The sequence below is a fragment of the Tachypleus tridentatus genome, chromosome 4 (genome assembly GCF_004210375.1).
Source record: "Tachypleus tridentatus isolate NWPU-2018 chromosome 4, ASM421037v1, whole genome shotgun sequence".
Classification (NCBI taxonomy): domain Eukaryota; kingdom Metazoa; phylum Arthropoda; class Merostomata; order Xiphosura; family Limulidae; genus Tachypleus; species Tachypleus tridentatus.
The window spans coordinates 12,989,704-13,553,969 of record NC_134828.1 but is presented as its reverse complement, the minus strand read 5'-3'; the positions used below and the strand labels follow the sequence as shown (position 1 = coordinate 13,553,969).

The 564,266-nt window shown below is 34.6% G+C and overlaps 12 protein-coding genes, 1 long non-coding RNA gene and 1 other non-coding gene across 35 annotated transcripts; 9 read left to right on the top strand and 5 right to left on the bottom strand.

Annotated features, from left to right (window-relative positions):
• The first annotated feature begins 8,056 nt into the window (after positions 1-8,056).
• On the top strand, positions 8,057-62,683 carry Hsdl2 (Hydroxysteroid dehydrogenase like 2). The gene is made up of 8 exons (XM_076497078.1): positions 8,057-8,243; positions 17,590-17,753; positions 20,858-21,071; positions 23,254-23,357; positions 55,935-56,036; positions 56,894-57,091; positions 57,346-57,543; positions 60,446-62,683. The coding sequence occupies exons 1-8, from the start codon at positions 8,230-8,232 to the stop codon at positions 60,685-60,687; spliced, it is 1,236 nt and encodes a 411-aa protein (XP_076353193.1). The 5' UTR covers positions 8,057-8,229; the 3' UTR covers positions 60,688-62,683.
• Positions 62,684-63,523: 840 nt separating this feature from the next.
• Positions 63,524-88,605, bottom strand: LOC143248593 (opioid growth factor receptor-like protein 1). Of its 2 annotated transcripts, XM_076497079.1 has the most exons (8): positions 88,449-88,605; positions 82,680-82,782; positions 82,400-82,477; positions 74,845-74,920; positions 73,764-73,842; positions 69,582-69,648; positions 66,251-66,399; positions 63,524-64,302 (listed from the first exon to the last, which is right to left on the bottom strand). In XM_076497079.1, the coding sequence occupies exons 2-8, from the start codon at positions 82,704-82,706 to the stop codon at positions 64,062-64,064; spliced, it is 717 nt and encodes a 238-aa protein (XP_076353194.1). In that variant the 5' UTR covers positions 82,707-82,782; positions 88,449-88,605; the 3' UTR covers positions 63,524-64,061. The 2 variants fall into 2 exon arrangements, with proteins under 2 accessions (XP_076353194.1, XP_076353195.1); XM_076497080.1 differs by lacking the exons at positions 82,400-82,477; positions 82,680-82,782; positions 88,449-88,605 and adding an exon at positions 78,528-78,665.
• On the top strand, positions 78,573-89,451 carry LOC143248594 (uncharacterized). Of its 3 annotated transcripts, XR_013027064.1 has the most exons (3): positions 78,574-78,706; positions 85,032-85,185; positions 88,614-89,451. It is a non-coding gene; the product is annotated as an uncharacterized LOC143248594 (long non-coding RNA). The 3 variants fall into 3 exon arrangements; XR_013027062.1 differs by lacking the exon at positions 85,032-85,185 and having other exon boundaries at positions 78,573-78,706; XR_013027063.1 differs by lacking the exon at positions 88,614-89,451 and having other exon boundaries at positions 85,032-87,330.
• A 4,192-nt stretch (positions 89,452-93,643) lies between these two features.
• LOC143248591 (uncharacterized) lies at positions 93,644-138,956 on the bottom strand. 3 transcript variants are annotated; one of them, XM_076497075.1, is made up of 15 exons: positions 138,427-138,956; positions 121,564-121,673; positions 121,323-121,401; positions 119,900-120,183; positions 118,223-118,618; positions 108,790-108,993; positions 106,550-108,489; positions 105,465-105,653; positions 104,592-104,679; positions 103,621-103,770; positions 101,566-101,664; positions 100,535-100,648; positions 98,519-98,719; positions 98,020-98,118; positions 93,644-97,793 (listed from the first exon to the last, which is right to left on the bottom strand). In XM_076497075.1, the coding sequence occupies exons 2-15, from the start codon at positions 121,576-121,578 to the stop codon at positions 97,707-97,709; spliced, it is 3,945 nt and encodes a 1,314-aa protein (XP_076353190.1). In that variant the 5' UTR covers positions 121,579-121,673; positions 138,427-138,956; the 3' UTR covers positions 93,644-97,706. The 3 variants fall into 3 exon arrangements, with proteins under 3 accessions (XP_076353190.1, XP_076353191.1, XP_076353192.1); XM_076497076.1 differs by having other exon boundaries at positions 119,948-120,183; XM_076497077.1 differs by lacking the exon at positions 121,323-121,401.
• Positions 138,957-157,479: 18,523 nt separating this feature from the next.
• LOC143250025 (cytokine receptor-like) lies at positions 157,480-253,223 on the top strand. Its single transcript, XM_076500661.1, has 14 exons — positions 157,480-157,608; positions 175,539-175,619; positions 226,361-226,709; positions 229,044-229,355; positions 231,179-231,311; positions 233,979-234,163; positions 234,712-234,875; positions 236,759-236,915; positions 237,871-237,956; positions 238,352-238,589; positions 240,002-240,307; positions 241,893-242,042; positions 251,666-251,821; positions 252,922-253,223. The coding sequence occupies exons 3-14, from the start codon at positions 226,595-226,597 to the stop codon at positions 253,221-253,223; spliced, it is 2,304 nt and encodes a 767-aa protein (XP_076356776.1). The 5' UTR covers positions 157,480-157,608; positions 175,539-175,619; positions 226,361-226,594.
• A 1,145-nt stretch (positions 253,224-254,368) lies between these two features.
• Positions 254,369-266,364, top strand: LOC143248590 (uncharacterized). Its single transcript, XM_076497074.1, has 5 exons — positions 254,369-254,692; positions 255,801-255,891; positions 256,802-256,874; positions 257,100-257,273; positions 257,692-266,364. The coding sequence occupies exons 1-5, from the start codon at positions 254,377-254,379 to the stop codon at positions 258,328-258,330; spliced, it is 1,293 nt and encodes a 430-aa protein (XP_076353189.1). The 5' UTR covers positions 254,369-254,376; the 3' UTR covers positions 258,331-266,364.
• A 6,633-nt stretch (positions 266,365-272,997) lies between these two features.
• On the top strand, positions 272,998-310,331 carry LOC143248588 (vasculin-like protein 1). Of its 11 annotated transcripts, none has more exons than XM_076497065.1 (17): positions 272,998-273,226; positions 273,658-273,755; positions 275,937-276,052; positions 278,611-278,945; positions 279,228-279,333; positions 283,338-283,467; positions 284,738-284,925; positions 285,371-285,520; positions 296,842-296,911; positions 297,214-297,327; positions 298,813-298,952; positions 300,678-300,731; positions 303,710-303,796; positions 304,282-304,446; positions 305,686-305,810; positions 306,124-306,226; positions 309,472-310,331. In XM_076497065.1, exons 5-17 carry the CDS (start codon positions 279,262-279,264, stop codon positions 309,610-309,612), a joined length of 1,539 nt encoding a protein of 512 aa, XP_076353180.1. In that variant the 5' UTR covers positions 272,998-273,226; positions 273,658-273,755; positions 275,937-276,052; positions 278,611-278,945; positions 279,228-279,261; the 3' UTR covers positions 309,613-310,331. The 11 variants fall into 11 exon arrangements, with proteins under 11 accessions (XP_076353180.1, XP_076353179.1, XP_076353184.1 ...); XM_076497064.1 differs by having other exon boundaries at positions 273,658-273,760; positions 275,944-276,052; XM_076497069.1 differs by having other exon boundaries at positions 272,998-273,307; positions 273,658-273,715; positions 275,986-276,052.
• Positions 310,332-313,356: 3,025 nt separating this feature from the next.
• Positions 313,357-333,165, bottom strand: Dph5 (diphthine methyl ester synthase). Of its 2 annotated transcripts, none has more exons than XM_076497072.1 (8): positions 332,937-333,165; positions 331,191-331,251; positions 330,896-330,959; positions 330,530-330,638; positions 330,303-330,423; positions 329,701-329,740; positions 316,702-316,841; positions 313,357-315,910 (listed from the first exon to the last, which is right to left on the bottom strand). In XM_076497072.1, exons 1-8 carry the CDS (start codon positions 333,069-333,071, stop codon positions 315,696-315,698), a joined length of 885 nt encoding a protein of 294 aa, XP_076353187.1. In that variant the 5' UTR covers positions 333,072-333,165; the 3' UTR covers positions 313,357-315,695. The 2 variants fall into 2 exon arrangements, with proteins under 2 accessions (XP_076353187.1, XP_076353188.1); XM_076497073.1 differs by having other exon boundaries at positions 316,702-316,814.
• Positions 333,166-336,621: 3,456 nt separating this feature from the next.
• Positions 336,622-343,755, bottom strand: LOC143248587 (uncharacterized). Of its 2 annotated transcripts, none has more exons than XM_076497059.1 (3): positions 343,623-343,755; positions 342,517-342,615; positions 336,622-338,670 (listed from the first exon to the last, which is right to left on the bottom strand). In XM_076497059.1, the coding sequence occupies exon 3, from the start codon at positions 338,661-338,663 to the stop codon at positions 337,137-337,139; it is 1,527 nt and encodes a 508-aa protein (XP_076353174.1). In that variant the 5' UTR covers positions 338,664-338,670; positions 342,517-342,615; positions 343,623-343,755; the 3' UTR covers positions 336,622-337,136. The 2 variants fall into 2 exon arrangements, with proteins under 2 accessions (XP_076353174.1, XP_076353173.1); XM_076497058.1 differs by having other exon boundaries at positions 342,470-342,615; positions 343,623-343,751.
• Positions 343,756-348,368: 4,613 nt separating this feature from the next.
• Positions 348,369-353,331, top strand: LOC143248586 (BET1-like protein). Of its 2 annotated transcripts, XM_076497056.1 has the most exons (4): positions 348,570-348,824; positions 349,982-350,064; positions 350,459-350,515; positions 352,547-353,331. In XM_076497056.1, exons 1-4 carry the CDS (start codon positions 348,803-348,805, stop codon positions 352,712-352,714), a joined length of 330 nt encoding a protein of 109 aa, XP_076353171.1. In that variant the 5' UTR covers positions 348,570-348,802; the 3' UTR covers positions 352,715-353,331. The 2 variants fall into 2 exon arrangements, with proteins under 2 accessions (XP_076353172.1, XP_076353171.1); XM_076497057.1 differs by lacking the exon at positions 350,459-350,515 and having other exon boundaries at positions 348,369-348,824.
• Positions 353,332-353,933: 602 nt separating this feature from the next.
• On the bottom strand, positions 353,934-419,489 carry LOC143248585 (uncharacterized). The gene is made up of 14 exons (XM_076497055.1): positions 419,110-419,489; positions 386,342-386,522; positions 385,826-385,902; positions 382,700-382,798; positions 376,767-376,955; positions 375,826-375,935; positions 374,436-374,553; positions 373,562-373,769; positions 371,874-372,022; positions 367,928-368,092; positions 362,258-362,349; positions 360,010-360,118; positions 359,178-359,339; positions 353,934-356,600 (listed from the first exon to the last, which is right to left on the bottom strand). The coding sequence occupies exons 1-14, from the start codon at positions 419,162-419,164 to the stop codon at positions 356,482-356,484; spliced, it is 1,833 nt and encodes a 610-aa protein (XP_076353170.1). The 5' UTR covers positions 419,165-419,489; the 3' UTR covers positions 353,934-356,481.
• TRNAT-AGU (transfer RNA threonine (anticodon AGU)) lies at positions 368,374-368,447 on the top strand. The gene has a single exon. It is a non-coding gene; the product is annotated as a tRNA-Thr (tRNA).
• A 61,867-nt stretch (positions 419,490-481,356) lies between the features above and the next one.
• LOC143248584 (uncharacterized) lies at positions 481,357-527,716 on the top strand. The gene is made up of 4 exons (XM_076497054.1): positions 481,357-481,432; positions 489,139-489,232; positions 495,556-495,620; positions 523,391-527,716. Exons 2-4 carry the CDS (start codon positions 489,190-489,192, stop codon positions 527,450-527,452), a joined length of 4,170 nt encoding a protein of 1,389 aa, XP_076353169.1. The 5' UTR covers positions 481,357-481,432; positions 489,139-489,189; the 3' UTR covers positions 527,453-527,716.
• Positions 527,717-540,465: 12,749 nt separating this feature from the next.
• Positions 540,466-559,158, top strand: LOC143248583 (uncharacterized). 4 transcript variants are annotated; one of them, XM_076497053.1, is made up of 7 exons: positions 548,620-548,705; positions 549,089-549,135; positions 552,026-552,051; positions 552,913-553,041; positions 554,648-554,941; positions 556,384-556,711; positions 556,745-559,158. In XM_076497053.1, exons 2-7 carry the CDS (start codon positions 549,102-549,104, stop codon positions 557,161-557,163), a joined length of 1,230 nt encoding a protein of 409 aa, XP_076353168.1. In that variant the 5' UTR covers positions 548,620-548,705; positions 549,089-549,101; the 3' UTR covers positions 557,164-559,158. The 4 variants fall into 4 exon arrangements, with proteins under 4 accessions (XP_076353166.1, XP_076353167.1, XP_076353168.1 ...); XM_076497051.1 differs by lacking the exon at positions 548,620-548,705 and adding an exon at positions 540,466-540,695 and having other exon boundaries at positions 556,384-559,158; XM_076497052.1 differs by lacking the exon at positions 548,620-548,705 and adding an exon at positions 548,383-548,551 and having other exon boundaries at positions 556,384-559,158.
• The last annotated feature ends 5,108 nt before the right edge of the window (positions 559,159-564,266 follow it).

Sequence of the window (564,266 nt, the reverse complement as noted above, 5' to 3'; positions counted from 1 at the left end):
AACATCTGTTTGTAAAATGTTGCTGTTTCACCAAGAGATATGTAAACTGTTATAAACAAGTACCTTTAATAGATATCCATGAATAATTAATGATATAAGAAACAGGAGTTGAGAAATTCAGTTCTCTAATGTATTTAACTGGTGAGAATTCTAACCCATACAAAGATAGGAGAACTCTGAACAGGAAGGTATTTGACACAATTATAAATTGGATATTATATTTACATAATATTTATTATAAACTATTATATTTATTATTGATAATTAAGATACATTTTTAATGCAACTAAATTTGTCCACTATTGTTTGTGTCCCCAGGGTTAACATAACCTTCTAGATTCCCCACATCTTTTCTTTTTAACAGATTTTGTGACTGTATTTGGTGAATTCTTCATACAATTTCAGTATTGTGTCACATACTAGGCAAATACATTTACTAAGTTCAATTTGTATCCAAGCACATTTAAAGTTGGGGAAATCTTTCCATAGGTCGTAGCTGTATTTAAACTTTCGGTTTGGAAAAACAAACTGCTTTGTCAAAAATGTTATATGTGATTAACATTGTTATTTTTTACTTAAGTTTATTCAGAACAGTTTGTTACTAGTTATTTAAAAATATTGTGGATTGAATTTCAGTAAAACTGATCTAGTACATTTTATTTTTACTTGGTTTTCCTTCCTGAGAGTTATTTGTAAATATTTGAATTATTCATTGCTGAGGAAAACAATATAACAGAAGTTTAGATATCGAACAAGTATTATGTTGCTACTTACATTCAATGAAAACAGTGAATGTTACAAGTTATGTTTAATATTTTAGCTGAAGATAGTTGTGGTTGTTAGTAATAATATTATGTAAACCTAGAAAATTCTAAGTTCACAACAGTTTTTCATTCGAAGCTATAATGCTACTACAATGTAGTTGCAAGATGTATAGTTATTTCAAGATAGTATCATCAGTCGATGTGTCCTACAAAAGTATCTGCATGTGTTTGTGATTAGTTACTTTAGATTTTATATTAGTCCTAGTATTATCGTAGGTTTGAACATCATTTCAAAAACAGACCTACAACAGCGTACGATCGTTGAAACTGTAGAAATGTTAAAGAAACAAATAAGTCATATGTTCTGGAAAAATACGCTGAACTTCGAATAATTCTCACCAGGTGACAAAGAGAGGCTAAGGATACAAAAAAGTGAATCGTGAGCTCTTTCTTCTACAAAACAATGAATCGTATAATAAAGAGAAATTTCACATTTTTTCTTTGACTTCAACGTGTTTCAATTTTAATATTTTCTGTTACAGCTGGAAATGTGTTCTAAGTAAAGGAAAACTATCCTGAGTGTTAAGTATAGAGTACAAACATGACTGTAAGGGTAGGTACCTATTTAAACACCGTTTTTTCCCTTTTGTTTCAACAGCACCCGTAATCTTCACATTCTGTGTGTGTTTATGCATGCTAGCCAGGTGGGCTAGGGTGTTCTACTACCATTAAGTATTACAAATTATAGTTCACAACAGGTTCATAGCGACACAGTAGTTTACTTGTTCTTTCACGAACCTTCTCAAAAACATGTCCCTCACCCACCATCTGGAAGGGGCCAGGTGGTTAAGGCACTCGACTCGTAATTCGAGGGTCGCGGGTTCGAATCTCCATCGCACCCAAACATACTCGCCCTTTCAGCCGTGGGGGCGTTACAAAGTGACGGTCAATCCCATTATTTGTTGGTAAGAGTTGGCGGTGGGTGATGATGACTAGTTGCCTTCCCTCTAGTCTTACACTTGTAAATTAGGGACGGCTAGCGCAAATAGCCCTTGTGTAGCTTTGCGCGAAATTCAAAACAAATTATGCACGCTTTTGAAATAAAAAACAAACCAACACATACCACCACAGGACCAATTACATATGCACAAAAGTTGGCAGTAAACACCACACAACCAAAAAAACAAAATTCAATGAAAACTAACCAATTTACAAGAACAAAATCACAGATACAACAAGAAAACAACAATTTTACAGTAAAAGAAAACAAACGATGAAACAAGTCTAATAATAAACTTAATTAAAAACATTCTTAGAGTTCATTACGAATTTACAAAACCGAACTAATCGAAAAACAGTATAAACATGGCGAAAAAACACATACCCCAACTAATAACAATAGCACAGGATGCATGCTAAAATCTTTAAATTCACAGTTCTAAGCATCAACATCCAAGAAACGCGGGATCGAAGACTTAATATCAGTTATTAACCCCTATATTTTTTTATTATAAGTGAAACCCTAATTTATGCTGAGAATAGATTCAAAATATGTAACTATACTTCAATAAGAAGAGGTAGAAATAATCAAGACACCAACAGAGGAATTGTTATATAAAAACCATCTTTCTGTTACTGAAATCCAAATGAATAGTAACAACGAAAACAGTGGTTTGTATTCTTTTAGAAAACCACTCGAAAATAACAAGAGCAGGATTATACTGTTCTCCAACTAAGTGTATAGATATATATCTAATCTACAACATCTTTTCCCACAACCAAAATACAATTGTTATCGGTGATCTGAATAGCAAACATAAAAACTTTGGATGTAAATCCACTAACTCCAATGGCACCTATTACAATTCATAGATAATAATAGCATATCCCTCATTAATGATAATACACCTACCTATGCAACAAACTCAAATTATATTCTACACGTCAATCTCACCTCTTTTAATGTTAGACAAAAGCTAATAAATGTTAATGTGGGAAAAGATGTTGACAGCGACCATCTCACAATATGGTGTCTGCGATCTCACCCCACATCAAGATAAAATTTGTAGACAAGACAAATTTGATGACAAAAAAGCAAATTGGCAAGAATATCAAAAAGTGTTAGACGACATACTACTAAATAAAATTAAACATACAGCGAACAACGAATCGGAAATTGATTGTTAGACAAATAATCGTGGAGTGCCTTCTAAAAGCAGCTACGGACACAATACCAAAACAACAATATATACAACCACAAACGATGCATGAAAACCAACCAAACAACTGTTAACAATGAAGACAAGAAGACTTTTCATGGCAACAAGAAATAAAAACACAAATTAACAATATTAGAGATAAAACTAGAGCAGAAATTAAACAGCTAAAACAAGAAAAATGGGACTTCTCCCAACTAAACGAACAAACCGACCTTAGTAACTTCTGGCTACACATCAAAAGATTCACAAATAAACCCACTACAAGAAAATACCCAACACTGGAATATAACAATACCTTAACACAAACCAACAAAGAAAAAGCAGAAGCCTTCAAACATCAATTACAAAATACACAATGACTAGGACATGAACAACTATTATTACAACAAAATAAACAACTACGTAACAAATAACATAGAATTATATAAACCACATTTTCCAGTCAACATTATAAACAGCAACACTAATAATACATATGACTACAATACCCAACTACTCGCCAAAAAAAAAAAAAAATCAAACTAAATGAACTTGAACAAGCAATCAAAAATTCAAAAAACAAATTACCGGGAAATGATAGAACATAAACAATTCTTCTCAAAAAAGGCACTCCATAATTATTTGACCACCTATTAGCCATATTTAATTTATCTCAATAGTCTGGATACGTCCCAGTTTCTTGGAAGCAAACTAGTATTTTAATGTTCCACAGAGAAGGAAAACCAAACAGTTATCGACCGATCAGCCTGACCAGCTGTGTTGGCAAAATTCTTGAAAGAATAATAAGCAATAGACTCTCCACATTTTTGGAAATTAATTCAAAATTACCAGAGAAACAAACGGATTTAGAAAATATAGACAAATAACAGATCATTTAATTAGATTAACTGAAACAATAATAAGCAGCTTTAATAAAAAAGAATGCACTGTCGCCTGCTTCCTCGATATCGAGAAAACATTCGACACTGTATGGCACAATGTTCTTCGGTTCCGTATGTATGAAATGAGACTACCGCATGGAATTATTCACTGGTCATCTATCTTTTTGGAAAATAGAAAATGTAGAGTAAACGTAGAGGGAACTTTCTCGGAGTTCTTCACTCCAGAAGCTGGTGTTCTTCAAGGAGGGGTGGTTAGTCCTATTCTCTTCATCATGTATGTAAATAATATGCCACTTAAAGATCCAAACCATGGATACACGTCACAGTTCGTTGATAATGTGGCAATTTGGAAAAGTGCCCCTACACCAGAAATAACAGCCACTAACTTACAACCACAACTAAACAGATTATGTGAATACTGCCAAAAATATAGAATTAAAATAAGTACGGCGAAGACACAATTGGTAATATTTTCAAAATCAACGAAACATCAAAAAGTTCAACCCCAGATCTACATGAACGGAGAGCTTCTCCAAACTGCTACATCTTCAATATTTTTAGGGTTAACATATGATTCTAAACTTACCTGGATATAACATATAAATAACATAAACACTAAAATCTGGCGAAGAATAAACTATGCTAGGAGTCTAACTGGTAAAAACTACGGAACAACACCAGAAAACATCATTAAATTATGTAAGACATACAATAGACCTGTGATAGACGATGCAGCTCCTGCATGGATCAATGTAAGTGAAAAACAAATACAAACCAAACTCCAAACATTACAGAATACACTAATTACATCAGCATACAGAGTACCTAAAACCACTTCAAAGTTCATGCATAATTACTCAAATACACAAACAAACAAAATGCTTTTTAACATAGCTCAAATTTCCTGATTTACTTTTACCAGGTCTTGCAATGGCTCAGCAGTAAGTCTGAAAGCTTGTAACACTAAAAAACGAATTTTGGTACTCGTGGTGGACAGAACACAGATAACTCATTATGTTGTTTTGTGCTTAACGTGAAACAAATAAGCAAATGTAACTTTACTAGCAAAATGTTTTGAGTAACTAAGTTCGAAAAAAAATGTAAGGCTCATTTATTTTCATTTGTAATTAGTAGAGCCTATACGATTATCTAAGGCTATTAATTTGTCATTACTAGGCCTAATTACCTTATATTCTGTAAGTTTGGGTGCCGTTTTAAATCTTTAGAATCGTAATAGTAGAGGGTCAGGGCTTGGTCCTGGGTTGTTTTGTTAGTGTTCTATTTATTTTAGAGTATCCACTGTTGTGAAAATTCGTAGTAATAAATACTTCTTCCTGCTTAGCACCTGCATTGCAAATCTTACTGTTTTAGAACCTTGATAGTTTTTGTTACCTGTCTTCATACTGTTGGTTTGGATATAGAGAGTTTTACAATAAGCTTCTGTTGAATGTCTTGTATCCGTTATTAACTGTATCACCTATACCTATATTAAAAATAATATAATAAATAATAATAAAATAAATAATATAAAATTATATATTCAAACATCTAAGCACGCTCTCTACATCCCGACACTTAGTTACACAGACACTTTCAAACGTGGCCAGCTTCCGGTCAGTTACCTTTTTCTTTCTTTGTGAACCTGACGATGACCGAAGAAGGTCAAAACGTTGTTCGCTCCTTTACAAAAAAAAAAGTTCAACCCAAACGAAACGAGCCGTTTCTGCATATATATATGTATCACTGGATGTTGTATATAGTGGCAAGTCATATTACAGATTTGATTTATAGTCAAAGTAATTACTAGAACTGATAAGTGTGTGAAATTTGTTATATTAATTGATTACCAGGCTTCTTAATTTTTTTCACATGAAACAGCTAAAAAAACTTAATGCTAATAATTGGGTTTCCATACATGCAATAGACAGGCTATTCTGTTGTTTTGTGTTTGCCATCATGTTTGTTGTTAATGTTTTGATTATTACAATTACTTCGGTTAGTAACAAATATAAGTAATCAGGAATTTTATTTTCATGTATCTTAACACTAATTCACTTGAATTAATCAAAAATTGTAATGGAAAATTATTACATGCAAAACTGGTGTCAAATATTACACGTTCTTAGATGCATTATTACATCATTTATAACATTTGTAGGTAACTTGCGGTACTTGTAGGTTTTGCATCAATATTGTTTTTGGGTAACACTTGTAACTCTCCTCTCGAACAACTCAATGTCCTTCCTAAGGTAATGAATCCAAGGCTAAATACAATACTCCAAATGCTTCCTAACTAGTGACCTATCCAATTAAATTACGTCTTTAGACTTATTTAATATTTGTGTATGTGACATTTTGTGTATGTGACATTTTCCCGTGTCACTAACAACAGCACCTAACTTGTGAAGCATATTAGGCACTTTACACTATTTTCAAATACTTTAAGTCCTGATAAATATAATTTTATGGAACTCTATGTACGACAAACATGCAATACGAAGTAAAGTGTGCATATTTACAAAATACCAGAAAATTGCACAACAATGCTTGACCAAGAAAAGAAATGTGTGTATATCAAATATAAATTAAGATGCATTCCAAACGGTACTAGGAATCTACTGTTAATTTTTAATCTTCATAAATAGGTGCAGTCACAGCAGAGAATTTATATTAACTTCATTCGATTGAAAATGAATTAGCAAGAAACTCGGAGATTCTAAGTAGAACTTTGATTTACAGGGGACGAGGTAAAATGCGTACAAATAAACTGTCAATTTATTGTCTTCGATCATAACTAATTGTCAAATTAGTTTTGGTTTTAATTCCGAGAATTAGGATGATTTAGTTAGAGGATCGTACGAATGCTAAATAAATTGGTAGAGAACTCTACGTTTTGGAGCTAAACATTAGTCTCCTGGTTCATATCAAGAAGCTATCAAACCTGCTGTTGAATTAACTGATCCAGATACTGCCTGATCCAATTGTGCCCAAGCCTAGAATGGGACTGAAAATGTCTGTTATAAGTTTTCAAGCTCCGTTGCTATCTGTGTTAGTCGAATACGTAGTTAGGAATTGGATATAGTGTTTAGAGTTATAGAAAGTTATGTCTGAATATATTTCACTTAATGTGTTAATTGATAATTTACTTAATATATTTAAACAGTAATTGGCATTATTGAAAGTTTAATGGAAGGAATGTTATCACCTCAGGCAGAAAAACATTATAAATTTAGCAGTGAAACTTTTTCAAATACCTTCTGTAATTTTGATGTAGCCGAGTCTCTTAGCATATTGAATTAAAACGTTGCCTGTTTTGAATGTCCGAACCAATTCTTTACTCCAACTGTAAATTTGCTAGAGTTGGTGATTCGTGTACTCTATTTGCGACTATAAATCTGGATTTTAAATAAATCTGTCGATAACTAAATTTAATTTGAATTCTAAATGATTAGCCTACGTGACATCCGTTCCACTTGGATGGTTTAAATGATTGATCAACCAGAACACCAAGATCATTTTCTGCCATAACCACAATTAAGGTTACTCCCATCAAAAATATACTTACAATTCAAATAATGTTCCAAATACACTTGCAAAAACAGAAGTAAACAACCAAACAGGTAATAAAAATTAGACACACACTAAAGGACCCACCCTAAAAACTGTGCTTTTCATAATCTATACAACTATAGATGTAATAAAGATACAAGAAAGTGCGTCAAAATTTAGCCAATGAGGCAATTTCACCTTAGGAAAGAACACAATAATTTATTTCGAATCAGCCCGGCATGGCTAGATAGTTAGGACGTACGACAGGTAATCTGAAAGACGCAGGTTCAAAACCTGTCACACCAAACGTGCTCACTCTTTCAACAGTTGGGGCATTATAATTAACGATCAATCCCACTATTTGTTGATAAAAGAGTTGGCAATGGGTGATGATGACTAGTTGCCTTCCATTTAGCCTTACACTTTGCGCGAAATTCAATACAAATTATTTTCTACGCAAGCAGCCCATTAAAAAAAAGTGAATAACCTATACTTTTCAAAGGTTTGGAATTTTAGCCTCAACTATTAAGTGTTCCTTTCTGTTTACAGTGAAAAAGCAAATTAAAATGTTGTTGGGAATAACTTTTCTTTTATTTGCATTTATAGAACTATTTTAAGATGGCACTTTTAATTGTATTAGGTGGAAGTAAACTCTAAGTGGAGTTTGAACTGTCTCGAGAATTCATACTAACCATTGGTGGATAGCGTGTTACTTAGGGGTGGAAGGTGAGATAAAAGAAATCAGACTTCAAGTCCTTCTGCGAAATTAATAAGTTTTATTTCAATTTTTGCAATTTAATCGTTAAATTGACAATAATGTTGAATACTGGGTAAGTTATAACATTATTAGTGCTATTACTTAGTTAGCGTACTTTTTAAATTTTAATTGTAATTTAATCAAGTGTTAAGTTTATAGAAAAGTTATATGTATATTCATAGTTGTAACAAAAGTTAGTGTGAAAAGTAAGTTGAGCGGAATCGTAATCATTTTGATCTGTAATATAATATGAGGTTAAGGACTCGATTTAGTCTTTGTAAGCTAGGCAATCTTCAGAAAGATTTTTCAGCGACATTCATTTGATCAAGTTGTAGTGATAATAATATATGTACCAATATATTTGAAACGTTAAGTGATTAAGTACATTTCGGTTTGTTGTGCTGTAATAGCTTTCATTAGTTTAAGATCATCAGAGGCACAGAAGAAACGACATTCTGAAGCTCACTAAGTTATCAAACAGTAAGGTTAACAATTAAATAGTTTTAATTAAAATTCCGAAGGCCTTGTAGATTGACTAGTAGTGCATAACAGATATCATCTTGGGATAGTCTGTTTACTTTTTCATGAAGGTGGGTGTGTAAGTATAGCCGTGAAGAAACAAACTGAAATTGATATTTACATCTTCAAGAAATATCCATTCTCGCTCTTAAACTGTTGTAAAGATTCATCCTTCACTGCTGTTGGAACTCAATCCTAACCTGTCTTTTTTTGTTGTTGTTTCAAATTTTTAATTTGTTTTTTGTCATCATATTGGTTTCAAAAATGTAGTACAAAGAAATCAAAAGTCTTTATTCTGCTTATCCACAGAATGTGTTTAAAGTTAGAAAAGATAACCTATTAATCTCAGTGAGTACCAGAATGACTCTCAATTATGCCAATATATTTTAACCTCTTTTTTTTTTTTAATAAAAGATATTTCTTCTATATTAGCATTTTACTTCTGGAATTAACCTTGTGGTCTTCCTCTGAACTACTTTTCAATGAAACAATATTCTGTTTTAGATAAGGAGATCAAAGTCAGTGAATTTTTTGAAGAGTGAAATACCTCTTGAGTTGTAGTCACTATGTCTATAATATACATCCCATCTGTATTAACTCTTTCTGTTCTAGGATGTAATTTCCTTGTGCATTAGGAAATCTGTTGTTCCAGCCACAATAAATGAGTTAAAGTTTGATTCAAATTTTGGTAACCCAAATACATTTAACTTGTATTTACTATAATTAAAGACAACTTACCAACTAATTATCCAACTTAACATATCAATAGCACTTGACAATTTAATCCTTCAAGGATGTCTTCCTTTTCACACCCTTGCCTCAACCTTTATTTTCAGGAAATTATTGAATACCTTCATGAACTCGTATAAAGTGTTAATCTCTATTATTGACAACAGAAAATAATTCTGTAAGTTTATCACCCAATTAAAAATTAAAATGATCAAAATAGAGTCTAGTCTGATTTTTCCAAATCACCATCTTGTGTTCTTCTCAAACTATAACCTTTAGTGTGGAACACAGTGAACTTGGAGGCCTTCATTCTGTTGATCTACTGAATGATCCTATAAATCTCAGTAAGTTCAGGGTCATTCCATGTCAAATCATCTAGGGGGCTGCAGGTGACCCCCTCAGAATGCCTTGAAAAAATTGACATGTTCTTATCTACCCATATAATGATAAATTGCCAAAGATTATATCAATATCTCTAATAGTTTCTGATTTACAGCCCTGTAAAATTTAATTAATTTCTTGTTAATATTGGCAAATTAATTTTCGGGCAACTTTGGCTGCTTAAAGCTATAAGAGTAATGGTGGTAGAAGGCTGAAATTTGCTACACTGACTGAATTAATCTCACAGAATTCAAAAATGGTCTCAAACCAAGTTTTTCTCTTTTAGGAATTTCATAGTGATGCTGTAAAATCACCTGAAAACCCAAAATCTTAAAAAAACATTGGTTTATTTAATAAGCCATATCTCTAAAACTCAATACGATACAAAGCTGAATTTTGTTTTCAAATTTCCTATAACATATCAGTTGATAAATCAGTAATTGTTATAATTAAAAGTCTGTTAGATCTACTGTAAAAAAATGTATCTGCATGCAACTTTTAATGATTTAGCTAAAAATAGTCCTACTTCAGGCACAAATTTGACCATGTCACCAGTTGTTCAGTCTTTTCAGATTTTTACCATATATTCTTACATCTCTGAATATGATCTACAATAAAAATCAGGATGGTGTTCAATCTACTTTTTGAGTTATAATATTTTAAAGTATTCTCTAACCATACATTTATTTAAAACAAAATTCAGTTCAGGTGTGTTAGTGTGCAAATATATCCATACAATTTTGAAACATACTTGTCAGAATTTTATGAATCCCACTGAAATATTCTAACAAGCTTTTCACAATGTTAAATTAGGAAGTTGTAAGAAACATGAAAGAATTAATTCATTTCTGAACAAGTTTATTGGCATAACTAGTTAGATCACATGGCAATGCAAATATATTGTGTATGCATTAGTTATGCAGACACAAAAGCACAGTACTACAATAGGGGATAACCGAGAAAGATTATAGTCACACCAAACTGCAATAATCGTGACAATGAAATGGTTCAAAAACTGCTTTGGCGATAAATTAGCCTTAACAACATCAAATAAACATTGCTTTGTTCAGACAGCTTGAATAAGTTTCTGAAATTCGTGTATGATCATGTTGAGATCACTTTGATTTAGAACATTGTGGCGAGCACTACTGCCTTGCACGGTAGGTGAACTTATCAGACAAAGAATATGTTGGAAAGAAATCCAGCTTTCATCTTTACGTGACCTTGCAGGCCATGAGAACAGTTCATTTCTTGATTTATTCATAAATGACACCACCACATCAGAATGTTCATCTGATCTATCTTTTATGTTTCCCACATACTATTCATGATCGTATATGCATGCCACATATTTCCGTGGCTGATAATTGTCATTGTTATCATTAGACTCTATTTGAGCTGCTGCAGCATCACTTTCACTGCTACTACCAACAGTTACAACTGTGTACACATCATCATCTGATAACCTTCTCATATAGAATTTGTTGGTAGAATAAAGCTATGATGTGACCTAATACCTGTCACAGTTTTGTGTTTTTCATAGTACTCAAGTAGATCAAACTTTACACAGTTCTGCAGGACTGATTCCTGATTGACAAGAAAGAACTGAATGCCCTGAATGTGGTTCTTTGCCCAATGGTGCATATCAGAGACACTTAAAATTTGATAATTTATTATTCAACACAACCTTGATTTTTTTTAAGATCATGTTCAGAGATGTAAGAATATATGGTAAAGACCAATTAGAATATTTCAATGGGATTCATCAATTATTTCACAATTGTATGGATATATTTGCACACAGTAACACACCGAATTGAAGTGTTTTTTTGTCAGGTAAACAACGTATGGTCAGAGGATACTTTAAAATATTATAACTCAAAAAGTAGGTTGAACACCATCCTGATTTGTTTTGTAGATCATATTCAGAGATGTAAGAATATATGGTAAAAATCTGAAAAGGCTGAATAACTGGTGACATGGTCAAACTGTGGCCTGAAATAGGGCTATTTTTAGCTAAATCATAAAAAGTTCCATGCAACTAAATTTTTTTACAGGAGATCTAACAGACTTAATAACAAAAATTGCTGATTTATCAACTGATATGTTATAGGAAATTTGAAAAAGCTTTGTATCATATTAAGTCTAAGAGCTATGGCTTATTACATAAATCAATGTTTTTTATGATTTTGGGTTATCAGGTGATTTTACAGCCTCACTATGTAAATCTTAAGAGAGATAAACTTGATTTGAGACCATTTTTGAATTCTGTGAGATTAATTCAGTCAGTGTAGCAAATTTCAGCCTTCTACCACCATTACTCTTGCAGCTTTAAGCAGCCAAAGTTGCCTGGAAATGAATTTGCCAAAAATAAAACAAAATTTATTGAATTTTACAGGCTGTAAATCAGAAACTATTAGAGATATTGATCTAATCTTTTCCAGTTTTTCATTATATGGGTAGATGAGCACATGTGAATTTTTTCAAGGCATTCTGAGGGGGTCACCTGGAAATTTTCCAAAATCTGGATGATTTGACATGGAATGACCCTTCAGTTTTTATCCTTCTTTTTTCAAGATAAAATAAGTTATTTAAAAGATCTAAATCTCTCTCTGTAAGATAACTCTTTTTACTTCTAGTAGCTCTCTGTTGAATCCTTTCTATTAACTCAGTATCCTTCCTTAGATATAGAAACCAAATCTCTGTACACAGTATTTCAAGTGAGGCCTAACTAGTGACTTGTACAAAGAATAATAAACTCTTTTCTCTAAATACACCCTGAAGTTTTGTTGTCTATACTACCACCAACAAATGGAGTACTGCTTCAATGAAAATGTATCTCAGAACGGCTGGTATGGTTGAAACGTTGTTCTCTGCTAATCAATAAAAGTGTTAATACACACAACAGCCATTCTGAAATACATTTTCATTTCAAGTGGGTTTCTTGTCATCAAGAACTGCTTCGATAACTTGTGTTATTTTATCCACCGTTTTTTCTGTATCCTTTTCTTCAGTCACATAGTTCAGTTGTTTCTCACAAAATATGCAATCCAAGTTATGACTACCTAGATGCATTTTCTATAATTAACAATTATTTGCCAAACTTACCAGTTTATTGAAGTTATTCTGTAGTATTTGAAAATCCTCAATACAGCTAGAAATACCTAAGAATTTAGTTAAACAATGAACTTTACTGATTTTATGGTTACACTATTATTAAGGTAAGTAAGAAATAAACTAAGGATGGTAATGAATCCTAGTGTTTACCACAAGCACTCTAAAAGTCCAGTTTCACTGCTTATTTAGATTAACTGTGTTTGTGTGTTGTTATTTTCTATCATAACTTTGCTCCCATTACACTAACTTTTCCATCATTTGTAAATAGTTTAATAGGGACATTCCTCCATACCTCCTCAGTTTTCATTTGTCTTTTATCTGGTACATTACTGATAGGTTCATTTCACTTTGGTTTCATTGTAAACATAATTTCATTATGACAACTAATTTGATGTCCTTGTAATGACATTGTTACCTCAGTGAGTATGTCGAACATTTTCAAATAGTTATAGAATGTTTAAAACATTTCTCCTAACTTGTCAGATTTTAAAAGTTCAATCTTGTTACCCTTAATAACTTTGTTCACTGATTATTAGTCATTACTAAGTTTCTCAGCCCAGAAATAATACCATTCTTAGTTTTTTGCATATTCATGCTGCTAAAAATTGTTTATCAAGAAATGTTTTTACGTGTATAATATATGTGAAAGTAGACACATGCATGAGACAGACTATAATAATTTGTGAATTACAAGTCATGTTGTAGCTCATTGTAGCAGTCTTATTGTAGTTTATTGTAATTGTAACAGCCTGTCGTTGTGTTTCATTGTAGCAGCCTGTCATTGTTGTGTTTCATTATTGTTTTTGTCTTTGCTTTTTTGAAGAGTTCAAGTATGGAAATTCATAATTGTCAGAAATGGAAAACTAATATTTTTAGAATTTACCTGATTACATGGGATTTTCACTGCAAAGGGTGAATGTGTAAGAAATGAAATTTATGAGAGCTAACAAGTTCCTAAAAGGGATTTAATTCCAATGGATTAATATTATGAGGGGGGTGGACATCAGATGTGCTCCTGGTTCTTTAATTTCTCATTTTCAGTGATGGTATTTGTAAAGGAGTAGCCAGTAGATTTGAACAGTTTGGAGAGCTGGTTTAATACATGTAGATGGGCTCAACTTGTATATATTAAATGGGTATTTCAAATTGTAGTAAAGATGTTTACACTTTGTATAAATATTTGAACAGTTTGGAGAGCTGGTTTAATACATGTAGATGGGTTCAACTTGTATTAAATGGGTATTTCAAATTGTAGTAAAGATGTTTACACTTTGCATAAAGATTTGAACAGTTTGGAGAGCTGGTTTAATACATGTAGATGGGTTCAACTTGTATATATTAAATGGGTATTTCAAATTATAGTAAAGATGTTTACACTTTGCATAAAGATTTGAACAGTTTGGAGAGCTGGTTTAATACATGTAGATGGGTTCAACTTGTATATATTAAATGGGTATTTCAAATTGTAGTAAAGATGTTTACATTTTGTATAAAGATTTGAACAGTTTGGAGAGCTGGTTTAATACATGTAGATGGGTTCAACTTGTATATATTAAATGGGTATTTCAAATTGTAGTAAAGATGTTTACACTTTGTATAAAGATTTGAACAGTTTGGAGAGCTGGTTTAATACATGTAGATGGGCTCAACTTGTATATATTAAATGGGTATTTCAAATTGTAGTAAAGATGTTTACACTTTGTATAAAGATTTGAACAGTTTGGAGAGCTGGTTTAATACATGTAGATGGGTTCAACTTGTATTAAATGGGTATTTCAAATTGTAGTAAAGATGTTTACACTTTGTATAAAGATTTGAACAGTTTGGAGAGCTGGTTTAATACATGTAGATGCTTTTTAATTTTCAGTACATTTATGCATATTTATTATAATGAAATTTATTGTTCTTATAGCCTTGCTGGAGAACCTCGAGCAGAAATTGGCAAAAAAAATGTGCATAGCTTACTTAAAGAATTGTATTAATTTTTGTGCACCTTTTTTACCTTTATAGCATCTGTGGAATATTTTTGGATTACCATAATTGACTTAAATTAACAGGTGGAGGTTGTGTTTAGTACGTGTAAATATGGAGGTGATGATGATAGAGAATATGTTTTAACAGAGATGTTTCCAGGTCTGCAAGTTTTATCATGTCATGATAGTGTGAGATATGCTGTTTCTGCTAGGGAAAATATGGATGAGAATATGTGTAATTAGTGTTTTGAAAGTTGGAATCCATAAGTCCAGGTTTTGTTCTGTTTTTAATTTGTAAGCAGCAATGCTACAGGGCATACTGGGACAAACTGCAGTCCAAACATTTACTTTTGTAATGTATTTGATAAACCATTCCAGAATGTGGTAGAAAACTATAGGAGCTTAGAAGCAGATTGGATGGTTACTTTCAGTATTTTCTACTTTTCTGGATCCCATTATGTATTTTGAAATAGAATAGTAGTTGAAAGTGGAATGCCTTAGATGGGTCAAATAGCCCCATGTTATCCCATTGATCAGATATTACATTTCTGTGGACATATTTTGTAATTCTATCTTTACACATTCAGCCAGACTTTTATTTTAATGATTTTCTCAGTAATCACAGTAGAGAAGTTTTTGCTAGTTTCTGCATCTTTAAGTACATTATTTGTCATTTCCTAACATTTAGATTCATACTGGATATACGAGAATCTATGTAATTCAAAGACTTTAAAGCTCTATAAATAGAGCAGCTACATAAAACTTCAGTCATTTAAACTCACTTTTTTAAGATTGTCAGAAATTGTGATGAAAATATCCATGTTATAAACTTCAGTAAATTTTATGAAACTCTCACCTAACAATTTTTAAATGTGGACATTTCTACATGTATAAACGTTGTAGGTGTTTGTGTATACATTGTTGTGAATATAAAATTAACACTGTTTTTTTTTAATAAACTATTTCATATGGATTAAAAAAGGTATTACAGTTTTTTGAAAGAAACTTGTGTGTTGAGATAAAGTTAAAATGCTAGTTTTGGTACTTTGGAGATTTTCAAGACAAGTTTGTATACTTTTGTGAATGAAGGTGTTTTCAGGAACTTAAAATATTTGTGTGCTAGCAAGAAAAGATATATTTATAATATTTTTTTAGGCATAGATAAAAGAATGGTAAATGTATTTTTGTTTTGTTTTTTGCCATATATTAATAGTTGTAATTCAAAACTAGCCATTTCTCAATAGGAATATTACATATTTTCCATTCTAGTTTATTTTTCCTAACATAAAATTTGAAATAAAAATTAATAACTATCAATAAGTATTTTCAGTATATATTTGCACATTTTCCAAATTAATCAACAAATTTCAACACTTATTTAAACTTGATATGGTACAAAAAGGTTGTATTTAAGTTAATATCAGTGTAAAGTTCACATCAGCTCTCTAGTTTGGTTTATAAAACTTCAGACCTTAGTTTGATATAAAATCAATAACTGGAGAAATTATCGTGGGAAGCGGAAACCTCAATTTCTAGTAACTCAAGAGAAGAAAGTGCTCAAGGGAGAACACGATTGGTGTTTTTAAATTTGTTGAGATTTTAAGTTTATAAATACAGTTGCAGGCAGTGAGACAAGTTTAAGATATGTAAAACTTACCCCCTGTTTGTAAGGCAGTGGCCTTTTTTCTAAAAGGAACATAAGGCTATAGAATAGTGTTATTTTATATATGGCATTAGATACAACAAGGAAGGATTTAAAGCGAGGGGTTGGATATTAGAAATGTTTCTATATGTAGCTTGTAGAAGGTTAGTATTAGAAAATGATAAGTCTGGATATACCAAATAAACTGTTATTGTCCATTGGATGTGCTTCCATCAGTACCTATTTTTTAATCTTTTTTGAAATAAACATTATTCATGATATCAGTAAGACATTTATTTGTAGTTGTTGACAGTTGAAAATACTGGTAATTAAGAATATCTTTTGCCAATGATGATGTCTTAGGGTTACATTTATATATATATATGAAATTATACCTGTATGTGTGTGTGTGTTAATCTTAATTTCATTATGGAGTTTCTGTTCTCTTCTTCCTTAAACTTATGATAATATTTTTACATTTTTTTTATAAGTTTAAAACAATATGCACAAACCCTTCAGTGGCACGGCACTATGTCTGTGAACTCAACCCTCTAGAAACCTGGTTTCAGTACCTAAGATGGGCAGAGCACAGGTAGCCCATTGTGTTGCTTTGTGCTTAATTCTAAACAAACAATATGCCGAAGATCATTATTTTGGAAATCATGATAAAATTGTTATATTCTCCAACAAATAAGAGAGGTTACCTTATATTGTATATTATTTTTATCATGTATTTATTTCCTTTGAAATGAAATAGTTGTTTTCCTTGTATAGAAAGCAGTAATTCTCAGATGATGCTAAGAAAGTGATATTCTGAATAGAACAGTTTTTCTGCAGCTTTAGTCTTACTCAGATTTTCCCTGAACATTTCTAGTCATACATATATTAATACTAGCTTTTGTGTATGTGTAAATGTTCTTAACTTTGAATTTTAGTTTGAACAAGGATTGCAATGGAATGAATAGAAATGACTTGAATCAGAAATTTCAGTGTTAATGTAATAAGTTTCAGTGAAGTTATGAAACTGCTTGAAATGTAAATATGACTGTACTTTACAGTAAACTAGCAGGTCAAACGTTATTCATCACGGGAGCTAGCAGGGGAATTGGTAAAGCTATAGCCTTGAAAGCAGCAAAAGATGGAGCAAACATCACAATCGCAGCAAAAACAGCTGAACCTCATTCGAAACTTCCAGGAACCATTTACAGTGCAGCAAAGGAAGGTAGAGTAGTTTCATGGATGTGTACCAACTTGTCTTCTTGGAGATTAACTCAATTAACTCTTTAGCTTTAGGCCCAGCATGGGCAGGTGGTTAAGGCACTCGACTCGTAATCTGAAGGTCATGGGTTCAAATCCCCATCACACCAAATGTGCTCGTTCTTTCAGCCATGGGGGCATTATAATGAGATGATCAATCTCACTATTCACTGGTAAAAGAGTAGCCCAAGAGTTGGCAGTGGGTGGTGATGACTAACTGCCTTCCCTCTAGTCTTACCCTGCTAAATTATGGATGGATCGTGCAGATAGCCCTCGTGTAGCTTTACGTGAAATTCAAAACAAATCAAACTTCTTTTAGCTTTAAACACTGATTAACTGAAATATAATTATATCAGTTAATTCGTGAAAATAACAAAAATTAATGTTTTTATTATCACTGTTTTTAGTTATTCCAAGTGATTCACATATTGCTATTATGACTTTTCCTCCTATTTTCAAATACTTTACATTGTTCAACTTAATTTACAAGTGTTATGACTTACTAAAATAATCAACTAATTTAAATTAGTATTTCTGGTTATTACTATTTTATTTCAACCATCCTAGTTTCATTTAATAATAAGCAATTAAAGTAACTTATTAAGGACCCTGATAATTAATTGATTAACAGATGCTTCTAACTGACCAGACCTGACTGTAAATTTTGGCTTATGTTACTTTATACATGTTTTTGTGGTTGCTAAAAAATGGAAGAATTTTTATTTTAATCTAGACTTGAACACTTGGAAATGGTGATGTAAAACAAACTTTTGTCTTCAGAGTTTGTCAGAGTGTAGGTCACATTATAAAATAATTAAATATCAAATAGAACTGAGTAATTTATTAAATATAATTAATTACCTATTAACATGAAAATCAACCATTTAAAATTAGTGTTTTTGATGGGCATTGTGTTTGACTACAGTAATTAATTATTCAAAGTTAGATTAATTAATTGTAATGAAAACAACTGAACAAAATTACTATTTCTATTTATTCTCATGTTTGATTATTCCAAGTATCGAACTAAATGGAATAGTGTCATTGTTAAGTACAAATATACGTAATGGGCGAATTGTACTTGGCCCACTACAGTTTCCTAAATATAATTTTAGCTTTATTAATTTGTTGGTTTTTCCTACTTAAGTTCTCTTCTCACCTCTGAACTGAAGTACTTGCCATACTTTTCAATGCAAAGCTACAAAATCTCTGTCACTCTCACTAATTTTGAACTACTATTTAGACAATGGGCTGGAAGCACCAACCTTTCTTTTTTTGTTCATAATTGAGGGTGGGGCTGAAATGCATATCATGGTTTGAACACTATACTGATTGATTAAACGAATGTAGTCAGTTAATGGACCCGTTGATTAGTCAATTAAAAAAAAATTACTACCGAGAGTCCAGATCTACTGTGAAACAAACAAATGCTCCTAACAATCTAATTCAAATTCCATGTATTTTGCTATAACAAGTTTTCAGGGCTTAAAACATCACAATAAGTTTATCTTTTCTTGCTCTTTTTGTATTCTTAAATATTTTATTTTAAAGAAAAAGAGTAGGTGTAATTAATTAATTAATTAATATTATATTGGGTTTTGTGAACAAAAAAACCCACATCAATGTTTTTTTTACAAACTTTTGAAAAATAATGTGATCACTATTTTGTTGAATGACATTTTGACTTCTGTTGATCAACTTCCACTGAGGAATTTTTGATGCATGCATTTTGACTTCCAATTTTTTAATGTTTTATCAACAAGAGGGTTTTGAAGAGACTGGAACAGATGGTAATCAGAGGGCTGTAGGTCTGGCAAATGTAGCAGATGAATAAGGATGTCCCTAACGAAGTGCAAAGATTCTCGTAGTCTTTGTCGTGATGGAAACTATGGTCTATCTGCAGACTAGTGAAGGATGTTTTTATTCCAATGCTGCCCTGAACTGGTCAGTTTGTTAAGAGTGTTCATTGGCATTAATAGTCAAATTGTCTGACCAAAACTCGTAATAGAAAACACCATTTAAATCCCACCACATAAATAATGTCACTGTTTTGGCAGTGGTTGATAGTGTTTCACCTCTTCTTGTCCAATGTCTTTTTAACTGAACATTGTTATAAACGGTTCACTTTACATCACCTCTTACTAATCTCTTTAAAGAAAGGATCAGTCTCGCTGATTTAGTGACAAGTTACAGGCCAAAATTCTATTTAGTAAATTTTTTTCGATCAGTGTGTGTGGTGTCCAAACATTATATTTGTTCACCGTACCTAACTTATTTAAATGTAATGCAAATGCTTTATAAGAAATTTTCATGATGTCAGCAATATCTCGTGCCATGTAACATGGATTATTTTCAGTCATGGGCCTTTCTTACTGTTCTTCATCATCTAAGCTGAATTCACCATTACAAACATTTTTAAACCACTTCTCAACAATACACTGCATCACCACCGTACATTTCACAAATCTTTGTTGATGTTTGTACTACGTTTTTTCTGATAACTGAAGAACATTATATGTCAAAGTTAAATCTCATCTTCAGGTTAGTTCACAAGACTTTAAAAAAAAAAGACTTTTTGTGAATGACAATCAAAAATGTTACTTGTTTGGTTTGTACTTTGCACAAAGCTACAAGAGGTCTATCTGTACCAGCTGTCCCTTATTTAGCAGTGTAAGACTAAAGGAAAGGCGGCTAGTCATCGCCACCCACTGCTAACTCTTGGGCTACTCTTTTACCAACCAATAGTGGGATCGACCAGCATGTTTTGTGTAATGGAGATTTGAACCCACGACCCTCAGAGTCGAGTGCCTTAACCACCTGGCTATGTTGGGCCAGTGTTACTTGTTAGAACATGTACTGAGTCAACTGTTTTAAACAATGTTTAAAGGAGAACACACATGCCAGTGCCTTCCATTAAAATCCAAATGAACTTTTCCTTTATTCATTTACTAAAACGTCTCATTTGAAATTTGTAGTAAGACAGTTTTGACCTTTTGTTCTGTTTGTTAAGTACTTTATATTACAATATTGTACCAGATAAGTCATCAGAATACTTCCATTTGTTTACAGTTGAAGAAGCTGGAGGAAAATGTTTACCCTGTGTAGTAGATATCAGAGATGAAGAGCAGGTGAAGAGTGCTGTAGAAAATACCGTCAAAGAGTTTGGTGGAATTGACATCCTTGTCAATAATGCCAGTGCCATAAACCTGACTGGCACTCTTGAAACTTCGATGAAAAAATATGATTTAATGCACAACATCAACACAAGAGGAACATATGTAGCGTACGTTTGTTATATTGTCACTGCTTTGTCTCATTAATGTATTAATATCTTAAGTGGTTCCTTGTTCGTGTTAAAATACTGCAACCATAAAAATATATTTATTTGTATTTCAGAACGGGTGGTGTGGGTATTAACACTTTTATCGATAAGGTCTGAAGACAACCTAGGAAGGTTGAAACGTTGTTCTCTCCTTATCAATAAAAGTGTTAACACCCATTTAGATATATTTTTATTTTTGGTGGTTCTCTCGTCAAAAAGAAAATTTTCATTTGTAAAAATCATCACTAATTCACCATGAAGGTTATGAACAAGATTTTTGTACATTTTTTATCTCTCTCTCATATTTTTCCTGTTTGCAACATAACCTGTAAATTCTACAGAAAAATGCTAATTTTTACACAGCTATCTCTTTTTGAATTTATAACATAAAAATATGTAACCACCATAGCTCTAAGAAACTTGACACTGAGGGTGTGTATCTGGATATTATTTTTAAAATTTGGTGTTTTGTCCTTAAGCCTCTTAATTCTTTGTTTCAAAATCTATATAAAAGTATCTTATATTTTTCTAATTCTCACTTACTAAATGAACAATATGTGGATGCATTCTGCTAAGTACTCTTTTTTTTGGTTTTCAACACAAACATGGGAAGAAAGTGTAACTCGGACAATAGTAGAATTTAACTAAATTTGGAAAACGGGAATAAACAACAGGAAGATAAACATGAATTGGAGCAAACTGGAGAATTTAGAGGATGAGAATAATTCAAATAAAAACAGGAAAAACAGGAGTTGAATAAAATAACAGAAAAATCAGTTAACGCATTGACACATTGATGTAGCTATAGAAATAATTAAAATAATGGAACCTTTTAGCTGGTATGCTGAGAGTTCAGGTATTTTATATTAGTAATTAATAACTGACAATCAGTTCTTTAAACATTGTTCAGTAAAATTTTACTTAATTCAACTTATGTTTTCATTTGTCAATAGAGGGATGCTTTAGTTGGCAAAGTGGTACAGCTAACAGTAGCATCTGTGTGTTATTCTGTCAGCAATGTAGTCTTTAGGGACAAGAATAAAAATGTGTAACCAGTTTCTAACTTTCCAGCACTACTAACATAGTTTACCAAATCATAAAATATGTTCATACCTCTATGTTCATGGAACCATGAACTTGCTTAAACGGGAAAAGGTTGTTGTTGTTTTATATAACTAGTGAAATGTGAATCTGTTCTTTGAACTTTGTAACATGTTTTGTAAATATTGACAAAGATGGTCAGTAATAATAATATATTATCTGTCTCCATTCATATGAGATTTTTTATTTGAAATGTTTGTACTTTAAAAAAGAGCAAATATACTCTGTGACCAAAAACGATCTAAAATGATAAATCTCTTCTGTCAAAATAAATGTTCAGATTAAGATGTTTGTCTTTTGCAAAACAGTAGATATTACAGAACTTGATCTGGTATGTGTTACAGTTTCTCTAAAAAATTTACTTAGTTAACAACCTGAAGGATACAAAATTTTTATAAGGAACAAGACAACCTTTGAGAAAATCTACTTTGATGTGAACTAGGAGTGGTTGGGATGCTGAGAGTTCATGGTTTTTGAGTACCATTCATAAAAAAGGAAACAATACAATGTTTTTTTCCTTCACATTTTGAGGTGATAAATGTGCTATAAGAGTGAAGTCATGCTATATGATTATAGTAACCCAGGAATTGATGGTACAAAGTTAAAGATGGCTGGTGCAAATAGCACAGATATCCAAAACAAACTAGCCTTTAGTTGTTTTTTATGTCTATTTGTTATGAAAACAAAATGTGATGAATTATATATTATGATGAAGCAAACCATGTCTATACATCACATGTATACATGAACAATTTCCACTAACAGTAATTGATGTAGATTCGGAAGTGGTAGTTGATACATGTAACATCAAATTATTGTGTCCTTGTTAACATAAACTATGTCTTGATGTTTATGTTGCTGTAACATTCAATACAGTATTGATTTGTAAAAGTGCTCCTAATTTCTCAGTCTTCCAGTACCTCAAACTCACGTTGAGCTGTTTGTGACTGGTACGCAATACTTGAAATTATAATTGTGTTGTTTCAACAGTAGAAAAGTTCAGATGGTTTACTTAAGTTACTTTAATTTTATTCTACTATAGGTCCAAGCACTGCATACCCTACTTAAAGAAGTCTTCCAACCCTCATATTCTAAATTTAAGCCCTCCATTAAACTTTCAACCCAGGTGGTTTAAAGATCATGTGGGTAAGTGTTTTGTTACATGTGGTTGTTTTTGTGTACCATTATGTGCAAGTTCTTGTTTTTCTAATTCAGTGCGAAGGTCTTTCTTAAACAAAACAATTATTTACCATGACTTTAGTGTTGTGTTTTGATTATTTAATGAACTTTTTGTTTTGGTTTAAAGTTTAAACTTAAAAACATTTGTGAACGCTCACTGTTAATCTAACTTTTGTCTATTATTCATCACTCAAAAACAGTGCATAAAAATCCACAGATACAATCTGTAGTCACTTCTATAAACATAAAAGCACAGTGATGAGGCATTGTAATAAATAGTTAGACCAGTATCCAATAGGATTTCATGGAAAAACGATACAAGAAACATGAGATTCTGATAGTTGTAGCCCACTCAACACAATCTTCTTTGTGTTCACTAAGCATTGCAAACAATAGTTCATGCTCAGCACACCAGTCAACATATCCCATCAAGTTAAAGCCATTTTTGAACATGTACATATCTGTCACTACTCTCCACCAGTAATATTGTGTCACTTATTGCCACAGCTGTTCTCCCTTTTCAGTTAATGCTACTCGCTACTCTCCACCAGAAATATTGTGTCACTTATTGCCACAGCTGTTCTCACTTTTCAGTTAATGCTACTCTCTACTTTCCACCAGTAATATTGTGTCACTTATTGCCACAGCTGTTCTCTCTTTTCAGTTAATGCTACTCGCTACTCTCCACCAGTAATATTGTGTCACTTATTGCCACAACTGTTCTCACTTTTCAGCTGCTTCTCACTCTCCACCAGTAATATTGTTCGGTTAAGCTGCTCACTTTTCAGTTAATGCTACTCTCTACTCTCCACCAGTAATATATTGTGTCATTTATTACCACAGCTGTTCTCCCTTTTCAGTTAATGCTACTCTCTACTCTCCACCAGTAATATTGTGTCACTTATTGCCACAGCTGTTCTCACTTTTCAGTTAATGCTACTCTCTACTCTCCACCAGTAATATTGTGTCACTTATTGCCACAGCTGTTCTCCCTTTTCAGTTAATGCTACTCGCTACTCTCCACCAGTAATATTGTGTCACTTATTGCCACAGCTGTTCTCATTTTTCAGTTAATGCTACTCGCTACTCTCCACCAGTAATATTGTGTCACTTATTGCCACAGCTGTTCTCACTTTTCAGTTAATGCTACTCGCTACTTTCCACCAGTAATATTGTCACTTATTGCCACAGCTGTAATCACTTTTCAGTTAATGCTACTCGCTACTCTCCACCAGTAATACTGTGTCACTTATTGCCACAGCTGTTCTCACTTTTCAGTTAATGCTACTCGCTACTCTCCACCAGTAATACTGTGTCACTTATTGCCACAGCTGTTCTCACTTTTCAGTTAATGCTACTCTCCACCAGTAATATTGTGTCACTTATTGCCACAGCTGTTCTCACTTTTCAGTTAATGCTACTCGCTACTCTCCACCAGTAATACTGTGTCACTTATTGCCACAGCTGTTCTCACTTTTCAGTTAATGCTACTCTCTAATCTCCACCAGTAAGATTGTGTCACTTATTGCCACAGCTGTTCTCACTTTTCAGTTAATGCTACTCTCTAATCTCCACCAGTAATATTGTGTCACTTATTGCCACAGCTGTTCTCACTTTTCAGTTAATGCTACTCGCTACTCTCCACCAGTAATATTGTCACTTATTGCCACAACTGTTCTCACTTTTCAGTTAATTCTACTCTCTAATCTCCACCAGTAATATTGTGTCACTTATTGCCACAGCTGTTCTCACTTTTCAGTTAATGCTACTCTCTACTCTCCACCAGTAATATTGTGTCACTTATTGCCACAGCTGTTCTCACTTTTCAGTTAATGCTACTCTCTACTCTCCACCAGTAATATTGTGTCACTTATTGCCACAGCTGTTCTCACTTTTCAGTTAATGCTACTCTCCACCAGTAATATTGTGTCACTTATTGCCACAGCTGTTCTCACTTTTCAGTTAATGCTACTCTCCACCAGTAATATTGTGTCACTTATTGCCACAGCTGTTCTCACTTTTCAGTTAATGCTGCTCTCTCCACCAGTAATATTGTGTCACTTATTGCCACAGCTGTTCTCACTTTTCAGTTAATGCTACTCTCTACTCTCCACCAGTAATACTGTGTCACTTATTGCCACAGCTGTTCTCACTTTTTAGTTAATGCTGCTCTCTCAATCTCCACCACTAATATTGTGTCACTTATTGCCACAACTGTTCTCACTTTTCAGTTAATGCTACTCTCTAATCTCCACCAGTAATATTGTGTCACTTATTGCCACAGCTGTTCTCACTTTTCAGTTAATGCTACTCGCTACTCTCCACCAGTAATATTGTGTCACTTATTGCCACAGCTGTTCTCACTTTTCAGTTAATGCTACTCTCTACTCTCCACCAGTAATATTGTGTCACTTATTGCCACAGCTGTTCTCACTTTTCAGTTAATGCTACTCTCTAATCTCCACCAGTAATATTGTGTCACTTATTGCCACAGCTGTTCTCACTTTTCAGTTAATGCTACTCGCTACTCTCCACCAGTAATATTGTGTCACTTATTGCCACAGCTGTTCTCACTTTTCAGTTAATGCTACTCTCTAATCTCCACCAGTAATATTGTGTCACTTATTGCCACAACTGTTCTCACTTTTCAGTTAATGCTACTCTCTAATCTCCACCAGTAATATTGTGTCACTTATTGCCACAACTGTTCTCACTTTTCAGTTAATGCTACTCGCTACTCTCCACCAGTAATATTGTGTCACTTATTGCCACAGCTGTTCTCACTTTTCAGTTTATGCTACTTGCTAATCTCCACCAGTAATATTGTGTCACTTATTGCCACAGCTGTTCTCACTTTTCAGTTAATGCTACTCTACTCATCACCAGTAATATTGTGTCACTTATTGCCACAGCTGTTCTCACTTTTCAGTTAATGCTACTCGCTACTCTCCACCACTAATATTGTGTCACTTATTGCCACAGCTGTTCTCACTTTTCAGTTAATGCTACTCTCTACTCATCACCAGCAATATTGTCACTTATTGCCTCAGCTGTTCTCACTCTTCAGTTAATGCTACTCTCTACTCATCACCAGTAATATTGTCACTTATTGCCACAGCTGTTCTCACTCTTCAGTTAATGCTACTCTCTACTCATCACCAGTAATATTGTGTCACTTATTGCCACAGCTGTTCTCACTCTTCAGTTAATGCTACTCTCTACTCATCACCAGTAATATTGTCACTTATTGCCACAGCTGTTCTCCCTTTTCAGTTAATGCTACTCTCTACTCATCACCAGCAATATTGTCACTTATTGCCTCAGCTGTTCTCACTTTTCAGTTTATGCTACTTACTAATCTCCACCAGTAATATTGTGTCACTTATTGCCACAGCTGTTCTCACTTTTCAGTTAATGCTACTCTCTACTCATCACCAGTAATATTGTGTCACTTATTGCCACAGCTGTTCTCACTTTTCAGTTAATGCTACTCTCTACTCTCACCAGTAATATTGTGTCACTTATTGCCACAGCTGTTCTCACTTTTCGGTTTATGCTGCTTGCTAATCTCCACCAGTAATATTGTGTCACTTATTGCCACAGCTGTTCTCACTTTTCAGTTAATGCTACTCTCTACTCATCACCAGTAATATTGTGTCACTTATTGCCACAGCTGTTCTCACTTTTCAGTTAATGCTACTCGCTACTCTCCACCAGTAATATTGTGTCACTTATTGCCACAGCTGTTCTCACTTTTCAGTTAATGCTACTCTCTACTCATCACCAACAATATTGTCACTTATTGCCACAGCTGTTCTCACTCTTCAGTTAATGCTACTCTCTACTCATCACCAGTAATATTGTGTCACTTATTGCCACAGCTGTTCTCACTCTTCAGTTAATGCTACTCTCTACTCATCACCAGTAATATTGTCACTTATTGCCACAGCTGTTCTCCCTTTTCAGTTAATGCTACTCTCTACTCATCACCAGCAATATTGTCACTTATTGCCTCAGCTGTTCTCACTTTTAAGTTAATGCTACTCGCTACTCTCCACCAGTAATATTGTCACTTATTGCCACAACTGTTCTCACTTTTCAGTTAATGCTACTCGCTACTCTCCACTAGTAATATTGTCACTTATTGCCACAGCTGTTCTCACTCTTCAGTTAATGCTACTCTCTACTCATCACCAGTAATATTGTCACTTATTGCCACAACTGTTCTCCCTTTTCAGTTAATGCTACTCTCTACTCATCACCAGTAATATTGTCATTTATTGCTACAGCTGTTCTCACTCTTCAGTTAATGCTACTCTCTAATCTCCACCAGTAATATTGTGTCACTTATTGCCACAACTGTTCTCACTTTTCAGTTAATGCTACTCACTACTCTCCACCAGTAATATTGTCACTTATTGCCACAGCTGTTCTCACTTTTCAGTTAATGCTACTCGCTAATCTCCGCCAGTAATATTGTGTCACTTATTGCCACAGCTGTTCTCACTTTTCAGTTAATGCTGCTCGCTACTCTCCACCAGTAATATTGTCACTTATTGCCACAGCTGTTCTCACTTTTCGGTTAATGCTACTCTCTAATCATCACCAGTAATATTGTGTCACTTATTGCCACAGCTGTTCTCACTTTTCAGTTAATGCTACTCTCTACTCTCCACCAGTAATATTGTCACTTATTGCCACAGCTGTTCTCACTTTTCGGTTAATGCTGCTCTCTACTCATCACCAGTAATATTGTGTCACTTATTGCCACAGCTGTTCTCACTTTTCAGTTAATGCTGCTCGCTACTCTCCACCAGTAATATTGTCACTTATTGCCACAGCTGTTCTCACTTTTCAGTTAATGCTACTCTCTACTCTCACCAGTAATATTGTGTCACTTATTGCCACAGCTGTTCTCACTTTTCAGTTTATGCTACTTGCTAATCTCCACCAGTAATATTGTGTCACTTATTGCCACAGCTGTTCTCACTTTTCAGTTTATGCTACTTGCTAATCTCCACTAGTAATATTGTCACTTATTGCCACAGCTGTTCTCACTTTTCAGTTAATGCTGCTCTCTACTCTCACCAGTAATATTGTGTCACTTATTGCCACAGCTGTTAATGCTAATGCTCTCTAATCTCCACCAGTAATATTGTCACTTATTGCCACAGCTGTTCTCACTCTTCAGTTAATGCTACTCTCTAATCTCCACCAGTAATATTGTGTCACTTATTGCCACAGCTGTTCTCACTTTTCAGTTAATGCTACTCTCTACTCATCACCAGTAATATTGTCACTTATTGCCACAACTGTTCTCACTTTTCAGTTAATGCTACTTGCTACTCTCCACCAGTAATATTGTCACTTATTGCTACAGCTGTTCTCACTTTTCAGTTAATGCTACTCGCTAATCTCCGCCAGTAATATTGTGTCACTTATTGCCACAGCTGTTCTCACTTTTCAGTTTATGCTACTTGCTAATCTCCACCAGTAATATTGTGTCACTTATTGCCACAGCTGTTCTCACTTTTCAGTTTATGCTACTTGCTAATCTCCACCAGTAATATTGTGTCACTTATTGCCACAGCTGTTCTCACTTTTCAGTTAATGCTACTCTCTACTCATCACCAGTAATATTGTGTCACTTATTGCCACAGCTGTTCTCACTTTTCAGTTAATGCTACTCGCTACTCTCCACCAGTAATATTGTGTCACTTATTGCCACAGCTGTTCTCACTTTTCAGTTAATGCTACTCTCTACTCATCACCAGCAATATTGTGTCACTTATTGCCACAGCTGTTCTCACTTTTCAGTTAATGCTACTCTCTACTCACCACCAGTAATATTGTGTCACTTATTGCCACAGCTGTTCTCACTCTTCAGTTAATGCTACTCTCTACTCATCACCAGTAATATTGTCACTTATTGCCACAGCTGTTCTCACTCTTCAGTTAATGCTACTCTCTACTCATCACCAGTAATATTGTGTCACTTATTGCCACAGCTGTTCTCACTCTTCAGTTAATGCTACTCTCTACTCATCACCAGTAATATTGTCACTTATTGCCACAGCTGTTCTCACTTTTCAGTTAATGCTACTTGCTAATCTCCACCAGTAATATTGTCACTTATTGCCACAGCTGTTCTCACTTTTCAGTTAATGCTGCTGCTCTCTACTCTCCACCAGTAATATTGTCACTTATTGCCACAGCTGTTCTCACTTTTCAGTTAATGCTACTCGCTACTCTCCACCAGTAATATTGTGTCACTTATTGCCACAACTGTTCTCACTCTTCAGTTAATGCTACTCTCTACTCATCACCAGTAATATTGTGTCACTTATTGCCACAGCTGTTCTCACTTTTCAGTTAATGCTACTCGCTACTCTCCACCAGTAATATTGTCACTTATTGCCACAGCTGTTCTCACTTTTCAGTTAATGCTACTCGCTAATCTCCACCAGTAATATATTGTCACTTGTCACTTATTGCCACAGCTGTTAATGCTACTCTCTAATCTCCACCAGTAATATTGTCACTTATTGCTACAGCTGTTCTCACTCTTCAGTTAATGCTACTCTCTAATCTCCACCAGTAATACTGTGTCACTTATTGCCACAGCTGTTTTCACTTTTCAGTTAATGCTACTCTCTACTCATCACCAGTAATATTGTCACTTATTGCCACAGCTGTTCTCACTTTTCGGTTAATGCTGCTCTGCTACTCTCCACCAGTAATATTGTCACTTATTGCCACAGCTGTTCTCACTTTTCAGTTAATGCTACTCTAATCTCCACCAGTAATATTGTGTCACTTATTGCCACAGCTGTTCTCACTTTTCAGTTTATGCTACTTGCTAATCTCCACCAGTAATATTGTGTCACTTATTGCCACAGCTGTTCTCATTTTTCAGTTAATGCTACTCTCTACTCATCACCAGCAATATTGTGTCACTTATTGCCACAGCTGTTCTCACTTTTCAGTTAATGCTACTCGCTACTCTCCACCAGTAATATTGTGTCACTTATTGCCACAGCTGTTCTCACTTTTCGGTTTATGCTGCTCTCTACTCTCCACCAGTAATATTGTCACTTATTGCCACAGCTGTTCTCATTTTTCAGTTAATGCTACTCTCTACTCATCACCAGCAATATTTGTCACTTATTGCCACAGCTGTTCTCACTTTTCAGTTAATGCTGCTCTGCTACTCTCCACCAGTAATATTTGTCACTTATTGCCACAGCTGTTCTCACTTTTCAGTTTATGCTACTCTCTGCTAATCTCCACCAGTAATATTGTGTCACTTATTGCCACAGCTGTTCTCACTTTTCAGTTAATGCTACTCTCTACTCATCACCAGCAATATTGTGTCACTTATTGCCACAGCTGTTCTCACTTTTCAGTTAATGCTACTCGCTACTCTCCACCAGTAATATTGTGTCACTTATTGCCACAGCTGTTCTCACTTTTCAGTTAATGCTACTCTCTACTCATCACCAGCAATATTGTCACTTATTGCCACAGCTGTTCTCACTTTTCAGTTAATGCTACTTGCTACTCTCCACCAGTAATATTGTGTCACTTATTGCCACAGCTGTTCTCACTTTTCAGTTAATGCTTCTCTCTACTCATCACCAGCAATATTGTCACTTATTGCCACAGCTGTTCTCACTTTTCAGTTAATGCTACTCTCTACTCATCACCAGTAATATTGTCACTTATTGCCACAGCTGTTCTCACTCTTCAGTTAATGCTACTCTCTACTCATCACCAGTAATATTGTGTCACTTATTGCCACAGCTGTTCTCACTCTTCAGTTAATGCTACTCTCTACTCATCACCAGCAATATTGTCACTTATTGCCACAGCTGTTCTCACTTTTCAGTTAATGCTACTTGCTAATCTCCACCAGTAATAGTGTCACTTATTGCCACAACTGTTCTCACTTTTCAGTTAATGCTACTCGCTACTCTCCACCAGTAATATTGTCACTTATTGCCACAGCTGTTCTCACTTTTCAGTTAATGCTACTCGCTACTCTCCACCAGTAATATTGTGTCACTTATTGCCACAGCTGTTCTCACTCTTCAGTTAATGCTACTCTCTACTCATCACCAGTAATATTGTGTCACTTATTGCCACAGCTGTTCTCACTTTTCAGTTAATGCTACTCGCTACTCTCCACCAGTAATATTGTCACTTATTGCCACAGCTGTTCTCACTTTTCAGTTAATGCTGCTCTCTGCTAATCTCCACCAGTAATATTGTGTCACTTATTGCCACAGCTGTTAATGCTAATGCTCTAATCTCCACCAGTAATATTGTCACTTATTGCCACAGCTGTTCTCACTTTTCAGTTAATGCTACTCTCTCTCTCCACCAGTAATATTGTGTCACTTATTGCCACAGCTGTTCTCACTTTTCAGTTAATGCTACTCTACTCATCACCAGTAATATTGTCACTTATTGCCACAGCTGTTCTCACTTTTCAGTTAATGCTACTCTCTACTCTCCACCAGTAATATTGTCACTTATTGCCACAGCTGTTCTCACTTTTCAGTTAATGCTACTCTCTACTCTCCACCAGTAATATTGTGTCACTTATTGCCACAGCTGTTCTCACTTTTCAGTTAATGCTGCTCTGCTAATCTCCACCAGTAATATTGTGTCACTTATTGCCACAGCTGTTCTCACTTTTCAGTTAATGCTACTCTCTACTCATCACCAGCAATATTGTGTCACTTATTGCCACAGCTGTTCTCACTTTTCAGTTAATGCTACTCTGCTACTCTCCACCAGTAATATTATTGTCACTTATTGCCACAGCTGTTCTCACTTTTCAGTTAATGCTACTTTGCTAATCTCCACCAGTAATATTATTGTCACTTATTGCCACAGCTGTTCTCACTTTTCAGTTAATGCTACTCTCTACTCATCACCAGTAATATTGTGTCACTTATTGCCACAGCTGTTCTCACTTTTCAGTTAATGCTACTCTAGCTACTCTCCACCAGTAATATTGTGTCACTTATTGCCACAGCTGTTCTCACTTTTCAGTTAATGCTACTCTCTAATCTCCACCAGTAATATTGTGTCACTTATTGCCACAGCTGTTCTCACTTTTCAGTTAATGCTACTCTCTACTCATCACCAGTAATATTTGTCACTTATTGCCACAGCTGTTCTCACTTTTCAGTTAATGCTACTCTCTACTCTCCACCAGTAATATTATTGTCACTTATTGCCACAGCTGTTCTCACTTTTCAGTTAATGCTGCTCTCTACTCATCACCAGTAATATTGTCACTTATTGCCACAGCTGTTCTCACTTTTCAGTTAATGCTGCTCTCTACTCATCACCAGTAATATTGTCACTTATTGCCACAGCTGTTCTCCTTTTCAGTTAATGCTACTCTCTACTCATCACCAGTAATATTGTCACTTATTGCCACAGCTGTTCTCACTTTTCAGTTAATGCTACTCTCTACTCATCACCAGTAATATTTGTCACTTATTGCCACAGCTGTTCTCACTTTTCAGTTAATGCTGCTCTCTACTCATCACCAGTAATATTGTCACTTATTGCCACAGCTGTTCTCACTTTTCGGTTAATGCTACTCTCTAATCTCCACCAGTAATATTGTGTCACTTATTGCCACAGCTGTTCTCACTTTTCAGTTAATGCTACTCTCTACTCTCCACCAGTAATATTGTCACTTATTGCCACAGCTGTTCTCACTTTTCAGTTAATGCTACTCTCTACTCTCCACCAGTAATATTGTCACTTATTGCCACAGCTGTTCTCACTTTTCAGTTAATGCTACTCTCTACTCATCCACCAGTAATATTGTCACTTATTGCCACAGCTGTTCTCACTCTTCAGTTAATGCTACTCTCTACTCATCACCAGTAATATTGTGTCACTTATTGCCACAGCTGTTCTCACTTTTCAGTTAATGCTACTCGCTACTCTCCACCAGTAATATTGTCACTTATTGCCACAGCTGTTCTCACTTTTCAGTTAATGCTACTCTCTACTCATCACCAGTAATATTGTCACTTATTGCCACAGCTGTTCTCACTTTTCAGTTAATGCTACTCGCTACTCTCCACCAGTAATATTGTCACTTATTGCCACAGCTGTTCTCACTTTTCAGTTAATGCTACTCTCTCTCCACCAGTAATATTGTCACTTATTGCCACAGCTGTTCTCACTTTTCAGTTAATGCTACTCTCTACTCTCCACCAGTAATATTTGTCACTTATTGCCACAGCTGTTCTCACTTTTCAGTTAATGCTACTCTGCTACTCTCCACCAGTAATATTGTCACTTATTGCCACAGCTGTTCTCACTTTTCAGTTAATGCTACTCTCTACTCTCCACCAGTAATATTTGTCACTTATTGCCACAGCTGTTCTCACTTTTCAGTTAATGCTACTCAGCTACTCTCCACCAGTAATATTATTGTCACTTATTGCCACAGCTGTTCTCACTTTTCAGTTAATGCTGCTCTCTACTCTCCACCAGTAATATTGTCACTTATTGCCACAGCTGTTCTCACTCTTTTCAGTTAATGCTACTCTCTACTCTCCACCAGTAATATTGTGTCACTTATTGCCACAGCTGTTCTCACTTTTCAGTTAATGCTACTCGCTACTCTCCACCAGTAATATTTGTCACTTATTGCCACAGCTGTTCTCACTTTTCAGTTAATGCTACTCGCTACTCTCCACCAGTAATATTGTGTCACTTATTGCCACAGCTGTTCTCACTTTTCAGTTAATGCTACTCTCTACTCTCCACCAGTAATATTGTCACTTATTGCCACAGCTGTTCTCACTTTTCAGTTAATGCTGCTCTCTACTCTCCACCAGTAATATTTGTCACTTATTGCCACAGCTGTTCTCACTTTTCAGTTAATGCTACTCTCTACTCATCACCAGTAATATTGTCACTTATTGCCACAGCTGTTCTCACTTTTCAGTTAATGCTACTCTCACTCATCACCAGTAATATTTGTCACTTATTGCCACAGCTGTTCTCACTTTTCAGTTAATGCTGCTCTCTACTCTCCACCAGTAATATTGTCACTTATTGCCACAGCTGTTCTCACTTTTCAGTTAATGCTACTCTCTACTCTCCACCAGTAATATTGTGTCACTTATTGCCACAGCTGTTCTCACTTTTCAGTTAATGCTGCTCTCTACTCTCCACCAGTAATATTGTCACTTATTGCCACAGCTGTTCTCACTTTTCAGTTAATGCTACTCGCTACTCTCCACCAGTAATATTGTCACTTATTGCCACAGCTGTTCTCACTTTTCAGTTAATGCTACTCGCTACTCTCCACCAGTAATATTGTGTCACTTATTGCCACAGCTGTTCTCACTTTTCAGTTAATGCTACTCTCTACTCATCACCAGTAATATTGTGTCACTTATTGCCACAGCTGTTCTCACTTTTCAGTTAATGCTACTCGCTACTCTCCACCAGTAATATTGTCACTTATTGCCACAGCTGTTCTCACTTTTCAGTTAATGCTACTCTCTACTCATCACCAGTAATATTGTCACTTATTGCCACAGCTGTTCTCACTTTTCAGTTAATGCTACTCTCTACTCATCACCAGTAATATTGTGTCACTTATTGCCACAGCTGTTCTCACTTTTCAGTTAATGCTACTCTCTACTCATCACCAGCAATATTGTGTCACTTATTGCCACAGCTGTTCTCACTTTCAGTTAATGCTACTCTCTACTCATCACCAGCAATATTGTGTCACTTATTGCCACAGCTGTTCTCACTTTTCAGTTAATGCTACTCTCTACTCTCCACCAGTAATATTGTGTCACTTATTGCCACAGCTGTTCTCACTTTTCAGTTAATGCTACTCTCTACTCATCACCAGCAATATTGTCACTTATTGCCACAGCTGTTCTCACTCTTCAGTTAATGCTACTCTCTACTCATCACCAGTAATATTGTCACTTATTGCCACAGCTGTTCTCACTTTTCAGTTAATGCTACTTGCTAATCTCCACCAGTAATATTGTGTCACTTATTGCCACAGCTGTTCTCACTTTTCAGTTAATGCTACTCGCTACTCTCCACCAGTAATATTGTCACTTATTGCCACAGCTGTTCTCCCTTTTCAGTTAATGCTACTCTCTACTCATCACCAGTAATATTGTCACTTATTGCCACAGCTGTTCTCACTCTTCAGTTAATGCTACTCTCTAATCTCCACCAGTAATATTGTCACTTATTGCCACAGCTGTTCTCACTTTTCAGTTAATGCTACTCTCTAATCTCCACCAGTAATATTGTGTCACTTATTGCCACAGCTGTTCTCACTTTTCAGTTAATGCTACTTGCTGCTCTCTCCACCAGTAATATTGTCACTTATTGCCACAGCTGTTCTCACTTTTCAGTTAATGCTACTCTGCTACTCTCCACCAGTAATATTGTCACTTATTGCCACAGCTGTTCTCACTTTTCAGTTAATGCTACTCTCTACTCTCCACCAGTAATATTGTCACTTATTGCCACAGCTGTTCTCACTTTTCAGTTAATGCTACTCTCTACTCTCCACCAGTAATATTGTCACTTATTGCCACAGCTGTTCTCACTTTTCAGTTAATGCTACTCTCTACTCTCCACCAGTAATATTGTCACTTATTGCCACAGCTGTTCTCACTTTTCAGTTAATGCTACTCGCTACTCTCCACCAGTAATATTGTGTCACTTATTGCCACAGCTGTTCTCACTTTTCAGTTAATGCTGCTCTCTAGCTCTCTCACCAGTAATATTTGTCACTTATTGCCACTGTTTCTCACTTTTCAGTTAATGCTACTCTCTAATCTCCACCAGTAATATTGTCACTTATTGCCACAGCTGTTCTCACTCTTTTCAGTTAATGCTACTCGCTACTCTCCACCAGTAATATTGTGTCACTTATTGCCACAGCTGTTCTCACTTTTCAGTTAATGCTACTCTGCTACTCTCCACCAGTAATATTGTCACTTATTGCCACAGCTGTTCTCACTTTTCAGTTAATGCTACTCTCTCTCTCCACCAGTAATATTGTCACTTATTGCCACAGCTGTTCTCACTTTTCAGTTAATGCTGCTCTCTACTCTCCACCAGTAATATTGTCACTTATTGCCACAGCTGTTCTCACTTTTCAGTTAATGCTACTCGCTACTCTCCACCAGTAATATTATTGTCACTTATTGCCACAGCTGTTCTCACTTTTCAGTTAATGCTACTCTCTACTCTCCACCAGTAATATTGTCACTTATTGCCACAGCTGTTCTCACTTTTCAGTTAATGCTACTCGCTACTCTCCACCAGTAATATTGTCACTTATTGCCACAGCTGTTCTCACTTTTCAGTTAATGCTACTCGCTAATCTCCGCCAGTAATATTGTGTCACTTATTGCCACAGCTGTTAATGCTACTCTCTAATCTCCACCAGTAATATTGTCACTTATTGCTACAGCTGTTCTCACTCTTCAGTTAATGCTACTCTCTAATCTCCACCAGTAATACTGTGTCACTTATTGCCACAGCTGTTTTCACTTTTCAGTTAATGCTACTCTCTACTCATCACCAGTAATATTGTCACTTATTGCCACAGCTGTTCTCACTTTTCAGTTAATGCTACTCGCTACTCTCCACCAGTAATATTGTCACTTATTGCCACAGCTGTTCTCACTTTTCAGTTAATGCTACTCGCTAATCTCCGCCAGTAATATTGTGTCACTTATTGCCACAGCTGTTCTCACTTTTCAGTTTATGCTACTTGCTAATCTCCACCAGTAATATTGTGTCACTTATTGCCACAGCTGTTCTCACTTTTCAGTTAATGCTACTCTCTACTCATCACCAGCAATATTGTGTCACTTATTGCCACAGCTGTTCTCACTTTTCAGTTAATGCTACTCGCTACTCTCCACCAGTAATATTGTGTCACTTATTGCCACAGCTGTTCTCACTTTTCAGTTTATGCTACTTGCTAATCTCCACCAGTAATATTGTGTCACTTATTGCCACAGCTGTTCTCACTTTTCAGTTAATGCTACTCTCTACTCATCACCAGCAATATTGTCACTTATTGCCACAGCTGTTCTCACTTTTCAGTTAATGCTACTGCTACTCTCCACCAGTAATATTGTGTCACTTATTGCCACAGCTGTTCTCACTTTTCAGTTAATGCTACTTGCTAATCTCCACCAGTAATATTATTGTCACTTATTGCCACAGCTGTTCTCACTTTTCAGTTAATGCTACTCTCTACTCATCACCAGTAATATTTGTCACTTATTGCCACAGCTGTTCTCACTTTTCAGTTAATGCTACTCGCTACTCTCCACCAGTAATATTGTGTCACTTATTGCCACAGCTGTTCTCACTTTTCAGTTAATGCTTCTCTCTACTCATCACCAGCAATATTGTCACTTATTGCCACAGCTGTTCTCACTCTTCAGTTAATGCTACTCTCTACTCATCACCAGTAATATTGTCACTTATTGCCACAGCTGTTCTCCCTTTTCAGTTAATGCTACTCTCTACTCATCACCAGCAATATTGTCACTTATTGCCACAGCTGTTCTCACTCTTCAGTTAATGCTACTCTCTACTCATCACCAGTAATATTGTGTCACTTATTGCCACAGCTGTTCTCACTTTTCAGTTAATGCTACTCTCTACTCATCACCAGTAATATTGTCACTTATTGCCACAGCTGTTCTCACTTTTCAGTTAATGCTACTTGCTAATCTCCACCAGTAATATTGTGTCACTTATTGCCACAACTGTTCTCACTTTTCAGTTAATGCTACTCGCTACTCTCCACCAGTAATATTGTCACTTATTGCCACAGCTGTTCTCACTTTTCAGTTAATGCTACTCGCTACTTTCCACTAGTAATATTGTCACTTATTGCCACAGCTGTTCTCACTCTTCAGTTAATGCTACTCTCTACTCATCACCAGTAATATTGTCACTTATTGCCACAACTGTTCTCCCTTTTCAGTTAATGCTACTCTCTACTCATCACCAGCAATATTGTGTCACTTATTGCCACAACTGTTCTCCCTTTTCAGTTAATGCTACTCGCTTCTCTCCACCAGTAATATTGTCACTTATTGCCACAGCTGTTCTCACTTTTCAGTTAATGCTACTCTCCACCAGTAATATTGTCACTTATTGCCACAGCTGTTCTCACTCTTCAGTTAATGCTACTCGCTACTCTCCACCAGTAATATTGTGTCACTTATTGCCACAGCTGTTCTCACTTTTCAGTTTATGCTACTTGCTAATCTCCACTAGTAATATTGTCACTTATTGCCACAGCTGTTCTCACTTTTCAGTTAATGCTACTTGCTACTCTCCACCAGTAATATTGTCACTTATTGCCACAGCTGTTCTCCCTTTTCAGTTAATGCTACTCTCTACTCTCCACCAGTAATATTGTCACTTATTGCCACAGCTGTTCTCACTTTTCAGTTAATGCTACTCGCTACTCTCCACCAGTAATATTGTCACTTATTGCCACAGCTGTTCTCACTTTTCAGTTAATGCTACTCGCTACTCTCCACCAGTAATATTGTCACTTATTGCCACAGCTGTTCTCACTTTTCAGTTAATGCTGCTACTGCTACTCTCCACCAGTAATATTGTCACTTATTGCCACAGCTGTTCTCACTTTTCAGTTAATGCTACTCTCTAATCTCCACCAGTAATATTGTGTCACTTATTGCCACAGCTGTTCTCACTTTTCAGTTTATGCTACTTGCTAATCTCCACTAGTAATATTGTCACTTATTGCCACAGCTGTTCTCACTTTTCAGTTAATGCTACTCGCTAATCTCCACCAGTAATATTGTGTCACTTATTGCCACAGCTGTTCTCACTTTTCAGTTAATGCTACTCTCTCTCCACCAGTAATATTGTCACTTATTGCCACAGCTGTTCTCACTTTTCAGTTAATGCTACTGCTACTCTCCACCAGTAATATTTGTCACTTATTGCCACAGCTGTTCTCACTTTTCAGTTAATGCTACTCTCTACTCTCCACCAGTAATATTGTCACTTATTGCCACAGCTGTTCTCACTTTTCAGTTAATGCTACTCGCTACTCTCCACCAGTAATATTGTGTCACTTATTGCCACAGCTGTTCTCATTTTTCAGTTAATGCTACTCGCTACTCTCCACCAGTAATATTGTGTCACTTATTGCCACAGCTGTTCTCACTTTTCAGTTAATGCTACTCGCTACTCTCCACCAGTAATATTGTCACTTATTGCCACAGCTGTTCTCACTCTTCAGTTAATGCTACTCTCTAATCTCCACCAGTAATATTGTGTCACTTATTGCCACAGCTGTTCTCACTTTTCAGTTAATGCTACTCGCTACTCTCCACCAGTAATATTGTCACTTATTGCCACAGCTGTTCTCACTTTTCAGTTTATGCTGCTCTCTGCTCTCCACCAGTAATATTTGTCACTTATTGCCACAGCTGTTCTCACTTTTCAGTTAATGCTACTCTCTACTCTCCACCAGTAATATTGTCACTTATTGCCACAGCTGTTCTCACTTTTCAGTTAATGCTACTGCTAATCTCCACCAGTAATATTGTGTCACTTATTGCCACAGCTGTTCTCACTTTTCAGTTAATGCTACTCGCTACTCTCCACCAGTAATATTGTCACTTATTGCCACAGCTGTTCTCACTTTTCAGTTAATGCTACTCTCTAACTCTCTCACCAGTAATATTATTGTCACTTATTGCCACAGCTGTTCTCACTTTTCAGTTTATGCTACTCGCTACTCTCCACCAGTAATATTGTCACTTATTGCCACAGCTGTTCTCACTTTTCAGTTAATGCTACTCTAATCTCCACCAGTAATATTGTGTCACTTATTGCCACAGCTGTTCTCACTTTTCAGTTAATGCTACTCTCTACTCTCCACCAGTAATATTGTCACTTATTGCCACAGCTGTTCTCACTTTTCAGTTAATGCTACTTTCTACTCTCCACCAGTAATATTGTCACTTATTGCCACAGCTGTTCTCACTTTTCAGTTAATGCTACTCGCTACTCTCCACCAGTAATATTGTGTCACTTATTGCCACAGCTGTTTTCACTCTTCAGTTAATGCTACTCTCTCACTCATCACCAGTAATATTTGTCACTTATTGCCACAGCTGTTCTCACTTTTCAGTTAATGCTACTCTCTACTCTCCCCAGTAATATTGTCACTTATTGCCACAGCTGTTCTCACTTTTCAGTTAATGCTACTCTCTACTCATCACCAGTAATATTGTCACTTATTGCCACAGCTGTTCTCACACTTTCAGTTAATGCTACTCTACTCATCACCAGTAATATTGTGTCACTTATTGCCACAGCTGTTCTCACTTTTCAGTTAATGCTACTCTCTACTCATCACCAGTAATATTGTGTCACTTATTGCCACAGCTGTTCTCACTTTTCAGTTAATGCTACTCTCTACTGATCACCAGCAATATTGTCACTTATTGCCACAGCTGTTCTCACTTTTCAGTTAATGCTACTCGCTACTCTCCACCAGTAATATTGTGTCACTTATTGCCACAGCTGTTCTCACTTTTCAGTTAATGCTACTCTCTACTCATCACCAGTAATATTGTCACTTATTGCCACAGCTGTTCTCACTTTTCAGTTAATGCTACTCTCTACTCATCACCAGCAATATTGTCACTTATTGCCACAGCTGTTCTCACTTTTCAGTTAATGCTACTTGCATCTCCACCAGTAATAGTGTCACTTATTGCCACAGCTGTTCTCACTTTTCAGTTAATGCTACTCGCTACTCTCCACCAGTAATATTGTCACTTATTGCCACAGCTGTTCTCCTTTTCAGTTAATGCTACTCTCTACTCATCACCAGTAATATTGTCACTTATTGCCACAGCTGTTCTCACTCTTCAGTTAATGCTACTCTAATCTCCACCAGTAATATTGTCACTTATTGCCACAGCTGTTCTCACTTTTCAGTTAATGCTACTCGCTAATCTCCACCAGTAATATTTGTCACTTATTGCCACAGCTGTTCTCACTTTTCAGTTTATGCTACTTTTGCTACTCTCCACCAGTAATATTGTCACTTATTGCCACAGCTGTTCTCACTTTTCAGTTAATGCTACTCTCTAATCTCCACCAGTAATATTGTCACTTATTGCCACAGCTGTTCTCACTTTTCAGTTAATGCTACTAATGGTGTTCCTCCACCAGTAATATTGTCACTTATTGCCACAGCTGTTCTCACTTTTCAGTTAATGCTACTGCTACTCTCCACCAGTAATATTGTCACTTATTGCCACAGCTGTTCTCACTTTTCAGTTAATGCTACTCTCTACTCTCCACCAGTAATATTGTCACTTATTGCCACAGCTGTTCTCACTTTTCAGTTAATGCTACTCGCTACTCTCCACCAGTAATATTGTCACTTATTGCCACAGCTGTTCTCACTTTTCAGTTAATGCTACTCGCTACTCTCCACCAGTAATTTTGTCACTTATTGCCACAGCTGTTCTCACTTTTCAGTTAATGCTACTCGCTACTCTCCACCAGTAATATTGTGTCACTTATTGCCACAGCTCTTCTCATTTTTCAGTTAATGCTACTCGCTACTCTCAGTAATATTTGTGTCACTTATTGCCACAGCTGCTGTTAATGCTACTCTCTAATCTCCACCAGTAATATTGTCACTTATTGCCACAGCTGTTCTCACTTTTCAGTTAATGCTACTCGCTACTCTCCACCAGTAATATTGTGTCACTTATTGCCACAGCTGTTCTCACTTTTCAGTTTATGCTACTTGATAATCTCCACTAGTAATATTGTCACTTATTGCCACAGCTGTTCTCACTTTTCAGTTAATGCTACTTGCTTCTCTCCACCAGTAATATTGTCACTTATTGCCACAGCTGTTCTCACTTTTCAGTTAATACTACTCTCTACTCTCCACCAGTAATATTGTCACTTATTGCCACAGCTGTTCTCACTTTTCAGTTAATGCTACTCGCTACTCTCCACGAGTAATATTGTCACTTATTGCCACAGCTGTTCTCACTTTTCAGTTAATGCTACTCGCTACTCTCCACGAGTAATATTGTCACTTATTGCCACAGCTGTTCTCACTTTTCAGTTAATGCTACTGCTACTCTCCACCAGTAATATTGTCACTTATTGCCACAGCTGTTCTCACTTTTCAGTTAATGCTACTCGCTAATCTCCGCCAGTAATATTGTGTCACTTATTGCCACAGCTGTTCTCACTTTTCAGTTTATGCTACTCGCTACTCTCCACCAGTAATATTGTCACTTATTGCCACAGCTGTTCTCACTTTTCAGTTAATGCTACTCGCTAATCTCCACCAGTAATACTGTGTCACTTATTGCCACAGCTGTTCTCACTTTTCAGTTAATGCTACTCTACTCTCCACCAGTAATATTGTCACTTATTGCCACAGCTGTTCTCACTTTTCAGTTAATGCTACTCTCTACTCTCCACCAGTAATATTGTGTCACTTATTGCCACAGCTGTTCTCACTTTTCAGTTAATGCTACTCGCTACTCTCCACCAGTAATATTGTCACTTATTGCCACAGCTGTTCTCACTTTTCAGTTAATGCTACTCGCTACTCTCCACCAGTAATATTGTGTCACTTATTGCCACAGCTGTTCTCACTTTTCAGTTAATGCTACTCGCTACTCTCCACCAGTAATATTGTGTCACTTATTGCCACAGCTGTTCTCACTTTTCAGTTAATGCTACTCTCTACTCTCCACCAGTAATATTGTCACTTATTGCCACAGCTGTTCTCACTCTTCAGTTAATGCTACTCTCTAATCTCCACCAGTAATATTGTGTCACTTATTGCCACAACTGTTCTCACTTTTCAGTTAATGCTACTCGCTACTCTCCACCAGTAATATTGTCACTTATTGCCACAGCTGTTCTCACTTTTCAGTTTATGCTACTCGCTAATCTCCGCCAGTAATATTGTGTCACTTATTGCCACAGCTGTTCTCACTTTTCAGTTAATGCTACTCGCTACTCTCCACCAGTAATATTGTCACTTATTGCCACAGCTGTTCTCACTTTTCAGTTAATGCTACTCGCTAATCTCCGCCAGTAATATTGTGTCACTTATTGCCACAGCTGTTCTCACTTTTCAGTTAATGCTACTCGCTACTCTCCACCAGTAATATTGTCACTTATTGCCACAGCTGTTCTCACTTTTCAGTTAATGCTACTCTACATCTCCACCAGTAATATTGTGTCACTTATTGCCACAGCTGTTCTCACTTTTCAGTTTATGCTACTCGCTACTCTCCACCAGTAATATTGTCACTTATTGCCACAGCTGTTCTCACTTTTCAGTTAATGCTACTCTACATCTCCACCAGTAATATTGTGTCACTTATTGCCACAGCTGTTCTCACTTTTCAGTTAATGCTACTCTCTACTCTCCACCAGTAATATTGTCACTTATTGCCACAGCTGTTCTCACTTTTCAGTTAATGCTACTCGCTACTCTCCACCAGTAATATTGTCACTTATTGCCACAGCTGTTCTCACTTTTCAGTTAATGCTACTCGCTACTCTCCACCAGTAATATTGTCACTTATTGCCACAGCTGTTTTCACTCTACAGTTAATGCTACTCTCTACTCATCACCAGTAATATTGTGTCACTTATTGCCACAGCTGTTCTCACTTTTCAGTTAATGCTACTCGCTACTCTCCACCAGTAATATTGTCACTTATTGCCACAGCTGTTCTCACTTTTCAGTTAATGCTACTCTCTACTCATCACCAGCAATATTGTCACTTATTGCCACAGCTGTTCTCACACTTCAGTTAATGCTACTCTCTACTCATCACCAGTAATATTGTGTCACTTATTGCCACAGCTGTTCTCACTTTTCAGTTAATGCTACTCTCTACTCATCACCAGCAATATTGTGTCACTTGTTGCCACAGCTGTTCTCACTTTCAGTTAATGCTACTCTCTACTGATCACCAGCAATATTGTGTCACTTATTGCCACAGCTGTTCTCACTTTTCAGTTAATGCTACTCGCTACTCTCCACCAGTAATATTGTGTCACTTATTGCCACAGCTGTTCTCACTTTTCAGTTAATGCTACTCTCTACTCATCACCAGCAATATTGTCACTTATTGCCACAGCTGTTCTCACTCTTCAGTTAATGCTACTCTCTACTCATCACCAGCAATATTGTCACTTATTGCCACAGCTGTTCTCACTTTTCAGTTAATGCTACTTGCTAATCTCCACCAGTAATAGTGTCACTTATTGCCACAACTGTTCTCACTTTTCAGTTAATGCTACTCGCTGCTCTCCACCAGTGATATTGTCACTTATTGCCACAGCTGTTCTCCCTTTTCAGTTAATGCTACTCTCTACTCATCACCAGTAATATTGTCACTTATTGCTACAGCTGTTCTCACTCTTCAGTTAATGCTACTCTCTAATCTCCACCAGTAATATTGTCACTTATTGCCACAGCTGTTCTCACTTTTCAGTTAATGCTACTCGCTACTCTCCACCAGTAATATTGTGTCACTTATTGCCACAGCTGTTCTCACTTTTCAGTTTATGCTACTTGCTACTCTCCACTAGTAATATTGTCACTTATTGCCACAGCTGTTCTCACTTTTCAGTTAATGCTACTCGCTACTCTCCACCAGTAATATTGTCACTTATTGCCACAGCTGTTCTCACTTTTCAGTTAATGCTACTCTCTACTCTCCACCAGTAATATTGTCACTTATTGCCACAGCTGTTCTCACTTTTCAGTTAATGCTACTCGCTACTCTCCACCAGTAATATTGTCACTTATTGCCACAGCTGTTCTCACTTTTCAGTTAATGCTACTCGCTACTCTCCACCAGTAATTTTGTCACTTATTGCCACAGCTGTTCTCACTTTTCAGTTAATGCTACTCGCTACTCTCCACCAGTAATATTGTGTCACTTATTGCCACAGCTCTTCTCATTTTTCAGTTAATGCTACTCGCTACTCTCCGCCAGTAATATTGTGTCACTTATTGCCACAGCTGTTAATGCTACTCTCTAATCTCCACCAGTAATATTGTCACTTATTGCCACAGCTGTTCTCACTCTTCAGTTAATGCTACTCGCTACTCTCCACCAGTAATATTGTGTCACTTATTGCCACAGCTGTTCTCACTTTTCAGTTTATGCTACTTGATAATCTCCACTAGTAATATTGTCACTTATTGCCACAGCTGTTCTCACTTTTCAGTTAATGCTACTTGCTTCTCTCCACCAGTAATATTGTCACTTATTGCCACAGCTGTTCTCACTTTTCAGTTAATGCTACTCTCTACTCTCCACCAGTAATATTGTCACTTATTGCCACAGCTGTTCTCACTTTTCAGTTAATGCTACTCGCTACTCTCCACCAGTAATATTGTCACTTATTGCCACAGCTGTTCTCACTTTTCAGTTAATGCTACTCGCTACTCTCCACCAGTAATATTGTCACTTATTGCCACAGCTGTTCTCACTTTTCAGTTAATGCTACTCGCTACTCTCCACGAGTAATATTGTCACTTATTGCCACAGCTGTTCTCACTTTTCAGTTAATGCTACTCGCTAATCTCCGCCAGTAATATTGTGTCACTTATTGCCACAGCTGTTCTCACTTTTCAGTTTATGCTACTCTCGCTACTCTCCACCAGTAATATTGTCACTTATTGCCACAGCTGTTCTCACTTTTCAGTTAATGCTACTCGCTAATCTCCACCAGTAATATTGTCACTTATTGCCACAGCTGTTCTCACTTTTCAGTTAATGCTACTCTCTACTCTCCACCAGTAATATTGTCACTTATTGCCACAGCTGTTCTCACTTTTCAGTTATGCTACTCGCTACTCTCCACCAGTAATATTGTCACTTATTGCCACAGCTGTTCTCACTTTTCAGTTAATGCTACTCGCTACTCTCCACCAGTAATATTGTCACTTATTGCCACAGCTGTTCTCACTTTTCAGTTAATGCTACTCGCTACTCTCCACCAGTAATATTGTCACTTATTGCCACAGCTGTTCTCACTTTTCAGTTAATGCTACTCGCTACTCTCCACCAGTAATATTGTCACTTATTGCCACAGCTGTTCTCACTTTTCAGTTAATGCTACTCTCTACTCATCACCAGTAATATTGTCACTTATTGCCACAGCTGTTCTCACTTTTCAGTTAATGCTACTCGCTACTCTCCACCAGTAATATTGTCACTTATTGCCACAGCTGTTCTCACTTTTCAGTTAATGCTACTCTCTACTCATCACCAGCAATATTGTCACTTATTGCCACAGCTGTTCTCACTTTTCAGTTAATGCTACTCTCTACTCATCACCAGCAATATTGTCACTTATTGCCACAGCTGTTCTCACTTTTCAGTTAATGCTACTCTACTCATCACCAGCAATATTGTCACTTATTGCCACAGCTGTTCTCACTCTTCAGTTAATGCTACTCTCTACTCATCACCAGTAATATTGTCACTTATTGCCACAGCTGTTCTCACTTTTCAGTTAATGCTACTCTCTACTCATCACCAGCAATATTGTCACTTATTGCCACAGCTGTTCTCACTTTTCAGTTAATGCTACTCGCTACTCTCCACCAGTAATATTGTCACTTATTGCCACAGCTGTTCTCACTTTTCAGTTAATGCTACTCTCTACTCATCACCAGTAATATTAGGTCACTTATTGCCACAGCTGTTCTCACTTTTCAGTTAATGCTACTCGCTACTCTCCACCAGTAATATTGTCACTTATTGCCACAGCTGTTCTCACTTTTCAGTTAATGCTACTCTCTACTCATCACCAGTAATATTGTCACTTATTGCCACAGCTGTTCTCACTCTTCAGTTAATGCTACTTCGCTACTCTCCACCAGTAATATTGTCACTTATTGCCACAGCTGTTCTCACTTTTCAGTTAATGCTACTCGCTTACTACTCCACCAGTAATATTGTCACTTATTGCCACAGCTGTTCTCACTTTTCAGTTAATGCTACTCGCTATCTCCACCAGTAATATTTGTCACTTATTGCCACAGCTGTTCTCACTTTTCAGTTAATGCTACTCGCTACTCTCCACCAGTAATATTGTCACTTATTGCCACAGCTGTTCTCACTTTTCAGTTAATGCTACTCGCTAATCTCCACCAGTAATATTGTGTCACTTATTGCCACAGCTGTTCTCACTTTTCAGTTAATGCTACTCTCTACTCTCCACCAGTAATATTGTCACTTATTGCCACAGCTGTTCTCACTTTTCAGTTAATGCTACTCGCTACTCTCCACCAGTAATATTGTCACTTATTGCCACAGCTGTTCTCACTTTTCAGTTAATGCTACTCGCTACTCTCCACCAGTAATATTGTGTCACTTATTGCCACAGCTGTTCTCACTTTTCAGTTAATGCTACTCGCTACTCTCCACCAGTAATATTGTCACTTATTGCCACAGCTGTTCTCACTTTTCAGTTAATGCTACTCGCTACTCTCCACCAGTAATATTGTGTCACTTATTGCCACAGCTGTTCTCACTCTTCAGTTAATGCTACTCTCTACTCATCACCAGTAATATTGTCACTTATTGCCACAGCTGTTCTCACTTTTCAGTTAATGCTACTCTCGCTACTCTCCACCAGTAATATTGTCACTTATTGCCACAGCTGTTCTCACTTTTCAGTTAATGCTACTCTCACTCATCACCAGTAATATTGTCACTTATTGCCACAGCTGTTCTCACTCTTCAGTTAATGCTACTCTCTTACTCATCACCAGTAATATTGTCACTTATTGCCACAGCTGTTCTCACTTTTCAGTTAATGCTACTCGCTACTCTCATCACCAGTAATATTAGGTCACTTATTGCCACAGCTGTTCTCCCTTTTCAGTTAATGCTACTCTCTACTCATCACCAGTAATATTGTCACTTATTGCCACAGCTGTTCTCACTTTTCAGTTAATGCTACTCGCTACTCTCCACCAGTAATATTGTCACTTATTGCCACAGCTGTTCTCACTTTTTCAGTTAATGCTACTCTACTCATCACCAGTAATATTGTCACTTATTGCCACAGCTGTTCTCACTTTCAGTTAATGCTACTCGCTCTCTCATCACCAGTAATATTGTCACTTATTGCCACAGCTGTTCTCACTTCTTCAGTTAATGCTACTCTCTACTCTCATCACCAGTAATATTGTCACTTATTGCCACAGCTGTTCTCCTTTTCAGTTAATGCTACTCTCTGCTCTCATCACCAGTAATATTGTCACTTATTGCCACAGCTGTTCTCACTTTTCAGTTAATGCTACTTCTACATCTCCACCAGTAATATTGTCACTTATTGCCACAGCTGTTCTCACTTTTCAGTTAATGCTACTCTCTACTCTCCACCAGTAATATTGTCACTTATTGCCACAGCTGTTCTCACTTTTCAGTTAATGCTACTCGCTACTCTCCACCAGTAATATTGTCACTTATTGCCACAGCTGTTCTCACTTTTCAGTTAATGCTACTCGCTACTCTCTCCACCAGTAATATTGTCACTTATTGCCACAGCTGTTCTCACTTTTCAGTTAATGCTACTCTCTACTCTCCACCAGTAATATTGTCACTTATTGCCACAGCTGTTCTCACTTTTCAGTTAATGCTACTCAGCACTCTCCACCAGTAATATTGTCACTTATTGCCACAGCTGTTCTCACTTTTCAGTTAATGCTACTCGCTTACTCTCCACCAGTAATATTGTGTCACTTATTGCCACAGCTGTTCTCACTTTTCAGTTAATGCTACTCGCTACTCTCCGCCAGTAATATTGTGTCACTTATTGCCACAGCTGTTACTTTTCAGTTAATGCTCTCTCTCTCCACCAGTAATATTGTCACTTATTGCCACAGCTGTTCTCACTCTTCAGTTAATGCTACTCGCTACTCTCCACCAGTAATATTGTGTCACTTATTGCCACAGCTGTTCTCACTTTTCAGTTAATGCTACTCGCTACTCTCCACCAGTAATATTGTCACTTATTGCCACAGCTGTTCTCACTTTTCAGTTAATGCTACTCGCTAATCTCCACCAGTAATATTGTCACTTATTGCCACAGCTGTTCTCACTTTTCAGTTAATGCTACTCTCTACTCTCATCACCAGTAATATTGTCACTTATTGCCACAGCTGTTCTCACTTTTTCAGTTAATGCTACTCGCTACTCTCCACCAGTAATATTGTGTCACTTATTGCCACAGCTGTTCTCACTTTTCAGTTAATGCTACTCTCTACTCCACCAGTAATATTGTCACTTATTGCCACAGCTGTTCTCACTCTTCAGTTAATGCTGCTCTCTACTCATCACCAGTAATATTGTCACTTATTGCCACAGCTGTTCTCACTTTTCAGTTAATGCTACTCGCTACTCTCCACCAGTAATATTGTCACTTATTGCCACAGCTGTTCTCACTTTTCAGTTAATGCTACTCTCTACTCATCACCAGTAATATTGTCACTTATTGCCACAGCTGTTCTCACTTTTCAGTTAATGCTACTCTCTACTCATCACCAGCAATATTGTCACTTATTGCCACAGCTGTTCTCCTTTTCAGTTAATGCTACTCTCTCACTCATCACCAGCAATATTGTCACTTATTGCCACAGCTGTTCTCACTTTTCAGTTAATGCTACTCTCTTCTCATCACCAGCAATATTGTCACTTATTGCTACAGCTGTTCTCACTTTTCAGTTAAAGCTACTCGCTACTCTCCACCAGTAATATTGTCACTTATTGCCACAGCTGTTCTCCTTTTCAGTTAATGCTACTCGCTACTCTCCACCAGTAATATTGTCACTTATTGCCACAGCTGTTCTCACTTTTCAGTTAATGCTACTCGCTACTCTCCACGAGTAATATTGTCACTTATTGCCACAGCTGTTCTCACTTTTCAGTTAATGCTACTCGCTACTCTCCACGAGTAATATTGTGTCACTTATTGCCACAGCTGTTCTCATTTTTCAGTTAATGCTACTCGCTACTCTCCGCCAGTAATATTGTGTCACTTATTGCCACAGCTGTTAATGCTACTCTCTAATCTCCACCAGTAATATTGTCACTTATTGCTACAGCTGTTCTCACTCTTCAGTTAATGCTACTTGCTACTCTCCACCAGTAATATTGTGTCACTTATTGCCACAGCTGTTCTCACTTTTCAGTTAATGCTACATTGTTTAGACATGTGCTTTTCTTCATGTGACTACAGTTTCTAATTATGCCTCTTTGCTGTTTCTAATCATGTTTCTTTCCACAGTTTTATTTTTTGGTGTTTGAATTCAATGACTGAATTAATTTGAATTTAAATTCACGTTTCGAGGTGTTAGAAATGAAAATTCCTTTTTATGAGAGATGACAATGAAAATAGTACGATTTCCCAGCACGTAGGTTTGACTTTATTTGGAAAGGAAGTGTAGGCCTTAATTCACAGAGAGATAGAGTCGTATGCTCAGCCAGTAGTTTCTTGTTTTCAGTTTGAACATATTTCTGATGAAGAATACCATCATAGTGAAGATTTGAATTATCTTTTTTCAGTATTTTCTTGTTTTGGTCAGTCACAATGTACTCTATACCTATTCAGGAGATTTTGCCTTCCATCTCTTCTTTCTGATAAAGGTGGAGAAGCCCATTCTTTTCTTACTTTCACTCAATATCTTGTTTATTTGGGGTTTTTCTTCAATTCCAACCTCAGTTGAGCTTAGCCTTCTCATCATCTTTAAGATATGAAATTGGTGATTACTAATTCTATCTCTTTTAGAGGATGTGGGCTTCCTTGGAAATTCTCATTCCCGTGGATTGAACCTGCATGCATGCACTTCAGTGGGACTTCTCTTTGTATCCCTTCAACTACACTGTTATCTCTCCTTACAGAAACAGGGCTGATCTGGCTTAGTGGCTTGAGAGGTTCAAAACCAGAGGGAGGAAAGCTTTGTTTCCTCCACCACGTTAGAAGGTTGGGATGTTTACCTAGACTCCTAGGATATTTCTGGTTTCTGGTCAGTTAAGAGGTTTTCTCCATATTAGCATTCTTAAACTTGTGGCAAGTCATCAAGATTTGCCCCACTTCTGCAGGGGAGGGTGGTTATGATGCACTCCAAAACCTTCACTGTGGTCACTTGTATCAAGAAGTAAAGGGATACCAAATCCACGTGTCTGGACTTTCAGACCCTGGATCTTATATTCTGGGTGAGCAGTCACCAAATTGTGGTCTCAACTTGCCATGAATCTGGCTGCAAATCAGTTATATTATCCCAACAATAATATTCCTACAGAGTGATCTCTTGATCCTCAAGTCTGTTGGTGGGCATGTTCTCAGCTAGGAACACCTCACATTAATGCTTTTGCCATCTCTTGGAATAACAGACTTCCTTCCTTTTGGTCTCCAGTTCTACACCTTTTAGCTCAGGGAGTCTTCACATCTATTCTTATCCTTATATTTGACTCTTCTCCAGAGTTCTATCCCTGATCCAAATCATTCCATTTTTAGTCCTACTTTTGGCTCTGTATTAACCAGTGCAACCATTGTTCCTTCTGCTCCAACCTTTACAACTCCTTCCCCTGTCTTGATCTCTACTTTGTCATTCTTAGTGGGATGTTCATCCTGATGTCACCACACTCTATCTTCATGCATGGCTTTTGTCGGATTTATTGCCTCAACCCAGTGGTTGACTCCACATGTTACATCTTTCCTTTCCTAATCCATCAGATTTTCTTCCATGTTCATTTACCAATGGCAGTGGTCTACCTTTCATCTTTGGTCTATTCCATGTGGATTTCTGGTTGCTTGACGAAGGCTGGTCTGCTTTGACCGTGTTTAGCACTGTGTTCAACAGTGCCACTTGAGGGTTATCCAAGTTTCATAAGGTTTTGTCCTCCCCTGTAATTTCCCTCTTTTTGAGTTGTATGTCATCCATCTTCCTTTGATCTGCCTGATTATGATCTCTTTGTGTTCCTTAATGACCTTTTCTGTCTCTCCTTTGACCCTTGTCTACATGTTTTATGTATCATCCCTCCCTCAAGATCTAGTTCCTTCTTTTCCTTGCTTGTTGATCAGATATTTATCTATTAAATTTACCTGCATCCTCTACCATTCCTCTTGTATCATCCTATATTCTGACTGGTTCTTTTTCCCTAAGATCTATGCTGCCTGACTTTCACACCAATCCCCTTACCTTCCATCTCTCACCTGTGCTCACATTCCAGTCCTGATTAATTTTTTCATCTCATTCACTCCTTATGGTGTTATGTGGCACATACTGTCTTTTTTTAGGGGTTTGTGTTTTTAATTTTTTATTCTCTGGAACTCTTCCATTTCCCAGAATTTATCCCCTATCAGGGTAACTGTTTGGATTTGTCAGCTTGTTAGACTGATGTATTTGGAATTGTCCATGGATGGTTACCATCTCCACAACATTTCTTCTCATCATATTCATCACATCACCATGTCTTTGGCTGCTACCTTTTGCTGTACTATGGAAGAGATTGTTAAGGCCAGGATGTGGACTACTCCCAGAATCTTCATCAGTCATCTGAACAAGCTGGCTGTATTTTCCTCAGGTGGGCATCATTTTCATTTTGTGGCAATTCTACGTACATCTGTTCACCTTTGACTGGGATCATTCTTATTTCATCTTTTTATTTGTTTTTATTTTCACCAACCTTCATTTCTACCACTGATAATAAGATCTCACTCTGTAGAAGTCATTACGTGATCAGGTATGCTTTGCATCATACCTGATGTTATTTACTGATTGTATTAGTGGCATACTCAGTGGTATGTGTAAGTTTTTAGTTATTGGTAAGTTTCTCTCAGTGGTTTACCATTGCTTATGAAGTTTTTGAGTAAAGCAGAAGGGCCGAACTTTCCATTCCTGCCAATCCTTTTATTGAATAAATTGGAGCCAATGTGTAATGTTCATATGGACTCCCCATCACATTTATTTTCCCTCATTTTTTTTTTATTTTCCCTCATTTTTTTTTTCTTACAATGTAGCATTCCTTACCATTTCCAATTCACTGGGGTGGTGGATAATGGAGGCTACTTTTGAAGTGAGTTTAGAAAATTAATATATCATACCTACTCATGATTATACACTCATTGAGAAAAGAACAAAACTAGTTATTCCTTCCCCTTCCACTTCCCTTGGATGTTTTTCCCCAGGAGGACAGTTATTGGAAGGAGCAGGTGTAGTCTTTGCAGGATCATCCTCATAGTACAGGGTTTTGATGACACCTTGTTTCTGTGGTTGTTTGCAGTAGACACCCTCTCTTCTCATTAATTCCAGTTGTAGAAGGTTCTTTTCCTGGTCCGATAGTTGAATTTGAGGGATTTCATCTCCTAAATAATCCTTCCAGCATTATGAAATATGAACACTGTTCCTAAGTGTTACCTATCCTCTTCATAATTCCAGATGTCTCTTCTTTGCATTTACATCCTTTTGCAAATTAATTGAAACAAGATGGAAATTTACAATAATTTCAATTTTTGCATTTTATTTCTGAGAATCCAAAAATTACAAATAAATAACATGACATGACTGCCTTTATTTTTCAGAAGATCATTAATTCGCTTTAGCATCGAGTCCACGAGTTGATTGCAATCTTTACTAATTTTTGAATCATGATACCACAGCTCTATTATGGCCTCAATTAACTTATCCTTCATATTACAGTCTTTTCCCCAAAGTCTTTCTTTACAAACCACCCAAAGATATTCAATAGGATATAAGTCCAGAGAGTTTCCAGACCAGTCCAGTACCTTTATTCGTGTTGTAGTCATAAAATTCTTCACATGTTTCGATGTGTGACACGGAGCCAGATCTTGCTGAAAAAATGTCAAATCCATCTGAAAATCTCTTTTTCAATTTTGGAACGACTCTTCTCTGCAAAACTTCGATATACTTCTATGATATGTAAGCCTCCGATGCCATAGTAGCTGAAAAAGCCCAAAAACATCTTCAAGGGATATTTTATGAAGTGATTGATGTGAGATTCTCAAAGTTTCTCACCTGGAGATCTGCGAACATGCAGACTTCTTTGACCCTGTACGAAGAAACGAGTCTTGTCACTGAATAACACCTTCCTCCATTGTTCTTGCGTCCACTTCTTGTATTTCAGACCCCATTGATACTGTTTTTTCTTCATTGAGTTGGTAAGAAGTTGTTTTTTTTTACTGGTGTCCTTGCCCTTCTAATGCAATTTCGAATGACGTAATATTCCTCAAAATTTCGTCATATATCCCAAAAATAGATCAACCGTACTGCAAAATGCAGGTAATGATGCTATATGTGTGAAAAAATGACTATTAAAGGAAATCGGCGGGTTCAGCGAGCCTACACTGGCCACCATGCTGAAAATGTTGTAAAATGACCATTTGTTTTAATTTGCACAAGTGTGCAGTTTAGTTGTTTATGACATCTGCTCATAATGCCAATTACTGTTTACCAATTACCCTATTCTTGTGGTTTATTCAAGACAACTCGACGGCGCCCCCGTAACACTTGAAAAATAACTTGCTCCTATGATAGTTTGTGAAGTTGTCTGATTTTAGCTGTAAGCTAACTTCATCTTTGTAATTCTGGTTGCTTGATGTATGACACTGTTTTCTTATGGTTGGGGCTGATGAGTGTGTGTAACGTGCTTCACATCTCTATATTTATGATGCAATATATATGTATATATATTTTAAACCTTTTTTGTTCTTCAATCTTTTCCCTTTACATTGAAGCCTTCTGAGAGGAGCTAAGAGAAGCTGACACTCTTTTTACACTGGAAATGTCTTTCTGATAGGTACTAGCCCCACTGTCAATAACTTTCTCTTAGAGCCTGCTAATTCTCAAAAATGAGGAAAAACAAAAATATAAGAGGGTGCTAGATGCCACAGTATAGGTGGTGCAAAGTAGTCACATGATACACACGTGTTCAAAAGTGGCTCGAAATTGACTGGGGGGAAAAAAGATTACTATACTGAACAAAGAAATGTTTTTAAAGATCAGAAGGAAGACGGATGAGGTTATGTAACTACCAGAAATACATTTTAGTGTAAGAAAAATATTAACGTTCGCTGATATTAACTCTAATAAATTGGTTTTTTTTTTTTTACATACACTAAAGGAACTTTGTAATTCTGGTGTTAATGTTTTATAAACAAATTTTAAAATTCTGTTGAAGATTTTTCATATTTAATGTCATAGGTTTCAGTAAAATGTGAAGATTACAAAGTCAGATAGTACTAACACTAATTTAAATTATGTGCTTTAACTATTAGATATTTCTTATTAGGTGTCATTAACTAGGTTTTCAGGTATATATGAAGTTTAAACATAATGGAACAGTTTTTTCACATTTCTATACATATAAATTTTGTCTCTTTGTTTAGCTTATACGATGGCCAAGTATGGTATGTCATTGTGTGTATTAGGCATGACAGAAGAACTTAGACCTTTCAAAATTGCCGTGAATGCTCTCTGGCCAAAAACAGGTGACTTTCTAAATCTTGTTGCATCTACTAAAATTTGAACTTGGTTAGATACAGGGTGAAAATTTAAAATCTTTAAAAAACACTACCCTTCATAAAGAAGGTTTCATAGTGGCATTATTGGACTCTATAGCTAGCATAAACGAGAACTGGTGTATTTTCTTAGTCTTAATGTAATTAAAGTGAGATGGTTCATCATAATTGTCATTATAAGTCCTCCTGAGCAAAGCTTTTCATGTTCAAAGCAATCACTGTTTTGTTTTCATTACCATATCAACCTCTTAAATATCAAAGTATTCTAAGAAAGATGTGTGTAATGTTTGAAAAATAACTTAGTTTCAACACAGCTATGTTTTCTTTCTTTGACTGTAGCAGTATGGCTTCTTTGATTTGTTATTTCAAAAACTGAAGATATAAATATGGTGCTAGATTGTTGAATAGATATTTGTTAGGTTTTAATATCTGTATACTTTTTTTTCAGTTTTTTATGGATTGTTCCATTGACTGTTAGAAACAATCTTATGGTTGGGATGCTTGACTCATAATACATGGGTTGTGGTTCAAATCTCTTCTCATTGAATATGCTTTCCTTTTAAGCTATGGAGGCATTGTAATGTGATGCTCAATTTCACTATTAGTTGATAAAGGAGAAACTAAAGAGTTAGTAATGAGTGATGTTAACTAGCTGTCTCCTCTCAAGTCTATCACTGTTAAATTAGAGATGGCTAGTGCAGGTGGCTCTCGATTATTTTTGCAGGAAATTCAAGACATACAGACAAACTATTATAAATATCTTATGTATTTACTTCATTGAAATATGTTTTGTTTTGTTTTTTTTAAAGTTTGAAAATATTTTCCAGCTATAATTACAGCAGCTATGGAAATGCTGGGTGGAAATGAAATAGACAAAAACTGTCGAAAGCCAGAAATTGTAGCAGATGCTGCTTATGCTATATTAACAAGAAAAAGTGACTCATTCACTGGTAACTTTTGTATTGATGAGCACATACTGAAAGAAGCTGGCGTTACAGACATGGACCAGTACGCTGTATCACCAGGCATGTATCTTTGTGGTTACTTCTGTTTATGAATGAATAAGTGCATATGTGTGTATATTGTGCATGCATATCAAATTCAACTTCATGAAAAAAAAATTTCAAATAATTGTGCATTAATATGAAGAGTTATCCTAGGCCTAAAATGGGACATATTTAATACGAGAATTATGTTAACAGAGTTAGATGTTTGTCACGTGTTGCAGCAGACGGGGGTGGTCTGGTTTTTTAAAATCAAAACTTGAATGATATTTCAGGTCATCCTCTTTTACCCGACTTCTTCCTAAGTGATGATGACTTGAAAACTTTTGACTCAATTTCTGATGTCACTATTGAAAATCTAAAGCAACCTGGTGGAGAAAAGTCTTCAGGAAAAGTCTTCAGTAAAATTGAAGGACTACTGAGTGAAGACATTGTTAAGTCCACAGGAGGGGTTTTTGTGTTTGACATCACTGGTAAGTTCACCCTCTTTACAAATGGATAGTAAGATTTTATACCATAAAGTCACACATACACACTACTACAAACACTTTCATGGTAAGAATGAATTATTTTCAGAGTGGGCATAGTATGTTTACAGGAATCTAGATAAATGATATAGTCAAATTAGCTTCAGTTAGAGTATCAGCATATGAGTTAGCTGGATGAGGGTCCTCATCCATTACTACTAAAGACAAAAATCTTGCTTTGCATTTTGGATTGTGGGAATTTTCTAACAGTAACCAAGTACAGGGTGTTCGGAAAGTCACTGTGCACTTATATATTTATTAACAAACATGTTTCAATATAGAATGCAGGAGGTAAATATGAATGATAATCATAAACAATGTTGAAAGAGACCCCCATTGGCATTAATACAGGCCTGGATTCTTTTTGTTTTGTTTCTAAACACTGCTGTCAGTTGCTGGCTTGAAATAGACTGAATAGACATATGATTACAAAAATGCACAGTGACTTTCCAAACACCCTGTAGTTTGGTTGTGGGTGCTGTTACCTGTCTTTTCTCTGGTCTATCAGTACAAAACTGGGAATGGTTAGGAGAGATAACCCATTGAGGAGGTATTTGAAAAGAAACGGACTATCCTCCCTCCTACTGTACTATACGTGTAAACTGTATCAGCCCAACTTGAATTTCATATTCTCAATAATAACCTGTATTACTGTTCCTTCTGGCTTTAAGTTTGGATTCTTCAAAAGTAATTAATTGTTTATTGAATCCAACTCTTGGTATATAAAAGATCTATAGCCCCTGTTACATGGGTTGATGTAGTTGTTCAGAAGTATTTAAACTGCAATTTTTATGTCAACTGTAATAGCATTAAGCTCTGTCTTGATGTTGTAAGTCAACACATGGATGGTGTTAATTATAATAAACTGACCTTTTCCCAACAGGCCAGAAATAACATGCACGAGTTCATCTACAAGGTTGCACATGTTAAGTATTTACACTGTAATGTTTGCAGTATGTGTACCTTCGTAAAGTATGGCAGACGTTTTTGGTGAAGAATTACACACAAAAAATCAATTTTTTTAATAGAATATTTTTACTAAAAATCTGTTTGTGAAAATATAGAATCTGTTTGATTAATAGTCTGGGTGTGAAGTGATTTCATGTTATGATTAAAAAGCTATTCTTCATCTCAAAAAATCTCAAACGTTATTTATGTAATCTCAAAAACCTCCTAAATACACTTCAAATGTTTGTTTTTAGTAAGCCTAAATTTTATTTTTTTCTATACCTTATGTGGGGTCTGTCAACTGACTGACCTCGTAGCCATCATAAAAATTAGGAAATAAATATAAACTGTTTTTTGTTTCATGCTAGAATGACTACAGGTTATAACAAGAAAATACAAATGTTTAAGTGGGTTAAGTCTCATAATATTTCTTATTATGTTGACTTTCCAGTCATGCCTAGCTAACATTACGTAACATGTATTGATGTGGTACATGTGCACTGACTTTTAGCCTTCCCTGTCATGGCTGTGTTTTAGTGGACCAGTAATTTGTAATGTACAGTCACATGTCAATGATATGTAATACGTGTGTATAAATTACTACTATTTAGAAATAAATTATTAAACTTATTTTTCTTAAAATATAGAACAATTAATCAAGAAGTAAAGCAAAGAATTATCTCTTCTGGCTATGACCTTTGAACTTAGTTGCTGCTGGACATAGGTTGCTAAGCCTATTAAAATTTTGCTTATGGGGGATATCAAACAAACTTTTTGAATTTTGTATATGTATGTTTATATAGTTGAAAAACCAAAAAATCATAAATAACTAGTGATACCATAGAACTCCACTATAATAATATTAATAATTTATTGAGCTTATTAACTGAGCTGTATTTAGGTCTTAAAGTATGAAACTTCAAGCAGACTAAAGATACAACCTACTCCTTGAAATCTTTGATTGAAAGAATGTGGTAGCTTTTTTATAGATTAAAGGGGAACATTTTGACCTGTTGATTGGTTATTCACATGTCATATATTTTTGGAAGAGTATATAATGGACTGTTTTTGAAACCCATGTGGGTTCATTGTGTCTGATTTGGTACATAATCTATATCTTGGCAAAATATAAAAGATACAAGGTTCTTATTTTGTGTTCTAGCTTATCAAAATTAGTAATTTGAGTTCCTAATTTGTACAAAATTGTAAACTGAGTATTTTGACGTCATGAAGATCTAATTTTACCCACATTCGACATACCACATGACTGTCTAATATTTTTGTTTAGGTGGGTTATTTTAACATTTATGTTAAACTAACTAATAATATTAAAGTTTGAAGTATAATCTACAATTTGGTTCCAAACTTATTGACATAAATTCATAAAATAATAGTTCAATAAAATTTTGAATGCAAGTCAATAAATGCGGTGACATGGCCTTTGACTTGTGACCTGTCATGAAAAGTTAACCTCTACCTGAATTCTGTAATACAACACATAGGTGATGTTAATTGTAACAGAAAAAGCTCTAACCAAATGCTGTAATTCAATATCCAGGTAATGTTAATTGTTACAGAATTAAGTTCTAATTGAATAGTTGTAACTTAACAGTACAAAATACCATGGCAGAAAATGGTACTGTAATTTGATGTGATATATCATGACAGGTGATGTTGATGTTACATTATCTTAACCAGTAGTATGATACATAGTAAGATAGATGTCTGTATCTAAAAACAAAATGTTTCAAGATAATTTTTTATTATTACTGAAAGATGTTTGACAGTTTTAATCAGAAATTACATTTAACTTTTGTGTCTGAATTGTTCCTTTTAAGAATTTAGTCCACATGATTGTAAGATGAATTTTAATAGTTTTCAATCTGTTAATACTTGACAGGCGATCCAAAGGAAACGTGGTACATAGACTTAAAGAATGGAAGTGGCTCGGTTGGTAAAGGAGATCCACCTGTCAATGGAGATGTCACTTTCACTGTAGATCCGGAAAGCTTTACACAGATGTTTACAGGGTCTTTAAAACCCACAGCAGCTTTCATGTCTGGGAAGCTGAAAATCAAAGGTAACATGGGGTTAGCTTTGAAGTTGGACAACTTAATGTCAAAAGTGAAGTCCAAGTTGTGATATTGGAGAGCCCAAGGTTTGGTGCTGAGTACTTGTTATGTCCGTGTAATGTTAATGATTAAAACAATTTAAAAAGTGTTAAACGTAATAATTCAACCAATAATGCAATAATTCATGGTGTGAGGTTACCTTTAAAAGCAATGATAAAAATATAATTAGAACATCTGAACATCGGAGCCATCATTAGTTTAAAATATTTCATGTATTAATGATGTCAAGTACTCATTTTAAATTGGTTATGCCTTGTGAATGTTTTCCTATATAAATGAGATTGATTTGTTGTGGTGATAAAATAAGAAAACTATATTTTGGTGCAAGCTGTTGAGAAAACCTGTATAAGTAATAAAGGAACTGAATGAGGTAGTGGAAAATCAATGAATCGTACATATAAATTTGAGTGAAAAGGTGTCAAAGGTTTAGAGACAAAATTACACGTGTTAGTAGTTTAACAACTACTAGGGAAAAACAAGTTTATTACAGGCACGACTTGCGACTTGTTTTCACTTGCTCCACTACAGAAGACAGGTATCATCAACTATGTTTAAGTTAGATGTAAGAAAGAATTTGATTTGGGAAAATAAAGTTTGAAGACAACATGAATGCGTAACGAATGGAACATCATTGTAAGTTTAACGTAGTAACAGGTGAACAACACTACCATTGATGACGGAACCTTGTTGAAATTATTAATGTTCGTTACTGTGTTAAACGTTAATGAAGTTTCTTTTGTTGTCCATTAAAGCTACCTTCAAACTTTTATTTTCAAGTTTATTATTAGAAAAATTGAGTACAGTCTTGCTAGTGACAATGTACTGAACAGTTAGGTACCTATCAGATAACTAGCTCAATAATATGAACACCTTATGACTAAGGACTTTCAAAACAGAAGACATGTCTCATATATAAATTGCTCTTTATAACTAAGTATTTGTGAAACATAAATCCTGTCAATAACATAAACAGCTCCTTGAAACTGGGTACTTGTAAAGTACACACCACATCAAGAGTTTTTGTCCTTCAGTTAGTGTTATTGTTTTTTCATATTCTTACTAATAAGTCAGTATCAGTTGCTGGACAAAGTTGACACTTGAAAGTGTTTACTTTGGGAAAAATGTGTACATAAGACACCTTGTACTTTGACCATCATAAGTCCACCTTTATCTTATTGGGTAATGCACTTATTAATTCTTAAATGGATCATGTAGAGCTCATTGTTGTCTGTAGGTTTTTTAAGATGTATAATTTTAAACTACTATATTTTACAAATCAAATACCAGTGTTTTAAAGACCAGTAACAACTTTCATCAAGTTCATACTGGATCTTATGTTTAACTGACCCTTTGCTGTTATTGTGAAATGATCTAAAGGACAGAATCTAATCTGTAGGTTGAAGTTTTATTAATAGATCAACCGTGTTTTAAAGCAGTTGTAATGGCAGTGTTTCTTTGATTTTTGGTAGTAGTCTGATATGTGAAGGACTTTATTGAGTTTCTCGATGGTGAAAGTGTTCACAAATGATGCTGACAAACTTTGCTTCTGCTGGTTTGTAATTATTATATTTGCAACTCATAGGAAATTAATTTAACCATACCTTTATGGTTCAGAATAACAAAAAAACGCCTTTAAAACCCAAATGCCTTTTAATATCACACACACACACACATATATGTGGATTTTACTCTAAAAATGTATACTTTGTGTTTGTACTTTTTGTAGGCTCTCTCTTGATAAATATTAAAATTGTAATGGTACAAAATGTTTGGGTACTTTGGTTATCTTATTCAGCAGTGATAATTCATTTAAAAATACTTTGTACTCAAATATGGCAAGTGCACATGAGAGACAAAACTCCTATGTTTGGGGAAAAAGCAAACTGAATTTCCTTGTAATGGTTCTTGTAAAAGTTATTTTAAAACTGCTCATTTCCAGTGAGGATTTGGTGTATTTTGATTTTTGTAATAACTCCAGGTGTTTAATAAATATATTTTGTAACAAATATATTTGTTTTATCTGATCTGATGAGTAAACATTGTTTTTTTTCCTAATTGTGAAATTTTATAAAAAGTTCACTTTCTTCTTTTGGTTAAAAGTTTCAGCCGACAAATTTCTAAGGTTAAAGCTGAGTACACTACTTGTATGTCAGTTCTAATAATTCTCACACACTTTGAGAATATGTTATTATGCAAGAAAGGTTCTCGTGACTTGTAGAATAAAAGAGAACTATATTATATTTTAATCAAAAACCCCTTAGGTGTGTGAAAAAAGGCTTAAGTGTGTGACTTAAAGGAATGAAACCAGGATTGGCAGCCAAATTGGTAGCTACACTCATCATAATGCTACAGCAAATATTAATTAATTAGTTAACCAGGCTGTGTTTTTTGTTCAATTTCAGGCCTGATGGTAGACGTGGGTTAAGGCCACCATTGTCATCTGCTTGTGCCACTTCAAACAGTAATTTCAATACATCAGCTCTATATGTGAGGAAGCGAATACTTAATATCAAAAACAGAAGCAGTGTCACAGATACAGGCACCGATTCGTTTCAAATACGTGACATCTAATGCTATGTTTTTGTATGAGTATGTGATAAAAGCGAAAGAACTAATCGAAAATGTATTTATTATTATTATGTGAAATTAGGAAACTGTTTGAAGACCAAACTGGATCCAAACCTGGAACATTTAAGCAGAAAAACGAATTCATATTACACCCGATTTAAATGTTTAGAAAAATGTCTAATCCACAGTTACTTTTAATAACTTGCACTATAACTGCAGGTTGTACAACCTAAGCCTCACCTTAGGCTTACACAACTTAAAAATAATTGATGCCCACATAACTGATAACTGATTTATTTAGACAACAAAAACAAAAATCATATTTGGAAAAAAAAACCAAAAAGCATAGTGTATACTCCAGTTGTGTGCAACGTACCATTAAGGTTTTCAAGTTGTAATTACAAGTATAGTCCACATGGTAAAAATGACTAGATCCTGTGTGTGTGTTTTCTTACAGCAAAGCTACATTGGACTATCCACTGAGTCCACCAAGGAGAATTGAACTCCTGGACTAGCCTCCTGTAAAGCAAGGATACATTTGTGACCTAAACTACTAGAAAGTTTTACAAGTGTTCACAGAAAAGACAAAACTTCAGAAGTGTTGATGGAAAACAAAAAGAAAAACTTAAAAGTATTTATGGTAAATTGGAAATTTCACATAAAACAAATATTATAGTTAAAATATGTTAACATGACTTTTATCTATTACTTAACAGTCTCTCAAAAAAAATCAGACACTTCTTTCTTGTTTGCATTAATTACTCCGTTTCTGTCAGTTTTCTACAGCTGTTCTCTTCCTAACAAAGTTCATTGTTTTCAAAATGATTCATAGTCAGGCCAAAACTGACTCAGAAGGCGTAGAATGTAAGTTCGATCTGCCTCGTTCCGTAGTACACCACTCCAATAGTCTCTCAGAGATATTTTAGCTTCTGTCAAAGACTTTTCTTTTAGGCACTCAAGAAGGAGAAACTCCACCAGAGGACATTTAAAGTCTTCAAATCCCGCTTCACCAAGAAACTTTAAAATTCGGGTAATCCGTAAGTAGTTATGAAGATATCTGAAAAAAAAGTTATACTTTTAATATGCTCTCCTAGTAGCATAGCAGTAAGTCTAGAGACTTGTAACACTAGAAACTGCAGTTTGATACCCATAGAGGACAGAGCACAGATACATTTAGCCTATTGCAAAGTTCGGTGCTTAGCTACAAACAAACAAAACCGTTTTATGTACAGTAATAATAAACAAGGATAATAAATTCACAGTACATTTTTAAAACTGGTTTGTTTTTGGAATTTCGCGCAAAGCTACACGAGAGCTATCTGCACTAGCTGTCCCTAATTTAGCAGTATAAGAGTAGAGGGAAGGCAGCTAGTCATCACCACTCACTGCCAATTCTTGGCCATATTAAGATCATCACGCTACAAAAACAAAAATCCGGATCGTTGATATTTCTGGATCTCTGAAGGATTTTCTGTTTTCAAAAGTTACCCTGCATTAACAGCCCTAATTTTAAAGTGATAGATTAGCTGGAAGGCAGCTACTCAACGCCACCTATTGCAAATGCTTTGACTTCTCTTTTAGGTTCGATTATTGGGATTTGACCGCCATCTTGTTTTTCTTTTGGCGGGAACCATGGAATCTTGCATGTGTAGTCCAACAAGTTAACTGTAAGCCACGCCAAGTCCAGAATTATTATAAATTTGAACAGTGTAATCTAGACTCGCGAAATGGTGTCCTGAAAATATAGGATTATAACTGCCGAACACGAATGCAAATTAAAAAGCCTATTAAGAGTTCTTAAGCTTGGTATTATTTTGACTGAAACAGTGGGATTTCAAGAATCCTAAAATATGAAATGATTTCAGTTTGATATAGTTGTCCTGAAGTACAAAGTAACACAATGGGCTATTTGTGACCTGCTCATTACAAGTATTGAGGTCCGATTTTTAGCGTTGTAAGCCTGTAGACTTACAGCTAAGTTCACCCGCCCAAGTGGCAAAGCGGAATTTCTGCAGACTAACAGCGCTAGAAACCGTGTTTTGATACTCGTGTTGGGCAGAGCACAGATAGCCCATTGTGCAGCTTTGTTTTTAATTACAAAAAACAAACCGCGACTCGTAATATGAGGGTCGCAGGTTCGAATCCCGGTCGTACCAAACATGATCGCCCTTTCAGCCGTGGGGGCGTCAAAAAGTTACAATCAATCCCACTATTCTTTGGTTAAAGAGTTGGCGATGATTAGCTGCCTTCCCTCTAGTCTTACACTGCTAAATTAGGGACGGCTAGCGCATATAGCCCTCGAGTAGCTTTGTGCGAAATTCAAAAACAAACAAACAAACCGCTGAGCAACTTAGGGACCAATATCACTTTAACTGGTCATTCATCGACTCAGTTGGTTTCATAAGTATAAAAACATATTTTAACCGTTGAAATGTTCGTTTATTTAAACTAATCTCAAAGATCTGTCTTGCACTTTTATAACATACTTTTACGAAACGACGCTCCTGTTATGTTTTAAAAACAATATTTGCTTTACATCTTAGTTTAGAGAAGCGACCTCTTTAGTTTACCGCGTTGTTTTTGTTTCTGGATATTTGTGTCCTAGCAGGCTTTTGTGAAAATAAAATCCGCCGTTGGTAGAACTGATGTGATTATTTATTTTTTCCCACTAATATTTCCTCGAGTCGGTTCTTAACCCGATAACTATAACGTGGCATGCAAGTGTTCTATCGACGGAGATAAAAGTAAATCAATGAATTTGCAAATACCCCAATATAATACAAGAACAAGGACGTCGCCAGTACCATGGAGTTGGTGAGATAAGGGCTTTTCTTCAAAACTACTTATTTACCTTAGCCTAAATAAAGTGAAAATATTCAAAACTCAAAAGAACGAAAACAAAGATACCTTAGTTTAATTCACAGTAAAAAGTTGCTGAGTTGTGAACGTCTGACGTAAGCATTTTAAAATTAAAATCATAAGACTAATTATACATGTATAATTACTTGTTTAAGCCCTTCACTCTTTCTTCCCAGTTGTGTCCTCGTTTCACTTCTCCCGTGAGTTCATTTACAAGTTTTATTCCATAAAAATCCAACATCATGTTGTAGGCTCTAAGAATTCGATCTCTAATTTGTGGATCACTTCTGATGGCCTAAAATTCAGTTTCAATAATTTATTAATAAAGTCTTAAAACAATAAGATCAACAGGCTACCAGAACCATTTTAAAATGTCGTATGTAATAGTTGTGACATTGGTCGAAATACTTGTATTCCAAAGGTAAAATAAACTTATTAAAATCTCAGTATGATTACAGTATTGTGCAGATGATATCATAAATATTAGATTTATTTAAAATGACGCAGATAACAAGTCAGGTACACAAAACCTTAAACCTGAATTCTATTGGACGTTGAACTGAGAATACGCGGTACGTAGATTTTGAAATTTTATGATGTCATGATTAAGCCATCGCGATAACATTGAAATATTCATTTTAGCTTTCAGCTCACCTTAACAAGATTTGTTTGTGTGTCTGTGAACTGAATCGTTACAGGTTTGGTTACGATTTCTTGCATAAACGGTACTAGGGCGAAAAAGCTGAGAACAGTAATAAAATTAGAACACAAAGTGTGAGGGGAGAACTAGATAAATCATTGATAAAAAACGAAACTGTTAATATTGAAACTAAAACTGGCTACAAATGGTGTCCGAATAAAAGAAAGTCGTTATTAATGAGAACGAAGGTGTTCTTTAATCAAACAGATAAATTATACAGGTCACCACGTCAACAAATTCAAAGTCATTCATAAGTGAAGAAAATATGTAGGTGATATTTTTGAAATTTTCCTGAGATTTCTCTGAATGATCAAAACCGAATTCAATCTGTTTGTACAATCGTGTTCAGTGCAGCTGATAATGGGTAAGGTCCTGAAGTAATATTAGACATGTACATCGTCTTCTTAAAGTTTGAAAAAAGGGGAAGTAAAAATGAAATGTCTTTTAACTTTCTTTATCCTTATAAATTATCCAAATAAAATCCAATCAGTAGGCCAACATTCACATCCTAATTATTAAGCCTATCGTTGATACAAAATTAACATATCCAAATCAGAAAAAATCAGCACGGTTATAATCTGCATCACTATTTATGTTTACAGAAAGTAAATTAATAAATAATGCAATATAATATAAGTCTTCCGAGAATACGATACTCTAAATAACAAAATACACCACCGTTAATAAAAAAAAAAAAAATCGAAATAAAACCCATTGAGATTACGAAAAGTTGTGGTCTGGCATGGCCAGTTGATAAAGCACTCGACTCCTAATTCGAAGGTCAAGAGTTTGAATCCCCGTCACTCCAAACATGCTCGGCCTTTCAGCCGTTTATTACTTTCATTAAAGTAATTTTTCGTTGTAATGTTAGGGTCAATCCCACTATTCGCTGGTAAAAGAGAAGCCCAAGGGTTGGCGGTGGGTGGTGATGACTGGCTACCTTCCCTCTAGTCTTACCTTGCGAAATTAGGGACTGATAGCGCAGATAGCCCTCGTGTATCTTTGCGCGAAAATTCAAAACAAGCAAACTAAATGTTGCGCAGTTCTAGGGACCGCTCTGTCATCCTGACATTTGAAAGGATAACTATAATAACAAGTTAATTTTTCGTCCGCGATAGCCTAATACCTGGCTCTCACCCAGGAGGCCTGGGTTCAATACCTGGCATGGGAATTAACAGTTATAGGTCTTTTACACTTGACCCTCTTGGGTATCTAACATACCCAAATACCCGCAAAGAAGAACCTAACGCCACCAAATATACAATTACCGCCATCTATAGGTTAAACAATGCATCCTTTAAATTATGCTCCTATAATGGTGTAATTTATGTTATAATATTAATTTATTATATAAAACTTCAAATAGAATAAAAAATAATATAATTGTACACACATATAACTTCATAAACAAAATAACAGGTTCCCAAATTTTTCATTTTTCCCTCTTTCATTTTAAAATAGTAAACATGAGTGTGTGTGTGTGTATATTATAGCACAGCCACATTGTGCTATCTGCCGAGTCCATCGAGGGGAATCGGGAATTGTAAGCATTGTAATTGCATAGACCAGCGATACCAGCGGGGTCGAGTTAACATGAAAAAGACGTTACATATGGAAATACAAACATTGCCATTCTTCCTCATATGAGAAAGTATGTTCGTCAAATCCATTGGAAATCAACAAAAAGTATATAATATAGATAACTGTTTAAAATGAATCGATAGTTGATTAATGAGGAGTCTGTATAAGTTTAACAGCTCTTAAGACAACTACACTAAACAGTTTCATGATCTTTCTTGGTCAGTGTTCCTACCAGAAGACAACGTGAGACTAAATACATATGTATATATGTGTTGAAACTAGTTTATCTAAAGTCAATACTTCTTACAGTTTGTTCCATGTACTAAGTTTTTCTTTTTACTTATCACATGATCATTCTACGTACGTCACAGCGCTAATTCGAGAAAGTTGTTGGGTTCGAGATTGTTTGTTTTGTTTATTTTTTGAATTTCGCGCAAAGCTACACGAGGGCTATCTGTGCTAGCCGTCCCTAATTTAGCAGTGTAAGACTAGAAGGAAGGCAGCTAGTCATCACCACCAACTGTTGGGCTACTCTTTTACCAACGAATAGTGGGATTGACCGTACATTATAACGCCCCAACGGCTGAACGATCGAGCATGTTTGGTGCGACGGGGATTCGAACCCGCGCATTCTCAGATTACGACTTGAACTCCTTAACCCACCTGGCCATGCCGAGCCTGGGTTTACGATGACACAACAACTATTATATCATTCAGTAGGATTTCCTTAGAGATATTTTCAGTCAAATGCTTTCCTTATATCCAATAACTCGGCATTTACAGCAATGAAATATTTCATTTCATTAAATGGTGGACCAGAAAAAACTCATAAAACTGCAAACTTTTCAATGCACAACAGACTGCGATTTTTTTTTAAATTTTGAACAGCTAAAAAAAGAAGACCCCCTCATAGATACTATAGATAACAAAAAAAAATTAAAAAAGAAAGGAAAACTACTACACGGGAAAACAAAAACGCAAAAAGAAACAAATTAAGATTGAAAATATTACATATTGTTACTTAAATTGCTACTTTACACTTACGCTAGGTCGTAGCAATACTTAAGAACAAATTAACAAACTAGATTTTATTGTATCGACTCTTTATACACATATTGATTTACAATATTCGGAAGAGAAAGGAAATATAATTTTATGATCCGACAAAAAATTTATTAACAAAACATGTTACATGCCTTTGCTTCGTGGAGCTGAAGAGGTTGGGCTTCTGCATTTAGACCTTTCTTTCTAATTGGAAAGAGCCTACAAAAGGAAGGTTATTCAAAGATATAGTATTTATCAAATGCATGTATAATACTGTTGTAATAGCTTCTGTATAGTTTGGCAGGTTCTTTCTTGATTATTTAGTAAAAAGAAAAAAGAATAACTCAAACTCCGGTTCAGTTAGTGATAACAAAAGCGATTTGTTCCGTCCAGTACAAGTGTCACGATTCTATGTAACTAACAAATACTTAGGCTTAACAAGTAAATGAAATTTCTGTTTAGGCCTAACTATCCGTTAGTTACTGGCACAGCGATATGTCTACGGACTTACGACACTATAAACCGAGTTTTGATATCCGTGGTGAGCAGAACACTAAGTCTTTTGTACTGACTAGAAATAAGCAAATACATGCTAAGTTCTTATCTCTTGTACTTTACGACAAACAGAAATTCAAAATGTACAGTAGTGCACTAATTTACTCACTGACAACAACAAACAACCAAACTATATTATCTACAAATTATTCGTTAACTAATGAACAGACTCATTTAAAAATCCAACAATTTGGTGTTACAGCCTCCTCAACAATCATGTACTTCAAACTAACTTGCGTTTCACGCTGTTCATATATATAAAACTTTGGAGAAAATTCTACAGGTTTAAGCCACACGCTTATCATATGATGTTAAAGTTTCTTTTAATCTTCATGTAGTATATTTCTTCGTAGGCTTCTTTTAATTTCATGTAACTTTCATTTTTTTATCTTCATTTATTATTATTTTTTCTGTATCTTCTTTCGACAGTTTCATCATATCCATGAAATTATTGGTTCGATTGAAGCACACGCCATCATCTTGAAGACTGAGATTTCTAAACTGATGTAACTCTACTTATTACTCCACGGTTTTAAAACTTTCTATTCTTAGTTTTTCACTTTAATTCGGTAAAAAGAAATAAGCGTAACAAAACAGCGTTTTATTTTTTTTTGAATACTAGTTCTAACGTTTATAAATTCCACGATTTTATATAACTATAGATAGATCTAACTTCATAAATAAACAAAAATTTCGTTAACTTGCTAATTTCACATCTTACATACTTCTTAAAAATCATTTATTGTAGCCTTATTCGTAGTTTATATTTTTGAAGCCATAGATATGAATAACTCCAGATGAAACCAACGTGATTTTTGGCATGCCTAACTGTTCACCATTGCTCCGTGTTAAACTTTCAAAGCCGTTTCTATCTAAATTAGATGTTTAAATGATATTCTTACTTGTTTTTAATAAATTTGTCAAGTCAAGATAATCTAAATCTAATTTTAACTTAGAAATTAGTACTAAAATCCTTCACAAATTGTACATCTGACCTGTGATATGAAGAATGCAATGGGTTTTAGACCATATATATATATATATTAAATATTGTTGCTAATAGAAAAGAGGTGGCGCGTCAAGTCCTTTTCTTAGAGTGGGTTGGAAAAGAATGTAAACGTATCTGTACCTTCAAATACTAAACGTTCTTAAGTGAATTGGAAGTATATAATTAAGAAAACTTCTGATATAAATAAAATAAAATTCGTTTAGGTTTATTTGATAATTTGTGGTAAAAATTGATACAAATAATTACTTGAAAAATACAACATGGTTCCAAAAGAAGTAACACAAACCATTCCACTTACTTCATCAATGACGTATGACACATACTGTACCAAGTACGTGTGTTTGTCTTATAGCAAAGTTACAGTGAGCTATCCACTGAGTCCTCCAAGGGGAATCGAACCGCTGATTTTAGGGTAGTAAATCCTTAGCTTTACCACTGTACCAGTGGGCTAATGGAGTAGGTCTAAAGATAATAAACTTAGCAGTTACTTTTTAATGGCGCAGATAGCCTAGTTGCTTTGCGTCATAAAACACCAAACCAACTTTTTAATTACTCCATTTTTCTCTTTTTTTTTCTCATATTCTTCTCCCCTTCCTTCACTTACTGTTAAATATTTCTGGATATGAGTTTTTGCATATACCATAGTTAAAGACTTGAAATGTGGGAAAAACCTTTGCAACACAATTTTCCAATTTTTATTGCAGCTTGACCCGTGTATATAAGCAATATATTATTGTGAAAAAATAAATAACTCCTCGTGATACTATAAATTTATCATATTGGTGAATCACTTTAAGATATTTCACTAATATTATTACTCTATAATCAGAACAAAATATTTTGTATGAAATGCTAACATTTTCCTCATTTGAACAGTGGTTTTCAAGATCACCCTGCCATTACGTTCAAGAGTCAGTTTCCATAGTTTGATTCACCTTTGAATGCCAACATAATAAAATCAGGTTACTTAATTATGCAAAACATTTTATTTTACATGAAAATTACCTATTACCATGTTACTTAGTTTTAAAAAAATAAAAAACTGACAACTTAAGTAATGTAAGCCACAGAGTAATTTTACAAATCTGACAAACATGATTAAATAGAGGAATGTTAATGGCATAGGCCTAACTTTGCCGAGTACAGTAAGCTACAATGGATTAGTTTCAAGTACACTTCAGGAATATATTTATCTACAACATAATCAACATTTTTCACCATTAAATGTGCAATTCATAACTACATGGCAGCCAAATTCTGCTATTTCACGTGGGAATTATTTCTGTTGTACTTTATTTTCACGTAAATATACAAATAGACAATCGGCATTGTACAAAACATGTACAAATCTGATATATTTAACCGATCTTTTACACATGCGTTGCAATTATATGTAATAAAATAGAAAGACATGTAAGTACTGTTCGTTTTTATTATTTTTTTTAGGTTGTTATTATTGTTCAAGCAACACAAAATATCTAGGGCTTCTTGTACTTACTACTGATTATTTATCATAATGACACTGGCAGCCCAGGGTTTTGGACTGGAAGAAGCCAGTTGTAAAAAAAAAAAAAACATTTTCATGTAACTCTGAGAATTAGTCTAGTGTCACTAATTAAGCTAGACTTGTCTTAAGTCATACCAAATAGCACAACTTTCCTCTGTCTCATCTATTAATCAAAGTGGTATATTTAATAAACTTCTACCTTGACACTCAGTGATAGCATCGAATATGAATGTACACAGAAACTGTATCTGTATAAAGAATATGTTCTGGTGGCGTCTCTGTGTAGCCGGACTGGCAAGCAATGTTGTGGATAATTATTTAAAGTTATGTGAGTACTTAATAATGTCAACATTTAAAATTAAAAACTGTCAAACTGTCATGTCAACTTGTGTAGGTGTAAGGACTTCAAAAGAAGACTCGCACATATAATTCGGAACTAGCTGTTAACATCCACGCCAGTTCGATGTCGCCATCGTATCCAAGGCGATGTTGCGGAGTATAGCTAAGGTGGATTGACCGTAACATCATAACACCTCCACGGCTGGGAGGGTGAACATGCTTGGTGTGACGAGGATTCGAACCGGAGACCCACGATTTACGAGTCCAATGCCTTATCCACCTGGTCATGCCGGGCCGCAAAGATATGAAGGGTTTCTATAAGTTGAATTTAGTGACAGCATGTCTTATGTATAATTTACTTGTTTTAAATTGTCTATATCTGTTGACATAATATTTGGGTCAAGAAGACACCCAAAAGGATGTAAGCATGCGCGAAACAGTCGATTCTGTTGAAAGTGTAAAATATTATAAGAAGTTTTTATTTATTTTGCTCACCTCGCCTAGTGGAATCTCTTGCGGGTTTTTATTTTTTGTTTGTTTTTAGCGTAAAACTTTACAATTGGGGTGTTTGAATTCTTTCAAACGCGGGAAGGCAAACCCCAAAGTTTAACATTGTAACTCCTTAAACGTAGTGTTGGGTGGAAAATAAGAGTAAGAAAAAAAAGTTTTGGCATTTTATTTTTCCTGTATTCTTCGATATTCTAAAATCAACCGTAGAAAATCTTGTGTAAGTTTATCTTCGTGCTTTAAATATATTTCCTCTCAGTGGACTCAGCAGATAGCCCGATGTGGCTTTGCTATAAGACTCACACACACTTTAAACATATTCACATCATGTTTGGTTTATGCTTAGCTTCATTTCATTATGAAATATTTTTTGTTTTCCCCAAAATTATGTCGAAATAACACTTGGAAATTTCTCACCATTGAATGTAACTGTGAGTGTATTCGAGCTTTTCATAGTCACCGAACCAGTTTTTCAAAATCTCTTCGATATAAAGACCTACAAATGGAAAACCAAATACCATTAAACACGAAGCAGAAACTATTTTAAACTTAAAAACACAAACCTAAATAATAACACAATTTTTATTATATTTCAATTCTGTTCAGTGTTAAAGAAAAATGTTTTGGAAAACACTTTTTTAACGATTTTTCAATATCCGTGATACAACTTTTATGATAACATCACCAATCCGTAGCGCTTCGACAACAAATGGAAAATATGCACTAACGTAGTTTCATGTATTAAAAATAAATTGTGAGAAAACCATGTCTACAATGGGGTGATCACTATAATATTTAAAGTCTTACTTATTCTCCCGCTAGTACAGTAGTATGTATAGGGATTTACATCGCTAAAATCAGGGGCTCGATTCTCCTCGTTGGGCTCCGCAAATAGCCCGATGTGGTTGTGCTATAAGAAAACACAATTCTTCCCTGGATAGATTACAAAACCTTTTTTCACAAGAATGAAATTTTTTATAATCAACAAGATACGACTTAAAATTGCATTCAACTAAAAAAAAAAACTTTGCCCAAATTCAACTTCCTTAACTAGTTAGTAATTATATAAAAAAAAAACTTAAATCACGTTTATAATGTTTATAAGTTACACTTTTTCAAACTCCTTAGTATAACACATCAGTCACAATGTGAGGTAAGTGACTGGAATTCGCCTTAACAATATTATGAAATTTAATTCGTTGTTGGAAGCGCGAGCACGTTGGTTTGGGCCTGCCATCTGGTGATCGTAACGTAATCCTATCAACATAAAAGCCCTTTCGGAAAAATAAATTTCTGAAAACTAAACGCATACAAAATAATAATAAAAAAAGATATTGGTGTGAGTAACGGAAATAAGAAGCTATTTAAAACGAAAAAAAAATGAGTAGTGTTAAAAATTAAGTAATTTTAGAAATCAAATGAATTTACTATGGAAGGATGGTGTATTTACATCACGGTAGCACAGTTTTCAAAACTTTAACAGAAGAACTTCACCTACCATCAGGTCTCATGGGGATCTTATTAGAGAAGAACAAATAATTGTCCATGATCGTAGGATCGTCATCTTTTGAGTTCTAAAATCAAATAATTAATTATTAAAAATTACTGTGTTAAACCTACGCGTTTGTTATTATTATAATCCATTTTTTAAAATAAATATCATTTAATATACAATAAACTTCAGACTAGTAAGTCTTTATACATGGGAGTCGGCAGAAGTTTTTCCAGGGTGGGTCAAAGTAAAAAAAAAAAATCAAGAAACGATGAACCCGCTTTCAGTGTTCTGCAATTATATCCAAAAGAATAGATACATTTCCATAGGCAGATTTGGTGGATTTAATATTTGTACAGTTATTTTAAGCCATATTGCAGACTATACATACTCTGAATCCAAATTACTAGTAGTTATTTCGATTTAAAGTCTTTTTCTGGAATACAACCGAGGGTGCTCGGAAACAGTTTTGTCTCCCTTCGCTCCACTAGAGGATAAAGTGAGGGCATGGTCATGATTGTGTAATTGAGTGATGTGTGTACTTAACATTTCTGGTTTGGTTTCTGACAGATTTCATAAAGGTCCAATATCAGACAAATGGCCCTTCTGTAAATCATATGTGGGGGAATAGGGAAAACACTTTTACTGGTAATGCGTCAATTATGAAAACAACGAGTGACCAGTCAGAACCTACCAGTCACAGAAGGAGTTGAACGTCCGAAGAATAGGCCTACATTCTAACTAAACATATACAGAATATATATTTTTTCTTCTTGTTTCTTTTTAGAGGAAAAACCTAAAAGAACGATTCTGTAACAATCCACTAGGAGGATTACAATTTGTTTAGTCGGTGCCGCCCTTAATTTTAAGGAGACTCACAGCTTACTAACCGTTGACAAAGGTTGACATTTTAAGGAGACTCACAGCTCACTAACCGTTGACAAAGGTTGACATTTTAAGGAGACTCACAGCTTACTAACCGTTGACAAAGGTTGACATTTTAAGGAGACTCACAGCTCACTAACCGTTGACAAAGGTTGACATTTTAAGGAGACTCACAGCTCACTAACCGTTGACAAAGGTTGACATTTTAAGGAGACTCACAGCTTACTAACCGTTGAGTAAAAAAAGCACCGATACCGTCCTCTCATCGTCTAATTTTGTTCCGTCCAACTCGGAGATGAACTTGTATGGATACCACTTGCTAGTCCTGTGGCCCGGCATGACCAGGTTATTAGGGCTCTCGACTCGTAATCTGAAGATCACGGTTTCGAATCCACGTCACACCAAACATGTTCGCCCTTACAGGCGTGGGGGCGTTATTATGTGACGGTCAATCCCATTATTCGTTGGTGAAAGAGCAGCCCAAGAATTGACGGTGGGTAGTGACGACTAACAGCTTTCCCTCTAGTCTTACACTGCTAAATTAAGGACGGCTAGCGCAGATTGCCCTAGTGTAGCTTTGCGCGAAATTCAAACAAACGTTAGCCCTTTAATTGTTTGAGTCCAACAACGTCACTGATAACGGTAGTAAAACCATTGTTAATAAAAATCTAGAATTAAGAAAAGCCACGCGTTAAATATGCCACCGCTGAAAACAAAGACACGAGTATATATTAAAATAACTCCTGTCACTGAACGAATATCCAACACTGTTACCACATTCCTGCACTAATTATCAGAAGATGTTAAGGACACCTTCTGACAACCTCAAATCGCTAGTGAATTTCGAGAAGAAAAAAAATCAGAATATTAAACTCAAGAAAATTAAAAGGCTACCCAAGGGTTGTCAAATAATTAAATGCTTTTGTTTGTTTGTTTTGGAATTTCGCACAAAGCTACTCGAGGGCTATCTGTGCTAGCCGTCCCTAATTTAGCAGTGTAAGACTAGAGGGAAGGCAGCTAGTCATCACCACCCACCGCCAACTCTTGGGCTACTCTTTTACCAACGAAAAGTGGGATTGACCGTCACATTATAACGCCCCCACGGCTGGGAGGGCGAGCATGTTTGGCGCGACTCGGGCGCGAACCCGCGACCCTCAGATTACGAAGCGCACGCCTTAACGCGCTAGGCCATGCCAGGCCATAATTAAATGCACTGAGCCCAAAGACATTGTTCATCTATTAGCCCGCTGACCAACCAATGCTTTAGGAGACAATACAACTATATACACTCCTACAAACACCTACCAGTTCCACTCATCGTTAAAGGGTACAGAAACCCACCAGGACTGACCCCAAGAGAGGCAGTGGTCACAGGCACAGTACAAGTCGACACGACAGAGAGAGTTTTCACTTTATTCTTGTTTATTCCAATGGGTTTTTTCGTTGGTCATTCTCAGAGCCAGCACTAAGCAACTATGTGTATAATTAAAAACAAACTAGAACTTCGACAGAACAGAGCTCTTAAACCTACCTTAAGACTCCTTAAATTCACCCCTACAAGTTACTTACACACAACATACAAACAATTAATGAAAGACTAGCATTACATAATTTCAGCTCTGGACACAGGATAGATATATTATTTGGTGTCTGTCCTGCGAAAGTAGGTTTTCTCAGGGTTCTCCCGTTTGCCCTCACAACAAATTCCCTAGCACTGTTGGATTTTCTTTTTCCAGCCACGGCAATGGACTTATAAATCTCATTCACTAGGTGGCTCTATTTATGGAACTTTTATTGAGATATTGTCGAGTGTTGTCATCATCCGTGGTCTTCTCTCTATCTCCTGAAAATCTCTCAAACTTCCATACTAGTCATGGCGGTTTTAAGGGTCAGCAAAATCAGCTAAAGCTGACTAGGGCCCTTTATATGTACCTCATAAATATATATATATATATAAAATTTAAGCTGAAATCTATAATCACTAAATGGTTTGAGTTATATGTCTAATTAATACTTCACCATTTGTTTTCCTTGTTTTTATTTGTCTACGCATAATTTCTCATCACTTTAATGTGTAATAAACATCACTCTTTCCTTTATAGTGTTTAACTGATTTACTATTATATATATATATATTAATATCATTGTTTATTTAGTTAAATTTATATTTAGAAATACACGTACTTGCACTGTTAAATATTTACTGTGAAATTCCAGCCTAATCCTTAAATTTGTGGAAGATTCTCGAACGTAAGACTCAACAATGTATTATGTGTGTACATGGACACTAATAAATGTCAGAATTGTTGCCTACTGAAATTTCGAGAATATAACCTCGAGTATTTTGGTTTAATTTTGGTTTTAGTTGCTCTATAAGTTGTGAAACAAATATAAATAAACGCAAAATCAAACAAGCCCTACTTATACAGCAACTAAAACCAAAATTAAACCAACATAAAGGAACACCTTTATACCTATACTAATTAGTGACCTAACATCCAACTGCAGCGCCACCTACAATCCCGTACTCGTTTATACTCTCGTCCCTAAGACTTGTAGTTTGGTGTGTTATGAATTTCGCGCAAAGCTACACGAGGGCTATCTGAGCTCTAAAACATGTGTCCTGTAACAGTCACTTGCAAACTATCTTTGTTAACCTTGAAATGACCAAGGAAGGTCGAAACGTTGTTCTCTGCTTATCAGTAAAAGTGTTAATACCCATACCAGCCGTTCTGAGATGTATTTTTATTTCATGTGGATTTCTCGTAATCAAAAATTGCGTAGTTTTTGTATTTTTGTATTACCTGCAGGTGGGGACGGGTTAACCTCAGTCATGGTTCAGGGGATGTCAGCAAGACCACGTCGGTCTCTTTGATGACTCGAGTGCAAATTGCTGTGTCAAATATTCAAGAAGCCTCTGTGGTAGTGACAACATTTAGATACGGTGTAGGTATCTAAATAAGTAAAGATGCTGATAAACCTGGTGAGTTTTATTAGACCTGAAAATTAAGTGTAATAGGTAATGTTAAACTGTGAAGTGAATAAATAATTTATCAACTTATATACATATACTGAATGAATAAAGAAAGAATTATATGTTTCTCATTTTTAGAGAAGCAAATCCACCAACTTGCGGATGTCCATGTATATATATATTAGAATTTTTTTTCGTAACTCTATAATTACAAATAAAGCCAACATTAATTTTTATCAAGTTTTAATCACATTTCTCTGAGTTATTTTGCACCGTACTACTTGTAGGTACGTTGTTTTGTCAGCCACAAATCCCAAATAAAATATGAATTATGCAACAAACAGGAAATAAATATATCATAGATACAGAAGTTATTTCACCACTTATCGCTAGGATAAGCTACGTATTCTAAATTATCGTGATAATGGGCTATCTGCGTTATGTTCAATGCAGGGAATAGGACCCAGGATTTTATGAGGCCGTACACTTAGTCAGGAAGGATCTACACAGTGATTATTTGTTTGTTGTAAATCGTTATAACATCTCAGATTTACCGCTAAGTCACCAAGGGCCTTTAGCTTAAGTAACAGATAATTACTCAACATAATGCAATATATTTAGCCCACCGACAGTGAACAGTGTGGATATAAACTGGTAATAATAGGACTAATACTTTCTGACCAACGTTTTACAATGCCTGACATGGCCTAGTTGTTAAAACATTCGACTTCCAGTTTGTGGTTCGAGGTTTCAAATCTTCCACCCCTCAATATGCTTGTACTTTCAGTCGTGGGGGCGTTGTGGTAATACCATTAATTCCATTCTTTGATTAGAGAAAGTTAAAGGTTAGCAATGAGTGATATTAACTTCCTTCTAGTCTACCATTTTAAAATTAAGAATGGTTAGCTCAAATAGACCTCGTGTATCTTTGCGCGAAAGTAAAATAGATTCCTCAATTTCTAGAAAGAGCAAAACAAACAAATAATAAAAACTGTTTTCATATTCATAATTTATAGAAAAACAACACAAATAAACAAATTATTATACTTTGGAAGCTATATTAGTATATAAATAAGAAAACAAAAGAAAATTACACTTGTTTTTTTATTTTTCATCAATGAAAATTAAATCATCATTGTGAAATTAATATTAATTAATTAATTAATATTAAATTCTTTTTTAAGTATTACCAATATTTATCTAAGATTTAGAATGTTAAATATATGTTTTTTCTCTCTCTCTGATATATACATACGTGATTAAATATTATTTCAATTGTTTGATCTTAGTCTTCAAACAAAATAGACAGACATCACCATAAAGAGTATGTTTATTTAAAGATGCAATTGCTTGTAACGTTCTGATGCTTCCTCAAGTACGATAACCATGTTACCTGAACCTTTCCATAGTGACAGTTCTTTGTTGCTTAGTAGGCCTAACTTTGTAAGGTGTTCTTAAAACACCGGTAGCAGGGGGTTTTATGGTCTAGTGCAGAGTGGTCATACAAGCTTTTTGTAATTTGCCTGGTGCATTAAGACTATTTATTATTATTTGTTAGAGATGTAGAAGACAGATTTATTTGACTGAGCACCCATTACGGCCCGGGTCTAGGCTTAGCCTAATTAGAGCCTTGGAAGCCCTTGGGTTCTACATTACATTTTAAGCATTCTCTTGATTTTCCTAATGTTGATGCATTTTCACTGAGAAAGATTGAAAAGTGACCCCGCTCCTCTACATCACCTGTCTCCTTGCCTCCCATGGTACTGATTGTAATTATTATTGTGGATTTTTTGTAGAATTGTGATCATAATTTCTTATCTATTGTTTTAGATACATCATGATACAATAAGATTATTGTGAAACACTAATTTGCCAGTATATTCTCAAGTTTCGTTTTCGCACATAAGTTAAATCTACGAAATTAGGGTTTGTTTATCCTATCTGAAACTACGTCATTTAGAAACTATGATAGTGTTTATAGATAACTTTTGAGCTTATCTAATAAATCAATGGATGTCGAAGGACAAGAAAAAAAACGTTGCTTTGTTAGATATACACGAATGTTTTGTTTTCATTTAACGTGAGAGTTATGATTTTGATAACTATAAGGTGAAATGTTAAATTTAGTATTTTTAGAAGCAATTATTAATCACAGAATTTATTAAATAACTGTTTACGAATCATTTGATTCGTAGTTCATTTGTTGTGAATTGACGTCATGTCACTAAAATCTTTTGAATTTCTCTCGTTGCTTTAAGTAAATATTTTTACATCATAACGTCTTGTAATTTGTAGGAAGTTTTAGGTCTCAGTCAGGCAATATATATATATGCAACGAAGTTAGTGTACAAGTTAAGTAAGTTAGTAAAAGTGAAAAAATGAAGTGAGACTTGGTAATTGTGAGTTTAGCTCTAAAGAGCGTATAGTAACGATTTCTAAAGTGAGTTTCACAGTTTGTATCGTGATAATAGAGATAGAAAAGAATAATTTGCCTTGCCAAAGGTAAAATAATTAAATCCACCTGGACTTTGACAAAAAATAGACAATTATTTAAAACTCTGGATACAACAAAGATGACCAACAGTCTAATTACATTTTGTACATATGTTTGACTTGCTTTGAATATATTATTTTAAAACAAATGAATTGGGTGCTGTACGGTTATTGTTGAAATTTATCGCTAATGAATCACAGACACCTACTGTAAAGAATACGGCCTCGACAAAAACCTGATAGATTTCTCTGTTAATGTACAAACATTGCTGCTGTTTTAAATTCGACTAGAAGTGTACTGCCCCCCAGTGGCTCAGCGGTATGTCTGCGGACTTACAACGCAAAAAACCGGGTTTTGATATCCGTGGTGGGCAGAGCACAGATAGCCTATTGAGTAGCTTTGTGATTAATTCAAAACAACAACTAGAAGTGTACTTTTTAAATTTCTTTCTTTACAGAGTAGTATAGAATTTTAAAAAGTCCAATAGTCAAACATGAAAAATTAAAAATTAACCTAACTAATTTCTTGTTCAGTTGGGGGTACTGGTACTGAAAACCTCGAAAACTAACTAGGAGACGTTTGTTTAAGTTGGTGAAAGCAATAATATATTAGTTTTACAATATTCAGTTCTTGATAAAAGCTTTGAAAAGTATTTTCTCAACGTGTCCATTTGTTTCAGAATTTCTTGTAAGGCCACACAAGGATTAGTTGCGCATAGTCGCCCTTAATTCAGTACTGGTAAATCAGAGGGAAGGCAACTAGTCAACAGCACACACCACCAGCTCTTAACTGAAAATTTGTCTGAGACTCGTACGGCGTACCCACGATTCCACAGTGCGGAACATGTATACAAAATTTAGGCACATCTCGTATGTTTCGTATTTACAGATTTATTCTATAACAGAAATTAAAAAATATATATATAAGAAGAAAGTAATAAAACAACAACCTTTGACGAAAGTCAATACGTTTTGTTTGTTTTTAAGCGCAAAGTTACACAATGAGCAATCTGTGTTGTTTTCATCACGTTTTTCGGAAACCGGTTTTTAGGGTTATAAGCCTTCAGACGTATCACTGACTCATGAAGGGGGAGAACAATTCAATACGCTGGGAGAACAGCGACGTCTTGTTCGTGTACTTGATTCACTTATAGAAATGTTTCATGAATTCTGTTCCTTGTAATATTTTAACAGATACATTTAACTTACTGGATAACCTTCTCTGTACTGCCGACAATCGTCATCCGCCATCTTCTTACAAAGACGAATAAACTTCTCTTGTTCTGTCTGTAAATACAGAAGAAAAAAACAAAAAAAACTAGCATACATCGAAACTAGACTGGGTTCAAAGCTACAAAGAAAAATATGAATAAAAATACGGTTTATTATTATAGTTGCCATCTCTTTACAAAGACGAACAGATTTCCCTTTACGAACCTGTAAATAAGGTTATTGATATATAAAGATATTGATAAAATCATCGTTTTACCTCTGAACGGCTGAAGACTTTCCCCATAGACGATGATCTTGATGGGTCAGGACTAACCAACGATTATATGACAAGATAATGGCTCCTGTATTTTATGTAAGCCCTGTTAAGAAAAATAAAATCCATTTCTAGTCTTCGTTTGCACATATGCAAGCATTAAAAATGAATACTACGAAGACATGACAGCGTTCAGCGATTACAGCGTTCGATTATCACTATCACATGTAAATAACAATTTCAAATCCCAGTTAAGTGATGACTGAACGTTATTTTTACAATATGCTCTTTGAATATTTAAAATAGTTAGAATTGAAATACACATTAAGTAAGGGATAACATTATATCTAATATATATATATATGTGTGTAAGCCAGATGTCGTTTGGCAACGCTCTATTCGTCTCTGAGGCTTAGCAACAAAACTATACGCACATTCGGTTCCAACTTAAAGACACAGAAAAAGTATCTTAACTGCAAAAGTTACATCAGCTTATAGAGACAAAATTATACTACCTTGACTGTATAAGTCATACCAACTTACAGGGGCAAAAACTACCTCAACCGGATAGGTCATATCAGCTTACAGAGGCGACTGTTATCTTAATTGTACAGATTACAAAAGTTGTCTTAGCTGTATCGGTTAGATCAGCTTACAAGGGCAAGCGGTAACTTAACTGTATAAGTCACAAAAGACTTGCAGATTTTTGCAATCTTCCACTTATCACCGAGTGAATAAGATATCTTCATAAAATAAATAAAATGGTGAACTATAATAATTTCTTCTGGACGTTATGCACAAAAGTTGTCTTAGTTATAAGATAACTTTAGTGAAGGATTGGTCTTATATTGTCTAAGAGTTGTTTATTACTACTGGTCATTCTATGAGTAATTTTTAATCTGAGTTGCATCATTCTTATTAGTTTTCTGAGCGTTTACTTAAAAATTATTTTTATTTTCTTAACGTGTAATATTTTATAATGAAGAGGAAATTTACTGAAAGAAGGCGGACGTCCCCGTGTTTTTTTTTTTTTTTTTTACAAAACTCGACGGAGAACTCTGTATTCGAAATCGCTCCCTCTATCGGCAACGCTCAATTATCTGTCGATAACTTTCGAATTGAATCAGGACTGTGTCTCAAGCGGAAGTCTTAAGTTCAACAATCAGACGTATGGGATTTTTTAATTTTCATTATTAACTCATTATTTTTACAACAAAATATTACAGTATCACGAAAAACGTCAATAACATGACAGTTTAGGTTAGGAATTTAAATTATTTGTTAATATTTGATTACAAAGACTAAGTGTTACAGCGATTACAGCGCTCAAATATTTGGTTCAAGTCTGGTATTGATATCCCAGTTGAATCGGAATTTCTTGTAATACTTTTTATATATTTATTATGATATTCACAACGAGATATTGAATATTCAAACAATTACAGTGTAAATCAATGATAATATTATATTACAGAATAATTGTGTTTGTGTTTTTTTTTATAGCAAAGCCACACTGGGCTACCTGCTGATAAAACCCCTGATTTTAGCGTTGTAAATCGGTAGACATACCGCTGTACTAGCGGGGGGCCATTTCATAATAAACGCCAGTGACTGTATGTGTCAGAAACATCTTATGTCTTTTTGTAATCCAATAGATAGCGTCAGGATACACTATTACTGATGTTGTTGTTTTTAACCTTCAGTAGGAGATTTAAAAAAAATTAGTAAAATAACTAAGCATTTTTAATGAACAAAAAATAGCTTTGTGTATTTACCATTCGCCATCAAATTATTTACCTATATCATAACAATTAATTCGCAATGTCAGATATTTGACCATTTATGAAAATATCCTAGAGAACTAGGCTTGTCAAGAAACAGATTTTAACATAACATAAAAGCATTCAGAAGTCAAACTTCTAATCATGGACGACTTATAGGAAATGACCACATACAAACAAGAATCAACTCTCCATGACATAATAAAAAACGGATACACGTTTCAACTCTTTATGACATAATAAAAAACAGATACACGTTTCAACTCTTCATGACATAATAAAAAAACAGATACACGTTTCAACTCTTTATGACATAATAAAAAACGGATACACGTTATTTAAGCATATACATTGTTATTATAATTAGATTTTAGAAAATGCGCTCATAAGAGATTTATTTAAATGAAACGTTAGTCGCCATACACTTTAATACAACTGGCGTTCAGCTAGTATCACATAACTCTATATAAATGTGTACGTAACTGGTTTAAACTTAAGCTTCCAGTCTGCGATGGACAGTCTATCATAATCTCGGAATAAATTCATCATTAAATAAATATTTCATTGCATATAGGAGTGTAAGACTAGAGGAAAGGCAGCTAGTCATCACCACCCACTACTAACTCTTGGGATATTCCTTTGACCGTCACATTATAATGCTCCCAAGCCTGAGAGGGCGACCATGTTTGGTGTGATGCAGATCCGAACCCGCGACTCTCAAATTACAAGTTAAGTACCTCAACCATCTGGCCATGTCGGGCCTCGCTTAGTGGTCTTTACATACGTATGTATTGGGAACTGACAGTATAAGTTAAGTAATTATATTTTTACTGCATATTTCTGACTTGTATTCATACTTAGATATAAAAGTAGAATATACAAAACGTGCTTTCGTATTTTTATTATTTTACATGTGTATGTTTCTTTAAATATATATTCTTGTTAGACCGGAAGGAAATATGAATAATGCGTGACGATTGCACGGCATCAAGTTCGCATGGAACTCCTCCCAAAGTATAGAACAGTTCGATCAGCAGTTCTCACACTTTTTAAATAATGCTCCCTTCCACTTATCTGTTGTACTTATCTCCCCTTATCTACGTATCTACATATAAAGATCGGCAAAAAAAATCATCTGCTACCTTTAAGTATTACAAATTGTAGCGCACAACAGGTTCAAAGCAACACACTAGTATACAGTATCTTACTTGTTCTTTCACGAACCTTCTCAAAAACATATCCCTCACCCACCCTCCGGAAGGGGCCCGGCATGGCCAGGTGGTTTAGGCATTCGACTCGTAATCCGAGGGTCGCGGGTTCGAATCCCCTTCACATTAAACATACTCGCCCTTTTAGCTGTGGGGGCGTTATAAAGTGACAGTCAATCCCACTATTTGTTGGTAAAGAGTAGCCCAGGAGTTGGCTGCCTTCCCTGTAGTCTTACACTGTTAAGTTAGGGACGGCTAGCGCAAATAACCCTCGTGTAGCTTTGTGTGAAATTGATGAGAGTTGTTCGTTATCTAGTAAGGCTGGTGTATCATGGAGAGGTTGTTTATTAATTAACCATTTAATACGTGGCATATTCATTTATTTAGTTTGGTAAATTTTAATTTTGTTTTTAGACGCAATTTTCTTATATGGATAGTACTGTATTGTCAGAAAGATACAGTACAGACGTAATCAACTCTACAGAAAAATTTATTTGGACAATTCGATTCTCTTCTTAAGAGTTTTGTAGACTGTTTCAGGCAGATACACATATTTCGGTCTTTAGAGAAGTTTGCTATTCATGCTTGTGGTTTTTATTGACGTTTGTGTAACATTATAACAATTTTTAAAACAAATTTATTGATCACTTGACCTCGTTTAAACTAAATATAACTAGGATTTTTTATTATAAGATGTTAGTGCTCTCTGTGCTCTTCCGGATTTTATTACACTGCTCCGGTTCAGGTTACTATGTGCTATCCGTTGCCTCTTTTGTTTGTACTTTTTCACCGTCGTCCGTTTGGTAGAAAGCTTGCCAGTGTTGTCAACTTATGTGGATTTAGGGGACTAGTGTGTGTGATCTGGTGGATTAATTGTGCATCTTTTTCGTCTGTAGTTAAGCAAAAAGCTACACAATGGGCTATCTGTACTCCGCCCACCACGGAAATCGAAACTTCACAGGCATGAATATCAATCGGCTGGTGGAAAATATGGCTGATAAAATCAAATGGAGAGGGGAAACTTATCGAATAAATAAATCTCTTTCTTTATTTATATTTAAATAGCTCTAGCCTTTCGTCGTATTTTAGTTTTATTTTTTCACTTTTCCCCAGCACACCAGTATAAATACAAATTTATGAATGTTCGAAAAAATTTCTGTTATTGAATATTATTTCAACGCTAAATGGCGCATAGCCAGCAGAAACTAATTTTCGCGCGTTACCTCCAGAATTTTGGACAATACTGAATAGTTCGAAAAAGGTTTTGGTTACTTACTACTTACTATAAAGGACAATATTAAAAGCTAAGAACTAACGTTTGTGATCTGTAAATGATGCAGACTTCGTTCTTTCTTTAATATTACTTTCATTAACAGTATTGGTAAGAATATTTACTATTTATAACTTTATTATTTGTTACTATTATGCTTTCATTGTGCATAATGTTTTGCACTGTTCGCTTAATATATGTAATTATGACAAGCCTAACTTTTCTAAGTTGGCTGAGTCTCGAAATGTATCGTTAGATTTGTGGTTGTTGGTTTAAGTTGCTGCCATTACAACAGTTATATTTTAAATATATATTATTAGTAATTCTTAAAGTTAGCGGGTTAGTAGTAGATTTTAACGTATTTTTAGGGTTAACTATTGAAATTTGACTTCTTTTTTTTCCAGATCGCTTGCTATTTGTTATCTTTGAATGCCTTTGACAAGAAATTCCCAGTGGTATAGGAACATATTATTTTTTGCCAAGCGTATACCACTTACACACGAATGGTACTTTTATTGAGTATAACTAGTGACTCAATACGTTAATTTGTTTTTAATTTTAACGAATGAAAATTTAATTGTTTGTAGTTAAGGACTGGGTTATCTGTGCGAAACCCGGTTTCTAGCTTCAAGGAACTAAGGACTTTCTCCATGATGTTCCTATTAAACACTAAAAATAGATTAGTAGAACGAAACTCAAACCCATATATAAACTGTTTGGGTTTAATGAAATCCATTTACTTCTCAGCTACAAAACAAAACAAAAAACTGCAACTGGATGCTAGAAATAAATTATTCAAAAAATTACTAGCTGAAATACCCGTCCCCTGGACGTAAAGCTGGGAATTCATGATAATTGAATGTTATTTTAGGACGAGGAGAGTTGTTTCCCTTATATAAAGTGTAAAAAAAAAACCGACAAAAACGGTCCGTAAAATCTGTGAAACAAAATGTAAAACTACAAATTTGCAGGTACCTCCACGTAGATTCAATAAATGTTCATGTCAAATTTGGTGAAGATTATGAAAAAGGGCGAAGTAGTCACATGGATATACAACAGACAGTATTTTTATATTTGTATAGATAACAGTTTGGAAAAACCAGTCGTGAGTCAGCAACTTGCATAAATGACGTGTATTTGATTTTAGCGCAAAGCAACATAACACATTATACTCGTTCTGTCCACCCGGATTTTAGCGTTATAAGCCCGTTAACTTATGGCTGACCCATCGAAAGATGAATTATATATAAACGCTCGTAATAAGTAAACACGAAATTCCATCCCATTTCATACACATAAACATCAGTTCACAACTAGCTGTGACGTTTAGAAAGCTGTTGTTAATTCTGTAAGAATTTAAATATACACTACGTGATTTTTATCACGCATCTATTACAACTTACTGTAATATATTAACCAAGACTCGGTCGGAGTATTATCACAAGTAGTTCATGGGTATTCTGATATGAAATACATGTTTACCAGTAAATCTAAGCTACGGACAAGATCTTACCTTGAACAACTGCTTTTTTTGCCGACTGATCCTATACAAGACATATAGCGAGGAATACACAATATTATGAGTTACAAGCTAATATCATAGGTGATAAACAAGTCAAGTTGCAGAATTACATCTGTAAATGTAATCTAATCTTTTTTTTTTCTTTTTGTTTTTCAGAACATGTCACGTGATGTTCATCTAAATGGGAAAAACCCACTCATACCAACGGTTAAAAATATAAATAGTCATAGTCAATTTCCGTATGTTTACCATCCGGCCGCTTGCACAAACTACGGGGATTTACAGAGTGATGGGAACTTACCGCCCTCTTGAACTTTCTGCGGTTAGTGTGACATAAACAAAACCCTTTTTAGCAAATTAATTCTTCATATATATCTGACAAAGAGAGATATATTTCAAATTTTTATTCACCAGGGGCAGTTCAACTGTTCTATATAACTCCAATAATAGTTTGTTTTTGAATTTCGCGCAAAGTTAATGTGGACTACCTACACTGGTCGTCCTAGAGGGAAGGCAGTTGGTCATCACCACCCACCGCCAACTTTTGGGTTACTCTTTCGCTAAAGAATAATAAGATTATCTGTAACGTTATAACGCTTCCACGCCTGAAAGTGCGAGCATGTTTGGTTGGACGAGGATTCGAACCTTCGACCTGCAGTAATAATAAAGCAAAGCGGAGCAAAAGTGACGTGTATAGTCGGTAAAAATACCACCAGTTAATGAGATTATGTCTGGACAAATGGCATCACTAGTGGAAAGAAGGAGAAAACATTGAACACAAAAACAATTAGAAAATTTAATTAGGTATTAAAAGTTTGCTGGTTTTGTTACTACAAACTATTTTTTTTCTATTATTAAAATGATTGCAAGTTTGTTTAAAGTATTAATATGACGGTTTTTGTTCGTAACGAATAAACTAGTTTAGCCCTCCCCAGTGACACAGATGTATGTCTGCGAACTGCGCTAAAACTGGGTTTCGATACCTGTGGTGGGCGAAGCATAATATAAATAAATTTAGCCCCCAGTGATACACCGCTACATCTGTGGATGCACACTGCCAGAAACCGGGTTTCGGTACCTGTAGTGGGCAGAGCACAGATAGCCCTTTGTATAGGTTTGTGCTTAATTCTAAACAAATAAATTAACTTGTTTAAAGTCTACGAAGTTAGGAATTGTCGTTTTTGATCTAAAACGGATCACAGGATTAAACTTATCCTTAGGGTTTAATTTGGATTACTCAGTCGTGCATCAAATAATTCCTGTACTTAGTTCTGATATTCGTATCGTAGCTTGTTTTGATCAATGTTAGTATTAAAATACACAAGGTAATTCAGACGAGCTGACATAATACTTTAATTAATATTTTGTTTCCTAGAGGGCGGGTAAAACGATATCTAGACATTTCATTACTAACGGTGATGACGTTAAAAACTCAAAATTTTGTTCAGTATGTGGAAGACAGAGTATGCTTATAATAAATATTAAGTAAAGTAACTAATAATTAGTTGTTGAGTTTAATTCAGCGTCAGGAAAGGTATTTAGAGTTGCAAGTTAGAGTTATTGAGCCTGTTATTAAGTTGCTCAGTGAGTTTATCGCAATTTCCGGTGAAATGCATTTGAAGTTAGGCCTCCATTAGTTTTGGAGTTTATTTATAAAATTGGACCTGCAAGAAAACGTGCTATTGACAAACACTTATTGAATGAATTTGTTAATTCGTTATTATTAACGTGAGTTTGCCTTGGCTCACGTGCTTCTAATAAGACAGGAAGTAAGTCCTCGCGCAAGCTCTGTTTATGTACTTCCGCTCAGTGAAGTATCTAATGTTCTACCATTTCATATCCTCCATTACCATGTGAGCAAACTATTATCACAAAATATTTTTTAGCGCATGACGCTTACAATGATATAAATAAAACTAGACTTAAAACAAAATAAAAAGCAATGACTTTCAGTCGTGGTTAGGAATATTTCGAACCCTAAATGGTTATTCAAGTAATTATAACTTGAATATAACAAGGGTTTGGTTGGAATTTCGCGCAAAGCTACACGAGAGCTATCTGCGTTAGCCGTCCCTAAGTTAGCAGTGTAAGACTAGAGGGAAGGCAGCTAGTCATCACCACCCACCGCCAACGCTTGGGCTACTCTTTTACCAACGAATCGTGGGATTGATCGTAATATTATAACGCCCCCACGGTTGAAAGGGCGAGCATGTTTGGTGCGACAGGGATTCGAACCCGTAACACTCAGCTTACGAATCGAACGCCTTAACTCACCTTAAAAAGGTTATTTTGGTCGAAGTTAAGACTTGTTTATTTGTTATGGATATTCAGTCAAGGCCACCCATCTCTTTATTTTGAACCGATCAACTAAGGAAAAAGACAGTTAGTAAACAATTTCAGGGCGACTCTAATCAAATAGTGAGTTTTACCGGACACTTATGATACATTCATGACCTCAAAGTGTAGGACAAGATTTTGCTGCAACAGGACGCAAACTATGAACTCTAGGATTCACAGACCAGAACACAAATCATTTAAACCACACTCGACTCTTGACCTTACGAATGATATCACGTTAAACGAAAGCCATGTAGGTTTCATGAAGAATACAAAAACAACAAAAATTATGTCAGTTTCTCTCTCATTGTTTCTGCGGACATATCTAACTTTGGTTTAAAAAGTTAAAAAACAAGACCTTCACGACGCTATCAACATAGCTCTGGCGTTCCTAAAGAAATAATAATAAAAAAACGATACAGTAACAAATCGGCTGTTTTATAAACAATAGGAAATATTCACTAGCCGCGGCTGTAATTCGATCTCAAATCGGTCAAGAGACGGAGCTCCGAGATAAAAATTTGTATTTGAAAAAAAAAAAAAAACTCAGAGCCATTGTATAAGCCGCGGGTAAAAACTAGAATACATATTCTCATAAATTAAAACGTATCAAACATAAACGATAACTTTCACGAAACAATTTTAAAATACCTTACAACTTATGTGGGAGATCTGCTAAGGCTGTCTGCTGCTGTCCATAATTTTGGACCACTGGTCAGAAGGGGTTTGGTTTGAATTTCGTGCAAAGCTACACTAGAGGTATTTGTGCTAGTCGTCCCTAATTTAACAGTGAGAGACCAGAGGGAAGGAAGCTAATGAACACCACCTATCGTAAACTATTTTACCAACGAATAGTGGGATTGATCGAATATTATAATGCTCTCACGGCTGAGGAGGTGGGTATGTTTTATGACCAGTGGGGGAAGACAGCTCACTAATGGCCTAATATGTAATATCGCGATAATTCGACTCCATCATGCACATAGTACAGGTATCCCATTGAACAGCGTTGTATAAATTAAACAAAATAAACTTGTGAATATAATAACAAATACTTTAATCTACTGATAAGGTTATTTGACTCGAAGGGCTTCCAAGTAACCTATATAAACTAGAAAGTCGACTTAATTGTCAAGCGCGCTGATCTCGAGCGAAAAGTAGATGGAGGGGGCGCTTAAGAAAAAACTGTCGCATGACGTCACTAACTGTAAAAACAATTACGGAAGGGAGGTAATTGGGTGATCTTGACAAGTGTTTAATCACATCTTATGGTTTGCAGAAATGTAATCCAATAATTGGATTTATGTATGTTTAAGCGGAAGCACGAATATACTGCTTTCTCACTGTTAAAAGTTCAGTGTACGTGTGCCCCAGGATCGACACCTATAGTAATTGTAATGAACGTGAATAATGCATTAATAAATAAGTCTCACGTTTCTATGAATTTCCAACGTAACAACAAAAAGTTAATGTCGCTGTCATAATTCTGTGACTTTTTAATATGACAACACCAAAAAGTCAACATATATATCATGATTCTGTAAATTTTCAATGCTTTTTAAATTTTACGCAAAGCTGCACTAGGGCTATCTATGCTAACCGTCCCTAATTTATACTAAAGTCATCATCCTCAACTGTTGGGTTATTCTTTTATCAACAAGTAGTGTTATTAATCATCACATTATAATACACCCATGGCTGAAGCATATTTGGTGTGATGAGGGGGGAGGTGGAACCCGCGACCATCAGATTACGAATCGAGTGCTTTAACCACCTGGCCATGCCGGGACTTTTCAATATGATAGCACTAAAAGGTCTATATAGTTGTTATAATTATGTGACGACACATAAAGTCAATGTAGGTGTCATGATTCTACAACTTTTCGACATAAGCTCACCAGTAAGCACAAATGTAAATAGTGAACTTTTAACACTTTGACACAGAAGTTCACCTACTCGTACCACAACCTTAAAACTAAAGAACAAAGATAATACTTTTCAACTTAAAACACCACGGTCATTATTTCAAAATGTGACTATCATGTTAAAAATTTTAATGCCATTATTATTATGCCTCTCGATTCCATGAAGGAATCGCTTGCGGATTCATTAACAGGCTGGTTTTTTAAGTGAGCAGATTGTTAGCCTACTGCACAACCCCCAACCAGGAGGAGAAACCTGAGCCGTCCCTAATTTTGCAGTGTAAGACTAGAGGGAAGGCAGCTAGTCATCACCGCCAACTCTTGTACCAACGAATAGTGGGATTGACCGTTACATTATAACGCCCCCACGGCTTGGAGGGCGAGCATGTTTAGCGCGACTGGGATGCTCAGTTTCAGGTAAAATAATGAAACTACATAATTTTGTTATAAACCTGTAACTCACAATTTTTTTTTATAAAGTTACATCTGCCATTGTTTTGCAAAACATTATTTTAATATAATTAGAAATATCTTAACATTATAGTATCTTGGAAAAGCAGTAAAGTTAAATAAGCAAACAGATAATATACAAATAGAACATCATAACAACAGTTGGTTTAAAATCAAATAATAGCCTAATGTACTTAAAGTTAACCTTCAAGGAATTGAAAGGCTTTAAAACATTTTCTCATTTATGGTGCTGTCATCTAGCGTTGAAGTTAGGCATTATTGAGAACGAAGTAACTCGTCCGTGGAACTGTATTACCGATCGGCTTGGACGAGTTATCTCGTCTACGGCACTGAACAGGTTAATAGTATACTAATCTTCTGTTAGAAAATTAAAACATAATTTTAAAAGACTGGAAGGGCAGCTGAAACTTAATAAGAGTATTTCTATCAGTAAGGAATACAGAGACTCAAGAGCACTAAATGTAATAGTTTTTATTAGATTTATTACAGAAAAATTCAGTTGTGCAACGAATGTCACTTTTAAATCAAAAACAAATGACAATGAAAATGAACACAGTAATTATCATTCAAGCTGTTGAAAGTTGCAATAACATTAGAAACTGGTTTAACACAACAACCAAAGTGTTACGTACAGGAAGTTACAAGTACCCCCTGTCAGAAGTATATATTTGAAACAGGCTGGAGGAGGCTTTCCCTCCTTCAAATGTCACCCACCCCTCAAGCTAATACTGTCAATTAATCAAATTATAGATTTATTTTACTTTTGATCCAATTAAATGTCTCAGTTGACATTTCTTTAACCCTAGAATGCCAACGTGGAGTCTAGGTATTCTAGGGTTAAAACCTCAAATAACCTTGTGTATCTATCATAAGAGGAATCTAGAAGTCTTGAATCGCTAACAAAATTATTTTCTTTGTCACACTTCACAGATTCATTTACATGTAGGTTCACAGAGAAATATTTTAATACTAAATATATTATCTTTTTAGTAGGTAAAATTAACAAAATGGTAAACAGCCAAACAAACCTCATATTTAATATTCATGAAGACATTTAGGAAACAGTATTTCTCCTACAATAGAACGTTAAATACTAAAGATAACTACAGAATAAATATCTTTGTTTTCATATTCTTCAGAAATTGAAAAATGCAAGTTACATATTTAATGGTTGTAACCATTTACACATATAAACTTTGGTAGTGTTATATATAAACTGTTTGTGACCATTTCAACAGTGTTAACCCTGTTAGTACAACCTCAGTGTCATTAATATACTAGGACTATGAAACATTTGATTTCACATGACATTTGGCTATCAGCATGGCATTTCAACAACACAAACCAATATATTACTTATGTTAATACTGATAACCACAGAAACTGAACCTTTAAAAACTATACTTCTAAAAATTACAAATATGAATAAGGGTAATGTTACAATATTAGTTAAGATAATCCATCAAAACTGGACATTTTATCAGCAACTTTAAAATACTGTAACAGAAGTCTTTGTTCTCACAGTCTTCGAGGTTGATTTAACAATTGGATTTCAGTTGAATATCATATCTACATTTGTATTTATATCAAAGTTTCTATGGCTGTCTGTCACTGTTCCTCATTTTGATCTACTGACCAGAGGGCCATCAGCATCCTACGATCCATGTTAACCCTTAAACAGCTGGGATGTTACAGGTAGCAGTATCAGTTGATGATGGTTGCCGTTTAAACGTTAACAGTTTTAACTGTTACCATTACAAAACACTCATATTGTAGAGGGCAAGGAATATTTCTTGGTTTCTCATGTATTTCAACCTGACTCACCAACTCTGAGACCCAGAGCTCTACCACAGGACCACCCTGAGCATTATATAAAACAAATCTATCTCGACACTATGCTAGAACCTGGGTTAAGCATATTAAAATAAATAATAACCTAGAATGTACAGAATGGGTGCTTTTTTGACACCCTCATACAGTCTCCATCTTTCTGTTCTGACTAGAACTTACAGAATTAATTTCCTTCTTTGTAGTCTTTGTGTTTACCATTTAGTGTTGTATAAAACTGCCTGATATTCAGTTAATAGTGATCAGCTTACGTAAACAACTTTTCAATGACATAAAACCACTAGTTTTAAAAGAACATCAAAATCCTAATAACAATGGATCTCAAGGTGTGGTGCACGGTCTCCATTCACCTGGTCATGAAAAGTGTCACAGTTACCAAAACGATGTGTATCCACCAAGATACAAAAACAAGTTGAATACTACTGTGTTATACTACTAACCCTGAAATGTTTGTTGTCAGCCTACATGTGCTTAGATTGCAGCAATATAAAAAAAATATATTTTCTTATTAGGAAAAGATAAGTTGAACTTTAAAATGACTAAAATCAACTTTCAACAGCATTAGAACCCAACCAGTCAGAGTACACAGCTAGCAGACTTCTTTGAGTGGACAGGGCTATGAAATAAAACAGAAAGAAAAATACCACACCCAAGATGTCAGTTATATAATTATAAATCTTAAATTTTATCTAATGTTGATACACTTTCAAAACTCTGATTATACATTAGTGTTAACAACTTAGAAATCGTAATTTCAAAACAGCAAACCATACAACAGTCTACAATATGTGCTTAAAACTTGTATTAAAAAATTATACTCTATATAAACAGATAACACAATATAAACACTAGCAGGTACATATAAAAATTAGTTTCTGAGTAAATTTCATGCTGATTAAAAAAAACACCATATGTAGTTACACTTATTTACTACCAGATGGCTCTGTGGAATTAATAGGTATTACAATATGATTTTGTATTCTACTAACCCTACTATATGTGTTCTCATCTTTCTTTAAGAAGTTACAACAAAGAGTCATTTCTCTGTTGCTTTATAATACGGTTTAAAACAAAACTTATGTTAGTATCTTACTCATATTCATGGCCTATGTTGGTCATGATTTTTGTGATTAATGCATATTTACTGAGATAACACATCTTACATTATTAAAAACTGAGAAACCTTTAACATCAGTGCCACTGAACATCTTTAGTGTAACTGACTGCTATTTCAAAAGGACTTAACTTGACAATGTTTCAAAAGAAAATAACACTCCACACTGAGGGTAACTTTTACATTGTTCATATATCTAACTTCCATTAGTTTCATAAGTTGGTATCATCACAGAAACACCTGGAAGACTTGATGTGATGACTCAAAGTTAAATATATAAAACAAAAGTTGATAATATGTTAAAGTTAACCACAAAGTTTCATTGCTAAGTGACAATGTGCAGGAGTTAAATGACCAGGAATAACAAGAAATGAGGTCATTTTGTCAACTTGGGTGATTTAAAGAACAGTATATTTTTACTGATGCACATACATTACAGACCTAACATAATGATTAATATCAAACAAGTTAGAGATACAGAGAAAATCATAATAATAGCATCTGAACAACTCAACAAGAAACTGTGTACAGAAACATTAAGACGGTCTACTCAATAAGTTATTGTAGTTTAAAACCAGGTGTAATAGCTACAGACTTGTTCAAGAACAGCCACTCTGCATCAACGTAGGTTGTAATAACTTACACACTGAATTTTAGAAAGTGCTCTTACATCCATAAGAAAACAAAACATTAAAGAAAAGATGCAGTTGTTTTTTTTATAACAGTTAAACCAAAAACTTTGGTGAATTATTATGTCCTTCAGTGCATAAAAATAATTTCAAGTACAGTAGTACTTAACAATAGGAATCGACAAGGATTCAAAATAATTTGCATGCCAAAAAATCAACCAATCAGATTCCTATGGGAAAAAAAGATCACTGAAGGTACTTATTGTGATATACTATGAGCGTATTTAATAATATGTTAGCAAGGTTGCTAATGTTTCCAGTATAATAATTAAAATATTTGTAATATGCAGCTTTTTGTCTACTTCTTACCTAATCAGTTTGGCAAGGCTACTACCTGGATAGCTCAGACTATCACTACAGGATTTCTCCAGCTTACTTGAATGGTCTATGGGTATCTGTTTTTGATATTCCATTAAATATTCATATGTATGTACAGGTATGATATAAATCATATACTTAAATATATTTTCAACCCAATAGGTAGCGCTAGTTTCTAAAAGTATACAAACGAAACTATTAAAATATTTCCAAGTTGGGTTCAATTTTGCTTTAATCTTATAAATATGATAAAAAAATCAAAATTTTAATGGAAAATTGAGGTTGTTGGTTATTTATAGAATTGCTATAAGACGTATTAAACATAAAGAATACAAACAAGTAAGGTAATACCAGTTGAATAGGTTCTGAAACGATTTTCAATACCAACTTTGATTGACAAATTTAGACTGATTCATTTAGTTTTAAAGATAGTACTTCCCATTGAAATTAAAACTTTTGTTCTATTCGTAAGTTTAAAACAAGGTTGAACTCGATTTGAAAATGTTTTAATTAAGGCAGCCTTATACTGTAGTATTACAATTATGCATCATCATCTAGGTGGTGATGGTGGAGTTCTTGGAGTTGGCAAAGACCTGTTTAAAGCATAGTCTTTTCGTCTTCTTTTAAGTGATGAGTACTGTATGCAAAAAAGATATTTGATTAAAATGTATCAAGATACAGAGAAATAGCTATTAATTTAGTGTAAAAAGGGAAAATCGACATTTTTTAATAACTTTCACAACTTGTTATTAATCTAATAATTTTTTAGTTTTAAATTTCTGATATGTAACTGGTGTTTAATATGTCTTTTTTTAAGCAAAACAGAAACTAACAGCACATTTCCAAGACAAAGATTAACTTACTGGTAAACTTCCTCGAGAAAAATTCATGCTGGAATAGATAAGCAATCCCAAATCTTGGTGTCCTGCCTCCATACATATTGACAAAGCTGTGCTGCCATCCTGCAGTGGAATATAAAATAATTATCTAATAATCGATTTTTAAACATAAATTATTATCTTTAAAAAAGTTAAAATTATTTTACATGTACAAAATGAAACTGTTTAATAATTTTCTTAATTGCAGTTATACATTAATTAACAATCTCAGATGGACTATTAATAATATATTCCATCAAACTCCAAAACTATCAATAAATGTGCTGCATAGAAACTTATGATTTCAATTAAAGTTGTTTACAGATATTCTTACACTGACTTTTGTCATTATCATCATCAGATAAGCTTATAGTACCATTGTATGCATTGCATTTTTCTTTGGGCACCACAAATAGTAACATAATTTGTTATTTATGAGTTTTAATATTACACTGCTCTCAATAATAAGAACAAAATGGCTTACTCTGTCTGTTAAATAAAGGTCACAATCAGGGTGACAGAGCAAAAGTTTGACCAGTTCTCTGTGGCCATGTTCAGCAGCACACATTAGGGCAGTGGATCCATCATTATCTTGTAAGTTGACCTCTGCCCCAGCTTCCAGTAGCATCTCCACCACTTTCACATTATTTTGACTAACAGCTAACATTAGAGCAGTCTGACCATTCTGGTTAGAAAGTAGATTATAAGCATCATTTTTATATGTGGATGGTTGAGAAGATATCTTACAAAGCACGGTGTAATTTTGCTAGTTGGGTGGACAATGATTTAAGTAGAACAATATTTAAAGAGTTCATGTTTAATGACAGAAGATTTGTGTGTTTAGTTTATAGCTAAACCTGGAAACACCTGAAGTGTTAAAAACTTTGATGTAAATATTACTTTGATCTTTAAGATGTGGAGCAATATACAAAAATATGGCCTTAATTTGAACAAAAGATTAAAGCATAGCCTTCTAACTTAACCAATAGAAGCTTATAACAAGGTCTTATAACATGGCCTCCTAAGTTCATTATAATTAGAATAACTTTGTGTTTTTCATGTGTTATTAACTTGAAGATCATCTTGATGGTTATGTTGACCCAAGGATTACCAGTTGACAAAAGTTGGCAACAAATAAGGGAATATATTAACTTAATGATTGTATAGTTTGACTGTGGAGCTTTGGAATTTATCGTGGACTTATTCTTAACTAGAACCCAAATTTGTTAAATAAAAAGTAAAATGATTATGACCCTTTTTGAAAACCTCACACTTGACATTGTGTTATCTCAACAATAAGCACATATATGACACAAATTATTTCCATCACTTCAACCACTTATTTCTCATGACTATTCACCATTTTCATCACTTTACCTACTATGTATTTTGACTGTTTCACTTCTATCAATAATTAGGACCTAAGATCTACAGTTTGTCAGACAGTGTAAGAGATGCCCAAAACAGCTTTAACACTCTTCAAATACAGTTGGTCACTTAATCTTGAAATGACCAACTTTGAGATTCATAGGGAACCTATCAAGAATTTGTTGTATTAATTACAATACTGATAGTGTTTCTGTTTACAGTTATTTATATGGCACATTTATTATTAGGGACCTTTTAACAAATGAAGTCATAAACACCAAAAAGCAAATTGGTGAATGAACAATTAAAAAACAGAGACTTTATTAATGGTTCTTGTGTTAAAGGATTACAAGTTAATAGCTCAAGAAACGTACAAAGAAATGCAAGTTTTTCTTTACTATGTACCTACATACATACAAGTAACCAATACATCCAAATGTAGCATCTGGAGGATGCAGCTGCATGGAGACACCCAGCTTATAGGAGCCCCCACCCAGGAAAAAAACAAACAAACCAAGATTGAAACTTTTGCATAATGCCTCAAGTTTACCAAAGCTGTTCCTAACTAAATCTTTTCTTAAAGCACAGCAAAGTTTGTGGATTTCATCTGTTTTTTGATTAAAGCACAGGAGATATCATGGTGGTAATGTGAAGAGTCAGTGTTGGCAAAGTAACCCATAGTCAGATGAAATATAGAAAGGAATTGAAACTAGTTTATTTTTACTGGGCTGTGAACCAATATCTGTCAAGATGAATGATTCTACATTGAAAATCACAATGGAAATCTGGTAAACCACAAAAAGTAAGCTAAGATTACAATATGAATCATACAAAGGAAAAGCATAATTAGAAGTTAATAAAGTGATTTTAAACGCACCGGTAATCATTCAGTACCTCAATGTAGTTGTGTAAAGATGTGAAGAGCAAAGTAGCAGATGTGACACGTTTCAGTTTATCAAACTAACGGTCAGACTAACATGGCTGTTTGAATGTTCCAAATAAATGTTATGCTGTAAGGTTCACACAAAAACAAAGTAATTTACATTGAATACAAAATATTATTAATAACAGAATTTTACTTCTGTGGTAGAGAACCCTTAATTTTTTAGAGCATAAGACAAACTAAACACACCTGGCTTGCCTTGGCATTAATGTCTCCAAGGTGAAAAAGTCGTTTAGTAACATCACGACGAGTATCATTTTTCATGTCTGTTAACGAGAGCAACATCATGCAATTATAGCCAGCCTGTGGGGATAGAGATACCATGCTTCTTTTCAAAATGTAGTCATGCAGCATGTTTAGAATGCAGAAACATGTTTACCAAGAGTTATCACACAAGTAGTGTTTGTGATACAACACATAAACGTTGTAGAACAGTAGTGCCTAGTGAAGTAATCTGACACATTAACAGGCAAACACACAACCCAAAATAATGTTAATTGTGCTTTTCAGAAGTTTTATACACAACGCTTGTAATAATAACACAGCATTTATTCTAAACTACAAAATATTCCAGTATTTTCTGTTGCACACTGTGGTATTTATCACTGTTACATGTCAACATGCTGATATTAGCAAAAAAGAAAATGATTAATATTCTTGTAAACACTGTAAGGTATATTATAATGCTTTCTGTTGTGTATAAATACATGCATAAAACATGACATATAAGCAGGTTTATCTCATCCTACTCGGTGAGGAACATAAAAGCTATACAAGATACACAGAGATAACACACAATGTCAGAAAATCTCCTTATATCATCATATACCTCAGTATGCTGCACACTAGTGATACACAACAGATGGAGACAACTTAGGATGGTAAAAGTTCTCACAGTTATGCATATAAAAGACACAACCTAGAACAATTTTCACAAAACATCAAATGTAGCATTTTATTAACTTAAAAAAATATTAGTATGTTTAATGCAACTTAACAAAAAATCTGTAAAAAGATTTGTCTTAAGATAATCTTCTATATTTATATCAAACAATGCAGATAACATGCCATCACAGCATACTACCCTCGTACATTTATCCCATATAAGTGTTCTATTCATCAGTCCTAGTCTGATGTCACAAATACAGTTACATTCAATCAAGAGACACCAAACAGAAGTAAACGTTTCTTCCTCTCTCTGAACTTATCTGAGTGCTTACCTTGTTGTGCTTAGTGACATCACAAACTTTGGAATCTAGAAGGATACTAACCACATCAAAATTTCCATAGGAAACAGCATAGTGCATAGCTGTGTTACCCTAAATGCCATGAAATAAGAGGTGAAAAATGGTGAATTTAGAAACAATTAATATTGTCAAATTATAATGATAAAACTACAATCTATTTTATTAATATCTGTAATGAATTGAGATCTGTAGAAATCTGCCAAAATGATGTTTGTATCCAGTACCCTAATATTAAACACATAAAATCTCCACAATATCTATTAGATTACACAGTTTAAATGGAGAAGAAAGATTTATTTGTACCTTCATCTACTGTTTAAGGTTAATAAAACATTCAACTTTATCTACTGTTTAACAAAACATTGAACTTTATCTACTGTTTAACAAAACATTGTACTTTATCTACTGTTTAATAAAACATTGAACTTTATCTACTGTTTAATAAAACATTGAACTTTATCTACTGTTTAATAAAATGAACTTTATCTACTGAACTTTATCTACTGTTTAACAAAACATTGAACTTTATCTACTGTTTAACAAAACATTGAACTTTATCTACTGTTTAATAAAACATTGAACTTTATCTACTGTTTAACAAAACATTGAACTTTATCTCTGTTTACATTGTTTAACAAAACATTGAACTTTATCTACTGTTTAACAAAACATTGAACTTTATCTACTGTTTAACAAAACATTGAACTTTATCTACTGTTTAACAAAACATTGAACTTTATCTACTGTTTAACAAAACATTGAACTTTATCTACTGTTTAATAAAACATTGAACTTTATCTACTGTTTAACAAAACATTGAACTTTATCTACTGTTTAACAAAACATTGAACTTTATCTACTGTTTAATAAAACATTGAACTTTATCTACTGTTTAACAAAACATTGAACTTTTCCTCCCCTTTTTTTTTACAGTCACAGAGTGTAGACAGTTCGACAAAATAGTTCCACAAAGTATCGACAGTTCTAAAGAATAGACATTTCTACAGAGTACAGGCAGTTTGACAGAATATAGCCATTTCGACAAAATATAGAAAGTTCAACAAAATATAGACAGTTCTAAAGAATAGACATTTCTACAAAATATAGAAAGTTCGACAAAATATAGACTGCTCTACAGAGTACAGACAGTTCAACAGAGTATAGACAGTTCTACAGAGTACAGACAGTTCTACAGAGTATAGACAGTTCAACAGAGTACAGACAGTTCTACAGAGTACAGACAGTTCTACAGAGTACAGACAGTTCTACAGAGTATAGACAGTTCTACAGAGTATAGACAGTTCAACAGAGTACAGACAGTTGGACAGAGTACAGACAGTTGGACAGAGTTAAGACAGTTCAACAGAGTACAGACAGTTCTACAGAGTATAGACAGTTCTACAGAGTATAGACAGTTCAACAGAGTATAGACAGTTCAACAGAGTACAGACAGTTCAACAGAGTATAGACAGTTCAACAGAGTATAGACAGTTGGACAGAGTACAGACAGTTCTACAGAGTACAGACAGTTCTACAGAGTACAGACAGTTCTACAGAGTATAGACAGTTCAAGAGAGTATAGACAGTTCAAGAGAGTATAGACAGTTCGACAGAGTATAGACAGTTCGACAGAGAATAGACAGTTGGACAGAGTGTAGACAGTTCTACAGAGTATAGACAGTTCAACAGAATATACAGTTCTACAGAGTACAGACAGTTCTATGGTGAGGACAAGACAAACAGAATAGTGGTCCAGACACTATATATATGTAAATTTTCATGTACAAAATTTCTCATGGTGTGAATCAGATTAAGCAAATGGATTGTAATAATTAATTATCAATTTTATTTACATACCAGGTTTATGGGTAATAGTTAATGGCACAATAATAAATGTATTTATTTATTATTTTTATATTAATTTAACTTTAGTAACCATTCACAAGAACTAACAATTCAGCAAACTTTGTTTTCACATCTATTAATCTCTAGAAAGAATGATTAATAGCATATTAAGCTGTTACTAACATTGTTATCAGTCAAGTTAACAACATGACTTAACAACTGATTGGAAAACTCCTCTAAAGCATCCAGGTAGTCTTCTAATACATGCGGATTAACACTCTGTTGACTCATTACTTTGAACCATTCTTGTTGTATGACAGCAAAGCAAGATTTCTGAAATACAAATGTGAAGGTGAAATAATGGCTGAAAAGTCTTTTAAGGAAAAACGTACTAGGGTTAAGTTGTAAAAATAAAACGGTTTATACAGGTAATAAATAAAATCGTTTTACCACATGTTTGTTTTTAATGATAAAAGTAGTTGGTTGAGTGTTAATAAGGTGTTTTTTTTCACAGTAAACACATCACTGTCTGCTCATTTTCCAGTAAATCTGGATTGTAACAGTAATTCTTATGTCTTCAAGAATGTCAAATAAAATTCATAAGTTTTTCTTGTTATTTAGCTAACTTTGCTAAATGTGAATTATACACACAAAAATATCTTTGAATCTTCCTGCATCAAACAAAACTAATACAATATTTCTCTCAAGTAACCATACTTGAATTTATGAAACTGAGGAAACATTAGTAACACATCTAAGAGTAAAAACGTATACAATTAAATACTAGGATTGTTTAAAACATTTTGTCTCTTAGTACAAACTTTCAAATTTTTCCAGATATTTTTAGGGTTTACTCAATAACATATTATTTCACTTGGTAGCTTTCTGAGACAGCCTAAAATTTACATTATGAAAACAATTTTTACCACCAAGTCTAATAAACAATGAGTCAATATAACAAGATAAAAATAGCAAATGATGCTGTTTCATAAGTTTAAAACTACAGAATTCTAATAATTTTCTTACATTAAACGTTTGAGAACTGGATACAATAAACCTTTTTTAACCCTTTAACATCCCTGAAAGGATTATTTTTTCATTACTGTAACTGATGTAAATATACAGGTGGAGATGATAAAATGTTACTAACTCACCATCTTCTTTTCATCTTTATTGCCTGGTTTCAACAAATAATCATTCAGGACCTTGCAGGCTGCCTTCATTTCTTTACTGAGTTCAGTTCTTAATAACAAGTCATAGAAGAAAAGAACAAAAAAAAAAGTTGTATCAAAATGTGTAGAGAATGACATTTTTAAAGTATTTCGTCTTCAGGTTAGTGTGTGTGTAGGTGTTGTCAGTCTTTTATAGTGTCCTAGCAAATTGCAGAGAGTGCATTATGATTGGTTGGATTATTACTGTTTCTGATTGGAGGAAGACTTTCGAAACATTGTCCTCTATACTTGTGTTTTCGTCCATTCTACAAAGATTCATCATGAATACTCTGCCTAATAAATCTATCAAAGATATTACAAATATAATGGTTTGAATTGATTTTAATATTCCACCAATTATGAAAATAAAGACATCAGAGAATTACTGAAGAACTAGAATAAAATTAAAGTGTAGCATGTTAAACTTAAAATCAATTTTTGGACCTCCAAGACTTATTTTTATTAATATGAATAAATAACCTCAATTATTAAACTATAATTTACTGACAATGGTGTATATTTTAGGTCACACTGGGCGATATGTATTAATTAATAAAACAATTAGGTTCAACTACATATATTATATATGCAAGTAAGTTAAATCAACAATTTTCAAGTTTTACAACTGATATCCATATAAAATATTGGGTCAGTCAATAATAAAACATGAGCCACCTTTATCCTCACATTTGTCGATAAAAAACAGAATCTGTACAATTCTTAAACTGCTTACTTCCTTTCTTCAAAGATTCTAGCTTTATATAAAAGGCACGTCCTTCTACTGACCAAAACATCCTCAACTGTTAAGAACCTTACTTCACACGATGAACTGGTTCAAATATTTCAGTTCCTGGCTTCTTCAACTCGACGGCCAAGTCATCAACACAATGATTGACAATATTTCCTGCAATTCCATCATAAGAGTCTTCCTCTGGGCTACTGTCAGGACCAGAACTTTCTGTTGTGTCTGATTCACTACCACATGATGGTCTTATGGCCTTCAATCTGTATTTATCAGAACAACTGTACTTTGAAACCTTTTTCTTTAATGATAATAATGAAAACAAATCTTTTTACTGATGTTCCTAATTGTTTTCCAAATTGACTGACTGCCAAAACAAGTCTTTGTTCTTTCCCTTACAACTAGGAACCCTTTATCTATTAAAACCTTATTAATGTAAAATAAAATTAAATTGGATACTTACACTCCACAAATATACAAGTTAAACTCTTTTTTAGTCTTTAGTTATAAATAAATAATACACAGATGAGTCTACCTAATCCAACAACAAGAGATAATATATGCAAAAAACATTTATAACTGATAACAACCAAAAGATAATATTGGTTTGAAATTTATTACTAAAAATTGACTACAACATGCCAGTTAAAATGCAAATTTTAAATATCATCTGTCTTCCTGATTTTTCTATGAAGTAACAACTACAAAAAACATTTAAAACTACCGTTAAACAATATAACATTAGGTGTATAACTTTTGATACTCCAACAGCTATGTTCTAATTATTGGAAATAAATACACAACTACAGTAAGATGTATGTCATAATCTAAGGGTCTGCTTGTGGGACAGCGGTAAGTCTACAGACTTGTAATGCCGTATCCGGTGTTCGATTCTCCATGGTGGACACAGCATATAGTTCAATGTAGCTTTGCTATAAATCAAACACAGGAGACATAGTAATCCTAACTTCAAAAATAACACAACATTACTTCTTTTCTTTTAAAGTTATTCATTTCTAACACTTAAAACACCTTGATGAAAAATTTAAGTTGATGTGGATTGTAAAGAATTTCCACTGACCAAAGTTTTAAGAAATATTAAGTATCTGTAACTGGCTGACCTGTAAGATTTAGTATAACATATATTAAGTATCCTAACCTGTATGATTTAGTATTACTATTCTTCTGTAGAATATCTTGCTTCAGAAAACTTTCTTCATCAACAGCTAGTCCAGCACGGGAATTCTGAAGATCTGACGAACTGAGAGATGCTTCTTTTTGTACCTTAATCACAGAATGTTGCTCTACAGTGTCAGTTTCTTCCATTTTTAGTTGAGGGCATAACTCTGAGACAACAGACTCACTGTAAACATTGAGTACTTTTTTAGGTGTTGGTATTTGAGTGCAGTGAATGAGATGTCTGGAGACAGATGCTGGTGAGGTATTCTTTCCTGTAATATCTTGTGCAACTGAGTAAATAGTGGCATTGCATTTGTCACACAAATGAATACCAACACTGTTCAGGCTGCTTGGCTCTAATAAGTCTAAAAGTCCAGTTTCAAAGCTTGTATTTATTCCAATGGAGTGCCTCTGAATGATGTCTTCTCCAAACGTTTCTACATCAACCTTTAAGTTAACACAACGATCACATAACACAGAATTGACATCCTCATCTCCAACACCTACAGTCTCTGTTTGGTAAACCTTACAGTGATCACAACAGACTTCAGATACTAACAAATCTCCACAACCAACTGTTCTAGTGTCAGTTTCTATACAGGTTTTCAACTGACAGTCAGTACCAACATCCGTTTTTTCTGCTTGAAATCTAATACAGTGCTGACAAGTTTCGTCAAAGATACTGTATGGTTCAATTCCAGTGTTTAGTGTTTCAACATTACAGCACCTTTTACATACAACATGACTGACTTTTCCCGTGACATTTTGTCTAAGACAATAATTCACCATGTCTGTTTGGACACAAACATGCTGAACGTCAGTAGTAGTGGTTTGTAGAGCAACATTCTTAGTTTCAACAACTTGTGGGGAAACCTGTAACCCTACAGAAATCGTGGTTGAATAGCCAGAGCTAGCAACTTCATGCTTTCTGGAGATGAGGTCCTGCTGACTCAAAACATCAGTCATCTTTAGTTCAGTACATGTTCCACTATCTTGCTGCACTGTTGCTTCAGTATTCATTCCACAAGTAACCATCAGTGAAGACTTACATTTAGAAGAAATATCTGATACAGGAACACAGTCTCCAACTGCAATGTCTTGGAGTTTTTGAGGTAACTTTTCCTGACAATTTGTACAAAACTGTGGTTGAGGTACAATAGATACATGCTCTTGAGTATCAAATGGTATCTGATCCACATCAAGCTGTTTGTTATTTGTACACCCATCTGTACTTGTATTCAGGGTCTGAAAAGTTTTACAGCTAATAGTTTGGGGTATTAATTTATACTTACTCACTTTTTTAAGTTCCAGTCTATTCTCTGAAGTCTCAGAGGAGAATGAAGAACTTAAAGCAGACTGCCTTACCTCTTGTTGGCCACACTTTTTGCAAGTGTATTGAGAAGTTACATGTACATTAGTATCACCTACAGCTATGGAGCGAGTCTCTTCTGGGCCATATCCAATGCCAATGTCTTGAGTGGATAGAAGTTTGGAAGTGGCAGCAGTTTTTAAGTTATTTACTCTCTTAACATTCATACTTTCATTCCAGGATACTTCATGGTCATTGAAAGACTTTTGCTGCATATCACTATTATCCAACTGCTTATTTCTAGAAATACTTGCACTCAGATTAGCTGTCAAACCTGGAGAAGAAAGGCCATCTTCACGAAGTTCTAATGAACGTTGACTGCTGTCTGCAGCTAATGATGAATGAACAAATGTTTTTCTTTTAAAATATGAGGAAAACTTGCTTGGGCCATGGAATCTTGGAGAAGAACCCTCTTCAAGTTCTGCTTCACCATCACTTTTCGACCTCTGCTTAACAGGTTTTACATCTAACCTGGTGGACACTTTGTTTTCTTTAGCTTTTATCTGGAGAAGCAGCAAACGTTTCTCTTCTTTCAAAACTGAAAGTTGAACCTAACAAAAGTTATTATAGAATATATTACAAATAAAATACTAAAATATGAATCACAACAAATAATCCAATACAATGATTCCTCAGCAGTACACTTTTCACTAATCTTAAGTCGCTTTCATTAACAAACAAAATAAATACAATTTTTTAAAGTAATAATAAAGATATATCATCAGATGAAGTAAGTTTATAATTTCTTAAAGCTAATACAACGTTTTCTCTTTGTAAACTAAGCCTACATGAGTTTGTAATTTAAATGACACAATGTACAGAACTAAAACGTGAAAAATAAAACAGATCACCTTCAAAACAGCTAAGTTTTTTACTTTTTCTTCTAATTCTCTCATCTTCTCAAGACTAGTGGCCATCTGTTGACGAATATTTTCAAGAACAGGTTTAGGTATTACTGATCCACCTGGTGATGTAACTGGAGACTGTGAAGTAGCAGAGTTTAATGCTTCTAATGTATAAGCAATCTGCTGAGAACCAGTGAATACTGGGTACATCTGCATGGATGGGGTAAAACTGACTTTATTACATAACTTATACGTTGTCTTTGCCTGAAGCCCTTCTATATTTTAAGAGTCACATAATGAACAAAAACTTTAATTAAACTAAATTTCATCTTTGGATATGTCTCTACTTTAATTTTAACTATTAAATATAGATTTCACCTGTCATTTGATCTCTAACCCAGCCATTTTCAATAAAATTTACTGAATTCAAAATAACTTTCTACAAGTGTCCACAAAATTTGATTCAATATGAAAAATAATTAGAAACTTTACTGATGTACAGAATGTATCACATAAACCAGCTATCAGCTACACCAGGTATCATTATTACCTGATATCATGCACACAAAACACCTTTATTCAGATTTATACCTGCACTTAACACTACATAAATAAGGTTTAAAAACATTAAAACAATTCATTTCCAGTGTATATAGTCATTAAACAGAATCACAAACACATGTAGCAACAAACTCACACCTTTCAGTTAACACAACGTTTTGGAACAACATGGGCCCTATTAGTCCATTTCAGGTGTTCCACATTTTAAATTAAATTAACTTAAAAAAACAACCTTTAAAGTCTGTCCTTATTATTTGTATACACATCAAGCTCTCTCCTAAACTCATTTAAATTTACTGCATTCACATCATCTGAAAACAGCCCACTTACAAGACCTCAGTATGATCAGCAAACTTACATAATTTATTAACTATTCCTTTATCTATGTCATTGAGGTAAATCACAAAATGGAAAGGTTTTAAGGCTGACACCTAAGGTACCCCATTGATCCAGTTTGACTGAACTCTATTTGTAACAACCCTCTGTTTTCTTCCATTAACCACTCTTTTATTGAATTTCCTAATTTATCTCCCACACCTACAGAGACAATATTCTTTACAAGCCTTTTATGTAGCACCTTATAAAATGCTTTTGTAAAATCCAAATAGCCAAAATCTACATAAGAAATAATCTTTTCAAGGAATGTCAAAAGATTAGTAAGGCAAGATTTTTCCTTAGTGAAACCATGTTGACTATCCAAAAAAATTCTAAACTTTGTTAAGCGACATTTCAAAGCATCTTTTAAAAGACTTTCGAAAACTTTACCCACAACTGATGTAAAACTAATGGGTCTGTAATTACAGAGAATTTTTATCACTTTCCTTAAAAAGAGGAGTGACATTAGCTAACTTCCAATCCTCTGATATCTGCCCACTATTCAAGGACTGACAAAAAATAGTAGCTCACGTATCCAGTCTTTAACCTACTTCAAAACCCTTGGGGAAATATTATCCAGCCCAGGAGTCTAATCATTTTTTAGACTTCCCAACGTTTTCTTAACAAGCTCAGAATTAATTCTGTTATCTTGTTTGATCTCATTTCCATTTCTCAACTGTTCAAGATGTGGAATACTGCTTAACAAGTTAGTAAAAACTTAAGAACAAAAAATTTAATAATCGAACCATCTCATAATAATCAGATTATGTATTCATTTATCATCCATCAAGAGTTATACCCCCATTCTAACATTCTGTTTACCCTTAATGTATTTAAAGAAATCCTTACTGTTAATCTTTACATTTTGAGCCAACCTTTTCTCATACATCACTTTTTACGCCAAAATTTCCAGTTTGTCAACTTTCTTCTTGACATTCTATAACCTTCTAAGTCTCCTGTTATATATTTAAAATTCTAAAATTTATGATGCTTTTCTATAATTTAAACACTGGTAATCAACCTGTTTTTGTTATTTCCAGCTTACCCTTTCTTTTCATAATACATTTATCTTGAATATTCATAGAAATTATCTTTAAAAATCTTCACATCTGATCAGTAACTCCAGATAACTCATCTGCCCCTAATTCACAACACATAATTCTTGTTGCATTCCTTCAAAATTTGCTTTTTTTGAAACTTCTAACCAAAATACCATTATTAGTTATCTTCTTATGCAGCAAAACACTGTACCTAAGACAGCAACGATCACTTCCACCCAAATGTTTCTTAACTTCTACCCTCTGCATCAATTCTATATTTAAAGTTAACAATAAATACAAAAATGACATTGTTTCTAGTAGTTTCCTTGGTGAATTGGTAAAGAAAACCATCCTGTCAAAAAACCTTTCAACATCATGATTTGACTCTAGCATTTCCCAATCTATATGTCTGAAATTAAAATAACCCATAATTATGACTCCATTAACAGCTGAAGTCACATTGTAAAGTTTCTCAGTAATTTCGTCAGTATCATTTGGTTGTCTGTAACAAATTCCCACTAAAATATCTTCCTCATTATATCCACTAATGGAAACCCAAACAGATTCAATCTCCTTGATGTTATCCTTGACATCCTCAACTTCAATAGGATGCAACTCACATCTAATACAAGAAGCCACTCTTAACCCCCTGGTTAATACTGTATCCCCATTAAATAGCCTATACCCCTAAATTTAGTTATGTTTCAGTTATTCACATTATCCTCCATTCCTACTAATGCTTTAAAGTCACTACCTTTGATCTTATTAGAACTGAACTGAAACCTACAATACTCTTACAAGTTATCCATAACAAATGATATAATGTAAATGACAAATGAAAGATGACATAAGAACACTAAATGTATTTTTGAAATATTAATGTAAAACAACCCTTATCATCATGATACAGTGCTGGTCACACATTTACACACTGAATGAAATAGTATCTGTGAAAGTTCATTACATGTTTTGTCACATTTCAAACACACAGCCCTGCATAGCCAGGTGGATTAAGGAATTCGACTCATAATTTGAGGGTGGCGAGTTCGAATCCCTGTTGCACCAACATCCTTGCCCTTTCAACTGTGTTTGGTCAATATAACTGATTAGGGCCCGGCATGGCCAGGTGGTTAAGGCATTCAACTCGTAATCTGAGGGGCATGGGTTCGAATCCCTGTCACACCAAAAATGCTTGCTCTTTCAGCCATGGGAGTGTTATAATGTGATGGTCAATCCCACTATTTGTTGGTAAAAGAATAGCCCAAGAGTTGGTTGTGGTTGGTGATGACTAGCTGCCCTCCCTCTAGTCTTACACTGCTGAATTAGGGATGGCTAGTGCAAATAGACCTCAAGGAGCTTTGCGCAAAATAAAAACAAAACCAATCAAACATACTTTTCAACCTTAACAAACATTTTTAATTATTGTAATAAATCTTCGATGTGAAAAGCATGTTTCAAACAATGGCTGATATTTTCACTTTCATACATATGTTTCCATTTAGGGTTTAATCTATTTAAAGTTACCCATCTAAGATAATAGAACACAATGTTTCATTAATAAATTGGATGACAATTCACTAGGCTCTGTGTAAATACCCCCAACCCCAATAGATTACAGTATATATTTATAGTTTTGTTTTTAAAATGTACATCAAACATATGCTAGCTTGTAACTCACAGCCTTAGTCATACAACTTGACCTGAAAATCATATTTTCATTCTATTTTTCAAACAGTGCATTTTTATTCTTTACTGTTGCTGATGGTAAAGCAAGTTGTAAAATTTTAGGTTGTACCTACAGTAAAACTAAACACAAGAGGTAATTTTTTTGTCTAAGTCACTGGTTAGGTAATGATAGGTGTATTGTGTTAAGTCTTGAGCTCCTTACTTAAAGAAATGATTTTAGTGTTTATTGAAATTAAATTTTTTGCAAAGCTATATGACAGCTATTTGAGCTAGCAATACCTAATTCAGAAGTGATAAACTAGAGGACAGGCAGCTAGTATATCCACATACTGTGAACTCTTGAGTTATTATTTAACAATGAATAGTGGAATTGACCATGACATTATAACACCCCACACCTGAAAGGACAAGCATGTTTGGTAACAGAATTCGTACCTGTGACCTACAGATAACTTATAAATAATTTTAAGTTGTTGGAAAGGGTTCAGAGAAGAGCTACTAAGATATCTTGGATTGAAATGTTGTCATAAGAAGAAAGGTCAAAATCTGAAACTTTTCTCTTAAAAAAAGTAGAGTTAGAGGGGATCTATAGTGCTGTACAAAAGTTAGAGAGTAGCTATGGTACTGTACAAAAGTTAGAGGGGATTAACAGTACTGTACAAATGTTAGAGGGAATCTACAGTGCTGTACAAAAGTTAGAGGGGATCTATGGTACTGTACAAATGTGTTAAGATAAAATAAAAATTTAGATCAGACTACTTTCTAAAAACAATGGAAGGTTAATGACAGGAGTAACATCAAGTTTATAAATCTTTGTATCTGGTACAACATAAACTCAGTGGAAGTGCTTGAGTTCAGCAAACAGTTAATATTTTGTGTGTGTACCTTTTACTTTAATAACTGCAGACATACTTATTTAAAATGTCCTTTGATATTTTACTCCAAATGACTTTAATACACTCCTGTAAATTTTCTTTCAAAGTAGCTTTTGGTTTGCCAAGTTTTTGATATTTCAAATTATAAGTCTCCTCAGTTGGATTAAGATTAGAGGTTTGTTTGTGTGTGTGTTTGGGGGGGAGGTTCATTGTATCATTTGCATGACTCCAGCAGCTTCTTTCTTAGCCAAGTAATTTCTGTAATGGGTTTAATGAGTGATAAGGATTATTATCTTCTAGGCAGTAGAATCCTTTACCAATAATACACAAACCACTTGGTGTACCAGGATGGATCAGTATCTGATGGTACTTGCACTTGTTCATTATTCCATCTAATTAGTAAATATCTCCTGTAACTTCAGCAGGAAAAACACCTCCAAACCATCACACTGACCTCCCCATGCTTCACGGTAGGATATATTGAGGTAAGTATCTTTCACCTTTCTTCCACTGGACATACAATTGACACTTTGAATCAAATATTTCAAGCTTGGGCTTGTCCATTCATAACACCTTTTCCCAATCATCAACAGTTCAGTTTTGGTACTTTTCAATAAATCTAAGTCTCTTCACATCATTTGGAGGTCAAAGTAAAGGTTTCTTAACTGCTACATGACCAAATATTCCGTTCTCATTGAGTCTACTTAATACTGTAGATCTGGAAACTTCTCTGTCATTTGGTGCATGGTTGTTTATCTCACGCTTGAGATCAGTGACAGTTTTCCCTCTATTCTAAAGGCTACATAAATGAGGATACTTAACAGCAGTATCATTGAGTTCAGGTGTTCTGCCTCTTCCTTTCCTAGTTTCAAATTTAACTGTCTCGGCCTCACAATTTAATGATTACTTGACACTGTTTGGGAGCATTCCAAGTCTGTAACTATTTGTCAGAGAGTCCAACCAGCATCTTGTAAAGCTTTAATACAAACTCTCTGCTTTACTGACAATTCTCTACACTTTTTGAGCTGTGGCAGGACAACAAATTTTAATACATAGTGTGAAACAATTTTTATCGAGGTTTATTTGTGAAATGTTATTAAACTGATATCTTCTAGCATATACTGGTACCATATTCTAGCTTCTTTCTATATAGTTACGACATTGCATGGGGTACCATAACAATTATTTCAGAACCCTAAAGTTGACCAGTATGTTCATTCAAGCAGAATCCTTATGACATACCCTTGGTACAAGTATATGGTAATTCTAAAGAATCATAAGTATTGTCACCCTGGCTAATTCAGTTGTCAACATGGATCATTAAAGTACCACTATACTATTGAAATTTACATTCTTTAATGATATGGAAGTATTAGCCCCATAAAATGCAAAAACGTGAACAAAATATTCTCTTGTCCCAACACTTTTATTTGGTATTGTAATTGGGGTGTTTAAGACTGTTAAAAGAACTGAGTCTCAACACAACATCTCTGTTTTGGTGTTAAAAGAACTGAGTCTCAATGCATCATGAAAAAAGCCAACACAATTTCACAAACACTTTATTCCTACCTATATAAAACCGACTCACGCACACCACAAATATACGGCATCCCCAAACCTCGTAAACCAGATTGTCCACATATGAATCGTTTAATTACAATCTTGGTAAATACATAGCATGGGCATTTCTCCAAATATGTAACATCAGCCAGCTCATTCATCAAAGACTCTTTTAATTTCAAGTCTAATCTTAATCAACTTCATCATAAAGCCTATGTTATATCCCTCTTTACAGAAGTACCAACAGCTGAAGTCTGCAAGATATCCTTAGAACTCTATATCCGAGACCCTAACACATCAATAGACATTCCCAGCAACTAACTAACAACCCTCCTAGAATTGATCATGATAAAGACAAACTTCATGTTCAACAACCACAACTATATACAAACAAATGGCCTAAGCATGGGCAACCCAGTATCACCAGTTCTAGCCAATATTTTTATGACACAAGTTGAAACACAAGCAATTAACACAGCATTACATCCACCACTATACTGGTACAGATATGATGACACAGTTGCAGGATTCAGATCTACAGAACACATACTTAATTTTTTCAATCACATTAACTCTATACATCCCGACATTAACTTCACATGTGAACAGGAAGAAAGCAATCAAATATCATTTCTTAACCTCAAAATTACAAGAACCAACACACAATTTAAAACAGAAATCTACCGAAAAATCATCCATACTGGACTTTACATTCCTCGGGACTCAGCACATGAAACAAAACAAAAACTCAACATACTAAGAAACCAAATAAACACAGCCATAAAACAATGCTCACCAGATAAAATTAACGATGAATTGGACAAAATAAAACAATACTTCATCAACATCAATAAGTTTCCTCCACAAACCGTAGAAAACATTATATGCACACACCTAGATAGAAAGCAAAATCAACCAACAAAAGTAAATATATCTCATGAATCAAAAAATCATGAAACCATATACTGCTGCATACCATATATTCCCAACATCAGCAGACAAATAACCAACATTTGGCAAAAACTAGTAACAAAATATGACATTCCAGTTAATACCAAATTTATGCAAAAACCAGGCACAAAACTGAGGTCTATACTATGTAAAAACTACACTGACAAACACCACACCAACATTATTTATAAAATACAATGTGATAACTGCCACAACTTCTATATTGGAGAAACAAGTAGAAAAATGGAAACCAGATTCAAAGAACATAAAAAGTCACCTTCACACGTTTTCGAACACTGCAAGTCAAATAAACACAACATAACCATAGAAAACACTCAAATACTAAATAAAGAAACAAACATAAACAAACGCAAAATTAAAGAAGCCTTACTTATACAACAACTTAAACCCAAAATAAACCAATATAAAGGAACACCTTTATACCTATATTAAATATAATAAAATAAAATTATATATTCAAACATCTAACACCGCCCTCTACATCCCGACACTCAGTTACACCACCCCTTCCAAACATGTGGTCAGCTTCCGGTCAGTTACCTCTTTCTTTCTTTGTGAACCTGACGATGACCGAAGAAGGTCGAAACGTTGTTCGCTCTTCTACGTAAAATATTTTCTCAACCCAAACGAGCCGTTTTTGCATACATATTTCTCTACAAGTGGGTTTTCTCGACATCACTGATTAATGCATCATCTCTGTTTTGGTGTTAAAAGAACTGAGTCTCAATGCATCATTCTGTTTTGGTGTTAAAAGAACTGAGTCTCAATGCAACTGAGTCTCAATGCATCATCTCTGTTTTGGTGTTAAAAGAACTGAGTCTCAATGCATCATCTCTGTTTTGGTGTTAAAGAACTGAGTCTCAATGCATCATCTCTGTTTTGGTGTTAAAAGTCTCAATGCATCATCTCTGTTTTGGTGTTAAAAGAAGTGAGTCTCAATGCATCATCTTTGTTTTGGTGTTAAAATAACTGAGTTTCAATGCATTATCTCTGTTTTGGTGTTAAAAGAACTGAGTCTCAATGCATCATCTCTGTTTTGGTGTTAAAAGAACTGAGTCTCAGTGCATCATCTCTGTTTTGGTGTTAAAAGAACTGAGTCTCAATGCATAATCTTTGTTTTGGTGTTAAAATAACTGAGTCTCAATGCATTATCTCTGTTTTGGTGAGAATGACAGGACTGGAAGACATATTTTGGCAGGATTAGAGTCATCTCCAGCTAAAATATTTTTATTTTCTAACAGGGTGGTTAGCGTTTGAAATGTGTTACACATTCAGTAGTGACAGATGTAGTAAATATGAAGAAGTTTATGGGTGTGCTTCTTAAGTATTTAAATAATAAAGTTTTTTTTGGTTTAGTTTAGACTTTAAAGGATAAGGTGGCATAGATGGACTGACAGGTCCATTGTTGTCCTTAAATTTTATGTTATCATGGAATACTTAATCAAACACACATCAGCTTGAACTATTAAAACATTACAAGAACCATATTAACACATACAAAACTATTTTGTCTTCTCTGCCCCCTAGTGAACATTTATACATTCAGATCAACTGCAATGGAATTGCATTTGGAAGTGTAATTATGATTACAAAGTATATCTAACAAATTAACTATAATTGCAGAGGTAATTCCCAACTATTACATTTACTCACATGATGAATATTACATGTGTCAAGACTAGTTCAGGTTAACCATAAATTCATGATCATTCATGTTTTAGCTGCAGTGAGGTTCACAGAGCCTCAAGGAAAAAAAAAAAATCTGTAACTAATTTGTTTTCTTCAAGATCCTCTTCATATTGCTTAAAATGTTATTAATTAGTTAGTAGCAGATGATGTCAAAACTGCCTTGGATAAAATATAATCCCTATATAAAGCAAAATTTCATCTCATAGTTTTTGTGTCAAGTCATAAAAAATGCATTAGTTCAACTGCTTAAAATCGCAATTTTCCAAAACTTTTCAAGACCTGATAAGCAATATGGATTCTTCAAAACGTCTATGACTTAACATATTGAAAACTAAGTTCAAAAAGTTTTATTTTATGCAGCATAAGACATTTTCTCAATGATAATAAGCCTAGGTTCGACAAATGAAAGTAACTGGTAATGTAGCATATTCCTTATTTACTTAAGACAACAATTTTTGTGATGAACAATCTCTATCAAATCTTATGATGAAAATGTTTTACTTAATATTTCTAACTTATGGTAATTCTTTATAATGTCCTCCACAAAACTATGGAATGAAAGATTCCAATTTATTTCTCCATCCTGTGGTTATCTGTATTTGAAGAATGTAAACTGAAAGAAGATTGGTTTATTAACTGCAATTTAAAAGCTCTAAAATACACTAAAAATAAATAAAGTACCTCTGATGGGGAAAAGAACAGCTGAATCCTAGTGTTGGAAAGAGTCGACTGTGATGAAGACGAGGACACATAACTAACTGAATCATTTGGAATCCTAAATTCTCCTCTTAAAGGCTTCTCCGATAATGAATTTTCAGCTGAAAAACCACATGAAGCATTTTTAGACAATGGCCCAGGGATCACGTCTGTGAAGCTACTGTCACTCAAGACTGAAACATCTGACATTTTTAATGCATTCATAGAAAGTGCTAAATCTTGGGGTTCATGGCTGGTGGATTTACTTGGGGAATTTGCACTAAGAAATGTTTCCTCAAAATCTTGTACAGCATCCCTTAGAGCATCATTGGTTGTTAATAAATCCTGTGGTGATGGTGGTGTGTGGGGCTGAGATGAATCCTAATTTGAAAAACATATCAATTCTTATTTATGACTTCAAAATATATTAGGTTGAGGAATAATTCGTGAGCGTTTTTAAATAATTTCATTCAAGCATTACATGCAAGACTATACAATACTTCAATGCATGAACACATTACACCCAAAACATTTATTATGATACTTTATTTCATGTAATACCTAGGTATATAGTATGCATTGTTTTAAACGAAATTGCAAGAAATTAAATGCGAAAAGCAGATGGTGTCGAAAATGCTCGATTTTGTCCACTTGACATTCCATTTAATGAGCTGAAAATGAAAGCAAAAATTAAAGACATATGAAAATCAAACACACCATCTATTAGAGCAAAAAATTATCTACCAAATAACATGAAATATTTTGCGAAAGCGTTTCATTTATGAATATATTTTGTTAACTTGAAAAAACGCTCACGAATTATTCCTCAACCCAATATTTTCAAAATAAATGTGAAACTTGCCTTTTCAACAGAATTTATATATTTATTTATTAAGTTAGGGTAGTATTTAGCCTCAAAACATTTGTAAGTACGAAGTGACAGCACCAAATAAATACTGAGCAAATCTGATCAATTATATGCTAAAACTACCATGGCTATGAACATATAAACACAGAACAAACCTATATTTTTCTCTATTAAATTTAGAATTAATGTGTTCATTGAACAAATGAATAAAAAATTATATTTTATTTTCACAACAATACATATATTTTTTGGCATAATTTTATAATTAAGTTAATTAAGTGTTTCATGATAGATAACATGCATTGATCTTGCAGAGATGGTGCCACTGTTTTATTTTGTGTACTTTTATGGGCATATTCATTCTCTTTGGTTTTCAAAAATGATTTAAATAGGATTCTACAGAGAAAGTTTCACAGTAAACAAGAGGAAAATAATCGCCATCTGTATAAAAGTTTTATTAGTTATTACGGGTCATCACTGTATTTACATTTATAAAAACGACTTGTAATAAGTTCCAGTTTGTATTAAAGTTATGACTAATAATTTTATTATAGTTACATTCTTTTATATGTATAATATTTATTTTCTATTGGCATGTATCTTTCAAGGTAAAAACAAAAAACAATCACCAATCATACCTAATGCAAATGTTTTCCTCACCAATCAGATCAAAGGCACATTTATTACAAAACTTATACCTTGTGCTAGATTTTATTAGTACTATTTGCAATTGTTAAAGCTTTGATTTTGCTGCTACAAAGGAATCTAAAAATAAGTGTTCATGTGTGACTCACCAACATTTGAAATTTTTCCTTATCTGTCTTATTGTAAATAGTATTAACTTCATGCAAATAAGGTTTCATAGATTTCTTTGTTTTTTGTTTGTTTTTCTTCATTTGTTCCAACTGATCCAGGTGAGAGTTCTTGTACAGAGTTTCACAATATTGTACAAAATCTACATCAATGTGGTAGCCATAAGGACAGCACTGGCAATTGTTTCCCTCTTCCAGTTTTGTACTGGACCTGCTGCGGAGAACCGGCATGGTGGCAGATTTTAGAGGTGTCCTTCGTAGTTCTCCTTGAAAGAAGAATAAAAAAAACAACACTGTTTTACGACAACCTTGGTTTGTTTCTGTATTAACAACCCAGTAATAACAAACACCCAGTCTAAGAAGGTAGAATTAACCGGTACAATTACATCAATTTAACCACAAGTGAATTGAAGATATTGTTCAAAAACTAGGTCAGAAAACAAAGAATGAACTTTACTGGTCTATAAAACTCTTGTCAGTTTCAACTAAAACTTTTATTGTTGAAATTAGCCCAAGTACTTAACCAGTTATTAACCTGTCATAAAGACCAGTATGTTAATATATACACTCGTTTAAAACAGCCACACAAGGTAACATGTAGAATTCATAACAGCCAAATTAACTTCTTTGAAAAAAAAACAATATGCACAAATAATAATATAAAGTTACTGCATATGTAAATTTAACGTTACCTTTAAAGTAAACTTACAAGGCTGAGATATATTCAATGAAATATACACATTACAAAGAAGAAATGAGCCCAGAAACATGGAACAACAGAAAACTTCTAGACTTCATCGAGAAGAGTCACTTCAGCAAGTAACTGATGTGGAATTGCACAAGAGTAAAAATTAGTGTCTTATGTTCTTTTACTATTGCACTTGCTTTGTGTAAGACACTTTTCTCGGCAAAAGATCCATGGCTGAGTTAGGAAGTTAAGCTACATTTTTCCTCATTTCTTAACATGTTAATTGTAGTGTTTATTTATTGTTTCTCCTTGAAGATCTTTCTTCACTTTATACTTTTCCTACTGTTTGTTGTATTCCTTGCAAATCTAATAATATGTTCATATTTCTGTTTATTTATTGTAGTGTTTATTTATTACACCCCCTACAAGAAGTCTAGTGTTTTTTCTTTCTCTATTTTCACTTTTTTCTGTTATTTATTTTTGTGTTTATTATATTTATCACAAATTCTACGATTTCTTATCACACTTCCCACTTTTTATATTGTTTATTTCTCTAATAGAAAAATTAAACTGTAGTTTATTATGCAGTGATTTCTATCAAGGAAGCTGCTAAAGTTCTACAATTAATAAATAGTTTTGATTATGAGTGACAGCAATAAATTTTTACCCCTCTGCCCTCAGACATCCATTTATATACAAGTTTACTTTGTGCATTACCAAAACCAGAATGTAGTGTGAAAAACATCACGCCTTCACCAGGGATTGTGGTGGTTCTCGAAGGTGTTGGCCTTGACTCCTGCAAGTTGTGGTGTTAATATTTAGTCAACAAGTACAACTATGTAATCAAAATTCAAATTTTTAATTTAGGTATTTTATAGTTCAAGAAAAATAAAAGCAACTCTCAAACAAACCAAAAAGTATAATGGAAGATATTTTAATAAAATAAATCGTGAATTACCATAGCACTGTTCATTTTCCATCTTTCTCTCTTGACTTGTGGCTACTATTCACTTTTAGCACTGATGGTTATCAAGAACCTCTTTTTGTTTTTCTTCACATTCTAATTACCTGTCACACATAATAAAACGTATATAATTCTTTCAAATTTCATGTTATTCTCTATGAATGGAGTTTTTGTTCAGACACAATCTCTTTTGACACCACTGCACTGCAAAAAAATATAACAATATCATTCAGCTTTCTAGTTTAATTATCATCTTCTTGAAGCTGTAATGAACTTAAAAGGCACACAAAAGTTTGTCAGATTACATTTAGTGTGACCAGTCTAGCTCAAGGTCATGGCTGTAAGAACTCTGCAATTCTCGGGCAGTCATGACATAGATTTGGTTATTTATCAGTAGCTTGAAACACATAGGACATCAAGTCCTGCACTGAACATGAAACATTCTTTTTAAATAAAACTTTATACAGAAAGAAGCAATTATTTTATGTAACAGTGTAATAATTATAGAACATGTGAGTTACATTTAAAAAAATTAATAAATCATAATAGGTTATTTCAACAAATGAATTCTAAGCTGTCAAAAAAATTACCTTTAACAGTACTAAGTCACATTACATACACCCTAGCTTCATTACTTGAATACTTTATCTGCTACAGTATTTATCTTTGTTGAGCTGGAAGATAGAAATACCTCTACATATATTCAAGTAAGATTTGCTTTACCCTATCTCAAGCCACAATGTTTTATAACATATCACACATTTCGTATATAAAGTTTAACTAATAATGGACTCTTAATACATATAACATTACTTTACAGAGTCTATAACTCAGATATACACGTAACAAAATTCATAACACACAAATATAACACGCAACCCTTCTATACAAATATACTAATTATTACATTATTCTAAATGGTACATAATCAAAGCTTCAACACGGCCTACAGTTCACACCATAACGGAATTATGGCAAACAAAAGGAATGCAAGATAAAATTATTAAATAATCATGGCATAACGTGCTGTTTATCAAGTCAGACACCGAATATATGTGCGTGTGTGTTGTCTTATAGCAAAGCCACATCGGGCAATCTGCTGAGCCCACCGAGGGGAATCGAACCCCTGATTGTATCGTTGAAAATCCGTAGACTTACCGCTGTGCTAGCGTGGGGCACGCCGAGTATATGTAACTTTAAAATAATTACTGTCGCTGATAAAGTTATGTTTTCTTCCCTGTACTGCTAACTTATCACTATTTGTACAGCTTGAAATGCATTTTAACGTTTAGTGTGGAAAACTTAAAAGTGCTTTACAATGTGTAGTAATGAAAGTGACTTACTTCAATATTTACATATCAAAAGCGCGTTTTGTTTCTCTCATTTAAGTCGTTCTTTAGAAAAACAAAAGACGTCCTTTACGTTGTTCTTTTGAATCATGCACAATGCTACATAAGAGGCTACCTGTGCTCTGCCCACCACGGGTATCGAAAGCCGGTTTTTAGCGTTGTAAGTCCGCAGACATACCGCTGAGCCACTGGGGGACACGCGTTCTTCCACATCAGATTATAATACACAAAAAATCCTCTCCTTCATAACACAAATTTAATTTAAAATAAAACTTCGTGACGTAGTGCAATGGTAGAGTAGTGCATTAATATAGAAAGTTATTGTGATCAAGGGCGTAGATCCTGGGGGTGGAGGGTGGAGGTTATACACCCCCCTTCATTTTAGGTGCTCGGTATGGTGCATACAATCATCCCCCCCTACAGTTTGGTCTGTTGAATTGTTTTATTGCATCACAAGCCTACAAATTGTGTGTTTGTTCTTGTGATTCTGGTGTTCTTACCAATCGAATTACATAATTAGGCCTAGATGTAGGCTTTTTCAGTAGTCGAAATGTGCATCTTTGATGCAGGTGTGCTTCTAAGCTTTTTTGATCTGAGCGATAGTACGTAAGTATCAGTCAGTAGGCCTAAGTCTACATGCAAGTATCGAGACAAGATTACTCTGTGACTGCATGTTTACAGCTTTCAGGTTCACGTAATCAGAGATTACCAATTTGTAAATTGAACAGTTCACATAAGTGGTTGAAAAAATCATACCCCCTCATCGGGTGTAAAAATCTACACCCCTGATTGTGATATACAGTTTGTATATTAGTTTTATACAATATAGAGTTTAGTTAAATACTTTTTCTTCTATTTTCAAGTATTTAAACCAACATTGGACTTGTTTTGTTTTTAATTTCGCGCAAAGCTACTCGAGAGCTATCTGCATTAGCCGTCCCTAATTTAGTGGTGAAAAACTAGAAGGAAGGCACCCAGTCATCACCACCCACCGCCAACTCTTGGGCTACTCTCGTACCAAGGAATAGTGGGATTGACTGTCATATTATAACGTCTCTACGACTGAAATGGCGAGCATATTTAGTGTGAATAGGATTCAAACCAACGACTCTCAGATTACGAGTTGAGTGCCTTAACCACTTAACCATGCCAGACAACATCAAAAGAAACACAGTTTATCTTTGCTTTCATATCTGTATGTTTGAATATAAATAACTGCATCTATAAATTATGAATAATATCAATATTTATCTACATTCTAATTAATAAAAAAGTGCAAATCAAATTTTATATCGCCATCAAATTCTTACTCGACTTTTAACCAACTTATAGCACTGTGTAGTGTGAAGTACAGGCTATTTACAGCACTTATTAAACAGTAACGACTGGTTAGGCATCAGTAACTCACTTCTTATCTATTCGTTTGTATAAAGTCATCAGTGCTTCCTTCTTTTCTTTTTTTACCTGTTACGGCCAATTTGCATATAGTTGGAACATTCGTCTTAAATATTTAAAAGGCAAGTATAGGCGAAGAATAGCATGATTCAAGTTTCTCTAATTACACTCACTCTAGACACCGTGACACAACTTGTTTGGTAACGGATACTGTATAACTTTACTTCTTGTCTTTCTACGGTTAAGCAAAGCAAGCGTGCGGCCACTACTATTGTAATGTCATATTATTTGAAAGAAAAGAAAACAAAACGAAACGCGACTGCTGCCAGCTGTTGCGTTAAAGCACGTTCCGGAAGATTCTGGTTCAACACAATAACATAACGGTCGTTTCTTTTATGTTTATGATTCTACTATGCGAAAAGATATTTATTTTTTCAACAGATTTTTATGAGAACAGAAGTCTGCTATATTTGAAATAGTTGATAGAGAAATGTCGTCAAAGGCCCCTATTTGTTTTTATTTTTGTTTTTTATATGTTACATAAAAACATGTATTTTGGATTTCCACTTAAATTCGCCTTACCCTTAGGATCATTATTCCCTGTGATATTAAAGCACCTTCAAAAATTACAAATTCTGTGAGATACCTACAGCACGTTTATTTTGTTTAGTGCATTAATAAGTTAAGGCTTATATAAAAACAAACAGGCCCGGCATGGCCAAGCGTGTTAAGACGTGCGACTCGTAATCTGAGGGTTGCGGGTTCGCATCCCGGTCGCGCCAAACATGCTCGCCCTTTCAGCGGTGGGGCGTTATAATATGACGGTCAATCCCACTATTCGTTGGTAAAAGAGTAGCCCAAGAGTTGGCGGTGGGTGGTGATGACTAGCTGCCTTCCCTCTAGTCTTACACTCCTAAATTAGGGACGGCTACCACAGATAGCCCTTGAGTAGCTTTGTGCGAAATGCCAAAAAAACAAACAAAACAATAAAGACAAGCTAATTACGTATCATGTAATTTTTCTTATGAACTGAAGATATATTACAATTTTTTATAGGACAAAAGGCTGGTAGTTGGTAATAACTACTCGCAATGCATTGTGTATAATCAAATAAAGCATCGATTGGACGACATTCTCAAATATTTCAAACAAATTTGTTCACGTAATGAGATCACCAAATTTCAAAATTTACATTTAGGTATAAACTTAAAGATCGTTGACACAAATGTACTTCGACAATTGAATAGAAAAGAATCTTGGATTAGAAAGTTGGGCCCATTCAGTTAAATAATTGTATGTTTTCCATCATTTATAATTAAAAATACACAATCAAAGAAAAACTCTTCAAAAAAGGAAATTAGTGTATGGATGGCTTACATCAATCCTTCAAAAGCAAGAAATTACTAATTATTATTAGTGATGGCAATTCATCATCCTTACATAATAGCACAGGCACAGTGTGTAATAGAATGTTAATAGACAAAAGTAGAGTACATTAAACTCGGTTATAATTGAATATCTATATTGTTATAGGTTATTCTCTATTATTACGTAAGAATGATGCAAATACCATTCCAACTATCTTGTTTACATTGTTTTTGAAGGGTCAGACAAATACCACTCCTACTATCTTGTTTACATTGTTTTTGAAGGGTCAGGCAAATACCACTCCTACTATCTTGTTTACATTGTTTTTGAAGGGTCAGGCAAATACCACTCCTACTATCTTGTTTACATTGTTTTTGAAGGGTCAGGTAAATACCACTCCTACTATCTTGTTTACATTGTTTTTGAAGATTCAGTTTTGGCCATCTCTACATTTACTTCCGTTTTTCTTTTTAAGGGTCTGTGGGTTAAGGCGTTCGACTCGTAACTCGAGGGTCATGGGTTCGAATCCTCAATGCACCAAACATGCTCGCCCTTTCAGCCCTGGGAGCATTATAATGTTACGGTCAATTCCAACTACTCGTTGCTAAAAGAGTAGCCCAAGAGTTGGCGGTGAGTGGTGTTGGCTACCTGCCTTCCCTCTAGTCTTACACTGCTAAATTAGGGACAGCTAGCGCAGATAGCTCTCGTGTAGCTTTGCGCAAAATTCAAAAACAAACAAATAAATATTTCCTTTGTGAAAAGTTTTTCTTTACTTGTTTGCTTGTTTTTATACACGGTGTTTGAATAGACATAAGAAGGCTGTATTTATAACGGAGGTACAAATACAATGAGGTTTCAACTGTAATATTTATTTTTTTATATATATTATTGGCTGGTAATTCCTGTTTCATCCTGTATTTAAGCTTTCTTGAAGAAACACCCAATTTCTATTAAAAAGCCAACTACAAGGGGCAATGATCACATTGTTTGCGCTGGAATTATGATTTTTTATATCAACTTAAAATTCTGTGACAGCGTGGGACCAATTGATTCGTCTCAGCTGCTTCACTCTCCAAACTAAATTACTTATAAAACCATTAAAGCCAGCCCTTATAAAACTTTTTATCTAAACTAACTTCAATTTACTGTCTCTACAACATCTGAAGGCAACCCATTCCAATGACCAACCACCCTGTTAGAAAAATAAATCTGTCTTAGCTGACAATGACTCCTACCCTGTCAAAATTTATACCTGTGTCTCCTAGTCCTGCTGTTGTCACTGTTAAGTATGAAAAAATATTGTGTATCAACACAACGAATTCCTTTTACAATCTTTAACATCTTAATCACGCATCCTCCAACACTTCTTTTTTCAAGATAAAACAGTTTGAGGTATTTCAGCCTCGCCTCATATGACAACCCACTCATCCCGGGCACAATTCTAATAACCATTCTTTGATCCCTTTACAATAATTCAGTGTCTTTCCTAAGGTAAGAAGCCCAAGACTGAACACAATATTCCAAATTTGGCCTAGCCTGTGACCTATACAATAAAATTATAACCCCTTTAGACTTGTATTCAATATTTCTGTAGATACAACCTACAACGTCACACTGCTCGGATGTCTTCAGAGATTGATTAACTATAACACCAAGGTCCCTTTTTTGCGACACCGTTAAGGTTATTGCCACCCAAATTATACTTATAATTCAAATTATGTAACCAATGTGCATTATTAAAACCCATCTGACATTTATTTATCCAACTCACTAAATGAACTAAATCCTTTAGTAAATTAGCAGCATCCTTTTCACAGTTAGCAACACCCAAGACCTCAGTATCCACGCTCAAGATTTCAGTATCATCACCCAAGACCTCAGTATCATCACTCAAAACCTCAGTATCATCACTCAAGACCTCAGTATCAACACTCAAGACCTCAGTATCATCACCCAAGACCTCAGTATCATCACTCAAGACCTCAGTATCATCACTCAAGACCTCAGTATCATCACCCAAGACCTCAGTATCAACACTCAAGACCTCAGTATCATCACTCAATACCTCAGTATCATCACTCAAGACCTCAGTATCATCACTCAATACCTCAGTATCATCACTCAAGACCTCAGTATCATCGCTCAAGACCTCAGTGTCAACACCCAAGACCTCAGTATCATCACTCAAGACCTCAGTGTCAACATTCAAGACCTCAGTATCAACACTCAAGACCTCAGTGTCAACATTCAAGACCTCAGTATCAACACTCAAGACCTCAGTATCATCACTCAAGACCTCAGTATCAACACTCAAGACCTCAGTATCATCACTCAAGACCGTAGTATTATCAGCAAACGTAAATTATTTATTGACTATTCCTTTAGCTATGTCGTTGATGTAAATCAAAAAGAGAAAAAGTTTGAAGGCTGAGACCTGAGGTATCCCATTAATCCAGTTTGACTGAACTACATTTGTGAGAACTCTCTGTTTTCTTCCATCAACCACTCTTCTATCCAATTTGCTAATTTATCTCCCACACCTACAGAGACAATATTCTTCATAAGCCTTTTAAATAGTATCTTATCAAATGCTTTCGTTAAATCCAGAAATACCAAATCTACTCCCTCACCGTCATCTACTGTAATCTTTTCAAAGAATGTCAAAAGATTTGTGAGTCAAGATGTTTCCTTAGTGAAACCATGTTGACTATTCAATGAAATTCTAAACTTTGTTTGATGACTTCAGAAAGCATCTTTTAACAGACTTTCCAAAACTTTTCTCACCTCTGATGTCAGACCAATGGGTCTACAGTTACGGACACGTTTTAATCACCTTTCTTAAAAAGAGGAGTAACATCAGCTAACTTCCAATCCTCTGATATCTGCTCACTATTCAAGGACTGACAAAAAATAGTAGCAAGAGGTTCATATATCCAATCTTTAACCTCCTTCAAAACCCTTGGAGAAATATTATTTGATCCAGGAGCCTAATCCTTATTTAAACTTCCTAATGTTTTCTTAACCAGCTCAGAATTAATGTAGCCATCTTGTTTTATCTTGTTTCAATTTATTAACTGCTTAAATAATTGTTAGTAAAAACTAAAGAAAGTACAAAATTTGATAACCAAGCCATCTCATAATAATCAGATTATGTCTTCATTTATCATCATCCATCAAGAGTCATACCCCTATTCTAACATTCTGTTTACCCTTACAGTATTTAAAGAAATCTGTACTGTTAATCTTTACATTTTGAGCCAATCTTTTCTCATACTCCCATTTCGATGTCCCGATTTCGTGTTTCACCAAAGTTCTTGACATTCTGTATCCTCCTAAGTCTCATGTCATAACAGTTAATTCAATTTTTATTAAATTTATTATGCTTTTCACTAATTTTAGCACTCGACCTCTTCGTTATTAATAATACTTAAAAAATGGACACTCCGCTTCAAACTGTCACCTCATCGAAACTGAGTGACGCCATTACTTTGGTTTTTCAGTTATCAAAGCAAAAGAAAGAAAAACAAAAAATTCAAGCGTTTTGCTATAATATTTACAGACGTTACTACAACTTGTGACTGAGTCGTTGCATACATATTCTTATTAAAGGAAACACTATATGCTATTGTAAAGTTCTAACGCCTTATTGGATTTCGATGAGCAATCCGAGCCACCCCTACATAGGCAGTGCTACTGCCTGCTTAATATATTGAAAATAAAATATAGCTTATTTTATCATTGGGTTCACACTTTACGTCTCACTACTCATCAGTAACCTTTGACCAGTTGTTGGTTGATTGTCTCAGAAATTCGAGCAAAGCTACACGATAACTATTAGCACCAGCTGTCGTAAATTTGATGTGACAGGCTCAAGTAGTAATTTTGTGCAGTAACCCTTTTCCTACCGTCTACTGACTAAAGAGCGAACTCACTAATAATTGTGGCACTTTACAACAACTCGAGTTACCACTTTCGCTTCTCATTCGAAACAAGATATGTTATCAAGTATTATCTCAGGGTCGTGGAACAAACATCACATAATCCAGGTGTTAGTGTTTCTTCTGGAAACGTGATTGTTGTGTCTTTTACATACAGGATTTACACCCCGACATGGGCGTCCTCAAGGGGGAAGGGAGAGTGTTCCCCTCCCTTGTCAGTTTTAGTTATAATTCTGAAGTCATTTTGCAATCTTGCTTGCCTCTTCTGAAATATAACCCACGGACTCTCATGACCCGGTCCTAGTCGAGTACACTTATTAACGAAACCCATGCTGAACCGACTAGCGAGAACACATCTAGCTAACAGTACCCATATCCATTTCTTGGACGATTGTAATCCAATCATTAGATATGACCATATAACTGGGGTTTCTGAATTTTTATTTTAGCCGATAAAACATCCCTGATACAAAAGAAGGGAAACAAGTCGCTGTTTTGCCAATAAATTCTGGAAATGGTTATTCAGTTTACGTGTCCCATTTTGTTGAGTTTGTCGGTTAGTGGTTTGTTTCATAATTTCTGAAGTAATTCAGTAGCCTAACACAAAAGTTCACAACTGTGTTGTTTTCTGTATTTGATTGTTTTTTTTTTAACTATTAAATTGATTTTATTTGTTTCGAGATTGGGGAAGGGTTTTGTTTGTTTTTTGACGGGCGATTCCCTAACCAGAAACCCCCAATCCAATTCATCGTGACACTTAATTAATGACAAAACTAATTTCACTATCGGGAAACGTACATAAGTGCATCAGTAACTTTATTTTAAACACAGTTCTGATACTTCGATAATTTCAACGGTAGTGTTTACATGTTAGGCCTTGCACTTTAGTGTTAACTCTGTGAAGTGTCATACTTCAGAGCTCAGTGTTACAAAATAAAACAAAAAGTATCATCAGTAACTTGCCTTAAATGGCAAGTAATTATTTGGTGATTTCTAACCCCTGTAAAGATTAACAAAGACAGAAGACAAAAAAAAGAAAAAAAGAAATATAATTTCCTGGTACATCCCATAATAATACAAACAGGCGCATATTTGGTCGTTCTGTACAACCAGAAGAGCGCGTGATTTGGTCGTTCAGTGTAAGACAACAGCAGAAGCTAGTACCAACGTGGGATTGACCGTCACATTATACACCCCCACGGCTGGGAGGGGCCGTGTTCTTACCAGACATTTTCCTTCTGTATGAGGTGGCTCGGCATGGGACTCGTAATCTGAGGGTCACGGGTTCGCATCCTCGTCGCACCAAACATGCTCGCCTTTTCAGCCGTGGGGGCGTTATAATGTGATGGTCAATCCCACTATTCGTTGTTAAAAGAGTAGCCCAAGAGTTGGCGATGATTAGCTGCCTTCCCTCTAGTCTTACACTGCTAAATTAGGGACGGATAGCGCAGATATGCCCTCAAGTAGCTTTGCGCGAAATTAAAAAACAAAAACAAAACAAATCTTCTCCATGAATATTATTAATAAACTGTCAAATGCTATAGTTATGATTCACGAAATTAGGCTTAAAAGCAACGTAACATACTGGGTGAAAAAGTCCACTTCTCACTCCTCAAGGCCACGTCCTTGAATGATATACTTGTAGCATTTAGTGCTATCTTGCCCTCTATCTGATCATGTTTATTTACCAACAGTTCATATTAAAGAATGTTGCAAGTCAAGCTCACTTGTCATCAGAGTCAAGGACAGAACAATAAGTAACCATATTATCGAAATTTGCGATTAAAAATGTTACCGAATATTTTGTATTCATTTTGCTTTTCTATTGTTCGTGACTAACGACAAGTTTTGTGGCTTCAGTTATAGAGGGCGTTTGATTTAACTATATCACACTATACACGATCTTCTAATAAAATAACAAACTTATTACTCTCATTAGGGCCTGGCATGGCCTAGCGCGTTAACGGGTGCGCTTCGTAATCTGAGGGCCGTGGGTTCACGCCCGAGTCGCGCCAAACATGCTCGCCCTCCCAGCCGTGGGGGCGTTATAACGTTTCAATCAATCCCACTATTCGTTGGTAAAAGAGTAGCCCAAGAGTTGGCGGTGGGTGGTGATGACTAGCTGCCTTCCCTCTATTCTTACACTACTAAATTAGGGACGGCTCGGCGCAGTGGGTTAACAACCTACTCACTTAAAATACCTGTTCATGAAACCGCAAGTGATTGCGGCCCTACGTTCCTTGATGGAATCGAGTAGTAGATGAATGATTAATGAATTACTCTCATTAGAAACTATTTTAATATAATATTTACAACTGACCACAAAGACCTGAAATACATCTTTAAGTTTTATAGGTGGTTTACTTTTCACAATTTTTTTTTTCATGTGATGACGTTGTACACTGTGGAAACTTCTAATGTGTTTTCTCGATTTTCCAGAAAGATATATCTGACTTATGGAATTTCTGCATACTAGGAAACAATCCAGGTGCTGACCTGGTGAGTGATCAACGTATTGGAGTGAGGATCGTGTTTGAGACGTTGCACTAGAAAAATCTCGCTGAAATTTCAGTCGTCATGCGTTATATTAGTGACAGTTACTCCCATTATTCTGTTAATTAAAGTTAGTCACGTACATGAGCAATGGTTGTTGTTGACTGGTTGCTTTCTCCCTGTGGTCCACAGTTCATATTAACAGACAGTTGTGCTTGAACCCTGAAACATAGTGGTCTGTGTTTTAGATTCATTCGGATAAACAAACAAAGGCGCTGATAGAGTACGTTAATCCTGTAGCAGTTATTTGTTATTTGCTGGGCCTAACTAAAGATATTTCTGTCTATTGTTCAATAAATTGCTACAGTTCTGATTTATGTAGGAGACAGTTATAATTGTTAATGTTTATTATTATTTTACAATTTCTATTAAATAGTGACGAACGGCGTAACTTTATTATAATATTTGTAAAACGCGTAAAATTCTTATATTACAATTCATTCGATGCCACATGATTTGTTTAGTCGTTATATCTAACGATATAAGATTAAAATTCGGGATTTGATCTCTGCTGTTGACGCAACAATGATATTTCATTATGCAACTTTACGCTTACCAACAAACAAATACACATAATATCTTATACATATCTTTACATATTTCAATACTTTCACGATATTGTCAGTTTGGTGTATTGTGTTCATTCTTACAGGTAAACAAAATGGTTAGGACCCGGCACGGCCAGGTGGTTAAGGCAATCGACTCGTAATTTGAGAGTCTCGGGTTCGAATCCCCATCGCGCCAAACATACTCGCCCTTTCAGCCGTGGGGACGTTATAATGTGGCGGTCAATCCCCTTATTCATTGGCAAAAAATTAGTCCAGGAATTGGCGGTGAATGGAGATGACTAGCTTGCCTTCCCCCTAGCCTTACAAAGCTAAATAAGGAACGGCTAGCGCATATAGCCCTAGTGTAGCTTTGCGCGAAATTCAAAACAAACAAAACGGTTAGAGCTTGGTTGATTCTAAGTAATCTAGACAACTTGAGTAGATTCAATAGTTTTTATAGCTACAGATTATACAGTAAAAGTAAGTTTGAGTCAGTTCCGTTACGTTGTAATTACAAAAAGCTGAAAAACAACAAACACTAGTATAATAACCCTCTGCTGGAATTTATGCTTCAGTTTGAATTTTGTCGATAAAGAATTTATATATCTGTCACACAATGTTAGTTTTGCATCAATGTTTGTTTGTTGTTGTTTTTGTGCTACTTTATCACGGCTCGTGTCATTGAATAGAAACCTGACAGTTGCGGTTAAAAACCCGTACCTGATTAAATGTGTACTCAAAGTAAATAACAACACAAACGGCACTCGACAGAACGTATATCATCCCTTCCATCTACAAAATATATCCATGATAACGAGTCTTAACCTCCAATATCCATGATAATTTTGTCTATCCTATACTACTTAACTACGTGTTGTCATTTTATTGACGAATTCCTCGAATTTAACTTATTGACCTCAGAAAGATCCCTTTTCATTTAGTGTAAGATTTATGACTAATCTAGGAAGTGTCGTGCAAAAAATAAAGATTAGCTTACCTACCAAGCAACTGAAGTCCCAACTTCTAGTTGTAAAATGTGTAAGTTATACTTTCTTGGCATGTTGCCAAGTAATTTACGACCCTACTTCAAGTCATGATGACAGTGCATTTCTACACATTTCTGGTATCTTGCTTAAACCTCGTTTAATTTGAATAATATCTAATTTTGAATATCATCACACCTCACAAACACATTTTTACAATAATACAAGCGTTACTACCATTATTTTATTTACAGTCTGATGTGTTACTATTTGTTTTTAGTCCAAAGCTACATAATTGTCTCTTTGCACTATGTCCACCAAACAGAAACGGTTTGATTAGTTTTTGAATATCGCGCAAAGCTACACGAGGACTATCTGCGCTAGCCGTCTCTAATTTAGCAGTATAAGACTCTTTTACCAACAAATAGTGGGATTGACTGTCCCAAGAGTTGGCGGTAGGTGGTGATAACTAGCTGCCTTCCTTCTAGTCTTACACTGCTGAATTAGGGACAGCTAGCATAGACAGTTTTCGTGTAGTTTTGTGCGAAGTTAAAAAAAACAAAACAAAACAGACATAATTTGATTACATGCATATGTACTGTACCCGATTGTTAAATCAAAGTCAAAAACAGCGAAATTTTGCTACATACACCTATCACGTAATTTGAATAGTTATCAAATTGCAAAGCGCACATATATATGTGAAATTGTGCTAACCCTAAATAAAATATCAACACATCAGTACAGGATAGTTTGAAATGTAAAATTCGATAACACTTCTTATAACCAACCTTTAATGCATAAAATTCTACGATATGTTTATATGATACATTGATAAATAATGTTTTAGTTTATTTTGCTTTTAGCTAGCTGGAAGTGTATGAAAATAAAAATTAATGTTTAATATACATTTTTAAAATAATCAATGCAGGCTTTGAATCAGCTACAGGGACGTGGAAAAACGTATTTCGAATTTTCATATAATAATTAACAACAGCTTCGGATCGCGTGAACATTTTCCTGCTTTTACTGTTGTATTTAGTTAAACCTTGTTTAGAAAGTACAATTACCACATGCTCGCCCTTTCAGCCGTGGGGGCGTTATAATGTAACGGTCAATCCCACTATTCGTTGGTAAAAGAGTAGCTCAAGAGTTGGCGGTGGGTGGTGATGACTAGCTGCCTTCCCTCTAGTCTTACACTGCTAAATTAGGGACGGCTAGCACAGATAGCCCTCGTGTAGCTTCGCGCGAAATTCAAAACAAACAATTACCACAATTACGTTCGGCCACTTTTACGTTTTGAAAGCATATCAAAAAACATGTTAGTGTAAACTACAGAAATTGGTTAAAAGACCAATTGCGAAAACTTCTCACCTCCTACATTATGAACCACTTTCACAATAGTTTAGGAATGTTCCAAAGAAGTTACATTCTAAAGAAGTGTGGTTGGTTCAGACGTTTGAGCAACATTATAAGTTAAAAATGTGTGAAATAATAACATCATGTATTATAGGTACTTGAACCAATCACATTATGTTTTAGTGGTGTCTCAACCAATCACACAAGGTTTTAAATGAGACGGAAAAACTCTCTGAAATTAAAATCTGGTATGTTCATTTTAAGAAAATTGAGAGGAAACAGGATCATTTGACTAAATACTCTAACTTGATTGTAATATGGGCAACGAACCACAAGTATGTCACAGAACTGGTTCAACTTGTCGAAATGAGGGAGGTCAGATATTGTAATATAATTATTTGTTAGTCATGAAATGGACTGGACACGTTTGAATAAATGTATTGTTCTATAAATGGCTTGATTTGAAACATTCCTTTCCAAAATGGTATCTCTGTGAAGACCCGTATATACCCGTACAACAGTCCTCTGTCATCTTTTTACAATGTCCAGTACCGCAAATAACAGTGGGAAGTTCCTTGTTTTTTTCAAACAAGCTTCTTACCTAAGTGCAATATATATATATATATTTGTTATAAAAAACTAACGGAAAACATGATGAAAAGCTACACGAGAGCTATCTGCGATAACCATCTCTAATTTATCAGTATAAGTCTTGAGAGAAAGCAACTAGTCATCACCACTAACTCTTGGGCTAGTTTGTTTTGAATTTCGCGCAAAGCTACACGAAGGTTATCTACGCTAGCCGTCCCAAATTTAGCAATTTAGGACAAGAGGGAAGGCAGCTAGTCATCACCACCCACCGCCAACTCTTGGGCTACTCTTTTACTAACGAATAGTGGGATTGACCGTTACATTAGGCCTGGCATGGCCAAGCGCGTAAGGCGTGCGACTCGTAATCCGAGGGTCGCGGGTTCTCGCCCGCGTCGCGCTAAACATGCTCGCCCTCCCAGCCGTGGGGGCGTTATAATGTTTCGGTCAATCCCACTATTCGTTGGTAAAAGAGTAGCCCAAGAGTTGGCGGTGGGTGGTGATGACTAGCTGCCTTCCCTCTAGTCTTACACTGCTAAATTAGGGACAGCTAGCACAGATAGCCCTCGAGTAGCTTTGTGCGAAATTTCAAAAACAAACAAACAAACCGTTACATTATGACGCCCCCACAGCTGAAAGGGCGAGCGTGTTTGATGTGACGGAGATTCGAACCTTGGAGTCTCAGATTATGAATGGAGCGCCCTAACAGCATGGCCATGCCAGGCCGAAAATATTTAAATGACTCAAACATGTTTGAAGTAGTTTTCAAATCAAACTCAAAATAAGTTTTTCAACTGGGACAAAAATGGAAATAATCTGAAGTAACCAGAATTGCTGTTCGGCTTTATTTTGTTATACAACTTTTTTAAAACAATAAATAACTTTATTGATAATTTTACTTTAATCTGAGTCCGACAATAATATAAAGATAACGATAAGAACATAATTTTTATGAAACACTTTTTTGTTTGTTTGTTTGTTTTGGAACTTCGCACAGAGCTACTCGAGCGCCATCTGTGCTAGTCGTCCCTAATTTAGCAGTGTAAGACTAGAGGGAAGCCAGCTAGTCATCACCAACCACCGCCAACTCTTGGGCTACTCTTTACCAACGAATAGGAGGATTGATCGCAACATTATAACGTCCCCACGGCTGAAAGGGCGAACATTTTTGGTGTGACAGGGATTCGAATCCGCAAATTACGAGTCGAGTGCCTTACCCACCTGGCCATTCCGGACCTACAAAACATTTTCTAAACTGATTTATAGATGCGCGATATAAGGCATAATGAATTATTGTACACTTGCAAGGGTCATCTCAGTGGCAGTTGTATTATTCTCTGTGTAGGTCTACTAAATACTGCCATAAATATTTCTGGAATTTCAACCTGAAATGGCACGTCTCTTAGTTTAAGTTTAATAATTTTCAGGATATTATCCAATCTATTTTTATAGATGTGCTGGAGCTCTTGGCTACACAGGAAACTCCTAAAACAACCATAGTAATCTAATCAGAGATCTGGAGTCTCGGATAGACAAACATACAGACTCAAGTCGTTTTACGGTATAGATGGTTTGTAGTCTGTGAAACATGTATAAAACAGTTTAAATTGAAATGTTTGTTTATTTGTTTTTCAGCGGAGGGTTATAACTGGGCTATCTGTACTATGTCCACAAGGGGTATCGAAATCGGTTTTTTTAGCGTTATAAGCATTCAGACTTACCGCTGAACCGACTAAGAGAACAAGTGGAATGGCATATTTACAAATCTTCAAAAGCTGTTTTTGTATTCTGTATTTACCGCGGGGAATCGAACTCCGAATGTTAGCGTTATCAGTATTATGTCTATCGTTGAGCCATTTCAGTCAGTCCCAGAAAATGTTTTATAATTCAGACTTATGCTTGAATATGGTCTAAATCATCCGTCTAAAATAAATTAATCCAGTCGAGTGAGAAAATATAGGTTTAACGTCTCCTTTAACACGTAAAAACTTATTAAACTTTTAGATTTGTGAAATGTAGCTGATAGTCATCTCCTAACATAGCAGGTACATAGGACTAGAGAACATATCTGTTGGTAGTCGTCTCCTAACATAGCAGGTACATAGCACTATAAAACATATCTGTTGATAGTCATCTCCTGATATATCATGTACATAGGACTAGAGGCATATCTGTTGGTAGTCGTCTCCTAACATAGCAGGTACATAGCCCTAGAGAACATATCTGTTGATAGTCATCTCCTAACATAGCAGGTACATAGCACTAGAGAACATATCTGTTGATAGTCATCTCCTAACATAGCAGGTACATAGCACTAGAGAACATATCTGTTGATAGTCATCTCCTAACATAGCAGGTACATAGCACTAGAGAACATATCTGTTGATAGTCATCTCCCGATATATCATGTACATAGGACTAGAGACATATCTGTTGGTAGTCGTCTCCTAACATAGCAGGTACATAGCCCTAGAGAACATATCTGTTGATAGTCATCTCCTAACATACCAGGTACATAGCACTAGACATATCTGTTGGTAGTCGTCTCCTAACATACCAGGTAGATAGCACTAGAGACATTCCTGTTAGTAGCCATCTCCTAATATTCCAGGTATACAGCACTAGACGAATCTGTACGTTAATTGTAAGTATTCGACGGGCACCATGAAAACACAGGAATAACACACACAACAATGCACTTGAATTCATGTATAACACTAGAAACATACCTTAACTGTAAATGTTCACATGGCAAATATCACAAACACCAACTTACCTGGATTCAGAAATGTTTGTACCTTAACTGTGATGGTCTACACAGAGAACAAAAATGACGTTCACGCCAAATGAACAGGATTTTTATTTTTGTCAACTACTCCGAATATCTCGGTTCTTATGGCTCGCGTCATCACCTCGCGTTTATCGAGTTACTTTGGCGACTGGGCACAACTTCGTACCCATGTACTATGCTACGGCTGATACGGTAACAACCTGTTACATGTAGATAACACACAATAGAGTCGATCTGTTATTCACTATTGAAAAAGACTAGTTGATACGTGTACAATCAACTTTCTAGGATCACAAATCAACTGCTAATAATAATACATCGGAGATCTGGTCGTGAAAGAAAGCCTACTGATTTATAAATGCCAAGTCAAATCGTTCCGATAAAAACAGTTTATGAGATATTTCGACTTCACTTGAAGACGTTCCAAGAATATTACTTCACAAACTATGGACTAAAATTTCAAGATGGTACGAATTCCTCACAACCAGTTTTTTTCTTTCTCTGCAGTCTATTTACCGAAACGAATTTATTTTCACAATGATTGTTGTACGCATGCTCCGAGGGGAGTGTTCAGTACTATACGCACGTGATATAGAGAGGTAATTTCTCAGCACAGCTGTGAAATATTTCTTGTTTGTTTTTTAATTTCGCGCAAAGCTACACGAGGGCTATCTGCGCTAGCCGTCCCTAATTTAGCAGTGTAAGACTAGAGGGAAGGCAGCTAGTCATCATCACCCACAGCCAACTCTTGTGGCTACTATTTTACCAACGTATAGTGGGATTGCCCGAACATTATAACGACCCCACGGCTGAAAGGGCGAACATATTTGGTATGACGAGGATTCGAACCCGCGACCCTCGGATTACGAGTCGAGCGCCTTAACCACCTGGCCATGCTGGGGCCTTCTGCTGTGAAAGAAAGGATCGAATCCATTAATGCAGTCTCTGAAACGTTTCATAACTTAGCAATTTGTTCATTTTAAAATAGTTCAGTAGTTATTATTTGATCTAAAATAATGTTAATTATGAAGAAGCGAAACGTTGTCTGCTGATAGATAAGTTATATAGGTTTCTTGTCTGCTGATAGATAATTTATATAGGTTTCTTGCTTCCACTTTCGATGGTTTACTAAAGTTGTAACGTCCACTTTTCACGTTTAGTAATTTTCTGGGACAGACCTGGCGTTATAGTTATTGTGGCAAACTGTGGATTCGATTACCCATGATCCACGTCTTGCTCTCAAAAAAAAAATAAAAAAAAATCGCACTCTGCCACGGGTACGTTTAGGAGTAACAATCTAAACCTAGTATTCTATAACAGTAGTAACACTCTCCCTTCTCATGGCTCAACGGCAGGTCTAAAGACGTATAATGCCCTAAACCGGGTTTCCATACTCGTAGTGTGTATAATACAAACGCCCCAGACAAACAAACAGACAATATTCTCTACCCATACCAGCCGTTTTTACTCCATGAACTCGCGGTGGGTGTTGTTGAGTGCCCGTCTTCTCTCTCTCGTTTATAGGTTTAAAAGTTAATTTATAGCATTGAAAGCCAACTTTGTATTTACTCTTATCTGACCAAATAGTGGTATTTGTCGCAATTCTTGTCATGGATTCAGTTTTCCAAGGTAGGAAGTGGAATTTGTTGTTGTTATTGTTTTTACAAGATGGGATTAAAGCATTGGATTGACAGTTACTTAAGATACAGCAGGAATCGAATCCCGATATTCTAGTTTTGCAAGCTCCCTCGGAAAGATAAGTATTAGAAACATTTGTGGTGCTATTTTCAATGAGAGAAGTTTTCTTTAATTCTAAAATAAGTGAAAGTTCATTGTGTACAGTTTTTAAAACTTTCCTAATTAAAAATAAAATGCTTCAGCATAATTTTGTAACTTACAACTCATTTTTAGTTCTGAAACGTATGTCGGCCCTGTCATAGCCAGGTGGTTAGTGCACTCGACTCGTAATTCGAAGGCCGCGGATTCAAATCCCCATCACACTAAACATCCTTGCCCTATCAGCCGCGGGTGCGTTATAATGTTAAAACAATCCCACTATTCATTGCTAAAATAGTAGTCCAAGAGTAGGCGGTGAGTGGTGATGACTAGCTGTCTTCCCTCTGGTCTTACACTGCAAAATTAGGGACGGCTAGCGCAGATAGCCCTCGTGTAGCTTTGTGCGAAATTCAAAAACAAACAAACAAACAATCAGTAGCTGTAGCTAATTTACAATATCCTAATTCATCGTCACACTAGAGTACAGAATGTTATTCGATACGCCACGCTTCGTCAGTTCTCTACACTGCAACGCGATTAACTCGGTAACGTAACACAATAACCGAGCACGCAGAACACTAGTTTGATTTTTTTTATATTTACAGTATATATTGAACAAGACTGACGATAATATATTGTATAATTAAAGTAATGAATATATATTAACCAAATCACACGAACTTCTAAATCGATGTTTACAAAGTTGTGAAAGTGCTTCTGTGGAAATAAAACAATATTCATTTTTCTAAAAAAAATTTCAGCCGCGGCATACCGGCTCAAAGATAGGCTCTATTTTTATTTTGTTTTTTAAGCTCAAACTATCAGCTCATAGCTCCATCATCTTTTGACCGATTTAAAGTCGAATTACAGTTTTGGATTAAGGAGGTAAAACCGTTTTGATTGATGTATTTGACCACGCCCAAGATTTCATAGGTTAGTTTACTCTAATCCTGTCTCAGAGAACTTCAGTTTGAGGATTTGTTTGTTTGTTTTTGAATTTCGCGCAAAGCTCCTCGAGGGCTATCTGCGCTAGCCGTCCCTAATTTAGCAGTGTAAGACTAGAGGGAAGGCAGCTAGTCATCACCACCCACCGCCAAATCTTGGGCTACTCTTTTACCAACGAATAGTGGGATTGAGGGAACATTATAACGTCCCCACGGCTGGGAGGGCGAACATGTTTGATGCGACCGGGATTCGAACCCGCGACCCTCGGATTACGATGCGAACGCCTTAACAAGCTTGGCCATGCCGGGCCCCAGGTATATGCAAGCGTCACGATTTGTAATGTTGGCGCACAATAATGTATCTAATAATAAAAGGAAACAAATGTATCACAGATTAATTTATTCAAATTCAACTTAAAATATTTTCAAGTGACGTAGCTATTGAAAATTCCGTCTTCTTTTCTTTCTTTTTTTTAAACTCATAACAGTTAGTTGGCACGTGCTCTAATATTGTTTTCATATTTGTTTTGTTTGGATCAGCTCATTTCAAACATTAAATATATACGAAAACGTACGTGTTCACGCCGCTTCGCTGTCTTTAAGCAAACTCACCGGTCAAAGGTAAATGTTTCTTCTAAAAATGAAAATCATAAGATTTCGCAACCACGTTACCGTGATCTAAACTTCAAGTTGAAAACTTATAACAAAAATTAATTAAACTGGGATGACTGTGATGATAAATTACTTGGTTAAAACTTCCGCCATTTTGTTTTAATGTTAGTGAATGATGGCAGTGGTCATGACTGTCAGTAGATGGTTCACCTTTCTAGCTTAGCTTATTCATTGTTAAACAGAAAGCTACACGATGGTCTGTCTGTCTGTGCTCTGTCCAACTTAATTTGCAGTGTGATTCGCTATAAGACTGACCGTTAAACCACTTTATAGATGGAGATACTTTTTTTTTTGCGCAGTACTAAACAGAGGAATATCCACGCCCTGTTCATCATGGGGAATCGAACCCAGAACCTTAGCGTTATAAATCCGTAAATTTACTACTGAACCACCGGGGACAACTGAAAACTGCGTTTAAAAGAATCAGCTGCACCAATACAAAATGTATCCAGGCAAGATAAGCAAGACGTATGATATAGAGGTTGTATTTGTAAGGAACATTTCAGGTTTATCTTTATCTCCCACAAGTCGCTGTCCAATAGGCTTACAGAGTACAGTGAGCTCATGATTTATCTAACCTCATTTTTTTTATCCACTCTAAAGTTTGCCGGAATCGTGTATCTTATTCATATCCAAATGATAAAGCGCTACCCGCCTGAAACCGTATTCACAGCTTAGTCCATTAAATTAGAAAGACTTGCATGAAATCTCAACGGCTGGGTTCGCTAAACTTCTGAAACACTAATAATATATTTATTTCTGTGAGTGTCGCTAGATTTTCTGGGGGGGGGGGAGAGGTCGTTTCTGTTCAGGGGACATATTAGGTATGTGTGTGAAAAACTACTTCTGGTATGTCCAGGTGGGTTAAGGCATTTGACTCGTAATCTGAGGGTCGCGGGTTCGAATCCCGGTTGCACCAAACATGCTCGCCCTTTCAGCCGTGGGGTCATTATAATGTGACGGTCAATCCCACTATTCGTTGATAAAAGAGTAGCCCAAGAGTTGGCGGTGGGTGGTGATGACTAGCTGCCTTCCCTCTAATTTTAAACTACTAAATTAGGGACGGCTAGCGCAGATAGTCCTCGTGTAGATGGCCCGGCATGGCCAAGCGTGTTAAGGCGTGCGACTCCCTAATCTGAGGGTCACGGGTTCGCATCCCCGTCGCGCCAAACATGCTCGCCCTTTCAGCCATGGGGGCGTTATAATGTTACGGGCAATCCCACTATTCGTTGGTAAAAGAGTAGCCTAAGAGTTGGCGGTGGGTGGTGATGACTAGCTGCCTTCCCTATAGTCTTACACTGCTAAATTAGGGACGGCTAGCAAAGATAGCCCTCGAATAGCTTTGTGCGAAATTCGAAACAAACAAATAAAACTGCTTCTGTTATGACGTCAAGTTTTGTTGAAATAAACATTCGAGCAAGTATTAAAACAAAAGTTCTGACTCTCTTGTAGTCTGTAAGTCACGCGTATTTAAATATTTTTAATAACTACTGTACACTTTAATGTATAGCATAAAGTTGTTATACCGCAGTGTATATCTTTTAATTTTACCCAATCACCACCGTCGCCATCTTGAAATCCCCTTCTGCGTCCGTCACTAAGTTACATTCAAAATTTAATTAAACAACTGTGTCAAACTGACACAGCAGTTAGTTGTAAACCACAGATACATCCAGTTAGTTATAAACCACAGACACATCCAGTTAGTTTCAAACCACAGACACATCCTTATGAAGCAGGTAATTGTAAACCACAGTTAGTTGTCCTGGGATAAACAGACAAAAATATGAAGAATTCGACCTGACGTTTACTTAAATGGTACTTGCTAATTAGTACGGCCTAATTGCCAGTTGGCATTGTACTTAGAAATAAGACTGTCGGCCGTTCATTATGTTTGAATACCTAATAGTCATGTTAAGAATTTAGGTTTTGTTGTTTACCTGCAACTAGATCTGGTAATTTGTGAAATTAATGTTTATTCGTGGTCCAAAATGGAGTACGTTCACACCTACCCAAACAATATTCCTGCTGTACGCAAAAGTACATGCACATATTAGGTAGGTGCCATACAGAGTCCAACCCATGGGATATAAAATTAGGTTTAGTTATGACTTTGGAATTAAACTTGAAGAGTGATTTACATGCATTATATAATTCATGTGCATTTTATAATTATGTAGTTCATTATATACGTCAAACGAAACACCCTACTGACGAATAGTCATTATTCAAATTTCTGCTGAATACTCTTGTCTAGTATAAAGTTATATAATAAGCTATCTTCTCTGTCTTCAACAGAGAATCGAACCCTGGATTTTAACATTATAAGTTCAGAAACTGACCGCTGACCCACCTGGGAACCATTTGATTTAGTAAACACTGTTCCTTCACCATCAACGTTATGTGAACTAATGGAAAACAACTGAAATTTGCTCATGTTTTCATGGGTAATTCAGGGTAGACAAACATTAATAACATAAAATGTCCTAACGAAACGTAATTGCTACAATGTTACAACCGTATTAAGATCTAACAAAACGTAATTGCTACAATATTACAACCGTATTAAGAACCGAAAAAAATTAATTGCTTCAATTCTAGCCTAATTCGTGACTTGTTTCAACGTCTTCATTTCTACCGTTATTAGGTTCAAACCGAATTCAGCTTTATCTTAGGCCTAGTCACACAGAACTCGCTACAGCTACAACAGGAAGTACTGCGGTACTTACCTGTTTATCACGCTAGGTATAAATTATATCAACCGATCTTGACTATAAGATAGAAAGGTTCAGTAAACTATGCTTCTTCCAGATATTATGAATTTCTGTATATCCTGGTAACTCAGTGGTAGGTCTGTGAGCTTATAACGCTAAAAATTGAGTTTCGATATCCGCGATGGGCAGAGAACAGATAGCCCATAGTGCAGCTCCGCTTAGCAACAAATTAATTAATTACATAAGTGGTTAAAACGTCGTATGTAGGACGAATTAAGTACAGCGTATATACGTCTGAAGTGTTTGTCACTGTTAATATTGTCATTCTGTGGTGGCTTAAAATTCGTTACTAAAATATTTTGGGATATCAGCTGACATTAACAAATTTTATATTGACATTAAAGACTCATTATTTCTTTAGATGTGACCTTTTGAAAACAATTAAAACCTGTTTTGTACAGATATCTCTTCCCCTACTGAAATCAATTAAAATTACTATACGGTGAAATAAAACGGAGTTAAAACATCATAGATAAAAACTATTGTACTGTTTATATGCTCAGCATGGCCAGGTGGTTAAGGCACTCGACTCTTAATCCGAGGGTCGCGGGTTCAAATCCCCCCACCCTCACATCAAACATGCGTTATAATGTGACGGTCAATCCCACTATTTGTTGGTAAAAAGTAGCCTAAGGGTTGGCGGTGGGTGGTAATAAAAATCCTCCCCTCACATCAAACATGCGTTATAATGTTACGGTCAATCACACTATTTGCTGGTAAAAAGTAGCCTAAGAGTTGGCGGTGGGTGGTAATAACTAGCTGCCTTCCCTCTAGTCTTACACTGCTAAATTAGGGACAGCTAGCGAGTGTTCGAAATTCAAACCAAACTTTTGTTTATACATTGTGATAGATCAATAATGAATAATGATAGATCAGGCAAAAGTCCACGAGGTGGATCGGTAATAAGTTTATGGACTTACAAAGCAAAAATTTGAGGTTCGATTCTCCGCGGTGTACAGAGTGCAGATGGTGTAGTTTTGCACGAAGAAAATAACAATAATCAATACGCACGCGCACACCAAGTCACGAGTTATTACGACGGCTCTTCAATGTCAACATTTTGTTATTACATTACGGATAACTGATACTCATCAGATAACTTTCGCTTAAACCTTTCAGGGACCCAACGTGGCCAGGTGGTTAGGGCGCTCGATTTGTAACCTGAGGGTCGCGGGTTCGAATCTCCGTCACACCAAACATGCTCGCCCTTTCAGCCGTGAGTGAGTTAAAATGTGACGGTCAGTCCTACTATTCGTTGGTAAAAGAGTAGCCCAAGAGTTGGCGATGGGTGGTGATGACTAGCTGCCTTCCCTCTAGTCTTAAATTGCTAAATTTGGGACGGCTAGCGTAGATAACCCCCGTGTAACATTGCGCGAAATTCAAAACAAACAAAATCATGAACGTAAAAGGGAGAAAAGTTGACTTAATATAAGTTAATAGATGAATTATTATATAAAGTTCCAGGGGATAAACCTTCTCTCTTAGACAGTCTCTATCAGTGTGTGTGTTTTTCGGATTACAAAGCCACAAAGGTCTATCTGCTCAGCCCACCGAGAGGAATCGAACCCCTGATTCTAGCGTTGTAAATCCGGAGACATACCACTGTACTAGTGGGGGCGTCTCTATCTTCTTAAAAAGATATTGATAACTGATAAAGCTCCAAACTTAAGTTTTAAAGTAGTCATGGGCACGTGACAGAGTTGTTATATTACTTAATGCCGTTGTGTTCATTATGCAGGTGTGGGCTTGGCCGCCGCGTTTTACCTCGCTTATAGAACATACAGGAGACTTTTATAAGTTCCTAACTTCGGTTTTGGAGACTTTAAAAAGCTATCAAGACCTTCAGTTTAGCCAAAAATCATCGTAAAAATAGAAAACAGATGTAACAGATAAAAGCTCTGCTGATCAATCTGATTCTGACGTCAGATGGGTTAGCTTTGTTTGTTTTTGTTTTTTTGGAATTTCGCACAAAGCTACTCGAGGGCTATCTGTGCTAGCCGTCCCTAATTTAGCAGTGTAAGACTAGAGGGAAGGCAGCTAGTCATCACCACCCACCGCCTACTCTTGGGCTACTCTTTTTACCAACGAATAGTGGGTTTGACCGTCACATTATACACCCCCACGGCTGGGAGGGCGAGCATGTTTAGCGCGACGCGGGCACGAACCCGCGACCCTCGGATTACGAGTCGCATGCCTTACGCGCTTGGCCATGCCGGGCCGAGATGGGTTAGCACACCAATACTTAAAGTTGTGGTGATGGTGTACAGACCAACAAGACGTTGCATTTTAACTTGGAGAGTGCAGAAGCGGAATACCGTTTCAACACGATACCCATCAAGACAACTCATCATGACGGGCTAAAACTGTTGCCTTCATAGCAACTACTGTTCATAAAGAAAATAACATAGACAGGAAAGTAATATTTTTTATTGAAAATAATAAGAATTATGCAGAAATAGTGAAGCTACAGAAAGAAAATAGTTATGAACACATAAACACGGTATAAAAATCTCTACGTAAGTATCCACTGAGTCAACGTTACAACCTTATGTGAGTTATCTGTTGTAAGACTTTATAACATTATTCACTCTAAATGCTCTAATTCAAACCTGAATTCATGCAAATTAAAGGAATCCAACATTTAATTGTAGATTAAAGTTTTTATTGGAAAGATATGGTTACTTGTGTAGGTATTTTTTGTAAGTTATAGAAAAAGTTTATAAATTATGGATTTAAGAGTGTGTGATCTTGCCGTTTAACGTATGTGTCGTACAAGACGCTATTCAGGATGAAAATATAACATCAAATTACATCGTTTCCTGGTTATTAAAAATCCCTTGTTTCATTTGGTTATGGGGAATAATTCATCTGTGCGACTCACTTTAACTTTGTTTATCAACAAGTATATATGTATTTAAAAATATCTGTTCAAAATATGGGGAATAATTCATCTGTGCGACTCACTTTAACTTTGTTTATCAACAAGTATATATGTATTTAAAAATATCTGTTCAAAATTTTTGAATGAAAGATTAACGTGGATAATTAATTTATTAATCAGGTAATATGAGTAGCAAGCGAAAGAACGCTAAGCCTAAATCGTATATAATGTATATACTATGGAGTGATGTCACGAATAGTTATATCGGCCTACTTCTAACATTATCTGACCAATCGCAAGCTAGACATAGGTTGTTTTGAATTTCGCGCAGAGCTACACGAGGGCTATCTGCGCTTAGCCGTCCATAACTTAACAGTACTATTATTTTACCAACTAATAGTGGGACTAACCGTACATTATAACTTCCTACAGCTGAAAGGGCGAGAATGTTTGGTGTAACAGCGATTCGGTTCCTCGACTCTCAGATTACGAGTCGAGCGTACTAACCACCTGGCAACGTCAAGAAATAAAAGGAAATTGGATTGTTTGTAATTAAGCACAAAGCTACACAAAGGCCTATTTGTGCTCTGCCCACCACGGTATCGAAACCCGGTTTTTAGCAGTATAAGTCCACAGACGTATCACTGTGCCACTTAGGGCTAGACGTAACTTAGGCTTGCGGAAGATTGAAGGTAATTGTCTGAAAATCTTTTCGACTGTCGTTTCTGTTCATTAAATTTGAATATCTCATACGTTATTAACAGTGTCTGTCTACAGCATTCATCAAATTCTGTGTATGGACTATTTGAGAAAGTATTCTTAGAATGATATTAAGTATTGATAAACACCATTACAAAACCGGCACTTTTCGTGACAGATGGCGTTTTGGTAGCGATTCTTGATATTCTATGGATAAGATTTTTACAACAATGTTTTCTTTCTGTCGCGTGCAGCAGTATTGAAAGGACGCCACCACACAGTATTCGAGGGGGAGTCAGTCATTTGAGTAAAAACAGAATTTAAACAATTGTTAAAGGTAACAAAACAAAACGAAAAATTTGTCAAGATGTAAATGTAATAAACTATAGCGTTCTTCTCTTCACTTCAGCAGAATAAAATGATACGTTCCGATAGTCTCTGGTCTTTGATATTTTATTTAATAAGTGGCCTGGCATGGCCAAGCGCGTAAGGCGTGCGACTCGTAATCCGAGGGTCGTGGGTTCGCGCCCGCGTCGCGCTAAACATGCTCGCCCTCCCAGCCGTGGGGGTGTATAATGTGACGGTCAATCCCACTATTCGTTGGTAAAAGAGTAGCCCAAGAGTTGGCGGTGGGTGGTGATGACTAGCTGCCTTCCCTCTGGTCTTACACTGCAAAATTAGGGATGGCTAGCGCAGATAGCCCTCGAGTAGCTTTGTGCGAAATTCCAAAACAACAACAACAATTTAATAAGTAGTCAGCTCATACAATGGACAATTATCATGATTTTCAATGAGAGAAAAAGGATGGGTGACATCTGTCGGAGTATTCCAAATAACGACCAAAATACATATATATTGTTACTTTTGCATTAGGTTTATTCAGTAGTTAGTTTGTAATTTAAGTAAAGGTGTATTACGTAAAAATATGCATTTGTCATTAAAATGTTATCAAACCTCGTTACAAAATGCAATATTCTGATTAAACAGATGAAAAAAATTTCTAAGTGTTTATTAAAGTAATAAAAATAGTGCTAGTTGCTTGTGTTGTAGTCGCTGCAGGTTCAACAGTAAAAATAAATTCGTTTTTTAATTAAAGGTATTTTTTTCAAAATAGTTTGTTGTCATACGGAGAGATCGAGCCACGGCATTATGAGCCATCTAGGGGCGCACATTGAGAGACACTAAATGGTAAAAAAGTTAGAATATACCAAATCACTAATGTAATATAACTGTGTGCAAATAAGAATTGCACGTTTGAGGAAACTAATGTCATTATTAACAGGGGCGTAACTTAGGTGTTAGGTAGGGGTTGTATGTTGAATTTCGGTCAAAACCACTCGAGCAGTATCTACACTAGTCTCCGTAATTTTGAAGTGATAAACTAGAGAGAAGAGAGCTAGACACAACACTCCTCATCAACTTGCGAGGTACAATTTCACCAACGAATACTAGAACTGGCCGTCACGTCATAACACTTCTACGGTTGGAAGAGCGAGTCGAGTGCCTTAACTGCTGAAACATGTCAGGCCTTTGGAAGGAGAGGTCAGCTGATTTTGCCGGATAATGGAGTATTTAGCCAGGCAGGTGTGATGCTTTTGTCATATTGTAAGTACTGTATGCTCTCTAATGAAGATGACAAAACGACAACTGACAAATTATCATATAACAAGACAGGGAAATGTCAGTGACATTAAAAACAGACTGTCTGTTTATTTAGTCGAGCGGTGAACATCCACTGAACAAATAAATGCTATTCCTCATAAAGGTGCGGTATCTCGCGAGTTGTGGAGGTCTAGAAAAATGTTGGGAACTGCTTGGCTAATTGCCCAACAGGCAAGAAGTTCGTTTCCTGTGGTGAAACTATGTTACTTACATACATATATGTATATTTAACAAGTTGGTCCTATATAAATTAACTATTAATAGATACAACACGTTCCTTTAGTTTACCTTTACAAAGACGTAACCATAGACTAAAAATATTTACACCAATAATTCTCCAACAATGAAAGAGTGACACCAAGTCAACTTTGTTTTCTTTCACTTCTCTTTTACTTTAAATGTTTTGTTTCTTTGTTTTTGAATATCACGCAAAACTGCGCGAGGGCAATTTGCGCTAGCCGTCCTTAATTTAGCAGTGTGAGACAAGAGAAAAGCAGCTAGTCATCACCACCAACCGCCAACTCTTGGACATGTTTGGTCTAACGGGGATTCAAACCCACGACCCTCAAATTTTGAGTCAAATGCCCTGACCACCTGGCCTGAAATGGACGTGCCAAGTCCACAAAAAACTTTAGACACACATAAAAAAATGAAAATCTTCTTATCAAAATTATTCAACACTCAGGAGGAAATCTAGTATTGTTTTTTGTCCTTTTCATCTTCCGCTAAGCCCATCCAAAAAATAAAAATAAAGTCAGTAATTATCCAGAATATGGTTTACACTAATTATCCAGAATATGGTTCACACTAATTATCCAGAATATGGTTTACGCTGTCACTTGTTTAGAACATAGTAAGAAGGGCAATGTTTTATCATCCAGCAAAGTGACCAACTCACAGTGACGTAGTAGTTTTCAAAACGGACTTAGTCATTTCAAGAAAGGACTGGTTTGGTTTGTTTCGAATTTCGCGCAAAGCTACACGAGGGCTATCTGCGTTAGCCGTCCCTAATTTAGAAGTGTAAGACTACAGGGAAGGCAGCTAGTAATCACCACCCACCGCCAACTCTAGGGCTACTCTTTTATCAACGAATAATGGGATTGACCATCAATTAACACCTCCACGGCTGAAAGGGCGAGCATGTTTGATGTGACGGGAATTCGAACCCACGACTTTCAGATTACAGTTCGTGTGCCTTAACCACCTGGCCATGCCGGGTCTTTAAGAAAGAAAGTGAACAAGAAACAACATTAACTGACAAACTAATAATTACCACCGAATTTAAATGTAATTTTTTCTATTAAAAAAATGGACGTTCAGATTAAAGCTTTACGGTTGGATTGTGGTAACGTAGTTCTCAAACATTTATGTGTGGTTGTTTCTATATCGTATGCCCCCCCCCCACAGCGACATAGCGGAATATCTGCGGACTTACAATGATAGAAAACAGGTTTCAATACCCGTGGTGGACAGAGCTTTGTATAATACAAATAAAAATGTTTCGATTGTTATGATGTCTAATATCATAAACGAATAAACCACTGAGAAATAAATATCATAGTGCTATAATAATAAGGCAACACTGCACGCTGATGTTTGATAGAGGAACTTAAATTACAGTGTAACAAAATTTTTACTTTTTCTTGTTCCTGGACAGAAAGTGTTATTTCCCGGTTTCTTATGCCTAAAATAAATGGAAAAGACCCATTTATTCAAACTTTGCTTTTGTGTATAACGAAAACATGATGGGAGACTTATTTGAGGGCTGATACGTGAAAGTGATTTGCATTACAGTCGCAAATCTCGAAGAACTACTCACTTCTAAACATTTTTGTATAACTTTAGTATAAATACATGTAAATCTTGAGTTATATGTTGTTTTATTCAGACCTTATGTAAATGAAAATTGTGCAAATTTGCCCGTTTATACATAGAAAATAGGTTGATTTCTAAATTTCATTATCCATGTCACAAAAGCAAAGTTTGAAGGGAATAATGGCCATTTTCTGTACTTTTACAACATAGGCAATTATGCTATCCAGGAACAAAATTTGTGTTACATAGTGTTATCTAACAACGTGCTACAGACAGCAAACTGAACTTTGGTAGCGAAGGAAAGGAATCTAGACAAGTGAATGAACAAAACTCATATTCACGGAAACTTAACAAGTCTTTTCTATATTATTTCAGTCTTGCTGCTAGGACTAGAGATATGGTAATATATGTATGTTGATTCCGTGAAGGCCAGGTGGGTTAAGGCGTTCGACTCTTAATCCGAGGGTCGCGGGTTCAAATCCCCCTCACACCAAACATGCTCGTCCCTTCAAACGTGGGTACGTTATAATGTTACGGTCAATCCCACTATTCGTTAGTGAAAGAGTAGCCCAAGAGTTGGCGGTGGGGGGTGATGACTAACTACCTTCCTTCTAGTCTTACACTACCAAATTAGGGGCTTGAGTAGCTTTGCGCGAAATTCAAAAACAAACAAACAAACAAGCCTCCGTGAAGTTTTGGTTATTCTTGGATGATTTATCGTGGTCAAGCGAGGGGAAAGACTACGAAGACAAGAAGAGTGTTTGCTCGAGGCTTAACACGTATGATCAATGAATCAAGAGAACTGGCACCAGACAGTAGACGCCGGACCCGCAGGGCCGTCGCACTCCGCCTAGAATCGACACAAGACCTCGACCATAGTTTATTGTTCAATAGAGGTTGACAAACTGTAACAGTTTAAACATGTTACATATAACAATTCTATTCTTTTATGTGACACATGTACAATGATGTAAAATACGCTGTAGCCCATAGTAACCCTTTAAACATTTTATACATGAAAATTTACATGTTTAGATAACACATATACAATAATGTAAAAACACCTGAGTCCAATGTTCGCTCCGGTCGGTAACCTACAAAAGAAAGGGCGTGTGTTTGTGTTTTTTTATAGCAAAACCACATCGGGCTATCTGCTGAGTCCAATGAGGGTAATGGAATTCCTGATTTTAGCATTGTAAATCGGTAGACGTACCGCTGTATTAAGAAATGGAGGAAATGAACAATACAAAACGCCCCAGGGGATTGTTCAGTGAGTCTTCATGAATTGCCTTAGTTCAGGGAGAAATAAATTTGTCACATGAGGCTGGTGTCTCTGCGATGTTCGTGAATTTTGTAAAGAGTTTTCTTATTTTCTGGATTTGTCGTGGTTCTCACTGGCGAGGGTTGTAAACCGTGTATAGATACACAGAACAAAGTTCTCATACAAATCTGCACTCTGATACCATGTTAGAAGAGCAGCATATTATAATTCTTTAGTTTACCTGATTCGACCAATGGTTAAGTTTCAACGACCGATTCTGAGTTTAGATATTCCAACCCTAGTCGCCTTCGAGTACCTGAAAGAAACGTAGATTGTACACTGGGACATAATCCTTACAGTAGATCCCTGGGGAGCAGTAGATTGTACACTGGGACATAATCCTTACAGTAGATCCCTGTGGAGCAGTACATCGTGCCAAGTTCAGTATTCGTAGCTACCCCCATTTGATTGAAAGGGCTTTTGCCCCCAACCTAAGAATAAAGGATGAAGCACGTTCCCTTATTTGAAGAAAGAGACTAGCACACGTTTACGGCGTTTCAATATCCGTTGAAAATATCATATCAAATATCATACCAAACGTACAACGCTTCCGCAAACAATTAAAGATATTACATGAGCGAAGCTGTCGAGAGGTATATTCTAAACTAGTTATGGATGGGCAAAGTTCACTACTGTTAGAAGTCATTGCAATGATAACTTAAAGATAACCTAGGAAGGTCAAAACGTTGTTCTCTGCTTAACAATAAAAATGCTAATACCCATACCAGCCGTTCTGAGATACAGAATGATAAGGATTTGGCTTCCAAGAAATCTTAGATTCGATACAAAGTCCAGGAAATAATAATAAAACAGTACTATCACACAAACATTGGTTGATTTGTTACAGGAACTGATGGCTATTTTTGATCTTGTATTCTGACCTCCAAAGATCATTTAGTTTGCCTAACGTTTTTGTGTCACATTTGTCTGTCTGTGTGTTTCTTGCTAAGGACACCTGTGCTGTGGCTACTACGGATATCAAAATCCGGTTATTAGCGAAATAAGTCTTCATATTTACTACTGATCTCCTAGCGGGCATCACAGTTGCATTTAATATTGTGATAAATCCAAGTGGCCTGAATATTTATTGAGGCTGTTAGATAAGTCTGCTAAATAGTAGGTTATTTATTTATTCTATCAATATATTCGTTACGAAAGGTAATTAAAAGCCTTATTTAACTAAGTCGATGGAAAACAAAATAACAAATCAAACAAAAGGTGATACACAAATTAGACAATCTTTATTAACACGCTAAGCACAAACACGGTGCATGTGTGTCTACTTGCTGTTCGTCACAGGCGAAGTTTCTTGAATTTGGTCACGGCCAAGTTCTAGACTACTGACTGATATACTAATCACAAAATTCCTTTTCTTTTAAAGAACCCCACATTTGTCAGAGTAGCATGCGTCCCAAGGGATTGATCATTCACATTACAACATAGGCGAGGCTGTAATGTCTAGAATCACCTAGACAACAGCTGAATGACATTACTGTAGACGTTTTTATTTCTGGCAGCTGCTTTGAGGTAACATTAATTTTTCCCGGGGGTCAAAAGATGGTCAAATATTAAGCAGTCCTTCTTTACCCCGATAGAAGTTAAGAATTAAGATGTCCAGAAAGGCTGTTGTTCTATGTGAATTGAATGGGCGGATGTTATCAACATGGAAGTTATTATGACGACGACGAGGATAGTAGGCAAAAGTAAAGACGAAGACGAAGTTGCAGCAGGTTGCTGGAGACTGTGGATTTCACACAACGTTATGTTAAGCAATGTTCTGTCCTGGCAGAAACATACATTACTTACTTTTAGAACAATAATTTGTCTGTCTGATTATTTTAGAGTTTCACTCAAAACTGGCTCAACATCGCGAAATTAAAAACAAACCAAACCACACAAAGCTACACGAGGGCTATCTGTGCTAGCTGTTCCTAATTTAGCAGTGTAAAACTAGAGGGAAGGCAACTAGTCATCACCACTCATCGCCAACCCTTGGGCTACTCTTTTTCCAACGAATAGTGGGATTGACCGTAAAATTATATTGCCCCCACGTCTGAAAGGGTAAACACGTGTCGTGTTACTGGGATTCGTATCCGTGATCCTCAAATTATGATGTCAAGCGCCTTAACCACTTGACCATGCCGGGCCCCCTGGCTGATCGCCCCCAATTACTCAGGAAGAAACAATGTATCAGAGAATACTAAAAAGTATCTTTTAAAGTTGTAAAGTGATCGGTAGCGCGTTCGGGATATCATGGAACAAAAAAGATATTTTTTAATGCAGTATACAATGTTCTGGTTTACTGCCAATTCTATTTTTAGTTGAAAATTATAAGTGGCAGTTAGGTTTAACCTATTGTGTCTTTAAAAACATCCTAATTTAGCCTTTTTCTTTTTGTTCTACTTAACTAAGTTGTGTTTATTTTTATCTTGCAAAGTAAGAAACCTTTGATTGGCAGTTTCACCTTGTCACAGTAGGGAAGATTTCTACATCTTGTCTTTTCCTTACTTCTACAATAAAAAGTTTAAAAGTGCTTGTTTTTTTTGCGTTACTTAGAACTGTATGTTTGCTATACTTCAGTGAACTATGGAGCCCTAATAGGGCGGCCCCCGCTGGGACGGCGGTAAGTCTGCGGATTTACAGCGCTAAAATCAGGGCTCGAGTCCATTCCGTAAACACGGCAGAGAGCTCGATGTGTCTTTGCTATAAGAAAACACGTGTCCCTATTATGACAACTTATATTATCATATTAATGTAAATAATGTAAACTTGAAGCTATTTTGTATGATGAACAAAATAGTCATATCAAAATAAGCTGAAAACTACTGCTCTGAGTTATGTTATCTTTCAAAAATTCTGATCAACGGACAAAAGGTAGAATTACATTAGCGGTTTTTATTGAAGTTATCGTTAAGTTATTTCAAACCGCGACTTCTATCTCATAAGTTTTATATTTCTGTAGGAAATTAAACATTATATCGTATTAGTTTGAATTTAAAAAGGGTCCAATTTTACGCATAGGCCCATACGGTCACTTATTTCTCAGTGACCACAATTCGTACACTAAAAAAAATCCTAGGTCACGTTGCTTTTGAAACTTATTTCTTGAAAAATGTTATTATTTATGTTTAATATTTCAAAATAACGTTTAGAATTAATTTCATAACTACTAATAGTAATAATTTAAAGTCCTGTTAGTAGCTAAAATCCTCAGAGGCCCAAAATTTTGATTGGCCCTGAGCCCATCAGTCCCTAAACCAGTCTCTGATTTTAAGAACTGTATAATTTTATTCATTCTTATGAAGACTTTTTAAGCCTACGTGTTTTTTTAACATCGTGAGTATACTTTTATAGATATGTTATTTTGAGACGTTTTTCACTCACACAGTGGTTTCCTTTTTATCAACAACTTTTCGGTTGAACGATTCCAAAAGATAAATTAAAAGCAGTAATGCTGCACATTTCAGATACTCCTGTTCTACTCGTATTCCGAGAGTCGCGGGTTCGAATCCCCGTCGCACCAAACATGCTCGCCCTTTCAGCCGTGGGAGCGTTATAATGTGACGGTCAATCCCACTATTCATTGGTAAAAGAGTAGCCCAAGAGTTGGCGGTGGGTGGTGATGACTAGTGGCCTTACCTCTCCTTTTACACTGCTAAATTAGGGACGGCTAGCGCAGATAGCCGTTCGAACTGTTCGAAATTCAAAACAAAAAAAAACAAACTAGATATTCCTAGATGAATGTGGGATCACTGAGTAAGTAAGAGACACCTCTAAAAACCACACAGGTAACATACACTCCATCATTATATTCAACTCGCCCAGTATTACCAGAGTAGTAAAAATTCCTGAGACCTATATAATTCAGGGGCCCGACATGGCCAGGTGTTTAGGACGCACGACTCGCAGTCTTGAGGGTTGCGGGTTTAAATCACTGGCACACCAAATATGCTCGCCCTTTCAGCTGTGGGAGCATTACTGTCACGGTCAATCCTACTATTCGTTGGTAAAATAGTAGTCCAAGAATTGGAGGTGGGTGGTAATAACTAGCTGCCTTCTCTCTAGCCTTATACTGCTAAATTAGGGATGGCTAGCGCAGATAGCCGTCACGTCAGGTAGCTTTCGCGAAGTTCTATACAAACAAACAAATACAATTCAGTGACAAACAATAAAATGAATAATAGAATGGGTTTTATAATACTTCAAAGTACGTACTTTTATACATCTCAACAGGTGGCGATATAAGTACCGTTGCCTGAAAATTATTTTCAAAATTGTATAAATATAACTATCAAGATCTCAGTAATATTGTGCCCATTAAAATATATGCGAAGGTTTTAATTTAAAAAAAATTAACACATAAAGTAATCGGAAAGTTTCAAATAATTTATTTTACTTCCTTAATGTAGGTATTTGAAATTTCATTTTAAAATAAATTCGTAATATTGAGAGGGCGCTTCTGTAAAGCAATCTATTTTCAGTTTGCCGATGGATCATTTAACGATAACGCAAACGTAGGGCGAAGAAGGCTGAAAATTCTTTTGATGAGAAAAGAGAAAGAAGAATTTCGACAGTAGCAGTATTTTACAAACGACTTTTAATCGGAGAAAGAAAAAAAATGAGGTAATATCCTTCAGTTACTTGTATTGTTTAATAACACTGCTTAGATGTAAAATTTAATTTTAAAATATTAAAATGAAGAATAAGTTAATGTCAAATTTAGTTCTATTCTAATCGTGCTGTTATCTATAAGTTACAGTGCCAAATATAATTTTATTTATATCAACAACACACTGAGCATGAATAAGTACGAGTGTTGTTATTAATTCTTATATAGTACGGTACGGTTATGTTTGACATAGCTGAACAGGTTGTGGTACTGTTTTCAGAACAGCTGAGTACGAATTTCGTTGAGTGTAGGTTACAAATATATATTAACAATACTATGCATAACTGTATTTAACAATTTGTACAGTTACGTTGTTAGTTACTAGTGTTAATTCGAAGACTCGTTAGCCTCCATAGTTTTTCTGTTAGTTGTTATGTTAGAAAAACTGTTAGATATACTGTCGATTTTTTGTTACTGATATTAATTAATTGGTAAGTTGTTTTCCTTTTTTTTATATTGTTATTGACAATGCGAGAAAAAAACAAACTATAATTTCTTTTTACAAAGTAACGTAATATAAAATTTAGAAGTAAATTCTTCACTCAGTTTTATATTGACAAATAATCATGATACTTTGAAAATTTATAAAATGAATGTAGTTCAAATCTAGTGAACTCCTGATAATAGGGTATCAGGTTTCTTATAAAGTATATATGTAGTATGCCCTTCATAATATGTTGAAACATTTAGTTTCAGAAACTTATGATATTAAACTCGATTTTCACAATGTTATTGCAGTATATTTTAACTGTGAGAGTACTGAATAATATGAATTACTCAATAATTAATCATTTATCAAATTGTAAGTGTAAAAATACAGATGTGTACTGCTGTGTTTTTGTATCAAATTGAAACGTACTGATATTTTAAAATATATACACATTTCTAAAGATAATGGGTGAGAACATTTCATTATATATTTTTGGGATGTTGAAGATGCTTATTTTCCATTTTGATCATCAGCTTACTTCATCTTCATTACTCAAAATGATTTAGCTTCTTAGTACCACGTATGTAGATTGGATATTTCTCAAAACTTTAATTTTTCAAAGGTAAAGTATCTTTTGTAAAACAGAAATTGTACAACAATGAAGTGAAGAAGTTTCATAAGAAATAATTCACTATTTATGTGTTTTTTTTAATATCAAGGTCATATTATTTTTAGACTGGATTTATTTGTAAACTATTGTGTTTAAAAGAATAAAAAACCAACTAGGTGACAAAGTGAAATAGCTGATTAAGGACATCCAGTAAAGAGGTCCAACCAAAATACATAACCCATCACAGTCATAAAATTATCCATCAAAAATGTCTAAGGAATCCCAACTGTCAAGATGCACTACATCATTTAGTAAACTTTTCCACTACATTAAAAGTTCATGGAACAGAATTTCTCACCACTGCAAAGTTTTGAGTCAAATCAAAATATTGTAGAGATGGGAAAATTATTTTAGTGATAGAGCAGGATTTAAGAATTCAACAGCTAATCCTGTCTATTTACTCGTCCAACATATCTTCTATGAGCAGTTTATCTTTAAAGAATTTTAAACACCTGAATCAGGTCACCTCTAGCTCTTCTGTGTTTCAGGGAAAACAAGTTTATATCTTTAAACCATACTTTAACACTTGGATGTTTCACACCAGAAATCATCTGGGTAGCCCCAAGTACCAACTGTTGATTAAAGTAAAAACAAATACGCTGTGCTTTCATTTATTAAGTTATAATGTTGGTACTTTTGAAAAGATGTTAAAGATCAAACTGCCAACACTTAGTTAATTCTTAGTTGATTTTTAAAGAGTTGACCAACATATGAGTTTTAAGGGAAATGAAGAAGTAAAATCATTATTACTGAATTGGAAAATACACAGTTTTTATACAATACTTAAGTTATGCATTAATTTAAATATTGTATATATGTGTTTAATAGAATTATGTCAATTAATGAAAAATCAGATGTCCAGTGATTGTCATGCATATTACATTGCCAAAATAGTGTAACCCATAGTACTTCTAAGTGCCACTAGGATGTACACTCTCAAGTAATATCATACTATGTGAGACTTCGTGTTTGCTATTCAAACCGAAACTATATTTAGGTTTTGTTTTATGACCTCTTTTTGACATATATTTAGTGGTAACATGCATGAATTATCTTTGCTAATTTGATACTTTCTGTAAAAAGCTTTTGGTAGAATTGTCAGAAAAAGACGTTGAGTGATTGTTTATAATATTCAGTTGTTTTGTTTTGTATTTAAAGTGGAATACCTGCTGCTGTGTGACCAACAGTGACTAGTATTAATTTGTATTGTTTACCTTCAACCAACTTTCTATAGCTAGTGGTGACTCATAACAGTTTGTGTTTAGGTTGAACAGTCATCATGTATTTATTGATAACGTGGAACAATTTTTTGTAGTTCTCTACCTCAGTGTAGGGAACTTTGTTTGTGCTCAGGAAAAGATTATTTATCTGCAGATTGAGTTATTGCATTTTGTGTCAAAGCAAACATTTTGTTATTTGATATGGACCACTGACTCACTGTCAGTAAAAGCAAAAAAAAAAAGTTTTTTTTTTAACAGGGAATGTACCTGTTGTGTTACAAATAAGGAGAACAAGCTAAAGTTCAGTGAATTATCTTGCAATGTTTATCTGATTATTGATGTAATCTCACCATCTCTTTATAAATTTATTATAAAACAGTGTGTACTATCTCAGAGTGTTAAAAGTAATTAACATTTTATATATATCGTCATTTTAATTTTATCGGAAGATTAGAAAAAGTAACTGTTGAAGATAGTTTCTTCATACTCACCTTTATCAATGACACTGGAGTTGTTCTCACTATTTATATTGAATGAAGTCACCGTTAACATTAGTACTGGAGATAGCGACAGTAGGGAAAACTTAAGTTCTTATACAGAAGTCACTTGTAACATTAAAACTGCAGGTAGTAACACGTGAAGAAACTTAAGTTCTTATACAGAAGTCACTTGTAACATTAATACTGCAGGTAGTAACACTTGAAGAAACTTAAGTTCCTATACAGAAGTCACTTGTAACATTAATACTGCAGGTAGTAACACTAGTATTGGAGATTGTCACACTTGAGGAAACTAAAGAACGTGTTAATACAAAAGTCACTCTTAACAGTAATACTGCAAGCAGTAACACATGAGGAAACTTGCTGATGATGGTATTTTTTCCCCATGTTGTACCAGTTTTACTTCAGACAGTTTGGGTACCCTTGCTGATGATGGTATATTTTCCCCATGTTGAACCAGTTTTATTTCAGACAGTTTGGGTACCCTTGCTGATGATGGTATTTTTTCCCATGTTGTACCAGTTTTACTTCAGACAGTTTGGATACCCTTGCTGATGATGGTATTGTTTCCCATGTTGTACCAGTTTTACTTCAGACAGTTGGGTACCCTTGCTGATGATGGTATATTTTCTCCATGTTGAACCAGTTTTATTTCAGACAGTTGGGTACCCTTGCTGATGATGGTATTTTTTCCCCATGTTGTACCAGTTTTACTTCAGACAGTTTGGGTACTCTTGCTGATGATGGTATTTTTTCCCCATGTTGTACCAGTTTCATTTCAGACAGTTTGGGTACCCTTGCTGATGATGGTATTTTGTTTCCCATGTTGTACCAGTTTTACTTCAGACAGTTGGGTACCCTTGTTGAAGATGGTATTTTTTCCCCATGTTGTACCAGTTTTACTTCAGACAGTTGGATACCCTTGCTGATGATGGTATATTTTCCCCATGTTGTACCAGTTTTACTTCAGACAGTTTGGGTACTCTTGCTGATGATCGTATATTTTCCCCATGTTGTACCAGTTTTACTTCAGACAGTTTGGGTACCCTTGCTGATGATGGTATTTTGTTCCCCATGTTGTACCAGTTTTACTTCAGACAGTTGGGTACCCTTGCTGATGATGGTATATTGTTGCCCATGTTGTACCAGTTTTACTTCAGACAGTGTGGGTACCCTTGCTGATGATGGTATATTTTCTCCATGTTGTACCAGTTTTACTTCAGACAGTTTGGGTACCCTTGCTGATGATGGTATATTTTCTCCATGTTGTACCAGTTTTACTTCAGACAGTTTGGGTACCCTTGCTGATGATGGTATATTTACTCCATGTTGTACCAGTTTTACTTCAGACAGTTTGGGTACCCTTGCTGATAATGGTATTTTGTTCCCCATGATGTACCAGTTTTATTTCAGACAGTTTGGGTACCCTTGCTGATGATGGTATTTTGTTCCCCATGTTGTACCAGTTTTACTTCAGACAGTTGGGTACCCTTGCTGATGATGGTATATTGTTGCCCATGTTGTACCAGTTCTACTTCAGACAGTTTGGATACCCTTGCTGATGATGGTATTGTTTCCCATGTTGTACCAGTTTTACTTCAGACAGTTGGGTACCCTTGCTGATGATGGTATATTTTCTCCATGTTGAACCAGTTTTATTTCAGACAGTTGGGTACCCTTGCTGATGATGGTATTTTTTCCCCATGTTGTACCAGTTTTACTTCAGACAGTTTGGGTACTCTTGCTGATGATGGTATTTTTTCCCCATGTTGTACCAGTTTCATTTCAGACAGTTTGGGTACCCTTGCTGATGATGGTATTTTGTTTCCCATGTTGTACCAGTTTTACTTCAGACAGTTTGGGTACCCTTGCTGATGATGGTATTTTTTCCCATGTTGTACCAGTTTTACTTCAGACAGTTTGGATACCCTTGCTGATGATGGTATTTTTTCCCATGTTGTACCAGTTTCACTTCAGACAGTTGGGTACCCTTGCTGATGATGGTATATTGTTGCCCATGTTGTACCAGTTTTACTTCAGACAGTTTGGGTACCCTTGCTGATGATGGTATTTTGTTCCCCATGTTGTACCAGTTTTACTTCAGACAGTTGGGTACCCTTGCTGATGACGGTATATTGTTGCCCATGTTGTACCAGTTTTACTTCAGACAGTTGGATACCATTGCTGATGATGATATTTTTTCCCCATGTTGTACCAGTTTTACTTCAGACAGTTTGGGTACCCTTGCTGATGATGGTATATTTTCTCCATGTTGTACCAGTTTTACTTCAGACAGTTTGGGTACCCTTGCTGATGATGGTATATTTTCTCCATGTTGTACCAGTTTTACTTCAGACAGTTTGGGTACCCTTGCTGATGATGGTATATTTTCTCCATGTTGTACCTGTTTTACTTCAGACAGTTTGGGTACCCTTGCTGATGATGGTATATTTTTCCCATGTTGAACTAGTTTTATTTCAGACAGTTGGGTACCCTTGCTGATGATGGTATTTTTTCCCCATGTTGTACCAGTTTTACTTCAGACAGTTTGGGTACCCTTGCTGATGATGGTATTTTTTCCCCATGTTGTACCAGTTTTACTTCAGACAGTTTGGGTACTCTTGCTGATGATGGTATATTTTCCCCATGTTGTACCAGTTTTACTTCAGACAGTTGGATACCCTTGCTGATGATGGTATATTTTCCCCATGTTGTACCAGTTTTACTTCAGACAGTTTGGGTACTCTTGCTGATGATGGTATATTTTCCCCATGTTGTACCAGTTTTACTTCAGACAGTTTGGGTACCCTTGCTGATGATGGTATTTTTTCCCATGTTGTACCAGTTTTACTTCAGACAGTTTGGATACCCTTGCTGATGATGGTATTTTTTCCCATGTTGTACCAGTTTTACTTCAGACAGTTTGGATACCCTTGCTGATGATGGTATTTTTTCCCATGTTGTACCAGTTTTACTTCAGACAGTTTGGATACCCTTGCTGATGATGGTATTTTTTCCCATGTTGTACCAGTTTCACTTCAGACAGTTTGGATACCCTTGCTGATGATGGTATTGTTTCCCATGTTGTACCAGTTTTACTTCAGACAGTTGGGTACCCTTGCTGATGATGGTATATTGTTCCCCATGTTGTACCAGTTTTACTTCAGACAGTTGGATACCCTTGCTGATGATGGTATTTTTTCCCCATGTTGTACCAGTTTTACTTCAGACAGTTTGGGTACTCTTGCTGATGATGGTATATTTTCCCATGTTGTACCAGTTTTACTTCAGACAGTTGGATACCCTTGCTGATGATGGTATTTTTTCCCCATGTTGTACCAGTTTTACTTCAGACAGTTTGGGTACCCTTGCTGATGATGGTATTTTGTTTCCCATGTTGTACCAGTTTTACTTCAGACAGTTGGATACCCTTGCTGATGATGGTATTTTTTCCCCATGTTGTACCAGTTTTACTTCAGACAGTTTGGGTACTCTTGCTGATGATGGTATATTTTCCCCATGTTGTACCAGTTTTACTTCAGACAGTTGGATACCCTTGCTGATGATGGTATATTTTCCCCATGTTGTACCAGTTTTACTTCAGACAGTTTGGGTACTCTTGCTGATGATGGTATATTTTCCCCATGTTGTACCAGTTTTACTTCAGACAGTTTGGGTACCCTTGCTGATGATGGTATTTTTTCCCATGTTGTACCAGTTTTACTTCAGACAGTTTGGATACCCTTGCTGATGATGGTATTTTTTCCCATGTTGTACCAGTTTCACTTCAGACAGTTTGGATACCCTTGCTGATGATGGTATTGTTTCCCATGTTGTACCAGTTTTACTTCAGACAGTTGGGTACCCTTGCTGATGATGGTATATTTTCCCCATGTTGAACCAGTTTTATTTCAGACAGTTGGGTACCCTTGCTGATGATGGTATTTTTTCCCCATGTTGTACCAGTTTTACTTCAGACAGTTTGGGTACTCTTGCTGATGATGGTATTTTTTCCCATGTTGTACCAGTTTCACTTCAGACAGTTTGGATATCCTTGTTGAAGATGGTATTTTTTCCCCATGTTGTACCAGTTTTACTTCAGACAGTTGGATACCCTTGCTGATGATGGTATATTTTCCCCATGTTGTACCAGTTTTACTTCAGACAGTTTGGGTACTCTTGCTGATGATCGTATATTTTCCCCATGTTGTACCAGTTTTACTTCAGACAGTTGGATACCCTTGCTGATGATGGTATATTGTTGCCCATGTTGTACCAGTTTTACTTCAGACAGTTTGGGTACCCTTGCTGATGATGGTATTTTGTTCCCCATGTTGTACCAGTTTTACTTCAGACAGTTGGGTACCCTTGCTGATGATGGTATATTGTTGCCCATGTTGTACCAGTTTTACTTCAGACAGTTGGATACCATTGCTGATGATGGTATTTTTTCCCCATGTTGTACCAGTTTTACTTCAGACAGTTTGGGTACCCTTGCTGATGATGGTATATTTTCTCCATGTTGTACCAGTTTTACTTTAGACAGTTTGGGTACCCTTGCTGATGATGGTATTTTGTTCCCCATGTTGTACCAGTTTTATTTCAGACAGTTTGGGTACCCTTGCTGATGATGGTATATTGTTGCCCATGTTGTACCAGTTTTACTTCAGACAGTTTGGGTACCCTTGCTGATGATGGTATTTTGTTCCCCATGTTGTACCAGTTTTACTTCAGACAGTTGGGTACCCTTGCTGATGATGGTATATTGTTGCCCATGTTGTACCAGTTTTACTTCAGACAGTTGGATACCATTGCTGATGGTATTTTTTCCCCATGTTGTACCAGTTTTACTTCAGACAGTTTGGGTACTCTTGCTGATGATGGTATATTTTCCCCATGTTGTACCAGTTTTCCTTCAGACAGTTGGATACCCTTGCTGATGATGGTATATTTTCCCCATGTTGTACCAGTTTTACTTCAGACAGTTTGGGTACTCTTGCTGATGATGGTATATTGTTCCCCATGTTGTACCAGTTTTACTTCAGACAGTTTGGGTACCCTTGCTGATGATGGTATTTTGTTCCCCATGTTGTACCAGTTTTACTTCAGACAGTTTGGGTACTCTTGCTGATGATGGTATTTTGTTCCCCATGTTGTACCAGTTTTACTTCAGACAGTTTGGGTACCCTTGCTGATAATGGTATTTTGTTCCTTATGTTGTACCAGTTTTACTTCAGACAGTTGGGTACCCTTGCTGATGATGGTATATTGTTGCCCATGTTGTACCAGTTTTACTTCAGACAGTTGGATACCATTGCTGATGATGGTATTTTTTCCCCATGTTGTACCAGTTTTACTTCAGACAGTTTGGGTACCCTTGTTGATGATGGTATATTTTCTCCATGTTGTACCAGTTTTACTTCAGTGTTTGAATATCTTTTTTCCATGTTTGTGACAGGTTTAATTTATTAATTCCATGCATGTTTCTGATTGGTTTACTTCAAGAGAATGTTCTGTGCAATAGTTTTTACCTTATGATTATAACAAAACTAATTGGTTTTGTATGTTATAAGTAGTATTTTAAGTTTTATATTTTCGGTACTCACATCAGTTGTCTTCCCTCATGTATTTGGAAATAGTTGCAAATCGCAATGTGTGGAACTTCCAGTGGAGATGTTTTTAGGTAATAGATGAGTTAAAATTTTTCTTTTGTTGTTCAACGTTTAGAGTACATCATCACTTTTCTGTGAGTACTTAGTTAAGAATGATGAAAGAAACAAGACAATGTGTACAAATTAGAATGAATTTTCTGAATAGAACAAATTTCTTTTGTTATAACATGTTCATAGATAGATTTGAACCCATTTTAATGAATAACATCAGTTCTGAGTCAGCCTTATGGTCGATAGAGTAAGTTGTTCAGGTGTCTCTAGGGTGTTTCAGTCAGTGTCATAGAATCTTCAGTTTTCCAGCTTAGAGAGTGCTCAGGGTTGTATTTACAGGACAGCTTTTGACTACTAGTTCAGGTATATGTATACATCACTGTACACTAGACAAGGGTGATCCAGGTAATTTTATCCAGGTGTTTGTGGCAATCTAAGGTGATGGGAAATAGTAAACTGATGATTTATGCATGTTTGATAGTGGAACTTGGTGAATTCATATATGTGGACACTGAGGAAATGTAAATCTAAACACCAATGTGAATGACACACCTACTCATGTAGCTGGTTTGATAAAGATATCTCTTGAGTGCTATAGTCATAGTCTGGTTGATAAAAAGTTATTTGACCTGTTTTAATTCAATGCTCTGAAACTAGTCCAAGGTCTGATAAATTTTGTAATAATATGAAACTTGGTATGTTCTTTCAGGTTTCAGTTAAACAGTTAGAGGCATCAATAAGTTAACTGAAACAATACGTGTCTATTTTTTTCATGGTTATTCAAAACCTTTCAAGTTTTTATAGGTTATTTTGGTTTATAATTATTTGACCAAAAACTTGTAATGAAAAATGAGTAAACTGTTGAAGGTGGGTGGGCATTCTGATATACAAGGTTTAAAGTTAGGTGAAATGGTAAATGACCTTTTGCTCAAAATATAAATATATACTAGTATTCAAATTATTACTTGAACTAACTTATTAAAACTTTGGGCACTGCTCCACAAATCCAGTTTTTGTAGTGTATGGTGTTAATTATGCTATGTAACACAAATTTTCTTCCTGGATAGTATGTGTTATTTCTTAATTGCTTATGTTGTAAAAGTACAGAAAATGGCCATTATTCCTTTCAAACTTTGCTTTTCTGACCTGGATAATGAAATTTAGAAATTAACCTATTTTCTATGTAAAAACTGACAAATTTGCACATTTTCATTTACATAAGGTCCCAATAAAACAACATATGAATCAAGATTTACATGTATTTATACTAAAGTTATACAAAAATGTTTAGAAGTGAGTAGTTTTTTGAGGTTTGTGACTGTAATGTAAATCACTTTCACGTACCAGCCCCTAAATATAGTCTTTCATCATGTTTTCGTGATATGCTCTTTGGTAGCGGGATCCAGTATATCTTGGCGGAAGCGACTGCCTTGTTCCTCTGAGTATGCTCCCACGTTCTCTTTGAATTTATCAAGACGAGCTTTAAAGATATGGACTTTCAGGGACGTCCTGCAGCCCATTTTGTCATAGTTCTTCACCAGAGCCTCAACCAGTTCCACATAATTTTCAACCTTGTGATTGCCCAAGAAGCCCTGATCCACTGCAACAAAGCTGCTCCAAGCTTCTTGAGGAATTCTGTGCACTCCAGGATCATCTTTATTTGTGGTCCAACGAAGACACTAGCTTTGATCTTTGCCTCAGACAGTTTAGGGAAGAAGTCTCGAAGGTACTTGAAGGCTGCAGACTCCTTATCAAGAGCTGTGACAAATTGTTTCATAAGACCCAATTTTATGTACAATGGTGGGAACAACACCTTCTGGAGGTCCACTAGTGGCTCACACTTGAAATTGTGCCTCCTCACAGAGAACTTGGTCCATTGCTACCAGTGCTTCCTGTTGTAGTGCGCTGCAGTGTCCCTGCTGTCCCAAAGGCAAAGATAACAAGGAAACTTGGTAAAACTTCTTTGGAGACCCATCAGGAATGCCACCGTTTTGAAGTCTCCAATAACCTACCAGCCATACTCATCATACTTCAAGACTTCTAGTGAAGTCTTAAAACTGTTGTATTCCTTTTTGAGGTGCATCAAATGAGCCAGGGGAAGAGACAGATACTTATTTCCATTGTGGAACAGCACAGCTTTGAGGCTTTTTCAACATTCTAGAAGGTTCTTGAAAATTCTTGTAAGTTCAAGACAATTCTGTACTAGCTACTGAGAATTGAATTTACCTGAAATATTCTGGAAACTGGTAAATTTGAAAATTTCATTACCCAGGTCACAAAAGTAAAGTTTGAAGAGAAAAATAGGTATTTTCCATTTTTTCGCCATAAACAATTGGGAAATAACATTTTGTGTTCAGGAATGTGTATTCCATTCTATAGCTAGAAGATTGAATACCATATGTATTCCATTCTACAGCTGGAAGACTGAATACCATGTGTATTCCATTCTACAGCTGGAAGACTGAATACCATGTGTATTCCATTCTACAGCTGGAAGACTGAATACCATGTGTATTCCATTCTACAGCTGGAAGACTGAATACCATGTGTATTCCATTCTACAGCTGGAAGACTGAATACCATGTGTATTCCATTCTACAGCTGGAAGACTGAATACCATTTGTATTCCATTCTACAGCTGGAAGACTGAATACCATGTGTATTCCATTCTACAGCTGGAAGACTGAATACCATGTGTATTCCATTCTACAGCTGGAAGACTGAATACCATGTGTATTCCATTCTACAGCTGGAAGACTGAATACCATTTGTATTCCTTTCTACAGCTGGAAGACTGAATACCATTTGTATTCCTTTCTACAGCTGGAAGATTGAATACCGTGTGTATTCCATTCTACAGCTGGAAGACTGAATACCGTGTGTATTCCATTCTAAGTCTGAAAGATTGAATACATATACAATGTATAACCATATTTCTTAAAGCCAAACCAAAACACATTTAAAATTAAACGTATGTGTACATATGTATGTATGTGTATATTTTCAGGGTTTTTAATATAGATAAGGCAGTTTACACTGATGCCATTTTAAATGTTTTGTGGTTTGAATTGTTTTTGAAATTTTTTATTGGAGAAAGTCTGTAAAGCATTGGTACCATAAGTTAAATATGTGTGTGTGCACATACACAAACAATGAGTGTATTCACTGTTTACCATTATACAGTACACAGTTATAGAAACATTACACTTGTGAGAATTTTGGAAGTATTTAAAAGCATCATTGTTAGTCATGAAAAAAAATAAACTGCGTAACTTGTACAGAGAGTGTCATACATATCCGAATCGTGTACATCAGTGTGTTGTTTTAATTTTCACGTGTCTGTGTTTGAAAGCAATGTGCTCAAACCAAGATTATGTCCATGAATATTTTCTCTAAATTTGTTACGTTAAGTTTTTGATTACATCAAAGGACAGGTAGAAAAATGCTTTGGTGACGAAAGAATACTGGGAACACGTGCGTCGTGAGAGTGGTTTGAGTTGCTGGTTTGCGTAAGACGTACAGACCTGCACATCTGCAACTGGAATCAACACACGTGTGTTAAAATTTGTGCAAGAGAAAAATATAAAAGTTCCAATTTGATCACACTTAAATTTTGTTAGTCATTTTTAATGCTATTTATCAGATGGTTATGTTTTTGTCTGATGCTGGTTTACTGTTGCGTAAATATGTAACATTAGGAAAATGTAATGTCTTTTAATTCAACTTGCAAAAAACAACAACAGTGGACTCATTGCTATACAGAAATGCATTATCAAGGATGAAAATTGCAGAATAGAAATGATTAATTTTTGCCAATCTTGAATTCTTGAAGTATAGTCCATGTGGATTATTTCAATCACTTGGACATGTTATGTGTGCAACATGCTTGCTTTGTGTTTACTACAATCATCTATATATGGTTCAGCATGTGGAGTAGGGTGGAGAACCAGTCATCTATATATGGTTCAGCATGTGGAGTAGGGGGGAGAACCAGTCATCTATATGTGGTTCAGCATGTGGAGTAGGGGAGAACCAGTCATCTATATATGGTTTAGCATGTGGATTAGGGGAGAACCAGTCATCTACATGTGGTTCAGCATGTGGAGTAGGGGAGAACCAGTCACCTACATGTGGTTCAGCATGTGGAGTTGGGGGAGAACCAGTCATCTACATGTGGTTCAGCATGTGGAGTTGGGAGAGAACCAGTCATCTATATATGGTTCAGCATGTGGAGTAGGGTGAGAACCAGTCATCTACATGTGGTTCAGCGTGTGGAGTAGGGGGGAGAACCAGTCATCTACATGTGGTTCAGCATGTGGAGTAGGGGGAGAACCTGTCATCTATATGTGGTTCAGCATGTGGAGTAGGGGGAGAACCAGTCATCTATATATGGTTCAGCATGTGGAGTAGGGGAGAACCAGTCATCTATATATGGTTCAGCATGTGGAATAGGGGAGAACCAGTCATCTATATATGGTTCAGCATGTGGAGTAAGGGGGAGAACCAGTCATCTATATATGGTTCAGCATGTGGAGCAGGGGGAGAACCAGTCATCTATATATGGTTCAGCATGTGGAGCAGGGGGGGAGAACCAGTCATCTATATATGGTTCAGCATGTGGAGTAGGGGGTAGAACCAGTCATCTATATATGGTTCAGCATGTGGAGTAGGGGGTAGAACCAGTCATCTATATATGGTTCAGCATGTGGAGTAGGGGTAGAACCAGTCATCTATATATGGTTCAGCATGTGGAGTAGGGGTAGAACCAGTCATCTATATATGGTTCAGCATGTGGAGTAGGGGTAGAACCAGTCATCTATATATGGTTCAGCATGTGGAGTAGGGGGTAGAACCAGTCATCTATATATGGTTCAGCATGTGGAGTAGGGGTAGAACCAGTCATCTATATATGGTTCAGCATGTGGAGTAGGGGAGAACCAGTCATCTATATATGGTTCAGCATGTGGAATAGGAGGGAGAACCAGTCATCTATATATGGTTCAGCATGTGGAGTAGGGGGGAGAACCAGTCATCTATATATGGTTCAGCATGTGGAGTAGGGGGGAGAACCAGTCATCTATATATGGTTCAGCATGTGGAATAGGGGGAGAACCAGTCATCTATAAATATGGTTCAGCATGTGGATTCTGGGGGGAGAACCAGTCATCTATATATGGTTCAGCATGTGGAGTAGGGGGAGAACCAGTCATCTATATATGGTTCAGCATGTGGAGTAGGGGGGAGAACCAGTCATCTATATATGGTTCAGCATGTGGAGTAGGGGGGAGAACCAGTCATCTATATATGGTTCAGCATGTGGAATAGGGGGGAGAACAACTCTGACATAATTATTTCATTGTGTATATTATACCTCACAAAAAATGTTAACCCCCCCTCAATCCCACCTACGTGTTTCAGTATTCAGTCATGATGGTTATTGACTGAAACTATTACAGTTCTTTGAAAGAAAGTTAGGTGTGCATGCCATTTGTTATTTTTAATGATTCACTTTTTGTTGTTGTGTTAATAAAGTAAGGTCCCTTCCTGTTGTAAGCTTACTATGGGAATAGTAGTACATTATTGTTTTTTAGCTCTGAGAGATGTATACATTTGTACACAACAGTTTAAAAATTTTCAATGAACCATTATAATAAATAGATTTTGATTTTTAAATCCTTTGTACATTTACTTACCAATTACACCGTACGAGAAGTAGAATCAATAGAAAATTAATCTTCTGAGTGTACTATGTACCTGTACCAGAGATGTTGCTAGGGGAGTGGACTGTTGCTAAGCAGCAGTAACTAAGCTTATAATTATTGAAAACAAAAGGTAAAGTGTGCATAACACTATTTAATGAGCAGGTAACACAGTTTTTTTGAGGGTGTGTGTGTATTTTTATTGTTTGATCAAAATAAAAGTTATTGATACTATAAATATACATTTACCAGTAGGTTCTGTAAAAGGCTTATTTTTGAAGAATGTGCCAACCATTACAGTTCCGTCATTTTACGATAAAATGTTCAGTAGCTGGAGTTGTGTTGAATGATATTTTATCATGTCTAAGCACTATTATAGAAGGTTCATTTAAAATACTTTTATCAAACTCTTCAGAAATGGAATGAACAGTTATTTAAGGTAACTTTTACAGCAAGATTGTACTTGGATATAAAAGTACTGCTGCTGTGTGCTTGTAAACATGTGATAATTTAACAGACATTTGCAGTTTGAAGATATCAGCTCATAAAGTAATTTTGTAACTAGTTCTAAACTTTCCAGTGACATGTACCCTTTTAAACTGCAGATATTCTGTACCCTTAAACTGTTGATATTCTGTACACTTAAACTAGGCAGCAAAGTGGAACTGAAAAAACACCAAGTCAGTCGTCAAGATAATGCAAATGATTTGATGAAATCTTGTGTTTTGGGTGCGTAAAGTTTGTCTTTAACTTAATGTATTTGTAACTGAAGTTAGCTTTTTAGATATAATTTACTGACTCACTCAAAATGCTAATTGCATGTACAGGGTGTTCTGAAAGTCACTGTGCAGTTTTGCTGTTAATAAACATACAAGTGCACAGTGACTTTTCGAACACCCTGTATTTTCAAGTTTCTAACAAACAACTAATACAATTTGGTGACTGAGTAATGATACGGGTTGTGTTGGTAAAACCAACTGACATTTCTTAATTTTGTAAGATTCTTACCCCTTGTGACTATTTCATTCTTTTCCACAATACTAAAATCTGGGTTTTTACATATGCCAGGCTTTTACTGAAACTCTCATAGGTTCTCTGTTCTAACCCAAAGTGAAGCCACAGTTTAAAAGAGTGCAGAGCTCACTCACTGTGTTGTAAAGATGGAGTTTTTCTAAGTATCAGGTTTCTGTACTTTGATGCATTGAATGTCTGTAGGTGGAACATGTGTTGGTGTACGTGTTGACTGCACAGTTCAATATTAACTGATCGACTAATAAGGTGACATAGAGAAGCAAGTAGTGCAACTTAACCAAATACGTTTATACGTATTGTTATTAACTGTTTTACTTCAGTACTTAAACCGTAAGGTGAAAAGAACATGCTGTTTTTATAACACTGTCACATAGTGTTACACACAGTAACTAAGCAGGAAAACATTTGTTAGTGTAAATACTGTTGTATAGATAGGTATTTATATTACAAGTATAACTTACTAAATGGGAAGCCTGTATTGATTAAAACATTTTATATATAAAATATATACATACACACACAAACATTGTTATATAGATTGTGTTTATTTTACATGTATAATTCAGATGAGAATACATTGATATGAAGACTGTCATATAAATCTTTAATTATTCAGTTGGAAACCTGTGTTGTACAAGGTGCTTGAACCACATGTGGTTGTTTGTGTAGTTAATAATATAAATGTTAACAATCAGAACATCTGTTAAAAGTTGCTTGTTATACTTTACGCATGTATTTGTTAAAATTTCTGCAGTATTAAGGGCCATGTAAGATTTAGTTTTATTTATTTAGATTATTTGTACAGATTAATGTAGAAATATGAGATGAAAAATATTTTTCCTTAAAAATGCATTTTTATCTGTAGTTATTTATTCAAATAACGACAAAGTTATGTTTTTCATAACGTGACGAGTTGCCTGCAGTTTTAAATTAATCAGATACAAGGTGGTTTGTTTACTTAATGTACTAAATTTGAAAGAGTTACTACTAACAAAATATGCAGAATATTTATTTTTAGTTTAAAACTTATTGGTTTTTACAAACTGGATAAAACTACTGAACTATAGTAGTTGTAATGAAGCTTATTTTTGTGTTATTATATGTGACTATAAAATCAAATGTAAAGCCTGTCACATGAGACATGAGCATACAAACAGTGTACTGCTTGTGCACTGTGCTATTCTAGAACTGAATTTTTACCCACTGGTATGATACTCAAGAATTCATTTCCGTAGACCATTTATACAGGATGTTTATAGGGTCACTTAGTATTAAGGGAATTATAGCTCAAAGGTTGTTATTGTTGTAAAGAAACTGGAAATCAGGTTCAGTTGTCAGTTGCATTTCAGTTAAAAATCTTGTTATAACTGGAATTATAACACTTCATAGTTTATATTAAAATTACAGCATGTATTTGAAAGTGAGATGTTTAACTTGTTAACTCAGAGGGTTCTATCCTTACAACAGTTATAGTGATGAATATTTAAAGGTTCTATCCTTGCAAATGATTATACTGTTGAATTATCAACTTAAAGGTTCTATCTTTGCAATGATTGGCACTGGATACTTAATTTAAAGGTTCTATCCTTGCAAATGATTATACTGTTGAATTATCAACCTAAAGGTTCTATCTTTGCAATGATTGGCACTGGATACTTAATTTAAAGGTTCTATCCTTGCAAATGATTATAGTGCTTAATATTGAACTTAAAGGATATACATTTAATATTTTATTCTATTCATAATTATAGTGCTGGATATTCAAACTCTGAGGACATACATCTGAGGGTGTGCATCTAAATAATTTATTTTTCTGGTTATTATGGAGCTAAAATTTTATTACTTAACGTGTGCTGTTTCTATTTGAAATTGTGCTTTTATCATACGAGTTTCTTAAATTGAAAAAATTATCAGTCTAACTTGAAGGAAATGATACATAACTCATCTTGTGTTAACATCATTTGTATTAAACACAGTTTTCCTTGAACACTTTCTGATCGGAAAGTAAAGGGCAAATTTCTAAATCATAATTTTCAAGGCCACTACCTAACAAGTTTTCTAGATGTAATTAAACAGATCTCTTGCTTTGAATGCTGTTGGATTTTTTCATTTATAAGGTTGTGAAAGTTTTACTGTGAATTCAGTTTTAATATAATGTATAAATAATCTCATTAATTACTTTAATATTAGGCTTTGCAAGATGGTTTCTTTCAAAGTTTCTTGGGGGGAAAGTCAAGTAATAGTTTTAATGGCAAGAAACAAGTTTCTTAATAATCTGGAAATCAAATAGTGAAAGTGTCAGTGTAATTGATAACGATATAGCACTTCTTGGAAGTGTTTATATAACTTTTCATTTGCCTAAGTCTTTCTTGGAATTCCACAAATTGACATTTATTAGAGTGAAGGAGAGCTGTTTTTTTTTTTTTGTGGTTTTCAATTACGTGTATGTATGTGTTTGCATGTGTTCTTTACTGAAATTTATTCAGTAATAATATCTTGTATACAACATTAATACTGCTGTTTGCCACACAAGTGATTAATAAACTATTTTTTAAAGCTGAAAACTAAAGTTGAGATTACATGTTTAAGAATGAGGATTGTAAGCTAGTTTTTTTAGAGTGCAATAGCTATTTAACCATTGTGTAAGTTTTTTCTTTTTGTATGTTTCAGTGATTTAAAGCAATTCACCCAAGGGCTGACTTTGTGTTAATGGTTATTCGTGTGCAAACAACCGAGGTTATAAATATAAAGGTGAGTATTTTGTATTTGTTTATAGATTAATGTAATAAGTTGATAGTCGTAAACTTCAAATAAATAAAATATATATACAAAAAATTGAGTATGTTTAATACAAGAATTTTTACTGGATTGGTTTGGTTTTATTAAGTAGTTTTGATAAAAAAAATTCAAGATTTTGAACAGAAGGCCTAACTGTAGTTTGTCAGTTAAAGAGTTGTGGGTGAGTAGGTAGTTCACATTTTCTCCTTGTTTCAAAGCAAATTTTCTGTAACCATTATCTACATGTTAAAATTAAGTTCCTGCTTGAGGACAAAGAAGTTAGAATTCTGTTAATTAATAATTAAAAATAATGTATCTGTTGCTAAGTAACCACTGTTTGTTGTGATCTTGTGTTTAGTGCAGCTTAACTGAATTGGTTTGGTATAATCCATGGTAAATAAACAACAAAACAGCTTTTATCTGAACAAGTTTTAAAGGAAGATGTTTAAAGTTTATCTTTTGTGTTTCATTCACCAAAAACATTTGTATTACATGTGATAGCAGTGTGTTCAGGTTTTTTTTTATTCATTTATCAAAAATCCCAATTAACTGTAGGAATTATTCCACATAACTTGTTTGTAGTTAATGTGATGTTATGTGAATGTTTTTAACTCATAAATTTTAAGACTTTTTCATTTTTTGATGTACTTCCCTTTGGAGATTTTAAGAAACAACATTTTTCTCATAAATTCTAGGCTACATCTGAGAGCAAATTGGTATTTTCTCTTTTATTTTTTGACAAAACAAGTTTTAACTGGACAGGTCCTCCTGCTCCTCCCCAATAACTTTATCATAACTGGAAATCTAAGACTGGTGATAATCAGGGTGCTCATATTTGATAGATAACCTGAGCTATAACATGTTATACACTGGTACCTTCTAACTGAACAAGCCAAGTTTTGTTTTCACTGACCTAAGTTTCAGTTAATTGTGAAGATCTAAATAGAACTGGTAATACGGCTTACAAGTATTCACGTAGATATTGGGTTTGTTGTACAACTGAAATAGATGGTGAAACTTTGTAGAATGGACGGCAGGTGCAGAGGGCGACGTTTCGAAAGTCTTCCGCCTTTTCGTCTTCGGTCAGGCGAAGACTTCAAACATCGTCCTCTAAACTTGTGTCTCCACAACAGTCAGCTGCCGTCCATTCTACAAAGTTTCATTATGAATACTCTGTTTAAACAATCTATCAATGAAATACATGGTATTATAGAGTACAGTGTGCATGTGTGGTAAGGCATTGGATACTTTAAAACCAATTTGTAGACCCTGGAGTGATGAGTGATATGGGGAAGTACACAGTAACTAGTAGTACAAGTATGCTATGATTCATTCAGTTTTTTATTTCAATAGGTGAGTGATTTGCATCATTAAAGATGGAAGAGTTTAAGCATTGCCTTATTTATCCACCTATTGGTATTACAACATATTCTGGTTACACAGCATTGAAAGTTATAATCATGGTTGTGTCCTATCCAGCAGTATAGTACCAATTCTATAGTACTGGAGTCTTGCCAAAATTTGTCAGATGTGCGATGTCACCATTGGTGTTGAGATATTCAAAATCTAATTTCCATTATTGTGAGTTCATTTTAAATAGATAAGATAAATGCATCAATAATTTGAGACTACTTGTCTTTGTAGTGAATTGAATGTGCGTACATACACAAATATCACCATGATGTCTCATGCTATTTAATATCCTTTGTATTTTGCAGCAAGAAAAAAACAACAACAATTGAGTATCATATAAATATGGCAAACATTAAAATAAGTTGTTTTTTAAATACATATGTGAACACAAGCATACCATATGCAGTTTACGGCTCTCAACCAAAATCTTCCAGTGTGTTTAAAGTAGCTGTATTCAAAGGGTTAATTTACTGTATTTATAACTGCACTGTGGTATTTATGACCTTTTGCTCTTTAATTGGGTATCACATAAATAATAAACCTTTTAAAAAAAAATGTTTACATTTTAAACCCATAGTATTATGGTAAACATACTGTTTATAATTGTTTGTTTCACCAATACGTCATTTATTATGACCATGGTTTCACCAGTAAATTAATCCTGTTAAGTGTTTCAATATACTGTTTGTGAATTTCATTAACCATGAAGCAGTCTTGTGGTGCCTGGTGCTCGCTACTGTAGGAGAGGAATAGTGTGTACTTGGACAATGGGGCTAAAGAGGTCAACCAGTGGACACAGTGTTATTTGATACACTGAGAGTGTGGTTGTAATATTAGATACAAATTGAATAACGTTTTAGTTTGTGAAATGTTGGGACTTGAATCCTATTTCTAATGCTGGAGCAGTGCTCCGATACCCGCGCGCAGCACTACGTCCCTGGTATTATCAGTGTTATAACATGTTCTGGTTAACCATCATTGTAATCTTTGATCGTAGCCACATATATGTATATAACTACATAGCACTCTATTATAAAACTTGTGAATGTATAAACACACATATCCAACAACATTTGAACTAATGGTCACAGTTTAATTCTACAAGTGTGTCAGGTGACTGATGATAACCAATCATTGAACACACCCTCGTCTGGTACATGTTCTATGTCAGCATTGCTATATAAAGTCCCTACTCTTATGATGCTACTGTTAACATGAAAGACCATATTACAGGTTATGTGTTTTATCAAAACTGACAGAACAGTTTGGTATAAATTGATACTGGTTCAGTGTAGTTTTAAGGAAATTATGATAAGAAGAGAGAAAAAGATAGGGGTAATAACAGAAAATAAAAATGTGGCTAATTTCATGTTTTCTCTGTGTTTGATATATTTATGTATTTCTTGGAATACATTCCCATATTTAATGTCTGGAAGGCATTGCAGGTGAAGCCAACTGGTTACTTGTATTGAAGAACTTCGGCACCATACCTACCGGTTGTTCAAGAAACCAGTTTCTTTCAACTGGGCATAAATGATGCATATTTTATTGGCATTAAAAGGTTTTAAATTCTGAGATTGAAGGTTTAGAACCTTAGTTGACTGACCTTTTCGGTTAGTTATGTTTATCTGGTATTTATATGCCAGAAGTTACTTCACCAGCCTCACATCAGATAAGGTCATTTTGAGTGGACTTGTCATAACTTTGTGTTATGAACTGTTACGTTAACTTGCTATAATTTGATTATGAATGCCAATTTTCGAAACTCTCGGATAATTCTATTGAAGCTTTTACTGTTTTTAAATTAGCCATCCCATGCTTGACGTTTTGTACTATTGAGATTTAAATGAACACGTGTATTTAAGCTACCTGAGATAGGCTTCGCATTCACTGAGGGCACTAAAAACAAGACTTTAATGAACGTTGTTTGTTGATTGATGTGCTTTAAAACTTCGAATCGTTAGCCACACAGCAACGTTAGCGTAGAAGTACTGAAGTGTAAGTAAACACGTGCACAAGGTGTTTTTCCCCTGCTATTCTGCACATTTTATTCAGTCGACTTCCAATACTGCTGAATACCAGCTATCTTTAACTTAATGTATCGCAGGTCGACAACGAGCTAAAGACGCCATACCACTTTACGGTCTTAGACGACCTTGAAGGCTTGTTCGTCGTTTATGGTACACGTGGTTCTTGGAGGGACCTTCTCACCAGTGTACCTCATCAATATGTTTCATAAGGACTCATTTTAAACATTTTTATATGTTCTGTGTCCTCTGAGCAAATATCGTATATAACGTGTCTGTCTATTGTATAAGAAGGGAACTGAACACTTTCGAGCGATATATTAGTTTTGTTTCTTTTCTCGCATACAAGTTTTTATAAAATATTTATTTGGAATGATCTGAGATACGGTATACCTACTATTTTAAACTTAAAATTTAGCATTTTTGTTATTTTTTTCCCGTTTATTAAAGTAAAAAAAAAAAACTGCCACGTGCAGCGTGTCCCTGGTAAATTTTTTCCCAAGTGAACGAACTCGGTGTTTGCTCTGAATACAAGTAAATAGTACGTTATATTAATGTTAATAAACCAATGGTCATTGAGAGCTGTACGCAAGTTAAGCGGGAAAAACAAGACTTAAGCGTACGAGTGTTCCACGAAACGATGAGTGACTTAGTAAAACAAAGAAATCATTCTCATCAGAAGTTGTGTTTAATTTTTTGAGTAACTGTACTCGTGGGACAAACATTTCTACGAGTAACCTACTATAAAATAAAACTAGTTACATGTTGATCCATAAATATACAATAATTTCAAAATCAGTGAACTTTTATTTATTTATGAAAGTAAAGTATTATTGCAAGCTTTCCTTCTGTTTCGTCGCGAGTGTCGCTTGAAAATAAACTGAAAAGTGTTACAGTAATCTGGAGTCTTGGCTAGGAATGACTGTTAATATTTATATTCGAATCAGGGTTTCGGCAAGAATATGTACTTGAAACCGATGAAGTTGGGTGGCGCCGAACGAAACCTGGATAAAACATACATTTTTTTTATTTTTTTTTCTGAAATGAATAAGAAATGACAATTTGGTAAAGTTGGAGTGATACGTTTATTAGAAAAGGTTTAGCATTTTAGATATTCTAATTAACTTTTTGTAATATATTTCGTCTACGAGCCGTAACCCTAAAGAATGAGACAAACAATATTTATATTATTTCTGGTGTTACTTTAGTTATACTTTATCCTGAAAAATCAGACAAACAATACTTACGGTATATATAGTCTTACTTTAATTTTACTTTACCCTAAAGAATCAGACAAACAGTATTTATATTATTGTTACTTTAATTATACTTTACCCTAAAGTAACAGACAAACAATATTTATATTATTGTTACTTTAATTTTACTTTACCCTAAAGAATCAGACAAACAGTATTTATATTATTGTTACTTTAATTATACTTTACCCTAAAGAAACAGACAAACAATACTTATATTATTGTTACTTTAATTTTACTTTACCCTAAAGAATCAGACAAACAGTATTTATATTATTGTTACTTTAATTATACTTTACCCTAAAGTAACAGACAAACAATATTTATATTATTGTTACTTTAATTATACTTTACCCTAAAGAATCAGACAAACAATACTTATGGTATATCTGGTTGCTTTAATTGTACTTTACCCTAAATCATATTTTTGTTCTACAAACGTTAGTGGTTTTATTTTATATAATGTGTATGTGTGTGTGTAGATTGAAGCCAATGGAATGGCTGTAAGCGACAATTACACATTAAGACCCCCTTAACTTTCGTTCGTCTGTTTTACAAATAGTTCAGCTTTACAACCCTAATTAGTTAACCTGTTTGCCATTTAAAGCATAAGCTAGGTTTTATATAGTTAATGAACTTTTATTCGAAAGTATTATTATAACGTGTAAATTTCTCAAAATAATAACTGTATGGCTGTTAAGGCACTTTTTTTTTTAGAACGTCAGTTGTTTTCCACGGGGAAGGGTGGTGAGAAGTTTTGTGGTATCAAAACCAGTAAATTGATTGACAGTAGTATGGTATGTTGATAAGTCACGTGCTGCATGCAAATAAAACGTTTGGAAAATGGCGATGTTCTACCAGTCAGGTTGAAGCATCCTAACATACGGGTTCCTTAATGCAGCGCCCCTGGCGATAAGTTTTTAAATGTGATATTGTCAACCAGACGTCGTGTATCCGCGTGTAAAAAAATCACGGAATTTTGGTGAAACAAAAACAAGCAAATACAACTGTTCACTATTTCATCAGCTTACTTTTGCAAACCTCTTTAGGAATGTGCTAAAAAAGAAATGATTGGCATTTAATTTGTTTTTGTAAAATTTATATATTAGGTTAAGACAATGATCCTTTGTGTATTGCACTTTTAGGCTTAATGAAAGAAGACCAAATAGTTTACTTTAAACGTAGCTATGTAAAAAGAAAACGAAAAGCAGCGTTTATGATTGGTGGATTTTAATACACTGTTAATTACGAGGTGCATTCTTCGAGTATTATGATATATTGAAATATATTTTTTTGTTTTAGAGCAAAGCCACTTTGGGTTCATATGCTAGGCCCACAGTGTGGTATCGAACCCCGGATTTTAACATTTTAAGTTTGTAAACGGTAGACTGTCCCTCCAGAGGACGATGAGATGCAAAGAAGATTCGTTACATATATCTGTATATCAGCTCGTTGTAATGTCATTGAAACATAAGTTGTGTAATTAGAGATTGCTTTGATTTTAAATCAATCAAAATTTTATTTTCATGTTCTGTATGTGTGTGTGTACGATTTTAAAGAACGGCTTTGAAGTTTCGTATTTGATTATCCGGCTTTCAAATATCAGATCATATAACTTAATTCAGGGAAGTCTACGAGACTGTGATGTTAATAGCTGGTAAAGTGTTTACACACAGAGCGAAAATCTTTGATCGCGAATTCAAAGAATTCATCTGTGCGACTTTAATGTCACTAATATTTGACGAAGTGTTTAACCAGAGAGATCTATTTCAAACTACTAATTATTTTCATAAAAATGGACAAGCCCTTTTAAGATGTGTAGACAGCATTGGCCAAGATTCACGACCATGAATGGACCATGTTTTTGTCATATGGGACATATAGACCATTTAAAACTTCCTATATTACGTTAGGTTTCAACAGATTTTCAACCAATATGAACCATATTTATGTGACTAGTTAGTTAAACTACAAAGTTGTCAAGTACCCTAAAATACACACTTGATATGGCCGCAGCTACTCATTGGGTGGAGATAAAACGTTCCTAAGAATGTTGGCGCGTACGGGGACGTTAAACCCGGGAAAGATGAAGTGACGTTTCCATTTATAAAGCTTTGCCTTGGGGTTTAATGTCAACCTCTTGTTGTGAATATATGTGGCGCCATCTTGATATTTCTATGTTCTTTCCGAGAGGGCTTAACGAACCTTTGTATATGATGTATGACGTCAATGGACAAGTGCAAAGGTGCACTTTACAGATTGCAATGCTACAGAATTTTACCGTAAAATTTAACACAGCTGTGCAGCACCAGTACCACAATTCTTGTTCTAGAAACGTCTATTTCGATATTTTAAAAATACATTTGCAACAGGAGAAAAAAAAAGAAAAGGGATAAGAGTTAGGCCCAGCATGACCAGGTTGTTAGAGAGCTCGACACATAATCTAAGAGTTGTGGGTTCGAATCCCCGTCTCACCAACATGCTCACCCTTTCAACCGTGTTTGGTCAATATAACCGATTAGGGCCCGTCATGGCCAAGTGGTTAAAGCATTCTGAGGGTCGCGGGTTTGAATCCCCGTCACTCCAAACATGCTTGCCCTTTCAGCCATGGGGCCGTTATAATGTGACGGTAAATCCCACTATTCGTTGTTAAAAGAATAGCCCAAGAGTTGGCGGCGGTTGGTGATTAGCTGTCTTCCCTCTAGTCTTACACTGCTAAATTAGGGACGGCTATCGTGTAGCTTTGCACGAAATTCAAAAACAAACAACAAAAGACGTGTTTCGGATTATTCGTTACTTTTTACACAATACGAAGGACCAGGCATGGCCTGATGATTACCCTGGGGGACTTGTGGGTACGTGAATTCCTGGTTCACGTCATTTTGCTGCACCTTGTGGCCGTGGATACGCAATGAGAGTGACGGTCAAATGTTACTTTTCGGCCAGAAAAAAAAAAATAGTTGTCCAAAAATTGATATTGGGGGGCTGTTGACTTGCTGTCTTCCCTCGTGCATTTGAAAATTATGACATTAGCACCGATAATCCTGATTTAGTTTTGCGCGAATATCCGAAACAAACTGAACAACGAATGAGATAAAAGACAATTTTATACCAGTCTTTCTTAAGCAAGCAAGAAGTGAATCAAAGTTATAGCCCTCTGGTGGTGCGATGGAGAAACTGACATTCAACAGCAGTTTATTTTTCCCGTATATATATTGCCTTCAAGCTAAGATAATTAGTTCAAATTGTAACTCTGAGAAATAAATGTTTCTGGTTGTGACGTTTTATGGATTCGTAAGTCTACATTACACAACTGATGTTTACGTTAAAGCTACGGTATACATTTCTGTGGTGCGCCTACCGTGAGGCGGGTGCGTAAAGGTTATTGAGGGTCGTCACGAACGTAGAAATCGAGTCTTCATAATTTAAAAAAAATAGGAAAAGATGACATTTGACCAACTGAATACGCTAGTTTACTTAAAATGCCCTTAATTTACTTAAAGCAGTGTGAGGTTCGGACACTATGGGATCAGTGTGGAAGGGGGGGGGGTCAAGAACCTCTTTAATGAAGTGTATTTCTATCTTCGTATATTTAAAGTTATCGTTATGTCCAGCTTGGAGTTTTCTGATGCGTTCGTTTGTGCACTCGGATGCTTTGAAAGTTATTCAGTACACTACGTATTTGCATGTTTTCAATTTGTTTGTGAGACGTCTCCTAATTTCACTTAATACGTATCTTTACAATGTACTCAATGTTTTGCATTGTTAATTTTGATTCGAACTTGTGTAACAATGCTCTTTGTCAATAGTTTCAACATTCTTGAGTGTCTTTTACTTTGTTGTTATATTTTGTTTGTTTACGTCGGTTATATAGTTTTGGTTTAGTTATTGGGCTATATTGTTTTGTGTCGTTATTTGATGTGTTGTTTCTAAGTGTTTTAAGAGTTGATTTTTTACGGGACTGCTTGTAACTGTTTAAATGACGCCCAAACCAGTTCTGATAAGTTTTGTAAAGTAAAATTAATAAAAAAAAACAAACTTAATTCGTAGAATTGAAGTCCAGTCGCCTTGAAACAATATCTTAACAAAGAAACAAAAATAGTCTGTTTAAGTATATACGTGTACATTATGTACGAATAATATTACTTTGTTTTATGTGAGATTTTTTGTTGAAAATTTGATACCAGAAGCACTTTTTGAAATGTTCTTGTATGCAAGCATTATTTGTATTTTATGTGTAGTTGCAGAGTTTCGTAGCTATTGGGGTCAACCCCCCCAAAAAAAAAAAAAAGTTAAATTTGCCCCCATCCAACCAAAGTAACGCCTTTCTGCACCATTGGATTACACATCAGTTTCTTTATTTCAAACTTTGTATTCATTGACGACATTTATTTGGTGGTGGGTGAGAAATGGGTGAATAGAAAACGTAAGAACTTGCCCCATGCAGAGCGACGTTTGGTGAAAAATTGGTAACAAACCTTGTAATTACTGCAGATCGTATTGTCCAATAATAATTAGCGTGTTATCTATCTGCTGGAGTAAGTAACCCAGTATGTTTCATCTTACACTTAGTTGAGGCATTTTGTACCTAAAAACAACTTTTTCAAAGTTTATTTCAGTAGTTCCCAACATTTTTTATGCCCCGCACCCATAACAAATTTTAATATTTTCTCGCACCCCTCACAGTAATTATTTATTGAAGAATGAAGGTGAAGGTGGCCGAAACAAATGTTATCTCGCATTCTCCTGGAACGCTATCTTGCACCCCAGGTTGGGAACCACTGGTTTATTTCTACTGTTACTTGAATAACAACTCTGTTGTAGTAATAAACTGTGAGAATGGTGCATCTACAGGGTGGGCAAAAAACGTGTGGATAACCCTACCCTAATAAAGATAGTGTATATGAATGAACGAATCTATTACATATTGACATATCTCATTTTAGTGCAGACTGGTTGATTACCGATTCAAAATGTCTGTTTATTGGCCCTCATTTTCATGACTCAGGATAATAAGGCTCCGCGTGCTATCTAGGCGTGACCAAAGCGAAACATTTCAACAATGTTTTATTTCAATGTATCAGTTGTTTCATAATGTTTTTTTTGTTTTTTTCACAAATCATTACTAAGACGCGAAAAACTGAATGAATTGTTAACATATATGCTTTAAATAATAGGGGGAGCCACAGACTTTTTGTTCATCTGCAAGGATATTTTATTCAGCTGTTTTTGTAGGATTGTTTGTTTTTTGGAATTTCGCACAAAGCTAATCGAGGGCTATCTGTGCTAGCCATCCCTAATTTAGCAGTGTAAGACTAGAGGGAAGGCAGCTAGTCATCACCACCCACCGCCAACTCTTGGGCTACTCTTTTACCAACGAATAGTGGGATTGACCGTAACATTAGACACCCCTACGGCTGGGAGGGCGAGCATGTTTAGCGCGACGGGAGCGCGAACCCGCGACCCTCGGATTACGAGTCGCACGCCTTACGCGCTAGGCCATGCCGGGCCCCAATCTCTGCTCGAACAGCTCAAAAAACCGTTTTTGTAGGAAAAAAAACAACTAAAAGAGCATTAATCCTATTGTAATAATAGCCCTGAAGAATTATAGAATCTATAGAAGACACAAAACCAACGTCAAATTATTGTAACAGTTGTTAGTTGAATCGTGAAGTTGATGCAGCAATATGACGTAGTTGCGCAGTGACATGCGTGGATGAAATACAAGATTAAACCAGACGTTCAATCCACATCACACGTGAAACCATTAGTTCCCCAGCAGTGTACAGTGTGATAACAAGTCGGTAATTTTAGGGTTAAAGGAGCTGGCGAGAGGCCAAAAATTATGGGACATGTATTTATATAATACAGAATTGTTCAGTCTCCTGATGCAACATGTTGGTGTTTATTAACGAATAGATAGAAACCGTAAATTTTCGGACACATAAATTTTAAGTGTATGGATAAATAGAAAAACTGTCGGCGGGTTGAAAGGATTAGATTTTATTGAATCATTTTCAGCCCTTTGTCGCTGTCATAAAAGACGTAATCAGTATAACACTCTTAGCTCGTGTGACACGTGCTCATTTACCCAGTAAGCAACGTCTGCTAACTTGAGAAGTATCGAAATATGTCTATTTAGATTTTTCCGTTGTGGATATCTTTCTTTTTGTTCACAAAGTTTACGCCAAATTTAAAATTACTGATACAGAAAGTTATATTTGCCAGATAGTACCTGACAGTTACTTCAGTTTTGCCTTTTTTTTTTTTTGCCACCATTCGGTTTTACGAGTTGACCACCCTGGTTGAGAAAGGCATGTGTTTTATTCTATACCACCTTTATATTATTGTCATTATTAGTCAGTTTTTCATCATGAAACGACTTCCGATATGTATCAAATGTTCAATTTAATATTTCTTTTGAGGCAGGTGCGTGGAGAAAAACCAAAAAAAAATAAAATAAAATTCGTTGTTTATCTGTCTGCATTTGTTGACTTTCTCTGCCGTATCACTTAACCTGCCTGATGAAGTCGTTTATGATTGGTTGCAGACTGTCAGGGTTTTGCTTGACATGCGCAATTTTGTCAGAATTTGCCAGGTGCATCTAAATTGTCAAGTGTCATGCAGTGTGGAATATGACCGTGACCCAGATATTGTTGGTGTCTGTATTTATTAATTCAAACGAGAAACATCATTCACTCTGTTTTAACACCCCATTTTTATATACAGCAGGTGTGTTTTACACCCTACGCCTCATTCGCCTTCTTATAATCCTTCAAAAGTGTTTGTGATTTCACATACATACACACACAATCCCAATTGTATTTTCAAACAAGTTTCTAAACTTAAAAAAAAGTTTGTCTCCAATTCTTTGTCGGTCACATATTTGTTTTTAATGGCAACATTTCACGTAATCTTGCTAATTACTACAAGCTTGGGTCTTCTGTTTATTTTACATAGGGGTGAAAATTGTTTTTTTTCTTAATATTCCTTTATACAAACTGTAAAATGTTAAAAAAAAATATTCCCCAGCAGTGTACAGTATGGAAATAAGTCGATAATTATTGGTTAAAGGAGTTTCCGAGAGGTAAGATATTGTGAGATATGTATTTATGTAATATAAAACAGAATTGTTCATCTATCTGATGCCACAAATTGGCGTTAGGTGCAGACAAAACCAAATTTAATGAAACTTTATTGAGAGGGAATTTATGAGTATTAGCATTAAAGACTCGAGTTTGTCAGCCATTTTGACGCTTCGAATGAGTCTTAACTGAGCGAGGAGATCGACAGCAAAATACGTGAAGCCGACAACAGACGCACGAGACACAGCACGGGTATTTGCGCGTCAGATAAACAAACTGTTCATGTTCTATGGTTCAAAATAGTGAAAAGGGGCGAATAATACCTTCGTTTATGGCATAACTTTAAACCCTAGTATTGTTGAGTGTTTTTACTGATAAATACTTAGTCTAAAACCTACACAGTTGATAACTAAGTGAACAAGTTAGCCAAGTAGAATTTTATAAGAGTTAGGTTTAAACGGTCGTTTACCACCGAGAAACTTGCATACAAAAAATGACAACAAAGTATGTACGGCTAAAATTAGAATTTACATTTTCAAAAAGCTGACGTTCTCAACGTACACGATTCTTGGGTTAATTGTTTCAAATAAAATATCGTATACCATGCAGAAAGCAATTTATTTTGTGATTTAGTACAATAATTCGGTTAAACAATTCGGCTTCTCACAAATTGTTTTAGGCGTAAGTTATTGCTTATAGTATCTTAAGAACTCTTAGGTCCAAGTGACGTAATATGCATGACGTCATAATATATGACCTTTCTTTGGTCGATAATTTATTTTTTCATAAATACCTTGTAAATCAAACATATTCCACTCGTGGAAGTGACGTCATTTACGCGACTGAAAACAAAAAGTAATAATGGTTTCGGAATCAGCTGTTTGGGGACCTTGCAAGTTTTCCGTAAAATTCGATAAATTCGAATGTACCATTGAATGTTTTCAATTGGTTTAAACCATTGATTGAATTCATAAAACTCTTTAATACTGCGGTAACGTGACTGGCACGTGAGAAAAAAATGGATGAGTTTAATTGAGCAGAACGAACAGTTAAAAATGTTGGTATTTTATGATCGCAAAATAAAAGCCGTTGACAAACAAAAAATCGGTGTGAATGAAGCGTTGCACATAATATACCGAGAGCCTTTTCGTGTGTAGCTGTACGTCTATGTTGCTCTGGTAGATGTGTTTTTATTCGTATGTGCTTTATTTCTTCGTATAACTCGTGTGTGTTTTCTTTTTCCACATGTTTGTTTGTTTCTTTACGTGTGTTACACACGTATAACTTATTGAGAAATGGCGTTCCGTGAAGACCTTGAAGGAACGTCATACTCTCGATGTGAGGAGATTCTCTTGCGTAAGTTGAGTAGATAAAAACGGGCGCCTGGGGTTTCTTAGAATTTGAACATATGAGATAAGAAGATGGATGAACTGGAACCACGAGAGATGAATTCTTAGTTACTTTATCATACCACCGTTCAGGGATTATTTTTAATGGTTTCATATACAGCAGGTGTGTATTTACATATTTGGATTTACAGCTGGTTATTTTTCTCAGAATTACAGATAGAATTCAACAAAACCCGCTACTACACTTCAGTACTTCAAAAAACCCGCTACTACACTTCAGTACTTCAAAAAACCCGCTACTACACTTCAGTACTTCAAAAAACCCGCTACTACACTTCAGTACTTCAACAAAACCCGCTACTACACTTCAGCACTTCAACAAAACCCGCTACTACACTTCAGCACTTCCAACAAAACCCGCTACTACACTTCAGCACTTCCAACAAAACCCGCTACTACACTTCAGCACTTCCAACAAAACCCGCTACTACACTTCAGCACTTCCAACAAAACCCGCTACTACACTTCAGCACTTCCAACAAAACCCGCTACTACACTTCAGCACTTCCAACAAAACCCGCTACTACACTTCAGCACTTCCAACAAAACCCGCTACTACACTTCAGCACTTCCAACAAAACCCGCTACTACACTTCAGTACTCCAACAAAACTCGTTACTACACTTCAGCACTTCCAACAAAACCCGTTACTACACTTCAGTACTACCAACAGTGCTGAATTTATTCAGTACTTGATTTATTGTATTTTTGGTTTAACACGTCATTGTTAATTCAAAATCAGATTTCTGTTTTAATTGTGGTTACCGATTGCGTCGAATCAAGATAAGATTTTCTGTGTGAATTAATAGAACTGTTATATTAACAATGAATGCAATGTTCTCTGCTTAAAGGTTATCCTTCAACTTACTACACTTCAGCACTTCCAACAAAATCCGTTACTACACTTCAGCACTTCCAACAATATCCGTTACAACACTTCAGTACTTCCAACAAAACCCGTTACTACACTTCAGCACTTCCAACAAAACCCGTTACTACACTTCAGCACTTCCAACAAAACCCGCTACTACACTTCAGTACTCCAACAAAACCCGCTACTACACTTCAGTACTCCAACAAAACCCGTTACTACACTTCAGCACTTCCAAAAAAGCCCGCTACTACACTTCAGTACTTCCAACAAAACCCGTTACTACACTTCAGTACTTCCAACAAAACCCGTTACTACACTTCAGTACTTCCAACAAAACCCGTTACTACACTTCAGCACTTCCAACAAAACCCGCTACTACACTTCAGTACTCCAACAAAACCCGTTACTACACTTCAGTACTCCAACAAAACCCGTTACTACACTTCAGCACTTCCAACAAAACCCGTTACTACACTTCAGTACTTCCAACAAAACCCGTTACTACACTTCAGTACTCCAACAAAACCTGTTACTACATCTTCAGCACTTCCAACAAAACCTGTTACTACACTTCAGTACTTCCAACAAAACCTGTTACTATTCTTCAGTACTTCCAACAAAACCTGTTACTACATCTTCAGCACTTCCAACAAAACCCGCTACTACACTTCAGTACTCCAACAAAACCCGTTACTACACTTCAGTACTCCAACAAAACCCGCTACTACACTTCAGTACTCCCAACAAAACTCGTTACTACACTTCAGCACTTCCAACAAAACCCGTTACTACACTTCAGCACTTCCAACAAAACCCGTTACTACACTTTAGCACTTCCAACAAAACCCGTTACTACACTTAGCACTTCCAACAAAACCCGTTACTACACTTCAGTACTTCCAACAAAACCCGTTACTACACTTCAGCACTTCCAACAAAACCCGTTACTACACTTCAGTACTTCCAACAGTGCTGAATTTATTCAGTACTTGATTTATTGTATTTTTGGTTTAACACGTCATTGTTAACTCAAAATCAGATTTCTGTTTTAATTGTGGTTACCGATTGCGTCGAATCAAGATAAGATTTTCCGTGTGAATTAATAGAACTGTTATATTAACAATGAATGCAATGTTCTCTGCTTAAAGGTTATCCTTCAACTGTATGAGGAAATAATATATCAGTGAAAATGAAAGGTAAACGAAACAATGTTCAAGTACAAATCAGAAGTATGTATTTTAAATAAAAGTACAAATCAGAAGTATGTATTTTAAATAAAAGTACAAATCAGAAGTATGTATTTTAAATAAAAGTACAAATCAGAAGTATGTATTTTAAATAAAAGTACAAATCAGAAGTATGTATTTTTAATAAAAGGTTCTGCTATTCTCTCGTTCTGTTCGAGATGTCCTGAAAAACCTAACTATTCTTAGTGTGTTTGTGTTAAAACTGTTCGCTATTTAATCACCCTTTATGTGCAGTCTAGTGACTGGACCATAAGCCCGAGGATTTCCAACGCTAAAATATCCAAAATATGGAGTTTAGATACCCGCGGTGAGGACAGCACGGTTCGCGACCATTGTGTTTTAAACAGAGTGAAAACACTGGTAGCATGAAAGCTGGTTCGTAAACACCAATGAGCTTGTTGTTCAAGTCCACGTCACAGTTTTGGGACTGAAAACTGCGTGTATTTTATTTTATGCTATTATTATTTTGTAGAAGATGGGTAGTGAACGTTTGAAGATATGAATGACTGGATTGGTTGGAAAGTGAACGTTTGAAGATATGAATGACTGGATTGGTTGGAAAGTGAACTTTTGAAGATGTGAATGACTGGATTGGTTGGAAGGTGAACTTTTGAAGATGTGAATGACTGGATTGGTTGGAAGGTGAACTTTTGAAGATGTGAATGACTGGATTGGTTGGAAGGTGAACTTTTGAAGATGTGAATGACTGGATTGGTTGGAAGGTGAACTTTTGAAGATGTGAATGACTGGATTGGTTGGAAGGTGAACTTTTGAAGATGTGAATGACTGGATTGGTTGGAAAGTGTACTTTTGAAGATGTGAATGACTGGATTGGTTGGAAAGTGAACTTTTGAAGATGTGAATGACTGGATTGGTTGGAAAGTGTACTTTTGAAGATGTGAATGACTGGATTGGTTGGAAAGTGAACTTTTGAAGATGTGAATGACTGGATTGGTTGGAAAGTGAACTTCTGAAGATGTGAATGACGGAGGTATTGAACAGCGAACCTGTGAAGGGTCATCCCTTCACATGAATAACGTGATTGGTTGGGCACTGAATATGTGAAGGGGTGAACGAATCCACGACAAGATTGGTTGAACAATGATCTTGAAAATATGTCAGGTTTGATTGAAGAGTGGTTTTGGAAAAATATTAATATAATGATTAGTTGAACAGTGATCGTACAAAGCAGTATATATATTGAATCAAAGTGATCGTACAAAGCAGTACATATATTGAATCAAAGTGATCGTACAAAGCAGTATATATATTGAATCAAAGTGATCGTACAAACCAGTACTAATTGGCCCCATGTTTCTTTAACAAAAGGTCACCTGATAAGTACGTGCCCTTGTGTATATATAGACATGTAAATGTCAGAACCATTGGGATTATTTCACGTGACTGCTGGTTGTTTGTTTTTGTCTCAAAATTTCCACGAGTGGTTTGACTTCGTGATGTTAGAAATATTGTTTGTTTTGTTTGTTTGTTTTGGAATTTCGCACAAAGCTTCTCGAGGGCTATCTGTGCTAGCCGTCCCTAATTTAGCAGTGTAAGACTAGAGGGAAGGCAGCTAGTCATCATCACCCACCGCCAACTCTTGGGCTACTCTTTTACTAACGAATAGTGGGATTGACCGTCACATTATACACCCCCACGGCTGGGAGGGCGAGCATGTTTAGCGCGACGCGGGCGCGAACTCGCGACCCTTAGATTACGAGTCGCACGCCTTACGCGTTTGGCCATGCCAGGCCCGTTAGAAATATTGTCTTTCCGTCTAATTTCTCTCTCTCTCTCTCTCTCTCTCTCTCTGTAATGAATTATAACAGACGTTTAATACGCTTGTTTATCCCGATAGTGGTTCGCATTTTAGTCATCACATTAGTTTTAAATATTTCATTCACGAGTCGATCGTGTCTGGTACTAAAATGGTCGCTTCAGGGTGATTTTGATTGTACATTGCAGGGAATGATGTGTTATTTATTTTAGCTCGCGACACGTGTATTCGGTCACAAAATAACGCGTAATCAAAATTTACCGACGTTTATAAGTTTTGCCGTTTTAACCTGGAAGTTTAAATGTTGTATACAATTGCATAAAAACAACGTTGTTATTGTAGTTTGGTTATGCAACGTATGTAGAGAAATTCGACACCCCTATTAAGTGGAGTCGTCCAACATGACTGTTGCTAAGTTACAATGTTGGTCTGATAATAGTAAGTTGATTGAAAATGAATTGATCCAATTGGAGTTGATAGGTATGTGTTGTAAGGCTTATGGTTTGCAGTATTACTTAAGACACATTATATGCTGTTAATTAGCTACTGAAGTGGATGTATATCGGTGGAAGTAAAACTATTTTTAGTGAAATTTATATCAAAGATATAATATTTTTTTTATCTACAAAATATCATACCGCAGTTGTCGTTCGTATTATATATGGTTGTAGCTAGAAGATTTGTTTTTTAATTATGCGCAAAGCTACACGAGGGCTATCTGCGCTAGCCGTCCCTAATTTAGCAGTGTAAGACCAGAGGGCAGACAGCTAGTCATCACCACCTACCGCCAACTCTTGGGCTATTCTTTTACCAACGAATAGTGGGATTGACCGTCACATTAAAATGCCCCCACCGCTGAAAGGGCAAGCATGTTTGGAGTAACGAGGATTCGAACCCGTGACTCTCGGAGTCGAGTGCCTTAACCACCTGGCCATGCCAGGTCTAACTAAAAAATGGTGTTAAATGTTTGTCGTCAAAATTCGTTAAAAGTATGGACATGTTTTTAAAGTATTTAAAGCGCAGACTTACAGATATGTCCATATCTGGCCCATAAATCGGTCTCAGCTTCTTTTTTTCATTTCTTCCCAATAAAAATAAACAAACAATAGTTCGATTATTTTATTAGCTTTTGGCCTCAAAACACACGCAGTATCGCGTGCTTGGTTGTTTTCGTAACTTATAATCAGAACACTATTAACATCTCTGAGTCTTGAGCCCGGTTTTACGTCACCGTACAGTAACCTAAATTAAGTTGGACATGCCAATGTTATTTACGTATTCATTATTCAGTATAAGGTAGCGGACCAACTGTTTAGTGATTGTACGTAAGAGTTAAATATATATTTTTTTTCACAACAATTGATATTAAAGAGAAAATATATGACGTAGGGCATAATGCATTCTTTGATTGGCCAAGCAAAAAAATGTATACCTCTACGTCATAGTTTCTATTTTCAATTTCACCTCTGGTGGAAAAGAAATCTTTAACACGTGTATATGCATTAAATAAAGTAGTATTTATATTTTAGTAGAATTTGATGCGTTCTTTTTAATATCGCAAACTTTTTGTCTTAATAATTATTCCATTTAGTAGCTAATAGGTATACTAGCGATGTTATAACCTTAGATTAACACATTAGATTATGAAACTTGTATAAGTGCACGTATCTGTGTGTTCATTGTTTACCCACCTCACGTCAAATACTAATTTATTTGTACAGTTTAGGTGTCTGTGAAGCATAGTTTTTAAGAAGTTTCTCGTTGGCTGTACGACTTATATGGCAAATTTAAGAGTCAAATATTAAAATATGTTTCTAGGAAACCAAGCACCAATTATCTGCCCCAGCAGCAGAGAAGTTGATTACCTTGAGATGATAGAACGGTTCCCTGTCAGAACAAAGCGCTCGTGGAATAACCAGGTAAGCCCACAAAAGGTCAAGTGAGGTCACGTTGATCGAGCACGGATAGGGTTGCCACCTGTTGGATACTTTACGGAACTGACCCGTGTTCGCTAGTAAACTGCAACGTCGTACTTTCCATATTTTGCCATGAATTCTTCTTTATTTTGTTTTACTTTCCAATTCTGACCAAAATGGTCAAACACCACTAGAAGGTGGTGACCTCGGTTTATTGAATACTCAAGTGATAGTTCTGGTGATTCGAGCGTTTTCTTTACGTAACGTCAAATTACTCTATTATCAGTTAATGTTCGCCAGTTTTGTTGTTCCAACTTTTATAGTGGGCCGTGGGTTCGAGTCCCATCACTGAATATGCTCATCTTTTCACCTGTGTAGGCGTTATAATGTCATTGGTGGTACAGAGTAGCCTAAGAGTTGGCGGTAGGTGGTGTTAACTAGCTGAAGGCTATTATCACGTTTAAGTTAGAAACGACTAGCGCAGATAGATGTCGAACAGCTTTGAGCGAATTTCAACAAATTATCAAACCAAGCTTTTAAAAGTGCCACGAACTGTGCTGCAGGTGTTCCTTGATAAGTCTCGTGGTGAGTATATACGTTTGTGGTAAGTGCTAAAATAAAAATTTAATTACGAATTGTCGTTAGTTTTTACGACTCCAGATAGGTTTAGCCTGGAGATGCGAAACATTTTTTTTCCTTCTGAGAACCATTGCGAATCAGCGGTAAGTTGATGGACTTACAATGCTAAAATTCATGGTTTGATTCCATGCGGTGGATACGGTATTCGTTGTATTGCTCGAACAATAAAAGTTTTTTTTTGCGATGTTGAATCATGAAAAAACTGGGAACTACTCAGTTAATAGTATTTTCAAAACCTATAACAGAGAACTAACTTCTAACGTTTTTCCTCTTGCTGGTCCATGCTGGCTGATTTAATACAATAACTTTTGAGAAGGTATTCATTCGTTAACTCTATCGCGAAGGGTCACAGGCCATTTCATCGTGTTTGTTGACCTGCATTCAGTATTTTGGGAGGTGTCAAATTGTAGTATTATACATTAATTTCGTAATTTAAAAGTAAATACTAATACACCTAAATATTGATGTTTGTGAGTCACGTGGTATGTTGAATGGAGCACTGGTTCAAATTCGATATTTTTCATGTTGAAATACTAAGTATTATTTCGTACGAATTACAAACTTAAATTACAAGCTAGAATGTAAAATACGAACACTCGTGTCTTTTCTATTTCTTGAGATATGGTATACGTACTTAATCAGACGTATACCATATCTCAAGAATATACGTATTTAATCAAAATCAAACGTAGTGACCCTCTTCACCTCTGTTTTTCAAACGGTCCTTTACACACACACACTTGTTTCAATATCTGACGTGAATAACCCATCGACATCTTAGAATATCCACCTAGCGGTTTTCCCAGTCATTTTAATGTTATAAAGCCTCTTCGTTCTTTCGAATAAAAAAATTTAAAGATATAGGTTGTCTGTTCGAATTTTTTAAACCTAAATACATCTTAGTTACTAAGCTATATAAATTATAGACGAATTTTGTGGTATTCATATAGTAATTTATGATTTTTTTAAAATAATTCTATTGTATATATAGAACTTTAAAAAAATTCGTTTAATATCTTCCACGTGCGAAATTTTAAAAGGCTTTGCAACCGAGTTCAAAAGTGGTAGCTAGAAAAGGTAATTGTTTGGTCTACGTTTTTACAAACTGTTCTATATTTTAAGAAAATCAAGCTTAAATATTTCTAAATAGTAATAATCTATATTAATATATAAAGTATAAAAATTTAAATGTGACTGAAAATTACAAAATATTATGAGTCCACTAAAACACAGCCAAAAGGTCTGTTTTATGCTATTGGATACGGTAACACGAAGTCACGTGCGCCTCGTTATTGCAACTTCTGTAATGTCAGTTGGAAGGTCATTATAAATGTATAACATTATGAGACTTAAGCCATTTAGACTAAACGTTTATATTTCAGTGTTATAATCTGTAGTCATTCCAGAACGAAGAAAAACATAATTTATTTTTCTTTCCTAATTTTTGTTTTGGTGGTTACGAGGTGGTTTCAACCCAAACGAGCCGTTTTTGCATATAAATTTCTCAACAAGTGGGTTTCTCGACATCACTGAAAGACCACATAGTTAGGGTCGAGAAAATAACGGACAAAATATAGTCTTACTGAAAACAAACGTTTAAATTTATTTACGGGGTTGTAGAAATTACATAAATAGCATCTGAGATTTTTGAGATGAAGAATAGTTTTTAATCATGACATGAAAATCACTTCACGTTCATACTTCATTAACAAATCTGATTTTTTTTTGGATACAATACACTTAATTTTATAAAAGTCTACCAGATTTTGTGAAGATGCGCTGTATCAGAAGTTGTATCATAAATACTTAACGTGTGCAAAAATGTATAAAAACTCGTATGTATTATTCATGCTGGCTGACTTAATACGACACATTCTGAGAAGATATTTATTCCTTAAGCCTTACTCTATGTATAGCTGGCAATTACGCTAATCTTCTTTTCACTGCATTGGACGTTTTGTATTTATTTCGGGGTAGGGGAAGGGGTGAACGGAGGCATTCCTGATTGTTGCACGTGGTTCTTTGGACTCGCAACGCTAAAACACGTTACTCTATTCTCTCCCGTGAACAGAATGCGGATAACCTATTGTGAAGGTTCATAACAAAACAACATATTCTTGACTTTATAATTGGAATATCAAAAACTGAGTTCCGTCTCTTTCAAAACCGAATTCAACTATTGGTCACATCTCATCCATATTCAAATTCGGATGCTATTTTGTCTGTATTGAAGTATTTACACACACACTCACGTTCAACCGTATTTTAGAAAGTGTACTGCAAACAACGCAGACAACTTGATATATTTTAAGTTTTGTACTATCAAATCTCAGTAGGCCTGGCATGGCCAAGTGGATTTAGCGTTCGATTCGTAATCTCAGGGTCGCACTAAACATGATCGTTCTTTCAGTCATGGGACATTATAATGTGACGATCAATCCCACTATTCGTTGGTAAAAGTGTAGTCCAAGAGCTGGCAGTGAGTGGTGATGACTAGCTGCCTTCTTTCTAGTCTTACACTGCTAAATTAATAACGGCTAGCGCAGATAGCCTTGAGTAGCTTTGCGCGAAATTCAAAAACAAACAAAACCGACATCAAATCTTATGTGCCGAAACTGGTACATTAGGCTTAACCCAGTTAAATTTTGTATTGGGAGCATGTTAAATTTATTTACCTGTTATTAACTAATTTATTGTAATTTTTTAGCGAATAGTGTAGTAAATACTCAGTGTAATATTACACTGACTATAATTGTACTCCATTAGTAATGGTTTTATCCGCCGATGGCTCAGCAGTAAGACTAGGGGCTTATCACGCTAAGATTTTGCGTTCGTTCCCCGATGTGGACGGAGTGCATGTAACTTTGTGGTGCAGCTCTTTTGCTGAAACAAAAACTTTCTGTTCTTGAACATTTTGTTCTGCTTTACTTTTTATAGTTCTGCGCACACTCACACACACTCACATCCTCGTGCTTATTAGGAAACCTTCCGCAGTTTGAATACATGTAATACATGTAATTTAATAACATGGTAGCGGGAAATGTGTAAGAACAAAGATTGGATTCACTTTCGTTTTTCTCCGAAGTGTTTGAAGAACGTTGTTATGTCTCAAATGTCTCGTGAAACATTCTCTTATGGTGCGCAGCTGATCTGACCACATCCATTTACACATCCGGCGGTGCTTATTAATTTGTACGTACTTCACGGCAGTAGCCTATTTTAGATACTGTCTCTCTTGTTTTTTTCCACCAGTAAGTACCCTTCGTGGATATGTACCATATAGCTTGTTACGTTTTCCTCATTTCACAGCCTTCCAGCATCAGTAGTGGATAAGTGCTACCTAATTCCCTACCTTCTATTTTAGGCAGTCTCTCTCCCAGGGCCCGGTGGTTAAGGCACTCGACTCGTAATCTGAGGGTCGCGGGTTCGAGTCCCCGTCACACCGAACATGCTCGCCCTTTCAGCCGTGAGTGAGTTAAAATGTGACGGTCAGTCCTACTATTCGGTGGTAAAAGAGTAGCCCAAGAGTTGGCAGTGGGTAGTATTGACTAGGTTCCTTCCCTCTAGTTTTACATTGCTAAATTAGGGACGGCTAACGCAGATAGTCCTCGTGTAGCTTTGCGCGAATTAAAAACAAAACAAACTCGCAGTATACACCTTGGACAGGAAGAATTATTGGAACTAATTCTTATTTTGCGCTGTAATGTAAGCAGTAATTATCTCACTGAAACGACATATCCATCATCATGTTTGAAACAATAATTATGGATGAAAGTCTTATTGAGGAACCACCTGGATTATAATGGTACAAGTATATACCATTAAGTCTATATTCTGGTCTTTCCAAAACCCTGTACTCGCTCATGGTGGCTGTAAACCACAGGGGACTAATTATTTTTTGTTCTCTTCTATAAATAAACAGTAATTTATATCAATACAAGATTCGGTAAAGCTTAACTTGCTACCGTATGTGGTGAACATGGTTTTGACAAAAAGATAACTGTTGGAAAACTCTAGGGCCGAAATGAGTTACAGTGAAAGAGAACACTGTATTTGAAGACCACGATGCAATTTTTGTTCCGCGCTCCGTCACGTGTTTGTGTATTTACTTATAACAGCGAATAGTTCATTGCCTATTGTAGTAAGTTTTTTTTTTCTCTCATGTTCCGTTGTGTCTATAGAACTAAACAAAGGAACATTCGGAGCTGAAGTGAAGTTCCTCTGATATACTGATAATATACATTGCACTTTTTGTTGTCATGAGTACAGCGTCTTCCCTTGTTGAATTGACTTAACACTTTTCTGGGTTTGGACTGACGTTTCGGTGTGTCTAATAAGTTCCTTTCACACTTTCGAAACGAACGTGAAAGCGAAACTAACCCTGGTGAACTGGTGTAGACTTGTTCAGATAAATCTTCCAGTCACTTTTCATGTTTGTTACCAAACTAGGAAAACTGATACACCACGAAACTCTATCCAATTCATTCGGCCGATTCGATCAAATTCATATTTTTTGTGGACTTACAACGAGACAGTTGTTCAGGTTATGATGGGTGCTGGTTTCTTATCGCTCATTCCTTCACAGGACTTTCTGGTTATCTTGTTTCAGACGTCGGTAAGCAATTATGGAGGGCAGGGGTGAACAATAATACGCCACTTATAAAGACTTTCAGTTGAGTCAAAAAAATGTGGGTAAGCAATTATAAGGGGAAGACAAGGATACGCCATTTGTAAAAGCTGCGAGTTGAGTTTGAAAAAAATATTTCTTCAGCTGGGAAATCGAAAGCTTGCTTTAGGTAACAATTAAAATGATAAACGAAATGTATTATAGTGATTTTGATTTAATGTTATTAACAAGTAATGTGGCGACTTTAAAAACACGAAGCAGAAACGTAACTTTTAAACCTTAAAAACACGGGACAAAAACGTAACTTTTAAACCTTAAAAACACGGGGCAAAAACGTAACTTTTAAACCTTAAAAACACGGGGCAAAACGTAACTTTAAACGTTAAAAGCATCGGCAGAAACGTAACTTTAAACGTTAAAAGTACAGGGCAAAACGTAACTTTAAACGTTAAAAGCATCGGGCAGAAACGTAACTTTAAACGTTAAAAGCATCGGCAGAAACGTAACTTTAAACGTTAAAAGCATCGGGCAGAAACGTAACTTTAAACGTTAAAAGCATCGGGCAGAAACGTAACTTTAAACGTTAAAAGCATCGGGCAGAAACGTAACTTTAAACGTTAAAAGCATCGGGCAGAAACGTAACTTTAAACGTTAAAAGCATCGGGCAGAAACGTAACTTTAAACGTTAAAAGCACGGGCAGAAACGTAACTTTAAACTTTAAAAGCATCGGGCAAAACGTAACTTTAAACTTTAAAAGCATCGGGCAGAAACGTAACTTTAAACGTTAAAAGCATCGGGCAGAAACGTAACTTTAAACGTTAAAAGCATCGGGCAGAAACGTAACTTTAAACGTTAAAAGCATCGGGGCAGAAACGTAACTTTAAACGTTAAAAGCATCGGGCAGAAACGTAACTTTAAACGTTAAAAGCACGGGGCAGAAACGTAACTTTTAAACGTTAAAAGCACGGGGCAGAAACGTAACTTTTAAACGTTAAAAGCACGGGGCAGAAACGTAACTTTTAAACGTTAAAAGCACGGGGCAGAAACGTAACTTTAAACGTTAAAAGCATCTGGGACAGAAACGTAACTTTAAACGTTAAAAGCATCGGGACAGAAACGTAACTTTAAACGTTAAAAGCACGGGACAGAAACGTAACTTTAAACGTTAAAAGCATCGGGACAGAAACGTAACTTTAAACGTTAAAAGCACGGACAGAAACGTAACTTTAAACGTTAAAAGCACGGGACAGAAACGTAACTTTAAACGTTAAAAGCATCGGACAGAAACGTAACTTTAAACGTTAAAAGCATCGGGACAGAAACGTAACTTTAAACGTTAAAAGCACGGGACAGAAACGTAACTTTTAAACGTTAAAAGCACGGGACAGAAACGTAACTTTTAAACGTTAAAAGCACGGGACAGAAACGTAACTTTTAAACGTTAAAAGCACGGGACAGAAACGTAACTTTTAAACGTTAAAAGCATCGGACAGAAACGTAACTTTAAACGTTAAAAGCATCGGACAGAAACGTAACTTTAAACGTTAAAAGCATGGGACAGAAACGTAACTTTAAACGTTAAAAGCATCGGGACAGAAACGTAACTTTAAACGTTAAAAGCATCGGGACAGAAACGTAACTTTAAACGTTAAAAGCATCGGGACAGAAACGTAACTTTTAAACGTTAAAAGCACGGGACAGAAACGTAACTTTTAAACGTTAAAAGCACGGGACAGAAACGTAACTTTTAAACGTTAAAAGCACGGGACAGAAACGTAACTTTTAAACGTTAAAAGCACGGGACAGAAACGTAACTTTTAAACGTTAAAAGCACGGGACAGAAACGTAACTTTTAAACGTTAAAAGCATGGGACAGAAACGTAACTTTAAACGTTAAAAGCACGGGACAGAAACGTAACTTTAAACGTTAAAAGCATCGGGACAGAAACGTAACTTTAAACGTTAAAAGCACGGGACAGAAACGTAACTTTTAAACGTTAAAAGCACGGGACAGAAACGTAACTTTTAAACGTTAAAAGCACGGGACAGAAACGTAACTTTTAAACGTTAAAAGCACGGGACAGAAACGTAACTTTTAAACGTTAAAAGCACGGGACAGAAACGTAACTTTTAAACGTTAAAAGCACGGGACAGAAACGTAACTTTTAAACGTTAAAAGCACGGGACAGAAACGTAACTTTTAAACGTTAAAAGCATCGGACAGAAACGTAACTTTAAACGTTAAAAGCATCGGGACAGAAACGTAACTTTAAACGTTAAAAGCATCGGGACAGAAACGTAACTTTAAACGTTAAAAGCATCGGGACAGAAACGTAACTTTAAACGTTAAAAGCATCGGGACAGAAACGTAACTTTAAACGTTAAAAGCATCGGGACAGAAACGTAACTTTAAACGTTAAAAGCATCGGGACAGAAACGTAACTTTAAACGTTAAAAGCATCGGGACAGAAACGTAACTTTAAACGTTAAAAGCATGGGACAGAAACGTAACTTTAAACGTTAAAAGCACGGGACAGAAACGTAACTTTAAACGTTAAAAGCATCGGGACAGAAACGTAACTTTAAACGTTAAAAGCATCGGGACAGAAACGTAACTTTAAACGTTAAAAGCACGGACAGAAACGTAACTTTAAACGTTAAAAGCATCGGGACAGAAACGTAACTTTTAAACGTTAAAAGCACGGGACAGAAACGTAACTTTTAAACGTTAAAAGCACGGGACAGAAACGTAACTTTTAAACGTTAAAAGCACGGGGCAGAAACGTAACTTTTAAACGTTAAAAGCACGGGGCAGAAACGTAACTTTTAAACCTTAAAAGCACGGGGCAGAAACGTAACTTTTAAACCTTAAAAGCACGGGGCAGAAACGTAACTTTTAAACCTTAAAAGCACGGGGCAGAAACGTAACTTTTAAACCTTAAAAGCACGGGGCAGAAACGTAACTTTTAAACCTTAAAAGCACGGGGCAGAAACGTAACTTTTAAACCTTAAAAACACGGGGCAAAAACGTAACTTTTAAACCTTAAAAACACGGGGCAGAAACGTAACTTTTAAACGTTAAAAACACGGGGCAGAAACGTAACTTTTTTATATGTTAGAGCTTTAATATATTTACAGGAAGTAATAAATTGGTTTATGAGTAATAATTCAATGTTTAATGTTCAGAGAACTAAAATTAAACCTAATTTCATGGAAAGTCAAATAGATAATAGATATAATAAATATACAACTTATAATTCATTCCCTTTGTTGTAACTGTTAAATTCGCGAATATCAGGTGTCTTTAAAAAATCGGTTGTTTTAGGTTCCTAAGAGTCGATATTGTTAATAAGCTAATGTGCTAAATCGTGTAACATAAAATAATTTATTGATTTATCCGTTTTAAAAATTAATAATACTGGATAATGATGGATAAAATCATGGACTTTAATTGCGAGAACAGTTATGTGAATCAACTTTGATATAAATATCGATCCAGATACGTCATCATGTTGTCGGATATGTGTTCATGTGCAAAATCATTTCGTCAGATGTGCGTTAAAAGAATATTGTAAATGAAAGGCTAGGATTTTTGCAAGATAAGAAAATATATGTATGTAATATTATAGTTAAAATACTACTTGGAATTTCACCGATATTTATAACACCAGTATCAAGCACTTACTGTCAGATATGAAATCAAACCATCCTAGTGAGAAAATGTGTAAATTATTCACAGATGGGTTGAAAGTAATAGTGAAACACTAATTCTTTAAAATATGAGTTTGGCTATCAAAATTGAAGTAATATTGAGAAATTATTTTAAATTAATTTGTTTCCACTAAAACAAATTTGTATTGATGCAAATATCCCATAAAATATAACTTGTAGACTTACGTTTGTTTATGAATTTCGCGCAAAGCTACACGAGGGCTATCTGTACTACCCGTCCCTAATTTAGCAGTGTAAGACTGAAGGATAGGCAGCTAGTCATCACCACCCACCGCCAACTCATGGGCTACTCTTCTACCAACGAATAGTGGGATTGGTCGCACATTATAACGCCCCACGGTTGAAAGGGCGAGCGTGTTTGGTGCGACGGGGATTCGAACCCGCGGTACTCAGATTACGAGTCGAGTGCCTTAACCACTTGCCCATGGCGGGCCTGTAAATTTATAGTACAATTATTTTTTGTCTTTTCGTCTCCCCTCTTCCAGTAGCTCAGCGGTAAACCTGGAGTCAAACCCTGGTTACGATATCTGTGGTGTATACAGCACAGATTGTCTGTTGTGCAGATATGTGCTTAATAAGAAACGAGCAATATTTGTTATTACGTATAAGTGATATTTCTAGACTGAATGATATTATTTTCTTTGAAGTAAATAAAAATTAACGATTGTTTGCTAAGATTTATGGTTTAATATTCACGTTATTGAATGTGCGGTTTGTAACCACTCGTTGCTGTATGTGAGTGAGTACGTGTACTCGTATATCGTAATATTTACAGTTCTGGTTTACTCATGAAACGTTTTCTATGAGGCAGTAAATTTGAAGTTGAAACGTATTTGATTGCAGTAAAAAGGTATGAAGTTGTATTGTTGTATTTCGTCATGTTTGAGTTGCGTAATATATCATATTCTGTCCCTCTGGTGAGTCAATGGTAAGTCTGCGGATTTAAAACGGTAAATTCCTGGGGTTCGATTCCTCTTGGTGGACAGAGCCCTTTGTGAAACATTTCGTTGAAAAATGTTTTTTGCATATTGAACAGGGTAAGTTCTCATGTTCCCTTGAAGTCAAAGCACTGTCTGTGTTACTATGGGACGTGCCTATGCGTGCTGACAAAATATGGAAACCATTTTGTGTTTTCGAACACTAAACAACAACTTATAGTTTGTTTGTTTGTTTTTACTTTAAAGTGATTCTAATGCATAACAACACAACCAGTAACGGACTTGAATATCTACTATGGTTTCTCATGAAGACCTTCCCACGAAATCGCGAGGACGAAAAGAATAATAAAAAAGAAACAACGAAACAACTGTATGTAAATAAATACAGCAGACGAAATCCAGACAAAGTCTTTTATTGTATAGGTGTCAGACACTCGAGGCTTCCGTCAGCGGACTTCCTTTTCAGTGAACTCTGTGTATGTATTGTGTTGATTTAGTATTTTGAGATCGACTGGCATATATATTCAGTGTGCTGTAGAAATGAAGAAAACGCGCTGTCTAGTCAATCATATAATAAAAAAGTACAATAAATAGTCAGTTTAAAGTAGTAACAGACGCCATCTAGCCTCAGGAACACGGTTTGTTTTCTCGTCCCATCTCGCACTTGACCATAAGAATTTGTTTCACATTGTTTCATGAATGAGTGGAACGGTTACGAGTGTGCGTGTTCGTTCAGTGTATTATAAAGCGAATACCATAGTTAGCAGTAATCCAGAGTTGTTTGGTGCGTCTGTACCACTGTCGAAAGTATGCGAGAACGAGGTTTTGTTATTAAAGACGTCTTTGATGAGATCCTCAAATTGCTTTCACTGTGAAATATGCCCATTCACACAGTTGAAGGGTTTTTCTACAAGTGCGATAGAGGGTTTTTAATAGTCAAATATAATGAAATAACAGTTTTAATTACCAGAAATATGGAACACCTGATTCGAGCGACATTTCCCAGTTCGGTCATAAACATCAGAGGAACTTGCCATAGGCGTTTCAAATTAGCAAATCCTTCGCAGCGATGTCGAACGTTGCGTGACGTCATATCGTGCTTGCACAATATTTAAAAGCGACCATTCGTCTTAAACTGCTGCCTGCCCGTGACTCGAGATCTTCTACCCCTAAAGCGAAAAGAAAAGGTTCTTGTTCGCTGAGTTTAAATCGAGCAGCTAGAGGTTTATGACCTTTGTAGTAAATCGGTTATGCGGATGTGGCAGAAATCGTTTTCGTTCGTTCTTTTGTATTTATATTCCTTCCTTCATAAACGTTTCGCTTTAATGACATGAATACAATTAAGTCGTTTTATGTTAAGCCTTTTAATCACACATGAATGGATACTTAACAGCTCCAGCATCGGAACTCCGAATCTAACGCCATTATGGAGCCGAAAGCTTTTGTAATTAGTAGTAGGATGTGTGTACGCGCGCGCATAATTTACGTGTGGCTACATAAGTGGTCGACTGCGTAAGTTCAATTTTTAGACTTAGTAAAGTCAAATGTAGGTTCGGCATGGCCAGATGATGAAGTGCTCGACTCTTAATCTGAGGGTCGCGGGTTCGAATTTCCGTCGTACCAAACATGCTTGCCCTTTCAGCTGTGGGGGCGTTATATGTTACAGTCAATCTCGCTATTCGTTGGTAAAATAGTAGCTCAAGAGTTGATGGTGGATGGCAATCACTAGTTGCCTTCCTTCTGGTCCGCCCTGCATAGCCAGGTGGTTAAGGCACTCGGCTCGTAATCTGAGGGTCGCGGGTTCGAATCTCCGTCACACCAAACATGCTCGCACTTTCAGCTGTGTAGGCGACATAATATTACGGTCAATTCTACTATTCGTTGGTAAAGAGTAACCCAAGAGTTGGCGGTAGGTGGTGATGATTAGTTGCCTTCCCTCTAGTCTTACACTGCTAAATTAGGGACGGCTAACGCAGTTAGCCCTTATGTAGCTTTCCACGAAATTCGAAAACAAACAATCTTTCTAGTAATATACTGCTAAATTAGGGACAGCTAACGCAGATAGCTCTCGTGCAACTTTGCGCGAAATTCGTAAACAAACAAACCAGATTTGTGGTATACGTTGTTCCTTATTGCATTAATGATCTACGAGAATACCTGAAATTATATTTCTTGTTTGATGTTGAATTACCGTTGATGGCAGAATTACGTGAAGTCCTTTTAAATGTCCAACGTTTTATATTGTTTTATTAAAGATATTTTACTTTTAGGTCAGATTTAAAACCAAACTGGCAACTGTGTTGTTCAAATAAAAAAATACATACGTATGTATGTATATTTATGTATTATTGCAATGTCAACCTCTGTGCTAGGCGACACAAAATGAAAATTGACGTTCATTAGTGTATATGTGGCGCTTTAAACAAAATTCCAAATTACAAATCTGAAGTGGGAAATAAACAAAAAAAAAAAACCGTCTTAAAAGCGCACGTGATTTCTGGAGGGGGACGTTCCATTTTCCATATTTTGTTTGACACGTTAAAAGCGGGTTTTTGTAACATATTTCTTGAATCTTAGTGATGCCGTAAGTTTGACAGATTTGAAGAAATTATACCCCAGGTTTTTAGTTTCTCGCTAATTACTGAAGAACTTCTCGTTGTATTTTATGTAGAAAAAATGTATGTCTTGTTGACCCAGCATGGCCAGGTGGGTTAAGGCGTTCAACTCGTAATCTGAGGGTCGCGGGTTCGAATCTCCGTCACACCAAACATGTTCGCCCCTTTTAGCCGTGGGGGCGTTATAATAAAACGGTCAATCCCCCTATTCATTGGTAAAAGAGTAGCCCAACTCAGTTGGCGGTGGGTGGTGATGACTAGCTGGCTTCCCTCAAGTCTTACACTGCTAAATTAGGGACGGCTAGCGCAGATAGCCCTCGTGTAGCTTTGCGCAAAATTCAAGAAACAAACAAACAATTCGAAAATTAAGTGCTTTGTTCAGTTCTTTACATTTAATGTTATAATAGGCAAAAAATATATAAAAAATTAATGTGGTAGCTATTACTGCAGTTTAATGGTAAGTTAAGTCCAACGGTTTGTTTTTATACAAGGTGTGCAGAGCACAGATAGCCCCTTGTATAACATTGCGCTAACAACAAACAACACTGATTACGATGTATCATACGGATCTAACTAGTTGAGAATGAGTTAAAAACAAGTTAGTAGTTTTAGGGTTAACTTTAGATTTCTTATTGGACATCGCGTGCATTCATCGGCTCAGCCAATGACAGAATTAGCGATGATGATTTATTAAAAGAAACTGAGGCGCAAAAAATGAGTTTGGTTCAGTATGGGGTGGTGCGGAGTGTGAAATGGGGTTGGGGTGCGTACACTTATGTGTATCATTTAATTTTTTTAATTTTAAACATTCATTGCGCTTAGAACGTGTTAACCTAGATATAGTTTCTTAACATGATATCAGAACACTCGTTTTCGTTTCTTTGGTTACAGACTCGGTCAAGTTTTTTTCTTTTTCATGCATTATTGAAAAAGGAAAAGGACAACGTGAGCGTGACTTGATGGCGCTGGGACAACTTGAAATACTGTTTTATTCTATTTACTTTTTGTAACATTAGATGTGAAATTTGCCTCTGATTTGTTATCTTTTAACATCGAAACAAAATTGGAATTGAAACAGTTAGGAATTCAAACTTCACGGAAGTGAAATGCTACGTGGTTGTGAATCAAGTTGTGACAGTTAAGCTTTAGGGTATTCTCCGAGACCCGTTATTATTAGTATACATGTGCATATACGGAAATAATAATGACAACATGTAGGGGAGCACCATATTCAGTGTTTGCCAATAATATCCCACGGTACAGTGAAAAGTCTAGGTTAATCCATCGATTTAAATTATTTCATTTACTTTTAAAAAGTTAATCGTGTTACACTCTTGGTTTCACTAAGAGCTAAAGCTATGAACTACTTATGCCGTTCTACCATGAAAAGTAATTGTTGAACATTTCAGTCATGCTAAGAACAGCTCAACAATAACATACCATAAATCTACATTTTATTATATCAAGTTACGTCACATTTTGAAATGTTAATAATAGTGCAAGGACTTACTAACACCTTAATGTAGAATACCTTCTTGTGGAATACAATTCGGTATCAGTGTTGTTCATGTGTGTTCTACCGTCACTTCACAAGTGAATGTTGAGTTTTGTCCTGCGTGCACAGCTTTTCGAACGCGAGATAGACGAACGGTCGGACAGACAGACACCATGTTTCGCAGTATATATTAGATTTAAATGTACTGTGTTTGAATGTAGTAGCTAAGGCTTGTCATGGCCTAGCGGCTGAGGCTCTCGTCTCGTGATCTGTGGGTCACGAGTTCAAATCTTATTCACTGAACTCGCTCTCCCTTTCAATCATGGGTGCGTTAAAATGTGACGGCCCTCTTCGTTGATAAAAAAAAAAAAAAGTAGCCCAATAATTGACGCTTGGTGGTCTGTTACGCAAAATGCAACACAAATTTAAATAAATCGAATATAACACTGACAAAACACCAATTAGAATTTTGAACAGCTGTGTTTATGCTGATTAAAGTTCAAACCCTTAGTAAATGTTTGCCCGTAGCTCCTTCGTTTAGGCGTTTATTGTGTGCATGTACTGTAGTGTGCCCATTTTTATTCTTACATAAACATTAGAAAAGCAGCTAATCGGTGTCACTCGAAATAGAAAATATACAGTTTTTATTGTACAAGTGTCTTTGCTGTAATGTTAAGATTGTTTGTGTTATGTATATTTACTTGTGATGTAAAGCAATCCCGAGTAACAACGAAACTAGCGCCCAATGAGACAATAAGCAATGTAGTTGCACGTTTCTACTGTAGTACTGAATTCGTGACAAAACACAATTTACTTGGATTTGACACGTTTTGAGGTAAATTCAGTTGATGTACGTGTTCGCGAAGTTTTTATGGTGCTAGAAACTTTCTAACCAATATTTAAAAAAAATAACTGCTTACAGAAGGTGTTTTAACGAGATATGTGAACTTAAAAATGATTGGTCTCATTAGAAAATGGTTTTAAGTTTTATCAAATGTGGTAAAGTCTGTTATTTTAGTTTTTCCCTAGTAATTGTGTATAATAAAATTATGCTTCTCTGATTCGTGGTTGTTCATATCTGACTTTTTAAGCTTAAGAAATGTAATATGGGGGTGTGAGTTTCTATAATAACAGTGATTGTAAAATCCAGATTAGTGTTTCAAGCAAAAAAGTTTGAATTAAATTAGTCGAAAAGAAAGGAAAAAGGATTGACCTGAGGATTCAGGACTATCTAGAAAAAAGCTCTGCAACAAGTCGTAGACCAGCCGTGGTTGCAAAATCCAGCTTACAGTGTTTCATGTAAAAACGTTTGAAATAAATTTTAAAGATTTCCAGTTATTATGTTGTCAAGAGACTACGTGTTTATGGCCATTTGGAGGTACCTCTTTCACAATGGTAATCTAACTCGAATAACCTTCACGTAACGAATCGCTTTCCTGCTCCACGTGCTTTGATGGGTGAAAATGCATTTGTAAGTGACGGAACGACTTAAGGTTTCACGGTTCGATAACTCTTGCCAGCAAAATGGGTTTGTTTCTGTGACCCTCAAGGTGGTAAGTAACAAATGAAAGTGTGGCCACACATTTAACCCTGCAAGTAACTCGTAGATTGATCATGTGTGGGTATTCTATTAAAGCCTGGGTCTCTGACACAGAAGGGAGCTAATATCAACTTATCGCGAATGAAGAGTCGCCGAAAAGTTTCGCAGAGACCAAACTTTGTTTTAAGGGCGATAATAGTGATTGGTGGAACCTAAATCAGATAAACTACGTGATTGGTGGAACCTAAATCAGATAAACTACGTGATTGGTGGAGACCAAACTTTGTTTTAAGGGCGATAATAGTCGTGAAATAGTTTAGAATAAGTAAAGGAAACTTTAGTTTACCAATACAAACCTCTACCACTCGTACAGGTTAATGGACGGAATACGACTCTGTGTAGGGCGCACTGGTACTGAAAAAAACAAAACAAATAACATTATTCTACCATCATTCTGTCCTGCTGTGATAACTGCTTTACCACATTTGACCTTTTTATTTATTTATGTGTTGCGAAAAATAAAACTGTCTTATGCATCATGTCAACTTAACTTCCGTATCTACTCCCCAGTGTCATAGCGGTATGTCTTCGGACTCACACCGCTAGAAACAGGATTTCGATACCCGTAGTGAGCAGAGCACAGACAGCCCATTGTGCAGCTCCGTGTTTAATTCCAAACAAATAAAACTTCCATATCTGGGTACACAGAAATTTCTTTTATTTGAATGTCTTCTTTCTGTTGCGATAAGGTAACATAGCAATTATGCTAAGTTCATTATGTAAATGAAAAAAGAACACAATAACGCGGGTCTTTCCGAACATCGAGGGTAGTTATTGAATATCAGAAGCTAATTAAAATTGGCAAGCGAATAGCGTAGTTTATTCAAGACAATCAAACAAAACTATCGGTACTACGGATGTAGGTAAGTAATGCAGGTATCAAAGGATGTAGGACTCGCACAGCGGATGGGGATACACTGTATATTCTCTATTCATAAGTGTCGTATATATTAAAATAAATTAGGAGTAGATATAGATGTTCAAACGAAATGATGCATAAAACTTTGTGATTATAAATAAAACTGAGTGTTAAACCGTATGTGATAATATATAAAACTGTGATTATAAAACCATATGTGATAATATATAAAACTGTATGGTTAGAAAATCATGTGTGATTAATGCAGTTTCTCTCACGTTTAGCTGTGTTATTTCAGAGGATATTAATAAAGACATTGTGCCTTTCTTAGTATTATTTTTGTTGTCGTGTCATAAACAGCCCCATTCTTCTTGTCTCGTGGAAATACCAGATAAGAAACATGGATATTTATGGTGTAATTCAAACCCTCCAACATAAACACTGATTGACCCGCTGGGAACTCGACTTATGCGTTTAAAAAAAACAACAGAAAGTGAAAGAGTATAGTTGGTTCAACAAAGGCCTCTCGTGAAGGATGTGTGGCAAACATAACATTTAGTACAGTTGTATCATATGTAGTTTCACAGTTCCCAGCATGCGTCACTGGATTCTCTTGATTATGGATTGAATGAAAAGTATGTGGTAATACTGGAATATTTTCGGCACGTGCTAGTGACGTATTTCAACTCCAGAAAAGCTGAAACATGGATGATAACGGGCATATTGCTTTAATGTCAAATACACTTATCGTATGTCAGTCATTTACGGTCGAATTAATAAAACAAATGCACACTTTTCATGTTGAATAATATTAGGTTTTTGGACGAAGGATTCTCAGAAACGGATGTTTGTTTATATCAGGATTAATGAGTACACGCGCACACTTGCACGTTAAATAAAACAAACGTCAGTCTTTAAAAAATACTAATACTGTATGTAGACTGTTGTTACATCTAATTTGTGTGTGTGTAAACTGTACTTACTGTTGTTACATTTAATTTGTGTGTGTGTAAACTGTACTTACTGTTGTTACATTTAATTTGTGTGTGTGTGTAAACTGTACTTACTGTTGTTACATTTAATTTGTGTGTGTGTAAACTGTACTTACTGTTGTTACATCTAATTTGTGTGTGTGTAAACTGTACTTACTGTTGTTACACCTAATTTGTGTGTGTGTAAACTTTACTTACTGTTGTTACATCTAATTTGTGTGTGTGTAAACTGTACTTACTGTTGTTACATCTAATTTGTGTGTGTGTAAACTGTACTTACTGTTGTTACATCTAATTTGTGTGTGTGTAAACTGTACTTACTGTTGTTACACCTAATTTGTGTGTGTGTAAACTGTACTTACTGTTGTTACACCTAATTTTGTGTGTGTGTAAACTGTACTTACTGTTACACCTAATTTGTGTGTGTAAACTGTACTTACTGTTGTTACACCTAATAATGTGTGTGTAAACTGTACTTACTGTTGTTACACCTAATTTGTGTGTGTGTGTAAACTGTACTTACTGTTGTTACACCTAATTTGTGTGTGTAAACTGTACTTACTGTTGTTACACCTAATTTGTGTGTGTGTAAACTGTACTTACTGTTGTTACACCTAATTTGTGTGTGTGTAAACTGTACTTACTGTTGTTACAGCTAATTTGTGTGTGTGTGTAAACTGTACTTACTGTTGTTACATCTAATTTGTGTGTGTGTAAACTGTACTTACTGTTGTTACACCTAATTTGTGTGTGTAAACTGTACTTACTGTTGTTACACCTAATTTGTGTGTGTAAACTGTACTTACTGTTGTTACACCTAATTTGTGTGTGTAAACTGTACTTACTGTTGTTACAGCTAATTTATGTGTGTGTGTAAACTGCACTTACTGTTGTTACATTTAATTTGTGTGTGTGTGTAAACTGCACTTACTGTTGTTACATCTAATTTGTGTGTGTGTAAACTGTACTTACTGTTGTTACATCTAATTTGTGTGTGTGTAAACTGTACTTACTGTTGTTACATCTAATTTGTGTGTGTGTAAACTGTACTTACTGTTGTTACACCTAATTTTGTGTGTGTAAACTGTACTTACTGTTGTTACATTAATAATTTGTGTGTGTGTAAACTGCACTTACTGTTGTTACATCTAATTTGTGTGTGTGTAAACTGTACTTACTGTTGTTACATCTAATTTGTGTGTGTGTAAACTGTACTTACTGTTGTTACATCTAATTTGTGTGTGTGTAAACTGTACTTACTGTTGTTACACCTAATTTGTGTGTGTGTAAACTGTACTTACTGTTGTTACACCTAATTTGTGTGTGCGTAAACTGTACTTACTGTTGTTACATCTAATTTGTGTGTGTGTGTAAACTGTACTTACTGTTGTTAAATCTAATTTGTGTGTGTGTAAACTGTACTTACTGTTGTTACATCTAATTTGTGTGTGTGTAAACTGTACTTACTGTTGTTACACCTAATTTGTGTGTGTGTGTAAACTGTACTTACTGTTGTTACACCTAATTTGTGTGTGTGTGTAAACTGTACTTACTGTTACACCTAATTTGTGTGTGTGTGTAAACTGTACTTACTGTTGTTACATCTAATTTGTGTGTGTGTGTAAACTGTACTTACTGTTGTTGCATCTAATTTGTGTGTGTGTAAACTGTACGTACTGTTGTTACACCTTATTTGTGTGTGTGTAAACTGTAATGCACTGTTGTTACATCTAATTTGTGTGTGTAAACTGTAGTTACTGTTGTTACATGTAATTTGTGTGTGTGTAAACTGTACTTACTGTTGTTACACCTAATTTGTGTGTGTGTGTAAACTGTACTTACTGTTGTTACATCTAATTTGTGTGTGTGTAAACTGTACTTACTGTTGTTACATCTAATTTGTGTGTGTGTAAACTGTACTTACTGTTGTTACATCTAATTTGTGTGTGTGTAAACTGTACTTACTGTTGTTACATTTGATTTGTGTGTGTGTAAACTGTACTTACTGTTGTTACCTCTAATTTGTGTGTGTAAACTGTACTTACTGTTGTTACATCTAATTTGTGTGTGTGTAAACTGTAGTTACTGTTGTTACATTTAATTTGTGTGTGTGTAAACTGTACTTACTGTTGTTACATTTAATTTGTGTGTGTGTAAACTGTACTTACTGTTGTTACATCTAATTTGTGTGTGTGTAAACTGTACTTACTGTTGTTACATCTAATTTGTGTGTGTGTAAACTGTACTTACTGTTGTTACACCTAATTTTGTGTGTGTGTAAACTGTACTTACTGTTGTTACACCTAATTTGTGTGTGTGTAAACTGTACTTACTGTTGTTACACCTAATTTGTGTGTGTGTAAACTGTAACGCACTGTTGTTACACCTAATTTGTGTGTGTGTAAACTGTAACGCACTGTTGTTACACCTTATTTGTGTGTGTGTAAACTGTAACGTACTGTTGTTACACCTAATGTGTGTGTGTAAACTGTACGTACTGTTGTTACACCTAATGTGTGTGTGTGTAAACTGTACGTACTGTTGTTACACTAATGTGTGTGTGTGTGTAAACTGTACGTACTGTTGTTACACCTATTTGTGTGTGTGTAAACTGTATGCGTACTGTTGTTACACCTAGTGTGTGTGTGTGTAAACTGTAATGTACTGTTGTTACACCTAGTGTGTGTGTGTGTAAACTGTACGTACTGTTGTTACACCTAGTGTGTGTGTGTGTAAACTGTACGTACTGTTGTTACACCTAGTGTGTGTGTGTGTAAACTGTACGTACTGTTGTTACACCTAGTGTGTGTGTGTAAACTGTACGTACTGTTGTTACACCTAGTGTGTGTGTGTGTAAACTGTACGTACTGTTGTTACACCTAGTGTGTGTGTGTGTAAACTGTACGTACTGTTGTTACACCTAGTGTGTGTGTGTGTAAACTGTACTTACTGTTGTTACATCTAATTTGTGTGTGTGTAAACTGTACTTACTGTTGTTACCTCTAATTTGTGTGTGTGTGTAAACTGTAGTTACTGTTGTTACATCTAATTTGTGTGTGTGTAAACTGTACGTACTGTTGTTACATCTAATTTGTGTGTGTGTAAACTGTACTTACTGTTGTTACATTTAATTTATGTATAGTTGTACTCGTTATTGTTACGTGTAATTTGTGTGTGTAGATTGTACTTCAAATATTAGTTTATTCTTCACAATAGGTCATAGTTCAGTTCTCACTTGTTATTTTTAACTACCATTTTAAATTAATACCAGTCTGATTCGTTCCATCTTTATAACCTGTGTTTTATTTCTGTAGGTGTAGATAGACGGAGTGGTACATATCGTAACCATGACTTCAACTTAGGTGACTGATTTTTTTTCTTTCTATTTTATTTTTGAAAAATTGTTAAATTCTGTTCTTACACCAGCTGTAAAGTATATCTTTTGGAAAAATGTTATTAGTGTTACTATCTGTCTGGAACGTCTCATCCAATGAAAATCTACTTTTAAACACCGGTATATACACTTCTAAGCCATTCATCCGACTCATTCAAATACCCGCATGTGAGATTTATATACCTATATACAAATCCGTACTAAGTTATACATTCATCTTTACCCTAATAAAGCAAACAGAAATAACCTACAAATACACATTCGTGTCTGTTCCTTTTTCACTTATTGACTTATTCAAGCACCATTCCGTTCATTCGTTTTTTTGTTTTGTCTGTACTACCTGGCTGTGCACTCTCTCATTTATGAATTTCGTATATTGATTCGTATATAGATATACATGTATTTACAACAATAGTGTGCATATAGATTTTGCTGTTTTGAACGTCTCACGAGAACGTGGCTTCCTTTGAGCTGAATGAAACTGTTTTTTATTATTATCTATTTTGGTTCGTCGTCAAAAAATGTGAAATATCCAGCCAACGTTCATGTACGTTTACCGATTTTGTAGACTTGAGAAAAATTAGAAAAGATTCTGTTTGTTTTATTCGCTCCTTTGCGCGTATACTCGATATTCTGATAATGATTTTCTGAAAGCGCGCATGCTCTCTTTTAGTGTGGCCCTTCAGATTATTATACAAGCAGATGTGAACAGCAAACCTGCCAAGGCCCAACAAGTTTTGTTATTTCAAATTAAATGTTATCCACAGCAAAAAACAGGTTTAATTTTTTAGACGGCCAACTCTATGTCTGTTAACATGTTACTTGAATGGACATAAGTATTTATTTTTAATTGTAATGTCTCCATAATTTAATAGACAAAAGAACTGAAAAATAATAAATGATAAAATCTAACTAAAAACTTTGGGATCCTTGTAGTTTATATGTTGAACACAACCATGTGAAAATGTCTTAAAAAGAGACATCTGGACTGAGATGGTTTTATTGTCTGGATTTTTTAGACCTTGTACACTAATCCCTGGACACTGAATCCAAAAAGATTTTTGTTTGTTTATCACGTACAAATTTTTGACAACTTCATATGTACTTTTACACAAGTGAATCATTTTCATTTAAACCTGGTCCCATTTTGTTATGCTTAAAAATGTTAACAACCACTGGCTATAGATTTCTCTAGACCAATTGCGACGTGAGAGTCTTATTGAATATTCTATAACTCAAGCCTTGTGGTGAACGAAATAATAATTTGAATTAAAGTTTTCCTTCCTAATTTGTAAAAGAATCCCTATTTGATAAAATCAAGTATTATTTTCGAAATCTACGTAGCTGAATTATGAAAAAAATCAGTTATTAAAACAACAACAAAATTTTAGAAAATTTAAATATTTTGGCCTGTGTAATCTGTAGGTGATTTGCGCGTTATCTTCTCTCGTGAGACATGCCACTGGTGTATTTGATCTAAACACATTACATGTGATTAAATGTTGGTGAAGCCCGGTGGTTATTCACTTTGTCTTCTAGAAATACTTTAATAATGTCTAGGGTTGATAGTGGGCGTCGCTAGTCCTGTGTGAGAGGGAATAATCTTTCGTTCTGTATCATCAAACGCAGTTGGTTTAATAACAAATATCTTAAACCCGATTTACCTCCCATGAGTGATGTGTTTTTGTTACCATTACTAATATTGTTGGTTGTTAGTTGGAGTTTTTACCGCATATGCTTGGACTTAATGTTTTGGGTTAAAAGTCACATACATATGTGCTGTCTCTCCCCCTTTTTCTTTTTTAAATTTTTTATGGGGGGAGGAGGGAAAGAGACCCCAAAAAATGTTTTAAACTTTTTTTTTCATCAGTTTATTTGTAAAAGAACCATTAGGTTACCTCTTCAGTTATTTGTAAGATTGTGAATTTTCAGCTACAGATGTTAAAAATAAATATATTTTTGAATGTGTTGCGATGGTTTTTATTTATTGGGGGGGGGTCTCTTTTGGATCATTTTAATCTTAGTCATTTAATTACCTGGCGACTTCTTTATTTTTGATACTTTGTTAAAGAATAAACTAAAAATCTACATAACTAAGGTAATAAATTACTGTCGTCCCAACTACCATACTTCAACTGGCTTTTTAATATCGCTAATTCTTAACATTTCTTGAACTCGCCAAAAGATTCCAGATGCGCGATTATCACGTCACAGCAAGACTCCCTCTTTGAACCATAAATATGTTTAAATTAAAATGTTAAAATAAAGCATACAGCAAATGTAAAGTATATTTAGCAGCTGTGAAGTACACTTTTGGTATAACTCTTTTTGTGTCCCATAACTACTTCATATGCATGTTGCGGCCCGGCATGGCCAAGCGTGTTAAGGCGTTCGACTCGTAATCTGAGGGTCGCGGGTTCGAATCACCGTGCACCAAATATGCTCGCCCTTTCAGCTGTAGGGGGCGTTATAAAGTGACGGTCAATCCCACTATTTGTTGGTAAAAGAGTAGCCCAAGAGTTGGCGGTGGGTGGTGATGACTATCTGCCTTCCCTCTAGTCTTACACTGCTAAATTAGGGACTGCTTTGTGCGAAATTCAAAAACAAACAAACAAATTCTTCAATAGGGAGTACTACGTGAGAAATGCCAGGCATGACGTAGCTTTGACTAGTTATTTGTCTCTCCAGTTCTCTTCCAGGCAGCATTGCCGCCAAATTTCACCGAAATCGAAATCGAGTAGCTTTGCGCGAAATTCGAAATTCATTCAAACCATATGCATGTTGCAATAGACATATACAGGAGGGGGGGACGTGTCCCCCAGAAAATGTTAATTTGTCTTATATAACATAAAAATATGTAAAACTGTGTGTGTGTTTTTTTACAACGCACTAGACGAGACCTGTTTATATATCATATCCTAATTTTTAACTTTGGCTTTCGTAAATATTTAAACTTTCATAATTTAGCAAGTCAAACACAGAAGATGAACATTTTGAAGTACTCAGAGAAGGATGGTAATCAATCACTCAGTAATATCTGTACAAACTCAGTGAAAGCATAACCATATCGATATGAAGTACCAGTGAACTTCAAGGGAATACCGAGTAAATATGAACTTGTGAAACTGTCTTGTGTTATTTTGAGTTTCATTTCTACGTTCGATTATTGCAGAGAAACTTGTTCAATCATTTTGTAGGATAATTGGAATAAGATCTAATAAACTACAGCAGGTGCACAAGTTTTATGAGTACATATTACTGAAGTTATGAAAAAGTTCAGGTATTTATGAAAGCTAGTGTTAAAATTAGGAATTGAGATCATATTTGAACAGATCTCGTCGAGTACGTTCTGAAAACATAGCTTTGTATCTTTTTCTGTTATCAAATAAAATATATGACAAAATAATATTTTCAAGGAGGGGCTATTTTTTTTATATCCACCCCCCTGTGCATTAATTTCTTTTTTCTCCTGAAAATAGACTCCTATACAAATTTGTTTTTGTTTCTAAATTAGCCCTGTGGCACCAACATGCTCACCCTTTCAACCGTTTTTGGTCAATATAACCGATTAGGGCCTGGCATGGCCAGGTGGTTAAGGCACTCGACTCGTAATCCGAGGGTCGTGGATTCCAATCCCCGTCACACCAAACATTCTCACCCTTTCAGCCGTGCGGGCGTTATAATGTGACGGTCAATCTCACTATTCGTTGGTAAAGAGTAGCCCAAGAGTTGGCGGTGATGACTAGCTGCTTTCCCTCTCGTCTTACACTGTTAAATTAGGGACGGCTAGCGCAGACAGCCATTGTGTAGCTTTGCGCGAAATTCAAAACAAACCAAAAAAAAATTTCTAAATTACTAATGTATTCCAATACAATTTCGAACTTAAATTGATTTTGTGTTTTAAAACTATAAACTCAGAAATAGGTTGATATTTGGGGGCACTTTTAGCACGTGGTAATGTTTTTTTTTTTTTTTTTTTAGTTGATGTTATGATTACTTTTGTGGTATTTTAAGCCATTGTTATGATATCTGTGGATTTTGTTATCACGTTTGGTAGTGACTTTTACGATATTTTAGCTCATACATATTTTACTGAATTTTGTGCTACATAGCATATATTTTCATATTATCTTAGCTTTTATTTCAGCGATTTTAGGGTAGTTTTAATCGATGTTGTACCGATTTTCTTTTAGTTTAATCGATGTTGTACCGATTTTCTTTTAAACCGTAGACCAAGCTGCTATTATTTATTAAACTCTAGATATTTCAATAAACTACCACCGGCATTAGTTATCGTGAAGCGAATCATTACATATCATTGTGTAACCCATGCATATATTTTTTTTTGGTTGTGGTTGACCTGACACGTACGTAAAAAAAAAAATCTGACCTACTGGCCTAGTTGCATTACGTCGTGAGTTTGATTGTATCCAATTCTTAATTAGTTTTAGAAATCGAGAAAACTTTTTATATCAAGTCTTTATATTCAAAATATGGAGTTATAGTAGATGTATGTGTATTCCTAGCCGCACAAATAATAGTTCTACAGTTACGTTTATATAATATACAATTTTTTAAGTTTTCTGGCATTTACCCAAGTTAGCTTGACATTTGAATTTAAGACCTGCAGTGTTCAGAAAAAGGATACCACTTCACTAAGGTTATATTTATTTAACTAACTCATGAATATATAACCTGAAAGTGGCTATCCTAACCAATAAACAAGTTGACCACGTCTTTATGTCGCATATAAAACGGGTCCAATACACTGATTTGTGTTTCTCCCATTGCGCAAGCGTCGGAAAGTGGGTAGGGAACTGAGAATGTAATACTCAGAACGCGGTGTTGGCAGATCGCGTCTGCTCAGAGTTGTTAGCACGCGTGTGTTGATGATGAACCGGCCCAAACTGCTTGGCAGGTGGACAGAAAACGAAGCAGTCCATGTGTGTGTGAGTTCACTCTCTGAGATTTGCAATACCCCTGTTTCTTTCGTAAACGGTAGGTCTTTCTATATCGATCGCTGAGTTGGCTTTGGTTAACTAAAGTCCGCGACCCTCCGGTTCAGTCGTAATGTATTTAGTAATTTCGCGAAGTAGCGACTCCACCCGCGAGAGTGCTCTCTGCGGATAGGAGACTCGGGACGTTGCTAAGCAATAACAATACCAAATTGATAAAATTATTTACACCAGTTTCTGAGAGAGGCACTACTACAGTATCGTATTTCGCCACCCCTCTGATTTCCACAAAGGTCACTGTTACGTCTTTCAGCGTTACAGTTAATTAAGCACTTTTTTTGTAAAATGTTTGTCGCGGGCGTTTGGGCTAAGTGAATATTTGTTTCACTGTGTATGAAAATGTGGGATTTGAATAATTGTATCTGAAGCTTACAGTATAAAAAAACAACTCAGTTGACACAAATTAATCAAGACACAAGTTAGTTATCTTATTAAATATTTTAGATACATTAAAGATTGTTGGACAGGTAGATAGTTATAAGTGAATGGTTAAAAACTGTCGAGTTTTCATATTTTGCCGCTCCGTAAATTCCGTGGTCGTTGAGTGCACTGGGATGGGCGGTAACTGTATGTTACAGAAAACACAAGTGTAAAAGATGACTTTTCAGAAGTTTTTCATCTTCATTCAGCTTGTTTCAGCTGTTTCAGGCCTCTCGTGGTATCCTCGTGGATTGTAAAACGTCATCTTATACACTCGTGTGTTTTCTACAATAGGTAGTTGCCATAAATTCCAGTTTCTCAAAATGTTGTTTTCCTTATTATCAGATGGATGAATAGTTTTAGGTACATTTGGTCAGTACATGTTGCAGGAGAGTCACTGAAATTGGTGTAATATTGTTCTCGATGACAAGAAAACCCACTTGTGGAGAAACGGCTGGTATGGGTTGAGAACATTTGTTATGCGGAGGAGTGAACAACGTTTCGACCTTCGGTCATCGTCAGGTTCACCTTAAAGAGATAACTGGCTGACAGCTGACCACATGTTTGAAGGGTGTTGTGTAATTGAGTGTAGGTATACAGGTGTTCCTTTATATTGGTTTATTTTGGGTTTAAGTTGTATAAGTAAAGCTTCTTTAATTTTGCATTTGTTTGTTTATTTATTTATTTAGTATTTGGGTGTTTTTTATGGTTATGTTGTGTTTATTTGATTTGCAGTGTTCGAAAATGTAATGAAGGTGATTTTTTGTGTTCTTTGAATCTGGTTTCCATTTTTCTACTTGTTTCTCCAGTGTAGAAGTCCTGGCAGTTATCACATTGTATTTTATAAATAATGTTGGTGTGGTGTTTGTCAGTATGGTTTTTATATAGTATAGACCTTAGTTTTTAGCGAACTTGACGGTGACCGAAAAGGTCGAAACGTTGTTCGCTCCTCTACATAAAAAAAATTTTACAACCCATACCAGCCGTTTATACATATATATTGGTGTAATATTGTGCCCAAATAGAACTAAAGAAACTACAGGTGCTGGTGAAAAGGTAAATACCTTTTTTTCTTTCTGTTGTTGATGTAATTGCTTGAACAAAAGGTGTTGAATTCTAAAAGTACTGTTATAATGTCAGCTGTATTAAACTACTATATCCAGAGTCAGTGTGGCCTTTTGCCAAATATCAAGGTCTTACAGGGCAGCTGGAATCCAACAGACTTACTAGCAATTTATAAATTTGTTATTTATAAATTGGGTACTTACACAAGGATGAATAACACACCATTACTTATTTCAAATTTTGACACTGATTATTGTACTTTAACTTTACCATCACTCACAAGAACTGTCAAACCAGTAAGCTAGACTTCTTGTTCCTGGAGCAGGTCAAGGGTCAAGTGACCACAATGGGAGAAAACTACATAAGTAATTCCAAGAACCCATGAGTGAAATCAAAGTGGAATGTGATGCTATGTGACCATGCCTCTCTAGCTACATGTGCCTTATTTAGTGCCGTGGAGGCCTTTCACTCAACACCAGGGCTCCTCCTTAATTGAAATGGATCTGTGGATAAAGCAAAAAAATCGTTTTGAGTGAATTTGTTTTTGAGGAAATCAAGGCTTTCTTTTTACAGTTTGTAAGTTACTGAGTGAAGGAATTATTGTAAGTCAACATTTTGAGTGAGTGCAAATCTTTTGTTCAGGTTAATGCATCAGTTCTTCAAATAAGTGACTCATCAAACTACAATACAAATACATTAATTATAATTGAAGGGTGTAATTAAAAAAAACACATGATAAAACTGTTAGTAATTACAAAAAATTTGTTAAACTTTGCAAGATAGTTTTGTACATGCATTGTGATAAAGAGGGAAATCATTGCAAGTGTAACTCATGGCTTTGCAGTTGTACGAAAACCATGTTTTTTGTGTGAGGTGAAAGTTGGCCATTTGCTGTTGTCCATGAGATGATGAGGACTTTCTGGTGTCACAGTGAATCTTAAAAAAAAAAAACCCAAAAAATAGTCTTTTTTTTTTTCTATTTGCTTTAGGAAAGCTGGGGTTTCTTATGTATTGGGAAATGTAAACTTCCAAAAGTGCACAATAAAACAAAGGTAAAGTAGTTATCATCGGAAGAACGTATTGCAACTGTGTATGTGAGATTAATTTCCTGTAGTTTATGGCAACATGAACCATCTAGACCTTCATCAGGTTTACGTATAGTGAAACGTCTGTCAAATGTAGTCCAAAAGAGTTAGTGTTGGGCAGTAGCCATAAGGCTGAGTGTGACCAGTAACGGAGAAAGAAGGGGAATGTATTTTTGACGTTCGGAAGCTAATGAACTGTTTATTGCACATAAACATGAAAACATTGCATTTAGTGACTCTTGTGTTTGCTAATAGGATGATAATTCTCTCAGGAAATATTAACTCACTTAATGTTTCATGCAGGTTGCCAAAAAATGAGTATTTGTAAATCCTCTATGAAAACCACATCCCCTGCTATATCATTTCCTGCAGGTTTGTTTGCTTCCTGTATTGCTTAGCTATGAAACATCTTGATAAAATCAAGACTACCAGGAAATTTTACCCACCTCCTCTGAACAGTTCCCAATTCAGATCACATGGTACTTAAGTCGTGGCTTGGACTGAACTTTTTTGTTTTAATATATACATGCTACTCTTGTTACCAACGTGTAAAATAATTCACGAGTTTCATTCTTACAGTTTCATTTCCATAACATTTCTTCACAAAAATGTTTGTGTTTTAGGCTTTAAAGACCGTGATAATAATTTCATACTTAAAATATTTTAAGGTTATAAACATAAGAAGCAAGCTAAAGATACCTTTTGTTGAAATGTTATTCATGACATTTTTCTGTTTTGTTCTTTCATAAAAAATATTAAGTCATGAAACTGTTAAGTTTTCCAGTCCTATCAGAAAGCTTATTTTAACATTGGTATTTAGAGCAGCAGTGCCAGAGATCATAAACTGAGAATATTGTTGGTCATCAGGTGAAGTACATGTGGCTCTAACATGTATGACCTCCTAGGGCCTGGTATTAGGGTTAAAATTAACATTTAAGGAAATGCAACCCTACTGTATGATCATTTAAGCAAGTTGCACACTAATTACACATTGCTTGTATTGTGTTGCTGTGTGAAAATCTGATGTAAAAGCTATTTGAGAACAGTTGTTGATAACTGCAGGCAGTGGTTTTGACTCAACCTACACATGCATGGTTAATTAATAAATTTTAGTTGCATTATGAGAAACTTGGAGAACATCAAATTTATTAAAAAAAATATTAGAGTTTCACATTGAACATCCCAAAAGGAAAGTACATGAAATTACTAAAAAATTACGGTACTGAAGTTTCTTTAATTGTTCAGAGAAGTCTTAACTACCTTACTTATGTATAAAATGGACTTTATAATGGTTAAAACAGATTTTACGGGTCGTCAGGTAAATACCGCTAGAACAATATTTTTTGGTAATGACTGAAGTTTCTTTAATTGTTCAGAGAAGTCTTAACTACCTTACTTATGTATAAAATGGACTTTATACGGTTAAAACAGATTTTACGGGTCGTCAGGTAAATACCGCTAGAACAATATTTTTTGGTAATGACTGACTGTTGTCTTGTTTTTATTCAGTAAAATGTTTGAAGTAATAAACAATCACTGGAATGTATGTGAAAATCACAAAGGAAAACCCAGAATATGATCAGTTATTTTAGTTGTTATCAGTTGGTAAGTTGAGCTTAAAAGTGTTTCATTGAGAAGCACCTGCTTTAAGATTATGAATATATGCATGTGTTAACACTATGTGGTGGAATTGTAGAAACTACCCAAGCATCATGAGGCAGGCCTGATAAAGATTCCAAAGAGTTTATGAAAGTCGATATGTTTCACACACACACACACACACAACCAAAGATTTAATCATTTTATTGGTGGAATAGAGTTTGGTATTACTTACTCAGATACTTTTCATTTAACCCTGTTTGTCAGGTTTTTTTTCTCTGTAGTTGTAGATGCATTCAGAAGGCTTAGAGTGAAAACAATGTTGATGATGCAAGTAAGATATAGCGTATGTTTTCTCTGAAGTTTATGCAAAACCTGTGAAGAAATGGAACATATAATTTGATGTGTGGAAAAGTCTGACTGCTTGGAATTATTTTATAAAATTTATTAATGAAGGTAGTTTACAACTTTTTTATTACAGCAAAGACTTTTTTAAATACAATTTCATAATATTTTGGCAAATGTATATGGTAAGAAAGTGATTAATTAGCATTGTTACTGCAAGACACCTCACATTTTGGCATAGTATTCTATATTATGTGCGTGTCCTGTAATTATGATATGTATAGAATAAAGTAAGAACAGAATAAATGTATTTTGAAGACTATCCACAGTATTTCCTGATTCATTAGGGTGACATTTTTTAAAATTTAACCATTCTGTATGTAGCATTTGAAAGCTTAAGCTAATAATTCAAATTCTTTGAAACTTCACAACAATCCTAAGAATTATGGGTAAAAAATATCTGAAACAGTATAGTTTTTGCATCAGAAATCAATGTAAGAGTGACCGTTGAAAGCCAGATAGCATTTGATACAACATACATTGTCAGTTGCTATGTTCTTACGCACCTGAGATTCGAAGGCTGTATGATGCATTATTTGTATTTCCCTTGTTCTGACAAATTGAGTAACACTGTGGTTCACCATTTTTTAACTTACTAGTGTCATTAGACTGGGCAATGTGATAAATTGTTTGAACGTCAGTGAAACCTCAGACAAACTACAGGTTCCAAAGAAGAATTGTGTAATTAGGCACTTTTCTTTGCATTTTTAATACATGCCAGTTTAACACTCCTACTAAAAGTGGGGCCTGATAGGCCCCAGAGCAACTTGAAAGGTTATTAATATTAGGCTAATAATTTTGTATTTCAATGAAATTGCCATTTCATTTAATGAAATGAAATCAAATGAAATCCCACTTTTCGTAGGAGTGTTAAACAAAACAGTGTCATTTTGGTAATCAGGTTAGAATAAAAGAGAATTACTTTCCATCTGATATTGGTAAAAACATTGGTTGAAATAAAAAGTATTTTTATTATTACTTTGATGGTAAAGCTCATTGTTCTCAAATTTTATTTCCAAAATGTCTGAATTCCTCCAATATACACTGAAAATTTTGAAAAATAACATGGTGTGAGCTTGAGTTGAATTAGCGTGTTCCTTTCTGTAAATATGGTGGAGTAATCTTATGTAAACTGTGTTCAAGGATTTTATTGTGTTAGTTCTTGAAAGATAATTATGTTTATCAGTGTGAAAGGTAATATCTTATTGATGTTTTTTTCTTCTCTCTAGGTAGGGTGTTGAGAAGGCAGAGGACTTGAAAGGTAAAAAGGCTCATCTGTCTTCAGGCCTGATCAGCACCCTTTTGACACCTCATCGATTTCAATGTCCAGTATGAAGACAGAGCCAATGGACTTTTTTTTTGTTACAGTGAATTCATGTTAAAGTCCATACTGTTGTAAGCAAGAACTGGTTTGTGTTTAACCATTCTACGTATATTTACGAGAGTTGAGTGAACTGCAAAGAATGAAGAACAGATTTTGGTGCAGCTGGATGTGCATTGTTCCACATCTGTGTGTTGTTCTTAAAATGGTGGATCTTGCAACAGCCTGTTGGGGTAATAAAGCCCAAAATCTTGGAAGTAAGCTTCTTCTTAGTTTTGTTTTTTTTGTGTGTGGGAAAAGTTTTACAGAAACAGGTTCCTAAAGTAATATTTTTATCAATCTTCATAGTATTTTAAACTTCAACTGACCAAGGTATCTTGTATGGAATATTGCCCTAATATGTGTGTGAGTACCCCTATATTAAAATGAACTCTTTATGTGATAACACATTCAGTCATGACTATACAAATGTGGACAGCGATTCAAAACGTTCAAAAGGTTAAATAACGTCATGGTGATAGCAGATCAGTATACACGAGGCTGCTCAATGTAATAATGCCAAACCAGTAAAATTATTGATATTGATGATAATTTTGCTGAAACTAGCCAGTTTTCAGATATTGCACTGTGTTTTCAGTTATTGAAATCAAAAGCCTATTAAGCATGAAGTTTTAATGTGTATCATGTTGAGGTTTTCTTATTTCAGTTGTTTTATATGATTTACAAATAGTTTTTTGTGAAATGTTTTCGATAAATGTTCAGAACATTTTCTTAATGGTTTTGGATTTCTCTTCACAAGTTGTACTCCCACACCAACGGTTCATCCACATCTACACTCCCCAAGTGATGGGAGTACTTGTTTTGTTATGTTTAATTTTACTCTTCATGTTGGGTGTTGTTGCTGTTTCCTCCCTTGTCGGGCGAACACAGATTATAAAATAGTCTTCGTTTACTCATTCTATACAACTGTTTAAAGTAGCAGCAGATTTAGAGGGCAAGCGCTTTATATGGAAACAGTTTTGGACATGTAAATGAGCAAAGCTTGTGACATCCACAACTCCTGTAAATTTTAGGTGGAATGGAATGCATCAACACTACGTTTTATATTGTTTGGCATTTTGCAGGTAGTGTGATGTCATGATTCATTAAATCGCTTATGAAGAAGGATATGTAACAGTTGTTTTCAACACAAAATATTCACACTTTCAGGTTATAAAAAATTTTTCCAATTGGAGAATTTTGATTTTTCAAGATGGAGATATCTTTTATACTTACACAACTTGTAAACAAGAAAAAATATGGATCAACTTGTGGTACAAGGACCATATAGATAGAGACCTCCAACAAGTCTTACCTTAACTGTTCTGTGCAAACTGTAGCATGTGTAACAGGTGAGAATCCACAATCGCAGTAACGAAACACATCCACATGTCTCGGGCAACATAATCGAGAAAGATCTTTGCATGATAAAGGAAGCGAGTCGTGTTCGTAGGTTGCTTCCATGACATATCTGAATAACTGTTGCATACTTTGAACAGCTGGAGAAGTAAATGAATATTCTTGCTGTTGGATACCAAGATATGCCAGTCATATTAGTCTGAGACACTGCTCATGGATTTCTGTGAGATTGGATAAACTGTTGAAACGGGTGTTGGGTAATCATTGTTCTTGTATACTAGAAGGATTTTAGAAAATAAGAAGAGAGTGGTGGTGGGATTTTGACATGATAGTCTCATAGCAGTCTTTTATAATGTAAACTATACTGCAGAGCTATTGGCAATATGCACAGCTGTTGGACAGAGCATGACTGGAACTGGTAAGATGGACAGTAATGATAGGGTTAGCCCCAAAATCATTTTAATTCAATGTACTCAACTTCTGCATAGTATAGTGTTGAACAGTCATATTAAAAAAACAAAAATTATTGTGAATTAATTTTATGTTAATTAATTATGTATCCATCTCTTAACTCTAAGTATTATACATTAACTCAGAAGAAGTGAAATTGTTTTTTAAAGAATATTAAAGTGCATTTCACAAACTTATCTCAGAAGATATATGTATTTGTTTACTCATACTTAGAAGCAATTATAGTATTTCTTAGTTTGTAATTTTGGAGATTTAGAGAGAGGGCTCGGCATGGCCAAGCATGTTAAGGCGTGCAACTCGTAACCTGAGGGTCACGGGTTTGCATCCCTGTTGCACCAAACATGCTCACCCTTTCAGCCGTGGGGGTGTTATAATGTGACGGTCAATCCCACTATTCGTTGGTAAAAGAGTAGCCCAAGAGTTGGCGGTGGGTGGTGATGACTAGCTGTCTTCCCTCTAGTCTTACACTGCTAAATTAGGGACAGCTAGTGCAGATAGCCCTTGTGTAGCTTTGTGCAAAATTAAAAAAAAAAGGAAAACAATTTTGGAGATTTAGAGTATACATTCATCACATTCAGTTTGTTATACATTGGTTAGGTAACCAAATTCACTAATATTTCAAGTCTCATACTGTGGGTATCACCAGGCTTAACAAAAAGAAACAAATCAATGAAAGTAATGGTCAGTAGGGTTATATTGTGATCTTTGTTTTGTTTTTTCAGATTTAACAAGTGATTATTCTATTGAAGTCGGGTCCACTGTTGACCTGAACTGTACTTTGCATCAGCATCAGTTTGTACTGGATCACAGGAACCTTCAGAATGAGACATATTTTGTTAATTCTACAAACTTGGAGTTTCGCTTCAATAGCACAACAATTCCTCGTGAATATGTTCACATTGTGAATCCGTTAACTGCACGGCTTCAAATACCTAATGCGAGTATTGCATACTCTGGAAAATATTATTGTAACTTGAAGCTACCAGAGAAGAAGAAAGATATTACAGTATGCTTAAGTATCATCTTTGTTGGATGTAAGTTGTTATTATTCTTTAAAAATATCCATTGGTTTGTTGAGTTTTCTTTCTGTGTTCATGTAATTCTAACATTTCCTATTTCCTCCTTCTTTGTTGATTGGTGTTAAAATTGAGGGCTTCTAACCCTACTAATTGGGGCTTGATCCTTACACTGTTGCAAAAAATTAATTAAATCATACGTGTTTCTTAAACAAGACAGATTATTGTTTTTGAAGGTTTAATAGAAGAGTAATCTCAGTCTTTGGGTTTAAAAAACCCTAGTCATTGAAAAACTTGCTCATACATCACTGTTATTTCTTAAAGACTCAAATTAATGCGAAATAAGGAATTACAGATATTCTTGAGCTTGTAATAAATGCTAGTTGTTAACTGAGATCAAAATATCAGTTACTCAGGCTTCAAAAGTCTGCATGTAGTGTCTGTGTTGTAAGTTTGGACATTTAGTATTCAAAAGAAAGGTAACTGAGCACCATGTTATGAATTATTTGAGTGTCCATTAGTTATATCTACTGTGCTTACTGTCCTTTAGGTTTCACATCTGTACAGCAACATGTTTAGTTGTTATGCGAGTGTACACATTGTTTGCTTATGTTTCATGTTAAACATAAAAATGTGTGGAAAGAAACTTCATGTTTTATTGTAAGTTGTTAAGAAAAAGTTAGAATATTCTGACAACTTACACTATATAACAAAATTTTTACTTTTATACAACATTACAAATAACAGTGACACAAAGTACTGTTTACTTTTCTCACATGGTAAAGCCCTCTTGGTTATGTTAACATTCTAATTACTTAATCCTATAAGCACCAAGAGTCACTACCAAAATGTCATGCTGTATAAAGTCTGTTAGCCTATGACTAACAATTACACTATATAACAAAGTTTTTACTTTTTCTTGTTCCTGGGCAGAAAGTGCTATTTCCCAATTGTTTATGCCTGAAGTCAATGGAAAAGACCTATTTTTTTCTTGAAACTTTGCTTTTGTGACTTGGGAGCATTTAACAAAAACATGATGGGAGACTATATTTGGGGGCTGATATGTGAAAGTAATTTACATTGCAGTCACAAATCTCGAAAAACGTCTAAACATTTTTGTATAACTTTAGTATAAAAACATGTAAATCTTGATTCATATGTTGTTTTATTCAGACCTTATGTAAATGAAAATGTGCAAATTTGTCCGTTTTTACGTAGAAAATAGGTTAATTTCTAAATTTCATTATCCAGGTCAGAAAAGCAAAGTTTGAAGATAATAATGGCCATTTTCTGTACTTTTACAACATAAGCAATTAAGAAATAACACATACTATCCAGGAACAAAATTTGTGTTACATAGTGTTATTAAAGTTTGTTGGCCAATAGCTTTAGCAGAAGTTGTACAAACTAACTTGTGTGTGTGCTGTATTATTGTAGAAATAAATTGGTATCAGGTTTATGATAATATAAAGGCTTGTTTTATCTGTGTTCTAGTTTTGGCTAGGTATGTTTTATACATCGATTTGTCCATATTGCAATATCAGTACACAAAATTGGGCTTTATTTAAAGGAAAAATAACCCAATCATAATACAGTATTATCTTTGCTAAAATGTGTAAGCCTTGTTTTTACCTTTTATCTTGTATATAAAATTTTGTTTACACACAAGTTATGTCTTTATTTAAATTCATTTCAGAGCTAGATATGACAAAGATTTCTTTGTTCCATCATATCATGAACATCACGTAGAATTCTTCATGTCTTGTCCATAAACATGATTTATAGAATTCTTTACAATGTCACATTATAAAGAATGAACACAAATTTCTGATACTTTATAGATAAACCCCGTGAAGTGGACCAAGAAAATTTTTCTTGTCTTAGTAAAAACTTTGAGAACCTAACTTGCTGTTGGGTACCACCCTATAACCCTGTCAGAACAACTTACACTTTGAAGAGTGATGTGAGAATAGGGTAAGTTTGTCATCTGAGACCTTCAGGTTTATAGCACTCAACATTTTACACTTCCTGATCTAACTCAGATAAACATGAGATATCTCATTGCTTCAACCAAACTGATTAAATTAATGCTAAAGTAGGGTTTGGTTCAATAGAAAAGTTACTTATTTCCCAGTTTTTGCTCATAATTTGTCTTGAATAATAAAAAAATGTCTTTCCTATTCTTAGCCTATAGTGAAATATAATCTTTTTTTTTTTTTTTTTCCAAAACAGTTTTGAATCTTGTTTGTTTAATATTTGAACCAAACTTACATGCCAAGTAGTTAGAAAAGAAATTCCATTGGTTTTGTACCAACATATTGTAGTGCTATAGTAGATTGAATTTTTCTTACAATAATTGCAAAATTAGCCTTAAGCGTTTTTTTTGTTTTTTTTATCACGTACTGGTTTCTGTAATAAACTTTATGGTAATATTTGTGACATGGAATGTGATATCTAACTTTTTCTTGTTGAATAAGGTGTAATTTTTCTGTTTATTTGACTGGTATGATAAATTTATTAATATCTGTTAAGGTTCGTTTCAGCCGTCTTTATTGATGTTAATTGTATGTGAGTAGTAGTTGTTACATTATAAGCAGGTGTGACCGCATGTGAGTAGTAGTTGTTACATTATAAGCAGGTGTGACCACATGTGAGTAGTAGTTGTTACATTATAAGCAGGTGTGACCGCATGTGAGTAGTAGTTGTTACATTATAAGCAGGTGTGACCACATGTGAGTAGTAGTTGTTACATTATAAGCAGGTGTGACCACATGTGAGTAGTAGTTGTTACATTATAAGCAGGTGTGACCACATGTGAGTAGTAGTTGTTACATTATAAGCAGGTGTGACCACATGTGAGTAGTAGTTGTTACATTATAAGCAGGTGTGACCACATGTGAGTAGTAGTTGTTACATTATAAGCAGGTGTGACCACATGTGAGTAGTAGTTGTTACATTATAACCAGGTGTGACCACATTTGATGCTCTGTGTAACCTTCTTGTATAAAAGGGTATAAATTTATTGAGAAATTAACCCGTCCCAGCAGTATCTTAAACAAAAGACTGCTTCTCCTTGCTTTGCCAGCACAAACTATAAATAGATAGAGCAAGCTGGTATTTTTTGAACACACCACTTTGAGACAGATATGCCTTGTCTAAAGAATGTTGTATAACACTTTGTTAAAGTTGTGATTCCTTAGTTTGTTATTTGGCCATTTGCCAACTTCACGGTTCTATGCCTCATACTCAATCAGCAAGTATATACTATTTTTAAGGGTTTATTTTTTTTCAAAATTGGAGAAAGAGATAAAAATTAAAATAACTTGTCATGAAAAAACAAAAAAAGAAAAATGTTTGTCAGGTGTCATATTTATCAGATGTTTTTATGTTAAAAATATATTGATTTATTAAAAAAATTTGTTCCCTTCTGATAAATGTTTCATTCATTTCTTTTACCAGTTGTTTGTTTATGTGATTCTTTTAATCTTGATGAAATAAAAGATTGAAGAAATTGAAGTGCATCCCTCTAGTGTAATCCAGAGTATCTAACCAAAATGTAAGGAGATATTTCCTGTACTCACAGGGTCCCATACTAACTTGGAAATATTTGAAGTGCTCAAGGTTAAAAATAATATTACAAGTACTTGGAAAGTAATTTCAATTTCGGAACGTTTTGAACACTTTCCCATAAATGCTTAAACATTTATGACAAAATTCTCTGACTCATAAATTGGAAACCGCATTGAGATTATTTGCTGGCTTTTGATTTCCTGCCCTCAACAGTTCTTTGTAGAGACATTAGTTGTTCAGATAGGAAACTTTAAAAGTGTATGCTTTGAATACTCGTAAGTCCATACTGTTTTTTGTACCTTCTATTTTAACAATGTTTGCCATTATTTAAATTGTGTTCTTATAATTAAGAATACAATTCAAATAGCATTTTGAACACATTTTTAAGTCATAATTTTTTATTTCCATTTACCTGTTTTTTAATAAAATATGGAATACACAAAGGATATTTCTTGAAATTTACTAAAAATATATGTGTGTATAAATATGGATTACTGTATTACCCTCTTTCTATGGTATTCAGTTGTAGGGGATTTTAAAATGGAACTTTTCAGTTCGTAAAGATTTAATTTTTGTCTTTTTAATCTTTTTTTTTCCCTAAGTATGCTGAACGTAGAATGCACAGAGCTATTTTTACCATCTGCTGAAAAGACGTTTGTAGTCTGCATGTGTGTATACATATTAAAAGCACCACCAGGATTGAATTAGGATTTGTTTTCATTTTTATTCTAGTTTTGATTGGTAGCCCTCATTAATATTAAAGAATGCAAGACTTAAGATTATCTTGTGCATATCTAACACAACAAGAAAATTCATTGGCTGAAGAGCAGTGTTAGAGCTGCATGTTACCAAACCAACCAAACACCAGTATTTACATTCTTGTGGTGCTTTGAATATTTATGTATCAGATACACTCGAGAAGCTCATACCAGTATATGTATATATTGGGTAAAAATGTGTAGCATGTGATTGCTGTATAATTTGTTTATTTAGACTATTTTATAATTTAAAAAAATACTGTTGATAAACTTGACAGAAACTAAGTGTTCTGTATTTGTGTACTGCTTTCAGAAATTATCTGGTAGGGTCCAAAAGCTGTCCCAATAATACAGGAGTTAACGACACTTGTTGCCAATGGCGATTAGACACCAATCCACCTTATCACAAGAACAAGAAAGAACTGGTGTTCAAATTGACCGGACGTAATCATCTAGGAAATGTCACACAGAATATCATTGTCGACCACTACAAGTTTGGTATGTTGAATTTTTCTCTTTTTTTCTCCTAGAGTTTACTTTAAAAATTTCTGCTACTAGATGTTAAAAGGGTAAATATTTTTGAAGAAAACTGGTTTTGATAATGTGGTCAGGCATTAATAGGTTGATTTACCACTGCCTAATCAAATCATAAAAAATCCAGTCTCAGTATTTTTTTATTTTTTTTTCCTTTCTTCAGGTAAAACATTGTATTTTGGTAATATAAACTTTTAAACGGTGGCTGTCGTCAGTGATGTCGAGAAATATATGGTGACTGTCGTCAACTGATGCTGCTACCCGCAATGTTCCCACTGTTTAAGGGTTAAAAAAAATTGACTACACTTCATCAGACAATATTTATGAACTAGCTTATAAACTGTAAATGTTTTAAATAAACAATACATCATATGAATATAAAGATTCTAAAATATTACTAAAATATTCTCAGCCTAGTGTATTGTTTTATTTATTAGAAGTTTTAACAGATAAACACAATAATAAAAGTTAATAATTATAGCTTAATTTGTCTTCTGTTTTTTCCCTAAAAGTTATTCCTAACAAACCGTGGGGACTGCAGGCTACTGGAGAAACACAGAAAAGCATCAAACTCAACTGGTTAAATCCAAAAGACTTTGACATCTGGAACTTTGAACCTGGTCTTGTATACGAACTTCGCTATAAATCAAGGAGTGATGACAACCAAAAGTGGAAGGTTTGTATCTGAATTATTTCATTGTGTGCAAGATAATGGATTTTATTGTTTTGTTTATAGAAAACTGAAGAAAGAGGTCACTTGTGCATTGTTTAATATCTTATTCTGTCTTCTGTATATAGCTTATCCTGGTGGGCCTATTATGATATGACTTGCAACATTCATTTGGTTAAATCGAACCAGTTCAAACATTTGCAGTCCATGTGCTGTAGTAGAATGAGTGATAACCTCTTAACAGGAAGAAATGTTAGGTTTCCAAAATGTTGAAACTTTTATATCTATCCCCAAAAATATGGTAGCAAATTTGGGTCACTTGGAGACAATTGAAACTGAAAAGGAAACCATGCAATTACTTGAGCTCAACTCATCTGGCTCTAAAGAAAACCAGATAGTATCCAATGATAAGCATTTCATTGCAAATTCAGCAGCAAAGTTCCTGATAAGTGAACTTATATAGTGGCTGTGACTCAAAGTTTTGCATTTCTCTCAGCAATCTCACTATTAGTAGAACAGTTCTTCAGTATACTATGTCTTATAACTTTTAAATGCAAGTCTTGTACAGTCTCCCACTTTGTAGAAGCTGAAACAGCTGTTGGTTTGGTACGCAATGCATACCTTAAATAAATTGCCAGTTACTGTGTAACACTTAAAATATTTAGGCTGTAGATCAAAATGCACTTTTTATTCCCTTTATGGACTCTTTTATTTTAACAGAAAGTCACTTTAATAATATCCAAGAGCATGTATACTTTTTCTGATTCAGAATTCATTCTATTCATCAATCCTAGTATCACTTAAGTTTTGCTGAGTAGTGACACCTAATCGTTACAGAAAAGTCATTAGATTCTGTTGTGGAACTTGTACATTGAAAAACATGAGAAAACATTAGAATTTCAATTAATAAAGGACTAGTATTTCTTTTAACATTAGACACCTCAGTATAGCAATCTTTATAATCATTCTTAGAACCCAAGGTTTAGGTTTAAAGCTACTTTATGTCAGTCTACTCACATGTTTTGTCAGGTTGTTCTGTTAATTTACTTAGTGACTTCACAGGTTATAAAATTTTCTCCAACTTAACCTTTTTATGAGCTAATCAAATTGAACTACTAAGGAAATGCAAATGAATAATAGGATTTGATAAAAGTTTCCAAATATAAACTGCTGGTGAGCTTGAATGAATACTAGCAAGTGTGTATTTGATTATTTACAGTGGACTTTCCATATGTAAACATTTTCTCAGAATAGAAATATTCGGTAGTTTTAGTTTTGATACATTTGAAAAACTATCGTACATGTTTTCAGATATCATGCCAAATAGTTCCTGCTTAAAGAAATAAAAGGAGCATTCTTAAGCCAAGAAAAACTGTTTATTATTTTGTTTTACAGCTCCTTCATGAGTTTGTGTATTTTGTTGCACTTTGAGCTAGATTGAAAAGTTTAAAGTTCTTGAGTTTTGATATTCTGCAACCAAAGAGCCGAATGTAGGGTAAATAAAAATTCTCTTCTGTAGTTTACAAATGAATGTTCCTTATTTTACTCGGTACTACACCAGATAAATAACAAAAGTACCTGGTTTAGTTGAAGTTGTACCAACTTATTTGATGACATTTAGTTAACAAAGACAGTAATACGTTTTTAACAATGTTTTTCGAGAGGATGGATACTAAACTAATTTGTAAAAAAAATGGCATTTCTGAGGTCTACAGAGATAATTTTGTTCTGTGTTGTCAATATTTAATGAATGTATATTTTGAAATATAAATTTTAAACATTTTCTCTCTCATTCTGTTTTCTGTGTGGGTGTGTATATGCAAGTATATGAAAGGTTTACTAGCTGAACTCAGCAATTAAAATCAATGTTTTCTCTCTTCACTTTACAGAATATTAATGTGGGAAAAGGGAGACAAACATATAATCTTACAGGGTTGATTCCTAATACTGTTTATGAGTTGTCTGTTCGATGTCGTTCAGCTAAAGCAGAAGGTGAAGAAATGTGGAGTCAGCCTGCTGTTATAATTGCTCGTACCAACCCGGACGGTAAGCCTAGAACAAATGTTTAGGCTACTCAGTAATTTTGTTTCCCTGCTATATTAGTATGAGATATATTTTAACTTAAATAAGATACCAGGAAAACTGTAAACAGTATGTGTTTTTGTAATATAACTGGTTACTTCTCCATTTATAGTTTTCTACATATTTTTTATAGTTTGAGAGAACACAAACAAGACACTAATGATGCTGTTCGGAATTATTTTTGTCACCTTTGTGAACAGCCCCCCTCTAGTACAGCTGTAAGTCTACGGATTTACAATGCTGAAAGCTAAAAGAGGGTTCGTTTACCCTCGGTGGGCTCAGCAGATAGCTCAATGTGCTATAAGAAAACACTTTTTGAAGAGCAAACCTCTAGGTTGTTTTGTTTAAATAGGTTTTTTTGTTTTAAGTCACATTAACAAATAGTTCTTATTAATGTAACAATAAATAACATAAACTTTTGAATAGAATTCACTATTTTGTACTTGATCTTGTTATTAAATTGGATTTTATAAAGTACACCACTTATCATCTTCACACTTATGATGTTTAGGATATAACGTTTTGGTACCATTTTTAAAATGTAACTTTTGTTCCTCGTCAATAATTATAGAAATATTGCTGAAGGCCGTACAGCTATTGTTTCGTAAAGCCATATCAAAATTTCATTCTACTTAAATGTTTTACGTTTAGTTAAAAGAAATTATTATAAATGAAGGTATAGTTTGTGTGTGAGAATCTGTATTATATTATTAATACCCTAAGTCTTCTCTGCCTCACCTATTCTGTTTGTTTTATAGCATAAGCTAGTTTAATGTTGACAGTTTTTTGCTATTTGTTTTTACTGTTTTGATGTCTAATTATGATATTTTAAATAGAATTAACAACACGATAAATACTTTAAATTGTGACTTTTTTAGAACTAATAACATTGAACGACTTATCCTTGTTATATTTTCAGTGCCATATTATTTACCAAATATCACAAAAGGATCCTTTGAGATAAAGAAACTAAGTACCAGCAGAAGTATAACCTTGCATTGGAAGGTATGTTTGTTTCTGTATTTTTTGAAAGTTCTTGAAGTTTATTGGTCAAACAGACATTTTGTGACTGAATATTCATTCTAAACATACCCTATCAAAAACTGATTATGGTAAACTGACGATGAATACCACCGTCATTTGGTAAATTGAATACATTAAGCTCACACATTCTAAACATACCCTATCAAAAACTGATTATGGTAAACTGACGATGAATACCACCGTCATTTGGTAAATTGAATACATTAAGCTCACACTAGATACGATAAGTGAATTTAATATTTAGGCTTAAACCTTTGGAGATCATTTTTTTTGTGATTATTGTAACCATTCTTATGAATTTGTTTCATTATCTTAGATAGTGTTAATAAAGTCTTCTTTTTTGTTTCTTGTTTTAGCCTGTACCTCCAGAACATTACAATGGGCAAGACTTTCACTATGTGATCACCTATAAGCCTGTTTATAACACAATGTGGAAGAGAGAAGTGTTGGAACAAACTGTGGAAGTGACAGGCTTTAGACATACTTTTACTGATATGGATCTTAACACAGTGTACTACTTCAAGTTTCAATCAGCCAATAAAGAAGGTTTATCTAGCAGCATGGTGGACATTACTGTTGATAAAACAAAGAACTGTAAGGATACCTAAATGTTGTTTCTTTAATTTGATTGAGACCCGTATAAACATTTGTAACCAATTAAAAAACAACAACTTAATTTCTAACTGTTCAATTTAATTTTCTCCTTGTCTTGTGACATCTGTTTTGCCAAAGATAATAGTAGTCAGTTTATTAAGTCAAAACTATACATATAATTCAAAATTAACAAGATAAGAAATATATACATTCTAGTTAAGTACATTTCTTGTTATATATTTGTTCCCCCTGTAGCTCACTTTTTAAGTGTTAGGGTTCATAATACTATAAATTCAATTTCTTCACCTGTGATTAGTGAATCACATATACCCCAGTTGTGTAGTTTTTTTTATTTAGCAACAGACAAATCCTTGTGTTCACCTTTTGTTCTGCCTTATTTGTTTTTAATAATAATAACGTTTTACTTCCAAACTATTTTGTAAATATCTTTATTTTAACTATTACTTTCCCCCTCAAAAAACAGACTTCAGGTGTTAAAGGTATTTTTTTTACCTTAATAATAATTTTTGTTCATATATTGAGTTTTTGGGTTATTAAATAAATCCATTTTTTTTAATAACGTTGTCACTTAGTTTTTGTTCTATTTCTATATGGTAACTTTTGTTAGTAAGGACATTTGATTAAAAATTAGTAAATTATATAGATCAGAACTAAATAGGAAGCTTGTGAACTACTGCAGTAAATTTGATATAATTAATTGACAAGAAGTACCTAATATTTTAAATCTTAAATACATTTGAATTGATGCCACCCCTTGGTAGCTCAATGGTAAGTCTGAAGGTTTATAACTTAAAATATTGTTTTGGGACCTGGGGTGGGCAGAGTACATTGTGTAGCATTGTGTTTGACAAATTTCATGGGTTGATGAACCTAAAATAGTTTATTTATATGTTTCATTTCATCCATGTTGTTCTGCTGTGGACTTGTGAGAGAAAACAGAAATTGTCATTTTAGAACCATAAACGGAAGATGAGAGTTTCTAACTGCCACATTTCTTAGAACAGTTATTCACTGTTTTCCCCATTCGCTGGTTTTACGGTGTGGCCTATAAATATGGAAGTATATTATGTTGGAGAAATTTTTAAAAAAGACTGAAAATGTCAGGCAGGGAAAAGTACTTTTAACGTGTCAGTGACTACAGTGGAATGAGATGTGTAAAACCTTTATCAGTTCATTGGATTATTCTTTTTTCCACTGTCTCGTGAAGTTTGGGAAAATATTTATTTTTGTGATGGCACGTATTAATAGTTTGAATGACGTGACACTTTCTCTACTTATCTTTTTTTTCGTTAACTATAAAAACGTAAAAGCAGAAGTCTAGTTAAGAGTGAAAATTTGTTTCTAATTTTTATTTGTACGTTGATGGAATAATAATTTTATATTTTTTCTAGTGCCCATTACACCTGTTGAGGTTACTGCTATGTCTTATGGTAATGGAACGTACCAAGTGAATTGGGATTACCCTGAAAGAGAGAGATCTGTTATCACTAGGTTTACCATCTACTGGTGTCCGAATCTGCAGCCTCATCCTTTCTTGTGCAGACTTCCTATAAAGTGGATGACTGTTCCTGCCAACAGCACATATGCGAATATTCAGCTATCTGATGATGTCAATTATCAGTTTGCAGTTTCAGCAGATTCAATAGAGAATAGTTCTGGGATGAAGAGAATGTTATGTATTGTACCATACGAAAAAGGTGAGAAATACTGGGTGAGAAATACCGGGTAAGAAAAAAAGGTGAGAAATACCGCGTGAGAAAAAAAAAGTGAGAAATACCGCGTGAGAAAAAAAAAGTGAGAAATACCGCGTGAGAAACAAAAAGGTGAGAAATACGGCGTGAGAAAAAAAAAGTGAGAAATACCGCGTGAGAAACAAAAGGTGAGAAATACGGCGTGAGAAACAAAAGGTGAGAAATACCGCGTGAGAAACAAAAGGTGAGAAATACCGCGTGAGAAACAAAAGGTGAGAAATACCACCGCGGAGAAACAAAAGGTGAGAAATACCGCGGAGAAATACCATGGAAGGAGTAAATTCCTCTGGAAAAAAAAAAGCAGGATATTTAATTTGAGAAACATTTCCTTTGTTTATTCATGGGAAACAGTAAGAGACACCTAAGATGAAATAAATGTAATTACTAACTATATCTATAAAACTGTACAAATTCTGAAAAGAAAATACTCAGTTTTAGTGTGTGTGTGTGTAAACCTATATAGACAGTTACTGTTAATGAAGAGTGAAACTTCGTTAATTAATTATTGAAACATGTTAATCAAGGTGGTTATATCCTCGTGTTACTTCTACCATAGAAGTAGTGATGTACATTGTACATACATAAAAAGCATTATGTAATTTCTGTGTTAGCAGTAACAACATACCCATGTGAAGAGTTTCTGAGCAGTGATACATGTGTGTTAAGTACAGTAAAAAACTTAATAGTAGGGTCATGATGAAACAAAATGGTTCTACAATAATTGTACATTTAAAATCACCTTTAAAATGCCTCAATATAAACAATGACAATTTAACTATTGGCTGAACAAAACTAAAGCTTACTCTCTGTATCAGTCTAATTTGTTATATACATGTTTGTAACAATGTTTTAAAACAACATAAGATCTATTTGTTCATTTCAGCTGTTCCACATACTAAAACTAAATTAACTTTTAAAACATTTAAATCCAGCCCTTCTTATTTATATACTTATGAAGCTTTTTCTTACTCATTTAAGTTTACTTTTCCGTTTTGCCACATCCAAAGATTTTAGTCTGAGCAACTTTCCTAGACAAGTATACAGGATAAATGACCAATAATATCACTAATTCTTTCACAGAACTCCTGTGTCTCTGGTCCCAGTGATTGTTTTATTGCACTGAAAATGGATAATGTGCTGTTTTCGACATGCAATTAAATTTGAGGTTAGGCAGGTATTTTCCCTGATGGATAATAGTCACATCGGTTATATGTGTGCCCAATGCTTAGCATTGCTGAAACACAAAAACATACCTGATATAAAGGAAACAAACAAGTATAGTAAAAACTTTAAGACATGCAAGGATCAATGTATACATAACCAAACAAACTATAATTGTATAGAAACTTTTGAAACTACAAAAAGAATTGAAAGTCAGAACTACAAAAACTGAATTATTTAAAACTTAAATAAAATTATCCCTACTTTAGTTCATTTGAACATAATTATAGTGATTTGTCAAATTTTGGATGTGTTTAACTTTGTTAAACTGTGTTACACTTCTCAGTATTATTAATGTTTATTTTTATAGCTCTTGACAAGGTTCAAAATGTGTACGTCCAGAAGATTGCCCAAGGCCTTCAGGTTGAGTGGAGGTTAGCATGCAGTGCTCAGAAGAAAGTTGTGACACAATACAAAGTGGAATTTTGTCGGGTGAAGAGTAGACTACAGGCTTGTGTTAGTAAGTAACATTTATTCCCTTTTAAGACATTACATCAGAAAGAGCAATTTTAATAACGTGAAAGGCAAAGTTTGCTTAATGGTACTGTAGTACTTTAGTATCTACACTTCTTATTCAGCTGAAATAGTGCCTTAACCATTAGAGTAATAATACTTTCATACACTATAGTTATAAAGAAAAGTTTCTGTAAATGTACTTGTTGTTAGTAAACCATGAGATTTTAACTATGAAACACTCTACCACTGTGACAACCATGCCATTTGTGATGTTGAAGATAACTTATGCCTCAAACATTTTTTCAGTAAAGCTGGCAGCCTCTCAAACCCTGCTCCAGTAGTTAAAAAAACGTTAATGACTATATTATACATGCTAAGTAACAATGAATCAAATTACTTCATCAACTGTGTTATGCAGGCTGAGTAACAATGAATCAAATTACTTCATCAACTGTGTTATGCAGGCTGAGTAACAATAAATCAAATTACTTCATCAGCCATCATCTTATAAAGGCTAGGTAACAAAATGAATCAAATTGGTTCATCAACTATGTTATGCAGACTGAGTAACAATGAATCAAATTACTTCATCAGCCATCATCTTATAAAGGCTAGGTAACAAAATGAATCAAATTGGTTCATCAACTATGTTATGCAGGCTGAGTAACAATGAATCAAATTGATTCATCAGCCATCATCTTATAAAGGCTAGGTAACAAAATGAATCAAATTGGTTCATCAACTATGTTATGCAGGCTGAGTAACAATGAATCAAATTGATTCATCAGCCATCTTATACAGACTAAGTAACAATGAATCAAATTGGTTCTCTAACCACATCACACAAGCTAAATAACAAAATGAATCAAGTTGTTTTGTTAACCACATTACACAAGCTAAATAACAAAATGAATCAAGTTGTTTCGTTAACCACATTACACAAGCTAAATAACAAAATGAATCAAGTTGTTTCGTTAACCACATCACACAAGCTAATTAACAAAATGAATCAAGTTGTTTTGTTAACCACATCACACAAGCTAATTAACAAAATGAATCAAGTTGTTTTGTTAACCACATTACACAAGCTAAATAACAAAATGAATCAAGTTGTTTCCTTAACCACATTACACAAGCTAAATAACAAAATGAATCAAGTTGTTTGGTTAACCACATCACACAAGCTAAATAACAAAATGAATCAAGTTGTTTCATTAACCACATCACACAAGCTAAATAACAAAATGAATCAAGTTGTTTCGTTAACCACATTACACAAGCTAAATAACAAAACGAATCAAGTTGTTTCGTTAACCACATTACACAAGCTAAATAACAAAATGAATCAAGTTGTTTTGTTAACCACATTACACAAGCTAAATAACAAAATGAATCAAGTTGTTTTGTTAACCACATTACACAAGCTAAATAACAAAATGAATCAAGTTGTTTTGTTAACCACATTACACAAGCTAAATAACAAAATGAATCAAGTTGTTTCGTTAACCACATTACACAAGCTAAATAACAAAACGAATCAAGTTGTTTCGTTAACCACATTACACAAGCTAAATAACAAAACGAATCAAGTTGTTTTGTTAACCACATTACACAAGCTAAATAACAAAATGAATCAAGTTGTTTTGTTAACCACATTACACAAGCTAAATAACAAAATGAATCAAGTTGTTTTGTTAACCACATTACACAAGCTAAATAACAAAATGAATCAAGTTGTTTTGTTAACCACATTACACAAGCTAAATAACAAAATGAATCAAGTTGTTTCGTTAACCACATGACACAAGCTAAATAACAAAATGAATCAAGTTGTTTCGTTAACCACGTCACACAAGCTAAATAACAAAATGAATCAAGTTGTTTTGTTAACCACATTACACAAGCTAAATAACAAAATGAATCAAGTTGTTTTGTTAACCACATTACACAAGCTAAATAACAAAATGAATCAAGTTGTTTCGTTAACCACATTACACAAGCTAAATAACAAAACGAATCAAGTTGTTTCGTTAACCACGTTACACAAGCTAAATAACAAAACGAATCAAGTTGTTTTGTTAACCACATTACACAAGCTAAATAACAAAATGAATCAAGTTGTTTGGTTAACCACATCACACAAACTAAATAACAAAATGAATCAAGTTGTTTCGTTAACCACATCACACAAACTAAATAACAAAATGAATCAAGTTGTTTCGTTAACCACATTACACAAGCTAAATAACAAAATGAATCAAGTTGTTTTGTTAACCACATCACACAAGCTAAATAACAAAATGAATCAAGTTGTTTCGTTAACCACATTACACAAACTAAATAACAAAATGAATCAAGTTGTTTCGTTAACCACATCACACAAACTAAATAACAAAATGAATCAAGTTGTTTCGTTAACCACATCACACAAGCTAAATAACAAAATGAATCAAGTTGTTTGGTTAACCACATTACACAAGCTAAATAACAAAACGAATCAAGTTGTTTGGTTAACCACATCACACAAGCTAAATAACAAAATGAATCAAGTTGTTTTGTTAACCACATCACACAAGCTAAATAACAAAATGAATCAAGTTGTTTCGTTAACCACATCACACAAGCTAAATAACAAAATGAATCAAGTTGTTTCGTTAACCACATCACACAAGCTAAATAACAAAACGAATCAAGTTGTTTTGTTAACCACATTACACAAGCTAAATAACAAAATGAATCAAGTTGTTTCGTTAACCACATCACACAAGCTAAATAACAAAATGAATCAAGTTGTTTCGTTAACCACATTACACAAGCTAAATAACAAAATGAATCAAGTTGTTTCGTTAACCACATTACACAAGCTAAATAACAAAACGAATCAAGTTGTTTGGTTAACCACATTACACAAGCTAAATAACAAAACGAATCAAGTTGTTTTGTTAACCACATTACACAAGCTAAATAACAAAATGAATCAAGTTGTTTCGTTAACCATGTTTTATAGGCTAAGTAACTGAACAAATCACATGTATCAAGTTGGTCCATCAACCATATTAAATAAGCCACATGTACATTATATCAGTTATTAGATACTAAATATTTTACTACATAATTTAATAGGTTTTCATTATTCTTTAACCATGTTACCAACTAAGTAACCAAGCCTGTGTATCTTCATTTGTCAAATGATGCCAGTGACTACATTTTGTAATACCTCTATTATATCCACATAATTTTAATAGCAACAACTGTATTGTGCAGAACAAGTAAAGTTATTCATATAGGCATGATGCAAATGTTTATTAAACTTTAAAGAAATCTACTGAAATTATGTAGAACACAAAGTAAAACCACATTTCATTAATTTCTTTGGTGAGGGGGAATTATAATATTCGGAGATTGTACTTAAACTACGAGTTTTGTCATCAAAACTAGTGGTTGGTTTTCACTTGTTTAGTTCCTCAGATTGTCTGCTAAAATTAAACTGTTTGTCAGTTTCTCAAAATGTATCACAGAGAGTAGCAGCAATTACAGTCTGAAAAGTTTAAAAGAAACTTGGAAGTTATTGTACTTACGTTAGCAGAGGGTAGAACACTCAACTAAAGTTGTTAGACCGATATTATACAAGGTGAAAGCACGTAATGCAGTAATAAAAAAGAGAAAATCTATTTCCATTCATGTAGCTGTACATCTTACAATTTAGTGAATTGTATCATTTGTGTGAAATAAAAAACATTTGTTTAAATAGTAAGTGTTTCTGGTGAGACCATACATGTTTGGGACAGGATATGCCAATTTTATTCCACCTTACTTATTACAACTGTTAAATTTTTGATGCAAAATTCCCACAACAGCAGTTTTAATTTTTTTAATTACTTTCTATTATCTGCTTGTTTTAGCTAATAAAAGTAACAACTCTAAAGCATTTTAATTTGAAAAGATTAAGGAAATTTTTATGGTAGTTTAGGCATTCTTTTGACTGTAAATAAATATTTTTTTAGTATTTAGTTCAAGGGAAAGAAAACTATGTTAATATGGGTTTTATTTGTTGTTTACCTGTACGTTCATACAAAACTGATAGAGGGAGTTACTGATTGTCACAATGTTAACACAATGGAAACTGAAGTCTGACAGCGAAGATAAAACACACATTTTATTTATGAGGTTTGAATGTTTCAATATGTATACTCTGTCTTCATAAAAATCTGAAGAAGGTGTTACAAAGATTATTAACTGAGTAACATCTAAGTAAACTAGTGATTATAATATTATAGTGTCTACTAACTAAGTAATAACCAAGTAAACTAGTGATTATAATATCATAGTGTCTACTAACTAAGTAAGAACCCAGTAAACTAGTGATTATAATATTATAGTGTCTACTAACTAAGTAATAACCAAGTAAACTAGTGATTATAATATCATAGTGTCTACTAACTAAGTAAGAACCCAGTAAACTGGTGATTATAATATTATGGTGTTTACAAACTAAGTAAAAACCAAGTAAACTAGTGATTATAATATTATAGTTTCTACTAACTAAGTAATAACCCAGTAAACTAATGATTATAATATTATAGTTTCTACTAACTAAGTAATAACCAAGTAAACTGGTGATTATAATATTATAGTGTTTACAAACTAAGTAATAACCAAGTGAACTAGTGATTATGATATTATAGTGTTTACTAATTAAGTAATAACCAAGTAAACTAGTAATTATAATATTATAGTGTTTACAAACTAAGTAAAAACCAAGTAAACTGGTGATTATAACATTATAGTGTTTACAAACTAAGTAAAAACCAAGTAAACTAGTGATTATAATATTATAGTTTCTACTAACTAAGTAATAACCAAGTAAACTGGTGATTATAATATTATAGTGTTTACAAACTAAGTAAAAACCAAGTAAACTAGTGATTATAATATTATAGTTTCTACTAACTAAGTAATAACCAAGTAAACTGGTGATTATAATATTATAGTGTTTACAAACTAAGTAATAACCAAGTGAACTAGTGATTATAATATTATAGTGTTTACTAACTAAGTAATAACCAAGTAAACTAGTAATTATAATATCATAGTGTCTACTAACTAAGTAATAACCAAGTAAACTGGTGATTATAATATTATAGTGTTTACAAACTAAGTAAAAGCCAAGTAAACTAGTGATTATAATATTATAGTTTCTACTAACTAAGTAATAACCCAGTAAACTAGTGATTATAATATTATAGTTTCTACTAACTAAGTAATAACCAAGTAAACTGGTGATTATAATATTAGTGTTTACAAACTAAGTAATAACCAAGTGAACTAGTGATTATAATATTATAGTGTTTACTAACTAAGTAATAACCAAGTAAACTAGTAATTATAATATTATAGTGTTTACAAATTAAGTAAAAACCAATTAAACTAGTAATTATAATATTATAATTTCTACTCACCAAGTAATAACCAAGTAAACTAGTGATTATAATATTATAGTGTTTGCAAACTAAGTAATAACCAAGTAAACTAGTGATCATAATATTATAGTGTCTACTAACTAAGTAATAACCAAGTAAACTAGTGATCATAATATTATAGTGTCTACTAACTAAGTAATAACCAAGTAAACTAGTGATTATAATATTATAGTGGTTACTAACTGAGTAATAGCCAAGTGAACTAGTGATTATAATATTATAGTGGTTACTAACTAAGTAATAACCAAGTAAACTAGTGATCATAATATTATAGTGTCTACTAACTAAGTAATAACCAAGTAAACTAGTGATCATAATATTAGTGTTTACTAAGTAATAACAAAGTAAACTAGTGATTATAATATTATAGTGTCTACTAACTAAGTAATAGCCAAGTGAACTAGTGATTATAATATTATAGTGTCTACTAACTAAGTAATAGCCAAGTGAACTAGTGATTATAATATTAGTGTTTACTAAGTAATAACAAAGTAAACTCGTGATCATAATATTATAGTGTCTACTAACTAAGTAATAGCCAAGTGAACTAGTGATTATAATATTATAGTGGTTACTAACTGAGTAATAACCAAGTAAACTAGTGATTTTAATATTAGTGTTTACTAACTAAGTAATAACCAAGTAAACTGGTGATTATAATATTATAGTGTTTACAAACTAAGTAAAACCAAGTAAACTGGTGATTATAATATTATAGTGTTTACAAACCAAGTAAAACCAAGTAAACTAGTGATTATAATATTATAGTGTTTACAAACCAAGTAATAGCCAAGTGAACTAGTGATTATAATATTAGTGTTTACTAAGTACAACAAAGTAAACTCGCGGATCATAATATTATAGTGTCTACTAACTAAGTAATAGCCAAGTGAACTAGTGATTATAATATTATAGTGTCTACTAAGTAATAACAAAGTAAACTCGTGATCATAATATTATAGTGTCTACTAACTAAGTAATAGCCAAGTGAACTAGTGATTATAATATTATAGTGTCTACTAAGTAATAACCAAGTAAACTAGTGATTATAATATTATAGTGGTTACTAACTGAGTAATAACCAAGTAAACTGGTGATTATAATATTATAGTGTTTACTAACTAAGTAATAACCAAGTAAACTAGTGATTATAATATTATAGTGTTTACTAACTAAGTAATAACCAAGTAAACTGGTGATTATGATACTAGTGTTTACTAAGTAATAACAAAGTAAACTAGTGATTATAATATTAGTGTTTACTAAGTAATAACCTAGAAAACTAGTGATTATAATATTAGTGTTTAGTGACTAATAACCAAGTAAACTAGTGATTATAATATTATACTGTCTACTGACTAAGTAAGAACCCAGTAAACTAGTGATTATAATATTATACTGTCTACTGACTAAGTAAGAACCCAGTAAACTAGTGATTATAATATTATAGTGTCTACTGACTAAGTAAGAACCCAGTAAACTAGTGATTATAATATTGTAGTGTTTACTGACTAAGTAAGAATCCTGTCAACTATTGATTATAATATTAGTGTTTACTAAGTAATAACGAAGTAAACTAGTGATTATAATACTATAGTGTTTACTAAGTAATAACCAAGTAAACTAGTGATTATAATATTTTAGTGTCTACTGACTAAGTAATAACCAAGTAAACTAGTGATTATAATATTTTAGTGTCTACTAACTAAGTAATAACCAAGTAAACTAGTGATCATAATATTAGTGTTTACTAAGTAATAACAAAGTAAACTAGTGATTATAATATTATAGTGTCTACTAACTAAGTAATAGCCAAGTGAACTAGTGATTATAATATTATAGTGTCTACTAACTAAGTAATAGCCAAGTGAACTAGTGATTATAATATTAGTGTTTACTAAGTAATAACAAAGTAAACTCGTGATCATAATATTATAGTGTCTACTAACTAAGTAATAGCCAAGTGAACTAGTGATTATAATATTATAGTGGTTACTAACTGAGTAATAACCAAGTAAACTAGTGATTTTAATATTAGTGTTTACTAACTAAGTAATAACCAAGTAAACTGGTGATTATAATATTATAGTGTTTACAAACTAAGTAAAAACCAAGTAAACTGGTGATTATAATATTATAGTGTTTACAAACTAAGTAAAAACCAAGTAAACTAGTGATTATAATATTATAGTGTTTACAAACTAAGTAATAGCCAAGTGAACTAGTGATTATAATATTAGTGTTTACTAAGTAATAACAAAGTAAACTCGTGATCATAATATTATAGTGGTTACTAACTGAGTAATAACCAAGTAAACTGGTGATTATAATATTATAGTGTTTACTAACTAAGTAATAACCAAGTAAACTAGTGATTATAATATTATAGTGTTTACTAACTAAGTAATAACCAAGTAAACTGGTGATTATGATACTAGTGTTTACTAAGTAATAACAAAGTAAACTTGTGATTATAATATTATAGTGTTTACTAAGTAATAACCTAGAAAACTAGTGATTATAATATTAGTGTTTAGTGACTAATAAACATGTAAACTAGTGATTATAATACTATAGTGTTTACTAAGTAATAACCAAGTAAACTAGTGATTATAATATTATACTGTCTACTGACTAAGTAAGAACCCAGTAAACTAGTGATTATAATATTATACTGTCTACTGACTAAGTAAGAACCCAGTAAGCTAGTGATTATAATATTATAGTGTCTACTGACTAAGTAAGAACCCAGTAAACTAGTGATTATAATATTGTAGTGTTTACTGACTAAGTAAGAATCCTGTCAACTATTGATTATAATATTAGTGTTTACTAAGTAATAACGAAGTAAACTAGTGATTATAATACTATAGTGTTTACTAAGTAATAACCAAGTAAACTAGTGATTATAATATTTTAGTGTCTACTGACTAAGTAAGAACCCAGTAAACTAGTGATTATAATATTATAGTGTCTACTGACTAAGTAAGAACCCAGTAAACTAGTGATTATAATATTGTAGTGTTTACTAAGTAATAACGAAGTAAACTAGTGATTATAACATTATAGTGTTTACTAACTAATAAACATGTAAACTAGTGATTATAATATTATAGTGGTTACTAACTAAGTAATAACCAAGTAAACTAGTGATTATAATATTATAGTGTCTACTAACTAACTAATAGCCAAGTAAGCAAGTGATTATAATATTATAGTGGTTACTAACTAAGTAATAACCAAGTAAACTAGTGATTTTAATATTAGTGTCTACTAACTAAGTAATAACCAAGTAAACTAGTGATGATAATATTATAGTGTCTACTGACTCGTAACCAAGTAAACTTATGATTATAATATTAGTGTTTACTAACTAAGTAATAACCAAGTAAACTTGTGATTATAATATTGTAGTGTTTACTGACTAAGTAAGAACCCAGTAAACTAGTGATTATAATATTATTGTGTACTAAGTAATAACCAAGTAAACTGGTGATTATAATATTAGTGTTTACTAAGTAATAACAAAGTAAACTAGTGATTATATTATTATAGTGTTTACTAACTAATAAACATGTAAACAAGTGATTATAATATTTTAGTGTTTACTAACTAATAAACATGTAAACTAGTGATTATAATATTATAGTGTTTACTAACTAATAAACATGTAAACTAGTGATTATAATATTATAGTGTTTACTAACTAAGTAATAACCCAATAAACTAGTGATTATAATATTAGTGTCTACTAATTAAGTAATAACCAAGTAAACTAGTGATTATAATATTATAATGTTTACTATAAACTGGTGATTATCATATTATAGTTTTTTGATTGTCATCTTTGTAATGTGATTTTCAGATCACGTTGAAGATGGAATGAATTTATTATAAAAGATTTGTCCCTTGTAAACAAAGTCTCAAGTTTTACACTGTTGTAGTTGTTTGTTTCTTAGTGTTTGGTTTTCAAACTAATTAAATGAAGTTATTCTGAGTTTGCAATTTTTTTCCCATTGGCTTGTTGGATGATAGTATATTGTATTCTTTTATTTTTTTTAATTTACTTTATGTGTTTGTCTTTTCAGTTTACAAAAATTGGACTTTCAAAGTTTATATCTCATACTTTTCCTTGTTTCTTACCCAGATTCCCAAACTTTAACGACTTATAATCAAGATGCTACAAAAGTAAACATAACCAACTTGGAACCTTTCACCCTGTACAGAGTTACTGTACAAGTCTTGAGCAAAGCTGGAATCAGTAGCCTTAGTGATCCAAAGTACGAGAGAACCTTTGCTGGTGGTAAGTTGCATTTATTTAATAAACCCAACATTTTAGTTAAATAAATACCTTTCAAATTATATATTTCATAATCATCAAATAAAATTGCATAGCCTTGTTTTACAATTTAGTGTTATATGTAGTCACAACTCTCGTTATAATTAACTCTAGAACTCTCTTACTGTCATGATTATGCAGATCATGCTGTTAGATAATGCTAACATAAAAAATGTGAAAAAATAACTGTACTTTCTTGATTTGTCCATATTAGTAGAGTATTTAAACTCGGGAAAAAAAGATATTCATGTTAAGTAACTTGAGATAACGAAGATGTCCAACTTATGGACCTTCAGAGTTGAGTCTGGAGAAAACAAGCTAAGCTTGGATTTCTATTAATATTAACCATCTATTTTTATATGTAATGCAACACAATTTAATTTTGAAAGATATGCATCTTGCCTAACTTTCAAAACTCCATCTATTTTCATACGTAATGCAACACAATTTAATTTTGAAAGGTATGCATCTTGCCTAACTTTCAAAACTCCATCTATTTTCATACGTAATGCAACACAATTTAATTTTGAAAGGTATGCATCTTGCCTAACTTTCAAAACTCCATCTATTTTCATACGTAATGCAACACAATTTAATTTTGAAAGGTATGCATCTTGCCTAACTTTCGAAACTTATTTTTTCTATAATTCAGTGATAACTTATGATGACAACATTATTTATAGTATGAAGTAACAGTCACAACAATGTGGGAGAGGCAAAAACAATCTTGACTTTTGTTAATGTTGGATGTGTACTATATGCTGCAGAAGCAAAAAGTGGGTGGTTACTGTACCCTGCACCCCACGTACATACATACACATAACCCTTCCTGTGGGTTAACTAATAACAAAATTATTAACAGTTTGCTACATTATTAAAGTTACTGAATTGGTCATAAAATATTGTGTGCACACAGAAATCTGTAAAATTGTGGATCCAGTAATTTGTTTTTTTGTAGAGATTTATGTGAAGAGAAATGTGTGGCAAGTAATATATTTTTTCTGCTTTATTTTTATATCGTTCTGAATATGTTGTTGATAAATATTTTATTTTATTACCAAAAGTTCCGTCAGTGCCTCAGGGGGTAAAGGTTGCAGATGTCAACTCTTCTGCCATCCGTGTGACCTGGAAATCTCCTGTCAAGCCTAATGGAATTATAACAAACTATTTTGTGCACTACCAACATTTTTCACAGGAAGTTGCCGCTAGCCACACTAAAGAACTGTACTCGCTTGTTTTGAGTAAAAATATAGAGAGTTATACGAACTACTCCATTGCTGTACAAGCTTGTGTTGATAAACATTGCTCCCCTGCATCATCTCCAGTGTATGGGATGACATGGATAGATGGTGAGATTACTGGTTAATTATACAATACTTATTTAAGTAGTAATTACTTAGATTGTTGAAATAATGACATTCATATGTTTTTAATCAAGATAAAATGTTTTACTTTTAACTTGTGAGACGTTGAGGATACTTATTTCCCAAGAAAGGATTCGCAGCGCTACCTGTAGGAATTACTTTTCTTGTCCACTCACACCACTATAAAGGTAGTGTGTTGTCTGTCAGTCAGTCAATAGACATTAGAATCATGTCACATAAGGGACACTTAATGTTGCAGTTTATACTGTTATGATATCAGTGAAATGTACCATGAATCACAAGAACAGTTGTATATTCTGTAGGCTACAACATATTATAATAGAGAAATTTTATGAACAATAGATGTATTTAATACATTTAATTTTGGTTTTACTTGCATTTGAAACAGAACATTTTTGGTGTCCCTTTGGAAGTACATCTAGTTTTGTGTGGTGATTGCTCTTTTAATAGAATAGCAGAGATGTATCATACATATTTGATTTGGAAGGTGGAAGAAAATTTATTTACATGCATGAATGTTTAAGTAGAAACTTTAGAAAGTTGAACTTAATTTAATGAACAGAAGTGAAGTATTTTCATGCATGCAATGTGAAGCCACTTTCTCTAATTCCAAATTAAATGTAGCTTACAACAAATAATAACAGTGAAATGTGATAGATTAAAGCATAATTACTCTTCATTCAAACAGTCGGTATTGTTGTGAGTTACAACTCTTGCCTGTTCAGCTAATTGGTAACTTGACTTAAAGGGCGAGAGGGGTCACACTACTACAGTTGGAGAACTAAATATGTTAAGGTTTAGTGAAGCCTAAGACTTTGTAGAACTAAAAAATATATGAACTTAACCAAAGTTTAGTATAGATTGTTTAATATCTTGTGTTAGAACCTTGTGTTTAATAGACAGCTTATTGGCTAAATGCTGATTTCTGATGAAAAACTTCCCAGTTACCCACCTCAAGGTATTGACCTGAAATAATTTTAAGTTTATTAATAATTAAAATCATTAAGTGTTCAATGTTTGGAAGATTTTACAATCAGTAACAAAATGTTGTACTAGGTTTAGGGTGTTTTGAGAATCTTACTATTTTATCATGTAAAGGTCTGATTAGATATTTTTTTTAATGCTAGCTCCTGAATGATGGAGGATCCTCATATTGAAGTGATGAACCCTTCTAACATTCGAGTTCGATGGTCACCCCCAGAGAATCCAAATGGTCCAGTTGACTTTTACCTGTTAGTTATGAAGTGGCAAGAAGAAACTAATGGAACTCAGTCAAAATTATTTAATATTTCAGGATCAGAAACATCCATTATTATTCCAATGAACTGTCCGTTAAAAATGGAAAACTCTATTGTAAACTTCACTATTCAAGCAGCTAACATCAGGAACAATACAGATCTTCTTGGTCCAAGCAGTACTCCAACGCGAACGAAGATGTGTTTCTCAGAGGGTAAAAAAAAATTGTCAATTGGTCTTTACGTTGCGTTATCAATTTTGTGTATGCTTGTAGTAAAAACAAAATAATGGTTGGCAGTCATCTGTTTCTTTTAAACAATGTGTGTTTCAGATAAAATATCCCACCAACTAACTTTAATAGAAGAATCTGTTTGTCTACATCCATTCATTTTATTTGCTACATGATACAACTAAAGACAGGAAGGAAGTTATCAATTTCCTGTGTCTTTAATAATTGACAACAACAACCTAAAAGTTGAAGGAATGTACGGAGCTGTCTTTGGCTGCCTGTTTATATAGAGCTCAATATTCAAAGCTTTCATTGGCTGGCTATTTATAATGAGCCTAGTACCCAGGGCTTGCACACCACATCTTTACTGGTCTTGTGAGACAGAAGCATTCTAGAGCTGGACTTGTGGCTAGCAAGAGCTTCATTTTACTTCATCTGTAATAGTCCCTAGGGGTTATAGCTTCTACTTCTGAAACATAGCTGGCACAGTATGTTTCATCATGATACTAGAATATATATAGTAGTGATTCTTACTCTGGGTTTGAAATTTCTGGAAAGAAAGCAAGCACACAAATGCTGTATTTTGATAGACTGTTCTTTCCTTGGCCTTTTCCAGTACCACTATTCTTCAAGAACAAATCAGCATCCAGCATTTGTTTGCATTGAAAAGATAACTTATTAATTCTCATAGTACATATAGTACTGTAGTGTGCAGGTGACACTTGCCATATTTTCTATGACCATATTTCAGTTTGGTACAGTTTAAGAAGTGTTTGAATGCATTTTTTTACAACTTTTATCCAACATTCTACTGCTTAAGTGTTTAAGGATACTTATTACAAAGTGAACCAATATTTTTATGGTTTAAATGAGTCAATGTAACTTTTAGCTGATGTCAGAGTCGGGTACTCTTTCAATACGTCATTTTGTGTAGCTCGCACAGAAAAATGTGTAGTCTGTTAATAAAACTAATTATATTTCAGAGTTGTTTAATATTCTTATTGATTTTCAAAAAACATGCCAGTTTCATTTAACAGTAGTTATTGCTATAGCTTATTATACATTTCTTCAGAAATGTGTGTGCTTTTTTCAGGTCTTCAGGTCCCCATGATTGTTGGAGCTATACTTGGTGGAACTCTTGCTTTGATATTACTGGTAATAGTTCTGTGTGCTTTAGTTCGCTGGTAAGTCTTTCGTCAGCTAAATGATTACAAGAGTAGGCTGTAAGATTCTCCTCACAATCTCTAATGCAAAATATGAAAAGCAAATTTAGTAAAATTTATATTTGAGTTTTTACTTTACTAGTTGTATTTAAGAATTAAAGATCTCATGTTGGTATACTTAAATGTTATCTTCATTTATTATTCTACTGTAATTTAATGTTCACTTCATAGACGGAAGATTCAGAGCATGCTTAATGGTATATTTAGTGTATTAGTAATTACACACTTGCATGTGTGTGTAATTGGTATACGTTGTTATGTATATATCACACCAGGCACGTGATGAAGGAATAAACGTTATTTTTATTGATTGACTTAACATTCCTCTCGGAGAATATTTTGGCTCAGAAGTTTGTTTTCAAGCTTTCATTCTTTTTTAGACATTTCCTAACATGAAATGGTCCCATCAAAATGGCTACATTTTACTTGGACATGTGTAATGTTTTCAGTTCCATTTACTAGTTAGAAATGTATAGACTTGTAGTACAATATTGACTTCAGTTGGCTGAAGGACCAGTATGATAAACTTCTTGTTAATTAAATTATTAAGTTTACTTTCTGCTTTCAGTTGGTAATGCATTTGTTTAATAGCTACGTGTCTAAGCTTCTGTATCTTAGAACGGCTGGTATAGCTATTAACACTTTTATTGATAGGTAGATGTTAACCTGAAGATGACCTAGGAAGGTCAAAACGTTGTTCTCTGCTTATCAATAAAAGTGTTAATACCCATACTGGCCATTCTAAGATACATTTTTATTTCAAGTGTTTCTTGTCATCAAGAATGTCTAAGTTTCTACAATGTATATATTTGTAGTTACTGCTGTTGTTTTCTTTCTGTGTGTGTAATAATAAGTGTTTTTGTCTCACTAGGATGAAAGAAAAGATAACTTTCATGAAACAGATCAAAGTTCAACTCCCAAATGGACTGGATGCTCCAAATACAGTAAGTGTACATTTTACCAGAATCTTTATGTATTTAGAATATCAGTTTGAAAGTATATGATACATGTATAAAGTATTATTACCAAATGTCTCACTACAAATATTAAATCATTTATTTTTCTGTACAGTCCACTTTTAAAGTGCACAGATATGACATTTAGTTTTATGAAGGAAAATGAAAGTGTTCATATATTTTAACCTAATTCAAAATTTGTATTACTTCTAGGAACCTTTCATTGTATATGGTGAATTCAAGAAACACATTGACAAAAAAAACAGCACTGGTCACTTGAAGGTTCCAATTGACAGTTTAGATTTGTACTTATCTAATAACAACAATGCATTTGGTGAAAGACAAGGCTCGGAAATCTCTCGGTTTAGCAACTCTTCAACTGATGAGGTATTGATTTCTAAGTTTCTATTTATTTAACTATAAATTTACAAAAAGGGGAAAATAATGTGTATTATTAATTCAAGTATTTAGAAGAAATTGCAAGTTAAATTACAGAATCATTTCAGTAAAGTGCATATTGCAGCAGTTGTGTTTCATGAAACGTACATTTTTGAATAAACAAAGGATTTTACAATTAGCTTCATAAAATTGTCTAACAACGGGAAAGCACCAGTCTTCATAACATATTCATCTCAAGACTTTAAAAAAAAAAATTCTTTTTTTTGTGTTGTTCAGGGCTAGAACTATACAGTCAACAGACTTTCTGCTTGTTGATTTATTTCATTTAGTGAATAACTTTTACTTACTTTTATCTGCAAGATTTTATAGCTATATAAATAATGAGCACAACAATATATATCTTCAGCTGATCCAGAGGAAGATCCGGTGCACAAGTTATGGAAGGAATCCAAGTGGAGACAGCAGTGGTTACAGCTCTGCTGGAGGCCATGATAGCATATCTTCTTCGCTAACAGCTCACACTCAGCTTTCTTCTGAGTGCCATGCAGAACCTGAGCTTACTGGCTCTGTTACACCTGATGCAGTCTTCATGGACTGCCATCTTGGAACTGACAACTTTCTAGCTCACTCACAGGGAAAGGTGGGACTTCCCAAAGTGGAAGAACTCCAAGACACTGAAGAATCACTTAGTGGGATGAACTCTGGCCCCTTTGAAGAAACAACAAATATTCCTAGTTCAGAGCCTCAACATCCTTACAGTTGTTTTAGTATTAGAGGACAAACTGGTGAGGGTTATATGTCATTTCTGGGTCATCGAAACAATACACCTGTAATGACCAGAAACTTATCCAATAGTGAGCCTTCAGTTTTTGACATTGATGGTGAACAGGTAGATGAGGTAACTAACCCACTTGTTGCTGTTCTCCCATACTCTAGGTTTGATTGGCCAAAAGTCTTGGTTCAACATTTGATTCCAGTATGCTACAGCCAGAAGATCAAACAGAAAATGTTACTCCAAGTACTGGCTATTCTAAGTTTGGAGTGATTCATGTTTTAGGGAATCCTCTAAAGCAAACCTGTGCTTTAAAAGTTGATGAAAACAATGTTAGAGTTGGAATGGCATTAGTCACTCTTGAACCAAATCTTGAACCAAAACAGGTTTCTTTAAGCAAAATACCAACCAAAGGATACGTCTTGGCGAAACCTATACCTATATCTGATAGATTATTTACAATGAACTCAATTCAAAATCCAGCTCCAAGTATCCTTCCATTTAGAGAAGCTTACTCCAAGCTGGGCCTGCCAACCAGAGTGCCAAAATCTGGAGGTTACATCAGTCTTCCCAATGCTCTCAGGATGTTTAGCACATCTACTGAGTCTGGAGAGAACCAAGGCTATTCAAAGTTTGGAATAGAACCAAGCTTGGATCATATTGTGTCCTTGGGAAGAACACGGCAGGAATCTCAGATATCAAATTCTCATTCTATGAATCCCGAGAATAATGTAGCGTGTGGAAGCACAGATGTGGCTAACATTGATGCACCTTTCAGAGAACAAAGTAAACAGAACAAATCTGAAGAAAGACTTGTAGATTCTCAAGGAGCTCATGGTGTCGATAAAAGTCGATCACCTCACAACCTTGAAGATTTAGTTGCCAACTACACCAGGCCAGTTTTAAACAGGACGGTTAGTGAACCACCAAAAGAAGAAAAATTCAAAACAGAAGAAGGATCATTCGATGTTGGCAGTTGTGTGCCCACAAAACAATCTGGAAAGAAGGACTGTGGTTTAGGAAGTAGCTCATATGTTCCTCAAAACTTTCCTTTTTCATTGCCACATGAAATGCCTCAAAAAAAGAGTATTATGTTCAAAAACAAAAATGAAAGTAATGGTTATGTCAGGTGGAATGATATTGTAGGAGGTAACACAAGCTTACAACAATCTTCACAGGCACGTGAAACTGTGGGTCAGGGCCAAGAACAAGAGCCCAAACATTGTGCATATACTTATGTTTGAAACAATTTGTAATGATGTACTTACTGTTGTGGGTAGATATTTGGGAAAACAGTGTGAAAAGCTACTATATTACCTAATTCCTGCCAATCTTAGTGTTCTATTGGAACAGGTTTAAACATAAATTACCAGGCGAGTATAGTACTTTTGTACTGTCACAATTTTTTTTTTTTTTTTTAAGTAAGTGAGAATGGAGTTCTACGTATGATTTTTAAAAATATTTTGCCAAGGATGTCTTGTCTTGTCATGGCATCTGTGTTCGGAGATAAACATCACAACATAACTTGAGCACAGGTTGATCAAAAATGAGTGAATATGTCTTGTATAGATGTGTTCACAAAACAAATTCTATAGCAGTCTGAAGTGAAATATTCATTACCCTAATGTAAACTAGAATTCCACTCAATTTTCTGTATGTAAATTTTTACATATTATTATAGAAAACCAGTTGAGAAATTCAATGTTTATTTCTTGTCAAATTTTGGATAAATTCATCATGGTTTCAAAAGTGAGGCAGGGTGAAATATGGATTATTGCATATTCTATAAGAACATGTATCCTGACTTGTTTGGGTGTGTATTTGGTGTTGGCTTCTGCCAAGCCATAGAGTAACTTGTAAGTTAACCCTTGATGCTATTTGAAATGATAGAGAGAAATTCTGCTTCCCTCCTGTGTAAATTACATTTTTGCATATATTACATTATGAAGATTTTTAGCCAAAATTCATGAAAAATATCAGATGCATAACTCGGAGAACATTGTGCATAATAGCATATTATCCCATATACACTGTTATGTATAGAAACCTACATTTGTCATCGATTTGATCTCTCAGGCCTATGTTATACGTGAACCACTGTCCTCTTACATTTACTTTAGAGACTCTTGAATATTGCTTGGTGTGTAAGTTAGTATAGGAGAGATACTAAGGCTTGCAAGTAGTGCTGAAGTCATGTGTAAGTTACTATATTAGGAACTTTGAGACTTGGAAGTATTATTGAAGTCTCGTGTAAGTTACTATATTAGGAACTTTGAGACTTGGAAGTATTATTGAAGTTTCATGTAAGTTACTATATTAGGAACCTTGAGACTTGGAAGTATTACTGAAGTCTCGTGTAAGTTACTATATTAGGAACTTTGAGACTTGCAAGTATTACTGAAGTCACATGTAAGTTACTATGTTAGGAACTTTGAGACTTGCAAGTATTACTGAAGTCTCGTGTAAGTTACTATATTAGGAACTTTGAGACTTGAAAGTATTACTGAAGTCTTGTGTAAGTTACTATGTTAGGAACTTTGATACTTGGAAGTATTACTGAAGTCACATGTAAGTAACTATATTAGGAACTTTGAGACTTGCAAGTATTATTGAAGTCATGTATAAGTTACTGTGATGAAAAAATTTAAGATTTTTCTTTTCTTACTATTACAGTAGTTCTGGTATTTCATAATTCAAGCATTATTAATATTAAACTTCAATGATAATACCATCTGATGTCTCTATAAAGCAAGTAAAATAATGTACAAAAAAACAAAATATATTCTAGACATTTCATATGAATGTTTGTATTCTGTGTTTAAAAATTCAATTGAAGAAAGTATAAGTTTTGTGTATTAAATTGTTATTAATATATATATATAAAACCATGTTGGGTACTGCACAAAATAAGCAAGTTCAAGTATGTCACGACACTGAGTAAAATGTATTCAGTTTGCGTTAGAATAACTATATAAAAGTAAATTACCACCCTAGACTTCATTTGGTTAAGATAATACTTTTCTTTTCCAAGAAGTTCACAGTACCATTTAATAATGTTTGACCATGAAAGAGAACATGGTTTAAATGGTGTTTTTAACCAGCTGATACGATTCATCAAAAGAATTGTAGACAAAGGCAGTCAGTTCACATCTGTGCTTTTGTTATTAGTATATGACCGATTGCAACATGATTTATGGCAATGTCTGGTTAAATAAATCAAACCATACTTGGATAATGAGACATATATTCACACACACACACACACACAGAAAAGTGAATTAATTGATAACACAAAGACATTTCAGTAATATAGTGGTTAAGGAATTCATCTCGGAACTAAACCCAGGGTGCCAACACTACCTTGGGTTATTACAAGGACTTCATGCATTTAGTGTGGAAGGGGACCAGCCTAGCTCTCAGCCCACTATTATTAATCCATTGGACTGCACTATTACTTTTGCCAGTTGGATAAAACTGAAAACTTTTTTTCTTTATGATATTCCTTTAATTTTAGAACAGAAGAAATTTCGAAGTAACTGTGAAAAGTCACTTTAAATATTTTGATCATACTTTGATTACAAAAATTGCATTTAGGCAACATCAAGTGCTCCAAGAAAAATTGTAAAGTAACACCCAAATTTATGATGCAAACGTATTTAATTAATCTTTTTTGGATGAGAAAAATATTTTGAAATTGACTTTTACAGGGATTAAAAGACTTTAAGTTTCATTGCCAGTTAGAGTGCACTACGCTAATGTTTTTTAAAAATTCACTGTTCTTGTTTGTTTAACTGTCGTGGAAGATTTTGTACCTTGCTGTTGTAGTGACGTTTCTACCTCAAGTGGACTTCACTAAAAAATTATAAATTGTTGTCACCACCAAATTTTTATGTTAGAAGTTTTAGAAGTTGTTGACTCTTTTAAAGATTGAAAAGTTTTAGAGAAATGCATATGCTTTAGGAAATGTGTAAAGGCTTAACTTTTAAAAGATTATGCTATCATAGAATAGAATGTTGTTGGATACCTCACAGAGTATATTATGAAAAAAAAATTAGATTTTACACTAAAATATTGGGAAAGTTTTAAGAGTTCTAAAATGAACCATGACAAACATCCATTCCTGTAGTTGTGTATTTTCACTAAATCTTGGTGCATATTGTTTACTATATCTTACATGAAAAATATCAGCCCGTCCTTATAGTTAAAACACTTGTCTATTCTTATAAAATTATGTTACTATACAGGTTTTCTATAATCATACTTTCACGTGTAAAGGAATTAGTGAGTTTTATATTAAGATTTGAAAGATAACAATTACAATATTTGAATTTTTAGAAACTTTCATAAAATTTGCAGTTTTGGACTGAATGTACAGATATATTTGAGGAAAGCGTTATATTTTGTAGGTGAGTCAAGTGAACATAAGTCCATTTCATATACTATGTTTGATCACTCTGGAAAAATGTTTCTGTAACCATACAAGTTCAGCTAATACTTTGTCACAGTCATAGCATAAGAATATGTTATAACAATGTTTTTGGTATCAGTAGTGGTATAATATTTATGTTACTTATTCCGAATGAAGATGTAGCCTTGGGTATGTCATATAAGCATTAATACTGTAAGAAAGAGAATGTTAATAAGATACTTCTATCTATGGACAAACACTTAATGATACCTATCTTGCTACAGCAGCACTTCCAATATAAACAAAATGTTATTTAGTACCTGAGTTAGCGTGTACAAAAATGTTTTTTAATTGGTTAAAGTGGCATCGCCAATCATGTAACACTAACTTTTACCATTAGCAAAGCCTGCAATTTTTATGGGAAAGTTAAATATAATGTTAAAGTCTTCTGCAAACTAGTTGCTTCTCCAGATTATTCTTATCTAGTTTAAAAACCAATTTATGCTTTGTTAATTTTAGTCATTAATTTAGAGGAGAGCTGATCCTATGTGATAAACTTAATTCTATCTTCAAACACTGTGTGATTTAATGTATTTAATCGTATGACATAGCGTCATATCATTGTTGGTGAAGATCACTTAATTAAGTCATATCATAAGTAAGAACTTACTGTTAATCTTAGCTTCAAGTATAATACTGAATTTAGCACATCAGCTGTGGACGTTTTTCTTGTTTTTAGGGTATTTATTTAGTTTGCTTGGTATAGTTCCTTCTGGAGTGTTCGCTGATCTAGAATATTTGGTTTTTCATGGTAAAACATAAACTAAATATATATTTAAAAGTCTAAAGGATCTGATGCAATCTGATAAGTTTGTATGGTATTTTGTTAAAATACAGATGTTTTCTTTTTATATTTGCTTGCATTATAGATTTCGATATTTGTTATCCACATTGCAGTTTGTTTCTTTTCTGCTTCAAGAAATACATTTTCTTATACAGAAGAGATTACGAAAGATGCTTAAGATGTTATTGGCCCAGTCTAGAATAACACCATGTAACACAAATTTTGTTCCTGGATAGTATGTGTTATTTCTTAATTGCTTATGCTGTAAAAGTACAGAAAATGGTCATTATTCCCATGAAACTTTGCTTTTCTGACCTGGATAATGAAATTTAGAAATTAACCTATTTTCTATATAAAAACGGGCAGATTTGTACATTTTGATTTACATAAGGTCTGAATAAAACAACATATGAATCAAGATTTACATGTATTTATACTAAAGCTATACAAAAATGTTTAGAAGTGAGTAGTTTTTCAAGATTTGCGACTGTAATGTAAATCATTTTCAGGTATCGGTCCCCAAATATAGTCTCCCATCATGTTTTCATTATACGCTCTCAGGTCACAAAAGCAAAGTTTGAAGAGAAAAATAGGTCTTTTCCATTTACTTCAGGCATAAACAATTGGGAAACAACACTTTCTGCCCAGGAACAAGAAAAAGTAAAAACTTTATTATATAGTGTAATTGTTAGTCATAGGCTAACAGACTTTATACAGCATGAGATAATACATTTTGGTAGTGACTCTTGGTGCTTATAGGATTAAGTAATTAGAATGTTAACATAGCCAAGAGGGCTTTACCATGTGAGAAAAGTAAACAGTACTTTGTGTCATTGTTATTTGTAATGTTGTATAACACTTGGTGTAATTGATTGTGAAGTTTACCATTTTATTCTTTAAAAAAAAGTGTATAACAGAGATTTGCACCCACCTGGATTGGCTATATAAGAGTTTTATAGACTTATGAGTAACAAAATGCATCTTTTATCAGTATATACAGGCACAAGGTCATTCTAATTATCTCATTCACTCATTGAATGAAATGTTTTTCTTTCTACTGCTGTTGAGTCTTCCCTGCTTCTGTGGTGTTCAGTGGTAAAAAAATAATGCAATTTTTATAGGATTCAGTTTTGTCAGTCAGTGTTAAAATGATTCTTTTTTGTATTGGCTTCACAGGTCTACTTGAAACCTGATTTGTGCAAGATTTTAAGCTTCAGTAAGTTAAGTAAAAAGAAGGCTTAGCTTAAACAGATTTCCTAACTATAAACATTTTTGGTCCACTTCTAAATTTTTCTTCACATTATCTCTTATTGCCTTAAAAGACCAGTTTGGATTTTAGCAAGATTTTGAAACAATCCGTGATGATGAGAAAACCCACTTGTATAGAAAAATATACATGTAAAAAAGCTGGTATGGGCAGAGAAAGCACTATGTGAACTTGACAATGACCAAAGAAAATTGAAACATTGTTAGCTCCTCTACATAGATCTTTCTCCAACCATACCAGCTGTTTTTACATATATATTATTTTATTACAGTATGGTTACTGGCAGATAACAGAACATATATGTTATTAAAGAAAACATTATTTCAACTTCATCTTACAGTCACTACTTCTATATTTTCTAATGAATAATCCTTTTGCAGCTAAATCAAAATATTGAAGTAGAATAGTAATTTTATACACTGATCGATTCAGTCTTCTGTAATGTACTACAACCCTGTTTAGAGGTACAAAGAAAACATTCTTTCATGTGAGAATGTAATTAAAGCTAAGGATTTTAGTTTTGGTTGGAAATGTTTATCGTATTTCTGACTTAAATGATTTTGTTATATTCTTGTTGAGAATAACAGTATACTGCAGTGATCGATATATTGTTGTTAATCCTCTGTGAAGAAATTTCTGGAGACATTGCATATTTGAAGAAATATTAAAACCACTGATAGTTATATAAACTGAATTTTTATTATTTTTTTTCCCATCAACTCTGAATGTGGAATACTGTGAACCAACAGTATAGATTTTGGCCTTGTAACTAATGAGTACCTTATCATTGTTCAATTCAAGCAGATAAAAATCAGAAGTGTGCTTGATGTTTTGTAAATATCCCTCCAACCCCTTGCTTATCAGTACAAATGATGTGCTGTTCTTCATTTGAGTGCCAAATTTGGTGGTTAATTACATTAAAAAAAAAACGTTTTCATTTTTAGTACCTTAGAAAACATTGTAAATATGTTATTTGTGGTTAAGGTACAGTTATTTCTAGGAGCAAAGCATTGTTTTGTTGGGCTTCACATCCTTTACTGACTATCCAGTTGTGCCATTTTTTGTTGCATTCTGTGTTTTTACAGAGAAACAAGCTTAATATTGTCATTAGAATGCTATAATTACATACTGTGTTATTACTTTGTAGATTTGTTTTAAAGCAATGAATTGTTTCATAATAATTAATAAAATTAATATAGTGAATGTTTTTGTAGAATAAGATTTATAAGCACTTAATTATAAAATGAATTATTATGAATTCCTAATAACTCAGAATAATAATAAATGGAGATAAGATTCATAAAATTGTGGATAAATTAATAAATGTATGTGGTAGTTAAAAGAATGTGTTTATGAAAATGATTGGTATTTCTGATGTGGGTGATGTTTTCCTAATTACTTACAAGTGTGTGTCGATTTTAGAATTTGGAAGAAAGAATTGGGTAAACTTGCATATCAGAGTCTGAGAGCATAAAATACCAATGAATATTTGTTTCTCCAGAAGAAACTGCTTTTCCTGTAAATCAATCTGTTGAAGATTATATCTTGTGGTTTTACTTATTGGATGCCCTGAAGCTCCCTTCACAATTTAGTCAGTAATATAACATTACTGAGTTCTTATCAAACCTTAGGCTTATAAAATTAAACTACAGCATTAATCTCTGTTCATGTACTTCATAATGACTTATCTATGGCTTATTGTTATTTCACTTCATGTGCCTGACTGAATTAACAAATTGTGTAATCTCAGTATATCATTTGTTGAATAAAAATGTCATTTATTCAAAAGGTTTTTTTGTTGGGTCATAACTTTGATTTGAAATCCACATATATTGAGTCTAAACTTGTTGTATACAAGTCCAAAAGTTTAAATTTCATGCAAGACGTGGTGATGTATATTTGTTATGAATGGTAGACCCCATGAAGGAATGTCACGTCTGGCTGCAAAAAACATCAGAAAACAACTCGGACACAAAGTAAATGCAACCAATAAAGAAAAAGAGGTTGACTAGACTGTAATACATGTAAATATAAACCATATTGGTTTATTTGATTACAACTCTCAGCTTTTACAGTAAGAAAGATTAGTTTTACTGTAACTTGGAATAAAATATACTTTACCAGTAAGTGAACTCAAAAGGAAACTATCAAATTAGGGCTAGTTTAGATGCTGAAGAACATGCAGATGATAAGGCATTATCTTAGTTTTAATTTTTATTGCATATTTTAACAGCTGTTACTTTTATATTTAGCTCTACTGTTCTAAACAGAAGACTTGCTACAGTTTTTAGTGAACATTCTCAGCATAGTTTTCATTTGAATAAGTGTTATAAAAAGGCTGTCAGAAATAATTAGCTTACTTCAGACACGGTCAATTTATAGTTTAGTACAAAATACAAGATTTAATTGTATATTAAATGCTCCAGAAAGAAGCAGAACATTTGTAGAAACTTATTGTAGCTGTCTGTTACTTAGGAAGATATGTGTCATGTTTGATAATATTTTATGATTCACTTCACAAACAAATGCAACTTTGAGTCATGGGTATTCCTTGTATTAAATAATGTCACAACACACTAGACATAACTACATATGGTTGTTGTCACTGTACTGCAGTGGTTTATATTTTCTAATTATGTGCCTTGTCACAGTTACCTGCAAAGGGAACATTCTACCAGTTCTTACTGTCTTGTTAGAAACTTGTAGCATAACAAAATCTAGTTTGTGGCTGTTACTCTGTAAACATGTCTTAAATGTTAAAATATAATTGTGTAATGTATGTATTTTATCATATATTGAAACACAAACAATTGAAAGAGTAAGTTATACTGATGCAGTGGAACTTTACACAAAGCAGACAGATTTGAGAGCTTTAATGAACTGCAACTGCCTGTTGAAAGAAAACAGAATAACGTTTTATAATCTCACAACACCTGCTCAATCCACACAGCCATGCTTACCTTTATAAGATATTAATGCAAATACCTTCTGTGACCCCAAAATACCTATGTATAAAAGTCTAAACATTGTCTTTTACTTTCAACAAACAGTTCTCTGTTAAAGTTCTCTACGCAAGATATAATTTTAAAAAATGTGCTTGTGACTTGTTTTAATTGCCTGGTAGTTTTATAGCAGTTTAACCCTAAAATTACCTTATTCTTTTTGTACTGTTCACTATTAGTCACTCACATACTGCATCACACTACTTTTAGGTTATTGTCCTCTTATCACACACAGTGTCAAAAAATCGACTACAAATATGGGATGAAATCTCTCATGGTTTCTGTAGCATTTCTTGGCAGTAATCAGTGTGATTAATTAAGATTTTAATTGTATTTCTATTTTTTTACTGTTATGAAGAACCCTGTAACCAATAATTTCACAGACCTGGAAACAGTTTTGTAAACAAGTGGATGGATGCACCAAGAGTGTTTTTATACTCTGGTATTAATAAGAGATGTTCAACAGGCTGTTAAAAGTATCAACAAGGGTGTCGATTCTCGAATTTATTTTATGACCAGTAAGGGACCATTTGTTGTTCTTAGGTTGTCCTTGCACATGTATCCCAGAGAAAAGTTGATATATAAATCAAGTGTTTATTTTAATGAAATCACATATTTCTCTATTAAACTCTTACAAAAATTCATTCCATAAAGTCAGTCATCCTGTTAGAAAGATAAAATTCTTAACTGGAGACTAGTTCGGCCCGGCATGGCCAAGCACGTTAAGGCGTGTGACTCATAATCTGAGGGTCGCATCCGCGTAGCGCCAAACATGCTCGCCCTCCCAGCCGTGGGGGCATTATAATGTACAATCAATCCCACTATTCATTGGTAAAAGAGTAGCCCAAGAGTTGGCGGTGGGTGGTGATGACTAGCTGCCTTCCCTCTAATCTTACATTACTAAATTAGGGATGGCTAGCACAGATAGCCCTCGAGTAGCATTGTGCGAAATTCCAAAACAAACAAACAAGACTAGTTTGTCTTTTCCAAACCTTAAAACTTTTGTTGTCTTCGGAATATAAATTAAAAGATTCAGAGACCGTTATTCTATAAATACTCAAAATAATTTTATATTGAAACACCTCTTGTCCTCCTATTTTGAAAAAAAAATGAGATATGAACCACAATGAAAAGATAACACTTCCAACCTTTTCTAATAAGCAAATATCTTTTCTTATATGACGAGGATAAAGGTATATATGTTAATCCAAATGAGGCCTAACAAGTGATATGTACAGAAAGATAATTACCTCTTCTGACTTGTAATCAGTATATCTAATAATGCACTCAAATATTCTGTTTGCTTTGATGACTTGGGTTATTTATCCCCCAGTGTTCCTAGATCTTTCACTGCAGTCACACTATTGAGGCCAACCTTATATTATACATGCAATTCAGATTATGATAACCTTAATGGATTACCTTTAATTTACTGCAATTAAAGGTCAGTTGCTAAATACTGACCACCTTTTTGGTACAAGTCATTCTGTGACAACTCAACATCTCCAATGCAGCAAAATGTTACTACTATTATGTCTATCAGTGTCATTAATCCAAACACAGAAAAAGCAAATGTCCATGAACTGAGTACTTAAGTTCTCTTCTAGTAACAAGTTCTACTAGTAATCTAGTTTGATTGGATTCCATTAATGACACCCTTTTGCATTTTCTATTCTGACCATCCTAGAAACCAGTTACATGTTATTTTCTTACTGTTGCCCTATCAATGTGATTCTTTTAGTTAATATTTAGTGGGTAATTTATCAAAATCGTTTTCTTAAAATATAAGTACTTTACGTTCATACCCCTCAGTGGACTCAGCAGATAGGCTGATATGGCCTTGTTATAAGAAAACACAGACATACATTCATACCGTTTTCTATGTAACAAATAACTCCTCAATAAAAGATAACAGATTACTAAAGCAAGATTTCTGTTTGGTGAATTCATTTTGGCTTTCATTTGAAATATAATTTTTCTCAGGTTATACAAAGCTTCTTTTATCAGGCTACATTTTTTTTTCCACTATAGAAGTAAGATCAAAAGGTCTTTCATTTCCAGACACCAGAACACACATTACTGACCTACCAAAAATGAAAGAGTGAAGATAGCTTATTTAGTCTTTGACCACCATTAAAACCCAGTAGAAAACTTTGGCTGCTTAAGATTCTTTATTTAATTTCAGTCTGTCATCGTCCTCTTTACTTACACCAAGAGGTTAATATATATTCAGGTCAATTCCAGAAGAGGTTAAAAAAACAACAATTCCTAGTCCTCAAACACTAACCGTACCATCAGTATCATTTAAGGATGCCCCCCAGCTGTGACAGTAGTAAGTCCATGGATTTACAACGCTAAAATCAGTGGTTTGGTGGACACAGCAGCCAGCCTAACGTGACTTTGCTATAAAAAAAACACACATTTAAGGGCCAAACTAACTCTTAATATTTTTTTTACCTTCAAGTTAAACTTGCAGTATTTATCCGTCTTTTTCTCTTTTAAGTTTAAGTCAGTTAGGTTTGTCTGTTTTGAATTAAAAGCAATTTGTTTTTAAACATCTCCTAAGTCTGTTCCATATTACTTTTCACTTTAGTCCCAATTCATTACTGATAAGCTTTATTTCATGGACACGTAATCGGCCATCAGAAAGTTAGGAGTTGAGGTTTCATTTCCTTTTACCTGAAAATTGAGTAAAACATCGAACCTAACTTTGACGTAAACTTTCTTTCCCAAAATATTCCCTTATTTCAACTTCACGAATGAAAATATGAGGCCCTACCTTCCTTTGTGATTAAAAATAAATTCAAAATAGTATCCAGACTCGCGTGGTTGGTATCTCTGATAATTCCGTACAGAAAATTATCCAGAATAAATTCATGAAATTGTAGTCTTTTTATTATTTAAGTCAACACATTCACAAACAATGTGTCTAAAATGTAGCCCATAATTATTGCACCAACATTTTTACCTGTAGGAACCTGATCTTATTACAGAACTCTTAATTTACCTCAACTGTGTGATCAAGTGGCCTATAATAACTGCAAAATAAAAATGTCCTTGAAGCCACTGGTTGTAATCCATACAGATTCAAAATCTCGAGTTGCTGAAGTTTATTACATATGTAAAGAGCCACTTTTTTATTACATCTCTTGAAAAGTTTATCACTATTAGATAATTTATGATACGGAATTTAATAATAATTTCTATTATGCGTAATCTCCAAATCTAACTTGATTTCAGTAATTCACGTTATTTCATAGTCTTATGGCCTGGCATGGCCTAGCGCGTTAAGGCGTGCGCTTCGTAATCTGAGGGTCGCGGGTTCGCGCCCGAGTCGCGCCAAACATGCTCGCCCTCCCAGCCGTGGGGGTGTTATAATGTTACGGTCAACCCCACTTTTCATTGGTAAAAGAGTAGCCCAAGAGTTGGCGGTGGGTGGTGATGACTGGCTGCCTTCCCTCTAGTCTTACACTGCTAAATTAGGGACGGCTAGCACAGATAGCCCTCGAGTAGCTTTGTGCGAAATTCAAAACAAACAAACAAACAAACAAACATAGTCTTACTTTTTCGATTAGAGCGTTAAAGTTTCTTTTGTTCCTTATGTTCCATACAATGGTAGCCAGGTGGTTAAGGCACTCGACTCGTAATCTGAAGGTCGAGGGTTCGAATCACCATCGCACCAAACATGCTCGCCGTTTCAGCTGTGGGGGGCGTCAGTTCCACTATTCGTCAGTAAAAGAGTAGCCCAAAGAGTTGGCCTTCCCTCTGGGTGGTGATGACAGATAGCCTTCGAGTAGCCTCTGGTCTTACACTGCTAAATTTAGGACGTTACTAACGCAGATAGTGCAAATAAAATAAATTTATAATATTTTATTTCATTTCGCGCAAAGCTACACGAGGAAATGAAATAAAACCCACCGCCAATTATAAATTTATTGGAATTTGCACTAAAAATAAAAATATAGTTTGTAACGTAGAAACCTAAAATTATTTGTTTTGTCTGTTTGTTTTTGGAATTTCGCACAAAGCTACTCGAGGGCTATCTGTGCTAGCCGTCCCTAATTTAGCAGTGTAAGACTAGAGGGAAGGCAGTTAGTCATCACCACCCACCGCCCACCGCTAACTCTTGGGCTACTCTTTTACCAACGAATAGTGGGATTGATTGTACATTATAACGCCCCCACGGCTGGTAGGGCGAACATGTTTAACGCGACTCGGGCGCGACACTCGGATTACGAGTCGCACGCCTTACGCGCTCGGCCATGCCAGGCCAATTTGTTTTGTCACACTCTTATTTATAACACTGAATAATAAATATGGTACGATGCTAGAATATTATTCACGCACCTAAGTTAATTGGGATTTTAAATCATGCGTTATAAGGTCTTAAACAGCTCATAAATATTAAATGCACATCATAAGAAGTCGTTCGAAAAAGTTTTCATTTTTTGGTTATGGGAGCGCTTACTTTTCCTTAATGTCCATTAAATGCTCATAATTCAGCTAACAACACAACTGCATCGTAAATTGTGATAAGCATATCGAGCCCAGAGATAGACAAAAAGTGAAAACTCATTTGTCAATAAGCACAAAGTTACACAAATGACTATCTGTGCTCTGCCCGCCACGAGTATCGAAACGCGGTTGTTAGCAGTATAGGTCAGCAGACATACCACTGTACCACTGAGGGTCGAATGAAAACTTCGTCGAACAAACAAATGTCAATAAATATCTCAAGTGCATCTAAATATGTGCCAGCTCTACTGACACGTCTTGAATAGTCGAAACTACAGTTTAAGATAGTGGGTACGGCGTATAAAAAAATATATTAGTATACTACATCCATTACAATCTTTTCAGTTTTATCTTTGTTGAAAATAAATTAAATCTGTGGTCTCATTAGATGTTTTTTATCCAAAGATGATAGTTTATCAGACCAGCCAGATATCAGCGACATAAGAATTAGAATATGTGTCTGAAATCCCTCTTTTGTGAATGACAAAGGTGAAATGGATTTTTATACTGGCACATTACGTTTTTCTGATTTTATTGGGCCTGGCATGGCCAAGCGCGTAAGGCGTGCGACTCGTAATCTGAGGGTCACGGGTTCGCGTCGCGCTAAACATGCTCGCCCTCCCAGCCGTGAGGGCGGTATAATGTGACGGTCAATCCCACTATTCGTTGGTAAAAGAGTAGCCCAAGAGTTGGCGGTGGGTGGTGATGACTAGCTGCCTTCCCTCTAGTCTTACACTGCTAAATTAGGGACGGCTAGCACAGATAACCCTCGAGTAGCTTTGTGCGAAATTCCAAAAACAAACAAAAAAACAAACGAACATACTGATTTTATTTGACTTTTAATAAAGTAATTCACGCCATCTAGTGAAGTCATGCCTTCTCGTGTAAAACGAGATCTTAAGAAGAAAATTACACACGCCATATTGTTGTTTTGAAGTGCGGTTGAAGTTTATGGTTGTGGATAAAGCGACCATTTTGTATGAAAACTAATCTGTAGTTTCAAATCACTGCCATATGTTTCGTGTTTTAGTCTTGATATTTAAAGTACATTATTCAATGACATTCAAATAGTTATGTATTGACGGAAGTCGAGGAAGCTGTGTTAACCTTTTTATATTGTAAATTAACGCGTCGTAAGTTAACTTGGCATGTAATGTTATTTTAAACAAGTTAATATTTAGGCTTAATAAGTAAAGGCAAACTCCATATTGGAGGTAGGCTTAACAAAAGTGAGAATTAAAAACTGTAACGTTTGATAGTGCTTTTGGTAGAAAAATATATTTCATTGTGTTATACTGACAACAATATTATGCTTAGTACCCTAACACAACAAATTCTGTTCATTAATGCTAATGGTACCAGGAATTTCGACCTGGAGTAACTGTAGTGACTACAAGTACAAAGTACAATATGAATATCATAAATGATGTTACATTACTCGAAAGTAGTTAGTATTATATTACTGTTTGTAACAAACATAGGTTTTAATTTTTTATCAACCACAACTTTTATAACATAACTTATAAATGAGTTATATAGTAAGTATTGTGTATTAATTTTATAGGTCAAAAAATTGGAACACAGTTGCAGTTCAGCGTTGAAATCTAAAAGAAATACGACAGGTGATTAGTGAGACTGCAGTGTGTGCCAGTTGATCTTTGTGTGAGGTGGTATAAAACTCCTTAAAATAAGAAAAAATGTGGCATTAAACAGAGTTGTAGTTTTCTCATTATCAGTTAAATAATTCCTGCAATTAACATCAGACAAATGGTTTTGTAGTTAAGTTTTGAAAGCTAAATTAGTTTCATATTAAGTTTCAATTGTGTTGTCTTTATTTTATTGTGAAAACTGAATAGAAAGTATGACTTGGTACTAATATTAAGCTTTAGATATTTGTAATAACCACCTATTGTATAATTTGCTTTTCATATTAAGTTTAGGTCTTGATACAGTATTTCTCAAGTAAAATGCATAAAGATTCTGAATTAATCTACATATTCAATACAACTTACTATATAGTAAAAGACAATTTTTTACTTTGTATGTAAAATATTAACAGTTGTAATTAAACTGTCTTTAAGAGATTGAGTAATAAAATATATTAGTTTATTAATTTGTAACTTACAGATAAGAGAAAATCACACCATAATTCAGAGTGGCTTAAATATTTGTAAGTATTAGTGAATTACATGATATAAAGTAGAACAGTTTTTTAGAAGAAAAACATAAATTATTCAACATTTAGAAATCCTATCAGAATTGCATACATACTTTTTGTTATCATTTAAAATAAAGTTGAACGGAATACTGTTTAAATAAAAATCATACTTTGTATCAACTGTCACTTGTACTCAAGTCTTTAGAGATAGTACAAACACAAATTTATTATATCCAACTAGTTTCAATAATCATTTGTTGAAATGTTAAATAAAAAAATAAATACTTTGTTTATTGTTATTGGTATGGACAGGATTTGTTCTTGAGGTTAACATGTTACATTTCTAAATATTTTTCCTGCTGTGATATAGCACATAATTAATCCTAATTAAAAGCTTTATGCTCTTTGTTTTAGATCTGAAGTAACTATTTTTATTGAACTGATCTATTATTACCATTGATTTGTAAAAGTTCCTGGTGTATTTTGCTTTATATTACAAAGTTTTTTTTAGAGATTTATCTTTGTCACCACATCCTTGGTGGGTGGCTTTGTTATATAATTTTGTAAGCAAAGATTACAGTTTTGACACTAAAAAATTTATATTGTTAAGTAAAGGACTTTGTTGTGTTATATTTGGCACGACTAAATTCAGAGCTCTAAATTAACTGGCACACTGATGTTTAGTGTTGTAGTTTTGATAATAAAACTTAAGTTTCATTAAAAAAAATTCTAGTGCACATTTAAAAAGCTTTCTTGTTTTAAAGTATCAGTTTAGCAATGATACACATTTCAGTTATTTATAGTGTGAAATTCTGAACAGAGAAAGCTACTGTAATTCTAGTTACGTTTAATTTACTTGCTTGTGTCGTACTGGTTTTGAAATGTATTTTAACTGATTGACATATCCAGTGTTGGATATCAGGAAGTGGCATGGCAAGACTACAGCTTTGTCTTATTTGCTTGGTTCCCAAGGCAATTAGTATGTGGGCCAGCTGGTGAGAAGTGCATAATCTGGCTTTTATAGTGCAGTTTTGTCAACAGCTTGTACATAGATGCAAGTGGTTGTTTATTGAAAGTAGTAATAAAAAAAGAAATGTAATCTGCAGGTTTCTTCCACACATTTCTCTTCCTTTGTGCATAATTTACAAGTGTTAGGCTAACTGACTTCAAGTCTTTTGACTTTAAAGCTGTATCTCTAAATTAGACCTTTTAGTGTAAGGTGTCAGTCAGCACTAGTGTACTGTACACTTTTTATCAAAGTGCTCGTGGCCTAGATACACCAGTTTCAGCTGAAATAATGCATCTAACTTTTGTGAAATAGCTAACATAAACATGTGTAATTAGTTTGATATTTAAAAATAAATGCTGCAGTGAAGATTTATATATATAGATAGGATATATATACTTATTAATGTGTAATTTGTTAACACTAAATAATGTTAACACAGATACATTTAATTTTACATAATACTGCTAGTAGCAGTCCTAAATTTCCTAAGATTTACTCAAATTAGAAATCACTTTCTAGTGTCTTTAAAAGTTAAAGTTGAGGTTTGAAATTGTTCATATATATTTTACTGATTAGAACATTGAAGGTAAAATATATTTTTTTGTTAAAGACTCAAAAGTAATTGATTTGTTACTTTATTGAAACATTCTGTTTCCCGAGACTAATTCACCGATAGTTTCCAGGAAAAGATGAACTTGTATGATTAAACTTCCGTTCTGTTTAAGATCCTTAGCAGTTGGGTTACATTCATTTTCAGGCCTGGAATTTTAAGATAGGTCCCACCATTTGAAGGTTTGTTGTGTGCCATTGAATAGTATTAAGAGTTTTTTTCTGTTATTAATAAAAACTCTGAAGAGTATTTCAATAGTAATCTCACACTGTCACTCTCATATAGAACCTGACCTCTTGACTTGTATAATGTTCTTCACTTTAACAAAAGTTTTATTTAAAAATATGTATTTAGGAGGTTCTTCCATTCACTGTAGCAGACTTATTGTGAAACACTGAGTTGTAGGTTTAGTAGCTGTATTGCTTCAGTGAAGTGTACTGAATTTGATACATCAGAATAAGTGAAACAAAATATATGTAGACACCAGTAATTGTAATAGAACAGGAAACATAAATATTATGTAAAGATGTTTGGTTTAGAGAAACTATATTGAATAAAAGTAAGGAAAAGTTAATTGAATATCAGGTTTACTGAAGTGTTGGGTAAAAGGGACCCCCTTTTAGATGTTACTGGAAGATTTATGCTTGTTGAAATGCTCTTAAAGTTGTCAGAGGAGCTGTCCTACATACTGGGGACTATAGTTTTTATCTTGTGTGTGGTAAATGGTATTTTTGGTTAGTAATTTTGTTTAGTGTTTTTGGTTGTATTTATCAGTAAAACAGTTTGTAGTTTTTGTGAACTTGCAAGTGAGACAAAGCTTTATTATCTGAATGACAACCTTTGTGTTCAGGTGTAATTGATCCACTTTTACATGTACTAAGGATGTCTTTAAAACTTGCTCTTCAGAAAGGAAATGGTGAGAATTTCAAGACAATTTTGTCTAAGGCAGTTGTAGTAGATGATTGTGTTTCTGAGGAACTTGAAACGTTTGAGTTTAAAGTGACAGGTAATAATTCTATTTGGGTCTGTACAGCACTGTTGAAGGATATTTTTTTGTTCTTGGTTGTTCTTACCATTTTCAGTCTGTCTGTGTCTTTGCTGTAGTTCCTTGGTTTTAATTTGTTTTATTAAAACAGATTTTCTTGATTAGGAGAGCTTGATGTGGATGGAGATATCAGCCTTTGTATAGAAGGTATTACAGTCTTAGTAGGTATTTTGTACAAGTTTAAAATTACTCACTGAGAGGCAGTGATGTGAACAATGTGTTTTGTGTAGATGTAAATGTAATTGTTGTATGAAAGGTTAGCATAAGAAAAAAGTGATTCAGAACCAGCTGTCTAAATGAAAAAATACATCATTTGTTTGGGGTTTCATAGGATGCTATAAGATCTGGCTTTTGGTATTGCCCATAAATATATTGGCATGGTTAGTAGCCAGTTTGGTACCAAATGCTGTTTTGGTAATCTGAAGGTAATGTTTGTTATTGAATTTGAAGTTGTTTAGAAGTAAGAGTAGTAAGGTCAGTTTGAAATTATGATGAACTAAAAAGTTTCAGGATGCATTTCAGAATTTCAAGTCCTTTTTGTGAAATGTAAAGTAAAGAAACATTCATTGTATACAAAAGGTTGGTAGGAGGTAAATGTCCAATTTAGCCATGTTTGTTAGAAGATATGAATCAATTGGAATTATGTTCATGTATTTTGAGTAAAAGAAAAAAAACACCTGGACAAGCCCATTTGAGTGTTAAGCCATTTTTAATTTTCTTTTGTAAGAGTTCTTTAACTTGATCACTGGTGGTTTTAATAAACTGAGATATAAAGTACCATGTGAGATTCTTGTAGAAATTACTGTCCTCAAGTTGTTAGCTTGAGTGTTTATAATAATGTTTGTTAGGAACAACAGTATCTCCATCCTGGCTTTGTTACAATACTGTAGTTAGATTTAAGGTTCTTGAAAGTATTTTTTTTCTGGTTCATATTATTGTGACTTGGAAAATTTTAAGATTTGTATTTTATTTTCTACAGACTAATTTTAATTCTCTAAGTGTGGTTCTGTGTTTGAGGTGTTCAGTAGGGCTATTTTTTTTAAAGTCATTATTTTGATTGTCAGCAGAGAGAGATTCATTATGATAAATTGTAGTCTGAGTACACTTGATAGTGTGTTTTAAACTGTCATTTTTGTAACCTTGTGTTTAAAGCTCTACTTGAAGGTTTGGTGGTAGAGAAAAAACATGCTATAGATTTGTGTATCTGAATTTTCAGTTTTTAACTTAGGTATGTGTTTAAGACATTACTTAAAGTACTATTGCTGTCGGTCTTAACCACTTAAGTTTAGTAAAATTGTTGATAATGTTAAATGTTTTACCATAGTCTAGTAACAAATGATTCATGTTGAAATTTAATAGAGATTGGAAAAGCTTGTTTAATCTTAAATGTTACATTTCATTATCTTATAAGATTCAAAGCTGTAATTTTAACAAAATAATACATTGGTAAATATGAATATTAAAAATGTTGCACCTTTCCATATTACTACTATAAATTTTATGAGGGAGTGAAACTGAAATAAGTACTTTATTTGTAAATCAGATTTTGGTGTTGAGAAAAATTAATGCTATTTCTTAGTAGCCACTCAGAATGTAGTATTTTCATTTAATGATGAAATAATCTATTTCTGGAATGAATAAATAAACTGATTTTATATATAATATGTCCATAATATGATTAATTTTTCTTCCTAGGTATTTTCAGTGATCGAATCTTGAACATAAGAATATTTCAGTTTGGTTGAAGCATGTTTACTATTTCAAGATGAAAAGATAGCAACAAACCCAGTGTTTCATTGTACTAGTTTGTGGAAGAAATACAGTATACCTACATTCCTTTTTCATGTTCAAGAACTTCAAGTCACATCCTCATGTAGAAGTTAACCATTTCTAACCAGTTGTTGGTTGCGTCCCAATCTCTTGCAAGTCTGGTGAATTTTAAAACACATTGCAGCTGTTGAGAGAAGTTTGTTTGTAAATATTTCCTGTATTCATTCACAGATATAGGTTTACTACTGGAAACCCAGGAGGTAGGATAGTAAGAATGTGCATTTTATAATTAAGCTAAACATAAGGAAACATTTATCTCAGTGTCTAATTCAGTTGTAAAGGCTTTATAAAGTGATTTTAAAGCAGATTATTCACTGTTAAAAAAAAAAGGTGCATTGTTCAAGAAATAGCAATGGGTTTTATTGACTAGTCCTTAACAGACACCCATTGAGGATCTTTCACAAAATTCAGGAGACAAATATATTTCATGCTTTCTGTGAGTCCAGATAAGTCCTATTACATATTAAAATTTTGAATTATAGTGCCTATCATGGTCATCCTGAGACAGGTCAACTGATGGCAAGTAACAACGCCCCTACTCATGATTTTGCGCCAGCGTGGCTGAAGATACCATTGGTTGAAAATACTGTAAGTTTTTAAGACTGATTTATTTTCAGGGTTACAATATTTGAATACTTACTAACAAAACATTTTAACTTGTGTACTGCACACAAAGTAAAATGTTTTTCTGAAACCTTGTGTTGACAGTGTTATAAAAACTTAATTTTTATCATTCAGTGATCACTTGGACATTGAAGTTTAACCTTGTGATTGTGGCAGTGCATGCCATTTGGCATAGTCCAGTGGAGTCATTTCCATTTTAAATTGTAGCAAAATGTGAAGTGTATTTATTGATATTGTAAGATTAATCTGTACATGTGTATAGGAATACCTCTATTTCATTTTAATGGTGAAGATGTGTGGATTTATCTTGTCACAAACCATGACAGTGATTCTTAACAGGGATTGACTAGAAAGTTTGTAAAAAGACTAATAGAAAATATGGTTAAGAAACAGATGTGTTCTTCAAACAACAGTCTACACATTCAGTCTCAATGGCTAAGGCTGCTAAAATTTTGAAATTATCAAAATCAATTTTCTGATTGTTAGATAAAATTCATCCACTTGTTTTTCATATTATGCTTGTTTCACAAACCTACTGAATTAACTGCACAGACCATAGGACTATTTTTATGTTAATTCTTGAAAGAGATTTTATCAGTTTTTTTCATCACAATTGGTCATTTCTCTTTAAAGCCATTTAAGTAAAAATGGCTACATACTCTTAACCCAAATCTATACGCAGTTACCAAAACTCCTGCAAAAATTCTGTGGCTGTTTTTAAGTTAATTCTTGGAAATGTCAAAATTTTCACTCTCATTTTGAAAGTTCTTCACTGTCAATATAAATTCTTTGAAGACATTCAGATATTGTTAAATAAATCTGAAATGTTCTTATTTTATAATTTTTGGAAATACTAGAGTAAAGACTATGTATGTTTATAAGTGTCCCCAACCTTATTATTATTATTATTGGTTCTAGTTTTACCAGCCATAAAAGAAAAAAAAACAGCTCCAAACATTTTGCTGAAATATGGACAGTAGTGATGAAAGCAATATTATGTCATTTAGTAGTTTTAAAATAAGTGTTTTGAATCGACATGAGACCTGTTGATCTATCTTGGCTGTCCCATCCTCTGAACTAAAATTAAGTAAGTTCAAACAAAGATGATGTGTCAACATTATCATTTCTCTTTACAATCACATCAATCAAATCATCCCTCTTTTTTCAGTGGAAAACAGTTTGAGAGATTTCAGTCTCTCATATGATAAACCCTTCATCCCAGGCACTATTATAGTAACCCTTCACTGAACTCTAATAGTTTGATGTCTTTCCTAAGGCAAGGAGCTGAAAACTGAGCCCATATTTCTAATATGGCCTAACTATTGACCTGTACAAAGAAATTATAACCTCTTCAGACTTTTCAGTATTTCTGTAGATACAACCTAAAATCCTATTTGCCCTACCACTAGCAACAACACATTGCTTGGATGGCCTTTGAAAGTGATCAACTATTACATCAAGATTCCTTTCTTTCATGATACTGTTAGGGTTATTCCCATCCAAATTTTACTTATAATTCAAATTATAACCCACATGCATTATCTTGCATTTATTATAACTAAAAACTCGTTTGCCATTTATGTACCCAACTCACTAAATGACCTAAATCCTTTTGTAAATCAGCAGCATCCTCTTCACTGCTGGAAACATTAATATTATCTGCAAAGTTAAGTACTCTGTTGACCTTTTTTTTTTTTTTATCTGTCATTGCTGTAAACCAGAAAGAACAAAGATCCAAAGACCGAGTCCTAAGGTGCCCCACTAGTAACATGAATCTTGTTATAAGCTTGAAAATATTATCATTTCAGTTCAGCTTGTTTCTGTAGTTTGTGATGATCCCTCATCAGATTTTTTAATAATTTTTAATGACATTGGTTTTAACTTGCATTTAGGTGATATGTATGATTTTGCATACATTGTATGATCGTTTCTTGTTAACTCTCTCAATACGGGATTGGTCTGTTTGACCGAATATGTGACTGCTTGTACTCATTTAAAGTCTCTAGGTTTACTGCTACTAACTTAATATACATATTGTATATATAGCTAAACAAAATTTGGCAGTTTTTTAGTAAATGTCTTTCACAAAAAGTCACTTTTAGTGAATTATTTTAAATAACCTAAAAATGTCCATTCATCTATTGATTACTTGTTTTGAAAAATTTGTCCAAAATTTTTTGTGGTAAGATTAAAAATGCTTTTCTTCATTTTAGAAATCTCAAATTTTATTTCTTTAGTCTCTTAAAACGTAAATACATTTCAAATATTTGATCTCAGTAAAACTTTATATTTTATTTATTTTCTCTATCTCAACTCTGTACAAGGTTGATCAATTTGACCAACCTCATAACCTCCGAAAAAATACTGAATTAAAGCTAAATTACCCCCCATTCTTTTCTTTTTCTAGAATGACTCCAAATTGTAAGAGAAACTACATTCATTTATCCTAATTAGCTATAAACTGGTAATAGTATGCTTCTATTTATAATTACACTTTACTGTTATATTGCCTATTGAACCATGTCTAACTACAGTTCATGGCATTATGAGTCGTAAATCACTTGAGGAAAGTGGAGGTCACTTTATACTATCTAATCTAACATTAACTACCCAAAAAAGATCTCTCTTTTACATTTTATAGAGCCCCAGCTAGAACAGCAGTATGTCTATGGATTTACAAAACTAAAGTGGGTACAGCAGATAGCCCAATGTGGCTTTGATATAAGAAAACACATACACACACATATTTATTCTTTATTTCTATAAAAGTATGAAAAACAAGAAATACATGTCCAGTTTTTTTACTGTTGACTGTTGATTCCAACTAATATAGTAATGCACTAAATATTTATTTAATTAAGTAATGCACCAAAAGATATAAAATAATACACAAACAGATAATTTCCTTTTACTAACACAATTTTCCTTGCTCTCTAGCTATGTGATAAGAACTGTTACAAATTCATACAAGCTAATCGTTTTTCTTTGGGAATGAAGCCTGTACTAACAGAGAAACAGACAATTCTGTGTTCAGAAAACAATGTAACATAATTTCTGTTGGTTAAGAATGATACAGAATTAAACATAAAATAACTTAAAAAATCCTTAGAGGATATTGCAAGAAGGGTCTGATTTTATTTGATTGTAATTAAACAAAATTGAAAGCTATAAAAATTATGGTATGTTTGAGCAATGATAAATTTATAGTATATATTTTGTTTAATTTCATACTTATTGGAGATGCAAATAAACTAGGGAAGAGGAGATCTCTAGAGAAAGTCATGTAATAACACTAGAGGAAATTCTGGAATTCAAAAATATTACATTATACAATTAAGAACATAAAACCCATATACTATTTAAGTACGTATTATTAGCCGAGATTTTATGCTATACTGATTGATATAACAAATATTAATTTAAAATTTTGAATGTAACTAAACCTTGTGATGTGCAGTAAAGGATGCCCATGGGGATTGGGTTAGAATATTGTATAAAACCTTGTATTTCAAGATTCACTTATGTTTGGCATTTCAGCCTTGCACAATAATAATTCATAAACTGTAATTCCATTTATTTTAGTGCTCTTTGTCTGTAACGGTAAGCACCAAGGTTATTGACTGCCAGTTATTTACTTTTTCCAGTTGATTCATCTGCTTCTCTGATGTTTTTTGAAACATGCATTTTTCTTTTTTTATATCAAAACAACAACAAATATAAAAATAATATAGTGATATGGTAAATGTAAAGGATGTCATCAGAAGTACCTGAAACTATGGTGATATAAAACTTTTCTACTGATTATGAAGAAATGTAATGGTTTTTTTTTTCATGTTGGTAACTAAAATTTTTTTGTTTAGAGGGACAGTTAAATTATTTATTTGCTTGATTAATGAACTGAATTTTATTTATAAATGTCAAAGATTAAGCATGTTTGATAAAGTGCAACAATGTTTGAACTCTTACAGAGACCACTAGGAAGTGATAGCGAACGTGAAGGACACATCAGTAGACGAGAAGAACATCGAGCATCTTACGGAAGACGTCCCCGAGAAAGTGATCAACCAAGAATTCACGAGACTGGCAGAGATAAAGAAGGTTTGTTTCTTTATTGTTTTAGTAAAAATTTAAGTGGAAAGCACTCAAGTCCTTCTGATAGTTCCCACTACTTAAATATAGACTGGTTGTTTAGGTTAGAGCCCTACCAGAGCTTAGATTGTGTAGAAATTAATTTTTTTTGGAAGTAAAATTTTGTTGAGATAGAATAAAAAAAAATGTAGAAGTGGAAGTAGCAGTTTACATATAGGTTTCAGCTTAAATTGTTGTAGAAAACAAAAGAATTGGTACCTTTGTTTTACAAATGTTTTATTGTTTATATTCTTTACTATCTTTCAACAAACAATTTTACTCTTTGGTAAAATAGCGTGTTACAACTTATAAAGATTCCAATACTGACAGGCATTCACACAATTTGGGCGTGAATAATGTGCCCGTGTTTCTTTGCTTACTGGAATCAAAAACAGGGGGACTTCAATATTATCATATTCTATTAACTGTATTTTGCACTGAAAGTGTGTTGATGTGTAGTATCAAAAATCCCAAAATCTATTGTTTTATTAACATGTACAACACACCTTCTTATACGTAATGATTTTTGTATTCTGAAATTTCAGTGTTGTGAGAAATTGTTTTTAATGAGATGTACGAATCAGATTAATGAATTAAAACAAGGTTGGGTGATATTTTTCCTTGTCACCTATGGCTGTCATTAGTTTTACAATACAAGTTTATATTAAGCACGATGATGACCAAAATCAGGTGTTCAAAATGTCTTGTTAAATAGAGCTTGCATTTTTTAAAGTTGTTGTTTGCATAACTCTGTAGAAGAAATAGTTTGAGTTATCTTACATAACATCTCTTGAGAATGCATCACAGTTCTTACTGTCAGGTTGTATTTCAAAATAATTTTAATGGAAAAGAAACAACATTCTTTAGCCAGTATTTTGTTATATTAAATTTCCTCTCAATTTCTTCACAACAAAATTGTGCAAGATGTTTTCATGTATTATGTAATGTATGTTAAAGTTAGCCAGAAGTCGTATGTTTTGCAACTTTCATTCAATATTATTGATGAAAGATAAATGTAATAATAATTGTATAATCCTGGTAAGCATGTTATTAGTCAATTAGTGGTTTTTCAGTTGAAATCTATGGGCCGTTTAATGGTTCAGAAATGGGTAAAATTTGCCTGTGATTTACTTCCTAAAACAGTACAGGAAGTTTAGTCTAAAATATTTATCATCAGTGCATCTTTTTTAATAAGATAAGAATGTTTGAAGTGCATTTTCTTGTTATTTTGCTCTGCCAGGAAAAAGAAAGTCATATTTTCTTCCCCGCCACCACCCAGTAGATAGTGACGACGATTCTCAGCATTATTTTAACTCAAGACAGTTTGACTCTGGCAGCTCTGTATCTCATTCAGCCCAGTCTCACACATCAGTCCTTCGTCGTCCTCATAGCAGGCATGATTTCAGAGACCCATCTTACCATTCCAAGGTGAGAGAGAGAAAACATGTATCTGATTTTATGTGAATTCTCAATTAAAAGTATTCAGTGTTTTTAGAAAATTTATTTAAAAATTACATGCTTGTGTTAATTTTGACTTAAAATATTCCATATATGAAGAATGATGTTACTCATGGCACTCTAATTGTTAATGGGTCCTTCATTTTGTGATGAAAAGGTTTAATTATATCAGTTAACATGGATTAACATTCCTCTATTCTAGCATGCCATGAGGTTGTGTGGTTGTTAACAGGCTTAGCTCTATGAAAGCATGTTTAATAGGTAAATTATCTGGTAACATATAAAGTTTTGTAGTTATGCTAACCCTAACTTTTGGAACCTTGCAAGATGTTACTGATATCTTAGTTTTTAAGCCAGTATATTTTCAAGATGTAGACTTGTTAGAAAGTAAAGAAAACCATTACACTGGTTTCAGTATGGATTTTCTCACCATGGAGAGCCTGCTGAAGGGTTTGGAAGTGTCAAGACCAAAAGCAAGCAGTTAGCCTCTTCATTAGGACCCAACATGGAGGCAGTCAGTGAAAGGGGGAAAGGAGTGTCTGGCAATAACTTTCATCAAGAGTTTGTAAGTTACACGTCTTGTGCCACGATTGTGTAAGACATGTTTACATTTGTAAGTTATTTAGAATTATGTTACAAGAGGTTATACTTTTATATGTGGAGAATTGTTTGAATGGAATCGTGTATTTTTTATTATGTTCAGACGAGAATCATGTTTTATTCAGATTATGTTCAGACGAGAATCATGTTAGGAGGTTATTCAGATGAGAACAACAGTAGATGTTATTCAGATGAGAACAACAGTAGATGTCTGCGTATCTTTAAGATTACAATCATGTTAGCTGTATGTATTTTGAAGCAATTCTGGCTAGAATAACATTAAATGTGTGTTTTTAAGTTGGTTAAGATTAGTATTTTGTGGATAAATAAATGTATCATTTTATTCACATGTGAAATGTATGAAATAGAGTTATCAAGATGCAGTTTTGTGTATTTTGTAAATAATCTATGTGACTTACTCATACTAACTCTTAAACTTACCATTTTGTAATCCTCAAACCTAAACTAGCAGTTCTCACTTCAACTTGTACCATTATCAGACTAGAAGTTCTCACTTTAACTTGTACCATTCTTAAACTAGCAGTTCTCACTTCAACTTGTACCATTATCAGACTAGAAGTTCTCACTTTAACTTGTACCATTCTTAAACTAGCAGTTCTCACTTCAACTTGTACCATTATCAGACTAGAAGTTCTCACTTTAACTTGTACCATTATCAGACTAGAAGTCCTCACTTTAACTTGTACCGTTATCAGACTAGAAGTTCTCACTTTAACTTGCACCATTATCAGACTAGAAGTTCTCACTTTAACTTGTACCGTTATCAGACTAGAAGTCCTCACTTTAACTTGTACCGTTATCAGACTAGAAGTTCTCACTTTAACTTGCACCATTATCAGACTAGAAGTTCTCACTTTAACTTGTACCGTTATCAGACTAGAAGTCCTCACTTTAACTTGTACCGTTATCAGAACAGAAATTCTCGCTTCATCTTGCACCATTATTAAACCAGAAGTCCTCACTTCAAATTGTACCATTATTAAACCAGAAGTCCTTGCTTTAAACTCTGTCTCTCTTATATCAGTAGTTCTCGCTTTAACCCTATAAGGTATGGGTCAGATGGCATGTCATAATGTTTGGAAACTTGCATTAAAAATTTTATAAAACTATTATTTTAAGAATGAATGGCAATAAGTTTTGGTCATATTGTAGATTATAATTCAGATTTCAGTATTATTCATTAGTTAATTTATTAATTTACAAGTCAGTATTAAAACAGAATTCCTAAATGTCTATTTTTTGTGTTTTGTTTGGTATGTTGAATGCAGATTTGGTTCAAGTTAGATGTTTGTGATGTCTGAATACAAAGTCTGTAGAGAGCTTCTTTAGAATTAGAAACTCAAATTACCTATATTTATAAGCTAGGATATAACATAAAGAACCTTCTGTTCTTTTCTATTCACTTTTTCCAATTTTTGAAATGTTTGTTTTGCAGGGTGTATAGTTATCAGAAATTGTTTTTTGTCTTAGAATGCAAAGAGAATGAATAAGATAATATGGTGATAAATTACAGTGCAATTCTGTGGTTTTGTTAAAGTAATGTTTTACTTTAAAATGTGTGTATAAAACCTAAAACAGTTGTTTTCCATTTTCTACATTTGAAATTGACAAAGACTTTAGCATGCAAGGTACAGGGGGCAAGCTCAAACTTTCTGACTCATAAGCAGCAGAGACTTTGTTTTATGTATTGCTTTATTTACTGTCTTATGTTTTAATAAAAATAGCTGAATTTAAAAACTTTTGTAAATAATAATAATATATATATACATATATAATATTACTAAAATACTGTATTTTTCAAAAATGAAATCTGATAATTGTCTGATGGATAAAATTATTTTTATTTTTAAAATAAAAATTACTTTGTGTGTGGTGTAGTCAAAATTTGAGGAAAAACATTGCACAAGCAAATTTTAATGAAAAAATATGACATTGCATGTATCAAAGCCTTTTAATGTTTATTGATAATCTGCAAAAGTTTGTGAAGAGTCATATAAAACCTTGACTTCTTTCATGGTTGTAAGCAAGATGGATCCCACCAACCTTATAGTCAGAGTCAACAATTCTAATTTTCATACAGATTCTATGGATTCAGTCAGATTTTGTTTGAATAATCTTAAATTTCCTAAATAAATTAAATTTCAAACATTTTTCTTTCAGTGAAACTTTGTATTTTATCTGTTATTTTCTCTGTTCCAACTTTATACGAAGATCAGTCATCAGTTTTGACCAACTTCGTAACCACCATAAAAAACATGAAATCTGAAAATTTTTCTTTTCAAAAATGAATTCAAATTGTAACATGTTGTGATACCAAGTTCATTTGTAAAACATTATAATAAACTAATCAAATTAAACTTTGAATGTAACTCTGCAGAACTTTGCAACATGTACAGAAAAGGATGTCCATATGGAAAGAATTAACCAGTGCTGCTCTCATACCACCAATTCTCACTTTAACCAGTAGTGGTGCTGTTAAACTAGTAGTTCTAAGATAGTCTTTAATGTTATTCACAAAATCAAAATAGAAAGTAAGATCTACATTTCACATGCTTTCTGTCTTTCATAAATTACTAATATTTCTTTCATACTTAATACTGTATTATTTGTAACATATAAAAGCAATTTTAATGTTATTAACTAATGCCTTTTTTTCATTGTTTTCTATACAGAGTATTTTATCTTCTGTTTGAACGTTTCTCTAGTGGTATTGAGCATAAAAATATTTATGAATTATTTTGAGGTTCTTATCATAATTAGAAAGCCAGTTTAATTATGATAGCTTTGAGATGGTGTACTGTATGTATCACTATATACGGTAGTGCTTGGTATGTAAGGATGGGTCAAGAAAATATTTAAAATAGCTGCTGTATTCATTCTGTTACTTTAAGATGCTTAAAAATAATTGCTAGTGTTGAATTATAACCTTATTTGAGAACCTAATTGCCGTTATGAAGTGTTTTACAGCTTCTTCAACAGTAATGTTTTTTCTACTGTACATATGTAAGGAAATAAAGGAAAACTATTTTTTCAAGTTTCATAAATACGTTTCATTTCTGATCACTAGGTGGCAGGACACACACGTAAAATAGTGAAATGACCATTGTACTTTTAATCGCACAAATATATCTGCCAAAACAATTTTGGTCAATATAAAGGGAAAATTTATGCAACTGATAAATCTGTGTGCATGTTATTGATGTTTGACTTTTAAAAACACCAGGTTCTTAATTATCAAAATAATACATTGTGAAAGCTGTGTGGTATCATGCTTCATTGGCTGAATGGTGTGTCCTCCTCATTAACTTTGTTGTTGTGGGTAGCGAGGGGTCAGAGGGCATCTCATGTTTGTAGATTTCCATTCAAAACTTTGACAAACATAAATGTATATTGTTACGATACATAAGCTGTTTAGAATAAATATTTGTAGTTTCCTGTTCCAATATGCAGTTATTCTAGAACCAAGAAAGATAAATATATATCCTCATTTTTGTGATGGCTAGAGGTTGCTCAAATCAGTCAACACCATATATTTAATACTGATAAAATTACAGATAAAACCTAAAGTGTTATACAGAAAATATTTGCTTATGTACAAAGATCTAGAGATCACACAAATAAAACTTGACAAATTCCTGGTAAAGAAAAGTATTTTTAATCTGAAACAAAGAATTCAAAACTTTAATTAAAAAAAAACATCTTAATACGTAATTTTAAAAACCTGATAGTTTGTGTATAAAAACCTTGTGATTTGTACTTATGATCTGCCAAAGGTTTTGTAAATATTTACTTGTGCAGTTAAAACTCTAGTCTGGCTCATTTTGAATCTGATGCAGTTAGTTTACAAATCAGCCACTAGGGAAGTGCTGTTAGCATTACCAAGGCTCCAGGTTTGTTAACATCTGAAGTTGAGTGTTTTGGTTATACACTCCTGTTTTGGATTATATTTGCCTGTATTTTAAACCTGCATTATGTCTTACAAGAAACCAAGAATTATGGAAGGTGGTGTTTGTGCTGTTTTAAGCTCTGTTCTACTTTTTATGACATAGCAATGTGTAGAATAATCTGGCAAGCCTGTAGATAAGACATATATTTACATGAGGGGTTCATAGGGGCAAATTCTGTGGTCTGATATTTTCTGTAATTCAGCAGTTGTCAGGTCCCAGTGGTGCCAGACTAAAGAATTTCAACTGTTTTATCAAAAACTTGTAATACAGTGACTCTTGCATATATTTTCTTAGTTTTAAGCTGGGTGCACTACACACAACCCATATTTGTTGGGTTAAATGACATGGCCCCAGCGTGTGGTGGAGTTAATTTTATACATGTGTAGTGAATTGGGGTGAAGTTGGAAGGTGTGGATTATCTGAATATCCTTTTAACCTGAGAAGTTTTCAAGTTTTAATTAGTTCATTTAAATAATAAAGAAAACAATACATAGTCCCCAGTTTTCTTGCTGTGTGACCTCCGAGTTGCAAAAAATCTTATTGCAGCATCTGTATTGGATGAAATAAACCACAGCCTGTACATTTATGGCTATACAGTAAGTAAGTTTACTCATACTCCCTAATGACATCAATAATTCAAAATTTCTCTCATTGAATCCAGTAAAAATGTAATTCATTTTGTCAACCTATGACATGTTCTATGCCTGCCATTTATACTTTGCTTTGAAGTTTACAAGCCACGTGTATACAATCATTAGAAAAACTCATCTTACACTGTAACTTAAACAGTGGTTTTATTGAACTTCATGCCAAGTTGTTTTCTAGGATATCTCTGAATGCTTCTAGTATTGTTGGCTGCTTTGTTTACATTACCACGTTGGTTGTTTATTACCTAATTATGTTTTTAGACAATTTAATTGCATTTAGATTTTACTTTTATGTTTGTTATTTATGCATTATGTTCTGAAATGCATAATTGAAAGGTTCAAACATTTTAAAAAGTTATCTCAAACATTGCTTTAGTTCTGAAGGCTTTTGATATTGAGTTGAGTGTGAGAGAATTTTGTCAAAGCCTTGTGCATATCTCCCAAAGATACTTTTACCTCTTACGACAGGTTTGGTATAGTATACACCTGTTAAGTATTTATATTGTAACTTTTGATGCAGCATGCTTTCCTTCACAAAATTTAGTAGATGCTTAGTAAATATTGCAAGTCTCTGCACACGAGTTTGTTTGTTTTTTGGAATTTTGTGCAAAGCTGCACGAAGGCTATCTGTGCTAGCTGTCCCTAGTTTAGTGGCATAAGAGTAGAGAGAAGGCAACTAGTCATCACTACCCAACACCAACTGTTGAGCTACTCTTTTACCATCAAATAGTGGGATTGACTGTCACATTATAATGCCCCCATGGCTGAAAGGGTGAGCATGTTTGGTGTGACGGGGATTCGAACCAGCGACCCTCGGATTATGAGTTGAATGCCTTAACCCACCTGGCCATGCCGGACCTCTGTACACAAGTGATCAGATTTTTTAATAAGTATTTTCAGTAAAGATTTGTTTGTGAAAATATTGAGTTTGTTTCATTACTAGTCCAAGTGTGAAGTGATTTATATTACGATTAAAAATATATTCTTTGTTCTCAAAATCTCATAATATTTGTGTAATCTTTAAAACTTTATAAGTACATTTCAAATGTTAGTTTTCAGTTTAAAAAAAAAAAAGTATATTTGTCAGTTACTGTACCTTAACTATATCGGTCTGTCAATTTGATCTACCACGTAACCATCATAAAAATTTGGAAATAAATATAAGTTATATTTTTTTCATTCTAGAATGACTGCAGATTATAACACAAAAACATAAAGATTTAGTCCAAATAGTTTAAATATCATAACATTATATATTTGTATATATATTTATTGTTATTATACTGATTTTCCACTTATACATGGCTAACATTACAGAAGTTACATTGATGAGGTGCACATGCACTGATGTTACTATATCCAAAAATGTAAAACTGACCTTTAGTCTTTACAGAGTGACCTGTCTTAGCTCTGTTTTAGTGGACTAATATTTTGTAACATACAGTCACATTTTGGTTATTACACACACGCACAGATTATTACTATTTATAAACAAGTTCTTAACATATTTTCCTTAAAACATAGAAGAGGAAATAAGTATAGCAAAAAATTATATCTTCTGGTTAATATAACTCTACTTATTTGATGCATGCTGTTGGTTGCTTAGCCTTTTGATATGCTGCTCATTGACGATACAAAACAAAATAATTTATTTTGGGTTTTATATACACATTTGCAATAACCAAAAAACCATAAATACATATATGAGACCTTAGAATTCCACTATAATTTGTCAAGCTTAGTAACTGAGCTCTATTTTGTCTTGAAGAATATGTAATTTTCAGTAGACTAGTGACAACCTACCTGCTTAAAGTCTTGGTTTGAAACAGTGAGATAGCTTCCTACTACTTTAAACTGAGAAAGCCAGTAGGGAGATAATCTGAGCTTATGATGGATTATTCACTTGTCACACAATGAAGAAAGTATATGTTTCTAAACATAGAAAGAGGTGATAGGGACTGATGTGTTTGATTTAGTACATATATAAAAGATACAAGGTACTTAATATATTGTAATTTTAGCTTGTCAATATCAGCAGTTTGTTTCTAATTTGTATGAAAGTGTAGATTTTGTATTTGGACATCACAAACATCTCATTTGAAGCAGCTACATTCAACGTACAGCATAAAACACAAACATTTACATTTTAATTAAGACGTTAACTAATATATGATAATTAAACTTTAATTCTAATCTACAATTTGATATCAAACTTTAACATAAGTTCAAGAAATTGTGGTTCAATAAAATTTGGAATGAAAGTACAAACGAGATGACATGACCTTTGACCCATGAACTGTAACAATAGGGTTGTTATTCCCTGAGGGCATAATTGATTTGTGTAGCAGTGAATGATGGTGTAAGATACGGGAAAGGAAAATATAACATTAAAAATAAACTAATTGAAAAAATAAAGAAATTAAATTTTGCATCTGACCTGAAGATATTTTTGTCATTCAACTACTAGTTGAAAGGTGTGTTCATTTTTGTATTTTTCAATTAATTTTAAACAGTTCATTATACTGATGATAATAACTAGTGTTAGTGATGTGGGAGAGAAAATGGAAAATGAAATAACATTTACCTTAAAGAAACTTTCAGTATTTATTTAGGAGATTCTAGGGGTTATGCAAATGAAATTGGAAAACTGTAAAATGAAGTATAGTATTTTTATTTACATTTAAAATGAAATTTACGTCACACTTGAACTATTCAGAGTTTTAGTGCAAATAAGTATTACAGATACCAAACATACTTTTTAGAAGAAAGATTTAATGTATTCACTGCGTATAACATACTTGTTTTATTTATTAACATCTTACTACGTTTTGTAAGAATACATAAAGAAATTTCTGAGTTACAGTACATATTGTTGCACATGCATGCCTGGGCATAATTTTGTATCAGCTACTTACAAAAGTGTTAATGTTGGTTAGTGCTTCATGGTACTTGTACCATCCTCGAGTAACCATTCCAGCTTCACTGGCTTCTGATGTAATCCAGATTTATAGGAACTGATGAAACTGTTTTTATATTAATATATGTATATATATATATATATATAACATTGAATTGTAGAAGTAAAACAAATGTTTATCTCTCAACTTTAGTGAAATTGTTTAAAAAAATAAGATGAACCAAGTAATGAAAGAAACTTTAGAAAAATGAAATGACCAATGGGTGACAGTGTCAAAATGGACAAAAACAAGGCTGTATGGATGGATACACAAATCACTACTTAGGTAACCAGTAAGAACTAAGTCAGTCTTACAAGCTTATGGTCATTAGCCTCTGTAAAACTGTATAGCTCTATTCAGTTTAAATGCTTTAATTAAAAAAAAACTTTAGGGACTATGTAAATCTTTAAGAGATGCTGCATTTGAACAGAACACTTTGGAGTTTAAGAGTAACTGAAAGGATGTCACATGTTGCAGCAGGTATTTGGATTAACAGTGACAATGACAAGCAGTGACGCTAAGTACTAGATAAATTGATATACAAGTTTGGTAAAAGATAACTTGCGCATTTTCAAAGACGGGTATATCGTACACTCGTATGAATAGTTATTTTCTGAACAAAAGGCTTGCACTTTATTTGGCTAAAACTGTGAAACACAAAAATGTTGTAACAGGGGCTTACATAATTTTTCGTATTAGGTCCCTAATAAGTTCCAGCAAAAATGATTGGTAGTCATAGTAATTAAATACCTTTATTGGATTTGTTGTCCAGTTCCATGTACGTTTTGTAAGGCAATGTTTAAAACATTGTAAGTTCCCCTTACTGCAAAAAATAACACTTTTTTTCCTTAGGCATCTCCTCTTTAGTTTATTCAGCACCATTCCAATATAGTTTGGTAGTGAAATGTAATGTGAGCTGCATGTTCCATATAATGGCACCAGAAGTAATTTACAAAGGACAATGAAACAAACTTAAGTACAAACAGATGGAGGCTTATGAGCTTTAAGCTACTTAGGATAAACAAATGTGGCTTCATTTTACAGTTTGAAGGCATTCTAGAAATTATAAATAGTGACTTTATTTTTTTATCTTTTTTGTGGTAGAGAGTTATGGTAGAATAAAGAGTAGATAAAATATTAAGGTTTATTGAAAACAAAAATGCTATATTTAGAAGGCCTTAAAGTAAAATATCTGACATTTAGTAAATTCAGATAAATAACTATTTTTAATCTGAAAATTACTTTGTACTTACAGCAGTCAACACTGACTTTACATATTCTCAGAAAATTCAGTAGTAAATTATAACTTATTAAAATTATCTGATTTTTGTGGGCACAAAAGGCTTGTAATGTTTACTGAAACAAGTTTTGTGAAAATGCACAAAGCATATCAAAAAGTATAGTGTGGAACTGATGGGTGTCTTTGTGGATACAAGGTCAGTAACATTGACTATCCCTCCGTGGAAACATTAATGGCTGTAGTATGAAATTAGTCAACTAAAAGAGAAAATTATCTGTCATTTTGTATACATTAAAAATATCTGTGCTGTTTTTTTTAATCAATTTAGTGCTTTGTTGATTTTGATGTGTTTATTTACTTATTGTTGCTGTTTGTGGATCTTTGAATTTATGCTTTAGTGTTCAAATAAATAAATTCTGCTTTGTTTAAAGTGGCAAGATATGAAGATTTATTGTACAATTTACTCTTTATTGTATGTTTTAATTGTTTGTGCCTGATGGTTTCTTTGTTTAATTTTTCCAGTTGTAGAACCAATACATTGAAGTATTAGGTACCCGCTAATTTTTATTGTACTTTGACATCAAACGCACACACGTGTAGCATTAAAATGTTGCTGTACCAGTTCAGCTGTTGGCTGCTTTTGATTACCATTCACACTTTGTTTTTGTAATCAGAGGACCACAGTTGCTAATCATCTGTGCTAATCTTTTAGCAACAGACTTGATATATACAAGAGTACTTCTACATATTTATGTGTGTCAAGTATTTGCACTTTAACTATTGATACATCTTCACAAAATTTGGATTTTATTAGCATATTCTCTAAACCTAAATACATGTGCCTGGCATGGCCAGGTGGTTAAGGCATTCGACTAGTAATCCGAGGGTTGTGGGTTCGATTCCCCATCACACCAAACATGTTCACCCTGTAAGCCATGGGGGTGTTATAATGTGATGGTCAGTCCCACTATTTGTTGGTAGAAGAGTAGACCAAGAGTTGGCAGTGGGTGGTGATGACTCTTGTCTTACAGTGCTAAATTAGTGATGGCTGGTGCAGATAGCCCTCGTGTAGCTTTGTGCAAAATTCAAAACAAACCTAAAAACATTTCAAATACTAGTTTTCAGTAAAACTTAATATTTTGTTAGTTTCTATACTGTAACTATATGTGGTCTCACTAAATTACCTTGTCATGTTTTTTTTCATGGTAGAATTACTACATATTATAACATAAAAATACAAATGTTTAGTCAAAGTAGCTCAGGTCTTGTAACATAATATATGAAAATATATATTTATTATTACATTGACCTTTCAGTCATGCCTACCTGACATTACGTTGATATGGTGCATTTGCTATCAGGTCATGATATCCAGTAATATAAAACTGACCTTCAGTCTTCTATATCTTGAATGTGTTTTGTGTGGACTAGTATTATGTAATGTACATTTCAGTTATTATACATTATATGTTTACAGATAATTAATATTTAGAAATAATTATTAAACTTATTTTTCTTAAGATACAGAACAATAAATCAAGAAGTAAAGCAAACAATTCTCGCTACGACCTTTGAACTTAGTTGTTGCTGAGCTATTTAAAATTTCACATGGGGGATATAAAAAAAAATTATGTTTTATGTACATACAGTTGAATAACCCAAAAAATTATAAATAACTACTGATACGAAAAATTCCATTATAATATATTAACCTTGGTAAGTGAACAGACTAAAGACACAACTTACCTCCTTGAAAACTTAGATCAAAAGAGTGTAGAAGCCTTTTCAAAGATTAAAATGGTGAAGAAAAACACTCGTAAGTTATGGATTGGTTATTCACATGTCGTATACTGTGGTTGGAGTATGAAAGGGTCCATTCCAAAAATCTGAACAAGTTTCACTGGGCCACCATGTTTGATTCAGTACGTAAGCCATATCTCAGCGAAATGAAGAGATATGAGGTTCTTATTTTATATTCTAGCCTGTCAGTCTTAGTAATTTGAGTTCGTAATTTCTACAAAATTATACTTAATATTTTGACATCACAAATATCTAATTTTAAATAGTACTGCATTTAACATACTGTGTGACTCACTAAAATCTATATTTAAATGTGTTCTTTTAAATTATGAAATTAACTTTCATATAATATTAAAGTTTGAGCTATAATTTACAGTTTGATTCCATATAAAATAGTTCAGTAAAATTGTGAATATAAGTCAACAAATGTCATGACATGGCCATTGAACCCTGACTCCTTGCAAAAGGGTTAAAAGGTGATTGTTTCATCCCAGTTTAACCCATGACAGTGCATTCTTTGGTTAACAACACTTTGATGCAGGTTGTCACTCTACACTTTTTCTAATAGTCTTGTAAAAATATTAATACTACTACACCCATCCACCCACCGGTCAGATTGATGTATGGTCAAATTTGAATATCTTAAATCTGAAGTTATGGAACATGTTTTACAGCCGTCATTACATGGGGAATCAGCTGATGTTTTTTCTACTCAACCACCACAAGTCAATGGTGGAGTTTGGAGTAAGTTCTCTCAATGTTTTTTTTTCTTTTTATAAACAGCTGTTGAAAGTAATTAAAAACAAAAATTATTTGTAATAAACCTTTTATGTGTGATTTCAGTGAGTACTTCCCTAATGTTTATATTTCTAACTAAAGAGAAAAGCTGTAATGAAAAGTGGCTGATAGAATCCTTGTTTTTATAATTTCATTAAACATTTTATGAACCATTTATTTCGGTTATAAGAATTTAATATTAAGTAGGCATCAAAATTTCAAAGTTTTGTAGGCAATGCTGTAGTGTTGTTAATAATTTGTTTCCCCAGAAAATCCACGGAATGCTAAAGTACATGGAACGATTATCAGTAAGAAGATTCACTTGGTTCAGAGGCCTGTTAAAACTGACCTGGGAGTTGAAATGCAAAGCACGAGTCCATCTGGTGTGTATTTTAGTAAAACTTTGTAAAGAGATGGTGTAGTTTTGTCATTTTAGTACATTTTACAAGCATAATTTGAGATATGTAAATAAATTCTATTTGCTATATTGTACAACAAAAATTGGTACTATAATAGTTTTCTTTTTCGTCGGGAAATAAAGGTTTAGGTATCTCAGTATTATCTAGGCAGTGGTAAATGTCTAAGGTTAAATACAGTATTAGATGCCTAGATAAATCTCTTATTAAGAGAATTTGTGTACAAAATCAATATTCAGCTCTTTGGATTGCACACAGACAACTACATTGTCTCTTAGTGGCACGGCAGTGCGTCTATAGATTCACGTCCTTAAATATAGGGTTTCGATACCCATGGTGAGTAGAGTGCAGATAGCTCTTTGTATAGCTTTTTGCTTAGTTCTAAACAAACAAAAACTCTTATCAAACAATTTTTAACAGTTAAATGTTCTTAGCCTTTAAAATAATCTATATTTGAAGTCCTAGTACTGTTGGTTGCTGTGTAATTTAACTGAAAGGTCCAGAGTAGGTGATAGTAATGAGGCCATAGAAAAGTTTCAGAATGTCATGAAATGTGGTTATCTTTATTTTGTTATTTAGATTTTCCAGTTATCTATTTGGTCAAGTAAGTCTAAACAGATAAGTATTGAAATGGCTAAGAGGTTCTTTTTTTTTTTTTTTTTTTTGTCTGTTTAAAGCACTTGTGCTTTTGGGAGCTGACCAGACTTGAATACATTTGATGAAACAATTTTGAATAAATAAATTTTAGGTGTTAGGAACAAAATTGAAAAGAACATTGTTTATTAAACAACTACTGAATATGGAATGGTTTAACATGTACTTGTTCAGACATTATAAATTAACAAACAGATATATTTCTGGTGAGCTTATAAAGAAATAATTACACTACAAAGTAATTTTTTTTACTTTATAAAGACCGTTTCACATTAAGTGTGACAAATGTTGTGTAAAAGGGAGATGTGTAAAGAATATTGGGGTAGATTTTAAGTTTTTTGATTTATTGAAAAGTTTTCGTTTTACATTTAAAATCCATGACTTGCCACCAAGTTCAGAAGGTAAAGTAATGATATATTAAAACACATACAGAAAGTTAGTGTTAATAACATTTGTGGAAAGAGCTGATTCTTTGAAATTATGTGCTCTCCATACACTGCAATTAAACCTAAAACCTTTTCACTGATTTTAAAGAATTCTTTTGTGCTTTCTTGATGTAACAAGATATTTTGGCTTACAACTCAGTGCCCAGTAATGAATTTTAAGAGATAATCCTATATTGTTTATAGATATAATAAGATATTGATTAATAAAGTTATCGTATTAGTTTTTTGTACTCTGAATATTACCAATATATATTATTCAAGTGATTCTATAGTTTGTTATAAGTTTTATCTTTGTATTTCCTTTGTTTATTTACTTAAAACAGTTATACCAAGTATTCTTTGTTTTTTAAAGGTGTTTCCACTCTTCCTGGTAATACAACAAATGGTCTTAAGTCTAATGCTCTTGGTTCTGTAGCGAGTCAAGGCAGCAAAAGTAATGATCCAACCCAGCCGAGGTTCTCGTTGTTTAAACCCCTTGTCCCTGCAGCTAAGGTAAGCTAGTTGTCCATTGTGTGACGTTTTGGGGATAGAATGGTAAATGATGTTTGTGGTAAATTTCTCACCAGAACACCACCAGACTCTTTGTTTTATCTGATTTTGGTATTCACATGCTGTTTAGTATTGTCTTTCCCTCATTTTTAGCAAACAAAATACATACTTGATTTCTTTTTCGGTGAACCTGCTTCAACAGTGTTTCAACATTTGTTACAAATTTCATAGACTGTTTGTTAGATTGGACATAAAGGTAAAAGCTGTGATTAATGTTGGTGGACTCTAGTAAGCAAGCACATAAGTCATGAAAAATGATTTTTAGATCCATTCAAAGTGGATATCAGCTGCAACTTGACCAAGTTGTTTATGAAGGGATCAAGCAGCTATGTGAATAGTTAAAATAATAGTCTTGTGCCATTATGTTTTTGTGTCAAAGTACTTTAATTGTGAAGCTCACTAAAAACCGACATTATTTCTTAACCTGAAGATGGCCTAGGAAGGTCAAAACGTTGTTCTCTCCTTATCAGTAAAAGTGTTTGTACCCATACTAGCTGTTCTGAGATATAAAAACCAACATTATTTCTACTGTGTTTGTTTGGGCAATATATATTTGTCCTATGATTTTTCATATCCAGTCACATTACCCAGAGACTAGTAACTAAGGTCATGTAGATGTCAGTAGTTTGTTAGAAAGTTAGTCATGAATAAAAGTTTAATATCAGATAGTTTAAACTATTTCTAAACTTGAAGTTCTAAATGTATGTTAAATTCAAAGGAGTTTTAAATACATAAAGCTATTTTATCAGGCTTTGTTGTGTGAATGCTGTTGGGTTCCATCTTCTTATAAGGTTATGGTCAATAACACAATGAAAGAAATGCATAGTTTTTGTCTTCAAAATTTAAACAAGTCTTAGTGATAGTGTGTGATGTTGACCTCATAGATCACCAAGGTTTTAGGTTATGTCTGGCCAAATTTGAGCAAGTTTGGAGTCATTGACTTTCCATATCAGAACAATAATATAATTTTACAAACTTATTACGAACCACCAAAATACAATACATTTTTCAGACTGAACTCTATAGTGACCTTTTGTCTTCTAATATTAAATAACTTCCATTAAAACATCCCTCATATCTGCATGTAATTAAAATAGCCAGTGGCCATTGCTCATCAATATTAAGTTGTGTATGCTAATGTTTGTACCAAAATTTAACCTTTCTTATTTTTATTTCTATACTGTATGTGTTATATGTCTTAGTTGTGTGGTGATCTCAGTTTATCTTGTCATCAGTGTTCAAGGTCAGGTTTGTGATTTTTAGACTTCAAATCATGCATGTAATTAAATAGTTGGCAAGCTTTATAAAAAAAAAAAAAATTTGGTGGTAGTTATGTTCATTTTAACTAACTTAAATAGATAATCTGATTCTTGTATGTAAGGTGACAATTTATTTTATTAGTGTCTTAAAATTTAAAAAGTGAAATAAGGGTAACGTAAAGTTTGAACTAGCCTAAAGAGTTAGTGCAGTGAACTTATTCCAGTAATCCTGGTGTGCAAAATGGTGTACAGTTAAAATAGTAAAACTTGTACTTTCAGAAAAACTAATATGAAGTGTTAATGTAAGTCTGTAATGATTGGTTGTTGATATGTAGTTTTGTTTAACTTTATTGTTATCGGGTCACTCTAGATGTTCTAAATTTTGAAAAAAAACAACACCTTATTTCAGCAAACATCACAGGTGAAAAAACCAGCCAGAGATGGTGTTAGACTGCCTTCAAAAGTAAGCTTTGTTTTCTCATTCAAAGTTTAGATATTTTTATTGGCATATTTCTTTTATTGAGGTGTAGTTTCTTCAAAGTTTTTTGACAGAACAACATGAAATTTAACTTAAAACCTTGCTATTCACCCTCTCCAAACATTTAAAATATAAAAGAGAGCTTAAAAAAAGTCACAAGGTTGCCTTAAAATGTGAGTAATGAAGTTTGGGGAGGGTCTGTCAGGCTTTATTGAGCTGATGTACTTAAATTTGTGTCAAAATGTAAGAAATCATTCAGAATTTGGAAATTTACATGGACATCAGAAAGTTCTGAGAGCCCTCATTACTGAATGTTTAGATTTGTATGACAATTATGGGATTGTTCGCAGTAAGAAACATTCAGTTTACGTTGAGAGCACCAGCTATGAGGTTTGGCTGCATAGATTTACTTAAAATTTGACGATAATATTTAAATGGATCTTCAAATAGTTTATGTATTTTTTATTTTATTTGGATTTTTCCCACATAATTTACCATCTAACCCTTTCAAGCCCATTATTTTTGTTTTTTATAAGAGCATAATGACATATAGTTTTGCAAATTTTTGTGATGACTCTCTTCAAGTTACTTTCAAAATAAAATTGTAACTGAAATTTTGAGGTCTCATTATTTCTTTTTATGTAAATTTTATTTGAATTTGTTTTAGATAAAGTAATAAAAAAATAAAAACTAATAACTAAAGGTTTTATTTTCCATCTGTGTATGAACAAAGCCAAAATCTATAAAGTTTGTGTGCATTTATTTTCTGGCTCAGATAGTTTGAAGGCAACAACTACTTGAAGTTGATTCTGCTGGAAACTTGCATTCCACTCTCCACATTTCTGAAGTTTATAGAATGTTAATATACCATCTGAAGATGAGGATTTTTGGTTTTTTGCAGTTTATTTGCTCAAGAGTTTCCTTCCTTGGGTTGATTTGCTAAATTGTAAAAGATAAAATTTCTTGCTATATTTTAATTCTGTGAGTGGGAGTTTCACTTATGAATTTTCAGTTTCTCTCTTTGTTTCATTTACTCAATTGTTTTTCAGCAGTTAACCTTGTTTGAAATAACTTCAGAATTTTTTTAATTTAGGGCAGTTCTGAATCTTTGAAATCTCTGAGCACATACAGAGAATGTGACAGTTTTGCCTTTTTTGGTCATGTATGTAAATTAGTGAAAGAAGGACACAAGTTAAATGCTAGTCTGAGTCGGAGTTGTGACTTTGTAAATTCACAGCTAAACCTTTAGTAAAAATTGTTAAAACATTTGAAATATTTATTAAAAGCTTACCACATTTCATGGAAATGCATCTACTACACTATAATGTGTATAGTTGTGAGGTTGGTCAAAATGGCCCAGTCCTTGTAGAGAGAATTTTAAAATGTTTGTATTAATTATAATAAAATCAAGTTAGTTATCATGTTAGCTTCAGACTATATGCATCATTAGGCAGGCATTTAAAGTACTTGGTTTGTCCACTAGGTGTACATCAGCATGTGGTAAATTGCAGCAGAGACATTGTATATCAAACGTGTTTTCTGATAAGTTATTTACATTTAAATGTAACCAATCAGTATGGTTGATATAGATAAATTTAAAAATAAACTGAAATAGATTAATATTAAGATAATAGTTTACTGACTAGTAAGTGTACTGAAATTTACACAGTCAGATCCTGAATATCCCCCTCATTAACATATGACAAAGTCAGAGAGGATCTGTTATTAAGCTTAGGCCTACAGTTCAAACACCACTTAATATATATATTAGTTAAACAAATGATCTACTGACCTTTAAATTATTTATTCTGTGGACTTTGAAGATTATTACTTTTAGAATGCATTTACGTGGAAGTTCGTTCAACCCTGAACTCGGGCTAGACCATAGCATGAATGTTTGGCATTTGCATACGTTTTTTAAATTTTATTTATGAAATGCTAGATCTGTGCTTGTTTTTTTAAATAAAATAAACTCTCAGAAGAATTGAAATGAGAAAAAAATTGTTAGATAACGCATGCAGTTACAGCAAAACGTTCTGTTAAGCATACAATCAAAAGTGGTTAATTGTGTTTTAACATACTGCCTGTAAAAGAATGTACAGGTACATATCTTGGCTTGTAACACACGAGCAACACAGTTTACAAGTTCTCTAGTACTAGGACATAGCCTAGAGGTTTAAAAAAACAAAAAAAACTTATTTTTTACAGAACAATGAAATACGTAAACTGTAGTAAGTCCTTTTAGTGTAGCTCATTGCTTTAAGTGGTGATAGTAGACTACACTGGTTTTAGTTAGCTTCTGATTCTCTATTCACATAACCCTAGATCCATTGTTTCCTTTTTGCTTGTCATTAAGGGATATGTTATTTTTTTTTTAAACATTTAGAACACAGTAAATGGTTAATGTTATTCTTGTGAAACAAATTGTAATATGGCTGACTTTTTGTAAATTAACTTCAATACTCTAAGCTACCAGTATGGTTTTATTACAAGAATTATTAATGATGGTTGGACTTAAAATATAACCTTATTAATTATCTTAAATATATTAGACAAAATCAAATTTTATTACATTCTAGAACAGAAACAAAATGTTCTTGTCTGGCTGTTTTTGACCTGTTTTTCATGACAGGTTTAACTCCCCAGTGATATGCATTCATATAGTTGAGTTTATACCCCAGGTTGCTTTACTGATAGAAAAATGTAAAAATCGTGTTTTTTTCTCTGAATAAGAAGTGAGTTGGGCAAGTCGTAATACTATTCATACAAAAATATATTGAATTTATTTTTACATTGTACATAATCTGGATAATAATTAGTCCATTTGAACACATTTTTGTGTAACTTCTTGAAAAACTTGGGTGGTAATGAGAAGGTGCCATCAAAAGTACAATTACCAAATGACCAGCTCTGAACACTTAAAATATTGTTAGTTATATCTAATTATTTTCCATTCACTTCAGGAACCAATGACCAATGGCCTAGGTATCACCAGGTCAAGTAGTGCAACCAGTACATCTCAACCACTGTCAAACTCTGGTAGCAGATCTGTAAGTTTTTCAGTGTCTAGAGTTAAAAAATGACATATTTTGTGCTGTATAGATGTAGCCTTAAGAAATAGGTTTGTTGTCCATAAATTGAAATTTTCGTATTTTTATTTCAGTAATTTAATGGACCTAAGAGTGAATGTGAAGCTACACTTTTAAATCACAAATAATATTGGTAAACAACAGTCTAATGCTTGGTGATTGCATACTTTTTTTGTTTGCACTAAGTACTCTTTCTTTAGAGTTATTAAATTTATTTTTACCTTTTTAGTTAGGTTATAATTCTTTCCAGATTAAAGGGGTGTTATGTTACAGATATACACTGATTTTGTTTTCTTCACAGTACTGATATAATTAACCAAAGTCCATGAACTTTAGTACAAACTTGAGGGTTAAAATATCTGTAAAACTTTTTACATACCAAGTTAACAGACTGTCTTTTTGAAAAACTTGTTTTTTTTCAATGTAACTTTCTATACGACTTAAAGAAATCAACTCCAACACCCCCACCACACATGGAAATTCTGATCAAGAACCCAAAGACACGAGGAAACAAAGGTGAATTTTTGAAGGCTTTACAGAGTGATGGTAGGAACGTGATGTGTCAGAAGAATGATAACTATCAGAAGAGAAGTGATGAAGAGTTCTCACAGGTGATTCTAGATAATATATTTAGGACCTTTGTTTTCATGTTCCTGAGTCTTTTGTTGGATAGTCAGGCCTTGTATTGTGGAGAAGTCATTATCATAGAGAATTTTATAAAAACAAAACTGTGCTTAGTTTTTGTAAAACCGATCTGTTGTAAATTTATAAAACTGTCAGGTGTTTAAATAGTTACTCACCAGCGAACATCTTTCTGTTGGAGATGTATTTCATCTTTCTGCAAAAAGTGTTTATACGGCATCAGTGTTTCTTATAATTAGATTCTAATAAACCTTTTCAAAAAAGTTGTGTAAACATTCGACAACTGTTATCTTTGTATTTCTTGTATTAAGATATTGTGATGTCATTATGCAGTAATGGTGGTGGTATCTAGTTTATGGGGTTTGCACACCATTGAAAGGTGTTTTAGTTTAGATTTTAATATTATACATTCTTATGTTAGGATAATGTATTTTTGTTTTGCAAAGTTTGGTTTAAGCAGTCTCAACTGAGGCATTATTTTTATCTTAAAAATAAAAAATATTTAAAATAGGATATAAAAAATATCCAATAAAAATCTTTTACTGTTATTACCATGGCATCATCTAATTTATTTATATTCACTTTTTTATTTGTACACCACCACTGTAATATGAAATGTGTTATAAAATGAGATTTCTGTTTCTGGAGTTCTTTTCACAGGTATTGAATTAATGATTGGCATTTTGTGCATTGTCAGTTACTGTTCTAGAAATCAGACAAACTGTTAAGAACTGAAGATTTGTTTAATGGTGAGGTTTTGTAATAAAATGAGTAATCAGTAATAACCTCCAAATCTGAATAAGGACATGGAAACACCCTAATGTGGGCATGAAAACTTGTAGTATTTGCTGGTGTCAGTGTTGTGGGAACTGTGTGGTAACAATATCTGTTTTTTGCAGTCAACAAATTCATAACGTAATTTGACTGTTCATAAAACAGACCTAATTTCACCTCAAAATAATTATGGACTGTCAACAGTATCTATACTATTGTTCAGAATTACAATACTGAAATATTATTTCAATTGGACATTAAAATGGAATAAAAACTAGTTTAGAGTTAACACTAACATAACTTAATTTCCTTAACGTGATGCAGCTGTGAAAATAGATTATTAAGATAATTATGTCGTATGTCAGAAACATGATAAAATATCCTTGACTTTGTTACATTGCTAAGTAGCTGATATTCGAGTACTTTTGTTCCAGCTCCATGACAATGGTGACAGAGAGTTTTGTGTGAATGGAATGAATATCAAAAAGTTGTCACTTATGGATGAACAAGAGTCTGAGGACGTTACTGTATTGTCGAGTTCCCTCGAGGCTGAGGAAAGGTAGAGTTGGACGTTTTTGTCACATTATTGATAGTTTCATATGATTGCCTAATAAAAATGTTATTTGTTTCTTAGTGGTTCGTAGTTAAGTACTTCCCAGAAAGTTGATGCAATTTGTTTAAAAACTTTCTGGCATTAAAGTTAGAAAAACTGTTAAAAGTTTTAAAGATAAACTAATATCAATAAGTTTAGTGTGTTTTTTTTTATGATAGTTAAAAATATTATTGTAGGCTAGTTAAAGTGTATTAACCAGTGGCCTAATTTGTAAGGGGTTTGAAGTAACTAACATTTCTGTTAATATTATAAATGGAAGACTTCTTCGAGAAATGGGCTGGAAGGAAGAGTGCTTGGATGACGACGATTACGCCCCGCTGACAGAGGAAGAGCTGGAAGAATTTCACAACTTGACTCAGAAGGTAAATATTGGGTGAAGGTAAACATGGACTGAAGGTAAATGTGAAGTGAAGGAACTTAACGTTGGATTCATAATCATTTATGGATTCCAAAAAACGTTCAAGTATCAGTTGGCTTGATTGATAACTGTACATACTCAAGTGTGATTATGGTAGCTTGTAGTTCATTGAATATATTTAATATGTAAAACAAAAATAAATTAACTAACGAGTTAAGACAATTGTATTTAAAATAATGAGTTTTTTGTTTTGTTTTGTATGTATGTTGTTTCAGTGATAACTGAACTAGCTTGCTTTAGTTTGATTTTAAAGTACAACACCTGTGATCAAAACTGAATTATTTTTAGGGGGGTGTACAATCATAGGTGACCTTGATGTTTTTGTTTAGTCCATCTATTTTGGTTTTAAATCTGTCTCATTGATAAATGAGGACATGACACATCACCTTTCTATTAAATACTGACTTGTATCTTAATCTTTGAATGAAAACACAAGTATGCAATTAATAATAATTAACCATGTAACAAATTTTGTTCCTGGATAATATGTGTTATTTCTTAATTGCTTATGTTGTAAAAGTACAGAAAATGGTCATTATTATCTTCAAAATTTGCTTCTGTGACCTGGATAATGAAATTTAGAAATTAACCTATTTTCTATGTAAAAATGGGCAAATTTGCACTATTTCATTTACATAAGGTCTGAATAAAACAACATATGAATCAAGATTTACTTGTATTTATACTAAAGTTATACAAAAATGAACACATGTTTAGAAGTTAGTAGTTTTTCAAGATTTGAAACTGTAATGTAAATCGCTTTCATGTATCAGCTCCCCCAAATATAGTCTCCCATCATGTTTTTGTTATATGCTCCTTGTTAGAGGTGTTCAAAGTCCAGTATATCTTGATGGAAACACTCTCCTTGCTCCTCTGAGTATGCTTCCATATTCTCCTTGAATTTATCAAAATGAGCATCAAGGATATGGACTTTCAGGGACATCCTGCAACCATTTTGCCATACTTCTTCACCAGAGCCTCAACTACAGTGTCCCTGCTATTCAAAGGCAAAGATGACAAGGAAACGTGATAAAACCTTCCTAGAGACCCATCAGGAATGCCACCATTTTGAAGTCTCCAATAATCTCCCAGCCATACTCATCATGCTTCGAGGCTTCTAGCAAGGCCTTGATGCTGTTGTATTCCTCTTTGAGGTGCACCAAATGAGCCAGAAGAAGATGAATACTTGTTCCCATTATGGAGCAGCACAGCTCTGAGGCTTGTGGATGAGCTTTCAACAAAGAGGTGCCACTCGTTCGGGTTACAGGCAGTCCCAGTTGCCTTGCACAGACCAGATACATTGTGGCAGGAGAAGAGCCCATCTTGACGAGTGAAGAAGCTTGAAAAATATTGGTGACACTTCCTCTGATTTACAGCTTGCACAGTTTCATCTAACAAATTCCACTCCTTGACCCTAGATGTCAAAAGCTCAGCATTTGACTTTGTTAGACTAAGATCTCTGATCAAGTGAGTGAGGTCTCTTTGGTTGGGATAGTATGGGTTTCTCTCACCAGCTGCACCTCTGGAATTGTAATCTCGGTCTTCAACGTCTACCTCCTCTTCTAATATGCTGTTCTCTTCTGAGGATGGCTGCTTTCTCTCTAGCGGAGTGGATACAGAGAGTCAGAGCAGTGTGGCACTGGGGCGAAGGAGGATGGAAGGTCCAGATACATGATAGCAGATTCATTCTTGCCAGCCCGACATTTGGAAGAGTCCACCATGCAGAAGTAGCAATTGCTTGAGTGGTCAGTGGGTTCACACCAACTTCTCGGAATAGCGAACTTCTCACTATTCAAACAAGCAAAAATATTCCATCTTACCTTCTAAAGTTTTGTTTTGCAATGCTTGAAGGCAAAATGAGGTGCCCAGAGTTTATCTTGATCCCTGATAGGCATGACGAAATATGCCTTGTAGGCTTCACACATTTTAGCAGATGCTGTCACAGAGTACTTTTTCACTCTTGTCTTGATAAATTGGCTACATGCATAGCAGAATGTGTCTAGAGAATGCTTGCAGCTCCTTGATGCCATCTCTGATAAAATCAAATAGGTTTATGTTTTCACTTAGGCAGCTAGAGCTAAACTGAAGTGGTGAGCCCCTGTATATGTGAGTGTGTGTGTGTGTGTGTGTGTGTATTACTATGGAAAGTTCTAGAAAATCCTAAAAAGTTCTTGAAAATTCTTGTATGTTTGAGAAAATTCTCTCTCAGCTACTCAACACTAAATTTACCTGGAAAGTTCTGGAAAATGGGTGAGTTTGAAGAGAAAAATAGGTCTTTTCCATGTACTTTAGGCATAAGCAATTGGGAAATAACACTTTCTGACCAGAAACAAGAAAGAAGTAAAAATGGTACATACTGTTATTAACAATTTATTATTAAAGATTAACTTGTCTCTCTGCAGTTTTTCATGGAGACCAAGTGTTTTATCTTGGTTTAAAGAAAACTACAGTGAAGTTTATTAATCTAGAAAAGCAAAAATGCATCACATTTGTGTAATGATCAAACTGAAGTTTGGAAGATTCGTGAATTTGTAATAAACGTTTTCGACTTGATTCAAATTAAAAATTATATTGACCAATAGTAATCATTTGGAAAAACATGTTTTAGAAGTTGTTAATTGTGCAACACAAGTCTGGAAAATTCATATGGACTGTAGCTGACTATAAAAAAAAAACTATATAAGGACTACAAGGAAACCAACAAAATTTATATGGGAGTTCATTGCCATAGAACTAACCATGAATGGTGTTATAAAACGTTAAACCAGGACAGTGATGTATAAAAATGGGGATTCTATGTGGGGTCAAGGTTATAGCTACATACTCCTGAGGAGATACCTGATTTTTATACCATAAGAATAGTTTTTGTATTCCTCTAATGACAAAAAAATTTACTTATGAATAAGCTTTCAAATAAATTACTTGACTTTGTGTGTAGGCTGTGAATTTGTTTAAGTGTATAGGAAGCTAACAGTTTTGTGTTAGCAACTTGCTCGCGTGATTGCTACATGCATAAGTTATTAAAGACTGAATGATTTAACAGTTCTTATAGCCTATATTCAATGTAAAATAACTTCACGTTTTGTAATTCAGGGTCAACTGTTTTATGTATTTGAAATTTTAGCATCTTCAAAGTTTAACACAACTGACACTGAAGATTATTTAATTTTTTTTTTATACAAATAACAGCTTCAAACTAGTGAAAGAAAAAATGGTATCCAACGAAATTTCCACCTGAACTGGAGCCCCAAGCGTGTCCCTTCGATAGCGAACGTTGTTCTTCCGGTGGATGCAGACTGGTCGAGTTCATCAGATTCAGACTCTGACTGACCTGACTTCTCGTGCTGCAACGTCTGATTTATTATTACGTTTGTGCTTATATTTTTGGTTCCCTGTTTTCAAGTTGTGTTGTAGAAGGGGACGTGAGTCTTTCATTGTGATACTTTATACCAGGAGTTTGTGTGCCCACGCTTTGCAGCAAGTTCCAGTTGTGAGGCTTAGCAACAGGGGATACTGCTTACTTAAGTTTTCAATACTGTATTAATTGTAAACTGTTACCTTTTGTTGTTTTGTTTTCAATCTTTCAAAACTGTTTCTTGTATACGAATAATTAAACGATTAAACCTAAAACGACAAATGTACGATGAAAGTTTTGATATATATTGTTTGTCAAAGAGTCAAAACGACGGCCAGGGACATTATGGATGCTGAATTAATTTATGTATATAAGATAATGGGAAATATTGTCCTAATATGTGAAGTTACACATAACCACATTTATGACAGGCATCCAGTTACTGTTCATTTAGTGTGTTTTTTTCATTATTCATTGTCCCGTAGCAGGCTTCCTTTCAAAAGCTTGCTTTTGTTGGTGATTAAAAAAACAAAAAAAAAGTCTTTTTCTTGTCTTTTTTGACACAGATCTTGTACAGAGTAGGTTTACTTGATATAACATTTCTTTACCTACAAGAGACAAAGGTTTTTGTTTTGTTTTCGTTTTTGTCTCTGTAGTCTGAAGGTAAATAAAGAAGAGCATGGTTTTGTTATGATGATTTGATAGCTTGTGTTATTTTATAAAGAAATTATCATGGAAACTAATTGGTTTATTAATAACAGCAGTGTGAGAAGTGCTGGCTTGAAAACATTCTACAGTATAAAAACAAGATGGAAGAACTGATGGGAAAAACTTATTCAACAAGCAGTTATGTCCGTTCACAAGAGCAGAAAATTATCTCTCTAGCCAAAGGTTACTCAGTTGGAATTAACTAGAGAAAACATAACTGTTGGTCACGTTTTTGATAAATTGTTAATGTAATGTAGGTTTAATTTAAAAGCTGAGGTGATTTATTAGACAAATAGTATGACCATCTTGTTAAACTTTATTTAACACGTGGTTTTAAAAAATAAACATGTTAAAGTTGATTTAAAGTAAATGTACCTGTGTCTAAAGTCAGATACTTTGATAATGTGCATCTGTCTTTCATTGGTTTTATGATAATTATTAAGATTCGAAGGAGACGAGCTACCTACACGGATTAAAAGCTAGAACCCACAAAATGAAGTTATACCAGTCAAACTAGTGTAATAAAACGTGTGCCAATCAGAATACATTAATTCACCTGTCGTGTTTGTCTGATTTAACAAATTGAATGATATATGTAACTAGTCCCCACCATTTCTCCATTAAAGTAGCTCTGGAACAAGAAACTACATGAAGTTGTAGAAAACAACTGAAACGTTTGTTTTTTGAATTTCGCGCAAAGCTACACGAGGGCTATCTGCGCTAGCCGTCCCTAATTTAGCAGTGTAAGACCAGAGGGAAGGCAGCTAGTCATCACCACCAACCGCCAACTCTTGAGCTACTTTTTTTACCAACGAATAGTGGGATTGACCGTTACATTATAACGCCCTTACGACTGAAAGGGCGAGCATGTTTAGTGCGACGGGGATTCGAGCCAGCGATCCTCAGATTACGAGTCGAACGCTTTAATCCACCTGACCATGCCGGGCCTGGGGACAAGGAAAGAACTTAATTTGAACATTCGTATAGAAAATGTTACTTTCAGCTTCGTATTTATATATATAAAAATAAGTTTGAGTTTCTAGGATTACATTTATCGAGTAGCTATTAGAAATAAACAATAAATGTGAAGCCATGTGTCACGGTGATATGATACTCGTAATTTTTTTTATTATTATTATTTTGAAGGTTGTTAAACCGAGTCATTCTTGGTATTTGTTTCGTCTTACAAATCTCTATCTTCATACATTTATTCTATTAATTAATGTGATTTATTTGTTTTTGCTTTTCTCTGTACCCTGGTACAAATACGTTAACTGGTACAGCATCTGACATCTGGTATTAAAGTTACTCCCCTTTACCATCAGATAGTTTGATGTGGTTTTACTATAAGGAACAAAAAAACACATGCTTACGTTGCCGTCAATACCTAATGTCATTGGATCATTTAGTGGATCTGTAATTCATGAGGTGTTTATTTCCTGCTAACGCTTTTCAACCATTTCCATCATTCACTTCCTGTAAATGTGTACAACAGTTCACACGCCCCCTTTTGAAAAAAACGCGAAATGTAATAAATCAGAATTCTTTACTTTGACTTAAATACACCAAAAATTAAATGTGTTTATCAAACTACAACTGGAATAAATTATAATAACTAGTTGTTGTTGTCCCTGAATTATTTAAATAGTTTATAATAACAATTCACCTTGATTCTCACTTCATTAACCCCTGGATGAATCATTCACTCGGTTGAGAAGCACTGCGATAAACGGTATCGAATAAATTCTGACACTTAGCAACTGAGTGCCAACAGATTTCATCCATGGATTTAAGAATGTATCTTAACGATTTTGGTAAGGCTTCCTGCAATATCAGATACTCGTCCGAGAATATCCTAAATATATCCGTCACAATTTAAATGTTTTGATTTAATGAATATCACGTTGATGGTACAAAAATCATTTTAATGTGAAAAAGTTTTATTATACGTACAACGAAAACGAGGTTTCGGGAAACGAGTAATAAACATTATAAGAGGAAGTCATAACATAACGTCTTTTTCCTTCTCGGAAAATTTGAGCGACCTCACTCTTCCGAACAAATTTTATAATTGTTGTATGATTTGAAGCTTTAGTTTCGTATATTTGTTGAGCACTCATGTGAAAATAAATACTTCACAAAATTAATATTTATAAACAACACTCGTCACTATTATACATTATTACCTCATGAAACTTTTCTATGCGTAACTACAAGAGATTTGAAGATAATATCAACTGATGCCGAGTCAGAAGAGTTACCAACATGCGGCTTTGATGGTTCCAACCTTGTGCTCACGGTACACTTGTTTCGTTATATACGTATTTCAAGATTACGATTTCGGTGAAATTTGGCGGCAATGCTGCCTGGAAGAGAACTGGAGAGACAAATAACTAGTCAAAGCTACGTCATGCCTGTCATTTCTCACGTAGTACTCCCTATTGAAGAATTTGTTTGTTTGTTTTTGAATTTCGCACAAAGCTACTCGAGGGCTATCTGCGCTAGCCGTCCCTAATTTAGCAGTGTAAGACTAGAGGGAAGGCAGCTAGTCATCACCAACCAACGCCAACTCTTGAGCTACTCTTTTACCAACGAATAGTGGGATTGACCGTCACATTATAACGCCCCCACGGCTGAAAGGGGGCGAGCATGTTTGGCGTGACCGGGATGCGAACCCGCGACCCTCAGATTAGACTCGTACGCCTTTACACGCTTGGCCATGCCGGGCCATCCCTATCGAAGAAAAATACATTTACAGTTTGTCTTATCACTAATATGTACTCAACACTAAAACTACTGCTGTTTTGGTTGTTATTGTTTTCTTAGCGCTATGCTATACAATAGGCTTTCTGTACTCTGTCCACAGAGAGCAATCGACTTCTGGACTTTTATCACAGTAAATCTGGACGCTTGTCAACAACACACCCGGTCACTATTAATTTGTACGTGTAGGGCACCATGTACTCACAGATGCAAGTTTTACTTGTAATTAAAACACTTCGTAGCACTTCTACATCAAATAAAAGTCTTCGATATTTATAGAATCAAAACGTTTATACAATCTCGAAGAATAGGTGGCCAAAGATCACCTACTGTGATTATTCTTGAAAAAGGGTCAGTGTAAAAATAGTGAACTGGTTAACTTCATAAACTTTGGTGGTTCTGTCGAGACCATTGTCAGGGCAGAGCCATTAGCAGATTCCTCTTCAAACACCTATTTAAAGAGAACCCTCAGAGAAATGATGTTCGCCAAAACAACTTGGTTTGTTTCGCATTTCGCACAAAGTTACACAAGGGCTATCTGAACTAGCTGTCCCAAATTTAGCAGTGAAAGAGTAGAAGGAAGGCAGCTAGTTATCATCACCCCCCGTCAACTCTTGGGCTAATCTACCAACAAACAGTGGGATTAATTAACCACCCAATTATAATGCCTGCATAAACTAGCATGTTTGGTGGGTTGGGATTCCAATACGTGGCCCTCAGATTGAGAGTCACGTGCCCTAACCACCTAGCTTTGTTAGGCCTAAATGATTTGTTGAGGGACAGTGAAAAAGGAAAGAGGATAATTACTGTAGCTTTCAAGATCATGGAACATTTAATTTTAGGTTTTATCTAAAAACTCATGAATACTTCATAAAACCAATGAGTTATTATTAAAAATTTTCTTTTAACCATAATTTCATGCACGTGCTCAGGGGACCAAAATAATTTTTGAAATTCTTTTACCTGTCAGGATTGCCGTAAGTTAGTAGTTAAAGATATCTGTATATGAATTTGAAAAGTAGTGATAACTTGATTTATGTTTGTCCTTGTACTTAGTGTCTTCACACAGTTATAAATTTATATTTTCTTACCATTCTCACACTACAGTCCTATATAATTACACAACTTTATCTGAATAACATTAAATAATTGATTTTTGTTTGTTATTAAGCTTAATGCAACTATCAAAACCCAATTTTTAACGTCATAATTCCTCACATTTAGTACTGAGCAAATAGAGGGCAAATAATTGGGATATTTCTGTAGTTTATACTCCAGACAAAGTAACATATTCTTGAGGTTATTGTGACTTACTATACCTAATAACAGCTAGAAGATGCAGTGTGAATGTACCTTTTTTAAGCAAAGTAAAAATAAAAAAAAGAGCAGTGTTTGGAACTTTCAGTCCAGAGTCAAGTATGTAAATTCTTCCAAGAGTGAGTTAGAATTACTTGAAGAGGTAAACCTGTTGTAAACAGGATGGAACAATTGGTAATTTCAGTCTTTGAAATAAGACTAATTTAATAAAGCTTGTGAATTTTATCAAATATTTGAACCAGTAGAAACAACTTAACGAATTCTTTCACCAGCTTGAAATATCATTTCTTCCAGAAAACATTTCTTTTAAAAAATCAAATATCTCAGAAGAGTTTACTAACCAAAAAATTCTATCTTGTGAGTTTGTACGTTTGTTTAGGCTATGGTCTCTTCGAATTTTCATGCCACAGTTATTTATAGTCATTAAAGAAAATAAACCAACAAAAACAAATTAATATTTGGTAACAGGAAGTAAAACGGACATTTTTGTTTCTGAGAATCTGAAATGGTCATGGTATTTGGCTACTGTAAAAATTTATCACTCAAGCAAACTGCTTGTACGAAGATTTGACAAAAGACACAAAGTGTCACAGATACAGCAATGACACCATTACAATCTCAGAAGTGTAATGCTGTAATGAAATACATTATTTATGAAAGACTAAAATATAAGAAAATGTTTTTTTAAATATTTTTTTTACAGTTCTTTGTTATGGTATCTTACAAAATTATTGGAATAAATACTTGTTCAAACTTATTACAGCATATTTTGACATTTAATTTTTGCACTATTTTCTACGTAACAAAATTTTACTTTTTCTTGTTCCTGGAAGAAAGTGTTATTTCCCAGTTGCTTATGCCTAAAGTAAATTGAAAAGACTTATTTTTCTCTTCACACTTTGCTTTTGTGACTTAAGAGTGTATAACGAAAACATGATGGAAGACTATATTTAGGGGCTAATGCGTGAAAGTGATTTACATTACAGTTGCAAATCTCAAAAAACTACTCACTTCTAAACATTTTTGTATAGCTTTAGTATAAATACATGTAAATCTTGATTCATATGTTGTTTTATTCAGACCTTATGTAAATGAAATAGTGCAAATTTGCCCATTTTTACATAGAAAATAGGTTAATTTCTAAATTTCATTATCCAGGTCACAAAAGCAAAGTTTGAAGGGAATAATGACCATTTTCTGTACTTTTACAACATAAGCAATTAAGAAATAATACATACTATCCAGGAACAAAATTTGTGTTACATAGAGGTCATGACAAGACAACCTCTTCAAACAAAGTTAAGTCATCTGCAAATAATTTCAACATTTCAATTTCAAGAGGATGCATGTGACCAGGAATCACCAGAGTGTGAAGAGGTAGGCCTAGATCCGTAGCTGTCATATTCTGTAAAGTTGTAACAACAATCTTTTGATCATCAGATCCAACCCTTGCCAAACCAACGCACACAGATCTCTCTGTGTAAGCTAAAAAAAGGAAGATAATACAAGTTGTAGATTTTAACCTTCTTATAACTAACTCTAACTCAAACTCCCAGTGGAATAGTAACTCCTTTTCTGAATAGCTTAGAACTATATTAAGTAGTACTCCATAAAAATCCTACTGGACTTGAGTGTAACACGTTCTACACATCTCTTACATATATTAATCTTTCCTATGCATTTACAACTACATATACACACATCTCTCTATTTTTCTAAGTCCTCAGGAACAAGATCTGATTTCCTCAACTTGAATCTTTAAATTTTTTTAAACAGGAACACTCAATTTAACTACACATATTTACAATCTGTTTGTACAATGTAACTATATCTAACTGTAGAAACATTTTTTAAATAAAGTCCAGGAAAGATTTAGCCAAAGGTTATTGCTGTTAACTGGACCTACCATCACTATAACAAAATTTACATCTAAGCTATTCCCAGTTGGCCCAGAAGATAAATATTAGCTGATGTGCCTGTGATAATAAAGTGGTACTAGGTGGTAAAACTGAGATAATGAAATCTAGTTTTTTATTACAATGTTGCTAATTGTTTCAAATCACATTTGATTGTTTTACCTGTTGCTACAAGTTGTAGAAAACCAAAACTTTGCCTACATATGCTTATTAGTAAAAACGATGCTACTCCTCACATTAAATGCTTAAAAAGACAAACAGAAGTTCCTCTGGCAGTACTAAAAATTAATTAGATTCAGTTAAAGAAGTGCCACACTTGAAATTAGTTATTAAAAACACGAACCGAGTTAACATGCTTACCTAGCTCAGCGTCTTTACAGCCTTCAACTCGTTTCTTTTGGATAATTTCAAGTAACTGTTGAGCTGCTTGAGCCGCTGACATGTATCGAGGTGGATCATAGATCTTGTTACCTCTAAAATATGAAGAGCTAAGTTTTCCTCTTGTAAATAAAACAAACATCTTTGTAGTGTTATAGACTTTCACTTAAAGTGGAAATCAATTTAGATCATCTGCTAACATTAATTCATAAGAAATAGTTAATACGATAAACATGTTTTAAGTACACATTTTAAAAAATGTTGATCATTTGAGTGATTCTATTATTTATATTTACACAAGTTCCTTCAATTTTTGACATGAAGTTATTAGAAATCCACCATATTGAGTTTCACTGGAATAATTCTCACTGTACTTTTCACAGATCATTTAACACTTTTGTTCTTGCATCACTCACGTGAGTGATGTGGTTTTATAGTAATGTGCTACATCACACACAAGTGATGCACATGTTGTTAAATCCATGTCACACAGATGTGATTCACAGTACTTTACATTTGTGACTGAGTCTGATTCGTAAGGCTTATGCTAAAGTTTATGTGATGGTTTTAAAATACTGTTTAGGCAGATACATTTACTTGTATCCAACTGTATTATATCACAACTATAAGAGAAATTGTATATGGATATATCAAGAAATATTATAAAACAAACATTTGAATTGTAATATTGTTGTTGAAAATAATTTATTTTTTTATTCCTCAAACGAGGTATTTATTACAAAAATAAAATATATCTCTTGTTAAAACAAAAACATGTGACATGGTCTTGAAAGTCAATGGATTTTCATAAAGGTCCATGTCACTCACTTTTTAAAATTAACAAAAATCATAGTTATACCTAATAATCCTGTTACTATTTGGTATAAAAACTGAAGTTAGGTCAAAGTGAAATTCCACCAGTGATTATATAAGTTTGATAAGGTAAAAAATATTTTTTTGGAAAGGAGATGACTCTTCTGAGAAAGAAAAGATGCTCTTATCTAGCTTTCAGGTAGCCATTTATTTTATAAAAACTTCGATACCAATGAGCCAAATAACTAGAAATCTTAACACTTATTCTTTAAAATTGTTATATTTGTATCATGTGTTCGTTTTTATGTTACTCTTTTCAAATAAGCTTGAAATTAAAGAACTGTTGCATTTTTTTTGTTTCTGGTCTGCGATTTCAAGTTATCTTCCATTCAAAAATCTTTTGTTACAAAGAAAACAAAAATTATTTCTTGTGAATTACAAAACACTAATTATAAATGTAATACAAAATAAGTGCCACCAGAATAAAATTATACAATCTTTGTTTCATTCAAACTGTGAAATTGTACAGAAATAAATACACAGCTCTTTTAACATATACTTATTATGCTCTTCAAATACATAACTTTAAAATTATACATCACATGTACATATTGAGTAATTAGTTCATGAAATCTAATGTACTAGGATATTCTTCATCAACTATATCATTTGTAACTAGTAGTTTATAGATCATGCTGGAAGCTAAAGAAATTAAAATAGAGCCAATAGATCAGAAAAAGTATAGACTGAGGGAAATGTTGGCAGGATTTCAGATGAAGCTTTAACTTGTATATACAAGGAATACATTAGTTAACAAGGACTTTCAGGAAATTAGAAGAAGTGCTAAAATGTAGTGGATTTAGTTATAATAAGCCTATTCTGTTGAGCAACAAATTTCAACCCTGACTTCTGGAAACAAGGAACTATTGAAGGGAAGGAAAATAAAAGTGTCAAAGAAGGATGCAGATAATAAGGATGTTATAGTTATTGGTGATTCCTTGAGAAGGTATGGGGATAGAATAAATAGGGTGAAGAGAATCAGGGGCAAATGTGGAGGATATAACTGAGAACCGGAGATATAATAAAGGTGGTTAAGGAGGGATACAGTTTTTGTAGTGCATTGTTAGGGGCTAATGATATAGTGAAAGGTAGAACAGAAAAGCTAATTAATAAGTACAAGGGGTTGATAAAGACATTTAAAGTAAAGGGACGTACCTTAATTTTGTCAGAAATACTACCCAGAATTAACTGTGGAGATGAAGTTATAAGTCAGTCAATAGGGTTAAATGCTAGGCTTAGGTTAATATGGAAGGATGAGTAGATTGGCTGGTTGGACCAGTGGGATCAGATCAGTGGAGGGAAAGAGGTTTTTGCAATGGATGGTTTACACTTAAATAGGATAAGGGCTGGTTTGTTTGCTAAGGCTATTAACTCTAGTGTAAGGGAAGTTTTAAACTAAAACTAGACAGGAAAAACTAAATAATAAAAGAATAAGATGCAGAGAAACGTTTAGCATAAGAAATTAATATAGAAGTAGTTATAAGGATGGGCTTAGTATTACTATTGCAATTCTAGGAGTATGAATATAGAAGTAGTTATAAGGATAGGCTTAGTATTACTATTGCAATACTAGAAGAATGAATACAGAAGTAGTTATAAGGATAGGCTTAGTATTACTATTGTAATACTAGAAGTAGTTATAAGGATAGCCTTAATATTACTATTGTAATACTAGAAGTATGAATATAAAAGTAGTTATAAGGATAGGCTTAATATTACTATTGTAATACTAGAAGTATGAATACAGAAGTAGTTATAAGGATAGGGTTAGTATTACTATTGTAATACTAGAAGTATGAATACAGAAGTAGTTATAAGAATAGGCTTAGTATTACTATTGCAATACTAGAAGTATGAATATAGAAGTAGTTATAAGGATAGGCTTAATATTACTATTGTAATACTAGAAGTATGAATACAGAAGTAGTTATAAGGATAGCCTTAATATTACTATTGTAATACTAGAAGTATGAATACAGAAGTAGTTATAAGGATAGGCTTAATATTACTATTGTAATACTAGAAGTATGAATACAAAAGTAGTTATAAGGATAGGCTTAGTATTACTACTATAATACTAGAAGTATGAATACAGAAGTAGTTATAAGGATAGGCTTAGTATTACTATTGTAATACTAGAAGTATGAATATAGAAGTAGTTATAAGGATAGGCTTAATATTACTACTGTAATACTAGAAGTATGAATACAGAAGTAGTTATAAGGATAGGCTTAGTATTACTATTGTAATACTAGAAGTATGAATATAGAAGTAGTTATAAGGATAGGCTTAATATTACTACTGTAATACTAGAAGTATGAATACAGAAGTAGTTATAAGGATAGGCTTAGTATTACTATTGTAATACTAGAAGTATGAATATAGAAGTAGTTATAAGGATAGGCTTAATATTACTACTGTAATACTAGAAGTATGAGAAATAAAACAGATAACATTAGAACACTTGTAAAAATGGAGAATTTTGATAAAATGTGAATACCTAAAACATGGTTAAATATAGATGATTTTAATGAAAGAAATGTCTTTGAAATACAGGGTTGCAGGGTGATTAATAGAGATAAAGCAGTAAAGAGGGGAAGGAAAGGCTTTTTGTACAAATTTCACCCTGTTGATATTAACAATAACATTATGGAGATTGAATCTATTTCGGTTTCTGTTAGTGGATGTAAAGGAAAAAGCTTCTAGTGTGAACTTGTTACAGACAACCAAATGATGAAATTAGTGAGAAACTTTACAATGAAACTAAGATTTCATCTGTTGATGAAGTTATAATTATGAGTGATTTTAATTTCAGGCATTTAGATTGGGAAATGCTAGAGTCAAACCATGATGTACAAAGGTTTTTTCACAGGATGGTTTTCTTTACCAATTTGCCAAGGAAACTACAAGAAACAATACTGTTTTATATTTATTGTTAACTTTTAATGTAGAATTGATTGAGAGCATGGAAAGTGGGGAACATCTGGGTACAAGCCATCATTGCTCTATTAGGTTCAATGTTTTGCTGCATGTGGAGATAACGAATAATGATATTTTGGTTACAAATTTCAAAAAAACCAGTTTTGAAGAGATGCTACAAGAATTATCTATTGTGAATATTCAGCTGAGTTATTTGGAGACAGATGTGAAAAATGTTTAGGGATAAATTTTTAAATATTCGTGGTAAACATATTCTCTATAGAAAGAACGGATAGCTGCAAAAAAACACAGGTTGGTTCACAAAGTGTACAAGATATAAAATTAAATGAAAGCATGATAAATGTGAGAAATTTAAATTAATCAACAATAAATTCAGAAAATTAAAAAATGTAGTGAAACAGGAAATTAGGGCATAAAAAGTTGAGAAAAGGTTGGCTAAAAATGTAAAAAATAACAGTAAAGATTTCTTTAAATACATTAAGGGTAAACAGAATGTTAGAATGGGAGTATGACTCTTGATGAATGATAAATGAGGACTAGTATCTGATGATTACGAGATGGCTGGGTTACTAAATTTTGTCTTAAGTTTTTACTAAGGAAGCATTAAACAGTACTCTAAATCTTGAACAGATGATAAACAGAAACAAGACAAAACAAGATGGCTGCATTAATCTGAGCTTGTTTAAGACAAAACTGAGAAGTTTAAAAAATGATAAGGCTACTGGGCCAGATAATATTCAATCCTTGAATAGATACCAGAAAATTAGAAGTTAACTAATGTAACTTCTCTTTTCAAGAGAAGTGATAATAACTACCAATAATCATAGACCTATTAGTTTTACATCAGTTGTGGGAAAGGTTCTGGAAAGTCTGATAAAAGATGCTTTGCAAAGTCATTTAACAAAGTTTACAATTTTACTGAACAGTCAGCATTGTTTCACTAAGAGCAAATCTTGACTCACGAATCTCCTGATATTCTTTGAAAAGGTCACTACTTATGTAGATCAGGGTAAGAGTGTAGATTTGGTACATCTGGTTGATTGATTGATTTAGTGTTTTATGGCACAAAGCAGCGAGGCTATCTGCGCCAGACATTCGGTAAAAATGTAAAAAAATAAAATAAAATAAATAAATAAATAAATAAATGTAGTAATAGACATAAATGGAAATGAAGGTAAAACAAAAAAGTATAAAACCAATGTTGACACCTAGTCTACAATGTTAAGATAGAAGGCAGAGTATAAGAAGTTGTAAGGTATTTACTCTAGCAAAAAGGTAATGATCATAACCCGACTAACAGGTAAGTTCAAGAACCATCGTCAATCACCTGAAGTTGGTCTTTCCAGTCCTGGTTCCGGGTTATGTGTCATAGCAGCTATTATCAAAATGTAAAAGAATAGAAGTTTTAAAAGATACATAGCAAAATTTTAACAATGAGTAGCCAAATGTCCAGTAAAAAGATAAAAGTCAAGTAAATGGAGTAAAATTTGTAAAAGTAAATGAAGGTAAAAACAAAACAGCAATTAAAACAGAAAATGGTGTAAAAACCAATGGTGACATCCAGTCTTCAAAGTTGTAAAATATTTACTCTAGCAAAATGGTAATGATCATAACCCGCCAGGAAGACTAACAGGTAAGTTCAAGAACCACCATCAATCACCTGAAGTTGGCCTTTCCAGTCCTGGTTCCAGGTTATGTGTCATAGCAGCTATTATCAAAATGTAAAAGAATAAAAGTTTTAAAAGACACTCCCCAAAATCGTAATAATGAGTAGCCAAATGTCCAGTAAAAAGATAAAAGTCAAGTAAATGGAGTAAAATTTGTAAAAGTAATTGAAGATAAAAGCAAAATGGCAATTAAAACAGAAAATGGCGTAAAAACCAATGTTGACATCCAGTCAACAAAGTTGTAAAGAACTACCTGTAGCAGAATGGTAATGATCATAACCTGCCAGGAAGACTAACAGGTAAGTATAAAACCACCGTCAGTCACCTGAAGTTGGTCTTTCCAGTCCTGGTTCGGGTTATGAGTCAATATGGCCAGTACTAAAAAGTTAAGTAGTAAAAGTGTGAAATGATATGCAGCAAAGTATAATAACAACTTCGCCAGGACGACTAACGAGTAGTTCAAATGAATAGTTCAAACAATAGCGTTAGTCACCTGAAGTTGGCCTTTCCAGTCCTGGTGTCAAGTTATTTAATGTTCTGGCCATTGTCCAATGTCAAATTGAAGGAGAGAGATTAAAACTGTAAAAGGAACCACAATTAAAAGGTGTAATGAATAAATATGCAACACTTAAATGAGATTAAAAGATTAATGGCCATTAAAAATTAAAAACATTATCAAGGTGGACAGAGTCACCATCACCAATAACTCTGTCTAATGTTACAGACTGACCCTTGGAAAAAACATGTTTAAAATATTGCCGTCGTTGAGAATTGTAACGATGGCAAGAAAGTAAAACGTGACTGATAGTGATTTGAGTGTTACACAAATTACACATTGGTGCATCAGTTCCAGATAAAAGAAAATGATGAGTTAAAAACTGTGACCAATCGTAGCCTAGTGAGAACAACTTCCTCCTTCCGAACTTTACAGAAGCTAGATGGCCAAAGTCCAATTTTGGGTTTGATTTGAAAAAGTTTGTTGTCGTTGCTCATTCCAAGTGGACTGCCAGCTGGCACGGAGCCGAGCCTTGAAGACAACACCATAGTCCATGTGCGGAATAGGCATAGGAGTGATGGTGCTGAAGCAGACATATTTAGCTGCCATGTCTGCAAGCTCGTTCCCGCCAATACCAACATGGCCTGGTATCCAGAAAACTGGATTGAAGTAGCTGCTAATGAGAAATGGGCCAGTCGGTTTCAAATATCAGCGAGAATAGGATGTGAGCTTACGTGTAGCGATTCCAAGGCAAGTATAGAACTAAGCGAATCAGTATAAATAGTGCAGTTGGAGTACTGCTCAGCTGCAATATGATCCAGGGCAAGAGATATGGCATACAGTTCAGCAGTGAACACAGAAGCTGTAGAAGGGATTCTGCGCACAACTACTGACCCATAGCAAACCATAGCAGAGCCCACTGAATTACCTGATTTGGAACCATCTGTATAAATGGGAACTGAATGATTGTTTGAAAGATATTCATTGAATAAAAGACGGTACTTCCAATCTGGAGTATCTGCCTTTTTTAGGTGACTTAAAGAAAGGTCACATTTGGGGGCTGTAATAAGCCATGGTGGGATGGGCCGACCTGTGGAATCTGCAATGTTATCCAAGGACAGACCCAATTCATCCAATTGCTCCCGGATACGAAGACCAAACGGAGCAATGACAGATCGTCTGTTCTGAAAAAGTACTGCCCACCGAGGAAGGAAAACACATTTCCAGGTTGGATGCTTTGGTAAGGAATGAAGTTTCGAAGTATATTGTAAAGATAGTTGCAAACGGCGAAGGTGTAGAGAAGGTTCATGAGATTCAATGTATATACTTTGAACTGGAGAGGTACAGAAAGCCGAAGTCGAAGTCCTTGGTGATGAACGGGTCCAGCATCTTTAAGGCGAGGGTCTGGCAGAGCCATAGACCATTGATCCATAATCGAGTTTCGATCTAATAAGAGCACGATATACCTTTAACATTGAACAGCGATCTGCCCCAACTGGTAGAAGAGAGAACACGGAGGATGTTCAGTGCTCTTGTGCATTTGACCCGAAGCTGCTTTAAGTGTGGTATAAAGGTCAGTTTACGATCAAAGATAAGCCCCAAGAACTTGGTCTCCAGGACCACTGGCAGCAAAACTTCACCAATATGAAGTTCAGGATCAGGGTGAATACCCCGTTGACGGCAAAAGTGCATGCATACAGTTTTGGAGAGAGATAAATTAAAGCCGTTCGCCAGAGTCCACTTCCATTACACAATTGAGGGCGATTTGTAGTTGCTGCTCAATATATCTCATGTTTGATGACTGACATGAGATGTGAAAGTCATCGACATACAGCCCATTCGCAACAGTGAGAGGGAGTTGTTCAGTGATGGCATTTATCTTTATACTGAAGAGTGTAACACTCAATACACAGCCTTGAAGGACTCCAAGTTCCTGTACAAAAGAACGGGAAAGTGTCGAACCCACACGAACTTGGAATCTCCTGTCCATTAAAAAATTTTTAATAAACATGGGTAGATGGCCACGTAACCCATATGTATGGAGGTCTGGCAAAACGCCATACCTCCATGTTGTGTCGTAAGCCTTCTCTATGTCAAAGAATATTGATACAAGATGTTGGCGGTTGAGAAAGGCTTCTCTGATAGATGTTTCAAGGACAATTAGGTGGTCTGTGGTGGAGTGCTGTCGACGGAACCCACCCTGGGTGGGTGAGAGAAGGTTGTTTGATTCAAGGAACCAAACAAGACGAGCATTAACCATCCTTTCTAATGTCTTACAGAGACAGCTCGTCAAAGCAATTGGACAGTAGTTTGAAGGAATCTTGGGATCTTTCCCTGGCTTAGAGAAAGGTAAAATAATAGCCTGGCGCCAGGCATCAGGAAAAATATTCTCCTGCCAGATCCAGTTGAAAACAATCAGAAGGACATCAAGAGAAGCAGGAGATAGATGGTGCAGCATGTCATAATGAATATCATCAGGTCCAACAGACGTACTGGCAGACCGATGAAGGGCCATTTTTAGTTCCACCAGGGTAAAGGGACAATTATAGTAAAAGAAACAGTCAGTTTGAAAGGAAAGAGGTGATCACTCTGCTCGAGTCTTGATGGCCAGGAAGGTGGAGGAACAAACAGAAGTGCTAGATACCCGGCAAAAGCTTTCACCTAGAGTGTTAGCGATGTTCGAACATCAGTCACCTCCTGACCATCAGAGAGTAAGATCGAGAGGGGACAGAATTGTAGTGTCCATTAACCTTTCGAATCCTGTCCCATATGATCTTGGAACTGGTGGTAGAAGATATGCTAGTTGTGGACTTAATCCAAGATTCCTTCTGGCTTTGACGTCTTACCCACCTAGCATGTGCATGGGCCTGTTGGAAAGCAACCCGGTTTGAAAGTGTGGGATATCTACGAAAAGTATCCCAGGCCCGCTTTTGAGCCTCCCGTGCTAAGTGGCAAGTAGGATTCCACCATGGAGGAGGATATCGTGGAAAACGTGTCGAGGTTTTAGGAATACACTGAGCAGCTGCATGTGTAATACAGTCAGTTACCGCTGCTACACAGTCGTCTATTGATGGCTGATTTACGATGGCAGGATCAAGTTCTGCGAGAGCAGTGAAAGTGGACCAGTCTGCCTGATCCAGCTTCCACCGGGCACGCTGGTAGGGTGGCATCGATCACGGCCAGTCTCTCTCAAAAGGATGGGAAAATGATCACTGCCTAGTGGATTACTGTCAACCCTCCATGAAAAATGGGAGAATAATGAAGGGGAGCAAACTGAGAGATCAATAGCGGTAAAGGACTGACTAGGTGCATGAAAGTGAGTGGAAGAACCAGTATTGAAAGAGAAAGATTGTGATCAGAGAGCATCCGCTCTACAGATGGCCCTCCCATCAATAATAGCACTTCCCAGAGGGGATGATGTCCATTAAAATCCCTAAGGTTAGAAATGGAGATGGCAATTGTTCAACGAGAGCATCAAGATCTGATTGATCATATATCTCTCCAGGGGACAGGTACAGAGAACAAACAGTGATGGTATGACCCAAGGAAACACGGATGGCTACAGCCTCTAAGGGTGTGTTGAGTGACAAAGACAGGGTGGGCACATGTTGATCAACCAACAGTGCCACCCCCTCCATATACTCGACCATCACACAACCTGTCATTTCTGTACAGAGAAAACTGCAGAATGAAGACAGTATCAGCAGTTTTGAGAAATGTTTCTTGTAAAGAAAGACAAACAGGATGGTAGGAAGCAATCAGCATTTTGATATCATCCAGATTAGAACATAAACCTCGACAGTTCCATTGTATCAAGGTGGCCATTTTTAAGAACGAGTAGGTGAAGTGGCTGGAGAACCCTTCGGTTTACGACCACATCTTTTTTCTTTACTGTCTTTAGTCGGAGGAGGTCTATCAACCTCCATGGATCCTGCCCTGGGTCGGGTGGGCAGGTTTTTGTTATTGGAAGGGGAATCTAGTGACTGAGGACGCTAGAACTGAGAACGAATAATTGTTTTGTCTCTTGTGGTGGGAGAAAAAGATGTATCAGAAGAAATGCCTGTATTTGAAACTGAAGGACGTGGATCTCGAGGTTTGTTGGAAGGTATGGGAGGAACAGAGATGGGTGTGGAAGTCGATTCATCAACCTTTTTAACCACGGAGGTCAAAAGGCTTTTCATTTGTTTTGAAAACGATTCTCTTGGAGGCACAGAGAGATCTGTCTGCACTCCCACTGTAGTTGTGGAATGAAGTGTAGCAGCATATGTCCGAGATGGAGTTGTGGACAGCAATTTCCGAGCCTCAGGATAACTAATGTTATGTGTCGTTTTCAAACGCTGCACCTCTTTTTCCTCCAACCATTTTGGGCAAGAATGAAAGTAAGAGGGGTGAGAACCATTGCAGTTTAAGCAATGTGAGTTCATGTCACAGTCATAGGCATCGTGGTCCTTGCCTCCACAACGAGCACATGTCAGGGAACCACGACAAGATGTGTTTGAGTGGCCGAATCTCTGACATTGGAAACATCGAAGAGGGTTTGGTATGTATGGCCGAACCCTGCAAATGAGATAACCTGCCTTGATGGTGGCAGGTGCACACGTGGTGAAGTAAATGTTAAAACAAGGGTATTTGTTGGCAGTATAACTCCATCTTTGCCTCACTGCAGAAACTCCTTGAGTGGAGAGACCAGCGAGAATCTCTGACTCGGGAACGTTCTTCAAATCCCTTTCAACAATAACTCCTTGTGAAGAATTCAAGGTAGCATGGGGTGTAACCTCAATAGGTATATCCCCAATTGCTTTTGAATTCAAGAGGAGTTCACTGTGTTGGGATGTGGATGTTTCAACCAATAAGTCACCAGATCAAAGTTTCTTTACCGATTTTGGAGAGCCAGCAAGTCCCTCTAGTCCCTTTTGAATGAAAAAAGGGGACATTTGCCCTAAAGGTTTTCGAAGAGAATGTAATATAAGAAAATGAGATACGTGTGTTACTGATGTTGAAGATTGCTGTTCTGAGTATTCAAGACGTGGTCACTTACCCATTGACTGTTTTTTACAATTTTATTTAAATTTTTAGAGGATCCATAGGAAAAAGGAAAAATTTTGGTACCCACTGACCCCACCCACCATGGAGCCCTACAAGGGGACGCACTACAAAGTCACGCAAGGAGAATGCAGCAACGCCAGGGTTTTGTGAGCACTATACCCAAACACCAGCATCAGGCACAATGTCCACAACACCCGTTGAGAACTTCCAACACTGGTACTTGGTTGACTCTAGCCCAAGTGGACCAGCCGATTGACCCAAGGGTAGCCACCCAAAGGCCGCCCATCTACAGGAATTCGAGGCCAAAGTGGTGTGTTAGGGTTGGACCCCTCAACCACCAGGATCCTCTCCTCCCCTTCACGAGTCGCCACGCACGGCAAACACGTGGGTGGATGTTTAGATCCCAGAGGAGGTAACCAGATAGAACAGAACCTTCCCTGGGAGGTCCCCTCACCACGTACAGGAATCCACACCGAGGGGGGTACATCTGGATTTTCAGAGAACATCTGACAAGGTGCCACATGAAAGGCTTGTAAAAACATTATCTCTGTTAATGTGGGGGATAAGTTAAGTAACTGGATAGAAGTGTGGCTGGATAGATAAAAGCAGATAGTTGTTACAAATGGAGTTCAGTCAAACTGTTTTAATGTCACAAGTGGGGTACCTCAGGGCTCAGTATATTAGGACCTTTGCTCTTTTTGATTCACCTTCATGGTACAGATGAAGGAAGAGTCAATAACTTACTTAACTTTGCTGAAAATATCAAGGTCTTAAGTGTTGCTGGCTGTGAAGAGAATACTGCTGATTTACAAAAGGATTTAGATCATTTTGTGAGTTGGGTACATAAAAGGCAAATGGGTTTTTAATTATAATAAATGCATGTGGGTTATCACAATATGAATATGAATAACTTTAGCAATGTCACGAAAGAAATGAATCTTGGTGTAACAGTCAATCAGTCTCTTTAACCCATCCACCAAGCAGTGTGTTGTTCCTAGTGGTAGAGCAAATAGTGTTTTAGGTGTATCTACAAAAATATTGGGTACAAGTATAAAAGTCTATAAAATATTAAACAGAACTAAATAGAGCTATAAACCTTATAATAAATGTACTTGTATAGTTCTAACTCCCAACATTCTAACTTTCTCCTGAAGATTTATGCAAGTACATCACGGGAATACCGAGATGAGTTCAGCTTCCTGAAGTTTCTTTCCATTCCAGTTTATACAAAATAAAATTACATGAAAAAATTGTCATTAGCTACTTATAAATGATGCATGTCCTCTTAATTTTATTTATTTTCAGAAAATATTTTCCATAATTAATGACTTAGATTTTAAAATATTTTTGTATTTATTAAAAAATAAAATATACGTTAACAACCTGGATCAATAACATTAATGCAGTATTTAATTATTTGTTTTATGTTGCTGATGTAATCACCTATTAACAATTAATGTAATTAATAGTTTGAAAGCTATTTATTTATATATACCCGAGAAACAATAATGCATCCTGTTTTAAAAAATGTAGTTAAAATATAATTGCACAGTCAAAAAAATTCTTCAGGAAAATCTCCAATATTTAAAAGTCCTTAAATGTATAAAAAATAATCCCAGAAGCAAAACAGGACCCGGGTTTACCTAATCAGCGTAAAAATCAAAGTAAGGCTTCTGGATGGAAATTTGTTGGTTCATTACTAATGAACCTAATTTTAAAAAAATAAGGAAAGCTACAGTTCTTTTTTAAAAGTTATTAAATCGTGTTTGAAAGTAATTATAAACTGTTTCACCAGAGTAAGTTTCCTTAATTACTAATCTATATAATTCAATCATTTCATAGAACAAGTTTTTAAAATACTTTCCTATGTTATTTTTACTATTACATTTCCTATTACTGTTGATCTTTGTTCTTACATTTTTAAAATTTAAGTATTTATGCACTGAAAGTCAAACTTACCTCATTAGATTTTCAATGGACTGTTCTTTAACTTTGATATCTGAAATGTTAAATTATAAATCAGGTTTAACATAGTTTACAGTACATTAATTAAAATAATATTTATGCATACAGCCTTAAACATAGCCATGTTTATCTGATGCAAAAGACTTAAAAATATTTGGAATAATTGTTTCTGAGTAAAAAATATTCTGTGTACTTTTAAGTATTTCTGTACATTGGTTGCTGTGTTTAAAAAATATAGATAAATAATATACTAACAACAAAACAGAACTTAGATCACTGAAGAGAAATGTTATTAATAAATAAACATAGGATTCCAGAAATTGTTTAAAAGTAATTTCAACAGAGATCCAGTCCAATCCACACACTGATTAATGTGTGTTACTGGGTTATACTAGTTTTGGAGAATCCAACTCCTCAGTAGTAGCCCTGAACACAATGTTATTGTATGTTTAAGAACTGCAAACTAAATTCAGAAAGTAGGAATGTTCCAAATTATATTTAATAAGAAAACAAAAATTTACATTTGGAATTAATACAATACGAATACAACAAATTAGAATGCCATATCCAGGTCTTAGAAATGTATACTGACTCACCTAATAGACAATGTGTGTGTAAGCCTCTAGTTTTGTTAGCTAGAATCTTGTTGTAAAAGCTATCAGGTTTCCAATCATCAGTCCAGAACACAATAGAAACTGTTTCTCCAAAATTGTACAACTATTCATATGTGGAAGAGAAAAAGAAAGAAACAGTTCTGAGAAAGCTGTGTTTATATTAAACTAAATATAATTTTTAATAAATTATAGAAAAAAAATGAAATTACCTGTAAGCCACAACAACCTACTGCATTGATTATAGAAGCATTATGGACAACTTTGTAAGGAATCTTTGCTTGATGGGCTCGTAACAACAGGTCTGTGTGTGTTGTAGCTCTAAATAAAACAAATAAATATTCATCCGTCAATAAAAAAAACATGATTTATGTCTAAATGTATACAAGAATAATTGAAAGTTATGTCATCTTCACGATCTATGGAATTTACATAACTACAAACTTTACAAACATACACATTATCTGGTAACTTAAAACCTATTTCTAATCATATGTAAAATGCATGTTTCACTTCGTCACAGTACTTTGACTAAATATGTATCACCTCAAAAGTGAAACAATAGTGTTACATCTTACCCAAATGGATCTCCAACAACTAGGAATGACACATCAATTTCTTTAGCACTATTCAAAATCACATCTGAAAAATAATTGTGTGTACGTATTATTATAATAAATTAAAGTTTACATTTCTGTAAAATTTGGATGTACTTACTAACATAAGATATTAAAATCTACAACCATAAAATAATGAAACTTCAAATTAAGTGTATCCAATATAGTAAATAAAATAATACAAACAAATGAATTTCACTTACATTTTTCTTGTAAATTATTGAAATTTTGAGCTCAAATAAACTAACAATCTTACCAGCATGCTGTTCTACCATGTCTCGATCAGCAAGTATAAGATGCTTCCCATAGAATTCTTCCTTAAAATAAAAATGTTGATACACCGATTTAAGCTGGTACCATTATCTTGAGAAGACTTACTTGCATTACAGGAATATTAGAGAACAAGCAACAAAAAAGATAGTTACAGTTAAATAGAAAAAGAAGTGATAAAATATCCATGCCAAAAATTAAATTTAACTTTTTGTTTCATGATTGAGAGAGATGTTCTTTATATTTTGTTAAGTTTTTATTTTATTATCTCCTGACAGCTCAAAGTTTTTTAAAATATATTTTGGATGCCAATCCATTGCAGGTTAACTTCCAACTAATGGCTAGCACCCATCAGACAAGTGAGTGGATTGAAACAGCTAGCAAAGAATCTTGATTGAAAATACAATAGCATGGCATAAGCCAGCCTCAAACACACCACCAACAGAGAGTCCAGAGCACAAAACCATTAAACCATGATGGCCCTCACAAGCAAACTGTCTAAAGATCTGGTAAAATAAGATTGTCATTATTTCACTAGTAGAATTCATATTTGCTATAAAAGAAGGATAACATTTTGGAAAAATAGACATATTCCAACATAGATATTACCAATAACGGCACAATCTACCTTTTACTTCATCCTCAATCATGCAATATCTTCTGTGCTATTAACAAGATGCGTGATAAACTTGTAATAACAGAAACATCTCTATTTGAGACAGATCAGTTTTTTTAACTATCCAATTAAAGGGTAAACACTGTATTATTGAGGGTAAATTATAAAACTGCTATTATAAAAAAGGTTAAAGTTACTTTAACTTACAAACATCATGCGATTTTGAGTGTTTGTTATCAGTAATTATGTTTGAAAAACAAACTCCAGTGTTTGACCATGGTAAAATTTGGTGTCAGAGATAACTTTAACATTTAGAACTTATAACAAAATTTATACAAGTCAGCAAGTCATGTAGACATAAACACAAAATATTGTAATCATGACTGAATGAAACAGTGTGAAACTAAACTTGTATATTGTAGTAGAGGAAATAACTTATAAATAAGCATAGTATCTCTATACTGCTATAATTATCAATTTATTTGAAGAAAATGATTTTTGAAATAAAGGTGTAGTAAAAAAATATTTACAATTTATAACATTCACATTACTTACAATGTGTGATGGCATGTCATGAATTCTTGCAATATTCTGTAAATTAGGAAATTTCAACACAAATCTTGCTTCTATTTCTAAACCCTTAATTATGTTTCTTTGTTTTCCTGAATATCGCACAAAGCGACACATGCTGTCTGTCCTAACCATCCCTAAATTAGCATTGAGGGAAGGCTACTACCATTACCACCCAATAGATTAACCATCACATAAACCACCCCCATGGCTGAAAGGATGAACAAATTTGGTATGACGAGGATTCGAACCCGTGACCTTCAGATTAATTACGAGTTGAGCGCTTTAACCACTTGGCCATGTCCATAAGATCACTAAATAAACACAAGTGTTTGAGTAGTACTTTTACAGCCATAAAATGAGTACTGTATTTCCTCATCAGTATGAACAGCAAACTAACGCCTACAACTAACTTGATTCAAATATTTTAAAACAGATAACGTGATGCATAAAATTTAAAACAAAGCAATTCTAAAATAATCTATATTTGATTTCTATTTTAACATTAACCATTAAACGACATTAGCCTTAAAACTAAAAGCTTACCAACGCTTCCTTCCCAACTGTCAAAATAGATGTATAAGCCTCCAAGTACACTTTTTCAGATTTACGGATAACCTCTAAACCTTTAACCGTTATATCTCTTGCATCTCCTAAACCAAGACCTACAAAATAAAGCATTTTCTCTCTCTATGAAAGTATGCTTCCGAAACAGTATACATTCCCAATATTTCTACTCCACCACGTTAAGTTTATAGCACAACAGCGCCATCAAGCAGTTGCATGTATTTTTTTTTTTTCGTTTTTAAATTTTCGTTTATAAAAACATTACTAACATTAGGCTATAGAAACATTTTGCTCGTAGTTACTACAGTTTGTTAAAAATTATTTTGAGCTATTTCCTAATTTGTTAAAAAAATCACTGTCCACATTGTCGAAGGGTTACTGAAGGGTAAGCAGACATTCTATGTATTAAATTTTATTTTCATTACAAACCATACTAATATTGATGCCTTTCACTTAAATGATACGAAACTACAGTCCATGTTTTAAAAACAAAATCCTTAAACGTATTAACAATAATTACAGAATAAGAATAGCGAGGCACCTAGAGGAGAATAAAAGAATAATATTCCCTCCCTCAAGGAGATCTACACAGAAAAAGTTTGGATTTATAAATTTCTTAAAAGCGTATAACAGGTATTCAAATAATCAGCAATGTGTAAAATTTGTATTCAAACCCTATTTATATTGTGTTTATTACCAGAATGTTGATAAATAACACAACAAGTAAATACAACAAAGGTTGAGGAAGTGCAGGTGGAAAACTTCATTGGTATGTCAATTCTAAGGTGTTCTAAATCTAATACGCACTTCGAGTCAACGTTATAACAGTCATAGTAAAGCATGCCAATACGTCACGTTACTTATAACAAAAAATCAAATAAGTTACTAAACAAGCAAACTTTGTGAAAACAAAGAGCTAAGTTTTCGGAGAGATAGAGCTAATAAACAAAATCATGATAGAAAAAATATATAAATACTGAAACCACAAAAACCCGAGTTGTTTTCAATCAATTTCTTGAAAAATGTGACGCGATCCATTTAAGATAACATTTATTTTTGTTTGTTTTGGAATTTCATGCAAAGCTACACGAGGGCTATCTGCGCTAGCCGTCCCTAATTTAGTAGTTTAAGACTATAGGGAAGGCAGCTAGTCATCATCATCCACCGCCAACTCTTGGGATACTCTCTTACCAATGAATAGCACGATTGACCGCCATGTTACACTATATAACAAAATTTTTACTTTTTCTTGTTCCTGGCCAGAAAGTTTTATTTCCCAATTGCTTATGCCTAAAGTAAATATAAAAAGACCTATTTATTTTTCTCTTCAGACTTTGCTTTTGTGACCTGGGTAATTAAATGTTCAAATTTACCCATTTTCTAGAACATTCTTTAGGGGAGGGCTTCTTGAGCAATCACAAGGCTGAAAATTATGTGGAACTGGTTAAGGCTTTGAGGAAGAACTACAGCAAAATGGGCTGCAGGATGTCTCTGAAAGTCCATATCCTTGACGCTCATTTTGATAAATTCAAGAACATGGGAGCATACTCAGAGGAACAAGGCGAGCGCTTCCATCAAGATATACTGAACTTTGAACGCTGCTACCAAGGAACGTATAACGAAAACATGATGGGAGACTATATTTAGGGGCTGATACGTGAAAGTGATTTACATTAATTGCAAATCTCGAAAAACTACTAACTTCTAAACATTTTTGTTCATTTTTGTATAACTTTAGTATAAATATATGTAAATCTTGATTCATATGTTGTTTTATTCACACTTTATGTAAATGAAAATGTACAAATTTGCACGTTTTTATATAGAAAATAGGTTAATTTCTAAATTTTATTATCCAATTCATAAAAGCAAAGTTTGAAGGGAACAAGTGCCATTTTCTGTACTTTTAGAACATAAGCAATTAAGAAATAACATATTCTATCCAGAAAAGGGCGAGTATGTTTAATGTGACAGGGATTTGAACCCGCGACTCTCAGATTACGAGTCAAGCGCCCTAATCACCTGGCCTCATATCAAATCAAGACGAAGGTTCGAAGAATATCTGTATAAAACGGTGTTGGAGTTCCTCTAAAAATTGTACAGAAATGTAACTGTACATATAGTTCACATGATCTAATTAAGAAGGAATAAGTATGACCCTTTTTTTTGGCAAGATTGCTTCTATTGATAACACGGGAAACTTCGAAATATGTACAGTCAAACTGGCCTGAATTTAAAATGTTTTCAGTCGTGAAACTATTTTAACATTATAACTTGTGTCCAAAATAATCTTTTATTATAACGTATGGATACGCTGGGATCGTAAGTTTTTATCTTTTCTTAATTTAGAAGATAATAATTAAGTGTTCATGTAATCACGACGAAGCTGTTTCAACGCCATTTAAAAGTCACAGAATTTAATAATTCATTTTTTTACTATCTTGTATTAAAAATAAAAGGGTGATGAAATTTGTTATGGAAGTGATTATTTAGGGCTAGTGAGAACTGCTGTAAGTTTTACGCAGTTCAATTATATTTAAAGGTCTTCACAAATTGAAAAGTTTGATTAAAGTTGCCTTTAGTAGCCAACGCCATCTTTATTTTATTAACTAAATATCCACCGTGTTTTCTTCCGTATATGACTGTTGTACTATGTATAATGGACATCGTCAGTTCTTCTCTACCAAACCGAATTGTTCCGCCATGATGTTTTTTTCTTCTCAGAACTCGTGCATATGTATATATCTATAACTAATCATTTTATTATTATCAATGTAGGTATTCCTGTATAATTTTCAATCTTTTCTATCAAACATTAAAATACATTCAGAAGTTATCTTAACATAAACTGTCTTCAGACATTTAGGAACATTTTAGAATTATTTTACCTTGCCAGATACTCTTATCTTGAAATATTTAACTTGTCAGATGCTCTGAATCTTGAGATGTTCACCCTGCCAGATGTTTTGTATCTTGAGATGTTTGTCCTGTCAGATACTCTGTATCCTGAGATGTTTAACCTGCCAAATACTCTGTATCTTGAGATGTTTACCATGCAACATGCTCTGTATCTTGAGATGTTTATCCTGCCAGATGCCCTGTATCTTGAGATGTTTGCCCTGCCAGATGCTTTTTAAGATATTTACCCTGCAAGATGTTCTGTATCCTGAGATGTTTACCCTGCCATATGTTTTGTATTCTGAGATGGTCTACAAACATATCTGGTCTTCAACAAGTACGACATCCATAGAGAGATGTCAGATAATTTTTTAAACATTATCGTTAAAATTAATTATCACATGTTTTGTAAATGTAAGTATAATGAAATGTAATTATAAGCTGTATTGTTGTATATAATAAATACCTTTGGATGTTATTGTTACTTTTCACACCTACACAATGGTTTCTCTATTCACCGCGGGGAATCGAGCTTCGGATTTTACAGTTCTAATTCCGTAAACTTACTGTTTTGAACAAAACAAGCTTTTGACAGTCAGAACAACTCATGTTTTGAAGTTTTTCTTTAAGCCTAATATATATTAATTAATTTACTGTAATTTTCTACTAAGCTTTGAATGAGGAAGCTTGTAAGTGTACAGATAGTTACTGAAGAAATCCTATACTGATCGTTACAAATTAAGAAAATACCAGTTTACCACTAGTGAAAGAAAAACAATCTCACACGAAGAATTTTCTTTTATTCTTTGTCACATATAGATGGAATAACTTACATGAAAGAGAAAAATAATAATGCACTTAACTGTATTTACAATAATAATACAAAATAAAATAGTTTATAAAATAATACAATTACCATTAAATAATTAATAAACTGCAGGTATATTCTACAAAGAAGAAGGAACAATTTTGTAAAGTTTATTAACATGATTTATCCATTACCTGCACTGTAGGTTGGTAGGCTCTTTGTTTCAAATAAAAATGTCGTAAACATAATAAGTTATTCTATTTAAGAAACGTAACAATATTACGAATAAACCCTATATTTTATTATCCATTATTTGAAACAACGACACACCGTGTTTTAAATTTAAAATACTTACGTAATGGTTACAATAAATACCGAGTGACTAGAAACTGTATTTGTAAATTACCGTCGAATATCTTTAATTTATCCAGCATATACACAAGTATTATTTAACATTTTTATTTATTATTTAATCAATCATAAAATTTAATAGTTAGATTTAAATTCAAAGTTTCAGCCATTTTCTTTACAGAAACGACATCGGCTTTAGATATTTGATCGCACGATAATATGTTACACGAATAAAGATTATTTTCAGACAGAAGTAATAATTTTATCCCATTGATTGTAATAGCTGGAATGTCAGACAGTTCTAGTTCCTGGAGTAGCAAGAATGAGTTTTTCTCTAAAACACGTGCCATGCAGTCGTCGGTGAGAGAGTCACACCAGCCAACAAACAAGTGTTTCAAGCAGTGACACGATCCAAGCAGTAAGACTAGTTCCTCATCACTGATGCTATTCACTTCCGATGGAAACAGCTTTAAAGTGTTTAGTTCCTGGAAGTAGGAGAGTTCCTGATCAAGTCTTCTACTACGGAGGATTCGAAGTATTTTCAGACACTCCAAGCTTTTTAAGTGTGGACAATGGCGGTTGATGGCAGATATATCAACTTCTGTAGCTACCAGTTCAAGATGGGATATATGCATACCCACCTCTGCTAACAGCTGTGTGAAAGCTTCCATAAAATCCCGACAAGTATGATTTCTACAATCAGTAAGAGACAAGTGAGTCAAAAACTTCAACTTAGATAGTTCAGTGATAGCTCTCGGGTCATCAATAGTTATTTTGATATCGCTTAGTGAGGGACACAAGGAAACCAGGATCTTAACTTCTTCTGGCGTCAAGGGGATTTGATAGAGATCGTCCTGGTACGTCATAAGGCCAAGTCGAATAGAAAAATGAGCTGAAAGAAAGTTTTCTTTCCCCCCTAGAAACAGGATGGCTTCTGTGAGCTTTGGTATCTTCAGGTGGGTGAGTTGTGGCTGGTTCTGCAACACTCTGACAACAGCTTCCAATGTAATATTTGGTTGGTAGTTACGATCGCTGTCGATTACCAAAGTGTGCAGATGTGGACACCTACCCCTATCACTCGCACTTCCAAACAAGCCTAAGAGACCTTGGTCAGAAAGATACCAACCACTAACATACAGTTCTGCAATAAAGTTACACGTTTCTCCAACTGTCACAAGCACCTCATCGTTCAGTTTACTACTATAAAGTACCAAACGACGCAGAGAAGGCAGACACCTGATTGTATTTACCAATTCCTCGTTGTTCCATAAAACACATCCAGTCAAACCCAGATCGACTAAATTTCTCCCACACACAGCAATCTTTTTCAGTAGTCGTTGGAACCCCAGAGGTACGTTACGTAAACTTTTGGATGCTGAGTATTGAAGACAAAGGGTTCGGACATTCGCTGAAAGCAACAGTTCCAGTTGATTATAGTATATGCCACCAGGTTGCAGTTGATGAACAATCTTTATTAATTTTTCCATTACAGCAGACGGTAACCATTTTATATTTTCTGAAAATACACCGTTGCTAATACCTTGGTGTAGAACGGAGGTTGGTGAATGTACACTATGTGCACATATACATTCTGCAACTACTTGAAGACAAACGTCTTGTAGAAGTTTCGGGTTCTTTCGACGAGGCATAGGAACCCTAAAAATATTGGCCCATAAGATATTATTATTATTTTTTTACCAAAGAATATTTTAATAAGTGCACTTTATATCATTGACCTCTGTAAACATTACACTTGAAGAGATTTCACATAAAGAACTGTAACATACACAAAATAAGTAAATCATATGAAAACGATTTTAGAGCTTCATCACTTCGTTACAATTCACATTGCTAAGTCCAGTAATATTCTATCTGATGATACAAATCCTTTGAAAGATTGTAACAGAATGTTCTTAAATTATAAGATTACTATATATAACCGATTAGGGCTCTGCATGGCCAAGTGGTTAAGACAGTCGACTCGTAATCTGAGGGCCGCGGGTTCGAATCCCCGTCACACGAAGCATGCTCGCCCTTTCAGCCGTGGAGGCATTATAATGTGACGGTCAATCCCATTATTCGTTGGTAAAAGAGTAGCCCAAGAGTTAGCGGTGGGTGGTGATGACTAGCTGCCTTCCCTCTAGTCTTACACTGCTCAATTAGGTATGTCTAATGCAGATAGCCCTCGTGTAGCTTTGCGCGAAATTCATTAAACCCAACCATTCTACAACAACACCTCCTTTATGTTATGTGCACTAGACATCCAGTACATTTTATTGAAGCAATATAACCACGTAACAAATTCATTATGTGCTACATAATGGTCTTCTTCAATAACACAAAGGGAACTACTAACTTCAATATTTTGGGGGTGTCCATGCTTCTAGTTAATATAACGAATTTTATTACTAGCAATAATTAAATAATTTAAAAGATCAAATTTGACGGATGGGTAACAATTAATGTAAGATTACTAATTGAAAAATCGTTAAATAGGTTAACAAGAGAAAACAAACATCTTGAACACCACCTGACGAACGTTCGAATGTTAGAACTATCTTAGAGCTCCTGGCTAACGAACAATCTTCGAACGTAGCCCTAATACCAATACATTTACTTTATTTAAAAACAGTATTATCCATCACTGTGAAACATATTATATTTTAGTAGACAAAGCGTCATCTATTTGAAATAAGTAATTTTTCAATTAAGAAATCTAATTAGAATACTTCAAGAAACAATACAATTTCCAGAAAACGACCAATATAATTTGGCCTGGCATGGCCAAGCGCGTAAGGCGTGCGACTCGTAATTCGAGGGTCGCGGGTCTGCGACGTACTTGATCCACTCCACAATGATAACAAATGACTGGAACTGTTCGATCATTTTTTTTCATTTTCCATTCAAAAGAAGTATTTTTTTAGTTATAAAAGTAACAATCACGATGTCTATTATATGTCATTTAAAATGCTGCCTTGTCTTTATGTACTTTCGTGTGGCATACATAGTGTGGTAAGTTAATTTTTTTATGTTTCTAGTGTGCAGAATTCAAACTCGGGACCTCGTACACTATAAGAGAGTGCTTTACAAATTGTACTAGAGTTAATCACTTGTAACTAATAGAAAAAACACTTTTTAACAACTTAAAATACCACATTCTTCGCCTCTCAAAAACAAAATCAGTCCTAATTTGTCGTGAGATAGCCACTAGTTGGATAACAGCAGTTTCTTTTACTTTGTGTGGTAATCCCATTTATTAATCACTAAAACATGTTAATAAAACATTTATTAACAATCCAAACTACTACAATATTACACATATCTCTTTCCTAAATTTTGGACATCTTAGTAAGTCGAGTAATCTACTTTTCAACAACATGATTTCAATCAAAACTAGCCTTAACTTTAACAAGGTACATAATTCTTTGGGTTTCTACTGCGGAACAAAATACATGAATCCCAGAGCTAGAATCAATATTTTTCAATACAGTGATGAAAACTGAGTCACACCGTGTTATATTTTTTATTTATTTGAAATTATGAGAAATCACCAAGAACCTGATAACACTGCTGTAATGTGTTCTATTAGGGGGATTCGTTTTGGATTATTTGGTAAAATTAATATACAGTTTGGTTCATGTAAGGATAACGCTTGCTATTGACTACGTTCGTTTTGATACAAATTGTAGGTCTAAGTTCACAAACAAATCTTTCAAAATAAAAATTTGAATGTCCAGTAAGCTTAACAGTAGTAGTAATACACTAATAACGTTTAATAGAAATGTCCTTAATTAATAGCATACAGGTACTAACATACTAATTAGCTTACAAAAACACCAACTTTCAGTGAATAACTTCACACGATCTCACTTCTCTTCGCCATTCACACGTTGATTTTGACTATTTCACACTAACATCACCTTTTACTCGTATTTACAGCTAACATTAAATTAACAAGCTAAGACACCTGGCGGTATATGGATTAAATATAGGTCTTGAACCAATGAATTAAATAAATAATTTGTATTTATATGTATAATATCTCTTATATATAATTCACTTTACAGTTACCTTACGTCATACCTATTTTATTCTACATAAAATCAAATGGGTTACAGTTACTTTATTACCTTTACTAATCTCTCTCTACAATATCAGTATTTGTTCAAACTTCTGAGTATTTTTTTTCATAGCCACATTGAAAGTTCTTCATCCTTCTTGGGTCAAAATAAAGATACGGGTTTTCAGGTGTAGCCCTGCCATTTTAAGGGTCTAAACTTGCGCTTTGATTGCCATTTTTCCTGGCAAAAATGTGAATGTTTGGCATTTCTAACGAAAAACTAAAACTTATCCAAGAAAATCTGAAAAACAATTTCAGGAAAAACTCAAAATGAAAAAGTTTAGGAATAAAAATTGGTCCAAGACTGCGAAGCCATTATCTAAACAAGCATATTTTTGCTGTTAGCGTTGGTTTTGTTAGTTGGAGCCAGGTAGGAACCACAAAAAGACATGATCCTTGATCCGTTGCATCATCCTACTAAGTTTGGTTGAGATTGGTCCAAAGACCATGAAGTAGTTCGCGAACGAACAAACAAACAAACACATTTCTTACTTTTATAAGTATAAACGTACCCAGGCTTACGCGTCGCCATGAAATTTTGGATATTTTAGTCCTACTTTTATAAATATCTAAACTAGAACAATACAAAATATATCTTACAACAATATTAATTCTATAATATCACAGTACGAAGTAGAATACATAGTAACTACTTAAAAATATATATATTATTGAGGTTCTGACTGAAATTGCTATCCGTGATGTAACTTAAACTTTCCTCTTAATTTCTGAAAAACACATTATAAAAACAAATTAATGCGCTGATCGAGAATAATTTAGATCTCTTTTACAAAATCTTTTTATTAAGAAAATATTTTAAAATAACGTAAAAACACTAGTTAACTTTCAAAATTTTTAATGAACTAATTGAACAATTATAAATTAAAATAAGCTGTTTAGGTACATAAATAAAGTTCTGTAATTTATCTTATGTCTACGACAGTAACATTTTTCTGGCACAAAATCGTAAATAAGAGAACGATTTTTATATAATAATGCATTATTTTCTCGCAGTTCATAATTTGTTTTATTTCTCATAACCGACTATGATACGTCACACACGTAAAATTATGTATGAGAAATCATAACGTTATAAGCAAAATCATATAAACACCACACGATACTTGAACGTTACATTAAATCGTATACTACAGCTTCTGCGTTTAACTTCCAAAGTGTAGTATATGATTTCTTGCCGCTTTTGGCTACAAATAAGTTTATAGTAGCCTAAAAGCACTAATCAAGTGAATAATACCTCTATCATTTATAAATAATTTGACTTATTTGCTCATTAGAGGTTCATATATTAATATATTACAATACTGTATCACTTACGAAATTTTAGAAGAAAATGCTAAAAAATGTTTTCCATTCAATTTTACCAAGGTTCGAAGTCGATGAGTCTCACTCACTTCTAAATTGCGAAATGTTTCGTATTCCAGTCTCCCTAAAATATGATCATGGTCGATTGGAGTGTTGGTCTATGAAAAGTAAAACGTGGTGATATGTTACTGTAAAATATTTGGATTGTTTATTTATTTCATTCACTTGAACTGTTGAAACAATTAAAATAAATATAACGTTAATATTTCTTGCAGAGACATTCCACCCAAAAATCAAAACACCCGATTAAATCTCTCGTTAACAGTTGACGAGTGACGAACAGGCGATTATAATACTGTTTTAAAATTACTTCTGTGTGAATTAATTTCAATTCATATAATTTTGTGGTCATTTAGGTAGGGGCTAAACCCAAGAGACCAAGGTTCTAATGGGGCCTGTTGATAATTTAGTTCTATGTAAAATTACATGATGTATGGCCTACACAACTTTAAATCCGCCACTGGTAGTAAATGTACTAAACGCTACATTGTAAAAACAACAAAAAATTCAGAATGCATTTTTAATTTGTGAACTGTGTTAGTACTACTAATGTATATTATATGTTATACCGCACCTCGCTCAGTTTTTAAGGAAGAGTCAATATAAAGTAATTTTCCTGAGACGTTTCAAATTTCCATTCCCCAGATTGCTTCACGATAGCTTTAGTTGCCATTAAATATACTTATTAATTTGAACTAAATAATTTAAGCATTAATTAAGAACTTTTTACCACTCTAATAATTAACTAGATACAATGATGAGAAAAATTATACTCTCTTTCCTTTGTCTTCTAGTTTTCATACATAATTTACGACTGGCTTGTAAAGCAGTCACTTTAATTCTTAAAGAATAATTTTGTATTTAAATCTTGCGAAATCACACAAAGAAGAGCTATGTACAAATAACAAATCTGTGTGGTATTTTTTATTTATACTAAACATTTTAGCGGCCAGATGATCATATGTTTTTAAAACTTAAAAAATAATCCGTAAATCTGTTTAATTAAGTAAGAAATAATTATAAAAACAACAAGAAGAACAAAAGACAACCAAACAACACGAGTTGGGAACATTACCTTACCAAAAAAAATTCAAAATGTATTTACTTGAAATATAACAGGATAACGGTGTTGGGTATTTATATCCTGAACAACATCTTAAGCGACATGAGGCCTAAACGGTTTGTGTAAGAGACTCTACGATAAGTTCCCATTGGCACAGCGGAATGACTGTGACTTAAATGCTGGAACCAAGTTTCGATAGTCGTGGTGGGGAGAGCACAGACAGCACGTTGTTTAGTTTTGTGTGCTTAACTTAACAAACAAACAAATCCAAGATAATCAGTGATATCGAAAAACCCACTTGTTGAGAAATTTATATGCAAAAACGGCTCGTTTGGGTTGAGAAAATATTTTACATAGAAGAGCGAACAACGTTTCGACCTTCTTCGGTCATCGTCAGGTTCACAAAGAAAGAGGTAACTGACCGGAAGCTGACCACATGTTTGAAAGGGGTTGTGTAATTGAGTGTCGGAATGTAGAGGGCGGTATTAGATGTTTGAATATATAATTTTATTTATTTTATTATATTAATATAGGTATAAAGGCATTCCTTTATATTGGTTTATTTTGGGTTTAAGTTGTTGTATAAGTAAGGCATCTTTAATTTTGCGTTTGTTTAGGTTTGTTTCTTTATTTAGTATTTGAGTGTTTTCTATGGTTATGTTGTGTTTATTTGACTTGCAGTGTTCGAAAACGTTTGAAGGTGACTTTTTTATGTTCTTTGAATCTGGTTTCCATTTTACTACTTGTTTCTCCAATATAGAAGTCGTGGCAGTTATCACATTGTATTTTGTAAATAATGTTGGTGTGGTGTTTGTCAGTGTAGTTTTTACATAGTATAGACCTCAGTTTTGTGCCTGGTTTTTGAATAAATTTGGTATTAACTGGAATGCCATATTTTGTTACTAGTTTTTGCCAAATGTTGGTTATTTGTCTGCTGATGTTGGGAATATATGGTATGCAGCAGTATATGGTTTTGTGATTTTTTAAATCGTGGGGTATATTTACTTTTGTTGGTTGATTTTGCTTTCTGTCTAGGTGTGTGCGTATAATGTTTTCTTACGGTTTGTGGAGGAAACTTATTGATGTTGATGAAGTATTGTCTTATTTTGTCTAATTCCTGATGTCAGGAATATATGGTATACAGCAGTATATAGTTTCGTGATTTTAATCTAAATCAACTTAATCATAAAGTCTTAATGGCCAGTTTCGATGTTATATCCCTCTTTACAGAAGTTCCAACCACTGAAGCCTCCAAGATAGCTTTAGAACTCTATATCCGAGACCCTAACCCAACTATAGACATTCCAAGTAACCAGTTAGCAACCCTCATAGAATTCACCACGATAAAGACAAACTTCATGTTCAACAACCAAAACTATATACAAACAAATGGCCTAAGCATGGGCAACCCAGTATCATCAGTTCTAGCCAATATTTTTATGACACAAGTTGAAACACAAGCAATTAACACAGCATTACATCCACCACTATACTGGTACAGATATGTAGATGACACGGTTGCGGGATTCAATTCTACAGAACACATACTTAATTTTTTCAATCACATTAACTCTATACATCCCAACATTAACTTCACATGTGAACAGGAAGAAAGCAATCAAATATCATTTCTTAACCTCAAAATTACAAGAACCGACACACAATTCAAAACAGAAATCCACCGAAAAATCACCCATACTGGACTATACATTCCTTGGGACTCAGCACATGAAACGAAACAAAAACTCAACATACTAAGAAACCAAATAAACACAGCCATAAATCTATGCTCACCAGATAAAATTAACGATGAATTAGACAAAATAAGACAATACTTCATCAACATCAATAAGTTTCCTCCACAAACCGTAGAAAACATTATACGCACACACCTAGACAGAAAGCAAAATCAACCAACAAAAGTAAATATACCCCACGATTTAAAAAATCACAAAACCATATACTGCTGCATACCATATATTCCCAACATCAGCAGACAAATAACCAACATTTGGCAAAAAACTAGTAACAAAATATGGCATTCCAGTTAATACCAAATTTATTCAAAAACCAGGCACAAAACTGAGGTCTATACTATGTAAAAACTACACTGACAAACACCACACCAACATTATTTACAAAATACAATGTGATAACTGCCACGACTTCTATATTGGAGAAACAAGTAGTAAAATGGAAACCAGATTCAAAGAACATAAAAAGTCACCTTCAAACGTTTTCGAACACTGCAAGTCAAATAAACACAACATAACCATAGAAAACACTCAAATACTAAATAAAGAAACAAACCTAAACAAACGCAAAATTAAAGATGCCTTACTTATACAACAACTTAAACCCAAAATAAACCAATATAAAGGAATGCCTTTATACCTATATTAATATAATAAAATAAATAAAATTATATATTCAAACATCTAATACCGCCCTCTACATTCCGACACTCAGTTACACAACCCCTTTCAAACATGTGGTCAGCTTCCGGTCAGTTACCTCTTTCTTTGTGAACCTGACGATGACCGAAGAAGGTCGAAACGTTGTTCGCTCTTCTATGTAAAATATTTTCTCAACCCAAACGAGCCGTTTTTGCATATAAATCCAAGATAAATGCATGGCCATCTTTAGTTTAGAAGTGCCAGTCAAATAAATAGAGTATGCCTGCTTCTATGGAAGTACTTTTAACCTGATTATCTATCACAGTTATAACGCGAAAAGTATAAAGTGTTTTTAGAGGTGTATTTCCGTTCGAACTTTGGATCTGCTGATCTACAACTTAAAATAATGAATGAGGTTATGCTTGGACGAAATACATGAAAAAAATAATGATTTTTCCTTTGGAAACGTCCCCCCACTAATACAGCGGTATGTCTTCGGATTTACAATGCTAAAATCAGGGGTTCGATTCCCCTGGGTGGGCTCAGCAGATAGCCCGATGTGGCTTTGCTTTAACAAAACTCAAACTCCTTTAAAACTGAAACTTTCGCTATAAATGATTTTGGGAAGTCCTGAGTTACGTCTTATTGTCATGCATCAAGGTTATTCTAAATATCACAAATTTAATTTTGTTTCTGTAACTATATCGTAGTAGGCAAACAAAAGTCGCAACAAACGAAACAACAACAACAAAAAGTAATATAGTTTTTGATTTCGAACTATTTGAGAATAATCAGTTTTTGCTGTCTCATCTTGTTAGACATGTTGAAATGTTCAGTATTTATGTAAATAGCACATTCATTAAATGTAGGTGAAGGTCCAAAATCAAAATAAGATGTGTGTGAATGAAACAGCAAAACAATGGGAATATGCTACGAGTAACAACTGCTCATCATGTCAGGTTCAGACGATTTGACGTAGGAGAAAGTGAGCTAAATATCATATCAGACATCAGATGTGCAGTGAAACAAATTGTATAAAAAGCAAAATTTTTATTTGCACTTTTCTGTCGTAATAATTGATTGTTTAATTATATGCAAACAAAGAATAGTTGAAAATGGAAAGCTTATTGAATCTCTGCTTGTAAATGGGCAGACATTTTAAAACTAGTTAAAATTAAAGGGAAAATTCTATTTAATTTCTTGGCCAATATGTTCGTAAGTGCTCTTCGAAGATATCTCGATAGAATCATATCTGGCTGGGCATATCATTTTGTATGAAACTTACTGACCTCGAAATGCTATAATATATTGTAATTTATCAAACAGCTATGAAGGCGTGCGACTCGTAATCCGAGGGTCGCGAGTTCGCGCCCGCGTCGCGCTAAACATGCTCGCCCTCCCATCCGTGGGGGTGTATAATGTGACGGTCAATCCCACTATTCGTTGGTAAAAGAGTAGCCCAAGAGTTGGCGGTGGGTGGTGATGACTAGCTGCCTTCTCTCTAGTCTTACACTGCTAAATTAGGGACGGCTAGCACAGATAGCCCTCGAGTAGCTTTGTGCGAAATTCCAAAACAAACAAACAAACTCTCTTGAAAATTTTACAACCATCTCATTTCAACGGATGTAAACAAAAGGCTAATGTAAGTATACTTTAGTAGACATTTTGTACAACAACGTGCTAAACAGAAGTTTTTTTTTACTATGCATGATGAAAAATAAATTTAAAGATAGTTTGAAGTTGGGAAAACCCTTAACGAAAAAAGTTAATTTTTAAAAGGCTTACATGAAGAGCGTTTTTATATCAAAATAACATAAGAAAGAATTTAACAAAATTTTGTGAACATACCAAGATATAATCCTAGATAATTTTGATGAAAAATACATTGTTTTTATTTGGAACTCGTAATAAAGTGCTTATTGAAAGTTTAACATTTTGGAAAGGTCTAACGTTAGGTTGTAGAATAACATAAATTTATTTAGTGATAGTATTAAATACAGTAATGTTTAGCTTTAACTAAACTGAAGCAAGTGGCGTAACTATAAGTTTGTCAGGACCTAAAATTCTTAACCGACATTTAGGTTCCGGAAAGCCATAAGAAATAATTAATACGTATAATAGCCAAATGTCGGTTGGTCACACTCGACATTTTTAAATTTTGTGAGTTACATGAGCTCAATTCTACTTTTTCTACTGTAATACCTTTTCCTTTGATTGCTCGTTCCCATTAGTTTGATTTAATCTATACAATAGACGTAAATAGATTCTAAATTTTTCTGACATTTTCTGCCATATAAAAGTCTATCAAGGACGGAGTTCCAAGGACTAGATTTAGCATGGTGTTATGTGTCTTATACAACGTTATTCATATAATTTTTACATCAGGCCAGGTGGGATTCGAATAAAAAATTAGTGCAAGTCTACATTTGAGAATTATGACGAAAAAGCCTTTGTTAAAGTAAACTGAATATGCCAATTGCTCGGAAGTAAAAGAACAGCGTGTGTGCAACCACACGATCATCGTATGTTTTAATCTCTTATCCAAAGGTACCAGTACAATATTTGCCCAGTTATATGTAGTGGATTCAGGAGTAATATGTAGTATGTTCCTTGAAAAGGGAAGTTTGTATTTCTCTTATGCACTGACAGTTTTATACGATTTTTTGGTTTCCCGTCATATTTGACAGGCTTTTATGTAAGTTTTAATAATAACGAACATCAAAAATTTGTGGCGCTGTTGTCGTTTTTGTTCATATGTTATTTGCTGAGGTGGCTGATAAACATTGTTAAGTTTTCAAGAACAATTTTTGGATGTTGCTGTAAATAATGGCGAGTAGAAATGGAAATGGTAAGGAATATACGAGAAATTATAAAATTACAGATTAAAATAGTATTGCGATTTAATACAACTGAAATTTATCAATTTTATGTTGTCATAAAAATTTAACTTGTATGGCTCTAATACTAATGGTAATACTACTAGTAGTAATATTAATAATAGCAATAACGTTTTAGATGTTTTTACCTTTAAATTAAGCTAAGTTAGATCAATTCCTAACTAGTATCTATAACGTAATACCAAGCTGAAACTAAGCCTAAATTAGGTCCCCTAAAAGTTCAAGCCTATGACTAATATTATGTAACATACTGGTTAGAACTTGGATTTATTGAATTATAATGTATAGATTAATAACTAACTAGTGTTATGAAGCAAAGAGTGATAATAATTAGGTAGGAACCGTGAAATCTGTTAGCACTGGATAGATGTGACATCACATTATAATTGTTTTAATTATTAGGGTATTGAGTCAGTACTGTTTGTGTTGTTTTTTCTTGGTAGCATTATGGCTATGTTATATGTTTTTAGAAGTAAAGTTTTGGACAAGTTGTAGCATTTACGATTAATTTGTTGCATCTAAGTCTTAAGACCATTTAAATTTTGCTAATAGACTTTTCCTTTTTTCCTTAAAGTAATAAAATAAGTTAAGAAGTTAATTCAAAATTTGTGCAGTTCATGCCCCCCTGTAAAAATAATGATAATGTAATGATAAAAGCAGTTTTACATATTAAATTTCATGCTAGTTTGTTAACTAATAACAGTTCTCTAGGGGATTAACTTGTTAATATGTTTTCTGCTGTTAAGAGAATAAATAATTTGGTATGACTGTCTTTCACTGTAACCTGTACAAAAACAAGTTTAGACCATGTAGGAGGTTATTTGTAATATCCTCAAAATTTGTTTTATTTATAATTGGATCAATGAGTTATTTAGCAATATAATTATTTCTTCTCTGTACATTTTTTAAAATTCTGTAGCACCTTTTTAAACCTAATTGTGAAAATGTTTCTGACAGAGTAGTCACTTTGGTTGAAATGAAAATGGTTGTTGAAGGCTTTTGTTATATAGATTATGCAGTTGTAAAAACAAACCAACAAAAATGTATTTAGTAGGTATGTGTATTGTGATAGATTGATTATATTAAATTAAAATGCTTTCACTTTCAGGAAGAATAAGCGAAGAATTATTGGAGGCCCAGAATCGCCAAATGACGGAGGACTTATCCCAGAAAATATCCCATCTTAAAAATGTGGGTTAATTATTACTTTTGTGTATTTACAGACACTTGTTTTCCATGAGAAAAAAACCCCAAAACAACCACCTTATGTTGCAATTCCAAAAGCTATTTTATTTTGTGTGTGACACTAAAAAAAATAACGTTTTAGCTTATGACTTAGGTAGTGAAATAAATCATTCATGTTTTTATGTAGGTGAATTTCAAGTTTTAAACAAAATAGAAACCTCTAATAGTTTGTACCCGTACATAGTAAAGTAACTTGGGTATCGAAAAATAAAACTGAAATGGTTTAAACAGTAGTTTCTTTTATGTAACTCGTGATTACCCATTATTGAATAATCACTCTTAAAATTTAAACTTTAACAAATAAAAGTGGTAGTGATCTCATTTATTCTGTTCTTTACAGATTTCTCTTGACATTGAAGGAGAAACAAAGGAACACAATAGATTACTGAATGGTTTAGTAGGTATCGCACAAGTTTATCCACTAGTGAAAAATGTGTGTCGTATGTTTAATACAATATAGTACTTTGATGTTCTCATTTTATAATGTTAGTCAAAATACAGAATGTACCTAGACTCACCCACGTAGGTTTTTTTTTTAGTAGGCTAGAATGTAAGTCAAGTTTTTCCTAAAACCACATTTGTTTATTCACAACTAATACACACACACACATGTTGATCTTAAAATATGTTAAATATTGCATTTTTTAGAGGAATGTTTGGAGTAGAAAAACATTAATTAAAAAACATTACGTGTCCAAATACACCTGAACTGAAGCCCAAATAAAGTGAAAATAACAATTAAAGCACATTTGATTTTCAGTGTTGAGGGATTTAATTCATTACAGTGGATTTCTGTTAATTGAAGTGTCATCCTTATAGATGAAATTGATAAGAAATTGCAATTAGCTGTGTTTATAAGTTTCATAACAATTGAACAAGAAATATTGTTGCAAGTTATAGAAAATTGAAATTAACAGATTTTCACATGGCAAACTTTCACGTGTTCCTGACATCAGGCGAGTTAACCATTATTTTGATTCTTATCGAGTCTAGTGTTGCATATAAAATAGCACTAATAACCTAGTTTGTAAGACCAGAGCATTTGAACAGTTCTATCATATGCTTTATGAAGATATTTGAATTATCTGGGTACTCTACAAACTGTTGACCAGGGCTGAGTTAGAGGAACCTTATTGTAGCAGCACAGTGAAACAGACAGTTAATAGTTTCACCATAAATTTTGTCATGTTGATGGCCATTTTCATCATACTATCCTAATTTTAGTTTTTGGAAATGTTTCTTAAATGTTTAGCTGAATTTTTAGTGTATCTTAGTGACAGTTTTAATAATAACCCTTAATATTCATATATATATATATATGTAGAGACTACATTTTTGTCAGCATTGTTTGGAAGTGATGGGTTGTGTTGGAACGAAACATTATGAAGTTATAGTTTAACTTGTCCATTTATTGAACGGTAGTTGAAAACAATAAAATACACATAGGTGTGTTAGTACATGTGTAACCTTCCTTTACAGCTTGCTCATGTGTAGACAAGTGTTTTTTGTTGTACCTGCTGCACATACCAGTGGACCAGGCTTTGACATGTATTTTTAGGTCTATGAACCAGGCTTGCTTAGCCTAACTTCCCTACTGTTTGTACCAGAAAATATGAGCTTGTATATTTTTTAATTTCACAGCAAGGAGTGCATACTAACAATCACATTGTATTAACAACCACTTAATAATACTGCCTTTGGTCCTGTCTGAGTCTAAAATACGGACACCGATTGGTTAAGTTGAGACAAAAAAGTGAAACAAAATGGTGCAAAATTTGTTATATATCATACAACAGCTGAGCTTCATTCCAGAAAAAATGTGAATCCACCATTAAAATCCTGGAAACAAAGTTTTCTTCAGGACTCAAAGAACAAGAAAATAGTTCCAGACATTCAAGAGTCCAGAACTGTTCTAGATTTGAGTTCTATTTAGCACAGCTCTACACATGAATAAAATAGGATATAATGCTCTTCATCACAATGAAATTTCCAGTTGCCTTGATGATAGGGATTTGTCGAGGCCATAAAGTAGACTAAAAGATATATAAATATTTAACTTTAACTGTTTTCATTTTGCTGGAGACATGGTACACAGGTTGTATATTAATCACAGTATTTCTGTATTTTAAAGCATGTTTCTGTATGTTAAAGCTAAATTATATAATTTTTTTTTTTTAATCAGTAAACAAAGTCTTTGTTGTATTATTTTCAGCTTGTTTATGTTGTATTATTTATATATTCCTCAGTGTAAAGTTTTAAAATAGAGAATGTTTGTTATGTTTCACACTTACAGTAAGTGCTGAGATAAGGTGATTGTTTTAATTTCTTTAGGATAATTATAGTAATAATAACTGATAAGTTAACAGATTTTATTAACTGTTATGCTGTGGTGAAAATAAAACATATCCAGTAATTCATTATTTTACAGAGTCTGGATTTTGAAAACAGTCAAGGTATTTTGTCCAGTAGTTTTAACAGAGTACACAAAATGATGGGAGCTACCAGCGGTAACAGACGAGTGATGTGTTACTTCAGTCTTGGTCTTGTAGGCCTGTTTATCGTGGGGTACTACATTATTGCTAATGTCACTAAATAAATTCAAGCTGAGTAAATGGAATACGATTCATTCCACAAGAAACGTGTTCACTAATGTACAGTTGAGACACCAGTGTAAGAGAAAGTAAATTTCATTGGAAATGATTATTTTAAACACAGTGGAAAAAACTAGTTATCTGAAGGAAGTTGAATCTGAAAAAATGTTAACTTGTTCTTCCAGAGGGTAATAAAAGTTTTAAGAGTGCAAATAAACGAAAGTTTGCATGTTTATAAGTACAGTATTTCTCCTGTTTCATACACAAAGCATGTATTATATTCTGTTCAATCATATTTAAGTTTAGCTTGCTTAATTTTCTCTGTATTCGGTGGATGTGAACATTCAAGTGAATACATTTCCCTGTTTAGTTTGTATGTAGCGATGTTTATTAAATCGTTTGTTTCAATATGAAATATGGTTACTTGTTTTTGAAGAAAGGTCTTTATTCATGTGAAGCAATTTGAAGGATTTCTTATTTTAAACTGAGTTATATTAGGTAGCACTTGATTATACGTATGTTTAATAAACCTTGTGTGGAAACCATTAGCTGGGGAAATATAACATTACTGCATACCGTTATTGTAATTTGGAAACAACTTAAATAAAATTGATATAAATTAGTAGTCGTACAAGTGTGAAATTATAGATTACAGTAAGACTTGTCAGTTATAATGATGTTAATTATTACTGGTCCAGTATTGGTCATCACTACAAATACAACATTTCAACTACATGTCTTCTCGTGTATCGGTTATAATGACATTAACCTTTACTGGTCCAGTATTGGTCATCACTAGCAATACAACATTTCTTGTGTATCACTACTGACAGTCTTTTAAGGTTCTCCACGTTGCAGGATATAAAAAATTCATGGAATTGTTATGAGTTGTCCTATAAACAACTAATATAAATAGCATTCACATTAATTGTTTTTTGTAACTATTTAAACGTATTGTGTAACAAAATGTTACAAGGAACATCAATTTTATGTCCTATTATGCACAGGCTTCGCACAGAAACAACTTGTAATTGGTCAGTAAAGAGTACTGCAGTTGTATTGTGATATTGTATCGCATATTTATTGGAACTGTACGTTTTTAATAAAGCTGTATAAATTACAAGGCTTAATTATACAAGTTAAGTGTACTTTATATATCAGTGTAGTGTGCTTGAGTGCCTTCAGTTTGAAATATTTTGTTCATTGAATGGAACCTACAAAAAATGCAAGAGTATATCAATAGCCCTTTATTATGAAAAGTTTTTCATTACCAGCAAAATATAATAGTTTTAATTAATGTAAGCACCCGTCTTTGCCAAAAGCCTTATACATAAACTGTACAGTTTCAGCAGCTTTCCTGATACACACAAGTCAAATAGAGGGGACAAGGCCCTTCTCTCAACACCCTCTAATATCAGAATGACACTACGTAGCTACAGTAAGTAGAATGTACTTTGAATATAGTGAAACATTAGGTTTAACGATTTGGTAATACATAAGAAAAATAACTAGAATTCATGATGGGGAAAAAATATTCAACATAATTGTCACAGACTGGTAAACCTCAAACACACTCGGGTAGGCTTACACACTGTCATAATTAAATGTAATGAGTTAAATACACATATTTACAGTATATATTTTTTTCCTTCTTGAGTACCTTGCCCCTTGAGTTACAAATATAATTACATGAATAATAACGTTAACAATGACCATCAACTTTGTTTAGAAACATGACCTAATTTCACAGATAAATAATGTAAAAAAAAACATTTATTTTTTACTATACACATTGTTAATGTATTTGTCTTTGTAAAAATAATATATGCAAGAGTTGTTAGTAACTTGTAACTTCCTGCATATAAATAGGTTTACATACACACACATAGATATATACTAAGTTATTTACCATACAAGTTTTACATTTTCGTATTCATTTAGTCAAAAAATCTTCAGATAATCAACTGACTTGAGCTTTATATTTAGATAAATAACTGCGAGAAAGCACTGGATATTGAAGGCAATAAAACGTATAATGCGTTAGTGCCGCCTGGTGGTAAAAAGTAGTAATATTAGTTTTGAATAAAAACTTAACGTTTCAGCGATTGTAGAGTTAGATTATATTTTATTTTGTTGAATTACTCTCAAAATTAAATTAACACTCAAAAGACGTCATCAGTATTTTTAAAGTAACATTTTCACTAGCACATATAACCGTTGGTATACTGTACTGGTAGTGAAAACAATATTGTGTGAAGAACTGGATAATGTTAACACTGACCATCAACTTTGTTTGGAAACATGACCTACTTTCACAGATAAATAATAAAAAAAAATGAATTTCCAGGATTTTGACATCAAATAAACTGTACATTCGAAATTTAAATAAAAAGCCATTTTCATGTCGCTGATTTAAGATTGATGGGTAAATTTGTTTAATTTACACTTGATAAAAAAAAATCGAAGTTCAATTTTGAAAGCCAATCGTGAAATTAAACTTTATAATATATTTTAAGTGTTATTTCAGTAAATTTTCTCTTGACAAAATTAGACAAGTTTAGATACAAATTATTTAAGACAATACAGAAACTCAAACATGTACAGTTCTTTTTCAAGTTACGTATTTTTTTCGTCTTGTAAAAAATTCTAATATTAAAATACATTAGTAGTTTTTCTTCAGTTTTACAAATTTTAATCCTAAATATAAATAACATAAAATACAAAAACCCAAATAACATGTAACAGTTAACTGGAAAGATGTTTTTACGAAGATAAAAAAACAAACAACCAATTTTGGTGACCTGAACAAGGCCCATAGAAATACACAACACATCTTTGGTCTTCATAAAGTAGACTTATTTACAAGAAACACTGTTCTCGTTTATTTGTTTTTTATGCTGAGAAATAAAATACAAGTTTTTATGCTAGAACTTTTTACGGAATCCGAAAATCGTACTTTAAATTGGATATAAAAAACGATGAAAATATTTGTAACAAACGAAAATAAAACGTATAGTGAATGAAATTTACCTAAACAGTATCTCAGTAGAAATGTCACCAAAATAACAGGTAATATAAATCCAATATGGAAGAATAAGAAATTTGATATTTGAAAGTATTTTGAATGATTAAGTACCAGCAAAACATTTAACAAATAACTTTCAGTCAATAATATAACGTGATGTAATTTTTTTTCTTTCTCCCTAAAGATAACGCCAACAGTTAGTGATATAAAAGTATCACTAAGTGTGCTTCAAACCTGACATCATAACTCTTATCTTTTGATAAGTATTTATACGTTTTACGTATTCTTAAAAACACCCAATCGATGACAATATACACCTTTTTGTTTTTCAATAAAAACCCTGTACTTAAGTTTACATTTTAATCTAATTGACCGAATGGCCAAATACCATGAGGTTCATTATTGTCCACTTTTTAACTTCCCTTTAAATTGTTAGAAGTAAAAAAACAAAACTCATTTAGGTTTTCTTTAAGCGAAAGCTTGTTACATCTTTGAACACATTTGCTCAGGTTCGTTCATCACTTGTAGTTAGCTGCCTGTCAAAATTCTCATACTTTTGTAGTGCAGATAGCCCTCGTGTAGCTTTGCGCGAAATTCAAAACAAATAAACATGTCGTTGTTTATTCTCAAACGTCCTGATCGAACATTATCCTTGCGTGTGTGATACTAGGCCATGGCCTTTTGGTTTATACCAGTTAGGAAGTTTGGGGAAAAACTGCGGATGCGTGTTAATAACCACAATTAGGCTTAATAATCGTATAATACTTTTCTTGCACGTTTCACTAAGAGAAGTAGGCATGTCACTTCTAGAAAATCCGGTGTAATTTTCCTTCCAGAATTACCAGCGAGATTCTTGCTCGGTTGTCCTGTTAAGAAATATTCATTGTCACATTTTGAGCAGACAAATATCTTTATTGAAACATAATATGGATAAAATTATGATCTGTTTCACATGTTTATATTAATTTTCCATTATCCTCATAAGTCTTAAACGGAAAACAAACTTCACATTAAAGTACCAAATTAGCTGTCTTAATATATATGTTACTGAATGTTTGGTAAAGAATAAGCCTAATATTTGCATAAGAATGTAATTTGAAGCGTGAAGCGTTATTGTCAAGTTTTTATGTATGGGCTAGATTCTTTACAGTAGGTGTCTGTGACTTCTTGGCGATAATTTAAAAAAAAAAAGATTAACACAGTCCAATTATTTTAAACTAATATATTAAAATAAGTCAAACGTATGTATAAATGTTTTTTACACTGTTCGTTATACAGTTGTAACTAAAGCTTTAAATAACTGTCTTTTTTCAAAAAGTCCACACAGTTTGGTTCAGCTTCTTTATAATATAATTTGAAAAGAGGAATTCTTCTTAATGCCCTGTTATTACAATACAGTCTGTGATAATCTTACTTAAAAATCAGTATTATAACTGTTGGTTACCATAGTTGTATCCAGAGTTTTGAATAATTGTTTTCTCTTTTGTCAAAGTCCACAGTTGCTGGTTCAGTTACTTTAGAACATAATTTGACAATACAAATTATTCTTTTCTACTCTGTTATTACAATACAGTATGTGATGCTTCAAAAATCGTTACTTTATGCTCTTTATGACTAAACCCACAATCACACGGTCTACAACTATTCAAATAACTATCTATATTTACATTTTAGATGCTTATTTATAGCTTGACACAAGGCGTAAAGCATTCCACAAACTACGAGATATTATTACGCAATAATATCTCGTAGTTTGTGGAATGCTTTACGCCTTGTGTAATAATCATGTGAAACAACAGAAAAAAACCCTAGAAGATTCTAGTAACATAATGTAATAATACAATTGTCAAACCACAAAAATAAACTACATAACTCGTCATTGTATGATTCATAAGCAATTACATAAACAAACCTGTGATAAATCGTCACTGCTAAAATCACTAATTTTAACATTTTTATTAAATAACTATCTAATCTCTTGCACTAAACGTAAATGGAAGCAGTCATGTATATTTGACAATTATGTGCAACTAACAACTATTATCATTGTATTTCTTATTTAGTAACAAAACTCTTACTTCAAAGTCATGTGACAGATTTGACCAGTAAAGGGTATGAATTCAAATGATCATGTATACAGCAGCAGTGTTTTTTGTTTTCCAAATGTTTAAAGTCAACTACTATACTAGATGTGTATTACAGTACAAAATACATACGTTTGAAGTCAACTACTATACTAAATGTGTATTACAGTACAACATACGTACGTTTAAAGTCAACTACTATACTAGATGTGTATTACAGTACAAAATACATACGTTTGAAGTCAACTACTATACTAAATGTGTATTACAGTACAACATACGTACGTTTAAAGTCAACTACTATACTAGATGTGTATTACAGTACAAAATACGTACGTTTGAAGTCAACTACTATACTAAATGTGTATTACAGTACAAAATACGTACGTTTAAAGTCAACTACTATACTAAATGTATATAACAGAAAAAAATACATACGTTTGAAGTCAACTACTATACTAAATGTGTATTACAGTACAAAATACGTACGTTTAAAGTCAACTACTATACCAGATGTGTATTACAGTACAAAATACGTACGTTTAAAGTCAACTACTATACCAGATGTGTATTACAGTACAAAATACGTACGTTTAAAGTCAACTACTATACTAAATGTATATAACAGAAAAAAATACATACGTTTGAAGTCAACTACTATACTAGATGTGTATTACAGTACAAAATACATGCGTTTAAAGTCAACTACCATACCAGATGTGTATTACAGTACAAAATACGTACGTTTAAAGTCAACTACTATACTAAATGTGTATTACAGTATTACAGTCAACTACTATACAACATACTATACTAGATGTGTATTACGTTTAAAGTCAACTACTATACTAGATGTGTATATACTAGATGTGTATTACAGTACAACATACATACGTTTAAAGTCAACTACTATACTAGATGTGTATTACAGTACAAAATACATACGTTTAAAGTCAACTACTATACTAGATGTGTATTACAGTACAAAATACATACGTTTAAAGTCAACTACTATACTAGATGTGTATTACAGTACAAAATACATACGTTTAAAGTCAACTACTATACTAAATGTGTATTACAGTACAAAATACATACATTTAGAGTCAACTACTATACTAGATGTGTATTACAGTACAAAATACATACATTTAAGAGTCAACTACTATACTAAATGTGTATTACAGTACAAAATACATACATTTAAGAGTCAACTACTATACTAGATGTGTATTACAGTACAAAATACATACATTTAGAGTCAACTACTATACTAGATGTGTATTACAGTACAAAATACATATATTTAGAGTCAACTACTATACTAGATGTGTAGTGTGGTAAAAGTAATAAACACACCTGTATCAGTTTTCCTTGGTGGAGAAGTGGGTCGATCATTGCCACGCTGATACCAATACGAATCACCGCCAGAGGGTCCAATGTCTTGTGTTGGAGGTGTCAGCTCAGATCTCCACGGCGGCCTGACAGGCACGAATGTTACTGGTACTTGTGGACATGATACTGGTAGATAACAATATCCTCCATATTAGTACAGGTAATAAAAATATAATTTTAAAATCAAACTTCATGCATCGGTTGTATTTTGTTGTTATATTAAAGGTAACCTCATGGTTTATGCAGATGGAACCATGAAGCGATGTATCACATTTGAGATGTATGGTGTTCTGAGCTGTAGTTTACTTAATATACTGATTACATATGATGTTAATAATCTAGTCTACCGAATTATTAAACAGACAAACTGTTTAAGACACTAAAATATATATGAAGACCAATTCGCCATTCGATTTAACAACTAGTACATGAATTTTATAAATTTCGAGGAACTCCACTCCTCGTCAGTAACGTGGACAAAGGTGGAATTCATTGTATTTATTAATAGTGATATTTGGAACTATGGACATTTTAAAACTATACGGGGTAAATCTACAGACTTTCTAATGTCTTATTAAAACATGAATTGAAACAAAGAGAAAGTGAAAAAAAAAGTCACACTTTAAAATAACCAACTGGGTCAGCGGGTCAACTCAGTCTGTGGGAAATTTGACCTCATTGCGGTCTGTTGAGATAAACAAAAGCCACGTGGGCCGCCAAAAAAAACGTTGGAGAACCACTGAAGTAGGCAATTAGTAATTATTATTTCGTGTTGGAGAGAAAGGGCTGTCTTTACCTTGTTTAGTTATCTTCATGCCCACAGTAATGGGGTCCTGCCCACGAAAACAGGTTTCTCCAGCCTCCTTTATGTAAGCTTCTTCACCATTCTTTGTGACCTTTCCTACCTGTTAAAAGTTCCGGTTAAAAATTATGCCAAAGTCAGGCGTTTAAAAACTAATAATTAGTCATAACAAAAAAATGTATTGTTAGGATAAACTTAAGTGTGTGTGTGAGTTAGTCATAACAAAAAATGTATTGTTAGGGTAAACTTAAGTCTGTGTGTGAGTTAGTCATAACAAAAAATGTATTGTTAGGATAAACTTAAGTCTGTGTGTGAGTTAGTCATAACAAAAAATGTATTGTTAGGGTAAACTTAAGTCTGTGTGTGAGTTAGTCATAACAAAAATGTATTGTTAGGATAAACTTAAGTGTGTGTGTGAGTTAGTCATAACAAAAAATGTATTGTTAGGGTAAACTTAAGTGTGTGTGTGAGTTAGTCATAACAAAAAATGTATTGTTAGGATAAACTTAAGTGTGTTTGTGAGTTAGTCATAACAAAAAATGTATTGTTAGGGTAAACTTAAGTGTGTGTGTGAGTTAGTCATAACAAAAAATGTATTGTTAGGATAAACTTAAGTGTGTGTGTGAGTTAGTCATAACAAAAAATGTATTGTTAGGGTAAACTTAAGTGTGTGTGTGTGAGTTAGTCATAACAAAAAAATGTATTGTTAGGGTAAACTTAAGTGTGTGTGTGAGTTAGTCATAACAAAAAATGTATTGTTAGGATAAACTTAAGTGTGTGTGTGAGTTAGTCATAACAAAAAATGTATTGTTAGGATAAACTTAAGTCTGTGTGTGAGTTAGTCAAAACAAAAAATGTATTGTTAGGGTAAACTTAAGTGTGTGTGTGAGTTAGTCATAACAAAAAATGTATTGTTAGGGTAAACTTAAGTGTGTGTGAGTTAGTCATAACAAAAATGTATTGTTAGGGTAAACTTAAGTGTGTTAAGTGTGTGTGAGTTAGTCATAACAAAAAATGTATTGTTAGGATAAACTTAAGTGTGTGTGTGAGTTAGTCATAACAAAAAAATGTATTGTTAGGGTAAACTTAACTTATGTGTGTGTGAGTTAGTCATAACAAAAAATGTATTGTTAGGGTAAACTTAAGTGTGTGTGTGAGTTAGTCATAACAAAAAATGTATTGTTAGGGTAAACTTAAGTCTGTGTGTGAGTTAGTCATAACAAAAAAAATGTATTGTTAGGATAAACTTAAGTGTGTGTGTGAGTTAGTCATAACAAAAAATGTATTGTTAGGGTAAACTTAAGTGTGTGTGTGAGTTAGTCATAACAAAAAATGTATTGTTAGGATAAACTTAAGTGTGTGTGTGAGTTAGTCATAACAAAAAATGTATTGTTAAAAAAATGTATTGTTAGGACAAACCTAATGTGTGTGTGAGTTAGTCATAACAAAAAAATGTATTGTTAGGATAAACTTAAGTGTGTGTGTGAGTTAGTTATAACAAAAATGTATTGTTAGGATAAACTTAAGTGTGTGTGTGAGTTAGTTATAACAAAAAATGTATTGTTAGGATAAACCTAAGTGTGTGTGTGAGTTAGTTATAACAAAAATGTATTGTTAGGATAAACTTAAGTGTGTGTGTGAGTTAGTTATAACAAAAAATGTATTGTTAGGATATACTTAAGTGTGTGTGTGTGTGTGTGTGTGAGTTAGTCATAACAAAAATGTATTGTTAGGATAAACTTAAGTGTGTGTGTGTGTGTGTGAGTTAGTCATAACAAAAATGTATTGTTAGGATAAACTTAAGTTCATCCTAAGATCAAATGATATTTTTCATGTCCAATGAAATTCACGAATCATAATACAAAAATCGAATAACAAAGAGTGACAAATTTTCAGACTTTGAAAAAAATCTGTTGAACGAAGTGTGTTTGTAAGTTCCAAACAAATGACAGGTTGTTTGTACATGGACAAAATGGGGAAAATCATAGTTTGTGTCCAATGAAAAGTATAGCTTTATTAGTTACCCTGGTGATGACGGCTGTTACCAAGACTACTAAAACGTGGTGTTATTACTTACTCAAAGCCCTGGTGGTTATCGAAACTGGTCAACTTGGGTAACTTTAAGAAAAAACAAACAAGTTTAAATGTGCCTAAAAAGTCACATTCTTTATTCTATTTGTCATTATACTGTAGCACATTGTACGTAACAAGATATTAATAAAAGACTGTTTGTGATACATACGAAGCACTGATGGCCTTTCGTGTCTTGTCGCGTGGTGAACGTATAGAGGGCGCCATTTTCCTCCCAGTTTCCAATACAGCGGTAAACACGTTCTGAAAACAGGAAAAAGTCGTGTGAATTACCTTAACTTGAAGCGACCAAATTATTCTTGCGTGTAAATATTAATTAATTACATTATTCAGTGTATTTCAAGGTCCAGGGATAAAAACAACAACAACAAAAAACGACTCGGTTAAGGTGCAAAAACAGTTAATTTGTTTTAATACCATAAACAAAAAAACGCCTGGCGTAGCAACAGCACTCTACTCGCAATCTGTGGATCACACGGTCGAATCCTACTATTCGTTGGTAAAAGAGTAGCCCTAAAATTGGCAGCAGGTGGTATTGATACCTTCTAAATTAGGGAAGGCTAGCGCGTAAAGCTCTCGGGTAGATTGACACAAGATTCAAAGAAAAACAGCTTTTTATGAGTTTTTGTCTGCCGCAGTACATATTACGGTAGATGAAAAGTAGTTTTAATAAATTAAAATTTGTATATGTATAGGTTTAAACTATATAAACATTCAGTTATATGTACAGCTTCAAACTGTACAAACATTCAGTTATAATGTACAGCTTTAAACTGTACAAACATTCAGTTATATTTATAATCTATAGCTTCAAACTGTACAAACATTCAGTTATATTTATAATGTACAGCTTTAAACTATATAAACGTTCAGTTATAATGTACAGCTTCAAACTGTACAAACATTCAGTTATATTTATAATGTACAGCTTTAAACTATATAAACGTTCAGTTATATTTATAATGTACAGCTTCAAACTATATAAACGTTCAGTTATATTTATAATGTATAGCTTTAAACTATATAAACATTCAGTTATATTTATAATGTATAGCTTTAAACTATATAAACATTCAGTTATATTTATAATGTATAGCTTTAAACTATATAAACGTTCAGTTATATTTATAATGTATAGCTTTAAACTATATAAACGTTCAGTTATATTTATAATGTATAGCTTTAAACTATATAAACATTCAGTTATATTTATAATCTATAGCTTTAAACTATATAAACGTTCAGTTATATTTATAATGTATAGCTTTAAACTATATAAACGTTCAGTTATATTTATAATCTATAGCTTTTAAACTATATAAACGTTCAGTTATATTTATAATCTATAGCTTTAAACTATATAAACATTCAGTTATATTTATAATGTATAGCTTTAAACTATATAAACATTCAGTTATATTTATAATGTATAGCTTTAAACTATATAAACGTTCAGTTATATTTATAATGTATAGCTTTAAACTATATAAACGTTCAGTTATATTTATAATGTATAGCTTTAAACTATATAAACGTTCAGTTATATTTATAATCTATAGCTTTAAACTATATAAACGTTCAGTTATATTTATAATCTATAGCTTTAAACTATATAAACATTCAGTTATATTTATAATGTATAGCTTTAAACTATATAAACATTCAGTTATATTTATAATGTATAGCTTTAAACTATATAAACGTTCAGTTATATTTATAATGTATAGCTTTAAACTATATAAACGTTCAGTTATATTTATAATCTATAGCTTTAAACTATATAAACATTCAGTTATATTTATAATGTATAGCTTTAAACTATATAAACATTCAGTTATATTTATAATGTATAGCTTTAAACTATATAAACGTTCAGTTATATTTATAATGTATAGCTTTAAACTATATAAACGTTCAGTTATATTTATAATCTATAGCTTTAAACTATATAAACATTCAGTTATATTTATAATGTATAGCTTTAAACTATATAAACATTCAGTTATATTTATAATGTATAGCTTTAAACTATATAAACGTTCAGTTATATTTATAATGTATAGCTTTAAACTATATAAACATTCAGTTATATTTATAATGTATAGCTTTAAACTATATAAACATTCAGTTATATTTATAATGTATAGCTTTAAACTATATAAACGTTCAGTTATATTTATAATGTATAGCTTTAAACTATATAAACGTTCAGTTATATTTATAATCTATAGCTTTAAACTATATAAACGTTCAGTTATATTTATAATCTATAGCTTTAAACTATATAAACATTCAGTTATATTTATAATGTATAGCTTTAAACTATATAAACATTCAGTTATATTTATAATGTATAGCTTTAAACTATATAAACATTCAGTTATATTTATAATGTATAGCTTTAAACTATATAAACGTTCAGTTATATTTATAATGTATAGCTTTAAACTATATAAACATTCAGTTATATTTATAATGTATAGCTTTAAACTATATAAACATTCAGTTATATTTATAATGTATAGCTTTAAACTATATAAACATTCAGTTATATTTATAATGTATAGCTTTAAACTATATAAACGTTCAGTTATATTTATAATCTATAGCTTTAAACTATATAAACATTCAGTTATATTTATAATCTATAGCTTTAAACTATATAAACATTCAGTTATATTTATAATCTATAGCTTTAAACTATATAAACATTCAGTTATATTTATAATGTATAGCTTTAAACTATATAAACATTCAGTTATATTTATAATGTATAGCTTTAAACTATATAAACATTCAGTTATATTTATAATGTATAGCTTTAAACTATATAAACATTCAGTTATATTTATAATGTATAGCTTTTAAACTATATAAACATTCAGTTATATTTATAATGTATAGCTTTAAACTATATAAACATTCAGTTATATTTATAATGTATAGCTTTAAACTATATAAACATTCAGTTATATTTATAATGTATAGCTTTAAACTATATAAACGTTCAGTTATATTTATAATCTATAGCTTCAAACTGTACAAACATTCAGTTATATTTATAATGTACAGCTTCAAACTGTACAAACATTCAGTTATATTTATAATGTACAGCTTCAAACTGTACAAACAGTCAGTTATATTTATAATGTACAGCTTCAAACTGTACAAACAGTCAGTTATATTTATAATGTACAGCTTCAAACTGTACAAACATTCAGTTATATGTACAGCTTCAAACTGTACAAACATTGTTATATTTATAATGTACAGCTTCAAACTGTACAAACATTCAGTTATATGTACAGCTTCAAACTGTACAAACATTGTTATATTTATAATGTACAGCTTCAAACTGTACAAACACTCAATGAGTGTTGATAAAGGTTTTTGCCGTCAAACCACATACATACAAGCTCTGAAGTTAAGCTAAATTATAAAACGGAATGTCCTGTCCGTTAACCGTCCAGCGTAGTCACGACTTCGATGACTCAGCCATGAAGTTAAAATGCGAGTTGATGTAAGTGTCCTTATTATGTTGTGTATTACAGAAGCAATTTTCATGCCACCGGGCCGACCTTTGGCTCCTTTAGGTTAAGGGTACTTCCGTTGGTAATGTTCTCACTGTCGAGAAAGCAACTGTGGCAGCGTCTCGTGCGTGCCAGCAACCGGTCTTTATTGGCTACTGTTTTTATCTCTGTCATTGTGCCTCGTTTGTATACGATATTTTTAAATACGTCACTCATCCACGTTCCTTTAAGTCAGCTCTAGAAGTGTAACTTGTGGAAACGATAGATTAACTGTAATTTATTCTATACTGAAGTGGCTTTAATTGCGGGTTTTAAGGCCACACCTTTTATTTTCAGTATAAATAATAAGTAATAAATTTTAAATAAAATAATTTTATGCCACATCAAACAATATATAAGTTTATCTATATTTCATAAGTTTACCACAGTAACGGTTTGTTAGATTTTAATTTTCCTTTACGTCAGCATAATGTGATTTCTTCTTCTGTTTAAGTTATGATAGTAGATAACAGAGCACGAATTTAATCAAAACTCATTTCATATGGTCCAGTATCCTTTGTTTGGAATTCAGCACAAAGCTACACAATGGGCTATCTGTGCTCAGCCCACCACGGTATCAAAACCCGGTTTCTATCAGAGTGAGTCCACAGACATCCCGCTGTGCCATTGGGGGGGCGATAATCAGTATTATATTTTCCATTATCTCCACTCTATACGTATATTAGAATACAATGAATGATTCGATTTGGTGTTAAAAAAAACATCACACTAAACATGCTCGCCATTTCAACCGTAAGGCGTTATAATGTGACGGTAAATCCCACTATTCGTTGGTAAAAGAGTAGCCCAAGAGTTGGCGGTGAGTGGTGATGACTAGCTACCTTCCCTCTAGTCTTACACTGCTAAATTAGGGACGGCTAGCGCAGATAGCCCTCGTGTAGCTTTGTGCGAAATTAAAAAAAAAAACAAACACACAAAAACAACAAACCGTTTTGCTTCCACTGGCGCACAAAATATCTCGTTTACAAAATAACTAAAACCAGAAATCGTTCCAACAGTTTTCACTCAAGTTTGTTTTGATTTCATGTTGACGGTTGAGAAAATTCGTAACTTTGTCCTTCGTTTATAATTTACCGATTCTTAAATTATACCCTTTATATTCAATACCTCACGCGGAGTCAGGTGAACATAACGTGTTAGAGAACTACGCGACTTTTCCCAGGTCTATGGGATCACGTGAACCTTGAGTAAAACGTGAAATTCCAGACAAATAAGGTCGATGTTCGTACGTAAAACAACGCAATGTTACAAAATTACAACAAAAGAATCAAATATGTTTTCGAGAAGTGTAGAGATAAACACTTGCTACTAAGAACCCACGATAAAAATTAAAAACACATTAAGATAAAGATATTTAAATGTTTTTTGACGTTGCTAAGCAACTGTGGTAAAAAATAATCAAATATTAATAAATGTAAAGATTATTTAATATTTTTAAAAACGACAATAAGAAATAAATCAAAGACGGAGAAACTTAAATCTATATTACTTTGCTTGCAAGCTAACTATGGCGAAGGAGATTAGCGACAACGTATAATAAATTATTTAGGCTACTGAAGGATCACTGAAACCAGAAATCTGAAAACTCGATTGTATTCGGATTATGGCCGAAAATATCGTTAACAGCGAAGGGCACTCAACTAACGAAACAATATTCTAATCTTTATAATTATTACCAGATAGAGTTTCAGTTTCGTTATAATTACGTTGCATGCTTTGGTCGGAAGTTAGTTGGGGCCCGGCATAGCCAGGTGGGTTAAGGCGTTCGACTGGTAATCCGAGGGTCGTGGATTCGAATATCCGTCGCACCAAACATTCTCGCTCTTCCAGCCGCGAGGCGTTATAATGTTACGGTCAATCCCACTATTCGTTGGTAAAAGAGTATCCCAAGAGTTGACGGTGGGTGGTGATGACTAGCTGCCTTCCCTCTAATCTTACATTGCTAAATTAGGGCGGCTAGCACAGATAGCCCTCGTGTAGCTTTGCGCGAAATAAAAAAACAACAAAACAAGTTAGTTGGAGTAAAGCTCCCTCTACTGAAAACAATTAAACATTGTACCAAAACAAATAACATTCTAAACTACTTATACTGTGTTACACTTGACAGAACGCAACTTAAACATGTAATCTTACAGCTTTACAGACATACAGAAGTTATTTAATAAAGTAACTCTATTTTTTTATACTCGTAGCAACTGAATGTTATGTTTTATTTTTGTGTAATTTCTCACCTTCGTAAACGTGAGATCTGTTAGCGCAGCTGCTAACAGAATAGAACATGATATCAGGATTATTACAGTCGGAAGCTACTTTAGCGCACAAATCGGTACTGTCAGGAACAACACCGACGTAGTCTCCTGTGATTGGACAAGTCGTCGGTTCTTTCACATTCGTTCCTATGACAAACAAAGAAAGAAAATCTCATACAACGTGTTCAGACTTTAACCATCGCAACTCGCCGTGTTATTAACATTGGTTAACAGTTAAAACAGTCGTTATTGGAGTATAACGAATATTAATTTAATATGTCCAAATCATAATTTACCTTCAGTGGTTAAAATAATATATTGATTTTAAATACTCTGTTCGTAATGTTAAGAATGCCACAGCGTTTGTCACAGCGGATAGTCTACGGATTTAAAACGCTAGAATCGCGCCTTCGATTATACTCGAACACGGCGCCGTGGCTTAGTTGGTTAAAGCGCCTGTCTAGTAAACAGGAGAGCGCGAGTTCGATTCTCGCCGGTGCCTTTAAACAATTTATAAAAAGTACCTTTCGAAGTACGACAATAAGTATATTTAAGGAGGAAGGGGTCACAGAGAACCTAACCCTCCAGGGTGTGAACTTTTTTCACCCAAACACCGAGAAAGATTATTCTCGGTGGACACAGCAGACGTAGCTTTACTAAAGAGATGCTTACACTACTGGTATTCTTAAATCACACATTAAATGCCACTAGTCTTATATTAAGTTTTCTTAACAGAAATACGAATAAAACGAACAGAAAAGTATATAATTTCAGAGCCTCAAGTTTGAAACGAGTGTTCATTGAATAGATGTCAGTTTCACAATCTACATATGGTTTCATTCTTTCTATCACTAATTGGTGTCCGTTCTCTCGTAAATATGGTTTAACATATTAGGCCTTATTACACCCCAATCCTTTTTGGTATCAAAGGATTTATTATTTTACTCTCTGTATTAGCATGATGTTGTATTAGATAGCTTCACACCAGAGAAGACGAGATTCTCAAAGATTACTGTAGTTTCAACCAAATGTAATTTCCGAACTGTAATCCATATTCAGTGACATACACAATATTAACTTAAATAAAAAAGGACAAAGTTAATACACTAAACTAAAATAAGGAACTACATCACGTACAATAGTTATTTTTTAACCGTTCATCTACTATCGTGGCTACATGGTACGTCCATCTATTCCGTTTGAGGGTTTTCTTTTATTATAAAGTTTCACAATATTAAAAGTATGTTTTCTTATAGCAAAGCCACATCTACTGTGTCCACCGTGGGGAAAGGAGCCCCTGATTTTAGCGTTGTAAATCCGCAAACTTACCGCTGTACCAGGAAGGGGACGATATTGAAAGTCAAAACAAGTTAGTTCGTTTATTTCGAATATGTGTTAGGCTTAGCTGAATTTCCAAGTTTTTAAATCTCTAACAAATTTTAGACTTCGTGCATTTAACTTTCCTGGTTAACTGGTTAAAGATCGAACTAAAATAATCATTTTAAATTAAAATTCTTAATAGGCAAGTACACATTTTAAAAATCTGATGTAATGTGACGCAAGCTTAAAAAAGTAAAATAAATAACATGTACCGTATAGGACCACTTTTATAATTTTAAACTAATCGTTGGAAAAATTAAAATATAATATATTTTATGACAATATAACAGTATTTTGTTTTGATTCAAATTCAAATTTATATAACACTAAGAACTTATAAATATTCAATTGTATAGTAATATAAATGTAACAGTATTTTGTATGTCAAATTTCATTACGTGTTATATATTGTTGTCTGTATCTTATCCTTTAGTCCATGATTGAACATTAAACCAAAAATCAGCACATTGATACTGTAAGTACATTGATACTGTATTTATAATAACAGTTCTTACAAAATAATGTCTCCCCCCCGCTGTGGTAGGATGAAATCGTAAATGATAAAAGTAAAAAATATACAACAAAGAAAAAAGTAAAATAGATGTTTTAATTAATGTTAACAAAGTTTCCGCCTAGGACGTCCTTTCTCTGTAATTTTAAAGGTGAATTTTCAACATATTTAATAATTACCTTAGAAACTGTACTTTGGTTAGGTGTAATTCCTGTGTGGTTGCCATATTTTTAAACACTTTAGTTTTTGAATAAAAAATGAAACAAAATATGCGGGTCCTCGAACTCAAGTTCCTCTCGGTCGTTCGGCTGTTTCCGTGACGTTTTACAACTATGACGTAATAGTTGCTAAACACGCTTCGTTGCGCGCCGACCATTTTGTTCCTTTCAGTGCTGGTGTTTTATGTAAATCTATCGGTGCTTTTTTCTGATTACATACTTTGTGAGACTATTTTTTGTCTTGATATTGCTACTTTATGTTTGTTTTATGATAACATGGTTTACTGCGTTGTTTATGGTTGTAAAAACGGTTCGACATCGGGCAAAAGCTTCTTTTCGTTTCCACGCAAGAACAAGGAACTGGCAAGGTGGCGACAGTGGGTGCGGATGGTCAATAGGAAGAACTGGACTCCTTCACATCATACAAAGCTTTGTCAAGATCACTTTGAACGTTCACGTTTTATGTCGGATCCCACTGTTTTGGATAAACAGTATCTTTAATTGTAGGTTAAACTCAAATATACTAATTTAGGTTTAACTGCATCTTGAACAATACATAGTTGTGACTTTGCTTCTCACCATTCAAGTCAACAAATTCATAGTATGATGTTTCCAAGACATCGATATTCAGGCAATTTCCATCAAAACCTCGAGTCTGGGTAATGCACTCTTCATCTTTTAATCGGTTTGACACCTTGTTGTATGAGCGACAACAAACGCACTCTCTCCAGTTAGGCATCTGCTCGCATGAACCACACCTACACCTTGCATAAACATACGGAATATGCCATATAAATTATACATTTATGATAAATATTAAATTAACTATTCAGACTGCTACATCTAGTTTGATTTTATAGACAGAATTATGACGTATAATTGAAATTCATTTTGTTACGAGTCACAAATACCCGGTACAATGATTGTGGAAGGGCCGAGTACTAGTTACCATAGTCGGCAAAGTATAAACAAATAAAACCCAGTCTGTGATATCAATAATTTATAAACACCAGACAGGTTTCGAGATGCTTAAAATTGCACGTGAAATAATACAGACCATATTTGTTGTCGTGACTTAGGCTTACCATTCTTCCACTGGAGATATGACCGACTCGCAACCGGCCTGGCGCTATCAGTATCACTCACAGTTCCGCTACTCTCATTCGTGGAACTGTCCTCATCACTAGAACTTGTCAGATCTGTGTCAAAAGTAACTGTTCTAGGTTCGTTCAGAGTAGGTTCGAATTGATATGGCGCTACTCAACACTGTTAAGAACACAAAGTCAAAACAGACTCCGCCGCTGTTTCTCCATATGCACTGGCCATGTTTATTTACATTCAACGCGCTGGCGTTGGCGGTTTGTTTGGCAACTATTACGTCATAGTACGTAATAGCGTACTTTTTTTTTAGCGGCAAACGTAAAAACTAAAACGTTCGGATTGCCGCTCGGAAAGGGCTCTTTCTGCACCAAGTTCTATGTTTCATTTATTAGCACGTATTTTTTATAAAAAAATGTGAACCTGCAAAATTAATCAGTATGCGTAGTTCGTTTGACTGCAAAGTTTTCTTTTTTCTGTAAAATTCACCTTTAAACTTTAGCGGAACTAAAATTTCAAATTACCAGAAGAGGGCGTCCTAGGCTGATTCACATTTAAACTGTTTTAGGTTCGCCATTTTTTGTAGTAAAAATTTCTTCCCTTCATTTGTTTTTACATTTAGAAATAATATAATTAGTCTTCAAATGGATATTTTAAGCCTACAAGAGTAGTTAATTAATACATAAATTGACAAGAATTAATAGAAAAGGTGAGTTCTTACTTCCTTCTGTGATCCACTGTTTAGTAGGGAACTGCTGGTCTCTACACAGGTCCTCTGAGAAGTGTGAACTAGGCTTAGAGCCTATCATAAGTTCAATAATGTTGTTTGTGCGTCTTTGAAGCCATACACAATTGTAAGAAGCCTCTCCACTGATGTAGAAAACCAGAAAAATATGTAAATTGTAACGACAGATAAATATCACTCAATAACGGTTACATTTCTTGTTATTAATAACTCGTTAAAATTTATTGAGGAATTTTACACACAAACGTATATATATAAGTATGGGTGAAATGTAGGTGATACGTATTTATTATCAGTGGAAGTGGAAATATGTTCTTTGAAGTGAGGTTGAACACGTTTAGTTGGTAATTTTAAATTGTCTAAGGTGTTGGGGTTATGATAACCGACATGACTTAAACTAAGCAACCTCTGAAAAACTGAACTCTGACGGTTATTATTAATATGTGGATTATTTTAAGTACGGTGAATATAACCACGATGTGAAACATATTGATGGATTCGCTATTATAATTTTGGTTGTTAGTGTACAGCCTACGTAATCTTGTATTTGATAATGTTTCTATTAACACTGAGGATAAGTTGAGTGATATGTAACTAACTGTGTATATCTGTTGGTTTCTAATGTGCAATTTCGCCAGAATGTGACCAATACTCACAGTGTATATATGTCAAGAAATGAAATGGTTTGGTGGGAAGCAGCAGACATGTATTAAATTGGCCCTAATCTGAATAAACAGATCGAGTTCATCATTATTACACATAGCTATAAGAGAAACATCTTCAATATATTTACAATGAGAAACAAGTATAGCATCCATGAAGTTACATTGCAAGATGTCCACAATTCTGTATCAGAATACTAGAATAATTTCTGGTTTTGCCATTTACTAAAACGTAAAACAGTTAAAGCTTAAAACAGTCAGCTGGCAAACTTAGGGTCGTAGGTTTGGATCTCGAACCCGAACACACTCCACCCTTTCAGCCGTGAGGGCGTTATAATGTAAAGATTAATTCCATTATTCGTTGGTAAAAGAGTAGCTCAAGAGTTGGTGTTGGATGGTTCGACTGGCTCCATTCCTTCTGGTCTATCACTTCCAAATTAGGGATGGCCCTCAAGTTGCGTAGCGCGAAATCAAATCAAATAGGTTCTTCATTAAAAATGTTTAATTAGAAATCATATGTCGGACATAAATAAGGACATAGTTATGTTGTAATGAAGTGGGCAGTATGCAAAGCCCGTTCAGCATTTCGTTTTAAATAACTGAACAATCACTGGTGTCAGTCTTGGTAAGAGAATACCAACTTGAAACTATTATAAAGCATATATGGTAAACCGTATGTCAGGCTTAAACAGCCATGCTATAAAAAGCTGCGTGGGTTACCCCTTCGACTGTTTTGGGCCGTAGCAAATGAACTGTTCTTCCTATGTAAAGTAACCGGAGTTAAGCACGATACCAAACATCACATTCGTTTGGTGTTAACTTCATTTGTTTTGCAGCTCACGTCCTCGCTCAGCTGAGTCCTTGTTCGCTACACTGAGGCATTAAATTCGAAATGCTTGTCAAATTCAAACCATTTGTCTCACTGCTTATCCATTTAAACTCGGTGTTTGGGGGATACACACGAGTTATTCTATAACAACTTGTGACATATGACAGACTTACCATTGTGTGACCGCGTACACGAGGAACCGATCGTGAGGCGTGTTGTTTTCCCTGTGGATGCAGGTGGCGGTGATAGTTTGGAAGTTCACGCTGTCCCTAAAGACAAACTTTCTGCCATCCACGTCGAGATGCTCCCACTTACCCTGACTCCAGTCAGGAAACCTACAGTGTGATCGATCAACTAGAGCTGGGAGGTTTCGTTCAGGAACTGAGAAAGACAAGCGAGACATGATTTGTAAAATCACGGTACATAACCTCTTACACGAGGTTCAACACCTCTTACTATGGGTGTGGCGAATATGAGCGATATTCAACTTTCATCTTTAAGCGAAGCCTAGTTTAGGCCGTAATTAAACTTAAGGTAACTCAGAATGTCAGTGTAAGTTTTGCAATCTCCATCAGTGCTTGTCACCATGGGACTTTGTTTTTCCATGAAAAGTTTTAAGATTACACAGTGGAGATAAAGATAATTAAAACTAATTACCTGAAGAGAATAAGAGTATTGGTATGCGAGTTTAAACTCAACTAAGATATCAGTCTACAATGTTATGGTAGGATTGAAACGGTTAATCTAAAGTTACGTCTGTAACATAAGTGTAGGCTTACTAGGTGAGATTATTCTATTGGCCTACCAGTTTAGGCTTACCTAGAGAGAGAGAGACAAGTAGAAAATTTAATGTATTGGACCACAACTTTTATCTAATGACACGATTAAAAGTTTGATCGACAACATTATACTAACTTGATTAGAATATTAAAGCACTGGATTACCATGGCGAAGTTATACGGTCCGAGTTTTGGAATACTGAACAATAAGTTTAGGCTTGCGTGACGGGAGAGAAATATAACACCAAAGTCACAGTTTTAGGCTTACCTGGTTCGAGGGTTAAAGACTCGTACCCTTCCGATGAGCTACGAAGTTGAGTCGTACACGTTGAATCTGCTGCCAAAGAGACCTTAATTTGACCAGTCTGTGGGTTTTTCGTGTACAACTGTAAGAGGACACATGGGATCTTTCTGAGAGTTGAAAGGTTCACTTCTGTTGTATTCAGTTGTATATAACAAATGTGTGCTTAAATATATGACTCTTAGTACATGTTTATGAATCACTTACAATATAGATAATGTATTTAATAATTATATCAATCGATATCTTCGTGACTAAATTACTAATGTGAGATATTTTTTCACTGAACATGGATATGTTGTTGTTGTTTTTGAATTAAGCACAAAGCTACGCAATGGGCTATCTGTGCTCTGCCTACCACGGGTATCGAAACCCGGTTTTTAGCGTTGTTAGTTCGCAGACATACCGCTGAGCCACTGGGGGGCGAACATGAATACAGTAAAAGCAATAAATAGATTTCGAGTTAAAATATAAACAGTAACAGAAAAATAATATCTTTCAGGCGTTGTTTCTTACACTACGAATACCTGGAATGAACTCATGCATATGTATAGAAACATAACTGCTGTTATTTTCTTACCCTAGCGAGATGGACTAGCTAACCAATGAGTAATCAGTCAAAATAGCCTCACTATCGAAGGCCCGACCTTTATTTATGTTTAAGGGGTTAAACATTCCCATTTTAACTGTTTTTAATATAAAAAATGCAATATTTTTTAAATTTCAATTCACGTAACTTGAATTATATATATCTATCTAGTTTGTCTATTGCGAATATTTAAATACGTCACTTGTTTGTTTGCTTGTTTTAGAGCAAAGCCACATTGGGCTATTTGCTGCATTCACTGGATGGAATCTAACCCTGAATTTTAGAGTTTTGATATTTATAAACTTACCGCTATCCTACCGGTGGACAAATACGTGACAACGACGAAAAACCAGTGAAAGAACTTATTAACGTCGGACATTTTTTTTTTTTTTTTTTCAGTGTAGCCGTAATATGAGTTAAGAATATTTGGTTTTGTCACGGCCTGGTGTTTACGGCACTCGACTCGCAATCGGTGAGTCAAGAGTTCGAATACCGTCACCAAACATGCTCGCCCTTTCAGTTGTCGAGGTGTTCTTATCTGACGGTCAATCTTACTATTCGTTAGTGTAAGAGTTGGTTGTGGGCAGTGTTGAGTAGCTAGCTGCATTTTCTAGTCTAACACTTGAAAATTTAGTGACGGTCAGTGCAGATAGCCCTCGAGTAGCTTTGCGTGAAGTTCGACTGAGAAACAGTTTTCTAGACGCTTGTCAGTCCGGGAAAATGTGCAAGACTTCATTTTGATTTTGTCATACAAACAGTATACCTTACCCCACAGCGATATCTAGGCCTAGCTTCTGGCTCTGCTCGTAGGTCCATCAGAGCAAGGTAACGATCATTGTTCACTCCTTCCCAATCTCCTAGACACAGAAACTGGACGTCTGAAAGACGGGAATGTACTAGATTAAGTTAAAACTTGTGTCCTTTCTTGGAAATCGGTTTCTAAATAAACTATTAAGATAGCAATCATTGAGTTTAACACGGTAAAACGTTACTGAAAATTACTTAATTCATTTAGTGATTTATTAAAGAGATGAATCAGGTGCTCAGGCCCGAAGTTTTCAGCTAAGTTCGGGTCGGTTTCAGTCCGAGTCCGAAAAAAAATATAAACTTATGTAGGTCGTACTAAGCACAAGTTCGAGAACAAAGTAACCATTTTAGGTCCAACCACGTTTCTGAAAAACGACACAGAAGTCCAGCTCAGTCCGACAGATCGGACCCGTTCAGTTCTATACTGTACTTTTAAGAACGAAATGAAATTGAACGAAAGACCTATTTTAGAAGTAGATTTTTGTACACATAAGGTTTAGTCTGGAACAGTTTATTCGTATCTGTAAAAATAGACAATATAAAGTTACGGCCATTGTATATTACTTATTAATTCCATAAAACACTTGCTGTTTTCAGGTGTGAACTACATTAAGTAACGAATAAGTTATGTATAACAACATATTTTATTTCTAGAATTTATCTATCCACTTCACCTTAAAGATAAGACTATTAGCCTTATTTTTATCTTCATACCTCATTCTAAAAAACTCGAGTAATAACTTGAAGAAAGTGTATTATAATGATTTTAAGTGCTAAACTTCCAGAAACAGAGGTCAAATTCGTTCTCAATGGAGACAGTTTCTCAATTACAAGAATAGTATAGTGAACTGAAATAATATTTTAAAACTAGTAAAAATAAGTACTACTATGACCATACATACTCATGTCTGGGAAATTACAGCGTTGAAAACGGACATCTAGACTGTTGCCATGTGGACAGTTGCTGAGTTCTGAGAATGACTGAGTGCACTGAAATTCTCCATTGTTAGCTGTGTATGTGAAACGATATATACCGTTTATAGGACAAAAAATATTCTGGATTCTCGACACCATATCTGGATCTTGTTTTCCTGAAGATGTTAAAACACGTATTTATAAAATAAAATAAACATCCTACCATAAGTACAGAAACGTTTGTCTCGAAATGTTTAGTTACCGTAATTTTCATATAAACTAACATATTGCCAGAAATCGTAATAATACCTGTACCAATTCATTTTATTTATTTTCGTTATTTTTACGAGTGAAATATTCGAGTCAGTTTTTATACAATCTGACATATTCAATATATTCGATTTTCTTTTAAAAAGGTTACATTTAATGAAAGCTAGATGGCACTGCTATCGAAAGAAGTTTTTTTTTTTCAGAATCAAAACCACACTTATTCAACCAATCTATTAATGTTAATTAATAGTATACAATTCATTCACAACCAAAAACAAATCTAACTTATATAATTATACTTATATGTTACAGAAGATAGTTTCCTAATTATATAGAACAAGAAAATCAGTGTTTTATGCAGTTAACAATATCTTATGTGGAAACATAAACGATATTTTATGAAATACAGTATGATTCGAGTAGTAATTACGTGTACAGCATATACTCGTACATAGTATATGATTTTATGGGAAAACTGTTAACAAATGTAAAATTTTGGAAAGGACTTTAAACAATTATATTTACCCTCAGATTACTAGTTTGTTTTGATACTGTTCGCTATTGGCAGCGTGTAGAAACACCCACAACAAAATTGATAAATTACTGATTTTCTACGCAAAAAAAAACAACAGAAAAGAGGCGTACCGTCAGGAGAAACTCAATGTTATTAATCATTGTTTATAGCTCGTGCACTTACAGTTTTATGTAATTCTCTAACTAACAAAATCATAGATCTTGAAGGAAACTTGCCTTGATAACTAACGTAGAACAAAGTACTATAAAAACCCAGTGTAATTCGCGGACCCATCAGTAATTCTGTAATTTAGGTGATTCATACGTTAAATGTCAACTGTTTGAAAAATGAAACGCCATCTATAAATATATTTTGTTGCTGGATAATATTCGAGGTATTTTACATTGTAAAATAAGATTCGCAGACAAAATTCGTTCCTCGTCGTCTATTTTGGCACGTCACCAGCTTCGGTCGCGTGTGACTTATCTCTCTTTAACATGCCCACGCCCTAGAGGAATTCGTAGGAGAATGCGAAAATTATTCTGCATTTTAACAGGTGCCATTACCCACGGACGAAGTATGTAAGAAGGATAAAAAGAAACAGACGTCCCTGTGAAAGAAGCTAACCCATTTACTGAGATTCCGATACGCCCACAACAATCTTCCTTTAATAACTCGCACCAGTTGAAAATTTCAGACGGCAAACAATCATTGTTTGAAAAGTCACGCCCAAATTGGTGAGCGTGTTTTTCATACGTTCCTTCTTTTTTTAAGTTACAGGAAAAAAAAATATTATTTATGGTGGAACACTCGTTGCTGCACGAATTAAGCAACATTAAATTACTTATGGCTTCACAAAAAGAAATAACAATAAAACAGACAAGGCGCTGTTATCTTGACATTGTTAAAGCTAGTTCAACCAGATAGGGGGCGGTTTGAACATCATGCTACTGGATTGAAGCTGCTTAGATACTTTATCTGGTTTACAAATATGGAAAATGAAGTTTAAAAAAAGAAATTTTAAACTTTCGGGAATTTCTGAGTTTCAGTTTATGATAATAAGATTTATATCCGGGGAAATCCCGAATATAAATCTGTTGAGCTAAAACCTTAAGAAGATAATAAATAAACTAACAGATATACTATCTCCCAAGCAGCCAAATCGTTAATATTTGTTTTGCTGTCATATAGTTTCCCACAGAAAATTACCCATAATTACTAGCGAAGTGCTTATTAACGGAATCATTTCTACCTGTTATAAACAAGCCAATTTTCAAGGTTTTATTATAACGGTTATTGCTGTTATCTGCAAAAGCTGAACGTTGACTTTGGTAACTAATTTACTCCAAATGACCCCCAACCAATTTATTTTAAATTTTACAAGAAATTACAAGTGTGTAAAAATAGTCGCAAAAGCCAAGTTAAGAGGAATGCGGAAAAACATCTGCAGGTAACTGGTTTTTGCAACAAATGTTAGGCCTAATGATTTTGTTCGATTTTTCACTGGCTTTCGGTGTTTAAATTGTAAGTAATTAAGTCGTGTAAAGTTAATCACATCTGGTTTAATATCGTTGTTACTGCATACATTTCAGCGTAGAAGAAATAATAGTTAAAAGTATGTTTGTGGTGTTTGTTTGTTTTTGAATTTTGCGCAAAGATACACGAAGGCTATCTGCGCTAGCCGTCCCTAATTTTGGAGTGTGAGACTAGAGGGAAGGCAGCTAGTCATCACCACCCGCCGCCAACTCTTGGGCTAGCAGTACAAATGTGGACTTATGCTGCTAAAACCTGGATTTCGATACTCGTGATGGGCAGAGCGCAGATAACTCTTTATAAAGTATTAAACTCTTTATACTTAACAGCAAAAAACTACGACGCTAAAATTCTGGGTTCGATTGTCCGCGACAAACAGAGCACAGATAGCGTATTGTGTAGCTTTGTATTGAAGAAACAAGATATTATTACTTCTTTCCCCGATAACATCTGTTGTCTTTAAGTTCAAAGTATACATAAAAAATGCATTTTGTTTGTTTATTTAAATACACATTAACACAAAACACTCTACACTGTGATCAACAATGGGAGTGAAAACTGAGTTTTAGCGTTATAAACCCTTAAATTTATTACTGAGAAACTGTCATATTTCAACAACTATTGGAACCTCGTTTCTTGTTATTATGCTTATGGGATATCTGTGCTGTGCCCGCTGCGGGTTTCAGTCCCCGGTTTTTACCGTTATAATGTCTCAGCCTTACTGCTGAGCCATCAGAGGGCATTCTGCTAACGTAAAGACATGCATACGAATAATATAATAGTTAAATGTCAATTTTGTGTGCTTTATATTTTTAACTCACTTCAAAAGACAGAGAGAGAAAATTTTGCAACACTTACTGGAAAAATGTTTTTAATTTTAAACCATCTGAGAAGCAAAAATTTATTTTCAAAACACTAGTTTCTACATGTTTGCCCTTTCTGCCGTGGGGGCGTTATAACGTACAGTCAATCTCAGTATTCGTTGGTAAAAGAGTAGCCCAAGAGTTGGCGGTGGGTGGTGATGACTAGTTGCCTTCCCTCTAGTCTTACACTTCTAAATTACGGACGGCTAGCGTAGATAGCCCTCGTGCAGCTTTGCGCGAAATTTAAAACAAAACAATCTATATTTTATTCCTTCAGTTTATGGAACTATTGTACCGCCCTCTATGGACGTAAGTTTCAAATATAATTTGAAATGTAAAGAAAGGACATTTCATTGAAGGATTGCTTCATTATTTTTTACCATTATGAACATCGCACGTTTGTTTTAGCATAGCTACACATTGGACTATTTGCGATGTGTCGGTGTGGAAGAGTATCGGACCACAAATTTTGGTTTTAATACTGTGATTTAAAAAAAAAAAAGTAATAGAATAGAAGTTTATAATTTATCTCGTTTTGGATGAGAATCTCGTACGTTGCTTGACCAAACTTACGTGCACTAACCTAACACGATTTTCGCATGGTAATATTCCACTTTCCTCCTGCGGCAATCGTGCTTCGCGGTAAGTTGTAGTTGTTCTACAAGCTATATTGTTCAACAGAAGTCCATCATCAGTCACCACGTGCACGGGCGGGAACAGGTGAGCTACTCCAGTCCCGGGCGCTTAGTGGTGACATTGAGTCATAAATAATAGCAAATTATCAATTACCTTTCTCACGGTACAAGTACGGAGGTAGACAGCTAACCATCTTACTCAGGCTAATTATATGTATTTAATTAAACACAGCATTTTAATTATCTCCACTTTTATATCTGCATAGCTGTGTAGAGGGAGTCGGAGTCGAACCACTAGTACTGAAGTTTACTTTTTTCATTGTATTTGTATTCAACTTTTTTTTCCCACCCTCTTTCTCTAAAATAATTATAATTATGAGAATTTTGATATTTTTTTTTACAAAGATTAGAAAACTTATTTTTCTGTAGCAATTATATAGGTCTCTGAAATTATTACAAATATACCTCAAAGTGTCATCGGCTTATTTCCTTAATACAATATTACTGACATACTACTGTTTATATAATATAAAAACCTGAATGAATATTAGGCCTACTTGTGTAGAATTTTCACAACATTTTTTTACAAAGATTAGAAAACTTATTTTTCTGTAGCAATAATAAAGGTCTCTGGAATTATTACAAATATACCTCAAAGTGTCATCGGCTTATTTCCTTAATACAATATTACTGACATACTACTGTTTATGTAATAAAAAACCTGAATGAATATTAGGCCTACTTGCGTAGTAATTGCTTCTACCTTCAATTTTTGAAACATTGTTTATTCGAAATATCGGCGAACTCAGCAGATAGCCCGATGTGACTTTGCTATAAGAAACTCACTGGAAATATCGAACTGTAACCGTGTTCAGAACCTCAAAAAGGGCGCGCGGTTTAAATAAAATTTAAAATGTTTTTATACGAAAAACAAAGAAAAATTGATTTGAATTAATAAAACAGTGTTTGTTATTATTCTAATAATGACTCTTATTTGGAGTTTTATTGAAATAAATTGTTTTTTTGTTTTGCGGGAAGGGAAACTGTAATTTTAATGGACACGGATATTTCTCAATTCGAAATGAGACAAAGCTTCGCTTGCGTCACGTGATCCTGAAACCAGGAAACGATGACTTGGAAAGTTCGCTTGGAAACAAAGACATTTCGTGAGAAATAAGTAACGAATAATTGCCAAGGATATAATTAAGAAACAAAAGCTGTTTACCAATGCCCGTTTCCTTCATCTTCTGGTGTGTACGCTCTTTTTTCGAAACATGCTATACAAAAATTGTTTTAGTGTTGTGTTAAGCCTTTTTCTTTTCTTTTTCGACACGAAACCCTATGATTTGGTTTGTTTTTAATTTCGCGCAAAACTATACGAGAGCTATCTGCGCTAGCCGTCCATAATTTTGCAGCGTAAGACTAGAGGGAAGGCAGCTAGTTATCACCACCCACCGCCAATTCTTGGGCTACTCTTTTACCAACGAATAGTGGGATTAACCGTCGCGATATAATGCTCTCACCACTGAAAGGGCGAGCATGTTTGGTGTGAAGGGGATTCGAACCCGCAACTCTCGGATTACGGATGTTGGGCTTAACTTGGAAATGGGTAAGGTATTATAAATACCATACTTAATGAAGTTTTGTGTTATCAATAAAAGTTTGGATTCCAAACATGCTTTACTATTACACGACAAATACATTGGTAATCAAGGTGTATTGTAGAGCGCATTATCTTCTCTATAATTTGGATTTAAAAAAAAAAGAGTTTTTCATGTCTGAGAAAAGAGCCTTGTGCACATTTTTAGGTGAAAACTTAACTTGATCGCCTGTGAAATAATTTGATGAACCCTACTTTACTGTAATTTAAAATTATGAGAAACAACGTATCTTTCTGTTTAAAATAACGGTTTTTATGTAATTTAAATTCCAGGAAAGTAATGTTCGTCAAATTATTTCCCAGTCGATCAGGTAAAGTTTAAACTTCATTCAGAAAGACAGTAAAATACATTTAGACCTAATTATAAACTGGATTGATTCAGTCTAGAGGTGTACGTTTCTTTCTGTCCTCGGGCGTGTATACAGAAGTGAACCATTATACTCACTGTACAAAATGATTTCTTTAAAGCGTCTTTCGAATACATCTCTGTCATCTGGGCACGTGGCACGTGCGGCTTCTTCGTTAGTGTAACAACGTCCAAGACCTGCGTGCGTCAGAAGAAAAAAAAAATGCGTCTTTAGACGAATAAATAATTTTTTCTTAAAAAGAAAACAATCAGTCAATGGGTATGTGATCATTAACATCTTATCATATAAATAATTTCCACCGAAAACGAAATATGTGATTCGTGCGCTTTAACATATATTTTATCATATATTTTTTATATTTTATTTATTCATGCCAACTCGTTACGTAATTGAAACACTGAAAAAAATATACTGTTTATCTCGCATCAAACGCAAGCGTTAATTGCTTGTAATACAACCAAAAAGAGTTAAACAAATTACGAAATAATAATTTATTTTTATATAGATTATTAAGGATTCTTTGTGATAAACTATTAATTTTTGTATGTTATGCCACGCTTGACTGTGTCGCATAAAAACAACAACTAACTTCTTTCTCACTTAACATCCTAACTGTGTCACATAAAAACAACAACTAATTTCTTTCTCACTTAACATCTTGACTGTGTCGCGTAAAAACAACAACTAATTTCTTTCTCACTTAACATCTTGACTGTGTCACATAAAAACAACAACTAATTTCTTACTTTCTCACTTAACATCTTGACTGTGTCACATAAAAACAACTAATTTCTTTCTCACTTAACATCTTGACTGTGTCGCGTAAAAACAACAACTAATTTCTTTCTCACTTAACATCTTGACTGTGTCACATAAAAAACAACTAATTAATTTTCTCACTTAACATCTTGACTGTGTCGCGTAACATTTCTTCACTAACATCCTAACTGTGTCACATAAAAAACAACAACTAATTTCTTTCTCACTTAACATCTTGACTGTGTCGTAAAACAACAACTAAACTTAACATCTTGACTGTGTCATAAAAAACAACAACTAATTTCTTTCTCACTTAACATCTTGACTGTGTCACATAAAAACAACAACTAATTTCTTTCTCACTTAACATCTTGACTGTGTCGCGTAAAAACAACAACTAATTTCTTTCTCACTTAACATCTTGACTGTGTAAAAACAACAAAACAACAACTAATTTCTTTCTCACTTAACATCTTGACTGTGTCACATAAAAACAACAACTAATTTCTTTCTCACTTAACATCTTGACTGTGTCACATAAAAACAACAACTAATTTCTTTCTCACTTAACATCTTGACTGTGTCACATAAAAACAACAACTAATTTCTTTTCTCACTTAACATCTTGACTGTGTCACATAAAAACAACAACTAATTTCTTTCTCACTTAACATCTTGACTGTGTCACATAAAAACAACAACTAATTTCTTACTTTCTCACTTAACATCTTGACTGTGTCACATAAAAACAACAACTAATTTCTTTCTCACTTAACATCTTGACTGTGTCACATAAAAACAACAACTAATTTCTTTCTCACTTAACATCTTGACTGTGTCACATAAAACAACAACTAATTTCTTTCTCACTTAACATCTTGACTGTGTCACATAAAACAACAACTATTTCTTTCTCACTTATAATCTTGACTGTGTCACATAAAAAACAACAACTTTCTCACTTAACATCTTGACTGTGTCACATCAAAAACAACAACTAATTTCTTTCTCACTTAACATCTTGACTGTGTCACATAAAAACAACAACAAATTTCTTTCTCACTTAACATCTTGACTGTGTCACATAAAAACAATAACTAATTTCTTTCTCACTTAACATCTTAACTGTGTCGCATAAAAACAACAACTAATTTCTTTCTCACTTATAATCTTGACTGTGTCACATAAAAACAACAACTAATTTCTCGCTTTCTCACTTAACATCTTGACTGTGTCACATAAAAACAACAACTAATTTCTTTCTCACTTAACATCTTGACTGTGTCACATAAAAACAACAACAAATTTCTTTCTCACTTAACATCTTGACTGTGTCGCATAAAAACAACAACTAATTTCTTTCTCACTTATAATCTTGACTGTGTCACATAAAAACAACAACTAATTTCTTTTTTTCACTTAACATCTTGACTGTGTCACATAAAAAACAACAACTAATTTCTTTCTCACTTAACATCTTGACTGTGTCACATAAAAACAACAACAAATTTCTTTCTCACTTAACATCTTGACTGTGTCACATAAAAACAATAACTAATTTCTTTCTCACTTAACATCTTAACTGTGTCGCATAAAAACAACAACTAATTTCTTTCTCACTTATAATCTTGACTGTGTCACATAAAAACAACAACTAATTTCTCGCTTTCTCACTTAACATCTTGACTGTGTCACATCAAAAACAACAACTAATTTCTTTCTCACTTAACATCTTGACTGTGTCACATAAAAACAACAACAAATTTCTTTCTCACTTAACATCTTGACTGTGTCGCATAAAAACAACAACAAATTTCTTTCTCACTTAACATCTTGACTGTGTCACATAAAAACAACAACTAATTTCGCTTTCTCACTTAACATCTTGACTGTGTCACATAAAAAACAACAACTAATTTTCTTTCTCACTTAACATCTTGACTGTGTCACATAAAAAACAACAACAAATTTCTTTCTCACTTAACATCTTGACTGTGTCACATAAAACAACAACAAATTTCTTTCTCACTTAACATCTTGACTGTGTCACATAAAAACAACAACTAATTTCTTTCTCACTTAACATCTTAACTGTGTCGCATAAAAACAACAACAAATTTCTTTCTCAATTAACATCTTGACTGTGTCGCATAAAAACAACAACAAATTTCTTTCTCACTTAACATCTTGACTGTGTCACATAAAAACAACAACTAATTTCTTTCTCACTTAACATCTTGACTGTGTCACATAAAAACAACAACTAATTTCTTGTTTTCTCACTTAACATACCCGAAACTAAAGAGTCATTGCTTACTTTTGTGTTTTTAATTTATACAGACTTTATTACTTGACAGGTGTATAGATAAATGTTATTAATTACGTTCAGTGTGTTTTTTCAGAAAACCATCTTTCAACGTATGGTAAAGAAGTTTGTGACATACCTTCCGTGTGGATTTGAATGACATTTGGAGTCTTCAAAGTTAGATGAAAACACCTCAAACAATCCTCAGCACCGGTGCTAGAAAATCGTAAGAATTTGGTTTGAATATCTTACTCTATTACAAAAGTAAAACGTAAATTAAAAAAAAAAATATTTATATTATAATAAAATCACATAGTACAAACTTTAAGCTTTATGCGATGTTACGTTTTGTAGTAAAATAGAAAATGTATTTATATAAAAAATATCTATTAGGATTAGCATATCAAAGTAAGTCGATGTATATCATTCACTCTAACGTTTATAGACCAAAGCATTTATATATCACGTGGTATACATTCTCTGCATTAGGCTTAAACAACTTATTGGAAATACAAAAGATTTAAATAAATTGTCTACTCTTTTGTGAAATTATTAATTTATTTGGCTTGGGTTAAACATTTGTTTTAATCAAATTTAAATTTGTAGACATAAAATCATTTCGTGTTCGTTTTAAAGGACAATATCACTGAATCACCTGTCTTTTACAATGACGTTGTTTCCTCTCTTCAAATGGCAGCGCCCCCATGGAGGAATGGCGTCAACTTCGATTGTTAGTTCTGAATAAGTTACAATACTGCCTCCGTACGCTGCTGACGCTTGAGTTTGGATAAGATATGTTCCTTGTACTTCATACGGAAAGTAACAACCAGCTGATACTAACAAAAATGTTTATAAGACATTATAACAACGTCAAACGAACACATACGTTTGTAAAAGTGAAAAGATATAAGATCAAAATATAGAAACTCGATATTATGGAAAACAGCAACGTTATTGTAACCTTTTTGTTTGTCAGAAATGTGTATCATTAAATAAAGTTACAACAAAGTTGTCAAAAAATCCATGCCATTTCTAGAAAATCTGACATAATCTATATGTTAAAGTGTCGGGGTATATATATATATATTCATTTTCTTAAGGTAACATGACTTGTTATTGGATTTTGAACATTGTGGAAAATTTTAAGTCTTGTCAGTGAGGGTTTTAGGTTTATAACCATTTCGTGTAATAATAATATATTCTCGTACTCAGTACAGATATATATTATTCATTCTCGTTACCGATAGGAAGAAAAATCGAATTATAAACTACAGTAAGACTGACACATTTTCCAAATAATTAAACACGTAATGGACGACGTTGAAAACACTTTATTACAATGTCAGTGGTATGTCACAACACAATGATTTAATATATATATATATGTATGTAGATACATCTAAGACAAGGATAAGCAGGTGGGTATATCAGATTAAAAACAATAATACAGCTCACATGTAAACCGGTTTACGTGAGATCAAAACGACCTGGTTCTTTCAATCGTTTAAAATGGGATGAATCATCAAGCAGTCGAGGTTTTCCGTGATGACGAGAAAACCCACTGGTAGAGAAAATACATAAGTAAAAATGGCTGCAGAGGAGCGAACAACGTTTCGACCTTCTTCGGTCATCGTCAGGTTCACAAACAAAGAATGAGGTAACTGACCGATAGCTGACCACATGTTTGAAGGGGGTTGTGTAACTGTAATACCATGTCACGTGTTTTATTGTATAGTTATCTCTTTGTCTAAAACAGTCCCATACTAGTTATGAGCCACTTTTATTGGTTTTGTTTTGTTTTTGAATTTCGCGCGAAGCTACACGAGGGCTATCTGCGCTAGCCGTCCCTAATTTTGCAGTGTAAGACTAGAGGGAAAGCAACTAGTCATCACCACCCACTGCCAACTCTTGGGCTACTCTTTTATTAACGAATAGTGGGATTGACCGTATAACGCCCCACTGCTGAAAGAGTGACCTTGTTTGGTGCGACAGGGATTCGAACCCGGGACCCTCAGATTACGAGTCGAACGTCTTAACCCACTTGTCCCTGCCGGGCCACACTTATATTGATAAAAACTACTTAATTAAAACGTCAAACGGTGAATGACTAGTGTGTAGATATAAACGTAGTGTCCTCCGGTGGTTCAGTGGTCAGTTTACAGACTTACAAATCCGTGGTTTGATTCCCCGTTGCAGACAAAGCAAGACCAAAAACAACCCACAAATATGTTACACTTGTAATCAGGTAGTGTCATTTTCATTTTACGTTTTTCATTTAGGTCTCCTAAGATTCTTCAAACAAACACACACCATCCTGTGGTAACGTTTGTGAACACAGTATCCTGAGATTAACAGCTAACTTCACAAACAGGGCATACAACCACTACTGATACTTCGACATACGTTTATAATTTTCACAGACCAGACAAAACATTTGATTTTCATAGCCTATTTCAGACTTACAGACTGGACTAAATTTAATAACAACTCACTCCAGGACTAAGCCTAATCAGCTAAGAAAATTAGGATTTGTTTGTTTAGAGAGTGTTCTCACTAAAGCTAGTACGTTTCTCCTAAAATTCTAATATAAATTTTGAAACACTTAAAGCCACAGACCAATAATAAAATTACGTCACTATGACTTGCCTGAGTTATTTGTTTGGAATTTTCGTGAAAAGCTACACGAGGACTATCTGCAGTAGCTGTCCCAAATTTAGCAGTGTAAGGCTAGTCATCACCACCCACCGTCAACTTTTGGGCTACACTTTTACCAAGGAATAGTTGTGCATAAATTGAAGATATAATTTGTAATGGTGAAGTTACCTAAATTTTCAAGGTTTAATTGAAAAAAAAAAAAAAAACACGAACAAATATGAAGAACGGTGATCTCTTCGTGTTTTATTGTAAAATAACCTTTCGAAAAATAAAAATCTTTCTGGCTTTGTCCACTCAGAGAATTTATATGCCTTTGACCTGAAACAGCATGGCGAACAACAAAAGTTCGCTGCCCCTCAAACCAAGGATACAATGAGCAATAACTCAAATCACGCGACTTGCTGATATCACCTCGTGTTTATGTGTGTGTGTGCGAGGAGCACCCTAGCGTGAAGCGTTGAAACCCTGTCGAGTTAGGCATGTGCACGCAGTAAGAAAAGAGAGCACCCCCGCTAGAGAGAGCTCGAGTCTATATATTCTATACCCCAATAATGCGTGGCTTACCATATCCGGTGAATTATTCAGCTTTGATGGACTGCTTTTAGTCAGGCTCGTAAAAAATAAATAAAAACACAAAACAACAACAAAAACAGTTTTTAAAAATATTTATTTAGAAAAACTTAATATGAAATCTAAATTTTTAAACACCGTTTTAATTCAAACTACTTCGTAATTACATAGATAGTGAAATCAACAAAACTGAAACCTAAAGATAAGTACCAATTAAAATATTGAGATTAAAAAAATATACAAATACATGTACCACGGTTCTCCTCCATCAGAAGTATCAAACCTTTTGTCTCGGCGATAAATTCGAGGACTAATAGTGTTAAAATTCGGGGTTATATCCCTGTGTTATATCACCTCACGTCTACATAATTTATCCCTGTTTATGTACACGTCTGTTTAGCTGTCCTTGTACTTCAACTGTGTATCTACAAACCTGTCTGTAATGTTAAGGTTCCTTAATAAATTGGTGGTACAACATTTTAAAGTATCTTGCTGTTTATTCAGGGCCTGGTTAGGGCAGTCGTTTGTTTGTTTTGAATTAAGCACAAAGCGACACAATGGGCTATCTGTGCTCTGCCCACCACGGGTATCGAAACCCGGATTTTAGAGTTGTAAGTCCGCAGATATACCGCTGAGCCACTGGGGGGCCATATGGCACTCGACTCATAATTTGAGGTTTCAAATCTTGTTCCCGAATATGTTCGCCCTTTCATCATGGGTGGCGTTATAATGGTACGATTAATCCTATAATTTGTTGATAGTGCGCGAAATTCAAAATCAAGCAAATAAAGAAACTAATTTGTACTGGCTAACTACGTTTGTCTGTTGATATAGTTGACTATCTATTTGAACTTGTTAGTTAATTACAAAGTATTAGATATACGATGCTTTTATTGTCAGTTCATTCAACATGTATTCCCCTTTTCCAACGATTACTGCAGGTGAAAAACCAAGTGCACTGTCTCTGATGAAGATTTTTTTAAACAGCTTCGTCCTTTCTTAGTTTCAGTTCGCTGGGCACGAGAGTTTTCTTTCTGTTAAATTAAGCCGGATTCTAGTGATCTGAACCAAATCACGTGGTAGGGTCAAGTTTTGACCGTTCCACTGGGATGCACATTTGCAACGTTAATTGAAGACTTGGTTTAGCTTCTTTCTACTACACAGCACTCACGAGAATCTAGCAGTGGGGGATTCGCACGTTCACAAATTTCTTGACATTCTAAAACAACAACAGTATTCAAGAAACTCTCTCGAACCTTGTTAATTTGAACACCAAGTTTGTAGCTGCCAAAAAAAGCAATATACTTCTATGTATAGGTTAGGCCTGAAGCCCCTAACGTCTAAACAAATGTAGATTTCAGCAAGAGAAGTAAGTAAAGTATCAGTTTTTTTTTTTTTAAATCGTAGTTAATTCATTTCTGAGGAAAGCAACATTGAGTTATTTACTGTGTACACTTCAAGGAATTGAACCCTGAATTGTAGCGTAGTAATTGCGTAAATTTCCCACCGAAGAAATTTCATTTTACAATGCCAATGTTACCAAGAGGATGGTCCATGACAAGTGTTAAGTTTGTTTGTTTTTTTGAATTTCGCACAAAGCTACTCGAGGGCTATCTGTGCTAGCCGTCCCTAATTTAGCAGTGTAAGACTAGAGGGAAGGCAGCTAGTAATCACCACCCACCGCCAACTCTTGGGCTACTCTTTTACCAACGAATAGTTGGATTGACTGTCACATTACAACGCCCACACGGCTGAAAGGGCGAGCAAGTTTGGCGCGACGGGGATGCGAGCCCGCGACTCTCAGATTACGAGTCGTACGCCTTAACACGCTTGGCCATGCCGGGGCTATGTTAAGTTTAAATACACTTTTGCAAAGTTCAAGGTGAATGTTTAAGATTTTTACGAGAAAACATTTGTTTCCCCAGCTATTAAAAATATAAATATATAAAGAACATTTTATAACATTCAAAAGGAAGAGAATTACATATAAAGAACATTTTATAGCATTCAAAAGGAAGAGAATTACATATAAAGAACATTTTATAGCATTCAAAAGGAAGAGAATTACATATAAAGAACATTTTATAGCATTCAAAAGAAATAGAATTACATATAAAGAACATTTTATAACATTCAAAAGGAAGAGAATTACATATAAAGAACATTTTATAGCATTCAAAAGGAAGAGAATTACATATAAAGAACATTTTATAGCATTCAAAAGGAAGAGAATTACATATAAAGAACATTTTATAGCATTCAAAAGAAATAGACTTACATATAAAGAACATTTTATAGCATTCAAAAGGAAGAGTATTACACATAAAGAACATTTTATAGCATTCAAAAAAAAGAGAATTACATATAAAGAACATTTTATAGCATTCAAAAGGAAGAGAATTACATATAAAGAACATTTTATAGCATTCAAAAGAAATAGACTTACATATAAAGAACATTTTATAGCATTCAAAAGGAAGATAATTATATGCAAAGAACATTTTATAGCATTCAAAAGAAATAGACTTACATATAAAGAACATTTTATAGCATTCAAAAGGAAGAGAATTACATATAAAGAACATTTTATAGCATTCAAAAGGAAGAGAATTATATATATAATTATATAGTCTTGTTTTTAACGTATATTCATTAATCATGGTTTTGTTCTAGTTGTATAAACCAAAATGATGGTTTCATATTTTAAAAAAGGGAGCTAAGAACAAATAAAAAATCACGGTTTTTATGTTTGAACAAAATAAAAACAACAAATTATCAATCATAAGACACGTTCCTAGGAGGCGCTTAAAATAGTGAAACATATAATGATTTGATACAGACAGAAATTCTAATCTTAAGCTATAAAAAATGTAAATTATTTTATTCTCGTAGTTTTGTACACTTCTTTTAGTAAAATAACTTTCGCAAAATAGAGGTGGCGCTTTTTCTAGAACAACCAAATTCGGTACGATTTAAACGTGTGTAAGTTGATAAAGTAATGAAATGTAAAGTGGAAAAAACACATAGCTTTAACAATAGCATGCGTGCGAGTCTCATAAGATTTGAACTTCAATATATCTCATGAGACATAAAATCATTTTGTACCGTCTTGTACTATTGCTACTACTAATATTAACAATAAAATCACTGCTCAGCTAACACTGCATGAAGAATACACGTTTTTATGGCCAAGAATGGCCTGGTGATAAGAGCTGTCGGCTCGCAATCACAGGTCTCGAGATACAATCCAATCACCAAACATGTTCATCCTTTCAGTTGTGGGGGTTTTGTAACGTGAGGGTCAATCCTACATTTTCTTGATAGAAAAGTAAGTGCTCGGCACGGATAGGTGAATCAGACATCTGACTTGAAATCACAGGTTCAGCCGCGCGTGTGTGTGTGTGTGTGTGTGGGGATATAATGTGACTGTCAATCTTACTATACGACAAGAATAATAAGTTTTATAAAGATTCATGTACTACCCTTATACGACAAGAGTAATAAGTTTTATAAAGATTTATGTACAACCCTTATACGACAAGAATTATAAAACCAAAGAAACTGTAGTGGTAAATCTCCAGTTAATACAATGTAACAAAAACGCTTTAGATGTGAAAAAAAAAGTCTTCAGTTTGTGGCATGATGATAGATAAATAATAATACGTTGTTTAAATAACTTATGAATGAATATTTGTTGTGAATTTCTTGTCAGTGTTATAGGTGTAGCTGTCAGTTTAGGTGCCACTTTTGATTTCAGTCATTTAAATCGCATGTTTTTGGGTTCACCTTTATACCTACCTAAGAGGTTTCTGTTTAGATACAATGACTTTTATCAATACACAACAACAAACCACATGAAATAAGAAAGTAAGACTCGATAGTAACCAACATTACTTTTGTTTGTTTGAAGTGAAGCAAAGCTACACAATGGTCTATCTATGCTTTGCCAACCACGGGTATCAAAACCCAATTTATAGTTTTATAAGTCCGCTAATATACCGCTATGCAACGATAGCTTTGAGATCACAACCGCATTATTCGTAACAGACATAACTTTACATAACCAACCAGATTCTCTAAAATATATGGTGCTAGTTTCGCCTCTCTAAAACAATGTTAATAACTTTATTTATAGTAACGTAATGGAATTTAGATTAACAGTTTCTTGTGATCACCCTCATGTAATCGGTACAGCCGCATCAAGTATGATTATTTATGCTTGTTATTTAAACTAGTATCACGTGACGCTAAACGCTCTTTAGTGAGATTAATTTCATAAAATTCAGTATATTTGTGCTTGAAAGTTGACAAGGAATAATCAGTAATAACCGTTTACCTGTATGCAAACTTGAGCTAGAAACTGCTAATCTAGTTTGCTTGAGGTACCTTACGTGACTTTTCGGGTAGACGTACGGAAAAAAATTCGTTGAATTTGAACGGTTTTTGTAGAATAACTTTGCACACGTGACTTGTATTTACACCACATGATAGTTCTAAATGTAGGTTGTATCGATCTATCATTGTACTAAATTGGAAATTAATCTTTAAAAGGTAAATATGTTTTATATCAAATGAATTTTCCGCATTTTAGGTGCGAAGAAAAGAAAGAAAAAAATGGACATTACAGATGTCATATCTCTGGTATGTCTTAATGGATAACCTTGAAAATTGGTATGTGACTTAAGAGTCCAGTAGAGCAAATTTGCTTGAAATATGCGATAGTTTGAATTACCATAGTGGAGTTACAGGAAATAACAAATTACTAAACTATAACTCCTGTTAAAAACATAACATACAATGTGTTCTGCAAGTTTCTCTTGTTTTGTTTTTGGCTGCATGACACACTATCACGTGTCTTGAGTTCTATGCACACTGGCCAGTACTTACATACAGATATTTCAGGCTAGTCTACACTTATCTTTACATAAACGTACAGTCTCTTCCAAATTATTGATGTATTGCCTACAGACATGGAGTAGTTATTGAGTAGATATCCGAGTAGTAATAAAAAGATAATATGTGGTTGGACAAACACATACAAGTTGTTATTCTGGTCTATATAAGTTATTTATATTATTTATTTATTATTATTTATTAAAGGGTTTGCCTTTGGTAAAATCTTTTATTTATTAAAGGGTTTGCTTTTGGTAAAATCTTTTATTTATTAAAGGGTTTGCTTTTGGTAAAATCTTTTATTTATTAAAGGGTTTGCTTTTGGTAAAATATTTTACGAAACAGATCAACACATTCTTCATTTATTTTGTTTTCTGATGTTTTTTAACTTTTGCGCAAAGCCACATGAGGGCTATCTGTGCCAGCCATCCTTAATTTTGCAGAGTAAGGCTAGAGGGAAAGCAACTAGTCATCACCACCACTCACCGCCAACTCTTAGGCCATTCTTTTATCAATGAATAGTGCCCTAACCATCTGGTAGTGCCAGGCCGCTCTGTTCAGACAGCTTCTCTGTACGTTTTATAGAGTCATGCCTCGTCACGTGCCAAAAGTTATAGGGCATCAAATTGTTGAACTGTCCAGATGTAGTATGAAGCAAAAGGACATTGTCGGAACAGTAGGGTACCACCAGTGTACTGTATCCAGGATCTTGAAACGTCATCAAATTACAAGAAACTTTGGGAAAGTCTACTGGTAGACATTGAAAAACCATTATCCGAGATGACTGTGTTTTGATCAGGTTAACAGTTTAAGGTCGAAAGAAGTCTTGCAACACCTTGCAACAGAAATGGCATGAATACATTCATTACAAAGTATCTAGAAGAACAGACCAAACAAGGATATGTTGTAAGAAGGGCTATCTTCAAGATGATATATTAACCAGAATTCACTGGCTTTACCGTATTACTTGAGCAAGACAGCATGTTAACTTATAGTTAGGACACTGATAACATGCCACATGCTTCTATCTTTTTAAAGCTGATCGTGTGATTCGTGCTCATCGTTTGCCTGGAGAACAAATGAAGGAAGACTGTCTTTCCCACAGGGAACACACATGAGGTGGTGCAGTACGTGTTTCAGCAGCTATTCCTCATGGTAAAAAACTGCTTTTCATATCCTTCTGAGAAACATCAACGGTACCTCTTACAGGAATCACTTGAAGAAGACATTTATGCCATATGCTAGGAAAAGGTTTGACAATAACTTTGCGTTCCTGTATGACAATGCCACTGTTCAGAGAGCACATACAGGATTATTTCAACCAGGAGGACGTTACAAGATTGTCATGACCAGCATAGTTTCCGGATTGTAATCCAATTCAGAACTGTTGGACAGATATGAGCCATAAAACTGCTAACCACCACCATAAGCCACCTACTGTAGCTAAGTTGCAGCGTTTTTTGTTGACAAATTTGGATGAAATCACGGTATATTACATCAATACTCTCATCGACAGCATGCCACGTCACCTTGAGGAAGTTATTAGAGTTCGAGGAGGGCCAACCAAGTAGTGAATGTTTCATATAAACTGGTATAATGGTACAAGTACTGTTTATTAAAATTGTCCTAATAAATAGTTCATGATATCCATAGAACCAGTCTCATTATACAAATTACACATTTATATCTTTAATATAACTCATATTTCTCAGTTTGACACATTTAAGTGTACTGATAAACCATCTTAGTAATAATGGTGTTATTCGTTAAATTTCGGCCACGAGTGTATTTTCAACCTTTCTACAATATAAATATCTAACCAGTAAACAGGGATTTTATGTTTCCAAAACGTGATATATATTTATATATTGTATTGTACTCTCCATCTGAACTTTAGACTACTGACTACTTCATCACTCCTTCATTAAATTTCCCTACATCTGCTTTTCCCAGACTTTTCAGTAACTTAAGACTATTCTCTAGTTGTTGTTGTGCTTGTTGCAGGTTTGCCCTAGTCACCATCTTGCCAGTTTTCACCCTCACTCCTCTCTGCCACATTTGCTTCTGAAATTTCAATGATACAACTTGGACAACATTGAACTATCACATCAGGTTTTCAATGTTTCTCGGAGTAAATATGAAACTTACAGCTCTTAACATCTTCTGGTTCGTCTGTTGAGTACAGGAGTGATCAGCCCTCCTGTATTAGGTAATGTATGTCTAACTGGCAAGTCGACAGATAAAAAACTGTATTTGTAGAAACTCGTGTCAGAGTAAAATTCGAGGATATGACGAAAACCCATACCTTTGATGACGTCACGTGTGTCAGTACTGTGTTATGCTATCTAATTCTGACGTACTATCTCCTCGTCATCCAAACTTTGACAATGTCGTGTCGAAGAGAAGCTTGTATCAGATTGAGATTGCAATCTTTCTCTTAAGGAAAGACAGTTGACAAAATATAATGACAGAAAATTGCTTCAGACAAGGAGGCAAAGCGAAAAGATAACCACATCGTCTATTACAACTAGTGAAGCGCTACCTACACTTGACCTTGAGTTCATTCATTTTAATACATGATTAGTAATAATCAAGGAGCCAAAACAGTTAGAAATTTCAACTTACAAACTCTTAGTATATATGTTAAACATACACTCATGTCGGTATACATTCATTCACTTACTGACCATATTTACCTGCCTCCAGGGGGAAGTAGCAAGTCTAAGGACTTATAACACTAAAATCCGAAGTTCGTTTTCCCGCGGTGGACACAGCAGACATTCCGATATGAAACAAATAACATTTTGCTCCAGTTTGGTCGACAGCAGACATTCCGATATGAAACAAATAACATTTTGCTCCAGTTTGGTCGACTTCCCGCGGTGGACACAGCAGACATTCCAATATGAAACAAATAACATTTTGCTCCAGTTTAGATTTGTTTTAGATTTCGCACGTTAATCCTATGTTTTTATTATATTACCATTGCTCCAGTTTGTTTGCCTCTCGAGATAAAGGTTCTTGCTCAACAACGTATTGTGCATTTCATCTGAATAAAGCATGCTATTAGAATTAGATTTTCTTCTTGGAGCTGTTGTGGTTTGTGATCTTCGAAATGATGGCTTTGCAGTGCTTCAATTTCCTTTTTTCCTTAAATCAAGTTATTTTGGTTTAATAAAATATTGGTCGGAAAATGTAGACACACGCAAGAAAGAGTACAGCTTTGTGCTTGCTTGTTTGTTTTTTTGAATTTCGCGCAAAGCTACACGAGGGCTATCTGCGCTAGCCGTACTTAGTTTAGTAGTGTAACACTAGAGGAAAGGTAGCTAGTCATCAAAACCAATCGCCAACTCTTGTGCTACTCTTTTACTAACAAATAGTGGGATTGATAGCTGAAAGGGTAAGCATGTTTGGTGGGACAGAGTTTCGAACCCGTGACCCTCAGATTACGAACTGAGCACCTTAATCACCTGGCCCAACGCTATGCCTTATGCTCGTTTCTTTTAGAACAAAACTATATTGGACTATCCTATTGGTCTCAACGCGAGGAATCGAACCCCAAACCTTAGCATTGTAAGTCTGTACGTAATCTCATCGCAGGCCCCACAAGAGGACTATACCTTGCTTCTTGAGGAAAAAAGAAAGATAATCGAGATACGAACTTAGCAAATTTGAAGATTTTAGTGTTCTTTTTTCTTTTGTTTTTTAAATAGAAGAACATGTGCGAAAAGCTAGCGATCATAATGAACATTTACTGAGAAGTTATTTTGAAAGTAGGGGAAACTTTTACCTTCCTCTTATTTGTGTCTTAGCATTCATGCATAACGCTGTAGGCTTAACGCCCTTCGTTCTCTGCATCCATAGCTTTTTCAAAACGTTTTAAATGTTCTATTGAACCAGACACTAAGTTTTCTCTCCTACATAACAAAGCTTTTGTTTTCTGTGAATTTTCTTCCTCAGTGTTCCTTTATCTTACTTATAAAATATGCCCGGTATGGCCAGGTGATTAAGGCACTCGACTCCCAATTCGAGGGATTCGGGGTTCGAATCCCCGTCCCACCAAACATGCTCGTTTGTGTAGGCATCATAATGTGATGGTCAATCAATTCCACTATTCGTTGGTAAAAGAGTAGCCCAAGAGTTGGCGACGGGTGGTGATGACTAGCTGCCTTCCCTCTAGTCTTAAACTGCTAAATTAGAGAAGGCTAGCGCAGATAGCCCTCGTGTAGCTTTGCGCGAAATTCAAAAACAAACAATACTTATAAAACAACAAACTTGATTTAAAAAGTGTTTTTGAATATTAGGAACTGACGTTATGTGTCAAATTACATACATTATCGACATTTAAAAAATGTCGGTAAATTTGGAATAGAAGCAATCAGGCCAGTTTATTATTCAATAATTGTTTATTCCATCAATTAATAACACGTTATAATAGCTGTTTTACTCCAGTCTTGAGTCTATTACTGTGTATCTTTCATCACGTAAGGCTTAGTTTAAGGTTGCAGCGTCACTGTTATGAATGCTAATCGCTCGATATTGGACGATAACGTCCAGTTTATGGAAGTCACGATCGTGAGAAATGCACGGTCATTTGAATGTGTGACTCGCTGCTTGCTACATAACGGCGATTCTCATAACTTATCCTAATTAGGGATTAGTTACCGGAAGTTCAATTCCTGCTTTAAAAAAAAACAACCAACACTAAACGGAAGTCGTTCACGTTAAGAAAATAAAACAGAAAAGCAAATGACGCGAACTTGATTACCGGAAGTGGAACACCCTGCACGCTGTCACTCCGTTTCTTCTTCTTCAACTTAACAAACTACACCTTTTTGTGCTTCGAACTTCCTGCTTCCATTCATCCTGGACGAACACCGACGGAAGAGCTGACCCAGCAGCGCATAACGAGACATTCCGCGGATTTGGAAAGCGTTTCTCAACAGTTTGACGCCTCGTGGTTGGTGCGACTCACCCCGCCTCTGACCTCGACTGTTGTCGTTGTCTTGGTAACACCACCAGAGTCCATTTCCCACCGGTATATGGTTTACCTTGTCCTTCACAAATAACGGAGTGGGTGAGAGTTTCGTTTGTTTGTGTCTTTATCTGGAAAATCGGAAAATACTTGAAAGGATGAGGCGGTTTCTTATTCCTCGGGTTTCTCACGTGGATTTCGTGTGAAAACTCTCTACTAGTGGTCAGTTTTCTCAAGATACGTTGATCTCACCTGCCGGAAGGTCGTAGCTTTTTATCCCTATTTTCAGCCAAACATTACAGGGTTGTTTCATGTTCTAAGTACATTCAAACGCTGAGGACTGTGTTATGTAGCCTAGTTTATTATTTCCATATTTTTCGTTTAAAGTCTTGACGAAACGTCAACATGCAACTATTTTCACGCGCTGTCATACGTTTCAGATCACGTGATATGCATTTAAAAGTTTTCATACCCATATCTAAAGTAATAAAAGATAAATCGCGTGGTATAGTGTACGTCGATTACAAAATTGTTATTATATACCTCTTAAAAGACCTGGCACGCACACACACAGATATATATAATAGGCCTAATAGTAATGTCTTTTGACAACTCTGATTAGTTATAATCTGTCTTCGTAGGCTTGTACAAGACATTTGTCTTATAACAGTTGTTATTTTAACAAATGACGTATATAAATAACATTCCCACCACTGCTCCATTTGTTATGTTCCAGCCGGTTTAATGAGCTCTGGATTAAACGAAACGCGTCGTCGGTAGTGGATGTAGCGAATATTGCGTGGTTGGTTTGTTATTGCTATACAAATATATATATATTGATGACGAGAAACCCACTTGAAGTAAAAATGTATCTTAAGACGGCTGGTATGGCTATTGAAATTTTATCAAAATAAATTAGAGAACAACCTTTCGACCTTCTTAGGTCATCTTCAGGTTGAAACGTTGTTTTCTACTTCATTTTAATAAAAGTATTAATATCCATACTAGCCAAGGTCCGGCAAGGCCAGGTACATTAAGGCGTTCGACTCGTAATCTGAGGGTCCCGGGTTCGAATCCCCGTCCTACCAAACATGCTTGCCCTTTCAGCTGTGGGGGCGTTATAATGAGACGGCCAATTCCACTATTCGTTGGGTGGTGATGACTATCTGCCTTCCCTCTAGTCTTACACTACTAAATTAGGGACGGCTATCTCAGATATTCCTCGTGTAGCTTTGCGCGAGATTAAACAAAACAAACAAACCACATCAGCCATCTTGAGATATGTTTGTACGCTCTCTAATTCTTAAAAGTTTCTAAGAGACTACATAAAGACAAATAGAAATAAAACAGGCCTAACACTAATGTTTTTTAACCTTATCCGAGTGTTTTAAATGAGAGCATAGATTGTTTGGAACATATAAAACACGTTTGTTTGTTTCGCGCAAATATACTATCTGTGTTAGCCGTCCCTAATTTAGTAGTGTAAGACTAGAGGGAAGGCAGATAGTCATCACCACCCACCGCCACCTTTTGGGCTACTCTTTTGTTTGTTTTGAATTTCGCACAAAGCTACTCGAGGGCTATCTGTGCTAGCCGTCCCTAATTTAGTAGTGTAAGACTAGAGGGAAGACAGCTAGTCATCACCACCCACCGCCAACTCTTGGGCTACTCTTTTACCAACGAATAGTGGGATTGACCGTCACATTATAACGCCCCCACGGCTGAAAGGGCGAGCATGATTGGTGCGACGAGGATTCAAACCCGCGACCCTCGGATTACGAGTCGAATGCCTTAACCCACCTGGCCAAGCCGGACATTTATAAAATACGTTTGAATTTCTAAGTAAACCGCAGAATAGGATTACAATAGAAAATACTGACAACAATACATATTACTGGTATGTTAAATTAACTAATTTGTTTACTGTGTTGATTTTCATCTGATCTGTGAAGACTGTGTCACTTAATTACAAGTTATGGAACTACCATTTACAGCAGCCTGTTTACGTGGCACTAGAAAAATGGTTAATTATCTTATGTTATTGTTATGTTATTACATGGCACTAGAAAAATGGTTAATTATCTTATGCAATAATCACACAACCCTCAGCCCCACGGGGGAAACCTCATCACCCTCCCATAATAATTCTAAGGGCTTATGAGTGAAAGCAAAGATGAATATGCTCATCCATACTATACTTGGCATAATGAGTGCCGACGAGGTCTTTCGTCCAATACCATGGACCCAATAACCGGCCGTGATAAGACAGTCTTAGTAGTGGTCAAAGAACTATTTATATCACCATTTGCATTTATGGCAACTGTTATGGTGTGAATTAGATAAAATACGATGATACTGAATATACACTCTATGGATACGACACAGTGTCCGTGTGATAACATGAGTTAGTAACGTTGCAACCAACTCTAGAGCCGTGTAATACTGTTACTGCAGGCACGCACGTGATTTCGGCATATTGAGACGAGTTTACTAAACGCTGAAAACTCAACATGACCAGCAGAGGAAATCTAATATTTTCTTTATAAATTAAAGGGAGAATAGCTCCTCTTTTATCATAGAAGAGTGTTTCACAAATACTTCGAATACACAGCATACGCTTAGTAATCATTATTATAAATATCTATTATACACTGCACAACAATTTTTTAAAAAAATTTGCTTCCTGAAAAGTTTTTGCTGATTGTGACAGGTACCTGATGGGTATGCACAAATATAGTTTTGGTTTTGCTTCATCACGCAGGAACTCTGACAAATAGGTAGTTAACTGTTTACCGGCAATAATGTATTTAATTGCGTTTATGTTTCTAATACGCTATTAAGTTAAACATAAGTGTTTCGCTCCTAATTTTCGTTTGTATTCAATGTCCGGTGCATCACGTTGCAGGGTCCAACAGTAGTCAGCAAGCATTGACGGATTCCAGTTGCCCTGATATCGTTTTTCCATTGTAGCAATGTCCCGGTGAAACCTTTCACCGTGTTCGTCACTGACAGCACCGAGAGTTGAGGGGAAGAAGTCCAAGTGTGAGTGGAGGAAATCAATCTTGAGTGACATGTTGTGGGGCTCTATAATTGCCAAGAAAATTGTCAACAATGTCTTTGAAGGCTTTCCAGGCAATCTTTTCCAGCCCAACTAACAGATCTTCGAACCGCTTGTCACTCATAACATGTCTGATCTGAGGGCCAGCAAAAATGCCTTCTTTGATCTTGGCCTCAGCTTTTTTTGGGAACATCTGTCTTAAATAACGTAAACCTTCGTCTTTTTTGTTCATTGCTTTCACGAAATTCTTCATAAGTCACAATTTTATGTGAAAAGGAGGCAAAAAAAACCTTTGCCGGGTCGACAAGCAGTTCATGCGCCACATTTTTCTGTCCTGGAGCTAACTTTTTACGGAGTGGTCAGCTCTGTCTAGAATAATGTGACTCTTTGGCACGACTGTCCCATTCATAGATAAAACAACAGTACTTTGTATAGCCAAGCTGCAGTCCCAGTAACAGAGCAACGACTTTCAGGTCTCCACAGATATTCCAGTTGTACTTGCTGTACTGGATGTGTTTCAGCAACATTTCCATGTTCTCGTAGGTTTCTTTCATGTGTGCTGCATAGCCAACAGGTATTGAAGGGTGAACGTTGTCATTGTGTAACAGAACAACTTTGAGGCTTAACATTGATGAATCAATAGAGACGCCACTCTTGCGGGTCATGGTCACAATCCAAAGCAGAGAACAATCCTTCGATGTCAACACAGAAACAGAAACTGTCAACTTGTGCAAAGAATTTAATTATATCATCTTGACGGCTTCGAAAAACAAAAATTTTTGTACCCAGTGACAGCAAACACCATTCCTGTAGTCTCGAACCCATTAATTTGGCTTTTGCTTTTGACAGACCCAAATATCTGACCAGATCGTTTAATTCTGACTGTGTTATGAGATGTGGATCGCCTGAGGAGAACGGTTCAAAATTCAGATCAATATCACTGCCAGTTCCTTGCATTGCAGTTTCTTCATCTGGTTCGTCTGAGGTCCATTCCTCTAGTGGTTTCGGAATTGGAAGACTGTCGTCACGTGGCACGGGTCTCATTGCTGAAGGCAGATTAAGGTATTCAATTGATTTCTTGTTTTTGACAGAGAAACCAGACACATTAGTCAAACAGAAGTAACAGTCCGTCACATGATCTTTCTGTTCTCGCCATATCATCGGGACAGCAAACGGCATTGTCTTTCGAGTGCCTCTGAGCCAAGCTCTCAGACAGACAGCACATGTCGCACAACAAATGTGAGGCACTCATTCCTGGTCTTGATCACCAATTTTACAGCCGAAGTACAGATGATATGCTTTCTTCACAAGAGCAATCATTGAGCGTCTCTAATGAACAAGCGAAAACTCGCCACAAATATAGCAGAATGTATCGCGGCTGTTACGACATTGACAAGACATATTGACCGACACCAATTGTCCTGTAAAACGTCTATAACATCTAACTTACTTGTTACAGTGCTTGTTACAGGCAATGCTATATTCTGAAACAATACGTACACACTATAAGGTCTATATTAATCCAATGAGCAGCATCTGTGTATGCAAGCCACTTTTATAGCCTGCTGAGACAGTGTCAAGCTGGCTCCGGCCTGCCCAGGCATGCCCGGGCTGCATACTTCCACAGAACTGCTTTCAAACTGACCTGATTTTTCATGTCTGGACATGCCCAGACTGCACAATACATTGTTCATAGGTCTCTTTCAGAAACGAAAATTTTTGGACACAAATATAAGACAAAACTGAAGATTTCGATAAAAGAGTACGTGATGGGCAAATTTGGAAGTTATTTTCGTGATCAGAAGCCAAAAATCTACAAGTTACAACACCCAACAGTGTTCAAGAGGCAAAAATTTTGTTGTGCAGTGTTATTAAACGAAATTTGTGTCTCAACCCGGATGTAATATTATAAAAACAATGTTATTTCTTTTAGTGGGTGATTTTAGGATAGGTAGCCTAACAGTTACTTCAGTTCTCAATACATTAATTTATTCCATTGTTGACGCTACTAACGTCAGTCGTATCCCAGCCTGGTGAGTTCTGGTGTTGAACGGAAGTCCTCATTGGCAATATATATGGTAGATACAGTAGAACTGTTAACATATTTTTATGTGTTCTTTACTTTCAATCATGGTTGTTTTTTTTTAATGTTCAAACATTCAGTAATTAAGACGTTTAGTGGGGGCAAATCAAAACGGAATGTGTTTGTTTTTGTTATTCGCAAAGCTACATAACGAGCTGTCTGTACTCTGCTAAACGCTGGTACGGAAACTTGATTTTTAACTTCAAAAGTTCCACGATTTACTTCTGAGCCACAAGAGGGCCGTCATGGAAAAACGGCCACACCGAAAGAATTGAGATAAAGAATGATGGACTTTCACGTTTATTATCGTTTCATTCATGAAAACGCGAGAATAAGTAAAGGAGATATCTTTCCAGCTAAGCAGAAAGCTACACAAAGGGCTATCCGTGATCTGTCCACAGTGGGTATCGAAACCCGATTTCTAGCGTTCTAAGTCCGCAGACGTGCCGCTGTACTACTGGGGGGGCACATAGAAAGTAACGAGGAATTATAATTAGGTGAAAATAGACAAATTAAAAGGAAAAGAAACTGATAAAAGTAAAGCTTTAGGGTTGGGATAAATAGAACAAAATAAAAGTCACTCAATGTGACTACTACTATTCAATTAGGAAAAAATACCAGTTGCTCCGCTTTAACTTAGGCCTAGTTTAGGGTTAAATTTCAAAAATGGCTTCCCAAGTGAGAAAGTGGATACTATTAGGCGTGGCTAATTTCACACTTGTAGGTGTGTTTCGTCTCGTGCAGACTGTCAAGTGAAATCCGGCTACCCATCCTCTTCACTTCATTTAACGTGTGTCTGAACAAATTTTCCTGACCATATTATAATTTCTCATTTATATCTTGTTAACTGTGTCAGGCGCGCCTTCCTGAAAATACAATTATAATTGCATTAAAAACATGAATTTGTTTTTTTTTTTTATAACAAAAGAATCGAAACATAAATTCTGAAATATACGACTCAAACCAGTTTAAATTTTTTTTTTGCCTTGACACTTTTTGAAAGTAGAATTCGATTGCTTTTGAGACAAGAAAAAAACAACACACACACACACACACACACATAAAAAAAATTTAATCCATTCCTTTTTGTTACCCTCCTTCATGAAAGGGGGTAGGTTCCCCCTCATTTATCTTGATATCAAACGTTTTTGTTACCGTTGAATGTAACGCACCTTTGTTCGGGGTATTTTTCTATTCTTTAAGTTGGACTGTGATCTTCTTAAAAACGTCAAAAAAGCACGTGCACAAGCATACGCGTGGCGCGTGTTGAAGGGCACATCTGTCGCGTGCAGCAGCTCCAGGTGGCGGAACGCAACAGCTGCAAAGCCTGTACCACATTTTACCTCTTCCGCTCTTTAGTTTAACTCCATGTAAGAGATCGATGGTTCGCAACAACAAAAACTCCCGTGAGGGTAAGTCTGTCAAAGGATCACGTGATCGGTTAAGCACCTCCACATAATGTCCTTATAGCAAATGTTGTGTTTTAGGAGTCTTCCAGATATTTTCTGCCGATTCACAAGTCTGAAATACCTGCAGATGTCATGATACGTGTCATTACAGCTCACAGACACTTGAGTGTATGCAAATTAAACAAAATGGATAAATGAAGTGGTGAAAACAAGTAATGTTTCCAACACACGTGACTAATGTTAAACTCCAACACTATCAAGAATAATGAATAATTCGAAATTCTGACAACCTAAAGCACGTGAAACTACACTGTTCAAAGTATAATGATTATTTACATAACAATAACATTGGAGTAAATTATAAAACAATCGCTATAATAACGTGTGAGTAATGGAAAGAAACAGATTATGACGAGTGCCTTCTGGTGGTGCGAAGCAAAAATATGTTTTCGGGTTCCTATTTAGTTAATGAAAGTAAAATTCATTATGGAATAAATAAACGAAAAAACAAAATATTCAATAATTCACAATATGCTATATAAAGAGTCCAGAGTCCAAGACTTCTTCGACACTTGTACTCCATCTGCACGTGACGCACAAGGCTGACTAATCCTTAAGGTCATCCTGTTATTAAACAAAGGACAGCACCTAGTAAAACAACGGATGACACTCGGTAAGACTATCGTCGTGTTCATATGTCGGTTGCTTTTCGATTAGCTCTTAACGTGGTTTTCCATCTTAACGGTGCTGAGCGTATTGTATTTCTCTCAACAAACACAGAATTGTTGATCGTTTCAGGTTTTCAGGTTAAACCATTATAAAGGAACACCTTTATACCTATACCAATTAATAACCTAACATCCAACTGCAACGCCCCCTACAATCCAGTACCCGTTTATTCTATCGTTCTTGAGACATGTGTCCGGCAACGGTCACTTGAAAACTCTCTTTGTTAACCTGAATATGACCTAGGAAGGTCGAAACATTGCTCTCTGCTTATCAGTAAAAGTGTTAATACCAGCCGTTCTGAAATACGTTTTTATTTCAAGTGGGTTTCTCGTCATCAAGAAGGACGTTTCGGAAGTCCGTATTCTCAAACATACTACATCAGATTCAACTGTGCTCAGTATTACGTTTGTAGGCTTATACCGCTAAAAACAGGGTTTCGATACCCGTGGTGGGCCACAGAACAGATGGCTCATTACATAACTTTCTTTTCCTTAACAAACAAACAAACAAGAGAGTTTTCAACTGTCCAGTAAATTAATTCGTGTGACACATCTGATCTTTTTTATCTATAGCGGCAAAACTTCTCAGATCTCAGGTGACATCCCCACGAATAGTCTCAGCTTCATTCGACACATGCAGACTGATGCAATTTTCAACTTCCATCTCTTTCACACAGACCTCAGAATGAATCTGATTAGTTGGGTGGCATCTGGAGGTAACTTACTGGTGGGGTGTACAAGAACAGAGAAGTCGTACATCTGGAGGTAACTTACTGGTGGGTGTACAAGACCAGGGAAGTCGCGCATCTGGAGGTAACTTACTGGTGGGGTGTACAAGACCAGAGAAGTCGCTTGTAATTATGGAAATTGATTACCAAGAGCCTCGAGGGGTGACAAGAAAAAAGACACTAAAAGAACTAGTTTGCTCTTCCAGGAGGGCTAAAAAGCATTATAAAAGAGTCTTAAGTTGAACTCGAGAGTGAAACTATTGCTAGGGTAATTGAGTCTACAAACAAAACCTGCCACGAGTGAGAATGGAAACTGTTTGAAAAGACCAAAAATAATGATAAAAAAAGTTGAACGATCTCGTTTCATTCTATTTTGAACACTTCCGTTTGAACTGGTTCTTAAACAAAGATAAGTGTATTTCTATAGCCAGCGAGCTTGTTCAGTGAACTATGACGTAACGTATACCCAGTAAAGACAGTGATATCCACTGTAAAAGTGCCCCAGTGGAACAACAGTAAGTCTCCGGATTTACAACGCTAAAATTAGGGCTTCGATTCCTTTCGGTGGGCACAGCAGATTGCGTTGCTATAAGACACACACGCTGTAAAGTGTACCACTGAAAATAAAAATAATAATAAAAAACAACAAAAAGGAATTTTCTTGCTCTTAAAAACATAACATGATTCAAAAATCATCTCTTGTTAATTATGTCATTGGTATGTTTTATGCTAACAGCTCTTCCCTTGTTTTATGGCTATTACTTTGTTCCAGCCACAAATACTAAAGACGAAAAAACAAAGATTTGTCGGAACTTCCAGTGAAACTTCTAGAAGTTTATGGGTTAAAAAGTCCCTCGTATGAAAAAAAAAAAAACCGAAAAACAAATGAACAAAAAAAATTGAAGTAACTCATTCAAACTTAACGAAACAAGCACGTGAATCAACATCAATGATTTGTTTGAGTGAAACAACAGAGACAAAAGTGGACAAACCACGTGTGCAAGAATGTTTGGACGACTGTAAGGGTTTTGTTTGAAACTACCTGAAATTTACATTTCACTTTAGTTAATATATTCAATCATAATAAAAAGAGTGTTTTAAAACACATCGCTAACTGACATAAGATATTTAAACATGCCAAGCGTGGCCAGGTGGTTAGGACGCTCGACTCGCAACTGGAGGGCTTTATAATGTCACGATCAATCCCATTTATTCGTTGGTAAAATATTAGCCTAAGAGTTGGCGGTGGGTGTTGATGACTAGCTGTCTTTTCTCTCGTCTATCACTACTAAATCCCGTGTAGCTTTGCGTAAAATTGAAACAAACAACGTTTTAAACATATTTTATGTAGTTCTAACCCAGATATTTTTGTTTCAAAATGGAACAAATTACCGTTGTAGCAATGTCTGTAATAAACATCGATAATTCTATTTTATGATTACTGGAAGTAAGTGAAATTGAAAACCACGTGAAGAGAGTAAGGTCACAAGGACATGTGTTTGTTTGGTATCTGAGAAATAACACAATGTATTTAATTTTTCTACCACGGGTTAGAAAATATATTTACAACGATGTTCGTGTCGTTGTCGACTCTATAGTCAGCAATTATTTTGTAATGAACGCTTGAATATTTGTATCCGTTGACGAGACATAATAAAAACATAGTTTTAAAATTATTTAGAATAATAAAGAAATATTGTCATACTTGTCAAAATAAAACACATCTTCTTTCAATTTGGTTATAATAAGATGACATAACCTACTTTGTAAAAAACATTAGGCTAAGACTAAGCTTCTGTCAATCTCATTATAATAAGATTAGGCTACAGACTTTACAATAAAACGAGCTTTCAAGGCATTCTGAGAAATAGATTTAGAGAATATATAAAATAATATAAAATTATTTATGTAACAATTGAGATTTATAGATTGTTGTAATGTTCTGATGGAGGGTTCTTTGATTTAGCTGATGAAAATAATTCATCGTTCAGTCCATCTAACGAAAATAACTTACTTGATTTCTTCTTTTAACGTTTCTACAAACTTGAACACTTGTACACTGTCGTAACTTTTTCTACGCCTAGGTTACGAAGAAAGTTCAATACCATCTAACACTAACAATACTAGGACTAACGTAAACTCATTTGTCCAGAGTAACGTAACAAGTGCGATGGTTAATATAAATCAAAATACTTCATGAAAACACATTGGTTGATTAAAACTCTCTATCTTAAAATAACTCTACACGCTGTCTCTTCGACTATCTCTCAATTCACCCTACTCTTGAAACAAACGATACTTCGTAATTATAATCTAGTTTAGAATGTACTAGAACACTTTACATTAGATATTTATTTTAGAGCTTTTTAGCTATATTTCAACGTAGTTCCCTCCAACTGTTTCTAAGTTACAAAATTAAAAAACATAGTTTACGATACTATTAGGTTTTCAATTGATTTAATTCACAGAGAATAGTTGTACGGTTCACTGATTCGGGAGTTGTTTAACTCTCTGACAGTCAAGTCCGTGACAGGTTTGTTTTTAGATACATACTAAAAAACAAAAAGACACAAACGTATTTTAATGCGTATATCTTTGCTCCTTTGTTTTAGTGTAAAACTACATTGGGTTACCTGCTGCGTCTTAATGCGATGTAAATCCGTAAATGCATCGCTCATCCACTGAGGGACATTACCTATCTCGTAATCTTCGGCAGAAATGTTATGACATCGGGTCGATATTACAAATACCTCAAAGTCAAACATTTTATTTTGTGTCATCGTTAAACGTAATTTCCTGTTTATCTTGACTCCTTTTTAAGTATATATCGACCCCATTTATAGTTATATAAATCTAGCTTCTTCACAATAGTGAAAACTCCAAACTCACGCGTGGTAAGAATCTTAGTTTTTTTAGGTTTAAACAAAGGTGTGTGTCATATAGTCGCACCCATGGCAGTACTCAAGAGTCTAGAGGTAGGGCTCGTGTGTTTCCATGGGGTCATGACAGTGGAAACCTTTCATAACTTTGTTTGTTATTAAGCACAAAGCTACACAATGAGTTAAATGTGGTGTGCCCACCACTGGTATCTAAATCCAGGTTTTAGCACTGTGAGCCACGAGGCTTACCGCTGAGTTACTGAGGGACATTTTTCATAACGTCGACACATTGCGAGTAATCCTGCATCTTACAGAGATTTGTAAAGCTAGCACAACGTTGTGCACAGATTATAATGTTTCTTAACATTATATGACACTTATTAAGCCTTAGAGTAAGCGATTTATTTTAAAATAAAATATACTTTATTAGATTTTGTTTGGGGTGTAAAAGTTACCCAGAAACATGTCGACCTGTAGGCCTAACTTGGGTTTATTTTGACCTGCAAATGTTCTGTAGTTCACTTTGCGACTTCAAGCGTAAGCCTACAGACAGAATTCCTTTGTCTACCCAAGGCTCTAATTTGTCTTCTGAACTCCGGGGGGAAAACGAAATTAAGTAATTTGGAAAGGCATGCGACTGGCAGCTCACTGGCTTTCCTTCGGGTTTTGTACTTGCAGCTCACTGGTTTTCCTTCGGGTTCCGTACTTACATTCTAACATCGGGATTGCCAACAACTTCAAATCATTTCGAAGTATAACAAAACGCAGGCGTACTGTAACCCTAGGGCTGGGAAACAATGCAACTATGCAGCCATCTTGTTCGCGACCACCCACACTCGGAAATATCACGTGGTTTCTGAGGGCAAAAGAATCCAAATGGCGCCGCCAGTGCCTCACTCTTTTCGGAAGACCTAACGCGAAGTGTTAATCAAGCACCCAGTTACACCCCCCTTCCCCCACCCCAATTCCTCATGATTTTTAATTGACTGTTCACTTCAAATACAGTCTTAGCTTTAGCCACAGTTTCACTCTCTGCACTTGTAGCATTGACAATACACGTGCATGTATGAAGTAATTCGCATTCGTCCACCCCTCACTTTCCCCAGTGGCAAGTCTGCAGGCTTACGACGTCAAAATTTGGGTTTCGAGATTTGTAGTGGGCAGGGCACAAATATCACATCTCAACAATAACCAAACTAAATCTTTTCTTTTCACCCACACATTGTTCTATTATAGTGTTTCTTTCAGTTCCCGGTTGTTATCTCTATATGTCACCATATAAACAAATATATTCCATGTGTTATCTTTTTTTTTTTCCGTTACAGACCATAAACAATTTTTAAGTTTGCATGTAGAATTTTTAAATTGAATTTTGATATTCGTGGTGGGTAAAGCACAGTTGGTCCATTGTGTAGCTTTGCGTTTGGCAACAAACAAGTTCTGAAATAACGTGGGGAGGGTAATCTAATTTGTAAGATCAAAAGCCAACACGCTCCCTTTGGCACAAAGGCATGTCTGTGGACTTACAACGCTGAAAATCGGGTTTCGATACCTGTGGTGGACAGAGCACAGAAAGCACTTTGTACAGCTTTGTTTAATTCAAAACAACAACAAAATGCAACACATATCGTGCGAAGAACATTCAGTATGCTAATGCAGCAGAGCAGTTACTAATTTAGCGTTGTAGAACTATAGGGAAGGCAGCTAGTCATCACCACCCACCACCAACTGTTGGGCTACTCTTTTACCAACGAATAGTGGGATTGACCGTCACGTTATAACGCTCCCACGGCTGAAAGGGCGAGCATGTTTGGTATGACGCGACCCTCAGATTACTAGTCGAGTGCTTTAACCACCTTGCCATTGTTAAGCCACTCATCAGAAGAACTTAGATTATGCAGAAAAACTTAAATATGATACTCAGCCATGTTATAACTATATAAGCATAATTGTTTTACATCACAAAAACAGTGTTCGAACGAACCCCCCACGTATGTATGTGAATAATAAAATGAAAACTGCTTATTCTATTATCCACAAGTCGTTTCAATAATATAATGCATTACAAAACAAACAACGATTTGTTGTCACCAGGGGTCTAAAAAATAAAAACATATTTTTAAACCACCAACTTATTCTTGTTACTTGGCCAATATTCTCAGAAACTATCCGAAAACTCTTAGTAATTACCTCAGACTTAGGCTTAGTAAATCGAGCCAAAGAGGACGGAAAGATATCAGTGTTTACTCTTAAAGTCTTGCCCCATTATTTTGTTTCCACAAGTCATCACAATCCCTTCAAAAGGCCAAAATATTCGTGGCGATGACCCCTATAAACATTGTGTACACGGAAAGCAACAGTCTTGGGTCAGCTACGCCCTAAACTCTCCTCGATCAAACAACTTGTAAAGTGTGCCACAGCCCACAAGAACCAGGCGACATGAGGCGCAGTTTACTGAAGGCGGCATCTACTGTAGTGTACTCCGATGAAACTGAACAAGTGCGTTAGAGTAAGATTTCTACGGCCATTGTCAACCTGTCATCTACAGCAAACCTTCACGCGTCACGTGCTCCAGCTCTAGACGAGTCAACCTAATTTTCCCTGTAATCACGTGACGAGTGGACTAAGACCGAGTGCCAGATATTGTTGAAAGAATGTTGAGACAAAAAAAAATGTTCTTTACGTGGTTGAGGATTCCCCCTCTCACATTTTAAATGTTTAAGATTGTTTCTTGTAGATTTGATTTTTCTTTTATGCTGAACTGTCGTTTTACCTGTTTCTGGCGCCGGTGGAGTGGATATTCTTTGTTACTGAATACGTGTGTATTAAGTTACACGTTGAGATTTTGAGATTTTAGGGTTAACACATGGCTGTCTTCTGCAAATGTCTTACTGATTTGCTGATAGTTGCATTTTGATTTAGTGTTTTTGTTTTTGCCTGTCCTGTTAAACAGAACGCTAGATTTGCAATCTGCGGGCTCGAATCATGTCGCCGAACAGGCTCGCTCTTTCAGTAGTGGGGCATTATACTGTGACGCCCAATCTCAATATTCGTCAGTAAAAGAGTATCCGAAGGGTAGTGCGTGGTGTTGACGAACCGCCTTAGCTCAGAGATTAGCTCTGCGAGTTTGTGTTTTCTTATAGCACAGCCACTTCAGGCTATCTGCTGTGTCCACCGAGGGGAATGAAACCTCTGATTTTAACGTTGTAAATCCGTGGACTTACCGTTCTACCAGCTTTGAGAGAAATTCAACATTACAAGTATCCTTTATTTTTGTACTTATTTCTGACGTCCTCGCCGTCTGTTTTTTTTTTTTAACATTTTATTATTTAAGCTTAGATGACGTTGAATATGAAAGACATGGTGATAATCTTAAGCCTAGTGAATCCCGTATAGAAGAACAGTTATCGGTAAAGTACAAAGCGACATAATGAACAATTTCTCGAAACCCGGTTTTTAACATAATAAGCCTTCCGACTTACTGCTGCGCCAGAAATCCGAATTCAGATGCCATCAAACTTTACCAAGATATTTTGTTTAATTTTTGCGAATTATTTTGGGTTAATGTTCTTGAGTATGCAGTTATTTCATATTTTGAAGGTTTACTTTATTGTTTGTTTTTGAATTTCGCACAAAGCTACTCGAGGGCTATCTGCGCTAGCCGTCCCTAATTTAGTAGTGTAAGACTAGAGGGAAGACAGCTAGTCATCACCACCCACCGCCAACTCTTGGGCTACTCTTTTACCAACGAATAGTGGGATTGACCGTCACATTATAACGCCCCATGACTGAAAGGGCAAGCATGTTTGGCGCGATGGGGATGCGAACCCGCGACCCTCAGATTACGAGTCGCACGTCTTAGCACGCTTGGTCATGCCGGGCCTACTTTATTCTCATCAGAACGACCATTCATTTTGTCCACTTAGTTCAGTAAGGTTCGTTCTGGCATTTCATAAACAAAAAGTGTTAAATAAAAACAAAATATTGGAGTAACAGAAAATCTGATCTCAGTGTTAAATACATAAGGGACCAACCACATCGTGCACATAGATGAACCGTGTCATTTCACGAAAGTTGCTCCTACTGACCCGTGTGGGTTAGGTGTCAACGTTTTTGAAGTAATATATATTTTGTGGTTCTTGGTGGCAGTCGAAACAAAAGACCTCTCACACACTAAGCAAGTGCGACTTGACGAGTTAATCTGCTATTTATTGTTCGTAACGCATTTGTAATAATATAAAGTGCCACATTTAGAATCATATTTTATCCATGACGTAATTATTGATATCAGTGAAACACGTGGCACATGTTACCTCTGGTAGCCTGTAGCACGTGTGGAACGTGTTACCTCTGGCAAAAGATAAGGACAGTTGCTACTCCTGAGTTTTCGAATAAAACCCTTTGTGTTATATAATTCATATTAATTATGTAACAAGTAAACGATGGATAAACCTCGCTTGGTCTAGTTATTAACCTGAAAATGACAGCTTTATTTTCATATAATCCAGTATCGATAATGTCCAGATATTTCATCATTGTAATTGTATCTTTTTTTTTTCACAACTATTACACCACTCGTAGCAAAGGACTGACCAAAAATAAATGGGTAAAATCACTTGTTTTCTATGTATAACACAAAAGGAACCCCAGAAGCAATTTGTCGAATCAAATGTAAAATACAATGCTGTTTCTGTTTTTGTTTAAATTTTTAATGACCCATACTCGTATAAATCAAATTGTAAGGAAAATACGTTTCAATATTTGGTGGCGTCGATATAGGTCCCATCAACAATTTATGTTAACTACCAAGAAAACTAGTTTACGGGTTAACTAATAAACAAAATAATTTAAGGGTTATATACCAAGTAAACTAATTATGAGTTAATTATCAATAAAACTGTTTAAGGGTTAATTATCAAACAAGCTAATTTAAGGGTTAACTACGAAGTAAACTAGCTTACGGGTTACTTATCAAGCAAATGGATTTAAGGGTTAACTATCAAACAAGCTAATTTAAGGGTTAACTACCAAGTAAACTAGCTTACGGGTTACTTATCAAACAAATGGATTTAAGGGTTAACTATCAAACATGTTAATTTAAGGGTTAACTACCAAGTAAACTAGCTTACGGGTTACTTATCAAGCAAATGGATTTAAGGGTTAACTATCAAACAAGCTAATTTAAGGGTTAACAATGGAGTAAGCTTATTTAGGAAAAGGTACAAAGGACCCAATTACTGCTCACATTTAGCTTTTGATTCCTTTGTTTCCATGGCAAGTTGGAACGCTGCTTTGAATAACGAATTTAAGAAAATAAAGCTTATTTATACATGTGTGTGTGACGTCACGAGTTTGGTTTGAACCACAGATATTTTTCTACAGCCATGTATGGCAATGATTAAGTCGGTAAAACTCCAGTTTTTTTACACCCTGATTTCGAACCGGAGGAGAACTTGCATGCAAACACACTCTATAGTGGCTCCACCTTTAACAGAAATAGGGAATCGAGTTGCAATTTCAAATTCCTTTTCCTAGGTGGTTCAAACGTGTAAATCATGCGTGAGTTGTTTTCTAAATATCTCGCTCTCATTTCTAAAAGGGGAAGAAAAGGTAGCTATAGTGTTGACAATTGTTTGATTAAATACATAACATGAATAACAATGGCACCACTTGGAGAAACCCAATCTCTGTAAATGATCGGTTTAGTTGTCCGTTTATTTCAAAGGAACTTGGAATTTTTCGATATGAATGGTTTATGCGCACGTGAGCTAAACGGCCTTGTTAGAAAGCCTGTAATATTCAAGCATATCTGTCCTTAATATTGAAATAATGACGAAAGAGAGAAGGCATTCAGTCCGCAGTACTTGTCGCCAAAAGAGTTTTCTATATCCGGCTTTCTCAACCGAATAACGGAATTTTCCAGTTACTGTCATAACGCCTCTACAACGGGATATTTGGCGCAACAGGTCTCGATTCGCGGAACCTTCGACCTGCAACAGAAATATAACAACAACGATGCGTGAATGAGTCTTAGACAGAGAGAAGAGTTGGCGGTGTGTGATATAACGTTTTAACTCATGCTCGTCTTTGCCGACAAAATAAAAAAGTGATACAAACTGAACTACAATCTACTTTGTTGTGATACGGTATCATATACACATTAGCAATAACCTGTTTTCACATATTATGACACCAGGATTAGATAGATTATTCTATGCAACTGGGTGTCACCAAGTGATTAACGTGCTGGGTTATAAATCCAGGCCCGGCATGGCCAGGTGGTTAGGGCCTCGACTCATAATCTGAGGACCGCGGATTCAAATCCCCTTCACACAAACATGCTCGTCCTTTCTGCAGTGGGGGCGTTATAGTGTCACGGTCAATCCCACTCTTCGTTGGTAAAAGAGTAGCCCAAGAATTGGCTGTGGGTGGTGATAACTAGCTGCCTTTTCTCTAGTCTTACACTACTAAATTAGGGACGACTAGTGCAGATAGCCCTCGTGTAGCTTTGCGTGAGCTTCAGAAAACAAACAAACAGCTATAAATCCAACATTCCATGGTTTGTGTCCTGTAGCCAGATGTTGGCATACAACTGGCTGAAAGAATCTACTGTTTTATACATTAAACTGTAAAAAACAGAGCTATAAAAATCCTCTGTTGTAAATAATCCATGTAATAATACTATGCTGTAAATAAGGGATATAAGATTATTCTATTCTTAATGGTTAATATAAGAACACCTTTTAAGTAATATAAGGTAAGAATCCCCAAATAACTGATGTAAGAAGGGCCTCTCAAGTCATTAAAAGTAAGAATTCTGTGGTGTAAAAATCACGACTTTCTGTGTAAGAGCATTAGCAACCTAAATTCCTTATTGAAAAGATGTAATTTCTGTGTTATCATAGACTGCCTTTCTCTATGTTTATTTTTAGTGATTAGGACGTTCGATTGGTAATCTGAGGGTCTCAAGTTCGAACTCCCATCACATCAAACATGTTCTCTCTATTTAGCCGTGGGGATGTTGATATGTGATGATCAATCCAAATATTCGTTGGTAAAAAAGTAGTCAAAGACATGGCGGTTGGTGGTGATGGCTAGCTGCCCTCTCGCTAATCTTACACTCCTAAGTTAGGGACAACTAGCACAGATAACCCTCATGTAGGTTTGCGCGAAATTCAATATTCAAACCAAAGCAATCCTATATCTCTTTAGTTATAATATATATTTTTTGTTTATATTTAAGGTATAGAGCCAACAGAAGTTCTCATAACTTGTCAAGACAGGTAAGTGATATGGAATAAATTATCTAATACGTTATTTCTAACACAGTAACGATCGTGTGAATGTAATATAATAACTTATTATCCTTATTCATGGACACGTAAATAAATATTTTAGATGGTGCAGCAAAAACTCTCAAAACTAATAGAGGTTGTAGATGATCCAACATATAAACTATTAAAACTAATAGAAGTTGTAGATGATCCAACATATAAACTCTTAAAACTAATAGAAGTTGTAGATGATCCAACATGTAAACTATTAAAACTAATAGAAGTTGTAGATAATCCAACATATAAACTATTAAAACTATTGAAGTTGTAGATGATCCAACATATAAACTATTAAAACTATTGAAGTTGTAGATGATCCAATATGTAAACGATTAAAACTAATAGTAGTTGTAGATGATCCAACATATAAACTATTAAAACTCATGGAAGTTGTAGATGATCTAACATATAAACTATTAAAACTCATGGACGTTGTAGATCATCCAACATACAAACTATTAAAACTTATGGAAGTTGTAGATGATCCAACATATAAACTATTAAAACTATTGAAGTTGTAGATGATCCAACATATAAACTATTAAAACAATTGAAGTTGTAGATGATCCAACACATAAACTATTAAAACTATTGAAGTTGTAGATGATCCAACATGTAAACGATTAAAACTAATAGTAGTTGTAGATGATCCAACATATAAACTATTAAAACTCATGGAAGTTGTAGATGATCTAACATATAAACTATTAAAACTCATGGACGTTGTAGATCATCCAACATATAAACTATTAAAACTGATGGAAGTTGTAGATGATCTAACGTTTGGATGTTGATAGCTGTGAAGAGGATGCTGCAGATTTATAAAAGGATTTAGATCATTTAGTGACTTGGTCAAATAAATGGCAAATGGGTTTTTAATTATATATGCAAGATAATGCATGTGGGTCATAATTTGAATTATAAGTAAAATTTGGATGGATTTAACTAACAGTGTCTTGAAAGAAAGGAATCTTGCTGTAATGGTCGATCAGTTTCAAAGGCCATCCAAGCAATGTGTTGTTGCTAGTGGTAGGGCAACTAGGATTTTAGGTTGTATCTACAGAAATATTGAAAACAAGTCTAAATAGGTCATAATTTCATTGTACAGGTCACTGGTTAGGCCAAATTTGAAATGTTGTGTTCAGTCTTGGGCTCCTTACCTTAGGAAAGACATTGGATTGTTGGAATGGGTTCAGAGGAGGGTTACTAAAATGGTACCTTGGATGGAGACATTAAGATCATTAATATTGTTTTATTTTGAGAAAGACTTAGAGTGTATCCGATTGAAGTATTTAAGATTGTAAAAGAAACAACAACATTTTTCATACCTAACAGAGAGCATTATAGAGCTAGGGGACACGAGTATAGATCTATAGAGCTAGGGGACACGAGTATAGATCTGAGCAAAATAGAAGCCATCTGAGACAATTTTATTTTTCAAATAGTGTTTTGAATATGGAATGGTTTGCCTTCGGTTTATGTGGAGGCAGTAGATTTGAATGAGTAGGATGGGTTTAAAAGAATGTTTTATAGGTATATAAATGATAATAGCTGGCTTTAAATATGTTTTAATAGTTTTAGTTTGGACAACACACAGAGATGAATCTATAGGTCTTTTGTTGTTCCTAAAAATTACATTATGTTATAAGCTATTAAACTAATAAAAGTTGAAGATGATACAATATATAAAATATGAAAACTAATAGAAGTCGTAGATGATGCAATATATAAACTATTAAAACTAATAGAAGTTGTAGATGATCCAACATATAAACTATTAAAACTAATAGAAGTTGTAGATGATGCAATATATAAACTATTAAAACTAATAGAAGTTGTAGATGATCCAACATATAAACTATTAAAACTAATAGAAGTTGTAGATGATCCGACATATAAACTATTAAAACTAACAGAAATTGCAGATGATCCGACATATAAACTATTAAAACTAATAGAAGTTTAAGTCAACTTTTAAGTTTGTATTCCAACACACACAAACCATACTCAGCAACCCTAGTCTTCTATCGGCTGAATAGTAAAACGAATTTTAACCATTGGAAACTTTGGTTGAATAAACTCACCGAAAAACAAAGTCAGTATAGACTTACCAGTCTTCACCAAGAAAACCAAGCTGATCAGCCTATAAATGACCCTGCGGCACATGTCCACCGAGAGTTCTGAATGAAGTCACCACCTGTTTGTTGTGTCGGACGAGGCCTACGTGCGTCCCTAGAAAGTTGTTGTTTGTTTGAAGCCTCACTGGTTTGGACTATGTATTTCTCACGACACTATCTTTGTTGTTCGGCTCTTGTGACTCGGTCTACTGCAGAAACAAGCCAAAACCTGCAGAGAGGGGAAAAGACATGTCAGACGGACGACTGTTGTAGAAAGCCGGCACTAGCACAAGAACAGAGGGGCCGGATGAACACGTGTGTGTGTGTGAACGTGCCAGAAAGAATACTGAACAAGTTTACCTGCTCGGTCTAACCCTACTACCGCATAGAGCGCTGCTCACTCGAACGTGTTCGCACAATTGCTCGTTCCCTTACATCGATTGCGTCAAACCTATCACATACAAGCGGACCTCTGGGTTGTGGATTTCATTATAAGAAAAAAAAATTATGGTATCTCTGTACGTGGAAACGTCCTGGGACCTTTCTAAAACATATATACGTATCTGCGTACATGGAAAAGTTCTGGAATCTTTTCTAAAATACATATATGTTTCTGCGTACACGGAAATATTCTGAGACCTTTCTAAATCAGATATGTGTAACAATCTACATGGAAACCTTCTGGGACCTTTCTGAAACTGAGAAACATTTATCTGTGTACACAGTAACGTTCTGATGGCTTGTTAAAACTGTAATACATATAACTGTCTGTATGCGAACTTGTAGTGCCATAAGGAAAGAAATAGACATTAAACTTTGTTAACAAAACTGTCAACACTTGTAGACGTCAGTTTTAGACGACCCTTCTTAACATTAACTTTCGACAGAACCCTCAGTGTACGTTTAAGCAAATCATATAAACAAAAAGTTTACTGACGCCGCATTCAAAGGTTTGAAAGACACCTAATTGAATGAGATTATGTGATTTCACTTTCTTAACAGTCGTTCTCATGAACCTGCCAGCTGATTTCTAAGTGAATATTGAAGCTTGCAAACTTTGTGACATTATTAACATTACCTGGAGATATATGCAGCTTCATTCCAATAGGATTTAGGGTCGAAATGTTCACTTTCGTAATCGATGTCGTAACTTCGAGAACAAGGGCGTTGGTCCGCTTTGGACTGCAGTGTGACTTTAGATTTCAATGCACCTTTAATAGTATATAGACTATAGCTTTATGAACTCGAAATAAACGACTGTAACATAGTTACACGGTGTGAATTTGTTCCGTAGCGGTAATGAACTCAGATTATCAGTTGAGCGCCCTAACCACCTGGCCATGCCTGGCCAATGCAACAAGTTAATCCTAGCTTAGCGAACTAAATAAAAAATTTGTAATCTGAGGGTTAAAGTGATAGTAATAAAATTTTTGGTGTTTTTTTTTTCCCGTCACATTCAGCACAATTCTTCCTAAATTGTTCAGATTAAAAGGGTTATCGTGAACCCTCCTGTCGTACCTCCACCTCATCTTTCTATTAAAAAAAAAAGTTCTATTCCGGAGTGTGACGTCACTGGAAATTCACCAGGTGAAAATATAGAATAAAATTATATTTTTAGTCGGCCATATGGGTGACACGGCATGCCTTTGATACATGCGCAATGTAAATAGGTATACGTTTTTAATAGGTCTTTTTTTTTGTGCACACACTTATTAATTAACAACGACCAAAAAGACTAGCACCGGCGCTGTGTTTTAACGTGTCAAGAATAAAAAACAACAACAACACGTTTTACAAGCTAGGAACAACGACGCATTACAGACTTGTGACGTCACAATGAAGGGCTGACAAGTAAATATCAAAATGAGTTTCCTGAAGATTTAAAGTGAAATAAATAAGTATATACTTCGTGAAAACACACACCAGAAAACACTAATCAGCGAAGAAGTGTTTCATTTTACTGTATTTTATTTTTTGTTGAATTTCGCTCAAAGCTGTTCTAGAGATACTTACGCTAGCCAGGCCCGGCATGGCCAAACGTGTTAAGGCGTGAAGCTCCTAATCTGAGGGTCGCGGGTTCGCATCCCTGTCGCGCCAAACATGCTCGCCCTTTCAGTCTTGGGGAGCGTTATAATGTAACGGTCAATCCCACTATTCGTTGGTAAAAGGGTGGCCCAAGAGTTGGCGGTGGGTGGTGATGACTAGCTGTCTTCCCTCTAGTCTTACACTACTAAATTAGAGACGGCTAGCACAGATCCCTCTAGTCTTACACTACTAAATTAGGGACGGCTAGCACAGATAGCCCTCGAGTAGCTTTGTGCGAAATTCAAAACAAAACAAATTTTACGCTAGCCGTTCCTAATATAGAATGTGTTTCAACTTGCTTACTTACGTTTTTAAACTTAAGCCCGTTAACAAAATCAGTGTGAAGGAAAAAATACTTTAATAACCCTCGTGTAAAAATCAGTTACATAATATACGCATACGAATATATTATCTCTACGCACACGATGGGGTTGTCATACATACATTCCCAAAAATGAGGCCGTCAACCCTCACTCAAAATTCACAAATATGATTTAAAAGAATGTTTTCTTTCATACCCAGGAAGCACTCAGTCCTCCATGTTATAAACTTTACGTGTTAAGGCCTCAGAAGAAATCTATCAGACGATGTCGATATTAGGCTTAACTAAGTAGGTGACTGAAAATAGTTTTTCTCATGTACGAACTTACTGAGGGAAGAGAGCAAGGTGTGTGCACGTCTCTACAGTCGCTAAGCGATAAATGTGAGGGCTTACGACGCTAAGAATATGCGGGTGGAGCACAGAGGGCCAATTCTATAGCTTTGCGCATGACAAACACCACACCAAATCAAACTCCGGCCCCTTTGTGGTGTGATGAGAAATTTTGTATCGTTTAAAAGATGCTTGCGTATTAGTTATGATTCCTATGAACTTACCATGTTAAGAATGAAATATGTGCTGCTTCACTGGTTTGGTTTGTTTTGAATTTCGCACAAAGCTACACGAGGGCTATCTGCGCTAGTCGTCCCTAATTCAGCAGTGTAAGACTAGAGGGAAGGCAGCTAGTTATCACCACCCACCGCCAACTCTTGGGCTACTCTTTTACCAAGGAATAGTGGAATTGACCGTGACATTATAACGTCCCCACGGCGAGCATGTTTGGTGTGACGGGGATTCGAACCCGCAACCCTCAGATTTCGAGTCGAGTACCTTAACCACCTGGCCATGTCGGGCCGTGTTGCTTCATATCGGTTTGTATTATGAATGCGAAAATCTGACTTCTATTTTTTTCCCTCAAGGCCCACCATGTCCAGATGGTTAGGGCATTCGACTCGGAATATGAGGATCGCGGGTTCGAATCTCCGTCATACCAAAGATGCTCGCACTTTCAGCCGTGTAGGCGTTATAATATGACAGTCAATCCTACTATTCGCTAGTAAAAGAGTAGCCCAAAAGTTGGCGGTGGGTGTGATGAGTAGCTGCCCTTCCTCTTATCTCACACTGCTAAATTGGGGACGGTTAGCGCAGATAACCCTCGTGTAGTTTTGCGCGAAATTCAAAAACAAACAAGTAATCTGAATTTGTTTTCGCTTCGAAAACGGCAAAACGTCAGCTTCCATTCGAAACTGTCAAATAATCCATGATAGTTTGCGTCGTTTATTACTTTATCACGTGTATTACTGTTGTAACTACAATATTCATTACACGATTATAATGAAATATAAGATGCAAATCTAATCTATAAAAGCTGAGGGAAAGGTGGTTGATCAATATGAAACAAAAACATAAAAATATAATATGTTTACTTAACTCACTGACATCAACCCGAAGATGAGATAAAAAATGTGTTGATGACTAGAAGAGAAACCCAATAATTTGAGGGTTGACGAAAGTTTACTCTCTTTCATCACTTGGGTTTTATCGTCCTAGTTTTGAAATACCGGATGTGGGTTTAGTTAACACTTAGTAGTTTTATTGTTTCACCTGACTTGTTACATAGTGTTTTACAGAATGTAAAGGATGCCAGTTAATGTCTCAAAGATAAGCCAGGTTTACAGGGATTTCTTTAAACAATGAGTTTTCTTATCTATCGTGACGTTTTAGGTTGAATTTAGGAGAGTCGTAGGGGCGTTTTATAAATTTCATCTGAGAATTAAAAACACCTGTTTCGAGAAGAACATTATTAACAACCCCTAGCTCCTGATGTGGAACACGGATAACAACCCCTAGCTCTTGATGTGGAACACGGATAACAAACCCTAGCTCCTGATGTGGAACACGGATAACAACCCCTAGCTCTTGATGTGGAACACGGATAACAACCCCTAGCTCCTGATGAGGAACACGGATAACAACCCCTAGCTCCTGATGTGGAACATGGATAACAAACCCTAGCTCCTGATGTGGAACATGGATAACAACCCCTAGCTCTTGATGTGGAACACGGATAACAAACCCTAGCTCCTGATGTGGAACACGGATAACAACCCCTAGCTCCTGATGTGGAACACGGATAACAACCCTAGCTCTTGATGTGGAACACGGATAACAAACCCTAGCTCCTGATGTGGAACACGGATAACAACCCCTAGCTCCTGATGTGGAACACGGATAACAACCCCTAGCTCCTGATGTGGAACACGGATAACAAACCCTAGCTCCTGATGTGGAACACGGACAAAAAACATGTACACAAAAGACTGTTTTTAATTTTCCCATAAAGTAAACTTCACAAGTTTTCTTAGCATTACACATGCGAGTAAGAGTATAACGAATTGATTGAAGATGGCTAACAAGTGTCGTGAGCTGTTGTTAAAAAAAAAGTCTCCGTGTGGTCACGATCTAACATTCACTTTTCTCTGGGCTCGTGCAATTCAAGAAAGAAGGGTGGGAGGACTTAACGAGTGTCACGAATATTGTTTTTTTCCCAAACTGTTAATTCCAAAACAGGAGATAAAGATAGAAATAATTACCTGTTGCCACGTCTGAAAACGTCGAAATGCGAGAACGATTCTTTCTAGAACAATTATTAAAGAACCACAAGTTCAATGGAACGGTTCAACAGTTTGAAGTTTCATGGTTTACAATGGTCATTAGTCAGAAAGTCTACTGTTATAAATATTAGTTTATCTAGAAGTTAATTGTTGTGAAAGTTCGTTAGTCCAAAGTTTCATCGTTCTGAAGGTTCATTAGTTCGAAGGTCCATTGGTCCGAAGACAGTTGATTGCATTTATAAGAAAAAATAACATAACGTTTTGGGACAACGGGAGGACCTATTGGTTTATCGCGGTTGTTCCATTTCTGAACTACATTAAAATAACTAGAAAGACAAAAGTTAAAGCCAGACTTTATCATTCATATAGTTGTTAAGCTTTTTCTTGAACTAACTTCAATTTACTGTCTCTACAACATCTGAAAGTAAACCATTCTAAAGACCAACCACCCTGTTAGAAAAATAAACTGTTATAGCTGAAGATGGTTCTACCCTGTCAAAATGTATACCTGTGTCCCCTAGCCCTGCTGTTGTCCCTGTTAACCGTGATAAAATATGATGTATTAACACTATCAGTTCCTTTTACAATCTTAAACAGAGCCTCCTCATCTCTTCTTTATTCAAGATAAAACAGTTTGAGAGATTTCAGCCTCCCCTCATATGACAATCCCTTCTTCTTAGGGACCATTCTATAAACCCCATTCCAACAATTCAATGTCTTTCTCAAGGTAAGGAGCTCAAGACTGAACACGGTTTCCTAAATGTGGCCTTAACCAGTAAGATACAATGAAATTATAACCTCTTTAGACTTGTATTCAACATTTTCGTAGACACAACCTAAAATCCTATTTGCCCTAATGGCCCGGCATGGCCACGTGGGTTAAAATCCTATTTGCCCTCCCAAAACGCCCTGATAGTAATATCTTCTGCAATATGATAACAGAAGTGTTATATTTCATCTACTAACAAATCATCGTGATACCTCCATAGAACAAGATTTTCCAACGAAACAAACAACAAACAAATAAAAGCTATCAATAATTTTATTGAAAAGTCTCCAAATGTTTAAACATAAATTATAGTTTAAATATTTTTGAAAAACCAGAAACTATGTTTGATATCGTGACATTCTTCAAAGTATCCAGCTGCCCAGTAGCCAGTTTTAACCCGATTCTAGGTTGGAGAATCAACGACTTGGGTATTGGTAGTTCAGCTTTTTTCCTCGAGACGGCAGTAATGACCGAATTGAAAATGAATATTAGTCAAAACTGAACACTTATATATAAATATAAAAATAAAGACACAGAAGCAAAACGTGACACAAGATAACATTTTTTCTTTACCTTAGAGTACAGTTCTGTAGAGACATATTGTGGCACAATACAAGTAAAACGTGACACAATATAGCATGTTTTTAACATTACAGTACATTTCTGTAGTTTGTTTTTTGAATTTCGCACAAAGCTACTCAAGAGCTATCTGCGCTAGCCGTCCCTAATTTAGCAGTATAAGACCAGAGGGAAGGCAGCTAGTCATCACCACCCACCGCCAACTCTTGGGCTACTCTTTTACCAACGAATAGTGGGATTGACTGTCACATTATAACGCCCCCACGGCTGAAAGGGCGAACATGTTTGGCGCGACTGGGATGCGAACCCGCAACCCTCAGATTTTGAGTCGAGTACCTTAACCACCTGGCCATGCCGAGCCCACATTTCTGTAGAGATATGTTGTGACACAAGATAAGTAACACGTGACACAATATAGCTTTTTTTACATTAAAGTATGGTTTTGCAGAGACACAGCTTTACACAATGTAGAAAGATGTTTTATATTAAAGTATGGTTCTATTGAGACAAGGTGACGGAATAACACGATTTCTTATAATTAAAGCAAAGTTATGTACAGACGCAATGTAGCATGAATTTCATAAATTACAACAAATTTTATAAAATTATCTCAACTTGTATTTTTCTCAGACTAACCAAAAAGAAGGAAATATCTTTAAGGCAGTAGTGGCTGGGTGTTAAAAGGTGACGGTCAATCCCACTATTTGTTGGTAATAGAGTACCCCAAGAATTGGCGGTGGGTGACTAGCTGCCTTACCTCTAGTCTTACACTGCTAAATTAGGGACGGCTAGCGCAGATAGTCCACGTGTAGCTTTGCGCGAAATTCAAACAAACAAATTTTAAGGCAATAATATTTATTGTTTTTAACAATTTGAATTTGACAATAATATGATGGAAGTAGGATATGTCAATCAGTAATAATTTGTTATGGCTAACAGAGGTCAAATTTCTTGATTTATCTACAAATGTCGAATATTTTTTAACTTAGTTTATTTGTTTTTCGTCGTTTTTTATTAATTACTTTGTTTAACTTACGTTTCATTTTGACATGTTTAAATATATAATAAATATGATAATTACTTTGTTTTATTAGATAACTCTAACGTATCTACGAAACCCAAATATGCCAATATTATTTTTGTATTGTTTATTTTTGTTTCCCTTGCACTCGGACTAGTCAAAAAGAGATTAAACATATTTCCGGACATACCTTTTCTTATTAGTTAGGTAGTTAGGGCACTCGACTAGCAATTTGCCCCAGCCCCACCAAATATGATCGCCCTGTCAGCCATGGGGGCGTTATAATCTGAATTTCAATCTCACTATTAGTTGTAAACCAGAAGCTCAAGAGTCGGAGGTGGGTGGCGGTGACTAGCCACCTTCCATGTAGACTTTCACTACTAAATTAACGACTGTTAGTGCAGATAGCTCTCGTGTAAATTAGCGCGAAATCCATAACAAATTAATTAAAAACACTTCACTAAAAATCTTCTTTTTATATGTAAAAGAGTTATAATGCTTATTTAACGTTCGCCAAATCTTGTGAAGACATACAAACTATATTCAAAATTAATACTATAAAGTGTACAAAATGGTCACGTGGTCGATCAATTCGACCGAACCCGTGTACAGAAAGTTATTTAATTGATATTGAAAAACAAATTATAATTGTGAATTAAAGCCTTCTAAACTCAAACGGGTAATCACTTGGCAGAAAAGGAATTCTTGAAATGAAGACTTCTTTACCTTCGGCATGATCAGTTGTAATCTTCTTCAATAACATGTGACAGTAAAGTCTTAACAACTAAACTTGTGCCATTACATAATTTTTGAAAATCACGATTTCTCAGCAACATTATTGGTGAATCAGCATTTAATTTCAGAATATGTTCTGGCATCTTTGGTGGCTCAGGAGAATTTAGTTCAATCGGGTAATTTACAACATCAACTATAACTGAATCACTGACAGTTGAGCTCTGGGTGAATCCGTGTTCTGGAACTTTTGAAATAATTAATTATTTATGTCATGAACAGTATCATTTCGATGAGCACGAATTGCTTTTTAACCCAGTCATTAATAATTAGTTTGAGAGATATTAAGGAACACCTTTGCCTTTACCTCTACTGTATCCGTAACTAAGCTATCACATTAGTCTAAAATAGTAACGTAGTTGTTTGATTGAAAATTTGACGCCCCCGTATAACCTGAGCTCCATTGTTCCATGGAAGGAGAAAACACCCAAAATCATGATGGAACCTCCTCCACTGTATCGTGTAGAAAATGTCTCCGGTGGGATATCCTTATCGTGCCAGTAATGGTGGAAGTCATCTGGACCATCCAGGTTAAATTTTTTCTCATCATCTTCGTCCACTTTTCTACGTCTCATGTTTGGTGCTTCTCAGCAAAGTTTAACCGAGCTGTTTCTTGGTGTAGAAGGAGGCGTGGTCTTTGAAGACGTTTACGGTTTTTAAAGCCTTTCTCTCGTAGATGCCGTCTTATTATTCTTGAGCTGCATTCTGCGTCCGTAAGGGCCTTAATCTGGTTCGACAATCAGCTAGTGTCTTGCTGGACAACCCGTCGAATCCTCCTGCCCAACGCCGGCGACATTTTCTTGAGCCGACCACTTGAAATTCTCGTTCCGTCTCCCTCAGGGTCTTTTAAGAAATTTACAACAGCAATTTTACTACATCCAATCTCACCAGCACGTTGAGAGAGACCTTGCTTTTGCAACTCGACAATTCTGCCAGGCGTAACTGTCTCTGTACTGAGCGAGCATTTGATTCTAATTCAGAAAACATACACAGCGACATCTGTGTTTTGATTTAAATTAGGGTTTAATTCACGAATAATTAATGCTTCATTTATTTTTCTACTAATGTTGTTTCCTTAGTGTGATATTTTAAAGTTGTTAATGTTAATTGGATGTCGATTTGTTATGCTGTGTTCGTAAACGTGTGATGGTGGACTGATATGTTCTTTAGTCCTAATGTTCATGTTATGTCCTAGGATACGTCCTTTTAAGTCGTTTTATGGATTCATATTTTTAAGCCATTCTGTGGGTACGCTCCTTGAAGTCGTCGTATGGATGAGATTTTTAAAATCCTTCTTTAGATTCATCCTTTGAAGTCATTCCATGTATGACGTACCTTGAAGTCATTCCATGTATAACGTACCTTGAAGTCATTCCATGTATGACATACCTTGAAGTCATTCCATGAAAAACATACCTTGAAGTCATTCCATGCATGACATACCTTGAAGTCATTCCATGAAAAACATACCTTAAAGTCATCCTGTGGTTCTATCTTTGGGAGTCCTCCTCTGTTTTATTTTCAAAGACAAAAACCATGGTCTAAAGTCATAATTCCATGATTTTACTTCTGGTTTTGTGTCTGAAATCTACTCTAATTATAGCTCGTTCTGTTACGGATATTAAAATAAAGCTACGCAACGGATACCTAAGCTAGCCGTTCCTGTTTTTGAAGTGAAAGACAATAGAGGCAAGGTAGCTAGCTAGTACACAGCACCCGACGCCAACTTTTGGGTTACTCTAATCGAACAGGAAGATTTGATTGCCACTCTTATAACACACTCACTATTCCAAAACGAGCAGCGCCAGTCTTTTTTTATTAATGGGATGCGAAACGTGGACTCATGGACACACAGGCTGGCGGGCTAACTGCTAAGCCACGTTTGGCCTAGGGTATATTTATCAGGTGTAGTAAGAATTTGAAAGACGTATTTTAACGTACAAGTTCTGTCAACCTCAGGTAAATCAGTATTCTCGTAGATGAATTGCACGTTCAAAGAAACTTTTGTTTAAAGGCAAAGTTGTATAATAAGTAACTGTAACCATCCCAGGGATCTAATCCTTAATTTTAGCAATTATGAGTTCTAAAACCTCTAGTTTACCGCTAAGAACTACAAGGTGATAAAAAAGTTAAACGAACGAAACCTATTTGAAGCATAATTTCGGCGTCTTGTTCGGCCATAGTTTTTAGGTCACGAGCCATATTAACATACATTGAAACAGAGTTCCTGTGTGTAGTTAGTTTGTTGGCATACGAGCATATTTTAGCGCAGATAGCCCTCGTTTAGCTTTACGCGAAATTCCAAAAAAAAACAAACAAACAATATTTCAGTCCCTTTTGAAAAACGAATTGAAAACATAACTTTCATAACAAATTTGGACACGAACAGATCACGTGGTTCAAGGTGTTCATATTACAACTACATTTTTATGGTAATTAGCTTGTGATTTCGCGCGGGGAAATGTAGTTTGGTGGTAAACAACGAAATCAATCTAACACAGTTGTTAATAACAGTGTTTATGAAGTAGATGGAAAAACGCGAGAAGGGGCACATGCTCCCCCTGCCTTATATTTGTAGGCGCCTACAGGAGCTAATTTAACAGTAATATACTATATGGAGGGCTGCTATTGGAGACCATCTACCACCAGCTCTTGTTAGACGAATTGAATTGTTGGATTCAAACGTAACTCTCATGACACAACCATGATTCAGAAGTGTGGTACCCAATTTTTTATTTATTTCAAGGTGCTCGATTCGTAATCTGAGAGTCGAGGGTTCGAATACCCGTCACCCCAAACACGCTCGCCCTTTCAGCCGTGAGAGCATTATACTGTGACAGTTAATCCTACTATTCGTTGGTAAAAGAGTAGCCCAAGAGTTGACGGTGGGTGATGATAATTAGCTGCCTTCCTTCTAGTTTCACACTGCTAAATTAGGGACGTCTAGCGCAGATAGCCCTCAGGTAGCTTTGTGCTAAATTCAAACACAATTTAACTAACTAATAGCCAGCCCCCCCGCTATTACAGTGGTAAGTCTACGGATTTACAACACTAAAATCAGGGATTAGCTTCCCCTAGGTGGGCTCAGCAGATAGCTCGATGTGGCTTTGCTATAAGAAAAACACATACACAAATAATAGCCAATCAAACGGATACAGGAAGTTCCTGCTATTTGTATTCCATCGTTTCTTTGAGCTGAATTTGAAAATAAGCTATTTTCTTAAAGTTGAAATAATTAAGTTATTATTGTCTTTTCTCCCAGTGGCTCAGCGGTGGCGCTGAAAAACCGAGTTTTAATTCTCATGGTGAGCACAGCTCATTGTGTGACTTTGCACTTAACGATAAAACAAACAAACATTTGTGTCGTCATTCAAATATCATAAAATATTAATAATAATATAAAAAAGAACGTCTTATGTGTTACCATGCCAACATAGCATGACCGGACGGAATCACATAGATGGAGGCACACAGCAAGAGATGGAGATAAGCTTTGTGTGGCAGAACTGGAGAGAGAGCACGTAGTAAGTGTCCGTAGTTCCGTTTCCACAGTAAGGTTAGATATTTTCACGAACAGGCCAAGGTCAGACTGTCCAGCGAGTAAAACGTTTAATACTGCAGCGACACCTGACGGTAGAGTTGTCGCTTCGATCAGTGTGACCATTTTTCGTGTGTAAACGACAAGGCTTGGCCTATATCCTGAATGTCATAGCGATAAGAAATTCGGAACCTCCCTTTCCAGTTTTCACCTGAACGAACAGCTACGGTTGGCCAAGCGAGCCAGGGCCAGAAATGTATAACTTACGTAATGAAATTCTGAGATGACCCGGAACAGGAGTGAGGTTAGACCGGCATCACGGCTTGGTGAACTTTTTCTGACCTTCACCACTTTATGAAATTCACTAGACAGTTAGCAATTACCATCGAGTTCTATATACCTACAAAATTCCTTTTCTGTTTGAGCGGCTTGTTCATTGACTTTCACTAAAAGCTTCGCTTACGAAGACGAAAACAGTTTTCTGCAACGGCGAGTCATGTAATAGCAGCTGACTCTAACAAGTATTTGTAAACAATGAAAATTGTTGAATGACGGTCATAACTTGCACTGCAGAGTTGATCGACTGTTTAAATGTGCACCGTCAAAATAGCTCGTAAATGTTGTGCAGTGATTGCTATGGTTACGACACGATAACTTGTTATTAATGCTGTTCTAGATTGTTTTAAAACCCAAAGGACCATTTCAGAATTATTATTGTTTCTTTACTTAAAGACAGACGTTAAGCCTGTTAGCTTTAGATCGAGAATGTGTTTTTCAATACTTAACACTTTTATGGATGTTAGCAATCTAATAGGGAATAATACTGGCATTGTAGGAGTTAATAGATATAGGGTTTATTAATTGTAGACCAACGAAAGCCGACATTACGATATAAATCCTGTAGTGATAAACATATCGGTTTGTTTGTTTGTTTTTTGAATTTCGCGTAAAGCTACACGAGGGCTAGCTGCGCTAGACGTCCCTAATTTAGCAGTGTAAGACTAGAGGGAAGGCAGCTAGTCATCACCACCCACCGCCAACTCTTGGGTTACTCTTTTACCAACGAATAGTGGGATTGACCGTTACATTATAACGCCCCCACGACTGAAAGGGCTAGCATGTTTAGCATGACCGGGATGCGAACCCGCGACCCTCAGATTACGAGTCGTATGCCTTTACACGCTTGGCCATGCCGGGCCAGCATGTATGATGTGACGGGGATTCGAACCCGCCACCCTCAGATTACGAGTCGAGTGCCTTAACCCACCTGGCCATGTCGGGGCCTAGCATATTAGTACTTTAATATATCTTTGATTCGTGATGTTAGAAAAACACGTAAGTTCAGGAAGTCTTGATAGAAGGGAATACAACGCCCTATAACCTGAGCGCTTTAAAGAAGTGATCCTACAAGGGCGAACTGAGAATTGGCTCTGAAGAAGAAAAGTCCACCTCTTGAAAAGCGCTCTGATTATAGGGCGTTTTATTCATATATATATACCTTTGACGGTAACAAATATGCAAGCATATTCTACTTTAATAAATATAAATTTCGCGATGACGAACATAACAGCACATTCCACTTTATTATATATATATATAAAGTTCGCGATGATAAACATGACAGCATATCCCACTTTAGTATATATATAAATTTCGCGATGGCAAACATGACAGCAGATTCCACTTTAATATATATATAAAGTTCACGATGACGAACATGACAGCAAATTTCACTTTAGTATATATATAAATTTCGCGATGACGAAGATGACAGCTTATTCCACTTCAGAATATATATAAATTTCGCGATAACGAACATGACAGCACATTCCACTTCGCGATATAGTAGTTTTGACGTCGAAGACCAGTCATTCTGTAGTCATGCGGTTTATATATGCTTGAACTATTTTACATTTTACACAACTTCAGTTGAAGCGAGTAATCGGAGGCTGTTTAGGCGCAAACAAGACGCTGTGTATTGAGTTACTACATGAAGCTTAAATACTGTTTGATAAGAAAACCAAAGTAAAAGAAACCCGACTATCGTGCTTGACTCGTTTTATTTTAATAGCTAGACCATTAACAGCTTGTTCAGTTGTAACCCACGGTCTCAACCCGTTTATAATTTCGAGTTTTAAACGTTACCTTTAACGGACGAAACAATGGTCTGTCAGGCTTAATATCGAAAAAAAATTAAAGGCCGCTGATAAAATCTGATATTGACCGATACAAATATTACTAGTATTATTTATAAATATGACTCTCTGAGAAACAGGTTAAAAATGTATGATAAATATTTGACCGAAATATTAGAAACCAGAAATCACTCCGGTGTCACGTGCTGCTGTAGATGGTAAATAAATTGAATGTGAAATATTATATTCGTCCCGCTTGGCCTGTTCGAAATCTAGGTATATTGTTTCCTTTATTCGGATACAGCTGGTGTTTAAATATATTGTTTTATATGAATAATAAACAGACAGACATTCTGATTAAGCCCTTGTTAAGATACTTACCATGAAATACACGCACAAGGCTTAAGAGAAAACGCCTACACGTACTTTCATTTGGTCTTGGTCCTTTCTGAAGATTACACGTGTGTATAGACAGTGAAGACGTAGATAATTTCGTCTCTTAACGCATGAGGACGCTGCCGGATGTGCAAACCAATGAAACGACTGCGTTTTATGGAGGGGAGACGGTGGGGGTAGGGGGGTTCACCTCGAATCTCCGAATAAAGTGCAACGTCGAAAATTGCGCGTGTAATTTTTTGAGTCTTGAATCACGTATTCTGTTGGATATATCAAGAGGACAAAGCAGATAAAAACCAAAAGGACACGTCCAAGTCCATGGATTACAAATGTGAAATAAAACTTTACAAGTAACGTAGTACAGGTCAAATGGCGTGGACCGGCTCACCAGAAAACAACAACAACAAAAAATGTTAACTCAGTTTCTTTATAACTGAACAGTCTTAAAAAAAAGTTACGGGATTTGAAACATTGTACTGTGAAATAAAATTGATGTGTTTATGTCGTGAACTATATTCGTGTCTTTGCTCAGTACGGATGACCTCACAAAATGAGTATCCTTCACATGCGACAACTTCGTGCATTCCAGATTTTGGAGAAAAAACAACAAGACGTCTTTCTCTGTATGGGACCTTCTAAACATTCTGGAAAACCATCGTGAAACAGCTATGGGAAATGCATTTAAACCATTAACACACATACATATACATACAACAGATTTGTTTGACGTGCTGAATATCCACACATACATATATATATACAAGAGATTTGTTTGTCCTGCTCAATACCAACACCTACATATATATACAACAGATTTGTTTGTCCTGCTCAATATCCACACATACATATATATACAACAGATCTGTTTGTCCTGCTCAATATCCACACATACATATATATATATATACAACAGATTTGTTTGTCATGCTCAATATCCACACATACATATATATATACAACAGATTTGTTTGTCCTGCTCAATATCAACACATACATATATATACAACAGATCTGTTTGTCCTGCTCAATATCCACACATACATATATATATACAAGAGATTTGTTTGTCCTGCTCAATATCCACACATACATATATATACAACAGATTTGTTTGTTCTTTTCAATATCCACACATACATATATATATACAAATGATCTGTTTGCTCATATACACAATAGATTTGTTTGTCCTGCTCAATATCCACAATAACATATATATACAACAGATTTGTTTGTCCTGCTCAATATCCACACATACATATATATATACAACAGATTTGTTTGTCCTGCTCAATATCCACACATACATATATATACAACAGATTTGTTTGTCCTTTTCAATATCCACACATACATATATATATACAAATGATCTGTTTGTCCTGCTCAATATCCACAATAACATATATATACAACAGATTTGTTTGTCCTGCTCAATATCCACACATACATATATATACAACAGATTTGTTTGTCCTGCTCAATATCCACACATACATATATATACAACAGATTTGTTTGTCCTGCTCAATATCCACACATACATATATATATACAACAGATTTGTTTGTCCTGCTCAATATCCAAACATACATATATATATATACAACAGATTTTTTTGTCCTGCTCAATATCCACACATACATATATATATACAACAGATCTGTTTGTCCTGCTCAATATCCACACATACATATATATATACAACAGATTTGTTTGTCCTGCTCAATATCCACACATACATATATATACAACAGATTTGTTTGTCCTTTTCAATATCCACACATACATATATATATACAAATGATTTGTTTGTCCTGCTCAATATCCACACATACATATATATACAACAGATTTGTTTGTCCTGCTCAATATCAACACATACATATATATATACAACAGATTTGTTTGTCCTCCTCAATATCCACACATACATATATATACAACAGATTTGTTTGTCCTGCTCAATATCCACACATACATATATATATACAACAGATTTGTTTGTCCTGCTCAATATCCACACATACATATATATATACAACAGATCTGTTTGTCCTTTTCAATATCCACACATACATATATATATACAACAGATTTGTTTGTCCTGCTCAATATCCAAACATACATATATATATACAACAGATTTTTTTGTCCTGCTCAATATCCACAATAACATATATATACAACAGATTTGTTTGTCCTGCTCAATATCCACACATACATATATATGCAACAGATTTGTTTGTTCTGCTCAATATCCACACCTACATATATATACAACAGATTTGTTTGTCCTGCTCAATATCCACACATACATATATATATACAACAGATTTGTTTGTCCTGCTCAATATCCACACATACATATATATACAACAGATTTGTTTGTCCTGCTCAATATCAACACATACATATATATATACAACAGATTTGTTTGTCCTCCTCAATATCCACACATACATATATATACAACAGATTTGTTTGTCCTGCTCAATATCCACACATACATATATATACAACAGATCTGTTTGTTTTTTCAATATCCACACATACATATATATATATACAAATGATCTGTTTGTCCTGCTCAATATCCACAATAACATATATATACAACAGATTTGTTTGTGCTGCTCAATATCCACACATACATATATATATACAACAGATTTGTTTGTCCTGCTCAATATCCACACATTCATATATATACAACAGATTTGTTTGTCCTGCTCAATATCCACACATACATATATATATACAACAGATTTGTTTGTCCTGCTCAATATCCACACATACATATATATATACAACAGATCTGTTTGTCCTTTTCAATATCCACACATACATATATATATATACAAATGATCTGTTTGTCCTGCTCAATATCCACAATAACATATATATACAACAGATTTGTTTGTCCTGCTCAATATCCACACATACATATATATACATCAGATCTGTTTGTCCTGCTCAATACCCACACATACATATATATACAACAGATTTTTTTGTCCTGCTCAATATCCACACATGCATATATATAGAACAGATTTGTTTGTCCTGCTCAATATCCACACCTACATATATATATACAACAGATTTGTTTGTCCTGCTCAATATCCACACATTCATATATATACAACAGATTTGTTTGTCCTGCTCAATATCCACACCTACATATATGTACAACAGATTTGTTTGTCCTGCTCAATATCAACACAGACATATATATACAAATGATCTGTTTTTCCTGCTCAATAACCACACATACATATATATATATACAACAGATCTGTTTGTCCTGCTCAATATCCACACATACATATATATACAACAGATCTGTTTGTCCTACTCAATATCGTTCATATACAGTCGTTAAATTCGGGGGTCTAGGAATTGGTTTTTTCCTTTTGAATATTTAAAAATTAGGAACTTTTAACACACGATGTGTGTACATTGGTTAGAGTGGTACAGTTCGGCGGTAAAATAACCATTAGTGAAAACGTGATGCCACGGATACGTACGGTCATGGTGATGTTATAACACCAGGTGTCTCAACAGTCAATCAGCTTACTTCAACAGTCCTAACTTTTGGACTGAGACTTATTTCAGTAGTCTTAACTTTTAGACTGAAGGCTTATTTTTGGCTTTAAAATAAAGGTTTGGATATCTTGAGTTTTAACAAAGATTTGGCCATTTTGAGTTTAACAAATGTTTCAACATTTTGACCTTAAAATACAGATTTAAACATTTCGAGTATAAACATTCTGAGTTTAAATAAAGGTTTGAATATTTTGGATATAAATAGCCTGGTTTAAACATTTTTGACCTTCTGTAAATAAACAAAGATTTACGTATCTTTGATATCAGCTTATTGAATTAAACTTCAAATGTGGGTTGACAGATAACTTAGGTTTGAAAACATCCACTGTAAAATTGCTGTAGACAGTACAATTATGTTGAGTGGGTGTTAATCACGACAAACATCCTTACTGGTTTTGTTGGGTGAAGCAAATAAACAAAATATTTAAAATAGTGGGCGTTATTTTGTGGCCAGTAAACCTAACACCTGTTAACATTACCTAATGAAAACAAATGATATTTGTGGCTGTTGGATAGGGCTTTCGTATTTTCTACCTATGCCTAGATATTATAGGGAGGCAATGCTAAAAATATTATAAACAAAAATATGGGGATGATACTGATATAGATATATCATCCCTATATGACGTAAATATTAAAATTTAATTTTATGTTGTAAAATGCACAAGTAAATAAAAAAGGTTACGAAACCCGTCAGTTCGACCGACCCATCAGCGAGTATCTGTAACAATCAAGAGATGTTTCCACTCGACCTGGTTATACTTATATGTAAGTTCTCGGCTTTTAGTTACGTTACATTTTTGTCTAGCCTGGCATGACCATGATATTATGATAAAAAACTACATACTGAAGTCAGGAATATATAACTTCAAACTGCAGTAATATTAAAGTCAGGTAAGCATTTTGCTGTTTAACATAAAATATTAATATTGAAAGTCATGTAGGGATGATTTATGTTCTTTTTTACATTATTTTTGCCATCCTTACATTATTTTACATTTACAAATTGTTTTTATTACTTTTTCTTTGTTACATTCTTCCCCCTGACTGAAAGTTTTTGTATTCTTTGATGTATATAAGTTTTATTATTATATGTATTGAATTTTTTGCTCCTTCAATTCATACATAGAGATTGGCTTTCTATTCGACTCATATTCTGAAGGTCGCGGGTTCGAATCCCCGTCGCACCAAACATGCTCGCACTTTCAGGCGTGGGCGCGTTATAAAGTGATGGTCAATCCCACTATTTGTTGGTAAAAAGTAACCGAAGAGTTGGTGGTGGGTGGTGATAACTAACTGCCTTCTCTCTAGTCTTACACCACTAAATTAGGGACGGCTAGCGCAGATAGCTCTCGAATAGCTTGGCGCGAAATTCAAACCAAACCTATTAAGTAATCTACACTTATCGTAACCTATTATTGGCTGGAATTCCTATTTCACTCTGTATTTAAGGTTTCTAATGATACACCAGATTTCTATCAAAACAAATACAAACTTGTAGAGACAATTGTAGCATCGTTTATATTATAGGTATTTTAATTTTTTTAAATTGCGTCTAGTTTTTAGGACCAAACGATGACACCGTGCACTGCTCAAAAATCCATAGAGTGGGGTTAAATTTAAAGTGACGTTAGTAATATAGTAGTTGGAGGATTACCTTGACTGAAACAAGATGAACAATATGGTGGGTTGGTCACCTTCCGGTTTCGTATTTTAGCAAAGGTTTCTTGCCTTGTTTTGCGGCTTGTTGTGTATAGAAACAAATTAATACGAGTGACAAATGTATTTTAAAGTAAAACTTTTGGTCACTTGTGATATTTAGTGTGCATGTTCATATTATGTGTATTGGTCATCCCTACATATTGAGTCTGCCGACTCTATGAATACTGGTCAGTAGAAATAGAAATTCAGTGCGAATAGGTACACCAGAGAGGAAAGTTCTTTTATTTTGTCGGTTTCAAAAAAATACGGAATGGCTGAACAAATCGGATTTACCTTTGAAATTCCGACATGATGTCATTTTTGTTGTTTTTGTCACTTTTATCAACCAACTTCTCTCTACTCGTCACATGGTAACAACGTTTTACAATGACACGCCACAGCTAATATCTAGATAATTACGTGCACAGCAACAAGCTGGCAACAGCGGAAATCGTATAATTTTGAATGATTTGTAATAATGTTAATCACTAACGAGTGGCCGGTGATTACGTATCTGCCACGAGCTACTAGCGCGAGAGATTATTACATAATTTATATAAGTTCTAGTTCATCAATAATAATAAAAAAGTCACCTTTTTCAAGAACTTATTCTGAATTATTTAACGTTCACGAACAGAAAACTATTGTTAAAGTGACACGTTTACTCCCTCAAAGTGGTAAAAGTAAGTTTTTACTTATTCATAGTACAACAATTAAGTGTTTTCTTGTTCATAGTACTAAAAGTGAAGTGTTTATTCGTTTACCTATTTATGATGATTTCTTATCTGTCCGTGTTTCCAAACAAGTTATGAAACGTTAGGGTTAGGTTCACATAGTTTCATTTGTTTTTCAATCACTTCATTGTTAACCGTAACATAAATCTAAGTTTTCTTTGGTTAGTTTTACACGTAAGGTTGCGCTGTATTCATATCAGGGATTGAAACTTTGATGTTAGCATTATTACCTACTGATGAACCATCACGCAGGGGAATTTTCCACTGTAGGAATAAACCATGCATATATAAGTCCCACAATTTTAAAAATAAAACTAAATATAAAAAAAGTCGACAGCGCAAGGTAACCTTGAGAAAACCTCCCAATTTCCTTCTTTTGTTCCACCAAACTCTCTTCATTGTCCAACCCACCCAACCGTAAGGACTCAGTCTCGAGTTGGGCAGTCTCTGGTCAAGGTTGGGACTTTCGCGTATGTGTTTTACATGCCTGAAAGATGATTAGACCAGTCAGTGACACGGATGGGTTAACATGAGCAGTAGTGGCCACTATCTTCGCTGTTCAAATATGTTGTATTTAGTATAACTCGGCCCAGAAGTTCAGTTATAACTGATTAGTTTAGTTACGCAGAATTTTTGTGAACTGTTAATTAACGTCAGTTAGTAGTATAGAGGTGTCTAAAAATCAATATGCCAAAAATGAAGTTCAGTACCTTTATTGTTATTTGAGATAACAACAAAAAGTAAATATAAATACATATTGTATGCTTGTAAGTTTAAGTTTTAATAATTAATGGACGCATACACGTCTTTCATTATTACCTATAATTAATCTAATTTGGCGTTGAAATTATGAGAATATTTTCCAGCATATCACTAGGGATAGATACGATAGCATCACGAATTGAATGTTCCAGTTCTTCAAGGTCTCGTGGTTTGTTATGGTAGATTTTAGTTTAAAAAAAAACACAACAAAACAGAGATGAAAATCTGAAGTGGTTAAATCGGGTGAACGAGTGCGTGGTTTAATAAGTTCCCTCCTACGTATCCAACGCTCTGGAAAAGTTAGATTTAAAAACACTTTAACAATTGGAGTATAGTGGGATGTGGTGCTCCATTATCTTGAAGACAGTTTTGTTTTTTTTTGTAACAAGCCAGGTGTTTCTCAGGGTTGTGGGATAAAGAACTTTTGTAGCATGTGTTGTTACGAATTTCCTGTAACAGAAAAAAAAGAACAAAACTTAGAAGCCTATTGGTTGTATATGTATTCAACTTTTGTTTTTATCGCAAATAACATTAAAGTATATTTTATATATTCATCTTCGGAGACGCCATATTTAAAAAAAAGATACAGATATTAATTACGCTAACCAGTTTGTTTGTTTTTTGGAATTTCGCACAAAGCTACTCGAAGGCTATCTGTGCTAGCCGTCCCTAATTTAGCAGTGTAAGACTAGAGGGAAGGCAGCTAGTCATCACCACCCACCGCCAACTCTTGGGCTACTCTTTTACCAACGAATAGTGGGATTGACAGTCACATTATAACGCCCCCCACGGATGAAAGGGCGAGCATGTTTGGTGCGACCGGGATTCGAACCCGCGACCCTCGGATTACGGGCCCCACTAGATAATAAAACTTCTCACGTGGAGACGTTTTTTCCCTCCCTCTTTCTCTTCTAGACGAAAATAAAATACAATTTGAAAGTGAAGAGTATTTTACGAGATGAAACTATTATTATGATTTCGTTATATATCTATTAAAGAGTATTTTATTGTTTTTAAATTAGACTTACTTTATAATATATATATATAATTTAAAGATTTCGTCATTATTTAAAAACTTAACTTACGGCGTTGTAGAAAATTAACAAACTATTGTTAGGCCTAGAACCACTAACAGTAAATTTTAATATATGTGCTTGTTTTGTTTCAGAAGCATGTTAGTTATTTACTATACTCCGATTTAATACATCAAAGTAAAAACTATGTGTATGTGAGTTATTGTAAAAATATTTAAAAGCATTATCACTTCTAACACTCACGAGCATGGCCACGAGCAACTCGACTCGTACTCTTAGGGTGGCTAGTTTGACGGGGATTCGAACTCGTGGGCTACTCTTTACCAACGAATAGTGGGATTGACTAGCTGCCTTCTCTCTGCTAAATTAGAAACGGCTCGCGCAGATAGCCCTCGTGTAGCTTTGTGCGAAATTTTAAAAATCAAACGAGATTCCTGGAACAAATAATTTTTCAGTACAAGTGTGAAAAATATAACACACACAAAGAAACTTCTCTAATCAAATTATTTTGTTTCAGAACAGAGATGTTCCGATGTAGTAGCTTCAAAGATTGTTCCTTGTTTACCGCAAGGGACAAACATTACATGGAATAGAGTAAGTTGACTCAACAGGAAGTATTACAAACAATGGGATAAGTTGACTCAACATGCATTGATATATGGAATGGGGTAAGTTGGTTCAACAGAAATTGTTACAAAAAATAGAGTAAGTTGAATAAATGGAAATCACTACAATGAACGTGTAAGGTTTTTATAGGGCCAGATTCTTTACAGTAGGTGTCTTTACTTGTTGGCGTTAAATTTCAGTAATAAATGTACAGCGCACGATATGCTTGTTTTAAAATAATATATTCAAAATAAGTCAAACTTATGTACAAAGAAATGCTGCTCTATTATTTGTCACCCTTCTATTCAGAACATTAGAGAATTGTCTCTTTTTCGTCAAAGTCCTTACAGACGAGTTCAATTACGTTGAACACATTTTGATAAGACAAATTATTCTACTCTACCCTGTTATTACAATACAAAGCTGTAATATCCATTTTAAAATCACCATTATAACTGTTAGTTACCGTAGTTGTAACCAGAGTTTTAAATAATTGTTTCCTTTCCGTTAATGTCCATACAGGTGAGTTCAATTATTTGGAACACCATTTGACAGGACAAACTATTCTCCTCTATCGTGTTATTACAATACATGCTGTGAAATTTAAGTTAGATATTACTTGTTATAGCTAAACTCACACGCAGTCTAACTTCGCTTTTACGTTCATCAACTTAACTCCCTTTCTGTACCTACACGTAATTAGAGCAAATTAGAATTATCTAACCCACTAGTAACAACAATATTAAACATAACGATAAAGATTTGGAAGTTGCGAGTAAGATGACGTCAAAAATATTGCAAAAGTATCGTACAGCTATTAAACTGTATACACAAAGTACGACTCGTACAAAGTTACGTAGTGAAATTTCTCGTAGCCATCACTTTTAAATTAAATATTTTTTAACATTCTTGTTATAAAATCAAAATAATCATTAAATATTAAATCAAGAAATAAACTAAATAATAACTTAAATTATACAGTCTTGCATATCCAGTAATATTTCAAGAAAATATCTTTTATACTGGATACAGAAACTTTTATCAAGTCATACTCAAAGTCTCTTCATATGGTCTGCACTAACATTTGCAGTTCCTTTGTTGTTTGTTTTGCGTAGAGCATCTGGTAGGGCTTCACTTTCACAAGATCTCTTATGTTGTCTGAGGTCCTTCTTGTCTGTATTCTGGAAAATAGCTTTCTTCTAGTTATTCAGTTCTTCACTAACGTTGACATCTTTGTACATCTCACTTCCACACAATGGATTTAGATTTATTAGGTCTTCATGTTTTATGACAAAGTCACCATCCTAGTTCTGTATCTATAACAGCTACATCTGGAACATCCATCGGTGCCTCAATAGTTGTACCTGTTATGTTTTTTTTCCATGCCCCCCCCAGTGGCTCAGCGGCATGCTTGCGGACTTACAGTGCTAAAAACCAGGTTTCGATACCCGTGGTGGACAGAGCACAAATAGTCCATTGTGTAGCTTTGTGCTTAATTCAAACAACAACAACATCTTCCCACTTTAATTATCTCTTCAACAAATTGGCATGATAGATCTTAGTATTTCCATCCCCTTTCACCTTATAATCTATTCAATTGGCCACTTCCTGTACTTCAGATGCCCTTTCTACTATAGAATGTTTGTTGTTGTCTGTGGGTAGCAGAACTAAGACCTTCTGTCTGACCTTTAAACGTCGATCATTGGTATTCTTGTCATAGAAGTGCATCTGACTACCTTTGATGTGTATAATTTCTCCAGTACAATTTTCCTTTCCAGCCCCCTATTTTGTAGGTTTGTTTCCTTTTTGTCTTTGCTTGACTTTCTCTAAGCCAATTTTACAAAGTTTCTGCAGTGAAGGGACTTTTTTATTAATTTTCTTTAGTCGCCAATCCATAGATAAGTGCTTTCATACACATGGCTCATAAGTTTCCCAAATACTATGGAGCAGCCATTTATATGTTGCCATGGGAAACTTTCTTCCTGTCCCATCAATCAGCACACAAAGATGTACCTTGCATCAGATAACAGACTGGTTCTCACTGCTGCATCCAGTCTCTTGTAGAACCTTCACTTCATTGTTCTCGACGCAGCTTCCGCCTACTGGTATGTTGTGATTTATTGGCACTTTTCAATGTTTGACACATGCTCCAATTACCAATGGAACTGTTTACCAATTTTCTAACTTTAACCATCAGTCGTACACTCTTTAATCTTGGAGACAGCACTTCCTTCTTGTGGTACCTCTTCTCTGTTTCCTCATCCATGGCGATAATCACCCTTTTCTGTTTCTTGCCAACACCATCTTTGTACGTAATTCCAACTGCTTCATGCTTAGATTCCTGTTGTCGCTTGTTGGTAATGGTAATGGATTTGGACTCATTTGTAATGTACCACATTTTATAACAAATATAGCACCTCCACTCCATTTTGTCTGTTGAGTTCTTGTCAACTTTGGGTATTCTCTTTCTAGTCAGTCACTTCTGGTTCCAACTTTAACTAGTTATTCTTGGACATGCCTGTTGTAATCTCGCCATGAACTTCCACATACTGTTTTGCCAGCTGGATCATTTTGTCCACGCGTATTGGTGCTCTCTTCTTTAGGAACAGTGACATGTCAGTTGAGCACGTGATCATGAACTGTTCACTTATTAATGTATCTGTTAATCCCTCAAGTTTATTTTTACACTTGATCATATCATCACAAATGTCACCACAGTTTCTCCAATGTCACGTTTGACTTTTCTGAATTCCCAACGAAAACCTTCCTCAGTAAATTCAGAGTGTTTATTAAGGCCATTTTAACTTCTCATAATCCATGGCATTATAATAGTAGAATATATCAATTTATCTAACTTTAATGAGTGTTGCAGTGTTGAGCGTAGTAAATAAAATATTTGTTTTCCTTCTACTGAGGCCCGACATGACCAAGTGGTTTAGGTACTCGACTCGTAATTGAAGAGTCGCGGGTTCGAATCCGTGTCACACCGAACATGCTCGTTTTTTTTAGCCGTCGGGGCGTTATAATGTGAAGGTCAATCCCACTATTCGTTGGTAAAGAGTAGCCCAAGTTGGCGGTGGATGGTGATGACTAGCTGCCTTCCATCTAGCCTTAAACTGCTAAATTAGGAACGGCTAACGCAGATAGCCCTCGTGGAGCTTTGCGCGAAATTAAAAACAAAACAAATTATTTCTAGTCAATAATCATATGTTAAACAAATAAATAGGAATCTTATAAAATTTCAATGGAATCCGATAGATTTTGTTGTAGATTTTAGCTTCCAGAAAGTTCTTGAAAAACCTTTTGTGAGGACTTAGAAAGTCCATGAAATTCTTCTGAACATTTCAGTATGAACCATGACTTTCGCTGTTGTTTATGTCTTCTTCTACCACAGTTTACTGCTACATAATCCTGCCTGGTTCACCAAATGTGGAGATTAATAGAGCCAGAATTCTTTACAGTTTGTGCCTGTGATTTGCTGGCGATAAATAACAAAAAAGAATGAATGAATTTGGTTCAACCGGAATTATTAAAAGGAATAGAGTAAATTACGTCAACAGATATTGCTACAACGAATAGAGTAAGTTGGCTCAACAGCGATTACTAGAAGGAATGGAGTAAGTTGTTCCGCTTCTCCAGATTCTATTATTTTATCCAGAATCACACCTCGTAAGATCACTTTGGTTTGTTTAACAAACTGTTACTGTCAAGCTAAGCCTACAACCTTTTTTCGAACACAATGCAAAATAACTAACTCATTTACTTAGAACACATCAACCACAAAAAAGACAAAACTTGAGCTAATGAAGCTGTGAGAGGTATAAATTATTAAGCCCGTCTATAAACATAAGAGCTAAGGGGAAAAAAAAAATCAGACTTCTGACGAATATTAGTTAGCATAAAACTCCAGGAGGCATGTTACAATGTAGGAATTCTTTGGTTCAGTCTTGAACTTCGAGGTATCTGAAGAAATAGGTCCTATTTACCCGTAGAGCTACGCCATTTTTTAAACTTCATAGTAGTGTTTGCTTTTTATCATTCACGCAAGCCACTTTTTAGGAAAAGTGTAATCAAATTTACCCAAACAGACAGCAAACTTGTCTTACTTATTCAAACAGTGGCTATCATGTTTCACGTATCTAGAAATTAAAATAATAAATTAAGATGTTAGACAGATGAAATATTTAGCGGTATGTCTGCGGACTTACAAAATAATGTTTTGATACCCGTGGTGGGCTGAGCATAGATAGCTCTTTGTGTATCACTGTGCTCAATTACAAACAAACAGTGTTTAACAACGCCATCAAGTGGCTATTATTGAAGTTATCCAACTTTTTAGACGTTAATAAAAATATAAACATCTATTCAGTATAGTCGGGTTAAATTGAAAAGGAAATCTGTAAAGTAGAGGTCTAATACATTCTTTGATTGGCCGTATCGTCTGCTATGAGCTGAAGTTTTACCTTCTGAAGACTTATCAGCATAGATTGGGTCAATAAACCAAACAACCAAAGAATTACAAGTGGGCCTCTTATAATGGTGAGGTGTATGTAATAGCTATGGGCTTTTGTTTGTCTTTGTTTTTTTTTAATTTCGTGCAAAGCTACGGAAGAGATATCTGCGTTAACCGTTCCTAATTTAGCAGTGTAAGACTAGAGAGAAGGCTGCTAAGCCATCACTACCCACCGCCAACTCTTGGGCTACTCTTTTATCAACGAAACAACAGCAAGTGCACAAAACATTTTATCATAATATGTAATTATGAAAAGTTCTGGTGTTTGCGAAAGCCAGTGTTAAAATTAGGATTTGAAATCAACTTTGAACAGATCTCGTCGAGTGCATTCTAAAAACATATAGTCTTACATATTTTTCTGTTATCAAATAAAAGGTATAACAAATTAGCAACATTTTCAAGGGGGACACTCTTTTGTAAACCCCTTGTAGATGCTAGAAACTACTATATGTATAACAAAAACTAGTAACTATTTAATAATTAGGGTTTGGTTATCGTATAAACTAGTAATCATGACAGCGTTTGATATCCGATAGCTACAGCCTTACATTCTTGTTTTACGGTTGGGCATAGGACATTTCATAGATAAATTTTATACTACACTTCAAACAACAACAAAAAACTTTTATAAAAGGGTTTATAAAGCTAAAATTGAGTTTCGATACCAGTGGCGTGTAAAGCACAGAATATTGGATTGTATGTAGTGTTTACCTTTAGAGAACGAAAAACCAAATTCTCCTTTCAAATTATTATCCAGAAAAAATTTGGCTGACATCTGTTGGACAGAAAAGTAACTAGCACATTATTTGGAAGTCTAATCCGTACAGTTGAGAGCGGTAATTTTAAGGGCTTACCACGCTAAAATCCAGAGTTAGATTCTTTGCAGTGGACACAGCATATAGTTCAATTTGGTTATGATCTTATAAAAACAAGCAAGAAACAAACTAACTAATCCGTACAAAATGGAGTAATAGAAAATAAAATTAGTTCAACAATAACTTAGTGGAGTATTATTAGTTTAAAATCCAATAATTAATTAAGGACGTTTATTTAATTATTATAATAATGTACGGTTGTTTCTTGTCCGCATCTTTTGGCGCTCTCTTCTTTCAAAAGACGTATTGAATAATACCTCTTTCAGTTAAGTGTTTCGAAAGTAACAAAAATTTACTTCTATATCATAATGATGGAGATATACAGTTGCGATATTGTTCGACACTTGCTCTGGAGTTTAAATAACTCTGAAATACTGTAGTAACCTATATCTGGAATTAGACATGCTAATACGTGAAGCTTATTAGCTCAAACGAATTGTGTTCTTTAATTGTATTGAACTTTTTGAGCACCGACCCACATTTTAGCGTATTTATACCACAAATACGCATTTTTTTCTACTATCAATCTTTAAAATAGACAAGACTTTCAGCAAAGAAACACAAAAACACCGACCGTCAGTCATAGGCGTGGTCGGAAGTTCACATCAGATCCTTATTGGTGGTGGTGGAAGTGGGTGTGTCAAGTTACACACGCAAACCTTTATATGTGAACGAGTTACTGGAGGCAATGTCACTACTTTCTTTCTTGTGCATGCACCCAATGTCAATGTTTATTTTCCAAATTGCACGATTTTTATTCTTTTATTTGAATGCCGCATAATTTAATCGTGTGTTATTTTGTCAAAAGAGGACGCTGCTTTCCATATGAAAGAGTGCTGTTGAATACGCGCTGCACATCTACACCAGATATGTGGGGAAGGAAGTTATATTTGATATATATAGTTCAGTTCATTTTATATATATTTTTTAAAAAAAGAAAATATACTTTAAACGTTTAATAAAAGTTCGAGTCTTACAAGCTGAGGTTACCAAGGGCTCAAGAATGACCATTTTGTAGATTTTCCAGATTCTTTGAGCAGTAGAGACTTTCAACAACATCTTGCACAGTAAGACCAAGGACTTATAGCTCAGAAATGAAAGTTTTAATTTCAATTACAAGTAAATTAATCAGTCAGTAACACCCACCTCCTGAAACGGCCATTCTTAACCAAATAGCAGGAATGACCGTTTCTGTTATAATGTACCCAAGACCGAAAGTGTAAGGCGAGTTTGGTAGTACCGTGTCTCGTACTATAGATCCCAGAATTCTTCTCGGCCACACTCATTCACTAACATAAAATACATAAAGGAGTAACTGACCTTACAGGTCAAAATTATATAGAATTATATTTGGTTTATGAACTAACGAAATAACGAGTTTCATTAATATTAAAAATATTAATTGATAAAATATTTTAGACTGTGAATTTAATCACTACTGGGCCGTCCTGGCCTTACGCAAAGAACACAAGTTGGCTCTAATTTTGATCTGATGAAACAGAGGGAAAGGTAGCTAGTCAATAGGCTAGATGGATGGTATATAGTTAACAGACCAGGGGATGGCAGATAATCAGTAAACCAGATAAATGGCAGCAAATCAACAGATCGGAGGGATGGTAGATAGTCAACAGACCAGAGGGATGGCTGTTAGTCAACAGACTAGAGAAATGGTAGCTGGTCAATTGACCAGATGGGTGGCAGCTAGTCAACAGACTAAAGGAATGGCAGCTAGTCAACAGATTAAAAGGATGTAGCTAGTCAACAGACCAGAGTGAAAACAGCAACTCAACAAATCAGAGGGATGTAGATAGTCAACAGACCAGAGGGAAGGCAGTTAGACAATAGACTAGAAGGATGGCAGTTAGACAATAGACTAGAAGGATGACATTTATCCAACAGTAAATCAAATAGTGGACTCAACTGTCACTCTTATAAGGTGTATTACTTGGTACAATAATTTTATCAGAGATTGTATACTCTTAACCCTCCTCCTCTTTTCCAGATTGCATGTGTTTATATTCGGTAATGTAAAAAATACACCTTCAACAACTCAGAAATGTTTTTTAAATTCATAATAATCAGCCATCTGGATCAACTTTTGTAATGAGGAATCTCAGTATTAATACGTCCACTTAAATTTGTGACAGATTATACTGTGTAGAATTATTAACCCAAAACAGGTCATCATCTCTTCATTATAAAAAGTGCTTCAGTATGTAAATCCGGATTTGAATCTGGACCAGTTTTGGAGAGGATTGCCCTGTAATTATTTCTCATCTTTTGTAAAATTTTCGCTTACATCGGTTTATTAGTTTTCGGAAATACGGACACGATTGCAATACTGTCTGATCTCGAGATTTAACTTGAATACATTTATCTCACTACAAAACATAATATATCAAATTAATCAATAAAAGAGATATATCAGATGATTCATACCTTTTTTAAATACTGATTTTGAATTTAAAGAATAAAAATTATTGATGTTTTGAATAAGTGAAAGTATTTGGAGCGTTTGGATGTTAACTGGGTGGCATGAGGTATTGAAAAACCTTTATATGAACAAATCTTTAGCACAAACTGTGAGAAACTGTTATTTGCCACAAGTTATTATTGAAACCAATTTCTAGTTATTTTGGACAAGATATTAAGAGTTTAGCAGAGTAACCTGAGTTTCAAACTAGAGGTGTGTAAAAATAACATTTCAAATAATTTATCTCACACCAGTCACTGACCAGGAGGCCTTTTTTTTTAATACCAGAAGTCGTCAGCTGGGCTGAATAATGAAAGTTTACCTCATACGGTATTTACATAATTGTACAGTTACAAAATTACAGTTGAAACACAGTAAGCCGATAAATATAAGTCGCTACTTTTACATATGGTTTGAAATCCAAAATGGGCAAATTGAAAGAAATGAGATGGTTAAAAAAACACGTAATTTACATCATCTCAGATGTTAGGCCTTTTGAATTCTGATACATCGCCAGATTTCACTTTAGTTAAATACTAAATGATAATCTCAGAAATTGCGAGCTGCTTCCCAGAAGGTAAAAACAAGTTCCTTTTCTGATGTAACCAGTTAATGTCTGACTGTATACTATCCTGTAAACTCCACATTTTTGCTTTTCATATTTATACCATACGGTAATGTGTCTTTCAGCAGTCTCCTTCTGGCAGGAAGTGGTTAAAGCACTCGACTTGTAATCTGAGAATCTCTGGTTCGAATCCCCGTCACACCAATCATGCTCGCCCTTTCAGTGTTATAAATAAAATATTTGTTTTCTTTTTAGTCAGACATGTCGTGGCCAAGTGGTTAGGGTACTCGACTCGTAACCTGTGAATCGCGGGTTCGAATCTCCATCACACCAAACATGCTTGCCCTTTCAGCCGTGGGGGCGTTATAATGTTACGGTCAATCCCACTATTCGTTAGTAAAAGAGTAACCAAAGAGTTTGCGATGGGTGATGATGACTAGCTGCTTTCCTTCTGTCTCACACTGCTAAATTAGGGACAACTAACGCAGATAGCCCTTGTGTAGCTTTGCGCGAAATTAAAAAAAACAAATAAAACAAACAGTCTCGTTCCATATGAATGTTGAAGAATACTTACCATGGTTGTTGATTTCACCTTATTAATACAAAAAAGGTTAATATTCTGCAAGAGGAATTGTGCTGGGTTTCACACATAGTCTTGTTTTTTAAATGTATTGTCCACTTACTTTTTTAAAGCTTTAGTCCTATATGGCCTGGCACATGCACCCATGTATTGATTTTACCGTTCAGTTACTTAGCTTTCTGTTATCCATCAGGAGGTAAAACACTCTGAATTTAATGTAGTGCCTCCTGTGAGTCAGGCGAAAATATTCAGTTAGTGACATTGTCTATTTGGGTTCCAATAAGAATTCAATAATCCAGAGTAGAAGTTGGTTTATGTCTTCCAGTTCCATCCTTGTGCTGCTTGTAGGAAACTTGGATACACTATAAGCCTTATGCATGATGTTGCTGCTCATACGAATCAGTTACTGTCCACCAACATTCTCGCTATCTTTGGTGAAAGTATTATTTGTGGCCACAATGACTGGTGACTGACTGCCCGTCATGGTATTTAATTAACAGTTGCGTAAGCTTTACATTTTCTGTGCAGACGGTGATCTATAGATTCTAATAGCGATAGATGTTTGTTCTATATGGGAGTGTCTGAGATCTGGTGAAGATGAATTACCTAATTGCTGGATGAATGACCCTTGCCCATCTGTAATTGTCTCGTACCTTTTATGTAATACCCCATTTGTTTGACATGAGCGGGGTTATTGTGTTCCTAGAATTTCCCAACTGAAAAGTGCAATCGCACGACGATATATTGTATATACATGATTTTTACACGACAAGATCCTAGTGGATAATTTATGATTTCTACACAAGATCCCAGTGGATAATTTATGGTTTTTACACAACAAGATCCTAGTGGATAATTTATGGTCTTTACACAACAAGATTCTAGTGGATAATTTATGGTCTTTACACAACAAGATACAAGTGGATAATTTATGGTTTTCGCACAACAAGATCCTTGTGGATAATTTATGGTCTTTACACAATAAGATCCTATTGGATAATTTATGGTTTTTACACAACAAGATTCTAGTGGATAATTTATGGTCTTTACACAACAAGATTCTAGTCAATAATTTATTGTTTTTACACAACAAGATCCTAGTGGATAATTTATTGTTTTTACACAACAAGATCCTAGTGGATAATTTATGGTCTTTACACAACAAGATTCTAGTGGATAATTTATGGTCTTTACACAACAAGATTCTAGTGGATAATTTATGGTCTTTACACAACAAGATCCTAGTGGATAATTTATGGTTTTTACACAGCAAGATTCTAGTGGATAATTTATGGTTTTTCCACAACAAGATCCAAGGGAGTAATTTATGGTCTTTACACAACAAGATTTTAGTGGATAATTTATGGTCTTTACACAACAAGATTCTAGTGGATAATTTATGGTCTTTACACAACAAGATTCTAGTGGATAATTTATGGACTTTACACAACAAGATTTTAGTGGATAATTTAGGGTGTTTACACAACAAGATCCTAGTGGATAATTTATGGACTTTACACAACAAAATTTTAGTGGATAATTTATGGTTTTTGCACAACAAGATCCTAGTGGATAATTTATGGTTTTTGCAGAAAAAGATTCTAGAGGATAATTTATGGTCTTTACACAACAAGATTTTAGTGGATAATTTATGGTCTTTACACAACAAGATTCTTGTGGATAATTTATGGTTTTTACACAACAAGATTCTAGTGGATAATTTATGGTTTTTACACAACAAGATCCTAGTTGATAATTTATGGTTTTTACATAACAATATCCTATTGGATAATTTATGGTTTTTACACAACAAGATCCTAATGGATAATTTATTGTTTTTACACAACAAGAGCCTAGTGGATAATTTATGGTCTTTACACGACAATATCCTATTGGATAATTTATGGTTTTTGCAGAACAAGATTCTAGTGAATAATTTATGGTCTTTACACAACAAGATTCTAGTGGATAATTTATGGACTTTACACAACAAGATTTTAGTGGATAATTTATGGTCTTTACACAACAAGATCCTAGTGGATAATTTATGGACTTTACACAACAAGATTTTAGTGGATAATTTATGGTTTTTGCACAACAAGATCCTAGTGGATAATTTATGGTCTTTACACAACAAGATCCTACTGGATAAATTATGGTTTTTAAACAACAAGATCCTAGTGGATAATTTGTGGTCTTTACACAACAAGATCCTAGTGGATAATTTATGGTCTTTACACAACAAGATTTTAGTGGATAATTTATGGTTTTTGCACAACAAGATCCTAGTGGATAATTTATGGTTTTTGCAGAAAAAGATTCTAGAGGATAATTTATGGTCTTTACACAACAAGATTTTAGTGGATAATTTATGGTCTTTACACAACAAGATTCTTGTGGATAATTTATGGTTTTTACACAACAAGATTCTAGTGGATAATTTATGGTTTTTACACAACAAGATCCTAGTTGATAATTTATGGTTTTTACATAACAATATCCTAGTGGATAATTTATGGTTTTACACAACAAGATCCTAATGGATAATTTATTGTTTTTACACAACAAGAGCCTAGTGGATAATTTATGGTCTTTACACGACAATATCCTATTGGATAATTTATGGTTTTTGCAGAACAAGATTCTAGTGAATAATTTATGGTCTTTACACAACAAGATTCTAGTGGATAATTTATGGACTTTACACAACAAGATTTTAGTGGATAATTTATGGTCTTTACACAACAAGATCCTAGTGGATAATTTATGGACTTTACACAACAAGATTTTAGTGGATAATTTATGGTTTTTGCACAACAAGATCCTAGTGGATAATTTATGGTCTTTACACAACAAGATCCTACTGGATAAATTATGGTTTTTAAACAACAAGATCCTAGTGGATAATTTGTGGTCTTTACACAACAAGATCCTAGTAGATAATTTATGGTTTTTGCACAACAAGATCCTAGTGGATAATTTGTTGTCTTTACACAACAAGATTCTAGTGGATAATTTATGGTTTTACACAACAAGATCCTCGTGGATAATTTATGGTTTTTGCACAACAAGATCCTAGTGGATAATTTATGGTCTTTACACAACAATATCCTATTGGATAATTTATGGTTTGTGCAGAACAAAAACCTAGTGGATAATTTATTGTTTTTGCACAACAAGATCCTAGTGGATAATTTATGGTTTTTGCACAACAAGATCCTAGTGGATAATTTGTTGTCTTTACACAACAAGATTCTAGTGGATAATTTATGGTTTTTACACAACAAGATCCTCGTGGATAATTTATGGTTTTTGCACAACAAGATCCTAGTGGATAATTTATGGTCTTTACACAACAATATCCTATTGGATAATTTATGGTTTGTGCAGAACAAAAACCTAGTGGATAATTTATTGTTTTGCACAACAAGATCCTAGTGGATAATTTATGGTTTTGCACAACAAGATCCTAGTGGATAATTTATGGTCTTTACACAACAAGATTCTAGTGGATAATTTATGGTTTTTACACAACAAGAGCCTAGTGGATAATTTATGGTCTTTACACAACAATATCCTAGTGGATAATTTATGGTTTTTGCAGAACAAGATCCTAGTGGATAATTTATGGTCTTTACACAACAAGATTCTAGTGGATAATTTATTGTTTTTGCACAACAAGATCCTAGTGGATAATTTATTGTTTTTGCACAACAAGATCCTAGTGGATAATTTATGGTTTTTCCACAACAAGATCCAAGGGAGTAATTTATGGTCTTTACACAACAAGATCCTCGTGGATAATTTATGGTTTTTGCACAACAAGATCCTAGTGGATAATTTATGGTCTTTACACAACAATATCCTATTGGATAATTTATGGTTTGTGCAGAACAAAAACCTAGTGGATAATTTATTGTTTTTGCACAACAAGATCCTAGTGGATAATTTATGGTTTTTGCACAACAAGATCCTAGTGGATAATTTATGGTCTTTACACAACAAGATTCTAGTGGATAATTTATGGTTTTTACACAACAAGAGCCTAGTGGATAATTTATGGTCTTTACACAACAATATCCTAGTGGATAATTTATGGTTTTTGCAGAACAAGATCCTAGTGGATAATTTATGGTCTTTACACAACAAGATTCTAGTGGATAATTTATTGTTTTTGCACAACAAGATCCTAGTGGATAATTTATTGTTTTTGCACAACAAGATCCTAGTGGATAATTTATGGTTTTTCCACAACAAGATCCAAGGGAGTAATTTATGGTCTTTACACAACAAGATTTTAGTGGATAATTTATGGTCTTTACACAACAAGATTCTAGTGGATAATTTATGGTCTTTACACAACAAGATTCTAGTGGATAATTTATGGACTTTACACAACAAGATTTTAGTGGATAATTTAGGATGTTTACACAACAAGATCCTAGTGGATAATTTATGGACTTTACACAACAAAATTTTAGTGGATAATTTATGGTTTTTGCACAACAAGATCCTAGTGGATAATTTATGGTTTTTGCAGAAAAAGATTCTAGAGGATAATTTATGGTTTTTACACAACAAGATCCTCGTGGATAATTTATGGTTTTTGCACAACAAGATCCTAGTGGATAATTTATGGTCTTTACACAACAATATCCTATTGGATAATTTATGGTTTGTGCAGAACAAAAACCTAGTGGATAATTTATTGTTTTTGCACAACAAGATCCTAGTGGATAATTTATGGTTTTTGCACAACAAGATCCTAGTGGATAATTTATGGTCTTTACACAACAAGATTCTAGTGGATAATTTATGGTTTTTACACAACAAGAGCCTAGTGGATAATTTATGGTTTTTACACAACAAGAGCCTAGTGGATAATTTATGGTCTTTACACAACAATATCCTAGTGGATAATTTATGGTTTTTGCAGAACAAGATCCTAGTGGATAATTTATGGTCTTTACACAACAAGATTCTAGTGGATAATTTATTGTTTTTGCACAACAAGATCCTAGTGGATAATTTATTGTTTTTGCACAACAAGATCCTAGTGGATAATTTATGGTTTTTGCACAACAAGATCCTAGTGAATAATTTATGGTCTTTACACAAGAATATTCTAGTGGATAAGTTATGGTCCTTACACAACAAGATCCTAGTGGATAATATATGGTCTTTACACAACAATATTCTAGTGGATAATTTATGGTCTTTACAGAACAAGATCTTAGTAGATAATTTATGGTTTTTGCAGAACAAGATCCTAGTCGATAATTTATGGTTTTTGCACAACCAGATCCTAGTCGATAATTTATGGTCTTTACACAACAAGATCTTAGTGGATAATTTATGATTTCTACACAAGATCCCAGTGGATAATTTATGGTTTTTACACAACAAGATCCTAGTGGATAATTTATGGTCTTTACACAACAAGATCCTAGTGGATAATTTATGGTCTTTACACAACAAGATACAAGTGGAAAATTTATGGTTTTTGCACAACAAGATCCTTGTGGATAATTTATGGTCTTTACACAATAAGATCCTAGTGGATAATTTATGGTTTTTACACAACAAGATTCTAGTGGATAATTTATGGTTTTTACACAACAAGATTCTAGTCAATAATTTTCAGTGATGACGAGAAACCCACTTGTTGAGAAATTTATATGCAAAAAACGGCTCGTTTGAACTGAGAAAACACTTTACATAGAAGAGCTCTTCTATGTAAAGTGTTTTCTCAGCCCAAACGAGCTGTTTTTTGCATATAAATTAGTCAATAATTTATTGTTTTTACACAACAAGATCCTAGTGGATAATTTATTGTTTTTACACAACAAGATCCTAGTGGATAATTTATGGTCTTTACACAACAAGATACAAGTGGATAATTTATGGTTTTTGCACAACAAGATCCTTGTGGATAATTTATGGTCTTTACACAATAAGATCCTAGTGGATAATTTATGGTTTTTACACAACAAGATTCTAGTGGATAATTTATGGTTTTTCCACAACAAGATCCAAGGGAATAATTTATGGTCTTTACACAACAAGATTTTAGTAGATAATTTATGGTCTTTAAACAACATGATTCTAGTGGATAATTTATGGTTTTTCCACAACAAGATCCTAGTGGATAATTTATGGTCTTTAAACAACAAGATCCTAGTGGATAAATTATGGTTTTTGCAGAAAAAGATTCTAGAGGATAATTTATTGTCTTTACACAACAAGATTCTAGTGGATAATTTATGGTTTTTACACAACAAGATCCTAGTGGATAACTTATGGTTTTTACACAACAAGAGCCTAGTGGATAATTTATGTTCTTTACACAACAATATCCTATTGGATAATTTATGGTTTTTGCAGAACAAGAACCTAGTGGATAATTTATGGTTTTTGCAAAACAAGATTCTAGTGGATAATTTATTGTCTTTACACAACAAGATTCTAGTTGATAATTTATGGTCTTTACACAACAAGATCCTAGTGGATAATTTATGGTTTTTACACAACAAGATCCTAGGGAATAAATTATGGTTTTTAAACAACATGATTCTAGTGGATTATTTATGGTTTTTGCACAACAAGATCCTAGTGGATAATTTATGGTTTTTGCAGAACAAGATTCTAGTGGATAATTTATTATCTTTACACAACAAGATTCTAGTGGATAATTTATGGTTTTTACACAACAAGATTCTAGTGGATAATTTATGGTTTTACACAACAAGATCATAGTGGATAATTTATGGTTTTACACAACAATATTCTATTGGATAATTTATGGTTTTTGCAGAACAAGAACTTAGTGGATAATTTATGATATTTACACAACAAGATTGTAGTGGATAATTTATTGTTTTTGCACAACAAGATCCTAGTGATAATTTATGGTTTTTGCACAACAAGATCCTAGTGGATAATTTATGGTCTTTACACAACAAGATTCTAGTGGATAATTTATGGTCTTTACACAACAAGATTCTAGTGGATAATTTATGGTTTTTGCACAACAAGATCCTAGTGGATAATTTATGGTCTTTACACAACAAGATTTTAGTGGATAATTTATGGTCTTTACACAACAAGATTCTAGTGGATAATTTATGGTTTTTCCACAACAAGATTCTAGTGGATAATTTATGGTTTTTACACAACAAGATCCTAGTGGATAATTTATGGTTTTTGCAGAACAAGATTCTAGTGGATAATTTATTATCTTTACACAACAAGATCCTAATGGATAATTTATTGTTTTTACACAACAAGATCCTAGTGGATAATTTATGGTCTTTACACAACAAGATTCTAGTGGATAATTTATGGTCTTTACACAACAAGATCCTAGTGGATAATTTATGGTTTTTACACAGCAAGATTCTAGTGGATAATTTATGGTTTTTCCACAACAAGATCCAAGGGAATAATTTATGGTCTTTACACAACAAGATTTTAGTGGATAATTTATGGTCTTTAAACAACAAGATTCTAGTGGATAATTTATGGTTTTTCCACAACAAGATCCTAGTGGATAATTTATGGTCTTTAAACAACAAGATCCTAGTGGATAAATTATGGTTTTTAAACAACAATATCCTAGTGGATATTTATGGTTTTTGCACAACAAGATCCTAGTGGATAATTTATGGTCTTTACACAACAAGATTTTAGTGGATAATTTATGGTCTTTAAACAACAAGATTCTAGTGGATAATTTATGGTTTTTCCACAACAAGATTCTAGTGGATAATTTATGGTTTTTGCACAACAAGATTTTAGTGGATAATTTATGGTTTTTGCACAACAAGATCCTAGTGGATAATTTATGGTCTTGACACAATAAGATCCTACTGGATAAATTATGGTTTTTAAACAACAAGATCCTAGTGGATAATTTATGGTCTTTACACAACAAGATTCTAGTGGATAATTTATGGTCTTTACACAACAAGATTCTAGTGGATAATTTATGGACTTTACACAACAAGATTTTAGTGGATAATTTAGGGTGTTTACACAACAAGATCCTAGTGGATAATTTATGGACTTTACACAACAAAATTTTAGTGGATAATTTATGGTTTTTGCACAACAAGATCCTAGTGGATAATTTATGGTTTTTGCAGAAAAAGATTCTAGAGGATAATTTATTGTCTTTACACAACAAGATTCTAGTGGATAATTTATGGTTTTTACACAACAAGATCCTAGTGGATAACTTATGGTTTTTACACAACAAGAGCCTAGTGGATAATTTATGTTCTTTACACAACAATATCCTATTGGATAATTTATGGTTTTTGCAGAACAAGAACCTAGTGGATAATTTATGGTCTTTACACAACAAGATTCTAGTTGATAATTTATGGTCTTTACACAACAAGATCCTAGGGAATAAATTATGGTTTTTAAACAACATGATTCTAGTGGATTATTTATGGTTTTTGCACAACAAGATCCTAGTGGATAATTTATGGTTTTTGCAGAACAAGATTCTAGTGGATAATTTATTATCTTTACACAACAAGATTCTAGTGGATAATTTATGGTTTTTACACAACAAGATTCTAGTGGATAATTTATGGTTTTTACACAACAAGATCATAGTGGATAATTTATGGTTTTTACACAACAATATTCTATTGGATAATTTATGGTTTTTGCAGAACAAGAACTTAGTGGATAATTTATGATATTTACACAACAAGATTGTAGTGGATAATTTATTGTTTTTGCACAACAAGATCCTAGTGATAATTTATGGTTTTTGCACAACAAGATCCTAGTGGATAATTTATGGTCTTTACACAACAAGATTCTAGTGGATAATTTATGGTCTTTACACAACAAGATTCTAGTGGATAATTTATGGTTTTGCACAACAAGATCCTAGTGGATAATTTATGGTCTTTACACAACAAGATTTTAGTGGATAATTTATGGTCTTTACACAACAAGATTCTAGTGGATAATTTATGGTTTTCCACAACAAGATTCTAGTGGATAATTTATGGTTTTACACAACAAGATCATAGTGGATAATTTATGGTTTTACACAACAAGATCCTAGTTGATAATTTATGGTTTTACATAACAATATCCTATTGGATAATTTATGGTTTTACACAACAAGATCCTAATGGATAATTTATTGTTTTACACAACAAGAGCCTAGTGGATAATTTATGGTCTTTACACGAAAATATCCTATTGGATAATTTATGGTTTTGCAGAACAAGATTCTAGTGAATAATTTATGGTCTTTACACAACAAGATTCTAGTGGATAATTTATGGACTTTACACAACAAGATTTTAGTGGATAATTTATGGTCTTTACACAACAAGATCCTAGTGGATAATTTATGGACTTTACACAACAAGATTTTAGTGGATAATTTATGGTTTTTGCACAACAAGATCCTAGTGGATAATTTATGGTCTTTACACAACAAGATCCTACTGGATAAATTATGGTTTTTAAACAACAAGATCCTAGTGGATAATTTGTGGTCTTTACACAACAAGATCCTAGTGGATAATTTATGGTCTTTACACAACAAGATTTTAGTGGATAATTTATGGTCTTTACACAACAAGATCCTAGTAGATAATTTATGGTTTTTGCACAACAAGATCCTAGTGGATAATTTGTTGTCTTTACACAACAAGATTCTAGTGGATAATTTATGGTTTTTACACAACAAGATCCTCGTGGATAATTTATGGTTTTTGCACAACAAGATCCTAGTGGATAATTTATGGTCTTTACACAACAATATCCTATTGGATAATTTATGGTTTGTGCAGAACAAAAACCTAGTGGATAATTTATTGTTTTTGCACAACAAGATCCTAGTGGATAATTTATGGTTTTTGCACAACAAGATCCTAGTGGATAATTTATGGTCTTTACACAACAAGATTCTAGTGGATAATTTATGGTTTTACACAACAAGAGCCTAGTGGATAATTTATGGTCTTTACACAACAATATCCTAGTGGATAATTTATGGTTTTTGCAGAACAAGATCCTAGTGGATAATTTATGGTCTTTACACAACAAGATTCTAGTGGATAATTTATTGTTTTTGCACAACAAGATCCTAGTGGATAATTTATGGTTTTTGCACAACAAGATCCTAGTGAATAATTTATGGTCTTTACACAAGAATATTCTAGTGGATAAGTTATGGTCCTTACACAACAAGATCCTAGTGGATAATATATGGTCTTTACACAACAATATTCTAGTGGATAATTTATGGTCTTTACAGAACAAGATCTTAGTAGATAATTTATGGTTTTTGCAGAACAAGATCCTAGTGGATAATTTATGGTTTTGCACAACAAGATCCTAGTGGATAATTTATGGTCTTTACACAACAAGATCTTAGTGGATAATTTATGGTTTCTACACAAGATCCCAGTGGATAATTTATGGTTTTTACACAACAAGATCCTAGTGGATAATTTATGGTCTTTACACAACAAGATTCTAGTGGATAATTTATGGTCTTTACACAACAAGATACAAGTGGATAATTTATGGTTTTTGCACAACAAGATCCTTGTGGATAATTTATGGTCTTTACACAATAAGATCCTAGTGGATAATTTATGGTTTTACACAACAAGATTCTAGTGGATAATTTATGGTCTTTACACAACAAGATTCTAGTGGATAATTTATTGGTTTTACACAACAAGATCCTAGTGGATAATTTATTGTTTTTTACACAACAAGATCCTAGTGGATAATTTATGGTCTTTACAAAACAAGATTCTAGTGGATAATTTATGGTCTTTACACAACAAGATTCTAGTGGATAATTTATGGTCTTTACACAACAAGATCCTAGTGGATAATTTATGGTTTTACACAACAAGATTCTAGTGGATAATTTATGGTTTTCCACAACAAGATCCAAGTGGATAATTTATGGTCTTTACACAACAAGATTTTAGTGGATAATTTATGGTCTTTAAACAACAAGATTCTAGTGGATAATTTATGGTTTTCCACAACAAGATCCTAGTGGATAATTTATGGTCTTTAAACAACAAGATCCTAGTGGATAAATTATGGTTTTTGCAGAAAAAGATTCTAGAGGATAATTTATTGTCTTTACACAACAAGATTCTAGTGGATAATTTATGGTTTTTACACAACAAGATCCTAGTGGATAACTTATGGTTTTACACAACAAGAGCCTAGTGGATAATTTATGTTCTTTACACAACAATATCCTATTGGATAATTTATGGTTTTTGCAGAACAAGAACCTAGTGGATAATTTATGGTTTTGCAAAACAAGATTCTAGTGGATAATTTATTGTCTTTACACAACAAGATTCTAGTTGATAATTTATGGTCTTTACACAACAAGATCCTAGTGGATAATTTATGGTTTTTTACACAACAAGATCCTAGGGGATAAATTATGGTTTTAAACAACATGATTCTAGTGGATTATTTATGGTTTTGCACAACAAGATCCTAGTGGATAATTTATGGTTTTGCAGAACAAGATTCTAGTGGATAATTTATTATCTTTACACAACAAGATTCTAGTGGATAATTTATGGTTTTTACACAACAAGATTCTAGTGGATAATTTATGGTTTTTACACAACAAGATCATAGTGGATAATTTATGGTTTTACACAACAATATTCTATTGGATAATTTATGGTTTTGCAGAACAAGAACTTAGTGGATAATTTATGATATTTACACAACAAGATTGTAGTGGATAATTTATTGTTTTTGCACAACAAGATCCTAGTGATAATTTATGGTTTTTGCACAACAAGATCCTAGTGGATAATTTATGGTCTTTACACAACAAGATTCTAGTGGATAATTTATGGTCTTTACACAACAAGATTCTAGTGGATAATTTATGGTTTTTGCACAACAAGATCCTAGTGGATAATTTATGGTCTTTACACAACAAGATTTTAGTGGATAATTTATGGTCTTTACACAACAAGATTCTAGTGGATAATTTATGGTTTTTCCACAACAAGATTCTAGTGGATAATTTATGGTTTTACACAACAAGATCCTAGTGGATAATTTATGGTTTTTGCAGAACAAGATTCTAGTGGATAATTTATTATCTTTACACAACAAGATCCTAATGGATAATTTATTGTTTTTACACAACAAGATCCTAGTGGATAATTTATGGTCTTTACACAACAAGATTCTAGTGGATAATTTATGGTCTTTACACAACAAGATCCTAGTGGATAATTTATGGTTTTTACACAACAAGATTCTAGTGGATAATTTATGATTTTTTACACAACAAGATCCTAGTGGATAATTTATGGTCTTTACACAACAAGATTTTAGTGGATAATTTATGGTCTTTACACAACAAGATTCTAGTGGATAATTTATGGTTTTCCACAACAAGATCCTAGTGGATAATTTATGGTCTTTAAACAACAAGATCCTAGTGGATAATTTATGGTTTTAAACAACAAGATCCTAGTGGATAATTTATGGTTTTACACAACAAGATCCTAGTGGATAATTTATGGTCTTTACACAACAAGATTTTAGTGGATAATTTATGGTCTTTAAACAACAAGATTCTAGTGGATAATTTATGGTTTTTCCACAACAAGATTCTAGTGGATAATTTATGGTTTTTGCACAACAAGATTTTAGTGGATAATTTATGGTTTTGCACAACAAGATCCTAGTGGATAATTTATGGTCTTGACACAACAAGATCCTACTGGATAATTTATGGTTTTAAACAACAAGATCCTAGTGGATAATTTATGGTCTTTACACAACAAGATTCTAGTGGATAATTTATGGTCTTTACACAACAAGATTCTAGTGGATAATTTATGGACTTTACACAACAAGATTTTAGTGGATAATTTAGGGTGTTTACACAACAAGATCCTAGTGGATAATTTATGGACTTTACACAACAAAATTTTAGTGGATAATTTATGGTTTTGCACAACAAGATCCTAGTGGATAATTTATGGTTTTGCAGAAAAGATTCTAGAGGATAATTTATTGTCTTTACACAACAAGATTCTAGTGGATAATTTATGGTTTTTACACAACAAGATCCTAGTGGATAACTTATGGTATTTACACAACAAGAGCCTAGTGGATAATTTATGTTCTTTACACAACAATATCCTATTGGATAATTTATGGTTTTGCAGAACAAGAACCTAGTGGATAATTTATGGTTTTTGCAAAACAAGATTCTAGTGGATAATTTATGGTCTTTACACAACAAGATTCTAGTTGATAATTTATGGTCTTTACACAACAAGATCCTAGGGAATAAATTATGGTTTTTAAACAACATGATTCTAGTGGATTATTTATGGTTTTTGCACAACAAGATCCTAGTGGATAATTTATGGTTTTTGCAGAACAAGATTCTAGTGGATAATTTATTATCTTTACACAACAAGATTCTAGTGGATAATTTATGGTTTTTACACAACAAGATTCTAGTGGATAATTTATGGTTTTTACACAACAAGATCATAGTGGATTATTTATGGTTTTTACACAACAATATTCTATTGGATAATTTATGGTTTTTGCAGAACAAGAACTTAGTGGATAATTTATGATATTTACACAACAAGATTGTAGTGGATAATTTATTGTTTTTGCACAACAAGATCCTAGTGATAATTTATGGTTTTTGCACAACAAGATCCTAGTGGATAATTTATGGTCTTTACACAACAAGATTCTAGTGGATAATTTATGGTCTTTACACAACAAGATTCTAGTGGATAATTTATGGTTTTGCACAACAAGATCCTAGTGGATAATTTATGGTCTTTACACAACAAGATTTTAGTGGATAATTTATGGTCTTTACACAACAAGATTCTAGTGGATAATTTATGGTTTTCCACAACAAGATTCTAGTGGATAATTTATGGTTTTACACAACAAGATCATAGTGGATAATTTATGGTTTTACACAACAAGATCCTAGTTGATAATTTATGGTTTTACATAACAATATCCTATTGGATAATTTATGGTTTTACACAACAAGATCCTAATGGATAATTTATTGTTTTTACACAACAAGAGCCTAGTGGATAATTTATGGTCTTTACACGACAATATCCTATTGGATAATTTATGGTTTTTGCAGAACAAGATTCTAGTGAATAATTTATGGTCTTTACACAACAAGATTCTAGTGGATAATTTATGGACTTTACACAACAAGATTTTAGTGGATAATTTATGGTCTTTACACAACAAGATCCTAGTGGATAATTTATGGACTTTACACAACAAGATTTTAGTGGATAATTTATGGTTTTGCACAACAAGATCCTAGTGGATAATTTATGGTCTTTACACAACAAGATCCTACTGGATAAATTATGGTTTTAAACAACAAGATCCTAGTGGATAATTTGTGGTCTTTACACAACAAGATCCTAGTGGATAATTTATGGTCTTTACACAACAAGATTTTAGTGGATAATTTATGGTCTTTACACAACAAGATCCTAGTAGATAATTTATGGTTTTGCACAACAAGATCCTAGTGGATAATTTGTTGTCTTTACACAACAAGATTCTAGTGGATAATTTATGGTTTTACACAACAAGATCCTCGTGGATAATTTATGGTTTTGCACAACAAGATCCTAGTGGATAATTTATGGTCTTTACACAACAATATCCTATTGGATAATTTATGGTTTTGCAGAACAAAAACCTAGTGGATAATTTATTGTTTTTTGCACAACAAGATCCTAGTGGATAATTTATGGTTTTGCACAACAAGATCCTAGTGGATAATTTATGGTCTTTACACAACAAGATTCTAGTGGATAATTTATGGTTTTACACAACAAGAGCCTAGTGGATAATTTATGGTCTTTACACAACAATATCCTAGTGGATAATTTATGGTTTTGCAGAACAAGATCCTAGTGGATAATTTATGGTCTTTACACAACAAGATTCTAGTGGATAATTTATTGTTTTTTGCACAACAAGATCCTAGTGGATAATTTATTGGTTTTTGCACAACAAGATCCTAGTGGATAATTTATGGTTTTGCACAACAAGATCCTAGTGAATAATTTATGGTCTTTACACAAGAAGATTCTAGTGGATAATTTATGGTCCTTACACAACAAGATCCTAGTGGATAATTTATGGTCTTTACACAACAAGATTCTAGTGGATAATTTATGGTCTTTACACAACAAGATCCTAGTGGATAATTTATGGTCTTTACACAACAAGATCTTAGTGGATAATTTATGGTTTTGCAGAACAAGATCCTAGTGGATAATTTATGGTTTTACACAACAAGATTCTAGTGGATAATTTATGGTTGTTATACAACAAGATCATAGTGGATAATTTATGGTTTTACACAACAAGATCATAGTGGATAATTTATGGTCTTTAGACAACAAGATCCTAGTGGATAATTTATGGTTTTGCACAACAAGATCCTAGTGGATAATTTATGGTCTTTACACAACAAGATCTTAGTGGATAATTTATGATTTCTACACAAGATCCTAGTGGATAATTTATGGTTTTACACAACAAGATCCTAGTGGATAATTTATGGTCTTTACACAACAAGATTCTAGTGGATAATTTATGGTCTTTACACAACAAGATACTAGTGGATAATTTATGGTTTTGCACAACAAGATCCTAGTGGATAATTTATGGTCTTTACACAACAAGATCCTAGTGGATAATTTATGGTTTTACACAACAAGATTCTAGTGGATAATTTATGGTCTTTACACAACAAGATTCTAGTCAATAATTTATTGTTTTTACACAACAAGATCCTAGTGGATAATTTATGGTCTTTACACAACAAGATTTTAGTGGATAATTTATGGTCTTTAAACAACAAGATTCTAGTGGATAATTTATGGTTTTTCCACAACAATATTCTAGTGGATAATTTATGGTTTTTCCACAACAAGATCCTAGTGGATAATTTATGGTCTTTAAACAACAAGATCCTAGTGGATAATTTATGGTTTTGCACAAAAAGATTCTAGTGGATAATTTATTGTCTTTACACAACAAGATTCTAGTGGATAATTTATGGTTTTACACAACAAGATCCTAGTGGATAATTTATGGTTTTTACACAACAAGATTCTAGTGGATAATTTATGGACTTTACACAACAAGATTTTAGTGGATAATTTAGGGTGTTTACACAACAAGATCCTAGTGGATAATTTATGGACTTTACACAACAAAATTTTAGTGGATAATTTATGGTTTTGCACAACAAGATCCTAGTGGATAATTTATGGTTTTGCAGAAAAAGATTCTAGTGGATAATTTATTGTCTTTACACAACAAGATTCTAGTGGATAATTTATGGTTTTACACAACAAGATCCTAGTGGATAATTTATGGTTTTACACAACAAGATCCTAGTGGATAATTTATGTTCTTTACACAACAATATCCTATTGGATAATTTATGGTTTTGCAGAACAAGAACCTAGTGGATAATTTATGGTTTTGCAAAACAAGATTCTAGTGGATAATTTATGGTCTTTACACAACAAGATCCTAGTGGATAATTTATGGTTTTACACAACAAGATCCTAGTGGATAATTTATGGTTTTAAACAACAAGATTCTAGTGGATAATTTATGGTTTTGCACAACAAGATCCTAGTGGATAATTTATGGTTTTACACAACAAGATTCTAGTGGATAATTTATGGTTTTACACAACAAGATCATAGTGGATAATTTATGGTTTTACACAACAATATTCTATTGGATAATTTATGGTTTTGCAGAACAAGAACTTAGTGGATAATTTATGGTATTTACACAACAAGATTGTAGTGGATAATTTATGGTGTTTTGCACAACAAGATCCTAGTGGATAATTTATGGTTTTGCACAACAAGATCCTAGTGGATAATTTATGGTCTTTACACAACAAGATTTTAGTGGATAATTTATGGTCTTTACACAACAAGATTCTAGTGGATAATTTATGGTTTTTCCACAACAAGATTCTAGTGGATAATTTATGGTTTTACACAACAAGATCATAGTGGATAATTTATGGTTTTACACAACAAGATCCAAGTTGATAATTTATGGTTTTACACAACAATATCCTATTGGATAATTTATGGTTTTACACAACAAGATCCTAATGGATAATTTATTGTTTTACACAACAAGAGCCTAGTGGATAATTTATGGTCTTTACACGACAATATCCTATTGGATAATTTATGGTTTTTGCAGAACAAGATTCTAGTGGATAATTTATGGTCTTTACACAACAAGATTCTAGTGGATAATTTATGGACTTTACACAACAAGATTTTAGTGGATAATTTATGGTCTTTACACAACAAGATCCTAGTGGATAATTTATGGACTTTACACAACAAGATTTTAGTGGATAATTTATGGGTTTTACACAACAAGATCCTAGTGGATAATTTATGGACTTTACACAACAAAATTTTAGTGGATAATTTATGGTTTTTGCACAACAAGATCCTAGTGGATAATTTGTTGTCTTTACACAACAAGATTCTAGTGGATAATTTATGGTTTTTACACAACAAGATCCTAGTGGATAATTTATGGTTTTTGCACAACAAGATCCTAGTGGATAATTTATGGTCTTTACACAACAATATCCTATTGGATAATTTATGGTTTGTGCAGAACAAAAACCTAGTGGATAATTTATTGTTTTTGCACAACAAGATCCTAGTGGATAATTTATGGTTTTTGCACAACAAGATCCTAGTGGATAATTTATGGTCTTTACACAACAAGATTCTAGTGGATAATTTATGGTTTTTACACAACAAGAGCCTAGTGGATAATTTATGGTCTTTACACAACAATATCCTAGTGGATAATTTATGGTTTTTGCAGAACAAGATCCTAGTGGATAATTTATGGTCTTTACACAACAAGATTCTAGTGGATAATTTATTGTTTTTGCACAACAAGATCCTAGTGGATAATTTATTGTTTTTGCACAACAAGATCCTAGTGGATAATTTATGGTTTTTGCACAACAAGATCCTAGTGAATAATTTATGGTCTTTACACAAGAATATTCTAGTGGATAAGTTATGGTCCTTACACAACAAGATCCTAGTGGATAATTTATGGTCTTTACACAACAAGATTCTAGTGGATAATTTATGGTCTTTACAGAACAAGATCCTAGTGGATAATTTATGGTCTTTACAGAACAAGATCTTAGTAGATAATTTATGGTTTTTGCAGAACAAGATCCTAGTGCATAATTTATGGTTTTCACACAACAAGATTCTAGTGGACAATTTATGGTTGTTATACAACCAGATCATAGTGGATAATTTATGGTTTTTACACAACAAGATCATAGTGGATAATTTATGGTCTTAAGACAAGAAGATCCCAGTGGATAATTTATGGTTTTTGCACAACAAGATCCTAGTGGATAATTTATGGTCTTTACACAACAAGATCTTAGTGGATAATTTATGGTCTTTACACAACAAGATACAAGTGGATAATTTATGGTTTTTGCACAACAAGATCCTTGTGGATAATTTATGGTCTTTACACAATAAGATCCTAGTGGATAATTTATGGTTTTTACACAACAAGATTCTAGTGGATAATTTATGGTCTTTACACAACAAGATTCTAGTGAATAATTTATTGTTTTTACACAACAAGATCCTAGTGGATAATTTATTGTTTTTACACAACAAGATCCTAGTGGATAATTTATGGTCTTTACACAACAAGATTTTAGTGGATAATTTATGGTCTTTAAACAACAAGATTCTAGTGGATAATTTATGGTTTTTCCACAACAAGATTCTAGTGGATAATTTATGGTTTTTGCACAACAAGATTTTAGTGGATAATTTATGGTTTTTGCACAACAAGATCCTAGTGGATAATTTATGGTCTTGACACAATAAGATCCTACTGGATAAATTATGGTTTTTAAACAACAAGATCCTAGTGGATAATTTATGGTCTTTACACAACAAGATTCTAGTGGATAATTTATGGTTTTTACACAACAAGATTCTAGTGGATAATTTATGGACTTTACACAACAAGATTTTAGTGGATAATTTAGGGTGTTTACACAACAAGATCCTAGTGGATAATTTATGGACTTTACACAACAAAATTTTAGTGGATAATTTATGGTTTTTGCACAACAAGATCCTAGTGGATAATTTATGGTTTTTGCAGAAAAAGATTCTAGAGGATAATTTATTGTCTTTACACAACAAGATTCTAGTGGATAATTTATGGTTTTTACACAAGATCCTAGTGGATAACTTATGGTTTTTACACAACAAGAGCCTAGTGGATAATTTATGTTCTTTACACAACAATATCCTATTGGATAATTTATGGTTTTTGCAGAACAAGAACCTAGTGGATAATTTATGGTTTTTGCAAAACAAGATTCTAGTGGATAATTTATGGTCTTTACACAACAAGATCCTAGTGGATAATTTATGGTTTTTACACAACAAGATCATAGTGGATAATTTATGGTCTTAAGACAAGAAGATCCCAGTGGATAATTTATGGTTTTTGCACAACAAGATCCTAGTGGATAATTTATGGTCTTTACACAACAAGATCTTAGTGGATAATTTATGATTTCTACACAAGATCCCAGTGGATAATTTATGGTTTTTACACAACAAGATCCTAGTGGATAATTTATGGTCTTTACACAACAAGATTCTAGTGGATAATTTATGGTCTTTACACAACAAGATACAAGTGGATAATTTATGGTTTTTGCACAACAAGATCCTTGTGGATAATTTATGGTCTTTACACAATAAGATCCTAGTGGATAATTTATGGTTTTTACACAACAAGATTCTAGTGGATAATTTATGGTCTTTACACAACAAGATCCTAGTGGATAATTTATGGTTTTTACACAGCAAGATTCTAGTGGATAATTTATGGTTTTTCCACAACAAGATCCAAGGGAATAATTTATGGTCTTTACACAACAAGATCCTAGTGGATAATTTATGGTTTTTACACAACAAGATCCTAGGGAATAAATTATGGTTTTTAAACAACATGATTCTAGTGGATTATTTATGGTTTTTGCACAACAAGATCCTAGTGGATAATTTATGGTTTTTGCAGAACAAGATTCTAGTGGATAATTTATTATCTTTACACAACAAGATTCTAGTGGATAATTTATGGTTTTTACACAACAAGATTCTAGTGGATAATTTATGGTTTTTACACAACAAGATCATAGTGGATAATTTATGGTTTTTACACAACAATATTCTATTGGATAATTTATGGTTTTTGCAGAACAAGAACTTAGTGGATAATTTATGATATTTACACAACAAGATTGTAGTGGATAATTTATTGTTTTTGCACAACAAGATCCTAGTGATAATTTATGGTTTTTGCACAACAAGATCCTAGTGGATAATTTATGGTCTTTACACAACAAGATTCTAGTGGATAATTTATGGTCTTTACACAACAAGATTCTAGTGGATAATTTATGGTTTTTGCACAACAAGATCCTAGTGGATAATTTATGGTCTTTACACAACAAGATTTTAGTGGATAATTTATGGTCTTTACACAACAAGATTCTAGTGGATAATTTATGGTTTTTCCACAACAAGATTCTAGTGGATAATTTATGGTTTTACACAACAAGATCATAGTGGATAATTTATGGTTTTTACACAACAAGATCCTAGTTGATAATTTATGGTGTTTACATAACAATATCCTATTGGATAATTTATGGTTTTTACACAACAAGATCCTAATGGATAATTTATTGTTTTTACACAACAAGAGCCTAGTGGATAATTTATGGTCTTTACACGACAATATCCTATTGGATAATTTATGGTTTTTGCAGAACAAGATTCTAGTGGATAATTTATGGTCTTTACACAACAAGATTCTAGTGGATAATTTATGGACTTTACACAACAAGATTTTAGTGGATAATTTATGGTCTTTACACAACAAGATCCTAGTGGATAATTTATGGACTTTACACAACAAGATTTTAGTGGATAATTTATGGTTTTTGCACAACAAGATCCTAGTGGATAATTTATGGTCTTTACACAACAAGATCCTACTGGATAAATTATGGTTTTTAAACAACAAGATCCTAGTGGATAATTTGTGGTCTTTACACAAAAAGATCCTAGTGGATAATTTATGGTCTTTACACAACAAGATCCTAGTAGATAATTTATGGTTTTTGCACAACAAGATCCTAGTGGATAATTTGTTGTCTTTACACAACAAGATTCTAGTGGATAATTTATGGTTTTTACACAACAAGATCCTCGTGGATAATTTATGGTTTTGCACAACAAGATCCTAGTGGATAATTTATGGTCTTTACACAACAATATCCTATTGGATAATTTATGGTTTGTGCAGAACAAAACCTAGTGGATAATTTATGATATTTACACAACAAGATTGTAGGGGATAATTTATGGTTTTACACAACAAGAGCCTAGTGGATAATTTATGGTCTTTACACAAAAAGATTCTAGTGGATAATTTATTGTTTTTACACAACAAGATTCTAGTCAATAATTTATTGTTTTTACACAACAAGATCCTAGTGGATAATTTATTGTTTTTACACAACAAGATCTTAGTGGATAATTTATGGTCTTTACACAACAAGATTCTAGTGGATAATATATGGTCTTTACACAACAATATTCTAGTGGATAATTTATGGTCTTTACAGAACAAGATCCTAGTGGATAATTTATGGTCTTTACAGAACAAGATCTTAGTAGATAATTTATGGTTTTTGCAGAACAAGATCCTAGTGGATAATTTATGGTTTTTACACAACAAGATCATAGTGGATAATTTATGGTCTTAAGACAACAAGATCCCAGTGGATAATTTATGGTTTTGCACAACAAGATCCTAGTCGATAATTTATGGTCTTTACACAACAAGATCTTAGTGGATAATTTATGATTTCTACACAAGATCCCAGTGGATAATTTATGGTTTTTACACAACAAGATCCTAGTGGATAATTTATGGTCTTTACACAACAAGATTCTAGTGGATAATTTATGGTTTTTACACAACAAGATCCTAGTGGATAACTTATGGTTTTTACACAACAAGAGCCTAGTGGATAATTTATGTTCTTTACACAACAATATCCTATTGGATAATTTATGGTTTTGCAGAACAAGAACCTAGTGGATAATTTATGGTTTTTGCAAAACAAGATTCTAGTGGATAATTTATGGTCTTTACACAACAAGATTCTAGTTGATAATTTATGGTCTTTACACAACAAGATCCTAGTGGATAATTTATGGTTTTACACAACAAGATCCTAGGGAATAAATTATGGTTTTTTAAACAACATGATTCTAGTGGATTATTTATGGTTTTTGCACAACAAGATCCTAGTGGATAATTTATGGTTTTTGCAGAACAAGATTCTAGTGGATAATTTATTATCTTTACACAACAAGATTCTAGTGGATAATTTATGGTTTTACACAACAAGATTCTAGTGGATAATTTATGGTTTTACACAACAAGATCATAGTGGATAATTTATGGTTTTACACAACAATATTCTATTGGATAATTTATGGTTTTGCAGAACAAGAACTTAGTGGATAATTTATGATATTTACACAACAAGATTGTAGTGGATAATTTATTGTTTTTTGCACAACAAGATCCTAGTGATAATTTATGGTTTTGCACAACAAGATCCTAGTGGATAATTTATGGTCTTTACACAACAAGATTCTAGTGGATAATTTATGGTCTTTACACAACAAGATTCTAGTGGATAATTTATGGTTTTGCACAACAAGATCCTAGTGGATAATTTATGGTCTTTACACAACAAGATTTTAGTGGATAATTTATGGTCTTTACACAACAAGATTCTAGTGGATAATTTATGGTTTTCCACAACAAGATTCTAGTGGATAATTTATGGTTTTACACAACAAGATCATAGTGGATAATTTATGGTTTTACACAACAAGATCCTAGTTGATAATTTATGGTGTTTACATAACAATATCCTATTGGATAATTTATGGTTTTACACAACAAGATCCTAATGGATAATTTATTGTTTTACACAACAAGAGCCTAGTGGATAATTTATGGTCTTTACACGACAATATCCTATTGGATAATTTATGGTTTTTGCAGAACAAGATTCTAGTGGATAATTTATGGTCTTTACACAACAAGATTCTAGTGGATAATTTATGGACTTTACACAACAAGATTTTAGTGGATAATTTATGGTCTTTACACAACAAGATCCTAGTGGATAATTTATGGACTTTACACAACAAGATTTTAGTGGATAATTTATGGTTTTTGCACAACAAGATCCTAGTGGATAATTTATGGTCTTTACACAACAAGATCCAACTGGATAAATTATGGTTTTTAAACAACAAGATCCTAGTGGATAATTTGTGGTCTTTACACAAAAAGATCCTAGTGGATAATTTATGGTCTTTACACAACAAGATCCTAGTAGATAATTTATGGTTTTTGCACAACAAGATCCTAGTGGATAATTTGTTGTCTTTACACAACAAGATTCTAGTGGATAATTTATGGTTTTTACACAACAAGATCCTCGTGGATAATTTATGGTTTTTGCACAACAAGATCCTAGTGGATAATTTATGGTCTTTACACAACAATATCCTATTGGATAATTTATGGTTTGTGCAGAACAAAAACCTAGTGGATAATTTATGATATTTACACAACAAGATTGTAGGGGATAATTTATGGTTTTTACACAACAAGAGCCTAGTGGATAATTTATGGTCTTTACACAAAAAGATTCTAGTGGATAATTTATTGTTTTTACACAACAAGATTCTAGTCAATAATTTATTGTTTTTACACAACAAGATCCTAGTGGATAATTTATTGTTTTTACACAACAAGATCTTAGTGGATAATTTATGGTCTTTACACAACAAGATTCTAGTGGATAATATATGGTCTTTACACAACAATATTCTAGTGGATAATTTATGGTCTTTACAGAACAAGATCCTAGTGGATAATTTATGGTCTTTACAGAACAAGATCTTAGTAGATAATTTATGGTTTTTGCAGAACAAGATCCTAGTGGATAATTTATGGTTTTTACACAACAAGATCATAGTGGATAATTTATGGTCTTAAGACAAGAAGATCCCAGTGGATAATTTATGGTTTTTGCACAACCAGATCCTAGTCGATAATTTATGGTCTTTACACAACAAGATCTTAGTGGATAATTTATGATTTCTACACAAGATCCCAGTGGATAATTTATGGTTTTTACACAACAAGATCCTAGTGGATAATTTATGGTCTTTACACAACAAGATTCTAGTGGATAATTTATGGTCTTTACACAACAAGATACAAGTGGATAATTTATGGTTTTTGCACAACAAGATCCTTGTGGATAATTTATGGTCTTTACACAATAAGATCCTAGTGGATAATTTATGGTTTTTACACAACAAGATTCTAGTGGATAATTTATGGTCTTTACACAACAAGATCCTAGTGGATAATTTATGGTTTTTACACAGCAAGATTCTAGTGGATAATTTATGGTTTTTCCACAACAAGATCCAAGTGAATAATTTATGGTCTTTACACAACAAGATTTTAGTGGATAATTTATGGTCTTTAAACAACAATATTCTAGTGGATAATTTATGGTTTTTCCACAACAAGATCCTAGTGGATAATTTATGGTCTTTAAACAACAAGATCCTAGTGGATAAATTATGGTTTTTGCAGAAAAAGATTCTAGAGGATAATTTATTGTCTTTACACAACAAGATTCTAGTGGATAATTTATGGTTTTTACACAACAAGATCCTAGTGGATAACTTATGGTTTTTACACAACAAGAGCCTAGTGGATAATTTATGTTCTTTACACAACAATATCCTATTGGATAATTTATGGTTTTTGCAGAACAAGAACCTAGTGGATAATTTATGGTTTTTGCAAAACAAGATTCTAGTGGATAATTTATGGTCTTTACACAACAAGATTCTAGTTGATAATTTATGGTCTTTACACAACAAGATCCTAGTGGATAATTTATGGTTTTTACACAACAAGATCCTAGGGAATAAATTATGGTTTTTAAACAACATGATTCTAGTGGATTATTTATGGTTTTGCACAACAAGATCCTAGTGGATAATTTATGGTTTTGCAGAACAAGATTCTAGTGGATAATTTATTATCTTTACACAACAAGATTCTAGTGGATAATTTATGGTTTTACACAACAAGATTCTAGTGGATAATTTATGGTTTTACACAACAAGATCATAGTGGATAATTTATGGTTTTACACAACAATATTCTATTGGATAATTTATGGTTTTGCAGAACAAGAACTTAGTGGATAATTTATGATATTTACACAACAAGATTGTAGTGGATAATTTATTGTTTTGCACAACAAGATCCTAGTGATAATTTATGGTTTTGCACAACAAGATCCTAGTGGATAATTTATGGTCTTTACACAACAAGATTCTAGTGGATAATTTATGGTCTTTACACAACAAGATTCTAGTGGATAATTTATGGTTTTGCACAACAAGATCCTAGTGGATAATTTATGGTCTTTACACAACAAGATTTTAGTGGATAATTTATGGTCTTTACACAACAAGATTCTAGTGGATAATTTATGGTTTTCCACAACAAGATTCTAGTGGATAATTTATCGTTTTTACACAACAAGATCATAGTGGATAATTTATGGTTTTACACAACAAGATCCTAGTTGATAATTTATGGTTTTACATAACAATATCCTATTGGATAATTTATGGTTTTACACAACAAGATCCTAATGGATAATTTATTGTTTTACACAACAAGAGCCTAGTGGATAATTTATGGTCTTTACACGACAATATCCTATTGGATAATTTATGGTTTTTGCAGAACAAGATTCTAGTGGATAATTTATGGTCTTTACACAACAAGATTCTAGTGGATAATTTATGGACTTTACACAACAAGATTTTAGTGGATAATTTATGGTCTTTACACAACAAGATCCTAGTGGTTAATTTATGGACTTTACACAACAAGATTTTAGTGGATAATTTATGGTTTTTGCACAACAAGATCCTAGTGGATAATTTATGGTCTTTACACAACAAGATCCAACTGGATTAATTATGGTTTTTAAACAACAAGATCCTAGTGGATAATTTGTGGTCTTTACACAACAAGATCCTAGTGGATAATTTATGGTCTTTACACAACAAGATCCTAGTAGATAATTTATGGTTTTTGCACAACAAGATCCTAGTGGATAATTTGTTGTCTTTACACAACAAGATTCTAGTGGATAATTTATGGTTTTACACAACAAGATCCTCGTGGATAATTTATGGTTTTTGCACAACAAGATCCTAGTGGATAATTTATGGTCTTTACACAACAATATCCTATTGGATAATTTATGGTTTGTGCAGAACAAAAACCTAGTGGATAATTTATGATATTTACACAACAAGATTGTAGGGGATAATTTATGGTTTTTACACAACAAGAGCCTAGTGGATAATTTATGGTCTTTACACAAAAAGATTCTAGTGGATAATTTATTGTTTTTACACAACAAGATTCTAGTCAATAATTTATTGTTTTTACACGACAAGATCCTAGTGGATAATTTATTGTTTTTACACAACAAGATCCTAGTGGATAATTTATGGTCTTTACACAACAAGATTCTAGTGGATAATATATGGTCTTTACACAACAATATTCTAGTGGATAATTTATGGTCTTTACAGAACAAGATCCTAGTGGATAATTTATGGTCTTTACAGAACAAGATCTTAGTAGATAATTTATGGTTTTTGCAGAACAAGATCCTAGTGGATAATTTATGGTTTTTTCACAACAAGATCATAGTGGATAATTTATGGTCTTAAGACAAGAAGATCCCAGTGGATAATTTATGGTTTTTGCACAACCAGATCCTAGTCGATAATTTATGGTCTTTGCACAACAAGATCTTAGTGGATAATTTATGGTTTTTACACAACAAGATCCTAGTGGATAATTTATTGTTTTTACACAAGAAGATCCTAGTGGGTAATTTATGGTCTTTACACAAAAAAGATTCTAGTGGATAATTTATTGTTTTGCACAACAAGATCCTAGTGGATAATTTATTGTGTTTTGCACAAGAAGATCCTAGTGGATAATTTTTATTGTAATATCTACCTGTGTTGTGTAGTGCTGTTGAGGATTGTGAGATGTAACAGGGTTGTGATGAGGGTGGCCTATCTCATGATCAGCCTTAAACATGTGTTTCGTATCTTTTCAAGCTCATCCTGATGTGTACCACACACACTGATCATCTTTAACAGGACTTGGTAGGAAATAAGCAGGTGGAGTTGTTTATCCATCTTTCCCGCTTTATCCTTTAGTAAATCGATCAGTTGATAAATAAATAATGTTATAGTTTTAGAACTGGTAACATAATAACTTCACAAAGTTTTTAAAAAAGGAACTGTCCACTTTAAAATTCCAAACGATAACAAAAGGTAGTGCATAGTGAGCTACTTAAATTAAGTTACATGTTATATGAAATAAGAGAATAAAACAGCAACATTTTTTTCTTTGAAATAAAAAAGTAAATAGAAAAATCTTGATGTGTGTGTGTGTGTGTGTTATCTTACAACAAAGCTACATGCTGAGTCCACCGAGGGGAAAAAAAATTTGATACATATATTCACAAGTATGTTTAAATTTGTATTGGTTTTTATATGTTTTAATTAACACTACATAGGAACGCACAGTGCCTCACGAGTCGAACTCGCGCTGGTTAATTCTTTTCTGTTGATATTAGCAATACGAGAAAAAATGGAAGATGGCGAATGGTGTTAGATTTTCGATAAAAAAGTATATTAAATAATAATCCAAGATACATGTTTATTATTAATAGCACACGTTTTGTTTGTTAATTAAGAAACCGCACGCCTCAGTGAATACCAACACTGATGTTACAAACTATCTTTGAAGAAGAGACCGACAGAGGACGCTGTGAAGAAGTAGCTGCAGTATCTGTGACCGTTATTTCAAAACTAATTCTCACACGTCACTACTCACCTGGAAACGGTACCGTATAGCTCGTGATCTGACACTTCACAGCTTCTCGTACTCATAGGCACGTGAAGTGGTAGGCAGAAAAACAGGCTAACGACCCCTGGTGAAGACTATTAAAAAATCCTATATTTAGACTCAGTTTGATCATTTTTTTAATCTTAAACCCAATATCCTGTTAACCCAGTGGCCTCGTAATTAAGATGATTTCACACTACAGTTTTTGTTTTATTCGATTACCGTTCCTGTTTGATGTTACCTGATGTTTACTATGTACTAGAATCAACAGTTTCTAGTTCTGTAATACTTAACGTTTGCGCTACTGTGAGAAACGAATGTCTTATATTAATCTGACATATCCTGCATTTCTAAATAACTTACACATGCCAGTGTGTTATCAGAGATGCATATCTGGTTGTTATCTTCACATGACACGTTCTGCACCTCCAAGTAACTTACACATGCCAGTGTGTTATCAGAGATACATATCTGGTTGTTATCTTCACATGATACGTTCTGCATCTCCAAGTAACTTACACTTACGTTCTAATAATACAAGAAAAACAATGAAGATAATTTATTTTATGGCTGTAAAATGAAAACAATCTTCTGGTTTTGATTATGATATGGTCAAAGAAGCAAGAAGAACGTTACGGTTGTGGAAAGAGAGACGGATTGTTTGTTTGTTTGTTTTTTAATTTTGCACAAAACTACTTGAGGGCTATCTGTGCTGGCCGTCCCTAATTTAGCAGGGTAAGACTAGAGGGAGGGCAGCTAGTCATCATCACCCACCACCAACTCTTGGGCTACTATTTTACCAACAAATAGTGGGATTGACCATCACATTATAACGTACAAACGGCTGAAAAGGCGAGCATGTTTGGTGTAACTGGAATTAGAACCCGCGACCCTCAAATTGCGAGTCGAGTGCTTTAACCACCTAGCCATGCTGGGCCTAAGAGGGAAAGGCTTTAACCACCTAGCCATGCTGGGCCTAAGAGGGAAAGGATTTAACCACATGGCAATACTGGGCCTTAGAGGGAGGGATAAAGGTATAAATAAATCAATTAATCAGATTGTATATTCAAATATCAAGAGACTAGAGAAGTCCCCCGAAGTATCTGTCAGACAGTAAGACTATAAACAACGATTTATAGCTATAATCCAAATCCCCCGAAGTATCTGTCAGACAGTAAGACTATAAACAACAATTCATAGCTGTAATCCAAATCCCCCGAAGTATCTGTCAGACAGTAAGACTATAAACAACAATTTATAGCTGTAATCCAAATCCCCCGAAGTATCTGTCAGACAGTAAGACTGTAAACAACAATTTATAGCTGTAATCCAAATCCCCCGAAGTATCTGTCAGACAGTAAGACTATAAACAACGGTTTATAGCTGTAATCCAAATCCCCCGAAGTATCTGTCAGACAGTAAGACTATAAACAACGATTTATAGCTGTAATCCAAATCCCCCGAAGTATCTGTCAGACAGTTAGACTATAAACAACGATTTATAGCTGTAATCCAAATCCCCCGAAGTATCTGCCAGACAGTAAGACTATAAACAACGATTTATAGCTGTAATCCAAATCCCCTGAAGTATCTGTCAGACAGTAAGACTATAAACAACAATTTATATATGTAATCCAAATCCCCCGAAGAATCTATCAGACAATAAGACTATAAACAACGGTTTATAGCTGTAATCCAAATCCCTCGAAGAATCTATCGGACAGTAAGACTATAAACAACGATTTATAGCTGTAATCCAAATCCTCCAAAGTATCTATCAGACAATAAGACTATAAACAACGGTTTATAGCTGTAATCCAAATCCCCCGAAGAATCTATCAGACAGTAAGACTATAAACAACGATTTATAGCTGTAATCCAAATCCTCCAAAGTATCTATCAGACAATAAGACTATAAACAACAATTTATAACTGTAATCCAAATCCCCCGAAGTGTCTATCAGACAGTAAGACTATAAACAACAATTTATAACTGTAATCCAAATCCCCCGAAGTGTCTATCAGACAGTAAGACTATAAACAACAATTTATAGCTGTAATCCAAATCCCCCGAAGTGTCTCAATGCTGAAAGCATAAATAGAGCGTAAGTTACGTGTTCCTTCACGTAAGACTAATTGGCCTTGATGGTGTAGAAAGACTGTAATATATGATATACAGTCAAGCAGGAACTGAGTATTGTAACCACTAGGTGGCGTATTATTTATAATACCTTTGTCTGATCGAAACGCGAGAAACATGTTTCACTCATGTTTGATAGTCAAGTTATAATTTTCATTCCTGGTTAGAAAGACATTTACTCAGGTATGGAATAATTTGACTTTTTTTATAACACAAATAAATGAACATTATTTTAAATTTTCTTTCCAAACAAAATAAACTTCAAACTCTTTATATTATGTAAATTTAAAATTATCTGAAAGTCGTGATAGTTATTAAACTTTAATTAAGTAACTAAATACTGAAACTATCAGCAGTTGTATGTGTAACTTTGTTATTTATTATTATTTGCTTAGTATTCAATTTGGTATCCGATTTTCGACTTTTTTTTTCCTTTCAGAACACTTATTTATAGGAATCAGTTGCTCATAATTTAACTAGTGTTAAATTTCCGCCTTATTGCTATTATAAGGAAGCTTTATGTCAAGGTCATGTCCCTCTAGGGGCTATTAAAAGGAAACCTTTATGTTAAGGTCATACCTCTTTAGTGATTACCATGAGGAAACATTTATATCAAACTCACACCTGTCCAGCGGTTTCCGTTAGGAAACATTTATATCAAACTCATGTCCTTCTAGTGGGTACTGTAAGGAAATATTTATATCAAACTCATGTCCTTCTAGTGGGTACTGTAAGAAAATATTTATATCAAATCATGTCCTTCTAGTGGGTACTGTAAGGAAACATTTATATCAAACTCATGTCCTTCTAGTGGGTACTGTAAAAAAACATTTATATCAAACTCATGTCCTTCTAGTGGGTACTGTAAGGAAACACTTATATCAAACTCATGTCCTTCTAGTGGGTACTGTAAGGAAACAATTATATCAAACTCATGTCCTTCTAGTGGGTACTGTAAGGAAATATTTATATCAAACTCGTGTCCTTCTAGTGGGTACTGTAAGGAAACATTTATATTAAACTGATGTCCTTCTAGTGGGTACTGTAACGAAACATTTATATCAAATCATGTCCTTCTAGTGGGTACTGTAAGGAAACATTTATATCAAACTCATGTCCTTCTAGTGGGTACTGTAAGGAAACATTTATATCAAACTCATGTCCTTCTAGTGGTTACTGTAAGGAAACATTTATATGAAACTCATGTCCTTCTAGTGGTTACTGTAAGGAAACATTTATATCAAACTCATGTCCTTCTAGTGGTTACTGTAAGGAAACATTTATATGAAACTCATGTCCTTCTAGTGGTTACTGTAAGGAAACATTTATATGAAACTCATGTCCTTCTAGTGGGTACTGTAAGGAAACATTTATATGAAACTCATGTCCTTCTAGTGGTTACTGTAAGGAAACATTTATATGAAACTCATGTCCTTCTAGTGGGTACTGTAAGGAAATATTTATATCAAACTCATGTCCTTCTAGTGGTTACTGTAAGGAAACATTTATATCAAACTCATGTCCTTCTAGTGGGTACTGTAAGGAAACATTTATATCAAACTCATGTCCTTCTAGTGATTACTGTAAGGAAACATATATATGAAACTCATGTCCTTCTAGTGGGTACTGTAAGGAAACATTTATATGAAACTCATGTCCTTCTAGTGGTTACTGTAAGGAAACATTTATATCAAACTCATGTCCTTCTAGTGGGTACTGTAAGGAAACATTTATATCAAACTCATGTCCTTCTAGTGGGTACTGTAAGGAAATATTTATATCAAACTCATGTCCTTCTAGTGGTTACTGTAAGGAAACATTTATATCAAACTCATGTCCTTCTAGTGGGTACTGTAAGGAAATATTTATATCAAACTCATGTCCTTCTAGTGGGTACTGTAAGGAAACATTTATATGAAACTCATGTCCTTCTAGTGGGTACTGTAAGGAAACATTTATATCAAACTCATGTCCTTCTAGTGGGTACTGTAAGGAAACATTTATATCAAACTCATGTCCTTCTAGTGGGTACTGTAAGGAAACATTTATATCAAACTCATGTCCTTCTTGTGGGTACTGTAAGGAAACATTTATATCAAACTCATGTCCTTCTAGTGGGTACTGTAAGGAAACATTTATATCAAACTCATGTCCTTCTAGTGGGTACTGTAAGGAAATATTTATATCAAACTCATGTCCTTCTAGTGGGTACTGTAAGGAAACATTTATATCAAACTCATGTCCTTCTAGTGGGTACTGTAAGGAAACATTTATATCAAACTCATGTCCTTCTAGTGGGTACTGTAAGGAGACATTTATATCAAACTCATGTCCTTCTAGTGGGTACTGTAAGGAAACATTTATATCAAACTCATGTCCTTCTAGTGGGTACTGTAAGGAAACATTTATATCAAACTCATGTCCTTCTAGTGGGTACTGTAAGGAAACATTTATATCAAACTCATGTCCTTCTAGTGGGTACTGTAAGGAAACATTTATATCAAACTCATGTCCTTCTAGTGGGTACTGTAAGGAAACATTTATATCAAACTCATGTCCTTCTAGTGGGTACTGTAAGGAAACATTTATATCAAACTGATGTCCCTCTAGTGGTTACTGGAAAGAAATACTTATGTGAAAGTTACGTCTCTATCCCCAGTGGTTAAGGCATTCGACTCGTAATCTAAAGGTCGCGGGTTCGAATCCCCGTCACACCAAACATGCTCGCCCTTTCAGCCGTGGGGGCGTTATAATGTGATAGTCAATCCCACTATTCGTTGATAAAAGAGTAGCCCAAGAGTTGGCGGTAGTTGGTGATGACTAGCTGCTTTTCCTCTAGTTTTACACTGGTAAATTAGGGACGACTAGTGCAGATAGCCCTCCAGTAGTTTTGCGCGAAATTCAAAACAAACCAAACCAATCTGTCCCCAGTGTTTCAACGGTAAGTCTGCAGGTTCACATCGCAAACGACTGGGTTTCAATTATCGTAGTGGGCGCACCACAGATAGTCCATTGTGTTGTTTTGTGTTTATTAACAAACAAACAAGCAAGTCAAGGAAACACTTGGGTCAAAGCCATGTCTAGTAATAAAATAATGTTTCTCAGAAATGTTTTAAACAGAATTCCACGTCCAAAACCTATAGTAGAGCGCGTTCACTTCAGGGATCTTTTTATGTGACGTGTAACACTCTACTGTAAAGGTGTGTGTGTTTTCTTATAGCAAAGCCACATCGGGCTAGCTGCTGAATCCACTGAGGGGAATCAAACCCCTGATTTTAGCGTTGTAAATCCGTAGACTTACCGCTGTACTAGCGGGGAACTACTGTAAAGGTAAATGAAAAATGAAAATAAATTATGTTTCAAAGCTGGTTGTTGATCTCTCCCTAGCTAACACTAGAAATATAAAAAAATGTTCCGAGACCGCCAGAGGTCCTTTCGCTTGTATTCCTCACTTCCAAAGACATTTCTTTATTCAATCTCTCTCTAGCTAATACTAGAAATATAATAAAATGTTCTGAGGGCGCCAGGTGTCCTCTCGCTTGTATTCCTCACTCCCAAAGACATTTCTTTATTCATGTAGCACTAAACTGTTACTTCCCTCTTGTTACGCCCCCTAGTGGCTCAGCGGTATGTCTGCGGACTTACAACGCTAAAAACCGGGTTTCGATACCCGTGGTGGGCAGATCACAGATAGCCCAATATGTAGCTTTGTGTCTAATTCAAAACTACAACAACCCTCTCGTTACATGTCAAGTTTGTATTCAAATCTTTATGTTTTTAACTTCTTTAAAACATTTATTTAATTGAAAGTTACAAACACACACATATATATTAACAGCAGCCACATCTCAGTGCGTTTCAACCCGCTCAGACCGTTTTCTTTTCAGCCACTTTTCTTTGAAACAACTTCCTGTTTTCGTTTCGCTGTCTCCATTGTTACATTGATGTAAACCTGCCGCCCGTATCAGTAACCACAAAATATCGTCTTTTGTTTGCCATTACGGTTCCGGTATCTTTGTCTGTGGAGAGAAATGTATAATCACAACATATTCCAGCGAATTAGGTCAACTCGACTTAACTACAGATAAGAGTTGGGATCTTTTCACCGGAACTTTATCCAACCCCTCTATTTGTTAAAAACTAAACTAAAAGCCTTAGTTATACTGGTGCAGTTATAACCTGGTGTTAGTAAATGCTAACCTACACATACTTACTTACTATGACCTTAGTCATAGCCTGGTGTCAGTATACGCTAACCTACACATTCTTACTGGTGAAGCCTTAGTCATAGCCTGGTGTCAGTATACGCTAACCTACACACACTTACTGGTAAAGCCTAAGTCATAGCCTGGTGTTAGTAAATGCTAACCTACACACACTTACTGGTAAAGCCTAAGTCATAGCCTGGTGTCAGTATACGCTGACCTACACACGTGTGTGATACCGATGTACTTGAAGATATGTATAACATGGCTACCGTATACTGACTGTTTTTTTATTTTTTTACAGTTTAAAGTTCTATTTCTTAATTTGAGAGAATGTTTGATTAGGTTTCCAGCTAATGCTGAAAATATCACATGCAATGTATGACGGGAAATGTCAGAACTTTCCTTCACGATCTATTCCAGTGTTCTACGGTTCAAGGCTTATGACAAACAAAAAATCGAACATACGAAAGAAAAACAAACAAACAAAACACAATGAAATATGTAATAATCTAATGAATTTCCAAGTCAACCATGAAATTCGAAGAGGTTCCGAAAGAATTTGGGTTATCGATTTTCTTGTTTTTATATTTATTTCTGAACAAAACAAGGGCTATCTATATAGGTCATAACTAAAAATGTAACCTGGTGACGATAATAGCTAACTAAATATAATATTTTAGCGTTTTAACCGAGGAAGAATATAATGCATTGTTTCTCCGTTTCGCTACACTCGCTGTTAGCGATATTTTCGGCCGTGATCCCAATAGTATACCACGAAGTTCAGTCAGCTGAGGATATCTAGACTTTAATCTATATATATAAGTTAACAATGTAAAATAACCTCTAAGATAGAAAATAATGAGATTAAGCAAAGTTTGGAACCGTATTTTTGAAATTTTTATTTAAGTATTTCACTGATAAAGTATTATAGTGTTTAACAAATTAAAAACAATTTAAACTTGAAATAACAGTTTTAAAACCAACTTTTTCAAAATATACTTTGCGGAAGAACCGTTTGCGGGTAGAAATGGTACTAAATTTTAGGCATAGTGTATAATATTGTTTGCGTTGAGTCACTTTTTATTTGTTTTGTTTCATAAGTTGCACAATGAACTATCTAAGCTATACCTACGGTATGATTGAACTCCCAGTTTTAACGTTGTAATCCCTCAAGTTTACCACTGATTTGCATTGAGAGAATTTAAAGGAAGCTTTCTCATAAGTAAAGTTGAATATTTGAATAATTTTAACGCATTATCACAACTGATTATCGTTATGGTTAATATGAAAAACAAACAAACGTAATCACCAATAATATTCCTTAAAAATGTGGAAATGTAAAACCTTATACTTAATGATATAAGCGACCACAAAACGACAGCGTTCCACTTTAGAATAACAAATGTTGCAGTGTCGTTTCTCAGCTGTTAAAACCGTATACTTAATGATGTCGTACCCCTCTGGTACAGCGGTAAGTCTACAGATTAACAACGTTAAAATCAGGGGTTCGATTCCTCTCGGTGGACTCAGCAGATAGCCCTATGCGACTTTGCTATAAGCAAACACACACACTTCATGATGTAAGTGACAACAAAACCCTATATATGTTATCAATATCCCTAAACAACAACTGGTAATATAACAATCAAATAGTACGTGAATGTGATTTCCTGTGCCTTACCAAGTATCTATAGAAACGAATAATAATAAAAACTTTAATAAATTAGTTGGTATATTGTTCCATTACTTGGTTATAAGGCATAGAACGCACTTGTGACAACCAAGAATGATTTATATATCGGTTGTATATGTGGGGTACACGCAGCAGCTGACGAGGCCTTTCGTTAATGTCAGAACTAAAGAGGTCGGCTGGGCATGCAACACACGAGCTATTCATATCAGCATTTGTAAAATATCGGTTATTAAGATACGTAACGCCTCATAACGGCGTAGCTTGATTTATAGATTGTTATGGTACGTGACGTCTCATAGCGGTCAGGGTTGATTTATAGATTGGTAATTTGTTTGGTATTATACTACAATAAGAGAGATAATATTTTAAAACAATTTTTTCTTTACTGGCGCTGTATCAGATTCCAATAAAAAGAACGTAACAGCGACCATATTATTTACTGCGGCGTTTCACAAACTATGATCCACGGAACACTGGTGTTCCGTTTCACATTAATAAGTACTTCATGACAAAATCATGACCTTAAATTTTAATAAAATATTCAACACCTTTTGTACGACCATAACTTATTATAAAATATTTTTCTGTGTATTAGAATTAAACAATAACGATTGGAAGAAAAAAATATATATCTTAGTGGAGAAGTTTATACCCATGCAATTTTATAGGCTTAAGAATGTAAAAATTAATTAATATGTAATTTAATTAAATACATAAATAAAATATATAAATTAATAATGTTAAAATCTAGCATCTCATCGGTATTTGCTAGCGTTGCAAAATATGGATGCAGAGGGCGCTGCGCGTACAACATACTCTCTTCATCGATATTTCACATGTCTAGTGTTTACACGGGTTCTCAGTAGAAACGAAATGAAAGCCTTTTACACTTCAAAAAAAATTTAACAAAATGATCAAAATATTGATGCAGTTCAAAATAAGGATGACCGTTTTCAGTCTTTTATTGCCAAAAACTCCGTTACTAACAGTGAGCTATTTAAAGTGATAGAACATTGAGCTAACAATATTAAATTAGAAACAAGCGATAACAAACCGAAACGAGAGTATAATGAAAGTTACTTGTCGTTTGGCTTTACATGTCTGGTTTATTTTACTTATTTCGAAATTTCGCGCAAAGCTACGCGAGGGCTACCTGCACTAGCTGTCCGTAATTTAGCAGTGTGACACTAGAGAGAAGGCAGCTAGTCATCACCACCCACCGCCAATTCTTGAGGTACTCTTTTACCAACGAGTAGTGGGATTGACTGTCACATTATAACGTCCCCACAGCTGAAAGGGCGAGCATGTTTGGTGCGACGGGGATTCGAATTCACGACCCTTAGATTACGAATCAAACGCCTTAATCCACTCTATGAATAGAAGTAGATGTTGACTCTAATTTGAGAATTCAGCTTTCAAATATTGCTCGTGATGTTAAGAGAATTTATAATCAGAAAACGCAAAAATACCAATCCCATTAAAATGTAATCTTTATCAAATATTAGTTACACTTTAAAGTAGTTTCTTATCGAATGTTTTTAAATAATATATTTTTAATGTGTTCTGTCTGATTATTCTTTATTTTTGTTTGTTCTTGTAATATAAATATCTGTAAACTAATGCATCTATTTTTAATTTCAAAACCAAACTCACAAAAATGTTATGAGTGTTCCGTAACCTTTCTCAACTGAAAAGTATTCCATGGCCAAAAAACGTTTGAGAAACGCTACCTCACTGCATAGGTTATTATCGCCGGCATTGTGGTGTAATATGGCACAAAGCATCTCGTGTAATTACTCACCCATATCAACATACTTTTATCTGTGCGTGTGTAAATTTTGCCTAAAATTATGTTAATCACGCCTATATATTTCTCTTGAGCATAAAGTTATGCGCGTATTTTCTAGTAAAACTGTTGTTATTGATGAAGTTAAAATAAACGCAATTATCTCTTAACCCTAACAGTGCGTTCTTGTTTTCACGCACAGGCTGAAATTTCGTGATCTGGATTCGAGAGTATGAGGTGAAGAAAACAAAAAATGGTTACCTGGGTTACCGTTCTCCTTTCCGTTGCTATTTCTGGTAAGTAATGCTAATTTTATCAAGCCGAAGATTTCAGAGGAACTACACTAACAAGATTAGTGAGCCTTGGTTGCTATACGAAAGTTGAAAGAAATTCGAATTATTTTTAGATTGTTTACCCGTAACTTAAGTTTGTTTGTTTGTTTGAATTTCACGCAAAGCTGCACGAGGGCTATCTGCATTAGCTGTCCCTCATTTAGAGGTGTAAGAGTAGAAAGAAGGCAGCTAGTCAGCACCACCCATCGCCAACTCTTGGGCTACTCTTTTATCAACGAATAGTAGAATTGACCAAAACATTATAACACTCCCACAGCTGAAGGACGAGCAAGTTTGGTGTGACTTATAAAAACGAACATCAATAGAGAGACAAACATACACAGATGTTCTATTAAAGCTGGGTGATCTTCCTACTTATAAAAAGGAACATCAACAGAGAGACAAACATACACAGATGTTCTATTAAAACTGGTTGACCTTCCTACTTCTAAAAACGAACATCAACAGAGAGACAAACATACACAGATGTTCTATTAAAACTGGTTGATCTTCCTACTTATAAAACGAACATCAACAGAGAGACAAACACACACAGATGTTCTATTAAAACTGGTTGATCTTCCTACTTATAAAAACGAACATCAACAGAGAGACAAACATACACAGATGTTCTATTAAAGATGGTTGATCTTCCTACTTATAAAAACGAACATCAACAGAGAGACAAACATACACAGATGTTCCATTAAAACTGGTTGATCTTACTACTTATAAATACGAACATCAACAGAGAGACAAACATACACAGATGTTCTATTAAAGCTGGTTGACCTTCCTACTTATAAAAACGAACATCAACAGAGAGACAGATGTTCTATTAAAACTGGTTGATCTTCCTACTTATAAAAACGAACATCAACAGAGAGACAGATGTTCTATTAAAGCTGGTTGATCTTCCTACTTATAAAAACGAACATCAACAGAGAGACAAACATACACAGATGTTCTATTAAAACTGGTTGATCTTACTGCTTATAAAAACGAACATCAACAGAGAGACAAACATACACAGATGTTCTATTAAAACTGGTTGATCTTACTGCTTATAAAAACGAACATCAACAGGGAGACAAACATACACAGATGTTCTATTAAAACTGGTTGATCTTACTGCTTATAAAAACGAACATCAACAGAGAGACAAACATACACAGGTGTTCCATTAAAACTGGTTGATCTTACTACTTATAAATACGAACATCAACAGAGAGACAAACATACACAGGTGTTCTATTAAAGCTGGTTGATCTTCCTACTTATAAAAACGAACATCAACAGAGAGACAGATGATCTATTAAAGCTGGTTGATCTTCCTACTTATAAAAACGAACATCAACAGAGAGACAGATGTTCTATTAAAACTGGTTGATCTTCCTACTTATAAAAACGAACATCAACAGAGAGACAAACATACACAGATGTTCTATTAAAACTGGTTGATCTTCCTACTTATAAAAACGAACATCAACAGAGAGCCAAACATACACAGATGTTCTATTAAAACTGGTTGATCTTACTGCTTATAAAAACGAACATCAACAAAGAGACAAACACACACAGATGTTCTATTAAAACTGGTTGATCTTCCTACTTATAAATACGAACATCAACAGAGAGACAAACATACACAGATGTTCTATTAAAACTGGTTGATCTTCCTAGTTATAAAAACGAACATCAACAGAGAGACAAACACACACAGATGTTCTATTAAATCTGGTTGATCTTCCTACTTATAAATACGAACATCAACAGAGAGACAAACATACACAGATGTTCTATTAAAACTGCTTGATCTTCCTAGTTATAAAAACGAACATCAACAGAGAGACAAACATACACAGATGTTCTATTAAAACTGGTTGATCTGACTGCTTATAAAAACGAACATCAACAGGGAGACAAAGATACACAGATGTTCTATTAAAACTGGTTGATCTTACTGCTTATAAAAACGAACATCAACAGAGAGACAAACATACACAGATGTTCCATTAAAACTGGTTGATCTTACTACTTATAAATACGAACATCAACAGAGAGACAAACATACACAGGTGTTCTATTAAAGCTGGTTGATCTTCCTACTTATAAGAACGAACATCAACAGAGAGACAGATGTTCTATTAAAACTGGTTGATCTTCCTACTTATAAAAACGAACATCAACAGAGAGACAAACATACACAGATGTTCTATTAAAACTGGTTGATCTTCCTACTTATAAAAACGAACATCAACAGAGAGACAAACATACACAGATGTTCCATTAAAACTGGTTGATCTTACTACTTATAAATACGAACATCAACAGAGAGACAAACATACACAGGTGTTCTATTAAAGCTGGTTGATCTTCCTACTTATAAAAACGAACATCAACAGAGAGACAGATGTTCTATTAAAACTGGTTGATCTTCCTACTTATAAAAACGAACATCAACAGAGAGACAAACATACACAGATGTTCTATTAAAACTGGTTGATCTTCCTACTTATAAAAACGAACATCAACAGAGAGACAAACATACACAGATGTTCTATTAAAACTGGTTGATCTTACTGCTTATAAAAACGAACATCAACAGAGAGACAAACACACACAGATGTTCTATTAAAACTGGTTGATCTTCCTACTTATAAATACGAACATCAACAGAGAGACAAACATACACAGATGTTCTATTAAAACTGGTTGATCTTCCTAGTTATAAAAACGAACATCAACAGAGAGACAAACACACACAGATGTTCTATTAAAACTGGTTGATCTTCCTACTTATAAATACGAACATCAACAGAGAGACAAACATACACAGATGTTCTATTAAAACTGCTTGATCTTCCTAGTTATAAAAACGAACATCAACAGAGAGACAAACATACACAGATGTTCTATTAAAACTGGTTGATCTTACTGCTTATAAAAACGAACATCAACAGGGAGACAAACATACACAGATGTTCTATTAAAACTGGTTGATCTTACTGCTTATAAAAACGAACATCAACAGAGAGACAAACATACACAGATGTTCCATTAAAACTGGTTGATCTTACTACTTATAAATACGAACATCAACAGAGAGACAAACATACACAGGTGTTCTATTAAAGCTGGTTGATCTTCCTACTTATAAAAAACGAACATCAACAGAGAGACAGATGTTCTATTAAAACTGGTTGATCTTCCTACTTATAAAAACGAACATCAACAGAGAGACAAACATACACAGATGTTCTATTAAAACTGGTTGATCTTACTGCTTATAAAAACGAACATCAACAGAGAGACAAACACAAACAGATGTTCTATTAAAACTGGTTGATCTTCCTACTTATAAATACGAACATCAACAGAGAGACAAACATACACAGATGTTCTATTAAAACTGGTTGATCTTCCTAGTTATAAAAACGAACATCAACAGAGAGACAAACACACACAGATGTTCTATTAAAACTGGTTGATCTTCCTACTTATAAATACGAACATCAACAGAGAGACAAACATACACAGATGTTCTATTAAAACTGCTTGATCTTCCTAGTTATAAAAACGAACATCAACAGAGAGACAAACATACACAGATGTTCTATTAAAGCTGGTTGATCTTCCTACTTATAAAAACGAACATCAACAGAGAGACAAACATACACAGATGTTCCATTAAAACTGGTTGATCTTACTGCTTATAAAAACGAACATCAACAGAGAGACAAACATACACAGATGTTCCATTAAAACTGGTTGATCTTACTACTTATAAATACGAACATCAACAGAGAGACAAACATACACAGGTGTTCTATTAAAGCTGGTTGATCTTCCTACTTATAAAAAACGAACATCAACAGAGAGACAGATGTTCTATTAAAACTGGTTGATCTTCCTACTTATAAAAAACGAACATCAACAGAGAGACAAACATACACAGATGTTCTATTAAAACTGGTTGATCTTCCTACTTATAAAAACGAACATCAACAGAGAGATAAACATACACAGATGCTCTATTAAAACTGGTTGATCTTACTACTTATAAAAACGAACATCAACAGAGAGACAAACATACACAGATGTTCCATTAAAACTGGTTGATCTTACTACTTATAAATACGAACATCAACAGAGAGACAAACATACACAGGTGTTCTATTAAAGCTGGTTGATCTTCCTACTTATAAAAACGAACATCAACAGAGAGACAGATGTTCTATTAAAACTGGTTGATCTTCCTACTTATAAAAACGAACATCAACAGAGAGACAAACATACACAGATGTTCTATTAAAACTGGTTGATCTTCCTACTTATAAAAACGAACATCAACAGAGAGACAAACATACACAGATGTTCTATTAAAACTGGTTGATCTTACTGCTTATAAAAACGAACATCAACAGAGAGACAAACACACACAGATGTTCTATTAAAACTGGTTGATCTTCCTACTTATAAATACGAACATCAACAGAGAGACAAACATACACAGATGTTCTATTAAAACTGGTTGATCTTCCTAGTTATAAAAACGAACATCAACAGAGAGACAAACACACACAGATGTTCTATTAAAACTGGTTGATCTTACTACTTATAAAAACGAACATCAACAGAGAGACAAACATACACAGGTGTTCTATTAAAGCTGGTTGATCTTCCTACTTATAAAAACGAACATCAACAGAGAGACAGATGTTCTATTAAAACTGGTTGATCTTCCTACTTATAAAAACGAACATCAACAGAGAGACAAACATACACAGATGTTCTATTAAAACTGGTTGATCTTCCTACTTATAAAAACGAACATCAACAGAGAGATAAACATACACAGATGCTCTATTAAAACTGGTTGATCTTACTACTTATAAAAACGAACATCAACAGAGAGACAAACATACACAGATGTTCTATTAAAGCTGGTTGATCTTCCTACTTATAAATACGAACATCAACAGAGAGACAAACATACACAGGTGTTCTATTAAAGCTGGTTGATCTTCCTACTTATAAAAACGAACATCAACAGAGAGACAGATGTTCTATTAAAACTGGTTGATCTTCCTACTTATAAAAACGAACATCAACAGAGAGACAAACATACACAGATGTTCTATTAAAACTGGTTGATCTTCCTACTTATAAAAACGAACATCAACAGAGAGACAAACATACACAGATGTTCTATTAAAACTGGTTGATCTTACTGCTTATAAAAACGAACATCAACAGAGAGACAAACACACACAGATGTTCTATTAAAACTGGTTGATCTTCCTACTTATAAAAACGAACATCAACAGAGAGACAAACATACACAGATGTTCTATTAAAACTGGTTGATCTTCCTAGTTATAAAAACGAACATCAACAGAGAGACAAACATACACAGATGTTCTATTAAAACTGGTTGATCTTACTACTTATAAAAACGAACATCAACAGAGAGACAAACATACACAGATGTTCTATTAAAACTGCTTGATCTTCCTACTAATAAAAACGAACATCAACAGAGAGACAAACATACACAGATGTTCTTTTAAAACTGGTTGACCTTCCTACTTATAAAAACAAGATTTTTGTGTACGAATGTGTTATACACAGAAAGTTCTGGAAAGAAAAGCAGATTTGATTGAAATTATCGCAATAAGATTCTCTGAAGGCTTTGGAAAAGCTAACACGACTAAACACACAAAGGAACCTTTCGTCACTTGAACTCGAGGCCGTGACGTATGATAATGACCTTGAACTTTGTATGCTAAAAATGAAATAAGCAGAAACAAAATAAGAGTTAGTAAACATACGAACGTACCCTCCATATTATAAATGTACATCAACTTTGAACTTTACCTATAACTATTCTAAATTATTTCGTTGCTATAACAGAATTATTAACTTGAAGTCTTATCTTAACAACAGTAGTGTTATCTATAAATACAACGTGTTCATATTTATTTGCTATTAATAACAAATTGTTCACTCCATGTCAGGGTTTTGAAAATATTTGTGCTATATAATAATCCTATTTGAAATGATACAAATAACGCATTTCAAGGAATATGTTATTAGCATCTTTATTTTTAACGTCAGTGTTACAGGAAATGTGATATGGATTTCGTATTTTGTTTGTTGTTAAGTGCAAAATTACACAACGGGCTATCTTTGTTGCGATTAGCAATAAAACAAACTGTTGTTTTTTTTTGTATGAGTGTCCTGTTATTAGCTTTACTTTACTTTTTTTTTTTTTTTCCCAATAGCATTTTCTGCAGACGACACGAAGGTGACAACCACAGAGTTCACTAAGCCTAACATCCCAATTTTGGTAAGCCTAATGTATCTATGAAGTTTCTGTTGCTTTTTAAAACCTGGATCACCTACTAAAAACTCCCTTGTGTTTTCATGTTGGCTTTAAGTTTTAAAAAAGAACAACAACTTTTATTTAATAGTTTTTATTGTTTTGTTTTGTTTTTAATTTAGAGGATGAGATAGATAAGATAGATCGAAACGTTCCTTGTTGGCCCTAAACATTATGTTATACATTAGTGAACAGTTAGGTTCTAGTAGCAGTAAAAATTATTTCTTTCTCTTTACAGCACAAAGTATTTGGTGTTTAGTAGGAGGAGCTATTTTTTGTTTACAGTTAAAAACAAATCACCACAATGGGCTAACAGTACTGTGCCCATCATCATGGGTATCGAAACCCGGATTTTAGATTTGTAATATTTCGTACTTACAGATGTAATACTGTGGACTCCTTTTTTAGCAGAAAGTTCCAAAATAGACTACCTGTGTTGTGTCCACAAAGGGTATCGAAACCCGGTTTTTAGCGTTATAAGCTTTCAAGCTTGCCCTCTCAAGCAAACATTTGACAAAAATCAAAGGTGTTTACAATCTCGTGGCTTTTTTTTTAGAAATTAAATACTTTTGTCTTCTTGTGAACCATAAAAGTCTCACACTGAAACAAACGTAACAGTTTGTTTTATAAAACATTCTTTACCAACAGCAACAACAAAAATAACGACATGTATTAGATCACAGTGAATTTTAAGTCATATCTGCTAGAAGTAAGATACTTTTATAGTTTTAAATGAATTTAAAGATTTGGTCGTCACTTATTTGATGTTTCTTTAGATTGTTTAATACTGTTTTTAGTCATGCATTTCATGAAAACGCTTCAAGTACACTGTATAAAATGCGAGCACATATAGCTGGTTGTGCACAAATATATTTGTAATCAAGCCTTGTTGTTTAGAAACTGTTGAATCAAGCGAAATAATATAATTATATTCATATAAATAGTAAAAAAAAAAAAATTACCTGTAATAACAGCAAAACGTTTACTGTATACAACTGAGTCATTTGGGCCTAAAGGTATAATTTGTCTCTGAGAAGTGAAAACTAAAACCAAAAGAGATTCAAACCCGACGCTTTGCTTATAGGAAAAATAGTTAAACAATATGTATTACTATAAGTTCAAACCTGGGCCCGGCATGGCCAGGTGGTTAAGGCACTCGACTCGTAATCCGAAGGTTGCGGGTTCGAATCACCCTCTTACCAAACATGCTAGCCCTTTCAGCCGTGGGGGCGTTATAATGTGACGGTCAATCCCACTATTCGTTAGTTAAAAAAGTAGCCCAAGAGCTGGCGATGGGTGGTGATGCCTAGCTGCCTACCCGCTGGTCTTACACTGTTAAATTAGGGACGGCTAGGGCAGATAGCCCTCGTGTAGCTTTGCCCGAAACTCAAAAAACAAAGTTCAAACTTTACCCGATCTATATTTTTCTTTCATAAAATGACAATCAAGAAGGAGGTGTAACCTGAATATTTCAACAATTATACCTGAAGCACAGATTCAGCAAATGTTGCTTTGCTGTTAATGTAATGACTTACCTTGATACACTACCACACATTAAGACGAGAAGAAGAAATATCTTGACTTTTATATGTTAACATAGTTCTAGTTGATCCACTCTCTCAAGACACATAGCAACATAACATATCTTTATGCTCTCTCTCAGAGCACGTTGTAACATAACCAATCTTGTTCCACTCTCTCAGAGTATGAAGTAACATAACCAATCTCAGCTTGGTCCACCCTTTCAGAGTATGAAGTAGCATAACCAATCTCATCTTGGTCCAGTCTTTCAGAGTATGAAGTAGCATAACCAATCTCATCTTGGTCCAGTCTCTCAGAGTATGAAGTAGCATAACCAATCTCATCTTGGTCCAGTCTCTCAGAGTATGAAGTAGCATAACCAATCTCATCTTGGTCCACTCTCTCAGAGTATGAAGTAGCATAACCATTCTCATCTTGGTCCACTTTCTCAGAGTATGAAGTAACATAACCAATCTCATCTTGGTCCACTTTCTCAGAGTATGAAGTAACATAACCAATCTCATCTTGATCCACTCTCTCAGAGTATGAAGTAATAACGTAACAAATCTCATCTTGGTCCACTCTCTCAGAGTATGAAGTAGCATAACCAATCTCATCTTGGTCCACTTTCTCAGAGTATGAAGTAACATAACCAATCTCATCTTGATCCACTCTCTCAGAGTATGAAGTAATAACGTAACAAATCTCATCTTGGTCCACTCTCTCAGAGTATAAAGTAGCATAACCAATCTCATCTTGGTCCACTCTCTCAGAGTATGAAGTACCATAACCAATCTCATCTTGGTCCACTCTCTCAGAGTATGAAGTAGCATAACCAATCTCATCTTGGTCCAGTCTCTCAGAGTATGAAGTAACATAACCAATCTCACCTTGGTCCACTCTCTCAGAGTATGAAGTAGCATAACCAATCTCATCTTGGTCCAGTCTCTCAGAGTATGAAGTAACATAACCAACCTCATCTTGGTCCAGTCTCTCAGAGTATGAAGTAGCATAACCAATCTGATCTTGGTCCAGTATCTCAGAGTATGAAGTAACATAACCAATCTCATCTTGGTCCACTCTCTCAGAGTATGAAGTAATAACGTAACAAATCTCATCTTGGTCCACTCTCTCAGAGTATGAAGTAATAACGTAACAAATCTCATCTTGGTCCACTCTCTCAGAGTATGAAGTAACATAACAAATCTCATCTTGGTCCACTCTCTCAGAGTATGAAGTAACATAACCAATCTCATCTTGGTCAACTCTCTCAGAGTATGAAGTAACATAACCAATCTCATCTTGGTCCATTCTTTCAGAGTATGAAGTAGCATAACCAATCTCATCTTGGTCCACTCTTTCAGAGTATGAAGTAATAACGTAACAAATCTCATCTTGGTCCACTCTCTCAGAGTATGAAGTAGCATAACCAATCTCATCTTGGTCCACTCTCTCAGAGTATGAAGTAGCATAACCAATCTCATCTTGGTCCAGTCTCTCAGAGTATGAAGTAACATAACCAATCTCATCTTGGTCCAGTCTCTCAGAGTATGATGTAGCATAACCAATCTCATCTTGGTCCAGTCTCTCAGAGTATGAAGTAGCATAACCAATCTCATCTTGATCCACTCTCTCAGAGTATGAAGTAGCATAACCAATCTCATCTTCATCCACTCTCTCAGAGTATGAAGTAGCATAACCATTTTCATCTTGGTCCACTCTCTCAGAGTATGAAGTAGCATAACCAATCTCATCTTGGTCCACTCTCTCAGAGTATGAAGTAGCATAACCAATCTCATCTTGGTCCAGTCTCTCAGAGTATGAAGTAACATAACCAATCTCATCTTGGTCCAGTCTCTCAGAGTATGAAGTAGCATAACCAATCTCATCTTGGTCCAGTCTCTCAGAGTATGAAGTAACATAACCAATCTCATCTTGGTCCACTCTCTCAGAGTATGAAGTAATAACGTAACAAATCTCATCTTGGTCCACTCTCTCAGAGTATGAAGTAGCATAACCAATCTCATCTTGGTCCACTCTTTCAGAGTATGAAGTAGCATAACCAATCTAATCTTGGTCCAGTCTCTCAGAGTATGAAGTAACATAACCAATCTCATCTTGGTCCAGTCTCTCAGAGTATGAAGTAGCATAACCAATCTCATCTTGGTCCAGTCTCTCAGAGTATGAAATAACATAACCAATCTCACCTTGGTCCACTCTCTCAGAGTATGAAGTAGCATAACCAATCTCATCTTGATCCACTCTCTCAGAGTATGAAGTAGCATAACCATTCTCATCTTGGTCCACTCTCTCAGAGTATGAAGTAGCATAACCAATCTCATCTTGGTCCACTCTCTCAGAGTATGAAGTAGCATAACCAATCTAATCTTGGTCCAGTCTCTCAGAGTATGAAGTAACATAACCAATCTCATCTTGGTCCAGTCTCTCAGAGTATGAAGTAGCATAACCAATCTCATCTTGGTCCAGTCTCTCAGAGTATGAAGTAACATAACCAATCTCATCTTGGTCCACTCTCTCAGAGTATGAAGTAGCATAACCAATCTCATCTTGGTCCAGTCTCTCAGAGTATGAAATAACATAACCAATCTCATCTTGGTCCACTCTCTCAGAGTATGAAGTAACATAACCAATCTCATCTTGGTCCACTCTCTCAGAGTATGAAGTAACATAACCAATCTCATCTTGGTCCACTCTCTCAGAGTATGAAGTAATAACGTAACAAATCTCATCTTGGTCCACTCTCTCAGAGTATGAAGTAACATAACCAATCTCATCTTGGTCCACTCTCTCAGAGTATGAAGTAATAACGTAACAACTCTCATCTTGGTCAACTCTCTCAGAGTATGAAGTAGCATAACCAATCTCATCTTGGTTCACTCTTTCAGAGTATGAAGTAATAATGTAACAAATCTCATCTTGGTCCACTCTCTCAGAGTATGGAGTAGCATAACCAATCTCATCTTGGTCCACTCTCTCAGAGTATGAAGTAGCATAACCAATCTCATCTTGGTCCAGTCTCTCAGAGTATGAAGTAACATAACCAATCTCATCTTGGTCCAGTCTCTCAGAGTATGAAGTAGCATAACCAATCTCATCTTGGTCCAGTCTCTCAGAGTATGAAGTAACATAACCAATCTCATCTTGGTCCACTCTCTCAGAGTATGAAGTAGCATAACCAATCTCATCTTGGTCCACTCTCTCAGAGTATGAAGTAGCATAACCAATCTCATCTTGGTCCACTCTCTCAGAGTATGAAGTAGCATAACCAATCTCATCTTGGTCCACTCTCTCAGAGTATGAAGTAGCATAACCAATCCCATCTTGGTCCAGTCTCTCAGAGTATGAAGTAACATAACCAATCTCATCTTGGTCCACTCTCTCAGAGTATGAAGTAGCATAACCAATCTCATCTTGGTCCAGTCTCTCAGAGTATGAAGTAACATAACCAATCTCATCTTGGTCCACTCTCTCAGAGTATGAAGTAACGTAACAAATCTCATCTTGGTCCACTCTCTCAGAGTATGAAGTAGCATAACCAATTTCATCTTGGTCCACTCTCTCAGAGTATGAAGTAGCATATCCAATCTAATCTTGGTCCAGTCTCTCAGAGTATGAAGTAACATAACCAATCTCATCTTGGTCCAGTCTCTCAGAGTATGAAGTAGCATAACCAATCTCATCTTGGTCCAGTCTCTCAGAGTATGAAGTAGCATAACCAATCTCATCTTGGTCCACTCTCTCAGAGTATGAAGTAACATAACCAATCTCATCTTGGTCCACTCTCTCAGAGTATGAAGTAGCATAACCAATCTCATCTTGGTCCACTCTCTCAGAGTATGAAGTAGCATAACCAATCTCATCTTGGTCCACTCTCTCAGAGTATGAAGTAGCATAACCAATCTCATCTTGGTCCAGTCTCTCAGAGTATGAAGTAGCATAACCAATCTCATCTTGGTCCAGTCTCTCAGAGTATGAAGTAGCATAACCAATCTCATCTTGGTCCACTCTCTCAGAGTATGAAGTAGCATAACCAATCTCATCTTGGTCCACTCTCTCAGAGTATGAAGTAACATAACCAATCTCATCTTGGTCCAGTCTCTCAGAGTATGAAGTAGCATAACCAATCTCATCTTGGTCCAGTCTCTCAGAGTATGAAGTAACATAACCAATCTCATCTTGGTCCACTCTCTCAGAGTATGAAGTAATAACGTAACAAATCTCATCTTGGTCCACTCTCTCAGAGTATGAAGTAGCATAACCAATCTCATCTTGGTCCACTCTCTCAGAGTATGAAGTAGCACATCCAATCTAATCTTGGTCCAGTCTCTCAGAGTATGAAGTAACATAACCAATCTCATCTTGGTCCAGTCTCTCAGAGTATGAAGTAGCATAACCAATCTCATCTTGGTCCAGTCTCTCAGAGTATGAAGTAACATAACCAATCTCATCTTGGTCCACTCTCTCAGAGTATGAAGTAGCATAACCAATCTCATCTTGATCCACTCTCTCAGAGTATGAAGTAGCATAACCAATCTCATCTTGGTCCACTCTCCACTCTCTCAGAGTATGAAGTAGCATAACCAATCTCATCTTGGTCCAGTCTCTCAGAGTATGAAGTAGCATAACCAATCTCATCTTGGTCCAGTCTCTCAGAGTATGAAGTAGCATAACCAATCTCATCTTGGTCCACTCTCTCAGAGTATGAAGTAGCATAACCAATCTCATCTTGGTCCACTCTCTCAGAGTATGAAGTAACATAACCAATCTCATCTTGGTCCACTCTCTCAGAGTATGAAGTAACATAACCAATCTCATCTTGGTCCACTCTCTCAGAGTATGAAGTAATAACATAACAAATCTCATCTTGGTCCACTCTCTCAGAGTATGAAGTAGCATAACCAATCTCATCTTGGTCCACTCTCTCAGAGTATGAAGTAACATAACCAATCTCATCTTGGTCCACTCTCTCAGAGTATGAAGTAATAACGTAACAAATCTCATCTTGGTCCACTCTCTCAGAGTATGAAGTAGCATAACCAATCTCATCTTGGTCCACTCTCTCAGAGTATGAAGTAGCATAACCAATCTCATCTTGGTCCAGTCTCTCAGAGTATGAAGTAACATAACCAATCTCATCTTGGTCCACTCTCTCAGAGTATGAAGTAGCATAACCAATCTCATCTTGGTCCAGTCTCTCAGAGTATGAAGTAACATAACCAATCTCATCTTGGTCCAGTCTCTCAGAGTATGAAGTAACATAACCAATCTCATCTTGGTCCACTCTCTCAGAGTATGAAGTAACATAACCAATCTCATCTTGGTCCACTCTCTCAGAGTATGAAGTAACATAACCAATCTCATCTTGGTCCACTCTCTCAGAGTATGAAGTAACATAACCAATCTCATCTTGGTCCACTCTCTCAGAGTATGAAGTAATAACATAACCAATCTCATCTTGGTCCACTCTCTCAGAGTATGAAGTAATAACGTAACAAATCTCATCTTGGTCCACTCTCTCAGAGTATGAAGTAACATAACCAATCTCATCTTGGTCCACTCTCTCAGAGTATGAAGTAACATAACCAATCTCATCTTGGTCCACTCTCTCAGAGTATGAAGTAACATAACCAATCTCATCTTGGTCCACTCTCTCAGAGTATGAAGTAGCATAACCAATCTCATCTTGGTCCAGTCTCTCAGAGTATGAAGTAGCATAACCAATCTCATCTTGGTCCAGTCTCTCAGAGTATGAAGTAACATAACCAATCTCATCTTGGTCCACTCTCTCAGAGTATGAAGTAACATAACCAATCTCATCTTGGTCCACTCTCTCAGAGTATGAAGTAGCATAACCAATCTCATCTTGGTCCAGTCTCTCTCAGAGTATGAAGTAACATAACCAATCTCATCTTGGTCCACTCTCTCAGAGTATGAAGTAACATAACCAATCTCATCTTGGTCCACTCTCTCAGAGTATGAAGTAATAACATAACCAATCTCATCTTGGTCCACTCTCTCAGAGTATGAAGTAATAACATAACAAATCTCATCTTGGTCCACTCTCTCAGAGTATGAAGTAACATAACCAATCTCATCTTGGTCCACTCTCTCAGAGTATGAAGTAACATAACCAATCTCATCTTGGTCCACTCTCTCAGAGTATGAAGTAGCATAACCAATCTCATCTTGGTCCACTCTCTCAGAGTATGAAGTAACATAACCAATCTCATCTTGGTCCACTCTCTCAGAGTATGAAGTAGCATAACCAATCTCATCTTGGTCCACTCTCTCAGAGTATGAAGTAGCATAACCAATCTCATCTTGGTCCACTCTCTCAGAGTATGAAGTAACATAACCAATCTCATCTTGGTCCACTCTCTCAGAGTATGAAGTAACATAACCAATCTCATCTTGGTCCACTCTCTCAGAGTATGAAGTAATAACATAACCAATCTCATCTTGGTCCACTCTCTCAGAGTATGAAGTAGCATAACCAATCTCATCTTGGTCCACTCTCTCAGAGTATGAAGTAGCATAACCAATCTCATCTTGGTCCACTCTCTCAGAGTATGAAGTAGCATAACCAATCTCATCTTGGTCCAGTCTCTCAGAGTATGAAGTAACATAACCAATCTCATCTTGGTCCACTCTCTCAGAGTATGAAGTAGCATAACCAATCTCATCTTGGTCCAGTCTCTCAGAGTATGAAGTAACATAACCAATCTCATCTTGGTCCAGTCTCTCAGAGTATGAAGTAACATAACCAATCTCATCTTGGTCCACTCTCTCAGAGTATGAAGTAACATAACCAATCTCATCTTGGTCCACTCTCTCAGAGTATGAAGTAACATAACCAATCTCATCTTGGTCCACTCTCTCAGAGTATGAAGTAACATAACCAATCTCATCTTGGTCCACTCTCTCAGAGTATGAAGTAACATAACCAATCTCATCTTGGTCCACTCTCTCAGAGTATGAAGTAACATAACCAATCTCATCTTGGTCCACTCTCTCAGAGTATGAAGTAACATAACCAATCTCATCTTGGTCCACTCTCTCAGAGTATGAAGTAACATAACCAATCTCATCTTGGTCCACTCTCTCAGAGTATGAAGTAGCATAACCAATCTCATCTTGGTCCACTCTCTCAGAGTATGAAGTAGCATAACCAATCTCATCTTGGTCCACTCTCTCAGAGTATGAAGTAACATAACCAATCTCATCTTGGTCCACTCTCTCAGAGTATGAAGTAGCATAACCAATCTCATCTTGGTCCAGTCTCTCAGAGTATGAAGTAACATAACCAATCTCATCTTGGTCCACTCTCTCAGAGTATGAAGTAACATAACCAATCTCATCTTGGTCCACTCTCTCAGAGTATGAAGTAACATAACCAATCTCATCTTGGTCCACTCTCTCAGAGTATGAAGTAACATAACCAATCTCATCTTGGTCCATCTCTCTCAGAGTATGAAGTAACATAACCAATCTCATCTTGGTCCACTCTCTCAGAGTATGAAGTAACATAACAATCTCATCTTGGTCCACTCTCTCAGAGTATGAAGTAGCATAACCAATCTCATCTTGGTCCACTCTCTCAGAGTATGAAGTAACATAACCAATCTCATCTTGGTCCACTCTCTCAGAGTATGGAGTAGCATAACCAATCTCATCTTGGTCCACTCTCTCAGAGTATGAAGTAGCATAACCAATCTCATCTTGGTCCACTCTCTCAGAGTATGAAGTAACATAACCAATCTCATCTTGGTCCACTCTCTCAGAGTATGAAGTAACATAACCAATCTCATCTTGGTCCACTCTCTCAGAGTATGAAGTAGCATAACCAATCTCATCTTGGTCCACTCTCTCAGAGTATGAAGTAGCATAACCAATCTCATCTTGGTCCAGTCTCTCAGAGTATGAAGTAGCATAACCAATCTCATCTTGGTCCACTCTCTCAGAGTATGAAGTAGCATAACCAATCTCATCTTGGTCCACTCTCTCAGAGTATGAAGTAACATAACCAATCTCATCTTGGTCCAGTCTCTCAGAGTATGAAGTAACATAACCAATCTCATCTTGGTCCACTCTCTCAGAGTATGAAGTAGCATAACCAATCTCATCTTGGTCCACTCTCTCAGAGTATGAAGTAGCATAACCAATCTCATCTTGGTCCAGTCTCTCAGAGTATGAAGTAGCATAACCAATCTCATCTTGGTCCAGTCTCTCAGAGTATGAAGTAGCATAACCAATCTCATCTTGGTCCACTCTCTCAGAGTATGAAGTAGCATAACCAATCTCATCTTGGTCCACTCTCTCAGAGTATGAAGTAACATAACCAATCTCATCTTGGTCCACTCTCTCAGAGTATGAAGTAGCATAACCAATCTCATCTTGGTCCAGTCTCTCAGAGTATGAAGTAACATAACCAATCTCATCTTGGTCCACTCTCTCAGAGTATGAAGTAATAACATAACCAATCTCATCTTGGTCCACTCTCTCAGAGTATGAAGTAGCATAACCAATCTCATCTTGGTCCACTCTCTCAGAGTATGAAGTAGCATAACCAATCTCATCTTGGTCCAGTCTCTCAGAGTATGAAGTAACATAACCAATCTCATCTTGGTCCACTCTCTCAGAGTATGAAGTAGCATAACCAATCTCATCTTGGTCCAGTCTCTCAGAGTATGAAGTAACATAACCAATCTCATCTTGGTCCACTCTCTCAGAGTATGAAGTAGCATAACCAATCTCATCTTGGTCCACTCTCTCAGAGTATGAAGTAGCATAACCAATCTCATCTTGGTCCACTCTCTCAGAGTATGAAGTAGCATAACCAATCTCATCTTGGTCCAGTCTCTCAGAGTATGAAGTAGCATAACCAATCTCATCTTGGTCCAGTCTCTCAGAGTATGAAGTAGCATAACCAATCTCATCTTGGTCCACTCTCTCAGAGTATGAAGTAGCATAACCAATCTCATCTTGGTCCACTCTCTCAGAGTATGAAGTAACATAACCAATCTCATCTTGGTCCACTCTCTCAGAGTATGAAGTAACATAACCAATCTCATCTTGATCCATTCTCTCAGAGTATGAAGTAATAACGTAAAAAATCTCATCTTGGTTCAGTCTCTCAGAGTATGAAGTAGCATAACCAATCTCATCTTGGTCCACTCTCTCAGAGTATGAAGTAACATAACCAATCTCATCTTGGTCCACTCTCTCAGAGTATGAAGTAGCATAACCAATCTCATCTTGGTCCACTCTCTCAGAGTATGAAGTAGCATAACCAATCTCATCTTGGTCCAGTCTCTCAGAGTATGAAGTAACATAACCAATCTCATCTTGGTCCACTCTCTCAGAGTATGAAGTAGCATAACCAATCTCATCTTGGTCCACTCTCTCAGAGTATGAAGTAACATAACCAATCTCATCTTGGTCCAGTCTCTCAGAGTATGAAGTAACATAACCAATCTCATCTTGGTCCACTCTCTCAGAGTATGAAGTAACATAACCAATCTCATCTTGGTCCACTCTCTCAGAGTATGAAGTAACATAACCAATCTCATCTTGGTCCACTCTCTCAGAGTATGAAGTAACATAACCAATCTCATCTTGGTCCACTCTCTCAGTCCACTCTCTCAGAGTATGAAGTATAACATAACCAATCTCATCTTGGTCCACTCTCTCAGAGTATGAAGTAACATAACAAATCTCATCTTGGTCCACTCTCTCAGAGTATGAAGTAACATAACCAATCTCATCTTGGTCCACTCTCTCAGAGTATGAAGTAACATAACCAATCTCATCTTGGTCCACTCTCTCAGAGTATGAAGTAACATAACCAATCTCATCTTGGTCCACTCTCTCAGAGTATGAAGTAGCATAACCAATCTCATCTTGGTCCAGTCTCTCAGAGTATGAAGTAGCATAACCAATCTCATCTTGGTCCAGTCTCTCAGAGTATGAAGTAACATAACCAATCTCATCTTGGTCCACTCTCTCAGAGTATGAAGTAACATAACCAATCTCATCTTGGTCCAGTCTCTCAGAGTATGAAGTAGCATAACCAATCTCATCTTGGTCCAGTCTCTCAGAGTATGAAGTAACATAACCAATCTCATCTTGGTCCACTCTCTCAGAGTATGAAGTAACATAACCAATCTCATCTTGGTCCACTCTCTCAGAGTATAAAGTAATAACATAACCAATCTCATCTTGGTCCACTCTCTCAGAGTATGAAGTAATAATAACCAATCTCATCTTGGTCCACTCTCTCAGAGTATGAAGTAACATAACCAATCTCATCTTGGTCCACTCTCTCAGAGTATGAAGTAATAACGTAACAACTCTCATCTTGGTCAACTCTCTCAGAGTATGAAGTAGCATAACCAATCTCATCTTGGTCCACTCTCTCAGAGTATGAAGTAATAACATAACCAATCTCATCTTGGTCCACTCTCTCAGAGTATGAGTAGCATAACCAATCTCATCTTGGTCCACTCTCTCAGAGTATGAAGTAGCATAACCAATCTCATCTTGGTCCACTCTCTCAGAGTATGAAGTAACATAACCAATCTCATCTTGGTCCACTCTCTCAGAGTATGAAGTAACATAACCAATCTCATCTTGGTCCACTCTCTCAGAGTGAAGTAATAACATAACCAATCTCATCTTGGTCCACTCTCTCAGAGTATGAAGTAGCATAACCAATCTCATCTTGGTCCACTCTCTCAGAGTATGAAGTAACATAACCAATCTCATCTTGGTCCACTCTCTCAGAGTATGAAGTAACATAACCAATCTCATCTTGGTCCACTCTCTCAGAGTATGAAGTAGCATAACCAATCTCATCTTGGTCCACTCTCTCAGAGTATGAAGTAGCATAACCAATCTCATCTTGGTCCACTCTCTCAGAGTATGAAGTAGCATAACCAATCTCATCTTGGTCCACTCTCTCAGAGTATGAAGTAACATAACCAATCTCATCTTGGTCCACTCTCTCAGAGTATGAAGTAGCATAACCAATCTCATCTTGGTCCACTCTCTCAGAGTATGAAGTAACATAACCAATCTCATCTTGGTCCACTCTCTCAGAGTATGAAGTAACATAACCAATCTCATCTTGGTCCACTCTCTCAGAGTATGAAGTAACATAACCAATCTCATCTTGGTCCACTCTCTCAGAGTATGAAGTAACATAACCAATCTCATCTTGGTCCACTCTCTCAGAGTATGAAGTAACATAACCAATCTCATCTTGGTCCACTCTCTCAGAGTATGAGTAGTAACATAACCAATCTCATCTTGGTCCACTCTCTCAGAGTATGAAGTAACATAACCAATCTCATCTTGGTCCACTCTCTCAGGTATGAAGTAACATAACCAATCTCATCTTGGTCCACTCTCTCAGAGTATGAAGTAACATAACCAATCTCATCTTGGTCCACTCTCTCAGAGTATGAAGTAACATAACCAATCTCATCTTGGTCCACTCTCTCAGAGTATGAAGTAGCATAACCAATCTCATCTTGGTCCACTCTCTCAGAGTATGAAGTAGCATAACCAATCTCATCTTGGTCCAGTCTCTCAGAGTATGAAGTAACATAACCAATCTCATCTTGGTCCACTCTCTCAGAGTATGAAGTAACATAACCAATCTCATCTTGGTCCACTCTCTCAGAGTATGAAGTAGCATAACCAATCTCATCTTGGTCCAGTCTCTCAGAGTATGAAGTAACATAACCAATCTCATCTTGGTCCACTCTCTCAGAGTATGAAGTAACATAACCAATCTCATCTTGGTCCACTCTCTCAGAGTATGAAGTAATAACATAACCAATCTCATCTTGGTCCACTCTCTCAGAGTATGAAGTAACATAACCAATCTCATCTTGGTCCACTCTCTCAGAGTATGAAGTAACATAACAAATCTCATCTTGGTCCACTCTCTCAGAGTATGAAGTAGCATAACCAATCTCATCTTGGTCCACTCTCTCAGAGTATGAAAGTAACATAACCAATCTCATCTTGGTCCACTCTCTCAGAGTATGAAGTAGCATAACCAATCTCATCTTGGTCCACTCTCTCAGAGTATGAGAGTATGAAGTAGCATAACCAATCTCATCTTGGTCCAGTCTCTCAGAGTATGAAGTAACATAACCAATCTCATCTTGGTCCAGTCTCTCAGAGTATGAAGTAACATAACCAATCTCATCTTGGTCCACTCTCTCAGAGTATGAAGTAGCATAACCAATCTCATCTTGGTCCACTCTCTCAGAGTATGAAGTAGCATAACCAATCTCATCTTGGTCCAGTCTCTCAGAGTATGAAGTAGCATAACCAATCTCATCTTGGTCCACTCTCTCAGAGTATGAAGTAGCATAACCAATCTCATCTTGGTCCACTCTCTCAGAGTATGAAGTAACATAACCAATCTCATCTTGGTCCACTCTCTCAGAGTATGAAGTAACATAACCAATCTCATCTTGGTCCACTCTCTCAGAGTATGAAGTAACATAACCAATCTCATCTTGGTCCACTCTCTCAGAGTATGAGTAATAACATAACAAATCTCATCTTGGTCCACTCTCTCAGAGTATGAAGTAACATAACCAATCTCATCTTGGTCCACTCTCTCAGAGTATGAAGTAGCATAACCAATCTCATCTTGGTCCACTCTCTCAGAGTATGAGTAGTAACATAACCAATCTCATCTTGGTCCACTCTCTCAGAGTATGAGTAGCATAACCAATCTCATCTTGGTCCACTCTCTCAGAGTATGAAGTAGCATAACCAATCTCATCTTGGTCCACTCTCTCAGAGTATGAAGTAACATAACCAATCTCATCTTGGTCCACTCTCTCAGAGTATGAAGTAACATAACCAATCTCATCTTGGTCCACTCTCTCAGAGTATGAAGTAGCATAACCAATCTCATCTTGGTCCACTCTCTCAGAGTATGAAGTAGCATAACCAATCTCATCTTGGTCCAGTCTCTCAGAGTATGAAGTAGCATAACCAATCTCATCTTGGTCCACTCTCTCAGAGTATGAAGTAGCATAACCAATCTCATCTTGGTCCACTCTCTCAGAGTATGAAGTAACATAACCAATCTCATCTTGGTCCAGTCTCTCAGAGTATGAAGTAGCATAACCAATCTCATCTTGGTCCAGTCTCTCAGAGTATGAAGTAACATAACCAATCTCATCTTGGTCCACTCTCTCAGAGTATGAAGTAACATAACCAATCTCATCTTGGTCCACTCTCTCAGAGTATGAAGTAGCATAACCAATCTCATCTTGGTCCACTCTCTCAGAGTATGAAGTAGCATAACCAATCTCATCTTGGTCCACTCTCTCAGAGTATGAAGTAACATAACCAATCTCATCTTGGTCCACTCTCTCAGAGTATGAAGTAGCATAACCAATCTCATCTTGGTCCAGTCTCTCAGAGTATGAAGTAACATAACCAATCTCATCTTGGTCCACTCTCTCAGAGTATGAAGTAACATAACCAATCTCATCTTGGTCCACTCTCTCAGAGTATGAAGTAGCATAACCAATCTCATCTTGGTCCAGTCTCTCAGAGTATGAAGTAGCATAACCAATCTCATCTTGGTCCACTCTCTCAGAGTATGAAGTAGCATAACCAATCTCATCTTGGTCCACTCTCTCAGAGTATGAAGTAGCATAACCAATCTCATCTTGGTCCACTCTCTCAGAGTATGAAGTAGCATAACCAATCTCATCTTGGTCCACTCTCTCAGAGTATGAAGTAACATAACCAATCTCATCTTGGTCCAGTCTCTCAGAGTATGTAGTAACATAACCAATCTCATCTTGGTCCACTCTCTCAGAGTATGAAGTAGCATAACCAATCTCATCTTGGTCCACTCTCTCAGAGTATGAAGTAACATAACCAATCTCATCTTGGTCCACTCTCTCAGAGTATGAAGTAACATAACCAATCTCATCTTGGTCCACTCTCTCAGAGTATGAAGTAGCATAACCAATCTCATCTTGGTCCAGTCTCTCAGAGTATGAAGTAGCATAACCAATCTCATCTTGGTCCACTCTCTCAGAGTATGAAGTAGCATAACCAATCTCATCTTGGTCCAGTCTCTCAGAGTATGAAGTAGCATAACCAATCTCATCTTGGTCCACTCTCTCAGAGTATGAAGTAGCATAACCAATCTCATCTTGGTCCACTCTCTCAGAGTATGAAGTAGCATAACCAATCTCATCTTGGTCCAGTCTCTCAGAGTATGAAGTAGCATAACCAATCTCATCTTGGTCCACTCTCTCAGAGTATGAAGTAACATAACCAATCTCATCTTGGTCCACTCTCTCAGAGTATGAAGTAACATAACCAATCTCATCTTGGTCCACTCTCTCAGAGTATGAAGTAACATAACCAATCTCATCTTGGTCCACTCTCTCAGAGTATGAAGTAACATAACAAATCTCATCTTGGTCCACTCTCTCAGAGTATGAAGTAACATAACCAAATCTCATCTTGGTCCACTCTCTCAGAGTATGAAGTAGCATAACCAATCTCATCTTGGTCCACTCTCTCAGAGTATGAAGTAATAACGTAACAAATCTCATCTTGGTCCACTCTCTCAGAGTATGGAGTAGCATAACCAATCTCATCTTGGTCCACTCTCTCAGAGTATGAAGTAGCATAACCAATCTCATCTTGGTCCAGTCTCTCAGAGTATGAAGTAACATAACCAATCTCATCTTGGTCCAGTCTCTCAGAGTATGAAGTAACATAACCAATCTCATCTTGGTCCACTCTCTCAGAGTATGAAGTAGCATAACCAATCTCATCTTGGTCCACTCTCTCAGAGTATGAAGTAGCATAACCAATCTCATCTTGGTCCAGTCTCTCAGAGTATGAAGTAGCATAACCAATCTCATCTTGGTCCAGTCTCTCAGAGTATGAAGTAGCATAACCAATCTCATCTTGGTCCACTCTCTCAGAGTATGAAGTAACATAACCAATCTCATCTTGGTCCAGTCTCTCAGAGTATGAAGTAGCATAACCAATCTCATCTTGGTCCAGTCTCTCAGAGTATGAAGTAACATAACCAATCTCATCTTGGTCCACTCTCTCAGAGTATGAAGTAACATAACAAATCTCATCTTGGTCCACTCTCTCAGAGTATGAAGTAGCATAACCAATCTCATCTTGGTCCACTCTCTCAGAGTATGAAGTAGCATAACCAATCTCATCTTGGTCCAGTCTCTCAGAGTATGAAGTAACATAACCAATCTCATCTTGGTCCAGTCTCTCAGAGTATGAAGTAGCATAACCAATCTCATCTTGGTCCAGTCTCTCAGAGTATGAAGTAACATAACCAATCTCATCTTGGTCCACTCTCTCAGAGTATGAAGTAACATAACCAATCTCATCTTGGTCCACTCTCTCAGAGTATGAAGTAGCATAACCAATCTCATCTTGGTCCAGTCTCTCAGAGTATGAAGTAGCATAACCAATCTCATCTTGGTCCACTCTCTCAGAGTATGAAGTAGCATAACCAATCTCATCTTGGTCCACTCTCTCAGAGTATGAAGTAGCATAACCAATCTCATCTTGGTCCACTCTCTCAGAGTATGAAGTAGCATAACCAATCTCATCTTGGTCCACTCTCTCAGAGTATGAAGTAACATAACCAATCTCATCTTGGTCCACTCTCTCAGAGTATGAAGTAATAACGTAACAAATCTCATCTTGGTCCACTCTCTCAGAGTATGAAGTAGCATAACCAATCTCATCTTGGTCCACTCTCTCAGAGTATGAAGTAACATAACCAATCTCATCTTGGTCCACTCTCTCAGAGTATGAAGTAAGTAACATAACAAATCTCATCTTGGTCCACTCTCTCAGAGTATGAAGTAGCATAACCAATCTCATCTTGGTCCAGTCTCTCAGAGTATGAAGTAGCATAACCAATCTCATCTTGGTCCACTCTCTCAGAGTATGAAGTAGCATAACCAATCTCATCTTGGTCCAGTCTCTCAGAGTATGAAGTAGCATAACCAATCTCATCTTGGTCCACTCTCTCAGAGTATGAAGTAGCATAACCAATCTCATCTTGGTCCACTCTCTCAGAGTATGAAGTAGCATAACCAATCTCATCTTGGTCCACTCTCTCAGAGTATGAAGTAGCATAACCAATCTCATCTTGGTCCAGTCTCTCAGAGTATGAAGTAACATAACCAATCTCATCTTGGTCCACTCTCTCAGAGTATGAAGTAACATAACGTAACAAATCTTGGTCCACTCTCTCAGAGTATGAAGTAACATAACCAATCTCATCTTGGTCCACTCTCTCAGAGTATGAAGTAACATAACCAATCTCATCTTGGTCCACTCTCTCAGAGTATGAAGTAACATAACCAATCTCATCTTGGTCCACTCTCTCAGAGTATGAAGTAACATAACCAATCTCATCTTGGTCCACTCTCTCAGAGTATGAAGTAACATAACCAATCTCATCTTGGTCCACTCTCTCAGAGTATGAAGTAATAACATAACCAATCTCATCTTGGTCCACTCTCTCAGAGTATGAAGTAATAACGTAACCAATCTCATCTTGGTCCACTCTCTCAGAGTATGAAGTAGTAACATAACCAATCTCATCTTGGTCCACTCTCTCAGAGTATGAAGTAACATAACCAATCTCATCTTGGTCCACTCTCTCAGAGTATGAAGTAACATAACCAATCTCATCTTGGTCCACTCTCTCAGAGTATGAAGTAACATAACCAATCTCATCTTGGTCCACTCTCTCAGAGTATGAAGTAACATAACCAATCTCATCTTGGTCCACTCTCTCAGAGTATGAAGTAACATAACCAATCTCATCTTGGTCCACTCTCTCAGAGTATGAAGTAATAACGTAACAAATCTCATCTTGGTCCACTCTCTCAGAGTATGAAGTAATAACGTAACAAATCTCATCTTGGTCCACTCTCTCAGAGTATGAAGTAGCATAACCAATCTCATCTTGGTCCACTCTCTCAGAGTATGAAGTAGCATAACCAATCTCATCTTGGTCCAGTCTCTCAGAGTATGAAGTAACATAACCAATCTCATCTTGGTCCACTCTCTCAGAGTATGAAGTAGCATAACCAATCTCATCTTGGTCCACTCTCTCAGAGTATGAAGTAACATAACCAATCTCATCTTGGTCCACTCTCTCAGAGTATGAAGTAGCATAACCAATCTCATCTTGGTCCAGTCTCTCAGAGTATGAAGTAACATAACCAATCTCATCTTGGTCCACTCTCTCAGAGTATGAAGTAGCATAACCAATCTCATCTTGGTCCACTCTCTCAGAGTATGAAGTAGCATAACCAATCTCATCTTGGTCCACTCTCTCAGAGTATGAAGTAACATAACCAATCTCATCTTGGTCCACTCTCTCAGAGTATGAAGTAGCATAACCAATCTCATCTTGGTCCAGTCTCTCAGAGTATGAAGTAACATAACCAATCTCATCTTGGTCCAGTCTCTCAGAGTATGAAGTAGCATAACCAATCTCATCTTGGTCCAGTCTCTCAGAGTATGAAGTAACATAACCAATCTCATCTTGGTCCACTCTCTCAGAGTATGAAGTAACATAACCAATCTCATCTTGGTCCACTCTCTCAGAGTATGAAGTAACATAACCAATCTCATCTTGGTCCACTCTCTCAGAGTATGAAGTAATAACATAACAAATCTCATCTTGGTCCACTCTCTCAGAGTATGAAGTAACATAACCAATCTCATCTTGGTCCACTCTCTCAGAGTATGAAGTAATAACGTACCAATCTCATCTTGGTCCACTCTCTCAGAGTATGAAGTAGCATAACCAATCTCATCTTGGTCCACTCTCTCAGAGTATGAAGTAATAACGTAACAAATCTCATCTTGGTCCACTCTCTCAGAGTATGGAGTAGCATAACCAATCTCATCTTGGTCCACTCTCTCAGAGTATGAAGTAGCATAACCAATCTAATCTTGGTCCAGTCTCTCAGAGTATGAAGTAACATAACCAATCTCATCTTGGTCCAGTCTCTCAGAGTATGAAGTAGCATAACCAATCTCATCTTGGTCCAGTCTCTCAGAGTATGAAGTAACATAACCAATCTCATCTTGGTCCACTCTCTCAGAGTATGAAGTAGCATAACCAATCTCATCTTGGTCCACTCTCTCAGAGTATGAAGTAGCATAACCAATCTCATCTTGGTCCACTCTCTCAGAGTATGAAGTAGCATAACCAATCTCATCTTGGTCCACTCTCTCAGAGTATGAAGTAGCATAACCAATCTCATCTTGGTCCACTCTCTCAGAGTATGAAGTAGCATAACCAATCTCATCTTGGTCCACTCTCTCAGAGTATGAAGTAGCATAACCAATCTCATCTTGGTCCAGTCTCTCAGAGTATGAAGTAACATAACCAATCTCATCTTGGTCCAGTCTCTCAGAGTATGAAGTAGCATAACCAATCTCATCTTGGTCCACTCTCTCAGAGTATGAAGTAGCATAACCAATCTCATCTTGGTCCACTCTCTCAGAGTATGAAGTAGCATAACCAATCTCATCTTGGTCCACTCTCTCAGAGTATGAAGTAACATAACCAATCTCATCTTGGTCCAGTCTCTCAGAGTATGAAGTAGCATAACCAATCTCATCTTGGTCCAGTCTCTCAGAGTATGAAGTAACATAACCAATCTCATCTTGGTCCACTCTCTCAGAGTATGAAGTAGCATAACCAATCTCATCTTGGTCCACTCTCTCAGAGTATGAAGTAGCATAACCAATCTCATCTTGGTCCAGTCTCTCAGAGTATGAAGTAGCATAACCAATCTCATCTTGGTCCACTCTCTCAGAGTATGAAGTAGCATAACCAATCTCATCTTGGTCCACTCTCTCAGAGTATGAAGTAACATAACCAATCTCATCTTGGTCCAGTCTCTCAGAGTATGAAGTAGCATAACCAATCTCATCTTGGTCCAGTCTCTCAGAGTATGAAGTAACATAACCAATCTCATCTTGGTCCACTCTCTCAGAGTATGAAGTAATAACATAACCAATCTCATCTTGGTCCACTCTCTCAGAGTATGAAGTAGCATAACCAATCTCATCTTGGTCCACTCTCTCAGAGTATGAAGTAGCATAACCAATCTCATCTTGGTCCAGTCTCTCAGAGTATGAAGTAACATAACCAATCTCATCTTGGTCCAGTCTCTCAGAGTATGAAGTAGCATAACCAATCTCATCTTGGTCCAGTCTCTCAGAGTATGAAGTAACATAACCAATCTCATCTTGGTCCACTCTCTCAGAGTATGAAGTAGCATAACCAATCTCATCTTGGTCCACTCTCTCAGAGTATGAAGTAGCATAACCAATCTCATCTTGGTCCACTCTCTCAGAGTATGAAGTAGCATAACCAATCTCATCTTGGTCCAGTCTCTCAGAGTATGAAGTAACATAACCAATCTCATCTTGGTCCAGTCTCTCAGAGTATGAAGTAGCATAACCAATCTCATCTTGGTCCAGTCTCTCAGAGTATGAAGTAGCATAACCAATCTCATCTTGGTCCACTCTCTCAGAGTATGAAGTAGCATAACCAATCTCATCTTGGTCCACTCTCTCAGAGTATGAAGTAACATAACCAATCTCATCTTGGTCCAGTCTCTCAGAGTATGAAGTAGCATAACCAATCTCATCTTGGTCCAGTCTCTCAGAGTATGAAGTAACATAACCAATCTCATCTTGGTCCACTCTCTCAGAGTATGAGTAGTAACGTAACAAATCTCATCTTGGTCCACTCTCTCAGAGTATGAAGTAGCATAACCAATCTCATCTTGGTCCACTCTCTCAGAGTATGAAGTAGCATAACCAATCTCATCTTGGTCCAGTCTCTCAGAGTATGAAGTAACATAACCAATCTCATCTTGGTCCAGTCTCTCAGAGTATGAAGTAGCATAACCAATCTCATCTTGGTCCAGTCTCTCAGAGTATGAAGTAACATAACCAATCTCATCTTGGTCCACTCTCTCAGAGTATGAAGTAGCATAACCAATCTCATCTTGGTCCACTCTCTCAGAGTATGAAGTAGCATAACCAATCTCATCTTGGTCCACTCTCTCAGAGTATGAAGTAGCATAACCAATCTCATCTTGGTCCAGTCTCTCAGAGTATGAAGTAACATAACCAATCTCATCTTGGTCCAGTCTCTCAGAGTATGAAGTAGCATAACCAATCTCATCTTGGTCCAGTCTCTCAGAGTATGAAGTAACATAACCAATCTCATCTTGGTCCACTCTCTCAGAGTATGAAGTAGCATAACCAATCTCATCTTGGTCCACTCTCTCAGAGTATGAAGTAGCATAACCAATCTCATCTTGGTCCAGTCTCTCAGAGTATGAAGTAGCATAACCAATCTCATCTTGGTCCAGTCTCTCAGAGTATGAAGTAACATAACCAATCTCATCTTGGTCCACTCTCTCAGAGTATGAAGTAACATAACCAATCTCATCTTGGTCCACTCTCTCAGAGTATGAAGTAGCATAACCAATCTCATCTTGGTCCACTCTCTCAGAGTATGAAGTAACATAACCAATCTCATCTTGGTCCAGTCTCTCAGAGTATGAAGTAACATAACCAATCTCATCTTGGTCCACTCTCTCAGAGTATGAAGTAACATAACCAATCTCATCTTGGTCCACTCTCTCAGAGTATGAAGTAGCATAACCAATCTCATCTTGGTCCAGTCTCTCAGAGTATGAAGTAACATAACCAATCTCATCTTGGTCCAGTCTCTCAGAGTATGAAGTAGCATAACCAATCTCATCTTGGTCCAGTCTCTCAGAGTATGAAGTAACATAACCAATCTCATCTTGGTCCACTCTCTCAGAGTATGAAGTAACATAACCAATCTCATCTTGGTCCACTCTCTCAGAGTATGAAGTAACATAACCAATCTCATCTTGGTCCACTCTCTCAGAGTATGTAATAACATAACAAATCTCATCTTGGTCCACTCTCTCAGAGTATGAAGTAACATAACCAATCTCATCTTGGTCCACTCTCTCAGAGTATGAAGTAATAACGTAACAAATCTCATCTTGGTCAACTCTCTCAGAGTATGAAGTAGCATAACCAATCTCATCTTGGTTCACTCTTTCAGAGTATGAAGTAATAACGTAACAAATCTCATCTTGGTCCACTCTCTCAGAGTATGGAGTAGCATAACCAATCTCATCTTGGTCCACTCTCTCAGAGTATGAAGTAGCATAACCAATCTCATCTTGGTCCAGTCTCTCAGAGTATGAAGTAACATAACCAATCTCATCTTGGTCCAGTCTCTCAGAGTATGAAGTAGCATAACCAATCTCATCTTGGTCCAGTCTCTCAGAGAATGAAGTAACATAACCAATCTCATCTTGGTCCACTCTCTCAGAGTATGAAGTAGCATAACCAATCTCATCTTGATCCACTCTCTCAGAGTATGAAGTAGCATAACCATTTTCATCTTGGTCCACTCTCTCAGAGTATGAAGTAGCATAACCAATCTCATCTTGGTCCACTCTCTCAGAGTATGAAGTAGCATAACCAATCTCATCTTGGTCCACTCTCTCAGAGTATGAAGTAGCATAACCAATCTCATCTTGGTCCACTCTCTCAGAGTATGAAGTAGCATAACCAATCTCATCTTGGTCCAGTCTCTCAGAGTATGAAGTAACATAACCAATCTCATCTTGGTCCAGTCTCTCAGAGTATGAAGTAGCATAACCAATCTCATCTTGGTCCACTCTCTCAGAGTATGAAGTAGCATAACCAATCTCATCTTGGTCCACTCTCTCAGAGTATGAAGTAGCATAACCAATCTCATCTTGGTCCACTCTCTCAGAGTATGAAGTAGCATAACCAATCTAATCTTGGTCCAGTCTCTCAGAGTATGAAGTAACATAACCAATCTCATCTTTGTCCAGTCCCTCAGAGTATGAAGTAGCATAACCAATCTCATCTTGGTCCAGTCTCTCAGAGTATGAAGTAACATAACCAATCTCATCTTGGTCCACTCTCTCAGAGTATGAAGTAGATAACCAATCTTATCTTGGTCCACTCTCTCAGAGTATGAAGTAGCATAACCAATCTCATCTTGGTCCAGTCTCTCAGAGTATGAAGTAGCATAACCAATCTCATCTTGGTCCAGTCTCTCAGAGTATGAAGTAGCATAACCAATCTCATCTTGGTCCACTCTCTCAGAGTATGAAGTAACATAACCAATCTCATCTTGGTCCAGTCTCTCAGAGTATGAAGTAGCATAACCAATCTCATCTTGGTCCAGTCTCTCAGAGTATGAAGTAACATAACCAATCTCATCTTGGTCCACTCTCTCAGAGTATGAAGTAATAACGTAACAAATCTCATCTTGGTCCACTCTCTCAGAGTATGAAGTAGCATAACCAATCTCATCTTGGTCCACTCTCTCAGAGTATGAAGTAGCATAACCAATCTCATCTTGGTCCAGTCTCTCAGAGTATGAAGTAACATAACCAATCTCATCTTGGTCCAGTCTCTCAGAGTATGAAGTAGCATAACCAATCTCATCTTGGTCCAGTCTCTCAGAGTATGAAGTAACATAACCAATCTCATCTTGGTCCACTCTCTCAGAGTATGAAGTAGCATAACCAATCTCATCTTGGTCCACTCTCTCAGAGTATGAAGTAGCATAACCAATCTCATCTTGGTCCACTCTCTCAGAGTATGAAGTAGCATAACCAATCTCATCTTGGTCCAGTCTCTCAGAGTATGAAGTAACATAACCAATCTCATCTTGGTCCAGTCTCTCAGAGTATGAAGTAGCATAACCAATCTCATCTTGGTCCAGTCTCTCAGAGTATGAAGTAACATAACCAATCTCATCTTGGTCCACTCTCTCAGAGTATGAAGTAGATAACCAATCTCATCTTGGTCCACTCTCTCAGAGTATGAAGTAGCATAACCAATCTCATCTTGGTCCAGTCTCTCAGAGTATGAAGTAGCATAACCAATCTCATCTTGGTCCAGTTTCTCAGAGTATGAAGTAACATAAGCAATCTCATCTTGGTCCACTCTCTCAGAGTATGAAGTAACATAACCAATCTCATCTTGGTCCACTCTCCCAGAGTATGAAGTAGCATAACCATTCTCATCTTGGTCCACTCTCTCAGAGTATGAAGTAACATAACCAATCTCATCTTGGTCCAGTCTTTCAGAGTATGAAGTAACATAACCAATCTCATCTTGGTCCACTCTCTCAGAGTATGAAGTAACATAACCAATCTCATCTTGGTCCACTCTCTCAGAGTATGAAGTAGCATAACCAATCTCATCTTGATCCACTTTCTCGCAATACATAGTAACATAAGTCATCTTGATCCAGTGTCACTCTACATGTAGTAACATAAGCCTTCTCGATCCACTGTCACTTTACATGTAGTAACATAAGCCTTCTTGATCCACTGTCACTCTTTATGTAGTAACATGAGTCATCTTGATCCATTGTCACTCTACATGTAGTAACGTAACACACCATGATATACTTATTCAGAATGAGGTTGGCTTTCATCAAGTGTACACCAGAAGATAATATATTCAATATACGATAAAAAATGACTGGTCCGGTTTATCTAATTGATAGCTACGTTTTAAGATTCAGACCCCTCATGTCATAAAACGGTATAATTGCTAAGTCACACTTTAAAAATCCTTTAGACATTATTAACACTATGAATCTCAATTGTCACCAGAATAAAAACCAATAGCCTGTCACTTGTGTCTGTCAGATACTAAACCTCACTGTAGGAACTGGAAACATCTCACATATCCAAACGTAGGTGATTATAACAATTTGTGCTCTAAAGACGGCTGACATGGGTATTAAAACTTTAATTTAAATAACCTGAAGATGACCTAAGAAGGTCGAAACGTTGTTCTGTTCTATATTTCAATTACATTGTTAATATCCATATCAACTCCCTTTAGAATACATTTTCACTTCGAGTGGGTTTTCTCGTCATGAATTATAACAATTCTCACTCATTTATCCAATACACGCTTTATTAACCACGACTTTCACTGTGGGAGATACGGTAATACAACGGAAACAAAAGGAAGACCAAAAGTTCCCTGAAAAAGGTTTTCTTTCTTGTCATATCCCTCGTTTATTAAGCTTCAAATGATGTCATACATTTAATTTTAAGATAGCGCAGAAGAAAATAGAGCGTGTGATTCTTACTTGTGCCACTTACAAGATGGTCATAAATGTCCTTTTTTCTTTCACTCTCTCTCTAACGACCACCAGATTTGCAGCTAAAAAGGTGCTTTGATACCTTCCACCAGTTACGAACAAAAGACGAATCAAAATCTATACCACATAGAGTTTGGCCTAGTTCGATCCTACGCACTAAAGCCGAAGTAGGCCTAGCGTTTCTTGACCTGCGTAATAAACTACTGTCCAGTTTGCTCTGGTGGAAACATTACGGAAGAAATTTCACCTGTGCATGTACTTATACTATCCATTTATTGTGGGTCAACTTAATAAGGTGTTGCCACGATTGAATTACAGCCCTAGAAGTAACTTAATAAAGTGTTGAAATAACTAACTATAGCAGTAGTTGTTTTATTGTTTTGGGTCAACTCGATAAAGTGTTGAAATAACTAACTATAGTAGTAGTTGTTCTATTGTTTTGGGTCAACTTGATAAAGTGTTGAAATAGCTAACTATAGTAGTAGTTGTTCTATTGTTTTGGATCAACTTGATAAGGTGTTGAAATAACTAACTATAGCAGTAGTTGTTCTATGGTTTTGGACCAACTTGATAAAGTGTTGAAATAACTAACTATAGCAATAGTTGTTCTATTGTTTTGGGTCAACTTGATAAAGTGTTGAAATAGCTAACTATAGTAGTAGTTGTTCTGTTGTTTTGGACCAACTTGATAAAGTGTTGAAATAACTAACTATAGCAATAGTTGTTCTATTGTTTTGGATCAACTTGATAAAGTGTTGAAATAACTGGTTAAATATTTACTTTAGTGACTGATATTATTTAAGAAAGTGTCTTTTCTTCTTATAATTGGTGTTTGCCATCTGCAATGTCAGACCGCCTATGTATTTGTTTTGTTTTTCAATTTCGCGCAAAGCTACTCTAGGGTTATCTGCGCTAGCCGTCCCTAATTTATCAGTGTAAGACTAGAGGGAAGGCAGCTAGTCATCACCACCCACCGCCACCTCTTGGGTTACTCTTTTACTAACGAAAAGTGGGATTACCCATAACATTATAACGCCACCACGGCTGAAAAGGGCGAGCATGTTTGGCGCGACAGGGATTCGAACCGCAACCATAAGATTACGAGTCAAACGCTTTAACCCACCTGGCCATGCCGGGCCGACCGCCTATGTAACTCCCTATTTACATTTTGTGACAGTCTTGAAACCTTACGTTCACGAAATAACTCCAAAAATATTTTTTTTGTAATTGTTTTTATAATAAAATGTTTCTTTCGTTCTTCATCTCCACAAATGTAGCTTAAGAGTAATTATCTGGACGCTGAAAACTCGTTGTTATATAAACCTGTCGTATGCACAGTACAAATAATCCATTGTGTAACTTTGTGATTCAAAACAAGCTAATATAGTTCTAATACAAAACAGAATGTGTTAATGTTCAGCCATGTAAACATGATACTAGTCTGTTTGTGATGTGTGGCTAAGTACTGGAGGAACCACAGGGAAGGCAGAGGACTGACAGCCCCTTTATCATAAAATTATTTTTAATAAAAATTTAATTTCTATGGGGGAAAATAATAAGAAAAACTCATACGAATTTATTTTTATCCTACATATTACGTGTAACTAATTCTTTATTTTGTTTCTAGAAATTTCAGATTGAAGCCACTGTTGCATCAGTTGTTATATTGTTTTATTTACATTTTTGTCTACAGCGCCCTCTCCTCTACCGATTCTTTGGATCCAGTTATGCTTTCTATGTTGTAATAGAGAAGATAATACTAGCTATTATTTTTCCTGGTTTTACAAATGTTGGAATTAAAGCACACAAAAATGTTTCTGCCTGTTCAGACAATCATTATTTTGTCTATCGATAAATTATCCATTTTACCTTAGTTTTTGTTTTTGTCAAATCTCAGGTAAAACGACAAAACGTGTATAAGACCACCTCCCAGTCTCAAGATTCTCTGTCCAAAATTATACCCCACGTGACTTTCGACTGCCACTTGAGAACAGAAGGATACTACGGTGACAGAACGTTCAGCTGCAAAGTGTTCCACTACTGTAAAGACAATGGTGAAAGATTTACGTTCATCTGTCCCCCAGAGTCGTCGTTCAACCAGAAACTCTCGACATGTGACTATCAGACAGCACGTGCCTGTGCACAGCCTGAGAAGTCGTTTCACTTGAACGAACGTATTTATTCTCAGCATAACGTGACGTCACAAGAAGACATTTTACTTCCCACAACAAAGAGCCAGAAAGAAACCATTTCTAAACCGCCAGCGAAATACGACAATCCTCCTGTGACTCCCCCTTTAAAGATTCAAGATCTTGTTAAAACAGAAGTTCTGCCTACCTTAATCGATACTTCCCGATATTCCCTCTTATTCCCTACAACACATTTAAACAGTGTGATAAACAGTCTTAAACATCCCTTCTTAATTCAAGGCTCTAAGGTAAAGGGAAGGAAACATCAAAACTTAAACTTTAAAAATGTTCAAAAAGAGGACATTAAAAAGCGACTTTCTTCCTTCCAGAAACCGTTTCTTTCTTTCCCAGCCACAAACGTATTTTCACAACTCGTGTACTTCCCTCCTTTGAGTATCTCAAGAGTGTCTTATTTAAAGAGGAAAAGGTGGATCCCCGCTGTTATCGATGTAAATATACCTTCCACTATTCATGAGTTACAAGTTAAAACTACAGGGGGAGCTCAGCAAGATAGCGTACGAAAAACTAGACGTCGTCGTCAGTTGGTTAACAGTCAGTCAAGAAACAGTGAGGAAACAGATGTATTTATCCGCCCTTTGTCTTCTGAAGAATACCCATTTTCCTATCAGAAGTCTTTATTAAGAGACTATAGAAATGGCAAAGAAAATCAAACACTTCAAAAGTCCATTTCAAAAACTCGTCCATTTTTTAAAGATACATTCGAACATAGGTTCTTAGCAGATTTTCAAAGAGAACCTCGACGGTTTCCAGCAAGAAACCCCTTTCAACAACATTACTCTGATATACAGAATCAGAGAATTTTGCCATCTTTTAAACAAACTCCAAATCAATTTTCTCAATCTATTGTAATTGGAGACGATGAACGTGATTCAGGAAAGAGTGACATTCAAGATACTGAGAAAGCATCAAATTCGTTTCGAATTCCATCAGATGAATATCACAGTTCATCAAAACAACAAACTGAGCTAACAGTCTTTCAAAACCCTCCTGTTTCTTATTCTGTTAAACGCCCATATTCACAAAGACACATTTCACCTTTGTTTGAACATAGTTCCAAAACATATCCTGCGTTTCAACCTTCACTGTTTACGTCGTCACAGAGACCAGTTTTGAATTTAGATAAATATACTCTTCAACGACCATCAACTAAAACACAACAAATTTTCTCTGATCAACATCAACAAGTATCCCCTTATGGCTTTGGGAAATCTGATAGTCCCCTGCAAATTAACCACTTCCAGCCCCTTCCCCCACCCAGGTTTGTGTCAACAAATAGTAAGCCCCCATTTCTTGATCACTCGGAGTTCTTTCAAGACCCTGCTTTGGTTCCACATTCAAGATACTTACAAGACAATGCAAGACAAAGACCTTACCAAAATGTGAGAAATGGCCACGTTCCACAACAGCATCTCCATGAAAGTTTTGACTTAGTAAATGATAGAAAAATACTTGGTCAAAATTTTAGAGACCCTAAACATTCAAAAAGACCCCCATTTGAGGAAGCAATTTCACAATATGGTGAGAAAAAAATACAAGAATACGATTTTTTTGAACCGAATAATCCTAAACAACCATCTTTGGTAGTCAGAAGACCAGTAGGAGCAGTAAACAGTAAAATAATAAGACAAAATCCAGGATTTCTTGATACAAAAGTATCTTCCAAACACCTTGCTGGAAGAGAATTTCTAGGAAGATTGACACCAAACAGTGAAATAAGAAAACCTGCTAAAGAATTTGATGGAAGAAATGCTGCAAATAAAAGACATCGAGAAAACTTTCTAGGATATAGTAAAGAACAAAGAACTGAGTATAATATTGATAATTCTCAAAGAAACCCTCCCAGAGCTCACTTCAATGTAGAACCTCCAGAAGATGTTTTCAGATTAGATAGGCACCAAAGGCCTAATGAAAATTTCTATAGAAGAAACATTTTCCGAAGACCCCGACTTCACAAAACATTTTCAGAACCAAGACTAAATCATGGTGGAAGTGGTCTTAGAACATCATCACGAGGAAAAATTACAAAAGGTTCTCGAAGATTAAGACCTGAAGCCCATTTCAATCATCAAAGATACGTTCAAAGTCATACAACTGAAAGAGACGATAGAAAAAAATATAGACCAGACTCTGAAGCGTACAACGTTGACCAAAGTAACATTGAGTATAAGAGCCATCTACTAGTAGAAAAACCAAAAGAGTTATCTTCCACCGCATCACCAATAAGAGATCCTTTTTTACCAAAATCTACTTACCCTCCAGAATTGCCTTTCTTGAGCCAAGATGAAGACGAAAACGTAAAAATACCATTTGGAGTAAGAATTGAAACAATGGATAAGTATCCAGAAAATATAGAACCTCTGGTGCAGAGACCACATCAGAAACAAAATATTCAGACTAAATTTTTTCCTGATAAAAACTCTCAATCACGTGGTACTTCAAGACAACATTCAAGGAATTCTTCACGATATAATGCTAGACGAAAGATTCCTTTAAAAAGAAACTATGGTAGAAAGCTAAGGCGTCAAAATATACATAAAAATCAACCAATAGCACAAAGTTCGTCTGAGGTACTGCAGAAACCATCACCAAGGTTATACGAAACCCAGACACAAAACCAGAATCTATCCCACCCAGGTGTTCAAGAAACTAAAACTTTCCTATCAGCTGTCCAAGAAAAAAACAGCCCTGAACGTAAAAGTTTAATTTTTAGAAGAACACATGATGGCGTTGCAGAAATAGAAGCATTACATCCACCGTCGGAATCTTCGTATAGATCAAAGACGAAAGACAAGTTTAATGGCCCTTCACAGCCGTTACGCCAAACATTAAATTCCCCAAGAAGACCACATGGCGACCCGTTGGTTACTGAACTAAAAGACAGTGACGGCTTATTTATTCGTGGTTATGACGACCACCAAGAAAAGATGTTTCCACCAAGTCTGACATCAGTATCTCGTCATCTCCCACTGCCTCGTCAGAAATCACTTTCACAATTTACGTCTGCTGCAATTTCTTCGACTACTTTGCCACGTCATTCTGTTCCAAGCAATAACTTTGAAAAAAATAAAGAGACAAACAGCTCTGTAGAAATCGAAAAAGATTTAGGAGGATCTGTGCGGATTAAATCTCCTCACTTTCGATCTGACTCTCTTAGAAGTGGAAGACGGCGATCTTCTTTTGTAAGAAGATTTCGTCGACCACGAAATCGTTTCAGGGGTAGGAAGAAAATAAAAAAAACAAAAGATAAAACAGAAACTTCCAGTTTTAAACAACCGAAAAGAACAATTCAAACAGAATCCGATAATCTAAGAGAAAAGCACGAGTCCTCAAAAGAATCAGAAATAGAAATCCTTAACTCTGGTTCCAAACATGGAAAAGTAAAAAACTCTAGACGTCTAAACAAAGGTATACAAGAAGTAAAACCTTCAACTAATCGAACTATTTCGTTACCTGAACTCAAAATCGAAAATCATGTAGAACTAACTACCATTTCCAAACAAATTACAACATTAATACCCAGACGAGTCTTCTCGTCAAGAGTGGGAGGGTCCATCAGCTCGGGTCTCAGTAGATTTAAGAAGCGGACACACTTGTTATCCTTTGGACGCCCTCGATTTGACACCGAAATCTCAGACCAACCTCAGGCACAAGAACTGTCGACAACAGAAGCGCCCTCTATAACCCTTCCTACTCCAGAATCTGTCATGCTATCAACTCCAGGCACTTTAGTGATACAAAATAAACACTGATTTCTTTTCAGTTTTACTTGCATATTATTTGAACTAAATTAAGTCTTAAACTTCGGTACTCGAAGACCTTAATAATGTTTTTATTTATAATATTAATGACAGCTTTTCTCAGCTTAAGTTAAACCATTATGTTGTGTAAGTTTAACCAGTGTAAAAGGTTATATACACATATCTATGTATATTATTCCACTGTTCTCTGCTAATAAAACAATAATAAATAACATTTCTTCAAATACATAACAATTAATTTATAGTTAAAAAATAAACACCTTTTCAAGTCGAAATTCCTACTGACAATATTAAATATTTTTAGAAAATGTACCTAAATTATTCATTCTGTGTATATCTCTTCATTATTTTGTATATTACCATATTTTGTATATTCTCTTTTTTATATAAAAAGGTTTATTAAAGCAGTATTTTAAATATAAAGGAAATACACTTCAATTTATCGTCATATGAATAATTACTGTCACTTGAGGAAGCTTTTAATTTATAACTCTCTTCTACATCAATAGATGGCAGTTAAATATTTCGCAATTTAATATTATTAAATAACATATAAAAAGGTTACCCGTCTTTTTCCAAAACCCACTTCCTCTTTTGTCTTTAAAATAAAAATTTTGAAAAATATTATGCTTTTAAAAGTGATATTTGTGCCTAATATCAACAAAAATGTTATCATAAATGATACCGTACCATTATTGCAAATAATCCGCTCATTGTGTCACCATCTGTGGTTAATGTATTATAAACATAATGTGACAATATAAAAGATACTAATGTATTATAAACATAATGTGACAATATAAAAGATACTAATGTATTATAAACATAATGTGACGACAAGAAGGATACTATTGTATTATAAACACAACATAACGATATGAAGGATACTATTGTATTATAAACACAACATAACGATATGAAGGATACTATTGTATTATAAACACAACATAACGATATGAAGGATACTATTGTATTATAAACACAACATAACGAGATGAAGGATACTATTGTATTATAAACATAATGTGACGATATGAAGGATACTATTGTATTATAGACACAACATAACGATATGAAGGATACTATTGTATTATAAACACAATATAACGATATGAAGGATACTATTGTATTATAGACACAACATAACGATATGAAGGATACTATTATATTATAAACACAACATAACGATATGAAGGATACTATTATATTATAAACACAATATAACGATATGAAGGATACTATTGTATTATAGACACAGCATAACGAGATGAAGGATACTATTGTATTATAGACACAGCATAACGAGATGAAGGATACTATTGTATTATAAACACAACATAACGATATGAAGGATACTATTGTATTATAGACACAACATAACGATATGAAGGATACTATTGTATTATAGACACAATATAACGATATGAAGGATACTATTGTATTATAAACACAACATAACGATACGAAGGATACTATTGTATTATAAACACAACATAACGATATGAAGGATACTATTGTATTATAGACACAGCATAACGAGATGAAGGATACTATTGTATTATAAACATAATGTGACGATATGAAGGATACTATTGTATTATAGACACAATATAACGATATGAAGGATACTATTGTATTATAAACACAACATAACGATACGAAGGATACTATTGTATTATAAACACAACATAACGATATGAAGGATACTATTGTATTATAGACACAACATAACGAGATGAAGGATACTATTGTATTATAAACATAATGTGACGATATGAAGGATACTATTGTATTATAAACACAACATAACGATATGAAGGATACTATTGTATTATAGACACAACATAACGATATGAAGGATACTATTGTATTATAAACACAATATAACGATATGAAGGATACTATTGTATTATAGACACAACATAACGAGATGAAGGATACTATTGTATTATAAACATAACATGACGATATGAAGGATACTATTGTATTATAAACACAACATAACGATATGAAGGATACTATTGTATTATAAACACAACATAACGATATGAAGGATACTATTGTATTATAAACACAACATAACGATATGAAGGATACTATTGTATTATAAACACAACATAACGATATGAAGGATACTATTGTATTATAAACACAACATAACGATATGAAGGATACTATTGTATTATAAACACAACATAACGATATGAAGGATACTATTGTATTATAGACACAACATAACGAGATGAAGGATACTATTGTATTATAAACATAATGTGACGATATGAAGGATACTATTGTATTATAAACACAACATAACGATATGAAGGATACTATTGTATTATAAACACAACATAACGATATGAAGGATACTATTGTATTATAAACACAACATAACGATATGAAGGATACTATTGTATTATAAACACAACATAACGATATGAAGGATACTATTGTATTATAAACACAACATAATGACATGAAGGATACTAATGTATTAGAAACACAACATAACGATATGAAGGATACTATTGTATTATAGACACAACATAACGATATGAAGGATACTATTGTATTATAAACACAACATAATGACATGAAGGATACTATTGTATTATAAACACAACATAACGATATGAATGATACTATTACACTCTAAACACACTATGTTGGCTTAAATGGTATATTATAAACACTTATAATTATTTGAACATGATGGCGTTATGTTTACATGACAGTATGTGTTTCGTATACACACATTATTGTACGTACAATAAATGTTTTATGTAAACATGCTGATAAACGTTTTTTTTCTCCAAAACTGTGTAATTAATAGACAGTATTATAATTTGTTTAGTAAACCTGACCATTAGTCGTTACTGTAATTAAAGTAATCACCCCTGTATCTGTACTGATAAAGATTTACTATACGTCTGTGTCGAAGTACTAAATGTTTTTGAGAATCTAAGAAACATCCGTGGTCTTTGTTCCATTGCACTGGCTGCTGAGTTTACCTACGGTTTCCTTGTCAACTTTTTGAAATAAATTTTCTAATTCAATGGTTGCATTTAAATTTGTTTATTCATAGAATATGTGATTTCAATAACTTCACTTTCGAATGTTTCATTATGTGGAAAAAACAACAACAACAATTATTACACGAGTATAGCGCCATCTAGCGGCGACATGTAACTTACATCATTTTATGGAAAAAATAAGTTTGGTTTAAATGATATTTTACTGTAATGAGTAGTAGAATTACGGGAATAATTGGAAACCTTTGAAGTTTGTAACTCCGAAACGTTACGGAAACTCTACTGTTCAGTATTAGCCTTCGTTTTTCCCTAAATTTATCATGTTTTATTTTGGATACAACAGATAGTGAAATATTTTTTATTATGGAATTTTTGTTAGCGCCACCTGTTAACATGGTGGTTACTATCGAGACGAAGACGAAAACGACGTAAAATTGTATTCACCAAAAACTTCAGATTTCGTCTCAACTAATTAGTAAATGTTTTGAAATTATGCAACTTTTAATTTTTAATTGTAACATTCTTCAACAGAGACTTTATCGGAGTTAATATTTTGAGGTTGCCAGGGCATGGCCAGGTGGGTGAAAGCGTTCGACTCGTAATCCAAGGGTAGTGGGTTCGAACCCTCGTCACACCAAACATGTTCGCCCTTTCAGCCGTAGAGGCGTTATAATGTGACGGTCAATCCCACTATTAGTTGGTAAAGAGTAGCCCAAGAGTTGGCGGTGGGTGGTGATGACTAGCTGCCTTCCCTCTAGTCTTACACTGCTAAATCAGGGACGGCTAGCGCAGATAGCCCTCGTGTAGCTTTGCGCGAAATTCAAAACAAACAAACAATACTTTGATGTGTGTTTCTAGTCTTAGGCTTGGTTTATATATACGACCAAGATGAATTAAACAGGTTTTGACACAGTATCACTTATTATTATTATCCTGTTGTTATATTCTATAAACCTTTCAGTTCAGTTATTTTATGAATGCTTTCACCTGTTTTCTTTTCCGTAACAAGAATTACCGAAAATAATATTCACAAAACGTGAAATTATCTGATATATTAATCAGGGCGTATCATAGTACGTGTATTTGTACGCGAGCAACGTGTTCAAACCCGGACGAGAACAGTTGATGAACTTGCGAAAAACGAAAAATCTCCCACGTCATAAGTAGACTTATCGAGTTTAATAGTATTTGTCAAGCATGAAATATGTTAAATTTATAAAGAAGCAATGACCAGGTGCTAGTGCTATGTGTGATTTTGTTTTAATGCTGCTGATATTTTGATTATCTGAGTCACAAACACAATTTATCACCCACCACACGAGCATGACTTTCACGTTGTTTGAAATAGACCAGGAGAATGCAGCGTCAAGTTTTTTTTTTTTTTTTTAAGGGAAAACTTATAAGCAGCGACAACAAAAACGTATCTGTTGCAGTTCTGTTTAATTTGAGACGTTTGATGATACTGACTTCCTGGTTTATTTGTAGTTAAACACAAAGTTATACAATAGACTATTCGTGATGTTCCACCAGGTATATGAAAAACAGTGTCATAGCATGATAGCTCCTCAAGATTTCTACTTTGTCAGAGGAAGTGTTTCCCGGCATGGCCAGGTGGTCAAGGATCTTGACTCGTAATCTGAGGATTGCGGGTTTGAATCCTCTTTGCACTCAACATGCTCGCCCTTTCAACCGTGGGGACGTTGAAGTAACCCTAAAGTTGTAGGTGGGTGGTGATAACTAGCTGCCTTTCCCTAGTCTTACACTGCTAAATTAAGCTTTGCGTGTAGCTTTGCGTAAAATTTCAAAACAAAGAAACAAACACAGGGAGTGAGCCTTATGTTAAAAATCAACTCTAGTCCCATGTTCTGGTCACTGTGTTAAAATCTAACGCAGATTCTTTGTTCTTCAGTCGTTTAGCAGTTTTTAGTTCTTTACATTAGACATTTAAACAGGAGAGCAGCAAAATCGGGATTCGATCCCTGCAGCGAGCACAGCACGGTAAACCCATTATTACAGCTTTGTGACTGATGAAAAAAACAAGTAAAAATGAACAGAAGTGATAAGCTCATGTATTTTAAGCAATTCTAATAAAAATCAGTATACATTTACAGGAAAAGTGCACAGTTAAGCCAATAGCATTACGTGACTAATTTACTAACTATGTTAAAGCAAAACAATAGGAAGTTAATACAATAGATTACATCGAGAGAAATGGATTGACGTTTTCAAGTGAATAGGCTAAACGGTCAGGTCAAAAACTCCCCAGATTCTGGTATAAAAGTCACTTTTAGCTACTGACCAGGAAAAAGGCAGCTAGCCACTTGTACTTGTCTCTATAAGAACTTTGTCTTGTTTTTTGAAAGAATAACAAAAGTTATAAAGAGTTTATAAAACCTGAAAAACTTGAAACATGAGATCTTCCCATCCTCAGCCCGTCATTCTAGCTACCTCTGGCCCCACTCTAAAAGAACATTTTTTATAAAAAATACGGAATATTTGATTATAAATTATTTTTATATAACTATTTTTATAAAATAACAACAGTGTGTTATTAATAACCATCGTCATCTGCATCTCAACTGGTTGACATCAGGTAAACAACTAATAAAATCTTGCTTGAAAGTGTGTTATTAAACGTAATTTGTTAACAGAAACAACACAATTGTTCATACAAAGATTCATTTGTTTCTTGTCTAAGTATAAAGCTAAACAAAGGACTATCTGTGCTGGGCCTACGATGAATATCTAAACCTGGATTTATGACAGCATGGGAGCTTTAATGACTAATTATCAAGAATTTTTAATAGTTTGCGAATTTGCATGTTTTCATCAAACTAAACTTATCCTGTAGAAGTCTTATATTATGATTTTTAACACAAAAATAACAGTTTATAACGTGTGTAAATGGTTTTCTGAAACCTTTTTATGGTATAATATTGTCAATGAACAATCAAGTTTTCAAAAAGTAATTATTTTGCCAAACAATAAGTACTAAAGTGTATTTTCTCACTAACTGTCAACTGTGACGATAGATTATTTAAGTTGATATTGATTAAGTTCTGGTTGGACGGGCTTTGGATTGAGAATGACTAGGTATTGGTTATAAGTTAATATTGATAAAGTCCTGGTTGGACGGGCTTTGGATTGAGATGACTAGGTATTGGTTATAAGTTAATATTGATTAAGTCCTGGTTGGACGGGATTTTGATTGAGATGACCAGGTATTTGTTATAAGTTAATATTGATTAAGTCCTGGTTGGACGGGATTTTGATTGAGAATGACTAGGTATTGGTTATAAGTTAATATTGATTAAGTCCTGGTTGGACGGGATTTTGATTGAGAATGACTAGGTATTTGTTATAAGTTAATATTGATTAAGTCCTGGTTGGACGGGATTTTGATTGAGATGACCAGGTATTTGTTATAAGTTAAAATTGATTAAGTCCTGGTTGGACGGGATTTTGATTGAGAATGACTAGGTATTTGTTAAACAGGTTTTTCAAGATGATGATGATCAGGTCTTTGAAGGACAGATCCTTTAGTTGAAAATTAACAAATCCTTGATGAATAGGCTCTTTAGATGAGAATTAATAAATCCTTGATGGAAAGGCTCTTTAGTTTAGAATTAACAAGTCCTTGATGGATTAACTTTTTAGTTGAGAATTTACGAATCCTTTATGGATAGGCTCGTTAGTTGAGAATTAACAAATCCTTGACAGATAGACTCTTTAGTTGAGAATTAATAATTTTTTGAAGGATAGGCTCTTTATTTGAGAATTATCAAGTCTTTGATGGATAGACTCTTCAGTTGAGAATTAACAAATTCTTGGTGGTTGGACTCTTTGGTTGAGAATTAACGAATTCTTTAGGAATAGGCTATTTGGTTGAGAATTAACAAATCCTTAATCGATAATCTCTTTGGTTGAGAATTAACAAATTCTTGATGGTTAGACTATTTAGTTGAGAATTATTAAGTCCTTGATGGATAGACTCTTGTTGAGAATTAACAAATCCTTAATGGATAAAATCTTTATTTGAAAATTAACAAATCCTTCATCGATAGACTCTTTATTTGAGAATTATCAAGTTCTTGATGGATAAACTATTTAGTTGAGAAGTAACAAATCCCTGATGGATAGAATCTTTAGTTGAGAATTATCAAGTAATTTATGGATAGACTCTTTAGTTGAGAATTATCAAGTTCTTGATGGATAAATTCTTTACTTGAAAATTATCAAATCCTTGATGGATAGCCTCTTTACTTGAAAATTATCAAATCCTTGATGGATAGCCTCTTTAGTTGAGAATTATCACGGCTTTAATGGATAGACTCTTTATTTGAGAATTATCAAGTCTTTGATGGATAGACTCTTTAGTTAAAAATTAACGAATTCTTGATGGATAGGTTCTTTGGTTGAGAATTAACAAATCCTTAATGGATAGGCTCGTTGGTTTAGAATTAACAAATTTTTGATCGATAATCTCTTTGATTAAGAATTGCCAAATCCTTAATGGATAGGCTCTTTAGTTGAGAATTAACAAATTTTTAATCGATAATCTCTTTGTTTGAGTATCAACTAATGCTTGATGGATAGGCTTCTTAGTTGAGAATTAACAAATACTTGATGGATAGACTCTTTAGTTTAGAATTAACAAGTCCTTGATCGGTATACTCTTTAGTTGAGAATTATCAAGTTCTTGATGGAGAATCTCTTGTTGAGAATTAACAAATCCTTTACGTATGCGGACTTTAGTTGAGAAATAACAATTCCTTGTTTGATAGACTTTTTGGTTAAGAATTAACAAATCCTTTATGGACAGGCTCTTTGGTTGAAAATTAACCAATTCTTTATGCATAGTCTCTTTGGTTGAGTATTAACACATTTTTGATAGATAGGCTCTTTGGTTTAGAATGACCAAATCCTTTTTGGATAGGCTGTTTAGTCAAGAATTAATCAATTCTTCATGGATAGCCTCTTTAGTTGAGTATTATCAGGTCCTTGATGGATAGATTTTATTTGAGAATTAACGAATCCTTGATCGATAATCTCTTTGGTTCAGAATTAACAAATACTTGATGGATAGGCTCTTTAATTGAGAAATATCAAGTACTTGATGGATAAACTCTTTAGTTGAGAATTATCAAGTTATTGATGGATACACTCTTCTGTTGAGAATTTTAAAAAATTTTCAAGGATAGGTTCTTTATTTGAGAATTAACTAATTCTTTATAGATAGACTTTTTAGTTGAGAATTAACAAATTTTTCATGGATACGCTCTTTGTTGAGAATCAACAAATCCTTGATAGATAGATTTCTTAGCTGAGAATTAACAAATCCTTCATGGATAGACTCTTTAGTTGCGAGTTAATAAATCCTTGATGGATAGTTGAGAACTATCAAGTTTTTGATGGATCGACTCTTTATTTGAGAATTATCAAGTCCTTGGTGGATAAACTTTTCAGTTGAGAATTATGAAATCATTGATGGATAGTCTCTTTAGTTGAGAATTAATTTATCATCTATGGGTAGGCTATTTCGTTGAGAATTAAGAAATTCTTCATGTATAGGGATTTTAGTTGAGAAATAACAAATTATGATAGATCAGCTCTTTAATTGAGAATTAACAAATCCTTTATGGATAGGCTCGCTGGTTGAGAATTAATAAATCCTTGATCGATAATCTCTTTGGTTGAGAATTAACAAATCCTTGATGGATAGGCTATTTAGTCGAGAATTTACAAATCCTTGAGGGATAGAATCTTTAGTTGAGAATTATCAAGTCCTTGATGGATAGACTTTTCAGTTGAGAATTAATAAATCATTGATGGATAGTCTCTTTAGTTGAAAATTAACAAATCCTTCATGTAAAGGGACTTTAGTTGAGAAATAACAAATCCTTGATAGATAGACTCTTTGGTTGAAAATTAAGAAATTCTTTATGGATAAACTCTTTGGTTGAGAATTAATATATTCTTGATTGATAGGCTCAATTGTTGAAAATTGACAAATCCTTGATCTATATATAATCTGTTTGAATGAGATTTAATAAATCCTTGATGGATAGGCTCTTTAGTCGAGAATTAACAAATCCTTGATGGATAGACACATTGCTTGAGAATTAACAAATCCTTGATCAAAAATCTCTTTGGTTGAGAATTAACAAATCCTTGATGGATAGACTCTTTGGTTGAGAATTAACAAATCCTTGATCGATAATATCTTTGGTTGAGAATTTACAAATTCTTGATGGATAGACTCTTTAGTTGAGAATTATCAAGTCCTTGATGGATTAACTTTTTAGTTGAGAATTTACGAATCCTTTATGGATAGGCTCGTTAGTTGAGAATTAACAAATCTTTGACAGATAGACTCTTTAGTTGAGAATTAATAATTTTTTGAAGAATAGGCTCTTTATTTGAGAATTATCAAGTCTTTGATGGATAGACTCTTCAGTTGAGAATTAACAAATTCTTGGTGGTTGGACTCTTTGGTTGAGAATTAACGAATTCTTTAGGAATAGGCTATTTGGTTGAGAATGAACAAATCCTTAATCGATAATCTCTTTGGTTGAGAATTAACAAATTCTTGATGGTTAGACTATTTAGTTGAGAATTAAGAAATCCTTGATCGATAATCTCTTTGGTTGAGAATTATCTTATCCTTGATGGATAGACTCTTTAGTTGAGAATTATCAAGTCCTTGATGGATAGACTCTTTAGTTGAGAATTAACAAATCCTTAATGGACAGGCTCTTTGGTTGAAAATTGACCAATCCTTGATTGATAGACTCTTTAGTTTGGAATTAACAAATCACTGATCGATAGACTCTTTATTTGAAAATTATCAAGTCCTTGATGGTTAAGCACTTTAGTTGGGAAATAACAAATCCTTAAAGAAATGACTCTTCAGTTGAGAATTAACATATCCTTCATGGATGGGTTCTTTGGTTGAGAATTAACAAATCCTTTATGCATAAACTCTTTGGTTGAGAATTAACATATTCTTGATCCATAGGCTCTTTGGTTGAGAATTACCAAATCCTTGTTGGATAGCTCTTTAGTCGAGAATTAACAAATCCTTTATGGATAGCCTCTTTAGTTGAACATTATCAGGGCCTTGATTGATAGACGCCTTAGTTGAAAATTATCAAGTCCTTGATGGATAGACTCTTTAGTTACGAATTAACGAATTCTTGATGGATAGGCTCGTTGGTTGATAATTAAGAAATTCTTGATCGATAATCTCTTTTGTCAAGAATTAACAAATCCTTGATAGATAGACTCTTTGGTTGAGAATTTACAAATTCTTTATGAATAGACTCTTTGGTTGAGAATTAACAAATTTTTATGGATAGACTCTTTGGTATATATTCTTGATGGATAGGATCTTTGGTTGAAAATTAACCAATTCTTTATGCATAGGCTCTTTGGTTGAGAATTAAGAAATTCTTCATCGATAGGCTGTTTGGTTTAGAATTACCAAATCTTTCTTGGATAGGCTCTTTAGTCGAGAATTAAAAAACCCTTTATGGATAGACCTTTTAGTTGAGAATTATCAAGTCCTTGATGGATAGACCAAATAGTTGAGAATTATCATGTCCTTGATGGATAGACTCTTTACTTGAGAATTAACAAATTCTTGATGGTTAGACTCTTTAGTTGAGAATTATCAAGTCCTTGATGGATAGACTCTAGTTGAGAATTAACAAATTCTTGATGTATAGTGACTTTCGTTTAGAAATAACAAATCCTTGATGGATAGACTGTTTGTTTGAGAATTAAGAAATCCTTGATCGATAATCTTTTTGGTTGAGAATTATCTTACCCTTGATGGATAGACTCTTTATTTCAGAATTATCAAGTCCTTGATGGGAGGACTATTTAGTTGAGAATTAACAAATCCCTGATCGATAGACTCTTTATTTCAAAATTATCAATTCCTTGATTGATAGACTTTTTAGTTGAGAATTAACAAATCCTTGATGGTTAGACTCTTTAGTTGAGAATTAACAAATTCTTGATGTATAGGGGCTGCAGTTGAGAAATTACAAATCCTTGATTGATAGACTCTTTGGTTGAGAATTATCAAGTCCTTGATGGATTAATTTTTTAGTTGAGAATTTACTAATCCTTTATGGATAGGCTCTTTGGTTGAGAATTAACAAATTCTTGATGGATAGGCTCTTTAATTGAGAATTATCAAATTGTTTATGGTTAAACTTTTTAGTTGAGAATTATCAAGTCTTTGATGGATAGACTCTCGTTGAGAATTAACAAATCCTTGATGTTTAGGGACGTTAGTTGAGAAATAAAAAATTTTTAGTGGATAGACTCTTTGGTTGAAAATTAACAAATTCTTTATGGATAGGCTCTTTGGTTGAGAATTATCAAGTTCTTGATGGATAGACTCTTTAGTTGAGAATTAATAAATTTTTAATGAATTAGCTCTTTATTTGAAAATTAACAAATCCTTGATGGACAGGCTCTATACTTAAGATTTAAGAAATCCTTGATGGATAGACTCTTTAGTTGAGTGTTATGATATTTTTGATGGATAGACACTTTAGTTGAGAATTATCAAGTCCTTGATGGATAGACTATTTAGTTGAAAATTATCAAGTTCTTGATGGATAGACTCTTTAGTTGAAAACTAACGAATCCTTGATGGATAGGCTCTTTAGTTGAGAATTAACAAATTCTTGATGGTTAGTCTCTTTAGTTGAGAATTATTAAGTCCTTGATGGATAGACTCTTGTTGAGAATTAACAAATCCTTAATGGATAAAATCTTTATTTGAAAATTAACAAATCCTTCATGGATAGACTCTTTTGTTGAGAATTATTAAGTTTTTCATGGTTAGACTCTTTATTTGAAAAGTATCAAATCCTTCATGAATGGTCTCTTTATTTGAGAATTATCCAGTCCTTCATGGATAGACTCTTTAATCGAGAGGTAGCAAATTTTTTTTAGATAGGCTCATTAGACGAGAATCTTTAAGTTGTTAATGGATCTTGAATAGAAAATTATCAACTTTTTGTTTTAGATGAGATTTATTACCTTCTTAACTGATAGACTCTTTAGATGAATATTATCAAGTCCTTGATGGATAGACTCTTTAGGTGACAGTTGTCAAGACCTTGATGAATAAACTCTTTAGATGACAGTTATCAAGTTCTTGATGGATAGACTCTGTAGATGACAGTTGTCTAGTTCTTGATGGTATTTTTATCACATGGTAGGTGTGTATTAATGACCAGAACATTTTTGAAAGTTTAGGCAATAATTGGAGATTTATAAAAAGTGGGTTTGGTATGATTTATTATTATTTCTTTTTGAGGTTTGTTTCAGTAGGTTATTGATTATTGGTTAATAAGTTTGTCTGTTATTCCGGTTTTGATTTTCAGTTCATGTTTGAGGTTACTTCACAAGCCATCCTGCACATGCGAATATCCGCTTTCTTCAGCTTAATGTTTAATTTCACTACAAACCAAGTTTTTGTTGTTAGTCTGACAAACATATGTCCCGACGCAATACAATCAAATATGTTCTGCTCTTGTCAAGTTTCAAAACACCCATGATAAACCCTAATACCTAAATATTTTTTATGCAGTAACTTTCTCAGAATAAAACGTGACTTATACACACGTAGATATACATAGAGACCTGTATAAGTTGGTTGTTGTCCAAGGTTGACCTATATAGTCGGTATTACCATTTGTTTTATTTCTATGTACGCAAGTAAGTTACGTAAATTTTCTGTTTCTTATTAATGGACGGTAGGTATTCCAAGGGTATCAACTATAATGCACGTTTAGGCTGGAATATTTCGGCAGCGTAACCGAAAGCCTTCAGACTTGGAATCACGCCTATTCGAATTGTTAGCGGTGTTACAAATATTTGTTAACTCGTTTCGGCTCGGCTAATTGACTTCAGATTAGAGAAACCAGCAAATGACCTACTTATATAAGATAGTAAAGATATTGCACGTTCTCCCTTAGGTTTTTTAAAATCTCAAAAATCTTCTATCCTTCTAGCGAGCTCGTCACTCATTCGTTTCGCTCAGAGCCCTCATTTTGAATAAGTCGTGTTCCGGTTAGAAATAAAGTAAAGTTGTTCCACTGTCGATTTTTTGACGAGAGTTTGTTTCTGACGTTTTATATAAATAAAGGACAAGTTTGACATAAACGTCTTTAAATGCGGTAAGTTTCAACATCAGTTTTCATCAAATGTAAAATTAAGATTTTTTTTTAACACAGAAATACAAAATCCTATAATTCAAGCAGTTTCGAAAGGTTTATCTTTCTTTGCCTTTTGTGCAGAAAGATCTGCTTTCAAAAGCGCTCGTGGTCATAGGGCTTTATATTTCTGACTTAAATTTATTTTCTGAACCGAGGTGTTTTCCTAACATCATGAAAGAATGCTTTTACTTTCAGGTGAAAGGCTCACTAGAAAATGTATTACCCTAAAAAGATTTGGATGTTAAATGAAAGTCATTAGTGATTATAACGTTGCCTAAACAATTAGGATTATTGAAGTTCCATGTTTAGAAAATATGTTCTAACATCAGTATGAGTTCAGTATTAAGAAGTGACAGAACTAATAACAGGTTTTAACTGAAAATAGGTTCCTCTGTTTTATGTGCTTTTCAGAGTTTAATATTATTCCTCATTGCCAACAACCTATAGGTGGCAGGCCTCAAAATCTTAAGCTGTTAGGCTTTATGTGAATTAGCAAGTATCAACATCTTAAACTGGTAGGCCTAACGATTTTACGTTGGCAAGCCAAAAAATATTTAAGCTAGAACTCCCCAAATTTGGTAAGCTTCGAGATCTAGCAGGCTTTGAAACCTTAAGCCGACTTGCCTCAAATGAAACGGATAGAGTAATCTGTAACAGAAATATATTTTCTTTAATTATAATGAATCACACAATAATTTAATATTTCCACGATGCAGACTCCTCTTTATATGAATATAACGTACCAAGATACTCAGTTCGGCTTTATCCTAGTTCATCTAGTTAGGCTTAAGGGAAATCAACAACCACGGATACAAGACCGCAGACGAGTTGGAATCGATTAATTCAACCTTCTAGGCACATTTTGTGCACGTGGAATAAACGACCAGGTAAGACATACGATTAAAACATAGTAGTCTCTAATTTTCAACAGTTAACTAGAGAGAAGACAGCCAGCTGTGCATGTCACTGAAAAAGTTTTGTCCAGTTTTTTAAACCGGGTAGTGAAATTAATTGTCACTTTTATCCACAGCTGAAACTGCGAAAAATGTTTTGAGTTTCGGACCTCACTTCCATAGCCCAACAGTTAGCTACTAATCCATAAGACACTGTAGTCTGCCATGTCTTTTCAAAAGGTATTTTTAGGATTATTTGGTGGGCAGTAGGGAGCAAAAGGAATTACAACTTTCACGTCAGCACTTTGGGACCATGATGTTGTTATATTTGATTAAAGTATTCAAAGAATTGGCGATGGATGCTGTTGACAAGTTACCTTCCCTTTAATCTTTCTGATGAAGGTTGTGGATGGTTAGCGCAAACAGCCCTTGTGTAGCTTTTATTTTATTACAGTTTTTTTTCCCAAGAATACATGCATCTTAAGTCCTTGGAAATAAGCACTATATTCTAAAAGTGAAAATATTTTATAAATATTTGGTTTACAGTTGTTTTTGTGTGTGTAGTAATATTAGCTTATCCCAGCTGGAATGAGATATTCAGGGTTATAGTTTCGTATATCAGAATTATATGAACGTTTTTGTATGTAATCATATTTTGAACATAACACAAGCCAATCCTAGAAACGGATCCAATGTCTTGTCCAGGGTGGTTCGAAAGGTGCGGGATGTGGTGGGCAAGGGAGTTGGTGTCCTTCTCCTGTTCCAACTAGGAGGTGTGTCTGTGTTATCGCTCATAACACCCTCAGCGGGGTCTGGACAGAAACGACAGCCATCAATTCGTCTTACGTACTTACAATCCCTAAAAGATGACGAGGAAACAGTGATTTGTGATTAATTTAGGTTCAATTTATTTGTTTGTAGTTAAGTACAAAGTTATGCAATGGGCTATCTGTGCTATGCCATCTTGAGTATCGAAACTCGATTTGTAAGCAATATATCTTCAGATTTGCCGCTGTGCCACTGAGGAGCAACTGAAGTTCAGACAGCGAAATCTAGTCTCTTTCGACCAACACCACCACTTCGTACTCACACCATAAGTATCTCTTAAGGTCCACCAAGTAAACCATAAGTACCCTTCAAGATCCATGAGTTTTTTTACAGAGATTTTTCCAACCCGTAGAATGAAAAAAAGTCGAAAACCCTTTAGACGATATTTCAGTGTTTTATTTGGTAATAATTTCCAGTCCATATAATGAATATATTTATCCTAGCGTAAGCACAAATTTATAAAACTTGGTAGTGTTTTTACGTTTGGAGGAAAAGTACAGGAGTTGATAAACATACGAGGGGTCTAAAGGGAGGGTTCTAAAGCATGACTTTTGGGGATTTTGTAAATTTCATTGAAAATAGTGCATTTTGATGGTATACGACTTGTTACTTTAAACACGTTTTTATCTGTAAGGGTGAAAGGTTAGAAGTGAGGTCATAACTGCTGCATCGCCCCCCTTACAAGCATGTGCATCTATCTATTTGTAATCCAAATGAAATATATTCCAGTACTAAATAATACATCTTGTTGTAAGTTGTTAATAAGTTTAATCCTAACCAGTGTAAAAAACGAGGAATTTTATACAGATTACACTAACATGAGAAGGAGTATTACTTATTAAATCAGAAAAAAATCCGTATAAATAAAAAGATAACAACAAGTAATGTATTAAATATCACTATCTGTGTTATTGTTGTCCGAAAAGCACTATTGTTGCTATTTGAATTAAAATATAATTAACTCATACATTTGATAGTTTTTGAAACTGAAATTTTTGCTAGTAATTTATCTTATGTTATTTGAAATATTACTGCAGATGTTTACGCCTAGATTTATCTCATATTTCCGATGTTGAACGTTCAGACCAATATATTTCTTTTTTATCACCTGAATAAACTAAATATAACAATTTAACACAAACTGGTCAAATACTGAAGCTACCGAGAAAACAAACCTGTAGTGCTTCCATCTGTCGGCGTCTTTGTTTAAAACATATATTTGAGGTTCGTGAAGACCATAGAAAACTTATGTAAGGTTAATACAGTTCCATTTTCAAATCAGTCTGTTAAGTATTATATTACAATAATACTTTTGTTTTATTTTCTATTTACAATTGCTATGTTATAGGCCTAACTCGTAGAACAAGTATCATTTTACAATATCACCGTTTGTTGAAACTTCCTTACCTAAATAATATATTTTTCGTATCTAAAATTCTAAGCTTTCATTGACTTTGTAATGATAAATTGTTATACTGCTTATAATTATTTAAAAACATCAGTATTATAGTACGCGTGACTTGTTTATTATTTGTATATTATATATTATTTTAGAAACAACTCTTTTTACTCGTCTTCACAAATAGCTTTATAAGTTACAATATCAAACAAAGTCATAAAGTGGTAAATTTTATAATGACGAAACCCTTCGAAAATGTCTTTCACACATGGGATGTTACCGTGTACAGAACCGTATTCTGAACCAATGTCTGCTGTATTTCACGTGTCGTACCACTCCAACGCCACTACACCCTTGTTGGTACGTGTGATACGTCTAACATAATTTAATAACGGTGCCAGCTATAATGCAAACATATATATATCTATCATTTGTTTTTCGTTTATATAGAAATTATGGCGAGTACAAGTCGTTAATTAGGGCATGTTTCGAATTCTTCACTGTGGTAATGAAAAACATGAATCGAGAGACCTGAATAAATATATTAAGAGATTTCCTTGGGCAAAGTGAAAGAAAAAAATGTTAAAAGTGATAGGTGATAGTTATCAAGGCTTACACGAAAACTGGTTCAAGGTTGTTCGCTGTATTAGTCGGTCTTTCGTTTTGGACAAGAACGAGACAGGAACATAAATGTCAGGGGTTAACCATTTAGAAGTTATTGTGCTAATGACAAAAATTATAATGTTTATTAAATTGTGAGTGATAATAGTAAAGAAATATGGATAAAATTTAAATCTAGTCAGTTAAAGAGAAAGCCTTCAAAAGCTTGTTAGCTTAAGCCTAAGACAAGTGACCCAAGTTTAGTTTATAATTTATGTCACATTCTCTGTCGTCACTTTGTACACTATTCTTAGTTTGAAGTGAAACATTACACAGAACGGGGTATAGAAATATAACTACCATCAAATATGTATAATCTCGGATATATGACTTATTAACGGATAATACGTATCATTTGTGAATTTAGAATTAAACAGTCAAATAGAAACATTAAGTTTGTTAAATACATATCTTAATAAAAACTATAGGCCCCTTCCACTCAGTGGCACAGCGGTATATCAGCGGACGTACAACGCCAGAAACCTGGTTTCGATAACCTAGGCAGAGCACGGATAACTCGCCGTGTAGTTTTGCGCTTAACTTGGAACAAAGAATCGAATAAACTATGTTTATATATTTAAAACCTCAATAAATATTATATGTAAATCACCATTATATGAGCCCAAAGTGTATTTCTTCGGTTAGCCGATACAACCTGTGTTTATAAACCTTGAATACTAGAAATTGCAATCTACCTCAGAGGGTGCGGCGAAACAAAGGATGTATTAAGCCTCTACGTCACAGATCATAATTTACATTTTACCTATGACGAAAGAGTAAATAAATCTGTAGTAAAATCGTTAAACAGTTGGTAAACTGTATAATAGCAAATAGTAGATTAGGCCTAAGGTTATTCACACGTCTACATTTATTTAGGTTACTATACCGTGAATTAATTTACAAAGAATTTCTAATAAGTTGCACGATTCGAGCGTAAAAAAACAGCCCGCTGAAGGTCAAAGTTCAAATTATAATCAACGATCCAATCCTATCATTAAAGTGTGTGTAATTAAGGCAGAACTAATTACGTGTATGCTTTGGCATTTACGTCAGTCCTTTTACGTTATTTAAACCATATACTCACTGAAGGTAAGGATAAGAAATATTTTAAAGAAATAATTTCAAACCATGACGTAGGTAACATAACGTCGACCATATTGCAGACACAGATTTGAGTGATTTTACACACGAAACTTGGTGCTATGTCCAAGGCTGTTCTTCTCTTTTTGTGTTTTTTCATTTATACGCTCTGAAGTTTCACTATTTCCAAGACCTGATTTAGTTTCAAAATATGTGATAACAGTGTCTCTTGTTTTTTTCGACTAGAGTAACTCACAGGATCTGTTGATCTGACGTAAACTACGTCATCCTCTTAATGTTGTTCTTGAAAACCGTCACTCTATTAATGATTCTATTTCTGTTTTCACACAGGTAATTTTCTCTTCGTTATAACAGCCTTGTGTAAGGATAGCCCCCTCTCTAGAACTGAACAAAAACCAACATTCCCTGATATTCTGAGTTTTCTAATCTATGTTAAAAACCGATTTTTAGTGTTAAAAACCTCAAACTTACCGTTGAGCCACCATTAAAACATTACTATTTCTTTAACTTCAATCATTTCTCGCACTTTTTATCAGGAAAATTTCTTAATCTATTTAGAACATCAACCCTAACTAAGCATGTCTCGTGTCTGGTAGTCCTGGCGTGTCAAAATATTTCATGTTCCTGGATAAGTCTTATCTCTGATAGTCCTGAACATGCCTTATCTTTGACATTCCTGGGTAAGTCTTATCTCTGATAGTCCTGAACATGCCATATCTTTGACATTCCTGGGTAAGTCTTATCTCTGATAGTCCTGAACATGCCTTATCTTTGACATTCCTGGGTAAGTCTTATCTCTGATATTCCTTAGTATGTCTTATCTTTGACATTCCTGGATAAGTCTTATCTCTGATAGTCCTGAACATGCTTTATCTTTGACATTCCTTGGTAAGTCTTATCTCTGATAGTCCTGAACATGCCTTATCTTTGACATTCCTGGGTAAGTCTTATCTCTGATAGTCCTGAACATGCCATATCTTTGACATTCCTGGGTAAGTCTTATCTCTGATAGTCCTGAACATGCCTTATCTTTGACATTCCTGGGTAAGTCTTATCTCTGATATTCCTTAGTATGTCTTATCTTTGACATTCCTGGATAAGTCTTATCTCTGATAGTCCTGAACATGCCTTATCTTTGACATTCCTTGGTAAGTCTTATCTCTGATAGTCTTGAACATGCCTTATCTTTGACATTCCTGGGTAAGTCTTATCTCTGAGAGTCCTTAGTATGTCTTATCTCCGATAGTTCTAAATACACATTATCCCTGATAGTCCTACTTATACCTTATTTTCTGATAGTCCTGGGTATGCTTTATCTCCGATAATTCTAGGCATGTCTTGTTTTTGATAGTCCTAGATGTATCTTATATTTGATAATCCTAGGTATACCTATTATCCGATCTTCTTAGAAAAGGCTTGTCTATGATAGCCCTGGGTACGTCTTATCTCTAATAGTATTGGATATGTTTTATCTCTGATGATCTTAGATACGTCATATCTAAATAAAAAATTAAGTTTGTTTTTGAATTTCGCACAAAGCTACTCGAGGGCTATCTTTGCTAGCCATCCCTAATTTAGCAGTGTAAGACTAGAGGGAAGGCAGCTAGTCATCACCACCCACCGCCAACTCTTGGGCTACTCTTTTACCAACGAATAGTGGGATTGAGAGTCACATTATAACGCCCCCACGGCTGAAAGGGCGAGCATGTTTGACGCGACGGGGATGCGAATCCGCGACCCTCAGATTACGAGTGGTACGCCTTAACACGCTAGGCCATGCCGGGCCCCAATAAAAAATTAAAGGTAACTAGAAGGACTTATGAGCAAACACTACTATCAAAGACTTATGAGCAAACACTATTATTAAATACATGAAAAGATTATAGTTGAAGCGATTACTGAAATATTACAACAAATAAATAAGAAAATGTTAGTGAAGCCAAGTGGCATAGCCAGCACCACAAAGTGGGAAAGCACATCATTTGCCCCAGAATCGAAGCTTTCTTTCTACACAATAAATCAAAGTGACTTGCATGACAGACAAGTGTTTCTTTAGTGCAATAACAACAGACGACCTTTTAGAATGTTTGTAGTGGTCGTTCGAACTTCCTCTCTCTTCCCGGTTACGCCCCCTACCGAAATATTACACCAAATAGATTAGGAAGTAATATTATACCTTTAGTATGTCTGAAAGCGTTTTATTGTTCAGGTAGAAAACATCGCTTTTCGTTGTTGTTCGAGACCTGCATACATATTGATAAACGTTAACGGATTATGTGGTATGTTAATGGATAGTCTCGTGAGAACATGGTAGTTGATAGTTGAGTATCACGTGACACAGGAACAGTACAATCTGGGAAGAAAATAAAACTTTGACGAATTAAAAAAAAAACATACACTTCTCTATATAATATATAGTATTACAAAAATATAATATTGAACCTGTAGTGGGCAACGGACTTATTGTATTAGTTGTCTTCGCTCACTACTTGTTCATGTACTTTGAAGAAACAGGATCCTAGATACAAGTGATTGTAATAGTAGGCTTAGCTAAGGCCATTATATGGTACTAGTAGCTCTTTGTGACTTTAAAACATTTGAAACACGTGGGAGAGGCTGGAGCGCGTTCATACTGATTGACAAAAAACAAACAAAAATGAAAAACATGTGAATGTAGAAATAAAAGGATATGACACATGTTGCCGTGAACTGTATTTTTAATTTTTTTTTTCTTTCTTTAAGTGGAATACGGCGAACAAGTGCACTACCGGTTATGTTGTAAGCGGAATTAGGGCAAAGTAAAAAGTTGTGCGCGTTACTTTCGCCAATCACAACCCTGAGCACGAGAAGGGCGTGGTCCGAGTCGCTAGCCTAAATATGCTTTGTGTGTGATATGTCTCGATTGTTGAAATCTGCGAAGGTTGAAGAATAATGAGGTAATTCACGGGGGGGGGGTAATGTAGCACTACCCCACCCTCTTAAAGCTCAGGCAAAGAAAACTAGGTTAAACCAAAATGGCGTTGTCACATAAAAACCTGGTTCGCGTCTCACTTTTCACACTTCCTGTTCGGTGCTTGTGTGGGTGAGACGGTAAGTTCAACTGGTTCACCTTTAAGTGATATTTGTAATTTGTCCAAAATTCTGGTAAATTGATTATGTTGACCACGCAAAGATATCGTAATGTTGGTCATAAGCTCGAGGATGGTAGGTCAGTAGTTCTTTACATTAAAAACAGAGGCTATTTCTGATTACTGACCAATAGTTCTTCAGAGAACCTTCTAGAACATCGGGGTTATTAACTTAATAGTAAGTTCTCGAGCTGTTGGCCAATGCCTACTTGTTCATAGCACCACAACCTTTGACCATCTTTGTTTTATCCCGTGAATTCACGTGTTAAAGGAGGGGCTTTGTGAATACCAGATTGAAGTAATCTTTGTGGACGTACAACTTACACCAGTTTTCTTTTGTTACAGATAAGAATCAGATATGAAGCTGTTGGTGTGTCTCATTCTAGTGGTCGGTAAGTGAAGTCCAAATAGAGATTGTTCGATTCTCCATTGTTCAGTAAAAACAAAAGCTATTTAATTATTCAATACAATTTTCTCGTATTTTCTTTCCTCGTCAAAAATGAGTTTTATAAAACGTTACAAATGTGGAAATTATTAAAGATTAGCTCGGAGTTGTATTATATGAATTTGGTGACGTTACATCATAAGTTTATTTTCTTTCATTATATGTAACTCAGAATATATCATCCATTCTTATGACAGTTTATTATATATTTTATTTTTTTCTGTAATTATATTTCTGGAACCATAAGTAACATTGTTTCAGGATTTCGCTCAAAGCTACACAAGGGCAAACTGCGTATAACCAGCCCTAATTTTGAACTGGTAAGACTAGAGTACCCATCACCAACTCTTATCGATTGTTTGTTTGTTTGTTTTAATTTCGCGCAAAGCTGCTCAAGGGCTATCTGCGCGAGCCATCCCTAATTTAGCAGTGTAAAACTAAAGGGAAGGCAGGTAGTCACCACCACCCACCGCCAGCTCTTGGGCTACTCTTTTACCAACTAATAGGGGGATTGACCAAGACATTATAACGCCACCACAGCTGAAAAGGCGAGCATGTTTGGTGCGACGGGGATTCGAACCCGTGACCCTAATATTACGAGACGAAATTCTTATCGAATAGTGGAATTTTACCGTCAGTCGTATAATGGTTCCAAAGTGCAGTGCATGTTTTTGTCGAGTTCAAAATTGGTTCAAGCTGACGACTGTACCCACGAGTGTTTAACATATAAACAAAATTAACAATTTAGATATTGGCAGCAAACACGTTTTTCTTTTAAATATAAATCGACAGAGAACCGAAAAGCTATAACAAAAACGTGTTTAAATATGTAACCAAATCACAGAAGATCTGGACCTTTCCAGAAAACCAGTTTTCAAAACTTTAACTAAGCAGCAATGTGTAGACTTTTAGAAAAAGGGTTTAAGGTTATGTTGTGATCATGTAATAGAGGGCGCTATTAAAACATCAATTTTACAGTTTAAAAACGTTTATTAATTTATGAATACGTGAGTTTCAGCAAATTGTTTCTCGTTTTGTTTTCCAAGGTTGACAATACTTGTAACATTTCAATTTTGATCCGGTCACTTCTTAATCGACCAGTTAATATTAAAGCTGTTAACAATAATACGACTATGTCGTATAGAACCAGAAATCTATACGACTATTCTGTCATATAGAACCAGAAATCAGTACGACGGCTTTGTCATATAAACGATACTATCAGAAAACAGAATGTCGAATCTGTCAAATGGACATTATGGTCAGAAGTCAGCACGGCGGCTCTGTCATGTGGACAATGTGGTCAGAAACCAGCACGGCGGCTATGTCATGTGGACAATGTGGTCAGAAACTAGCACGACGAGTCTGTTATGTGGACAATATGGTCAGAAACCAGCACGGCGGCTCTGTCATGTGGACAATGTGGTCAGAAACCATCACGGCGGTTCTGTCATATGGACAATATGGTCAGAAACCAGCACGACAACTTTATCATATAGTCAATACGACCAGCAAGCAGCACAACGACTGTCATATGGACGATACTACCAGAAATCAGTACGACGGCTTTGTCGTATAGATAACACTACCAGAAAATAGAATGACGAATCTGTGCCACAGACGACACCATTAGAAAGCAGCGTGGCGACTCTGTAATATAGACCGTACAACCAGCAATCAATTTGATCACTTTAATATTAAAACATTCGACTAGAAAACAATGTGGTCACTCTGGATGACAGCTTTCCATGAAGGCCCGGCATGGCCAAGCATGTTAAGGCGTGCGACTCGTAATCTGAGGGTCGCGGGTTCGCATCCCGGTTGCGCTAAACATGCTCGCCCTTTCAGCCGTGGTGGCGTTATAATGTAACGGTCAATCCCACTATTCGTTGGTAAAAGAGTAGCCCAAGAGTTGGTGGTGGGTGGTGATGACTAGCTGCCTTCCCTCTAGTCTCACACTGCTAAATTAGGGACGGCTAGCGGATATAGCCCTCGTGTAGCTTTGTGCGATATTCAAAAAACAAACAAACAAACAAGCTTTCCATGAAGTATCGGGTTTAAATTAAGAGGGCACTGTTATAATTTAGTTAATGCCTTTAGACTCAGTAAAAAGGGAAACATGTTAAGATCACTGTGATAATTTCGCTAGTGACTTGTTTTTGTTTTTCAGTTAACAATTTAAGAATTGGTTCAATGAATTTCAAGAACAAAGTTTGGCAGTGGCTCAATGGTTAGTGTCCGAGGGTTCAAAGTTCACACCCGTGGTAAAAGAGTGATAGTCAAGTCTCTATTGAATGAGACAAAAAGTGCTCACTAGTTGTTGTCACTGCGGTCCATCAGTTCAAAATTACGAATGATAGTACGCAAATAGCCGTTTAAGTAATTTTTACAGGAACATAATGAAACGGTCCGGCGTAGCCAGGTGGTTAAGGCACTCGACTCTGACGGTCGTGGGTTCGAATCCCCGTAACACCAAACATACTCGCCCTTTCAGCTGTGGGGGCATTATAATGTGACGTTCAATCCTACTATTTGTTGGTAAAGAGTAGCCCAAGAGTTGGCGGTGGGTGTTGATGACTAGCTGCCTTCCCTCTAGTCTTACACTGCTAAATTAGGGACGGCTAGCGAAATTCGAAACAAACCAAATTATGAAACAAAAGAATTCAATGTAGATTTTCATGAAAACGAAAGTGTCTGTTCTGACGAGTCAAATTGTATCACATTTTTAAAACTTAACTACAAAAATATTTATTATATTGTAGAATGCTATTCTTTTACTGGTTTGTAATGCTGAAGAATATAATTAACATTCAGTGGTTTTCTGTTTGTTTTTACAGGAATTTGTGTGGTTACAGGAGATAGGGTAAGAAGTTTTGATATGATAATTATTTACTATAGAAATCTATACAGCAGTTACAGTTGTTACTACACAGTAACTCTAGTGTTATGGTACATTAACGTTATGTTCTGTGTGTTACTACACATTAACACTCCAGTGTTATAATTGATTAACGTTATGCTCTGTGTTATTATGTCACTCAACTGTTTTGATTTATAAAAATTCTGTTTGAGTGAAATTACACATTTTATGTTACCACGATATCCAGTAAGTTTTCTCTTGTATTAGTCAGTCATGGACAACAAAGACGGTCTACAACAAAAATTGATACTTCCAGAACATAACCACAAAAACAAAGGCAAACGGTAGTTGTCCATGGTCTTAAACAGAACATAGACAACAAAAATGGATAATTTCGCAACAGGACCGCGCCAATAGAAAGCAAATAGTAGTTACCCATGGCCTTAATCAGTCACAGACAACAAAGATAGTTCTAGATGCAAGGAAGCAATAACAGTAGAGACCTTTGTTACCTTGTAGAACCATTCGCTATGTCATGAATACGAGCCACAAAGCTGTTCTTCATTCATAAGCTATATCTTCATCATATTAACAATCGTATTGTTCAATTTTTAATGTTTCGTATATATAAACTAAGTTAAAGTATGATACGTCTATTTTAAAATAGCCCTAATATGAAATATCACCACTGTTTCTGAAACTTCAGCCCGCGGTCTGTTTCTACTTTTTGGTCATTTGATTAACGACCATGTGCTACAGTTATTACACACACACACATAAAATAAATACACATAAAATAATGCGATAACAAGAGTGGCTGTTCTAATTGCGTTAAATGTCTCTTCCTTTTTGTGCTTTAAATAGGATAAGCGGCAAGCAAGATATGCCCCACCTGCTGCTTCAAGGCATCAGACCCCAATAGGAGGTGGCTATTCAAGACAAGCATATGGTCCTCCACAAGCTGGTGGTCCTAGACCTGGATCTTTTCCTGGAGTAAGTATTGTTTATGAGGTATTAAAATATAAGTTTTTACCCTGATAATGATTCATTAAAGAAACATATTAGTTTTTGTTCTTGTTTTTTTTATTCGTGCATGGCCAAGCATGTTAAGGCGTGCGACTCGTAATCTGAGGGTCGCGGGTTCGAATCCCGGTCACACCAAACATGCTCTCCCTTTCAGCCGTGGGGGCGTTGTAATGTGACAGTCAATCCAACTATTCGTTGGTAAAAGAGTAGCCCAAGAGTTGGCGGTGGGTGGTGATGACTAGCTGCCTTCCCTCTAGTCTTACACTGCTAAATTAGGGACGGCTAGCACAGATAGCCCTCGAGTAGCTTTGTGCGAAATTCAAAAAACAAACAAAACAAACAATTTATTCGTGCAAATTACTTAGAAGGTATCTGTACTAGCTGTTCGTGATTATAAACTAGGAACGTCTGAGGAAAGTATCTAGTAGCAATTACTCTAGTTGAATGGTGTGATATTAGACTGTCACACTTATAACACACTTATGGTACTATAACGATTTTTTGGCAACCCTTGGATTCAAAGTCTAGTATGTTTTTTTTTATGTAGAACTGTTTGATCTTTTTCAGTTCCCGCATCGTTATTAGAAAAAAAAATGTTACTAAGAGCACAGTTGAACGATGCTTTAACCTTCTGTAATGGTGACATACTTAAGCCTAATTTCAACGTAACCTTTAATTTATGTGAATGGCTGCAATAAAGATATAAACATTAGGTGTAGCTAGTACAGCGGTAAGTCTTCGGATTTACAACGCTAAAATCAGGGGTTCGATTCCCCTCGGTGGGCTCAGCAGATAGTGACTTTGCTATGAGAAAACACACACACATTAAGTATACGTTATTATATTAATTGATTTATCACAGACACAACTTTTAAGTTGATTTTAAATTCGGGAAACGGCCCGGCATGGCCAGGTGGTTAAGGCGCTCGACTCGTAATCTGAGGGTCGTGATTTCGAATCCCCGTCGCACCAAACATGCCCGCCCTTTCAGACGTGGGGGTATTATAATGTTAAAATCAATCCCACTATTCGTTGGTAAAAGAGTATCCCAAGAGTTGGCGGTGGGTGGTGATGACTAACTGCCTTCCTTCTAGTCTTACACTGCTAAATTAGGAACGGCTAGCGCAGATAGCCCTCGTGTAGCTTTGCGCGAATTTCAAAATCAAACAAAGAAAGTCGGGAAATGGGTCTTTTTTCCAAGTTCTCCGGTGGATCAGAGTTATGTTTATGGATTTTGAACGCTAAAATCCAGGGTTCGATCTTCCTTGGTGGACAGAATGCCCATGGTCAATTCTATTGTTTTGCATTTAAGAAACGACGACAATATCGTATTGCAGAACACAACACTTTTACCGTAACATAGTAAAATAATCTTATGCCCCTGTAAAACATCTTATTTTGCATGACATTACAGTACTCTGGACAAGTCCACTTAATGGGATTCGTTTAACTTTTTGGCTTTTGAACAACCACAGTTTCGACAGACTCTTTTGTTTTAAACTTGTACTAATTTATTTGGTGGCTAAAGAAGGTCTTAAAATAGTGTACTAACATAAACTTTTCACTCTTTCAGCAAGCTTTAAATGGGGCAGGTCCCCCTCAGAAGGAAAAACCAACCACACAGGATCCCTTGTCAGTCCTCTTGGGGAATTCCAAGTTCGGGTGCAGTGGAAAGAATGATGGATATTATGCTGATAACAGTGTTGACTGTCGAGCTTTCCATTATTGTGTGGGAGGCTCCAAGCATTCCTGGATGTGCCCAGCAGGAACAGTGTTTCACCAGGTGCACTTGAACTGTGTTCCATCCAGTCAGGATATTTGTTCCCAATCAGAAAAATACCACGTGGTTAACGATTACCTTTATAAGGTAAGAATTGTTAAGGGGCGTTCACGTCAAAACAAAAGGCTTGTGTAAATAGTGTTCCGAGCACCACTGTGTTTGTTGTATCACAGCCAGCCCGATGAGCTCTGGAGTGAGTGAAACGCGTCGTCGGAGGTGGCTATGACAGACAAAGTGTGGTTGGAATACTATTATTGTACACTCTTATAATTCTTGAACGATTAGATAAGGAATGTACGTTTTAAATACATAATGTTTTATGCTTACGTCATTATATTAAATGTTTTGTTTTTTTGCACTGAACTACTCACTTGTTTAATAAATCGTCTGCCTTACTTCCTTGTAAGTAGTCGAGAACACCCTTGAAGATCGCTTTGCTGTATACAAACAACGGACAGCTGCTAATCATTGCGTGAGAAGCTACAATGAAGTTAAAGGTTCAAAACAAAAGTGAATTGATTGTGTACAAACAAAGATCTCTGTATCTTCCTTTTTTTTTTATTTTCAAGCGTGTAGTTTGAAAATTATTTCAGTATCCAGTCTAAGAACTGACTGAGAACACATTAGAGGTAAAAATTATACCTTTGAAACTACAGTTAGATGTCACAGACTCTATTAGGGATGACTAGATTGGAAATTGACTTAGTCAGAGGTCACAGACTCTATTAGAGATCACTAGATTGGAAGTACACTGTTTCAGAGGTCACGCACTCTATTAGGGATGACTAGATTGGAAGTACACTATTTCAGAGGTCACGGACTCTATTAGGGATGACTAGATTGGAAGTAGACTGAATCAGAGGTCACAGACTCTATTAGAGATCACTAGATTGGAAGTACACTATGTCAGAGGCTACAAACTATTGAAGATCACTAGATTGGAAGTACACTTTGTTAGAGGTCAGAGGTTAATTAGGATTGACTAGATTGGAAGTACACTTTGTTAGAGGTCAGAGGTTAATTAGGATTGACTAGATTGGAAGTACACTTTGTTAGAGGTCAAGGTTTTATTATGTATTGATTCTGTATTGTACTGGTAAGGCCATTCTTTTCTGTAAACATCGTTTACTTTTTTATTTTATTATTCTTGAGAATTCCTGTTGCTAGTACATAATTCAAAATGTTTGTGGAACGTCTGGGGTTGGATACTTAGTATGATAGGACAAGGTCAAGGTTTAATAAAATTCGCTGGACGTTTAGTTGACTTTAAAGGTTAAAAAATAGGTCCGGTAAAATATATAGAGAGACTATTTTGAAATTAATTTAAAAACATATAAAAAACCTTTGAATTTAAGATCACACGCTAATAGGAAAGGAACCTTATTTCGATGAGACTCGTGATCTTTAATTAATATTTAATTTATGTTTATTCTGTGTATTTGTGGAATATCTGTTCTAACTTTGCATATGCTTACAGCTTTGAATTAGCGATTTATCGCTTTCAAATATTAACAAACGTGTATTTTCAGCCCCTTGAACAGAGGCCCAAACAACACTTTGCTCTATCACCAAGGTACTATCCAGAAAACTTCTTATACGGAGGACAAGCACACCAAAAACGTGCACCACGGCAGGGAAGTGCTGCCCCTCAGGGTCAAGGATATCCTGGTAATCAGTATGGTGGAGTTCCACAACAGCAGGGACAACCTCAACCCGCTGCTCCTCAGGGTCAAGGATATCCTGGTTATCAATATGGTGGAGTTCCACAACAGCAGGGACAACCACAACCCGCTGCTCCTAGCGGCCCTTCATCTTATGGCCCACCTCCTCCTAGTGGTCCCCAATCTTATGGCCCACCTCCTCCTAGTGGTCCCCAATCTTATGGCCCACCTCCACCTAAAAGTGCCCCACCTGCACAGCAAGATCACAGTGCACCTTCTCCGGGACAATTCCCAAACTTTCCACAACTTCCAGCAGGTTTCCCACAGTTTCCAGAAGTTCCTCATAATTCCGGTTCTGATACTCCTCATGGTCAGCCACCGGCAGCTCCTAAAGGTCCTCCTTCTTTTGGTCCTCCGCCTCACGTTCCTTCTGCTAACCCAGCTCATCCCGGAGGTTCCCAATATTCACAACAAGGTCGTGGCTTTGGATCATTCAGTTCCCCATCTTCAGGACAATTCCCAAACTTTCCTCAATTGCCAAAAGGTTTTCCACAGTTTCCAAGTCGCTCTCGTCGAAGTTCCAGTGGACCTTCTCAACAAGAATATTCTCACGGACTACCACCTACTGGTAGAGATCCCCCAATATAGTGGGAGGAGCAAAATATTAGACACAGAGAATAAATACTCTGCAATTTCTAAAGGAGTAACTTTAAAGAAAATAAATGAAAAATTTTAATATCAAAGTTTTCGTAACATTCAAACACAATCAATCTAACGTATTCAAACTTTACCTGACAAATATTTTATTGACAGATTTTTAAAACTATTTATGTTAACACATACTTTTCAAACTATGTCAAAAAGACAGCAACAATCGTAAATAAAAGGAAAGACAATGTAATACTGAAACTAAAATATCGCAACTCCTCTCGCAACACAGTTATTTTTTTTTGGAAAATGTAACTTCAATTAATGAACTACTGTTGTGTATTTTTTCCTTCTGTCGGCAATTTTTCATCACAGGTAAATGTATCTAAACTAGGTTTTGGAAAAGCTTGAAGGTTGTCTGCCTTATGTTGTGCTATAAAAAAACCGTACACAAATAGGAGACGAAACTAAAACAGTAGCGAAAGAGTTAAAATGAGAGATAACACAATTATATTTTTTGTAAAGTTAAACAAAATACAAATATGATTTCGAGTGATAATAATAACTTTTAGCTGTTAAGTCTATTATTTTTCAAGTTAAAATTTAATGTTAAATTATTCTAACGTGTTAAATATTTCGTCGCCAATAAAAATATTTTTTTCTTTTCTTTTTCTGCTGCCATATGTTGTGAATCACTTGTATGAAATGCCAAACCACGTTAAAAGAAATATGCACTTCGGTTTGCGTTGTGTTAATGATTTGAAATGGCTGTATCGAATCTGTAACAACTTACTATTTTTGGTGATGCTGTTAAACTTGGTATGGAACTCAAACAGTCGATATAGTGTTTTCTGAAACTTATTTATGTGTCGTGTGTGTACATAATTAATCTTGGTTTGTTGTCGCTGAATGATACATGTTAAAATGGACGAATTTGTACTGGTGATGATTCGCGCTTTACCATAAAATAGCATTTCTTTTCAATGATTATTTCTATATTCTTCTTTTTTTTAAAAAAAAAAAAGTTCCTTTCCAACAGAAATATCCGGAATCATTTCTGTTAAGCACATCTAACAAAATTTTGTAGCCTTGGAAACGTAGAATTTTACCTCCTAACTATTGTTTCTTTCAACACTCAAGACTTTGTATGACTCTCGTCTTATCCCTTTTAGACAATTATATTTGGTGTTTAAACAAATAATTATAAAGTAAGAACTATTTTGAAGCCCTTTCTTTATGGGCAAAAAAAATTAAACAATGTAAACAAATTTATAACCAAATTATGAGATTAACGAGTTTTATCAAGAACAATACAACTTTTATTCAATCTGTGTCTGACGTCGTGAGATGTAAAGTTTGACGTTTTAAAAACTAGGTGGAGCTCCACATATTCACTTGTGTGTGGCATGTTTTATGACAATAATGTATTACATCAGAAATAGAATAATGAAAACAAAAATAATTAATTGACTATAGAAGCCATTAATAAACATAATAATTTTATTTATAGATATATGTTGAATCGTTTGATGTCTATGTGGGAAACAGCTCTTTAACTGTTTAAATTATACTTGCAAGAATAATTAACACAGAAGAAAAAAGCGGTAAAGAAAAAATAATCTTACAAAAGTACCAATCTCTGATGACACTGTTTACTCACTAACTGTTGATTTAACCTACATATAATTCCTACTAGAAGTAGGCTTAGCAACAAACAAATGAAGCCTAAATGCAAATCGTACAGAAGGGTCTTCATGGACTTTGAATTAATATTTTGTTAAACTAGAAAATCTTGTGAAGAACAAATTATATTACTTATAAGGAATATAGTTTTTATTCGCTCTATATTTATATAATTTATAAGAATGACAAGTGTATCAAGCCATGAGTTATCTCGACGATGATGAAACCTGTGTTTTTGGAATCCGATGGTTGATTATTTTGTTATGTCCATAGTAGGCTACAATGATTGTATGCACCAAATAAAGAGATCCATAGAAACAATGGTGTGTTCGTGTATCCTTCATGGTACTTTAAACTTACCAAATGTTCTACCAAAGCATCTGAGGCTAAATATGAGTTGAGCGTTACAACCGTTGTTGATTTGTTGTGCTTACGACAGTAATATTAAAACAGTGGTAAGTGGATTATCTCACATTCTTAGTCAGTTTTAAAATACGAATAACAAATAAATATATTTAAACACCTTTTTTATTAAAATCACTACATCTGGTTATGTTTACATAACTCCGTCAGGGGTCAGGCTTTGAACAAAACTTACTCCTATGATTAGTAGTCAGTAATTATGTTACGTCATTAAGTGATAATTTAGTACAAAACAACAACAGCTAGCTAATGAAAAGACATATGAGAATGAATATAATGTTACATCTATATATTTAGTAATGTTAGGCTTGGTAAAATATAATGTTACATCTATATATTTAGTAATGTTAGGCTTGGTAAAATAATGTTAGGTTTGGTAAAATATAATGTTACATCTATATATTTAGTAATGTTGGGCTTGGTAAAATATAATGTTACATCTATATATTTAGTAATGTTAGGTTTGGTAAAATATAATGTTACATCTATATATTTAGTAATGTTGGGCTTGGTAAAATATAATGTTACATCTATATATTTAGTAATGTTAGGTTTGGTAAAATATAATGTTACATCTATATATTTAGTAATGTTAGGCTCGGTAAAATATAATGTTACATCTATATATTTAGTAATGTTAGGCTTGGTAAAATATAATGTTACATCTATATATTTAGTAATGTTAGGTTTGGTAAAATATAATGTTACATCTATATATTTAGTAATGTTAGGCCTGGTAAAATATAATGTTACATCTATATATTTAGTAATGTTAGGCTTGGTAAAATGTAATGTTACATCTATATATTTAGTAATGTTAGGCTTGGTAAAATGTAATGTTTCATCTATATATTTAGTAATGTTAGACTTGGTAAAGAACTTTTCAATGTTTACACGATGTGTATTGTTTTCTCTCTCTCAGTGATTTCAACATCTGAAAATTCAAAGTTGTGGTTATATTTAACTAAGATTTTACACACATAAGAGGAAACTTCGAAACGCTCTTCCAGTTTGTCCAACCTGTCATATTATTTATATATAACTTAACACACTGATTCTGATGTACCACTGTCAACAGATGCTTGTATAATGTTTTCTGGTAGGTTTGTCGGTGGTTAAGACAAAGATATGCAACTGGCTATCGAAGTCCGACTCGTAACGTTATAAACTGTTAAACGCAACACCGAGTCACGTGGTAGATTTTGTTTGTTTGTTTTGGAATTTCGCACAAAGCTACTCGAGGGCTATCTGTGCTAGCCGTCCCCAATTTAGCAGTGCAAGACTAGAGGGAAGGCAGCTAGTCATCACCACCCACCGCCAACTCTTGAGCTACTCTTTTACCGTCACATTATAACGCCCCAACGGCTGGGAGGGCGAGCATGTTTGGCGCGAACCCGCGACCCTCAGATTACGAAGCGCACGCCTTAACGCGCTAGGCCATGCCGGGCCCATGTGGTAGAAAAGAGAAGTTTACATGAAAACACATATCACTCTATTTCATTCTTAAATAACATTTTCTGGACTCAAAATGAAAGTTTGTCGAAAGCGGTCAGAGATTTTATAATTTTCTGTCGACACCCAGTGAGGGATAAGGTTTTCTAAAAACTTCTTTTTTTCGTCTGCAGTTCAGTATCTCAGAAATATAAAGTCGTATGTATCAATCTGGTAGGCCTGATATGGCACGGTGGTTAGGGCACTCAACCCGTAATCCGAGGGTCGCGCGTTCGAATCCACGTCATACCAAACATGCTTGCCCTTTTAGCCGTGGGGGCTTTATAATATGACGGTTAATCCCACTATTCGTTGGTAAAAGAGTAGCCCAAGATGGCGATGACTAGTTTCCCTCCCTCTCGTCTTACATTATGGACGACAAATTATGGACGATAGCGCAGATAGCCTTCGCGTAACTTTATGCGAAATTCAAGACAAAACTCCCTGTAGTAAACATTTCTAGCAGAATTACTACGGTGCGAACAACTTTGGCTGGCAAATATTGGTTACAGTCTATCATATAATTTACATGAGACATATTTTGTTATACGACAAATTACATTGATTATAATCAAACTTCGCCAACAAAAGGATTTACACATTAACAATGGTTATTCTAACAAAAAACAGTACGACCACTACTGGGTATGTTTTATCCCAGTTCATCTGATAAGTTCTGGTATTAAACGTAACGCTTCGTCGGCAACGGATAGAACAGATACAGACTGATTTTAATACTATTACAATCCTTATCTATGGAATAGCCTTAAGTGAGTGAAAAAAAATCTAGTATTCAAAAATACGATTAAGCTACTAATGTTGTCTTATAACAAATTAAATTAATTACAGTTATGAAATAATTCTTCTTTGTTAAACTTTTTGGTTTTACTTACCAAAAACTATTGAAGAAAACATAAACGTTTAAAATCATTCTTGATGACGAGAAACCCACTTGAAATAAAAATGTATCTCAGATTAACCTGAAGATGACCTAGGAAGGTCGAAATGTTGTTCTCTGCTTATCAATAAAAGTATTAATACCCATACCAGTCGTTCTGAGATACAGTTAAAATAATCAATTTCGAATTGGATATGTATTCTAAAGTCAATAATGACATTCCTTCCTGAGTTGGCTGTTTATGATTAATCTAATGACATTCCTTCCTGAGTTGGCTGTTTATGATTAATCTAATGACATTCCTCACTGAGTTGGCTGTTTATGATTAATCTAATAATGACATTCCTTCCTGGGTTGGCTGTTTGTGTTTAATCTAATAATGACATTCCTTCCTGGGTTGGCTGTTTGTGTTTAATCTAATAATGACATTCCTTCCTGGGTTGGCTGTTTGTGTTCAATCTAATAATGACATTCCTCACTGAGTTATTTATTTAAAGTTAATAAAAATAAATAGTAAAATGCGTGTTAAAATTTTCAACTACGGCAATTAACATGAGTGGCATAGCGTTAAGTCTTCGGATTTAACAACGTTAAAATCATGAAGTTAATTATTCTCTGTGGACCCATTAGATAGCTCGAAGTAGTTTCTCTATAACAAAACACACACAAAAGAACATGTACTCAGAATAACTTGATATATTGTTTATCTGTGCTTCTACGTTTTATTAATATTATACTAAAATAAAACAATTGTGCAGAGCAGTCAATTTCTGTATTTACGGGATTTTTAGGGTACAAATATTATAAAGCTAAGACAAGAGGTTTGTATAAACACCGCAATTATTATTATTTAGACTTGACAGTAGTTTTGGTTTTAAAGACCTTAGGGGGGCCCTAAGGTAAACCAGGGGCGCTCAGAAACTTTTGTTTCTCTTCAACCCCACGCATGATTGAGGGTTCAAGACCTCTCGATGAGGAACCTGGATTATTGGGTAATTTCTAGAGCCTGTTGGATATGGTAGTGCAGGAGACAAACGAAGTCAGAGGAGAAAGGGAGGGGCGGTACATAAAGTGGAGGAGTGTAGAAAGATACAGGAGAAGTTCGGGATAGGACGACGTACCTCTTTTCAGGGCCTGGGTATAGGCATACCCAAAAATTTTGCTGTGGGGGGAAACGGGAGTGCCCCGAGAAAACCCACTTTCACGGTCAGGGCGCCGAATAGTCTACCCTAATCGTGCCTTAAATAGCAGGGAAATTTGTAACGAAGGTTTAACGAAGGGATAGGTAATGTTCTTCGATAAATAGGCGATACCTTTCCCAGATCATATCGGGATTTAGACACACTGGGTCGCTACGGTGTAGTCCAAACGGAGATCTTATAGAACTTAACTTGGGGATAGAATCTAGGTCAGTATCTTGGTCGTCATCATCGGTCTGAGTTGGGCTTGATTGCGGTAAACTATGAGTTTGAACTTTCAAAGATGGGTTTTAAAGAAATTCCTCTATTGTTTGGGAAGATTTATGCTTCCTGGACAATTGGGCTTGGCTGGCTTTCGAGATGGTGGAGATCTTGAGGTTTAGACTCAGGCACTGTTTTCAGATTGATTGGACTGGGCACAGTCTGGGTAAATTTGCTACAATATTGTGGTTTGATCGATGCTTGGCCGGCGGAGGTGTCATCAGTTGTCTGAGTGAAGTTGTGGGTCATATTGATGGGGATATGGGTTGAGTGGGAGGGCAGTTGTACAGGTAATGGGCTAACAGTGTGTTGCGGGGGTGTATGCGTAGTTTAGGTGAAACCATGGGGGCAAAACAGGTAATAGTTGTATGGGAAGTCTCGGGTTATATGAGCGTCGATGGGGACGTTCAGCACTGAAATGGAAAATATGGTAATAGCACCCGTTACGCAGGATGGAGTCGGCATGCTGTTTGGTGGTTGTAACAATTTTCATGTAGCGGGTCGGATGCTTGGTGGTTTTCGAGAATATTCGGTGCACGGCGTGAATCACAGATTGTGTTTGGCTCTCAATGGCTTGTTTAATTTCACTTGGTAGGATTGACTGGTGAACTCCACTCAGGAAAACGGTGAAAAGGTTCGTAGGGCTCTTGGTGGGTGCACATTTAATATTATACTGTGAATTCCAGGGCTCGCAGAAATAAGATAAATCAGCAGGTGTCGATGGTTGGAGAAGAATTCCCCCGCGGCGAATAATTCTTGTTTTGGACGGGTCAAGGGAGGCGCCAGGCTTGGCTTGCGCCAGGAACGTGGAGATTTGGAGGAGCGAGAGGTTGGGTGGCAGGCCGTCGACGATTACCGGTGAGACCGTAGGCGGGATCGGCACAGCAGGACCGGGCAATGAGAAAGTCATTCTGGTTTAGCAGCCGGAGAAAAAACACGTCAGACTAGCTCGGAGTCAAGGCTGGGAGAAAAACACGTCAGGCTAGCTCGGAGTCAAGGCTGGGAATGATAAACACCGCAAAAATTGGGTAATATTTTAAATATCGTGAATAGTAGCTCCCTATTGTATAAATTATCAACGTATATTCGTGTAGATTTAAAAGAGCGAAATATTCTTAAATCATTTTCGTTTTCCATATACGAGGGCT

Excerpts from the sequence above, each read along its gene's own strand:
- LOC143248585 (XM_076497055.1), bottom strand. The coding sequence starts at position 419,164 with ATGTGCCGCAGGGTCATTTATAGGCTGATCAGCTTGGTTTTCTTGGTG. Across the intron at positions 385,903-386,341 it reads AACGTCATTGTAAAAGACAG|CACCGGTGCTGAGGATTGTT; the intron begins GTGATTCAGTGA and ends ACGATTTTCTAG. Across the intron at positions 382,799-385,825 it reads CATTCAAATCCACACGGAAG|GTCTTGGACGTTGTTACACT; the intron begins GTATGTCACAAA and ends TGACGCACGCAG.
- LOC143250025 (XM_076500661.1), top strand. The coding sequence starts at position 226,595 with ATGAAGAACAGATTTTGGTGCAGCTGGATGTGCATTGTTCCACATCTG. Across the intron at positions 238,590-240,001 it reads TGTTGATAAAACAAAGAACT|TGCCCATTACACCTGTTGAG; the intron begins GTAAGGATACCT and ends TATTTTTTCTAG. Across the intron at positions 251,822-252,921 it reads CGAGAGAACCTTTGCTGGTG|TTCCGTCAGTGCCTCAGGGG; the intron begins GTAAGTTGCATT and ends TATTACCAAAAG.
- Dph5 (XM_076497072.1), bottom strand. The coding sequence starts at position 333,071 with ATGCTTTATTTTGTAGGTCTTGGTTTAGGAGATGCAAGAGATATAACG. Across the intron at positions 331,252-332,936 it reads CAGTTGGGAAGGAAGCGTTG|GAAGAATTCTATGGGAAGCA; the intron begins GTAAGCTTTTAG and ends TTTTATTTTAAG. Across the intron at positions 329,741-330,302 it reads ACACACACATTGTCTATTAG|ATATCAAAGTTAAAGAACAG; the intron begins GTGAGTCAGTAT and ends TTAACATTTCAG.
- LOC143248587 (XM_076497059.1), bottom strand. The coding sequence starts at position 338,663 with ATGCCTCGTCGAAAGAACCCGAAACTTCTACAAGACGTTTGTCTTCAA.
- LOC143248583 (XM_076497051.1), top strand. The coding sequence starts at position 549,102 with ATGAAGCTGTTGGTGTGTCTCATTCTAGTGGTCG. Across the intron at positions 552,052-552,912 it reads GTGTGGTTACAGGAGATAGG|GATAAGCGGCAAGCAAGATA; the intron begins GTAAGAAGTTTT and ends TGCTTTAAATAG. Across the intron at positions 554,942-556,383 it reads TTAACGATTACCTTTATAAG|CCCCTTGAACAGAGGCCCAA; the intron begins GTAAGAATTGTT and ends GTGTATTTTCAG.
- LOC143248586 (XM_076497056.1), top strand. The coding sequence starts at position 348,803 with ATGGCGAGTAGAAATGGAAATG. Across the intron at positions 348,825-349,981 it reads GGCGAGTAGAAATGGAAATG|GAAGAATAAGCGAAGAATTA; the intron begins GTAAGGAATATA and ends TTTCACTTTCAG. Across the intron at positions 350,516-352,546 it reads ATAGATTACTGAATGGTTTA|AGTCTGGATTTTGAAAACAG; the intron begins GTAGGTATCGCA and ends ATTATTTTACAG.
- LOC143248591 (XM_076497075.1), bottom strand. Across the intron at positions 120,184-121,322 it reads CACACTACATTCTGGTTTTG|GAGAACTACGAAGGACACCT; the intron begins GTAATGCACAAA and ends TCTTCTTTCAAG. Across the intron at positions 101,665-103,620 it reads TTAACTTGACTGATAACAAT|GGTAACACAGCTATGCACTA; the intron begins GTTAGTAACAGC and ends CATGGCATTTAG.
- LOC143248593 (XM_076497079.1), bottom strand. The coding sequence starts at position 82,706 with ATGGGGAAAGTCTTCAGCCGTTCAGAG. Across the intron at positions 74,921-82,399 it reads AGTACAGAGAAGGTTATCCA|AACTCAAAAGATGACGATCC; the intron begins GTAAGTTAAATG and ends ATTTGATTTTAG. Across the intron at positions 66,400-69,581 it reads TTCAGCTCCACGAAGCAAAG|GCCATCAGAAGTGATCCACA; the intron begins GCATGTAACATG and ends ACTGAATTTTAG.
- LOC143248584 (XM_076497054.1), top strand. The coding sequence starts at position 489,190 with ATGGTTACCTGGGTTACCGTTCTCCTTTCCGTTGCTATTTCTG. Across the intron at positions 489,233-495,555 it reads CCTTTCCGTTGCTATTTCTG|CATTTTCTGCAGACGACACG; the intron begins GTAAGTAATGCT and ends TTTTCCCAATAG. Across the intron at positions 495,621-523,390 it reads AGCCTAACATCCCAATTTTG|GTAAAACGACAAAACGTGTA; the intron begins GTAAGCCTAATG and ends GTCAAATCTCAG.
- LOC143248588 (XM_076497062.1), top strand. The coding sequence starts at position 279,262 with ATGGCAAGTAACAACGCCCCTACTCATGATTTTGCGCCAGCGTGGCTG. Across the intron at positions 279,334-283,337 it reads TACCATTGGTTGAAAATACT|AGACCACTAGGAAGTGATAG; the intron begins GTAAGTTTTTAA and ends GAACTCTTACAG. Across the intron at positions 300,732-303,709 it reads GTGTTAGACTGCCTTCAAAA|GAACCAATGACCAATGGCCT; the intron begins GTAAGCTTTGTT and ends CATTCACTTCAG.
- LOC143248590 (XM_076497074.1), top strand. The coding sequence starts at position 254,377 with ATGATGGAGGATCCTCATATTGAAGTGATGAACCCTTCTAACATTCGA. Across the intron at positions 254,693-255,800 it reads GAAGATGTGTTTCTCAGAGG|GTCTTCAGGTCCCCATGATT; the intron begins GTAAAAAAAAAT and ends TGCTTTTTTCAG. Across the intron at positions 257,274-257,691 it reads GCAACTCTTCAACTGATGAG|CTGATCCAGAGGAAGATCCG; the intron begins GTATTGATTTCT and ends ATATATCTTCAG.
- Hsdl2 (XM_076497078.1), top strand. Across the intron at positions 23,358-55,934 it reads GTGGTTTAAAGATCATGTGG|CTTATACGATGGCCAAGTAT; the intron begins GTAAGTGTTTTG and ends CTCTTTGTTTAG. Across the intron at positions 56,037-56,893 it reads TGCTCTCTGGCCAAAAACAG|CTATAATTACAGCAGCTATG; the intron begins GTGACTTTCTAA and ends AATATTTTCCAG.